At 45.7% G+C, this 448,985-nt stretch overlaps 32 protein-coding genes across 34 annotated transcripts in view; 12 read left to right on the plus strand and 20 right to left on the minus strand.

Moving 5' to 3' along the window:
* LOC131281693 (uncharacterized) overlaps positions 1-3,759 on the minus strand; it is a 5,801-nt gene extending 2,042 nt beyond the window's left edge. The window contains exons 1-5 of the mRNA XM_058311041.1: positions 3,660-3,759; positions 1,878-2,038; positions 1,570-1,759; positions 334-376; positions 1-246 (exon numbers count right to left, since the gene is read on the minus strand). The exon at positions 1-246 is cut by the window's left edge and continues 958 nt beyond it. Coding sequence (XP_058167024.1) covers positions 1-246; positions 334-376; positions 1,570-1,759; positions 1,878-2,038; positions 3,660-3,759 — 740 coding nt within the window. The remainder of the gene's footprint in view (positions 247-333; positions 377-1,569; positions 1,760-1,877; positions 2,039-3,659) is intronic.
* A 24,142-nt stretch (positions 3,760-27,901) lies between these two features.
* Positions 27,902-33,019, plus strand: LOC131281382 (protein slit). Its single transcript, XM_058310711.1, has 7 exons — positions 27,902-28,274; positions 29,498-29,720; positions 29,898-30,034; positions 30,180-30,332; positions 30,397-30,577; positions 30,798-30,937; positions 32,727-33,019. Exons 1-7 carry the CDS (start codon positions 27,902-27,904, stop codon positions 33,017-33,019), a joined length of 1,500 nt encoding a protein of 499 aa, XP_058166694.1.
* A 6,318-nt stretch (positions 33,020-39,337) lies between these two features.
* LOC131281084 (troponin C, isoallergen Bla g 6.0101-like) lies at positions 39,338-40,070 on the minus strand. Its single transcript, XM_058310338.1, has 4 exons — positions 40,034-40,070; positions 39,688-39,954; positions 39,467-39,598; positions 39,338-39,366 (listed from the first exon to the last, which is right to left on the minus strand). Exons 1-4 carry the CDS (start codon positions 40,068-40,070, stop codon positions 39,338-39,340), a joined length of 465 nt encoding a protein of 154 aa, XP_058166321.1.
* A 2,610-nt stretch (positions 40,071-42,680) lies between these two features.
* LOC131281703 (troponin C, isoallergen Bla g 6.0101-like) lies at positions 42,681-43,428 on the minus strand. The gene is made up of 4 exons (XM_058311051.1): positions 43,392-43,428; positions 43,040-43,306; positions 42,837-42,968; positions 42,681-42,718 (listed from the first exon to the last, which is right to left on the minus strand). Exons 1-4 carry the CDS (start codon positions 43,426-43,428, stop codon positions 42,681-42,683), a joined length of 474 nt encoding a protein of 157 aa, XP_058167034.1.
* A 1,672-nt stretch (positions 43,429-45,100) lies between these two features.
* LOC131282038 (leucine-rich repeat, immunoglobulin-like domain and transmembrane domain-containing protein 3) lies at positions 45,101-48,983 on the plus strand. Its single transcript, XM_058311420.1, has 6 exons — positions 45,101-45,174; positions 45,246-45,371; positions 45,494-45,659; positions 45,763-47,695; positions 47,781-47,874; positions 48,614-48,983. Exons 1-6 carry the CDS (start codon positions 45,101-45,103, stop codon positions 48,981-48,983), a joined length of 2,763 nt encoding a protein of 920 aa, XP_058167403.1.
* A 3,386-nt stretch (positions 48,984-52,369) lies between these two features.
* LOC131292092 (troponin C, isoallergen Bla g 6.0101-like) lies at positions 52,370-62,490 on the plus strand. Its single transcript, XM_058320780.1, has 4 exons — positions 52,370-52,378; positions 55,190-55,217; positions 61,509-61,904; positions 61,984-62,490. Exons 1-4 carry the CDS (start codon positions 52,370-52,372, stop codon positions 62,016-62,018), a joined length of 468 nt encoding a protein of 155 aa, XP_058176763.1. The 3' UTR covers positions 62,019-62,490.
* Positions 62,491-70,043: 7,553 nt separating this feature from the next.
* On the plus strand, positions 70,044-73,461 carry LOC131281360 (troponin C, isoallergen Bla g 6.0101-like). The gene is made up of 6 exons (XM_058310686.1): positions 70,044-70,088; positions 70,446-70,473; positions 70,798-71,064; positions 72,111-72,242; positions 72,481-72,501; positions 73,441-73,461. The coding sequence occupies exons 1-6, from the start codon at positions 70,044-70,046 to the stop codon at positions 73,443-73,445; spliced, it is 498 nt and encodes a 165-aa protein (XP_058166669.1). The 3' UTR covers positions 73,446-73,461.
* Positions 73,462-98,809: 25,348 nt separating this feature from the next.
* Positions 98,810-99,453, plus strand: LOC131282156 (uncharacterized). Its single transcript, XM_058311558.1, has 3 exons — positions 98,810-98,981; positions 99,051-99,281; positions 99,341-99,453. The coding sequence occupies exons 1-3, from the start codon at positions 98,810-98,812 to the stop codon at positions 99,451-99,453; spliced, it is 516 nt and encodes a 171-aa protein (XP_058167541.1).
* A 20,668-nt stretch (positions 99,454-120,121) lies between these two features.
* On the plus strand, positions 120,122-202,283 carry LOC131286902 (uncharacterized). Of its 3 annotated transcripts, none has more exons than XM_058315913.1 (9): positions 120,122-120,236; positions 185,694-186,114; positions 186,181-186,465; positions 186,572-187,047; positions 189,850-190,034; positions 198,346-198,541; positions 201,539-201,751; positions 201,839-202,069; positions 202,135-202,283. In XM_058315913.1, exons 1-9 carry the CDS (start codon positions 120,122-120,124, stop codon positions 202,281-202,283), a joined length of 2,271 nt encoding a protein of 756 aa, XP_058171896.1. The 3 variants fall into 3 exon arrangements, with proteins under 3 accessions (XP_058171896.1, XP_058171904.1, XP_058171912.1); XM_058315921.1 differs by lacking the exons at positions 198,346-198,541; positions 201,539-201,751; positions 201,839-202,069; positions 202,135-202,283 and adding exons at positions 192,835-193,030; positions 193,168-193,380; positions 193,454-193,684; positions 194,606-194,748; XM_058315929.1 differs by lacking the exons at positions 120,122-120,236; positions 198,346-198,541 and adding an exon at positions 192,835-193,030 and having other exon boundaries at positions 185,945-186,114.
* A 2,356-nt stretch (positions 202,284-204,639) lies between these two features.
* LOC131286926 (INO80 complex subunit B) lies at positions 204,640-205,689 on the plus strand. Its single transcript, XM_058315940.1, has 2 exons — positions 204,640-204,692; positions 204,750-205,689. The coding sequence occupies exons 1-2, from the start codon at positions 204,640-204,642 to the stop codon at positions 205,687-205,689; spliced, it is 993 nt and encodes a 330-aa protein (XP_058171923.1).
* A 75-nt stretch (positions 205,690-205,764) lies between these two features.
* On the minus strand, positions 205,765-206,557 carry LOC131286937 (dynein regulatory complex protein 8). Its single transcript, XM_058315952.1, has 5 exons — positions 206,536-206,557; positions 206,354-206,470; positions 206,168-206,291; positions 205,902-206,112; positions 205,765-205,827 (listed from the first exon to the last, which is right to left on the minus strand). Exons 1-5 carry the CDS (start codon positions 206,555-206,557, stop codon positions 205,765-205,767), a joined length of 537 nt encoding a protein of 178 aa, XP_058171935.1.
* Positions 206,558-206,967: 410 nt separating this feature from the next.
* Positions 206,968-208,864, plus strand: LOC131286603 (BTB/POZ domain-containing adapter for CUL3-mediated RhoA degradation protein 3). The gene is made up of 2 exons (XM_058315585.1): positions 206,968-207,368; positions 207,429-208,864. The coding sequence occupies exons 1-2, from the start codon at positions 207,203-207,205 to the stop codon at positions 208,142-208,144; spliced, it is 882 nt and encodes a 293-aa protein (XP_058171568.1). The 5' UTR covers positions 206,968-207,202; the 3' UTR covers positions 208,145-208,864.
* Positions 208,865-208,923: 59 nt separating this feature from the next.
* On the minus strand, positions 208,924-209,458 carry LOC131282028 (intraflagellar transport protein 20 homolog). Its single transcript, XM_058311410.1, has 3 exons — positions 209,335-209,458; positions 209,109-209,263; positions 208,924-209,040 (listed from the first exon to the last, which is right to left on the minus strand). Exons 1-3 carry the CDS (start codon positions 209,456-209,458, stop codon positions 208,924-208,926), a joined length of 396 nt encoding a protein of 131 aa, XP_058167393.1.
* Positions 209,459-210,834: 1,376 nt separating this feature from the next.
* On the minus strand, positions 210,835-214,769 carry LOC131282760 (probable protein phosphatase CG10417). The gene is made up of 7 exons (XM_058312299.1): positions 214,516-214,769; positions 213,837-214,051; positions 212,312-213,666; positions 212,060-212,244; positions 211,786-211,967; positions 211,497-211,694; positions 210,835-211,386 (listed from the first exon to the last, which is right to left on the minus strand). Exons 2-7 carry the CDS (start codon positions 213,945-213,947, stop codon positions 211,015-211,017), a joined length of 2,403 nt encoding a protein of 800 aa, XP_058168282.1. The 5' UTR covers positions 213,948-214,051; positions 214,516-214,769; the 3' UTR covers positions 210,835-211,014.
* A 3,355-nt stretch (positions 214,770-218,124) lies between these two features.
* LOC131281726 (cilia- and flagella-associated protein 299-like) lies at positions 218,125-218,945 on the minus strand. The gene is made up of 3 exons (XM_058311073.1): positions 218,806-218,945; positions 218,582-218,735; positions 218,125-218,517 (listed from the first exon to the last, which is right to left on the minus strand). The coding sequence occupies exons 1-3, from the start codon at positions 218,943-218,945 to the stop codon at positions 218,125-218,127; spliced, it is 687 nt and encodes a 228-aa protein (XP_058167056.1).
* Positions 218,946-232,300: 13,355 nt separating this feature from the next.
* Positions 232,301-248,135, plus strand: LOC131281797 (heparan sulfate glucosamine 3-O-sulfotransferase 5). The gene is made up of 7 exons (XM_058311148.1): positions 232,301-232,455; positions 239,680-239,854; positions 239,940-240,071; positions 240,178-240,393; positions 243,064-243,227; positions 244,666-244,859; positions 247,912-248,135. The coding sequence occupies exons 1-7, from the start codon at positions 232,391-232,393 to the stop codon at positions 248,133-248,135; spliced, it is 1,170 nt and encodes a 389-aa protein (XP_058167131.1). The 5' UTR covers positions 232,301-232,390.
* A 26,895-nt stretch (positions 248,136-275,030) lies between these two features.
* LOC131283541 (BMP-binding endothelial regulator protein) lies at positions 275,031-345,962 on the minus strand. Its single transcript, XM_058312778.1, has 7 exons — positions 345,784-345,962; positions 316,288-316,519; positions 310,943-311,019; positions 296,340-296,439; positions 296,044-296,220; positions 277,718-278,154; positions 275,031-276,441 (listed from the first exon to the last, which is right to left on the minus strand). The coding sequence occupies exons 2-7, from the start codon at positions 316,385-316,387 to the stop codon at positions 275,119-275,121; spliced, it is 2,214 nt and encodes a 737-aa protein (XP_058168761.1). The 5' UTR covers positions 316,388-316,519; positions 345,784-345,962; the 3' UTR covers positions 275,031-275,118.
* Positions 345,963-356,449: 10,487 nt separating this feature from the next.
* On the minus strand, positions 356,450-359,275 carry LOC131294119 (odorant receptor 4-like). The gene is made up of 7 exons (XM_058322164.1): positions 358,922-359,275; positions 358,151-358,429; positions 357,902-358,062; positions 357,741-357,837; positions 356,869-356,970; positions 356,648-356,803; positions 356,450-356,509 (listed from the first exon to the last, which is right to left on the minus strand). The coding sequence occupies exons 1-7, from the start codon at positions 359,273-359,275 to the stop codon at positions 356,450-356,452; spliced, it is 1,209 nt and encodes a 402-aa protein (XP_058178147.1).
* A 5,253-nt stretch (positions 359,276-364,528) lies between these two features.
* On the minus strand, positions 364,529-364,969 carry LOC131282092 (cuticle protein-like). The gene is made up of 2 exons (XM_058311487.1): positions 364,958-364,969; positions 364,529-364,891 (listed from the first exon to the last, which is right to left on the minus strand). Exons 1-2 carry the CDS (start codon positions 364,967-364,969, stop codon positions 364,529-364,531), a joined length of 375 nt encoding a protein of 124 aa, XP_058167470.1.
* A 12,247-nt stretch (positions 364,970-377,216) lies between these two features.
* On the minus strand, positions 377,217-378,014 carry LOC131282830 (cuticle protein 16.5-like). The gene is made up of 3 exons (XM_058312372.1): positions 378,003-378,014; positions 377,516-377,791; positions 377,217-377,372 (listed from the first exon to the last, which is right to left on the minus strand). The coding sequence occupies exons 1-3, from the start codon at positions 378,012-378,014 to the stop codon at positions 377,217-377,219; spliced, it is 444 nt and encodes a 147-aa protein (XP_058168355.1).
* A 557-nt stretch (positions 378,015-378,571) lies between these two features.
* Positions 378,572-394,294, plus strand: LOC131294120 (collagen alpha-1(IX) chain-like). Its single transcript, XM_058322165.1, has 10 exons — positions 378,572-378,617; positions 378,682-378,906; positions 381,298-381,385; positions 391,602-391,645; positions 391,719-392,146; positions 392,216-392,590; positions 392,663-392,734; positions 392,794-393,132; positions 393,202-394,096; positions 394,170-394,294. Exons 1-10 carry the CDS (start codon positions 378,572-378,574, stop codon positions 394,292-394,294), a joined length of 2,637 nt encoding a protein of 878 aa, XP_058178148.1.
* Positions 394,295-396,993: 2,699 nt separating this feature from the next.
* Positions 396,994-397,390, minus strand: LOC131282832 (cuticle protein 16.5-like). The gene is made up of 2 exons (XM_058312374.1): positions 397,373-397,390; positions 396,994-397,296 (listed from the first exon to the last, which is right to left on the minus strand). The coding sequence occupies exons 1-2, from the start codon at positions 397,388-397,390 to the stop codon at positions 396,994-396,996; spliced, it is 321 nt and encodes a 106-aa protein (XP_058168357.1).
* Positions 397,391-398,150: 760 nt separating this feature from the next.
* LOC131282834 (cuticle protein 18.6-like) lies at positions 398,151-398,494 on the plus strand. Its single transcript, XM_058312375.1, has 2 exons — positions 398,151-398,165; positions 398,258-398,494. The coding sequence occupies exons 1-2, from the start codon at positions 398,151-398,153 to the stop codon at positions 398,492-398,494; spliced, it is 252 nt and encodes an 83-aa protein (XP_058168358.1).
* Positions 398,495-399,497: 1,003 nt separating this feature from the next.
* Positions 399,498-402,141, minus strand: LOC131282829 (cyclin-dependent kinase inhibitor 1C-like). The gene is made up of 2 exons (XM_058312370.1): positions 402,127-402,141; positions 399,498-399,947 (listed from the first exon to the last, which is right to left on the minus strand). Exons 1-2 carry the CDS (start codon positions 402,139-402,141, stop codon positions 399,498-399,500), a joined length of 465 nt encoding a protein of 154 aa, XP_058168353.1.
* A 2,401-nt stretch (positions 402,142-404,542) lies between these two features.
* Positions 404,543-405,114, minus strand: LOC131294121 (cuticle protein 16.5-like). Its single transcript, XM_058322166.1, has 2 exons — positions 405,100-405,114; positions 404,543-404,983 (listed from the first exon to the last, which is right to left on the minus strand). Exons 1-2 carry the CDS (start codon positions 405,112-405,114, stop codon positions 404,543-404,545), a joined length of 456 nt encoding a protein of 151 aa, XP_058178149.1.
* A 2,415-nt stretch (positions 405,115-407,529) lies between these two features.
* LOC131282831 (cuticle protein 10.6-like) lies at positions 407,530-407,961 on the plus strand. Its single transcript, XM_058312373.1, has 2 exons — positions 407,530-407,544; positions 407,611-407,961. Exons 1-2 carry the CDS (start codon positions 407,530-407,532, stop codon positions 407,959-407,961), a joined length of 366 nt encoding a protein of 121 aa, XP_058168356.1.
* Positions 407,962-409,496: 1,535 nt separating this feature from the next.
* On the minus strand, positions 409,497-409,853 carry LOC131282068 (cuticle protein 16.5-like). Its single transcript, XM_058311457.1, has 2 exons — positions 409,842-409,853; positions 409,497-409,763 (listed from the first exon to the last, which is right to left on the minus strand). Exons 1-2 carry the CDS (start codon positions 409,851-409,853, stop codon positions 409,497-409,499), a joined length of 279 nt encoding a protein of 92 aa, XP_058167440.1.
* A 2,301-nt stretch (positions 409,854-412,154) lies between these two features.
* On the minus strand, positions 412,155-412,767 carry LOC131281959 (small ribosomal subunit protein eS27). Its single transcript, XM_058311339.1, has one exon. The coding sequence runs from the start codon at positions 412,650-412,652 to the stop codon at positions 412,398-412,400; it is 255 nt and encodes an 84-aa protein (XP_058167322.1). The 5' UTR covers positions 412,653-412,767; the 3' UTR covers positions 412,155-412,397.
* Positions 412,768-413,229: 462 nt separating this feature from the next.
* LOC131294123 (small subunit processome component 20 homolog) lies at positions 413,230-423,215 on the minus strand. Its single transcript, XM_058322167.1, has 5 exons — positions 419,042-423,215; positions 415,458-418,323; positions 415,228-415,393; positions 413,822-414,802; positions 413,230-413,745 (listed from the first exon to the last, which is right to left on the minus strand). Exons 1-5 carry the CDS (start codon positions 423,213-423,215, stop codon positions 413,230-413,232), a joined length of 8,703 nt encoding a protein of 2,900 aa, XP_058178150.1.
* Positions 423,216-424,592: 1,377 nt separating this feature from the next.
* LOC131294124 (metabotropic glutamate receptor 2-like) lies at positions 424,593-428,778 on the minus strand. The gene is made up of 13 exons (XM_058322168.1): positions 427,834-428,778; positions 427,577-427,747; positions 427,358-427,502; positions 427,032-427,283; positions 426,762-426,936; positions 426,422-426,678; positions 426,198-426,331; positions 425,942-426,132; positions 425,742-425,876; positions 425,508-425,670; positions 425,223-425,436; positions 425,013-425,164; positions 424,593-424,938 (listed from the first exon to the last, which is right to left on the minus strand). The coding sequence occupies exons 1-13, from the start codon at positions 428,776-428,778 to the stop codon at positions 424,741-424,743; spliced, it is 3,132 nt and encodes a 1,043-aa protein (XP_058178151.1). The 3' UTR covers positions 424,593-424,740.
* A 3,419-nt stretch (positions 428,779-432,197) lies between these two features.
* On the minus strand, positions 432,198-439,308 carry LOC131294125 (chromatin-remodeling ATPase INO80). Its single transcript, XM_058322169.1, has 12 exons — positions 438,915-439,308; positions 438,605-438,786; positions 437,584-438,534; positions 436,788-437,529; positions 434,990-435,599; positions 434,188-434,923; positions 433,956-434,123; positions 433,678-433,836; positions 433,431-433,533; positions 433,077-433,349; positions 432,832-433,005; positions 432,198-432,767 (listed from the first exon to the last, which is right to left on the minus strand). Exons 1-12 carry the CDS (start codon positions 439,186-439,188, stop codon positions 432,280-432,282), a joined length of 4,860 nt encoding a protein of 1,619 aa, XP_058178152.1. The 5' UTR covers positions 439,189-439,308; the 3' UTR covers positions 432,198-432,279.
* Positions 439,309-439,795: 487 nt separating this feature from the next.
* LOC131287925 (uncharacterized) lies at positions 439,796-441,204 on the minus strand. Its single transcript, XM_058317023.1, has 3 exons — positions 440,644-441,204; positions 440,135-440,563; positions 439,796-440,069 (listed from the first exon to the last, which is right to left on the minus strand). Exons 1-3 carry the CDS (start codon positions 441,137-441,139, stop codon positions 439,804-439,806), a joined length of 1,191 nt encoding a protein of 396 aa, XP_058173006.1. The 5' UTR covers positions 441,140-441,204; the 3' UTR covers positions 439,796-439,803.
* Positions 441,205-448,985: the final 7,781 nt, after the last annotated feature.

Here is a 448,985-nt window from a genome sequence, read left to right on the forward strand (position 1 = left end):
GGAGTGGCCGACCGGTTGATGCCGCCGTAGATGCCGGCCGAACTGTCCGAGCTGTACGAGACGTTCTTCACCGTCGTCGACTGGTTCTCGTAGGACGGGCTGCGATGGCGCGAGCGTGATTGACGCACCTCGTAGCTGTTCGGTGAGTCGAATACGAGCTCACGGTTCACCGGCTTGCCGCCGCCGCCGCCGCCACCCGCCGTCGTGTACGTGGTCGTGGTTTTGATAACCTTAGTGCCGGGCTCACTGTAACCGAAATCAAAGGCAAGCACCAATTAAGCTCGGTCCGCTTTTCGAGCACCGTGTCACGTAGCTACTTGGGCGTGTACTTACAGCAATCCAGAATCGATTCCATCTCGGCTTAGAGTCCTGTTATCTGAAACGATCGAAATAGAATTGATCGTTAAAAGTATTTGATTAGCGCAACTGGTATCAATTTCCCATCCAAACGATGGCTGATTACCTATATGGAGTCTGACTAATCAATCAAATGTTCTTCAACGGATATAGTTTTAGTTTTTGATTCTAGGATAAATAACATATCTCGCTCTTTGCTTGAATTTAGCAAATCCCATCTAAAAATTCGAAAAATAGTTTGTGCCATAATCCATTGTTTTGGAATGTCAATCATACTCGAATGTCCAGGGATTTTTATATTTTTCTTCAGTATTGTAAGTCTTTGGAAGTCTTTAAGATTTCAAAAATCGAATTTAAATTCTTATTTTAGAATTTATTTGAAATCTTCTAAATCTTCGTTCAACCGACTCGTGGATGAATTTTAAAATCGCAGCACAAGAGACCCGAGTTCTAAATAAATGCCCATCCCTGTACAGCACACGTACGCTACCAGGCGTCTCCACTAGCCATATCCCGCACACAAACTGTTTTGATAGTAAATGACAGATGTCAGCTGATTCTGATGAAACGCAAGAAAGAAATACAAAATGTTTATACTGCTGTGTCTCGTCAACGGTATGTGTGTGAGTGGGGAGGGCAGCAGGGTAACGAAATCAAACCGTATCGCAAACCAGCTGTCTGTGGAGTGTGGAGGACGAGCCGACCAGGCCGGGGTTAGGTCGTTAATGTGCTGACCCAGTTGGTGGCGGAAAATCGGACCGGCACGCCGGTTTGGTAAAGTTAGTTTCGGTTGGACTAGTTTGTAGCTAATTTTAGCTTCGATTTTTCGATAGGTTGACATTGCGCTACTTTCGGCGGACGTAACATCTCGCAGCCACGCCGGAGACGGGTTGTCAGTTCCAAACTTTTCATTCGAAACAGTGTTGAAGGTATCTCGTTGACTGAATTCGAACGAATAGTGCATAACTGTGGCCTGTTTTCGGAGAAACCCCCGTCGCTTCACAGTCATTATGATTAATCATCGGCTTCAAGCTTCGTCCGTAAGCCGAACCCCAGAGGTCTATTCTTAGCCCTAGCCAACACGATTCTTGGCTCGATTCGTGCTCGAAACACGGTCCGTCCTGCGCATTCGACTGAGACGCTCGATTTTTGTAGCTTTCTCGGGACCACAACGAAGAAAATGGTGTTGGCGTGTTTGGGACGGATACTTACTTCGATCGAGCGATGAGTCGCGCTCACGTTCAAGATCATTCAGAAGCGTGTCGAGCTGATTTATGTTGCGCTGGTACACCTCGCTGACGGACTGATCCGCCCGTCCAGCGCCGGCCCCCGGGAGTACATTGCCACCGCCGCCGCTCGATTTGTACTCGTACTTGGCCGTCTTGTATACTTTTCGCTCGTTCTGCGGTGAGTCACAGCCGAGTCCGTTGCGAGACGCACCAAACCAACAAGAGAAAGAAAGCAATTTAAGAAAATAGTCTTCTGAACAGTTGTTCCCGCTCGGTACTGCGGTGACTTACCGTTGCGACGGACGGACTGAGGGAGCGCTCGCGGGCAACTGTTGTGACGTTGGCCGGCTGTAGATACTGCACCTCGCGGCTCGTCGAGTAGTTGGCGATGGGCTGGCCGAGCGAGCTTCCGGGGCGCGAAACGCTCGCCTGAAGGTCCTCCAGGAGGTTGTCTGGTGAAAACGAACGATGAGCGTTGAGAAGATGAGAATTGTAAATATTTAAGCACAACATTAACAGCTCAGTGACAATTTACGTCTCTCGCCAGAGTCCTTGAGTATGGGAACTTGGGAAGTTCATTTAAGTCGTTAATAATTGAACAGAACTGTATCATATTCTTGGCTTCTTGCTCTGATTCATTATGGTAAATTGTGCTAAGTAGAGGAAAAAGAGTTTTATGCAATGACGATTATTAACACTTTGACAGCCGCACAATTCACAGTGTCGCAACGCTTTACTACCGGCGCGTTTGCACTAGTTCCTCTGTATCTGGCCGCCCTTTTTGATCATTCTTTTTCAATCTTTATTAGAATTTACGTACGAACAGCAACGCGCCCTGTAAAATTTGTTTACTTTCAATTTGATATTTGTTTACATCCAGTAGACTGTGTTGCGTGTCAGGAGACAGCGTTGACAGCACACCAAAATGATGTGAGCGGATGCAAATTGAAACGGAGCCATTACATCGATAGATGTACCCGGCCGTCAGAGTGTTAATGAACGTTGAGAGCTGATTGCAAATGTCTTGCCATTTAGTCTAGCAAAATTCAATTTCACCTGGCATAAATCTAAGTTAAAAGAAACTAAGTATTTTAAAATTGTCATTACTTTCATTCCTTTCCCAAGGTATTCCGAAGATATTATGTTCTGTTTCTTATTATGATAAGAAATTTATCATTGTTTTACTGTTTTGCTTTAAAATCCTTTTCCTCATTACATTTTTCTGACTATCATTCAAGCGGACGGTCAGAAAACAGAAAGGAATTATTTTCTAATACTTCGCCTGAGAAGAGCAATTGTAAAATGGGGATCTCATTTCTGTGGGGCAATGTGTACGGTTCCGTGAGCAACAATCACTTAGAAAGTGGTAAACAAACTAAAAGCACTCTATCACAGATGTGATAGAGTGGGAGGTAGCAGGTGGCAGGGAAAATAATAGTACATGGACAGCATTGCGATGCATTCCATATTCCATTGCATATCTTTGTTTGTAAACGTTGCTGTTAACGTTCCGCTGGAGATGCTCTTACGATTCGTCGAGGATTGTTGAATCAGGAGGATGTTCATTCATGAAAAAACAACACAGAGATTGTACGTTCATGCGTTTCATATGCCTTCACTGCCCACAGCCATTGCGAGTAATTACGATGTGAAATATTCCGCTTGGAAATGGTGTTTTCAATGCGATGATTACAGTGGTATTCTATTTTACTTTTTGTTTTGTAATCTATCATTTATAAAGCTGTGGATGTGGTGCACTCTGGCAGATTTTGATTATAGTTCAACGGAAATGGATACGATGTTTGTTTTTACAAATCCTCATTTAAATTTATTGGCAGTTTAATACTTATATCAGATTTATATTTTCTGAGAATTGACCAAACTAGATTACATTTCTACAAACAATGAAAATTTCATTTATTTTCTCGTTAAAAAACCAATTTTTACACAACTACTTTACATAAAAAAGGCTGCAAGTTTCCGCTTCTTTGCAAAAAATTGTTTTTATCATCACGTGGCAATACGAATCCAATCGCCAACAACAGTATCGATGGCAATTTTCCAGATACTTACCCAAATTGTGATCGAACTGATGGCCGTGGGTGGTGGGCGAAAGCACTCGCACCACGTTCGACGATGAATACTCCTCCCGCCGTTGCTCCCTGGTCGTCATGGCTGATTCGGTGCGCTTCAAGTGGAAGAACGGAAAACCACATTATCGGGCGGTCGAAAACAACATTCATATCCAGCATTAATGTTAAGTTGATTAAATTGAATTTATACATTTATATTGAACGCAATTAATTATTCCGTTTGATTGTTGACTTTTTTATATCAGCTCAATTGCTTTTCGTACTCCGATTTTGCGTTCCCCTGGCGATTGCTTATCCACGAGTAATATATGCATCCACTCCCGGGAGTTGGAAAGGTCAGTTGCTGAATGTTTCATCAATTTACGGCGAGTGTTCCGTGAACTTTTTGGCTGAAACGAATCACGTCGCGCAGTGGCGCTCGTAATCGCAAAGTGAATTTAGTAAACACATAAATCGCAATAAAACTGCAATCAAGAATGACGCACTTCGGTTCCAGCGTTGCGATTCCTCGGTCCTCCGGAGACACGAACCGAATGTCGGGCATAGCATCTGCTAATGAGATCATCGAGCCAAAAAGCGCATCGAACAGGGACACTGGAGCGGGCGAGTTGAAACCGTGGGCCCCGACTCGGTCAACATTCTCGTGGCCTCGGTTCATCGCTCGTACAAGGCAGCGTTTGGAAGAAACCTGTTGCCGCACAAATTGACCCCTTGGTGGTGTGAGTGTTTCCTTCCCCGCTAACGGTGCACTCCTTTTACAGAAAGAACTCGAGAAGCATCAAGGAAACCCGGAACAGGAACAGAGATGCCCCCCCCCCCCCATTTAATGCTGCATGCTGTGGCACTGAGCATATCGACGTTGACTGGAAAGCTAGTCCCAAGCGATGAACGGAGGCACTCGGTAAGAATTGTGTGAAGGGGTTTGCAATAATGAGAGTGAAGAAAATGAAACCAAACATCAGCGCGACTCGAACAAACCGCGAGGGTCGGTTATTGCCTTCGCCAGATGGAGAAAAGCCCTGACCGTTCCATAAATGGCATCTGACGGCCGGTGATCGTGAAATACATATCTCGCCCAGACAACCACGACCGCCGCCTTCCCGATTGGGGTGTTTGAAGGTTAGCGGCAGGTTTTTCAGTCACTAGGTCTCTGGCTAACGCTGGCCGGATATGGGACGGGTGACGAAGAAGGTTCCGAGTATAGGCCGCAGCAGCATCATCCGGAACGCCTTCGTTCTCGATATGGACTTGTTGCCGGTGTTGACGCGAGGGCTGAGTGTTCGCCGAGTGGCGCAAACTCGGTCAAAATCCATTTGCACCGCGCGAGCGTCAGGCAGGGAGTCATTTCGGGGAATTTCGGAATTTGAAAATTATGGTGTGCGAAAATGGTTCCGGTAACGGGTTTACGCCTTTTCGGGTTCATGGAGGAGGAGGCGTCCGAAGAAAACGATCGAATATCGTGTGCCGATGTCGTTCGACGCGGGCCAAGTCATTTCACCCACACACTTCCTCCGGAACTCGGGCGTGGAATCCATAATTCAGTCATAAAAATCGTCTGTTGATGTCATTGATAACGTTACGTCAGCTTCCAGCCAAACGGGGATCGGATCGACGGATGAATATCGTAAAAGTGTAATACGCCACTTGTGCAGAAATTGTCACTATACGATACATTCCGTTCGTTTGCCAGATGAAAACGGTTTTTGGATGCAAATCAATATCGTTCCAACGGTAAATGTCAATCAGGACGTTCGTGTTTGGGTTCGTCTTTGTAAATTTCATGACATTTATTTATGGATAATTTTACAGAATTATATTTCGTTCAGATGCAAACTAAAAAAAAAAATTAATACTGAGTCTGAAGCAAAAAGACAATCATATTTTGAAAATATATTTGAACAAACCTTATGCTCCATTCTGATTCATAAAAATAAGAATGTATTTTATTATCTCCACAAAAATAAATATGTTTTGTAATCTGCTAAAGAAATAAGCGGGATCTTTTATTACTGCCGAGTTATGATGATTCCAATTTTAAAATGCTTTGTCCAACATCAATCTCAAAAGAAGTATCTTCACTCGTCCAGACGCCATATAACCGGGCCGCCCCAACCCTTGAATGACTAAGTGGATTAAACTGCCCTAGCCACGACAACGTTCGTTGGGGAAGCAAATGACAGGAGCGCATAAAAATATCAATGAATCTTTCGATTCTCGGAACCACTCAACTGATACTCGCAAGTGAGTCCTTCTCTCGACATCAACGGGTTGACTTTTCTCAGCTCGTTTTTTTTCGTTTTTGCGTGGTCGGTTTACGACGTTCTTGGGACGGTGTTGAGGTACCACTGAAGTGTAATTACTGGCACCGGTCCAGGGTGATTGCAACAGCCGAGCGATTCATTATCGCTGTTGCGTTGTGCTCTACGATCGGTGTTGAGCAGCCGCCAAGCAGTGACCTTCCATCCCGTGGCCCCAACGATGACATCACACCGTGTCAATTTGCGCCCCCGCAAATATGGCGTGCAGGCAGATCGAGGCATAAGACGCGCGAGAAGGAGTGAGCGCGTGTGACGCTTCGTCCCACTCACGGTAATAAAAAGACACTTTTTGATCGATCGCGATAGCGAAGGTTTTCTGCGAGACTCAAAAAGCGACGCACTGAATGACGATGACGATGTCTACAAGTGTCCGGTACGGTGAGAAAGGCTGTTCCTGCATCGCCGCAAACTTGTTTCGTCTGCAAATGTCGCTTCGCACGTAGCTTAGTCCGCAAACGAGCGCCGCACGTTCCTTTTCGAACGGCCACTTCCGTTGGCGTTCCACCGCACCCAAACACCAACGCTGATCGGTCGATCGGTCCGCGGGCCGGGACAATGTTTAATGCTCGCAACACATGTTTATCGAACGAGACGTCTCCGTCGCCCAACACCTTCCTCCCTTCGTAGTTCGTTCTTTCTTGAGGTCCACTTCATCGCGACGTCCAAAACACGCACACCGAAACCGATCTTCGAACAGCGATCGGCGAACGTGCAGCAACATTTGTACGTGCGCTTGAGATGGACGCACAAAACCGGGTCGTTTGCATTATGACTAAACCCTTCCGTGCTTGGTGGAAGTTTATTAGCTCAACGTTTTTATACGACAAGCGGGTGGCTTCATACTGTGTTTACTTTGAACACTCTTTAAACTCGTCTAATATGAACAATAGAAATGAGTATAACGATAAAACACCAAACATTTGCGGCTTATTTTACGTTGGCAATTGGCAATTGAACATTTTGGTTCTCTATTCTCAAATGTTATATTAAGTGGTGATGCCTGCAGTGAACTCTTTTAACATTTTGTCTTGCTCGATAGTTTAAATTATTGCGTTTTTGTACGACAAGCGGGTGGCTTCGTACTGTGTTTACACTGAAAACACTTTAAGCTCTTTGATTTGAACAATAAAAATGAGTCAAACGAAAAAAACACTAAACATTTGCGATTTATTTAACGTTGATCAATCGGTAATGGAACATTTTGGTTCTCTATTGACGTATATTTTATTAAGTGACGATGCGTGCAGTGAACTTTTTTCAACATTTTGTCTTGTTCGATAGTTTAAATTGTAGGATTTTCAAAAACAGAATCTTAACTCTTGTGTACAAACAAATAGTTAAGCACTTTCACTGCTCGACTTCACCCCGAAGGGTTAAGTGGACGTCCGCGAGCCACAAACACATTAAACACATGCCCCGTTCGCGGGCGCACACAGCGACCCGTGGTCGTGGGGAACGGCGGATCCGATGGCCCTGGCGACGTACAGGTACGTCGTTGTTTGTTGGCTTTTGCCGTTGCGGGCAGGATGACGGTATTTTTGGACTCCCATCTTCATATGGTCGGAAATTCCTTAAAATCTCGTAAACAAACGGCCCGAGCCGGGTCGCACCAGCGCACGATGGAAGCACGGCTGGGAAACGGCCGAATTTTCGCGGCTAAATATAGAAACACGTCCGCCGAGCGGCGGAAAATGCGGCCACAAAATGGATTCTCCAATCCGGCGTCCATTATTCCCTTTGGGGCGAACCGTCGGGCAGCACACCGCAAGTTATTTATCGGTGCCAGAAAATGGCCTTTGCGGCCTCCGATGGCCTCCCGCGTGCCGAGCGCGAAACGGAAACTTGTTTTGCGCAACAGTTGACTGCTTCGGCCCCGGAAGCACGATGCAAGAATGACGAATTTCTTGAGCACCTTTTGCACCGGCAGTTGTTGCACGTCCTACCGTCTTACCGTGAGCACGATGGATTATGGGGTTTTCCCCCGTTTTTTTTCTTCTGTTTGAACGTCCTCGATGGGAGTTCAAAGACACTGTTATGTCCGTCAAGTAAGCTCGGGGTTGATTGTTGGCACCATCAAGTGGCTTCGAGAGAGGTTCGTCTGGCGCCTGCATATAACAAGCGTTCACCAACGTGTTTGAAAGTGCAAAATGCACGACTAACACGGTAAGCTCGGTGGTCCAACTGAGATAGATAGAAAGCAGCTTACGCAACGAATAATCAATAAGCAAGTCAATCGCCGTGGCCTACAACTCGTAAATAAAATATATTGATTAATGGAATCGTCTACCAAGGCTTGTAAAGTCTGAGTCTGGCTCATTGAAGAATGATTCTCATGCAAAAATTTTAAGAGATTCAAAATTTTCTTCGTAGGGCCGGTGGGAGATTGATCGAATACAAAACCATCAAACCAAATTTTATGTTTGAGGTTACAAAGTAGAAATAAAATATATTAAGCCTCCAATACTTGTCAGTATTAATGGTGGTTATTAATCTCCCAAACCGTGCAATAAATACTCCTTTCAATTTCTACCCGCTCTGAACCTCTTCCAACAACCGAATCTAGAGCAACAGTTTGTTTCGGACCGCAGTCAGTCTCGTAAGTCGTGCAACCGACGGCGAACGGAAAACCGGTGTGATGCACTGGAAATCGAATGCAACCCACGCACACGACAACCGGCTCCAAACCTCCTCCGCACTTCGGTGCCCAAACTGGATCCGATCACGTTCGTAACCTCGGCGCAATATTGTAACGCTGTCGTCCGGCGTCGGTCGGGCCGGAGGTTGAAGCTGAAAGATTGCGTTGTGCGGGTGAACAAAACCGGCACCCTTAAGCTAGCAACGGGAAGCGGTGCAGAACACATGCGAGAGGAAAGCAACGAATAAAACCTTAACCGCACACTAATCCACCGCTTGCGAGCGGCAATGTGCACGAAATTGCACACCCAGATCTGTCGCTTGCAGTGAAATGCAGTGGCAGCATCCACGGACACGGACACGGGCGCAACCGGAGCTAATACAAAGTCAACACAATATGAGCACATTCGCATCCACCCGCAACGCTGCATCCCTCGCAGGAGGTTCTGCGCCCGCACCCCGATCGGATGACCTGTTTTTCCGATAAACATAAACATTTAATTAAATACAAGTGCAGCGAAGCCGCTGGGGAGTGTTGGTGTCAAAGCTGCGACGTACAAGCGTGCCATGGACGGTAGTTTAATCCGTGCAGCTTACCGTTGGACAACGGATCGGTTCTTGTTTTTTCACCATCCTCCGGCAAGAGCAGCTACCCCAGACACGAACGAAGTGGACTCCAATGGAAAGCCACGGCTTTAGGGTGGATTTGACTACTCGCAAAGCCACCCGACATGGCGGTCGGGCAGTAGGCGGTGACGATCTTTCGGTGGACCATGTTTATGGCGGAAAACAAATGCAAAAACATGCGTAGGCCATCGCGATCGGTCGCGCGAAAGCGAGCGGGGAGGGATTATTCACGTGCATATAAATAACGGCAAGGTGTTATGAAGTCATCTGCTTAAATCTGTGAACGCTTTGTTTGGACAATCGATGAGGATCTTTGCGACGCCACTCGTACGCAGAATCGGGCGATCGGATTTCGGTGCATCTTGCTGCTCGAGTGGTTCGAACGAAAGTCGAACTTAAGCATGGGGTTTCGTAGGAAACCCCCACCCTCCGAAAAGAACCGGCCTACAATGTAGCTAAATGCGTCCAACGCAAGATATCGACTGGACGCCCGAAGCGGACTCAGCAAGTGTCGAGTCGGTTGGGATAACCTTTCCGTGCACAGATTTACGACGGCCGGAAACCTTTTTGTCCGCGCCGGGACCACGAAATGCCACCCGTGGGAGGAACATGACAATTTCTTTTGCTTTATTGTTCATAAATAGTTGACGATGTCTACGACGCGCGTTAACGTGGGATTTTCCTCCTGGGGGACTGAGTTTGGCCTGAACGAAACAGTTTTGTGGCCAGAAAGTTAAACGGCTGGCTGGAACGAATTGATTTATGTAGCTAATGAAGCATCAGCTCTAAACTTCTGTGCAAAATAGTTGCTCTATCGCAGAAGATGTATATTTTGCCCATGGTTTAATGTTACTCTCTGGCGCTTCTTCTGTATTGGCTTTCAAAATAACAAGACCAGTTGTAAACTTTGCCAACATTTCTTGATCCAACTGATGCGTGCTTCTGACAGCGTTTTTTGTTTTGATGTAATATGTTTCAACCGATGCTTTGTCCATCCCGAAGATTCTTTGCCTTTCCACTTCGCACAGGATCCACCACTAATGTAGTCTCGAATTCTCGGAACAAACCGGTCCTGGTGGGTTGTAATGCAAATGTTTACTCGACGACAACAGGTCCGAAACTTTGCCAAACCTTCGCCAGCTTCGTCGTTGGGGGCCATTTGCCAGAATGAAACAAAAAGCAAAACCAACGCCCTGCAAATGTCGTAGCTTGGGTGCATACTTTTAAAATAAACTTTTATAATTCCAAATCGGAAAGATTTTAGCCGGAGCAGAAAAATGTGTTTTTATTGGATTGTGCACAGAGCCATCGAACGATGGGCAGAAGTAATCATTTTCAGCTTCTGTCGATGCTCTCGTGAGTAGCAAAAAACCAACGAATGGCATGTTTTTGTTCAGTAGCTATTTGCTTCAATTAAATAAGTCATTTTCATAAACAGACGAGAGGCTGCTGCAGTAAGAAGATTGAGATCATTCTATGCGTTCGGCTAGGAGGACATCATCAGAAGTCGCCTTCAAGGTCAAGCGATTTTTCCATCGCCTATCACAGGCTGGGGCTGCCAAGCGGGAACCATTCCTCACTAATCTAAATTGTCCATAATCGAAACGTAAACAGACATGCAGCCAAACAAGTCAACCGAAATGATTGGAAACCGAGGAGGTGATAATTGACACGGACATGCGGGAACATTTGGCAGCATCTGGCTTCGCGAGCGAGGGATTTGAAGATTTGAGTCATAAGGTTTTGTATTTATGGACCTGCCCATGGCAAGACCATTAGTTTGTAAAATCTAGTGACACAAAAAACGTTTTAAGCACACTTTAACAATCTCTTAGCGGACATCCATTAGTTCAACGAATGTGGTTATCTTTCACTACACCTTTCCGCAGATTGTTTCCCGTTTTGGTATGCAAACTTTCGGGCGATTTCGAAGGAAGGTTTTAAATCGCGAACCTAATGAAATTAGCAGCAGGACGCTGTTTAGCGTCCTACCGACGAGTCAGATCAGTTCCAACGTTTCACGACGGACAGTGGAGTTGCAGAAACTAGACTACCGATTTGGCGCACATTAGCAATTCCGTTCCACACTCTTCCGGTTGACTTATTTATTTCACCCAGTTCCTTCACACAATATCGGACACCACTCGGCAAAGGGTTGACGGAATTTCTTCGACAAGAGCGTGCCTTCGGATGGCTTTTTCTTCCCGCGCGGGGTCCGTTTTCACCAGCTCACCTTTCAACTGTCTTTTACAGGAATGGAAACTGGTTGACACTAATAAGGCAAACAGTTGGGCTCGCCGATTGCGCACCAGCCGGATGTGAACTTGTCGCGAGTAGCGCGCGTTACGTTGGACGACGACCGATTTTGCGGACTCACCGACTCAAACTGACGGCGCCGTGGGCCGCCGAGCATGTGCGCGGCGCGAGATCAACACGACGATCGCGCCCCAACACAACAACGTTGGTCGAGACCAACGCCGGTGGAGCTGCATGTGGGGTGCGGTGGTCTGCGTGTATCGTCGGCGTCGTTCCGTTTACTTGGGCACGTTCGTGGGCGTGTTGGTGGAGCATAAGGCGTTCTGATCATGCGGCCACAGATTTATGCGGCTTATGCGGTTTAAAGAGCATACATACAGGGAAAACGACGCCGGTTTTCGACCAACACTAGCGTGCAGCAGCCAATGAATGAAGATCCAAGCGCGTACGATCAAGCGTTTAATGATCTTGCATATAAGTTCGATGTTGTGCGTCGCATCAAAGTTGCTTGCATGCAAAACATGCTTCGGGAATTTAAATTGTTACGTTATTTCAACGGACTATCAATCCAATCCGATTCAAACGTACAATAATTTGTATAAGCATGTTTCAACCGTTTTCGACATTTTAAGATATCTGTTCAAAATTTAAGCTCGACTGGGGTCAAAACAATAACCAAATTTTTGAAATGTAGCCTACCAGCGAGTCACGACAATTCTTGACCAATTCATTTTCATCACATGGGCTTAAAACGAATTCTGGCACATTCCACAAAGCCGATTGGGTTAGAAAACTACTACCTCCATTTATCAATTGAACATTGGTTATAATTTTACCGGAAATTTAAGGACGTTTTAAATAAGTATTGGATTAACATGATTCATTCCCCTATTTATGTAACCAAAATATGTTAAGTTGATCCATAAAAGGTGTCTTCAGCTGCTGTGTTTATTCTTTTGACAATTTTGGAACCATTTGTGCACCATAAAAACATGATAAGCTACACAAATGAAAAGATCAGGATGTTTTATCAAAGATACCGGAACGTAAGAGCGCATATCAACATGTCATGTAGCGTATGCAAAAACAAACCGACCTGAAAGAAGCCCCCCCAGGGAGAAAATAATAAAGTTGGGAAATGAACTGGGTCACAGGATGATGTGTGCCGGTAGACGTGCGTTGCCGGTGCCCTTCTAGCGCAATTTTCCAATGAATCATGGAGCGCATTTCCGTCTGATGTAATATGCTGCTTGTCTCCGGCATGACTTCTTAATCGTTGGGCCAGGAGTGTGCAGGTGACATGGCGATAGGTGGCAAAAGGCACACTCATCATCCCATTCACTCCCAACAAACACAACCGAAAAGATGTGCGCATGTTTGTGTGTGTGTGTCACTCTTGGTATGAGTGTCTGTTGGCCGACACCTTTTCATGACGAGGGACAAAGGTGTGCGATTTGAAGGAGGGGTCAGTCGCCGCAGGGCGAATGTTGGACACAGTTTACCTTTTATGTTTAACTCGGGGCAGTGTGGAATGGGGGAGGAAAACCAACTACATGAGGAAACTGACACTCGGGCACGTTTCCGGGAAGGGCGTGAATGTCCTAGGGGTAGGTTTTTTATCCCTCGCGAATGTTGCTTTCGGCAGGATGCGGTTTGAGCAGCCGTCTAGTACCGTTTGTGTGGAGAAGTTTTCCCAGATTTTGATACGCTTAACAAAACACTCCCACTGCTCCATGCAGGATTGCGAGCCGTGAAGCAGGTTCAAAACACGGCGAAACAATCTGCGAACAGCGCGTGCCAAAAGGCTGTCATCACGCGTACTTCCATTCACGCCCCTAGCAGCCCGTTACGCCGCAAGGTAGGCAAACCGGCAGAGCACAAAACGCTTCGTATCGCTTCGGTGCGTTTTCATGGCAGGGTTTCCTGTTTCCCCTTCCGCTTCGCTTCGCTTTCGGTTGGCGCTTAGTGGAAAATCGCTTTCCCGCTGTCCTTGCGACGAGAACAGCAACGACGTCGAAGTGTAATGTCCTCGAAAATAAGATACCCATTACGATAGCGAAAACGACCGTTACACCTTCTCCGCCCAAAACGCGAGCGTTCGGCTCCACGGCGCGTGTGTTTGTGTGGTCTGGGCGCGAAAGGACACTCAGTGGAAAGTATCCTTCACGGACCACCCTGTGTCGGATCTGTTTTGGGCGTCATTTGAGGGAGCGAGAGAGGGAGGAGTAAAGAGAGAAATGTTGTTCGGTTTTTGGAGAGTTGGATAGAAGCGTACCGAAAGGAACCTCAACAAGTTGAGCTCCCACTTGTTGTGTCTGTGGAATCCTCGAAAGGATACGTTTTTCACGCTTCCACACGAACGCGTTGGTGGTTTTGTTTGAGAGAAAATCGTCGATAGCAGCGAGCACAAAGAATTTCCACTGGAAGTTCGTGCGGTGAGTACCGGACGCGCAATTCTTTGCTGACGCATACGCATGCACGTTGGATTTGTGCTGAAGCAGAACCTCGGCAACTGGTGTCACTCACGGCTAGACGACAGTGGCGTGAATCAAAACGGAAGCCGACGCGTTTGCCAACACTTCGCAGTCAGTCGAGAGAGTACAGTGCTACCGTGTGGACGTACCGGTGCGCTCGTGTCCATCCGTCTGCCGTTGAAGTAGTAGGAGCCACCTGAAGCCAGCAGTAGGTGCTAAGGGTGGGAACAGTGTTTATAATATAAAAAAGAACACCCAGAGTGTTAGGCAGAGAGACGAAACTTGTTACAACCCGAGGCATTGCAGCGTAGACACAGTAGTGTCAACGGTGTTCTACGAGTCCCCCAGTGCGAGCAGGAATAATTTACGCGCCAGTGTTCAAGGCCCTTCCAGCAAAAGGGGGTGTGATCGTGTTTTGCATACTGTGGAAAAGCATTAATTGAATTGGTTTTTAGTCGCCGCGAAAGCAAACAGAAAGCACTAAAGCGAAAGGGGAGAAAACAGGCGCGGGCACAATCGGCCATAAACCAGCGCTAATCCGACGTCCCCTGGGAGTGCTAGTGGGGTGAAGTGGCGATAATGGTGGTACAAGAAATTAATAAAGCACCAGCGAAGTGAAAAGGGATAGCATTTTCCGCCGGTAGCCTGTTTCTGCTTTTTTTTGTTTTCTCTCTCTTTTATGTGACGAGCCCGTCGTAAAATTTCAATGACGCTGACGAATTCTGAATCAAACGCCCGATAGACGCAACCTGGTGGGCCTGTGTTAGTGGGCACGCGTAGTCGGTCGCGCTACCTTCGGTGGGTTTCCCATTGAGGAAGGTCTTTTTTTTTTTGCGTGGCGTGTGCTGTAAGTTAATTGAGTTTTTCCTGAAAAGAAAATAAAAGAAAGAGGAAAATTCGTGCTTCACCAGGATGAAGCCCATGGGTTTTAAACGGCTGTGCTGGTGGTGGTGAATTAAAGAAATGCTCAAGGCGTAATTTTACCCTTAACAGGTGGACAAAGGGTCATGGTTACTGGCTATGTTTCATTGTCGTTGTGCCGGGATTCCTGGAATAGAAAATTGCAATAAAATTACTCACGAGAGATAGTAAAGGTTCGCTTAGCATAATGTGTTGAAAAGAAAAACAAAATCAACATCATCGTCGTATTATGACAAGTGGCAATGATTGATGTGTTATGGGAGTTAAGTGTATAATAGTGTGTGTTTGTTGTTTATTTAAGTCCGCTTATCTGATGCTTAATGAGAATTCACTCAAAGTGACGTAAACAAGGCATAATGAAATACTGTTTTAAAAACCATTCATCGCTGTTTTGTTGATTATCTTTCCATTTTGCTCACATCGCTGTTGCGGTGTGTTTGTGCGCGCGTTTGTGTGTGTATGTGTGGTATACACTGTTGTCCGTGTGTCAATAGCGCCCTCTCCTTGCTAGGGTCAGCAAATGAAAGCAGGGTAGTAACGTACGGACAAGAGAGGGGAATGTGGCGTCGTGGTCATTGACAACCCATCATCCTCTCTTCCTCCCATGTGCGGCACGGCTTCACCAATCTGCGTAATTGAAAGCGAAGCACCCAACGACGCCGTCGTTGCCGCTGACGACGATGATGCTGATGATGGTCGGCTCAATGGAGCTGGAAGTGAATGATGAACTGTAATGAGGAATAATTCGGATGAATTGATGTTTCGTTATTTTTCTATTACACATTTTTCGCAAACCACCGCGATATACTAGAACTCTGTGGCCGATGGTCACCGACCGGTCAGAATATAAATTTCTCTTAAAGCGTACATATTGAATGTGTAAAGGAAATTAAGGAAGGAAAGGAAGGAGAAATTAAATAGGATTATCTCAAATAATATTGAAATGCTATTTGTAAAACAATTTTAGATCGTTTGCATTACTGCAATAGTTGAAGCGTATATAAAGAATGTGTAAAGCAAATTAAGGAAGGAAAGGAAGGACAAATGAAATGGGATAATCACAAATAATATTGAAATGCTATTTGTTAAACAATTCTAGTTCTTTTGCGATACTGCAATGGGTTTAGTTATTTTATTTGTAGTTTATATATTTATAGTTATTATAGTTTTGTTGTCGTTTGTTGCAATCAATGAAAATGCCTAAGAAAACATTCGGATAAAATTCCAGCCATGAGAACAAAGTATGATTTTTTAAGAATAGAAATATTCATAACAACCAGGCGTCTCCATTGTTATCAAACATTTGGCAAAACTATGCTGGTAAAAACAACCGGGCGTCTCCATTCGATCAGGTGTGCTAAGTCAATTTCTTGCTTATTTAACACTAGAATCCAAATTGGGGTCATTTTGACCCCAACGCAGTTTTCGATTTTAATATCTCGAAAATGGCTGAATATTTTTACAAAAAAAAGGCTTTTCTTAAAATCCAAAGCTTTATCTAAAACAAAAATTTCAGATTTTTCTATTCAACCAGTTCCGAGAACCAACTTGACTATACCTAGAATGCTTTTTAGGGGTCATTTTGACCCCTACTTGTAAAACGCTATAACTTCACTATTTTTGAAAAATTTGCAAATCCGTAAACTGTTACTTTTTTGTATATTTGTTGACTATCTTTTGACGTTTTTGGTTTTTCGATACATTTCTTCATAATTCCGCTAGCTCGGTGTATTACAAAAACGGTCACGTTTTTTTCAACTTTTATTCATTCAAAATGTTTGATGTAAATCTAGAAAAATGTTTAATGTAAATCTAGTGTGCGATAGAAAGCTAGTATGTTGAGCAGCATTTAAAAATAAAGTCATATTTTTGCCATTACAAATGACTCCATAAATTGGCCTCAAATATTGAAAATAACGCCAATTTCCATAGTAACGCATCGCGCATAACGCTTCGAAACGCTCGCGTACGGAATAACGGAACAAAGCGCAGAACGGAAACTACCTATGAAAAATGTTAAAATTCACATCTTCAAGATCAACTTGTGGCATTATTTGTTAATTTAAAAATATGAAATTATTTTTCAAAGGTGGCCTAATATATCAACATCATAGTGCACACTTTTTTTCTGGATTTACATGATACATTTTGAAAGAATAAAAGTTGAAAAGGATTCAAATTCGACTCATATTGATCTTTTTTGCTATACACCGAGCTAGCGGAATGGTGAAGTGGCACATCAAAAAAGTAAAAACGCCAAAAGATAGTCAATAAATATACTAAAACGTTACAGTTTACGGATTTGAAAAATTTTCAAAAATAGTGAAGTTATAGCGTTGATTGCCAAGCGGTTTTGCCGACAGTTTTTTAGTGAAATTATTCTTGATAAGTTTGTCTATAAAATAAATATTGAGACTTGTTTTTAAACAAATAACAAATAGGCTAAGCTTGCCTAAGTAAAAATTGCTACATTTACAAAAGCCTGCCACTGTATTCGTGTAATAATATATAAGTATCGTGACAAGTTCAAAATTGCCTCTTCCCTACTTTGTAGATCATTGACAGTCAACGCGTTAAATGGTAATTGAGATATTTTCAAATCGTTAAATTGTTGGTTGTTTGAAATGTCACTGGAAGAAATGTTGTTGCTCACGTATAGACAATTTTGACATTCATTGGACAGATTCATTAGGCAGGTTTGGCATGCTCTTGCCAAAAAAGTACCTGATGAGTTTCAAACTTTCTTCAGTAATCTTCAATGCTGTCGAAAAATATTAAGCACCGGAAAATTGTTGCACATTTACGGACTAATGTTCACCCGTCTACTTTTGCGAAAACTTTCCGATTACTTTTGGCATCGTCGCTTGCACACGCCACGGTATGAGTCAAGAACAAGCAACAGAAGACCGGCACAACACATGACCATAGGCCTCATTACCGGAAACTTCACCCGAACTGTTGATCGACCGAAAAACTTACAGTACGTTCATTTCTTTTCATAGACTTCCGTTTCCACTGGCCGACAAATTGCCAACATGCAACATTTGGCTGTGTGGTTAGTGGTTTGTTTTCTCTTTTTTGTCGACGGCAAACTTCCACCCAGAATCATCTGGGTCGTTCGTGAAAGTTTGTCCATTGTCTGCCCGTTGGTAGTTCATCGATTGAGTCCACTTGGGAACTCCGCACCCCGAAAGTACCCCGCTGGCTCTGGGACGTACGGAAACATAATAATAAAAAGGCACAATTTGTCGGCCCTCACCACCGCCCGGTTGGACATATCCTGTCAGACAAAAGTGATGGTGTCAATTCGAAGCTCGGTCCGGCGACTGACCGTGTCGGGCACGCATAGTCAATTTTCCCACAATTTCCTCCTCCTATAGGTCTTTAAGGGGCACCAGCCTATGACCAATGGTTTGGAACCTTCGCTACTGGTTTGTGTGGAAAAAAAGGAAAGGCAGTAAAAAAAATATCGACGCGATGTATGTCTTCGTAAAATGTCCTTGCACAAGTGTAGACACAGATATCCTTCAGTGGCAGACATTGAAGGCGGTGAAAGCAGAGTGAGGGCATGTACTGCCTTTGGGTAAGGCCGTGGGCAATGAAAATCAAAACAACGTAAAACTTCGTCCGGTGTCTGTTCCGTTGCTTTGTTTGGCCTAGACCCGTGCCTTCCTATTCTGTTATTCATCGTAGTGGACGGACGTGGGCGCCACAAACTACGGATGGCACAGACTACAATCATGGGGGCGGATACTGTCGAGGACCAGCTTTTTTTTTTTACATCGGGTACCCTCCGTCCCTATTCTTACGCTTACGTTAGTTTAGAAAGGAAAGAGGATTCAAGAGGGAAGACACATCACTTTCAGGTGACTGCGATGACGACACAAGGAGCGTGGTCTGACCCGTAAACCCACTCGTGGCGAGGGAAATGTTTAGAAATGAAAAATTCAAAAAGAACCATACTTTATTCATCTAAAACAGTCAAGAAATATCGCCCCGTCTAGAGTTTGTGTGTGGTGAGTTGAAGTGGGGTAAACCACATAAAACTCATGCAAGCCTCTACAGTTGGCTTGAAGGAAAAAAGGAAAAAGTCATTTAAATAAAAGCATTGGGCTCGGTTCTTTTTTTTCAACATTTGCAGTAAATAAATAAATGTAGATTATTTCAATATAAATCTATTTGTTTGAAATAGAAAGTATGATAAAGATGTTAAAATATTAACATCAACAAAGGACTGATTTTGCCTTACTGCTATACTGATTTGAAGAGCTCTGTTTACCTTGGATGTTGATTTCATTTCCCGCATTTTGAATGGGATACTTTGTAGCTTTTGATAACATTTTTACACACTTCATACATCTAATTCACACATTTTAAATAGTTGAATGATATTGTTATAATATTATAAATAAATTGTGTATAACTGAAAGTTAAACTTGATTAAGCCTGAAAACAAATGTACCGAGGCGTGGATGGATATGGAGCAAAATGTCAGTGGAAAGCTAGTGTTCTTCAGAAGATTCTGAATAGTGTTACTATAACATTTTCAGGTTGTTGCCCATATTCCGACCGACAACAAAGATCTTACAGAAACGAGAAACTGTCTACACAAAGTTCCTGTTTCGACACGACTAATTGCTAGTTATGTACTTCTGCCTCCATAACCATCAACCGGAGCGGAAAGCCAAGGATGGTCGTACTAATTGAGTGCCTTCAGGAAATCGGAACCGCCAGATGTGGTTGTGTTCAAATTTCACCACCAATCCGATACCTTCTAGCCGTTCGGATGGTAGCTGGATTGAATTTCAATTTCTACCGAACTGTTTCACAAGAGCTTTCACCGGGCAAGGCAAGTTCAACCCACTGTCACCAGCTAGATGACACTTCGTGTCTAATTCTTCCATTAGGTCGCAGGTTAGAATGAAGGTTGAGGATATTTCCTCTTCACCGACGCAGAGCTGTGAGTGCTTTGTCTGGCAGCATTTGCCACAATCGCATTTCAAACGTACACGGAACACGCTTCTTTAGGTGCTCGTTTATCCGGTTCGGGCGACATACTGTACGAGGAAAGCGCAGCCTAGACTTGGGGGTGGGAGACGGACGCAACCGATCTGTTTGCATCTGCTTCCTACAGCCATTGTTAAACAAATTCATCTTCTCAACTCAAATTGAATTTGTCGCAAACGATAATGATACCGCCATCGAGGCGAACGGTTCGGTAAATGTGTCCGTGCGCCGTATTCACACCGTCACATGGCCATGTCGTGAGACGCAGTGTACCGTATAGGCCTCGGAAAGGAGACTTACGGTCGACGTTGCTGAAGCGTATTCTTGGCGGTCGATAAGAGAAAACCTCAAGCGTGCAACGGTTTCGCCTTCGAATCGGTTCGACCGGCAGACAGAGTCGGTGTCGCCGATCACCCGACAGCCGGGGGACAGGAATGGGCGACCACTGAAGCGTTGATTTGATACTTCCTGCTTAGCGGCGGAGTTCATCACTAGTGCAGGCGTGGTTCGCTTTGCAACACGTTGATTAATTCGTTCGCCGCAAAGTATGGCGGCGTTATTGATGGCGTCGTGGCGTCGTACAGTGGAAACAGTCAGTAGAACTACAAAACATAACGATTCATTCGCGAAATGTTTAGGCGAACGAATAAAAGTTTGCAAGCAAGAACTCAGAACGTCAATATGGAAGAATACATTTTTTTCAATTGAATTAACAACTCTCTATGTTGTTCCTAAAATAGGTGTTTTGTTTTCTAAATGAAATAGCTCCTATTACACTCAATCGTTACGCTGAACAATGCATTAACTTCATATACCAGCTGAAACAAAGCCGTTTTATACAGAAACAAATCACACTTCAACGTCCAGTGTACCTTCCGTATCAAACCGAATTATCCGACCATCGTCTGGATTGTGCTGACATGCAAATAGGCCACTAGTTAGATGTCATTTCACGAGCTTCCGAGGGGTGGTAAGCATTCGAGAGCAGCTGCCGTCTGCTGTTATGCTTTGGAGTCGAGTGTTGCAGACTTCCGTGTTCTGCTTTGCCAATGTCACCTTGAAAAAGGTGACCGAACAAATGGAAGAATAACAGAAGCACCTTGAACAGGAACCAATTTTCCTCTGAAATTATTGGGGAACAATTTAACCAATATCATTGGCCGTCAATGTCTGAGAAGTGGGAAAAGTGCGACTGGGTAAAGATAGGGAAACTAAATGCTTGAACTTGTCGACTCTCATCGTTGCCCTCTTCACTTCGAGCGGACGGAAGATGCTTTTGCAGCTGCACATTTCCCGGATGGAAAGCGATGATAGGAACGAAAGGTTCGGAGGGTGTGGGTAGCTCCGATGGCCGGGGATCAAATGTCGATCCGGGTTAGGTGAGCATTCGTTCGAGGGAAACCGAGCATCGGTTGTTGGGTGGAAAATTATCATTGGAATTTTGTGCTGTTCCGTCCCCGGGGAAGGAGAGATGAATTTTACTGCCCTCCTGGCCAACGGTTTGGATAAAAAAAACTCTTTGATGGTAAAGGACCACAGGGAGAACAAGAACCGGCAAACCCCCGATGACGCATCGTAGCGTGTAGCTCGGAACCATCAACGGACAAAAGCGATGACAATTTGCACAAACACTGCTGCCATCGTTCCATCGGAATCGGTATCGAATGGTTGGTAGCAGGTGGCCTCGTCGTAGAATAGAAGCACCCATTGTCACTGTCCTATCACTTGGGGTCCGCTTCGGTAGGAAAATTGAAGTGAAGAACTGCATCCGCCGGATCCAATGCCATTCCGTTTCGTACACAATTTTATTGTTAACTTTTACCAGATGTGTTCGTTTGTCCTTGTTATTGATGGAACAATATTTTAAAAAGACGAACATAATAATGGCTTGTAGGGATCGATATTTTTTATGGTGAAAGATATTTTCCTTTTTATTATGGCAAATTTGTTTTCCAACTTATACAAAACGTAAAATTTAACATCATTCCAATATCAATCAAATTTGAATGTTTCACACGTTTTTCTAATTGAGTTTATTTTGTATAATTTTCAATAACGAATCTCAAAAGTTACCGATAATTAAGTCAACGTAATTATGCACAAGACCATGGAATCAGGTCGCTTAACTCAGACCACTTTTGATGTGTTTATTTTGATCCCCTTATTTTGTTGAGCCTCATTACATCACACACACTTCATCGTGGATTATTTGTAAATGCCCACGTGCAAATATCCTGCAACAGTTCAATCAATCAATCCGATTGCAATATATTGGCGAAATTCGATACCACTAGTCAGGAATCACATTTCCCGGACAATGAACATCTTTTTTCCGAAAATGCAATCATTGTATCAAACAACATCGAACAAATAAACTAAAGAACGGAGGTGCGATGAAAAGAGGTCAGTAGGAAATTGGATTAATAAAACGGTGCATTCGCCACCATGCTGAACATTTTGGGGGAGTGGCTTTCCGAAGGGCGTAGTAGGCAGTGAAATATAATCCGGTGAAAGTGCTTTAATTTCCTTTCGTATCCGACCACATTCGATACTGTGGGAAGATTGGGCACTTTTGTTGTAGAAAATACTTCGTGCCGCTTTCTTTGTCTCTTAAGTAATCGAAAATGGCGTTCAAAGAAAACAGGATTCACAAAAGACCGCGGAGCCGCACGTAATACCACACCGTAGACACTAGTTTCAGTTTGCCTAATGAGATTTGATTACTGATGAATGTTTGTGCTTATGTAACGGTTTTGCTATAGGAAGTCGTAGAACAGTGAACGCGTGTGTGGGTGAGCGTGAGCGAGAAGAAGGTGCTTGAAATGCGGGGTTGGTATTAATTGCTAGAAACCGACCAACCGTGTGACGCGCCGTGCGTGGCAGTGAATTTGTGTCGCATGTTCGCCAAAAGTGTCGTCGGAAGCAAAAGTTCAAGATCGTGCAGATGTGTTTACGTGAGCTAACCATCTAGTGAGTGAGTGGTACGCACAGGCAAACGAAAAAGCAAGCTTCCGAGCCATACAGTGGATGTGTCTACGGCAGGAATATTGATTTGACGACGGCAACGACGACGAACGCTTCGAAGCTGTGGAACTCCATATCGGCATGATATAGGGATATGGGACGGGCGGCAACCGATTCCAGCATTCCACCAAGGTATTGGTAAGTATCTGAGGGAAGCGCGAAGGGCTGCCACAATCAAACATGCCGTGTTTGATTTTCAGAAATTTCCATTTTCCAACCCCTGAGCTTCCCCACGAAAAGTCGCCGTGTGATGTGTTTGTGTGTGTACAAGGGCCGCTCGAGCTGGCAATAATTCATGCAGAAAATGTTTCTTCACCGTACCGTTTTCCGCACGATTGGGCTCGGCCTCGGCAATGGAGGCGCCCCAATCGATACCGCCTAGCGCACCGGAATGAATCGGTTCTCGGAAACGGACGAGCGTTTGTGGTCCTTTCCACGAGGAACGCATGCCCGAGGACGGGAGTAATTGGCAGTAAATTGTGCAAAAACTACCACGAGGTGCATGGGTGGGGAGGGTGGAACCCACGAGAGAGCTGGATTGCGTCCCACAAGACGAGTTATGGCTTACTTAAGTCTAACGCGCGTCCCAGACCTAACACGACTCTGCCAACTCCTCTCGAGTGTCGACATGACGACGGCTCTTGAAGTCAGTCATGAAGGTCGACATCAACAATATCCCCAAAGCACCGATGGCTCGGATTGATCGAACCATCTAGGGAGGGGGCTTGTAAAAGGGGCAAATAGATTTATCCAAAAGCGTGACCCTGCGCTTCCGAGCTACATTTGTCACCGTAAGCTCCATTAGATTGACGTTTAATCAAGCTAATGTGTGTTCTGGTTTCCGAAAGGACTGTATACGATTATTTTGCTGTTAGTTTGGCTCGATAAATTTAAGGAAAATCGTAAACAAAGTCTCATTGAATAATTAAGGAACGACAGTACACTTAAATAACGTGAAAATTAATATGGTTACAACTAGTTTATTTTCACACGCTCATTAGACATATTTTGAGAATAGCCTCAAGGCCACGACAGCAGAAAAATAATTTTCACCCGATAAAAACCGGTTATTTTTCGCTTCAACACCGTTTTCACGACGTTCACCATGGCCGGGCTCTTTACGGTAGGGCACTCACAACACTGTCTTCTATCTGAAGATTTTAGATGAAATTGATAATTCTTAAATTAATATATCAAATAAACGTTCCATATTTGGTAGACTCGGTGATAATACGCACGTGGCCGTGAAGCTAATGATTATTTTTCTAACATTAGTTCTGTTGAACAGTGAAAATTGCACGTTCTGAAATCTGTTGAATATCCAATTGTTGATTTTTAAGTAAGTTAAATGTCTACAGAAATGATAATAAAGATGATAATAAATATTGGATAATAAATATTGGAGTTATTCAAAAGAGGTTCCCAACTTGCTTTTTTTTGCTAAGTATAGGAAGAATCCTTTGCTGTTTATATGAGAATTTTCCTATCATATGCAAAAGGGAAAATGTTTTAAGTATAGGTTTAAGAATTCAACAAGGTTTTCCCACCTGAATGAATCTTCAAACCAACAGTGATCTCAAACACAGTGGGTAAGAAGGGCTAATCCTAACAAATATTTAAAATGGCAAGAATTTGTCGTCAAACGGAATTTTTATTCCAAAACGTACTTCATTTGCTGATTTGATATTTGCATTTGCTCAAACACTTTGTACCAGTCGTTACGGATTTAAAGCTGAAAGATTATTATTCATACATTGTAGATGTGAGAGATAAAAATGCGCATCGAGGGAAGGTGCGGTGGATCGATCTGATACAGTTACCTCTGACAGCATCTGGGGAGGGTGTTTTGTGTGCGCAGAAGATATGCCAACATTTTGTTTATCTTGATGGCACTCTTTCCGCTATGTGACACCTGTCACTGCCATGCCGTGTGCAGATATTGCTTCATGAATAATAAATTCGCTGGAATTCTTTTCCAGCACGACGGCGTTCCATTCGTACCGTAATTGAATTTGTGCCACAAAACCCCCAGCACAGAAAAAGAAGCCCGGCCGTTCCGATCCGGGGCGAACAACGTTTTGTAGCAAGCACTTTGGTCTGAGATTTGTTACTTTAACCGCACTTTAACCACCCGCATGTGATTCCAACGCATCGGTCGTTGGTGAAGTCATAGACCTCGACGCAAAAATAAATATGCTCCATGTACATCATTGAATTAATGTTCGGTTGCCCTCAATGTACGCTCCCTTCACCCCCTCACGCACGCTTGTAATATGCAAGGGGGATGAACCTGAGCATGGTAATGTTGGTTCCACGCAGTCGCCTCAGCATGCCACATTCCAGAACCCGTCAACGAGCCCAGGCCGCCAATCGGAACGGGTAACAGGACGATGACGAGAACCGTGCCTTCCGTTGGCGGTGTGGATGGGCAAAAATCGATATTATCATTTGCCGGCTCGGTCTAATTTTAGATCGGCAGGAATCCGGCTAGCCGTGAGCGCACACGTAGGGCCGCGCACATTTACATACCGGAGCCGAAGCGGGCGTTCCCGAGATCGGAACGCCACCAACCATCACCGTGTCATCGACTGAGAAAATAACCGACGGGCTCAGGTCGACAGTCGGTAGCCCCAGAACGGCCTGTGTGCCGCCGCAGGGCCAACGAGGGAAGGATAAATAACAAAATGTGGTACATGAATAATGTATGATAGCTCCCCGTTTGCCGCTTCCTCTATGCCTCCTCAAAAGTGTGGAGTTGCCCTCTTGCTCTCCCATTGAAGCCGATCTCGGGAACGATTCCATCTCCGAACTCCACCACGGGCTGATATTTATGCCGTGTAATTCATATTTTCCTCCCGAAAGCCATTTATTTCGGTGTAACCGTCCACGGGAGGTGCTCAGTGCTCGGCAAGCGCCCTCAGCCTGCCGTGCGGTACCGCGGGCTCCATAAATAATCGCTTCGATTAAAACCTGTTTTAATGAGTCGTTCCCAAAGTTGGAGTTATTTATCTTTGCATCTAATCGGGGTTTGAGAAAAGGAGTACATAAATCTGGGTATTTATGATTTTCGCATTCATTTGTATTTGTTTTAGTAAATCAATTTGCTGTGAGAAACAGAACCTAATTATTCGCTTCCAAGGTAGCTTTATCTACAGTTCTCTGACTAAGAAACATAACATGAAGAAGTTTTTGAAAGATTATATTTCGCCTTCCCATAAGAACGATGCATCGATTTTTAAAAAGATATAAAACAAATACTTTTTGGCTCAAAAGATACACACACCAAAGGACACGTTCCATCTGGCAACCATTTTCCACCATGCAATTAATGTGCACTAAATCAAACTTGAGACGATGAACTAATGTTTAACGATCCATAAAACGATAAGGCGGGCGGGATGGTTCTTGGACCGAGCCTCGGTAAAGGACCTCAGAAACAGGAAAGATGCTTGAGCACGACCGAAACGGTCAAAGCAAAGGGTTTGGGACAGCATCCTGCTGATGGATGATTTAATGAAGGTGCTTGCCTCAAGCAACAATGCAACGGATGGTCAAAGTACTAGGCGGCTCCATTGCGGAATAGGTTAGACTTTTGGGAGGTACATTAGCACCTTAAGGATGGTTTGTATATTTTTTGAAAGGATACAATTTTCTTCCCTAAGAAACTACATTCTTATATGAGTTGATTTGAAATCGCACTGCAAAAAAGTTGCATTGTTTCAGCATATTTTTCACCCCGACCAGAGCCACCCCAACCATCGGAGGGTCCTTTACAGCGCACGGTACATGCTTGGAAAATTAAATAAATTACCTCTCGGTAATTGTGTATTGCGTGCAAACCTTTATTCACGTACCGGCTCGCGTATCCCTTCGGACCAGGTTATACCGGTACGGTTAACAAATTACCTCGTGGTGTACGGCACGCAACATCATTTCTCCAGCCCATGCCATGACGCGTACGTTGGAACGCGTTCCACTTATGAATGGTTCGCGCGGATAATACGATTACCAAGTAATAATAATATTTTAACCTTTATTGTTCGTAACAATACTACATTCCTTCCAGGCAGGTTAGGGTCGTCCATCGTTTTTCGAAGAAAAGTACGATTCGGTCGTAAATAATCGGAAGGCAATTCTACTGCCCGATGATTTGAATCAGTGGTAGAATTTTTCGTCAGCTTTTTATGTAACATGGTTTAATATAATCAATTTTACATCCTTTTGCAGCAATGCAATGAAAATGTATTGCATTCGTAAATAATCTATTACGATGGAAGTAGAAGATCTTGGAACGTAAACGCCTAAACTTACTTTGTTATCCATTAGCTACAATGATTCAGGTGATATTCCTTATTTAACCACTAACATGGTTTCATAAATTTATTCAATCCATTATCACGTGTGGCAGAAGCAAAATATGTTGGCAAATTTTTCAACAATCTGCTTCACTCCGCTTTGATTCGATTCAGTCATTTCCTAACAAATTCCACCTCCACAATCCCACCAGTCATCAAACCATTCGTAATTTCCATCCGTCATGCCACCGGTCCCGGTCGAAACGAGTCAACGACGCTTGGAAACAGGCGATTTCCCTTGACACAGGAAAGTTTCCCGTAATGATATGCAAAGAATATGAAATATTCACACCTAATGTATGCGAGGTTTTCCGTGCGTACTGCCGGAATGCGGATTGAGTCGGTTTAGCTTGTGCAGTGATTGAAAGATCATGATTGACGGTCGATTTGCTGTGATTTGCGTACTCGTTTGGCTCGTGGCTTTACTGCTTGACATCCGTAATATTCCGAACCGTGCGAAAAACGGCGAAATCATTTCCGTGACTAATCGTATTTTCCTGGTCCTTCTCCTTTCTTCTCCTCTCCACCCCACAACAGATGCAGTCGTAGGCAACGAGGCTGAGACGAAGGAAGAAAACAGTAGTGACAGAGACGGCGGCGGCGAAGATGCCGTCACGGAATGCCCTATGGACGTGGATAAAGCTCCTCGGGCTGGCACTGGCGGTGCTGGACCTCGCGTTCGTAACGGCTCAATCGAACTCGCCGCAAACATGCCCGCCGGGTAGCGACATCAGCCCGTGCCTCTGCCAGGTGAAGAAGAACGGGCTGGACATCCTGTGCGAGGCGACCGACGTGCAGCACATCACCAAGGCGATGAGCGCGCTCAAGGGCAAGAGTCCCATCATCTTCTACCTGAAGCTGCGCCACAACAACCTGCCCAAGCTGCAGGGCTTCGTGTTTCTGGCCCTCGACATCCGGCACCTAACGATCCACAACAGCAGTCTCGCCACCATCGAGGAGACGTCGCTCAGCTCTTTGGGTAAGGGCGCTCTTATTCTTTTCCTTCAGCTCATTGTCACTGCAGCTTCGTGGGTCCCCCAGCACGGGGACAATGGAAGCAATCTTGGCCCGGACCGGCGGGCCGGTGCGTGCGGGAAGCTGTTAAAGTTTTACGACTGCCGATATTTCAGCTCTACTTTGCACCGACGACTCAAAGAACTCGTAATTAAGCCGTGAGTCGAGGGCAGCTTTCAACATCGAACTTTAGTTCGCTTCAGCGAATGACGGAATGGCGAGATGGAATTACTTATCCTCGTTGCGTCTCTTGGTTTTCCGCGAAATGGTTCGTCGACGACGGCGACGGCGACCACGTCCCAGGAGCGCGTCTGTTTCGGGTCAATAAAATTATTACGATTGTCTGACGTAAACACGTTTACTGCCTCAATAGACGCTGATAATGGAAATTCATAGCAACGGAGTGTTTTATGGTGCTCCAAGATGGGTGGATTTTATTTTTTCCTTTTATTTAGTTCTCGTTCTCGTGCGACGAAGTAAAAGAAAAAAAAACTTGCTAATGAAGTATTAACAACAAAATTGACCATAACAAGTCTGTGAATAAAGCGGCATACACATAGGGGCTGGAAAGCTACACTTTCATTAGACGTTTTCGTGAACTTTCTAGGAAATGAAAAAGATGAGAAGGAAGGACAGTTTATGATATTGTCACGAATTTTGATTACAATTTGAAGATATGCAACACGAACATGTCATAAAGTTGAATGGTTTTCGTGGTCAACCGGTAAATGTTTTTGAGCGAAATAAAAATGGCCGCAAGAGTCAAATGAACATGCAGGAATAATGAGGAAAATTTTCGTTTATGACCTCGAGCACGAGCGTTTATGTATAAAAATAGGATAAAAAGGATCAAAAGCAATTTACTTGCTAATCATTTTTTTCTCTCTTCATGGCCTCAAAAAGCTCCGTAATGAACGCATCAAAAGCTCGTTACAATGTAAAACGAATATGTATTCATGCTCCGTTACATTTTGGTAGGATCCGCGTATCCGTTGCAAGAGCCACAAAACAATCACCATCATCAAACCGACGCGGACCGGGGTTGGTAAAATCTAATTTGAAAGTTGTCCGATCAAAACCCTTGGTGTGTGTGGGTGTGTGCGCGAGTTGCAATTAACATTGTAATTAAACGAGCTGTCTCTCCTTCTTGCTTCTCTATCGCAACCGGTGCAAAACTATCGCTGGCAGGGCGCGGTCTAACCCAGCTCGATGTGTCCCAAAATCAACTGATGACCGTACCGACGAGCGCCCTGAAGAACCTACACTACCTGCTGATCCTGAACCTGAACCACAACCGCATCTCGCAGATCCACAACCGGGCGTTCGAGGGTCTCGACACGCTGGAGATTCTCACCATCTACGAGAACAAGCTGACGCTCATCGAACCGGACGCGTTCCGTGGGCTGGATAAGTAAGTACCCCGGGCAGGCATGCACGTTGGAAGATGATTCCTGGGCTCTTGCGGCGATACCGCTGTACGGGAGGATATAAAGGGATAATCCGGAGACTGGAAAGGGTTTCAAATATCCACTCGGAATCCATTCGTTGATGGTGTACCCCCGTTCTCGTGTGCTTCTCTTTGCCACAGGAAGTTGAAGCGGTTGAATCTTGGCGGAAATGACCTCACAGCCGTGCCGCAGAAGGCGCTCTCGATGCTGGACAATCTGCGGAAGCTGGAGCTTCAGGAGAATCGCATCAAGACGATCAAGGAGGGTGACTTTGAAGGTAAGACGGGGCAAGTAGAAGGTGGAGGATGGCCGAGGCCCTACCCTCCCTGGTGTGCGATAAGAAACGGAGATTAAATGGGAATCGTCTTACAGCTGGGATTTTCTAATGAATCGGATGATTTTGTTTGCCTTTATTCCCCCAGGGCTGGAGAACCTTGATTCGCTGATTCTGGCGCACAATCAGCTCACGGAAGTTCCGGCACGGGTGTTCTTCCATCTCACGCTGCTCAACTCGCTCGAACTCGAAGGCAACTCCATCTCGTACATCGCGAAGGAGGCGTTTGAGGGGCTGGAAGGTAAGTTGGCTGTCCGGAAAACTTTTGGCCAAGCGGCGTTAACGACTCGTTCGCTCGTTCGCAGAAAACCTTCAATATCTTCGCCTGGGGGACAATAACCTGCACATCATTCCGAGTGATGCCCTGCGTCCCCTGCACCGCCTGCGGCATCTGGATCTACGCTCCAACAACATCTCCGTTATTAGTGAGGATGCTTTTGTGGGCTTCGGGGACTCGATCACCTTTTTGAATCTTCAGAAAAACGAGTAAGTATCACGCCTCCCATCGAACCCTTTTCCTTTTAACCGTATCACTAAAGGACACTCCCACCGAAGACGGACTCCTTCAGATTGCCATCAAAGACGAGCGAAAAAGTTTCACATTAATTAATAGACCCGGTTTGTTGGGGTTTCGAGCGGTTTCCATTCGGGCAATTCTTTCCTCTCATGATTTCTGTGTGGCTTCGTCCGTTTGTCTCGTTATCAGCATCAAGGTCCTACCGGCACTCGTATTCGAGAATCTTAACTCCCTCGAGACGCTCAGCATTCAGAACAACAAGCTGACCCGCATTCCGGAGGAGGTGATGGAGCCGATTATGGACTCGCTGCGTGTCGTTGATATTATGGGTAAGTGAATACGGCAATCATAATCGGTGGTAATCTTCGTACACTCCACTCAATACTCCACTCCACTGTCTACGCCCCAAAACTGGTGAAATACTGACGCCATCCAGACATTTACATTTCGCTCCGACCAAAAAGGCACCCATGGTGGGTATCGTTATCCTCCCTAAAGCAATGCCGGGTTTCTTTTGTTACTCCGGGACAATGTTCCACCGCTTCTAAATTACCACACTCCTCCCGAGGGGGGGGGAAAGATAACGGTTTTTAATGAATACTCGCGGCCCCCGAACCGAGTCCCTGAGTCTTTAATTTATGTTTATCTTCCGAAACAACCGGACGTGTGGGAAAATGGAGTTCGCTTTTGGGGATTTTAAGGATAATGGGAAGTGGAGCAACAATAGCGACGGAATCGTTATCTCAGCCAGAGGTTTGTCTGTGGTTTATTACATTTGAAAGGTACTGCTTGCGTTTGTGCGCGACAAAGCCTTGTTCGAGCTTGACTGTGAAGCTGAGCCATTACCATTTTTGTACTAATTACAGAAGTCGGTACTTAAAAGCCGTGCCTATTCAGTTTCCACACAAGATAAGGTTTTATGGCAACCCAGTAATATTTCGCGCTCCATTTTGTTTATTCTTTATGTATTGAGCATAACTTAAAGTTGCAAATAGGAATATTGAAACAAAATCTCTTCAACAAACGAATTTGCGGCTAATGCTTAAGAATTCTTCCAACCCGTCCACCAACTCACCAAACACACCAATCGTTGCGTGAAAAGCTGTCATTCCGCACGCCTTTCAAACGGGGTCAGCGAGGAACGTTAAGGAAGGCTCGAAAATCGTCCCACTTCCGGGGACAGCTCAATCAACTTCACCAACGGTGTCGAACGGCCAGTTTGTTCCCTTGCGATTGTTTTACAGGCACGTTTCGGTGAAGCGAAGCGCAAAAAAAAACACCCATTCCCATCCGGATGGGGTAGTTGGAATGGGCTTTTTGATGGCATTGGAAATGAAGTCGTCTTCCTTCCGTCGGCCGTTTCGGACGTTTCCTCCAGCTGCCGCCCAGTTGGGGCGAGATAAATGAAGATCAATCGGAGCCCCGTTTATTGTCCTCCTAGGACGCGCGTGTGTCTAGGTTCGCCCCCCTATTGGCCATCTCTCTTCATTTGTCTCGGGTGAATTCCATTTTGTGTCACCGGTGGTGCCGGTTCGTAAAAGGTTTTTTATTTTCTCAAGTGTGTCGCCGACTGGTTTCTTCGCCCGCTCACAGAGCGCTAATGAAAAAATATGGCTATGCGTGATAGTGAAATGGTCCATTTATTTTCCCTCCCTTTGATTCGGTTTTTGATTTAGATTTTTATGGCTCTGTGTGTGTGTGTGTGTCGGCTTCGATGGCCTTTCTTGGTTGCATGTTGTCGATGGTTTAACAGCCAGGATGTTTTCCCAACGACGGAACCTCACTTGACCTCGCTCCCGATCGATATAAATTATCGGCATCGTGCTATTTAGCACGCCATCGAAGAAGGCTATCCGATTACTGTTTCATTTTATCGAAAGAGGAACCTCTAGCACGCGATGATGTTCAAAAGGGTTTTTACCAACGGTTGGTTTAATTTTAATCCCCACCGTGATTTAAAAGATTCCGCAAAGTAGTCTTATTTTTCAAAGGATTTAGAGCGGAAGAACAACGCACCGTTGAACTCGATACAGAGTTTGTTAAATTCAATAAAGCTCCTATTTCATAGAATACTTTTTTTTCTCTATACCGTTCTCTTCTGCACTCTCCGGCTCGCAGATAATCCGCTCGTTTGCTCCTGCGAGCTCGTCTGGTTCCCGAATCTGCTGCGCGACCTGAAGAACCGGGACGACGAGATGACGCAGAAGAAGCGCCCGATGTGCACGATGCCGAACGAGCACCGCGAGTACTACGTCCAGAACATGCCCCTGGAGCGGATGAACTGCGTCGGCAAGAAGTACCACACGTCGTCGCTCAGTGGCAACGGGGCGCCGTGCAAGGTGACGCTCATGACGTCGCTGGTGTCGTTCGTGACCGGAACTGCACTGATTGGCCACGGCCGGTTTCGCTAGTGTGGCGGACGAGGTGAGTGAGGGAGGGCGAGCGAAAGGGTGTGGGAAGAAGAAGAAGAAGAAGTGAGAGTTGAGTTGGAAGTTTGGTTTGTGACCAAACCTAAAGAAGAACTCCAACACCATCACGCCGGTTAGAAGGTTGCCACTAGGAAGGCCCGTTGTTTGAGACCGGAGGCTTCGAGCTAGCGAAGCTAGCGCTAGGGTAAGAAATAACGTTAAGAAAAACGCACGGAAAAAATTAGGGGAGGAAAACAGGACATGACTACAAAAGCACACGGCCATCGGTTGTGCTGGGAAACGGGCATGTTCGGCATACGGAACGGAACAAATACAAATGTCACTTTAATTTTCCACGCTTGCTTTGATTTCCGATGTCCGGTTTGACGCATCCGGGAGGTTTTTGATGGTTCGGATCGATGAAGCGTGCAGGTGCCGGATGCTTTGACATCCCTAAATACTGCTACTCTACTCAGACAATGGAGCACACAGAGCTTCTTATTTTGTTCGGCATAGATGCGAAATGGACGAACCACTTGCTCGCTTCGCACTTCCGATCCCACGATTTGCCGGAAAGCAAACAACATACCGCCTACTGTGTCCTTCTGCCATGGGGTACGAAGTTCATTGACCGGAGTTTACTAACTGTCGCGAAAACGGAGCGAGAGGGATAGGGAAAAGTTAGCGATAGAGGAGAAAACAAAAAAAAACATAAAAGAATCACATTACCAAAAAGTCTTTCAATGAAGTAAACTATACATTCGTTTCCGGAACGCTTCCGGAAGGAAGGAAACTTCCGGAAAAGGGAAAATGATGTTAGCTTCCAAGAAACGGAGAGCATTATGTTGTTACAACATTGTAAGTGTTCTTTTTTTTCACCCGCTGGATGATAGTAGGATGATTTGCCCCGTTTATTTTTGCTTTCGCAACGCTGTTAGGATGCTTTAGTTGCGGAAAAACCTATTTCTCGCTTTGCATTAGGTAATCCCCTGTGGAACTATTAGATTAAATCACCTGTAGCCTACAGTCGCATCATCGTAGCCATTCATCATAATCATCGGGTAGACAACAGGAAAGTTGGCGATGTGAAGAACCACATTTTCGTCACTATATGGCTCGTGCAGCACACGGCCTTGCAAAAGAATTTCCGGGTTCCGAATGAAACGTGGACCGTTGTCTAGTGTCAGGTGCAGCAGTCCTCGTTTCGTGCCTGGAAATTCCCCCTCTCATCCAATCTCCCAACGCATCTCCCATAATGGTCATTTGGGGTACGTTTTATTTACATGCCTCTTGGAGCACTCCTCCTTGATTTACGTTTAGGCTGTAGCGTAGGATAGGAGCCACGGGGCTCAGCTAATCGATACATATCCGCCGCACCTTTTCCAAGGGTTCGCTGGCATTATACGGCGCAAAGATGAATGTATTTAATCCTATTTACAATAATACACAAACACACTCACATAAATACAAGGCAAACAGAACGATTAAATGATATTTGAAAAAGCTTTCTCTTCGGTGTCGTGTTTCGATGCACCTGCAAAACAAAAAAAGCAAACGTTATTTACAAACACAGAATTCGGATTTAACTAACCAAACATATCACTTGAAAGCAACTATATTTGCATTAAAATTATATGATATATCAACAATGACATTTGAACAACTATATCACTGTATTGTACGCGAAAATTGTTACGCAAAAGATATATATTGCACAGGCAGGGCGGAAGAGTTATTAAACGTTTCCCTGCTATCCAACTAGGATACAAACTCAAACATATCAAATGAATTATAAAAGAAAAAAAACACAAAGGTCACAGTATAAACGACCATTCTTGACTAAAACTACTTTACTCTAGATGTCTATGTTTGATGAAACAAGAAGATTAAAAATTCAAAAACATATCGAGAAAAATGTGTCACAAAACAAAAGCATATGAATAGCATAAGATACCGGTTTAGATAAGCGTTTTCCATTGTGAGGTCAAGTAGAATGGCAAATATGTGTGACAGAAAGAAAATGCTCCCCTGATCGAGGCGTCTTTTACCAACAGGACGATAGCGCGAAAAGCCCCTCACAAAAAAAAGAAACAATCATGTTATTACATTTTGATACATTTATACATATACACGCGCCCGTTGGAGTGTTGACTTCGTTGGTCGCACTCGCAACAATCAAGCATGGTTTCTTCCAAAATCTCAACATATCGTGAACCCAAGCAACAAAAAAAAACCAAAAGTACGGAAGGAAACAGTACCAGTTCCGTTTTGTCCCATGCATGAATCACACTTGAGTTCCTTCTTCCACCCAATTGTCATCGAGATAGCGGAACGCGAGCAAACGACGGTGTTAGTGTATTGCACGAAACATAAGGAATGTATATCAATCATTCGGTTCGCTTGCCTTTGCCGTCCCCTGGAGGGCGATGGTAAGGATCTAGATAAAATTAACCGATCGTAACATATCACTCACACGCCGCACGCGGGCATGCCTACCGGTTTCCTCGGTTTGTGCATTCCCGTGGCGTGTGCGACTGTCGGGAGGTGAAAAATCAGGCAAACATATATCCCTGTTACACTCTCTAGAAGCTATGGATTTTCAAAGAAAAACGCATCCCAACCCAAATTCCAGCCTTTTTGCGGGTAGAGAAAGCAAAAGTTTACATGCCCAACTCCAACATATCCAAACACATATCATTAGTGAAGTTAAGGCAGCATCTAGCAGCAAGTATACACCACTTCAACCACCACGATTGTTTACGTTTTGGCCCTATTTGGCAACGACATCCTGGTGTACGTCTTTAAGCGTTAGGAGTCCCCCCGATGAGAAGGTGAAAACCCACAAATGTACCCAAACCATCTAGGCAACGTCGGCAATAGGCATTGAGAAACAGCAAAATAGAACTGTAATTGTAAGTAAATAGTTAAAGGTGCACAATTAGCGCGCAATGCAAAATCGATGCAAAACTGATCATTCTACTCATAACGAGAAAAATTCTACAATTAATGTCATTTCCCAACTCTGGATGGAATAGCTTGAGCAATGTTCTCACACAGTCACATATCACTCGTATTGCCTTCACCAGTTTCGCTCAGTCAGTTGCATACGATGCGTTGTTAAAACCCCCGCAACCCGTGGAACCACTTTCCTACCACCGGCAGGAAAAGTGGGGAAAAACTAAGCATGTGCTTGATATATGCATAATAATATAAAGATTCTGGAAAGTGACTGGAGGATATGTTCACTTTCAGCAAGCGACCAACACTGAATGCAATGGTAGTGTATGGGACGTGTCCAAAATGATCGGACCTCGTCCCGAAAGGGGTTGAATTATTTTTCACCTCGGTGTGTGAACGGGAAAGGGGAAGGACGAGAAAGAAATATTATTCCACATATATACTAAACATTTTAGCCTGTAAGCAAGTGGTGTTGGCGCTTCTACGAAGCGAACGACCTACGAACGGTGAAGGATGAACCGAAATTTACATTAATATAACATTTGTATACACAGGCAAAACTTTCACAGAGACGCACTAGATATATACACATACATATATTTTCATACTTCCTTGTCCGTGGCAGGAGTACAACCAGGGTGGGGCGGGAAAAAGAAATATTGTCTCACGCGAGTGAGTCTTTCGGATTGAATGGGATGGAAATGGTTCACCCGGATGGGGATCATCAGCTTTTGGCAAACATAACATTCCGGATTGAGTGTTTTGCACTCTACTTGCTTTTAAAGTTTCATTTTTCTCCAGAGAAGTGGCTCTATCCACACCGCGCTTTAGATCATTCGTCATCCAATGACGGTAATCTTTGACTTTTGCAACACCGTTTGTCAATTTAAAAGTCTCCCTTTGCATGCATATTCACCGTAAATGTTTCCCTTTTGCGATTGCGGGTAGGCATATATGTGAACGTATTTTTCAATTTTCACCCCTTTGAATCGGGATGTTTGGAAACTTTTGCAATATCCGTTTATACATTATCAATTACCGGGTGGGGAGGAAAGAAAAACAAAACCCCACGATGCGGGTGCACAGCAGTAGCAGTAACTCTTTTCTTACAATACATACAAACACATACACACACGGTTCTACGATTAGATGTGCGTTTGCGTGTTTATTAACCGCCAGTCTCACCCCATCATCATGGTTCCATCCAATGCGAACGATCCGATGGCAGAAGGCATTTTCTGCTCGCAAATTGTAATTTCAATCATTCTATCGGTGTACTTGTTGCTCGCAACGCAGCGGCAGCTAACATGAGATGTAATAAGCACTGTGTGTAACAACAAACTACAAACCCCGTTCTACTGTGTCGCTCCGGTGGGAGGCATTTAAAATGAAAATTCTTTAAAAATTATCTGTGTGAGAAAACAAAAAAGAAAATCATCATAGCATATAAGGAGCGCAGCGAAGATATGTTGAGAGCAGTTGGAAAACGAAAATGGTGTAAACATTAAAAAAATACCAAATTGATACTACTATATCAAACACACAAAACAAACAAACAAACAATACTCTAATCGTTCGTTTATTTACAAACAAATGCAAATGCTTGTTGTTGTTAATGAAACGTTTCCCACGATCACAAGAACGCTTGTCTTTACCAGAAACTACGTTGGAACGATACATATATCATAATTGATGGTGATTCCACAAAACACTCTACAATTTACTTCAAACTTGTACATGAGAAGGAAACAAAAAACAAACAGTTACGAATGGCAAAACGCATCAAATAGAATCAAGCATGAATAGCTTCTAGCAGTGAGAAAAAATAGATAAAAAAAACAGAACATAGTCAACAACAAACAACACAACAACTGTAGCATAGAAAGAAGGTAACGCTGGAACGAACAGTTCCGCTAAATGTTTAGATGCAACCGCACCACGTCATGCAATAGATATCACCTCTGTCGTACAGTAGCGTGTGCACCTCCGCCAGTGTGTCCACAAAGCCCAGCAAATGTAGCCAAACAACTGGGAAGCGGTAGACCATTCGGATAAAGTACAGCCGCAAGAATAGTAGCGTAAGCTAGCCCGACAACCGAAGGTCAGTTTTTCCCAGCGGAAAAACATGAAACACCATCCAGGCCAGGGGCGGCCCTCAGGCGGCTGTGTCTCCCGGTATCTAGCTACAGGAGATGCAAGGGGCGATGAAAATGGAGTTATATTTGTATTTGCCGGTAGGAAAAGAAAGAAAGGCAGCGAGCAGCGTGAAACATCTGGCGGCTTGCGCGGGAAAACAAGAGAACGGAAGCAAGAAAAAAAAGCAACCGAATGCCTTCGAGCGAAGGAAGTGATAACTGTTGAGGGAAGGACCGCGGCAAGAAGGCAGGAAAGAATGGTAGAAAGGTTGGGATGAATTTTCCAAAACAGCGCGTGCTTGAAATGCGTATGAAAAGAGCGAACGATGTACTGTCATGTCATATTGGTGCAGATGATGAGAATTGCTAATGCGATGCTAAAATAAAGACATTTCCCCGATTCGATTCGGAAGCCAACAGCTGTGTCGTGTATATCTTTTTGATTTGTGGTTTGAGAAATTTATATGTGCTGATGAATATTTTTCCACCTTTAAAACATGGGAGACGTAGTTTTTATTGGTATATTTTAGTACATAATTATTTTACTTAGAGTTTCTTCTCCAATTTTAACATTATCCTAGTTGTTGTTTTTTAAACATCCCATTATTGTGTCAAGTCTTTAATGTGTTATGTACATAAGAGTTTGTTAGTAAGTTTGTTGTTTTACTTGTTTATGTGTAAGGTGTGTGTTTATGTTTACTTTAAAGATTGTGTGTATCTTTGTATGTTTCCTTTAAAATTATTGCCTGAACGCAATATTAAAAATTCTTATTTGTATTAAACCCGCGATGCACCAGGAACAGGAAGCATAGTCGGTCGAGGGCCGGTGTCCAATGTTCAGTCGAGTTGCCAAGTGGCCCCTGCGGGTAAGAGAGTGAACGGGATTAAGCCTGCAGCAATGGAACAATTCAGTATTCAAGCGTAACGTTGCAGAGATGAAGTGGACCCAGCTCCCCTGAAATTTCATTGCACTACGGCACGCTAGTCGTTGAAACGGAAGCTTCAGCACTTGGTCACGCCGGGATATGAGACTCTTGAATGGGATGGAAATGACACATCAACTGCTGGCGACACGATGCATGCAACAACGATGTCCCGAGCAGATGCGCTGTGAAAACGATTTCGTCCTCCTCGTATCGGATCCATCACCATAATTACCACTTTTCTGCTTCCGGTTGACACAAGAGTCCTGTTGTCCGAGGTGACGAGCGGCTGTCACAAAGTTGTCTTATTCACCCGTCATAACCTCCATGAACTCTGCAATGGGAATGTGAAAAAGGAGCGCCAATTATTTCCACTGCAAAGGGAAGTGTTCTACCGCAGGAAGTCACGATGTCACCGTTCGTCCAATATTTACCCTCAAAGTCAACCGTTCCGGAACCGTCCGCATCAATCTCATCTATGATATCGTCGAGCTCGTTCTCCGGGACCGCACCGTCCAGCTCGCGCAGGATCTGCTTGAACACCTCCAGCGGGATAAATCCCGTGCCTTGTGGAGCGAGACGCACGTGTGCAAAAGTTGGTGAATAGTTTTGAAACTGATTCAAGTTGTCTAACCATAAATTACGGTTCTCTTACCGGCTTTGTCGTACATCATGAAAACTTCACGTAGTTCCGCCCGCAGCGCATCGTAGTCCTCTTCCGGTTCGACGTAGTTCGAGGCCAGCTCGATAAACTCCTCCCATTCGATCTGGCCCGATTCGTCGATGTCGTACTCTTCGATGATTTCCTTCAGCTCATCGTCGGACATGCTGTAGCCGAGCAAATCCAGAATGGTGCCGACGACCTCCATCGAGATGCATCCCTTCTTCTCGATGTCGAACGCCGTGAACGCTTCCCTCAGGACTGCTCGTGAGAGACACACCGGGATGGAACGTTAACATTCTGGCACGGTTTCCCCGAAACAGAAGATCGATAAACTTACTCTTGGTTTGATCCTTGCTCAGCTCGGTTTTGTTCATTTTGATTTCGCTAGTACGTTGATCGCCAATCAAAAAGGAATCTAACCGCACAGTCTCCCGGTTCTATCGCACAACTGACCGTGACCGTTGAGACATCGGGTCCTTTTTGTTAACCAATTGATCCTGCCGCCATTACAATCGATTGCCATCAAAAACTTATGGGTTGTGCTCTATTTTCGGCGCTATCTAGCAGTTTGATTCGATTTGCTACTTTGTCCGGTGTGCTACGTGTCTCTTCTTCAATCGATTGTGCCCGAGGTGAAAATAGTTCGCATTCGCGAATCTAAGCGGTTGATGCATCTTTTGTGTCACATTGTAGTATCGACTTTAATCCGCGAACAGTTAGTTAGAAGATGGGCGCACTGCAGTCTGCGATAAAATGCGTACCGAATAAAGTTATTCGAACGTTGCTCGAAGTTTTCTCCTGGGACAAACGTGTACGCTATCTTACGCAGCACAAACAAAATGAGTACGCAATGCAGAAGATGATTCTTAGAATTCAAAATGAAACTACAGTCCACGATAAAGGGTTTTCTTAAAACACTACTTAAAACACAGTACAGTTGGTCCCCGCAGTACGCGAATGTTTGGGACCGAACGCAATAGCGTATATCGAATTTTCGCGTATTGCGGATTTCCCCTGCCATATCGTTTATACCTCATATTGAAGAGTTGACACTAAGAGGGGACCGCTTATTTAACATATCTTCTATCCAAATCACTTATAAGTGATCAATTTATTTTATTGTATCATTATATCTCTGTTAAAAAGTGCATATTAAAAACTTCATCCTACCAAAACAAAGTAAAATTTACTAATCAGAGCTCAAGCAACGCTATGAGCTGTCAGTTGTAAAAAATTGCGTATTGCGAATTCGTGTATATCGAGTATAGCATACTGCGGGGACCAACTGTATCCTTGAATTTCACTCATCCTTCTCCTATGAGAAAAAAGCGCCTTTGGGTATGCAAACGGCCGAACACTAGCGATGATCACATTTTGTTTTCTATTTCGTTTTTGGCAATATGCCAACACTAAAAATCAATCGCATCTGTGGTTTCTATTTTTAATTTTAAAAGGATGATTAAAAGTCGTAAGTAAAATTATTCTATATCAACTATTACTAAGTACAAGAATTCATAATAAGGCAAGCAAAATCAATCCACATGACCCTGGAACGAGTAATATCAAAGAGTTATTTGAATTAAAGTATGTCAAAAATTAAAATGAGCTAAGGAAAGGTTTTTTTTTTGTATGGATTCCAGGCCTTGTCAATCTGTCCACCGGTGCTCCTGTTCTTTGTGCGGGGTCATTTCTGGCCGTTCAATTTCCATTGTAAAACGAAAAGTAACACAGGTCTGAAATGTTCATGATTTTATCGTTAATAGTAACTAAAACTACTAAAAATTTAGTTTCCAGCTTAGAGATACCACAGTAGCGCGTTTTCCTTGGCTCGATTTACTTTTTGACAAACTCTACTTAGTCCTTGATAAATTTATTTCGCACATTATCAGTTTAGCTAGTTTAGCTATATTTTCTCAATCTAACTGATACTCGACTGGTTAAGAAAATAGACTCAAGTTCATGTTTTTGTAACATTTCATTTTTTTATTAATCGATTGCCTTCCTGTCGGAATGGTTATAAAAGAATAAAAACAATGTTTCTGTTAAGAGTACTGTGTTACTTAGTGTTAAGATGCATTTGCACTTAAATGCACTAAACAGTGTACGTGTGCTTGTCAGTATTTGTGCGTGTAAGTGTGTGCGTGTATGTGGTGTTGTAAGCAATCGTTTTCCATAGTTGACAAGACGAGATAGACGTTTGATTACCGCAAAAATAAATCCATCTTCTCACCCAAGGTTACGGTACGGTTCCGTTCGTAGAATGGTCCATACCATTATGTGAATGTCCATCAACATCATTACTCGTCCTTTGGACCTGTAAAGGAATCGAACGATTTCTGTAACCATTTGTTGCAAAACGATGCATGAGTGAACAATGAGCCTTCGCCGTAAACCGCAAATTCAACCGGATCCTTCATGACGGATGATTGTGACTTCCCGTCCCGACTGTCAACCGTCCTTTTGCGGGTTGCCTAAAGTAACCAACTGGCAAGTAACTGGTCGATGCTTTTAATTAGTTCCTGCTGGAAAAAGAGAATTCTCAAGGGTGCCCTCAGCGCATCAACAATTTCAACGTGGCACATGAAAGTGGACAAGCTCGTATCATGTGCACGGATTCGTATAACAAGCGCATGCAAAATAGACCGTACAACGCACACGACGGGTTGTGGCATGTAACATGGCAAGTGGCAACACAGACACTGGCTTACAAAGGACGTACACGAGAGCTTCGAAGGACATTGGACACACCAGCCAGACGGTAGACACATGAAATGCAAATGACACAATACTCTGCACGAACACGATGGTGAAACGATGAAACGGGTGGGGGGAAAGGCTACGTTATGGCAGAGACAGATGCAACAGGAGCGCACAACAATTTGCAACGGCACAGGATGGCACTGCTGCGACGTTGTGGACGCTCTGTATCAGATCTGCTACCATAATTACCATTTTTCCGTATCCGTCCGTCAACGGGTTGTGTTTTATGAGGCTTCTTCACCTGTCATAACTTCCATGAACTCTGCAACGAAAGGGAGAAAAGATGAGAAACATAATGAATTCCCTTTTTGCCAGGACAATCACTGCTTTATTGAATGTAGTGAATGTGTTGCCACTCTCATCTCATGGCCAATATTTACCCTCAAAGTCAACCGTTTTCGAACTGTCCGCATCAATCTCATCAATGATATCGTCTAGCTCGTTCTCCGGGACAGCTCCATCGAGTTCACGCAGGATTTGCTTGAAAGTTTCGACCGGGATGAAGCCCTTACCTGCAGGGTGCAAAATTTCAGCATGTAGTCAAACTTTGAAGCCACAACCAAAGGGATTTCCTGGATCTTACCATCTTTGTCGTACATCATGAAAACTTCACGGAGTTCCGCCCGCAGTACGTCGTAGTCCTCCTCCGGTTCCACGTAGTTCGAGGCCAGATCGATGAACTCCTCAAAATCAATCTCACCCGACTCATCCACATCGTACTCCTCCATCACTTCCTTCAGCTCTTCCTCGGACATGCTGTAGTCTAGCAGTTCCAGGATCGTTCCAATCACCTCCACCGAGATGCTTCCCTTCTTCTCGATATCGAACGCCGTGAACGCATCCTTCAAGACTAAAAGTATCGGGAAAATATTAAAATAGTACGCTGTGTTCCTCGTTGCTCACGGAAATATTTCAAAAAGGATTAATAGACATACTCTTAAGCTGATCCTTGCTCAATTCTTTGCCCTCCATATTGCTTGGGAGTTAAGTTTCACGCTGCTCCAATAGGATCTCAGTAGTACAATCACAGGAATCACTGCTGCAGAACTGACCGTGAAAGTGGCAGCCTCAAGCCCTTTTTGTTGATGTGCTATCCCACCTGGCCGAACCCGAAATGATTACAATCGGTTGCGAGCTTATGGGTTGCGCTCTATTTTAATTTTTTCTTGATTGATCAAACCGACCACCCGGCTATGCAGTTGATCAATCGCCATAGTCGTTGCACTGCAAAATAGCATGCACTTTGACTGTTTGTCTCGGGTTTCGGGTAAGTGCAGCAAACAGTAGGGACATCATGCCCATTGTCGTCGCTCGCCGCATAAGTGTGCCGAGACGAGGAAGGCGAGCAGCACTCGATACAGGAATGCGTGTCACATACTGCCATTTACCCTTTGAACGTTTGCTCGTGGCACGCGCCTTCGTTGACTGTACTTATCACGTCACTCTCATCAGATTACCGTGATACGATCTATTAATGTCTGTAATTAATTAATTTTTAATTTTCAATTCAAGCTGATTGAATAGCGATTTTAAATAGTTTATAATCATATCTGTTATGCTTTATTATTGTTATTCATGTAACCTGATTTTGTGACATCTTTTAAATATTATTTTAATCTGATATTGCTGTCTTATACAACAAATAAAACCCTTTCCCTATTTGTTTAATAGCAACAAACATTCAATTGAATCCAATTACTATCGACTTCGAACACTAACTTAAACCGGTTCAAAGCTTGCGCCTTTTGTTATGCAATTTACAGCACATTTCAAACCGATTCGCATTCCGGGTTCGGCTCGTTGTTTTTAAAAGTATCGTTTTACATTTTCATACCGGATATGCGGCCCCACTGAGAAAATAAGTCATTTATTGATCGTTTTGCTATTTCACCCTACACCGTATCCAATTACTTCGTGACGAATTGACGCAGTTGAAGAGAGCGTGTTAAACAAAATGGCCCTATAATGATAATTTCCGTATCACCAGTGCTATCGGCCACATCGTCCTGTAAACGGGCGGAAAATTGCGTTCACTTACCCACCCTTGCCATCGGGAGTCGGCGCGCGGCGGGAAAATTACACATACTCAAAGGGAAATTCCTGCCCGTCCAGACCGATTCACCTTTGCCGCTCAACCGTAGCGCACGCGAAGATAATTCCAGCGGATACCAACCGCCCCGATAGCTTGTATTTACCTACAGGAATCGTCATATCGGCTACGATATCAAAACAGACACCTACCCCGCCGTCGGGTTGGAGGATGCAACGAGTGCGTTATCAGACGGCTGAACAGTGGGGTGGTGAACGGGTTACACGGCATTCCGATAGCGAATCGTTGGCCGTATTTTCACCCGTGTGCCGCGACAGGGCTATTTGCCAACATGATTGCAATGCAAGTTCGTCTGATTCGATTAGCCCCCGTTTTCCACCCTCCGGCCCCGACCCGTCAGCTTCATTGCCATTTTCCACCACCGTAACTATGGACACCTCGATAGCGGGTGTGTTGTGAGTGTTAACGAGCCAGCAGGCGATGGCAGTGATAATTTGGCGCCCGGAAGTGAAGCGCCTGGAATGGACGCAGCTCGTTCTGAAGTTGCATTTCAGCAGCGACAGGAAATTGTGCAACGCGGGAACTATGCTCGGGATGAAGGGGAGGCTCACGATCACCAGCAGCAATCGGCCGCAGCAGCAGCAGCAACGCAGCAGTCCCGGGAAGAGGTAGCAAATTAGATTTGTTTAATTTTTCACCTCCGCTCACTGGAGTTGATTTCATTTTGTCCTCTCATCAGCTGCTATCCATCGCTCGATTGGAAACGGAATCGAAACGGCTGCCTGGCGGTTCTGTTCTGCGTGACTTGCTTCTCCGTGATGATGTGCCTGGTGTTGGCGGACATTTTCAAGCACGTCGACAACGAGTAGGTATCGAAGCGCTCGGCTTGGTCTGGAAGGATAGTTAATTGTTCGGAAGTTTCTGGCGCTGGCTTCAACCGCAAATTGAAACTATTTTCCCCTTTTCCCTTGTTTTTCCTGCGTTTAGTGGTAGCGTAACGGCTTCGACCGAAATGCCTGGCAAAGTTTATCCACTGCTCGGGGCCAGGATGGACGAGGAAGTTGGAAAGTGTAAGCTTACTTCCGAGTGTGCTATTGAGTGCACCGATATAGATGTGATTAATATATCGGTCGAAGTGTACGAGCTGGCCAAGGTAAGTGGACATGGTGTGTTTGTTGGTAGTCGAAGGTTCGTGAAGGATTACAATGCAGAGAATTTCCAGAAAAGACTTCCATTTTCCCATTTATCACCATCAGACCAACTCTTGTGCATCGTTTAATCTGAACGTGGTATCGCTGTACATAGAGGATAGTGTACTAAAGCCAAACTGGTTACAGTTGGACCTTGACCTCGACGTGGGGTCGCTACAGATGATGAACTCCAACGTCGTTGCCATCGAGCCGGAAACCTTCGACGTGGGATGGTTCTTCGGTACGACCGTGTTAACGCTGCAGTCACTCAAAATCGAGTACCTCCCGACGACGGTGTTTCTGGGGTTGCAAAGCTTGAAAGAGCTGAACCTGCGGAATCTGCCCCTGCGGAAGATCGATCCGTACGTGTTGAGCCCGATGAAGTACTCCCTCACGCGGCTAACCGTCGAGAGCAGCCTGGACGGGATTAGCCCGAAAAATCTAACCGGCTCAGTGACCCTCGATCGGCTCGAGATACTCTCGCTGGAGTACAACCGATTCGAGGATCAGTTGCAGCAGAACACGTTCGCGAAGCTACCGGCAATGGCCAGCTTGTACTTGCGTAGCTCGCACATAACTTCGCTCGGTGGAACCGTTTTTGAGAACATTGCCAACACCGTCAAACAGATATACTTGAACGGGAATGAGCTGAGTGTCATCGAGGAAGGGACGTTCGATAGCCTCCAGCTGATGGGCGGGAAGGTGTACTTAAAAGACAATCCATGGGTGTGCGGATGTGAGTTGGCCTATTTGCAGAAGCTTTTGACCACCACCAGCTTCGTGTTGGATCAACCGATGTGTGACAGCCCGGTCGAGTTTAGCGGTTTGTTGATTAGCGATGTTCCACTTTGTGCTACACCGACACCATCTGTTGCGCCCTCGATTACCACTGAGTCATCGACTGTGTCATCTGATACGACGGAGCCATCGTTGACACAGAGCACGACAGAACCATCGTTCACCACAACAAGCGAGCAGATGACTACGGAATCGACACCTGCTGAGGACACTACAGAAAGCGAGCCAAGCACGACAGATGGTGAAACAACGTCGAACTATGATTCCACCACCGAGGAGATTACCTCAGAAGAACGTACAAGCAAGCATGAGCCAACTGATTACACGACAACTTCATCCTCAATGGTCTCCACTGAAACGACTTTGGAAATAACAACCCAAACGCCAGACACTACCTCGCAGGAAACAACCACCATGAGTGTTGATACTACGACAGAAGAAACCGGAACAACTTCCACTGAAGAAACGACCACGACTCCCTATACAACAGTGTCAGATTGGATCACACCAGAGGAAACAACTTCAAGTTCACCCTCGACGGAAGAACAAACGACGGAAACATCGGCGGAATCTTCGACGGAATCACCGACAGACTCCGCGACGACGGAGTTTTCCAGCTCGGAAACAACGCCCCAAACCCTCCCGACCATCCAGCCGAATGTCGTCGAGTTGCAGTGCGAAAGTACGGCCAATCCACTGATCTCGGAGATAACCACCGAGAAGGCCGACTCGGCACGCTTGGTCGGTGCCGGTACGATCGCGCTCAACGTGGCGACCCGCTCGAAGCTGTTCACCATCTCCGAGGCGCAGGAGGGTGCGGTCGAGATCTTCTTCGACAAGACGACGTACGGTGCGGTCCTGTGGTTCACCGACACCTCCACCCTGTCGACGGTGTTCTCCACCAACGTCGAGAGCAGTGCGCACTGCCAGACGCTCGGTAGCCAGAAGATGCGCGTCAGCAATCTCGTGCCGGACAAGAATTACATCTTCTGCGCGTTTAGCCTGCACGAGACGATGGTGTCCCCGTTCAACTGCCTGCCGTACCGCTTGCTCCCGGTGTACGGGCAGCGGGCCTGGCTGGTGGAGGACCAGAAGATCATGATGATCAGCATTATCATCTCGTCCATCTTGGTCGCGCTGCTGACCGGGGTGCTGGTGACGTACTGTTTCTTCAAAAGTTTGGCCCTCTACCAAACCAATCGTAAGTGCGGGGTGAAGGCTGGGGCAAGGTGTTCTCGGTGTATTTAAAAACGAACCATCCCACCAAGGGCTTTCCTTCGTTACAGATTCCAAAACGTCCGTGCTGCCGCTAGAGAACAACACCATCAAGAACACGTACATGTCACCGATGCCCCCGAAGAAACCGGTTACACCTGAGAGGTTTGTTAATTTCTTTTTCCGCTCAAATAACTTTTTTTTTCTATATTTTGACAATGATGTTTCATGATTATTTGTTGATAGCAGAATTAAAATACCAACATGAAATCGATAACCGTTCTGTCAATTTTTTCATTAAATAGTTCCTTGTTTTTGTTTATCATTACTTGAATATATTCAATTTAGAAACCGTACCAAGAAGAAATAGGATAGTTCAAATCATTTTATTTGAGATCAAATAGAATAAAGCTACTAAATCGATAAGAGACAATTGATTAGAAAAGGCAGCTCATTGTTCTACATATTTAGCCCTTTTACAGTTGACACAGTTTTTCAAGCTTACAATCTTTCATATATTCAGTTTTCAAGACCCGATAGTTGAGACTTACTTTTCAGTATTATTGTCCGAACTGATCAACCGTTAGAAGCGTTATTTCTAAATATAAATATTTGGTACTTTTTGGTAAAATCTTTCTCTTCGTTAATAGCAATTAGTAAAGGAGAATTAATTCCAATTTATACTAAAGACTGTTACTCCATTCTAAGAACTTTTCAATCTGCCTCCAATCGGAAACGTCCTTGAGGCTGAAAACTATTCGCAAATGGATTTTCTGCACTTCATCCAATTTGATGAAATTTAATTTTAGCCATCCATGATACCTTTCCTTTCGTTCCTTCGTTACTTTCTCTAACCGGCTTCCGTTCTATTTTGCCGGCCATCCGCTGCGCACCATCCAACCAGGCCCAACATCAAGCGCAGCGTGTCCGATACGAGCATCGAGAGTGGCCGAAGTTACGTCTCGGCCGTCGTCCCGGCGACCCAGTTCCAGTACATCTCCTGGAAGATGGAAAACCGCGCGCGACCTTCGCTCGAGTTCTACCCGAACGAGCCACCGCCCCCGCCGCTGCCACCGCACCCGAGCAAGCGGCTCAAGAAGCAGAAGTCGGAGATCAAAATAAACTTTCACCAGCAGCAGGAAATCTACGACGAGCCGGGCGCTACAACGAGCTACAATGGACGGACGGCCGGCAGCAGTACGCTGCATCAGTCCCTCCGCAGCAATCGGCACCGGGCGAGCTACGGCGGTGGTGGTGGTGGAATGCTGCACTGAGATCCTCTCCCCGATATCATGCCCCGCCACTTGGGAAAATTGTGACCCACACTTGCATGAGCATCACACCTCGCATGTCGCTAGTATAAGTACCGTATGTGCACCACAGCAGCTTCGAATCGGTTCGAATGAATAAATGATTAGAAATACATACCACCGAAACAGCACAAGAAAGTTACCACGAGGAGGGAAGGTGGAGCAGTTTTCCTCGGGCGAGCTGCCAAAACGTTTCCATCATCCACTGATCCCTTCTCGCAGCCGTGTTCGAATTTTCCGGCGAAGGCGCTTCTTCCTTCAACACTTAGACACTTTTGCGTGGGCAAAGAACACCGGAAAATGAAGAAAACAGATTCCCCGGGGGCCAACGAAACGGTGATGAGTCAGTCGGGAAAGGCGGTAATCCGATGTACGGTGCGCCTCTCGAACACACTCGCACACAAATTATAGTGGTTTAGGCATCCACCGGTTGACCGTGGCCGTCGGAAGGGAGCTTCTTCTAACAGCGACAGTAATGGCGGCATCTAGAGAGAGAGAGAACCGCGGATCGGTTTTCCCTTTACCCCTTGGAAAAGGAAAAAGTAAACACAAAACCAAACAACCCTTGCACGAACCAACGCCAAAATACACACTCTCTGCTTCTCTTCAATCGATTGCAAACCGGTGAACCAATGGTCTAGCGTCACGTTTTTCGTCAGGTCCGCAGGCCGATTTTCTAACCGGTTATAATGTCAAATCCAACATCGCGGCAGCCAGCAGGTCAAACAAAAGGTTCAGCCGTGTCGCACGGGAGGGGGGAAGGAAGGGATTTGGCTACTATTTTTAGTCGCGAGGAGTCGCAGACGGGCGCCTCCACCGGACACACCCAACGGAATGGCCCTACGACGAACATGCAACGCGCCAGCTTCAAAGCGAACCGTTGACGGGGCGAGACACGCGTTGGCGTTTCGGGGCAATCGGAAGCAACAGAGCCTAGTGGTAGTGATGGTACATGAATGCCGCTTTACGACATAGCTGTTGTCGGTTTAAATAGCAAAAATCGGTTGGAATCGCCGTACGGGCAACGAGTAACGGAGAGCGTTTCCAGCAATTGGTTCACTTGCTCGTGATTAAATATGGCGATGAAACGAATATAATTAATAAGCTGTACTTATGATGCTTATTAAGTTGAAGTATTCTTTTTTGTAAACAAAAACATTGGCAGTCAATAAATTCAAAACACTTTTCCACTATGCTAACGCGCATAAATTAGTTTCCATCAGCTTCATCCATCTTTTCCAATGAATTTATCTATTGTTTAACAATTACCTACTCGGTAGAAAGCCTCGCTTCATTATACTGTCAATGAGTTGGGGCAGGAATTGAATGGGAAATAGCAAATATCACCGAACGATGCAATTGCATTCCGCAAACTGCACACATTCAAAGTGTCGAGTGCGCAACAAGTGCGCTGCATTTTAATTGACCGGATATGAAACGATATGGATTTTGCGTACGCTTCGCCGGGTTGGTTTCCGAGCAGAAGCGCAAACATATTTGATGCGTTTTTATTTAGTATCGATTGCTGGTGTTATAGATGTTTCATGTGGAGTAATTCAATCGGGTGCAACGGGAATGCTCTTTTTTTCATTTATGCTTTTAGTACATTTTGAACAGCTGCAATTCATACTCTTGTTTGCAATGAAACAATGCTTCCGACCACCAATGGTTAATGAACATTATTATGTTTATGGCAGTTAATGGTGGAGAAAAATTGTTTTGGTTTCATACGGAATACCGCGCCATCTAGTTCGTTGTGGTCAAAGGTGAGTATTTTTAATTTAATATACCTCTATAAATATGACAATGATGGGATAATTCCTAGTTAATGGTCCTGTAATGGCTGTCCGTGAGACGAAAGCAAACATGTGAGGGTTATTTTTCAAACATGACGAAACAATCAAAACTGACTAGGAAACGGCTCCATTATTTTAGTTCCTCGTGGGTAGTATAACACTTTGTACACCGAGAAGAAAATAGTCTATTCGTGTGAGCGGGAAGGCCTACTCTTCCATTACGCGGCGGTGCGAAAGGGCAGCAAAATGCGATACTACCGCTTACGTGCGCGTTACGCCGAGCGGTTGTTACTATAATTCGAGTGAGAAGCATTACGGATTATAAACGGCAAGCGGTAGGAAAATTTTCAGAATGACTCGATCTCAGCCTAAGATGGTGGTCGTGCTCAAGGGAGGTAGAAGGACCGTGAATGTAACCACGTGCACCAACACACACGCGTAGGACGGCTTCCGAAGCAGCGGTAACGTTTGGTTTTATATGCCCGTAGCACAAGCACGAGTTGCCCTCCCGGGAGGAAAACCCCTCAGACTCCGTGGAAACGCCACGGTCGCGGATGCGGATGCGGTTTTCTACTCCCCCACCTTCGAGGCAACAAATTGACGAACCGAAAACCCCCAAAGGGAAGAATCTTTATTCAGAAGGAGGGGAACCAGATAACGATCATCCTTAAGATTGTAATTTATAAAATTCCATTATTCAATAGACATTTAAAATGAAACACTTAAATTCTACCCAAATTTATGCTAAACCTTAGAAATACTTTTATTATCAAAAAAAAATTTTGAATTTGAATTCAACCTTGATCTCCGGGAAAACCAACACGAAGAAGTCAATTACGTTTTTAATGTTTGTAATTAGTATTGTGTGATACATTGTACACATTGTTGCACATTCAGGTTCCACCTGAACGCAACCGTTTTCCTGCGGTTGCCAGGGAAAAGGTGTCGGCAACCAAAAACGGGTTTTCCCGGCAACCGGGAATGGAATGTATAGTAGATCACAAAATCGCAGGAACCACAGCCGTTTACTAATTGGTTGCGAGGGAGTAACGTCTGTATCGCAGCATCCAAGTGAGCGAGCGAGCGTGCGTGAGTGTGTGCAGCACACGCTACCGCACTTATTGTCGTCCCGGGGCGAAGATGGAAACGGCTCGCTCCATCTCTTTCTGGGCCACCCACCCCAGGGAGGGGGCCTTTGCGTAGAGAAAGTAGGCCGAGAAACCACCCCCAGGGTCGGATGATTATTATCGGGAGAAGAATAAAAATAAACGCCCCGACCCTAGACCGAGATTAAACAAATCACTATACGATGGGTGCGCGTGCGAGGTTTTCTTCTTTTCCGCACTGCCCCCCGTTTTGTGGAAAATTCCCGCCTGCCCTGATCGGCGTATATAACTATACGAGACATCGACATCGCATCGGTAGCAGTTGGTCGCAGCGCCGTGAGGTCACGTTTCATTCTAGCGAGATCCGCAGAACCAGGATAGCCGTCGTTTTCCGGCCACACTAGACGCTTTTCGCTGATAACCACGAGCACCTATCACCTCCAGCACAATGTCGGTCGTCGTAAGTATTCGTTGGCGTTTCGCGGTCGCCCCGGCCGCGGCCGCTGTTTGTGTGGTGTTTCCCTGACGACGTACGTCAGCCTGTACGTCGTCCATGTCGGACACTTGGGTTGGTTCCAAAAAAATTCAAACCACGCGAGACGAACGAGTAGGCCGAGGCCCGCGCATCGTCGAGACATTCCGCGACACGGGAAGCAACTATAAAATATAGTGCAGTTGCAGGGAAAAGTTGACGTCCACTGACGCGAGCGGTGTATGCGGCAAGTGCAAGTGCTCCCGGTGTCCTACGCGTTCCACCTGTTGTTCGGTGTTCCATTCCCCCTTCCCCCACCCCTGAGGGTGGAGTTTTGACATACGATCGGACGAATTGTCCGCCTAAACGCGTGCACCAAAGTCAGGGAAGCGGAGAGAGACATCCAGGGCGGGGAAAGGACCTACCCAGGCCCTATGTACATACACCCGTGCCTTGCCAAAAAACGGCACATCCCCTTGCAGAGGGAGGTGGGATGAAATGGGGGGAAAGTGTTCGGAAATATTATAGTACCTTAGCGAAGTTGCACCACCAAGAATTTCGCGCTCATTGTCGCCCGTCGAAGGGTGCATCCTAGTTGCGGGCGAAAGGAACTGGCCCGGGGGGAAGGCAGGGCAGGATGCGGGCACCTTTTTAATAAACGATCAGCGCCCAGCCGGCGGTCATTTTTCCGGCAGCGAACGAATCCGCCGCAAAATCCGCTGCACTGCATCGCGTCAGTTTGCATTCTAGTGGCCGCGAGCACCAACGTCGAGGGCGCAAGACCCCGCACGAGTTCAGTGCATTTGCCAGCGTGACCAGTGTAGTGCACCATCATGGTTAGTTTCGAAACGAGGGCCGGGCACACTTTTGCCAAGATTTTGCGCCACAACCCAAGATTCAACACGGAGGACGCACACTTTGGCTTGACGATGCGGCGACCCGACACAATGCCCGGCACTCGGGCACTCGCGAATACAAAGTGCAGCCAGGCGTGTGCGGGTGACGGGCGGCTCGCGCCGCACGTAATGTTCACCGGGAGGTCACGGTGCACGGTGGTGGACCGTTTCGGAGGGCGGTTTCGGGATTCGAGCGAGTTTTCTTTCGGCGCTCGGGAAGGAAGGAAAAATGGGCTCGCCCGGTGGCCCTGGATCGCTTTCCCTGGTGGTGTTACGCACCGTCGTCGGCTTGGTGGTGGTGGTGTCCCTGTTGGCGCTGCGAAGTGAAGCCCATGCGCCCTATCACCGTTCAGCGGTTCGTTCTAGCACCCGATTCTACACGCGTTCCGATGTGTGGTTGTTCCGTTGAACAAACGTCAGCGTCAGCTAGACTAGAATTTTTCGAAAGGTCTCACGTCTCCAAACACGCGAAATTCGAAAGTGAAAATGTCATAAGAGGCAAAACACGGTTAAAACGGAGAACGCGTGGCTGCTAAACACCTGTAGAGGTTATAAATCTAGGGAAAGATGGTGTAACGACAAGAAGTGGACAGTTCCTCAAGCGCTTGATGTGCAGTTTTCAAAATAATTTTTTAACCTCTTGTCTGTGCAAAAAAGTTCCAAGAACGAATATTTTGTTGTTACACTTGATGGAGCAACGTTAAAAAAACAATCCACTCGTTTAATTGATGTCTAATAGTTTTTTGTTCTCTCATGTTATGACGACAGGTGGACGTTATAATAATTTTCGATAGTCAAAACAGGTTTTGAAAGGACCCAAACCCGATGTTAAAAGTGAACGGCCACTCAAGAATGTCACCGTCACAAGGAGTTGAATCGAACCGTGTTGTTTGTTTGCCTCAAAGCAATGCAAAAAAATTCCACATATGTGTTAATAAGTGTACTTCGGAATCACCCTTTTTTCTTTTCGATAAACACCGAAATGCACGCGCTTCGGGGAACGCTTTCAATCATCCTAATGGACTCGGGAGAAATGCGCCCCGTTCGGTTGTTTATATCGTTGCAAAATTGAAAAGTAAGCAGGAACGACGTCGCGAATAGGCCCCCCACCTCCCCCAAGGGTGCAACCCATCAAATCGATAGATTTTATGGCAATACACATGCACGTACTTCACGGACCCCCGTCGGGTGGATCTCGTCAATTGCGAGTTTATGAGTGACCTGTCAAATTTGTTCCGATGGCACCGAAACCAATCACCCCCGGGGTGGTCCATGCCCAGCATTTGCGGAACCACCATGGGGAGGGGGTTGGGTGAGGGATAGAATTGTAGGGAAAAGTGCCAACTGCTCGCCAGAATACAAATGAGCTCGCCGTGCGAACCGGGAATTCGTTAGCAGGCCCGTCGAGTCCGTCCCAGGGAACGCACGTCCGTCTATTTATAATCCCATACAGTAGTGGTGTTAGTAGTCGCCTTCCGATTAGTGCTGGGATGCTGTGTGCTAGACCACGGGCGGCAGAATGGGATTTGCGGCCCACACGGTGGAGATAAAAGTTGAACTTTCCCCGGGAGAAGAAAAGGGATTCCACGAGGCTTAGCCCATCCTCGCGTACAGCTGACATGGCTTTGTCGAACCGCCAAAGTTCCAATGGTTGAATTTTGGGCGTAAGCCTACACTTCACTCCCCTCCCAAAAACCCTTCGCTCCTTGCCATGAGATTGGGACTTCCATAGGCAGGTCCCAAGCTAAGGGCAGGTTTATTGCGTTCGATTTGCGATGCGCGAAAATATCGCCTGGAAGCATGCCAGAAATCCAATCAACTTCACTAACGTGTTCTTTTGCTCTTCTTTTCTCTTCCTTCCGCACGCTCTTCTTTTCTCTTCCATCCCCGGCTCCGATAGGATGATCTGGATAAAGCTCAGTTGGAACGTAAGTATATACTTTTCGGGACGCGCTCGAGGAAGTGATGAAAAACGTTACGAAGTGGAAAACGCATCGTACACGGTTTCCGACCGCCGCGAACTGAAGCTGGTGGAGGTCAAGTTTCCGCGCACTGATGGGCGGTGATGGGGAAGTGGCACCGGCGTCGTGCATATCGTGCAACATTTAAACCGCTTTCGTTGACGAAAGGGAGTGGGACATCGTACGGGGGAAAATAATACACCTGTTTTCATGCAACTGATGCAACCTAATTATGATGGTTTCGTTTGCGGTAGGAATGTTATTGTTTTCGTAATCAAATTATAGACCTGATTGGATCGACAGTTTTGGTGGAAATGTATTTTGTCGCCGCTAAACCTGATTTGTAACTTGATTGGTTATGAGTTTTAACCATCGGCCAAAGCGACCGATCACGCACAATTCATCTGTTTGTTTGAATGAATTAAGAAAATATCATATAACAAAATAGTTCAAGAAAATTGTCATTCTAAATGGAATAAATTTCAATATGTTTCCATTTAGAATATTTCTAAAAGCTTGTGTTAACATACTTTAGAGATTGAAGAATGGGATTTTAAAATAAATTAATTAATTTGAACGTAGAAATTAACCGAAATGATGCAATTCGAGGACCATATTTCCTCTGAAAAATTGCCATTCACCATCATCTCTTGAAATCAATACTTTTAAATGAGATAAAGAGAATAAATCAAATATTGACCCAGTCGCGAGGACCCGTTTGCCAGGAAGGAGTTCATTTATCGGATGAATTATAAATTACACAAGGCAACCAATGGGAATTCGGCGAGATTATTCGCTTCATACAGGTAGCAATTTTCGTTCCAATCAATTTCGCTCAACCATTTACCATTACGCCCTTGCGATCGAAAGTTGTTCCAACAAATCGAGCCACGGAATCGAGCAACTGTACGGGTTTACTTTCACGAAAATGGTATCGATCATTGCCGGTAGCCGGTGGGATCCGTCTGTTTTTGGCGAACATTGGCTAAATGGTTCGCTAAAAACTGTTTGTTTCTATTTATTCGTTTAGTTTTACGGTTTTGTTCAAGCTTCTCAATTGTTTCGGCGAACATTAACGCACGTCGAAGTAATCCTATCATCGACGGTTTCCTTTCTTTTTGCGCGCAGCCTGAGCCCCGGAGGTGGACCGCATTGTTCCGTTTGTTCCTCGGTTTCGCGTCCATGTCACTTTAATGGCCGGTGCGTTATTATATAAGCCATCGGTGGGTGCGGAACAGGTGTACAAAACAATCGTGGCCTTCCGACCAGCCCGGAGAGATCCTTTCACCGCCAAGAGTGAGCTGCCATCGGATGGAGCCACCTGGGCGACGGAGCGATTTAGTTTTCTTGTTTCCTTTCTTCACGAACATGAGTGCCTCGGGGCAACCGACATGACCTAGGACTCCACGCCACCGGTGGGCTTGGTTAGGGGTGGCTCGGAAGAAAACAAAACGCTGCTTAGAAAGCCCACTCAACGAGTACCTCGCCTTGCGCCTCCTCGTGGTTGTAATCTTTTCCGAAAAACTGCTCCACTTTGCAAAACACCCGGTGGCGGTTTCGGCTACAGGTCGGTAGCAGTTTGACGGCGCTTCAAGGACCCGCCATCGGTTCAACTTCAAACGCTCGTACGAGAACCGGTCGGCTAGACGCGGGAGAAGTCCTTGAGTAAGCACCACGAATGGGTAAGAGATGGTAGAGATCTGATCAGTCTGGCTGTACGGTACGCGTCCTCAGAGTCAATCGGAAGCTAGGTAGCTCGCATGATAGGATACTTTGTGCCATGCCAATTTCACCATCCCCGGGACCGGTAGCCAATTGCTTTCACTTTCACGGGAGCGATTGTTAGCGATGATTGATCGATTCGGGCCACGGATGACGTCAGTGGTTACGGGCGATGATAGCAACGCGTTATGACACACGACAACTGCAAGCGGCCAGAAATGAGCTCACTGAGGTAGCGCAGAACTCAACGAAACGAGCCGCCTAAGGATGTTGAAGGTAAACTTCATTTCTTCATTAGGAATTTACGAGGAGTATCATTTCGTCTCGCGCTCACAACGAGACGTTGACAGATGTGTATTTAATTGCGTGGTCCTCCCAAACTGACAACCTCCTTAGAGGTAAGAACGTTTCCTCTAATGTGGTTGCAGGCAGAAGAAGCATCGGCAAGGTGTTAAAAGCCCTCCCATTTATCTTTCCCGCTGACCATGGGCCTGATAAGCTGCCGTATCTTTTAAACGGCTGTAAATGACGGCTATTTGCCGGAGGGATATCTATGTAAATTATTTATGGAAATCATAACCATTTTTCTAAACGCCCCGGTAGGTTTGTGTTCACAACCGTTTATTACATTCTTGTAACACGTTGCACGGGCAACCAATTCCGCTGCAAGCCATGTGTAATGTTTGGCATAAGCTTTTTCGAGGTTAGTCCAGTTTATGCGACACCACCCGACCGCAACCACCGTTTCGCCGATCAGCCGAATCGATTTAGTTATTCCAAGTTTTACGATTCACGTTTATAGTCTCCCGCCGCTTCGAGAACGGGTCGAGATCAAACGATTCCCACGAGCACACATTCCAGTGGCGGGTCAGGTGATTATCGTTCTCCTTCTAACAGTCCATGGTGGCCAAGTTGGAGCGGGGAAAAAACGGTAGCAAAATGTTGCACAACTCAAGGAAATGGCAAAAAGATCCCAATGTGTGGGTCAAGAAAATATATTCTTTTCTTGTGCGGCTGAATTAAATTTCAAACTAAACCATCAATGCCAAAGGAGAAGTTCGTTGTCGAATGATTTTGCACGCTCCTTTTTCAATTCCCGTCCACCTTTGGCCGAGTAACAAACTTTTCTGCCACAGGAGTACGGGTGGGGAAATTATGTTTTCCTCTTTTTGTGATTCTTTTGATGAAGGAAGGTGACAGAGAAAAGTGGAAAATAAAAAGATCTTATTTTGCCCTGATCCAAAACCTAATCTATTTTAGAGCCGGTTTGCATTGAACCGACTCTAAATCGAAGAAATTACTGCAGTGTTTGATCGACTTCAAACATTCAATCGAGAGCGCCAAACACCGAACCATTCGCTTCGTAGATTAGTGCAGTTTGGAAGTGATTTTCATGCGCATTAAAATATCGCCAGCAATGTGAAGCCATAATAAACGTCCACCGCCATGAAACCGAACCGGACGCCGTTGGCGAACATTTAAAGTTCGAGATCGTCACCTTCGATTTGAGTGTTTGCTCTGATTTTTGTTTGCATTCGTTGCAAATCGTCGAGCGAAGCTCGATGATCGTCGCTCCGATAGATTATGATCTAGTTTGCGCACTTTTTTGTACGTTGATGCAGTTTAAGCGTGTTTTCTCCATCTTAAGCCCCCGATCGCAAACTGGAGCACGGCACAGGTTCGACAGGTTTTTGCACCAAACACTCGGTTCCCCTGCTTTGGCACCAAGATCATCGACCGGTCGATCTTGGTCGAATTGAAGCGACCGAGCGATCGTTGTATTTATAGCCGAAGCGAACGGCGTTAATTAGACTAATTTCCATCGCTGCATCGATTTAATGGGTCGCCGAGGAAAATGGTGAAAAAACGGAATCGGAACATATGTGACTGGCGCGAGCTAGTGGGAAATTTTTTTTTTCAGAAAAGTGATCCCCAGCCCCAATCCTTGAGTGATCCGTCGGTTTGGTGAATCTGTCTAAACTAAAAATAGTTCGCCACCGTTTTGAGCGAGACAAAATAAATTACGCTCGCGTTCGTGGCAGGTCAAAAATAAAACCGTTAAAAGATCGGCCCAGGAGGATCCTAAATGATGGTCCACCCGAAGGCGAAGCGGATGATTGAGACGTCGCAATGGCGAAGATGGTCGGGGTGAGGTTTGTAGATGTTGACGAACAATTTAAACCTCGTTGCCAATCAATTAGCTATTCGCGCTCGGGGTGTTTATTTTTTAAACGGTTCCAAACTTCCTCTACCGGAACAGGGTTAACGTGGCGGGCTTGGTGTGTATGTTAACTGATGTAAAAATAATTATCACCAGAAATTGAGAAGTTGACTTTTGTATGGAGAATGTTTTCCTAAGCAGAACTTTTGGAATCGGCAGGATATATGTTTGCCTTCTTGCAACACCGTTCTTTTATAATTTTTATTGAATGTGTCATCAAAAACCGGCTCAATAAAAAAATCAATCGAACCGTTACCAACACATGAATCGGGCGAGCAAAAAGTGCAATACAGAATAAGAAAAGACGTCCGCAAAAAAGGTCCGTTTGGAATAAAATTGATTTATTTACACAATCCCACACCGATCGCAATACAGTATATCTTTCCAACACTTTCCTCATTCGGTTCGCCTTTCCCTACCTTTGGCAAGCGAAAATAGCGATTTACAGTCACTTGTAAATTTATTATCAACGTGACAACCCCGGCTCACCGGGTAAAGCCCACGGTAGCCATGAACTTGAATTATGGTGCCCTCCAAAAAGCAAACAGGCCAATTTTAAACACTTAACCCTCGGGGAAAGGATTTTTGTTTTGGGGCAGAAAAATCATATTGTTGAAAAGAGGAAAGCATGAAAAATGGTATCGACAGCGCGAGGTGGTGCAAAATGTTACCGTTCACACAACGATTTTAACGCGACGTGATCGAAACCAAGCGGGTTCCATGGTGAACTCTTGATTTAATATTCGAACAACGCACGAGAGACCCCATATACGAAACGCTTTTTTTACGACGATGAACATGCACCTTATGCACCTGTTGTGTGGTGGCTCTCGATAATCGGTCGATGCAATATGCTGCATGACAATGGAAGAAACGGGCTATTTTTGTTGTGTGAGGCACGAGCATGAAGATTGTCTATGAGTGTAATAGTTGCAGGAAAAACGCATGACCAAAATGCAAAGCGCTTTTGAAGTGGTCCTCAAATTTCCTGTCGTTTTGATTGATCATACATAGCTTAACTTATAAAATAAATAAAAAATAATTAAAAAAGGATGTGCAAGCAGAGCGTAACTACATCTAATTCAAATATCGTTTTCATACCAATAACGGTTTTTACAACGTTGCAAATTTTGGTATCTCAAAATAATCGACGATTAACCTCATACCAATGCATAAACATTTTAATGGGAGAATTTTATCCTTGAACGTATTTAAACCTCCAAACAGAAAATGTACCCCCTGGGAGGCACATAAAGTTCGTTTCTGTGCAATAAAACGAACCAAAACAGCGGGATGCGCTCAGAAGCACGTAATAGAAAATTTCATTTTAATTCACGTGTGTCACACACACACACCCTTGGTTTTCCCATTTTGTATGCGACAATTTGGTTTCCGTTTGATGCTTCCGTCGGAAACTGTACACTGCCGGGTGCCATGTGCAAGTTCGTTCGTTTCTGTTTTATGTCAACCCGCGACGTCATGGCAGTAAACAAAAAAAGGGGAGAGTAATATGTTAAGCAGCTCCCCCCAGCCGCATAGTAGCAGAAGCAACCGGATTTCGTTGGGATGATGCGAAAATAAATTTCGCACGGCTTCCCCGAACGTTGAAAATGCAGTAGCGAAGACAAACAAACATCGCCCGGCCTGGTACTCGAAAGGGTGGCTTAAAGGAAACCACTCTGCGAAACGCCAGAAGCACGAACTATAGTTTTTTACGATGCGGGCCACGGTCGCCGGTTGTAGCCGATGTTCATTCATTAATAAACACATCGTAGCAGCGAACGAAGGGAGCAGTAACAGCGAGCAAAAGATGAGCCAATCTGCCAACGGGGGTGGGAGATCGTGCGCGGGGACGTGGAAACACGTGCCAAAGAAAACTCCCCATCCAAGAGACAATTCGAAAAGACGAGCAAACGAAACGATGCAGTGGGATGGGGAAACAAGCACAGCGCCAATTGCGAGCAACGATGCAACGGAGTGTGTGATGTGGTTGCTCCATATGGGAAACAGCTACACTGCATCAAATTACCTACACTGACGCTAAAAATACGAAACACGGGCGCATCCCATTTCGGGGAGTGTCGAGATGAAATTTACCAAACACGAAACGATCTTGGGAAGCAGTGCGAAAGCTGCGAAAGGTAGTGGATGACCCGGAAAATTCCTCTTTGAGGGTGGGAGGGAAATAGAAGGGTGCCCAGACGTGGGATTTAACAGACGAGCGTTTTCCACGTAACGAGTTTTTAATTTGAATAATTCGCTTATGGTTCGCGCCATGTGCTAATTGCTTACGTTCTTCGTTCTCCGTTTTGCAGTGCTCCGCAATGCGTTCAACGCGTTCGATCAGGAGAAGAAGGGATGCATCGGCACGCAGATGGTCGGTACGATCCTCAGCATGTTGGGCCACCAGCTCGACGACAAGATGCTGAAGGAGATCATCGATGAAGTCGATGCCGACGGTTCCGGTGAGCTGGAGTTCGAGGAGTTCGTCACGCTCGCGGCCCGCTTCATGGTTGAGGAGGATGCCGAGGCGATGCAGCAGGAGCTGAAGGAGGCCTTCCGTCTGTACGACAAGGAGGGTAACGGCTACATCACCACCCAGGTGCTGCGCGAAATCCTCAAGGAGCTGGACGACAACCTGACCAACGAGGATCTGGACATGATGATCGAGGAAATCGATTCCGACGGCTCCGGAACCGTGGACTTCGATGGTGGGTTTTCAGTTCCACAGGCTGGTAGATTTATGTCACAAGCTCTGCTAAACATTTCTCCATTTCTTTTCCCTTGCAGAATTCATGGAAGTCATGACCGGTGGTGATGACTAAGCATCCCGGCGCCGGCATCGCCTAGCAATGACTTTTATGTTCCTTTCGCAAAACCAGCAATCATTTCGTCGAGCAATCGATCTAAAGAGACAGAAAAATGCAACCAAAAAAACAGATCCCACCCAAAGAATATTTTTTCCGGTTCTTCTGCTTCGTCCGTATGCAGCAAACATCGGGCACCGGCACCAAGGAGGAAGTTGTGCCGTATATTTTTCTCCCCGGAACCAACCACAGTCCTTTCTATTCGCTTCCAACTCTAAAAGCGTCCGTCCAAAATCATTCGACACCCGTGAGGAAAGCTGAGCGCGCGGAAACCCGTTACCATCCAGCCAACGGAGGCCTTCCATTCGAAGTTTTCACCCTTGTTTGTTGCCAAAGGTTGTTCAAAGTGATTACATTCTATCCGTTCCGTTCGTGGATTGCATCCAGCGCTGATTTGGACGGCTGTGCGGTTGTTTTGCGTGTTTTTCCTTCCCCACTTGGGGTTCGTATGGAGAGTATGGGGCGAAAGGAAGGGAAGCGGGGGGTTTCCATCGGGAAGGGGGAAAATGCTGTAGGATGATGAGAGATGTTGATGTTGATCTTATAGTTTAAGCGAGCAGTGCATTGCAAATAAACAACTTCTGCGGTATCTCGCGCTGGGAAACCTCGGAGGGCTACCATCAAGTGGAGTGTGTTTTGATTGTTCCGAAATCATCGCTAAAGTCGATTCTATCGAGTATATTCAACGATACTTAACAATACGGTTCTGGTTGTATATTTCAAATCATTCCTAGAAGTCTAGAAGATATCCCATCATTCCTAGAAAGTCAGAAGACCCTACGTTTGAAAGCTTTTTTGCTGCTAAAAAGAGTAAGTAGCTAAAAATGCTACAGCTGATTCTGGAAAATAAAAACAGTCAACCTTCTTATGTCGAGCTTAATCCGATCCAGTTGTTAAACACCAAAGCGCACATAACTTTTATAATGATCCTTTAACTTTTTATCGACCTTTGAAAAATCTAGTTGTAGGATAACGGTACCAATAGTGGTGCACTAAGTAATGTAACTAACAATATGATGTAATTTATAAGTGTTAAGAACACAATATTTTACATATTTGTACCAATTATGATCGAAACACGACTTTTCTTCTGGAGAACATCTATTTTCACCATAAAACATAAAAAATACACGAAAAAAGCGTATATTTCTTGCGAGTTGGTTGCTCCTATAATGGTGGTATGGTTCCTATAGTTGGTATCGTATTTCTATAGTGATGGTAGTACTTGGAAATGATTGAATATATTTTGACTGTGACTTATTTTTGAAGCATATCCAAAACAGAACAGCCAAAATATTTATAGACCAATGCATTGGCCTCATAGAGGAAATCATGGCATACCTGATAAATTCTTCAGAAATCCAGCATATTAGTACAACCTGTTCGGAAAATATTCATTTTGGAGCCTTAATTTATTACGGAATCATAAGGTTTATCGTTTAAACACTTCGCAGAAGATCAAAGAACATTTCATAGAAGAACAAATATCTCCATTGTATTTCGTCTTAGAGCTAGAATTTTGTTCCACTACAACCACTATTGGTACTAGCACCACTATTGGAGCACTTACCCTATTTGAATATAAGCAAAGCAATTACCACACAAATAAAGATTTTCCAAAAAGTTGATTGTGCAAGATTTACGTAAACGAAACTATTGAACTAAACTTTAAAAATATGCAACAAGACTACATTCTGCATGATCCTTTCGTTTAGAAAAATGCTATTTTAAATTGTTTCATGACTCGGTATTCATTCTATATACGCCTGATGATACATGACACCATATCCTACAATCAGAATGATATAAATAAAAAATAGCTTTCAAATTATACAAACTAAATGGCACTTTGGCATTATGGAAAGTTGTTACATTTGAAATGACATTCTGTCAAAACCACTATATTCAGTTCGGAAACACTTTCATAATAACATTTTTCTTCTGCGATACGTCTTAATTATCGTATAATATTATATACCGATGAATATATCTTTGAAATTTGATTAATTATGGTTTACTACTTTACACACCCTTGCCATTTGGTTAGTTTCGTTATTGGTCCTTCTAAAATAAAATTAAGTCAGAAGAGTTTCTTCTTTTTCTTTCAGCTTATACTCAACAACAAAGTCATAACCACTGGATGCAGCGTTTTATCACACGAGTCGTGAAAAATGTTATTATGACAGCGTTTAAAAATAAGTCAAACATCATAATTTATGCTTCTCGCCGTGCACTGCACCATTCCTCCACTGGCAAGCGCAAGCAGCCAACTTACATTTTTCAACGACGGATCGCGGCGCAGCTACAAAATAGATTGTGCCATTTCGTGTTCCTCCCATTCGGATGACCTTTCGATTTATTCAACACATTAGTCAGGGTTTAGCGGAACGTAGCCAAAAACATGCTGCTAGAATTCCGCTCCGTCCTTGCTTGATTAAAGGTGTGTCCCCGTTGCAAAACCCGGTGCAAGCGAAAGAAAAACTGCAACCAAAAAGAAGCCATTTTCCCAGCGTGCTAAGGCCGGGCGGGCTTGAATTGCAACCCATAGGGACACGGTTGGCGACCGACGAAACACGGCCCTGTTCGGACGCACTTTGCACAGCAGAAGTTTTCTATTGCCGCGGTCGCTGCGGGCCGAACCGGAAGCGATGGAAGAAGTTTTTGCCTCCGGATGTGACCTACCCGTAAATATGGGTCAATGAGACACCGCTGCTCGACCCGACTCGAGCGACACGAGGAACTTTGTCTTGGGGCCGTGCTCGGTTTGTGTACGCGTTGTTGAGTTTTTAAAGCACACTAAAACATGCGAACACGCCTCCAACCGGGGCGATGGGTTGATACTTTAAATGGCGGGGGTCACAAGGTTTGAGTGGAACGGAAATGCGAAAATACGGCACTTTGACAAAACGATAAGCAAAAGAAAGAAGCGAGTGGAGCGCATAAGTAGTATTCTTATGTTGTTTCTGTGCCGCAGGCACAATGAGAGCCAAGCGCAAACTCGCCGGAAGGATCAAAACGACAATTCGTGTCTCGGACTTTTTTCATTGCGTTCTTTGTATTCGTTCTTGGAAACATGAATATTTACTTGCAACTTTATCGTACCTTTTCGTGACGTCTTTGTGCCGGGGTTTAAAATAGCAAAACAAGGTTTGCTATGTTTTTTTTAATATTTTTTTTTAAATCATGAAGCTATGCAGGTGGAACACCTGCTGGTTTTCAGAATTTTGTTTCGAAATTTATTCCAACGGAAAATCACAAGCAGCACGATGAACTGAAAATTCACAAAACCTATTGAGTATGGCGCAGGGACGCTTGACAGAAACATTAGCAAAATATTGTTACCGCTCACCGTACCGTAAACATGCTGATCGTATTAGCCATGCACATCGTCCTGCGAATGAACCACCGGAACGACGGACCCAGGACAATGGGTCTGAAGTGCCTTTTGGAGTGAGAAAATTTTGCACAACGTTGGGTGCAAAGAAAAAGTTTCTTGTTTTAATGTTGCGCATGAAGCGCTTCGAAACCGGCCAATGAAACAGCTTATATTTTATCCCGACCTGTTGGCGTTCCAAAGGGCGTAAGGATGCGCAGCGTCGTGAAGGTAGCAAGTATAAGTGCATCGTGCATTTACGCTCACTAGTTGCATCGTTTTGTGTGCGTTGGCGTGCAAACAGGAGTTTGTTTTTCGCTGTCGGTACGGAAACGAGATGCCGGGTAAGTTCACGGAAAATGCTCGCGTGTCGTGCAAAAGACGTGGCCCCGGGAGCAGAAATAACTTACAAAGTAGCGGAGTCATCCGGGCACACCGGAACGGATGTTGCCATGGAGCACTGGGAACCCATCGACAATTGTCTTAACATGTTTAAGTTACTCGCAACAGAGAGAATGTTATAGTTGGTTGCCCTCGAAAATGCATGCAGGCGAGTGTCGTTCGCATCAGACCGGATAAGTTTCATTTTATTCACCTTTTTACCTTAAATCCATTTTCCAATGAAATTTAAACTCATACTACAGTCACTTTTATCAAGAGAAAAACTTTTCTTGTGTCATCCGTTCTTTCTACATGTGTGAAAACAGAATTTCCTGACGTTGCTCCCATTGCACTCAAAATTCCGGCGAAGGTGTTGATAAGGCTTTGCAAAATGACACCACGCCTTCTTCCGTAATACTTATTCTGTTGAACACCATTGAAATGGAGTTTTCACAGAAAATCAAAGCTTTGTAGGTGGATTTAAAACGTGCTGCAAAGATGAAAGCATTTCAGGCGATCTGGAAAAGGACAGGACATTCCGCAGAGGAAAGGTATTGGATTTACTGATGTGAGTTATCAGTGAGAGTGTACTAAAGGTAGTAAGAACGAACTACAAACAGATAAAAAAGGGACCAGGCGGCTGGTGTCAAACCAAAAATACATGTGTGAATTTATTTTTTTTTAAAGAGGGAAAGTAAATGTTTAGTTTAATCGTGCAGAACCGTATTAATATCAAAAGCATCTGTTAGCCACTCGTAAAATATATCGGATTTAAAGGAAACCCATTTGGGACGTATAACATTATCCTACCCGCGATTCGTTCCGACGTCGGCAGCCGTAATCTTTTCATTAACGAATCTCTTGATAATAATAACTTTTATCAAGTTCAGCAACTATGCTCGCTCAGCGCGACCCTCGAAGCGCCCGCGGTAACTGTCCTATAAAACATTAATGAACCCAAGAGCCTCACCACATCTGGTGCCGGGCAGCAGTGAAACTTTCCAGATCGAACTGATTTATGGTACGAACGAGTACGGCACCGGGCGAGGGCTTGTGGCCAGCCGGGAAGTCGAACCTTAGTGAGCTACGGATGAAGAAGGATCCAGCGGGCTGTTGGCGGTGTTGAGAAATCGATCCGTTTTTATAGGATTTCTCGGGAGGTGTATTTTTCGTGGAAAAAGGAAAAACACCGGCTTAGCGGGACCGTACCGTACCGTTTGAATCGTTCGATTTTCTGCTTTTGTACCCTCGACTAAGTGGAATTACTGTGCGATAAAATGGGTGATTAGATGGTTATGATACTCTGTAAGGGTTTCTCTCTGGAGGATTAACGTGGAGAATATTTTTTTGTTGATAAAATATGGGTTCCTTTGTGGGAAAACAATGTTATAATTCCTTTCACATCGGTTATGTTTTTAACATTGCACTAAGCATGTTTTTTACTACAGAGCTTATAAAAATAAAAAATCAAAATCCATTTTATGCCTGTCAATATTATCCGAACGGAGTAATCTGACGAACTTCCGAAACGCAAAGGAATTTGCGAATCAAATTGACCCATCCTCTTTCTCCTTTTTCCGTAAAAAAACCCACCTGTGGTACCGTTTTTCATGCGGGAGCACTTTTATGTTTACAGATTGTGCAGCCGTGCGCTATCGGCAGGGTCAGCTGGCCAAGATGAAGCAAATTAGATAGACGGCTTTACGGACGTTACGGTCACGAGGGCCAAAAAGATGCCATTCGTACCCGTTTGCTTACTGGTTCAAAAAACGGCCAGTGACAGGCCGTGCGCGCTGGCAGCTCCGATGCCCGGTGACCGAGAAAGGAATGCGTGATTCTATTTATTATATTTAATTTCTGATGATTAATGCCGAGATGGATGCACGAGTGTTTTTACTTTTTTTCTAATAACTTTTCCCTTTTGCACCATGAATGCTTGTCATCCCGAGAGGATCGGTTGCTGCAATCGTGCGGTATACTGTCGAACCATTGGTGTCGGGTCTCAAGTGGCCAAAATATGGAAATTCTACTAATTCAATAAAATAGAACAAAAAAATCTGAAAAATCATGTTTCATACAAAGTTTTTTCGAAGTATACATCCTCAGGAAGTAAGTATGATTCTTGTAATTTAATAATAAAAGGAAGTTTTTATACACTTTATACTTTATAAATTAATTATACGAGCATGAAACTTTATATTCAGGAATCATTGGTACCATATAACACACAATTTGTGCCGGGTGCGGTCTAATGAGTAAAACAAAAAATAAAAATGGAAAATATACCTAACTTTTTGTATAGTTGGTCTTTAACCGATCATATCAGTCTTGGGTTTCATATCGATTAACGATCATGTAATTTATCGAGAACTTTCAAAACGAATAACAGTATTTACTTTAAATTAAAAGAATTTCAAAATAATAAACTTTCTACTTAAATTGAATTTTATCTTTTGATTTTTTGATATAGCATACATAAAAATTCTCCAAATCGATGTTTGATTACAAATAATCATGGCAAAAAAGTGCATTTAAAGCAATTGGAAATAGTAAAGGTAATGGAAGAAAATCTGTCCACGAGCACCGAGGGGAGCGCCCTAGAAGACGTGGGCTCGAATCCCAACCAAGACCGGGTCTTTCCTATACGAGCGGCTGACTATCTACGTACAAAAATTGTAACAGTTTAGTAAGCCTCAAGGGTAGTCATGACCAAAGAAGGAGGGAGAAGAAGGAATACAATGGTTTTTTTTTTATTTATAAGAATTTATATCGATAAAGAGATTAGAGAGATTAAAGATAAGATTAATTAAACTTTTCTATTTCCAATAACACTTTAAAAAAAAACCTTGTTAAGAAAATCCTGATAATTTGGATATCCTGAAGAATATTTAGTTTAGTTGAATTAATTTAATAGAATCGAATGCTAATCATTAAAATGCAATTTAGGTTATATTTAATCTGAAATTTAGCTAGTTGAAACCATTTCACCTTGGAAAGATTGAATGACCAACCTGTTGGAAGGCAAAATGAAAATTAAATAAACCGTGCATTTATTTGCAAATAAGTGTTCCACTATCATATTCTACAAAACAATTAATCTTCTTTTATTTTTAAAATCTAATAGTTCAACATTCCCAGCTTTACTCCCAGCGTAAAGTATGACCACATTGGCAGTGAACCGGAACGCATGGTCCCAGGAGTTGGCAGCGATGCGTCACGGCCTCGCGACTGCCCATCGGCAGAAGGGAAAACAAGCCAACCCGACCGACCGACCGACCGACGGAGCGGCCACCAGCTACAGATGCCCATCAGGATGGCCCGAAACGGCCAGCATCTGTGCGCGGATGTGTGTGCGAAACCGCGAACGCAAACCAGAAAGCCGAGCCCGAGTGGAAGGGGCACCGAACGTGAATGTGTTCCCAAAAATTCCTCGATCGATAAATTGGACGCCGTCGCCATCGTCGCGTATGTTCTGTGCGCGAGCTGCACGCGTCCCGTCATCCGGATCCGGGGTGTTGATTCGATGCCGAGCGCTTCGCGGCCACAGGCAGTGGTTAAGCCGCGCCAGGAGCAGCTGCGCGACCCGGAGCAGCACACCCCAAAGGAGTCACGTTCGTCGTTCGTCAGTCGACTTTGAAGAAAAAAGAGAAACAACTGTGTTCCTTCCGAACGGCGAGAGTGGATTTTCCGGTTTGAAATTGTGGCACACTGTTTGACTCATCGAACCGTAAATTGTGCGGATGGAACAGCAGGTAACTCAACACATGATACGTGAGAAGATTTTCGCGTGCGTGCGTGCGTGAGCGGTTTGGTGGCCATCAATCGGCGTGATCGGTGATAGTGTATTTAATTTTGTCGCACGCGGTTTCGATCACGATCACACTTTCACCCCGGGGGGTTTTCCCGTACGATCACAATGGTGACGTTCTCCCAGTTCTAGTCGATTGCATTCGAACGCAATCGGCAACGGAAAACGGCAGGGATGCAGACAATTTTCCGCCGGCACGCAGCCGGCGTGCGTTTGCAATCGATGAGTGACGCAAACACTATACGCACGCATTGTCGTAGGTCGTTGCTTAAGATAGGCCGGCGAAGACACATCGAAGCGCAGTTCCAACGTAGCCTTGTTCGGACGTGAAACAGTCAGCTCAAGTGCATCAAGCCTTTCGCAAACCCCGTGTGTTGTTCATCGTTTAAATCTCCAAAAGAAACCAAAAACTCCAGCCAAAATGTCAGACACCATGTCGGACGCCGGGGAAAGTACCCAAGGCAAGGTACGGAAAAACGGCGGTGATCGTGGCGTTGCTTTCTTCGAGCGGTTCGCGAATTTACGACTCCAGACGGCGTGGCCGACTTGTGGAAAATTCGACACTGGCCGCGGCGTTCGAATTGTTTATTGGATTCGCACTTTTCCGCGCGGGCTGTGTTGTTGTGCCGTTGTTTGTTTCTTCTCTTGACTAATTACTTAATGGTGATCGTTGGTGGCGCACCTCATTTCGCACACGCACGGTACAGTTGCCGATTGACGATTTTCCCGTTTTTCACTCCCTCTTTTCACGTTTCTCTTCGGTTTTCTGGTGCTGGATTTGAATTGAATTCGCAACGCTACACTCTCACCCGCCCATGGGCAGCAGGAATTGAGCAAAGATCAGTTGAAAGGTGAGTTTTTACGAACGCACGAGTGGGTAGGTGTCTAAAATGAGCTGCAAAAAACCCACCAAACCAGAAAGAAAAGGTGAAAAAAATGTGAAAAAATTGCAATGGAAATTTGGCGAAAACGAAAAAATATCGAGGAAGGAAGTTTCCCATTGGAAAGTACGTTTGTTGCACAATCGAACACAATGCCCGCCCGGCGGCAGGTGATTGGGCAGAAAATTAGATTTTTCCATTCCCAGAAAAAAAGGGGGAAATAAAAAAAAACAAATTCAGGCAAGATATGAGAAAAACTAGTACCGACTAAGACCTTTCCCCCTTGTTTCCCAGTGCTGCGTGATGCCTTCAATGCGTTCGATAAGGAGAAAACGGGCAGCATTTCCACGGACGTGATCGGCACGATCCTGGAGCTGCTCGGCCACAAGCTAACGGAGGAGGAGCTGGACGAGGTGATCGAGGAGTACGACGAGGACGAGTCGGGCCAGCTGGAGTTTGACGAGTTTGTCGCGCTCGCCTCGAACTACGTCGAGCCGGAGGAGGACTACGATGCGCTCCGGAAGGAACTGCGCGAAGTGTTCATGATGTACGATAAGGATGGTAAGTCACACGAGGACACTATTTGTCCTGAAGAGTTTTCCTTCCTTTTTGTTTTGGTCCGTTTTCTTCACACCGAATGGCGGAGTAGGGCTACGGGAACGAACGTGTCCACGGCCGGTAAGGAGCCGAGCGCAAATATGCAAATATCATTTCCGCTCGCATGTATCTGTTTCGGTAAATTTATGCAAAACACTTCATCCGGGAGCCCGAACCGATGGTGTCATTCCGGTCGGCACGGTCGGTTCACATTTCGGAGCCACCCTTAGAACACCCGCCCATGTTGGGTTGCGCTGGCTTTTCATCCTTTTTTTCCTCCGCGACGGACCTATTGGTGGTTTTTGTTCCGTTCGTTCTTTCCCATCGCAAACTGCAACCGTTCACGGCAGACGACCGTTTTGTCATGAATCTATGTCAGCTTATTTTTAGCATAAGCACCACCAAAAGCCAGCGCTAGTGGCGTGCGCACACTGGCTCCGACGAGGTCCCGAAACTTGGCTTAGGCTTCGGCAAGCGGCGTCCAAAGTTGGACGCAAGCAAGGGGATGAGGTGTGCAAAAAGACAAACGTGAGGTGTCTAAGAGTGGTAGAAAATGTCTGCCGACCCGAGACCAGATGGCCGAACTGCCGAACGTGCAAGCGTCAAATATTTGAAGAGAGGAAAAACGAGCATAAATCTGGCCACACCACCTTGCGGGGCCAGGTGGAGTGGATCGGGTGGATAAATAAATTAAATTTAGTGTCACAGCGTATTTCGATCGCGAGTCCTGACAGACAGGTGTCCTTGATGTCTAGGAAAAGATTTACGGAGATACCAGATCGGCACATAGACACGCTTGATTGAGTAGTTTTGCGGCTATTATTTATTTGTCTGCTTTTTGACATTAGGCTTCTTTTTGTTTGCCAAAAACACGAACAAGAAAAACTTTCTAATATCCTAAGGCATTTTGTTTAAACGAATCTAAGACATTCTGTGGAGATTAAAAAATTATCTGATCACTCCTCCTCGTACCAGCTGAAACAATTTATCTTCAATCTACTAATTTTCAGCCAAGGGTTACCTGCCCGTTGAGGAGTTCAAAGCGATCCTTCGCGAGCTGGATGGGGCCGTGCCGGAGGAGGAGCTGGACGACATCGTGGACGAAATTGATGCCGACGGTTCCGGCACAGTGGACTTTGAAGGTATGGGACCATTGGGACCGTTGTATCGGTCAACAATCAAGCAAAAAAGGGACTCCGAACCTTCCACGCTTATCTTCGTGGATCGTGGGTCCTTGAGGGTTCATCCATCTTTACGCAACTGACCCGATCTCCATCTTTTGTTTACTTCCTTTCTCCTTTCCGCTAAACAACACTGTGGCACGTGCAACCTAATTTGTGACGGCAAACAACGAACTTCCGACGCGTTCCACACCGGCAGAGTTCATGGAAGTAATGACAGGTAGGTGCAGTTGTTGCAAAATACGCTATCGTTTGTGTGCCTTCGCCAGTTGCTGCCGCAAAGATGCTTCACAGATGTGCCTTGGAAATTACTTTCTTGTCTAACAATCACACAAACGCAAATACACAAACCCATATAGCAACCAACCGCTCGAGAGATCCCTTAGCTGATGCTCCATGGTTGGCATAATTAACATAGTCCCTTTGTCGCATTTCTTATCCTCCCGGAGCTAGTTTGCACCCAAGGTAAACCTTCTCCTTTCAGGCAAACACTTCTTCCTCTCCCCTAGCTACACGTTGTGTGCACATTGGTTTCTTCGCCAACCACTCTAATACGCTTTCCTTGCATCCCTTTGGCTACTTCTTTTTCCTCTGCTTTAGCTGACTACTACGCGTAAATAAGGACCGCACGGACGTTGTGTGCGATCTGTACTTGGCTTGCACCGGCGGCGAATGCACTGCTGCATGAAGACAACCAATTGCCACGGCCCGAGCACTTTTTTTTGCAAAAGAACCATCCAAGGACTGGACACGAAGGAAAAACAGACATGCACCAAAGATGTCCTGTGTCGTTTCTTGCATGAAGACCGGATGCTGCAGGATGCTCCTATTAGGATATAGTTTTATAGGAATGAATGTATGAGAACGAGATGATGGTGAAAAAGAGGTCGATAGTGAGAGAAGCAGAGATAGAGAGAGAGAGAGAGAGAAGATAGACTTTGGAGTGACTTTCGTCGATTTCAGCATTTTGCACATTTAGTTTTTTTTTTAATATATCCACATTTGCCCTGTTATCAGCTGAATAGACGAGAGCTCAGCCAGCGTTTCATGTTCGCTTAGAAAAATCATGCATACCGCATTCACCCAGCCCCCGCTCATGTGTGTGTGTGTGTGTTTCAATACCATACCCTGAACTGAATAAATATTTCATGCGTTTTAGGATAAGTGTATGTGTGTATGTATTTGCCTTACCCGTAACCGAAGGAAGACTTCGGTGGGGATTGGGGAGAACGGAACGAGACTGGGCGCAGGACAACTGCTACCGCCCGACAGGACCAGGACATCGTAACAAATATGTAATTTGCGTTGCAAGGTATCATCATGGCTGCCGGCGCTCACTGGCACACACGCACGGTAAGGTAAAACCGCACGCAAAATTAAGAGCCGAGAAAGGGAAAATGGATGGGAACGAACGATGAACGATAAATATACTCTACCGTAGATGGTATGATGGACTTACGGTGGCCGTTGTTTTTCTTCTACACCATCCGAATGTCGAAGGAAAATAGACCCAGAAAGCGTCTGTGAAAATGTTCACATCTAGGAACAGTCTTCGGGTTTGTCTTTCAACATATTCAATGCTTTATTCTTCTACGCATTTAAAAGGAACACAAAATTATTCGTGTGTGAATCTGAATGGAATGGAAATAGATGGTGAACTTTGCCATTGATTGTTTACTATTTATGTTTCGTGTAGACGATTAATCATTGTGAAATATTGTTTGATAATTATTTAAATCAACATTTACTTAATTTTAAATTTACATCAACATTAATTTAAATTAACATTTTATTCCACTTTCGATTCCTCAATAGGCACTTTAAGTTACAGAGCATGTGCTTTCTTGATTATCATGATTTACTTCTGAGTGATGGTTCTTTTTATTAGTTTAGTTATTCTCCAAAAGCAGTATCATTTTCTATTCCCTTTAGAATACTATTTAACATACGCAAGATAGTTTGAATAATATTAAAAACAAAGAACAAACCATCAGTTTTCAATCGTTTCCCATCTTGTTCTCCGATTATGAAAAAAGCCGACTTAAATAATTTATACATGACTTACCAAACCAAGATTTTTCTACTTCATTTTTCTCATGTTATGCTGATATATTATAATGGTTACAGTGACAGTTCTCCCAACCACTTCTTTCCTAATTATTGAATCTCCTTCGTTACCGACTTTACTGTTTTGTCCGACCCAATAATCTCAACCAAGCTTTGTTGAAGCGTTTATAGCACGCTTTAAATACGTCAGACAGCAAGTAGGTCCTACTAAAACTATCGCCCAAAGCAGTAACTACGCATCCGGCAGGCGATGCAACATTTAATTTAGTCGTCCACTCAAACCAGTGCACCATCCTACCCCAACCCCGTTCCACTGCAAACCGGCTCCTCAAGTCACACATCACCGGCGATCGCATAATTCGAAAACTCCATTCAAAACATGCACCAAACATGTCGACGCGTGGAGTCGGAAAATCGCGGCCGAGAGTAGCCAAGACAAGTCCATAAATCTTGATTCCGTTCGGTTGCATACTGGTTGTGCGCTAAGCATATTTTCCTCTCTCGTTCCCGCTTGTCATTTTCTTTTATTTTCTTTTAATTCAACTTTTCGCATAGCTGTTTCGTATTCTCTCCTCGTGCCAAATCTTTGCCAATGCCGCTCCCCGAACACCCTTTGGGGCGCGTCTTTCGATGCTGCGACCCCTTTTTCGCGCCTCTGACAAACGCACATACTAGTACATCCACACACGCACGGACAACCTCCACGCCCTATTGTCGTGTGTGTGTGTGCGTAAGTGTGGCGGGCTGAAAGACATGAAAATCTTTCCTCACACGACAAATAGGCAAGGTGGCAGCATCTGGGCCAAACCGTTCTGCTCCCCATCTTCCCCTCTCCTCTCCCTCCCTCCTGTCTCGATCATCGGAGCGCAGCTGGTTCTTGGGCGGAGGGCTGCATTGAGGACGTCGGAGGAGCGTTGGATCATGCGTGAAATGGGTTTCGAATCCATTTTCGCGAGCTGCGCTTCGCCTCGGGTTCGCCCTTGCCCGCCCGGCTCGGAGGTTGCGGTTTTTGACGAGCCTCATAATGCGCAGTGCAATGCTATTGTGCGCCATTGTGCAATAATGGTGGCTGTTCTGTTAAGCTCTCTTCGTTAGCGGTGAATAGTGGCTCCCGCGACATGGCCAACCGACGATGAGGCTCGTGCCAATTTTGTGTCAGATTTGTTCTCCAAAAAAAAAAAAAAACAACCAGCTCGCACGATTCGCCAATTGATTAGTGGACGGATTTTCTATCTAAAGCCCACGTTTGTTGGGAGGATTCGTTGCGGCGAGCGATTAAATTTTACTGGAAAATCGTCTTATAAGAAAACCGGTATGCGCGTGAACCTGACCCTACGCAAAACTATCCAACATGAGGCGATGAAGAGGGAGGCGCAAGCGTGGTTTGATGGCAATTTGCAATTGACAGCAAATAAACAGCATAGCGGTGTAATTAATGCTCACGGTTCGTGTTACCTTTGTGACACGCTCGTGTGCGAATTTCACCTGTCCTCCCCGCGAGTTCAGGGTTGTCGTGTTCGAGTTTCGGTCGAACGAGCTTTGCCACCCGCCACTCCCGGGGAGTTGACCCGACCACACCGCGAGTGACATATCGACGAAAGTGGAGCCGCATCCATCGCTCACCCATCCGTCAGGCGTTCAAGTTCGTTCGGTCCTGCGTCCTCCATATGACACACAGCTTACATCGTCGTCAAGGATCCCCGGCTCGCGTCATCGTCACATGCGAAATCACCCCTCCCCCCCCCCCCTTCCTCATAAAAACACACACGCACATGAAGGGGGTGCTTCAAATTTCCATAATTCTATCGAAGCGCGCTGGAATCTGTAGCCAATTAATCAAATAAATACGCACCATTTATGTTGCTCGACGTCGGGCCGAATCGTCCGGTCGAACAAACCCGTCCCGTTGGGACGTTTCGGTCGAGCGGTCAATCGATCGATAGATGTGATCTAGATTTTGCAGGATTAAATTTACATACCGGCATGAATTTCAAATTGTCGCAACGGGGTTGTGGCAACCCACTCGAACAACCCGCGCGCGAACGTCGAACGTAGTTGACCCTCGGAAGTAATTATGCAACGTTGCATCATGTTTGGTAATCGCTGCGAACGACAAGATTATCCACATATAACTTTGGGTCACATTTGATCAAGAGCATTATGATATTATTTTCGCAACAATAAGACAATTTGTAAACTTATCTAAGGTTTGTTGTTTGTTTCAAACAATTGAAAAACAAACTGATAAGTTTCAGTTAACTTCTCTTTCAAAAGAGATACAGGAAGTAAAACCTATCATTTTATCAGTCGATTATCTTCCGTAAAGCTTCTGCAACCGAAAAGGAAAAACTAACAATGTTGTATACTCTCAATTTATTTTACGTGTGAAACAAGTGTTGAATATAAATAGAGTATTTTAATAAGGTTACGATATGCTGGATTTATTTGTGTACAAATTTCCCTTCCTGTCAGACACGCAAAGTGTACAAATGCGAAACGCAAATAGCTAGCAGCAGAAATAGCACCGTTGCGCGTTTTGGATGCGATCATCAAACAATTGGCCTTGGGAACGAGACCTCGAGAGACGAACGAATATTGCAAGCTGCACCTGATGCAAACAACCTTGCAGCACCGGCAGCCTCGGATGGCGTAAAACTTTTCCCTTTGCGAGAGCCCTACCGTATTTGCGGAAAGCGGGAGCCTTCGAAATGGCGAAGATCCAAATGAAGCGATCTGCTTCGAGTTGCTCTGACGTGCCAAATGATGGCGGCTGTCTGTATAACGAGCGAGCGTGGCTACCTTAAAGTGTTACTCCATTTTCTACGAAAACTAAGCAGAGGCTGGTGGTGGCATTGTGAGTTTTGTGAAAGAGAATTTTCCTCCAACAATGCCCTCCGGAGTGGGGGAGGAAGGGGGGCTGGCCCTTGTTCGTTCATCTTTTGCGGGTGAAATTCACGCATGCTTGCTCCGGCATGTTGGGCGAATATTGACACATTTTTGACACTTTGAAGCGATTAGCTGTTGAAAACAGCGATATCGGTGTTAATAGAGTAGGCAAGCAAAGGCGACGTTCCGTAGAGAATTTCTCGTGGATGAAAATTGCAGTTGTATTTTTTATTAAATTCTTTCAAACGATTAAGTTTTTTAGTGTTATTTTATATCCGTGTCATGTATCGTTGGCAAAATGATTACTTTACATATCCAAATTCATTTTATTTCAAAAGAACTACGTTCTTTACAGAATGAGCTTAATCTAAGAGAGCTTTATTATTTACTTTCTGACAATGATGATGATGAGTCCCACCGCTTACCCCTACATAGGATTGAGTGGGACGAAAGTATCTTACGATATTAAATATATATCATCAAACGAGAGGAGGCATTGGGGCATTACTCTCCAGAACAAACGCATAAAAATCTGCTCCATTCATACAACGGTCACCATCAATTGCACAAGGAGGTCATCTTAGATTTGCCCAGCTAGCAAAAGGGGACCACTTTCCAGAGTAGGGCAAGTATTTTCGCACATAATAAGTTTTGTCGTTTTGTGACAGAGTTACACATTTTGAAATACCTACTTTATGGAAGTTTGCAACTACGATTTAAGCTAACGATTTATGATCATATCGAACGACATTTTTCTAAATCTTAGAAACACAGATACAAAACTGAACTGTTATCACATCGGCTTACACCCCCGAAAATAACTACGTAGAAATACTGTGTTTCACTAATCCAACATGTAACAGACACGAGTACCAGCGTCTTCATAGTGCTATTTCTTAATTGTAACACACATTGGACACACCCTGTAACCTTGCTCGGGAAAACGAGCAAGGATGCTATAAAAAACGTCCTGCCCATTCGACCACAAAGCGGCAGTAAATCGACAAAAGCCTAGCTTAGAGTTGTCGTACCATTGATAGCATGTTGCTTTTTCGTAACACACAAATTGAACCCCCAAACGGTCGGCAAAACGATGTGGTCACCGTTTACTAATCGTTTCGCAATTATATAGTGCTCCTCTTCGGTAAGTACCCCGTTAGGATAGGCAAGCTAGAATGGCTAGAGTCGTCACAGTGCGGGTTTGAGATCCTTCTCCGCCCCATAAACAACCCCGATCCCGGAAGTGTTTTGGGGGGAACGTGAAACGCAACCATAACCGAGGTCAGCCTTTTCGGTCTCTTTTCGACCGCCCGGAGGGCGTGCTGCGTGATTTCTGGCTTATCCGTGGCACGGCAATTAAGCTATCATAACCTGTGGTTCTGTTGGTGTCTGTGTTTTATTTTATTTTTCGCTTTTGTTTTCCCTACCCAGCTATCGAACAAATAAAAAAGCACGCACTCGGCGCAACTATAAATCATATTTGTCCAAGCGTAAGATTAACAACTTGCTTCACAACACACACACACACACACACACACACGTACGAAAGGGAGGTGGAAATAAACAAAGAGTACGATAGAAAGAGATATCCTTGATTTGTTGAGTTGTCGGCTGGTTGTAATTGAGATCAACATTGGGAGCCGACCGCGGAAAAGAGGGGTTTAGTGGGTGGAAAAGTTGGTCATTCCTCGCGATTAGACGAACTCTGTCTAAAGCACAAACTCGACCCAATTGGAGATTGTTTGTGGTCGACCCGAAGTTAGTGATGGATACTAATGGAAGCGTATATATGTGTTTGCCAACATACTAAATATCTTTCACCGGTTTTCACTTCCACCATCGAGACCCTTTCTTTTTGTTAGGCAGTCACTTTGGTCGCGAAACATGATCTACCCGAATGTTTGCAACGCCTACGGCAGCCAACCCAAACCACCCCTTTCTCCCGCCCATGGTGTGCCAAATATCCCCTAGAGCTAGCCGTAGGACGACGGATTGAACCCGTCGCACGTGCATTGCGTAAGGAACTCTTCGGTGAACAACGAATTAACAGAGTAAAAAGGAATACCAGCCGCGAAGAAACATCACAGAGAAAAACACAACGAAACCTGACACGGGATGTTTGAGTCTCCAAGAGTCCAAGGGTCTAGGGGTTGCATGGGAAAGACAATCGCGACGCGTGAATGACAGCAGCCTCCAATGAGCTGTACAAACAGCGGACCTGAGTTGCCCGACAATCACCTCTTTCGAAGAAAGTGAAAAATGAAGTCATTCAGCGAACATGCATGTCGGATACGGGCGGCGCTCGTTTTCCGTCGTTCCGGTTGTTTTTAATGAAGTGGTAAACAACTGACCACTTTATGAGAGCAAGGAAGAGTAAGATTGATCTTCTTTTTAATAGTTTAACAGCAATGTAACATCCCTTCAGTTCAAGTAATCTAGTTGAATTTAGATCTGATTGATTATCGGTAAGTTTTACGCTATACCGAAATGAAATATGGAAAGTGAAACAATCATTCGTTTTAATTCGTTAGTTCAACCGACAAGCTGCTTCCTCGTCGAGTTCAACGTAAACAACGTTCGAGTATTTGCAGCGTGCAAGCTGCATTTTCCATACGTTCGGTTGAAACGAGGCTGCAAATAAATGGTATGTGGTAATTCAATAATTGTGATTATTAAAATTGCATTTGCTTAAGTCGTGTTGCCACATTTAACATTACGTGTCATTTTGACTTGCTTTAAAACAATGCCATTTTAAAGAGAAGAGAAACAGCACAAGAGATAATATTTAATAAATTATTAACTTCATATGTTTAAGCCATCTTTGTCTAATGTTTTATTTGTGAATATGAACCATATTCAAATGTTTACATCAAGCTGAATCCCAAAAATAAAAGCAGGGAAATTTTGAATTCAATTTTTCCAAACAGAAAACGCTTTGCACATTAATGCGTTTCTCTTGTTTTGTTATGTTATTTCTGTCTGTTATTTTATTTAATTTATGTCCCTTATTTATCACAAAGCATACTGCAGAAAAACAAAATGCAGTTCCCTGCTATAGATAGAAATTTCAACAAACATTTGACATATTTTACTGCATTTGTTGACCTCTTAGCAAGTAAAAAATTACAATGTTCGGAACCGTTTTTGTTCCTGTCGCCAACGGCAATATTATTTAAAATGGCAGCCTAGTTTGAACTAGTGCTATTTTTTTCCTAATTTGCATGTCCATTTTTCATATGCTGTCGTACAGCATTAGCAGTTTTTGCATACCATAGGCGATTCTGTTCTTTTTTGTATAATCCTTTATAGAAAACGACCTCGTGTGACTGTGCCCTAAATTGAATCTGGGCGCTTTCGCAGAAAGTGTTGCAACTGCGCTACGGTTTTACAGTAGAGCCCCGGGAAATTATCAGCCTGTTTGAATTAGGCTTAAGAAAAACACAACCTACATTTGAGTGCATGCGTTGCAACACCGCGGCCACCACGGGTCGCACCCAAAAGGCCGGTAGCCTTTGCCGGAGCAAGGCTCTCGCCGCAACGCAGCAACAAACCACATTACGCGTCCCTCGAATTATATTTTGTCATTAACTAGTTTTACTATCAAACAAGCGAAAGTTCGGTCAGCTAACAGGACCTGTCACTGTGGGGCCCGTTTCTTCCCCCCGCCATCGAGCCCTATATGAACACACGTCCATCTCCTCGACTCCAGCGTTAAAACGAATCTGACGAGGCTGCATAAGACGTGTCCATTGCTTAATTTCGTTTCACGAGCCATTCCGGTTCGGTGATGGCTGACACGGTCCGGTCTCACCTGTGTATCTATCGGTTAGTGGTGGCCGAGGCTGCCCGCCTTTAACTATTCTCCCCCTCGAGGGTCGGATTTCGTTCGCAAAATCTTCGAACGTCCGCCTCCGTAATGTTAACCCCCCCGAACCACGAGTCGAGCGCAACTGCAAACGAGCATTAAAAAGGCGTTAAGACCTGTCCGCTTAAGCAGCAGCCGTTTCCGGCCGCTCGTGCGGATATGCCTCCCTTACCACCCGGTTTCCTCCCTTTCGCTTTCCCGTTGGTTTTACCTGTCCGAATTTGAGCGAGTGTCTGCAGCTTCAGCAACGCGACAAACAACCTCTAACGGAAAGATGGAGAAAATTCCCTCCGCTCCTCCGTTAATCTTCGGAGTGGCTCCGAGCTTTGGGGGTGGAAGTGAATTTGTTATAAAAAAAAAAACATCAAGTCAACCCTCCTACCTTCCGGCCCACGGTCACGGTTTGCGCTACTGGCGAAGTGCCGGAAAAACGGAAGGTGAAAAATGATGAGGCAATAAAAGGTGGAATGAAAATGTAAAATCAAATAAACAGAGAAAGCATTGTTGAATTGATTTTATTATTTAAGGAAAAAAAGAAAACAAGCACCGACAACGGGCGAGACTACTTGGGTGAACGTTACTGACTACAAAGTAGGCACACGGGTGACTACCGTTTGCCGGTGGCGAGGTCTTCAGAGGCTCTAACGGCTGTTGAGAAAGGTGCTCCGTCTGGGCAAAGACGGTCCTCGGGGCAAAGATCGATGGCTGTTGATGGCAACCTGTCGTCGGCGTTTGGTGCAATGGTGGACACCTCGATAGAGCACCCCATTTCCCCCCCCCCCCACCTCTCCCACCACCTCCCACGGTACAGCAAGTGACGGAAGTTTTCACTCACTTGCCAACCGGAGCAAAATTTTGTGCACATTTGTCGCATTCGTAATTGGACGCGGTGAACGATCTCGGCGAGGTTTTCTCTTTCTTATGCACCGAAGTGTTGTTCGAGCCGAGCAGTGCCTTCACTGTTGCACTTGCACCGCCGGCGGGATTGTCCCTGGAGCAAGGGGAAAATTATGCTGACCACGGTTTCGCATAAACCCCCCCTCGAAACGGTGGTGATCTTTCACCGGGGCCGCCTTTGACGGTTCCCTCGGGTCGCTTGCATCTGTGCTGCACTTTTTCGAGTGGCCAGCGATGCTGAGACGGCCACGCTGTAATTTGATTAAATCGACCACGATAAGATAATTACGGGAGAAAATATGATATACAGGCCATGATTTGCGAGCTGCACTTTATGCTGACAGTTATGCCGATCGATGTCAGCGTTTGGAGTGGTTTTACCTCTTTTTGCAAGCGCCATCCGATACGGTCGATGAATGATGGGGGCGTACGAATGATGATGGATTGGAAAAACTGCCGATAGACGATGAGGTCCACTTGACGGGTGACAGATGGAGATCTATGGTGGCTGCATATGCTAGGTGGACCACGGAGCGCAAAGTCGAACGTGTTGAACGAGTCTTTCGGAACTTTGTTCTGATTATCGCTAACTGCTTTTGGTTTGGTTGAACAAATTAAAAAGAAAATAGTGTAAAAATTTCGAAATCTCATTTATAAAAGCTTGCATAGTATTTTGCAACTCTTAGTTTATAAATCATAGCATGTCCACATTATTGTGGGCCGTTTTGATTTATTAAACCAGCAAAATAACTAGCAGCATTTTTAGATTGTTCAGCTAAGAATGTTGTTATGAACCATTTGAAAGTGACAAGAGCCCAAACAACACCGGTATCCTTAATTGGCAACTTTTAGTGCCTGCACACAGTACCTTCGCCAGATTGCTTCTAAAATCGCACGGGTTTTAAGAGCGGCCCCAAGCGTCCGGTATCCCAAACCTAATGCCGGTGCTATAACGCTCGGTATCAAGATGAAACGAATGTAAACACATTCGCATAAAACCAGCAATTAAAAATCCCAATCCCCAGCCGGCACGAGACGCCGGCCCGATAGAGGAACACGGTTCGCTGTGCTCCCCTAATAAAAACCGGCAGTGACTGCCGGAAAACGGTTCCGGGTTGGAGATTGGGTTGAATGTTTGATGACTTTTGCATGTCGTTGGTGTGCGGACAAAAAACAAAAGGGAGCAATTTTACGGCTCGCAATGCGGCTGTTGTTTTCGAGCTGGTCCCGGACTAGGACCGTTTGACAAGTGGAAAGTAAAAAGCCGCCGCGTTATGAGAACACTTTCTATCCGCAAATCTACTTTTACGACTCGCTGACCCGCTAATGTCAAGGTTTATTCTGACCCCGGCCTAAGTGGGCCTCCGCGTCCAAGAACGCACCAACGGGAGTATTAGGATTTTATGGCAGACTAGAAAAAAAGGAAATGCTTTCAATCCGTTTGAATTTGGCTGCAACATCCGTTCTACCTTTTTTCCCTATCAACGGCACTCCGAAACCGAACGACCCCGACTGCCCAAACGCCAAAAGGTGACACGGTTGGGGCAATATTTGCAATCACCTGTCAGCGGAAATGAATGCAAATAAAAATGCTATCAGAACTTAACCCACGCCTCGGAGTGGATAAACGTGAATCGTTCGCGCCGTGGGAGCAAATTTGCTGACGCGGCGCGATGCTGAAAAGCGTTTCATGTTTCACGAGGGGCCCATTAGCCGGCACCTGCAACTGGTTTAATGCAAACACCGTTCGACCCGGGAGTGGATTTATTGGTTCACGTGGCGATGCGAGAGGCGTGTCAGTAAATCACCGGAAAGGCATGGTCTGTAGTGCATCTAATGGAAAGTTGATTAATTTTTGCACTCTCTTTGACGAACTCATGGCAAATGGAAGGCATTTAAAGAGAAGTTACCATAATCTCTGTGTGGTAAAATTCTTATTTAAGACGATGTTTGAAAGTGAAAACAAGGATATTTAAATAATCGGATTAATTAATTCATTGGTATGCTTAACGTCAGAACTAAAGAAATTTGTATATAGATATTCGTCGTTCACTTTGTCGTACTAAAATTACTTAATTTATAGTTCGATTTAAATATTTGTTTACAAACTGCTTATGAAAGGGTAAATCCAGTTTTTTTTTCAAGATACAGGCAGAGATCATTACTTCATTTTGAACAATCTGTAGCTTTGAAGTAAACTGAAATCAGATCAGAAACCAGATAGATTGCACAGAGCATTCGCAGGTCAATTAAAAGGAACTAATGGATAATATTTTATTCTACCTCAAACTGTACTCGAGGTTGACAGCTAACGCAAGGTATTTTTGTTAGAAGAGCAGTCATTTCGCTTTCGAGCCACAGTTTCGAAACAGCATCGCGATCAAGCACCACATCTGTTCGATCACTTTAATTGAATTAGCTCGCACCTCCGCTCGCCGTAAGCATAAGCAGTACGAAAAGCCAACCTGTTCGGGTTCGAGAGCCCCATTCCCGTGTCCACCAGTCAACCCGTGACCGTTGGCGAAACCGTTGCGGCCTGTAATCATCATCATCATCATCACCAACGTCGGGTTAAAAATCGCCCTAATCGCGTCGGTTGTCTTTCGCTCGAAATGAGCTTGACGGCGATGGCGACGAAATTCACGGTGGAATGCGCATGTATGCTGGCTGACACGCGAGCTTAGCGAAAATAATGAACCATAGTGCTGCTTTTCGAAAGGACGCCACCGACGACACCACGAATGGCGAATACTCCTGGCGCTGATTGACTTTAACCTACTTCCGAGCGACGGTTTTTGGACGAAAGTAAAGTGCGGTGAAAATGGGGCGAAGTAAAAACTTCTCGCCACGACGTCCGAAGAAACACAAAAAGTACCATTACGGGAGACCAGCTGGACAGTAGGGTACTGGGACGTGGGATTGTGCAATTCGAGGGCCCCAAAAAGGGGCAGCAAGGAGTCATCGTCCCAGGGTAGAATCAATTAAAAACTTACTCCTTCCAATGGATGGTAATAATCGGTGGCTGCCATCAGGCAGAAGGGGGCAGCGAGTCTCCAATTTCTCTCCTCTGTAGCACGGGAGATCATTAGAAATTTGGCAAGGCGTCGTGCACCGTCGAACTGGGTCATAGCGCGCTGTCGGCCACTGATGACAAGCTGGAAAGCGTCACGTACGGAGGGCAGAATGGACCCATTCGGTGGGTTTAGCCGGTTCTCCACCACACAAAGGCCGTTAACCGGCTGATTTGAATTTGGAAAGACGAAGGCCCCCTCCCGGTGGACCGGGGTACGTAAAACTTGATCCCCACGGGGGAAAGGCAACAGCCAAAATTTGACCCGCCTGGAAGGGAGCGATAATCGTAAATTTTCACAAATCACAAGTTCATGTCGAATTCATGGTCAGCACTCACGATTGACCCGATACTTTCGTCCACCATCGTGGAGTGGAGCGTGATCATGCTGCGTAGCCTGCGGGACCGGCTTTTGGCTCCGCGTGCAAGGAGATCTCAAAGTGGACGCACCAAAGACACATTCTTCATTAAAAAATGGCCTTTTTTTCTTCTCGAACCATGCAGACTGCTTAGCTGAACAATGATCCAGGTGCATTAAAAATTGTGCAACAATCGCGTGTGGGCTGTGGGTGTCCATTCCCTGATGGACTTTGATGGACGCTATTAGCGCATAGGTGATTTCGGAGTGTGTCTGTTGGATATGTATTTTATTTCACCATTGTTGCAAATAAACTCCTACAGCTTATTCGTAAATATACATTGCGCTATTAACACGTTGACTGCCATGGCTATCATTTTTGATAGCCAGCTGTCATTTGTTCTAAAAAGTTTTGGCCCCATATAAGTAAATGAAAATGCAACATAAAAGTTATAGTAATATTTAATGTAAATTTTTTGGTATGCTAAATTTTTGCTCAGCCTTCAAAAATTGTTGGTTTAATAAATGTTATAAAAGAAATTTATTGAAAAAGATTGTACTAAAAAAGTGTACTAAAAACGCTTGGTAGTCAATGTGTTAAAATAATGAATTAAGTTTCTTATTGTAATGAAGTTTGGCATATACATTTTTTGGGAATGTATTAACTCACAAGATTTTTAGATTTAAATGAAAAAAAAAACTTAAAGCACATTGTAAAAGGCTACTTCCAAAGATAAGTTACCCCATTGCTTAAACCTTCATTAGGTTATCGTTAAGATAAACTTCAGTTGCCTTAATATGCCTGATCTTGTTTGTTTGTGCATTTTTTTTCTTCAGGCTAGGGCTATTCAGAAAACAGCTCAAGAGCTTGTGTGAAACGCTTCGGGCGATGATTTTAATTTGAAGCTTTTTTACCCCATGTCACCCAATCCCACCCTGCCCACCCCCCGGGTGGGCATACTTGGCGGTCGAGACAGTTGGCAAGGTCAACAACGCCTTGCCCTGCCCAATGCTTCCTCCTTTTCGCTCATTTGTTTTTCCCAACTGCGGCACCCATTCCGCACCTTGCCGAGCGGAAAGCTATGATTTATGAGAATGTAATAAATGATGCCGCCGCCGGCCGAGAAGCCCTCGAATGGAGCGGTGGTGTGGCAGAAGGGGATGGAAAGGGAAAGGAGGGGAAAAAATGCGTCACAAGGGAGCGGCATGCGGTTTGAAAATTTGCCTATCAAAGCGATCCATTCATTGACCATCGCAAAACGGTGCGTTGATCTTGAGCTTGACCAGCCCTCCTATTTCGAGACTGCGCTTGCTCTCTAGTGGCCATCACCCGGTGCCGCACCGCGGGGGAGTTCCCGCCCCGAGGTCCCGGTGGAATAATTTGGACCGAAAAAGAACGAAGCCACTTGAAAGTGGTTGAACCATAATATACCGCGAATCGCCTCGCCCCGCCGGAACGCGGTGTGGGTGCAGGTGCCGCCGACGACAAAAGTCGACGACAGGCTTGGAGATTAAAGGACGGCTTAGTCGTGCCCCTTGCATACCCTTCCTGTCACCGCAGCGCTAACAAGATTAACTCCGAGCACCGCTAAGAAAAGGGAATTAGTGCCGAGCTCCTCTCGAGTCCGCGGAGCGCGTGGAAGATTCTTGAGATTAATAGCTAATTGCGATGAATGGTTTCGTTCGGAGCCATTCGCCGGAGGTTGGTGGGCACGATTATGCTTCGCTGGTTGACAGACTCGATTGCTCGAAGGTTATGTCCCTTCGTGGTGCACAGCGCCCATTTGTTTTTTTTCGGTCCATCGAAGATAACCATCAAATTGACGTTCGGAGTCGTTTTACGATCGGCCATCGCCAGCCCGGGGAAGGTCCACCAAATAAAGAAAAGGGCCAATTTAGTTCGCCTCAATATTGACACCACGTCAACGACGACTCGCTTGTTTGGGCGGGCTTTTACATGCTGCTTTACATCCGAGCTTGAAACAAAACGCACTTAAGAAAGGGGAAGGAAGAAAAAAACAAAGAAAAACCAAAACAACATCCACTAATTTTCAAGGTTTCCACCCCATAAACCGCTCGAACGTCGCTCACTTTTTCCACACCCAGTTCGTGACGGGGGTTTTTTCGGGAGGCTGCTGGACAGATGGTGGCGGCCATCCATGGCGAACATTTTGGGGCCGTTTCACACGGTACTCACTTTGCGAGGGCGTTCGTCGAACATCGGACGATAGGATCCGCCGATGGGGTCGGCGTGGCGGTGACAAAATTAATAACGTCCGTCACCTTGCCCGAAGGAAACACCCGCACCGGGGGATGGAGACGCCACCGTTAGTGGTGTTTATGTGTTTGGCGTGGATTTCGAATGAAACGGTTTGTCGTAAAACAGATCCTTTCTAAAATCACCTTCACCGGTTCTTTTGTATCGTCAGCCGTGCTTCCGTTCCTACCTTTCGTTCATTCTGTTCTGATTTCTTCGCGCAAGATTAATTTATTTTGTAAGGGCTAGTTAAAAGCTTAATCGGCTTACCGAACGAATAATATCTTCAAGAATGATTTATGCTTTTTGAATTCTTTCCAGCAGGTGGTTCAGGGAAATCATCTGAATGAAAAAACGTACTTAACAACTTTTCTTTAAACCATTTGATTTTTTGAAATTAATTAAAAAATCCCATAATACAGACAAAAAACTATGCCATTCAGAATCGCATTGTCGTAAAGAAAAAGTGCACAGGTTAAATGTGCTGTATTGTATTTTTTCGAAATAAATAAAAAATTATTTTATACGAAAAATATTTGATTGAATGGATTGAGGAAATGATTGCATCAATCAGACTTAAACGAACTTCGTGTGGTCACTAGGAACTAAATAGATAAAAGCTCACTACCCATACATTTATGTTTGTTTTGGATCAAGAAGTATTTAATTGGATGATAAGCTAACTGAAAAATATTAAAATTGTCCTACAATTTATTTAAAACGATGCAAAAGATAAATTAATGGGCATAAAAGATAATTTACAGTATCAAAATAACAGCATTCAACTGACACAAACATAAAAGTAAAAAATAAAATTTTTGGAGGAATATAAGAAAGTGCTGCTCCTAAAATGCACAATTTTTTTGTTGTATAAAACTTTTAGTTACATGTTTGAATAAAACACTCAAATGTTTGATTAGGTAGGGTTGTTTATAAATAAGGGACCGTTCTTAAATTATAAGAAAACTTAGATACACAATCCACAAACAGTTGTCAGTTTAATAAAATCACTTAAACATCATTCCATACGATTTCCATTAACATTTCTCCCATTGCACATACAAAACCCCGCAACAAATCTGAAACAGTCCACCATTAACACATACGCACAGCACTCGTGAAGCATGTGCATTCAATTGTGCTCCCGCCCGGAGATTCCCTTGCCGTCCCTTTTTTTCCCTCTAATGCGGTCACGCACGGTTATGGGGCGAACCGTGCGCGTTCCGATTCCATCATCGCCTCGCGAAGCCTGTTTGATCTCGTTGCCCTCTCGCGAAACCCGGGCGCGACAGGCCACGGCAGTGGCCAGGGTTGCCCAAGCGTTATGGAATGCCGATTATGTTGCAGAAGTCAACTGCACACCATTGTACGGCGAGAGCAACGCGTTGTAAAGGCGTGTATTTCGTAGGCAAACAGCATTTCGTGCGGTTGTTTTTGTTGTGTGTACAATTAAAAGATTAATTATTCAAATTCACCAATTAAATGAGGGGGGAGAAGGTGGGTGGGGCACGAAATCGAGGGAGGAGTTGTTCCATTTCGATCCGTTCATCCACAGCGTTGTTAGCGTCGCCGCTTCATTAGGCCCAAGATTGATGTACGGTTTGGTTTGCGTCTCGGCTAAGTGGCCGTTTCTTCGTACGTCCATTTCATCACCGACGAACCGGGAGGGGGTAGAAAAATGAGGGGTGGTGGTAGTACTACGGGAAAATCTTTCCCCTTACCACATGCGTGGATGTTCGTGCGTGGCCGCTTGATTGGCTCCACCCCGCTTCCTCGCGAATGCCGTCCGCGTCGTGGTCGTCGGCGGCGATCGTCCGACGGTTTATTGTTGGCTGTCTGGCTGCTGTCAGAGAGCTGTCAGTATACCACGTTCCGGGTATACTTCGACCATCAATCAGTGTACGCTGCTGAAGCATCGATGCACTTCTGTCAAACAGAGTGCATGGCCTCACTTCCCAATCCGAGTCACTTCCACTAGCAACCGTGCTGCACCGACACATGCTTAGTAGCCGATGTAAATGCTGACGCCATCACCGCCGTACGAGCCAATCAACGACTCATTAAAGGATACGGGAAAATGGTTGGGTAGAATAAATGAAAAGCCTCCACCGTTTCGGGGGACGGAGGCATTCTTTGCGGTTCAGCGCACCGACGACGGCACTGTCATGGTGGCCCCTTCGTAAGTAACCGCGATGAAATTATGTAAGTTAAATTGTCGGCGCCCTCGCAAGCCACCCGCTTCCAACGGCGTCGGCTGTCTATTGGTTTCTTCCTAATAGGTTTCACCACAGCACGACAAAAAGCACTCGTATCGTTTTCTTGCCGATGCAATATTAACAGCAACCACTCAAACTTTGACTGCTCGCCTCGTTAGTGTCAGCGTTGGAGCTTAAGAATTTCTTGGTAAACATAATGGTCCATGTAGGGCAAAAAAGGGCCATCTCGTAAAAAAATTTACCGCTTTTGTTACTGCTCACATTTCTTTTGTATTGGTAGGAAATCACAATCGTAAAACTAAGTAATACTAAGCACACGAGAAATTAGGTATTAAACATCCAGGAAAGAAACAATTTGGGAAGGAATTAATTACCAAGAAACAACCATTTCGTTTGTTAAAAGTTGATCCTTATCATCCGCCATTCGAAAAGCGTATGTTGTATTCAGCGTGTGTCTGTCTTTGCTCTCGTTTCGCACAATCTGCAAATCCAGTGAGTTGACATAAGTCAATGATCACGTCAAACGGTACGTAATTCGAGCTTTCTCCCGTATCGCGATTAGGATCAAGCCGGAGATCGCCGCCGGAACAACACACGCGGGAGACTCACGCACACACGATCAACTCAAAACAGGCAGCAAAAATTCGCCCGTAGCGAATTTAATTTCGTTTGCTGTTGTTGTTTTTTTTAATGTAAAGCAAATTGAGAGTGAACTAAAAATAATGAAAAAAAAAAAACCCGCCGGTGCCGAAATGTCACGTCGGGCAGGAGGCTGGAGAGGAGAATTTCTCGCGCACGGAACGCGTGTTAGGCTTCAGTTTAGCTCCGATTGTCCGCCATTCAAAGTGCCAAATTGGTGGCGGCGAAAGCATGTACGCCCCACCGAGCCGAAGAAAGATCGCGGAAAGTGGCAAACAGTGGAAAAAATTGGACGAAACACGCCGTCCGCCGCGAAACTGCCGATCGATTATACAACGATATACAATTGAAACGCACATAATTATAAGCCCCGTGGCGGGTTTTCCCTTTCTTCCAAACGCTCGCCTGCTTCGTGACGTTGCCCGCGCGCGCACGTTGGACAAAGTTGTGCGCATTAATTCGTATGACATGTGTAACGCCGCGTGTCCCCGTGACGACCGATCGGGCCACCAGGTTCCGAACTCTGTTGGTCGTGTTTTGCCCCCACATTGACATCGTCTGGTGGCACCGTTTCGCGCATAACTTAGCATTCCGCGACCATCTCGATCTTGCAGTGGAGCAGGGAATAAGGCGCGTGAAACAAAGCAGTAAAAAACAAGAAACAGAATCAAACCAACCAAGGGCTAGAAACGATGTCACTTCATTTTTACCTCACGACTGCTGCTGCCTCAGAGCCATGTCGTCTTACTTAGGCCACCTCCGATGCGAGCCGTCGATGGTTAATAAGTATACGGGGTCAACTCTTTTCGAGGGAAAATTGTTCAATCGCAAGTTTGATGCCTTTGCGTGGCCTCGATGCCTTCGGGAGCCTCGAGCAGTTTGAGCCCAATTTTCTCTTTCGCTCGTGGGTTAACGTTAGACGGGGGCAGATTCATTAGGGTCGAATTCGAACCTACCTCCGATGACAGATCAATTACGCCGCGCGCCATGGAGTGTCGTGCGCTGGCGTGGAAATTCTTCGCCACACGCAAACAACCACTCCTTGCCCACTGGTGGTGTATGGTTTTTCCCCCCTCGAGCCCGCAAAGTTGTGTCTCGCTTTCAATGCACAATCTCCTGTCGGTGCGCTTGTTTGTCCGTACCGGTATTCGGCGTGTTTTCCTGCCGGCTTTTCCGACAACGGATCCCTATTTGCCACGCCACGGCTATGATACACCGGTGACAGCTTCGCATGACAAGGTACGCGAGCCCACGGTGGACGGTAAACGAATCATTTCGTAGGAGAAAAGCACCACCCACTCTTTCCCCTCGCAATAGACCTTTCGAAAAATCGGCTGCCCTTTTCCGTTGAAACGCGATATTGTTCCGCGGGTCGGGCGTGAGGCCAAACGCGGGCGCGCGTGTACCTTTTTACGGTTGACCACTTGGAAACTGTGTCGGGTGACGGCTCGGTATGTTTTTGATGTCGTCATCGGCGAAGTCGGGTTGAGTTAGGGCACAGGAAACTGTCACGGGAACTGCTCGAATTGTGTCTTTGGTTTAAAGCCTAATGAACCCTTCTCACACTGACGAAGGGAAATTTCAAAAATTCACTTTGAACACTGATTTCTAAGCGAAAGGCTGACCCTTAGAAATTTTAATAAACGACTTACTTATTGGAGGTATCTAAAAAAGATATCCTGTTATGTCGTAATATATTTTCAACGGAAAAATTATCCTTGCCTAAACCTTTTACCCAAACTGAAGTTAATTTTAAGTTCTTACCTTGGCGTCCTTATATGAACTTAAAGCGGTGTATAGTTGGACCTTCCAAAATGATGCCAATATTATTTTACGAATGTTTTTTTTAATCTTCAGTATTCTGTGTTCAGTACTCTTCAATCTGATTCTGAAAATTAATTTTAATGTTATCTCTACTTCATGCAACCTGAAGCTCATTTGCGCCTCGGCTAATGTCGTGACACAAACTGATTGGGTTTTGTCGACTCATAATGAAACGATTAATTAGATAAAACACACTTAGCGAAAGCATCGACTTATCATTTTAATGATGCCTTTCATTTGCCATAACGGTCGCTTGAAAAGTACATATACGAGTATATGTTCCTGGACATGCTGTTAATTTAGATTTTCATTTGGATGTACATATGCGACCGAGCATGGTTTTCCATGAACATACCGAAACCTTCACAATACGTCAATCCTTTCCGTGTTGTTGAACCTTTCTTAACACTTCATTAAAATCACTTCTTCGGAGATAACTATCGGATCACGCCAAAAGACTTGGCTGTTGAAAGTCCAAAGGCGGAAGCAGCGATCGTGAACGTTCTCCCGCACGGTAACGTGCGTCCCGAATTACAAGCTGATTATTGACCGCTAAAGCCGCGCACATGCCGGATCGGGTAGACGCCTTTTGCCGTAGACACATCGGAACATGGCGGCGATGTGTGTTGCGCAGGGTCATTGCCTTAATTAAATCGCGCGTCCAGCGCGTACGGATCGCCATGTGCGCTTAATGGAACTTTTATTAGCCCCGTCAACGAAGGGGTGTGTTTTTATGCAGACCAGTTCAATCGTTCAGTCTCAAGTAAGATATTGCGCCAACGGTCGCCACGAGCCGCGCTCGACAACCGATCGGGGGTGAGATCGGTGTACTTGAAACGTCGGGGTGGGCTCCGAATTCTCATCGAACCGCATCGGAGATATCGGACTACCGTTCCGGAGAGCCCTTTACCGTTCCCGCTCGCACGCCGTCGCACAAGGAAACCATGTGGCACAAAGTAATTTTTAGTTCTGCCGCGATTCGTGAGTGTGTTTTCGAAATTGCTTCCAAATCGCAATCAAGGGGGTGGGAGAAACCCCAAACAGCTGACAAGCCACCCCAAAGACACACGTTCGCGTGCGGTCCGCGTGGCACACGCGTTAATCAACATCCGCAATTCTGGGGTGTTAACAAAGACGACGCCACCACGTTGTTAGCCCCGTGTGGTTAGAGTGCCAGGCTCGTAGAACCGCGTCACCCGCGAGAGGTTCTATGCAACGGTTGAAATCGAAAATCGGTTCCCTGCAAGGTCGTACCAGAATTGGAAAGTAAGAACGGGGGTTGGCTAGAGCTCACAATGTCTTTGGTGTGCATTTTCTTCCGCAAGAGGTCTAAATGATTCGGAGTCAATGGACTATTAATCATCAGTAGTTAAGAATTGATCAAAATTGGATTTATGACTAGCTTGACGCCCCGGCTATGCTCGGCGAAGAAGGGGTTGAAAAAATAGTTATGGTTTTGACACTTTACTTGAGAGTTATGTTTCTTTTACAAGTTACAATATCGGCATATTTTAAATAGTTGATATTACATCGATTTTCCGGTGTTGTATAAACCCTGTTGTATAACATTGATGTATATACCTTGACATATCTGTACATGCTTTTATTGTTTGTGTTAGCAAAACTGAGTTTCAGTAGTGAAATTTAAATGATTTTATCAAAAACCAGTGATCAAACAAATCTTTAACAACATATGCAGTTCCTAAACTTAATGTGTTGAAAGTTTCAGAATCGAAGGTTCAGTATTGATCGAGTTTTTAGTGTACACTGGAGGAAACAAGAATAGCACCACCCTGGTTTTTGACAATATTTTTTATATTTCCATAAAGTTGGTGCTTTTTCGAGTTTGGTACGTTATTACAATCAGTTTCACAACTTTCCAGTGGATTACGGTCGCATGAATGAGGGCTAATAACGTTAAAATCCAATAATTCATGAAAACGGGGAGGAAATAAAAATAGCACCACTTTGGTTTTCTGTTCAGCAATTGAAGATATTCTAACAAAACCTGAATTAAAATATAGTTTATTAATTTTATTAGTAAATATAAGAGTATTTGTATCTAATCCCTTCAATACGCGGTGATTTGGAGGTACATAATACATTTTTTCAGAGAGTTTTGCTCATGATGCTCCCAGCATTCACGAATACGAATTAGCACGTGATTGTTGCCTAATTTTTTTTACATTTGAAGTCAACCACGATGACCATGAATAGGCCAAAGGCTTTTTATGAGATTAGGATACAAAGACCCTGCTGGCCACCTTGATAGCTCCATTCTTATGCTAGGAATCCAACCTGTAGTTTACATCAACTCATGGAATCCGGTATATTTTTATTAGAAAACGAAGTCTAAGCTCATCCAAGTTTAATTTTGTTCAATTAATCTTGTTTCTAGTATATCAAACTTCATTCTCAGTCAGATGCATGGCAAGGTAAGCTTTTGTTGCAGCGAGAGAGCTCCCCATAGCAATGGTTTAACACCACCAACGTTACAGCTCATTTTAACACCAGGTTCTTGTTGAAGATCTAGCTAAAAGTATTGTCAATCATGTAGGCAACCAAAAATGAACTTTATATCACCTGAAAAGAACTTTTTTTCATGCGTCGCAGCAACAAATATACCGAAAAGTGAGTTTGAACCGTTTCAATGCATGTCGCTCTGTCATGTTGGACTTGCGGAATCTTTCTGGCTACATGTAGTTTTCCCCGCTCAACGTAATTGACTGCAAATGTCTTATTGGTAACTTAAGTTGAATTCTGCACGATTTAGAATCACTATTTGTCCCTGGTTTGCTCCTTATTTATAAATTATTCGCATATCCATCTCCGTAAGCTGGGTTTTACTCCAGCGTTGGTCCTTGTGGCCGTCGTTACCGGAATGTTTCATCAACCCTACTGCTATGATATGTAATCGGAAGGTTTTTAGACCGATTTTCAGGAAACAGCCCTCTACTACCATGCTCAGTTTTGACTTTTAGCTCGGTTTTAACGAAGCGATGCCGTGATCTGACCCATGTCTTCTAAATGACTTGGAAAATCAAATAACACACGACTAATAAAATTTAATTTCCATAGTTTAGGTTCCATACTAACTACTAATATCTAAAAAACTCGTTTAAGATTATTAGTTTTTTGAATATCTTCAATTGCTGAACAAAAACCAAAGTGGTGCTATTTTTATTTCCTCCCCATTTTTAGGCTTTTTCGATTTAAATGGTAATTCTCCACATTAAAGCGTCCGTAATCCACTGGAAAGTTGTAAAACTGATTGTAACAACGTACGGAACTCGAAAAAGCTCCAATTTTATGGAAATATAAAAAATATTGTCAAAAAACAAGGTGGTGCTATTCTTGTTTCCTCCAGTGTATACAAAAGTCCATGCTAAAAAAAACTAAAATATGTAATAGATTAAAGTTGATGCACAAATTTCCAAAAGACTTTTTGATGAATAACATTAATGTTTAATCTCTTGACAAGTAGGACTGGGTAGGTTTTCCATCTTTTGAACTGTTATAAACTATTTATTAAATGCATCTTCACACTGTATATAAATTCCTGTAATTATCATTCGAAAGCTTGAAAATTTCAAAAAGCACTCTACCATTAGCCAGACCACGAAAAACCCATTTCTTTTACATTGAAGGTGCATTCGATTTAAAATATGCAGACCCTGTTTTCAAGTACACCATGCTCTCGTTTCGCGTTGATAACCGATCAAGCAAAGACACACACAACACACACGCTTCGGTCGGTGGAAGTCGTTCGAGTGACCTTAACATACCAACCGCCCACTGAAAGGGTGGCCCTTTCGGTGGCCCACTTGTAACGCATCATTGACCAGGAGCGAAGGCATGCCGCCGCCACCGCCGCCGCCACTAACGATGGTAAAGTTTTCCGGAAGAAAATCGCTACGTACTTCCAGCAACAGGCACGCGCCAACCATTTTAAGAGTCGCGCTCGATCAACTTTCAGCTGAGGGTTTGTTTTTCATTAAATCCCTTCCCTCTGGGTTTCGGTTTCCTCGCTTGACTGATGCAACTCGTTACATTTCTCCGTAGGAAATGGAAACTCGCCCAGTAACGCGCAGGTATTTGGAGCATTCCGTTTTCCAGCCGCTTGCGAATACACGAACGCCGATGATGGAGGAGCGTCCGAAAGCTAGGCTCATCGTTGCAAAATCGAAACAATGTCCAGACGGCCGACGAGGACCGACGGCGGAGGTGTAACGGAGTGTGTAATCATGGCATTATTATGTCATTAATCTGCCTACCCTCCGAACAACTTCGTTGAACGACCGTTCTGTCAAATGAAGGGAGAGACCCGCGCTTAAAGCTTTCTCGATCGACGCCACACAAACCCATGTCCATCGGGAGCCTTCGGTCTAGTGTGTTCCAGTTTTACTTTTTTTCTCAACCTCTCCCGCGGTCTGCCACTCCTCTCTTTTGCTTGAACTTGGTGCGAAGAATGTAAGAAATTTTGATTAATTTAAAACGCCCCTAAATGGCCACCGGACTCACCTAAACGCACTGGCGACTTGCCTTCTTGAAGCAGACCCGCAGACATCGTCAAAGAGGCGCGGGCGAAAGTCATAACGATTTGCAAATCACTCTCGAGCTGGACGCGTTGAGCGAACGTGAATGTTAGCTTTAATGAGCATTAGCGTAATGTGAGTTGTTGCTCATTGATTTGTGTCTTCAAGCAAAAAGAACTGCCAAAAGGTACATCGGTACGCAAGTAATGGTGCTTTAAGTTGTCATTTTAAGGATTAATCCAACTCTTTTTTTGTTGCTATGGATTATTAATCGATTTAATTGGGATGCGAATCGATCAAGGGTATACAACTTCCAGTTTTACGATTTATTGCTCCTACCTGAAAAGTATAATCTTTTTTCCGGTTGATATTGTAAACTGGGAACGAGTTTTTAAAACCTAAACAAACATTGTTAATTTCCGCGGCGAGTCACCACGCGTAACTAATGACTTTAATTATATCTTCGATCTCCGTTGCTCAACCGAAATCGAATGGCTCAAAAATTGATCGGTATCTAAAATGAAGAAGAAAAAAAACATATATGAGAGGCCTATTACAGCGCGCCTATAATGAGAGCGGCGTCCAAAGTATAGGCGACGGGACACGAAATTTCAAGCGCACACGCATGACTGACTTGTACTTGACCGATCGCAATAAATCAATCGCCAGGAGGAGCGGCCCACTCGCCTGGGTGTCATGGAAGCCCTCCCGACCGGGGACGAAAAAGAGCGAAACACATTGTTTGTTGCCCACAATGTTGGGCTGAAGAGGTTTTTGGAAGGTGCGTTGCCGTTTTTTTTTCCTTCGCGTGTTGTAGTCGTAAATCATAAATCGATATCCGTACCGTACGCGAATTGATCCGAACGAGCCTATTTGCCGGAGGGTATTGATCGGTGTCTCCCAAGGTGGACCGACTATCTGTTTATTTTGTTTGCCCTTAAAAACCTTATCCAACATACGGTGCGTAATGTTTGCCGAACGAAGCGGTAGCTTATCTGCGGAAGTACGCGGGGAATCGCGATTAGCAACCGGCTTTGGTGATGCCCACGCGAGAGGTTTGAAGTACGGGCGGAGAATGACGGATTTCGTGGAGGAATTCGGGGAAACTCCCCGCGGTCGTATTTGGTTTAACTGCGCGACGCTTTCCCCCGGTGCATTTGGAAGCATCCTAAAGGTGCGATAAATGCCATTTTTATGGTGCCATCAAACGAACTTTTCGCCGCGGCATTCTGGGGGTTGCGCTTTACGAGCGCCGAAATGGGCGCCGGTGTGCAATGCAGATGCAGAATTGCGCAAGCCCTGGTAATTGCCATGCACGGTATGGTGCCCCGAAAAGCCGCACGGCTGCACTTTCTATTGGTTCACGCTGTTCCAGGCAGTAAAGATGCACACGAGCTCTCCCTCTCGAATGCGGTTAATCGTTAAAAGAGGGTGTTAAGTAACGCTAAAATCATGGCAAGCTTTGACATCGATCGATGTTAGGCAATGATGTTTGATGGAGAGTTTAGAGAAATAGAAATCGAAAAGATTTAGCTAACTTTACGAGCGGATTCGACAACCACATGTTGTTTCTGGTGTTTATTGCTATTTTCAACGCAAACTAAATAGTTTTCAACGACCCTTCATTCGACCGCTTCCGGTATTGTATTGTTTTAAATCAGACTGCCGTTGCAGTTGCACGTGTTACCACATCTTACCGTATTTTGCGTTGCATTTCAAACGCCATCCCGAACGCCTTGAGAAGGTAAACAAAAAAGCATCCGCGCCGGCGTCCTGATAAGCGATCCCATGCTGAGGCGTCGGGGAAACCCAAACCGATTGATAACCTTAATCAATCGGACGTGCGACCGATAGAATCGATGCTAGCTCCTGCGCCGTGGGTCAGAACGTCGCGGTCGCTCAGTGATGCTCAAAATGCGCTGCACGCTAGTTCCGGGCTGGTGCTACATACCGTACGAGGAGAAGAAGCTGATCGCGTACCTGGCTGGGTGCGGGACGACGGCCTGCAGCGTCTACCTGCTGACCATGGCCGCGCGTTCGTTAAGTTTTGACAACCAGAGCAGGCCCTGTTGCTTCCAGACCAGTGGTACGTATGGAGATTGAATCGCGATTCCGCAAACATGAGCTTGGAACCTCTAGAGACCTGTATCAACAGCGTTCACCCTCGAGATCACACTGGTGGTAATCTTTTCGATCGTGTACCTCGTCATCGGAGGAGCCTTCTTTTGGGGCATTTGGCGCGAGCAAGCGCAGTGCCTGCTGCCCTTCCTGTGCTTCCTCATAGCAGCGACCGGGTTCCTCGGCCATGTGCACATCGATTGGATGCTGTACGAAGCCGGCATCGGTGAGCGCCCGTTCGGCATCTTCGCCTTCGTTTGGGCAACGCGTAAGTTAGACCATCGACGAAGTTTGCGTGGTATTCGCTTATCAAATTCTATTCCACAGTGGTGCTGACGTTTGCGAGCACTATCATTTTGCTGCTTTATCGCGAAATGAATTCGGGAGTTCGGTCGAAAAAGGGCGATTTCGAGGTGTTGTATAACAACGAGAAATTTTAGCAGTTAACTTATGTGATAGAAGAGAGGAAACCGTATCTGGGATGTATTTTTTATGTCGATGTGAGGTCAAACAAAATCAATCCATGAAGAATAAATACATGAGACCTTCTTCATGGATGAAGTCATTCATGTTTTTTTATTTAATATAAGTTTTACTAAAATCACATTATTGACACTAGTTTCGTATCAAAGGAATATAGATTAATTCAAAGAATAAAGAACAAATTGTACTGAGAAATTATATTTGAAAATGTTTTTGTCAAACAGTATTTGTTAATTTTTAGGATGTTTTTAACTTTTTTACAAAAATTTTATGAAATGTCATCAGAAGGAAATTGTTTCAAAATGTATGATGTTTTAAAAAAAATTCCATGAAATTTTGCATAATATCTATTTCCTTAAATGTCTGATATTTCTACTGAACACTCTACTGAACATTCTTTATGAAGTCGTTTGAAGATTGGTTTAGTCTGAGGCCAAAGTTATGATCTCACATTCTATCGCTTACTGTTAGCCTAAGTGTGTAACAGAACGTTAAAAAAAACTATCGTTTAAATCTTGGTCCAATAAAAATTTGTCTTATGGTCATAAAATGCAGACGGATTAGTTATTTACATTTTCACCCTCAAGCTCGACTGTACGGTAGGTTTCACGAACCGGTAAAAAAAAATCCGCAACTTCCACAATCCTAGGGCAGTACGCGGTCGGTTATCTACCTGCCACGACTAATTAAGGCGCGCTCGACAACTGACTCACGAGTGTCGAGGCGATCCCCGCAGGACATTCCCAGCGTGCAGTAAATCTGGTACGCGCAAAAGACACCCAAACGCCATTTTCTAATTGCCAACCCTAAACCGATCGGCCGGCCATTTGTTCGCGCGGCGTTAATAGTCGTTCTCACCGTAGTATGGAATGCATTTTTACTACCACTAAAAGGAGTAGGGGGAAAAAAACACGCACAAGAGCCGCCAGCGGCTAAGAACGTTTGGGGTTGCCTACCGTAATTATTAGCGCGGCGTAATGTGCGTCGGGCCAGGATAATGTGGACGCCAATTTTCGAACCTGCCCACGAATGGGTTCGCTCGCCAACTCTTTTGGTAGGGCACATGTGTGTGTGTATGTATGTGAGTGTACGGTTTTCAGTTTTTTCAACCCCTAATCTAAAACTAAATACTCGCCAGGTTGAGAAGAAATTGCTCCACAAATCGTGTCTTTTTCGCGAGGCAGAAAAACCAACTCGTTCCCTTTCCCCTTTTCCCGAGCTGTCTCGTTTTGCATCGATTGCAGCTGCCTGATAATGACCTCGCATCACCAGAAGTGGTAGTGGCGGCCCTAAAGTGGGCCCACGGTTTGTTAAATGACTTTGCTTTTCCAACGTCACCCTTCTGTGGCTCTTCGCCGGTGCGAGCAAAGGTTCGAAATGAGCTCGTGAGGACAAAATTTTCCACCCCATTCGAGCACCACAAGATCGATCGATGTAATATTTTCTATCGCCGAGCAATCGATCGCGCCGAACCGCTTGCCCGCACTCTGAAAGCCTGCGTTTTGATTAACTCACGATTTCTGGCCGGTGCGATGGGTGCGTGACGAGCGAGGTGGGGGGAGGGAAAGGAAATCCTAGGTTTGCAATTTCCAAATCGGTACCGCTTCGGCACGGATTGATTCCGAGCGCCGCGACTTCGATTCTGCTGACCCGAACCGGTATCGAGACGTCAAAAGGCGAGACATTTTTGGAGCATTCATGGCAAAACATGCGCCGTGGCGCAAGTAAACTGCAAGCCCGCAACTGTTTTTGGGGTTGTTGGTGGAATAAAATAAAACTACCGCACGTGATTTCTGCCTCAGCAGGTTGTTCAGCAATTCCATCGACAACTGCTGCGTGTCGGTGTGGCGGTCCCGGTCGGACTTCCTTCCGCGCACGGAGGAAGAGGAAAACCACCCCCCGAAAACTATAACTTCACCGGACAAACAAGCCTCTATGACGAGGGTGGAGGGGGAAGGGTACCAACACGGCGGAACCGTCCGCGGCCGACCTTGCATTCCGCGCCGGCAGCCACAAATTGGTGAAGGTATGCTGCTCCGGCAGTCTGCTATGCTCGGTGCAGCACGCACCCTTGCAGTCACCAACTTCCCACCTAACTTTGGGAGTCGGGCGAGGGGGTTGGGTGAGGTGGCAAACTTCACCCACTCGCCACCCCGGTGCGCGACGGTTACATCCTTGATCAGCTTTTTGTAACGGCGCTTGAGGAAACTTCAATGCGCGCGCCGAGGTCCGAGTGCAGCTATTAAGACCCAACTCCTCCTCTCCCTCCCACCCCACCTCCTCACGTTGCAGCATACCGACCGACCATTCCACCCGACTGCACCAAAACACCGCTCGAGGAAAATACCGCTGATGGATGGATTTTCTCTTCCTCCGAAACTGTGCACCGACCGTGTGCTTTTCCTTTCCGCGCTGGGAACCCCCTCGAATTTCTCAGCCGCATTTTGGGAAGGATGTTTGTAGGTCGTTCTCGTCGCTCGTCGTCGGTTATGTTTACGGTCGTTGTTGTTTCTTCTCCCATCCCACCGACGGCTCAAGTTCGCTTAGCCGGCCGTAGTTCCAAATTCAATTTAACATATTTTATAACATCCGCCTTCCGACGACGACGACGACGACGACGTCGATGGTGGAATGGGGCAGCTTCGCTAGTTGTTGCTTCACGCTCGATTCGACCGCCTGGTTATGCGAAGCATGTGTAGTAATAATACTACCGTGCCGATATTATGTACGATCTCAGGCGAATGCATTGCCCCTTCTGCTATTTTTACGTAAACGACAGCAACAATGTGGTGGTTTTTTTGTTTTTTTTTTTGAAAGAAACATAATAAAAAAGCAACTAAATAGATCACCAAAACGATTTCACGCCGGAGCGACAGAAATGGTTCATCAGGTCGAGGTAAAATAAATAAAACGTTAATTCGAAATGGAAAAATTCAATCCACAAACCGAACGACTATATTGAGTTGATTAGGAAGCATATTTGTGAAACTTTGAGAGAGAGAGAGCAATTTATTGACATTGAGGCTGTAAATGGAACGTCTTGGGTGGAAGTGATCTATCCGAAGTTTATTAACACATTAAATAATCAATCAATCGACTGCCTTTTCGGTAGTCGGAAAAAAAAGAAAAAAAAGGAAAAATAAGCCAAACAATAAAAACCGATTTTTCACCACCATCATCAATCAGTTATGCGCTCGTCGGATGATGAAACATTATCAATTCTTTTCCCCCAACACCACCAACACTGGCTTCCTATTGAAGAAGAAGAAATATGGCCCGTCCATAAGGGTGCGCAAACCGCTTCCAGCTCGACGGTAGGTTCGGTTCAATTATAAATGTGTCACTCGGCTCGGGTTGTGCAAATCCATTTCCTCCGCCATGTTTGACCACCGTATCAACACGGCAATTAGTGTTGACACATTAATTAACGTGCTGCGGTGGCGCAATGAGCCTCATTAGGTCGATGGTAGAACAATTCTTCGGTGGCGTTCGGAGTTCTTACGATCGATCCCGCGCCGGCTATTATTTCGCTCCAATTTAGATGAGTTTATCATGTCGGCAAACCGCAACAGCAACTGAAGCAACTGTTGCGCGTGTTGCGAGGGCCCGACAGAGTCTACCAGGGCACAATGTATGTACTGAACAAAATGGCGACATTTCCAAACCACACATCCCATCAGTCGGTTTGTGTGCTTTGGTTGGCGCTATCGCTATGCTTGCCGCTAGATTTCTCACACCACGTCGCGTCGCGACTATTCTAACGACTCTTCCCACCATTACCGCCCTTTTGGAAAGACACAAACGGTTTGCAATCGAAGCCGGGTCGGCGTTGAAGGGAAATAATATGGAACAAACAAAAAAAGAAAAAGAGAAAAACAAACCCCCCGACAATGCACACAATGCATACCCATACAATGCCAAATGTAGGGCAAATGCATCCAAAGACAGCACCTGAACGTAACGCTTCATAACGTGTGTGTATTTCCAGCGCTTTGCGTCATGCGGGGTCGGTGCGGGCGGGTTGGGACGGGGTTGGTCGGGAAAACGTGTCGTTGATTAGATTAATCTCGGCTCACGACATCACCTTAATTAGTGTAATCATGGGCTACTGGCAACCACCCGGTCGACCCTTTATCTTCGACGCCCACCTCCTTCCTGCCCTCCCCGCGTGATCGTGGTGGTTTGTAAAAACGACGTTTCTTAGCCAGCTGTTAGCCACCAACGTCCCGTTCTTGGCTGCAATTGCAACGACCGGTCAGCCTTTTCGCTTGGAAACGTCCGTTCGCGAACGTTACGAGCTGTCTAAATCATTCCGACGCCACCTGCGCACTAACCAGGGTCACGGGGAATACACACAACGACGGTGGAAGGAATTTATGGCGACATGCCATAAACCGAGCCCTTTCACTCGATAAACGACAAAATGCGTACCCATTGCGTGACCGTTTAGGGAAGTTGCTTCCCACTGGGGAGGAGAGGGGGGAAAAAGCCAAACCACACAGCAATGACCATCCGGAGACGGAGACGGAGATTTAGTTTGGTTTAGTTTTCACATCAAATGTCGTAAAACATAAACCGGCGTCGAGCACAAATTACTTTCCCTGTGGTCGCGCATTTGTGGCCGCTTTGTTGTGATATCCGATCCGATCCGTCCACGGACTGTTTGGCTTGCGTTGCATAAGTGCGGTCCCGGTCCGGATATGCGCCTCCGGTTTCCCACGCGCTCGACCAACTGGATATGATTTGCTTCGTTTCTTTCGGCAAACTCTCCGGAGTTGCTGTAAGCTGAGGTAAAAACGGCAGTAGGCGGCCTTGCCGGAGTTAATCCGTTCGCCAATTATGACCATGACATGAGTCGCCGGAGTTCACACCGAATCTCTTTGTGGCAGAACACGGCGGCAAATGGCGTCGGTTGATCGGTGAACGCTAAGGCTCTTAGTCCGCTTCCTTCTTGGCAGGTGTACAATCCATACCGGACCGATTGGAGCTCGCAGAAACAACGAACCGCCATCGTGACGCAGGTTAAATCACAATATATCGACATAGATCGTACGGTGGCATGTTTGGTAGTCGTTTGCCGAGACGGGGAATTCACTTTACCACTTCACTACCATTATCTAATTGTTCTAGATCATCGGTTTGCGAATCAATCGATAAGGGCGCCTACGGACAGGATCGATTTTATCTAGCTGAGTGTGGTTGTTAAGAAAAAGAAACGAAATCTCAGTCACTATCGACCGCCGAGCCGGAGAGCTTTAACAGGAGTAGGAGGAGGTCGTAAAACCTTAGAACGACCACTTAAATTACCATTCCAATGTCGCACTGGTGGCCACCGGTGATCGATTATCTAGCCCATACCATTAATTTACGAAGCTATGATTAAAATGTGAACCCTCCAGCGTGGGGCCAATCCGGCTAGGTGAAGCAAATGATATCCGCTCAAAATCGAACGGTCGCCATTCGGGAGACGCAAAGATGGTGGACAACGAGAGATTGAGATCTCGATCGCACAGTGGACCATTCCGATCTGGCGGAAGCATGTTGAAATCGCGAGCCGAATCGGATCCTCCGACTAACGCACGCAGTTGACACGTTCAAAAGTGTGGCCCTCCGGACCGGGGCTTGTTAGGCGCAAGGGACGCCAAACCGATCAATCGCGCCACTAATTGATTTGTCACGCATTGCGATCGAGCGTCGATATCGATTTACTTAATGGGCGATCGGACATGCGTTCGATTGGGTCACAAGGAGGTTAATTTGGGATGTACCACAAGTCCATCGAATACGCGCTCGATTGCGGTCGGTTGGTAAGCGTTAGATGAAGACATCTGTGGAGCAAAGTAGACCCCGTTCGTGATAAAATCTGTAACATGAGTCCTCCGACTAGGCTGGTGTTATTGGGTTTATGATGAAATTAAATTGATTTGTTTGCTTGAATTTCGGTTCGGTATTGGTCTGATTTCTGGGTCACATTACTACATCAAGAACTTTAATATATGCAATGATTTATGATAAAGTAATGCAGACAAATTTATTGCTCCACCAGTTCCTCCAATTACCAAACACAACGATATTACCATTAAAGCTATAAGCCAACGATACAATTTTCCTTCGAAAAATCGTATCGTTGGACAAATGCAAATTGGACAAATTGAAACACTTTTTTAACCAACAAACGAGGGTCTAATGACCAAACCATGTTATCTATGACAGCTTTCCATGCCGACCCATTCCCAGTCCGGCACCGACTGGTCTTTGAAGTTGTACATCGAATGTTCGCATCTGTTATGGACACCGTGTAGATCCTCCGATTTCTGACGCTATCCAACCCCGGATTCTTATGACGCTGGGTCGCCATCGGCACCGGAAGCGGCCGGAACTGTCAGACCCTTGTCTCATTATGTCGTTGCGTGGGCAATGCTTGCTTCCAGAAATACCGTCCTAGCCGCTCTTTTTATACATAACTGTTAAGGCGGGTGTATGGAGATTGAAGTTTTCGATAATTTTGCTATGAAAATTAATATCCTGTTAGCTGGAATATTACGTGGCATCTGTTTTGATTACCCTATTCTTATAAGACGCAAACATGGGCTTGAATGTTAAAGACTGATTGTCTTAGATAAATGGTTTGACATCTACCATGTGTCGTGTTTTCCTCTAATGGTTTAAAGCAGTCCCCCCCTACAACGCCCTTCCGGGAGCGACACTTGGAAGAAATCGTTCGTTACCTGAGGCGCAAAGCAGCTCACATGTCAAGTGCAAAGGTATCAATCATTGTGGGAATCGCACGAACTGCAGCACCAAGCGGCAGCTAGCAAGCGCCTCCGGTAATGAGAACCACAAGCTTCGACCCGCCCAGACACCACGGTGTTCTTTGTCTATCCTCCTCCGTCCCCGGTCGGAGGTTGAGGTGTGGTCGACGAAGTGATCATAATCGCGTGAGATTCTGCCGTTTCTGTTCGATCGAGAGCCACGCCACGGGGACCGAAATGTCAAGTCATTCGGTGAGCAAGCGTACTGGATTGCTTTCAGATTTTGCAGGCACCAGACAAAGGCGGAAGCTGTTAGGAGCCTCTCGAAGCGGCGGAATCGCAATGGTGGCTAGCACAATCAGTGCACCTGTATTGAACGAGGCTTCGAGCGAACAAAGCAAAAGGTAAAGGGTTCGCAACATTTCGTTCGTGTGAGCAGGTGAGTGGCGTCTATGGTATTCGCCAAAATTGCTTTTTGGTAGGATTTTGGTTTTGATTGCCGAACGGTTGGTACCACTTCCCGGATGTCAGCCTGGCTCCTGCTGCGTGTAGATTCCTTTTTCAAATAAAGCACACAATCTTTTCAACGAGCTGCTGACAGCTTAGGCACGTGGGTATGCGAGAGTCAATGTCACAATTTTTTGCCACAGATTCCACAAGGAGGAACACGAGCCGGACATGGTCCGACACCAAAGGTGCGGTTGTAAAATTCTTTTTACGCCTGATCTCTTTGCCAACACATGACTTCTGTTTCAAACCACCCGCTGTCTTAGCCTCTAAATCTTATGCTTCTTGTAGTCTCCTTCAGTGTACGGAGAATGTTAAAATGACTCATGATATGTGTTGCGTAATCTCATCGGGTAGGTAGGCCGTGTCTCATGTTTGAGAAATCCAACACTTTACGATAATCCATCCGACAACGCCGGAGTCGACCGACTTGCGAAAGAAATTTAGACATACACAAAAGTGTTTTACTGAAGGACATCTCCCTATCTAGGCTATCCGATAGGACCGACTTACTTTTCCTCGAGTTCATCATAATCCCTCCCAAGTGGTCCCCATTGGTGGCGAAGGCAATAGCAATCGGTGTTGCGAGTGGGAGAACCGAACCCGACCGACGACCTTGGTCGGTTTTAGAAGCGACGGAGGACCGTGGTGGTGTGACAACTTTTACCGAAAAAATATCTACTAAAACAAAAACACTGCGGCCACTCGAATGTGGACCGGTCTGGCCGCTTGAACCTTCCGAGTCCGATAAAAAGGAAGTCAATCACGCACGGATCCCCAGCCCCGAGTGCGGCACGTATGGTGGTTAGTATCGCGCGTAAATCGGATCGTAACAGACGAGAACTCGTTTAGCCCAAGACTGATAATCATGCCTTCGTGATCGTCAAGGCTACCTGCCGGTGTGCAGGTGCCGGGTTGAAGGAAGCGGAGACACCCGGATAAGAGGGCTCGTACGCCGGTGTGTACCTCGCAAACCCGGTAGGCCGTACAGTTTGGAGTTTCAACTTTCAAAATCTGAGAAACGGCCGAAAATGCACGTCCCCCCGGTTGGATTCCATGGGCCGCCAAGCACGCCGGACCACTCCATTTCCACTTCCACGCGGGGCGGCTTAGGGGTGCAATGTCAACAGGTCTGTACAGTCTGGGGGTTTCAACGCCCCTCGAGACCACCGTTGCTAGGGCCCCAACGGCGTCGCCAGTGTCCTGCAAGTGCCGTCGATCGGATGCCGGTCCGAGAGAGCGCAGGGAGGGGGGCTACCGAACGGTACTTGCATGGTGAGATATTTTAGAGGGCGGTCACTGGAAACGACATTCTTGATCACAAAAACTCCTCGTGCAAGAATCGTGCGAGAGCAGATTTAAACTTATTTCAATAACCTGTAGCGTTTGGGCACGTCGAATCTTTCAAACGACCTTGTCCACGGTAGGTGGAGTAGAATAAACGACTGTCGGCTCAAGCATGGCTTAATTTTGTGTAATCGATGATCATAGTTTACGACTGGAAACAAGGCGATTTTTAGCTCTACAATTTAGGCGAACCTAGAGCCAGAAAAAAAAACCACTCGAAATCGGAAACCAATTCATCTTGAGTGCGAATAACATTTTACCTGTTACCTGCTCTTATAGACTTCAAGATTGCCATTGTGGGGATTCATGCATGAACTTCACTCTTTAAATACATTCTCGATAGAGGTTTAGAGTATAAAATAAAAACACATAACAAAAACCCGGAAATTATGGTAGATTGAAAGCAATGTGGTTGATCAACTTTCAACATACGTTCGTCACAGAGAGTGACAGATTTGCTTTGGCCGGTTCTAATTTCGTGCAGATTTTTGCAAACATGGCTATCAAGTTTCCTAGATCTACCTACTCCACACATGTGTTTGGACACCATTTCCTGATCGATCGGTAAAGGGAAGTTGTGTAGACAAATTCATTTTCATTACTTCCTTTCCTGCACTCCTATTTCAAACCCTCACCTTCAAACATATTTACGCAATATTGGATAAATGGTGCCTTCGGGGAAAAGGAAAAATTAGTGCCTCTTTGGAATCGGTAACTCATGCTCTCTCCTGAACGAACGAACGAACGAACGAACGGACGCACACGTTCGGTGCGCCGTTTTTTGTCCTTTGCATAATTTATGATCCTTTACAAAGCTGCGAACAAGCACACAATTAGCAGCAATTTTCCCCCGAACACGCGGCGGCGAGGATGTATGATTTATTATTTACAGAAGGCACAACATCAGTCGCGCTGCTTTTTCGCGACCGAGTTTAGTTCGGTTCGAAAACGGCACAAAACGCAGCGCATGGTGCATAAGTCATATCCTTGCAGGCACGCAGGTCCACCAAACCGCCAGCGTAAGGTTCGGTACGGTGGAAAGCAATCCGCACGGTAAGTTAATTATGCCACCCTCACAGCCCGCCGTACCGAGGGCATTATTTATTCAGACGCAAGAATCGGCCCACGCTCGGAGTGAAGGAAGATCTTTTCCCGGGTCTCGGTTCGTAATGTCAGCCCGCAGAAGTCCGTCCGATGAGGTATATTGCACTCATAATTACACCGTGTGTCCCTGCGAGACGCACCGGAACGGTGGAAGGTAGAAGGAACGGGGTTGGAAAGTGGTAAGTCCTTACGATTCGCTTTGTGCTCGTTTCGTTTTAATTCCCCGCAGCACGAGTATCAGCGTGGCTAATGGGGGTCCTTTTAATCACCAGCAGGCATGCTTTGAATCAGCTCAGTTGTCGACCGAATGATTGTTACCTTTGACGAACGGGTCCTGGGTGTGGTTGACAAAAAAAAAGAAAGAAAAAAACAAGATTAAAAACAACCTACACCAACATTGTCCGATACCGTCTGTTTACATTTGCACCGCAAATAAAGGATCTTTTTTGATTAATCACTCCGCTAAATCGAACGCTTTACCACCAGTCGGTCGGTAACGGTCGGTACTGAAATGAAGCAATAAACATTTCTTTTCGGTTCACGATCGCTCGGGGCAACCATGACCGATGGAATAGCGGCCATCGAATGACGCATAATGTGGCCCAGTATTGACTCATTTCCATAAATATTTATTGCCCAAGTGCAGGGCAGTACGCAGCATGGTTTGACATGTGTTTTGCGAATTTCAAGGAAATTATCTCTTTCCATATCATTAGCCGATGCGAAAGGATATTTAAATTTCATTCATTTATTTGACTTAAATATTGTCTTGTGCGATTACTATATTATTTTGAATGTAATCGATCAAAGCGTTCGAAAAAATACTGCTACAACATTTCTGGATAGGATAGCGGTACCAATAGTGGCGCATTTACTCATGTAACTAACAATATGATGTAAATTATAAGTGTCAAGAAAACAATATTTTACATATTTATACCAATTATGAACGAAACACCATTATTCTTCTGAAAAGTATCTGTTTTCACTTTTTAAAATATTGAATATATTTTGTCTGTTTTTTTTTTTAAGTATAACAGAACGGCAAATTTATTCATAGACCAATGCTTTGCCATGGTCATAAACCATTTGCCTCGTCCCTTCATAAACCAATGCCTTTTGCGAGTGATTATTAGTCTTACGGAAATCATTACATACCTGATAAATTCTTAAGAAATCCGGCAAATTAATACAAGCTGTTCAGAAAACATTAGTAATGAAACCTTAATTTATAACGGAATGGGAAGATTTATCTTTTGAACACTATGTAGAAGATTGAAGATTATTTCATACTAGAGCAAATATCTCTATTGTATTTATTTCGTCATAGACCTAGGATTTCGTGACATCCGAGCGCTAGCGCCGGTTGGAAAATCATCCCATGAGCGTCGAGACTCACCACCTCGACGGCGTGGGTTCGAATCCCATCCGATACCGGAACTTCCCCTGTACGAGAGGACTGACTATCCACGTACCATAGGGAAAAAACTCATAAGCCTTTAACGGTCAGGCATGGTCGTTACGCCAAGAAAAAGAAGAAGAAGACTTAAGATTTTATTCCACTTCAACCACTATTGGTACTAAAACCACTGTAGGAGCACTACCCTATCGCAATTTAAAATTTTAAAACTAAAATCTTATTTAATTTAATTAATTCATTAATTTAATTAGGCTGACTCTGACAATCACCTAATTTTATACGAACATTAACATTATCAGTTACTTCCGTTTTAAGTCCTTTCGTTCAAATTTATTTTTATTTCACAGTACAAAGTCAATGGACAATCCGCTTACATTGTATTGTATTCTCTGCCCTCATTCGATCTCCCATGTAGTTTTTCCTTTTGCTAATCTCGTAACCTTCAGAAAAGTGACCCCAATTTTGTTCAAATTCTTGCCTCCCGCACAACCCGTGCCAAACTTCAGGAACGCGTGGGGAGTTGCAAAATCAATCCGTCTGACCACCCATTGTGATTCCCATCGTGATACAGTTATCACGCCACAAAACTGCGCCTACTTCATCACTCATAAAACATGACCGGTACAAATAGTCTCCCCGCTGTTCCGCACGGCCGACCAACAACTTCTAAACTCCCGGGCGGGTGTTATGGTGGCTTTTGGCATGAAAACCTTCTCTCCCCCCGTTTGATTTAGTGTTCATATCCTCCCCTTGCCTCGGGAGCGAGGTTCTGCGGTGGAATTTGCAGCCGGAAAGCAGCGTGAGCAACACGTTTCACACCGCCCGGGAGGGTCCACACTCACGGGGGCAACAATGTATGGCTGGTGTTTCGCTGTGTGTGTGTGTGTGTTTGTCGCCCTACAAAGTTACGGTTTCCTGTGTGCGAAAAAGCTAAAAACACTCAACCCTCCCCCCACCGCCTGAAGGTTAACAGCCCTTTCCGACGGTTGGAAGGTCAGTAGAATAAATCGATATTTGCCGGGAGTTCCCTCACCGCCCGTCCCCCCGCTTAGCCTGCTTGGCTAAATAAACGGATCCATTTCTCAGGGTACGCCGCAGGGCAACGCTGCTGACTAACCACCGCCCAGGAGGAGGGCAGGAATGCTAATTCGAGCGAGCGATTTATCTGGCGAAACCCATCGACACATTTGCGATAGGCGCGAACGACAAAACATGGCAAAACAACAAACAACTGGAGCACCGCTCCGGCGGGAAAGAATTCCATTCACAAATCATTTACGTGCACTTGGAGGTTCTGGTGCACGCTAAAGACTGCGCTTTCGGGTCGGGCCCGCTCGGTCGCTAATCAAATCGTAGTAAAATCGTAAAATTAATTTCCATCGATCAGCATCGGATCGATGGGTCGACAGTCACCGATCACTTAAACGTTTAACGACACAACGGGGAGTGGTGAGGGTTGCAGTTCCTTTTTTTTCAATTCGTACTTGCCTGCGACTTGTCGAACTGACGGTTTTTCGAATTTGCAATTCGTTCCGTTCTCGATCGGATGATTGAAGAGTGCATTTATGCACCTCGAACTTGCATGCGACCAATGTGCGAGCTATTTGTACTCGTGGGAGCAATGTAGACTGTTTTGTTTCTTTTTTTTTAGGTAGAGGATAAACGTTCGCAACTGAGGTCACCGATCCACTTATCGGATCGGCAGACATAGCGCCCACCTGGGACCATTTTTCGAGTGTCGCCGAGTGTCTGCAGCGTGCAGCTTAGCCGGAGTGCGGTAAGCGAAGGATAAGCAATTAGGCTTGAAGTGAAGCCTTTAAAACTCCCTCGATAGTGGGAAGAGGGCGGGTGATGGAATGAAGGTGTGAGAAACATGCGTACATGCGGCGGTCAATTTGTGGTTCGAGACGAATTTTACTGGATAGAACACGATATGAACCTTCAACCCTTGATGGGCGGATGAAAGATCACGAAGGTGGAAGTGTGTGAAACCAAGCATAAAAATGGTTACAAACCTGTGCTTGAACTCCTATTCTCCCAACCTATTTCTGTGTTGGCTTTTGGGGACCCAACCTGAATTCTTCACTGGTGGTTATAGATCTTACACGAATCTGATTGGTTTTTCTATGGTATTGGTATATCTACTTCTATACATCTTCTTCTTGGCGTAACGACCTCTTGGTCATTCCTGCCCGTTAAGGGCTTACGAGACTTGTTTCCCTGTTGTACGTGGATAGTCAGTCCTCTCGTACAGGGGAGGGTCCGGTCTCGGTTGGGATTCGAACCCACGCCGTCGAAGTGGCGAGCCCCGACGCTCATGGGCCGATTTTCTAACCGGCGCTACCGCTCGGCTGTCGCGGACCCCTAATACATACCCCGCGGACTTCTATACATATTCCTTTGATATTAAATATTCTGAACTAAACTGAATAAACACTCTCCGTGATTTTAATACTCTTAACTAAGCCTACTTGGTTTTCAAGATATGTTACATTACGAAATATTGCATTACGCTTCTCAAATTGTTTTCTTTTAATGTTCGATTTTTCAAGAATTTCAAGTTGTCAAATTATGCATTCGATTTTGAATTAAAATATTAGTAACATTAGTAAACGACATCATACTTCTGAAGCTGTAAAAACTATAGACAAGGGAAACACGACCTTGAAAAAAGTTTTGTTAATGCCTACTTTGAGGATCCTTGCCGAATTTTCAAGCTGAATTCTTTCGAATAATTCAAATATTCCCTGGTGATCGACGTTGGTGTGTTAGTACAAATCATTAATATAGGGACGTTATATTAACTTATTTTTTCTTCTTTGACGAATTAAAAATTTAAGTTTACTATCTGTAATGAAGTATTCTTTATGATAAAACGTTCAAGGGTTAGTTAGTGCACCACCAGCAGACTTTCCTGGGTGCAACTTTTCTCCTGTCATGAATTCTAGACGCGCTTGTCAAACGACCTCTCGTCACTGGCGTCTGGCACTAGTTTGACCGCCGTGTCACCTCAGCGTCACACTCTCGCGACGATAAGATGGAAAGGATAGGCCAAACGCCATGGAAACCTCCGAGCTTGGCGTGCAGCGGCCGCCTATAACTGGCCGCTTGAGGCTTGAGGTTACGGGAGTCACGATCACCGAACCTTTTCACCCCACATTAAACGAGAGGACCTCGGTGACCGTGGCCGTCCGTGGCGTCTTGAGGCCACGGTGCCGCGGTTTTGCCATTTTTTTTTTTATTTTCTAGAGCAACGAATCCGCACCCTCCAAAAAGTGACCGATGTGGCGCAGCTGGTGGAATGCGTACGGCTGCGAACTAAAATAGCCGCGAGCGATATCATACTTTATGCTGCGCAGAACTTAGCACCATCGGTCGTTGTATGATTACGAGCAGGCAAATGGAGCACGTCGTAGGTGGAACTGTTAAAAAAGGAGGTCAAAAACGAAGGTCAATTCGCTGGCGATTCGAGAGAGCACCGAAGAGCATAAGCATCGGGTGACAAGAAAGCGGTTGCGGAATTTATGCGGGATACTATGCGAATCGCTGGGATCGGTGGAATTGGAATGGAGTGGAACGGATTCGGAAGGTCAGTCGAAAAGGCTTTGATGTAATGCGAGTGCGCTCGATATGACAGACGGAGAGGGAACAAAACACGACTCGGTCATGTCAATCGCAGCAGTCGGATTAAATTCCTTCATAGCAAAGCAAAGACAAAAAAAAACCAACACAGTAAGGCTCATTAAACTGAGTACTCGGCGCCCATTAGTGGGAGATAAATGGGGTAATAAGTTTGATAATAAACACTTATCCATCGAAAATGGCCACTGTCGAACCGTGATTTTAAAACGGTAGCAAGTGTTGGTACAACAATGAAGAATATTGCTGTTTTCAAAAACATTGAATGACGCTCTAAAATGTCATTTCGTTTTATTTTATATCGAAGTAATTTTTTCCGAAATGAAAAGTAAAACATGGTTTTCGTTTATCTGTACATTGTAGAGAAGAATTAATTCTTTTTATTAACCAAACCATGCTTTATGAGCCGTTGCTTCGTGGTTATCTTCTTACCAATAGGAATTTATTATGAGAAGATTTTTCATTGTCTTATTCTTATTTTGCACTTAATATTTGTATACATTAACGTGCATCCGGCTTGGGGTAACATCAATAAATTAATAAATGCCTAGCAGGAGTGGAATTATTATGGATGGTTTTAATTCTCTACTCCTTTGCGCCCGGAAGCTGCTAACACGTTACCTGTTCGGTAGGTTCAGCAATTTCCTTATAGAGACGCCATTAATCGCTTGTTCAATTCTAGTGCCTACGAGGCGCGCAAAGCGGAACCAAGGGGATTAATTTATTCCAACAGGCTACAAGGATAAAGAGATTTTAATCCGTACCAGCACAGATTCTCTTAGTGTAGTAGCGAGCAGTAGCTCATTTTACCGCATAAAAAATTAGACGATTAAAAATTCCAGCGCTCATTGTGCAATAGAAGTAACGTGGAAAAAATCCTTCCAAGCTTCGTGCGGGGTCGCTCAAGTGGTTCGCCCAAATTTCGAAAAGGTGCGCCCAGTCGGTGACATGCGCTCTAAATACGTCATTCAAGGGGACGCCACGCCGGACAGCACAGCCGGATACGGCATCGGCGGGCGAATCCCTTCACCAAAAACTCAGCTAGCGCCCGCCTAAATAAGAGGACCAGCATAATTAGTGCGCCGCGCGGTTGTATTCTCTGAAATAATAAAAGACAAGTGGAGGCAGGCACCGAAACCGCCCGACTCCATTTTATTCACCTTCAGTCGGTATGGTTCTTTCCTTCCCCACCCCAGTGCGCACTGGGTGCCGGGTGGTTCTGACACCCTACCCCCAGTGCCTGCGAGATCTTGCTTCAGTTCAGTTCGCCAGAAGCGAGATCAACCTTGTGGCGGGCGAACTGCCGAAAAACGACGAAAGCGAAAGCGGCCGCCGCGAACGATGATGGCGAATTTGGAAGCGAAAAAATTGCCCCACGGAATGACCCGCTAGAAACCTGGGAAGGGGAGGATAGTGGGCGGATGGGTGTGTTGGGCAGTGACCGTCAGAAGGCTGACGTGCATTCGCGACAAGGTTTGCGCTTGGATTGGCAGTAATGTAAAGAAATAAGATACAATACAAAAAGTAGGTGCGGATGATGAAGGATCGTACCAGTCCGTATAATTAACGAAAAAGTGTGATAACTGTTTAAAAGGGTTAAAGAAAGGTTCAAAATCAATGATATATTAGACTGAGTTAGAAATTACTTGCTGTTAGATTAGATTCATTAAGGATACTTCACGAAACAATATTCATACAAACAAATACAAAAGTATTTTTTTCAAAAAACCAATTTGTATGTTAACACACATTTATAAAGTTTATTATTTATATGAAATTTTCTTTATATTACATAGCATAATTTTTCCCTAAAAAGAGTTTACTTTGCAAAAAGAACCATTTGCAAAGCAAACTATTAAATGAACGTGGTTTCTGAAAAGCTCTGAAATAGATATAAAAACCTTGTCTACGGGCTTCTACAGGAAACCATTGCTTAGCTTATGCACAATAATCCACTTAGAAGCCATTCAATTTAACGATACTATCTTCCGGCCGAAGCCCACAAGCATTCACCAAAAAACCATAAGTCAATGAACGGGATGCTGAGCGAAAGAAATAACCTCCCCGAGTGACTATTGAAGGCATTCTTCGGGCCAATCCGCTTTGTGCCGACCCGACCCCAATGGCCACACGGAACGTGAACAAATTGGACCAGAGCGTGCCTTGGTGGTCGATCATGATTTATTAGAATTTAATTCAAATCTATGTTTTGGGTTGGGCTGCCGTTCCAGCATTCAACAATATGTTGGGATTTTTTTTAGTTGTCTTTATTTTATTTTTTGTTAAGATTGCGAAAGCAACGGCTCAATGGACTATGCTGCGCTCAAATAATATCGAAACGGAACTGTAATATATTTGCTTTAAGTTTCGCAATCGAATAAGGCTCCACAGGAACTTTGAAATTATTCAAAAGACTGATTGCTACTATTTCGAGCGGTTCGCCTGGATGAGAGTGCACATTGTAAATGCTTGGAATGAAGGAAACCATAAAGAAAAACCCCAAAGAGGCCCCATTCTACTCCAGGATATGGTTAATTAAGGTCACCCGACGGTGTACTCGGACACCGTAAAACCGGATTTAAAGCACGTTCGTTCTGGAGCTCGAGTCGCGCACGAGCGAAGCCGCCATCATTCGTCGGGAGAAGGCCTGCGATCTTGTGCGACTGTCTCGGGCAACAAAGGGTTCGGGAGTAAGGTTCACACCGTGTGGAGGCTCGAATCTCGGCCCCCTTTTGTCCCCGTCACGATCGGTTGATTCCGGTCACATACGGAGCCTTTTGCTTACATTTTGACGCAGGATTATGTAAATAGAAGCCAACCGTTTGCATTCTGCTTCGCCGAGGGCCGCTGAGAGGAACCGCTGGAGCGACATGAGCGACGGGTCGGCAGCCGGAGTCGATGTGTCATGCATTATCGCCAAATTCACCGAAAGTGGTCGCGAAGGAAATTTTCGCTAACGACACGCCGACCCGAGTCATAAGTTCACAGTCGGGTACGGAAAGATCGAAACCCGCCGATAAGTGCGGCGTGTCTATTTGACACTTTCGAAACCCGGTCGACCCGGTCCGATTTTTATCAGTTGCGGCCAATCTCCGGGCGACATGGCGAACATATGTAGCTGGTGGACGCAAATGTGTCTGGAAACAATTCACCGAATGTTGGGGCTCATTTTTAAGTGATCGCTTGGAAATGGAATTTAATGCGTCGAGTATGGTGGCGCAAACGCCATCATCAAAAAGGGGTCCCATTTCCGACGCCCTGCCAACCCTGAGCTGAAGGGGTGTAGCTAAAGTTTGGACATTTGTTTATGCGACGTATGATTTACGCTCCTGTCGGGCAGCTTAAGTGGTGGGAAACGTGAAATCAATGAAATCAGTACAACAAAAATAGAATCCACATCCAGCGATGTTGGGGTGTGTATTTAACTAGTTTAGTGCTTTTGTTGAATCCATCATAGCGTGGGTCAACCATTTAAAACCATTACATCACATTCATGGATAGCAATAATTAAAAATGAGAAAATAATAGCATTCTTCCAGAGAAACGACAGTTTTTAAACTTTATTAAAATAGCTGCAAGTTATGGACAAATCCATTTATTTTCTTCCTTTTAATGATAGTAATCAACGATGAAGCCATTACGAGCCTCCAAACAAAAGACTTAAGTTTCTCATTTATGATCAGTCTCTTAGCCATTTTGTATTATAAAGATCCGAAAGGTTAAGTAAGCTCTGGTGAGTAGCAAGACTATAATTTTTTTTTTATACATCGTTATGAAATGTTCATTGAGAATTGTTTGACAAATTTTCTACGACCTTCAGCAAAGCTGACCTAGCAATATTCTAACGAAAGCTAGCGATCGATCGTGCGTTCTGCAAACATTTCTACGCACGATTTCATCATCTTGCAGCGCTCGGGAAGCACCGCAAGGTTTACACAAGCCAACCTTTGCACAGCTCACCGCAAAACCGTATTGCATGTTGCTCGCCAAGCTGCCGGCTGTACATGCACCTGAGTGATCACTCTCTCCTGCTCTCCAGCCAGTCGCCTCGATCTTGACTTCTATGAAAGCACTTCTTACGGTGGTGGGAAGCAGACTGACGGATGGAGCTTGCGAAGCAAAAAATAATCACTAGCAGCGACGTGAAAGAGGCCACACGTGAAAAATAAAGCATGGGCGAGAACGGACTCCGACGGCGCACGACGTGAACATGAGCCACCCGAGATCCGAGGAGTTGCTGCAGTAAAACTTCACTTTCAATCTCGTACGTACGGTACCTGAAACCGGCTTGGCGCAGACTCTCGCTCTGATCAGCTGGGAGCCCAGAGAGACGCGGAAGTGTGGCATGCGGAATGGAGACGCCCGTCTACGAACGGTACCAGCCGACGCAATGGTGATGGTGGGGCCCAGCGCGATCGTGTTCGCGATCGCGTTTTTTCCCCCCCGGAACGCGCTCAAAGCTCTCGTGGGTTGCTTGGTAACGGCATCCGGGTGCGCACGGCATCCCTTCCATGCGCGAGCGGCGAGCTTTGATGCTGGAGATTTCAACGCGAGCAGCACACGAACCCCGGCTTCGGGGGAACTCAGCAGCAAGATCTCTTTTCGGATCGTGTCGAAAGCTCTGCGCGTGCAGTTACGGGGAGATTTTTTTTATCGATCGTAAACTTTTCGTTGTTTCAGGCTGAACTAATGCATGCCATAAATAGTTTTAATAAATGGTAAAATAAATAAAATGTTTGTGAGTTTTTTTAACTTTCCGCTGACAATGATCGAGAAACCATTTTTGATGCTGACGAAGAGGCTTTTAAGTCGATTGGATAAAATTTAACCAACCTTACGTCAGCCAAATCGTAGTTGGGGAAATTAAAACCAAAAAACCACTGCGAACGTTCTACCAACACAACAACGCATGGTGATCATAAAACCCGATCGTGCACGTTTTCGCCCCGGAGGTGGCCTTCTCGCGCAAACCTCAGCATAAACCTCCCGAATCCGGCAAGGGACCTCGAAAGCTCCCAAAATCGTTTCCCCAGCCCAGTAGGTGAGAGCCCTCACGTCCGTTTTCGGTGAAGGTTTCCCGCGATCGCCGAAGAACCGCGAACGGTGGCCGTATTGTTTTTTTTTTCTCACCCCCGCTGCCCGCGAGGTTCCTTCTCCTCTTCGCGGCGCCGGCTGCGTGAATGGGATTCAATTTTTTTGGTCTTCGCCGATCAGCGATTTTGGAGAAAGAAACCGACCGATTACCGTTCCTTCAATACGAGCCCCACGGTCGGGCCGTGTTTCATTGCCCGGTGGACAGTCGGCGCGCGCGCACACCCCAAAATCGGTACAGTGGTGGACGCAACTGCAGCAGTACCCAGCAGACCAAAAGGGGTCTCACCAGCAGGCGCACTCAAACCCACCCCCTTTAGCGGCACCGTCTCGGCGATAGGTGACTAGCGGCGGTTCGCGAATTATTTTGCGCAGTTCCACTCGATACGTTCGCCCGAGCAGGTGGTGTGTGCAGTGGTGAAGTCGTGCCCCGTTCGTCGACGTGCGTTGGCATTCAGGAAATCGAGCGTTCGTCCTTAGATCGAGAGTTAATAGTGCGCGAATGCATCGCTAGTGTCTGTGTGCTCGGAACGAAAGAAAAAGGAAACCCCCCGGGGGCACGTGCAACCCGGGAAAAAAAGGCCGCTGGAGCCGACCGTTAAGCGAACGGGAATTATTATCGGGAATTTAACCAAAACACAAGTCTTCTCAGTGACGGCTGGCTTGCAGGGGAAGCTGCAGTGCAGGAAAGGAAAGGATAGAGTGCGGAGTGCATTGATTTTGGAGTAAAGGAAAAATAGTTCAACGTACAGCTCAACAACAAAAATGGCCATAGACTGGCGAAATCGTGTGAACATAGCATCGCTCGGGATGCTGCTGCTGGTTGCCGTGGCCGCCGAAGCTGTCCGCGTCTCGCAGCACACATCCAGAAGATTCAAAGGTGAGAGCTTCAGCTGGTGCAGTTATGCCGGAAGTTGGTTGGAAGATAACGGAACATTTCAGTACAACAGTGTTTGCATATAGTGAATCTATGAAACGAGTCGAACGACTAGCAGAATGTGGTGAGAGGAAACTGCACGAAGCAGCACGTTATAGTCAACCCAAATGAAGCGTGCAAGAGTGCACACGAAAGAATCGGAGACCTCTCGCAAAGGTTACCAATCCACGTGGGGTGGAAAGACTAACCCTATTCGTTTGGCGAGCAGTCGCCAAAGTTCAAGCCAAAGTCCACCGAACATAAACTGCCAAGAAGCAAGCAAAATATGTATCTACCAGTGCACTTGTGGTGCACCTTCGAAGGGAAACCCTATTGTGACTCCGTTGGGGGTGAGCCCACGAGAACGAAAAACCGTGCACGACACATGCCAGCCTCGGCCAGCAGCAGACCTCGGCCCCGGAGCATGCTAGGGGAATTATGCAATTTCTAGTAACCGACTTCTCCCCTCCTGCTTTCCGTTTCGGGGACACACGGGAGCATAAAATGTGGGTTATGTGTCCCATTAGCGCCCGGTGCAACGAACGAAGTGTTTTCCAACCTTTTTTTCCCCCCTCCCGCCCTTGTTGTTGTAGTTGGCGGTGTTTCTTCTTTTCGCCGTTGTTTCGTGTCTTTATCTCGCGACCCAATAAAATGCGTCCGTCCGCACGGTGGTCCGCACCCCCGGCGTACCTTTCGAGGTCCCCGCGCTGGATTCGACGGTGGCGACAGGCGTGTGAAGTGTGCGGTCCGCGCGCACAAAAAGGGCCACCATACATTTATATACATATTGCCCGCAATTAAAGGGGTGCCGAGCCACTGCGTCCTGCAAACGTGCGCATATCTCGGTAGCACTTTTCAACCCGCCCTGCCGAGCAAATAGCGCCAGCGCACGAGAACGGGCAGCATAAGGTCGTGAGCGGGTGGGGGCGGGCGGGGGAGAGTTGGGAGTTGTGATTTTGTTGCTCTTAAGCCGTGTGTTGTCTCACTTCTGTGAGCGCCCAGGAGTTTCGCCGACCACCGGAACTGATATTTTACGCTCGTTGCAGGCGACCAGCCAGCCTTCGGTGGCTTGCATCGCGCCACCCGAAGGAAGGCGAACGCCACCCGTAGCATACTTTACGACGGAAAGAATGGGCGGACTAAATTGCTGACATTAAATTTTCGGACAACTTTATCGAACCGTGTCGATCTTTGGCGGGCGGGAAGGGGAGACAAAGTATGAAAAAAAAAAACAGGGAACAAAAACCACGCCAACGGGATGTCATTAGCGTTTGGTCGGGCGAGAAGTAAGAAAAAAAACGAAGGTGAAGTGAATTATAACAGCCTCAGCATTGCCCGCTTCATTGCTTTCCCCTGAGGCTCTCGGTGATTTATATGTCATGAAGTGGTTGCAGAAACTATTAGCATTAAAACTATCCCAGCGTTAACATGCTGCAGGCTTGGAATGGAAAGAGAATGCTTCCTTAATGCAGGCGAAGGCGGGAGAGATACCATATTATGTTTAAATATCAGGCTTTTAGGGCAGTTTGTTATAGGAAAGGCTTCACAACTTCTTTCAAGCTCAAATAGTATTACATTGTTCGTTTTCTTCCATTGAATGAAACACAATTTCTAATGGAAAAATAATTGAAAGGTCTTTAATTTCTTTAAAATTTTGCAAAATCTGTCGAGTTCAATTAAAGTCAGCATCACTCCGCATCCTGTTTGCTAGCAGGAAGTTACAACAACATCATTGAGCATCGTTCTTGTTTACCATCCACTTCAATAGGGAGGCGCACAGTAAAAGTGCAAACATGTTTCTCTTCCTTCGAAAAACAACATGTTGAGATGAACGTTCAAATCAATTTCAGTTTCCTGTTCGCAATTGCCAAGAAGCTGCCTTGAGTCAGCCTCGAAAGAAATGCGAATCAAAGAACAACAAGGAGGTTAGGGCAAAGGGGCGCTTCCTAAAACATCTCATTGACACGGTCTCCAATATCCACTTCGAACATTCACGCAGCATGTTGTGAAGGGCAAATGGTTCAGTTTTCTCATTTTCCTTTTGCTTTTGTGCGTTTGTGCGGACAAACCGGTGACATTAATCGGTGGAAAGTGTACCAAAGTGAATCATTTTATGTCCGGTAGGACTTGATTTCCTTTGGGTGCACGGCAAAGAAACACTCAAAATTCGCTAATCCATAAGTTTTCATATTTAACTGCAACTTTTTTTTTCCACGAGCCAAGGGACAAAAACTGGTCCAACGAAATAATACGATTCGAAACCGGTAGGAAGCGAAATTTCACTTTCGTTTCGCTTTCCGGCCGATTTGGGGTCCAATTTCCACCGGAGCACCTCAGTGTCGATTGACAATTATAGATGTTGGAACAAATCGGTCGTCGACGTCAATCTGGGCGGGTTCCGGCCGCGACTTTATCGATCCGAGTATTTTTTTTCTGTCCTCCACATGTTCACATGCTGTCGTCACCAATCGAATTTGTTTTGTTCGAAATTCCGTTCCGGGGAGCGAAAAGAAGACATTAACATTCCGGACCTGCAACTACTTAAACGCCGATCGAAACGTACGTGTGACAGATGTTATACTAAAGGCCCGACTGTTTTTTTTTGGTTTTGTTTTGAGGCTTATGTTGTTTTTCGATTACCTTTTGATCTTCCACCCCGTGTCCCAGGGCCTCCAAATATATATATTTATGCTGCGCCAAATGGTGCGTACATATTTTGTTTTTCGACAATCAACAAACGTGTAACGAATGTCAAACAGTTGGCTGTTTCGGGTGACTTCGATGTGTTTGTGTGTGTGTGTTTGAGTGCTGCTCGGTCGAAAATGTCAATACCACTGACGTCGAGCATTCGCATAACTTGCCAACCCACGGATTTATCGATCAAAAACCACTGGAGACATAAAACCACGGACGGAAATCACGTCACTGCAAAATAGAGCAAGTGAACATAAAGGAAAAATATAGTTCTACGCTGCGCCACGGTGGACGGTTTCCACCTGAACATGGAGCACCACACAAAAGAATGTATGCCACAACCATAGCGCACCCTTTAAGGAATCTGTTTTTCTCGGTTTGCCGGCAGACTTGAGAAGAAAAATGACTAACTTTATTAATCCATTTATTTTCATTTGCTCTGGGTGGTCCGGTCTGGGTTTTCGTTCGCATTTTTTGTTTTTATTACTCTCCATCCCTCGTCAGAAGAAAAACATTTGCAGTCAAATCACTTAACGTACTCGTGTGCCAATAGAGGGTTAGAAATGAAGACATTATGGAAACAGTTTCCAGTTTTTCTTTGCACAGTCCCCCCGAGCGGGGCGCAATTACGGGGAGAGTTCGCCATTTTTTATCCCCACCATTTATTGCTTGCGACAAAAAAACTGGAACACAAACGAGGAGCGGCGAACTCCATCCTTTATACTCCAACTCTGGTATGGAGCGAACGAGAAGTTCTTGCAACTCAGATCGGTGCATGTGCAAATGGCGTCGGTGGCTTTTTGGGGAAGTGCTGAACAATTGCACTTAAACTAAAACACGATTCCGAGTTCAGAGCGATTAGAACTTCCCCTTTAAAGTGTTGCTTCATCGCGTTTACCGTTGTCTCTGTCGATGGCCATAAGTTTTACGACAACTCCTCCTAGACCTTGCCGGCTTCCTTTCGGTCAGCAGCAGGAGCCGCGCACGAAGTAGCGTGAGTTTATTGCATCGCAAGTGCTAAGTATTGGAGTAGGATTTAAGAAGTAAAACACAGAAAAAACAACAACGAGTTCCATCACGCTAAACAAACCTAAAAGCATGAAGTAATGGGGAGAAGGAAAAAAAAAAGATCAAATAATCGAAAGGCGATTCAGATTAAGCATTCGGTCCGAACCGGAGCGAGCTGACTTGATGGTAGCTGGCCGCAACGCCACAATTATACGCCATATAATAAAATAATAAAATGTCGTGACATAGAACGCCTTCGAGTACCCACTCCTACCGGTTGGGAGGAAGCCGTAGCCATTAATACATATATAACGGTGCGACTTTTATCGATCCGCTGCCGTTCGCTGCCGTTCGACCGTTCGCCAGGTCCCAACGGATCCATTCGGAGGTGTTCGGAGTGTGAACGGGTAGCAGATTCAGGCATCGCGAAATCACACACCGGGGGGAAGTTGGCGTCCCAAGGTCCGCTTCCACATCCTAGTACCGTGCGTGTGTTTGTGTGTGTGTGTTTATGTAGGTGACCTCACGATTTGTGGTAGCTCATTTGTTACGGATCTTTACCAGCCAACCGCCAGCTGGCATTCTACACAAAGATCCAGAGCACGCCGAGACATCTGGCACACCGGAGACAAGTTCGCAAGTCCAAGACGGTAGTCAAGACGTCGTCGGTGTCGAACCCCACGGGACTCGCTCCTGAACCCCCTCCCGAACTGCCAACAGGTTCCCTAGTTCAACTGTCAAGCGATGGTTTGGATTGAGATTACAGCTTCTCCGATGCCTAGAACGGTTCAGGCTGGCCTATCACCTATTGCCTCACCCAGTCCCGGGCCGTCGATGGCGGTACCATATTGGACTGCAACCGTAACGCCCTGTTATGGCCCGTGGTCATGAGCGTGATTGTTCGCTGCGCAGCCCCACCGTGGGAGAATGCTGAAATCCCACCACAACCCAAGGGTGGCTTCGGAGACGGGTGGGCACATTACAATGCAAACAAGCCGGAGCTGCCGTTGCTCCAGTAACTCAGGAAATGGCATTACGACACGAAGGCATCCGCCTTTGGCTGACAAGCCACCGCCGAGCGCCCGAGCTGATTGTAATTTAATTATTAAAAAACAATAATGCAAATCATTTAATGTCCCCCTTTACCAACGAACCCCCTCTGGGGTGCGTTCGCACCTGACGGGTTTCTACCGCGGCCCGCTATTGGCCTGAAGCTTGAAGGCTCCTCCTGCGTCGAAGCGTCGAAAAAAGCAGGCTATGATTTAGAGGACTAGAAGCCGTTTCGCCAGCACGGGCAATTTATATGTCGTTAAGGACGCCGGGGTCTGGGTGGCCAATTTGCGCAGGGTCATAATAATTTGCATGATATGGGTCCATTGTTTCAACGGCCACTAGGAATTGATGGTTCACTCGATGGCGGAAGATTTATGTGTTTGACCATAAGTTCTCACCACCAGACCTTGCGTGTTCTACGCTAATATGATCAAAGTACTTTAATTACAGTACGATTATTTTGAAATATTTCAAAAGACTTTAATCATATAATGTTTCTCTCTTTACTTTCAGGTAAATTAAAATTGAATAGGATCAACTCAAAGCTGCCTTTAATGTTATGTGTCGTGGTGAGTCTAGACCAAACTGTCTTATACCGTTTCATCAGTCGGATTGCATAACGGGTAGCCTATTGGTGCAAACTACTTCGTTGCAAGACGCTCTGTGTAAACATCATCTAACTCCGTTCATTTCCAACGCCTACCCTACATAAAGCATCAACACCGTTGAATCCGAGCAATGGGAAAAACGTGAGCTCCTTAAAGTTCGTTTAGCAGATAAAAACAATTCCCCAAACGGTAGCTGGACGTAGGAACGAAAAACGGCCTTTGCGAGAGCAGGAAAATCGCTTTACCCCCGGGACACATCGTTTACGGACATTCCGGAAGGCTGAAATTCCATCCGTTCCATAATTGGAAGCCAGGAAGATCGTGTCTCGCCGACCGCATTGCTGCACCGTCGAATGCAGTAGGAACGGAGAGCAGCAGACTTTGAGGTGGCCTGCGAGGTGCGTAGAGATGCGACTCACGCGGAGGGGAGTCCACCCCAGTTCACCTGATGGCTTCGAAAAATGGCGAACATTCCGGGGAGCGAGTGGCAGTCGCAACGATTAATGGATTGTTGGTGCCGGTCGGTACCTGACCGAGCCATTCTCTCGGGAGCTCAAGCTGGGTAAAATATGACGCACAATGAGCGTAATTCTTGCGGGAAAAGTGAAAAGTGCATTCCCGGGGCTATGCTTCGGGGGGTTTCGTTATGTTTTATTCCCGCACCAAACAGCCGAGTGCGAGTCGGTGTCGTCTCCGACAACGTTTAAAAGCTTTTTCATGTTTATCAGCTGAAAACCGGCTTCCGGTATTTTTTACTGCATCTTTTTCGATTGGAAGATCTGTTAACTAAATAAATATTAAAGTGGAAATAAGATTATCCTATCGAATCAGATATGCACTAACACATACAACAGTGAACTTCCTGATCGACTGAAAATTACTTAGCCAAACAAGTGATTTATTTGCGTTTTCACACCTGTCCCAGAGAGATTTGTTTATCGTAGCTCATCTGTCAGAGTGCAGTCAACAATCATGTCCCAAACCCGATTACCCGTGAGCTTCCTGGCCCCTGTTTGCTTCCGTTTAATGTGTGCGAAGATGTTCCCGATATTTTATTGTTTGTTCCATTCCAAATAAGCCTATGAATATGAATAAGCCACTTCAAGCATTTTATCTGGGGACGAAAGAGAGCAAGCAAAATCGCTAGTGCTAAGTCGCACACTTTCCATCTTCATCCAACGAAGAAGATCGCACGTTTATTTCAGACTAATGAGGATAAAATCAATAGGGTTGCAACGAGCCGGGCTAAAACAAATATAACGCTGTGTTGATCATGAGATGACCATCGGTGGCATCATGCTTTCCGAAGATCGTAAGGAAAGATATGGAAGCGGTGAATTTCATACAACTTTTGCTTCACACTTCCTGCCTCTACTAGAGTCTGGGCCGGGTTTCATCCATAAAATATGGCTTGTGTTTTCCCTCCCCGTTCGTCCCGTGTTCCTCGTCAATCGACCCGTACGGCTACGGTTCAGATCTTCGATCGGTAACGGGGTTTTACACCTCGTGTGTGCCGATGTGTGACCCGCATATGACGCGGTATCATGCCGGGCAGCGCCGAGCGATTGCTACAAACGGACGCGTCTCATCCCGGGCATGAGTTTCACGGCTCCAAATTAACGGTGGCCGGACATTCCGCAGCCGGTTTCCGAAAGCCCGTCGCTACGTTCTGATCCGGTGCCATGCTCTCGACATACCGGCGCGGTGTCCAGCGCAAACAGGTTTCAACAAATTCAACAAACGTCAAGTTCGGTTGCGTGCGGTGAAGGGAAACCAAAACGGGAATACGTCAAACAAACAAAAAAAAAACAACATAAAAACACCGGAGGAAACATGAACCTCCCCCGGCCACGCAGCCCCGCGTCAATGCTGCCAAACCAAGCGTTACCGAGAGCCTAATTGTGTCAGTGGGACTACGCACCAGCATCCAGCGCTCCGGCACACACGTTCACCGCCTCGGGAACGGTCCGGCAGTCCGGTTTAGACGGGAGAACGGGGAAAAAAAGGAAGCATCGCGTCGACCGGCGTATGACATTTGACGTGTTCACGCGAGACATGAAAAATATCCACTCCAGAGGTGGGTTACGTTTGCCTTTTGCTTACCGTTCTGATTTCCTATCCAACGGTGTTGGGGAAGGTTAGGGCTTGACAGTGACACCGTGCCACACTTCTCGTTATTGGAGGTGTTCGTCATCGCCGTTGGTTCGTTTGAACGGACGAGAAAAGTTGCTGACGATGGTTATGGTGTAGAGTTGCCGACGAAACGTAGCAAAAAAAAGGAAATGATTAGGCTTTCTGGTCCGGCCATTTCACTCGAAACATCAGCCCGGGAATGGTAGATCCGTATATTTTGCAGGAGTGTCGAAATGGGCTCAATTTATTATCCACTTATTTTTTATTAGATGATAAGCAAAAACATGGTCAAGAAATAATATCATCCTACTGTAAGGAAACTCAAAACTTTAAGATCAAATTTTTGTTTTGAGGAATTTTTAATTTTATCCATTGAAGAGACTTAAAACACTTGAATGTTTTGCTGTTCTTTTAAACGTGCTTATTACATTTATATTTCTTCATTTGTCATAAGTCATAGTTTGGCACTCCTGACGTAGAAGTTCAATACAGTTTTACTGTTGTTTTTTGCTTCAAACTTCGCTCTACCTACGCCCAAATGTCATATTCAAACCTTTGGTCAAACGTTTTTCAACTTACGATAGACGTTCTTGCAAAAACAGAGTCCACTGATCGCCAACGTTTAAACCGGAACACTTTTGCTTCTTGCCTTCACGGCGGTGCGGAAACGCTGTGCACTGAACTTGACCGGTTTTCGGTGTTGCGAACTGGAAATGCAAAAAAGGTACCGTTTCCACGATAGTACCGATACAATGATCTCAATCCACCCGCTCCAGTTGGGAACCACAAGGTGGCGAAGGTTAAAAAAAATAAGTGGAACTGGTTGTCAACAATGAAATATTTGACTCGTAAGACGTACATTTTATTACAATGTAGCGAGATCACGGTGCTCGGTTGACATTGAACGTTGCCTGCTTTCGATGACCGGACGGGAAAGGAATTTGACTCGATAAGGGTGCAGCCACTCACGCAGTGTAACGATTGTTGAACTTCTTAGACATCTTGAAAACCTCTCCATTTCCCTCCGAAAGTGCTTCAACACCGAACAGCGATTACGATTTGATCGAGATGATCGCTGAAATGTATCGGTGTGGATTAAATCGTTCCAGTGATTGTAATCGTAAAACCCGAACCGGCCGGTTTTTGAAAACTTCAACCGATCGCGCACTTCACCCCGAGGGGATCCTTTTCTATGGTTGTGATGTTGGTGGTGGTGGTGGTGATGGTGGTGGCCATAAATCAGCCGGTTCCAACCCACCGAATCACAACCTTCCTACCACCCCCTCCACAACCCGCGACGAAATGAGATTGAACCTCTGCGGAGTTATGCGTTCGCGCACTCGAACCCGGCAAGTTTGATGCTGGTTTTATCCACTTTCCTCCACATGAAAACGATGCTGCATCCACCCGCCCCCCTCCCAGATCCTCTCCCCTCTTTCCACCATCCAAACGCGTTGGTGCCGAAAGTTACGCGCATGGCAATGATTTTTCGGCTAGTCACCATGCGATGGCAGACCATGGTTTTTCCGCTCGCCATTTCTAGGCCAACCAATTTATGAAACTTTTCTCCGTCCACCCCCACCCCCCCGTCAACGTCTACCCGTCCACGTCCACCTGGTGTACGGGCAGGCAATCGCAAAACAAATTGGCGGGGTTGTTGTTTTCCTTGCTCGGAACCAGTTTGCAGTCGCGGCCGCGAGTCGTTTTTAAAAGTAGCTCCAGTTTTATCATTCCAACTGGCGTGCGTGTATGTGTTTCGCGGCTTATTATCTTTATTTATCGCCGACGAACCGGAGGGGGTGGAGGAGCAGACTTGCGGGATGGGCCCGTAACGAATTTCTCATCCAAAGCGTTGAAAGCTCGCGCTTAGGGATTCGTTGTGAATTTTACGATCACCTGCTCGCAGCTCCATTTCTCCGTTTATTTGATTTCAGGCTCGGTACTAAATTCCGGTACTAAATAAAAACACACACACAGCATTTCAACCAACGGTTTGGGGAAATGGTAAACAATGAAGAGAAAATACTGCGTGTCGCATGCTGCGGGTGAAAATGGTTCCGCTTTGATGGTTGTTTTTACAAACGGAACGTCAGCGACCCTCAGTTCTATGGGCACGTGCGTTGTCTGTGGAGCAAAACGTGTTGAGCTCCTCAAAAACACACTGCCAGTTTGAAGGGTGGGCAATATCCGGTTCGATTTACCACCGACCACAGAGTTTAAGACCCGTGACTCTCCCAACATCGACGTCCAGCATCAGTCCGGCGTCGCTCGTAAGCTTCTCGTTCGTTAATTGACCACATCCGTTCGCATGCATGCTACCAACCCCTCTCCCAAACGTGACCCGCGCTCGGTGGGGGTTTCCATCGACTAATCAAACAAGAACTCCCCGGGCTCCAGCTCAACACTTGCGAGATTATACGATTAGCATACGGGGGGTGCGTATGGAATTAAGGTCACCGGATCGGCCAACACCCGTGATCGAAAAAAAGAACCTCAGAACAACTTTTTTTCTACTGGTTAGCAGCTTGTTTTTGTGCTCGCATACCATGAAATCCGGCACGAGTCAGCGGCATTCCTGGGCATGCGTTGGGTTTTTGCACCTGTTTCAAGTAGAACGCCCATGCAGAATGTCGCTGAGTTCAACGACAGCAAAATCTTGTTCTTCTTGTTGGTGAGATACATAAATCAAATTCCATGCAGTGTTCTTTAATTTATTTGATCGGCAAGAAGGCAGTCCCTTTAATTTAAACTCCTTACATAAACGAAAATATTTAGCGTATGAACATGCCGATGACGATGATTTTTTGAAAACATGATAATAAACTTCCATTTGTATTTAAATTCAAATTAAAGCTTATCAGTATTTATCAGTTCAAATATTCATTGACAATATTTCTTTTTGAATATTTAGGTACTTTAATTTATATGGTTAAGTTAAATAAAATTAAATAAAAAGAGCTCAATAACAACAGTTATAAATATGTAAATAGAGTAGGAAGAAAAAAGAAATAGTTGCCATTGACAACCAGTCGTTTGGTGCAACCTTAAGAGCGCCAATTAATCTCGAATAAATTTTCCGAACTACGGCGACAGTCTCAAGAATAGCTTTTACTATCAATTAGCTTCTTAGGTGGCGCACATCTTGGGAGTCGCGCTTTGTTCAAGTCCACTCCGTCCGATGCATAATGGAGCCGAACGAACTCCAGAAGACGGCGCACCGGTTGGCTAATGTGTCTCGCGTAATGAATTTTCCTCGTCGGGTAACTTTTAATTGCTCTTAACACTCCATCACCGCTTTTCGGCACGAGAACGAATCGCCACCGCACCTCAGCAATAGCCCGCCCCCTCCCCCCTCGTACCTTCAATCAGCCAAAAATGAAATCATAATCACCGGAGACCCCCAAGGCGTCCAAGTGTGCTCGATCCCATAAATTAAAGCTCGAAACCGGCGCACGGGATTTGCATAATCCCGCTGAAAGCTGAGCTTTGGTTCGTTTTGTTGAACGGTTTTGTTCATCCGCAATTAACCATGTATCGGTTCAGGCCCCGGGACGGACGACCGAAGGAGGACAGGGAGGGGGTAGGATACTAAACTCGCTAGGATGACCAATCGCTGCCCTATTAGCGCTGCATTTCACTGCACCCATTAGCGAACCGAACCGAACCGCATCGGAGCGATTAAGGATGCGGAATTCGGGCATAAATCGATTAAATCTGATTACACCTCCGCAGCGCGCACCAAACCGCTCTGCGTTCGTCGCCTGTTGAGGACTCAAATGAGCCACGTTTTATTGGTTTTCAAGCTGGTGGTGCTTTTACGATGCAAAGATACGAGCCAACCGGTTGGATAGAGTAACACGAAAGTCACATTTAATAATTACCCGCGAAAAGGTTTTTCATCGCAGTTAAATATACGGCTTGGATTAACAGAACACACGAAGTCACAGCTGGAGCTATAAACTGTTCTAAACACCTCCAATGTTAGTCATAAACTTTGATGACAAACGTTACCAGTGCAATGAGAGTTTAGATGAATTTAGCACCCTTTTCATTAGCTTCGAAAACATGCCGCCGACGAAATTGAACTTTACCATTCGCGGATTGTAATGGCTTTCGGATTACTTTGAAATGAGACCCTTAAGGGCAGGGCAAGAACATTAGCGGCTCGCGTAGTGCTGGATTCAATCGTATCTAACATGTTCGCGTGCTCGGCACGATCGGTCGACCTCTCGTGGCCTACGAGACGGGCATCACGAGTGCTTGTGCAAAGTAGGTACCCCTTAAGTAGGCACCTTGTGAACTCCGGCCGGTGTTGGCGCGCCGACGCCTTCAATGCCATTGATACCGTAGGGTTACGCTTGCTGTAGCATTGTGCGACTCAGTGGCTGCATTGCTAGGTCGCTTGCTTAACACTACGTACGTATCCTGCACGACGACGGTCCCAACAGTGGGACAACTTTCACGAGCAGTTGCAGTTACCGGTGGCCTCACGGTTGCAGCGTTCCAGCATCTCCAGCGGTTACGTCGAGTTATGTCGAGAGAGGAAACCAGCTGCCCGCTTTGTTTGCCGCAGTTCAATTAACCTTGAACCAGATACGGATTGGCCATTTCTGTGCGACGTAACTGGGGCCGGTTAAGTCTGCGCGCGGGGCACTGTTGGATCGCTTATGTTTCACCCTTGTTGCCAACTCTGCATTATATGTTATCGAAGGGCTCCTTGACGCTCAACATGTTGCGCTCTTGAGGTTCACATAATACACACCTCATGCTCTATATCTGAGGAGATCCTCCAAGGTAAAGATCGGAATTCTTATGTCGGTAGACCTCCCGCTAAGGCATAGGTTGTTGTTTGGTAGTCGTATTTTTTCAAATAATTCGCTCAAGGACCTTAAACCCCTCGAACAGACTCCTAAATGTCCGCTTAGGAGTGAAGGAAATTCCTTCCAAACAGCCGATGGTGCAACAAACCGCTTGCATCCCACACGGACTCCGAGCGATCTATCGCCAGATAGCGAGAACACGAGTTCCTAGTCAGCAACCTGCCCCAAGCGTGGTTTCTGTTGCCCCCCACCCTTCGGAACCCACTGCAAAACTGTCGAGAATTGCTTCCTCCCTTCCCCGACCGGCTGGGATTGGATTTCCTTAAACGGATTGCCGGCAGGGTTGTTGCACAATCTAATTTAAATTCAATAACTATTTCGCAATGCGCGAACAAGCGCGTGGCAACGATCCGAGGGCACCCTTTGCTTGTATCCTGCGGTTCGAGCTGGAGCCGGTCGTTGTTCTTGCTGCAGCAGCGTGCAACCTTTGCCGTAAGGTTAGCCTCAGCTGAACCGCGGTCGTCTGTACAACCGTACCCCGAAAGTGAAACATTCGGGAGAAGCGGAAAAAAATGCTACAAATTTGCCAATTGAGTTACTTTCAAAAATCGGCGTTATCGCTTGTTTGACATCGGTTGAGGATGTTTTTTTGATTTTCAACCACAGCACCAACCGGCAAATCTTAGATAAATACAAAAGTGAACGGGGAACAAGAGGAAACCACTTCACAGGTGCAGCGGCAAAGTCAAGTAAAAGAAATGGTTCAGAAAAACAAACAAGTAAATTACCCAGCTGACAACTGCTGTTGACCAATATTTCGTGGTGATTTGCATGCAGTTTTGTTTTTTTCCTTCCACAACTCTATAAACAACCTGCCCAAGGTAAGCACAATTTGAAAGTATAATATTTTAAAGTTTTTTCGCTCTGTTGTTAGCTGATTCTGTTTATTTTTATAGCAACAAAAACAAGTTGATTTGGTTTCCAACAAGACCATGTTTGCAAAGTAAATACCACCGGGTGAAAAATGAACCACCCTAAGCAAACTGTTACCCGTGAAGTGGGGTTCATTCACCTCCCCCACGCACACACACAAAGCAAACTGGGCCGACATCGAGTTTCACAAGCAATATCAACCTCAGCTGCTTGCGAAAGGTGTTACACTGAAAGTGGATTACTTTTTAAAATATTTCCTAATTAATGTCAAGGACTTTACAGCCGTTGGGTTCATTCACAACTAATCTTAATACTTCTGTCTTTCACGGCGAAGTAGGAGAGACATGTAATAACATTTCGGCCGCATTACTTAAACGAGAGTTTGCAAGTCTGCCACCGTTCGGAAATTTTCACTCGTTTCCTAATTGTGTTTTATCATTAATAATGGACACGGCGGACCAGAGAACGCACTCCATTTGGAGGTTGTTTGGCAATCCAACGCAAGATTAACCATCCACACAAATCACGTTCCCTCACCCACGTGGTTGGAAAACCCCCTGGGCAAACGCACGGCCAGACGGTAAAGCTCATTTCACTAACATTGAGTTTATTTAAATGCTCATTATTATGATTATTATGACCGCGCATCGAACGCTGGAACACGAAGAGAGTGTCTGAGGCGCGCCAGAAGCTACGGATTGTTGCCTGCACAATCGCCATTATGGTTGAATTTGCACGTCCATTTAGCGAGCGAGCTGGCGGGGCCATTTTGCACCGTGAAGTACGCTGACCGTGAGGCTGCATCAAAAGTGCGAAAAAAGGGCGAGGTAGGGGCAAGAGGAAAAGGGGCATAAGAGGGAGAGAGGGAGATGGAAGGCAAATAAGAGCGCGACCGCCGATAGTATAAATATTTATTATAGTACACGGGCGCAATTTGCTAAATCCGGAGTCTAGCAGCACCTCGATTGGCCTAGGTTAGGGAATCGGAAGGTTAATTGCCGGTCAGTCCCCCTAATCGGGCCGTCTAGGTCACCAACGGGTCTCAGACGTCGACGATTTCTTGGTGAACGTGGTACCGTCGATGGAGTTCTAGCACAAACATTAAATTCTTGCAAATCAATAACTTTTTTTAAACTCAATTCTCGACCGAAAGACAACTTCCTGACAGTTGCAAATAACTCCCATTTGGGCTATCCAAGATCGCCGGCAGTTGCCTACTCATACAGTGCCGTAGCAACCCACTCCGTAACGGAGCAACCGGAACCGACGCCTTCTACGCCCGGTGACGACGAGTTGTGGCGATACCGATCAGGGGAACTGCACCAAAGGAAACTTTTAACTATCGTAGTCCACCATCTGTTAACACCCACCCACCTCCATTGCGACTGCAGACATGCCCTTACAGCTGGACGCCGGCAGTTTCGGACGGGGCAGAACGTCAGAAATCAGGTCAACCATTTAAACACCCGGCCCCCCGAAAGGTCTCATCCGGGTGTATACTTTTCCAGTGAAGGTAGACTGGTAAATGTCGGAACGCGCGCACACACACACATATAGAAACCCGCTTCTGGCGGAACCTGGCTGGTAACGGGCCGCGTGTCATTGATCTAAGGGCTAAGTGCACGCATAATATTAATGCAACCGGAGCTAGCGCCGCAGCCGCGGACTTCAAACTACCGTTGGCTCCGTGACGGAAAGCCTTACTCAACCACTTTCCCTTCGGACTGGTCACGTACCCTAATGCCTCTCACGTACCCGGGGCTTGCAGCGGCAGGAATGTGTTGCCTTTCCCGATGGGCGAGGGCGGGAAAATTTATAGCCCACGACCCGTGCAGCACGAGCCCGGTTCGGAATGGTTCGTGTTACCACTGAAAAATGTGTTTTTCCACCGGTCGAACACAGAATGACAGATTTAGAGTTCTGGCTGCCATCTTGGGTTTTTACGCCGTACCTCCTGCACGTCCACGTGGAGTCCTTAGCCACCCAAATTATGTTCACCCGCTGACATTGTGTGCGGAATCTGGCTGACCGAGGATTTATGACTTAATATTCTGCCATCGTGCACGAAAGGCTTGGCTCGTGGTTCGCTTTAAAAAGATTACATTGGACCTAGTAAACACTCCACCAAGAAAAGGGAAGGTACTCCATGCTAGCTTGTGTAAGACTTTGTAGAGTCTTGGGAGCTTACGGAGTGACTACATCAAAGCCACATCCATTCATTAACTCCCGAAGGCTTTCGCTCGAAACTTGACGACCTTAGCAAGGACATCGGCGGCTCAGGATACAGTTGCCAACCGTTGGATAGCCAGTTCACAATCGATTAGCCCCAATTGGTTCGGCCCGATTGTCGACGGAGAACTTTCGCTTTCGCTGCGTGGCCACCGTACAGTCTTCCTTCCTGCCAACGAACAGCACCTACGTTGGGCATCGAGCGGAACTGACCGAATTTTACAGCTGACACCGGGCGAATCTGCACCGGTTCATCGACTCGGGTCGGGTCGTCGTGTGTTTATTTTGTTTCGTGCCGCCTCATTGCACGCCCACCGAGCTGTGAAGACTTCCCACTTTGCTGGCATTCGAGTGCCAGCCCGCGGCCTTCGAGCGGCCTGACTTGAGCGGATCCGCACGAAAAACGCAAGCCATTTTTTGGCGACATTTCAATTTTGCCAGCAGCAACGGTGGACTTTTTTCTTCCTCAATCCAACAACGTTTTTCACCAAAATCGAGCACAATATTAAACTTTGTCTTACCTTTTCCGTTTCCTTCTCCAATTGCAGGTAGGAAAGTCAAAACCCGGCCGCCGTTTTGGGATCGCATGTGCAAAGGTTGTTTTAGCGACCGACTACCACCGCAGGCTCGTTCATGCGTAAGTTTACATTGTGGCGGGAAAAATAAGCAACTAAAGAACCCAGACGAAAAACATATCGCTGCAGAAAAACTTATCGTCTTTCGGATGTCGCCGAGGCCGGTTTTCGCTTGCTTAAAACTTTTTAAACAAAAACCGAATTTATTTTTCGGTTTCAGTAAGCCGCTGACCCGGGAGGAATTTTCAATTGGAAACATGCTCGGAACAGGAGGAACTTTTGGGTGATATGACAAAAACAAACCATCGGTTTTACAGATATTTGTTTTCGAGTTGTTTTAAAACCTGCTTTTATATTTTTGAAAGTGAGTGATTAGTAACTTTTAATAGCGATTCTGGTTATTTTAAGGCAATTTTATTTTGAAAATATTGCCTGTCAATCCGATCATACCGCTCAGATCGCAAATCCTTGAGAACGAAACCTCACCGTGCGTTTAAAAATAAAACTCGCTTCACCATTCGCGAGGCTTTAGGGCCTTGAGAGAGTGGTCCATTTCATCGGTACTCCAAATGTACCGTTTTCGAAAGTAGCCTCGCCACGCCACGTTTCGGGTACGCGAGCAAGGACACCGAACCGGCCGTTGGAAGTTGCTCCACAGGTTGTCGCTTGGTGTTCGTGCGAGAAAAATTCGTCGAAAACGAGGGTAAGGGTAATGCGACCAGCTTGTGGGCCGGCGGTCACTTTCGAAGGGACGCTCACGAAAATTCGCAACCCGCCAGAACAAACCGTGCCGTTTGGGGCACGATTAAAAGGGATGACGTGAGGAGCGCGCACCGTCGCGGGGTCAACGAATTCGGAACGGCAAACGGTTCGTTTGCGTAATAATTGCGCAACTAAATGAGTGCAAATTTTTACGCCCCTCTCCCTCCTCCTCTACCGCCCCAACCGTCCCGTCGGATCACTTTGATGTGGATAATGTGGTACAAGAAAGAAACCCTAGCAAAGCGTCCAACCCGATGCCGGTTCGATCGGAGAGTTGTTGTTGGATGTAGGCCGTCGGAATGTACACACCAACATACACCACCACCACCAACTGTGGCCAACTTCATTAGTGGGTTCAATACCTTTTTCGGCCAATCACGGCGGACACGAAACGGAACGGCACGGCAATGAGACCTCGCCGGCTCCGAAATTCTTCCACTCGAGGGAAAAATCGCTTGACTCGCCAAAACCCAGCCATGGCTCGCCGTTTTTTTCTCCTTCACCCGGCTTCCGATGTTTCTTATTTTTTACCTTAACTTAACGAGCAGCCAGAATGTCAAACGTGCCCAAAACGGAAGCCCATTGAAGCGCGAAGCAAAGGTCGTTTCGGGGAGCCTTTCCGGACAACCGAACCAAGAACGAGCCCAACGCAGTTTGGGCCCGCGAACGGAAGAAACGGAACGGTTCGTTCCGCCAAACCAGGGAGGGTTTTCGGTGTGTGAGATGTGCGCCCCCTCAATTTCCCACCGACGGCGTAAGAAAAGATGCAGTCTCACGCGGTCTAGAAAAACTTTCACTTTCCGCCCGCGAATCGCGCCCGGTCTGGCCGGCAAACGATTACATCACTTCTGTTTAAGCGGTCGGAACGGCTTGGAAAAGGTAAAGGGAGAAAAACCTCCGACGCGAGCTGTAAAATATACGAAATTGTGTCTCATTTCCTCCCGAAATGATGTGTCCGTGCATCGTGCCACCGAATAAAGTGAACTTTATGAACAGTTGGGGGAACCTTTTTCAACCACCTGCTTTTTAATTTAGCAGGCAGATTCGTTTTTTTTCTCCATTTTTGTTTTTTTTTTTCGAAATGTTCGGATCGCTTTGGAGCTTCATAACCGAAACGGCGCGCGAGCAAAATCGAGTTGAAAATTGGCCCCGATCGGGTGGGGGTGTTTGGTGGAATCCCGGACCATGCTCCACGGCGAGCTTTCTTCTCGGCGAGTGCATAACACAGCCCCCTCCCACCGCAGGCTTCCCGCCTCCAACGCACTGGACCGTAAAATCGCTTCGTTAGTGAATTTATTTAAAACAATGTTCAACCTCACTATTTTCTGAACGCATCACCGAACCCGCAGCCAGCTCGAAAGGCGGGACTGTGGATGTAAGATGTCGGAGGCAGCATTCCACCGCACGGCTATCGCATCGCAATCTGCTCAACTTTCAACCGAGCGCTATGGAGCGAACTACCACGCATCCAAGCCCAAGGGTGAAATGGGAGGTGAAGAATTTTGGAGAAATTTGATTTAGTTTTCTGCTCAGCCGAACACGACCGCTCCCCTCAGTCGGCCCCGCTGATAGTGGCTCCTTGGTGGGGCGGGAGATTTGTTTTACTTTCCCGCATGCATTCTTCGATCCACCCAGCCACCCCGAGGAAGTACGCCAGGAACTTAATTAACCCACCAGCGAACCGCAAAACGCCCCAACGGTCCCCCGCCCTGCTGCGCGAGCTGGCGGTTCCATGCGGTGGAGTATACGTTTAAAGATGGCTGATTAAGCGAGCGTGAACGTCCAAATGAAACACTGCATTTTTAGCTGAAGTTGAAGTTCAAGGAACGAGGAAATACTACAACAAGTTCCGGTGATTTGGTATCTAAATAATTCAAAACATACCATATCTAATTAGCAAACATTATCAAAAACTTCATTTCACATTCTCTTATTAAATAGGAAAAAATGTAACACATAGTTTTAAACAAAGCCAGAGTGACGAAAGTTTGTCAATGGAGCAAGTGTTTCTGCTGACAATTTCAAGGCAAAACAAACTCCAACTTTTTTTTACCGAAGGACACAATAAATTGCATATAGCAAAACACAACCAAAAACATAACCGAACCAAACTCAATTTATCGCTCATGCAATGTTTCAACACTTCACACCGAGAACCGACCGTCACTCAAAATAATCCATATCCCTTTTGACGCACGCGGATGCTAAATTGTTTTTTAATCGCCGTCAGTCGGTATAATCGAGACACCCGTTCGGATGGTCGGAACCGGCAGCCCAAGTGAGAAGTGCATGCATGCAAACCGGCTCCCCTTAACCGCTGCTGCCCGCCTGCCATATTCTTCTTTTTCATGTGTGTCAACCCTCACAGCATGATGCAGCCCGAAGATCTGGTTTTCTGCAGTAGGTTAATGGTGGCCGTGTAAAGAAGTGTGCGTTTGTGTGCTGCGATCTTGAGGAAACTGTAAGAACGAACCGAACGTGGAACTGCAGCCCCAACAAGTTCGTTTTTGGGTCACAATCCATTTCCTTGAGCGATCGTTTTATTTAGCTGCATTTTTTATTCTTCTCCACTTGCGCCATGGAAATCCTGTAGCAAATTCTCATGTTTGTTCCATTTTGGTACTCGCCGGCTTACGGACGGTTCACACGGGACATAACCAGCAGCATAAAAATAAAATAAGAAGTACCTCAAGGTGGCAAGGAGACCTGTCGCCTGGCAGGGAGTAATTACTTAATTTTCACACCATGGTCGGGGCTATTTTTAGGGCTCTTGATTTATAGTCTTTGAGGTTTCAACCATGTTTGACAGACAAGTCTGATGAAAAGTGAATAGCTCGCCCCAGCAATGCATGGCATTGAAACTGTGGGATGCAAATTTGGCATCAGCTAAACGCAGACAGCACTTTGAGATGCGAGATCGATAAGATTCGGTCTACTACAAGTCCACATCCAGTCAAATGGTTTTATAGTTTAAACATTCTTTAAGCCATGATGGTACCACCAGAAGGTCGGTGGTAAGCGAGGGAATGCCCATGAAAATAACGGATCATTAAGAGACGAAAACAACCATCGTCTGGCGAAACGCCGATGTGCCGTAGACGGAAAGAAAAATGAAAGTACCTGAGTGGTTTGTTGCTCTGTTTCTTCCGAAACCACGTCCAATCGGAACGACGAACTGCAGCGAAATAACTGAGGACAGAAATAAGGGAAAAACAATCTCACCTCTTATTTGGCCCGGCAAACCGGTGTGTGTGTGTGTGTGTGCGGACACTCTGTAGCAGCCAACACCTGAAGGCTAGCAAAAGAACCCACCAGCTTGCGGTGCAACGGACCAGGTAGAAGCACTTCTTGCAGGCTACATGGACACGTTTGATTGTATCATTAAAGCCACCAAATGGGTGAATGACGGGAACCGGTTTTTATGGCTGAACTTCAGCGCCATATTCGTAGAATTAGATCAGCACGAACTTGTGCCACCTGGTCGCCTGAAAGGCGCTGCCACGTGTGGTGGACCACTTTTGAGCGGCCGATCGAAGGTTTTAATTGGTACGTAAAGTCCCAACGCAGTCGTTGACACCCTTAATGGCCGCCGATGGTTAGGATGATGATGATGATGCTGCTGCTAACGGTAGCCCCCACGCTGGGCCACTGTTCTTCCCCTAAAGGCATCACATGGAGCCGGCGATACGATTCTACGTTTATCAATTAATTGGACGCAACGAATCTCGACCCGGTTCGAAACAGAAGGGATGGAACAATAGCAGCACGGTTCCATGGCGGATGCTATAAATTATCAACGGGAGGGAAGCACACCGGACCTCGTCAGATTCATTAAACGGACAAAAATTTTCAAATTCCTCTCAATGGCACCAGCTCCAATGGCAATCGAACGGTTCATTTGACAGGAACAATCGAGGCTATTTAACACCCATTCTCTAGCTTCATCTTTAAACCCCCTACTAGCGTTCCGTAGCGGAATGGCAATGGATCGATTTCTCAACCTCTTGACTTGAAAGCTCTCCCCCAGCCTGTCGATCATACAATATTAAAATATTATCAAACAATCTGTTTCCGTGCGGCAACTCACCTTGAACCCTTACACCAGCGGCCACCGGTTCGCACTGTCAAGGGTGCGGTTACGTCTGAGACTGTGTCGATATATTCAGCAACGCACCTCAACCGGAACCATTTGCACGACCAATCGATCAGATCACGTTCAAGTTGGCTACTTTGATATTCAACTGCATCGAACACGCATAGCGTTTCCTTAGCAACAGGGAACGTTTAAAATTAGTTTTCAACCACACTTTCGATTGAAGTAGGCTTTACAACTGTTTCCGGCGAGAAATAGAGACAGCAGAAGAACGACCTCGTTTTAGTTAGCTTTCCGGTTTGTCTTCGGTGAAGTGCGGGTATCGTAAAGTGCTTAAGAAAACGGTTCGCTAAAAACTGCCAAAAGATACCGATGATGGAGCAAGAAACATGGTCCACTTGATTAAGTAATCGTTTTCCTTACAATCAAATCGGCGTGCGGGATGGGAAGATTCCGCAAGTCAACGGTTATGACGGTTATACCCCAATCAACTGCTAGCTGTCCGGGGGGACGAAAAAAAACCCAACTCAATACACCGTATCCGAAGGCACCTTTAGCACCTCATTACCGAACCGACTGGTCCATCCGGGTCGAAGGTATGTATCGGCAAAAAAAGAACCGGGGGGGAAAAAGAAGTGAATGAAGAAGTACAAAACTCCCAAACATGCCCGGTGGGCTGGTGAAAGGTTTGGGTTCCCTAGCATTATGTTTTATTTATGAGACGTAATTGGGTAACGATGTGCAGTCAAATCAATCGTGTGTCCTGTCGGCCGTGTACTTTTGCGAGCGCAGTTTGTTATGTTACCTTGTTACCCGGCCGGACACCTCCGGTGGCCGGTGGTTTGTAAATCGTAAGACGGACGAGCGCCGTCCGTAGAATTGTAGCACAGGATGCGAAACGGACAAACTCGGCGGACGTTTCCTCGCGTGCTTCCGTAGGCTGCTGATTTATTACGTAACGATAGTTGTGTCTCCGTCCGTCGACCCCTTCGGGGTTGAAATATGCACTCAAAGCATTACTGTATCATCCAGAGCAGCGGGAGCATCCAGAGTGGGCAGCTAATGCAATGCCGTCGATCAGTTTGCCCCTTTCGATCAAACGTCACGGTTGTATGTGGACATGCGCGCGTAACAAGCAGGAGGTAACCTGTCAATCTAGCGTCACGGGCAGTGGAGGGCAAGCGGGGACAGACGAGAGGACCACCAGAGTCAGAGCAGATGGCACTACCGGCGGGGACCATGAATTAGGTCAGCTCGGAAAATATGTGGTGCGCGATGGCGCAACTCACTACACACGATCAGGCCTCGGACGACCTACGGTGCCTCGAGTCTGCAAGACTCTTTACCTATTTGTCGAACGATTCGAACTCTGATCTCTTTCTCTTTCTGTTCCCATCGGAAGATTCGAACCCAGCGCTAGCCAACCTCCGGAAAGACACCACGAATTAGTTTGGTACCGAACACGGCAGGTCGAGCATCGTGCGGAGTCGCATGAACCAATGGTTTGTTTCGAATGGAAACATTCCACCATTTGAGGCGACGAAGACACCAACCTGAGACGACCGCAATCGTCAACCGGTGACTTGCTAACCTTCCCTACCGTAGCCAAACCCGGATAGAGGGCAACCTAGGCAGGGTGTTGCGAATAATTGGCAACAGCTGGCCCAAAGGAAAACCCTTCAAACGTGCGATTTGATTGATTTTTATCGATACACCCAGGGCAGGTCAGCTTATTACCGCCTCACCGGAGGGCCTCCGGGTTGACGACGAACGTGCCCACAAACAAATAGTCGCGGCTTGTCGTCCGCGGCGCACCTGATGTGGCGTCCGATGTCAAAGATCGTTTGCCTAAGGCTCAGCTGCACACCCGGCCAAGTCGGTGAAATCGATTTTCGGTCATTACTTTAACGCCTCAAGCTGCCGCCGGGGGCTCGGTTTGTCTTCGGCAGATCGTTACGATCGAATCAAATCCAAAATTGGCCGACTGACAGGCGTCCTACTTATGCCGATGACGATGGGGAAGATAGCGGTACCGATGCGAGTGACGGCGCAAGCGGATGCTGCCGGCTATAAGCAAGTGCAGTGATACAATCTTCCATTCGTACGCCACACGAGACGAACTGGAATGTTTTCTTGACACATGATGTGAAACAAATCAAAGATCTGATTTCAGCAGCTCGTGATGTTTTGCCTATTTTAACTACATTTAAGATTAAAGCACAAATGAGATCGGAAATATTTTTCGTATAGGCGTTAAGTATTGATGGTTCAAATAATTATTCCAATCCACCATTCATTACGAATAAATTATTTAATTATTCCTCATTAATTATTGATGTGGCACGCGAAGACATCTATAAAATTCGTGCTTTCGGCTTAATACATGTGTGTAAATGTTACAATAGCATTTTCCCAAGAAACGAATTTTAAATTAAATCACTTGGAAACGAAAGGCTTTGCTTTCGAGTAATTCCTTGTCGGGAAAAAGGCCGCCGGCAGACGTTTGTCTCCAAGCCAGCCAACCGTCATTTGTGCCCATGATTCATGAATGTTCCCCATTCGAACGATGATTCTTCCTCCGCCATACACACACACACACACGCACACACCGATATGGAGCCGTTGCGTCCTCCCAAAAATGGAGCGATCTCGTTTCTCGAGTGGCCCGGTTACGTCAGCGGGAAAAGGATTTGCGAAAACTTTCTCTCTCGCTGCAAGACCTGAACATGTGTTTGCTTCGTGTGTGTGTATGTGCTGTATGTGTTCCGAAAACTCATTCGCACAATCATTGAGCCGTTGTTTAATTCAACAAATCAGGGCACTTCCTTCACCGTGGCAATTAAAGTTGGATCGGTTAATTGGTAAGGCTAACGGCGTGACTATTGTTTTAAATTCGTTACAGCAGCCACTCCAGCCCTCGGTTCATTCGGATTCGTGGCCTGTTAGCATTTGGAATAATTTCGCATCCACACCGGTGGTTCGTGGCTTGCTTTCACGCAATCAAAGATTCGGTGGAAATAGCTCGCGAAAACCTCATATCGACGCTTGTTAAATCAGCATTACATTAATGGTTAATTTCTTCCGCTTCCTGAACTCTGAAAGGTAAGCGATTTGTTTCTGCCGGGGGAAATAAATCACGCTGTTCATGCATTTTGATAAATTTTCATGTTTCTGTTGGTCGGCAAATTTTATTGCTTCCAAACAAAAATTTATTTTATGCAGCAACTGTAACACAAACCAAAAAAGATGTGTTCACCAAAGCTTTGTACAAATAACACCATCATGAATAGACATTATCTTACCGTTACACCGCATGGTGGGTGATACCATTACCGCAATGACGACTTTTGCGCCTTTTTTTATTACCGTATCATCACATTTTTTCTGCTTTCACCGAACACGTACCAAAACGAAATTCTTCTCTACCTCGAGATATTCAACACCATTTAACCGGGTAAATCGGCCGGGATGGGTGAAAAGCGGAAACCAAAACCCACCCATCCCCCTCTCCCAGAGGGGGGGATGGAGAACCGGCACGTCAAATTAACATGTCGACCTTTTGCCAGGTTCGGTTTCACTGTCGATGAGAATCCGCCGTAACGACGCGCGGGTGGTAATTTTCTTTGACGATCGACATTTTCAAACCCAAGATTGTCAAGCTTTTCCTCCCAGTCGCGGGGTGGTGATGGGATGGACTAAAAAGTTTCGAAACTTTACGGAACACAAAAAGAAACGAAATCGCTTCGAATCGTCAACGAGTTCAACGAAGGATAAATATAAAGGAGAGGACAGCGTGAGCAAAAATTATAGTGCGGTGAACCATTCAAAACGAAAAACAGAAAAAAGGGAAACTTTTCCCCAACCGAAAAGAAAATCCGTAAATACAAATGGTAGTGAAAGACCGCAAGTCGATGGATTCTTTTTTCCACTCCCCGTCGATGGTTTCGAAAAAAAAGGTCAACGAGAGTGTAAAGCGCCAAAAGGGGAAGAAATTGTAACGGTCATTAGGAAAGCGACGAATGGCATTCGCCATAGTGACTCTATCAGCACTCTCTTGGGTCGATGGCGCGCACATACACACACGGTGATCGAAAGTGGAGCGTGGCCGACGCAAACCCGCTGGCCAGCAGGAAAATACGAAACCATTTTCCATCGTGATGGAAAACCGAACGATCTTATTATGTTCTAAACGACGCTAAAAACCCATCAACGAGAGTGAAAACGTACGGGCCGGGGGGTGAAAAAGAAACACGTTTGTCCGGGGAAACGGTCTCAGTGCTGGAGGGCACGTGGAAGGAGCCGTTTTCGTTCAGCTCAAAGGGAGCAAAAATACCTCAACTATTCATTCGTCCCGGGGTGAACGCGTAGATTCAGCAGTCCTCTCGCTCTCAGGCTCGCCTCCGTCGACGCCTGGGCTGGTCGGAATGGTGCCCGAAGGGACACTGGAACCTCGGTATATTGTGGCACATTAATGGACGACAACAATTTTACAACCGCACTTTCAAACGAAGCCATTGTTTCGGGATGGTCCGCCTCGAGTGGGGACATTTTATGCTACGGCGATCCGAAAAGGTTGGACCGACAGGGACGGCGTATGCCGGTTCGGTGTGCGCAGTGGACGTACAACATGCCGTGATGCGAACCACAGCCGACGCTCGAGCAATAGACGTACGATTTATTACGGTTTTTATTTCGTTTTAATCGTACCAACAATCGAAAGTGGCGGTTTCTTGGCCGACTCCATGCCGCCAGCTCGAACCACACCAGGTATCAGGTGCTTTCCCGCCAAGGGCTCTAAGGGCTGGCTTCGAGACATTGTTGGGCCCAGTAAATGGGCACCCATAAAGCTGTGGTGTGCGCCAGCGGCAAACAGGCCCCAACACGGTCTCGTGCGGGGGAGGGACCCGGCATGACCGTAAAGACCGCTGCGGTATGAATATGTCACACACGGCATCTCACGTTTCTCGAGCCGCGTCTACTTTGAACCACACTCGGAGCCGGACGAGGGCAGAAGAAAGGTAACAGTTTGATGCTGGCGTGTGGCAGAACTATGTTTGCGGTCCTATTGTCACCCCCGATGGGTGAGTGATTTTTTCATGTCTCGTTATTATTATGCAACACCACCTGCGACGGGAGGTACTTTACGCCGAGGACAATTTGAACCCTGTTTGAAGCGATCGATATGTGGAGGGTTCTTTTTATTTTTGTTATTCCTTCTCGCGTATTTCCTAAGGCAAACAATGGTCTCAAAAGTGGGCCACCGGGTGGGTTTATGATGGTAAATGATTTAATGGCCGCTCGATAATCGGTTAGGTAGTTGCAATTTATGTGCTTTCCGTGGTGATACAATCCATACGTTGTCTGTCGCCGGTGAATCATGCCCGATAATGACGACACGCTGTGGTATATCGGGGTGGCCACATCTGACACTCGATAAGAGCGATTTTCAGCCGATAAGAATGCTGATTTCAACACCAACCGAGAGCTGGGGGAATAAATTGTATCCATGATTTTTCACAACAGTCTTCTCGTGTCTGTTGGCTTACGCCATTGATTGGCCAGATTGTAACATTGTGCACCGAAAATGGGGCAACATTAGGTTAATCAGGAAACTGGTTTGAATATAATCCGCACACGCGAACCCCTCACACCGTTTGGTGGGAAAAAAAGATATGGTTCAAATTATACAATAACTATCGCACGCAATCGGGGGAAAATTGGTACAATTCGCACAGGATTAGATTAGCCACTGCCAACGCTGCGTGGTGGTTGGAGAGGAGAAACAAAGCCTACCTATGTAGGCTTGGTGTATGATCACGTGAGCCCAATTCGAAGCTACCAGTGTTCGGTTTATAAAATCTAGTTCGCCACTCCGAAGGGGGAGCAAATAATAATGGGCAACACTGAATCGCTCACTCTCGGCTACAATCGCATCGCTTCCGTCAGATTCATTTTCTTAGGCCCCCAGTTTTCCCAACCCGGCTTCCCCCGGCATGCAACGGCACGGTTGGCTGACCGACAATCGGTACGGAATGCGCCTGTCATGGGGCCCGGTGTGTGTGTGTGAAAGACTCCACGCGTCAAACCGTTGAAGCACACGCGACACATTGGCGATAACGATCCATCCGCTCAAGACGATGATGAGTAATTCAAATGTCATGTCATCTCGTCTCCGGCGAGCTTAACGGGCTGCGATTATTTATGCAGTAATCATTTAAAAGGAAAGAGAAAAAGCGAACCCAAAACAATCGGCCCCAGACAACAACAACAAAACCCGCGGTGCGACAACGATAAGTGCATGTTACGTGCACTCGCCACGCTTGGGCTCCTTGGGCAGCTAAACTTATGCAAACTTAACCGGGGGAGCCTGATCTGGAATGGAACACCGCCGAAACTAATCCGAAATCGCCGTTGGCGATGGTCGCTTCCTTGGTCACCCTAAAGTTCGGAGATGGAGTGAGGGTTAGAAAAGTCAATATTTGCATTCATTTCAACGGCCGTTAGACACCCGTTGATGGGAGTGCGATGGGCTTACGGAGTCGAAATAAAAATGTGAATCGAATGCCCGACGGGCCGTAACGAATGACGATGTGGCCGAAGAAAAAACCGACTACGTACGGGGCAGCTCCATAAGTTGTTACACTTGCTGTTTGCTTTTGACATAAATAATTAATCATCACTTTTAGACCACCAACGGTTTCGCCACTTTACTTCCGTTAGCTTTACCTCAAGCGGCGCTGCCATTCTGTGAAATGTTAAGCTCTCTTCCTTTAAAACAACCTCATCAAAGGCAAAGTGGAAGGAAGGAAAAAGAAACGAAGGCTGTAATTAAAAGCATCCCATTTTTAAAACTCCCGGCAATAAATTTCGCACAGCAAACAAACATTCTTCAAAAAGATAAGGCGAGTGCGGTGCGGAGATAAATCTATTTAATTACCAACGAAGCCAACTTTTCGTCGTTCCGCAAGCGCAAGGCTTCGAAATAATAATTAAGAAACATTTTTCCGCCTACACTTAGGTCCTGGAAAGTTTCACTCCAACGCCTAATGCAATAGCCCAATACTAGGAATTCAAGAAAATTGTACATCCAAGACTGGCTCTCCGTTGGTCATGGATTGAAATTGGTTACAAATGGCGAGGCTAAATGTTAGATAAAATGATATATTACTCACCCACTTAAAAATGTGTTGGGTAGGAGAAAGCTTGTCATGTGAATAATTGATTTTAGGAACAAACCCCGCAGTAAATTGTGATGCATTCGATTTTAATCCTCCTCTGGACCGAGTGGCTGGTAGCCATTTTTTTTTTTTCAAACAAATGTTCCCTCTCAACGTCCTGTCTGGGACTTTGAGGATCGTCCCAAGCGGATAGACGTACTCCAGATGCCGGCGACTCTTGTCCTTGGTGGTGGTGATGGATTGCGCTTAAATTTTAATTAAAGTCCACCTCCTCCCGGGACCATCTCGGGCCGACCCGAACCTCGTGAGACGGGGAAACGTTGAACAACGTTGAAAAACTGCTCCCTGCTGACCTTCCACCGCTCGAGCTGATGCAAACCAGATCGACAATGACATGCCATGCGAGGAAGGAAAGACCAAAAACAAACCAGCAAAACGGGGAAATCTAGGACGGAGAAAGGATTTCTGGATCAGCGTGTCCACATCCTGCTAGGATGGTGTCCGTGAGGAAGGAGCGGTCAAGCAAAAAAAAAAAGCTGGGCAAAAAGAGAGCGAAAGTATGTGTCCCAGCGCGAGACGTTTACATAACTTGTTGGACCAGTTATTTTCGTCGGGTTGCTCGGTCGTCATGTCCGTCCCGCACTCGAAGTCTTGGGTACCGTTTTCGTCATATTCTTTCCCGAAGGAAAATTGCACACGAATTGGTGTGTGTGTATTGCCTGAAGCGCAAAAAAACCCCACCGTCTGCTCAATGTCTCCGGCATTGAATATTTCTCCATTCACAATTTTGGGGTATCCCTCGGGGGTCTGGCCGGGTAGAACTGTCAAGGAAGCAATGAGAAGAGTTATGGAGCAGGACCGTGACGGGGGAAAAAATCGCACCCAGTGAAAGGATTCAGAATTGCGCGTCGGCGCGTCCGAAAAAAGCGAAAAGAGTGATGAACATTTGTGCAGGTCTGTCGGAGTGGATTCGTTTCGGACAGCGCATGTTAGGGAGATTTTTTTTTGTATGCCGGCTTGAAACCACTTGGCTTCCGTTTTCGTAAAAATGTGAGAACCATCCAAATGCGAGGAAAAAGCGAGGGCTTTTTGGCTCTGATGTCAAGCGAAAATCCTTTGGGGAATGAGCTTTTCACTGGAAAACCCTCGTGATCCTGAACGTGATAATGAAGTGGATTTAAAATCGTACGGCAATGGCGTTACTTAAAAAAAAACCCTTGAAAAGCGAACATATTCTTCACCCGTCTCATGAATGGAAAAGTTTTTCCAACCCTCTGAGGACTAAGTTGAACCCAGCTGAAGACAAGTAACTTTTCTGGTTAACGGGACTTTATCGTCAAACAGTAAATAAGGTTGAATGAACAACTTTTCACTAATCGACACTTCGCGCAAAACACTCAAAGCTGCTGCCCAATGGCATGGTGTTTGTCATTTTTCTTACCCCTTTTTGTTTTTTTAATTTTCCCCTTTTGCGAACCGATGCCGGGATCCCGCGACCGAGAAGTGAAAGTAACGGGTGTATAATTTTAAACACGGGATAGTCAACGAACTGTAACTTTTCAGCGTTTACGTACCCTTTCGGTGGTGCTGGATTGTAATATTTTATTAAATCACTCTCGCACCGTCGTTGCGTAAGCCACGTGAGCGATCGTGCACGCAACGGTACAAGGATTTGTGTAACGGTCGAAAACGGGCCTAAGCCCGATCATCACTTAGCCGCTAATGTCGATCGGAGTGGATCAATGGTATCAATCAACTTGAAATCTACCATTTTATGTTCACAACTTAATTTATACATTTTATTACCACGGATCGCAGCGGCTAGACAATGGGGGTTTTCCAAAAACCTGCTATTATGGTGAAATAAAGCGATATTTAAATGATTTCAATTTCTCCACGGCGTCCATCGCAAAGAAGCAGACGATGCGAAACGACCAGGTTTGTTTATCTCCCCGGTCGCCTCCAGCCATCATTGGAACTAAATTATTTTACATCTTCCAGCAAGAAATTCAGCTTAACGGACCAAGAGTTTGCAAATGGCAGCTTGAGGCTTGACAAAGATTGTTCAAAACACAGCGAAGCGATAAGCAAAATGGCGCATCGAAGTAATGGCCTCAAGAAATCACGAGTACTTATCAGCGCACAGTTTATCTTGCCTTTATCAATCTCTTCGCCTTTCTGCCTGTTTGCCACCGAATTTCCATCGGATGCTCGCTTCATCCGTACCTCATTTTCCCATATTTCAAAGTAAAGGTGGTGATTAATTGGCGGTCTTTAACACTCAATCCGGCGGGGATGGCTTCGGCGTTTGATTGCATCACGCTGATGGGGCGCGAAACGGTAGTGACCGATGTTGATGCCCCCAAAAATCAACCCCCCTGGGGGCATTGGAAATCGGGAGGCAAACAGGGAAACATTATGCTGTTCCGGCCTTACCTTACCTTCGCCCGGCCTTTTCGAGCTGCAATAAAATACACACACCCAAAAACAAACCGAGACAATCCAATCTCGAACCTCGTCGGAATTGCCATTTTTTGCACCTCGAACCCGGGGGACCGGATCGAATGGGATCAAATTATGGCACTCCGCGGTAGGAAACCGGCATCAACATTAGGTCTCGTTTGTCCGATTAACGCCCGACCATGATTATCTTTCCCGGTCCGTTGCAGTTTCTTTGCTCGATTCGTGCCCACCTTCATAGCTCTCACCTTTCTCCGGCTCAAGTTTAAAGATAATTCGAGCCCCGGGAAACCACCGGACCCAACCCGAACCCCCTCCCGGGTTGGACGGGTTGACGCGAAAGCGCGTGTTGGCGCGTGGACGGAAACGGATCTGTCGACGGATGGAACCGGGTCCGGGTTTACGCTCCTTCGCTCCGCAATAATCCGGATCGGGCACGGGTCGCCACAGGTCGGCATGGGTCTCCGCCACCGTCGGAGCCATCGGATGCCATGCTGTGAATTATATTGTTTGGAGCGTAATTGAAAATAGATTAAATTCCACCCGACGACTCCGGCTCCCGGTGGAGTTACAGCGCGCGCCTAGCGGAATTAGTTGTGTCACAGGCAGGACACGTTTATTATTGTTATTATACTGGAAATTGAATTAGTAACACTGGCGGTGCGGTAAGCGACATCAGTCCCGAGGGAAGGTAACAGAAAAGAAAAGTGAGAAAAGCAACTTTTAAAATGAACAAACTCTTGCGGACGCGGTGAACAATGTATGCCGTCGTCAAATTTACAGTTGATTGTTAGCAAAAAGAAAGTTACTAAAGCCTTTTTTCCGTTCTCTTCCATTACAGGTACGTTATACAACCGGATTGATGGAACGTAAACAGCTCATACAGTACGGGAAACTTTAAAAATACTTCACAGCATGCAGTTTTGCACATCCTTCCCATTGCGTAAGTCACTGAAGAAATGTTCCTTTCTCTTTGCACGCAACGATACGGGTTGACGAATGCAATGACTGCATGTTTCTCATTCATCAAGAGGCTTAACGGGTCCAGGCGCAACATTGCCCTGCAACAGCGAGGCACGAGCGAGGGAAAACGGGGAGTTCTTTCCCGCGCATTCAAATTGACATGGGAAACATTTAACTTTCTCAAAAAATCGGTGGGTGTTTTTTTTCGGGAACGAAATGTGCTCTTGGCTTTTGGTGAATGGCAACTTAACGACATAAAATATATTAATAAGCGATGCCAATCTCGCTTTCACATCAGAAGCGCGTGCAAAAATTTTCCGGCGAAAGTGCAAAGATTGCCCCAAGACAGCTCTCCGGAGTGCGACTCCGGAGGGCGTGGGGAAGAAAAAAAAACGCACACATACAGAAAGTAACTTAAACAAAATTCAACAGCTGGCCGGCTGGGAAAGTGAAAAACTTTTCCAATTTCCATTTCCGCCCGACAGTCGCCCCACTGTCCGAAGGGGGTTTGGGCGTGGGGGTGCATTTCCATAATAATGCCACACATTCACCGAGTCCGTGCTGGCAACATCATCTTTCCGGACTGACCGTCTGGACAAAACTCAGGAGCAACAGGTAGCAGGAGGGGGGGGGGTAGAATAGATTTTCAAATTTTCCTCCCACCGTTGTAGGTCTGCGTCGTCGTTGTCGCACTTCATCCATTGCTCAACCCGTCCGAATGCGGCGAGTGAACCGGTAGACTTCAAGTTATAGTTGGAAAAAAAAGCTCCTTAAATCTTTCCTGGTGGCCCAGTTTTTCCCACCCCGTGAGGGTTATGCAAAAATCCAAACTAATTCCAGCCCACCGCAATTAATACGCAACCGGTCCGAGAGTGGAGTGGAGTTCAGAACAAAACCACCGACGTGAGAAGCCTCTGCCGCTACCGGGATCGTGTTCGTACGGCGGTGGGTGATAACTTTCCCACCGACAATTCAGCCAAGAGAACGACCCAAGGGGGGAGGGTTTTTCTTTCAATTTCGACGCGGCACGAAGCGCCACGAAACGGAATATCAATAAACCTCGACCGGCGCCTCAGCACTCCAAGCGATCTGTTGCTCAGCTTATAAGCTCTTGAAGTCTATCCGTTGGAAGCCTTTTAACCGGGCCTCACAACGAGGTTCTCGTTAGCATAGCGCTGTTTACTTTGGGGCTAGCAAGCAGTCTAGAGGTCTATGTGTGTGCTTTTTCACCACAAACGCTGCCGACCAAAGTGAAGGAGGGTTGCAGTTTTCAACACGGAGTGGAAGGGTGCGATAATTAAGTTACCTCTTTTTCTCAATATTTTCACACTTGGTTAACGTCTCGCGGGCGTGGAGGAGGGGGACGGGGGTTGGATCAAACCGGGACGGGTGTGATGGTAATGGAAAACCGCAATGGAGCTTTTCTTCAAAGGCCGTTTTTGATTCGCCTGTGTGAACATGGAAAAGTAATCCGCTCGTTACCAGCCCAGCTTTCATCCAGCTGTTTCTTCATGCCCAGCTGTCGAGAGGGGGGCGGTCTATGATTCCTAGACAAGGTATATAATTCCATGTCGATACACACACACACAGTCTGTTTGGAACGATGAGAGCAATTCGTCATAATTACATTAACTTGATACCGGAATGCTAACGGATGTGCATAATGGAGATAACAAGCGGCCAAGATCCGATGCCAAGCAAATTAGCCCCGAATTGCTAACCGGACTCGCACTGGAACTCGCTCCCGCGCAGATGACTTTGACCCCTTTGACGTCATTGGCCTGCCTCGATTGACGAAAATTTTGGTGCGTATGTGCGACTCACTCGAACTCCCGGCAGGCCGGATTTCACCGTGAAAGTGTCACCGACGGATCGAACCCAACCTTGGCGAGGTGTGAATCACGGACGTGATCTCAACCTTCGGTGTTCGGGAAATGGAGGAACAGACTAGGTGTCGGCAAACTCGACGGATATTCAAAGCCGGACCTGAGCGGTGGTTTGCAGTTGCGGCGAATTTCATTTTACACGCGAACGCTGACCATGAATGCCTGTTAATTACGGATTAATCAGTGCAGTTTGTTGTCTCGGCGATACATTATGCAAAGCAAGCGAGTTGCAAGGGAAAATGAAAAACACCGCCTTGAGACACGCGCGTTGGGTGGCGAACGGACACTTTCTTTCCCCTGCGCACCAGCGCCTCTAATGAGATGAGAAAGTTTATAATGTCTGTCACTGTAGCGCGCCGACACAAACACACACCGTAACGGACGGTTCCGCCGGTGGAAAGTCCGAACGCATAATCGATAGTGCAATGGACGGACGCGACAGACGTGGGCTGTTTTTCATCTTCGACTAGCGAACGCGGATGATGTCACGGCATGCAACGGGTCCGGATTCATGTCCGCCGGCAACAGCGTGTTTGATAAGCCGTTCGGGAGAGATGCTGCCCCACGTCGACCGGCAACTTTCCACATGCATCAACGGGAAAGCTCCACCACCGGTTGAGAAAACTCGACAAACCTGATCCAGCAGAAGGGGAGACGCATCCGTAATAACAAGAAACTTTTCAGTCCAGACATTGGAGGGTGTCGCGTTTGCAAAAAACATGCACCAGCAGATGATGACTTAGTGCGGTGCGCTAGTTTTGAAGTTGGAGGAAAAATCTTACCGACTGAAACGAGAAGAAAAGACCTGGACAACAAAACGACCACGATAAAACACCTTGGAGAAGGAAAAACTCCTCGAAGTTTTCGCACCAACCTTCACTCCATTGGCCTTTGCGTAGCTCGGTTGCGATGCAAGTTGTCTCGTTATCTCCAGGAGTACCTAGGACTTTCGAGTGTGTTTGTGTCGTCGAACAGGTTCCTAACCGGTATCACCGCTCGACGGTCTAGGATGGTGGAAAAGCAGTTGGAGTTTTCTTTTTCGCTTACGTAAACCACTGACTGGTGAAGCTGACGAGCTATTACGCCACGGTGATGCCGGGGGAGAAATCACCAGCCGGAAGCGGACGAACACCCTTCCGACCCGATGCCGATGGTATGGAGTTCCGCCCTTAGGTGTGTGTTAGGTACCCTCTCACCCTTGACAGACGGAATGTGCAATTCCATCTAAGGTGCCCGAGGTCAAGTTCACACCCTTGAGCTTCGTGGTGTGTCCGCAAGATCTCTTCTGGTAACTGCCAGTAAAGAGATCACTTACATTCACTTTCCACAAGTGCCACATCATGGTTCGACTTTGAGCTTGAGGTTCTCAGGAACTCCGTAGCTCCTGCACTCCAATTAGAGGCGCAAAAATGAATCTTTGAAATGGCGCACAAAACACCGACAAAAAAAAAGGTGCACCGATTTCACACACTCTAACGCTCCCGAAACCGAACTCCCAACACCTCGCGCACTCCTCAAAACGTACAGCGAGCTATAGCTGCTGATCGGTGATTGAAGGAAAATCGATAGCATTACGGTTTCGGTCCAGTGTTTGGGCTAACGACTGTATTTGCCTCACACACGCGTGCGTTAGGCTCAACCGAGCAAAAGGAGGGCGATTTCGAAGCCAATCGACCAGGCGGGTGCGTCTGACCACCCTTTGGCAAGACTTTCGGTATGACCTTAGCATAGACTTCACCGAAGAGCGAGTGCGAGGCGCCGCTGATCAGGGTCAGTCTTTATTGGAAACCTTCGGTCGTTCGATAAAAAAACAAAAAACGCCAACCCTCCCGGTGTATGCGACCGAAGTTCAGGTGCGCTTTGGTGTTTTTTTGTGTGACGCGCATCGACAGGGGGGGTCTCCGACATGTCAACCCAGCTTTGGGTGGACGGTTTTAGGTCAAATCTCGATCAGCTCAAACTCGTCACAATCGATGGACATACACGCACAGAAGGGTCTTTTAAAAAAAAAAGCGTTGGTAATAAAACTACCACCCAAGCGTCCCCAAGAGACTCATATCGGCTCAGAGGGCTGGAAGGAAGCCTAATGAGCTCCGCGATGCCAATCAGTGGCCGATCTGGATTCCGCTGTTTTTCAGCCGGTCGACAGCGTGATTGAGCAAACGACCTTAGTTCCCCTAATTGATGCGATTTGGATTTTCTGAGATTGGCTTAGCGCGATAAATCCAACGGCGTGTGGAAATCACTCACTCTCCGGTGGCCCTTACCCGACTCATTCTTTGGCGTGCGCGCGCGCTTATTTTGGCAACATAATTTGTTGGACCCCGAATCGGGACAGTTGGGCCTTAACGGTCGGAAGAATCGACTCAGTGTGGGGACCATTTTTTCGATTTTGCTATTTTATCGGTGGACATCATAAACGCTGCCGATTACGCCCCGCCTGACCATAATTAGCCCTCGAGGCGGGCTCCAACCTGCACGGGAGGGTACAGAACACTGAAAGCGTTTTATGACATGTCATACATTTTGATTGGTTCATTAGATGGCCGGTTCTCATGTTCACGAGATGCAGCGAGGCACCACAAAAGCGCTCCTTAAAAGCAACAGTTAGCGCATGGGCAAGTGATTGAAAACAATTCATAAAATAAGGCATAACATTCTAGCCGCAGCTGACAGGCAACCGGTACGGGTTGCCAGCGTAAATTGATAGTGAAAACTTTCTTCGGATTTTTGCTACCGAACCGGCGCTGCGATGGTTTTCACGTCTCACGCCGCGATGCATAAACATCGGGCTGTTGGGCCGTAATTTATCATCCACTTGCAGCGCGAACCAAGGCATTTTGCATCGCGGGGCTAGTAAGGCGAAGGCGGAGGGAAGCCGAGCGATGCGATGCAGTTTACACCAGCCCATCAAAACCCCATCATCAGCGGCGATAAAGTGGAAAGCGGGGAAAGAAAAATAGCGCTCCAAAGTGGCCGTTATTTCGTTCAGCTGAGAGAGGGCGGGAGCAATGGGAGATGGGTGTGGGAGAGTGGGGTAGTAAAAACAACAACCTACTACCTACTATCGGCATCGGGGTCCTTCCTTTTCGCCAAGACACGCCGTGGCTCGCACGGAGTCGTGATATCGATCAGGGAAAATCGCTACCGTGGCGCTCACTCAAGGCGGCGTAGGAAGGAAAAGGCTCACGGTCCGCGTCCATTAAACCAACATGCTAATCTTATCAATTTTCCACTCCGATCCATTCGGCGCCGGTAGGGCCGGTAGTGGTTGATGCTGAGGGCCACTTATTGTGAGCCGTTGGCAATCCCAGCTTCAAGGAACTTCTTTGACCTAACGGTCGACACATAATAATCGAACGGGTTGCAGTAGTACCAAGCGTTCGCTTCAGGAGGTGGCAAAGCAAACGGGAGTTCCCGGATCCATATGGACAGTTTTGTTTCCCCCCAGATAAACCCTTACCCCTGGGCTGTCATGTCGCGTCGCCAACGACAAACGGGCTGCTGTGGACGTGTTTGAATAACTTCATTAGACGGGAGTGGCGCCAACATGCAAATGTCCACCGGATCGAAAGGCTTCTGCTTCTTTTGCATAGCTGTGGCGTTCGTTACCCATTTCACCGTACATCGATCTCGAAGGGCTCGAAATAACACGACCTGAAACACAATTGGTCATAATGAAGCGTCAGTGTACATTCCAATTATGGGAAACCGATTCCCGGAGCCCACGACACCACCGGCATCTAGTACGCCCCGATGGCTGTCTCCATAAATCGATAATAATCTCACCCGGTTTCTCATGTCCCGGTGCGGTCCCCTTTACATCGAGCGCGCGTGCTTTCTTGGTTGATTTTTCCGCTGCAAAATTGTTTGTGACAGCTTTACATAAGCGTCCCGTTCGGTTTGGCGTACTCGAACGCGCTCATAAACATTTGCCTCTGCACAACAACAAACATCGGGACTGTGCAAATATTTGCATCAAAATGAGTATGCAAAACAGTTTCTTTGCTGTCGCCATCCCACATGCAGTTTCAGTTACATGGACAGTTGATTCGAAATGCAGTCCATTAATTTTTTTTCGGAATTTCAATCAATACTGCACGAAACTATCTTTTTCGTGTACAAATAAAACCACATAGAACCAGCTGTTGATGGGAAATTGCATTGAACGTTTTGAAAATCAGTGTAACGCCTTTTTCTCTTTCTACTGACCAACATGTGTACATTCTGGTTTTTAAAGTGTCATCGATCGAATTTTTTCTTCTTTTTCGGCCAAAGGTAGCAAAAAGGATCGGTTCCGATGGCAACAGCTCGTTTAGCTCGTTGTTCTCCTTTTTTCGCACAGTGGCTCAAAAGGTGGATAATTGAATAGACGTGAATATAATTCTCAAACATTTTTCACATAATAGAAACGCGTAGCAGTTTTTGAAATAAATGTTCATGTCAAACTGGTAAAACATTTTCAATGAAGGTGATTTTGAGTCATGAAAAAGAGATTTTTTATATATTTTCTAGCAAAAACCCCAACATAGATTAAGTACATAAAAAACGAATACATCAATTTAGAGTATTCTATCAGTTCCCGCAACTGACAAAAATCTATGGCAAAACTATACTATCTGAAGAACCTTTCCGAGAAAAAAATGCGACATGAAAGTTTACATGTAGCGAATGTAAACTTCCCCCCTTAGAAAGTGAAGAATATAGTTGAAATGTAAAATAGTTACATCTGATTTATGCTTCATGTATAACAAAAATCATATACGAAATGCAGCCCAAAATATATATATGAATGTCTAAGATGAAACTAACCCAAGTCCACCTGAAAATGCCTCAGGTTGCGCCAGTGTGCGTGGAAAACTGACACCGACCTGCCCAAACACAATCCATCAACAGCCGCAACACGCTACGGAAGCTTCTTTTCCCTTTTTATACTACTTTCACCGTGTCTAAGTTGTTCTATTGAGCTTTGTGGAGCGCTTCTGTTCCCAGGTTTTTCTGTCACACCCACACACACTTTGACCGCGCCGACCGCTTGGCTTGGTCGGCGCGGTGCAAAGCGGTTCCATTTTCCATCATTCCTTTTTTCCTACTTCCCGGGACACCGAAATCAATCTTCATCAACACGCCGATGGGTCGCGCTGGTCATATGTGGAAGTGCCTGTGACGACCAAGGGAGTGACGTTGCGGAACCGATGCAATTGGTAGGACGGGCGTGGGAATGGTTCGGTTCGCAACCGGTCTGACAAAACGATACAACTGTTGATACTGTTTCGCCGGTAAAACATCGCCAAACCGTTTGGGGGATGACCGGCATGGGGGGGCTGGAAGGTGGCAGATCAATGGAAAGATTGATGGCCTTGTAGGGCAATTCAACGACATACGATACAACAGCAAAAGAGAAAAAAACATCCCCCGACCAGCACGAACGAAAGAAAAGGAAAAAGATCCTCACACGACAGCGACGGTTCGCATTTCACGGTGACAAACGCGATGAAAAGCGTCCTAATTTCCCGCAAGGAAAATCTATTTCTCCACGGTGTTCTTCAATCGCGACGGACTATGATGGGCCTTTTGTTTGCATTCTGATCCGCCCCGTGACGTGAACGTGTGACTCAAAACGTCTCAGACCAGACCAGATTGGCAAAGCGGCGCGATTGAATAAATCTGGTTGCGAGCGAAAGAGGTTACTTTCCTTCCGATGGACTTTCGATTAGCGATTTTCACGGTTTTCACTTTCCATGCCATTTTTCCATTCCCTCCTAAGCGGCAGCTCACGGGTCGACGGGCTGAAGACGTGTGAATATTTCTACCACTTTTGACTTGCGCCATCTTGGAAAATCGCACACACCTCGACACTTTCGCTCTCGTTAGTGTCCGCACATCGGCCCTTTGTACCCTTTCCGGCCCGGGGTTCGGGCTAATTAGCAACAAAACCGCCCCAAGGGTCCGTCCCGGGCACACGTTCACCCAGCCGACTCGAGGAGATTCGGGGGTTTTGGATGAGGTGTGAGAAGCAGAAAATAAGGGCGCAAGGTGACGAGTGATTGAGAGGTGATTATCTTTCGCCACACACCGGCCGTGTGTTAAACGTTCTTGGACGATTAACACGATTGATCGCTTTTGAGAGGATTTTTCCCCGAGGGCACTTTTCCGCCCGGTTACCTGAAGGCGCTACATGCAAAATGGCCTCCATACATGATTGACAGAAATTTGTTATATTTTATGTTTTAGCCTGAGGCGGTTTCATTTTGTGGTGAGTGTAGGTGGAAATTTGTTGAAAATATAAAATTATTTCCCCCTTGGAAGCACTATTCCAATATTAAATATTCTTTTTAACTTTTCTTGTACTTTCCATAAGCTTTTATATATAAAACTAAATTACAGAGCTGTGCTATTTCAATTCGTTTAACTTACTTTACGGTTGTCATTTACGAATTTAATTTGCAGTGAAGAACATCGATCAAGACCTGTCTCAATGATGGATGAATGTTGAAAAAATTAACTTTAAAGCGGAAAAACATAAATGTTAAAGAAAACACGCGCAGCCACTTTCTTGTCGTTTCTGAAATTGCTAACAAGCCCCAATTATCGTCGCCAACGGAGAGTGCAACGGACCTAAACACTAAAACCGACGACGCCCGGGGCCTTCCAGGGGAAGGCTATGAATGAAACAACCTGCTAAATGTATCGGTTTGGTAAATTGTAATGCTACAATTGCGCGGGAAAGCGTCCGCGAGTACAAAATAGCTCTCCACATTTCAAACAGACAGGCACCACATAATTGAGTTACATTGCCGTGGAACGCAATTTTCAAGATGACGCACGGGCCAATCCGCTGCAACCAGCCACTCATAGCTCATAGCCGGAGCGTTTAGGAACATCCCGGGGTTTCCTGCCTCTCTGGCCCTGCCCTTCCCATTGTTGTTAGCCCGCGCGCCCCGCGGGGAGAAACATAAATTCTTCCAACCACACAGCCCTTTCTCTTTCGACGTACGCCACTGGAACAGATTGTTTGCGCGTGTGTGTGTGCGTGCGTGTGGTTGTGTTATTATTTTCCCTCCGGATGGGATGAAGAAAATAAAGTGGCTTTTCGTGCAGGCTTTTTATTTCCTAAAGCGCTGTTGTCCTGTTCCCGTGATGACAGGATAATACTGGGGACGTCATTTCTGCCGTCGCACACAATGAATTTAACCGCTTAATCTGTCGGCTTGCTTTCCTTCCTAGCCCCACCGATTTGGAGAGGGGATTTGGTTTTCTTCCTCCTTTCCGCGTCATAATAGACGTAGTTAAAATGTCGAAAAGAGTGGTGGCTCCTCTGTCAGATCCTACGTCAGAAAACTGAACCGATCGTAGGAGGCCGCTTAGATAATCACCGTTTCCTTCGGGCACGTGAAGGTGGCACCCGGCGGGACCGTTTAAGACACCAACCGAAGGGTTGCAGCAACCGATTGAGTGCATTTTTCAATTTGCACCTGCAGTGGGTAAATTAGATGAAATGCGCGAGCGGCGACGATGGCGGACAGTCCGAACTGGGTCAACCAGGCGCTCCCTCGCTGCGTTTATTTTAGATGCGTGTGTGTGTGCGTCGGTAGTGACTCCTTCGAAAATTCCTCAACCTCACCACTAATCAATCAGTGCAGTGCGGCTACGCCATCGCAAGATGTGACGTGTGCGATTGACATACGTTGCCCGGTGCACGAAGAAAAGTGAAGGTGAAACTAGTGGTCCCGATGCAATGTGCCATTATGCCACACCACGGAGGCCGAGGAACCGCAGAACATAGAGACCGAGAGATGGAGAGAGAAGGGAAAAAAGTGCAGGAGGTAGGAAAAGGAAGAAACAGATGCTGTGATCACTCAGTTATGATTTACATTTTGATCGAAACGCGATTAGTGCCACCGTGCCAGTAACCCTCCAACGTCACGTTCATTCATTCGCCGCTGTGTTTCATGCAATTAAAACTTTTACCCCATGGCCCCCCCGTTACCTCCCCGCGTCTAGACTCCCCGCGGGGGGAGATAATTGAAAGCATAGTCACTGCCACCTGCGTGGCATTTTGTGTCAACCGCTTTTCCACGCCGCGCACGTGTTGCCCCGCAGAAGCTCAACATCTAAATGGAGGGAAAAAAAATCAGGTTTAAAAACCAGCGTGGAACAACTTTTCTAGCGAATGAACTTTGCCGAGCAGGGCACAAACACACGTGCGCGCACGCGTTTGATGAAACTGAGCTGGGTGCCATCTATCCAATCCCAGCAAAATCCACTTGCGGGAAAAAAAACGTGTGGCTTCCTGCAGGAAACAATTTCACACACAAAAAGCTAGCTTCTTCCATGACTGCGTTTATCTTTCAGCGGGTTTCACCAGAAAGAAGCATCGTGATTGAATTTCGCTAAAAATGAGATCGTTTTACCGCGATACCGGTCTATCGACGGTGGCAGATCTGCCGAATTGTTCGTGGAGAACTTGCAAAAAGGCCGGGGGTGTGATATATATTCACGTTTTCATCTGAATAAAACCCACCAGAAATGCGAGCTGTTTTAGAAGCAGCCTCCTAATATGTTAAACTGCATAGTCAAAATATTTTCAAAATATTTTCTAAGGTCGTTTAGAGCTGTTATAATCGCTTTTTCTGACATTTTTTAATTGATCTTTCACCAATTTAAAACATTGATGTTATTCACTTTTGGTTAGAATTCGTTATCTTCATTTTCCCATCGCATCGTTTGGCATCGAATTTGTGGTTGAAAATTTATCGTTGCGTTGGACATTTACTTTTTCCCCGTTCATCTGAAAAAATGTTCAGGGGTAAAACGTGGCGAAAATTATCCTTTCCAAAATTCTTCGGATTTTTATCCTCATCCTGTCATTTTTCTTCTTTAACTTTTTCCATTTTCAATGGTTATTCGATTGTGTCTGGTTAACTTCATGCGACAAAAATGTATCACATTCTTTCACTTGCTCGTTTGGAACGTACGTCGGCTTCTCCAAGCGTCTGTGCATTCTCTCGATCGCGTGCGCGCGCCAACCCGACCCATGAATGATGCAAGCTGCTGGTCGCCGGTTTACTTTGTCTTTGTAAAATCAATGAACACTTGTTCGATTGTTGTGCAACAACTTGTGCTAAAGTGCAACAGCATCACGTTGCGCCTTTCCGACCCCCTCCGCCCGTTTTCCGGAGCGCGGTTTTTGGTGACCACACGCGTACCATCCTCCCAATAACTGCGCGGTTGTTTGTTTTTCCTTTCCCTGCTTCGCTTGCAACTTCTCATTCAACTCCTACAGGCGCCAAAGGAATCGAACGGACGCGTGGAATGACTGCGACCGAACTCGAATGAGTGGCGGTTGGGGCGAGCAAAGTTTGACCAGACCATTTTTCTTTCTCCCTCCTTTTCCAGCCATTTTCAATTCTAACTTATTTCAATCACGTTTCACCTTCACCGAACGCTCGGTGCATTCGGTATCGCGAGTGGGTACGAGCGAAGCATTAAATGCAATCCCTTGGGCTTCTTCGCTGCAGCGAAGCGGCTACGGCTAAAGCCAAAGATGAAATGCGAGCGGGTTTTTATTTGAAATTCCTAACGTTTTCACGCGCTGCCCCCGGGCCCCGAACCGAATGCGTTTCAAAGGAACGTTTTCCAGCTGAAAACGGGTTGCGAATGAATCGATTGACCCGCCAGAGGACGGTTGAGCAATTCTGATGAATGCTGAATGTTATCTATGAATGAGATATCTTTTATTTACGAAAATCGGCACAAAAACACATGTCCATGTCGGTGAAGAAAAAGCGGTAAACAAGTTTCTATTTAGTGCTCGCATAAAATGATTTACTTTTTCAAACTTTTGCGTGCTAGAAAACAGAATGAAAACTGACCAAAATGGCAGCATTTCAACACCACATCTCTAACCGGTACAGATACTCACGAGCGAACAATTTCTGTGCAGAAAAGGGTTCCCGTTTTCCCCGAAAAAAGCCACCACGCTTATTGTCGATCGCCGATGGCAATGATTAAAGTTTGTCACGAAGCGGCACGATTCGATTATCCCCTTACTCGGGTTTCTATTTTAGGAGGTCTGTTTAGGGACAAACAATTCGATAATTTGAGCAAAGGACTGGCCCAATTCGTGTTTGTTTTTCCACCGCAACATGGGCCAATCAGGAGGTAACTCCTGCTAGTGAGTCTCCCTCTCCCCTCTCCCCTATTGCTTCGTGATTGGCACAATCCTTCAATTCATCAATCCATCCCGACTGCGCCTGCCGGGGCAACACCGTTTTCAAGGGAGCGAATGCTGACCCAACCTTGCCAAACACAACGTGATCGGAAAACCTGAGCTGGCCACGGAAAGCGCACGGTGCTACCTAATCGTCGGATTTTTTTTCGGAACACCAACCGACTGCTCCAGGGCGTCCTTTCGAGATGCCCTCGGAAAACAAACAAAAAATAGGGAGCGTGAAGGGAGGGAAGGAATTGTATTAAAATGCAGATTTGTTCCCGTGCCCGGCGTGCGAACGTCGCCATCTGGGGGGGCACGTTTTCATTAGATTTTCTATGTGGACGGAGTTTAAATGGGATCCAGATGTGCACGATGGATGAGTTTTCCTCGGGAGCCATTTTTCCTCCCTCGGGGAGGGGGAGCGGATGCGACATCGGTAAAGCTGCGTGTATGTCATCCCGGTTGGGAAACTTTTTGTCCCTTCGCAAATTCCCACTGGATACCTCCAATTTTGCAGAGGGTTTCTGCGAAGGCATGCGAACGAATAGAAAATGTATGACCCCTAGCTTTAAGCAAGTTTTACTTTTTAGGCAAAAAACTTTCCTCATATGCACACCAAGAGAGAGACGGTTCCTAGCGAAGCTTTAAATCATCAGCATTTGAAATGATTAAAAATTTCTCAACGATTAATTATTTACACAACTTGATTGCACAATCCGAAAATCATTGGTACATTTTTCGTGATTCGTGAACTCCTCAAATTTGAATTGATGAATTCATTCCAACGAGGGTGATGATGATTAATGACAATTATTTAATAACATTCGGCTGAAGCCAATCGGGCTGGCATCAAAAAGCTAATCAGGTTCCCGCCCCTCAACGCATGTTAAAAACCGCCGGGTAGGTGAAAAAATCCACCCCATATTACACCACCCCAGTGTACGACTTTCCCTTTCGCTTGAAAGCTGGCATTTTTTTTTTCATCGTCTTCGGGAGCCCGCATTCGACGCCCGTACTATTGATATGCTCGAACCGGCTCGATCTTCGAGCGAACCCTCGTTTGCCGCCAGATTATGGCAAATTAAAATCACTTTCACGACAAATCGTCCCTACGCCTGGGTCCGCTCCCACCCCTCCCATTGTGGCACCGGGTGTCCAGCGGAATTACACCATAATTTCTCTTGGCTTTGGCCTTCGGTGGCGCGCGTCGTAAACGCGTCGAAGAATAAGAAAACCGTTCATTAATTTTTCATTTTTCAATATTATGTTTGTGCAAGCCCCGGGGGCCCCCGTTAGCAGGTTCCGACACACGAAATCACACGGCTAATCAGTGCGCCGAGCGTGTGATTAAGCAGATCGTTTCCTGCCTCTCGGACAGCTCGGGATTTCCTCAGGGAATGCCGCGTCGGAGAAGCGTTACAAACAACAATCATCCGGCGACGATGATGGTCCGCAAACTGTTCGATCCTGTCGTTTTGCTGGATAATTAATGCCGGTCAAGTCCGGTGACACGCGTGGAACGCCCGGAATGTGGGAGGTCACCGGGGGTGGGGGAAAAGCTCATAATAATCCACCCTAATGATTTTACCGGAATCACCACGCGCCCTTCCGCCCCCACCGTGTTTACCATCGCTCCAAAAACTGAAGCAAAGGTTAGGAAAGAGAGAGATGGGATCGGGAAAAGCGGCGGGCTTTCGACGATGAACCTCCCACTGGGAGGGGCAGATTTGGACACTGCAAACAAGCCATCGTGAAGTGGTTGACGTTATGCCGCGTTCCCGTCCAACCCGTGGGCGCTCGCCCGCTCCCCGAACCAAACGTTCCCACTTTTCCCGTGAATGGTCGTGACACGATCCGTCCAACCCGGCATCACAACTAGCCAACCGCCCGGGGTTATGTTGTTCGGTACATGCGCAACACGGCAGCATAACTCGCAAGGCCCGAAGTGATTTATAATTACGTTATTGTTTGGAAAACACACAAACCCCGCGGAAGTCACGGAGCGCGCGCGCGCACGCGGAGGGAATCATGTCGGATTAAAGCGTGAAAGTGACGGGACCGGGTCGTGCGTCGTGCCGGGTCCGGGTTGACCACGGGCGTGCGGAATTTTCATGGGACCCCAAACATCCGCACCGAACAAGTTCCGCGTCGGACAGCATTGGCTATAGCGTCTTTTTTACGCAACCATTCCGTCCACGAAGGTTCTTCTGGTATCGTTTCTGGTAAAAGAAATAAAAACGAAAAAAATGCAAGAGAACTTTTTTCTTCCCTTTGGCTCCAACCCTAAGGCAAAGATCCGGATGAACGTCTCCCCGGTTTGATTGATTTACGGGCCATATCTAACAACGTTTAGCAATATCCCATCCGAGGGCAGGGGGAGTAGTGAGACCATAATAGCATTATTGTGCCCGGCCTTTTTCGGTCGCAATTTCGTTGCCATAGCCGGAGAAGAAGTCTTCGCGCGTCCCGGGCACCTTCAAAGACTCAATATTTCATATCTAATTTGTTTCTTTCCCTCTTTTTCTCCACTTTCTCCATTACAGGTAAAACTAATAACCGAAACGGGCGAGAATTTATGTCCCGTGAACTCTGTCCGAAGGTGAATGATGTAAAAACTGGGTGAATGTCGAAAGGCGTTTGTTTTCTGTTTGTCGACGGGTGTTTGGATTCGCTAACCCTCGTATGACGAACTGCAGTAAGTTGTTTTCATCGTAGATAGACCATCAAATTACCTCTTTATAATAATTTACCTTGTTATTTATTATTTGAATACTTGTTTTTGCAATACAACGATACGTTTGCCTCGCAATGGATTTCGTATTGCGTAATACTTTTTGCTAATACGATCCTTAAACCTTCGGTTGGTCATAAAAAATATCAAACCCCTCTAAAGGCTCCTTTATTGTAAAACATTTTCGTGTTAGAAGTTGTTCGCGGAGCGATAAACATGGCACGTATATCATCACCCGAAGATCTTTGCTCTCGATCACACATCGTGCGCCCGCGGGTGAAATGATCCTCGATTTTCCACCGACCATCAGGTAGGAAAACAGCTTTCCAACCACCGTGTGTTCCCTACTCCCCACCCCCCGCTGCTCCCGACTTGACCAGCCGATGCCAGCTGACAGGTGATAATCAACACGTTGCGGTCCGAGCGACAGTTTGGCCGTGGGATTGATTTAAAATTTATGGACCGCGATTGCAATTTTGTGTTCGGCACATGACACGGAGTATCGAACCCTTTCACCTGGCATCGACACATTTTTACACGTCATCAACCGCCAACCAGCTGGAACGGTTAATAAAGTTTAATTGATAGATAAATTCGTGCCATTTTTGTGTGGTTATCAATATTTCACAATCGGCGACGCAGTGTTCGCCGGACACCGACGCTCCAAAAGCGCTCGATTTGAAGCCCATTTCGTGCGGTGGAAAACTCCGGACTCCCGGTTGATCGATGGGCTTGAAACAGCGGTTCGAAATCGAACGGTTCAGTTGTGGTTCACGTTTTCGAAACCGACGTCACACACGAAAGGAATCTTGTAACACCTCAATTACACCTTCAAGTCCGTCCATAAGTGGCCTTAAATAAAAGGCCGCGCGACACGCAGTGAGAAGACAAACTACATCGATAAACGGTAGCGAAACTGGCACCGGTTTTTTTTATGTTTTTAACCCCACGTTTTTCCTATTTGCGAAGTGACACCGAATGTCACGATGCGGAATGCGTTTTTCGGTTTGATTAATTAAAATGTCTGCATCTAATGAGAGCGGTGGTTGTTCAATTAGCGAGCGCTGACTAGGGGCCGTGTGGGAAAAAAACACAAATAAATAAATGAAACGGTTGTGAAAGTGTATGCCTAAGTGTTCTATTAATTTCTGCCCGAACGCAACCGCGAAGAACGCCAGTTTTGGGTCGTCCAGCGAAGTGGGCGACTAAATGGATGGTTTTTCATGCAACCTAAAAGTGTACCATTAGTAGTCAGCTTGTCGAATGGGGAAGGGGTTTTTTTTTCATGCACGACCGAAGCCATTCTTGCCAACGTCGTGAAGAAAAACCTCGCGTTGGAAACAAATCGGCCCGAATCGACTGGCCGGTACTAGAGTTTGCTACAATTTACTTTTAACCTTGCCAAATTAAACGGAACACCTTCCCGCCCCGAGGTGTTTGGTTTGCTTTATATGCGAATTTTCTAATGCAAACACACACACACACACATACACACACACTGTCCCAAACCTGGACTTAATTGGTTTCCAATTATCGTCGATTGCTTTATTTGTCCGGTCCGATGCTTTTAAACCGTTTAAGGCAATTTTCATCTGATAATTTGCCAGCGGTGGTACGCAATTTCGGTCGAAATCGAGCGCCCCTTTGCCATGCGGTTTGCGGTTGGCAATCTCTCTGTGTGGTTTGAAAACTTATCAAACATAACATTATAACTTAAGTACCACCCGGACGTAGAACGTAGGGTAAACATGCAGCGATCGAAACCGGACGAGCCAATTCCTATCATTTGCGCGCTCGAAGTGTTCTTATGGCACGAAATCCTAGCGCGGAGTATGGAAAGCGCGCCCCATTTATTGGTCGTGATCAACCCGCCGACGACATTGTACTAATCGATCAATAATTAGAAAAGAAGGTTGCTTATCCTTAAACCATCGAGGGGGGGGACTGGGAAACGAGCGAATGGTGGCGGGTGAGTCTATTTACTCCAATAGAGTGTTTAAAGAACGCTCGGGCTAAGGAGAATGGTTCGCTTTTACCCCATCATCATCATCATCATCATCATCACCACCATCATCATCATCGTCGTCGTTCCGTGTGCGATTAGCGGTCTGGTTAATGGTGGAGTTATTTAAGAATACTTATGTAACCGTAGAACGGCGAACAAACGGCGAGCAACAAAATATGCCTACCAAAGATCGCGTGAGTCACCGCCGTATGGGGTAGACCCCACCCTCCCTGGTTGTGTTTAATGAGTGTGGTAAGGGCGGGGTGGATTTGCATGCGTCCCCTTTCCATTTCGCCGAGGTCTCCTGTTTCTCGTTCTCAAGGACGCAGAACGCGTTCGCAATCGGAATGCATGCAGCAATATCGGTACTCCTTTTGCAACGCCTTTTTTCCCCCCTTTGGCTGCAACTTCTTTTACCTTTGCGCACCCTGTGGCTTCCGGCAAGCGTCTCTTGTCCGAACAGAACCGGAGTGTGAAGTTGCTATGACAAACTGTGTTTAAAAGTGCATTAAAAAGACACTTGAATCTGTACATGTTATTGAATTCCATCACTGTTTCGCAGGGACTCAATTAGAGTTGTGTAATTCAGATTCAGATTCATGAATCTGAATGATTCTTTGAGTTTTTAGATTAATGAATCATGGAGATTCGTGTAAGATCCTTGAAAGATTCATAATAATTTATACGGGTTTCGTTAAGTTTCGAATCCCAAAAGATTCATGAATCCATCTGAATGAATCGTAGGTGAAAGATTCATATGTATGACTCTCTCCAAAAGATTCATAAGGCACAACACTAGACTCAACTAATGACACACGTTGCGGAACGAATTCACGCGGCCTCTAGAAAATACTCCTCCACTTACACATTGTACGTTCGGAACTGGCAGATTTCTTAACAACACGCTATAGGGCGACACAACCCGGCAATCAACGGATGTCGATCGCCAACTGGTGGCACAACTGTCACGGCAATCCTTCGTGCTGCTTTTTAATCGCAAAAACAAAGATAAGAAGTTTTTCTTCAAGGCTTCTCGAATGCTGGGAAGTAGATCTTGTACCGGGAAAGCCGACCGTTAGAAGTCAATCTCGGACGTCTGTGTGCTGGCGTGCGGGTGTGACCCCCCGACAGCTGACAAACTGGAATGTTAACACTCGTTCTAATCCGCCACAGAGACCGTCGCTAATTGGCCACAGCCAGACGACTTCAACCGCCACGAAGCTCCACGAAAAATTCCGCAAATTCCAACCTGCCGGAAAGCAAAAACCCGCCAGCAAAACTGTTCCAAGATCCGAACGGTTGGGCTGGCCGTAATGAGGCGCAAGTTGTGTGTGAACATTCATTTCCTTCCCAGCAGCGGCTCGACCGCTTACCCAATCGACCCCACGGAGGACCGGCCGGTAACGCACCTCGTTACATTACTACTCGTCCGTAACGTTAATAAGGCCGATGCGTGTGTTTTTTGTCGCTCTGTAACACCTTTACACCTCATCGCACGCTCTTGCTCTTTACTTTCGGTGAATCTGCGCTTGCATCACTCGCTTACAATGGTTTAATGCATCGTAACACTTATCGAATGGGGTTTCTAATCCGGTACATCCTGATAGCATGGCAATGCTTACGCCTTCGGGGATCTTATTGTCCACAATAACCTCGATCCAAAACCGAATCCAACGCCCGCTTAAAACGAATCTCCAGAAACGTCAATCAACGTCTTCTTCCACCGAGCGGAGGCTGTTTTGATCAACCAACAGATAATTGATTGGTTTACTCGTTTCGTTAGAGGAACCGTGCGTATCCGGAGCCCGCTGATTGCAATCACAGCATAAACATCACCATTTTGTACACAACCCCTTGCGGCATACTGGTGCGCGTTGGTAATTAGTAGACCCGTAATCGGTAACCGATCTCTTCACCACATTTTTTGTCAATCGTTTGTAAACGCACGATTAGAAGGAAAAGAAACGATAACGTCATTTATTGCACGATTTTTCTGCGGATCTTTCGGCTCCGATTGCAGCAAACATCGGTATGCGTCTGTCACGAGTGAATGGTTGCACTTACCTTCTACGGATCTGGCTCCGGGACCGACCGATGAGGCTCCTGTCGTACAATGTCGCATGAAAAACTGTACCTCTGAAGCATGCTTCATCTGTTAATTAATGATGGCGAACAGAGGGGGGAAAACAACTCGCCGCAATAGAATCGGAAAAGTTCTGTGAACCGAGTTGTGTTCATCATTTCGGAATCGTCAGAATGTTCAGTGGAACGTTGATTCATCAACTGTGCAAGATTACTTGCAATTTTACTTTGCAAGATGAGCTAAAGAGTGAAAGCAGCGTTTACAATATGAAAAGGGTCGAACTTTCTTCGGCGACAAAATAGAAGTTGACCAAGCTATTTGAATGGAGTAAATTTTGTTGTAAAGTTACACCATTTTAAAACATTTAAAAAATATTCCCACTTCAAGTAAGGCGGTCTTACGGTACTTGACCAAAACTTTTGCCATTTGTTGTGTGGCCTTCAGGATCAAATGGTACTCCATTTGGACTTTAAATTGTTGATATAAGTCCTACCATTGTGTTGTGTTGTGAATGTTTTTTTCGATTTGTTTGTAGTTCAGAGACGTTGTTTCGATTTTCCCAAAACTTGTTTGACAGGAGCTTCGAGCCGTTTTGTTTGAATAATTTTCTATCATAATTTGTCATCTTTAATGACCATCTTTTCTAAGTTTTTCTTACCTATAAAGCCACTTAAAGCTCCCGTTCCTTCTACCTGTCCTTCTGCACTCTTTTACTTTCAAAAAAAAGTTGCGACCATTTTTTGTTCTAGCATGCATACTATATTTTTTTATCTAAAATTTGTCTTTTTTTTAAATGAAAATGTTATTTTAATTGAATTGATTTTTAATGTATGCTAGAAACCATAGAATATTTTCCCAAATTTTCACATAAAGTGTTCTATTAATTTTTCACTACTCCTAACTTACTGCAAATAGTTACTTTCTTTTAAAGACCAAAGGGTGTTCGAATGGATTTGAACACAGGACGATTTTGGAGCATTTTCTTACAGACATATTTTCATCTTTACTTTCGTTCGTGTGATAATCCTTAAGGGCCATCCGTTAATTACCAGATGCACATGTCAGCGCAGTGTGGTAGGAAATAAAATTCAATCACGATTTACTTCATTAAACTTGCACACCATGACATCGTGGATCACTTTCCCCGGGCGCTAAGCCGCAAACGTTGTCGCACTTTATCGCCTTTCGTCGCGGCGCATAAATCGTCGCTCTTAATCGCCGCACCTTCGTACGCACCCCGTAGGGGTCGCCCAATTATTTCCGCCCCGCGCGAAAGCTGGCGAAACGGGGAAGCACGTCGAATGGAAATCTACGCAAAACCCACGCCGGATAAACCACGCCACGGGGACACGCACCGCGCACAGTTTTGCGTGCAATTTGGCAAACGGGCAAACACATCCAACCGATGCAGGGCAAGATGAGGAAGGAGCGCGCTGGAGGAAGGTGTGGGTTGCTGTGGGTGAGAAAAATTTAAATTTCAAGAAGCAACGGTAGCGCGGTGGGTTGGGCGGGCGAAATAAGGCCATAAATATCGCCCCCGGGCAGATCGGCGAAGGTGGCGCGCAAAAGTTGGACCGACTGCGAATGAGCTGCACTGAGATAGAAAGCAACATGCTGCATGCTTGAGCATGGGAAAATGGCGCGCAGGTGGCGTGCCTGTGCGTGCGTTGAAACATTTCGTCCGCCAGCGACCAACGGGAGAGTAGGAGGGGGAGGAGGTGGGCACAAGCTCTTCCAAAGCAACATTGAAAACAAATTTTGCATTGAAAACGTTAATTCAAGGTGTAGGTCAGTGAAACAGCGTCGGTAGTCGGGTAGGTGGCGATGGAAAATCAAACGCATCGAAGGCCCACTCCCTGCTCGGAGGCGTTTGAGTGCATGTTTGAGTGCATGCTGATTTCTCATCGCCCATCCCACCCGCCCCACCCGGGAAAGGCTGCCCATTTCTGCAGCGGTTGCATTGGATGTTGATTTTCCTGTTTCACTTTTTTCCTCCCCACTCCCTCCATCGATCTGGCATTGGAATCATGTTCATTGCTTTTCGAACGCAATCCTACGCTAGAAATGCCGCCAACCACGACGGCGTTGCATTGGGGGGAGGGGGGAGGGGTGGGGAGAAATGGTTTCACCGAAACATCTTGCAAAACGCTCGAATTACTTTCCCTATCGAAATGGTGAAAATAGAGTCAACAGCAGCTTACAACTCCTCGCCGTGTTCGGTTCCATGAAAGATGCACAAGCTGTCGTATATCGCTTTTGATGTTGCCTTGCGATAAGCGGGCGTTTCGTGCAATTACATTCCAGAGCGGAAGGCTGCTCGTGTTGCAGCTTCCAGCCATTGCGTCGCTTAATTGACACCGCGACGGATAGAGACGATGAGGAAATAGAAGGAAAATAACGAACAAGAGAACATGCTTTCGTAGTGGAACGCTCATCCTAATCTGATCTATTGAGCGGTAATTGAGTAAGTTAGGGTCGATCAAATGAACTAAGGTAGATTCAAGCCATGCTTGTCCGCTTTATCGTGTTTTCTTTAAGGAATTAGTTTTCATACTTTAAGTTGGATTGGTAAATGTTAAATAACCAGAAAATTTCCAATACCATCACTTTTAGTCGACCAACTCCTAACAGAATTCTATATTTATTGGAATAGTTTTGCTGGCCAATAAAGGCAAAGCATCGTTGATGAGAAGTAATTGACACTCGTGCAGAAATTCATTCATCAGCAGTGTTTCAATTTGCAAACGAACAGTGTTTTGGAAGTTATGTTAGCTAACGAAACTTCATCAATCAACAATCAATCACGAAAGTAGCGCTTAATCTGCCCCGTGGAGCTTTCAGATATTCAATAATCCATCAAATCGATTCACGATTGTCGAGCAGATTCAATTCAGCCAAATGGGTGCTTGGCAGCAGCAAAACATAAACAGCGTCAATCAAACACCACCTGATCCTACGGTGGTGGTGCAGCACGATACGATGCAATTAGTCAGACGGACGGCTTCCCCACGACGAATGATTGAAAATTTCCGCATTTCCGATGGTAGCGACTCGTTCCGACGAACGGCCACCTCGCATTCCCATGGCAAAGGTTAAACTTTATAACAAATCATCACTCCGTTCGGTCGGTCCGGGCGCTCGATAGCCACAACTCCACTCGAAACGGTGTCCCATACGTCACCCGGGCGAATGAATACCGAGCGTCTCTCGGTCCGGCTGTCATTCATCCCACGTTGGATAAAATCCTATCGGACGCGACTCTAGCGGGGGCTCCGCCGAAGGGTAGGGGAAAGTAAGGGAAACCACTTATCGGTTCCACTATTACTCATCTCAAGTGTCGCCCTTCTTCCCTCCCCGCCATCCGACGAAGGGATGCGAAATTGTAATTTATCAATTATATTGTCCGATCTTCGTGCACTTCGAGAATGTCATTCGCCAGCCGAGAGGAAACCCGGCGCAGGAAGTGTGTTGCACGGACTGCATGTGATGCATTACAATCGTGCCACCGGTAGATTGTCCACGATGGAACGCCGGTTGGTACAATTCAATCAACGGATTACCGGGCTGATAGAGCGTTAATCAATTCCGGTGCGGCTAGGTTTGAGACATTAATTGCGAATTAATTGCGCCATCGACTACTGAGCTCTGCTAACAGGAGTATTCATTTTAAAAAACGGATTCTGGTTAAGTCCTGCTTCAATCAAGCGGTGGTAAGAATCGGTCTGAAACTGTCAACCAAAGATGAATATTATTGTTTTAAATGTTATTGTTGCATTACGATAAATGTTTGATGGAAAGTTTATTATTTATTACAGCTTGTAGAGTTTTAGTATATCAAATGTTCAAAGAAACAGGTTGTAACTGTTTTTTTATTTTTCATTTAAAAGATTGACCCTTTTGGGAGACATTAACAAAGGCCCCCAAGGCGCGTTATACTCTCTCCCTTTCCCATAGATCCTAACGAAACCACCAAACGACCGTAAATATTTTGCAAACAAAAAAAGGCTTCCGCCGTCCTTCCTTATTACGTACAAAACCGCGTGAAGCCCAATGGGTCGAACACCGGGTTTTAAACCGTCCATCGTTTGCATTTCCTAAACCCTGACGGCTGTAATTATGCACGGTAAAATGGACACTCGGCATGTCACCCAGCGCCAATGAATGAAGCGGTCGTACATGAAACGAACCGCCACATGTTCATTTGCGGTAATTTGTCTGCAGCCGCAACGAAGGGTCGGCGAGGTTTCCGTCGTTGCCACACAGTTGTCGCCAGTGGAGCTTTTGAGGAACTTTTGAGGGTGAGAGGAAGGGAGTCTTGAAATTGTTGTGTCCGACGTCGAAATAGTGAAGAAAAATGAAGTCAACACCTTTGTCTTTTAATTATCGTAAATACGTACCGTACAGTCATCGCGTGCACTGATGGCCGCATTTATGTATTTGCAACAATTTTTGGCTCGCACAGGGCAGAGATCTTGTACACGACACTGTAGATGCTTCGGCAAGAGCATGCTGAACAAGGGTGTGTCTGCAAAAAACAAAAACGCTTGCAAATATTTCGGCTGGTAATGGTTAAGAAAATGGCATGATCAAGAAGAAACCCCGCTTTTTAAACACAAATTCGAAAAAACGGAAGATTCGCACAAGTTGCATAACTTAAATATAAATTCTTATCGCCTTCAAATTTTTATCATTTTTATAGAGGTAAATATACCACCTGCACGGATTTTTTTCCACATCCCAAGCGAACAGACTTAAACAGAACAAAGGCGTAACTCAAGCAAAGTTATGTTTGTTTTTCTTGCCATACCTCTTTATGAGAGGAAACGCTTCGCTAAATAGTTTCCGCATAACTATGCATTCTTCAAATTTGACGCAAAAGCAAAATCGAATTAATTTTACGTTCAATCAAGCAGCAGTAAATCACCAGCAAATTGTTGAGTAAAGGTTGCTAGAAAAGCTATATAAAGTTGAGCTTACCTTTTTTTCGTGCGCCTGAGCCATTTTTTTTTTTTTTGTATAATTTGCTTAGTTGTTATTCATTGATGAACGTTGTAACGAAACGGGTCGTAAATCTCATCCAAACATGAAATTTCCCCAATAACGGAAACAAAATTCGTTTTTAAGCTGCAATCTAAAGCAAAAACAGGAAAAATTGTTGCATTCCATATTTTATTCATTTTTATCTCTCTTCTCCTCACTTAACTAACTTCCTTCCAGTTTGTATAAATTTTAAATTACTCAGAATCACAAAATCTGTCTGTGCCTTGTCTGCGAGGTGTGAACGACTGTGTTAAGTGTGATTGATGCGTTTCCTGCCTGAACTGAATAAAGATGATTTATCTTATCTGATACGATCTGCCACGTAGAGTTTTTAAGACATTATTGTTATATCAATCATGCAATAGTGCACACCACCATAATTTTCAGTTTCGGGTTTGTACTGAATAATTCATTTTGGCCGTTAAGAAAAACTATTATCCTTCCATGGATGCGAATCAGTTGACCGCAAACAAGCTTCCTTCATAATCTTCAATGATTAGGTATATTAGAATTCCATTAGCGAAATAATGCAGAAAATTTTACTTCCAACAACGCTTTGCCACGTAACTCGCAAAGAGTGCATTAACATTGCGACTCTTAAAGACAATGTTCTAGGCTCTCAAAAACCTAGTCGTTAAAAATTCCGCCAATTATTTGCCCACCGCTGGTAGCTGTCCCATTAGCGAGCGACTTCAAACGAAGTCGAAACCTGTGCGAAGCAAAAACAACACCATCAGCTGATTTCAAAACTCCGCTAAGTAGATAATTATGCACACTCGTTAAGCTGGCGCAACACATCCACATGTGCTCCAGTTTCATGCACATAAAATCATTTACTACTACCGGCACCGGCGGGTCCCATTTGACCGGTGCAAAAACAAGTAGCATTTCAGTGCACGCGCAACCAAAGGCAGGCGGGCTAAACGGTGTGGCGTCCGAATTAGGCCCATGAAGTGTTGGGAATGGAAAAGCGCAAAAGAAAAACAATTCACCAAACACCACCAACTAGGGATGGTATGCTCAGCTGATCATGTTTTGGTGTACCGCGCTCACAAATTGCCACTGTTTGAAGTGTTATCGCAGTCGACATGCAACGGCAAGCAAGTAAAAGCTTGAGACGGGAGAAGAAAACATGCCATTCATGCCACAAAACGAGGGAACCGTCGGCCGCTATCGATAGCTTTTCATTTTCTGGGTTTCATACCGGGGCGCTAGAGAGGTTTGTGTTTTTGTTTTTCAACTAATGACCCCTTTAACAGCCCGCCTATCATAATACTAAACCTCACTAATTGGAAGGCTCCATACGTCTGTAAGAAATAGGATTTTTAAACAAGAAAAATTTGATTTTCACCAGGTGATCAACTGGTGCACCATACTGAGTTCCATACAATTCTTTCGAATGTTTCATATCTCATAGACTGCATTCGTCTCACGTACTAGCATCTTACACGTATGTGCCCTTTCGGTCCAATACCGAAGAAAGGAAAACCTGCTCGTAGTATCCGAGGTGATTTTAATTACATCAATCGTACACTAGTCCCCATCCCCAGTTTATCCTGAACAATCACTCACTGTACCTGATAAAGGTTTTGAATTTCATCTGGAAATACTCTGTAAATTCATGAGACTTTTATCGAAAAAGAACTGCATCAAAAAATCAAATACATTTTAGCAAGGGTGTAGTTGTGATACGGAATACATTTTTATAAAATTCACACGCACCATTTATGCTGCCAATGAGTTTTCTGATATCAATAAAAACAATTTAATCACACAACAGTTGTTTGCTGTCAAGTAAAATCTAATATTTTAGTTGGCAACTAACAAATAGCCTCTTCAGCAAACTTTGCGGAAAATGCACAATGAGATACATTAGTGCATCTTTCATCTAACATGGACAATATTTACCAATTTTATAATGAAGTAAATGGATCGTCCTCCAAACGATTCATGAATTGGTAACGCTCATCCGAACAATTATTTGTTCGCATACTAATGACTCGCTTCCGTTCGTCCAAGCCGGGAAATCATAGCCGACGATGAGATGCGTTATGATGTCCAAACGTCCATGCTCTATCGCAATAGTTTGGCACAATTTGGCCACGTGCATAAAGCGCCCGTGGAGAATCGAATTATCCGTATGGAGCTGAACCTCAAACGACCGGCCGAGCGAGATGTTCGCGGTTTTACAATTATTTTTAGCCAACATCGCCAGCCCCAGGCCTAATGGTGCTATTTCTGCGAATCGATCAATTCGATTCGAGCCGATCGAATTTCCAATCGTCCTCCCACATTCACCCTCCCCGCCCAGGTGGGTGGCGGCGGGTCTGCTTTCGTATTAATGTTTGGAAAATTTTGGCAAATCTTCATTACATGTTGCGCGATGGCTCGGCGCGTTACAGTTATTCGCCATGCGTTCCACCTTCCACGATGGCCTATCGGGTTTGGGCGACCCCATGCCGTCGAAATGTGGATCGAATTAATTTCGATTCGATCGAAATTTCATTAATTACCCATAAAGAACCGCAGCCTGTGATGAGCAGCAGGGCGGACATGAAAATGGCCCACAAATCTCATTAATTAGGCAAGCACTCGTGCCCGGGCCGTGATTCTGTCGGTTGCGAGTGGTAAACTCATGGACGAAGCTGACGCAAAAAAATATATGATTGAATGATCGATGTACAGTTTTTCCTTTTTCAATGCTTTCCATCAATGTCGGTTTTAAGTGAATTCAATTCCACCGCAGTGCAATATTGCCCTCCGCCCAACCCTTCTCGAGAGTATCGCGTTTCGTTTGCATAACTGTATCAAACCGAGGCCCGGATTGATTGTCCGGAAGTGAAGGAATATTACATTCCACCCTCATGCGTTTGCTGTTCGTGAAAAGAAAAGGTAAAGTAAAATAAAATGCACCAGGAAAACAGGGAAACAGACAAACGTCCCCTCAATCAGTCCCAATCAAGCATCGAATCACAATCGAGTGCAACTATTTCTCTGCTCGCCAGCACAGGGGGGTTACCCATTTAACCCTTTGTGACCCTACGGAAACGTCCCTGGGACGGCTAAGACCTCTCCCGTCGTGGACTTCGGTGGGTGCAAGCATGTCTTCCGCGATTCCAATCCGCCCGTGCTCCTAATTAGCGCAACACCTAGCCATTTCTTTTCATGTTTTCCCTACCACCACCAGGCGAAGCCAAAGATCGAGTGCACTTTGAACGTCTCTCGGTTGCGGTCCCGCTGAAAAAGTCTGAACCCCTCAATCAAAAACCTGTAGCGGCTCCGGCCGGGGTGATTGATTTACGATTGGCAGGCTACGGTTTCCCGGTTCGGTTCGACTCGGCTTCGAATGGCCTCTCGACAGTAGTGGCCGCAGTGTGGGAATAATGGAAGCATCCGACTCCAAACCTCCCGGACGGTCAGAGCCGCGGTAGGTGGCTGCATAGTTGCTCCGAGTATATAGTTTATTTTCTTCACACTCGCGGCCTCCGGGAAGCGAGACGGTGCCGTTTTTGCTTCATATTTTTTTTTACTTTTTCTCTGTTTACCGTGCGTATAACTCAAAAGTGCCAACGCCTGCCAATTGTGGCCCACACCAGCTTTGGCAGCGGGGCTGCTCGTAAAGCTTACGGAATTTAATTTATGACCTCAAATTGGATCGAGCCAGTTCAAACATATCAATTACGAGCGTTTTTTTTTTGTTATTGTAACAGGATGTGCGTTTTTTCTCCTGAAATGATCCTGTAAAAAATTGTATCACTCTCCATTGCATCACAGTTTTTGTTGGCTTGCATATGGAAAAATATTTTATAACACAATTAAAAACATATGAAGAAGAAACATACTAACAAAATGGTGCTCTCATACCGTTGAACCCAACGCAAGCTCGGTAGTGAGTATGTCTCTTACAACAACACTTGACGTACCCCTGGTGGACAATTATCACCCATCAGCTCATCAGCAAACCCCGTCAAGTACCGAACCGAAGTTCCGACATGATATTTTCCTATTTTTTTCATACAACTTCTTCTTCACTCAACTGCAATTGTGGCAGTCGTCGCACCGTACAACCAACATGAAACCAATTAAATCAATTTCCTGTAATTACCGTCCGATTGCTTTACCCAAGCGATGCAACTGTGCGGAATGTGATATTTCTGAAACCAACCGATGGCCCCTGCACGTTAAACGGGTAGGTTTTTCCTCGCAAGGTGTTTTCATTCAGTCGTGCGGCTGTGGATTTTTAATCATTATTTCCTAAAAGTGTAAATGTCCCAACTGGCGAATTTTGTCTCGTTATCATATCGTTACCATCTCGTTTGTTAATTTTCGATCTCCATAACGAGACAAAGTGTTGCACCAAAAAAGGGGGTGGGGTGCAACATTCAATCGGTTATTTTGTGGTGGTGTTAGTGCCAAACAGAGGTTACGAATGTGTGCGTGCTATTTCACCATAATGGCACGCACACAACTATATAATCCATTTCGGATGTCAAATGAGACGGAGAAGACGGTGTTGTATTCTGCTCGAGCCGCCAACGCGGAAATTTTTATTTTTCGTAGAATTCCTCCGCTTCTTCAACATTCTGCTCTCCCAAGGGCGGTTTCTTCCTCCGGTGTTATTTCTGTTGAACGAAACAAACCAAGGAATAGAATTAGTGAATCGTTGTTATAAAAGGTTATGATTTTGCACTACCACTTTGTTTACTTACCGATTCTAAAGCCTGTCTCATAGTAAATTGAGCCAAAAAAAGCGCGCTACTGTGGCGCCTGTAGTGGCGTCAGCCAGAAACTAATATTTTTAGTAGTATTAGTAAATAGTAACAATCAAGTTGTGCAAGTTTCAGACCTGTACTATTGTTTTTCGCTAAATGCCGTATAATGGAAATTGATCGACCAAAAATAAATCCGCACAAATAACTGGAGCGCCGGTGGAGAGATTGGCAAGGCCTGGAATCCATAATAAAAGCAAAGAAAAATTTACAAGTATTTTTCTTTTGTACAGTTATACATAAAGTTTGTTATAAAAATAGGTTTTTACTTTTTGCGTGTTCCTTGTTCTTATAAATTCACGTACATTTTTTAGCCGATTTTTCGACCTGCCATTATTCCAAGGTTGTCTTGGAGTGGTACTGGGCCAATAAGATCACTTGGTACCAAAACCAAACTTCCCAGAGTTTCACCCCATCGAAAAAATCTGGGCAATCACAAAACTTCGTCTTAGACAAAGTGGTGAAACAGTTACAGATGTTCTTGGCAAAAGGAAGTTAACGGAGGTTGCGAAAACGGTGTCCCATTCCACGACATGGGCGTTAATGCAGGAAACAAAAACAAAATACGTGAATTTAAAAGAACAGGGATCACGTAAATAGTAAAAACACATTTTTGTAACAAACCTTATGTAAAACTGTACAGAAGAAAAATACTTGTCATTTTTTTGTTTTTTATTTTAATGGGTTCCCGGTACATTCAATTTGCTTAGTTGCCTTGGTGCTATAGTATTTTGTGCGGATTTATTTTTGGTCGTTCAATTTCCATTATACGGCATTTAGCGAAAAACAATAGTACAGGTCTGAAACTTTCAGAACTTCATTGTAACTATTCACTAATACTATTAAAAATATTAGTTTCCGGCTTACGCTACTAGAGGCGCCACAGTAGCGCGCTTTCTTTGGCTCAATTTACTATGAGACAGGCTTTAAGATCCGGCCAACGCATTCGTGGACGATCGAACTCCCCATCCGTTTCCCGGACCAGATCGCACATGAGCTGACACTGTTCCCGACTTGTTGATGGATCCTATTAGTTTCCGTTTAGGCGCCATGAACATTGAAAATTCAACACACTCTTACGGAAGGAACAACACTTTACACTTTTTCACTCGACTGTTCTAGCGCTGGATGTTTCGAAGACTGAAAACTTCATCGCGTCGCGATTGACAGTTGGTGCGTGATGGCATTCATACAGACGACCTTTTTTATTATCTACATGATTGACCGACATAAAGTGCACCAACACACATTCGGGTTTCTGTGCAGTGTGGGAATGCTACACGATCGGCTCCGCTATTGTAATGTGTCAGACTGAAAGGGAAGATGTGAAAGGGCAGATGTGACTTCTCCCCTAGCACACCGGTTCATCATTAGAACGAGAAGGAAGACAAAGTGTGCAAGAGAAAGCTGACAGTTGTGGACTCGCGGGGGTAGGAATCTGTGGAAACGGGGCAATGTTGCATGTCGCCGTCAGTTGGGGTGCCAACGGAATGGATTTTCTTCTCCTTCGCTAGTTTTTTATTTGTTTTGCAGCAGGTGACGATTTATGAGACGGTGAGTGACATGCATCAGTGCATACTCGATTGCATCGGTGCATCCCCTGGAGTGGGGTGAAGGGTGTCGATTACACTAATAGACTCCCTTATTTAACGAGTTATTATGTTACCAATCCCTGCCCTTGCGAGAAATTTTACTTGGAGATTGTTTTTCTTAAAATTGTTTTTGTACTAACGAGAACGTTTTAGAAGCAATGAGCTAAGAATAGGATTACTTTTAAATCTTTGGTAATCAGATTGAAATAATTGAGCTACAAAAACTAATTAAAAAGAAATACAAACAAACAATTTGGATGAGAGAATTGAAATTGGTTTTTAATCTGTAAATAATCGAATGAAATCCGCCTAAATATTCTACGTTTTGCAACAATAATTATAAAAAATATCCGATTCGTACCACGCTGGTTCCTTTGGAGGTAAACTGCCGTAATGCCACGAAAAGGACCGTTGCTCAAACAAGCCAATCGCCATCGCCAATGTCGCAACATTCCACGCTCCAAACGATTTCCCAACATGCCACCATTTGGTCGTTGGCGCGTTAGCACATTCGGACTGGGTAACCTCAAACACACACACATACACACTTCCGGTCCGGGTGGAAAACCGGCGGAAAGAGGCTACGAGGCTATGGCATGAAAATGCCATAAATCAGCGGATTCGTTCGGTGCAATTTTTGTGCCAACTCCGGTTGCGCAATACCTGGAAAAACTTTGCCAGCAATTTTGCACCTCCAATCGAGCAGCGCAACTTTGCAACTAATATTTATTTATTTGCCGATGTGCAATATCGAACGAACGAGCAGTACGCCACCATAAGGTAACACCGGAAACATGAACGGTTTGGTTCCGACTTCTTCCGACCGACGTGCCGGTATGTTTGTTCGCTCTAAATTGACAATTTATCTGCTGCTTCTGTTTTCTGTGCAAGTTTTATCACGAAAAATCAATCACGTCTCTTCTGCCTCCGAGCGCAACAGAACGAACTTGTCGAGTTCTGCCGAGAGAAGAGATTGCTTATTGATCGATTTTTCCAGATCTGTTGCATCCCACGCATGCAATCGGTGCTACCGTTCCCAGGCCACGTTGGACAAGCGGGTGAAACAGTGAGCTACATAAATATTTCCAAAACGAATAAGGCGACCCTTGATTGGTAACCGATGCTCGTTGACGATTTGTCCAAGCTGTTCGCCTTTTCCAAGCCCCGGGAATGGTGTTGAAAGACACAAGGGGTGGGTTTTAAACCGATCCTTTGAACATACTTTGGGGAGAACTCAAACGAGGGCTTCAATTCGCAAATACAAACGCCAACTCAGTCGGCTAAAGACTTCCCAAACCATGCTGGTTAGTATAAGAAAGGCAGATTTTGCAAAAGTTCATCCCGGTTTAGCCAGCGCCGGCTCCGAGCTGGCATAATTCGATCGGCAACCACTTTCGGCCGGCTTAACTCGACTGACATTGAGGCGAATAGGTTTGCATAAATTTTTGTCAGATCGCTACGATATCGATACGATTTCGAACAACCGTCGAAATGGTACCGGTTTTCCCTCCCTCCCCACAACCAAAGGGAACGACACACAAACGCCCGATCCGAATGTTGGGCAATTTATTTTCCCAAACCCGCGCACGACACAAAACCGACGGGACGTAGCATGCATTCTAATAAAATCACGCCAACGCCTGTCACCTGGCATCGCCAGCGCTCCCACCTGGTTCGGGGTCAACGCATGGCGCAATATTGCCCTTTTGGTCGGTTTTGTTGTCTGAAATTTCATCAATCCCAATCCCGGACGCCCTTCAACGCCGGTGGCCAAATGGTCGCCACCCATTTCCGAGCCGATCCGATCTGTTGAGCTAGTCAACATGGTCCTGTTTGTCTGTCGGTCTGTCCGTCCGCCGGTTGGTTTCAATGGCAAACATTGACATTTTCCAGGTACCGTTCCATCACGGGTTTGGTCCTGAATGTTTTTTTTCCATCGGTTCTCCCACCCAAAACCTATTCTACAACCATAACGCAAACCTTCCGACACGTCCTACGGTGGCTTGTTCCGTGTTATTGGGTTCCGCGTTCACGTCGACGCCAACGCCATTTCCTACTCTACCCTTTTGCCCCACAGCAAACCGCCTCTCGCCGAAGGGCCGATAAGTTTAATTTATCGTTCTACCGTCGGAGCACGGTCGAATATTACTTTACACCAGCGCAGTGTAATATTTCCGCTGAGGACGATGGGAACCACGAGCTGCGAGCATCGCCAAAATCGAACCAATTCTAAACTTTTACCACAGCAAGGCTACATTTTCCCGCCCCCCAAACGATTCGGAGAAAAGAATGGAAGGGAAATTCTGCAGCCAAATGATTGCGCGAGGGTGAAAAATGGAAACGCCATTCGATACCGGAACCTTGGTAGAACGTTACTGGGGCTGACCTTTGCGATATTGCCTGGGGGTCGGTTTTCAATTTCCTTTGGGTTTGGTCTTTTATTGTGATTTCGAGGTTGGCTCAATGGACGGATTTTCATTAGGGTTAAGCATGAAATCATGCCATTTGCGGTACATCCGGAAAAAATAAACAAAATATTGACCAGAGCTACGATAAAGTCAATACAACTTTATAAACATTCATTAAAATTAATAAATGGTAATTGCAACTATTTGGATTTAATTAACCAACTTCAAACATTTGAGTTGAAGCGTTTTTTTTTTAATTTTAAGAAGGAAACTCAAAAGACTACATTCTTACCTTCGTAAATCAACTACGAAATCTCAGGGTCTTACCTCGTGCATGAACAAATGGCACTCCTTACTGACGTGTGAACTCCTGAACAATTCCCAAAGAACTCCCAAAGTGCTTCTCAACCGATGGTAGAAACACTCGCCATCGCAAATATTGTGCAAATAAAGAGTCACACACATACCCGGCATACAATGCGCCGTGTTTCTCCTGCACCTGAATGCAACCGTCTATCATAGAGTGCACATTCGATGTCGCTGCACCATATTCCCATATTGTTATGCAAATACATGTTGGTATAGATTTGTTTCTATTCAGCCCAGCAGCAAGAAGATGAACTCCGGTTGCATCGATGCAACACACGGCGGACGGACCTGCCAAGCCGTCTGCCATTGACAAAATGGCATCTGAATGTGTGCCATGCATACGACGATGCACCCCTCTGAATGCACTTTTGAAGCGGCGAAGTACGTGGGAATTTCACACACACACCTTAGGGCACCGTGGGAAGAGACCGAAACCGGTGGCGTTGAATAGAATCTTCTGCACGCTGATCAATAGCTTGCCGGGGTCAGACGTTTCGAATTCACCTGCCATACGTAGGTTAAGTTGCTTCGGTTTGTGACGTTCATGCGAAAGGGGGATGAAAAATTGTGACGAAATAGAAAGAAACCCCAGTTTTGTCAGGAAGTTGCCGAACAAAGATATGCCTTAAACGACGAAGGGTTTGTAAGAGATCTAATCAATATTGGTGCATTGAATAAGACTCATCTCATATCTGAACAATGATAGATTTTAGTATAGGCATAAAATTTTAAATTTGTAGGTGGATTAAGATTAAATAAATGTTGTAAGTTAAAAGAAGGAACTAACGGTTACCAATTCTTCACTCGTTCCAGATGAATCGTTAAACCGTGATCAGAGTCCAGCCTCGTCCTGGTGGAGCTCACACCTGACCGAGCCACCGAGCAAGAACTTCTACCAGGCGACCCACGGTCTGCTGCAGACACACCCATCGGTGCCCGGTCTGAAGCCGGCCAGCCCTTCGGCGCTGCCGCTCAGCTCGGCGGGCACTCGCAGCCCCACGGTCGGCGCACCACTGTCCTCGGGCAGCCTCAACAGTGGATTTCCGTCCATTGCCAATCCCAACCCGCGGTCGCCGTTTCGCCATCTGGACTTCAGCACGAGCGCGACGGCAGAGCTTCGCCGGAACCCGAGCCTCTCGGCGCCGGACGAGTGTGCCCGGGCGTGCCGCGAGGGAGAACCGCCAAGGATTTGCTACTACCACTTCACCGTCGAGTACTACACCGTACTTGGAGCGTAAGTGTTTTGAGTTTTTACCTGATGTCCCGTGGGGAGATACTTATAGTGTTGCTCTGATTCCAGTGCCTGCCAGGTCTGCACACCGAACGCTACCAATACCGTCTGGAGCCACTGTCAGTGCGTTCTGGCCGACGGTGTCGAGCGCGGTATCCTCACGGTGAACCGTATGATCCCCGGACCGTCGATTCAGGTGTGCGAGAACGATCGCGTCGTGATCGACGTCGAGAACCACATGGAGGGCATGGAGCTGACGATCCACTGGCACGGAATCTGGCAGCGTGGCACGCAATACTACGACGGTGTGCCGTTCGTCACACAGTGTCCCATCCAGCAGGGCAACACCTTCCGGTAGGTTCAGTTAATACTTCTGTCACTTCTCCTCTAGAGGAGATTCCTCTTCGGCTCAGATTCCTGGTACTAATAAGCTCGCTGTCATCTTCCTTCCTGCACACAGTTATCAATGGACTGGCAACGCGGGAACCCACTTCTGGCACGCCCATACCGGTCTGCAGAAGCTGGACGGTCTGTACGGTAGCATCGTCGTCCGCCAGCCACCGTCGCGCGACCCCAACTCCCACCTCTACGACTTCGATCTGACCACGCACATCATGCTGGTGAGCGACTGGCTGCACGAGGACGCGGCCGAACGCTACCCGGGCCGTCTGGCCGTCAACACCGGCCAGGATCCCGAGTCGCTGCTCATCAACGGCAAGGGCCAGTTCCGCGATCCTAACACCGGCTTCATGACCAACACGCCGCTGGAGATCTTCACCATCACGCCCGGCCGCCGCTACCGGTTCCGCATGATCAACGCGTTCGCGTCCGTCTGCCCGGCCCAGGTCACCATTGAGGGACACGCCCTGACGGTGATTGCCACCGACGGCGAGCCGGTCCATCCGGTGCAGGTTAACACCATCATCTCGTTCTCCGGTAAGTCCACGGGGCTCGAAGGACTTGCCGTAAGCTCTTCAACTCCAATTCAATAATGCACCGCACCGCCGGAAGGTTAATTGATTCATCATTAATTTCCCACCGGAAAAGCGCATCGGAAAAGTGTAATTAACTGGACAAAATTCGTCGAAAAAACTGAAATGGCCTGATGTGATTACTTTTCGACTGTCCGTAGTTAATGCAATCCATATGGAAGTGACCGGCAGTCTGTTTGGAATCAATTACTCCCACCGCCTAAAGGGCAGTGGGTCATGGAACGCTCACCGTGCGTTCTCACACCGATCACCTTCCGGGGGAGGGTGGTTTTGGATGTTGTTTTATTTTTCCTCCATTCCGTTCCAATCACTCCGAACTGCACCCACCACCCCAGCCAAATGTTGTGCATGTGTGTAAGGCACAACATTTACACTGCATCCAACCGTTTCGTGAGTTATTCGAACAAAAAATCCAAAGGTCACTGCCAAGGTAAAACCCTCGGAAACGTGACTCGACCTTTGCGGACCCCGGTGAGGGAGGTGCATCGTGACGCGGGTGGGTTGGGTTGGTCAAAAACGACTGACTCTTCATGTTTTTTTTTTTCCTCTCTCTCTCTTCACCTCTTTCGGTTTGTTCTTACCTGAGGGGTTTTTCGAGGCCGCAATTTGGCGCGCCAGCCACACGGTCTCGGGGAGGGAGAGCAAGAAAATCAATCCGACGCGTACGAACCGATCGGTGCGCCCCTGTGTATGTGCTTTGCATGCACAAAACTCGCAATCAATTTTACACTGTGTGTGGGTGGTCGATGTTGGGCTACCCTCTTCAGGCTTTTTGTTCTGCTGGTGTGATGCAATCGAATCGAGCCTTGCTCGAACCACCAACTCTTTTGATTCGTCGATAGAAACGCCGTACGGAATTGGCGTCGATTTCGATTCGTAGCCTCTGGTGAATAAAGTAAAAAGAAAATCGAAACCGGTCGCCATCGGTGGGGAAACTTTCAAGTGCCGCCCGTCGGAGGCGGAGGAACTCCAACGCCTGACAGAAAATGGAATCAACGGCGACGACCAGCAAAACCTCATTGGCATGCATGCAACGGAACCGTCCGGAAACTGCCAGCCAGGGTGCATTTACGGATGTGACCGTTTGAGCCGAGTGCATTTGAGTCGATGGTGAATGGCCGTGCGGCGCCTTTGATCTGCCGCCATTCGCCATCGGACCCAGAGTGAAATTGTAGCAAGATGTTGCCATCGGTGTCTTTTTTCTTAGAAATGGTGCAATTATTCCTAAGCATACTTCTTACAAAGGTTCCGCGTTCATGGCAAAAGTTAGGTATGAAAAATGTAAATTATTTTCCCAATAAAATACTTGCTTTCAATCATACCAAACAAGTACCAGTACAGTACATACCAGTACAATTGGTAACAAAAAAAGGATTGAAGATATTCCATTCACTTGCAATTTAAAAACAAAGTAGATATTTGTCAGAAAGCAATAAAAACACGAATACTCTTCATCAGAGTACAGATAGAAAACGTTAAATAAATCGCACTTAATACAAAATATTGTATTTTCGTGTAGTTAACATTTTCCACAGTTTTTAAAGAATTTTCTATGCAGTTCATATATAATTTTATCAAGATTATTTAATAACAAAAATATTTGCATGTTACTGATACTCACCAGCACTGTCATCGTCATTAAATAATAGTGCTGATGAGTATAACTCAGCAAACTTACAGTAGAAAAAAATCCGCTATAGCTTATTATGCATTTTATTTTTTTTGACACTGATTCCTAATTCATTTCAACCCTTTCGTGCCTCGTTAGTACAATCAAAGTTAAATTTGATTTCTAATTAGTTTTATCCTTGAATGAATGAAATTTAGAGCGCAAAGATAAGTTAAAACTGACAGGAATGTACCAAATATGGACTGCAAAACATTTTTCTGTACACTACTCCCTCCCTATATGTGGAAGCAACAGTCATGGAAGAAAAAGAACATGCAATTCACGCGAAAATACGGTAGTTTTAAATACATTATTGTTGCACAGTTTCACTTTGAGTGTTTTGTGCTCGTATTCTATTATTGTTTGGTACAAAGAGGCGAATGTGGCCGAAAGGCTCAAAGTCTCTATAAAAATCAATCAACAACAACAATATGTTTGGTACTATGCAACGTGCATCTTTCAAATAGACGCACGATGAGATAATTATGAACGAATAATTGTTAAGGATCCTACCTTCGCGAGTAGCTTAATGTAAAAGTATCAACAAGGTAAAAGTAAACCTCAGAGCTCTACTCTCTTGAATCCAATTATCACCACGCCACCATATTTACGAACACCCGAATCCGAAGCACCATCCTCCGTTGCAAACATGTCAACACGTCCGCAAAAAGACAAACACGTCCTGCAATGTGACAGCGCAACAAGTTCTCCCGACGTCCTTCGGATGCTTAACGACTTGAGCGCTAATTATGGGGTCGCCCGGTCCTCCACGCCGGTCAAAGGACACCGGGCAGGCGTACTGGCAAATAACTAGAGCAACCTCGTTGGTTTGAAGGAGAAAACACCAATCTGGCCACCGTTGAAAATCTGTTTTTAATCCGGTTACGACATGAACCTCCCTCGGCATGAGGTCGAGAATTCGTCTTTCCGGCTCGGGTGTTCGAAAGCGAGTAGCAAAGGAAACATTCCAAACGAAGCGCCGCTGCGAACATCCAACATCCAAAATGGCCTCTGCCTTCACCTATTCACACTTTCACTCTTTTCTTCTCCTCTTTTCCCGCCACGTTTCGCTCGCAGGAGAACGTTACGATTTCGTCATCACCGCGGACCAACCGGTCGGTGCGTACTGGATTCAGCTGCGAGGACTCGGCGAGTGCGGCATCAAGCGCGCCCAACAGTTGGCCATCCTTCGGTACGCCCGCGGACCGTACCAGCCCGCCTCCCCGCCACCCACGTACGACGTCGGTCTTCCGCAGGGTGTTGTAAGTATCCCAGGACCATCAATCACCATAAAAACCCATCTTCATCACCACCATCACCATCACCACCCGACCATTCATGATGCCCAGAAGAATATCCTCCATCATCTGTCTACCCCCCACACGCCTATCTTCTCTCTGTCCCGCCTATCGTTGAAGCAAAGTAGAGAAAAAAAGACAAAGAAAACAATGGTTCCCTCCATTCTCCTCCACAAACATACACACATCAACGGTCAGGGTTTGACCTTTGGTGCTTCTGTAAATATTTTACTATTTGTACAGATCCACCGTTTGTTCGCGCTCCTTCTTCTTTCACTGTGTGGCGTTCTTTCGCTTCACCGTTTTGTTTCGTCGCCAATCCGTGGAAACGTCCTTTCTGTGAGATTTCTGCAGCATATCCTCTTTTTTTCTATTTTGTGCACGTGTCCCTACGCTCGGTCACATTTATTTCACAAAAACATGCTGTCCTTACATACCTTTTCACTCACTATCGCTCTTTGTACTATTGCTCGGTGTCACCACTTTCTCTCTTTCTCTCTCTTTCATCGGGAAATGTATTCCTTCCACCAACCTTTCCCGCCGCGTGGAGGAGACAAAAACAAATCGAGCCATTTTCACGCCGACACGAATCGGCATCTGTTTCGGAGTGGATGTAAATATTTCCCGCCCGCTCCGAACCGATCCCTTCTTCCGTAGTCCACTGGAGCCGGGAGGTACCGTTTTCATTCATCTTAAGCTGTCGTGTATAGTACTTTTTCACCCAAGCTTGTACCTTTTTTTCTGTAATGCTACGCACGAGCGAATGGATTGTTTTCCATCATCACCATATTTGTGTATAAAATGCCTCTTCATTCGAAATACGGGGTCTAAAAACCGCCACCTTTGTGGTTCTTGTATATTATAGTGTAGTATAGAGTGTTTAATGTGTTTCTTTAGTCCTTGAAACCATTCGTGTACAGTTTGATTAAGTTTTACCTTTGTTTTTTATATACTTTTCTATTTGATTAAACATCCCACCTAAATTGTACAAAACATATGCAACCATCCAAACGTTTACAGGATACACCGTTTTCATGCTAAACAAAAAACACACAATTCGTAGTAATCAATCATTTTGGAAGTCACTATCATTTAAGAGGACTAGCATAGGTGACTTGGTGAGAAAACCATTAGCAACCGAAAATGCCAAAGCGGGTAAAAGCGATACACAAAGTACCGGTTTCCAGAAAACTCGATGGCGTTAATGTGTCTCCCCCGGTGGGCGAACACTTTGTGCGCTGGTAAGTGATTGTGCATTAATTATTACACCTTCCAATTGGATTTCGATTCCCAAACCCAATCGAACACTCGAGCGTTGTCGTCCGTGTGTGTGTGTGTGTATGTCAGTGTCCCCGGAACGATTCCCCGGCATATAGTTCTTTGTTAGGCTAACTTCCCCGGGTAGCCCCCGGATTGGGCCCGGTGTGGCCTTAGAATAATGGATGCCCAACATATGCCACCCCGTTCGTGGGCGGTTGGGAGAAGTTGACAGGTAATTAATCGGGCACAAGGATGTATCGTCAGGAAAACGGGGTTTGGGTTACTTTATCCGGGAAACCCCTTTCCCAGGGTGTTGGTGTTAACCTTCACCGTGGTGTATTTGTTTTCCTTTGCTTCGCCGTTTCACGACTTGGGTAACGTCGAGCCAAATCAACCCTACCTCCGATTGTTAAAGTCATCGTTGGGTCGGAAAACCATGCGGATCCTTTATCCTTCCGGTCGGGTTTTGGCCTTAGCAAGAGTGTGGTAGTGTTTTGGTAGAACATTAATGCGACGTCCTGTTGACGTGGTGTTGTTGGCAACACTACAATGAATGGAAATATCCGTTAATCCGATTCCATGTTAATTCGGCCTTTTCCAGGATCTCCATCACCATGGGAAACGCGGCAGCTCTTATTTACTTAGGGTTCTTTCTTTCGTTTCTGAAAGTTGTGGACGATACCTTAAAGCCGTTTCTTATATTTTAAAATTTACATTACTTCCATGGAAAGATGATCCAAGAACAAAACCAAAACCAACAACCCCCATCCGCTTCGATGATTGACATTTCTTAATGAGGAAAAGTGTGGCCTCAAGGAAAAACAACAACCTACGTTGTTCAGTTTTCCCCCTCAGGTCAAAAATACATTTTCTCGGTTCGGAGGGTTTTGTCGATAATGTTATGGATGAGGTTTTTCTACTCTCGTTTTTTTCCTTTCCACTCATCAATCCAAGGGTAAAAACAGACCAAACTCTTGGATTCAACAAGGTGCACTTTTCTGCGAGTGGAAAAGGCCGCAATTGCAAACTGATTCACCGGGAAAGAGCAGGCAAAAAATCTGTTCCTATCTGCAAACGGCATCCCGAACGTTCATCGGTTATCTTTGGTTCACTCATCTTTATCTTCATCGTTGTCGTCGTCGTCGTCGTGGTTGGTTTTTCTTCTGAGCGGTTCTGACTTTTCATTTCTCCCCCCAAACTGACTGAAACAAAAAAAACCCAACGTAAAAACCATTGATCTGTCACACTCTCATCACGCGCTCATCCCGGATCCCGAACTAAATCGAATGGCTTTTCTCTTCCTTCATCAACCCCCAAAATCACTTATGACACGTCCGCAAAAACCCACCCCTCCGTGCCGTGGTGTGGCCGTTCTGCTGATTCGTCGAAACGAAACGTAAAAACTATCAAAACAAATCAAAACCAAAACCAAAACAAAAACTGTTCGACCGATTTGGCGGATTTTCATCCACTTCGACCCGAACGAACCGTCCTGGGAGTGTAGGTCATGAACCCGCTCGATGCCCAGTGCAACGTCGAACGGGACGATGCCATCTGCGTCAGCCAGCTGAAGAACGCCAAGGAGATCGACCGGGCGCTGCTGCAGGAGAAGCCGGACGTGAAGATTTTCCTGCCGTTCCGCTTCTATCTCTACCGCCCGGAGGAACTGTTCCAGCCGAACACGTACAACCGTTTCCTGGGTAAGTAACGCCACCGGTTGGCTGGACCGGGCGGACCCCGAAAAGCCACGGAATTACGTGAAGTCCACTCGGGGATTAGGAAAAGCAATTCAGCGCAACCGATTGATTGGGTTTGCTCTCTCTCTTTTTGTCGCCAGTCGCTCCGACCGGAGACCATGTCATCTCGCTGATCGATGAGATCTCGTATCTGTCCGCACCGGCCCCACTCCTGTCGCAGTACGACGATATCAACCCGGAGCAGTTCTGCAACGGCGACAACCGACCGGCCAACTGTGGTGCCAACTGCATGTGCACCCACAAGGTCGACATCCCACTGAACGCCATCGTGGAGGTCGTCCTGGTCGACGAAGGTGAGTGCTCTAGCGAGCCGATTACTAGGAGATCGAACTCAAACCTACTCCACCCTCTTCGCCACTTCCACAGTCCAACAACCGAATCTGAGCCATCCGTTCCATCTGCACGGTTACGCGTACAACGTGATCGGTATTGGCCGCTCGCCGGACTCCAACGTGAAGAAGATCAACCTGAAGCACGCGCTCGACCTGGACCGACGCGGTCTGCTGCACCGACAGTACAATCTGCCCCCGCTCAAGGACACGATCGCCGTCCCCAACAATGGCTACGTGGTGCTGCGATTCCGTGCCGACAATCCAGGTAAGAATCGAAATTTACGCTATCTCTAATTTTCCATCCATTTGCAACACGGAGGAAGTAAAAGCGTCATGTTGAACAAGATGGGAGATTCTTTCTTTGATTAGAGATGATAATTTAAAAATAATTTAAATTTCAGGGGATTGGAAACTTTTTAATACATATGCAATGTTGGAAAGCGCCACTTCTCTTCCAACGTGACGTAATATTAAATCAAATCAATTCGAAGTTATGATGGTTAAATTGAAGCATTGGACAATCATAAGGAATATTCAGACAAAGGTCTCTAAAAAGCTGAATTTTTCAGTCTCAAAACTTCCCCCTTAAGATAAATGAAAGATTTATGAAAAACTAATTAAGATTCATTAATGCTAGACTAGGCATAAATATATTATGAATGAATATATTAGATTTATGCCTTATGAATACTTCGACGGCATTTATTCATTTTGATCCGGAATGCATTTGAATGATTTCCGAAATATTTTGAGATATTTCTCAGAAAAGTCAAGAGACTTTATAAATTCATGAATCTTAACGATCTGCCAAAGCTAAGGATCTGTTGACAGACAATAAAGACACTACCTCATCTTTAATTTGATTTAAATTAATGAATTCCTCTTTTCTAAGTTGATGGATTTCTAAACCATACGGGACTCATTTATCAATTTTAAAGCGTCAATTTTATTAATGAATAAATGTCCCTACTCTAATGAATGTTTCATATCAAAGAGGAAAGAAACATTTCAACTCTTTTAAAACACGCAATGTTCCAAGATCCAAATTTTGTTTCCCAGCTTTCTACTACCACACAAAGTTTTATTTGATTGTTGTTATATCCTTCGCAATATTTATCACTTCCAAGTTCTGGATCAATTAACGATGATTCGTCAATCTCTTTTCCTTACACTTTCTTTCGATTAGGATTCTGGCTATTCCATTGTCACTTCCTGTTCCACATCGTGATAGGAATGAACCTGATCCTGCAGGTCGGCACGATGGCCGATCTGCCGCCGGTGCCACCGAACTTCCCGACGTGCGGCGATCATCTGCCACCGATCAACTGAGCGGTTCCCGAAACGAACGCACACACACACACACACACTAACCAACGAATACATAGAAAGAACGGTGTCGTGGTATCACCCCAACCAACCTGATCCAATGGGAAGGCTGGAGGGCGGAAGGGACTACTACTCACCGCAACCGCGACGACAGGGATACGATACAAGCTAATCCCGCTAGGGGAACCAAACTAGAGGATCATTTTCTTTACTCGTTTTTAAGTCAAAACAACCTTCGCTTGCCTTTTTGCCGCTAACGGCACCAATTCGGTTTCCAATGTTTGCAGTTCGAAAGTTAAAAACCCGGCAATTCCGCGGGTCATCTGCACACATGGAAAACCAATTTCACAATGTTGTAGCAATATTCTTTTTTTAAAAATTCCATGTTTTCTGCCTTTGAAATTATTCGATCATTGCAAAAACCGGGACTCGGCAAGCCGATCGTGCGGTTGCTTACGGATCCCAACCATAATACTCCTGCCCGTTTCGGTTACGGTTCGGTTTTTTTTTCTTCGCCCAGGATGATGAAGTTTAGCTCCCGAGTATCCTTTTACGAGCAGAAACGACCGAAGGAAACATACGGGATAGCTAGCCAACACCAGGCAAGCCGTATCACACGTACCAAACGGGCACGTTTTTAATTTTTAATCTATTTTATATCCCTCGAAACCATTATCTATCGATGTTTGGCGAGTATTGGCACGCAGTCTGCGGCCCGAACGAATTCATGTACGAGCTTTTTTTATTACTTCTTTTTTGCATGTTGTAATTTATAGCGCAAAGCATCCAGTGTTTAAGTAAATTAATTGTATAGATAGACTAGGGCGAGGGAAAATGGGGGCCACCCAAACTCGATGCGACCCGCTGCTTTCCTTCGACCGGAACGGGAAACAGCATCACTTACTGTTGGTATTGCATTTCGGAACCAGATCTGTGGCTGATATAGAAAAAAACAAACAGAGGGGAAAACGAAAACTCGCTGCTAGAAACACAGGAAAAATACGGAGGAAATGTATGCCAGGATCACTTCAAACATCGTTTTCAAGCTCCTCGTTGAATGTGTATCTATTTCGACCAGAGAATCAACATCATTAGGACACGCACCGATCAACATACTCTCATACACAACCACATCGAAAACGGGGACACATATCGGGGATTTTATCGTACGTGAACGGTTGCCTCCATGGAAGGAGGGGTCCAAGTCCAGCGAGTGCTGCGTTTAGCTCTCGTTTGCCGCCATATTTATTTGCTAAAGTGATTTTTCAATCTTCGACTTTTGATTTAGCTTTGATTGTGTTTTTTTTTTATTTCATTCATTTTCCTAGGGTTTCATTAGTTTTAATTGATCCTTTTTCGTTCCAATTCGCCTGTGTGTGTAATGAACATTCCTCGTGATGTTTTTTTTACCGATTTATGTTTCTTTCCGTTTCGATTGTTTTACAGCTTTCAGTTGTATCTTCATTTTTCTTATTTTATTATTTTAGCAAACGAAGCAAAAAAATCTAAAAATAACAAACTGTCACGCCCCGATAATTGTTTTCAGTCAATCATTGATTCATTTCAAAACACCATCATACCCACACACACAGACACAATTACACATACACGCATCAATCACATGTCGAAAATGTATTCCCATTTCCTTGTAATCGCCCGGGTGGGATGGATAGTTTGTAAATAATTGATAGAATACTCAGCAGTTTCTGAAAGCAACAGCAGATTCTGCCTCAACACTTTCTTCCTTTACCAAGTGGAAATGTTTTCACAACTCTTTCACTGTTTCACTGTTTTTCTTCTGTTACAAATCCGTTCATAGCAATACATTGTAAATACTCATGGCCGTTGCCTGCAGACGCTATCCTTCGGGCCACATTTCACTCCAGTACTCTACCCATTTCCTGTCTGTAATATAAACGAGCTTTTCGAGTGAGTGTGTATGTTTTCAATTCGTTTTCCCGCTTTACCGTACCACCACCACCACCACCAACCATCAGCATACGGTTTTTGAGTGTAGAAAGGCAAGTAGCAGTGGCCCAAAATACCACCCGTCCCAACACTGGGCCACTGTTCGGCTGGAATGAGATTTACGACACACACACGCATAGGTGAAGCAATATAGCGACTCTTCGACAAATCCTCCAAAACGCATACCGCATATCATATTGAATACATGTAATAATATCTACTATAAAGTAAAAGAGTTCAAACACGATCGCCAAAACGATTGTGCATGCAAAGTGCGTAAAACCAGCTAAGCATAGATCTGCCACTATTAAAGAGAGTTTTTGTAAAAATGTGTATATACTGCTGTTGTTTGTTGTTTGTATTTATTTTCTCTCCCTATATGTATGTAATTAGTTCCTAAGTATCGATTCTTTTGTTGTTCCTTTCCACCCTCGGCTCGTAATATGCTCACCAGTTCCTATGCTTGATATTCTTTCATTTTCCCTCGGATTATATGATCGTAACTGTTTTTACGAGCAAAATTGTATAGTTTCCCAACTTTTGCTCGTAAAACGCTCGTACCTGGCTTGGTTCCGGGAAAAATTTCCATTGCAGAAAAAATAAAAACTGCCCAATCCCTATTCCACCATCCAAAGAACTTTCCTTCGTTCGCTGCCGTATCCCCACGGCGAAACGATCCCGTGGCATTCATATTTTTTGTTTCTCTTGTTCATTATACTTGCTAAAAAAACATGTTATTCTCCAACGCCCCACTATGGCAACTCTGCCAACGCTATCGTCCCTCGTTTCACTCTCTATTCTTTTGCACCGTTTCTTCCACTTCCTATCACTCCATGCCCAGGTAAGTACAACCTTAGAGTAAAGCGTGAGCGAAAGGAAGCGGCAGCTAGAGGCTAACCAAGGCGGTAGGAAAATATAATCAATAATTAAAGCCCATGCTGTCAGGGGCCCGGCAAGCAAAAACTGACAGAATTTAATTTTCCACGCAAGCGTCCGAGACGTGCTTTGGAACAGCAGTTCTTCAGTGCCGAAACTAAATGCTCCTAATTGTCAAGCGTAATATTTGGTGCATAATAAATGCTAACCTTCAGGAAACTTTTGGGGCAAGATGCCTCGCTTTCGATAATTAACATACAAAGCATGCATGAGAAAGTAATAACTTTTCCTTCAAATTCTGAACTGACCTACAAACCCTGTTCAAAAACTTATGTCTTATTCAAATCAAGTAGAAAACATTATTTTCATCATCACTCAATTAGGTGAAGTCGGTTAGGAATTAATTTACATTTATTTCGTCCATTCGCAGCAGCAACTTTACTTACCCATTCACTCAAAATATGTCAAACAGCCAACTCAATTTCTAAAACTTCCTTTCGCTTTCCTACTTCTATCGTAAAAGTTGGCGTGATAAAACGTCATCACTTCTTTTGCACCGTTTTGGGTGGGAAAAAGGAAAACTCACCCTTCAAATAATCGTCAAAGAAAAAGCTTACTCACCCTCCCCGCTCCGCTCTTCACACCTTCACAGCCTTTCTCGGCTGGCAAATCAAAATGCCGAAACCGCGCCGAACACCCAACGACCAGAGCACCAGGACGAGCGTCATAACAATTGACTTAATTTTCAATTCGCAGGTTCTAAACCCGCTCGATGCCGTCTGCAACATTCCCCGACCGGATGCGATCTGCGTTAGCAACCTGCGGAACGCCAAGAAGGCCGACAAGGCCGTCCTCTCCGAGCGGCCCGACGTGAAGATTTTCCTACCGTTCCGGTTCTACTTCTACCGCGTCGAGGAGCTGTTCACGCCGAACACGTACAACAAATTTTTGGGTAAGTCATCAGCCACCGGGCGCCTCCATCGGAGGGACGGAGGGGGGGGCGCGGTTCGTTATCGTGCGCTGCCTTTCTGAAAGCCGTTCCAATCGGGCTGCGGTGGCTAAATGAATGTCACAAACGTGAGCATACGGTCCACTCGGGTAAGCGAGTTGTTCGATTTTACGTGCTGGCAAATCGTGGAACACGCGGAGAGATGGAGGCGCCTAATCCTACACGGAAGGTAATTTGCACGAGTGGCATATTTTCAGACGAGTGTTCCCCTAGGGAAAGCAATCTGGTATCGGAATCAGCCAATTTTTATTGATCTTTTTTCGTGGTCTCTTTTTCACGAACGAACCATTGGAAAGCCTAATCATTTGCCTCGATTTAATTAGACATAACTTTCAACGGCAATGTAACTGACAATTATCGTTACGACGAAGCACGATACAGTTTAACGTCAACGATATTTTGTATGTTATCAGTTTCACTAATATTTTAAATCATTTTTAACTCTCTTTTGGTTAAATTTACTCTATATATGCAAACCGAATTAAAATCATCGTTAACAATTGTTGAATACAATGCCATTCGTTTGCAATGTTTCGATGTTCATCCTTTTTCCAATCAAAAACGTACGATGTCCATTTTCAATACCACAACGGAAGCTCAAATAAATCGGACCATATAGCATGGTCAAGTTTCCTTCGAGATCCGATTCTACCACTTTTCAAACCTTCCCTTTGTTGTCCACACTCTACTGCAAATATACCGATAACGAAAACGACCACTTGCTGCATGCGGAAGTGCACTAAAAATAGTAAATTCAGTTCCCATTACACCTTGAACAATCCCATCGGGCAAATAACAAACAGCGAACAAAAAGGCAAAAGGACCATCTTCCTTTTCTTCGCCCGTCCAACAAATGGCGCTCGCCCTTGGTGGATATTTTTGTGTGCAAATCGCAAACGGGAAAGTGCTGAAGCGGAGCAAAGCTCAAGCCCTCCGAGCGGACATTTGGGATGCGGGGGATAAAAATAGCCAATCGACGGTGCACCGATCCCGCATCCGGTCAGCTGTACTTGCACTCACAATTTCTGCCGGTGCTCGTCCTTCCGGACCAATACCGAAAAAAGGTTGGAGCAATTGCTTCGGTTGGGAGCGGAAAAACAAAAGCAAGCAGAGGGCAAACGAAACCAAACCCATCCCTTCGCCGGATGGTTGGGAAAACCACTTCCAGGCGGGGTTGCAGGAAGCAGATTTTGTTCTTTCTCCTACTGTCCAGTGGACCAGTGGACGGTGTTGCGGCACTTTATTTTTATATTTGCCCATCAAATCTTGCTTCACTTGTTGTCGCTCCGGAAGGGAGAAAAGCGAGAGGGAATGGGATGGGAAATGGCAAGAAAATGAATTAAAATACCTTCGAACCAACCCTGGACCGGTGAGAAGAATGCAATCGAATGCATCCGAATCCGGTAGGGTGATCATTTCAAGCGCAAGGAGAGCGCCTTTCCAAGCCACACGGACGATCGTGCAACGTGCCGGAATGTGTGCTCGTGCATGTTTTCACGTGGCGTTGAAAAGGGTCCAGTCATACGAAAGGCGATGACGATGTGATGATGACGCCGAGATAGTGTTGCGCCAATGAAAGGCTCTATTTTCAAACCAGGGGGCATTTGCACTGGAAATGAGCTCGTGTTCATAAGTTACCCGTGCTGGTTTATTTCCGTGCTAGTCTTGTTCAGTACTTCTCTGACTTCATTAGGCACCCGAAAGCAAAGAATGGCTCGCCGGCAGTAGGAGTAAAACAAGCAGCACTGATGAAAACTTTCGTTTGCAATCATACGCCGGATGTTTATCTACCGGAAAATGTATTCCCGGAAGAGTCACGTCTAGGTCGTGAATAAACTTGACCCGAACTTCAACACTCTAACTTAGACGATTGTTCTCCGGTCGTAAAGAACAGGTACTGATAACGGGAAAAATGTGTTTTCTTTTGTTTCGACTGTTTGACATACGTGATTTTTTTTTTAATTCCTACTATAAGACTCTCAAAGCCTTTAATTGTATTTTAAATAGAATCAATTATTACTTGAATAGAGAAGTATTGGCTATTTTGGAATAAGTCTTGAATATTTCAGGTTAAACTTTTGAAAAGGGCCTGTAACAATGATAACTGAGCATTACCCCCATTTTAAATAATAACAACTTCTACCGAAAGTTTACGGTCTAATGCAGTTTTACCCTCAAACTGGCAATACTTATTTATTGTTATTTCAATCGCCTTTTTACAAAACAAACGATTGACTGACTTTGGTCTGTTTGATTTTTACATCGCCGTATTTTGAAAAAACAAACTTATATTAATAATAACTTAAGTAAACTCAATTTTGCAAACCTATACTTTTACCACCCCGCTATTGGGATTAACATAACTACATTAAATAAAAAAAATCATACCTTATCAAATCTCGTTAAAACTACTGAACTTCAAAATCTCGAACATAGGTTTACAATGTGCTGAGAATTGAATCGAATTAAATAATAGATGTTTTTTAGTTAACCTCTCGATAGTCCGACCAAGTGGAGAAAATGACTCAAAAAATTGTGACACTGTTTTTTTTTTAATTTTCGTGTAGTTATAGTAAAATTTTTGAGATTTTATTGATTAAATAATGGTTTTCATATATTTGTTGATAATTTGCCGATAATAACCAAAAATTTGGTTCAATTGCATCGATTAGTATCACATATACGAATAACAGTTTACAAGCATAAAAGAGCGTGTTTCGAAATGCAGGTGCATTCGTTTTGTAGAAACAAAACGTGTAACAAAAACTCCTCGAGCCCAGCCAAAACTATGAAGGGGTTAATTCCACAAAAAATTGCATCTTTCACTTTATAAACCACCTAAGCAAAGTGGTTAAATCAGAATAAATCGACACAACTACGTTAAGCTACCTCAACGCGATCCAAATGGCCTTAAAATTTGTTACATTTTAATTTCAACAGTTGCACCAGGAGGAGACCACCTGATTTCGCTGATCGACGAAATCTCTTACGTATCGCCACCGTCTCCGATGCTGTCGCAGATCAACGACATCCCACCGGAGCAGTTCTGCAACGGTGACAACCGCCCGCCAGACTGCGGCCCGAACTGCATGTGCACGCACAAGGTCGACATTCCGCTGAACGCCATCGTGGAAGTCGTCATGGTCGACGAAGGTGAGTCCCCCGGTCCCGGTTTTGTAGCTTTTTCTTCTAAACTAACCGCCTTTTTCCCCTTCGGAATGGATCAACCACCATTTGCAGTACAACAAGACAATCTGAGCCATCCGTTCCATCTGCACGGACACGCGTTCCACGTCATCGGTATGGGCCGCTCGCCGGACAGCACGGTGAAGAAGATCAACCTGCGCCACACGCTCGACCTGGACCGACGGGGTCTGCTGAACCGACAGTTTAACCTTCCACCGCTCAAGGACACGATCGCCGTCCCCAACAATGGCTACGTGGTGCTGCGATTCCGGGCAGATAATCCCGGTAGGTTCTCATTTCCACGCCCTCCCGGAAGATCCGGAACTGATCCTTTCTTCTCTTCCCTCCAGGATATTGGTTGTTCCACTGCCACTTCCAGTTCCACATAGTGATCGGCATGAATCTGGTGGTGCACATCGGCACACATGCCGACCTTCCACCGGTGCCACCGAACTTCCCCCGCTGCGGCAACCACATACCTCCGATAAAGTTTAACTAGTTTACCAAGCACACATACCCCGCTCCCCTCGTGTGGCCACACCGGTCACCCACTCCCAGTCCAGCGGCGGTCTCCAGTCGCTCCAGTCCTTCCCGCAACAAGTCATCCCCTCTCACCCCGGATCCCCGCACCAAGCCCAAAGACTGTCCTCCTGCTCCCACTTTCACAGCTCCGAGTAATACAGTTTAAGGAAAGGTTCGATTAGTTAAGGAACGGCACTAGGGTTGTACGAATGTTTTTTTTTTTTTTTGCGGTGCCCCGTATGCCTCCGCTCGAAACCGTGTATCAGGTGGCTTCGGTAGAGCCATTACTTGCCACACTCTAGGTGCGCGTAGTTAGGATAGGTTATAAACTGCTAGATTTGTTAGGCCGAGCTCCTACCCAATTCCGGACTCGTTGGTCACTCGAAACCACCATCAAAGCGAAATGCCTTCGCTCGCGTGCACTGCGATCGGTGCATTTCCCATTGGCATTGCAGTGGCAAGAGCAAATTAGCGAATTTCCTGCGGACGCAGACCGTGGACAGCTTGTGGACTGTAATTTGTTTGTGGAGATGGATTGCTAGGGAAATTGAAAGGAAATGACGATGGCAGAATCCTTATCGACCCAGGAAGATACTGTACTTATTTTAATATTTTCATCATATGATCTTTGCATTGCGCTAGCATTTGTTCGCCAGTTCTTACCATTGGCTTTCAACTCTCTACAAGACTTTCACCAAAGACTACCCGCTTACCTGCAACGGAAGCTTTCGCTCCCGTGAAAGATCCACTGACAGGGCAAAAGTAATACCGACGGTATTGTAACGGTTTATGGAGTGCTTCCTTCTCCCAACTTATTGTTCACGTTCGCTTTCCCTTTTCTGAACCCGCAAACAAATTGGAGTAAATAGTTTTACTTAGAAAAGCTCGCTATTACCAGACGCAATTTGTGGCCGTTAGTTTAAGTTTTGTGCAGCTTGTGGTTTTGTTAATCGAGAGCAAGACATTTCCTGGTATTTTCCACAATTTTTTTCGACTTGTTGTTCTATACCATCTCGTGTTCCAATAGTTAGTCGTATATTTATGCTTTTGATTTTTTTTTTTTGCTCAGTCAGTAAATGTATAAGAAACGTGTTCATAGTTGGTAACAGTTTCTATACCTAATTTGGATTTTCTTGTTCCTAGGAAAATGTCATGAAACCAGGTACCCCAGCTACCAGTTGCTCGTAGGAAAAATAATCCTGAACAGTTCTGTTCTAAAGTTTACTACCCGAAGAGGAAAGAGGATAAAATTGAAAACAGCAAAAGCATCCAGCAAACAAAAGCAACACTTAAAAGAGAACCAAGTTCAGCCAATAAATAACAATAATACAACAGTGAGATAACAGGCCCCGGCTTCGGGACGCCCGTGTTTGGACTTTTCCTGGGGAGACCCGACCCACCGACCGAAACGTTGGCGCTGCTCGCCTTTGGCTAAGTAGATTTTCCCTTTTTTTTCTTCACTTTTAACAGGTTCACACTGGAATTGGTTTTTTCCTCTTTGGTATCTTTCATCGGTTTGAAATAAATAAAATAACCATGCAACAGTTTGGATTATCGTGAAATCGTGTGTCTGAATGATGCTGGGAGAGAGGAAATAAGCGGGAAATAAAACCGCGAACGACACAAGGGACAGAGGAATTTGTATTTCTGGTGGTTCTTTCTTCCGCAAGCACTATTTTTTACCAACACGTTGCAGAATTATGTTTCCCCCTTTCAAGGATTCATTTTATTTCTTTTTATTTTATGTTTGCACATTTTCCACTCTTGACTCAATTGGCATTTGAATTACCCACGGGAACAGGATAAATCAGCAGCGGTTGTAAGTCCGTTGATCGTCAGAAGATTAACTTTTCTAGGAGTAAAACGAATAAAAATTGTCGTTCAATCTTGATGCTTTATAATATCAAATTGACACATTTTGAAAAACAATGGGCAAGTATACAAAACATTTACTAAAAAGTATCCACATGATTAACCATGTGCAGAAATAGTCACATAGTACAGTCCCGAAACGTAGCTTCACTTCAAATACAATTTCAAACTTTGGAAATTAACGGCAGACATCCGCACAATCATATCTGCAAATTTTTGACTTCTTATCGTTCGTATGCTTGTATTTTAAATATTTTTAATTATTATCAAAATTAAATTCTAAAGATCAGAATTTTCGTATCGTACTGTTGTGGAACATGGAAATGAAACGGAAATATTACGTTGTATTTTCACTGGGCATTGCTGTCTTACAAATGTCACTGAATTTGACATTTCTCACACTTTGTAAACAAAACAAAACCTCCACAAAACATTGGATTCCTTTCCTCAACGAAAGCAAAATGGGCAAAAAGAAAGATTTTTACGCTGAAAAAGATGGTAAGAACAATTATTAGTGAGTACTTTAACTATCTAACACAAGCAAATCTCCATTTTAAGGAACCGGGGAAAGTTCACACAAGAAACACAAAAAACACAAAAAGCACAAAAAGGTACGCAGTCAACCGGAGCTGCAAACCTACGAGATGGTGGAGGAACAGGCCTTGGACGAAACCGTCGAAGTCGTAGAAGAAATTGAATATATGGAGGCTGATCCAGAACCTGAAATCATAACGGAAATAGAAGCGGAAGTACACACCACAATTGACACCAGTGAGTGCCAGCCGGATCTGTTGGACGATTCAACTCAGCAAATGCAACCCCAGAAAGTTGTATCCCCGGGCAAGTCACCGGCTGCCATGAGCAAAGTGCAGAAAAAGGGCCGCAAAAGAGGACGCGATAGTGGGACGTCGAGCGAGGAGGAACGCTGGCTGGACGCAATCGAATCCGGCAAGCTGGAGGAAGTTGACGATGAGTTGAAAAAAATCAAACCGAAAGATCCCAAGCTCATGACGGCCAGACAACGGGCAATGTACGAGCGTAGTTCCGACAAGGAACCTGCTCCCGGATCGGAACTGCTAATGTCCCTCCCGACGGGATATAAAGAGAAGGTTATGACAGCGGAAGCGATACAAAAGGCGCAGCTAAAGTCGCAAAAACGCAAACAGATGGCGGATGAGAAGAGAGAGAAGGACAAAAAGAAAACCATGGAACGGTTGCTAAAAAAGCAGGATTCCAAATCGGTGAAAGCAATCAAGAATCGACCAGTCAAAGAAAAGGTGCCGATGATTACTTACATGAATACGGTCGAAGGTGCTTCGATCTCGTTGCCGCCGGACGTTGATTTCCCACTGCAACCACAAGCACCAAAAGAACCTCCTAAGCCCACCCTGTGCGCCATTCCCGACTGTAAAAACATTAAACGCTACAACTGTTCGAGAACAAACACGCCTTTGTGCAGCTTCAAATGCTATAAAGCAAATATTGAGGCAATAAAGAGGATCATTTGTTGAGTGGAAAACAGACTTTATTTCTTCGCTTTAGAAATCAACCTGTAACAAGGGAAGAAACAAGATTGAAATTTCGTTTCAGCGATTATTTCGATTTCGTACTTTGTCGGCAAGTGCATAAATACTATCAGACGGTTCGTGCTAAGGTAATAAATAACAGCGTGGGACCATAAAACATAAAAACTTAAATCAGGGATGTTTTCAGAGAATCTTACCAAAAGTTGGTTCAAGTACAGTTCATAAGCGATTTTGTCGGTCGCCATATCCACGGCCACGGCCATCATTTCCTCAAGTTCCTCCACCGTGAATGGTTCTCCCTCTTCCGTAATAAGCTTTGTCATGTACTCTTTATCTACAAAACCTTTTCCTTCCTGGTCCAGAACACGGAATGCCTTGAGCAACTTTTCCGGCGGGGCTGGTTCCATTCTAGACGAATAAAAACACTTTTAATAACATCATGAGGCGCTACGATTCAACTTACTTATGCTCTGCAATCAACTGGCTAACGTATGGAAGGAATTTTGATAAATGGACGGTGCCGTTAGAATCTTCAAACTCCGTGGCAGAGATAACTTCATTCACGTCGGCCTCCGTGGGAACGCAACCTTTGATATCAGAACAACATAATTATTTTTCCAACAAGCCGACATAAAATTAAATCGTTTACCTAAAAATCTCAAGATGGTTCCAATTTCGCGAACATCCACCGTTTTGTTACCGTGGTGATCGAAAATCAGAAATGCGTCTGCAATACGCTTTTCCAATTCGTTTGCAGGGTTGATGTCTGAAAATATGTTCAATAAATGGTTGATCAGATCGTAATGAACTTTATTTTACTCCATTTCCTACCAGAATATTCAAAATCGGTCATTTTCGTCGCAGCGCAGATAAACACGGGGCATCGATTCAACAAACAATTTCAAACAACGTCCATTTTATGTTGAAAGTTCGTTGTTATGGCAACGCAACTTTGCTGAAAACTCTCTCTCGCCCTAACTACTTCAAGAGTTTTAAATAAGACAAGATTTTGTTAGATTTGAATATCATACATGCAAAATACTTACGTAAATCAATTGTAAAAACTGGTATCTGTAGCGTATTTTGCATAATTTTATGTTTGCCATAAACTTCTACGGTTTGTGTATTTTTTTTTCTATGCGTCATTTATAACGTCATTTTGACATAGCAACTTTTGACAGCTGAATTGGGCAGGGATGTTTTGAGAAATCGTCTGCCGTTCTTCGACCGTCTTCTATGAAAAATAGTGTAACTGTTAGTCGTGTATTATAATTAAACCACAACAGAAAAAGTGAAAAGTATTACCAACCAGCGCACGAAGCCTCAGCGCAGCTTGAGCTAGGCGAGGGTTGTTCGAACGGGAAGAGCTCGCGGCAAATCATCCCTCGAATCAGCTAAGCTTGCCAGCTCTAAGTGTCCACAGAGGCAAACTGTGCTGCGTACTCAACGTACGCGCAAGCATCTGATCATAATTGAGACCGACGGAGCCGCGGCCAAAATGTCGGGTGACCAGAAAACCCTCATCAAGGGAAACCCATCCCAGTACGTGAAGCTGAACGTTGGCGGATGTTTGCACTACACGACGATTGGGACGCTTTGCAAGCAGGATACGATGCTCCGTGCTATGTTCAGTGGCCGTCTGGAGGTGCTTACCGATTCTGAAGGTAATTGATCGGCAGTAGTATAACGATGGGTTGATTAACAAACTCTATCTTGCTTTGTAGGTTGGATATTAATCGATCGTTGTGGGTTACATTTTGGAACTATACTAAACTTCCTGCGCGACGGCAGTGTGGCGCTTCCGGAAACTACGAAAGCTATCGCAGATTTGCTAGCGGAATCGAAGTACTACTGCATCGAGGAACTAATTGAAGCGTGTGAGAAAGTGCTCGCCAAAAAGGAACGCGAATCGGAACCGATCTGCCGTGTGCCATTGATAACGTCACAGAAGGAGGAACAGTACCTGATCAGCACCGCCACCAAGCCGGTGGTGAAGCTGCTGATCAATCGGCACAACAATAAGTACTCGTACACAAACACCTCGGACGACAATCTGCTGAAGAACATCGAACTGTTCGACAAGCTCTCGTTGCGTTTCAGTGGGCGTGTGTTCTTCATCAAGGATGTAATCGGCTCGAGCGAGATATGCTGCTGGTCGTTCTATGGCAACGGCAAGAAGGTGGCGGAGGTATGCTGCACCTCGATCGTGTACGCCACCGACAAGAAGCACACCAAGGTGGAGTTTCCCGAGGCGCGTATCTTCGAGGAAACGCTGAACATTTTGCTGTACGAGAACAAAAACGCTCCCGACCAGGAGCTGATGCAGGCAACGTCACTCCGCGGTGCCGTCGGTGGCATCAGCTCGTACACGAGCGACGAGGAGGAGGAGCGTACCGGACTGGCCAGGTTACGCTCGAACAAGCAGAACAACCCCACATGATTCACGCATCAGCTCGTGCTGAAGCAGAAGTTGTTGCCAAAGAGGAACTAGCGCCAGATGCAGCCGGTTTTCCTTCGCGGACTGACTGCGATGCTCGCGCGTGCAACGTGATTCCAGTGTGCGTGTGTCAGTGCGATTTTTAACTTTGTCGATTTTATTGCGACGTTATGCGGTCAAGCCACGGAATGTGTAAACGAACAATAATAGCTATGCATGAAAGTTACAATAATCTACTAGCAAGAATTATTCGACAAAACATTCATTCGAAAGTGTTCCCCACATATTCCGGTAATTTACCGTTCTACCGTGTAGCGTGTGATCGGATAGTGGAAAGGGATTTCAAGATAAGCCTACCGGTACCAGATGGAGCTGATGGAAACTACCACTAGAATCGCCAATAATCGATAAGGAGCGCGCGGTCCCATACATTGCCGTACTTCACGAACGAGTCCCCTGTTCAATGAATATGTACTTCTTCATAATATAGATGTTTTTACCTTTATATCTCTATATCTGTCTAAGGCTATGCAGGGATTATGGGTCGGTGGAATTCAATAGCTTCGCGTATGGGTTCCAACGGCAATGAACATTGCTCCTCTTCCCACCAAGGACTGAATGCGTAGGCGAGCAGTTGATCAATAAATAGGTAACAATAATTCAGTAGGATACTGGTTGAACATTGCAATCGGATCTAAATATAGTCAAAACTAAATAAACTATGTACACTGCAACTCGTCGACTCGAAGATTTATTCCTCTGTCCATTGAGAAAACTCCCTGTTACTGGTTTTGATAGAAATTATCTATCATTTCCTGCTGCTCCGATTCGATTCGCTGCAGATATTGGTATTCAATTTTTAGCTTATCTAGTTCGACCATTTTCTCGATGATTTCGCTCTGCAATCAATTATGTTTCTTTAAGTTAGAACCTTTACCGCATGGCAGCACATTCGCTTCCAACGAACCTGTATTTGTTGCTGCTCGGATTCGCGCTGCTTGGAGAACGTTTTCAGCATGTTCTGCACACCGACCGCACGCATCTTTTCCTGGTCAACTTCCACCGCGAACACTTCGATGATGTTCGCAAACTGTTCGATGATGCGTCGGAATTCGGAAAGTTCTTGAAATATGGGAAAATTGAGGTAATCTAATGGTAGGAAAGGTCGGCAACACCTATCGCATATCGCTTACTTTCGGTAAACTTTTCACACTCATCCCGCAAGTCGTTCGTCTCGTTAGCAACCTCCGGATCGATCACTCGTAGCGTGTAGAGATCGTCTATGTACAAACCAGATTTACCAAACTCTTCTCCCATGGTGCCGTTTCGTGGTTTTTAAAACAACAATAATAAACCGATTGTTTTCTCTGGCACCGGAATCGCAATAGGCTACAAACTAGTTTGGTCGAACGGTTGCCATGGTTTCAAAGTTTACCGATTCTTTCCATCCCATATTGACATAAGAGAGTTGGGACACACGTGTGCTTTAATTTCGATTAAAAGACATTTTATTGCCCTTATTTTAGATACATTTGTGTATGAATTCAACCATCTATTTTCCTTGCGCCTCACACTTCCGGCAAAACATTTGGGTTTTTGTTTTTAATGGACCTTCTTTTCCACACTTTCTTCAACCGTTTTGCAGCTCTAAATGATTGCAGTCTGGTAGTTGTCCCAGTAAATCTGTCCTTCGGATGGGGATTCTAATGCTCTAGGGAGAAGGAAAAGCTTCGGAAAAGGAAGGGTTTTTCGTTTCTTTTGCCTTTTAGCGGTAGATTATTTTTGTTTGCCATTTCGTGTGTTACTGCAACCATCGAAATATTATGTACACTCTGATCCCGCGCTTGTTTTTTTCGTTTACAGTTCATTTATTTGGATACGTGCATCTGTTTAGTGTATTGTATTTAATCGCTGCTACTATCCGGCTCGTACATTTTAGTTCTGTTGAAACCGGTAGCAGCATTTGCCACACGGATGACATTCCCAAAAAGAACACATGTCTACAACTAACCGCTTACATCAGACGAATGAACCGCGACTGCACTTGAATATTGCTACTTGCAATGATAAATTATTTCTGTTTTGATCAATACGCACGACCCGGGCAGCAATTTTTGTCTCAATGTTTACATTCAACCACATATAATAGAGATAAAATGAACGGGTGGTCCAGGACTACCCCCCGCCTGGTCGATAATAGATATTGTTCGAGTTGGCCATTGTCACCCATTCTATTGATTTCATTTTCTCATATTTCTTATATTGATTTAGGTGATCGATTCCTCTGCTCCCAAACCCTAGGAACGCTACCTAAAACCAACCCATTTTTGTTCAAGTTCTTCCAACGAGTTCATTGTTGTAGTAAATACTGAAATTGAATTATTTAGGGTGCAGGGGCGGTACACAAATCGGTACATTGAAACGGGTTCATAGTTCGACCGTAGTGAACACTCTATGAGACGTACAAGCCATTTTACATAAATCTGACCACTACGGGGATTGGAAAACGATCAATCATCTGTTGTGACGTAAGTGACAATTACTGGCCACTCGACCGTTAGCTTAACTTCCTACATGGAGAACTAATCGAACCTTATTGTACGCCCCTCCTTTCTTCGCCCTCGAACGAAACGGACTCGGCGCGGATTGTTTGCCTTCTTTTGAGGTGACATATGAATGGTAATGCTGCGGCGTACGGCAGAAAATAATGGGATGATGGGCTTATGAAGTACTTCCCTAACAGAGCGGAGTCGAATCCTAAGAACACCCCGAAAAAAAGAAAACTAACAGCTATTCCTTCCCTATCCACAATACGCATCGAAAGGGTGTAGCGGAAACGCCTGCGGGTGGGGGCGTGTTCTGGCTTAGTTCCTTCACGTGGATGACGATGACGTAGCCGCTTCGGAGGAACCATCGATCGATGCGACAGCGGCGGCAGCTTCCATCTCCTCGGTGGCATCCGCCGGCGGTTCCTGGTCCGTTTCCGGCTTTGTTGCTCCGTTGCTGCAGCTTTCCACTTCCGTCGTGGAGGAAGCGCCATCGGGGGCGCAGGCGGGGACTGCATCGGTTTTAACTTTTTTCGTAGCCGACGACGGCTCCGGTGTATCGACGGAGGCCGAAGCTGTCCGTTTCCGCGACGCGGAAGAACCGGTGAAGTTAGGTTTAAACTTAACGATGATGGCCGTCATGTTGTCACAACCGGTTCCGTCCCCTTTGGTGTGTGGCGCTAAGCAATTGTCAAACAGCTGTAAAAGAATAGCAGCAGAGTTGTATTAGGCATTTTTAATAAATGTTTCCAATTTATTAGTTTCTAAAAATACGATTAGAATTATTAATGGATGTGGCTTGTATTTACCTCTTCACAAATTTTTGACAGCTTTGCATCCGGCTCGTGGATTCGCTCCTGCACGAACTGTACGACTTCATCACTGGTCATAAAGTTCCAGATGCCGTCGCAGGCCAGCACCATAAAGTCGTCCTCCGGCCCGACCGTGATGTGCTGGATGTCCGGCAGAGCGGATATCATCTGTTCCTGCGGTGGTAGAGATTTGTTCTGTGTTCGGGGGGAAAGAATGACCAAAACCAAATTAATATCATGCGCATCACCCGGTGAGGACAATGTAGGCGAAAGGTAAAGCTGGTACCGTTTTGTAGCCATGATCGCCGATGGCGCGGGAAAGATTAAGCCCTCCATTGACGCGCCCGTCCAGCGTCACCCGGCCGCCCGCCTTCTCTATCCGTTCGTACTCGATCGTGTCTTCCGGCTTGTGATCGAAGCTCATCTCCAGTGCCTGACCGTTGCGACAAACTACACACCGAGAGTCGCCTAAAGGTTGAGCAAGGTGACATATTCATAAATTGTCATTCCGGACTGTTGAAATCAATCATTGAGGGAGACAGGACAACGTTAGTCCTTACCTGCATTGGCGACGTAAAGATCCTTTCCGTGTAGCAAAGCAACGACTGCCGTACAACCGCTGTCCTTTCCGGGCTCATCGGAAATGTTTTTCATGAACGCAGCGTCTTCCTCGTTCATCAAGTCTTCCTCCTCTTCATATTCACCTTCCTCTTCACCATCTTCATCGTCTTCGCTTCCGTCCTCACTAGAAAATGAAAAGAACGAAATCAATCCATGGCCTACTTCTACACGATACGCGTGCCGAAACTCACCCGTACGGATCTTCTTCGCCGTCCTCTGTGCTGGATGTATCATCGGCCGGTTCGCCGACGTGCGGGAACTCCTCGTCGGAATCGCTTTCGTCATCATCGTCCGTGTCATCATCGTTCATGGAAACATCGGCCGACGAAGGACCATTCTTCGATTCTTTCTTCACCACCTCGCCGGTCGCCGTGCTGTGTACCTTAGGGGCCGCCGCTGCAGGCGAGGCGCTCTTCGATCCACCACTGGATGCCGAACCAACCACCCCATTCTCTCGACTTGCCGATGAGCCGGCCGGAGCGGCAGGGGTCGAAGAGGATGAGCACGAAGACGACACGGCTCCAGATGATGTGCCTCCCACCTTGACGTCCCCGTTCAGTCTGCCCGCAAGCAACTGTCTACTTCCATCCGACGAAGAACTGTCCGGGGCACAGTTTTCCTTAACTGCGGCGGAGGCGGCACCCGATGCCGATGCTTCACCCCTGGCCACCGCATTTGCCGGCACGATTCCCTCAGTGTCGCTAATCTCGTTGCTCTGTTCTGCCGTTTTGCTTCCAATGCCGACTGCGGTGGTGGCAGCGGCGGAAGCGGCAAGGGCGGCAAGAGTTACATCACTTGTTTCGGCAGAGGACGATGACGATGATGGTTCCTGTACGGAGACAGCTGCCGTTTCGCGAAGCACCTGTTCCTCCGAGCTGCTGACAGTCGAATCCGCCGCATCCGCTGAAGCTGTTGAAACTGGTTTGCTTTCCTGAGCGGCTGGATCTGCTTCTCCCGAGCTTACGGGGGCACTGCTAGAACTGCTTCCACCTGCAGCAGCAGCGGAGGCTCCGGCGGAGGACGAAGACGAACTGCCACCGGGTTCGTCCGTATCATCGGCCCCGGAAGAACCACCCGCCATACCACGTCGCTTGCCTTTCAAATATGGAGAAACCGATTTCGAAGAGTTTCCCTCCTTCGCTACCATGGCCACACGCTGGTTGGACGCTGCTCCAGCCATCTTTACCTCCTTGCAGTACCGCTGCAGAACGTCGTTTAACGGCATCATTGCCTCCTTGCACAGATCCTCCACATTATCGTACTCTTCCTCCTCCTCATCCTCGTCCGCTTCCTCCTCGCCGTTGGTTTTGTCCGACAACTGTTTCAGCACCTCGATCACCCTTTCCTCCAGCAGCGTCGCGTCGAAGCCGATGAACGCATCCTTCAGTGCCTGCGTGAAATTCTTCCGCCCGTACGCCTCGACCGTTTTGAGGAAGCTGGGCAGGTGCAGGCTGCAGTACTGGGCCACCTCCGCCCCGCCGTGCCCGTCGTACACCGCGAAAAATGAAGCGTTATCATCGAAGTTCAGTATGCAGTTGTGTGCGTCCTGCAAGTAAACAGAGAACGCGCCGGATGTCAATTTACAACTCCTCCAACCAGGCAGATAAACATAAATCTGCATCACGGCCTACTTTTGCTTCCAACCGCGATGTGTGACCATTCCTTTTCGGTGGCACATTTGTTTAGACTACGGGTTTACGAACGAAACCGACTCACCTCTTGACTAACTCGCCATCCTTGCATCGAGCTCGAGCCGCATATCAAATAATCGTTCGACTCGTCGCTAGAATCCTTCTTCGTTTGCGGTTCCGAAAGGTATGCTCCCATGTTGAGGGCTTTTCCGGATGGCACCGGTAACAAGCCAGTTGGTGAGAGGTTGGCTAAAATCCGCACGCAACCACGGGAAACTTGATTTGTACCGTGTTACAGACCTGAAAAAATACACACACACCATACAGTTAGCGGGTTTTCACATTTCCTTGTGTAGTGCCACTATGAAACAATAGGCGCGTAACAAGCACACCTTTTTTTCAGCGCACACTACGCACATCGAAGCGGCATCCCCGTTTCAATCTGCCGGATGCACGCGCGCACACACTCACACGCACTCACGCAAAACGCGACGCGACTCTTGTTGGGGCTTCTGCCCTATCTGCCGGCAGCCGGGAAAACTCACGTTCCGCACTCAATGTCCAGACCCATAAATTAACCGCCGGATTGCAAAGGGCCTTAGAGCGTTGGCATTGGATTTGCACACGTTTGGAACTTACCACACAAAACACTTGCAAATAGCAGCAGAACGCGCGATGTGGCTACTTTGTAACCAACGCGGCGAGGGAAGCGAGATGAACTGCCGCCTTTTGGTGAAATACTCCTTCGAAACAGCAAAACTTACCCACAATCGCTCCGTTTGGCGTGAAGAACGCAACTCGTGCGTTTGTTTCCGACCAGCAAACTGTTTATTCTTTCTTCCCGGCAAATTTCCGTCTTCGACCGTCGCGGGTTTGCTTTACGTTGCTGCTGCTGCTTGCTTCTTTTCACCGCGCATCATCACGTCAAAACAGGACTTTGCAGGAATTACTGTCAAAGTTGCGGAACGCGTCGCCCGACTTCAGCGAGATCAGGTTAAAGCGCGCTAGAACAAATGCGTGAGGAAATGCCTCAAGCAGCCCTTGCGAAACAATCTAGTCGCCAAAATTGCAACTTGGAACAACTTTTAGGTTGTTTTCGGTTTCAAACGTTTCGTCAAAGCAGGTCGGAACGCGGGCGGGTTGAGCTGCTCGTGGAGATGTAAAATCGGAGCGATAATTAACTGATTTAAATCCGATTCCTACTATGAGGATGAATCCGAACCCAGTTCTTTTAAATTCTGCATCGTCCGATTCATTTGCATCCATACAAATTTGTAAGAAAAACACTCAAAGCTTATCTTGCTTCCCCTTGCTATATGAGAACCATTAGCTCCGCAGTAAAAATGCCTTTGCAATTATTTGTCTTATTACAGAACTATACATACAAAATGGTAAATAAAGATACACACATCAGTAAAAATTATGAAATAACACTAAACATTTTTCAGGTATGAGTCCGGAGCAGATGTTAGGATTTGTCTTTTTTGCGGATCGGAGTTTAAAGATCTGTTCCTTTCTCGGAGCTACAGCTGCCACCACTAGTAGGGTGTCACAGAGTTTGAAATGGACCAACAACAATGAAGAATGTTGTTTGAAATTTAACCAACTTTTGATAACAATTTCTAACAATCGGTACCCAAGAATGCACTCAAACGCCAAACGAACTGTTAGTTTTTTTTTTTTAATATTCTGTTGGTAGATTTCTCCCAATGTTTGCGATAAAGTTTATTGAAGATCGGTTTCATGAGTGTTTGATTATCTTTAATTTGTGTAGCCAATCTTTAATGTTGCTCGTGGAAAGGAAAGTGCAGTTCATGCAAGTATGTTTCTTAGATCCGCACGTGGGTAAGTAAGGTTCTAATTTTGTAAGCCTTTCTTGAATCGTCCTATTAGTTTTATCCACTTTCCAATGTAATGAATCTGTGTTAAATTCTTTCTTTTCATACTTAAACAAACGATGTACGAAACAATCAATCCGGATAAATAATGTCTCTGCCAGTGCCTTTGCTGTACTGAAGAAAATCCCGCAACACTCCCTTATCGTGGAGCGTACGCTCGCGCCATGCCATGCGTGGAAATCGTTAATCTAATTTTTTGGGCAATTTATATCACCGCTTACAACTGTCGAGCCCACGGCCGCTATCACAGGAGCTTGCTTTTGGTGGGTCGCTTTTTTCAAAGGCTCTGCTTTTCTTTGCAGTACGAGTTGCTTTCCTCTTACTGCTGTTTCTTCCCTTCATATTGTTCACTTCCCGAACCCTAGACGACCATCATGCATCGTGGATGCAAGACGAAAAAAAACAAATGAAATGCGTATTGTAAATAAGAAACTTGCTCCAAAACGACGGTAGCTGATAGTAAATTGTGCTCTTCTATATCCCACAATCCCTGAGCTATAAACTATCGAAGAAGAGTATTTCACTCTTTTGTTAGCTTTCACCAATAACTTTCATACTCGTACTGAAAACATACGGTGCAGGGGAAGAAAAACAATCATTACAAATCAAATGATATGCACAAACAAGTTTACGTGAAACACATAAATGTTGCAAAACTTTTCCCCAGAGCTTACAATGCGATAAACGAAATAATCCTCTTGTGGTTATTGTCATCGAGAAGAACAAGGGATTTACTTTACGAGTCCCTTGTCAGTGCAGCTACAATCTCCGGTAAAAACGAGATAACGTGTTAGGATGGGAAAACGTTCCTTGTAAAAAATCGGAGCTATGAGTAAATGACGTCATAAATGTTCTTGGTTTCGAAGAATATCTTAATCCATCCGCAAGAGGCGGGATAAGGCGGACGGTTTGGGGGATTGGTAGAGAATCACGTGCAACATACGTTTCTGCGTAGGTTGCGTACGCTTTGGCACCGCGAAACGCCAACGCACACAACATCCAACCACGTCCGAGCTCGACTCGGGCCATGGTGGGACTTTTTTACGTTTTCCCTGAATGGGTGAATGGAGCCGTGGGTGGATGCTACACAAAACTCTACTGAGCGTGTGGAAGAGGACCATGAGGACGAGTGTGGAATGTGCTCGTCGCGGGACGTTTTTCCCACGCCCACGCATTCAATGTCCTTGTAGCTGAACGACTGGAAGCATCGTGACTCTTTTTGTATGGTTCTGGAAATCGTGGAAAAATATTTCCTCCCACACGCAACAATTTTACTGGTCAGTGGCACGGATTTCCAGATAGTCAAGAGCATTAAATGCATTAACTTTCCCAACCGCAGACGGATGGCCAATTTTCCATCCCCATTCATTTGACCGGAACCGTTCTGAATGACTTACATGGGCCATTTTTAATGAACTAATCCCTAATTACGTTCATTAGTAGTACGTTTGTTGGAATATGCCCATAATGCCTTCCGGGTAAATTTGTACGCATCGCACGAACACGTGACCTCCCATCCACCTGGCCATTGCAATCGCTGTTCCTGTTGCATTGCCACCGCAGCGCAATCCGGCGGTGCACGGCGGTTGCGACGGGCGAGCGCAACAGACGTCACACCACTACAGCGACACAAATGCATCCGTGACGAAAGCGCAAGGCTCGGCCAGGGTTCCCCGGGCTGGCAGCGTTAGTAGAACGTCATAAGACCAAAGTCCTTACCGAACCATTTCCGCCGAAACGGCTCGAACAAAGAGCGCCCGCAGCAGCTCCGGCAGGGTCGGGAAATGAACGTGTGCACTTGGCGAACGAAAGCCCACTTGCATGACGTTCGGGATAGTAACCGTAAATTTACGCGCTCCCGAAAGACAAGGACGGACGAATATCATCCCGCAACGGAGCGTGACCAAGGTAACGGGAGCTGGAGAGCCACGTCTATGTATGCTCCTACTATGGCCTACCAATACTGGCGTGGCGAGGCGCGTAAAAGCTAGTAGAGAAGTGCATTTCGAACCCGGGTTTCCATCGAATTCCTTCTCCAGCGACGATGGAGTCGAGGCCGAGATGATGGTGGAGGTCAGGACTTCGGACTTCCGAACGTTCCGCGCCGTTGGTGCATTTTTGTGTCCTCGGCACTGTCGCAAGTTGTGTGTGTGTGAGTGAGTCTGTGTGCATAACGAGCCCCAAGGAGAAATCACCATGCCCCAGAATGCGCACGCCCTGGAAGAAGAGTTCCGCTGTACGACGCCATGGAAAACGTGTTCATTCGTTGCCCTCCAGGTGTCCCGAGCGCGGTGTGTGTGTGTCACTAGATATTTGTCTGTATGTTTCGAAAAGAGTTGGAAATATAAATAACAAAATCAAAACGAATTCATTTGGAAGGTCAGAACCAAGCTGCAGCGGGGAGGATGATTAAAACGAGCCATCGATCCTTGAATGTTCCCGTGTATCGATTCCTTTTTGTCGGGCTACCGGAAGCTAGTAGTTCTTCCGCACGACGTGATCGTATAGGACGGCCTGCTCGTACAGCTCGCTCGGCACCTCGGTGCGACTCGTGTTGGTACCGTAGAAGCTGGCCACCGGATCCGGATGGATGTCCTTGCGATCGTGCATGTTGCGGAAGATGATGCCACGCCGCGGGTCAAAGAGGATCCGATAGTTGCGCGTGTTATTCTTCCAGCTGCGGTCCGTCTTGGCGTTATAGTACAGGAGATCGACAGGGGTCGGGTAGAGCACGGTACGTCCCTCAAAGATCGCCCGCCAGTCGTTGGAGTACTGCTGATCGCGGTGCACCCGTCGGAGGCCTTCCTCGTAGTCGATGTAGCCCGAGATTTCCACCGAGTTTTTCATGCACCGGATGTAGATGATTGTCTGTTGGAGAAGCGAGGAGTGTCAGCTTCAATCCACATAGACGGAACCCCATGTTGAACATTACCGACAATAGACCCAAACGATTAGGACGTTCCCTTTCCGCCAGCTCCTGGAGTAGCGTATCTTTGGGCACGATGTTACGGCTGAACAGTGTATTGGGATCCTTCGCTACCTGCAGGAAGTTGCGCTGTGCCTCAAATGCTTCCTTTGTGAGTGCTCTAAATGTAGACAAAACAAACGAATGTTTATTTGAGAGGACAAATAAATGTAAATTAAAATCCAACTTACCTGTAGCCCGTTCGATACAGGCTGATTAAATTTTCCCGATCACCGAAATACTGGAGGCTCTTGCCATCGATTAACGACTCGAGGTATTGCTCGTACGTCTCGAACTCAAGAATTCGTAGGTCCTGGTCGGTTAGCTTCATTTTCTAACGGTATGCACTAGTACTAGAGAAGGAAAATAGATAAACTATAAGTTGAGTCTACTTAGATTCTTTGATTTCGTGAAAAATTGAGTACTTATTCGAATTTCAAAGTTCGTTTCGTAAGTTAAGGCTTATGGATTATTTACAGAACGTATGCATACTAAATAAGCATGTATTTATAAAAAATGATCTTTCATATGTACTAATGATTTATCCCAACAAAATGGGACTGATTTTTGGTTTATTGAAAATTACATTAAGAATGCAATCGAACCATTGGTTAATCAACATAACCTAAAGAAATGTATAAATGCATGAATAACCGGGCGCCTCCATCGAGATAAAAATGGATAAATGTTTGAAATAATATTTCAAAATTAAGGTTTTAATAAAAATTGATGTACATATTAACTTTGAATTACGCTCGTGTTAAAAGTTAAAAACAAAACGTGTAGAAATGAAAACATGCTTGCCTGTCATTCAACAACCACAATCGCTGATAGCAGTTACTATTGGCTTCCAATGACGAAACGATAATGGATGGGAAAATTCAACAAATGAATCATAAATCATACTCCCCAGTGCCAGCAGGAGGAGCAGCACAGTGCAGTGCGTCCACCGCACAAACACACTGGAAAAACCTCCTACCACACAGTAAAGCCACAAATGCCCGCCAAAATAAATCCTTTCCCTCCGAAGCGCGGCATTCAGGTTTCCGACGCGGTTTTGCGCATTCGCGCTTCCGGCATGAACGCACTAGCAACGATTTTCCTTTCATCGCGTTGGTGTTCATTTCTGTCCGGTTCGGAAAAGCGTTCGGTGTTTTCCTTTTTTCTCTCCTCTCGATACTGGTGTGCGACTGTGTGGTTGCGCGCAACCAAGTAAGCGTCCCATGCTCGACACGAACACACACGCACACACTCGCACTTCACTTTCACGGAAATGTCGATGTAGTTGTTCGGTTCGCTTGTCGATGAAGCACGCTTGTGCGCGCGTGTTGTCAGCAGCGAGCTGGGAGGCCGTTCGCTGGGATTGACCGCGTATAACAGGCACCTTCCAGTGCTGGCGCCGTTCAGAATCGAATGAACACTGGCTCGGGCAGGACCACGGTGTGTGCTTCCGGTGTGTGCGTTCGTGGTGTGGCACGGCAAACGGGTACCGCCGGAAACAAAGGGCGGCAAGCGAAGCGCAGCAACTCCAACTCCAACCGCAAAAAAGGAAAATAAAGCATTGAGCAGAAAAAAAAACTAGCCACGGGAAAACAACGCACCGACCTACCCGAAGAAAGGGAACGGCCAGGCAATGGCAGTCGACGGTGGCCGTGATGTTACATAAAAAAGTAACGCAAAGCAAAATAACACAAGCGCATACTAGTGGTGCGGTTTGAAGGTTCCGAGGCCAAAGTGTACCCGGAGGGTTCGCGGCCAACGCGCCCCTAGTGAGATAGTGAGTGTAGGAGCGTGTGTACGGCCTCGGTAGTCCTGTCAAAGTGTGTTTTGCTGCTGCTTGCAAGGTGTTTCGCCTTATCTGGGAAGTGGTTAACGACCATAACATTTCGCGCGACCACGACGATTATAACATAAATTCTCGGGTTCAAGTGAGTTTGATAAAGTTGTCCATTTGTTGGGCCGACTCTGTGAGCGAATGTCAATGCTCAGCCCACCGACTTCGAGAAGCTTGTTCCGGAGCGGTGCTGTTCCGCACACGTCTTTTCTATCCAGCCCGTTTTAGCGATGCGGAAACCGCAGCTGCTTCTAGGAGCCATCGGGAGTTCGATCAAAAATCGACCACATACTAGCAGTGAGACCGTGTGAGCCTCGGTGAGACCCGTGTGCGTGTGTGCGAATATGTGGAAGTTTCAGGCTGGCCAACCCTTTGCCGCGAGTGTCACAATATTATCGCCCGCTTAGTTGACGTGAATTGCCACGAAAATTTCCTTTCCGCCCGGAGAAGACGGCCGTGCAAACTTCGTGCGTCGACGTGTTGAATTGCCCGTCGCCTGACGGTGTGTGCGTGCGCGTTGAGGCTGTGTGCGAATGTTTATTGCTCTGCGTCAAGGTGAAGCTTTGTGGAGCAGGAAGGTTAATTCGTGACCTGTCAAAGCGTGGTGGGGGAGCTTTAAGGAAGCGCGTACGAGAGCGGCGTTCAGGCGGAAACGAGCTTGAGTTTTTTTTTGGCAAGTTTTCACGGCGTCCCAATGGCGGAAACAGGATGACAATCGGCAGGGCTCCGTGGTCACCGTCCGTCTCAACCATCGTCGAGCGGAGACGGGCAGCACATTTATGAAAGCTGTCAGCAAATCTGGTGTGTATGTTAATCAAGCTGCTGTGAGCGAATTGGACAAAGCGTGGAGGATGTAGTGAGCTAGTGAGCAGTTGCTGCTTTTCTTCGTGAGATGTATCGCTCACTGACCGTGAACCGGAAGGTGGAAAACAAGCCGTCGAACGCCAGGAAGTGTGCTGTCGTTTCGCATTTGGCACAGAAGAAGAAACGAAACACAAATGCCCCTGCGGAGGCTTGTCCTGTTTGGTGAACAGCGAAACTAGTGCCCTACACTTGTGCCGAGTGTTACTTCTTCCGGCACTGTCCTTCGTTTCACTCTGCCCCATCGTCGCGGCCATCAGTTACACGGGCCTTCGCTAGACTTCCGCTAGTGTCTTGTGTATTTTGAGTTCGATTTTCCGCGTGTTCTACTACTACCCGCCTCCTGTTCGGTAGAATGTGTCCTTTTCCTCAAATCGTGATCGAGAATGAATAGAACCACCGGGGACAGAAACAAGAAATTTCCCGGCTTCTTCGCAGCGGATTGTGTTCTGGCATCTTGTACAATGGAAATCACCGATCGAAGGATATACACAAATGAGCACAACTTTAACCATCTAAGTAAAATGTAAAGCAAAGCAACCCTTAATGTGAGGGTTAACACAAAATCGAAGGTAAATATCAATTGTACTCTAAGAACAATTGATCCTGTTCTGGTTGTATTTGTAACTATACGATATAAACGTTTATTTGTCGAAGAAATTATGTTGCGAATAAATGTCCTTTACCGGACACACAAAAGTGAGAAGGAAAAACAAATGAAAACTCCTTTCCGCTACGATTCATTTTCGTGCGTCGAAATAGAAATGTCAAAGTAAGCGACCAAAAATAGTAACCTGCTCGATTGAGACGAAGGCGGAAGGCGGGCGGAAGTACTGATAACGAATGAACCCCATCACCTTGGTTGAACCGGAATGAGTGTGTTGGTGTCGGAATCAGTGAAACGCGCCACCCCAACTCCTCCCCCGACCGAACGCTCAACAGAGAAGGGCTTTTGTGAGGCACCTTCTGTAGCACCCGCAGTTTCATCATCTTTATGTGCTTTCCTTTCTCTATTTTTTCCTCGAATTTGTCGTTCGATTGCGTGCTTCGAAATCGGTGCCCCGTCTTTCCCAATTCATTCCGCTCGGTAGTAAAAGGATCGTTCTATGAAGGGGTGGTGGAAAATCAGCCAGTGCACTGGCTCTACTGCGAAGCTTTGAAGCTTGCGTGTGCCCTTCAATTCCCACGGTATGGTACGACTTGGCGTTGTGTGCGTACGCAAGGAAAATGTTGTTTCTGCGTGAAAAAGCGGGACGTCTGAAAAGGAAACGAGCGAGAGCGTAAGATTCGATTCATTTGATTGTACGAATGGATTGAATCCTGGTTGTCAAGGGTTTCCCACGTAACGAGGGTAGATTTTTCATTGGCATGCGTGTGCATGCGTGTGCGTACTCATGAAAGCGAACCAACGGGTACGTTGCTACGCAAAACATGAGGAAAATGTACACCGAGCATGGCTGCTTCCTTTCGAGGCGAAGTATTTTCCACACATCCTTACAAGTTTGTGCGCCATATGGATAAGCTTGGTGGGGGCAATTTTCCACCCGCCCGGGAGTTCTCACGCTTTCGCCTCGGCAAAGTGAGTACTTCAGAGGCTCTGGCGTCGTTGTGTTGTGCTCTTCACCCTATCCCGAAAGGATGATTCGACTTTCTGTTCGGCGCCTTTTCCTTCCCTTGGTTCCATTTTATTTCCCTCTCTGCTTCCTTTGCTTTTCTCACCTAAAAGGCGTGTATGTGTGCGATAATCTTGAAGTGCTCGCTCGTCGTCCGTCCTTGCCGGGGCATCCGGCGTACGGCGTAGGTAATCGGCTTCGAATCCGGAACGTTAAGCATCCGTTACGATTGGATGAGGGATGGCGCGCGGTGGCATGTAAGATGTGGGCGAGAGGTTTTCTCGAAGTGATTGCACCGTAGAGGGCTGGTGAAAGGCGTGAATCCTTTGTTTGTTTGCTGCTGGATTGAGACAGCATCGGGGGGAAACGGGCTAGAAATAGCAGGTCGTTTCGATGTTGAAACCTGGAGGTGTAAGTATACATTCATACGAATACACGTACACACGTGATAAGGTAGTAAGAAAAATCCCCAATGAAAACATTCTTTTTACCCGACCGCTTTTGAATGAAGTTAAGAAAAAGGGCTCGTTTTTATTCAACCATCCCTACTCTCGTGACATGATAAATGTATTTCTAACTCGAGATTACAACTGTTTAACGAACTCTATCCTTGTTGCGTTTTTTCCGTATATCCTCGCGTTGGGGATTAGAGCTGGATAAGAGGTTGGTTAGCACGAGGGATTAGCGCACGGATGAGTTGGGAGCTCAAAAAGCGGGAACAACGACGGTTTGCTTCTGGGCTTACACACATCGTAACCTCAAGCAGCTCACGTTACGGCTGCCTTGCATGGTGTGTGCGCCTCGATGAATGATTGCGCTGCCACTGCATTTGACCCAGTTTTTGCGAGAATGTGAACGAACACTTCGTTGTTCTTTTCTGTGCCACAGCATTGACTTATAAATGTTTTATTTTGCGGAAATAATCATGCAAGAACATTCCGCTGATAATGCTGAGGTTGAGTATAAATTGTGGGGTCCTTCCTTGGAATATTTTTGTTTTAAGTAGCAATCGAAATATAATTCCCTAGTTTGTTAATGTTATCGCTTATATATATATTTTTAACAAGTACTCTGCATTTTTAAAAATTCATGAAGATATATTACATAGTAACTACCTATTTTAGGAATGTTTGGTGATGTTTTCGTAGTCTATTTGCTTCAGTGTGCATTTGTTACGAAAACATATCTCAAGCTTGCGATGTAACTGCAAATTTGATAATATGTAACGACACAAAACTGATAAAGAGCCTTATGGAATGTCGAGAAGAGGCAACAAAAAAAATTGTTTTTCAATGAGTAATGTTTTAAAAGCTTGTTCAACGAGAAATGAGTATGGCAAAGACAAAATTAATATTTCACGCCTTTTAACACGTTTTGTACCACGCCACCCCTGCATGGATGACGTTATTATTCGTGTTGGACATATATTTTCTTATGCACCATAACCTTTTTTTCTGTGTAAGATATGGTTGGTTATCTAAAGGCTGATGAATGGTAAATGTTAATTTCTACTACTGAATGGTTGGTTTCTTTTTTCTTCTTTTCCTTAACAACACTATGAATGACGAGTTTTGCTGCTTTTTGCGTTTGTAAAAACTAATAAGGGCTTTAATTCTTCGTTTGTAAAAAAAGATGCTAAACTCCTCCGTTCATAATATTAGTTTTAGGGAATGTGTTAACATTCAGGATACTTTAAAGATACTTTACCTTTGACTCGAATTACTTTCCCTCTAAACACAAGTCAAATTTTAGAATATCATATGCATGCCGTGAATGAAAGCTGAACTGATAATTTCAACACAATTTTCTGGCACATCCGACATACGATGAGTATACAACTCACGTTTAAATTAATCTTCTGTTTGTTTATTTTTGCAACCATCATCGGTTGGGTTTGCAAAACAAGGCTAATATTGGACTCTCTCCTCACACGCGCATATGTTTTGAAATGCCTCTCCGGACAGGGGCGAGGCAAAAGATGAATTGATTGCTGTCATAAATAAATTGTTGTTTTTTTCCGTTGATTTCACGCTTATCGCGCCGCGTAATAATGCACCACTTCACTCGCCGTCGGACACCCGGATCGGTGGCGCACGGACTTTTAAATGTGAACGGTGAACCCGCGTTGTTCCTTCCGAAAGTGTTGCATGTAGACATTGAATGCTGTCGAATATGTTTCATTTTTGAAATAATTTGAACCGAGTGGACCGGGTGCCACTTGAATGCTGGAGGGTTTTGTTTTTCCCTTTTTTGCGATTGTTGTTGATACACACTCTGGGTACGTTTTTGTTTTCTTGTAATAAAAAAGCGAACGAAATCCATCTCCAAATCTCGCCGGCATTCATTATGCATGTGCATTTCAATAAATATTTATATCCGCTTGAAAACATGCCGTCGGCGAACCGACGGTGAGCCCCGGGCTCGAATAATGCCCCACTCGAGCGTCAAGCAGTGATACAGTATCGACGTGAATCGCGCAAACATTATTGTTAGAAAATGGGTATTTTATTGAGCGTTTTCCCCGATGCCGAGGGGGAGCGCCCGCATCCGAAGCTGGCAAATGGCATGATTGCATTGATTGTTTGCAAGCCCATCGAGCCACCGTCAACCGTTGCTTCATCTCTGTCCCTCTCACTCTCGGTCTCCTTTTGCCACTTATCTTTAAAGATCTTTGCGTTCGAGTTTGTGTACCCTGTGTTCCCCTTCGCAAACCCACTAGGGGAAATAGTCGGTCGTAGAACGACTCGAATAAAATACGAACCATCAAAGACGAGCACGCTTGTCGAACAATTGCAATATCAAAGAGGCACACTTTTATTTCCACCGCTTTGTGAATGTCTTGTTCGTTCGGTTCCGTTTCGTTCGCCATGGTCAGTCTCGTGCACCAGAATCGATTTGATCATCGTTTCCATGCTTCATGTTCGATTTTGGTGGAGAAAATAAATCTAAAACATGAATGCAGCTGCGAGGGAATCGAAAAAAGATACGTCTCGGAAAACGGCGTTTGATCACTAAACGCACCAATACGAATCGGACACCAACGCCGGTTCTGGGTTAGTGGCACAACTTACGCCGTCGCACCGAATTACCTCACTTGACACAATGCTGACCGGCTACAACAGGCAACCTTTGTGCTGTGGAAATGTTTTTTGAAGAAAATGATTGTCACCTTTGCTCGAGCATCATCTTATCTGGTGGTCAATTTTCTGTGTCTTTTCGGCTTTTGTTTGACCCAGCACAAAGCATTCTTGCGCCGTGAACAGAAAAGGGGAACAAAAGAGGGACAAAAACGTTAAAACATTGTTGAATGGGCAAAGGGTACACAGAGGGAATCTTGTCTAAGAAAAGCATATAAACCTTGCCACTGAACGGATTGTCTATTACAAAGAGCTTGCAGCGGACGGTAGAAAATTGCTTCGAACATAACTGAGCTTTCCATGCCGATGGAGGCGCCTGGTGGCGGACGTAATGTGTGCTCTTTTTTGTAAGGCATCGACAGTTAACCTCGGGTTAAGCACGGTACTTTATGAGTGGCGTCCGATAGCAGTGAAGAGTGGATAGACTTACTGTTATCTTGTTTTATTTATATTACTCTATTAAAGTTTTATTGGAAGTAATAATTGTCCTGTTTCACATCAATTTGAAGAAGGTGTTGACATGTGGTTCTCCCTACCAACTCTATTTAGTTGCTCATTTTGGATGATATGTATTTTTATCAATATTTTCGGTTGAATTTTTAGAAAAAAATTCATCAGTTTCCAACTGTTACAAAATCTCATTTGAAAGATTTAGATTTTTTACAGTGAAAAAAAAGGTTCACCGGAGTTTTAATAATTTAAACCAAATTTTATCTCAATTTGCAATCAAACAGCGTCAATCTCGACTGACGCAGTGCAGATGGCAGCCGAGCCATCCTCAAGTTTCGCCGACCTCCGGATGCATTCGACGGTGCATCGTCGTCAGGTAACAGGTGCACATACCACGTCATCCGTTTGATGGCTTGTTGGTAATTATTAATTATCCCGACCACACACACACACACATACAACCACCCGTGCGCAGGAAGGGTTCTGATTTTTGTGCTGGGTCGTCAGGTGATGGAAGGAAAACTAATATCAAACATAACCGAGAATGAAGTTCAATGTTGCCGAAGCTGATTGCCGAAGGTTAGAGGGTGGTTTCATTTCGAATGTTATATACAACGGACCAAGTTATTTCAGGGCAGCTGGTGAACTCAAGCGAAATTCAATTATGAACGTTCGAAGCGGAGAGAACAGAGGGGTTTAAGGATTTTTGTTTGACCATGATTGTTCACGACCTGGACAAAAGACAGATAAGCGCGAGGCTTACTCTCATATATCTCCACCGTGGTCTCATTCGGTTGCACCCCGGAGGTTCGAATTCTAAAGTCGTCCTTTCCCTGTCCGGATAAGATTGGCGCTTATTTATGATAAGACCACCGAGGCATCCATCGTGAATCCCTGACATTTTCCATCCTTCAGCTTCACTTTTTACCCTTCAAGTTGAAGTTGCTATGCGTATTGATAGCATTTCTTCCATCGGAGTTTATATGTGTTTGTTCGAAAACATTCCTTCTCCATCTGGCATTGACTATTTTTTGTGCCACCTCGTACGTATATCCTTGGCAGACAAGTCCGGTTCCGTACGGGTTCGACTCTCCGACGCGACGATAACAAGTCGCTCGTCCGGAAGGGCAAAAGCTTAATTTAATTAATTAGGCTTTTCTCTCCAAGTCGGCCGGCTGGCGGGCTTTCTTTGTCCCTTTTGGCTGCCCCGGACCGGGGCCGGGTAAGATGGATGGCTAAACTCGAGCAGGCAATCTTGATCCGTCTGGTACGTGCGAATGTGTGTGATGGGATCGGATGGCTTTACTCGTGTTTTTTCCACCGATTTTGCTGAAGAAAAATTAGCTCAAGACCCCAAAATGGTTGGTGTTTTTCATCCACCAAAAAAGAAAAAAAAAAGGATACTGATTAACCGATACTCGATGTTGGAAAAACACTGGTTAGATATCATCGAAAGCAAACCCACCATATCGACGCTCGACGTTTGAAATGGTTGTGTGAAAAAAATTCCCTAACAACCAAAACCGGAACGGAAACGAGAGTTCTAAGAGTGTTTAACTTTACTTTCGTGTGTTTGAAACTTATGAGCAGCTCCCTGTAGTTATTTTCTAAACTTCTAACTCACTCGTACGGATTATGTGACAGATGAACTAAACTACCATAAACTTGCACCAACTTGGCCTTTAAGTTGCTCCATCTTTAGATTGGAGCGGAAGCAAACCTTACCAATTCCCAAAGGTTTTATTTCCCCTTAATCCATCGCCGTTTGCTTTATGACTTCAACGTACTGGAACTAATTAGTGTGTGTCTGTGTTTCGTGTTCGTTAGTTGACTTGTTGAGAAGCCGTTGGCGTATAGATTCTAGGCCGTGCCGGTTTCGAGCAATAATCAGCACCGGATGGAACCGGCAACCGAACAACCGAATGGAAGTAGAAAAGAGTTTTCACGTTAACAGGATCGCTGAAGAAGGGTCGTCCACCCGAGACCCGGCTAGCGAAAAGGGCAACAGCATCAAAAAGTCACATTGAAAACGGGCAAGTTGGACGGGAAACCTGTTCTTTACCGTAGGCAGGAAGTGGATTTTTGGAAAACACTCACTTTGACCTCGTTTTGGCGACGCTCGCGAGTGAACGGCCACAGTTGTGAAACGGGCAGCAGTCGACACTTTCCCAAATGGTGGTTCGATATTTGCATCGGAGATGTACATCATTTGCAATCTCTTTCTCTCCATCGAATACTTCAATTCAGCTAACTGGAGTGTTTGTCAATTGCCTTTGCAATTTGTTTGCTGCAATTAAAGATAATAAAAACGACCTGAATAGATTATTTTTTCGAAGTTCTTTGGTTGGTGTTGAATTTAAGAGATTTTTTCGATCAACTGTTATTGTTGTTTACTTTTCTCGTACACGTTATAGTATAGAAAGAAAAAACCAATGTTACATTTCATGGATGATTGATTATATGTTTCTCCTTACCTAGTCGGTATTTGGGAGATCAAACACGATAAGCTGTTGTTCGGGGTGTTTCGAAACGACTTCACAGCGTCTTAATTTTTTCGCTAGCTTCGTTGGATTTATGACACGAACGAACCGACTGGGCTTGCAAAAAAAAAGGAACAACTACACATAAAATAAAACCCATCCCAAAGCTGTCAAGCAGGAGGAAAAGCACTGGCCCTCGGGGTCCGTTTTTGTTTCGCTCTTGAAGCACAGAATCCGGTACTGCGCGTTTCCAAAGCTGCCGACGAATCAAGCTGCCTGGCCCCCGGAACGTGTCCGGACTGGCGGGATTTCCGAATTTGAGAACCCAGCTTCAAAGCATTCCCTCGAGGCGACAAATTACATATGACGACGATACACTTCCTTTTTCCCGACAACACACACACATACCCTCGCGGTGGAAGTAGTCTTCTTTGAGGTGCTAAGGATGTACCCCCCCCCTACCCCTCCCAATCCGGTTCACCACCCTCCGGACTGTTGCCAATCAACCATTTCCGTCGGAATGCCTTCGCTCCGTCGGCGGGCAAAAGTGTTTGGCATTTAGCCAATCTAGTTGAAGCACCCACACACACATTTTTGTTGTTGTTTTTATTGGCTTCCCGTGCGAACCGAAGCACCACGTACCGACCGCGCCAAAAGAGCGCCTTACGGGAAGGCGCAAGAAAGGCGGGGGCGCACGGAGGATGGCCCATAAACTCCGAACCAAACCCTAACCCATCGAGCGGCAGGACGATAACATCCCTGGCTCGGAATGCTCTCGTTCTAGCCTCGGGTTTAAAGTCTTTGCTCGACACTCAACACAAAGACACACACACACACACACACCCTTGGAACCGTCCGTCCAGGAATGCTATTTCTGTAGAGGCTCGCGCTCCGAGAGTGGGTGACTGCTGGGTGGCGCTTGCGGTCGACGCTTTTTCTTTCCGACTGACGATCGAAGTCAATCTAGTGGCGATAAATCAAATAATATCTTAATTGAATATTTCACCTCAAGCATTTCCGTTCGAGGTGCCTGGAATGCTGGCCAACGATGCTGCCGGGTTAGAGCAGAGGGCTTTTGTTTGCTGTTCTTGAGGTGGAGCTGCTTTGATGCTTCATTTCTTGACTTATGTGGGTTTTCATAAGTTTTACTAACAGATGCTTGGTTAACATAAGGGAGGGATTTTTCATCTCGTTTAGTTTCATAAAATCGATACGGTTAAATTTTGCAAAACCCGAAGCACTCAACTGTTACCAACGAGCTTTTATGGTATTTCCTTGATGCGAACCAACATCCTCATTTACACAGGAATACTATCCTGTTTTAGTTTATTTATGGTAAAAACTTTTATAAACGTGAACATAATCTACCTCCTTTGCAGTAACACGAAATGAGAACCGAAAAACGGCGCCCAAACTGGGTCATGGCGTTACACCGTTCCCACTCCGCAGTCGTTTGCATTCGTACGCCCGTGCTAGGGGTCAAAATGGATATTAATAGCATCAAATTAGGAGAAGAGTGTAATTAACATTATCATAATTGCACAGGTGAAGCAGCTTTTGCATTTTCCCGATAAGACCCTTGATATCAGCCAGCTTGTGTCCCGTCCCCCGGCGGAGAAGGGAGCGGGAACGGGGGAAGGTTGACGTTTCATGATAGCACATTATTTGCGTCCTTGCTGAATGTTGTTATATGTACTTGCAGTCCAGCAGCACAGCGATGTCCTGCATTACAGGGTGTGTATTTATCTTTCTCGTACCAAAAACAAGCGCTGGTAGAGGTCAGTCGGTGTCACGAAGTCGTCCCCCGGCCAGGCAAAGGTGGAATGGTTAGTAGAAGAAATAAACCGTCGTTTACCGTTAATTACCCTTTTTGGCCCACGGTCCAGCGTGGAGTCCAGGGTAGATGTTTTTTGTGTTTCTCTTCTCCGCGAAGTTGACATTCCGGTGGCGCAATTGGGGGACATTTTCGGTTCGCTTACGAGCACCGCAAACCCATGCAGCAAGCCTTTATCTGTGCCCTTTCCAAAGGATGGAGGAAGGCTGCAAAAAGAGCTTCGACACCGCTAAGAATGCCACTGTCGTACAATTTACAAAAGCAAATGGACAACCGCCCCGGAACGGGGCTTGGCGGATACTATACTCTAGGATTTAAATGGTAAGTTAACGCGTCCCGTTCTCCCTTCCCGGCACTTTCTCCCCTTCTACATCGGATTGCAGTCCGAGCGATTGTCGGTTTCGGATGCTGAATGTTGCAGTTAATGGTACCGCATTTAAATGAGCTTCCGCCAGGAAGTGCTATCAACCGGAAGATTACAGCGACGGCCATTCTGGTACCGCAAATCCCAGCCAGGTGTGGCGGGAAGTCAATTTACCGGTCGATGCAGGTTTTTGGAGCCAAGTAATTTCTTTTGAATTTTCAGTGGTGTGGTTTTCATTACTGGAGGCCAGCCAAGGCTCATTAATATAAAGTTAAGACACCTGTGTCGATAAATTATGAAATTTTAATGTATACATTTAAATATATTGTCCAAGTAGCCTATTCACAAAATATTTAGTTATCACATTAAAATATCTAAAATAACTGACACGGGTTTTTCTTGTTCCACACGTTCATTTCAGATTGGAGAAATCTTCAACGAAACATATCATACAGAAGTCTGAAGAAACTGGAAAGGTGGAAGAAGATAGAATGAAAAAAACGACCCCACACCAAGTATCGAACAAACCGTAACAATGCATATCAGCAATTGCCTCGTACGAAGTGTAAACACAGTGCGGCACACTTTTTAAAGATGTAGTGAAGTTTGTTTTTTTTTTTTATAAATATAGTGATCTACCGACGAAAGCTTTACACGAATGTTCTAGCGTAAGATACCTCAGTTGTACGGAGTGTGAAAACTACTTACAAGTTAATCCACAACGATGTCCACATCTCATACATATCAGTAAAGGAACGCGACGTGCTAGCAGTGTTCGAGCACGGATCAAATTCGCGGAAAACGGATGGCGTCGCTAGTTCGCTTGTGCTCTGACGATTGGATTTGGAAACGATAAAAATAACGAGGCAAATAGTAGTGTAGCGCGAGTGTAAAGTAAGAAAAACAATACTAACGGGAAAAAGAAACCTCCACCAAAGCGCCAACCGGGAGCGACTTTCGATACTCGATAGCCGTCAACGACAGTTCCAGGATACAGACCCGTACTAAAATACAAACACACACACATCGACCGGTTTTTCCGGTCAATCGGGTTTTGCGCTGCTGGATGCAGGCGCCGGAGACCGGCTGCCATTCCGATACACTTGCACCCGCACTGCAGCAGATGGAACTGCCGGAAACGGAAATAATAGGAGATCGATTTTGCTGCCGTCGCCTTCGCGTGCCCCCCCGCTGGCCGGACCGATGCCCACAAAACGACGCGCTGATCAATTGAGGGATTGTTCCGTTACATTACCATTGGATATTCTGTAAGTATGTGTGGGCCCGTATGTGGCATCCCGGGGTAGTTTTAAAAACTCAATCATCGCTTCATTAGTTTGACACCGTGCGATCACTGACCGCTCGGGGGAGCGATATGGTGAGCCAGGGAGTTGATATCCTTGCTAGTTTATTAGAACCGGAGATGAATGTGGAAGCGTTGGACGAGCGGATCAGTTTCGTTGATTTATGTCACTTACGGACGTGGGAAGCGCAATATGGTTCCAATTTTGCTATATTTTGATATACAAGAAAGATTTTTTTATCATTCAAATAGCTATAATTTGCATTTTTTGAGAATTTCTGAACACGTTTGTTATGTTAAAAAACGTGTTCCCTTGAACGCTTCGTATTATTTACTACGAATCCTTTCGGCCAAAGCAGCGTTGCAGAACTCCTTGTTAACAAAATGTTTCTAAGCTTTCAATGGAACACAAGATGAGTTTTGAGTAATTATGAAAAAGAAAGAGTTTCGCGTGATGATAAAGTATTGCTTTTTGAAGGGGAAAATACAATCGAAGCCGAAAATTGGCTTGATGAAGCGTTTTTGGACAATGCATTGTAAAGTTGATCAAGTTGATGGTGGCGTAAATTTATGAATTAGGCTACGAATTGCTTAGATCTGGCTAAGATCTACCGTATTCCCCAGATCTGGCTCCCATAGAATATTTCCCTTTCTCAGATCTCAAAAAGATGCTCGTTGGGGAGACATTTTCGTCGGATGAAGAGGTGATCGAAGAAACTGAGGCCTTTTTTGAGCCAAGGACTAATACTACTAAGAAATTGCATCGAAAATTTGAAAGACCGTTATAATCGGTGTATCATCAAACAATTTTGCAATAACATTGTGTTTTACTATCATAGGCCAAACAATTATCTTTTTCAAAAATTTTATTAATTACAATTCTTGTGTGCTTCGATTGGTCGCACTTGTTCTATATTCTTGTCATTTTATTATAGAACTTAGATATTTATTTATTTAGATAGATAATTTTTTATTTCATGATTATTATTAAACATTTTCTTCCCTTGAATGCTTACTCGTACATTTTTAAACACCAAACATTTTTCATCCTCACAAGCACTACGTTTCTAATAAATTGTTAAAAATGTACATGCCTGTTTTTCGGCACCTTTTCTAATGGTGCACCTTGTCCCGATAAATTATGCAGCCTCGTAACAATCCGTGGCGCGTGACGGAATCCTTCCCTAACACGGTGCATTTGCCTGTCACCAATCACCTGTGTGAGGTTCACTTTCTTACCTGCAAAGCCGGCGTTCTGTTTTCGATGTGCTCAAGCTCCCCTCATCGGTTTATGCGGGGAAAATCTGGAAATGGTGTCACTTGCTCGAAACGAAGTGCAACCGTACGCGAATGGGCTCGTCGATGTATCGTAAGATGGATGAAATCGATACAACCGTTACTCCGGGAAGTAAACACTACCTTCTTGCATTTGGCAACGCAAGGTAGGTGCAAGGAATGCTTCGGGAAGCGGGAGAGAACCAACGAAGGATTTTTTTCACCATCGAAATACTTACCCACGGTGTTACGGAAGCTAACGAAAGCTGTTCCTTCAGAAGCATTTCGCCTTCCAGATTGAAGCCCAACAGCTCTTGCCTTCCCAAGTGAGGTACATATCACAGGACATTTGGAGCTGACACCCGTTGGCGCCACATACTTCCACACATACACTCAAACACAGCTACATATAAGAACAGAGTTTTCATTTCAGGAAATTGAAATCACGAAATGATAATGGAATTAGGATACCGAATAATTTACAATGGACTGATAGAGATCGGAAAGGAAAATCGATACCCTGACAGAGCGTGTGAATTGGGAAAGTCGATGAAGCACCGGAATCAAGCCGGTGGGTGGCGGGTAAGAGCGAAGGCGAAGGGATGAAGCAAGCTCTTCGTATGTATGTGTGTGTGCTCGTAGTCGTGTCAGAACATCGATTTGCCGGTAGCCGAACCTTTATAGAGCCGGGGAGTCCTTTATGAGAAGATTGATGTTTTCCAACGAATGAAGCTCTCAATTTAATTATTTCCTCAAGGAACATTCCGGTGTTGGCCGAACGCGTACGATACGCTTGGTATGCCTGGGATTTCTACGGAGAGGAGGCCTTTGATCGTTCGATTCTCCATCCACCTCGGTTGGGATTTCGAGAGTTCCGAAGAAAGGCACAACGATGTCGAGGTTGTAAAACGAGTCTACAGCAGGCCGGCTTCAGTGAGGAACTATTTGCTGGTGTGTGTGTGTGTGTGTGTGTGTGTGTGTGTATGTTCGGAATATTTTAAAGCTCAAATCTAAATCTAAATATTTATGAGCTTTACATTTCATAATGGTTTGCTTCTGTCATTCCTACACGCATTGCGAAATGAAACGAATTAAAAATTCCGCACCCTGCAGTGCGCACTGCTCCAAAAACATGCACCACGGAAGGAAGATACGTTCGGGGCGGGTTTTAAATATACCAACAGGCAACAGTCGGCTGCCATGCCAGCCAACTCCGTGAATGACAAGTGCGGTTTCCGCCCCCGTCTTCCCGTAGCAGGTCCGTTAATCAAACGGCTGTCAGAAGAAAAAACCTCCAACTACTCTGCAAGTTCTGCACCGCCGGAAACGGCTCCAGAGCGCGTGCGAGTGTGCCACTGTGTTTTATGGTGAGGGTCCGGGTCCGGTGAAAAGGCTGGCCTCGGTACTGGAGCAACAATTTAAGCAACAGCACACACCTAGCGCCCTGGGGCCTGTAAAGTTATGTAAAGCGCAGCGGTGAGGTTTGAGAGTTTTAATTCCATTTGAAGGGGCACCCGACCCGATCGGGTCGGTGTTGCAACTATTGGTGCCGCAACATGTTGCTGCCCGACCTGGTTCGAAACAGTCGACTGTTTTACACCACCATGTTGCATTCGACCTCCCGAGCCCAGCCGAGACAATGTGTGTGTGTACGCTGATTGTGATTTATGCAAACAGCAAGAAAAGAAGCTTGATATGTTTAGTTTGGAGACGACAAACACGGACCCTCTTTCTCTCCACCTCGGAGCTACATCGTACCCAAACGAGTGGCAAGCACAAGTTTCGGCCAGTGCAGTTGCATCAGAAATACTGTCAGCCACTTACTTCAACGCTTCGAGTATGTTGCTTTGGTGGTTTGGCAGAACATAAACACACACTGTACCCTCTCGGCCTGTCAACTTGCTTGGATGGCAAGTAGGGTCTCTAAGTGGTTTCACCTTCTTCCGTGCGGGGTTGTGTGTTTTGTTACTTCCTACGTTACTGTACCCAGCCCCTGGCGGAACGAGCTTGTCCCCAAATTCATTCTAACATGGTGCAACCCGTTAAATGGGTATTATAATTAAATCGCCCCATAGCCCTCCGAGCCCGATGGGTCACCGCAACAATCTACCCCCTCCCCCCAGTGCTCGAGAGTGGTGTCCTTGCTGGACCGCACGGCAACTCCCCGATGCACTGGCCACGTGTGCTGGCGTTAGAGAAAAATAGAGTAGAACGTCGGACATTTGGGAGTGCCGAAGGGAGGGTAGCATATTTGCATATGAATGTTGTAATAACAAGTAACGTGTGATTGCAGTGTCGTTCCCGGGATGGTACGTTTGTGATGATCGTCCTTGTGGTTATTTTTTGCTTGCCTTGAAGAGAAAGAACGACAGAAAGAGGGAGAGTGATAGAGAGAGCGTCGATTTATTACTAACAAGGTACAAAAAAAACCAATGAGCAAGAAAATGTCATTAACAATAAACAATTTTCAGATGGCCTTCCTTACTTTTGTAGTAAAATAAATTTGAAAATTCGTTTAATTATTCGATTTTTTTAATTAATTCACCTCATATTCTAAAAAACCAATGTTACCACAAACCATGGTCAAAAACAACCAGCATCATCACAAACTAGGCCGTATTTGTTGAACTTATCTACAACCACATTCCCCATAAAATAAGCCTGATTGATTCATTTGAAGCTAATGCGCTTACGAAGCCCTTCAAAGGCCACACCGGTGCTTGCAATCGGCATATCATTTGATTGACCTTCATTATCCCCCCCACACTCAGGTGGGAGGTTGAAGGATGGACCAATCCCCTCGTAGGACGGCCATGTTTGCTCACCACATTGTACACTTCAATCAACCTTTCGGGCTTGATAATTAAATTACACGCGACGGTAGATCTACGATCGGCTTTCCACTCGGCTCCGGATGGAATTAGCTCCGTATAAAATCACACGCTGGCGTGTGTCTTCGGATTGGTTACAGTTCACACTTACCACCGGTGCCTCCTCCCGGGATACCATTTCTCCCCACGAGAAGTTTGACATTTCTGCTCCGGTTTGTCGAAGCGAACACTCCCTACCTTTGCGTTGGTTTTAGAGATTTCGTCAATATACGTAACGAATTAGTTATTGATCGATATTGTTTTACTATTTCGCACGTCTTCTTCCCAACTAGATTAGCAAGTTCCCCTTCCACCCTGACGGTTCGACTGATACAAGCAAACGGGATAAAACATAAGAAACCCCTCTCCGGCACACGTCATTGGCAGAAGATTAAGATGTTGTTCGGCGAACGACGCTAAGAGTATCCCTTTTTCCCGCCCTGCTTGAAGCCATCACAGTAAATTAAGGATGCCAATTTCGGTTTCCCGATAGGCCCGAAAGATGTCCGCCATTGTTGGATAGCGTAGAAAAAACAGAAAGGTTACAGGATCGTTTGACGAAGGCAAACCCCCGAGGATGGGCCGTTGTGAATTATGTTCGTTCAACGTGTTTCCTTTCCCTTTGCTGAAAAATGTATGGATCGAATTAGGGTGTATGACAATCAATTACCGAAATATTTCATCGGAGGGATGATGCTACGTGGTATTTTGCTTAAAAGGATACGTGGTATGAAGTTTTTTTTTGGTTCAGGGCAACCTATCGAATTCCGGGAAACGTCGTTGCCACGTTCGAGGTATTGTCTTTTGGGGATGGTTGAGACAAGATAACAGCTTAAAAGCGTCTTTTATTATGGCCTTCTATCATCCACTTCATTGACTTCATTGGCTTTATGCATGTGCTTCACTTCAGCGGAAAGTAAAAAGGCACATCGTCTGTATGAACATTTTTATCTTAACGACGCATTGGAGCAATAAAAAAGAAAAATCGCTGAAGAACATAAACATGGAGTAATGATTTCCAAAAAGGTCGATCACTTGGCATGTGGAGTTCCTTCACGACCATCGATAGACAAACGAAAACGTTTTTCCAATAAATGCCAAAATTTGGTTGTTTTCCCCCAGCCCAAATCGATAAACATAACACATGGTTCCAGGTGAATGGAAACCAAAACAATGTAATTTATATCCACAGTGCTTTCAAGAAGAAACGAAAAGAAAAAAAACAGACGATGATAAGAAATTGTCAAATGTACTCTAATAAGGCTGACGCACGCATATAACTTTTATTTTGCCATCAAAAACAGGGAAAACTTTGTACCCATGTTTAAAGAGTGGAAGTGGACAGAGGGGGAAAAACCACTACCTCCTCGACAAAAAACATTCCCAAAGATGTTGCGATGCTCCGGGAAGGCGGAATGAAGCGCTGATGCTAGAGGGCAAGGAGAGAAACAAAACATAAACGTAAAATAGCGGTCATGAAGGAATCAGTGGACCATTTGGTTGCTCGTAAATCAAATTAAGGTTTTCTTCGAATTGATCGATATTGCATGTTAGGTTTGTGAGTGTGTTTTGTGTTTTGGTTTTTCGATTTCTGGTTTCGGTTGGTCGCGGAGCAAAACAAAAGCAAAAACCTGCCGATGCCATTCCGAGTCGACCCCCGAGGGGGAAGCCAAATTTACGTTCCGATACCTTCTCCGCCTCCTCGAAAGCGGGACGCGGACGGTTTTTAATAGTATTTCGGTTTTTTCTAAGGTTTTCCTTTACTGGAGGGCCGGAAAGTGAGGGGTAGGCTGGAAAAACGTGTCTTTTGTCTAAGTGAATCATTAAAAAAATGTCCAGGAATTCTGACGCAACTTTGGGCTATTCGAGTTGGGCAGTTCGAGGGTGAAATGGTACTTTGATGTAACTCCAACAATGCCAACCACAGGAACCGGTCGGTTTCGTCCAAGACTTTTGCGGCGTAGTTGCAGGATGAAAATGGTCCTCAACATCCACCTTCAAAGTTGTTTTTCTTTTACGCTCCGTAGCTCGAACGATCCTTTTCCCTCCTGTCAGCGAATGAATTTTATCTTCTTCGGGAACCGATCCGCCTCGGGAACGTGTCATTGGGCTGATGGGAAGCGTTTTATGTCTTCGGAGCGCTGGGTGGCATTTCAACGAGAGTCAAGAAACTCAACCTTCTTCCGCTGCCCTCCGGGCCTTTCACTTCTGCTCACTCCTGGCTTCCGTTGTCGCGAATCCCGGGGTCCCGGTGTTTTATGAATAAATTTATTTTCGAAATAATTATTTTATCGCTCGCAAACCGGCCGCGGATAGGTTGGCTTGCGGAGCGTGCAGAGGTGGGTGGGGAGGGGGAGCGACCCACCCCCCTTTGGCAACAATTGTGCCTGGCGCGCAAGGAACATAATAAACGCTAATGGTTCCCTGAATGCACGCTCGGCTCGGCTCGGGAGATTTTATGGCCGCTTCCGGTCACGAATTGTTGCTGACTGACCCTTTTGGTGGTGTCGGGGGACAGGAAACGGGTTCTTGGTGCGAGCGGCCGGAAAGGATGCCGCCAATTAAAGACAATGTTCTGGCTGGACACACAACCGAACCCGGTACAGGTTGGACCGCGGGCTCAGCTGAAGACGCGAAGCCGACCGCCGGACTCACGAACATTTAGGGGTAAAATGGTATTTTTTCCGACGCCGTCGTTAAGGAAAATCTCTTAACCTCGTAAAAGCAAAAGAAACGTTGCCGATAGCGGGAGATATGGGGTCCGTTTTTCACATTTCCGTACAACGAAGGGAAGCCTGATTATTATGCATCGGGGAAAAGGTTATAAATAAGTAAGATTGTGCTTGCCCCATAAGGTGCCTCGGGCGAGTTTTACTTCAAGCTTCCGAATTTAGATGCAAACGGGTAGCATTAATTTGCAGTAGGTTTTTTTTCTAACAATGTTATCAAACATTTCAATAATTGTTATGTCATCCACATTTAGTCATATCATGTTTTCGAGTGTTTGTTGGACTAACGTTTCTACCTTTTGCCACCGTTTCCAGATGGTTACCCAAAGCGGCTATGAGGCCCCTCGGGCCAGATCCTTCTCACTCGGATTGCGTCCTCGTCGTAGGCGTATCGAGGCCCAAGCTGGCGGCACTGTTCCTCTCGGTGATGCTGATTTCGCTGTTCCTTACCTTTCACATCCTGTACGATAGTGCGGTGTACAGTATACAGGTATGCGTACGGAGACTACTTCTAATGAAATCACAATGCTAAAAAATTGTCACTGTTTTATTCCTTCCATTTCCATTTCCACCAGGCGGCAACGGCGATTTCGGAAAACAAAATCGCCATACTGACAAATCACATCCCCAATCCACCGGTTTTCAATCAACCTGTTATATTTCCGAACCGAATACACTTTCCCAAAACTAGCCGTAGGTTACCGCAAGTAAGTATTGGACCGCGAGCGAGGAAAAATCCCGGGAAAACATTTAAAAACACCACAATCCACCGTATGCTAATGTTTGCCTTGCCTTTCTTTGTCCCGCGTCCAGTGTTTAATAATCGGAGTGAGAAAATGTGGCACACGCGCCCTGCTAGAGATGCTATACTTACATCCAAGGATACAGAAGGCCAACGGCGAGGTGCATTTTTTCGATCGCGACGAAAACTACCTGAGGGGGCTCGAGTGGTACCGGAAGAAGATGCCACACTCCTTCCGTGGCCAGATAACGATCGAGAAGAGCCCCAGCTATTTCGTAACACCAGAGGTAAGTGGAGCAACGCTGCTGATTATGGAGAATAATATTATCGCCAGTAGACGACCAATTTCAATTTATTTTTAAGAGTATGAAAGACCCGCTGCCCCTGGTAGTAACTCCTCTTTTCCACCGGCATGAAATATGTTTTATAACTTCCCACCCATCCATCGACTCCGCAAACACTCAGGTGCAAAAGTGTGCACATAAGTACCGACGCAAACATCAACATCGTCGCGCTGCAAGCGCGTTTTATTCGCTTCCTTGCCAGGTCACACGAGGCGTTGCATAAGGCTAGCTATAGCACGGTGACGACTACCACGCCGAAGCGTGAGAATAATCAAATCATCGTCTTTGCCACCATCATCAGGCTCGTCACGTGAACGCGACGCTCTCTTATGAATTTAATGAAGCATCTGGCCCCGGTACATTTGCATTTCCATCCGCTGATCATTTGCCAAGGTTGTGCGACCTTACTTTTTTTTTCCTATTTTTACCACCGTGTGGGTTCCGGGTTGCTGAAGGGTTGATGGGGGAAAAGTTCGCCCCCTCTCTGAAACGTGACGATGATTAAACGAAAAGTTGCTCATAAGTGGGGTGTGCCGTTAGAGATGCTTTGAAAGATCGACCCGCTCTAAATTAAGCCAAATTTGTAACAACTCGTCCTGATAAAGTGGGTTCGACAAAACAAGCGAAAGATTAATTGGAGATTGTTTGTGAAACATTGTTATTTTATTTAAAACGAGTTGAGCTTTAAAACGGTGCCGCATGCATGACAATCTGATTCACACAAAACCCCATCCCCACTCGTATTGGGTTGGAAAAACATCTATCAAATGATTTTATTGAAGCAACAACTGACCCCAAAAAGATCAAGCAACTTTATTGCACGTTCCAAATCCACTACCAAACATTCGACCCGAAGGTAAAGGACAATGTTACCATTGCTAATGTTTATGTGTTTCCGTTTGATTGAGGACACCGTTTTTGCAAGTTCGTTTTTGTCGCTTTCCCCGGCTTCCTCTGGGATACTGGTCTTTACACGTGAAAACATAAAAAAGGGAAAACCCGGCTTCAACTATCTATCGTTTGTGAAAGCAATTTATTTTAACCGAATACTAGGCAACGCTTCACCGACACCCATGCGGAACGCTTAACAAAGGGGTTTGCTGCCGCCAACCGAAACGGAGCTGTCGAAAATTTGCAGTAAACAACATAAATAACATTATTTCGCAGCTGCTCCCGCAGGCTACTAAATGAGCGTGGCCGTGCGGAATGGTGGGGGTTGAATGTCGTGAGCGGTCCAAACCGAGTCAGCGGAAAACTAAAGCGGGTGAAGGTGGGTGAAGGCCGGTTGTTTCATTTTTTCCTCGACAAACTATAACTTTTTCGAAAAGGCTCCCGCAAAGGCAAAGGCGATGTTGGAAGCGATAGATGCACCGGGGAGAAAGTTGCTCCCACCGCAGCGAGCCAGAGAAAGGCATGAAATAAAACAACACCATCCCGAACCGAAAGGATACTGTAAAAGTGAAATCATCTACCAGCAGCGTTGCGGGAGACAACGATCAACGGATGGGAAAGAGGCGTGGAAAGTGAAGCAACTGAATGATGCCCTAGTCCCGGGACTGGACCTGGGCTGTGTGAAGCAGTGAATGAATCAATTTCAAGTGACAAGGTTTAGCGTGAGAAGGCGAGATTACAATCGCATCGACCGAGATCGAGCTGCCAACCGCAAAGGACATTCGTTTGACCTAGGTCGTTGAAACTGAACCGAAACTCATCGATTCTTCGCAGCCAGAAAGGGACGGAGGGGAGTGGGAAAAAGTGGCGGAGAGCAGGAGGTGCGCACGCTCTTGGGTGGACGATGAAAAATTGACGGCTTCACTTCGTTTGTTATCCTTAAATTGTTGCCCCTTGCACGACCACTTTTGGATGCGCTTTTTGTGTTCGACTTCGTTTCGGGTGTTTCGATTAAGAAATAAAAGAAGGGAAGAAAAATGAACCCCCTCACGAGCGCTGGAGCGGTGGAGAAACCCAGGTCAAGAACATGAACTTCTGGTCCGGTAAAGAAAGTTGCAGCACAACCATTTTGCCCGACTTCTTTCGGTACCGCTTTCGTTTGCAGCTTTAAGATGGACGGTTGCTTTCGTAAGATTTTCATCCAACGGTGAAAGGTGAAGCGTTGATTGAGTTCACTCCGGCGCAGTTCTGTTTAATTTAAAGAGCTCGTTTTTCATTCGTTTGATGCTTGTAGATGTGTGTGGAAAAGAAGGGAGGCTAAACTCGTTACATTATATCATCGGATCAAACGAAATGCTTCGATTGATTTCGCTTTCCTATTTCTGGTATTTCTTTTCAAACATACTTTTTAACCTTACAGAAATACTAGAAAAGATCAAGCCTCAAAATTTTTATTTCACTCCACGGAAGAAACTAATATTGGAACATCTGTATAATTGAAGATGCGTCTAAGCATGCTTGGATCTTCTTTTCTACATGACGTGCTGTTAATCCTAGTAACATCCTCTTGAAATTTTAACGAACCTCAACTCAATCTAGTCTCCTTAAAAGCGGACGGTACTTCATAAATCAAAGAGCTCAAATGTGTTAAATAAAGAACCCACCCTAGCATCCTTTTAGCAATTATTTACCCCGCTTCTCATCTCATTATTCATTCCACAGGTTCCGGAGCGAGTCCGGGCAATGAATGCATCCATCAAGCTGCTTCTAATTGTAAGGGAACCCGTAACGAGAGCAATATCCGATTACACGCAGCTACGAAGCCACGCGGCAACGGCAACACTACCGCAGCAGCAGACGCTATCGTCAACTTCTCCCCTGTCGAAGTGAGTATGCAGCCGGTTAAAGCGTTCGGAAGTGAGATTAACAAGCTAAGTGCACTGCGAGGCTTCGTTAGGCACAAACAAAAATCACAAAAAGTACTGTTAACGTATGTTAATTACCGTTAAATCAAGATGTTTTATTTGTCAGTTGGAATAAAAAGAAACGGTGATATTATAGCTTCCTGGAAAAGCCTACAGCTTGGGTTGGTATCGTTCAAGTGTGCTGGACAATTACACTTTTTTCTTTTCGCGTGTCTTCCAAATCCAGTAACTTATGGGACGCCTGATGGCACGTTCCGTCGGCAGGGAATTTCAGACCGCCCCCGACACATGTAACCTGTTGTGGTGACAGCAGTGTGGGAAAGCCCACTCGCGAAAACCTTCGTCACCGTCGCAACGACAGTGTTTTTTTCCCCGTCGCCCTTTGGGACGTCATCGCCGTGGTGGGGTGAAGTGATTTCCGAGAATTTGGTGGCTTGCTAGACTCCAAAAAACAACGTTGGCCACGTGGCGTTGCGTAGGTCGCGCACCGGGTTCCGGATGATTTCTTCACGGGTGACGCCGGGAGACACTCACGCAAGCCGACGGGAAGTGACTCCTGATGACAGGAGACAGGAGTCGAAGTTAAACGGGTGGCGAAATATTCGGGAGCTAGTTTGGAGTATCTGTCACATCGATCAAGGCTTTTGGATGGAGTGTCCTTTTAGGAAGCATTGACCGAGAGGCGTTTTATTTTTCCTGTTTTTCCTTGTCGTCAGTGTTACTCTCGTCATGTGAATAGTGGAAGAAAGCAATTCGATAAAAAATACACCAATGAGGATCTCGGTGATGGCGACACGAGGCAAACTGTTTCGAGAGTGTACTTAACTTTCACTTTATCATTCAATCCCTAAAGTGCGCGCTAAAAAAGTGACCCAAAACTGTCGTAACTTCAGTTTGCTACCTTTTTTCCTTGTGCTAGTTTGTTAGCGAAACAATGGTACCGAAAGTTGCCAAGAGTCCTCTTCGCTCCGACGCTGGAGCATCACTTTCCATCGATGAATCATTTGGGTAATGTACTTACCGATGGAGAAGGAAAAAACGTAACCCCCGATGCCCGGAGCCCCAATCATTCGCATCTCGCGAGACGGAGGCAACTTTTCCGTTCCCGCCCGGTCGTTCGCCTTCGCCAGCGTTGCGTTGGTGCGTAAAACTTTTCCGGCATCGAGGAAAAGTCACTAATCATCGGTCTCACGTGGGTCTAATTTGTTGGTAATTTTGTTTTAATTTTCCGAACCCCCCATTCCGGCGGAGCGTAGCGATCTCATCTTTCGCATCTTAAGGCGAAAACTTTTTAAAACATTTCTTTCCTTTCTTTGCTCTCGTCCTCCGTTTCACGCTGGTTCGCATTTCGTCTGGGTGTTTGCCCCTCGGTCCCCGAACACGCGGACGCGCCCAGCAGATCGTTTGAGGACTTGGCCATCCTACCGAATGGCACCGTCAACGAGGCGTACCGACCGTTGGCCATATCGCAGTATCACGTGCACGTGCACCGGTGGCTGGAGGTGTTCCCCCGCGAGCAATTACTGGTCGTCAACGGAGACCAGCTCATCGACGATCCGGTTTCCCAGCTGCGCCGGATCGAGGATTTTTTAGGTAAGTTTCCTTTAGCTTTTCGTTTCTCACCGGGATCGATAAACGATGGAATGATATTCTTCCCAGTCTATCTAAGACAAACAAGAAGGAACGTCTCGGGACAGTTTGGGAGAAGTGGGAGAAAGTGAGCTTTTGATTGCTTATGATTCGTAGAACGAAAGGAATCAAACATTCTGTAATTCAATAATTATGATTTTTGTTGTATCACTTGGAATCGTTTTGCGCATCATTGGCCCAATTTTTTTATATTTATGTTTTACCTATTTTAATTTTCCATGTCGAAAGTAATTTAAATTAATGTATTCGAAGAAGTAATTTACCAGAAGTTTTTGATTTGTTTTTAGACTATGACCGACTTTTGACAACTAGTTCGAAGTAATGACATACTTCAATCCAAAAATTACACAACCTTAGCATCGTGGCGGGGTCCTGATTGTTCGCAAAACACTTAACGAGAGAATTGACAACCATTTTACACATTAAATTTTAACGAAGTCCTTCATTGGAGTGTGTTGTTAAAAGGCGCAAGTGCATCACTTCACCTGTCGGTTGACCGATGTGTTGCCACTTCCATTAGCGTATCGACATTGCAAACATCGCCGGTTCGGTTGTAAAGGGCACGGGCTGTTCCGCAGTCTGTTACGAGTTCCCTTCGAACCTCGAGTTTCCAGTACGCGCCCGTTTGTAATCACCTTTTAATTAATCTACCCGGCACCGGCGTTTATGTGGGGCACCTGGGTGGGCCTCGGAGGGAAAAGATAATTCGCTGAGCGATCGGGCATGAGTCCCCCGGCTCTCCTAACCCGTCCCTCCGCCCCTCCCAGGAGAGCAATCAATCATTTGCTGCCAATGATGCCGAGAAGCATCAGTCATTTACGGAGCCATTAAAAAACGAACAACATGCCATTCGGTTGTATTGTTGATTTTCCTTTTTCCTAACCTGAAATAACCCACCCCCAACCGGTGTCGATGCCGATAGATGATCGATTCGTGCCCGACCCGGATGCGGTGCAGTGGGCGCTGGGTGGTGATCCATAATGCCACGCGGTGCGGAGAAGGGATTTTCAATTTTCCCGACCAATGAGCGAAAACAATCACTCGGCGCTTGGCCCAGCTGTCAACTGCAAGCTATGACACGGGAGGAACGTCAGCCGCATGGTGGTGGGTTGTGGGGCGTTTTTTTTACCGGCACACTGAAGAGCTTGGTGCGATGGCGGGGTTCGCAAGGGAAAAGGCCACGGGGACGGATGCCTGACTTGACAGCCCGAAGCGGATGAAAGTCGAGCGTATGCCAAAACAGCTGCCATCTTCAGTAATTAGAAAACTTTTCCTTCTCCGGCGGTGGCGTGGGGGCGGTGGGATGGAACTTCGTCGGGCTTGATTTGGCGGGCAAACACTCACACGTGTAAAGAGGGTTTGTTTGCGTACTTATAAGCGCACATGTTCTCCAGACAAAATACATAAGTAATGAAGAGTGCTAGAGTGGTCCACCGGATCTGATGGTTAAAAAGTAATTAAATTATTCAATGCGTATTTAAAACTTTGGCTTGACACACTGTTTTGCAATCGGATATTAAATTCACTAGAAATGTTTTAATTGCATTCTAGATGATGTTTTCAGTTCACCAGATGTTTTCGTACTGGTTCGATTTTTGGCACTGTTTTTTCATCCATTTTTAACATGTAAAAATAAGTGTCCATCAAACTTGGTATCTTTTTATTATATAAAGCATGTTGTAGGATAGTTCAGGCCGTGAAAACTGTACTTAAATGAAAATTTGAGCATCCTGAATAAATTAGCAGATTATTTTTGAAATTATATAAAAGATAAAAGTAGAAAAGTAGCAGTTTTGTCTAAGAATACCAGTTTCATAAATTTTCCAGGACTGTTCGGAACCGATATCAAACCAATTAATTACTAAAAGTATTGAAAATATTAGTAAGTAAGTATTGGTTTGAAATTGTTGCACATTTTCATTCTTTATTTGTAGAGAACTTCATGAATAGAATGAAAGAAGACATGACAATAATGATGATACAATGCTTAACGATATAGACATCACTTCTTGTTTTTAATCGGATAAGCTTTAAATAATGAGAACAAAATTTCATCACATAACCATGGATAAGTTCTTCTAACAAACATTACACCTTGACATTTCGAGTTCATAGATTCTCGTCAGGTTTAAATATGAACGAAACATTTCACAGCCCGTGAATTTCCCCTTTCCCGAGTGCCGGTTTTTGTTCCTGTCGAGCAATACAACAATCATCACCGATAATAACCCTAGTGGGCAGTGTGTGGGTGTTGAGAGATAATTAGCGGATACCTATCGGCAGGAGAACCGGTGCCTTTTAAATGCCTTTGCCATCCAGTTGGTTTCGATATAGATCGATCGAAACCCACGCGTTTCATTAATGCCATGGATTTCGATTTGTTCGAGCTATCTGTAAGGCACTTCAGTGAAAACACAATATTGACACTTATGGTGTTATCGTTTTGAAGAGGCCTGACTGACTTAAAGTGAGAAAACTTGAAGGGTGCTAATTGTTGAGTAAACACTTAGCGATAGATGGTTCTCAATTAAATTTTCGCAAATTTGAGACAATTTTCATGTTCACAAAAACAATAAATTAGATTTTATATTGGTTATTTTCGTAATCATTTACCAAATAACAATGGGAAATAACCTAACAGCGTTGGTGATAAAATATTAGTTTTACTTACCACGGAATAAACTGCTGGATTGTTTCATGTTATCTGAAAAGTTCAATTTATACTACTTAAATGTTACTTATTTCCTTTTTCCGTTCGTTCTGCTAAACATTGTGAAAAGTTCGGTTTCGAACTACTCTTTTCATTACTGGTACTGGAAACAAAAGTGCATCCGTTCAACATTGTATGGCCAGTTGGGGAGTTTTACCTCAGCGTTTATTATGTTTTATGTTTTCACCCTCAACCCAAACAACTTTCCCCACAGTTGCTCCCTACCCATATTGTGCACTTTTTAACCAGTTTTGCTTTTTGCTGTATATTTTTTCCTCCCTCTAGGCATTGAACCACGGATCGGTAGCAATAACTTCTACTTCAACGAAACGAAAGGATTCTACTGCCTGCGGAACGAGACGGGCGACAAGTGTCTGCGGGAGACGAAGGGCCGGAAGCACCCCCGGGTCGATCCGGTCGTGATATCGAAGTTGCGTAAGTTCTTCGTCGAACACAATCAAAAATTCTACGAGCTCGTCGGCGAAGACCTGGGCTGGCCGGAGGAGTAGGGGGCGCAGTGATGCAGCGCAGGGCAATGGCGGGGAAAGTGAAACAATCGAGAGCGGTTGCGAACACCCTCGCCCGAGAGTCGGCCCCCTTCCGGTGGGAGGGAAACCTCGACGAAACACACACGCAACCAATCAAGTGAGACTGAACGAAATGGCAGATAACATAGGAACACAACGTAGCGAATGCAACAAGCAAAAAAAAACACAAAAGGAAATCTCGGAAGAACAACCACACACACACTCAAATGTATTTCCAGTTTTACCGGGTGCCCATGGTGAGTACGGGATTGTGCAGCTTCGTGCGGAATTTTCCGAACGGGAACAAATCTCCCAGGACCCGTCGCAAAATTTGCTTAAGTTTTAGTCGGTCAGTTTTGCATGATCCCAAATATTTGAAAAATATCATGGGAAAACATTTCCTCAAAGAGGAAAAGCTGCTAACGGTAGAGGTAGTTTGTTTGGGTAGAATTTATTTTGATTCCCTCAACTTCTTTGCGCCAGAGATTTTCGCAAGCACACCGGAGGCCCATTGCACGCGCGTAAATTTTGTAGATAGGAAATAATTAAAAATCATTCAGAAGGGCGTCGACTTGCGCCGGACGGATTTTCCGAGTGGACTGTGCTCGAGTAGGACATCCCCCGATTCGAAGATACGGACACGGTCATCAATTCTCCATCAATCATTTATGTTCCGACGCACCGAAGTGGAGATGTTTTATTTATTTATTTGTTTATCATAGGCAACACCCACAGGCCGCACGGGGGTCAGGTTAAGTCGTGGTAAAATATTGTAACATATTATTTCCGCCCGTTTAGTTTTGTGTCGTGTGGATAATTGTCCTTTGCCGCGACTTGTTGGCGGTGCGAGGAGTTGGTATTTGTTTGACGGGATGACCCAAAACGACGTCATTCATTCGCTGTGTTTGTTGATGGTCTTCGATCAACTCACGTTTGAAATTCAAGAAGCGCTTCCATTTATTCTAATATTGGCTTTGTGAGAAAAATTAAATTAAGGTTATACTGTTTTTCGGGAAAATGGGTATTCCGAAGGAGTTTATAGTGTAAAGTGATGCTGGGAAATTGGCCAACCGTACCTACCCGAGTAAGGTCACTCACATTCTTCACGTGGGTCAACATAAGGCTCCCGTTCGCTTGGGTGAGGTTCAATGGAACCATTCTTTTTCGGGTGAGCTATAAATACATTCAAATTTGTGTGCATGTGCGGACGTTCTACAAAACGGTCTCTCCCACCGACCTGCCTACCCTTTTCAATCGTGGCGGCCGAAACCCTACGACCGAATCGGGAACCTGGTCGTGGTTCGTTGGCAAAAGCGATGAAATATTTCATGAGCCGCATCTTTCCGCTCCACACGCCTCGTGTGCGAGAGCAGATGTCTAATGGCAAATGTAATGCTGGTCGGTTCGGGCAGAACGGAAAACGGCCACACACACACACACACACACACACCCACATGAGGGAGAACGATGCTGGTCCGGGGTTGCCCCACTTTCCGGGAGTCCAAGACGGGAAGGAATCCAGGCAGTTACTTTTAAGTTGAAAATAATCGGTCGTTCGGCGAGACAAATTGAGCTAAAATGTGCTCGACTGACCGTTCAGGGTTTGGAGTTGGGTGCTTTCGACCAGCGTCCAGTCCGGACGGCACGTGTGGGTGAGATGAGGGGGTGGAAATGCGCATCCCAAACGCCAAGATGCATCCTGTTCGAAGGGTCAAAGGATGCTTGAGTAAGGATGGAGCAGGAGCAGACTCTATGTGAACCGCGACATGTGCTGGCTGGAAACGTGCCGGAATAAGTTGTTCTTCGGACTCACGCCACCGTCCCACCTCGGACGATTGCATGCATTCCTCACGACCAAAGGATGCACACGTCCGAAGAAACCCTTAGCTCGACGCTGGAAAACTCTCATCGACTTCGTCGGATACGATGACTTGTGGGAGGAAGGGTGCATTGGGTGCTCCCACCCCATCTACAGCTAACACCCGCTCTTCCCGTATTGTGTGAATCGAGAATGGATTAAGTTTTCGCCCCGAAAAATTCAACGGGGTCACACGTGTGCGAGCGCATGTATACGTGACTTTTCCCCACGGGATGGCGGAATGGTTTCGGAACGAACGGCCAACGGCTGCTGCTACGGCATGGGTCCAGCCCCGAATCGGACGCCCTGGAGGGGCGTGCAAGCACAGCAAAAGGAAAACGACCAGCGCTTCCCCGAGGGAAAGCTGATGATGAAATGCGCCATCCACCGATGGACTGGGTGAACCTTTTTTGCGAGCAAACTCTGGACGTCGGGATGCAAGCATATGCCGACCCGTTACGGGGGTGGGTGCAAAAAGTGTTTACCATTCTTTCGGCGACACTCCATTTTTCACGGAAAAATTCGGCACCCTCCAACACGTATGGGAGAATGGAGAAAATGAGCAAACAAAAAATGCAACGGACACACGCAAACAATATTCGAGTGATTTTTCGATTTGTGGCCAATCGAGGATGTGTGTGCTGACCGTTGAGACGTGCGACAACGTTGAAAAATGAAAGAGAGTGAGAAAAAGGGGAATCAAAAAAAAAAACACGGTAAGGAAAAACTGTCCTATTAGCAAACGTGGTTTGGTTTGAATGTTTGACGGAAAACCGAACCGAAGGGTAAAAAAAAGCTCGATGTATCGACGATGCGTCATCAGTTCTGCTGTTGACTCACCGAGTCGTTTTTCCATTCTTCCTCTTTCACACTCACACCGAGTGAAGATTTCACCATGAATTTGTATGCATCGGTTTTTTTTTTCATTCGTCAAATGATTGCACTCCCATGTGAAAGCTTTCCCCCGTCAGGGTGAATTAATCCGTCTCGTACGAAAGCCACCATGCGTCTCCATCGGTTCGGTTCGGTTCGGTTCCCTTTGGGAGCAAAATGCTGAGTAATCCTCTAACATTTTTTTTTGCCACGTGCGATTGCATTCGTACGATAGAGAGGGGAAGGAAAAAAAACAACTGTCAGCCAGGGGATGATGCAATTTTGCATCGGTCGGATTAATGGAACGTCAGAAGTTCGAACGTTTCGTAAAGGACCATGCGCCTCCATTCGTCTCCAAAGACATGGGAATAACAAATAAAGCAACAACAAGAAAAAAACACGGATACCGCTAAAAGCCAATTTGTTAGTTTTGCTGACACATTTGCGTCCGTGACAGGACTTAGAAATCTTAGGAGGGGGCGATGGGTAGGGATTAAGTTTTCATTCTTTCTCCCAGGAAGTGAGTAGGTTATTTTTCGGAAGCAAATTTTTGACCACCTGGTTTTTTTTTAGAAATGTTAAAACGAAACTCAAATGGAAAGTTTAACGTTACGATGCAATTGTAATGCCCCCGTCCCTTCCGGGGATGATTGATGAATTTATCGAGTAAGGCGCTCGCACGTCACTCAAAGATGGAGTACATAATTTGGGATAATTGAATGTGCTCCCATTAACCGATGTTTATTTTTCATTCGAGTCATTTCTTGATTGCAGGAAGCAACCCAGTGGTCGGTGAAAGGTTTTGGGGTTTAATTTTCTTATAATTTACCACCACCACGACCCACATACACTAGCAAAGCGTGCGAGTCTGTGAATTGGCGCACCATTAGGGCCATAGTAGTACACTTCTGATGCGACGGTCGTGATAATCACACCCGTACATAATCACTCCGCTCCGATCAGCCGCTTCATTGCCGGGGTCATTGCAAACGGCACCGCGCACGAGTAGTTTCCTTCTTCCCACCCCCCTGTGCCACCCCCATACAACAGCCCCGGAACGTGGACGCGAAGACGGAAATGGGCAAATAAACATAAAATCTACCTCCGGAAGGCCACCACCCGGATCGGCCGGATGGTGGGGGGAGTGAAAACTGATTAGCTGAAAACAAAACGTGCTGTTGTCCCCGCGACGAACGTTGAGGAACGTTGGCCCTTGAGTTCATTAGGTTCGGAAATGGAATGCCTGGTCCGAGGGCGACTAATATCCTCCACCGGCTCGCAACGCATCGCCGTTCAACGCCGTTCGGGCTCTGGGGGTTCGGCCAGTGTACGTGCATAATCGTCCAACCGAAGCCGTGCATGCGGTGGGGTCATTGCCGCCACCCCTGCCCCAGTGGACGTCGAGGAGGATGAGAGGGGGTAATGAAAAATCCATTACAACCCAATAGGGGTTGGAGCAGGAGTTCGGGGTTCGAATTTACATGCTCGAAAAGGTCATTTCGATTCGTGTTTGTCCTCGTGCGATGGGATGGGTATTCAAGGACGAGTGGGTGAAGCATCGCAACCATCGTGCAGGCGGGAAACAACACACAACACTGCACACATACACACGCACCTATGGAGCATCGCGTGCGCTCACCGATAAGTTGACCTCGGGCCGGTGGAGGTGAATTGACGGTGGAAGCACGTAGCCCGAGGTTTGAAACCTCTTTTTCGTGTCGCTTCCGGGAAGTGGTTGGAAATCGGAGCAAAATTGTTGCACCACGCAAAAGCCACGTGCTCGACGTGTTGGTGTGTCCGAGCGGGAGGCGAAATTAAAAATGAACTTGCGGGCTTGAACGGCCGAAAATATACAAACCGATGGGCTAAGTAATTGTAATTCACTCGATAGCACGATGGTGGATTTGTTCCCTGCGAAGGCGAGCGATTTGTATGTTTCTCATAACGGATAACGGCTGTCCCGGTGTACGTTTAACGTGCCCGGAATTGGCAACAGCGAGTTTGCTGGACATTTTCGTTTTAAACTTCAAGGTCCACCGCATCCGCTTTTCCGCCTATTTTTCAAACTGCCTTCTGGGACGCGCTCTTGTGGGCCCCAAACCGTTCTCGATCGTTTTTTTCTAAGAAAATCCACCCCCTCCGCCCAAGAACCGTCCGTCCTCGAACACCGTAATCACGTAACGAGTAGCAATCCATAGTCGTTTAGAGCGCCCGTCCGGGGTGAGTCGAGACTAAGACGGAGAAATGCTCCAAAGAAACCAAAACGGAGAAGATAGCCCCCTTTTCGTAGCAAAAGGCCGGGGTAACGGGAAAAGTTTCCTGTTTTGGAAATCAAATAATTAGAACCATTTGCATAATGTGCACCGGACGATGGCTCGGGGGGAGGGTTAGGTTAAGGGGTAGTGATCCGAGTTTCAAATTCCAGCCCATCGAAAACCGAACCGCTCCGTCTTTGTCCTTCGGCGGGACGACATCGATCGATCGTTTCCGGGTGCTCGTGGCGGTCGGGTATTTCTCTTATCGGGAAAGTGCACGAAAGGAACGGTGAGTGGAATGCCTGGGTGGAGGGGAGGAATGTGGAATAATTGAGCGACTTTCCCTATCTTGGTGCTTTTTTCATCTTATCTCGAATTCGGTTTCGATGGTTCCAGCAACAAACGCCCGAGTAGAATGAGTCTTAAGAATACGGTCTTAAAAACCGAATGGACTTAAGAAGTTCTTCTTTGAGACGGCATTTTTTTAACGGAGAGGATTAATTTATACAGACTTCATTCGGCGATGGCCGTTTCTCTTGTGGACAGGTTTAGCCTTGAACAAACAAATCTGTTGACTTTGAGACTACAGGCACACAAAACCAATAAGTCTCTTCAGTTCCCACTTTCAATTCCGAAGGAACGTAATCCTTCTCATATCTGGAATCCGTTCCCATAACGACCATGTTAAAGATTAAAATCTCGGCCAGTACGGACACGGGTCGAGCGGTTTTGTCTCAGCATAACTTCGGACACAGATCGTTATATTAATGATCTAACTCTGGCACCAGCTGGCCGAAGTAATTCCTGGTAGCACCTCAGGTTCCACTGGGTCTACGGTAAGAGCGACGGAAGTGCATGGCTTAATAACTTTCTGCCACCTACTCGCAAATCCGTCGGGAAGGAAAACCTCATGCTCTCGGATAGCAAAAGGGAAGCCGTGATTGTGTGCCACCGTCAGCCGGTAGTGCAGCCGGCAACTTCCTGTTGCTGGCGGACGTTAGCCTTCGAGCCCTCGGGATAGTGCGCGGCCAGGGCCAACTTCCTGACGAGAGACACCCGAAGATCCACGCCGGGCACGGTAAGATGATAACAAAGTTTGGGATTTTCGCCCGCTGCCTCGGGGGGAGGGGATTTGCGGTTCGGGGCGCGCATTGTGTGCATTCGGAAAAACCGTTTTTGTTGAACGACACAACCCCGGGAAGTGCGGGAAGACCCACCCGCCGGAAGTGGGTTACAGAGTTCGCTTTCATAGGGCTTCTGTTCGGGGCCTTGTTTTTCGCTGCAGCGTTTTTTTTCCCCTCGGCGCAGCAGAGATCCGCAACGGGCTGACAAAGTACAGCTGGTAGGGCTTTAATCTGCTTAGCGCTCATCTGGAGCCTTTCACTTGCCTCGTCATGCGTCATAAATGTCACATTGTTCGCTGGCGGAGTGACATACTGATGCTGTTTTTGTGAGTGTACGATTTTTTTTATCGTATTCCCTCATGTATGATCGAGAAAGCGCATTAAGTTTATCTCGCGTTGTGTTTTTCATATTGTTTGTAGCAACAACAAGGCATCAAAGGATTAAAGTACGGGTTCCTCGAAGCTATCTTACCAAAACAAGTATCAGGTTGCAAACAAATTTCTACATAACGTTTCAGATTATTTAGAAACTTGATAAATGGTATAAAATTTAAAAAAAAAGTTGTTCATCCAAATTTTCGTTAAGTTTTATAATAAATTACTGTTAGTTCAAACATTTACTTAAATTTGAATTAGTATGATAAATATAGGTTTGTTAGCTTATTTTGATAGTAGTTTGGAAATTGAAAATTGTATTTAACCTGCAATGAACAAAACACAGCAATACCATCCTGTTTTAGTACCTAGTGTACGAAAAGGACATCCTATTTCACCTAACAAAGCTCTCGTGCACCAGCTTTGCGTCTCCCCCCGGGGACACTACTATTTATTTTCCTATGTTTTTCTCTCCTTTTTACCTTCACCAAAAGTCCCACATGGCGTGTTGTTTTTTTTTTTTCTTCTTGTGGACACGGTTCCCTCAGCATGAAATACCGTCATCGCCCGAAAAGCATGAAACTACAGAACAAAAAAAAATGTACATGCAACGATTTATGGTTTAATTTTAAAAAAGAGAAAACCCTCACCCCGTACTAACGATTGCTCACGCGTGTGTGAGTGTAGCGGTAGTGTTCGGTGGGACCCTGTGAAGGTGAGACCAGGGACCAGGGACCAGGGGACTCTGCCTCGCCAGCAGTGGAGGAAGGACGCCATAAGGTGGGCAAAAGATTAATGCTGGAAATATTTTATCATCCGTTTTGTGGGGTTGTTTTTTTTTTTTTTGGCGTGTGTTGCTGATGACAATTTGTGCACATGAATGTATGTGTATCCCCGCCCCCAGGAAACACACACACACACACACCTCTCGCTGGTGTCACTCGATCATCCGGGTGGATTTGTTCTCATTTGATGGTGAATAATTTTTACATCATCTAATTTCCACTTGGAATGGGATGGGAGTGTTTTTCCGTTGGTTTTGGTTTTTGGTGGTAAATTTTTCCCACATTTTACATGCTATGTCAGATGGGTCGAAATGAATGAGTGTTGTTTTTCCTTATCGTCACCATCATCAGGCGATCTGGGTCACGGGGAGTGTATATTTACAACCAATAGCAAACAAAAAAATATTACAAAACACACACTCCCGAGCGCAAGGAAGGAAAAACAACTTCATCTAGTTGAAACCAATCGAACCATTTGAGTAATATCCCTACTCGCGAACGATATGAATTATCTGCTCTGTTTCGTAAATCGGTCGCCGATAATATTTTCCGTTCCACGTACTCGTTTAAACGCGAACTCGTTCGAACGCAGGGAAGAGAAAATTATAGATTGCAAAACATGATAGCATGAAACGAGATACGAGGACGCCGAAGTGAAACGGATGCCCAACAAAAAGAGGGTACCCGAGCGGAAGAAATCGACTCCCACAACTGACGACATAAACGGCCCACGCCAAACCGCACGAAATAATGGTCCCGATGGGGCCTTTTGGGGAGGAAGGGAGGGAGGGGGTGGGGCGGGGGAGAGCGTAATCCGTATAATTACTACAAAACAATTCACCAAGCCACAACACATTACTCGAGCCCTCGGAGGACGCCTTTGAAACGATGAGGTGGGAGGAGAGGGAAGGTTTGGAAGGATGTTGATTCGATTTCGATATCGAGTTCGGCATAAATTTCACTCCCTAACCGCTTTCCCGGGTGGCCACCGTTTCCGTCATCGGTCGAACCACGGAAACGAGTTAATTTTACAATCAACCGCTCGTGCTGGCCACCGCACGGTGGACCTAGCGGGACAAAATGGCGTACGGTGGATGTCGTTGACAACGACGATGATGATGATGATGATGTTGGCGATGATGTTGTATCATTGTGATGGGTTTATCTTGTTGCATCCGCGCTCCAGGTTGAACCCCATACACCGAGCAAACAATAGGCCGGATGAATAATTGTGTTTGGTGTGCGGGTTAGTGATAGAAAGCCACCGTTTTTGTTTCATCTCTCCCCATCGTGCACTAAAGGGCCAACAATATGCGGCCGCCACGGTACGGTAAATGAACTCGCCGGTGCATCATTCGGCAGGATTTGTTGAAAAAAGGGAGGGAAAAACACCATAAAATGCACACGGCATTGTAGGGGTAATGGGGAAAACCGGGGCCAGGTCCGTGTGCTTTTCCAGGTCAGATGGTTTCATGTTTCACCCTGTGAACCCGTTGCATAAAGGGCGCGAGAAAACACACTCACATGCTGGTTCCCGGTTTTCCAAATGATGAAACAAATATATCCCGTAGCACGATCGAGACTCAGCACAAGTGAAAGAGACTAAGAAGTAGCAAGAACGAGTGAGCGAAAAAGAATCCTAAGACCTCGGAAAAACGCTACCACCGTAGGGGAGAAGTAAAAGTGTACGCTACACCACGGAAAGCCAGGGTTTCGTCGCGGTCTAATGTGCAATAAATTGCCCCCGTTGGTTTCGCCTTCGCGATCATGCTGAGCCCCTCGGATGTAGCCCGGATTTAGGTGGGCTCTTCGAGGCGGCTTTGGCGAATTACTTCCTCACCCACTCGAGTATAGACCGCCGGGGCTTTTCGGAAGCTTATGGTCTTCCGGGCGGTACGCCCGGGCTGGCCGATTGTGGTTGTGTTTTAGATATGAACGATTTGAATTTCTATTGCAGCCGGCAAACGTGTTCGCTCGCTGTTCGCCATTAAACATCGATTAGAGAAACAATTTCTGCGTTGACGAAACATATTAAAGGCTCGTGGGTATCGCGTGCTAGATTTAAACACCGTGTCGGTTCTTATTATCATCGATGGTTTTCATATTTATTGAGGACTTTTACTCCAAGTCTTCTTACTTTTGTCCAATTTCGAGAGTAACCGGTTTTAAACACTTGATTAAACACGGTTGGATTTGATATTTTCTTAGTAAAGAGAATGAGGAACCGAAGAGAAAGTTCTTCCGTTGAAAGATAAACACGGTCCGAGCAGATTGATTGTGGTTTATTTGGACCCCTACCAGCAGACCAATGGCAGTCACGGGTTCCCCCCTTTTCGGAGAATTTATAGTACTTCCAACAACGGTTTGCTCTGCGTTTGTTGGTTTCTCGCTCAAATATCAATGTTTTCCCGGCTGATATGAAAATAAAGTATTTTCAACATCTTTCCCAGACGCAAACAGCTGCAAAGGAGCTGGAGATTCCCGGTAGCGCTTCGTAGCTGCTTTTGCGGTTCTTCCGCTCTCTTGCACTCCATTTGGTGCGCAAGCAGCAAAGCAAACAAGATCGCCTAAATCGGTGGCACACGCTGCACGCAAAAATCGAAAAACAAACCGCCGGCGAAAGCACGCGGCACGATAAGGAAAATATTTATCCAACGGAGAGAATGCTGATGAAAAATCTAGGCTCACGGCCCGATGGGGAAAACGGCACGCTCATCGGTGGTGGTGGTGGTGGTGTTGGCGTCGGAGCGTGTTTTTCCAAACGTTTCCAAACATTCAATTACTTTTTATCGCGAAACGCTGGAGCGAAAGCGCGCCATGGGAAGCCTCAGCACGCAAAAAACAAAGCAAGCGGAGAGCAACAGCAACATTTGTAAACGCCTTATCCTTACCCACCGCCCACGAGGGAGAGGATTAGGCTAGCGAGGGGGAGAAAGGGAAGGGTGGTGTCCTCAGTTCTATCGAATTGTTATTATGCGGAACAATGCGAGCTCATTTTTAACGAGATCACAATCGGAATGGCCGAAATGTGGCGCTTCCCGTTGTCGGGAGAAAGTGGGAAATGGTTCTTACCGGGAGATGCGTTTAGTAAACTAGAACAGATACATACTAATGAGCTTTCGGTTGGATTTGATAGAGAGCTTTCCTTAATCGATCTGGTCCAGATGCCAGCTATTTATCATGCCTAGTTCGAGCGCCGGCTTCCGAGCCCACTTTAGTTGGAATCGAATTTAGTTTGTTTCGCTTTATTTTATTTTGATTAAACAAGTTGCTTAGCCTGACACTTTCAACGAGAGTGCTCTGGAAGCTCTGGGACGAAGTCGAGAGACGAGGCAGCGCTGTCAATATTTGCATGCTTCAGTTCATGTTTGTCGGGTACCAGCAACTTTTGCTGGGAAGGATCGAGACTTCCAAGGCACGCCCGAGATTGACGTCGTCGTCGTCGTCGTTGTCGTCGACTTCCCACACGAGCTCAGCGTTTGTTTGGGGGCGCAACGGGGCGGTATGTGGGGCCGGGTATCGGGTGCATTGGCAACCGATGGGGAGTAATTTCCGGGCCGGAGGATGCTTTCCAATTATCGGAGAGCTATTTGAACTGACATCAAAAACAGGACCGAAGCGAATAAGTTGTCCTTGCCGGTTGACTTGCCCCTACCCGGTAGCGTGTATATGGTATTGGTTCCTCTCCGAGGTTACATAGTTTGTTTGGCAAAAGAAGTAAAACATGGTATGTAACATCAACGGCTGCCTTTTTTCTTTTTAAAAGATGAAACAGTTAAACTAAACTGTCGAAAGACTTCCGTCGAACCGCAAACTTTATTTTATTTCCAGTAAGGGCGGTTACGAATCTTCATTCGACGAAATGATTTATCCTTAGAATATTGGAAAAATATTTGTTAGCAAAATTACTGTTCTCCCACGCACAAACTCTCTTCCAAACAGCGGTCAAGACGCGGTCCGAAAACTATCAGATTAAATAAATTTCTCTTTCATTCAATACCTATGCTGACGGGGCCGGTGAAAGCATGAGAACTGGCCTATTCTTAGAGCATAATTTGTTTTGTACAAACCGCCCTTCTCTTTCATTCAATGCATACACACACATACACCAGAATGATGCGAAGCGCAGGTGAAATCGGGGATTATTACGGTCATTAACTCAAATCTTACCGAAAAACCCCAAAACAGAAGGGATGCTACAAGATACCGGACATAAATTATGAACCGGCTGCTTTTCTTCCGCTAGCGTGCCGAACAGAACTACCGGAAACCCAGGGGGAGGGGGGTAAAAAAAAGGGTGGACTGATTGGATGGATGGTAGAAAAACGATCAAGTCGGGTATCCGATGCGAGCATACTTAGTATTTGTTAAAACTGGAGGCTCCGGGTAGGTGGCAAAAAAGCGTGATAGATATTATAAGAATCATTATAATAATTGATTCGGCGCAAGCTTTAATCGGGGTTAGCATTAATTTGAACATTTAGAGTGTCAATCCAACGGTAAACAACGTGAAGCGTAATTTCAGTGAAATACAAGCAAGGAGCAGTGAATGAGCTAGAAATTAAATTTGGTGTTTATAGAATAATTTGAAGCTAAAGACGATTATAGCGAATTGGGACTATTTTTGCCAACTCTCTTTGAATGGAAAATGTTAGTAGAAAAAATATTTTCGGCACGAAATAATCGCCAGCAAAAGATATTGCATAGCCAGTTCCATAGTTCACGGTTCTTAGTTTTTCCCTTTCTCTGTTGTGTTAATCCATTTCGTCCACACTTTCCTGCGTTCAGATTTCTACCGAAAGCTTCTCAAAATTAAATTTCCCAATCTATTCCAACAGCTCTTAGCGAAGGGTTGGACCTTTCTTTTCTGGTAGCGAATTCATGTCCCAACCAACGGATCGTTATTCGCTGGTTTTCGCCTAACATTGTGTCCTTGCCCGTCCTCCTCAGAGTTCGCAATATAAGCTGAGGTTTTGTATTCGAAAACAAAACGACCAGAAAATGGGAACGATTAAGCTCCAGTGGCACAATAATTCTCGATACCTTGAGATACACAATAAACAACAAAAACACAAACCCGCACACACTGGCACCATTGGCAGACAAAACGAAACCCTCCCCCTTCCCGAAGCCACCCCCTGCCTGCACGCATCAGATTCACCCCCTCGTCGGGCGCACTGGGCAGTGGCAAAAGGGGTTTCGGATAAAGTTTGCCCGGGAAATGCGGAAACTTTGCACATATTTCGACTGCCGACAGTATCGTAAATAATTTATAGCCTCCTCCGCGGTGCCCGGTAGGGACCCATCCCCTACCCCACCACTCAATTTTGCTCCCATGAAGACGAAGACGAAGCAAAAAAAAACAACAAAACCCATCGGCAAACAATGGCAACGACGTCAAAACAAGATTCCGATCGTCCGAGAGTTGAACCGTTACTGTTGCTTCTGGTCGGAAAAGGGCCTAAAAGAGGAAGGCTCCTTTAGCGGGGAGATGGGAAAGTGTGGGCGCGGAGAAAATATGTTATCCCCCCCTCCCTCAACCCACGTTTGGGTTCCTGCCAGCGTCGGGTTGAAACATAAACATAAACGAAAGCGAACACAAACGATCGGAAAATTCATCGGAGCTCGCTACAGAAATAATGGGAAGTCTAGCAAATAAAACAGTGCAAAACAGAACCGGGCAGGGGTGGCGTTGGTGTTGGTGGTGTTGCACACTAACGGAACTGGGTGATGATAGTTTTCTTGTTTTTCCCGGGCACCGTCCGAGTGCTTCCTTGCGTAGTAGCCGAAGGATCTTTTCCTGCTACTTATGTTGTGTTCGGTTTTGCTCTCCTCATGTGCAAAGGCAATCGTGTGCGATCCGCTCGATGGTGAATTCCCGGTTTTTTTCCGACCGCCCCCCATTTTGTTTCTTTTCCGGTTTCATTCTTGTTTCGTTTTCCACCAGCCAGTGAAAATTGGGCGCTGATTGAAACTAGCGGGCCCCTCGTTTTGTGAACGGGGCCTTCGACGATCGTTTGTGTTTTTGAAAACCGGTTCCAAAACTCGCTTCCGGTGGAAAACACGTTCGGGTGTCTAAAGCTCGTAAAATGGTGCCGAACGGGACGATACTTCCTGCGCGGGATGGTGGTAGAGTGGGACAAAGGGGCCCGCAAGTTTCTGATCACGTTCCACCAGCGCAGGCCAAAACCGATGGAACGGAAGTTAGCCAGGAACTAGTTTAGTCCCCCTCCCCCCTGATTACGATATTCGGGATGATCGTAAAAAAGTCGAACAAATGGTTTCGAGTTTTGTTTTTCCTCCCACCTCTATTTTTTTTTCATTGTGTTTGTATCCCCATTTCGGTTTTCCGGTGCGACGATTCATACACTGGCGTTTTTGACTTCACCACATCCATCGTAGAAGCGGGGAACTCGAAGAAAAACCTTTCGATCTCTAGCATTTAAAGCGAATGGAAGGAAACATCGTCGATAAAACTAAACTTTCCCAACCGGTTGCCCAACATTCGTCATCGCAATAAGCGCACGGCATTGGGGTGACTCGAGGGCGAGTAGCGTATAATTTTAGAACGAATTTGGTCCTTTAGCTGCATCCTAAGCTAACAACATGGCGAAACCTTCCAGCAATTTGGAGTGCCTTCCTGGTGCGTGTTATTGTTTCGTTTCAGTTCGGCAAAACCGTATTGTGTGTTGGAAAATGTGTGAAAGTGAAAATGTGCCGGGGAACTTTCGTTTCTCTCCCTCTCTCTGCTCCGGACACACAATCAATAGAATTGAATTTTCATTTTATTCACCTTCCTGAGTAGTGGGGGAAACTAACTTTAATACACACGCCCTCGTGTTTGAAAACGTTTATGGGCAGATTGGTGGATTTTTCCCTTCGAAACTGAATAAGAAAACGCCCAACTATTGTACACCTGCCCGTGTAGGAGAAGCTGCCGAGCGGGAAAGCAATAAAAATTTATCTCTAACAATGTTTGCAGAATCGCGCTGGTTCCGTTTCCGAAAACGCATCGCCCTGTCCCGTCTTGCGGCTGGGGGGAGGGGTTTTCACACTTTTATTTCGCGCCAGTTCTCGTGGGAGTGTTTTCTTCATTCTGTTTCCGAACATTTGTGCAGAAACTTACCCCGCACAAACAATCTCCGTTACCTTGTTTCGCACTTGGAAAGTCTTTGGAAAAGTTCCCGAAAATCGGATCATCAGCACCTGGGAATCGTTTTCCGACGCATTCAGTCGCCCGGCACCCCGAGTGCACAAAGCCAAGTTGCCTTTGATTTTCCCGAGAAAAAACAGAATTCGTTTCACTGGAAGAAACTGTTTTACTTTCGATGAAGAAAGCTGGTGTAATGTTCGTCGAATTTTGCACAACCCAGTGCCGCCCAGTGTTGGCGAAAGAAAAACTAGTCGGTTGTAACGCTTTTCCAACTGGGGAGATTAACAGCTGCCCGGAAAAAGTGGCAAAGGCGTGTGAAGGGCTTGCCTTAGATTGTATTGCGTCGCGTAGGAAAATGTGATTTCACCACAATCAGCTTCAATTTGGTTGTTTTCCTTCTGGGAAACGCGCCGAAGCATCGCATTTGCCAACCTGCAGGAAAACAAAACTCCGCAAGGGAATTCTTCTTTCGAATGTATCGCTCCCTCTGGTTAATCCTGGACAAAATGTCTTTCGATGTCTATTCGACGAGGTTCCCCGGGGGAAGCGCTTTTCTTTCCTGTCATTCGCAGTACCGTTCGACCCAATTCGGTTAAGCTTAGGTCGTAAAAAAATAAAACCACCCGTGTGATATTGACCCTTTAATGGCACCCCGTCCTTTAATCCGATCGAAGCCCCTTTTTTTAATTCCCCACATTTGTAGGCCTCATTTACGATCCTTTGAATCCTGGGGACGTTTGGCTCGCTCTGGTCTTATCTACTTTCGTAGGCTTTCACCGTCACCGGCTGCAATTTTCCTTTCACTTCTTTGAGGGAAAAGACGAAACAATCTTGAGGGAATTTTTTCTACCTTTTTGATGTTGATGGTGACGAAATTTGATACGCCATCCGATGGTGGAAGGAAAGGTCGTAATGTTTTCCTTCGGTTCGCTTGAGCTTACGCTCGCAAATTAATGTAACGAAATCAACCAAATCAACAAAACAGAAAAGATCAACACGCTGGGAGAATCTTAAAACGATGTTAGGCTTTCAAGCGGTCAAACCTTAGAGAGAGAGAGAAAGAGAGTGAGATAGTGATAGAGGGAGATAATACAAATAAAAATTACCACATTAATGTTGCAACGAGCTACTTGAAAAGGAAAATGTTAAATGTACTCGCGTGGAAAGTAACACCGTTTGGTTTGTTTTTTCATTTGATTCGGCATCTTTAAGACGCCCAACGTTGGGACATCAGGTACGCTTGAAAGCTTCCGGAAGAAGGCTTTGAAGTCAACGATTTACACGCTCTTCTCCCTGGCAAGCAACCAATTTTTATCTTTCCGTACGTTGTCACTCTACTGCTTCAGTTCGTAGGAAAGAAGGACAAGAAAGAAAAAAGCTGATCATAAATTTTAAAAAGTCCAACTTCACACAAATTTGTTTTGCATTTGATGTAAGGATTTCCTTCATGCGTTTGAATGGTGTGCCAAGAGTCAAGCCCATACCTTTACATTTATTTTAACATTCTCCAGACGGTTCATTTCAATTGCATGGTCTGTGTCCCATTCGTCGGGAAGCTCCATCTCATCGTACAGTCCATTCGAGAAAAGAGTTCAACCGCATGCGTGCTTTAAAACGAAAGAAAATGAATGATTACAAATAAGAGAACAAGAACATCAACCGGCTAGCGCATAGTGTTACAAACATTTGTTACCACCTAGATTAAGAGCGAAGGAAGGAACAAGAGTCTTTGAAAAAGGCAAACCACCCAACTCCCAACAGGATAAACAGACACAGCGGAAAGGCGAACAAAAGTGAGCAATACATTTTGATCGTAGAAATCGAACGGGTTGAAAACATAAAACCTTTAGTGTTAATATGCTTTACAGTTACAGGTCAGCGAAACCAACCAACCATAATGGAATAGGATGTCGTTTGTGTACGTATGTGTATGTGTGTGCGTGTTAGTGTTGATTACGGGAAAAAGGTTTACAGTAAGTGCGGAGGCGGCCATGGAAAACCTTTAAGAGAGCATAACTCCAATATGGTGTCCTTCGGACATCTTACGTTCGTTTCGCTGAAGAGTAGAAAAGTAGCGCTAAGTACGTTCTATTTGAAAGAGATTTGTTTATATATTTATTCCTATAGTTATGCAAAGCTTTCTATATTGGAGCGAGAATTGAAATGTAAGTTTTATTAAGTGTTTCCGTTAGACTTACGAAGAATTTGAGAAATGTTCACGTTCATTTTTGTTGTTGCCATCTATCATCACTGACAAGCGGATGGACAAAATGTCCACCATTATTCGGTTTATCCGTTGGCAACGTTTTAGCCAGCTGGGACTCTCAAATTGATTGTAATTGTGGAAGTCCAAGCAGACTGGGTGGTTGAAAATGACAGACCATTGTAGAATCATTATTTACATTCAAACGCCATCCAGCGAACTCCCCGATGACAATGCCACAATTATGCAGTGCTGTTAGTAGTCCTTAGTTGTAATCTCTGAAAAAAGATTGGTGTGTCCCATGAACAATTCTATCCCGATGCTGATCGGCAACGTGACGAGTTCTTCGTAAGCAAATGCATGGATTATCAAGAGTTCCTAAAAAAAAACAAAAAAAGAAAAACAGAGCGCAGGTTACTTAGGTAAAGAAAAATGTACTCATTGCAATGGAAAGTTTCACCCAAAAGAATCCTGTGTAAATCGTGCTTGTTAGCATTACAAACTTGCCAATTGTAGGGTCTCATATTTAATTTACCAAATCTATAAATTGCAGTACAAAGCTAAAAAGATGTCTCTATTTAACTGTAGCTAATCGTTGGTTTACGTTTATTGATAATCACCTGTTGCTAGCAGAGCTTCATTTGCTGTGAAGTTGTAACAATCAAAACGTGCAGCTCCGAAGGATAATCAGTTTATGGCGGCACGGTTGCGGCTAACGTTACCGTAATCGTTTTTCATTAATTTACCGCTCCGGATGGTTCTGTATCGTCGTACAATCTCTATTTGCCAAACTAATTTTCCCTGCATGCTGTGCTTAGCGAAACAAAATCAACTGTTACAAAACTGAAACACAAGAGAAGACACGGAGAAGAGGTGAAAAAAATCAGAAAAGTGTGTTTAAGTGTGTGTGTGTGTTTGTGTGTGTGAGTGTATAATTAACGAAATGGGACAGGAAAGATAGTTGCTATTTTTGGATGTCGTAATCAGTGTATTTCCAACGTGTTTCTCAAATCATTCGTAATCTTTGCATCGTAGAGCGGAAACAAACAATAGGTACCTTAATCGATGGCATAACACAGAATCCCCGTGTGTGGTACGTGCCTGCGAAAAGTCCCTCCCGAAAAAAAAACGATTCTCTAAAATAAGGTAAAACTATAGAATAACAAATCGCTTTTATCGCAAATGAAGAACATACGCTCCACAACGGGTGGTTGCGAAAAATGGGATGAAAAAAGAAACATATACAAAAAGAAAGAAAACAACAACAACTCCAAACATATCATATATGCAACATGAAAGGAAATGGAAACGGTTGGACTGATGGTAAAGAAACAGAAAACATATCGAAAGGTCTACGGGAGTAAAAATGTGGAAGAAGCACAAACATGTATTCATCGGTTCGACCGAAACTGAGCCAGAGGCCGAGAAACAAATAAACATGAAACGGAAACATATCATGATGCGAAGTTAATGCTAAATCAAGCAACATATCAAAAGCAACGCTTACAGTGAATTAATTATACCTAAAATGGTCCATAGCCCCAGAGATGAAAAAAACGCCACGAGTAGCAAAAGAAATTCGTGAAGCAAATTGTATATAACGAGAATGGGGAAGCCTCTCGAGTCGATTATAAATGAAATTGAACATCGTAAAATCGATATTATCATGCTAATTAGAAACTAAAAATAAAACAGCAAGGGAAAATCATGTATGAGACAAGTTTAGATGGTAAGGAAGCGAAATATTTATAGTATTATCAAAATTAAATTTCCAATGGAAGAAATCGAGGAAGCTGCCGAGGACGGAAGTTCAGATACACTTTGGAAGGAATCGATCGAATGTTAGATTTGTATCGTTTGTGTGGTGTAAAAAGAGGCAAATTTGATCGCAATAGATTCATAGCTAGCGTTTGGTGAAAACAAAATGGGATTGTTCTGTTTGCATTCTGTTGGGTTGAAGTTTGAAGGCGTTGGCATATTTTATTAGCGAATTGATAAGCATTGTGTGAGAAAAAATGAGCAGAAACGGAACAGCTGTATGAAATAGTGGGAAAACCCGACAAGGAGCAGGTTTGAAGCACATGGAATGGAAAGGGTTGGTAGAGTGGTACAATTACCAGTTTCTTGCGGGTCGGTGCAGACGGTATTTTGTACATTTTGTGATTGATTCATATTCATATTGAATATCGTAGGGCCAAACAGGAGAAAACTTATTTAGAAGCAGCTAAAAAGCAGATATAATTTAGGAACAAAGCAGAAAAAGAAAACAAAGGAGCATTGAACCAAAAGCGAACAAGCAGGCAAGTAAAACACTTAATTATACAATAACAAATACATTGGCAATGTTACACAGAAGAAGATAGTGGAAAGTATGAAAACGTGTAAACGCAACCGTTGTGTTTCAGTTCAGCAATAAATATTTCGAATTAGAATAAACCAATGTAAAAGAAAAGCAATTTTAGCACAAGTTTTAATTGGACCATGTTGATAAAAAAAATAACAAAAATAGGGTACAGTCATGAAAAATATCTAGATTTTCAAACCAGGTACTTACTGTTTTTCTTTCTCAATGCAGTCTCAATGCAAAATTTTATATTTTATGTTGTGAATATTTGATCGGAAACATCTACGTTCTATGTAAATTAGGGAATTTCTTTTCTCAGCAGAAACCGTAAAAGAGTCACCGAGTCAAACCATGTGCGCTTTTGTGGGATACATTTTACTTTCTCTTCTTTACACTTGTTACAATCACCACCGTATTGATGGTATTTGCTAGAAATATAAATCATTACCACACTTAAATCATTCTGCCACTGAAAGGTACCAGGCTGGGCAACGTCACGCGAACGATGAGAATCAAATCACTCAAGAACAGTTCATAAATGACTAACGCTGTCCTATTTGTCAAAAGCATACCGAATGTTTCACTTCACTCTGTTGCTTTCAACATTTACCTAAAATTAAACAAAACTGGTTTGTTGTCAAATTGAATTGTTTGCAATACGAAATTAAAACGAAAATGAAATTTGAAATTGAAATATAAATGATTTCCAAGGGTCATATTTGAAGCGACTATCAAAATTTGTCTGTATGTTTTACAAAGCTCTCGCACAAGAAAATTGTACAACTTGTAAACATAACTTTCAAGGAAACCGGTTTTGGCCGATTGCACTGTTCCGTCTCGATGTATGAAGTTTGAAAAGTTAATGTTTAATTTATGGTTAAATTTTATGCACGTGGTTGGCGAACCGGCGGAAAGATTCGCGAGAAAACTAATATCTAACTACTATTCACGGCTCCATTTCATCAACTCTACTGTTCGGACGGTGTAAATTTAAGCTATTAAAAATGAAAACGAATACATGTGAAGTGTAAAAAGGAATGCGCACACCATGTTTACGCGAGTCTCCATTCAGTCGCTCATCACATCCGTTCACCCGTTAGAACGTAGGCAGAGCATCAAAAACAGAAACATGAAGCATATCCCAATTTCGAATCTCTACTAATGATAAAAAGGAAACGATCATAAGAAACTGAACGCATACATATCATATCTCGTCTTCATAGTTATGTAAAGAGATCTACAATTATATTACGAACAAAAACCAAAATAAAAAAAAATAAGAAGCGAAGTGAAATGACTCCATCAGCAACAGAAAATAAAATGAGCAAAAGAAATGTTATTCCAATGGGGTTTTTCTTCATTTTTTTGTCTTATCACCCATCGATAATATTAAAGTTGTAGCGGAATATGGTACAAAATTACTTGGTAGTGTACCGTAGAAGCACCATACTTGGCGCGGGTCCAAACTTGGCGCACTTTCTAATATTGTCTTCGATATAAGACTATATCCAAATAATTTCAGCCTAAAATATGGAGTTAAATATTTGTTTATGTTTGTACAATACATCCGCATCAAAACATGTTATTGGTTTTTAGTTATTGAATGTAAATTTAATTAAATGAACAATTCCATCTCACAAGTGCGCCATTTTTTACCCGCGTTAGCAACGCTGCTAAGGAGTGGGTTCAACTGTTTCCAATAATTTATACGCAAAGGAAAAATTATTAGGGATTTTATTTATCAGAAACTATCAAAAAGTAAGTATTTTCAATGAATCGTGGTTAGATTTGGCGCTTTTTGAGATTATTATGCTAATTTTGAAGTGAACAATTTTGCGCCAAATTTGGCTCACACAAAGAGTTTCTGAAACTTGAAGAAATAACAATATAAGAGTTTCTCACTTATTTTTCTTATATTCTATGGTAGTTAGGCTAGCACTGTGCAAAAAATGGTATGATTTGACCGAACATTGATTTTGTTACTAAACTTTTTATGCAGAATTTCCTTAACTGCGCCAAATATGGTACATCTACGGTACCGTAGAAGCACCATACTTGGCGCGGGTCCAAACTTGGCGCACTTTCTAATATTTTCTTCGATATTAGACTATATCCAAATAATTTCAGCCTAAAATATGGAGTTAAATATTTGTTTATGTTTGTACAATACATCCGCATCAAAACATGTTATTGGTTTTTAGTTATTGAATGTAAATTTAATTAAATGAAAAATTCCATCTCACAAGTGCGCCATTTTTTACCCGCGTTAGCAACGCTGCTAAGGAGATGGTGAAACTGTTTCCAATCATTTATGCGCAAAGGAAAAATTATTAGGAATTTTTTTTATCAGAAACTATCAAAAAGTAAGTATTCAAAAAGTAACATCCCCGGTGTACAAAAACTTGCATGCAATCACTGAACGCCATACATTAGAATTACTGAACGCCATACACTTGAATTACTGAACGCCAAGCAATAGGAGTCTTTTTGATAAATGGCGTTCAGTAATTCGAAAAATGAGAGGAAGGAACTCACTCTCCTCCTGTTATGGGTTACCCCTCCTCGTTTCTCCCTTCCCACATTTTTCCCCATACCCTCCGGGTCTCCCAATGCCCACGAGGGAAATGTCATCCAAAAAGGTAAACAAAAACTATTTTGAAATTTACCATTTACCAATGTTACTCTTTTATTTATGTACTCTTTTTACACTTCACAAGCACACCTCCCAGATCAACTTCCGGTGAAACCTGCAAAAGAAGAAAGACTATATCACTTGCTATGCACAATTATGCACAACATAATCAAGGAATACTTATCTTCTTTCCATCGATGAATTTAAGATGGACGGACGCCAGCAGCAACAAGCGGAAGAGCGTTATTAACACTGAAGCACGACCGATTTTCATCTGCTTTGTTTGTTTAAATGATAATAAACACTTTATTAATCAATCTTATCCATTTAATGAGCTTGGTAAGATTGAAAACACATCAATTTAACGCACTTTTATTTTTACTGCACTCGAGTCGACGCACGCCATTTGCTGCTAGCAGCTATTGACACTGAACTAGAGTTGGAACGTCGGATCTGGATCGTATGAATTCATTTGCTCCCTGTAGAGAATTTTTCATTCCGACCCTAAATTTAGTTTTATCGGCTTCTCATATTGCATTATGAAGATTCATTGTGCATAAAGATTGACCCACTCGTTAGTAAGTGGCAAGAGACTGGCATGCAGACTATTTGACGAAAGCTGTTCTCTCCGGAGCAATCGTTTACCGGTAACAAATTGTTTGAAAGCTTGTAATTATATAAGTTGTGAAATAATACAGCCACCTAATTACCAGCTCCTTGCTCACACGGGACAGGTAGACTAGTAGTAATCACTTGCCAATTTCAGGCCTTACTGCGTACTTGCCTGAGCAATCAAGTTATCTTTCCGAAGTACGAATCAACTATAAAAAGCCGTATTTGATCCAGCAGCGAATATAATTCTATCATTCGGTTTGTCCGTGATTTTATCAGCAGCATACAATAATTAATAAATGAATAAAGATTAAGATGTTACAATACCATATTGTTTTTTATCTATGAAGGGACTCGCTCCTTTGCTGGATCGTATGCGAAGATGCCATTCTTTTCTGGAGCTATCCCATCACTACATCGATTTGTCGTTTGACAGCAGGAATGCCGTCGGCTACTATGGAAAAATACGATGGTCAAAAATAAATCCAATTGATGAGCAAAAAACGTGTGTGAGAAGAAATAAAAGATAAAAAAATATTTTTAATTGGATACTATTTATTTTTAAGTGCGTTCGATTGTATATATTAATCAATCGCACTAAAAATCGGCAGTAACATTGTCAACAAACATCCGGCATAAAACTTTGACCAGATGTAAATCAAACCTTCCTACTGTGGCAAATGTAGTTAGGTTTCGAGGAGAGTGAGAGATATTTGAACCATGGACCCCATAGGGGGTGAAGCAGGAAGGCGGTGGGTGAAGAGTAGCTAGCGGTTGTGTGCAAGCAGCAGTTTGTAGGGTAGGGTGGGTAAAACAGTCAGTGAAACGGGTGGAAATTGTGTGCAAGCACTCATTTTGTACCGCGGGGAGGAAGGCGGTGGGTGAAGAGTAGCTAGCGGTTGTGTGCAAGCAGCAGTTTGTAGGGTAGGGTGGGTAAAACAGTCAGTGAAACGGGTGGAAATTGTGTGCAAGCACTCATTTTGTACCGCGGGGATAACACATAACTCTATGAGTAGTTCGTAGCTGCGCTCACCAGATGACGCTAGTGAGGCCACCAGATGGCGCCAGGACTATTTACGGCATAACCGGTTCGCTGGGATTTATGACCTTGAAGAACCGGTTTTGACCGGTTGGGGGCGACCAATCACAGGCCTCCGTTTAATGTGTCCGTTGAACAGTTCTAAAATGCTTGCGGAATTAAAATTTGTAAATGTTTAAATGAAATCAAGACGAATTTCGAGCATTTTGCAAATTTTGTGTCAAAGATGAAACATAAATGTTTAATATAAATGTTAACATAAATGTTTTCCTATGACTCTGTCCGATTTATAGCACAGGAAAATGATTCGATGTACTATGCTCTGGGGGTAAAAGGAAAACACAAATCGAATCGAATTCCCCAAATAAAGGCAATTTTTCAGTTTTTACATACATTTCTTTTATTATGGTTGGTCATTTCCATTCAATATTCGCGTCCAGTTCCACCTGTTCTTGGTTGTGTACATGTTGAACTCTGTTATTTTTTATTTATTCTTTAGACAATTAACCGATTCACGCTTGAAGCAATGGGACTTTTGTTTTGCTGCCCAAGCATAACATTTATCGATTTTCTAACGAGCATATGGTATTCACTTCAGACAGTGGCAGAAGATGTGCGTTGTTGGCAACATGTTCCTACAGTGTGTTTCATCTGGTGTCCTACCGTACACAACAATAAAGGACAGAATGTTTGTTGCCGATTGCTTTCGTTAAATTATTCTTCGTACTCCTTGCTTGACAATAAATAAAATTTTCCTGCACTACGTCACCTGCGCTCCGAACTGCTTCTCGTTTGTTCGGCAGCAATTTCGAACCGTTGTGTGTTTAAAAGTGTCTAGGTGTATGCTTGTTTCACTATCTTTTCTTCAACGTTTTTTTTTTTTAATGTAAGTAGTTATGCATTTAAGTTTACACGTAAGCAAGTGTCCGTGTGTAGGAACCATTAGAGATACTTTAAAACAATCTCCCGTCGATTTAAAAACCCTTTTCTAACCATTAGCATTCATTGCATGAATTCACGGGAGTTGGAACATGTTAGTTTTGTGCGCTGATGCCGTTTGTGGGTTTGTCTGTATTTTTATGTTTTTAGTTTACCTGAACCATTTCGCTCTATCTCAAACTCGTAGCTAACGTGTTGTTTCCTAACGATTTATTATGACGGAATTTAATGCTTCCCTATTCGATTGTGTTGCTTGGGATGTTCATTTTAAATTGATCGTCTACTTAAGAAATCCGGTTTAGAGAAGCTTCAAAAGCAATTACATACACGGGTGTTCGATGTAAAAAAGATGTATTTTCCTTTTTCTATTGTTGAATAGTTTTTTTTTTTCTATCCATCGCTTCCATCCATTTGCGCTCATTTTAATCAAATTCAATTATCTAATTCACTCACGAGATCACATTGCGCTCCTACATAACGAATTCTAGCCATCCGCATAAGTAAATCGTACCCACGATGTACTTTCTTGTTTATTCCCTTAATTACTCATCTCACTATTTCTCTCTCTCTCTCTCTCTCTCTCTCTCTCTCTCTCTCTCTCTCTCTCTCTCACTATCTTTCTCTTTCTCTTTTTCGTTTCTCAACCTAAACTTAGTACAATATTTAATCATTTCACTGGAGAGTTTTAACGGGGCCCCGAATTTGTGAGGGGTACAGATTACAATGTTTTAAGTGTGCTTTCCCCCCTTGCCCTATATCTAATTTATTTCCTATGCACTGTGCAAGTCTTCCTTCCGGTTTTTATTTTCACATAGGATTCTCGGGCTAGTTGAATAGTTGTAGCAAGTAAACTGCAACTAAAGATTGGACTGTAGAGAGTATTTTGCGTTTCGGTGTAAAACAGGGATTCGTTAAAAATGTTTATTAAAAAAGGTTAAAATGTGTTAAAATTGTATGTTTCAAATAAAAAGCTAGGACAGAAACGAAAAATAACCGAACCGATTTGCTTATGGAATGTTGATAATTTGTTTTTTTATCTAGTGCGTGTTGGTTGCATGGAAACACAACATTGTGTATGTAAGAAATTTCGCACAACGCCGCCAATCAATCACCAATCAACCTGGACAATGGAGTGGCGAAAAAGCCAGGGCATGGTTTATATCGCACGCACTCGCGATTAAAAAATGAATGAACAAACACAAGAAAACTGATTACGTAACCCCACTTCCGGACAGCATGCAATTTTACATAAACACACATACACGGAATGGCCGAATAATCGGCAAGATAGAATATAAACTTCCGGTTCAATATAGACTAAACAAAGCCACTCGGCTCTAGTGGTGCTTTCCGTTTATCGATTACAAAATCGCACTGTTTTTTGTGACATGGCATGGAGAGAATAAAAAAAAATCGGGAGGAGACTAGGGAAAGATTCAACCAACCTAGCGAAGAGTTGTTTGTTTTTCCACCTGCTCACCCAACCACACATTTATAATTAGATAGACAATGATCTGACACTCAAATCACGGGTCGTAGAGTATGTTGGCCGCTGTAAGATTTTCCTAACTTCCGTGTAATGTTATGTGCTTCACTCGGTTCATTCCACCTAAGCTTCCTACGCGAAATAAAAACGATTAAGAGGAAAATAAATACTGATGAATGTCACTAACAGATGCACTCATGTTTCGGTATCCGTTAGTTGTAGTAATTGTAGCGTTTTGTTTCTTGTATATAGTCGTTACGAATAATATTAATGCTACCAGCTAGAACAACAGTACTTGTACTCTAACGATAGAGGTGTTAAAACTAGGATAATAAAATTACTAAGCATAGTCTCGAAACTAAAAAGAACCTTGCGGGAAAACTATCCCTCAACAAATTAACCAAGTTGTTGTCGTTGTTTTTCATATTGTCCTTAGCTGAGCGTAAACAAACTTACAACTAAGCTGATTATTCTTGCCCTATCGCCAGATGATTTAGTTGTCCGGACACAGGCCCAGCACAGTTGAACATCGGCTAGCGAGATAAATTAAAATAAGTGTGTCCGTCGTTCAAAAAGTGTCCTGCTTTCTGCTTTCCTGTACATTCGTTTCCGCTTTCCCGCGCTTTCCAACAAAGCTTTATGCCACTTGCAGTTCGTAACTCTACTCTAACTCGTAAAAGTAACTAGTAACGGGCGTTTTTTGTTCCTATTCTGTTTGTAGAAGCAAAATCGACTCACAAACATCCACACACACATACACACACACACCCATACACACACACACATACATACATACAAACAAACTTTTTCCATTTCAGTCACCCATGGCTCTCTTCCATACTGATTCCGTGAAGATTAAACGTACTTCGTTAAACGTTCGTCTGAAGGAAGCATAAAAAACGGGCAGGACTTGTCCTGGCGATCGTTTCGCAAAGGAAAGTTTAAAAACATGCAAAAAAAAAACCGTTGTCCTGTTGTGCGTCTGGTGGCGAGCGCTTGAGATTATTCACTGTCAGATTCATCGTTCTTTCGCGCTACGTTAACTGCCCGGGTGTAACTAATATGTACAAAATAAATTCCGTCCATCCGTCGGTTGTTCCTCGAGCGGGGGTTGCTTGAGAGTTGGTTTGTAAGGGTGGGGAAGCGAGGAGGGGGCATCAAGGTAGGGTGCCCGGTGTTAAGTCACCTGCATCCGGAGTATGATCGTTTGAAGGTGCGTCGTGCGACAACCAGTGTCACACACACACAAACGGGGCGGGGAGGATGATGACCACGCTTAGCTGGAGCTTAGCGCTGAAGAGGAGGAGGTGTCCGACGACCACTACCCAAGGGCCTCTTCGGGATGGCGTTCTGTTGCTGGAGCAGCTGCTGCTGCTGCTGGTAGAGCAGCTGATGCTGCAGCAGCAACTTGTGGTGCTTCGGGTGATGCTGATCCTGCGGCTTCTTCTGCTGCTTGCCCTGTCGTGGAAGCTGCTGCTGCAGCTGTGCGAGGTCCTGGGCGTCGGCCGGTGGAAGAAGTTTCGGCCGCCGTATCCGCTTCGGATGCCGCCGTACACCGTTTCCGCCCGCTCCGATGAGCGCATTCTGGCCGAGTAGTTGCTTCTGGGCCTGCGCCATGGCAACAGCGGCAGCGGCCGCCCCGGCCGTCACGTTGCGGCCGCAACTGGTCAGCGTGCGCCAGTCGGGCAGCTGGACGCCCTGCCGGATGCACTCGTGCGCGTACGCCGCCATGCTGTCGCAGTAGCACTGCCGATGGGGACACTCGCACATGTCGAACTTGCACGACTCGAAGTAGTTGTCCGGGTTGAGCAGCGAGTTGCAGCGCCCGAACACCTCGGCCGTGCGCAGCGGCTTGCAGAAGGTGAAGAACTTCTTCGTCTTGCACTGGGGGTTGCGGGCCGCCAGCTCTTTGCGGCGCTGGCGCGTGCACGCCTTCGGACCGCCGACCGCCCAGGAGCGGGCGAAGCGCCACACGTTGTGCGTCATGTTGAGACCGCCGCGCGTGAACAGGTCGTCCCGGAACACGCTGTTGTAGTTGCCGCAGAGGCCACACAGCTTGCTCTTGTACGCCGTCGGCACCTGCACCTGGATGAAGTTCAGCCCGTCCCAGCTTAGCTTCACGCCCAGCGCCGTCTCGACGATCACCTCCGTGTCGTCCGCGCTGCGGTAGATCTCGAGCGTGCGGTTCAGCTTGTACGGCGGCTCGACACGCGTCCCGTTCACCTTCACGCGCATCCGGTGGCCCAGGTTCACCTTCACGCCGTCCAGCTTGAGCGTGACCGTCTTTGTCCAGGAGGAGTACTTCGTGAGCCGGGCGTCATTCGTGACGCGGATCGAGAACGTGTGCCCGACGCAGTCCGCCGACAGCTGGTACTTGCACGAGCCCTGGAAGCTGTAGAAGTTGCCATCGAACGTCTTGTAGTGCGGATCACCGAACACGGTACAGACGCCCGGGCTTTCCACACACCGTGGACAACACTCGCCGGCGACGGTCTTCAGCGATTCATTGGGGCCACACTTTTGCTTCGGACACTGGATGTTGGCACAGCGCACTTCGCCCGCCCTACACTCGCAGGATGTGCACGCGTTCAGGCTCCAGGTTTCATTGTTCTAATAAAGAAAGAGAAGGGGCATTTAAGAATCACTTGTACAAACAAAGAACAGTTTAAATTTGGAATGTGTCTGTGACGTTACTAAACTTTTAATAGTATACAGACTAAATCTACACGGTATCCACTATTTTATCATACGAAGTGCTCACGCCACAGTTCATACTTTTTCTACATATTTTTAAAATATTTTAATGTGTGGCGAAAAACATGTTATTTGTTGATTTTCATTATCGGAAATCACACATCACATTAAGCACTGCATATGTTGAAGATTTGTATGATCATTAGTTTTTGATAAAATCAACCAAATTTTACAATGGATCTTAGTTTTACCAACACAAACAAAACAATGATGTTCACGTATTCACTTAATTAAGACAACAAGGTATATAACATGGGTAAATCGATAAAATATTAACCATTTTAAATAAGCCGTTATTGTAACTATTTAATTAAAACATAATTCTCAAGTAAACAGTACAAACCTAAAACTTTTAGCAATATCTTCTTTACCAAGCATCGCAGGGGTGCCAGGCTGGTTCTACATATTTTTAAAATATTGTATTTGTGTTAACAAAAGCCATAAAACATGTGGTTCAATGATTTTCAATCAATTTTCGTATTAAATAAAAACTGAAATAGCCTCGGTATTAGTTGAAAAACCTCAAAATCCGGGGCGTGGTAAACTGTTTGTCTTCTCCGATGAAAAATATTTTACCTTAGAAGACTATTAGAAAAAGGATGATAGGTTCTTTAAACACATTGTAACACTACTTATTTGATTCTTAAGTGATAACGGACGAATTAGGCTGATGAGTATTAGGCAACGGACAAATTAGACAAGTATGATTTGCCTCCCAGTTCACCAGAATTCAATCAATACTACATACTATCAAATATAACCAAGCAAAAAATATCCACTTTGGACCAGTTCAATGCCTAAAATCCTTCAAATTTGAGAAAAAAAAGCGTTGGAACCTGCCGCATGAAACGGGTTCAAAAAACTTTTAAAGCTGATTAAAATGAATTGGTAACAGTATTACTGATTCATTTAAAGCTTTCATTTAAACACAGATTATGAAAATTCGACTTAGTTTCATGAAATAATTAATGGTTTAATTTGTATGACATTATAATGGACACCCTGTAAATGTATCTACTTCAATCTAATTAAAAATAATGTATTATGTTTTCTCCATGGTGTTGGTCAACATTTAAGAACATATCTTTTCCACTCAATGATTAAACTTACATTAAATTAAATGACCTCTTACCTGATAGACTTTTCCAGCCGCGGTGCAAGTGCTCCGGAACTCGCCCGGCATGGGACACGACGGACAGCACTCCCCCGGCTCACGGCGCTGATCCTCCGCCGCACACTCCAATATCGGGCAGGTGCTCTTCTCGCACACCGACGTCCCGTTCTGGCACGTACAGTTCGAGCACTGGTCACCGTTGTACGGCTTCCCCGGGAAGTGGACCGCCTTCCCGATGATGCACATCGGCGACCCGCGGTGGATCTCCTCGCGCCGCTCACCACACTTCGGGCAGCATTCGCCCGGCGTCCAGATCTGCTTCGACAGTGGGCACTGCAGCACCGGGCACGACTTCTTGGTGCAGGTTAGTTTGTGGCCGGCGCAGGTACACTTCACGCACGGGTCCTCGCTGAGCGTCGCCTCGCCGAACACCTTCTGTCCGTTCAGTCGACAGCCTGACAGGGAGGAAAAAAAGGAAACAAAACCCATGATAAATGATGTACCGTCACAACAATGTCGCAACATTCCAGGGACATTAGGACAAGGTTGACAAGTGCCACGGGGTTGAGGAAGTGCAAAGCCGCGCGTCTATCGAAAAAAAAACATCGTGCCCAAACGATTTGCGGGACCGCAAACCGAGACAGCTGGCCGGAAAGGTCACGCGCACTACACCATTTACTGCGAAGGCGACGCAACCGTCTCGAACCATTTTTCCTGCCGAAGCTGACAAGTTCAATGTCGCGCGGGATTGAATCGGCAAATATGTAAAACATCTCTGTTACGCCGGACTGGAGCGTTCCGGAACGGGTGTTCCCTCCTCCCCAGGAATGACACTAGACGTCGACGTCCTAGGGTTGCGTGGGAGTCATGGAATGAGCCACTACTAAAGGCAAACAACACGAAAGCAACTGGAGGAAACAACCAAACAGCAAAACCACCAACTAGAGGCGCACGCGATTTAGAAGTTAATCAATCTTCATCTTATTTAAATCGATTTTATAATCGACGCCGGTGGTGCGTCGGCTGGATCTCGCGGATTTTGCCATGCGCACGCGTTGACAGATTTGGTCAAGGCCAGACTGTGAAGGGCGTTCGGTGGGGGGAGGGTTTCGCGAGGACAGACACATTGATCCTTCCTACGGTGGTTCGGTGGAATGTGTGACAATGGCAGCTTTGCGTGTTGACATTTTGCCGGCAGCGATATTCGAAGAAACCCCCTCCCTGAAGAAGGCGAAACTCACAGGAGCAGGAAGTAATCTTCAGGCAGTCAATAAACGGCATCCCACGGTCACGGCTTGGGATCATTTGCAACCTCGGATCCAAGCCATAAGAGAAAGTACTATGTTAAACCAGGAAGCTCTCTCTTTCTCTCTTTGACTTACAACAATCTTTCGTCAAGTGTATGAAGCGATCTCTTCAGTAATAACAAACGAAATACCGGGTCCTCCAAAAAACAACCTAACCTAACCTATAACTCAACCAATAACCAAACTCTGCGGTCGGTTAGCACGACACGAAATCCAGTCGATCAAGTCCGGAGGATTATGTCGCACGAGCACGATTGGCCTCGAGGCGCTTTCAACTCCCCGCAATGGCTCTCGCGCGACATTGTTGCGCCCGGGCAAAAGCCCGGTAGTCCGACTAGCCATTCCATCCAAGAGAGCGACTCGACGGCGTTGACTAGCAGAACTCTTCACATTTTTCGACAAAATCTTAATAGCCCGTTTCAAAGACTGATCGATCGACAGTCGGTGTTCGGTGTTACGTTCCGATAGGACATTCCTTACGGATTCCTTCTTCATTCGTTCGTCCTCCGGCAGGCAACCCGAGACCGAGTTCGTGACTGTAGACGAGCGCACCAAAGGTTCATTTTGCGGGGAGGTCAGAACAAACAACCCATTTCGTTGGTTAATGGTTTTTGGAGTTTGCTTTTATTTCTTCATCCCTTTTCCGAGCTACCTACCGCGGCGAGTGCTTTTCTTTTGAGTTCCCTACCATGGTGGTCAGAATTTCTCAATCGTATCCTTGACGTTGAAAGGAGTCAAAAGCCCACAACGTTCATTCACAAATAAACGAGAATTGAAAAACAAACGAAAAACTCCCTCATTATCGGAACTTCCAAAAAAAACGGACCGTGTCGCGGAATCGGCCCAGGGGATGCTGTGGGAAAAAAGGCAGCCCAATCCGTGCCAACGCTTCTAAGGGAGGCGCCCGGCAATGGGAAAACCTCTCCAGGGTGCCAAATAATAAACGCTGGAAAAAGATAACTCCACCTTTACGCGTATGGCGTACGTAAAAGTCACCTTTTCACCTCCTAACGTTAACGTCCAGAAACCACATGCATGTGTGTGTTCCTTTTTTCCTGTCTTCGTCTTGGCGCTTGTCTTGTTCCTGGGCGCGTTTCAGAATTCGGCATTGCGGTGGGCCGCTTTCGGTGGTATTTTATTGACTTCCTAAAACAATAGGAGAGAGAATAAAAAAAGGGGAAAAGCGCAAAAAGCAAGCTGCCCCGATGTACGAAAGCCAACCAGAATCGAACCGGTGCTGGCCAAGAAAAGCTGCAGCCGGACCGAGGGCAAGACTGGGGACACGGGAGAGCGTGAGGAGGGGGAGGGAAAAGAACACGTTACGCTCCACGCAGAAACAACGGCCAACCTGTCGGAAATTGAACTGGAGGCCGTATTGAGGGAATGGAAAACGGTGAGCGCCGGAGGGAGGGAGGCACGTCGTTGTCGTGAGTAACGCATCAGAAAGGACCACCGACAGTGACTGCGGATTTTGTTCTGTCCCGTTCTCCTCCCGTTTCGGTGGATCCCCCGCCCCGCCAACCCCTCGTGGCGCAGCATTGAAGGGAACAACCTCGTCGGCAAGCCCGGAGAAGAGCCGGAGCCCATCAGGCCCCAAATGAACCTCCGGGGTACAAAACGAAACCGAGCAAAACCAGGAACAAAAAAAAAGAGGAAAAGGAACACCAGGCCACCACCGGAACGGTTAGTTACATGGCCGTTGTTTTATGTTTTTGTGCCTCGAACCGTTTGTTTTCCAGAGGGCTCTTTATTTTATTGAGCGGCCTTTGTCCCCGCGGCCTTTCCATCTGGGCTGCACCATCTTCGCTTAATGGTCGGTGGAAGGGAACAGATTTTTACTTTATATCTTAATTGCATGTTTCACGTTCGCACACACACACTGTTCCGTTCTGAGACCCAGAGAGATGGAATGACGAACGGTGAAAAATCTGTGCGAGAAGTAAAAAGTCTGGAAAACGGCACAACCAACGCATGGCTGGACATTGTGGTTGGATCCTCCCCAAAACGAAAAAAAAGCGAAGAAGTGAACCCATGGCGATGCTGGTATGTGACGGAACAGATAGGCTTTCGCGAATGGCACCATGTACCCTTCCATTTGTAAGCAGGTCCATTCTGGAGGGTTGCTGTATGCCTGCATCCTTCCGATACAGTGGCAGATAGCGACTGCAGAAGGGTCGATCGACCGATCGATGTTCCGTACAATGTGCTCGCAAATGAAAGGATTACCGGGAAGAATTTCAAAAATGGCAATTGTTAAATTGCTCCTCGACTTATTTCCTTCCGTCTGTCAATTAGCTGAAAAGGCGGCGTTCACAGAAATTGATGTTTGCTCAATTACCGCAAACCATTCTGCTGATGGCGTCGGTACGGTCAGTTATTCATCAGACATCTTCTTCCTTCTTCTTGGCGTAACGACCTCTTGGTCATGCCTGCCCGTTAAGGGCTTACGAGACTTGTTTCCCTGTTGTACGTGGATAGTCAGTCCTCTCGTACAGGGGAGGGTCCGGTCTCGGTTGGGATTCGAACCCTTGCCGTCGAGGTGCTGAGCCTCGGCGCTCATGGGCCGATTTTCTAACCGGCGCTACCGCTCGGCTGTCGCGGACCCCCTATCAGACATACTTTTACTTTTTACCAGATTTTTAGTTAAAACCGCAAAGAAAACATTTCAACTACTGTGTTTCTATTGTAAAAGATCCGAGGTGATGTAACATCGAACCCATTGTCTAAAACATCCCGTCCCCGCATATGGAAGCGTTTAATCTCCATAATCATAATCTTTGGGCAACCTTTCGCCATTTCCCGACCACACGGGGAGCATCGGAGTCGCAACCGCTCCGTCTTATGATAATTTTTCTCAAATCAACTCTGAAATTTCTCTACCTGCGAGCATCATCTAACGTTGATGTGGACATGTGAGTGCCTAAAAAATCCGAGGTTTTGCGGTATAAAAACATTCCAAAACACCAGCTTTCATCGTTCATTGCATGCGAAGAATAGAGTTAATGTTTAAAAAAAATGGTATGTTGAAACATTAAAATAGTCCTTAGCTTCAGCCATCCACATTGATGAAAAATATTATTGATTAATCTGAGTAGTTTTGCATATCGCATAAAGACATAGATTTATAAAGGAAATGAAAAGATTAGTATGACACTGTTATTAAAATTAGTAACAATATTGTCCCTCCTTTGCCACTCGACGATCATGAAGGCGTAAAAATCATGATGTCCAGCAGATGATCGCCGATGACATTTTAGACCATGTTACCTCTACAAACCTAAGTAACAAATAACAGTCATTAAGGTGAGAAATTTAGTAGAGAAAATTTGTTCGAAGCAAGAATCCATCGTAAATTTAGAGAACTAAAAAGTAATTTATAAACGGCGTAAAACTTCAAACACAACAATAAAATAGTAAAAGATGGCACAAAAGCTGAACAAAAATGAAGAAGGGGGGGATTCTAATTTGGTAATCAAAGTGAAATATTCAAACGAATTGCTGTGATTAATTAAACGTAACACAATATATTTCCTGTGCAAATGATCTGCCAGCCGTTAACATATTCTGCTCCATCAAACCGCAGCTAGCAGCCAAAGTGGTGTCCAAACATGGGTGAGAGAAGGAAAAGACAAAAGAAACACATGCGCGCAGGCACGCGCCACTTAAAAGAAGTAGCCATATTTAAATCATTTAGCTCGTGGAAGTGAGATTCCTGCTTAAGGCATCCTGTTCGCACTGTTCACGGATTCGCGGACTGGATTTTCTTCAACCGTCCTCCCCCACCCGTGTACGGATTCACGGAATGCGGTTTCCATCCTGGCATGCTTTCTTCCACCTCCGCCTCCGCCCCCCCACCAGAGACGGCTGCTCTATCACTCACATCGGGAGAGTTTGTTTTCTACATCATCGCCGCCACCGCCGAATGGTATCATCGGATGGTTCGAAAAGCTCGTTAGCGATAAAATATTATCACTCCGGCAGCACATTGGGTCGGCTCCAACGATCGCCGAAGAATCTTGAGTGGATCGCGCGTCGGTCGCGACCCGGGTTTGGGGTTAGTTTTTGTGTTGCTTTTCTTCACCTCTCCCTGCTGGGTCAGCGGTTAGAGCAGCCCCCCCCTATGGGGCGATGTTTTTGCTTTGGGATATGATTTTCAAAATGTGTTTTCCTGCTGGCGAAGTTCTACTCCGAGGGACACCGGTGACAACCGGCCGGAACCGGCTGAGGTTCGACGCAGGCCACCTTATCGCTCACATATCACAAATTACTGGACACAGACACACGCACACACACACATACGCGCTTACCAAAAAATCACCCGGCATAGCAACAAGATCGGTCCCAAGAAATCATCCAGGATCGCGCGAAGAAACTGTCACGTTCAATACACCCCAAGCGTTACGAATGTGGGGTGGCCAAACAGAGGCGGCCCCTCCTCCCGCTCGACATGGGCATTCCCGGGGGTGCGGAAAATCATCCCCAGTACACCAGATCGAGCGAGTTCCGTGCCCGCGAACGGACGACGACCGAGCTCCGAAATCGCAAATTTGTTCTTAATTTATGAGCCTAAATTTATCATGCCACTTTGCGGATCTAACCGGACTGCGTGACCCCATGGGTTCGCGGGAGGCTGGGGGGGGGGGGGGGGGCGGTGGGAGAGTTCGGGGTTGGAGCGTGGGGGTGTGATGATAGGGGACAGAGGGAAGATGAAATAAAACCTCAAAAGACAAAAACAGCTGAAAACACTTTCGCTCTATCGTTCGCGCCGCGCCGAAATGTCATCGTGGTGCGAAATAGCTTTTTTCGGCGGGGAGGGAGGCATGCTTTTGGGGGGGAAAAACGAAACATTAACAAAAGAAGCAAATAAATACAACATTTAGTGACCAATTCTTCATATTCGCGCCTCCGCCGACCGTCGTGGTGTGGTGTGAGTGCGACGATTATCTTTGCACAGGCTTTTATGTTCTATTTGTTCTGGGCGGGTTTTCGGGTGCACGCGAGAGAAAATTAGTTTCGTGACTTATGCAGCGAGTCTGCAGAAGCCAAGACCCTTTCTGGAATGTACCACGGCGTCCAGAGTGGGGAACATGGCCAAAACAAATTGTAGCAGCAGATAAATAAATCTCCCGCGCCCGGGCCGGAACCAATTTGGCTCGCACAGCTCAACAGAACAGCCCCAGTTGGCAGCTGGAAAGACGGTTTGCTGACGGAGCAAAACATAAGTCAAATGTATCGTGCTGCGGCCGCCCGTTGGAAGCATCAGTCGATCACCAGCTGGTGGCGATTCGGTGGTGGTGGTGGTGGGCTTGCTGGTGGAGGATGGTTGTACAGTGTCGGGGACGATGCCAGTAACAAGATGCAGATTGTAAACTAACAAGAACGTTGAACTTTCCTCCTCTGTATGTTTGCCATATGCAATCAACAAAATCTTCTAAGGAAATGCAATCACGTTTTGCTTGCAGATTGATGTTGTCGTAGGTCTCTTAAATTTAGTATTGTTGTCGACCAGAAGGCATTAAAAATATTATGATTTTGTTTTTTTATTATTTAGCATTTAGCATTTTAAAATCCCTTGTGAGAATTATTTACAATGTGTGTTATGAATTTCTCGACGATAATTTTTTATATTTTTTTCTCAGAATCTCAAACGAGTTATGAACCTCCAAACACTGATGAAGTTTCGTAAATGATTTAAAGTTTGTGCGTATCCAAAGATGCATTGGGCTGACGAATCAATAGAACACAAACCGACATCACTTCAATCCCCGTTTTGAATTCTACGTTTTTCTAAAAAACTATGATTCACTTATAAAATGATTTAAATTCATTAATGCACTCATAAGAAATCTTTAGATTCAAGAACTTGAACTAGAATTACCTAAATCTAAAGAAAACGCAGAGTGCTGTTGAAATCCTGATGAACAGGATCAACATCAACAGAAGATCTGTCTTCTCTTTAAGAAGCATCATCAAAGCCTATCTTTTTCCTTGATAACTCATAGTTGACTGTAGTGTTAAGTGACCGAGCCGAATGCAAAAGGTCTCCGAAAAACAAAATCTACGATTAAAACCTGCAGCCTGGAAATGTGATCCACAGCAAACCTCATTCTCTAACAAGACAAGCTCACACCGGTTCCGCAGCTCGCTCTCATGTGGGCCAACGAGGCGCGTGTTGTATGTTTGGCAATGCCGCTCGGCACATCACGGCCCACGAACGACAGCGAACTCCGTCCCACTGCGAGGGCAAGTGCAGGGTTCGTAATTCGGTTCAGCAAACAAAATCAAACCCCACGCTCTCCGCCCGCACCCCCCATCCCCCCGGTCAGCGCTAACCGGTTCGGGCTCATTAAAAGTGTATAAATTATAAATTCATAAATCGCTCCGAAGTGTCAGCGGAGTCGGCCACCCAGGCCAGCCATCGTGGAGACTCTGGCGGTCTCGCTAGCCCTATCGCGGTTCTGCATACATGTGCAGCTTATCACTGTTCACGACGAGGAGGGCCTTCGTCGTGCAGTCGTGCAGTCTGGCCCATTGCGCGGCCTCCCCCCCACCCCGGCTCGGGCTTGGTGGGATGGCAATGAAATTAGACAACGCGCAGCTCGAGTGGAAAGATAACGCGTCCCGTGCTTTGCTCGTCAGATGTCAGGAGAAATTAGCGTTCCCGGGGATGTGCTGGCGGCTGCTCTGTTTTGCCGCCGTTAGTTTTGCCGCATTCGCGCCACACAAAGGTCGCCCTCCCGGGGATTCGTAGGAGGGGGGAGAGTCTGGAAGGTGGGTTTGGAGATGAAGTTAGCACGGTGGGATTCCACCAGCACCGACGAATGAACGACGCTCCCCCTAAATGTCTTCTCCGGAATGTGTAATGGGATTTCTCACCCGCCAACGACGTCGCAGACGACGACGACGACGACATTTGCTGGCGTTTCGTTCGCCTTTTCGGGGGAGCTTTTTCGGCCGAAATGGATTTCAATAAATTTCACAAAAAAGATCAACATGTTCATCAAGCTTTATGAGAAGCCGCGAGAGCCACGGTAATGTGTTATTTTGGGAGCTATTGATTTGTGTCGGTTTTTGTTGTTGTTTTCTTTGCTTATGTTCCACCCTCCGCGATGTTGTTATGTTACCGGTTGGTTAGCGTGATGGCCCGGCCCGGAATCGTTTCGGCTGACTCGACCCCGAGCTGTCGATCGACAAATCAGGCGGGTTGCGGTGCCAAACCGGATCGTTTGTCGGGTCGCAAACGTCGCTGCCAAGACGCACCACGGTGGTCCGCTTTGTGCGGTCGAAACATAAAGCCCAGCGGAAAAGCTCATCGAATTGTATTATATTGGCAACATTATCGTATCGTATTTTGTCACCCTTAGGACTTGGAAAATAAATCACACAGGAGAACACGTTGCTACAATTTAGTTTTGGCTTAAGTTTAGAAGTTTTAAAATGTGTCGGATGTTCTACTCCATTTATTAACATATCATAGATATAAACTAGGCACTTCAGCCAGGTGGAAATTCATTTCATGTTTCCGTTAACTGATGACGATTATATGCAAATCAGTTGTTTAAAACACATATTTTCGGCTCAACCAATCCCGAATTTAACAGAATTAAATTATGCTCGCCCAAATGAAACTGTCGAGAAACCAACAAACGGGGTGTTCGGGCCAAACCGTCGTAAAAATAAACAAAATTCGTACTAATTGGTCCCCCATAAAAAAAAAACCACCCCAATGTTGCAAAATAGGTTTTTTTCTTTCGGTATTTGCTTTGCGTGCCGCGGGGTTTCCCCAGCTTCGAGACATTTATTCAAATTCCGGAAGCCACAAAACCTGCGCAAAAACAAATTAATATCACCGGATTAGAGCTAAAATTCGGCAAGCAAATAAAAACACAAACGGCAACAACGTTTAGGAGGGCACAAACAAAGGCAAACAAACGAGAAAAAGCCGCAGCAGCAGCAATATTGGATCGGATCGGATCGCACCGTGGAGACAAAACCGAACGGGCGAACAAATCGGGCAATGGACCACAGCGAGCGCTAAAAGCTTCATCTGCTCGAACGCGGGCGGGGTTCGAAAATCTCTTTCCTTCGCTCTTGTCCTTTTTTTCGTTGTTTTGTTTTGCTGCAAACGGAAGCGCAAAAGACGCAATCCGCGCGAAGGTATTTGCATTCATTAAGGGAAAACAAATGATGGGCTCGCGGGGCGTGCACAGGGGCGTCGCTCACGTGGCCGCCCGTTTCCCGGTGCGTTAATGGATTTCCAACTCCTCTGCCGACATAAATAACGATAAAGCTTCAATAAATCGGGTAATTTGTATTCAATTTAGATTGAACCGAATCCTTCAAAACCGTCCAAGTTCCCGGCAAACGCGCGACAGTCGATGCGGAAATGCATCCCTCCCTGGCCAAGGGAAGGGCGAGCTTGCACTTGGGAATCGTTAATCCTGCTGCCAATCGGTTTCGATAAGTCCCGTCGACGTCGTCGTCGGCCAAGGCCCGTAAGCGGGCCCTGAGTAATAAATGATAATCTGCTCGATGGCCGAAGGTTACCTGCCGCGTGTTGCGTCCAGCCTTTCCAGCCGGAATGTGGTTTTTAAGCCGCCCCGAGCCGATCCGCTCGGTTTTGCAGTGAGAGATATTACTTTTATATTGCCGTATTTTCTTTTTACGATTGCTAGCAAAATACTCCGTTGGATCGCGATTGGGTGGACTGCTGCATCCTTGTTTGGCAACAAGTGCGAGCCAAGTCACGTAACATTGGTAAAAACAAGTTGATGGGAATCATTAAAAAGATGTAGCAATTTGATATTTTATATTGCAGACGGTTTGCCTTGCTAAAGATCAAAGCTATTTGGCGGAGAATTGATCGTAAATCATTGGGAAACCGAAGATTGATTGAAATTATACCTTATATACTGACAACCGCCGGTTAATGAGTGTCTAACAGTTTGTGACGTTTGCGAATAATAATTATTTTCAAATGATTTTACATTCCGAAATAATTGGGAGAGGGTAAGACACTTCATCGACTACATCGTAGCAGCTCAAAGGAGAGTGTAATCGAAAATCACGTGACGTGCGGAACTTTAGTTGATGACTTAATCGTCAAAGCCACTGCAGGAGCGCATACCGCAATGGAAGATGCTTCATCAATAAAGAATATTCTCCGATCTCTAACCCCGGCGGCGAGTGCATTTGTTTTATGGCTCAATAATTTCCCCCTATAATCAAACAATCTCTTCATTGGATGCTCGTTTTCGAAATGATTCATTGATGAGCCCCGCGATGACGAAGACGGCGGTCCAATGTTCGAACACGAAGAGATTCTGGCCGTAATAAAAATTCTCCTAGCCACCAAGCCGGCATCCGTTCGATGGAAGAAGAAAGCAAAGATTTCCTCCCAAGGACTGGCCCTTCCAATGGTGGCCTCGAAGGCCAGCCGATCGAAAGTCGGACCGTGGCCCAACGGCGACAATCCATCAACGATGGGATCGAGATGATGCCCGATATATGCAACCGCCGTCCGAAAGTGCGTCCGAAATGGGATGCTCCACCAGCAAAGAGCCTCGCCACACAGTTGCGAATGCTTCAGTGGTCGTCTCTTCGGGGGTTAGGCTTGTTATTAACATTTTTATGCGACCACCCCGAGCCACCACAAGCCTCGATGGTTATGGGAAGAAAGGCAACGAACATTGTTCAAACATTCAAGCCGATGCCGGTAGAAAGAGTGGAAACCCGATTTTCGGAACGAAAGAACGCACCCGGCGAGGTCGGCGAGGAATTATTTATTGGTTGTTTGTTTTCGACTGACCCTTCATCCTTCGGTCCCTTTGGTCCTCATCCTTTGGCCTTCTCCCTGCTTCCTAATGATGGTCCTACCGTGCGTGATAGTTCCGTAAATTATGCCATCAAGAATGCACGTAAAAAAGCTTCAGCAAACCCGTAAGAAAAGGCACACGTTCGTCCGGGTGTACCACTCCGCGGGCGCAACTCAATTTCCTTGCGAAATTTCCAAAAGAGACCGAGGTCCTGCGGGGAGGGGGGAGGGGGGAAGCGGCTGTAGTCCAAAATCGAGATGGATCTCTTCATATTTTAATTCTTCCCATCCCAGCCGCCTTCCCTAAGCCCAAGAAGTTCACGGTTCCCTGTGATTACCTCGGACCACAATCGAGTCCCCCCCCCCCACCGTTCGGAACGACTCCACAGGCCGGGGCCAATCTTTTCCCAGGACCGCCCAGGATGACTGTCAGATGAGACTCCCTGGTTTCCCATCCACCCCACGGCACATAATCATGCCCTGATTTGCCGCACGACGCCACTTATTATGTGGTGTGTTTATTTGCCTTTCGGTACGCCCGTTCGGTTCCGCTAGCCGTTTGCCCGATCCTTCGTCTGCTTCGTCGGCGGTTCCGCCGGGTCTCGCTTTGCATTAATCAGATCCTTATTTTGTTCGCCACCGCGGGGTCCGTTTGTTGCCGGCTTCTCGTGCTCTTTGTTCCACTTGTTATTTTCCACTTCCCTCCGATTTCGGATGCCACAGCAATCAGCGGCAAATCATCCGCATCATCCTCATCAGCCGTGGTTTTCGTAAATCGGCCCTGAATCGCGGCCACCGACGGGACGAACGGTTGTTATGATCCAATTATGTACGGTGAGTTTATTTCAATTAAAATCACGAGCCGCGCACTCGCAGCCGCGCGGTGATAAGCGAAACGAATTGAGCAATCAAACACAACAGCGTGGCCAATCGCAACAAAATATGCTAGAAAAAAAAACTACACCCCAAACGGCATTAGGTAATAGTTAGCGTTTACAATCCCCAATTTATATCCTCACCCACCAACAGCAAAGTAACAAAAAAAAGGATAAAATAAATATTTCCATACTCGTCGCCGGTGTTTATGACCCGGGAACGGCATTCCTGATTTCTGCGAGTCTTTTTTTTCTTTTTTGGCTTCTCTCGAACTCGAAGAAATCTTGCCTCTTCGTTCGCATAAATTAGCGGGCGGAATTCCACCGCCAAGGTCGCCCGAAACTCCCAACCCAACCCAACCGGAGACCCCGAACGTCAGCAAACGCCGCCCAAAATCGGTTGTGTTGATGTTTGTCGTTGCTTCTTTCGTTGACTTTTATTTGTTCTTTCTTTGGGTTGTTTTGTGGCTAATTTTTTAAACAGTATCTTGATAGCCATCGGAATGATCACTTCATCACCACAAGCTGTGTTGGTATTTCCCCACCCCCCTCTCTTGTTGTTGTTCTCACTCTCGTTCACTGTTTTCATCCGTCAAAATTGAATTGTTACCAGATACATCATTCCCTGCCAGAAAGAAATCATCTCACAGCAACGTGATCACGATCGCCGCAGGTTCCTGGTACTAATGGCCATTTTGTAGCCGTAGATCGGGTGATATTACCAGAATTGAATCATCGTATCGAGGATGCTTAAATATATCTATCGTTCGGTTTTCAATGAACAGACATAAAACAACCTCTTGCTCCAGTCGAGAATCATTTCTCTCCCGCATAGTTGGTAAACGGTCAGGCCTACCCGGAGTGGACTAAATGGAATCGACTGCGATACACACGACGAAGTTCTACTGCATCCCTCCCCTCACTGCGTCGACCATGATGCCACGAATCTATCAACGCGCGATCGAGTTCGATGAGAACCGATAAATCGATTAGTCTTTATAAAGCCCAAAGTGATCATCGAAATAGATGGTGGCGGGTTGGGGTTCTTGATGAAGACGCGTAAATCGGCCACCAGCGGGTCGCCCCGGTCGGGGTCGTCGCCAGCCTGGCAATGATGGGTAATGAAAAATAAAAAATCAATAAATAAATGTCAAACACCATTCCGTCCCACAAGGTGTGCCTATCGATTGGGTTGGGAAAAAACAGGCCTCTCTCTCTCGAGATGCATCTCGCTAGAATGGCGGGTGGGTTGAAAGCGAACCACTACAAAACGCTCCGCAACGTTTCGTGCTCCGGATCCGTGGTCGTAAAACCGTTGTTCGGAGGGACACCAAAGTAGCAACCAATTCGTATATTAATGTGCTTGTTAATTATAGATTAGACCCATAATTAAGATCTCGCCGGGGAGATAAAAATCAATTCCACGGAAATGCCGACCGGGGTTGATACGAACAGGAGAACCAGAGGCCGGAATGTGTGTTCCCTTTCAGGAACCCGTTCATAGATCGCAGGCTTGGGTGCAGCGGCCGCAAAATCTACATCACTTTATTAGGGCATCCCTTCGAAAGATGCCGTCCGAAGCTAACGCCAGAGGACCCGCTGTTTTGTGATCGGCGGCTGGAATGCAAGCTACAACACAATCCAGCTCACTCGGAATGTCCGGTATGGTATGGGCTAATCATATTCGATCTTGCCTGACAGCTTAACCCGGGTAAAAATCAGACAGCAGAAAGGAGAACACAAGCAAACCCCCGGGAAGCTTGCGACGAACTACAAGGAGGAATCTCTTTCGGGCCTCCTTCTTAGGCGAAAACAAAAACAAGACGAACGAAGGAAACACAAAATCAGTAAATCTTCTAGTGTCGAAGATCGGCCGTAAAACATCGGCGATACAATCAAATGAAAATTAATGATTAAACAAAACATAGAACACACCCCGAACTCGGCGGGGCGACGAAAAGGAGCGGCCCATCGGTACCGGTTCTTCGGTTCCTCCGGCCCATGGGATGGAGCGCCGCCGTTCGCTAATAGATAGCCTCAAAAACCCGCCAGTGTCTGCGCGTTGTACGCAGCCGTGTGCCACATGACAAATTGGGTCTCGGGTCTTGGTCACCGTGAACTTCGTGGACGTCGCGGGCGAACCCCGCGAGTTAGCGATTATAAATTGTGAGCAAGCGCGTTGAGGAATGTGATTCTCGTATCTTAATTTGTGTCCGCGGACATGGATCCGGGCAGGAGGGTGGAATAGTTCGGAATTGATGTTTCAATTTGGGGGGATGGACAATTCTGGTCTTGACCTTGTCCCCGGCGTTGGTGGGGAGCCAGAGTTTCACTCGGAAGTGTATCAATTTAGGGACAGTATTTTGGTCCTTTACCTTGACATCTTCGCGGAGGACTATTATCAGCTTGACACATGTTATATCAACCTCTTCAGATCATCTTCTGTGAAACCAAAGGATTTGAAAAGGTAGATACAATGAATATACGCTAGTACATCATCAAGCTCAAAACAAATATCAAATAATGTACTTAACGTTATAGAAGAGTCCTCTAAGTGCATCAGAATTACGAACCGCTTAAGAAAGCACCTCGATTTAGCACCAAAAATGGTCGCACGGGTGAAAGTATATTGTGGGATCACTTAAGACAAGCTTTACCCTGGAGACACACAAGTGAAAGAATGTGGTCCCCCAACGCCACCATCTCCAACCCGCAGGGTGAGGCTAAGAGAGATAGTTATCGTCGTGCCGTCCGCCAACCACTGTCTCCCGTGGGGTGGGAGGGGAACGCAGCAATAGGAAATATTTTATCGCAAAAGATATTTCTTATGTAAATACGACATTTTTATAGCGCGATCTCAAAGGCAACGAGCGCTATCGTAAATTTTACCATCTTATTACTCGCGAACCACCAACCTAATACATCCAACACTCCGGAGGGCAACCGGTGGGATGGGTACCGGGAAGACCGGGAAGGGGGAGGTTAATGGTTTTGATGGCCACACCGAGTATTAAACCACTGAGTGTATGGTGTTTTTTTTTTCCTCCACCTGGATGTATCCAACGCGGTCCGGAGACACCACCAATCTCGACGGTGCTCGATGAAGCCGACTCAATTGGCGATTTGGCGAGCGGCGAGTGTGATAAAATATTTACAGCCCAGCTCACCCGCCAAAGGTGTGATCTCTTATGTCTCCCTCTCGCTCCCTCCCGGCTCCGCTATCTACCACCCTCCGGGGCTTCGTTTATGGTGGATGGTTGTTTTGACAAGCTTCACACAACGTGGACGTGGCGCACCGATACAGGATCTACTATAAATCGCACATCCTTCGCCCATCACAATGCTCCGGTGATGAAGATCCGCAATCATTATGCACGACAAAGAAACGGCTCTGCAATGATCACCATTGGCTTGAAGAGAGGGCGGGCAAACGAAAAAAAAAAACAAAACAACAACCCCCATCCTAGCAGGAGTCCACTTTGGTACCAAGGTGTTGATTGAATTTATCACAAATTGATTCCATCGATCGATTGACGTGCTGAACACGGCCGGATAAAATATATTCCTATCATCGAACTCTACACCACAGCCGGGCCACTACAGACACTCGCAAGCACCGGGCGGCATTAGCATAGTAAATGTGTTTAATTACTCCTTCGAACAAGTGTCCTCCGAGGCCGGGGAGAGCCCGTTGAATAATCATCTAGTTCCCGCCTGCTGGGAAAGAAAAATAAACGTACACTCACCTCACGGAACTACTCAGCATCTACCCTCCCAGCGTGTAAAGTACGTTTTTTTAAAAGTATTTTAATTTATAGACAACCGCGTAATGGTCACTCTTCAACGGAGCAATAAATTACTGCATTATACAGGTGCCAAGGCTTTGCATTGCGATCTTATCGGCAAAAACAAAACCCGGGCGATATACGGGCTCCTCAGGACACGCGGTACCGACGAACGTCAGCGCGTTTGAAGCCCTCGAGCGTGTACAAGCGTTTTGTGTATAAGATGGTTTGTAATTTATTCAATTTCCGAACAAAACTGCAATCAATTTAAGCGGGACAAAAGATCGTACAAGTGGCTTAGATGAGAGTCTAATCGATCGCTTCTCTAGATCGTTTATTTCCATGCAGCGATGAGTGGAAGCGATTGATCAATCGTTGTAGTTCATGTTAGCGACAGGCGACCTTTAGATAAGGAGTTGAATATCCATTTGTATATTTTTTTTTATTCAATACTCTGATGATTCTGATGAATACTTGGCCACAACAGTTATTTTGGGAAACGTCACAACAACCCACTCAATCTACCTCTTTCTTTTCCACTTGTATAAGGCAATAATGTGGTTCATTTTACCCTCAACATTCTTGTTGATTTTAATTGACTTACAAAACATTATAAATGAAAAAGAATTTTATCCTACACGAGGCGTAGTACGAGACTATTCTTTTAGCTGTTTCAAAATAGTCGCCAACATTCCAACCCATTGCTAGCAATAAACACAGCTTCTTCCGAGCCGATAAGCCCCACAATCAAAGCGCTCGACTGGTTTGGAATGTGAAGAGTGAAAAATGAAAAAAAAAAACAGCTGATGACGCTAATCGGCCTCCTATCCATTAGGCACGCAGGCACGGCCCACACGTGCAGACATTAACGAGTCGCTCGAAGATCCGCGAGTCGCAACGCGGATGAACGATTCCGGACTAGGGGCCTTCAAACGTCCATTCGCGATGATGTGCCGTCGATTCGCCTGTCGACGGTCCTTGCCAAGGGAACTCTTCAGTCGCTGATGTTTGTTTGAAAACAATGGTTGTTGCTTTCGCACGAGGATGGGAGGGAAGGGGGGGGGGGGATGGCGCTGTTGCCTCGGGGTGGGTTAGCAACGGCGGGACCACCCAGCACGCAGTAAATCAAAAAATTATCAACATAAAAACATATGTGTATTGATGAGATACCGCGCCATCCCAAAACATCGCGTTCGCCGGCGCTCTCGCCTATCCCGATCCTCAATCAGGAGTTCCGACTCATCCGTAGGTAGGTGTGGTGGGTGCCTCGGCGACGACGACGAGGGCATCAGTATTTTAGCCAAGATAGATCTGGAGTGATGTCGCCCTACTTTGAATATTGATGTTCCCTCCTGATGGAGCGCTTGGAAACATTTTCTCCTGCCGGTCGTCAACAAAATCTCACTCCAGAGTTGAGCTGAAGTCTGAGGTCTCGCGGCTAGGAAGCCAAGAACTTCTGTTCTAGCTTTTCAACGCATTCTTTCCCAAGGAAAGGTCGTAAAAGTGGCCCGTTTAAGCCATGCCATCGGCATCATCGGAACCGGTGACCCGAGGGACATCAATCATCTAATGCGTGCGGACGCTTCCCATCTGGAAGCGCTCCTGGTAGAGACCATCGGCGGTACGAAAATAGTGTAAACCTAAAGGAAGGAAAGAAACAGTTTTGTCCCCGGGTCGTAACCACCCATCACAACCTGTGGCTGATTACGAAGATTGGTTCATAAATCATCGACCGGTGACCGGCGATGGAACCGCAGCAGGTAAAGCCAGGTGGAGTAGTACGGCATTCCATTCCTTGCCTATCGACAGGTCTTGCTCATGCCAGCGAACCCTGGCGGAGCGAGTGAAACGTATTTGGGCTGGATTACGCGTCGTTGGCTCTGAAGAGTAAGCTAGGACTTCGTGATGCGTGGGTTCCGCTTAAGATAGATTCAATCGAAATCATATTAATATGCTCTCGTCAGCGTCCGCCGTGGCGATGAAATGTTTCCGTAGCGGGACAGATCGGCAATAACCAAAAGCAAGCGCCACCTCTAGAGCTTCGTCGCCGGCCATCTGGCAAAGACGTTGAAGCTGTACGCTTCCCACGGTTAACCCCAACGGTGCGGTCAGCGTGTGGCCCCTCGGACGCACGTTCGTGAGAGGGGTGAAAGGCGCTAAGAACATTCCGAACGATTCTTCAGCGTTCCTTCCTTCCCTTCAATCGATTGGCTTCGATTTTCCAACAGGGACGTTCCGGTGGTGGCGCTTATTAGCGTGCTCAACCACTCGCAGCTGGATTCATCGTTTAGATACTTCCCTCCGATGTTCCATCCGACCTTCCGGGAACTAATACGATTATAATGGATCGCGCGCCGGGTTATTACCTCCGTGCGGACGATGGTTTATTACTAATCTCTGTGAGTGAGTCTGTTTGTTCGTCTGCTCTAATCTCGGACCACCCAGGGAAAGTGACCGTTCTCCCCGGTATGGTTGCTTTTTTCCCGCACGTTTTCAACCCGGTGACCTTGAGTGTAGACAAACGATGGCTGACTCTGAAGGAGGAAACCGATTGCACACTTACCGAGACACGTGGGGCAGCACTGGCCTTTCCGTGGCGGGATCGGGTCCGAGCACGGCGCGTAGCACTTCATCTCCGAGCGCGTGACGACACCGGAAACGCACTTGTAGTGCATGCAGGGATCTTCCGGGTCGGTCCACTCGGTGCCGCTGTCGATCAGCCGGCCGTCGTATAAACATCCTGTGCGAAATGTGAGTGTGAAATTAGACTGCGGACCGAAAACTCTCGTCCCGTTTGGCAACCAGTCTCCGCCCCGAGGGGGAGATGGGGAGACTGGAGGGGGAAACATTGTTACTCACCGATACACTTGTCGCAACATTCGTCCGGACCTTTCTTTTTGTAGAAGTAGCAGTCGTCCACAGCGGGACAGCTTTCCTGTTCACACTCCACGAAACCGTTCTGGAAGTAGAAAAAGGTAGAGAGAAACAGGTTGTTTAAAAATGGTATAAACACCGATGTGTGATATTTCTACGCTTCCAATGTCAGTCAAACATTCGGTTCGGATTCGTAGGTATTATTTTTAAACATTTGAATCTATTGCTACCAACGAAACAGCTTAGACTTCGCCATCATTCTATTTAACATTACACATTTGCTTGCAGCAAGCAAAGTGATTAAAGAAATGTTATCGTTGTCTTCAACACGAACAAAACCTTGCTCAAACACATTTTGCCCTACATTCAAATCGAAATCCAAAGTCAGTGGTGCCAACAATTATGCCATAAATCTTCTTCCACAGTAAACCACGGGAGCGGAACACACATTCGACAGCGTAAACCCGATTCTCGCCGTTCCGATATCCTTGCCTTTTCTTAAAGCTCGTTTTATTACTGGCGACAGTTTGGAGTAATAAAATGCTCTATCCAACGATGCATTCCAGATCGTGTGGAGTTTACCGCAGTTGAAATGCGCAAACTGCCATGCCAGAATCATACCTCAAGAATTACAGCCGGAAGTCGATGCACCATGTGGAACGGGAACTACTCGAGCCCGAAAGTAATGCCCTACAACATGAAGAGACATGTTGGCATTCTTTCAAACCCGCAGGGCAGCCATGGGACTGTGTTCTTTCTTGTAATTGTTGTAGTACACTGTTTGATTTTTGTACGACTTTAAATGAAGGGTTTTACGTTTGGCTACCAACTCTAGTTTAATACGTGTAACGATTGTTGTGTGTTTTTTTTGTAAATGTTTCGACCTTGTCAAGATTTACACAATCGATTTAATGTTTTGAACCGATGCACAAACTTTACCCATCAAAGAGATCGTTCGTGTTGAAACTTGTCTTTCATCCTTCGCAGTCTCTCGAACAACTTCAACATTTGCAAAACTACCCCACGCTCGTCGGGAGTCATTCGAGTCGAAAACTACTTTGGGAATAACAAAACCAAAAACTTTGAGCCGTCTTCGTGAAGCCCCCCGGTGGGGAGGGGAAATATTCCAACCATCCCTTGGTCTCGATTGTTTCCATCACGATGGGTTTTGACTGTGAATACTTGATTGAATTTGGCGCTTTTACGATTATTTTATGGTTCACCAGCCCATTTAGTGCCGGGAGTGTCATCGGGGCGGACATTACACAGCCCATTGCCACACGCCAACGAGCATTGCGCTGGTAGGATTTGTTTCGAAGGACATTCCGGGAATCTGCCTAATAAAACTAAACCATGTCCACGATGCTATTCCGTTGAAATATTGATGATTGTTCGCGACACGCTCAACCGGCACGGAATCGTAACTAGCTTCGCTCTAGTAGATTGGTTTTCGAAAACGTAGTTTTTTTAGGTTTTCCATTGGGATCACCCACAAAAAATTTAAAAAGAAATCACGTGCAACATTCCTGGACAGTCATTAAAAACCTATTCAAAAAAAAAGTAAACCACCAAAGCTTAGAAGGTTAATTTCAATTTCAGTCTCCCGGTTGGTTGAACAAACGAAAATGAAATAAAATTTGCACACTTTTTCCACCAGCCACAAGGGTCATTGTGTATTCCGCACGCAGATTAGGACTTTACTGCCACGGACTAGCCTCGGCTGGCCCTCCGGCCTTTGACGGCTAAATGACAGCGTTTTGAACGAACGGGAGCGGAGAAAAGGTCAGAAGCAAAGAAGCGTATTAGAATATTTTCACGCTCGACGAACTCGGTGAGGCGTTCCGGAGCGAGGTCATTCGCAGGCCGGCATACCCGAAAGGGTTTGACGAGATTTTATTCGATTCCGTGTTTCCCCGTTTGGCAGACACACACACACACACATCCTCCCCTTAGGCAAGGGGACTTGGGCGTCTCACAACGACAGACATTCCTGCACGAGCGAGATCTTTAAATTTCCCCCCGTTTTGCGCCGTGCTCCTTTACGCCTATCACACGCGCTTCCTGGTCCCGGTGGTCGAGGTCCGGCCGTCCTTCGTGACGCGCCCGATTTTGCACGAACTGTGTTTTAATGCTCTTCCCTCCGCGCCTAAGGTTAGGCTGTTGGTGATAATAATGGGACCATCATTAAAGCTGCAGCGAAATCGCGCGTCTCGAAGAAAGCAAGGCTTATCCATCCATTGTTCGCAATTATTCCGCCGCTGACCGCACGCCGCCGTCGCCGTCGCGTTCGCAATGTCGGAAGTCCACGTCGCCTATCGTCCGACCCGCATTCGCGCTTTCCGCCTTTTGCCGCCACTGATAAGCCACGCCGGTCGGATCCGGTTCGGGATCTAAACTTGACCGTCGTTAGTTAAAATAGCGCAGCATAAATATAAGGCAATTGTTTTACTCCACCCGCCCGTCCCCCTGCCCTTTTTGGGGGTGGTTTCCGTGTGGTGGAGTGGCCGGGGCACGTGTATGTAGCATGTGGCGCCATTTTTACTGGCTGCGATGGTGGGGTTTGCGTGGTATGTTTGTGTGCGTTATCAGGCCTTGGCAAGCGGACGGTTCTTATTCATGGTCGGTCAAGAACGAACGATGGGACAATTTTGATCCAATGGATGAGATAAATATGAAAATATTCCAATAGGATTCACCGACAATTGTACGCTAGGCATTGCTGGGCAGTTCTTTAACGTTTGTGATTAAACATTTTGTAAATCTTTCTTTGTTTGACAAAGCTAGTGTCATAAGCACAATAACTTATTACTAATGTTGTGCCTGATGAATATTTTGGCGAGATTAATTCATATGAATCATTCAAAGGATTCATGAATCTTTGGGGATACGAATCTTCAAAGCTTAATTAATCTACATGAATCTTTCATGGATCTTTCACGAATCTCCATTATTGTTTCATTGGCTTGTATCATGCGACCAAGAAAAAAAGGGGTTCCTCTTCCCATGCTTTGTTCTTAAGTTTCCATCTTGTTGATTCATCTTTGGGATTCATGAGTCTCTCAAACACAAATAATCATTCAGATTCATAAATCTGAATCTGAATTACACAAGTCTATTTATTACTAGTCGGTTTTATAAAACAATATCTAAATTGGATTTCAACTAATCACCACCTTCCTTCGTAGTTATCATGTTATTTATAGCCACCCCGTTATGATTACTTTGCGAATAGCTACGGACGGTTTTAATTGTGATCGCCGAGTGCGACGTGGACTCTCCTTGAGATTGACTTTTGCAAAGTATTACATTGACTAGCAATCGTTAACGGTTTCGCGCGAATTGAAATCTAAAATCGCAAGGTACCCAACATTCCCACCGCAGGAGAGGTTGAGGATGCTGATGAAACATAGGGAGGAGGGGGGGAGACCCATTACCGGTCACCAAGCCGGCAGACTAGCGCCAAAGCGGGTGCCTATTAAGCCGTCACTTTAAGTTGCGTTTTATCGTGCACATGTATACCATCGCCTTGGTCGTCATCATCATCATCATCAACAGCAACATTGCCATCGTCAACAGTTCCGTACGCCTGCGATCATCGGCACTATCAATAACATCAATAACATCATCATTATCATTATCGCCAGCACCGGTCACCACCTCCCACCGGCCCATGCACCTCCCCCTCCCACCCGCGGCTCGATATGTATCGCGCTATTAATAACATTATCATCGTTCGAGCGCATCGCCATCGCGGAGAGGATCGGCGGCGCTGGACGGTTTGGTGAGTTCGTCGTCGCTACCGTCACCATAGTCACCGAGGGCCGCGCTAGGTGACAGGCGACAGGCAGACCGACCCACTCCACCAGCACACTCCCGCCGGGGGAAGTTGGATGCCGGTTTTGTGATCCGACGCGGTGCTACCGTGCGAATCTAATCGCGTCGTCGCCGTCGCGGAAACTGTACATTAGCGTCATGCCGATGCAGATCATATATCCGAGCCGCGAGTGGCAACTGCCCCAAACCCAGTCCCCTTCTTCGCCCTGTCGCCGCCATCTCTTCCTTCTGATGCCTGAAATAGATTGCTATCTTTACCATCTCATTACTACGGTGGTGTCGAATGCGACGATCATTACAACAAACATAGAAAAAAACCAAGCGGAATGGATATTAATAAAAGAAAAAGAAACAATAAAACTGGCATTTGCCAGTCATCGAGAGAAAAAAAAACCATCCAATGAAACAGAACGAGAGGGTTGGATAAATAATACAGCTACACTTCCAAGTGCCTTCCGAGAGGAAAGCACAATTGTTTTTTTCTGTGATCACTTCACACTACACACACCCTCGCATCAATTAGGTGGTGGGGCTTTTAAATGGTTTGCCGGTTGGCGCCAGCGTGTGAAATAGGAAAAAAAACAATACAAGTCAACTAATCAACAGTGCTAGTGAAGGAACGTACGTGCCAATAATGCATCCGTCCGCGGACAAAATCGGGAGCGCAAATGGTGGGTTTAGAAACGAATGTTCATAATCAACAGTGGTTTAGGCCTAAAGTGTTGCTTATTGTGATTTTTACACAATATTAAAGAAGCCATCGTGAGGTTTTCGAAATGTAGAAATTAAATGTTAGTAGAAATATAATTATCGCATCCAAACAACAAATGATAGTCAACATGCCACTGTTAAAAGTAGTTCATTAAAATTCAAACCGCGCTTTGTTCTTCCAACATCGATGCCTGTTGCATTTTCTGTGATGCACTTTGCTGCTGTAGCAAACACACACGCACGCACGTAGTCATTCCATCAGCATGCTCGTGATTGACATCTGTGGAATTAAATATGTTAATTGATCGCACGTTCCTCGCTTCGGAACCCAGACCCAAACAGTACCATCAAAGGCAGCCTTCCTTTCCATTCGGACGGTAACAGCTAATGGCTTCAAACAGTTACGAACGAGTGCGGTCGATACCGGGAAAAAAGCAGCTTCCCCGGGGGCGGTGAAAATACCCTGATGCGCTGGGTGGTGTTGTGGTGTAGCTGCTAACGAAACAAATTAAAAACTGCACTCACGTAACCCATCCGTGGCAGTAAAATGCAACACTGTGTTCCTTATTGCATCGTTTTGGCGCCACGGGTTGAGCATTTAAAAAAAAGTTATTACATTTATGAAGTGAGCTGATTGGGGAAAACTTCATTGATATTGCTAAAGATGTTAAAAGAATGACCAATTGATTTTGAAAAACTAATACTCAGATATTAAACGTGGAATATATTAAGGCAGCCATTGAATTTAAATTTTGCATTAAATTCTCTACTGTTCTCCCTGAAAAGCTTCAACGATGCGGAGCATACGTATTTTAGGCACCTGATAGACCGTTTTCTGAAATGCAATTTGTTTCAATTTTCCTTGCAGTGACCATTTAAGGAACAATTCGAGTTCCCATAAAAAAAGGAAAAATTCAACCCACCCTAACATTAGGAGTGATCCCGAACAATTCTAGCAAGCAGCGATAAATACCCTTAATGTTATCGTAAATATAAAACGGACGAATGAAAAAACAAGCAGTATGCTGAAACATTTCCTCCAGGAGATCAAAGCGATACAGGCGGAATGAAAAGCCATTAGCTCTGGGATTCCGGGTGTAGGTAAAAGCTTTTATGTTTTGGTCTCCCGAGTGCAGAACGCACTGGCGGGCGCTTCCGGTTAAATCGCAAAGGACCTCCATGGCATTGCACTTAACAGACTCCTCTCGAGGGCAGCAGCAGAAGTGTGCCAAACTTCTCGGTATCGACCAAGAAAAGAAGTAGAAAAATAAGCTCTACTTCCGCAGCTGGAAGCCCCAATGCGCTGCGACCGGAGCGATGAAGAGTTATTTATGTTCTGTAAAATGGATTTAAATTTTGCTGGAAAAACGGGAAACTTTTGGCCTTCGTATCGGAGCCTTCTGGTCGGCAACAGAAACTCGGCTGGAGTTTGAAAGGCTGGACCGCAATAACGAGCGGATGGACTTTCCCGCTGTGAGGGGGAAAACACTTTCCCGGACACCATTTGGTACTTTAGCTGGACGCATGCTGCAAGCCAGCGCTAAAACCTCGAAAACCTCATCTTCACACTGCTGCCACCGATTGGTCCGAAGAAGAAAAGAACGACAGTGGTAAGGAGTGCATCGACGCAGCAACTTCGGATTCGATGTTCCTATTCTGTCCAAGTGATCGTTTCGCTCGGCTGAACGTTGACCCCAAAATGAACGTATAATATAGATGAAGTGTTCCGAGGGAATGCAAAACTTCGTCCTGCCTGTCAATGGCTCACACGCAATGACCCAAAACCTACGATTTATCCATTGTATTGCACATATTTCTCGTGGCTTCCCATTCACACAACATTGAGAGATCATTCCCCCGGCACATTTGAATCCTCCAAGGCGAATGGGTAAGATGACACCATGTAGATATAAAGCCGGGACAACTTTATCCTCCTGGCAGCATAATGCACGGAACCGTTTCTTAAAATCAACCATGCGCCTCCATCTGGGAAGGAAAAAACGGCACCGATAGAGGGCGCTACGTCCCACGGTACTTTATCGGGAAAAGTTTATTTAGAAGCAGTCGGTTTGAATGTTGTGATGTTAGATTTAGCAGATTTGTTTCGTTTGGACAAACTGTTAGCATGTTTTCTAAGCACATCTTTACCCGAGATACATTGTTTGTATGAAGTTTTCCTCGTCTGAACAGGGTAAAAGTTTGTCAAAACAAACCAGATATCAAATTGGTTGACTCCAAAACATTTAATCAATGAAAACCACACTGGTAATAATATAAAAAAAAAACAAAAGAAAACTGGACTGTTTTTGGTGCGAATCGAAACAATGAAATTAAAATATTAAATTGGAGCTCACAAATTGTATATATTGACACTGAAAGATAATATCTTACTGTATATAACACTAAAGGATAGAGTTAGCATGTGCACGTAGAAATATTGAATAGATCTGCTTTCAAAGTAGGTTCCTAGGAATAAATAAGAATTGAACTAAAAGTCGCTCCCACTTCCGTAATTCACTAACGGCACGGGTAACAACTTCGATTGCATCCATCTGCATACACCCACCATCACTGGTGCATGGCAGTGCGGTGGTAGCAGAAGCCGTCAGCTTTGAGCAACGCTGTCACCGATCCGTGCAAGGTTGGCGGCAGCTCAATCCGACCGCTGCCTCGAGTGCCCTGCGTCCAGACGTCTAGTCTGTCTAGGAGGTGTCTGTCCCGCTCTCGGCTCGCAGGTTCGTCCCTGTCCAGATCTCCCACCACCACCACCACCACCACCACCACCACGAGAGCCCCCGCACACGGCCGGACGCAATCAAGCCCAACGATTACTCGGGCTAAATGTCAGGTCAAGCGAGCTGCGCGCCGCTATTTCTCCGGTGGACAATTTAATTACGGTAGCGGTAAAGGCAGCGAATGAGCGAGAGAAAGAGGGACAAATGTATGGAGACAAAAATACTAAACCGATCACACCCTCGGGGCTTTCCAATCCCTCGCCCATCGGAACGGAATGGCGACTAAATTGCAGGTGGTGCCAATGATGGGCCACTAAAGTGTCTCGTAATTTAATACACGGTGCCGGCGTGAATCCATTCCCTTGCCTCCCCCACCGACTGATTCCCTAGCGGTCACCGTTTAATAATAGGATCGATCAATTTGTTGGCGTCGGTGTTGTTAAGGTTGGTAGAATCTACTCCCCAAGCTTCCAGGACTGTTTGATTTGTGCCAAATGCATAATTCTTAAAATAAAAAGCCAAACGATCATGGAGTGCTTTCTCCCCTTCCATCTGAATCTCTAACGGGGTAGCATATGCACAGAATAAACGAATGCTAATCCACACCCTCCAGGGTAAGTAATCAGCAATGGAGCTCAAGGAAAAGCTGAAGCTTTTCCCTGCCGGAGGATGCGGCACACTGGAACGAAAAGGAAAGTTCCCAACTGGCTAATCTTCATCGTCTGTCAGTCTTCGCGTCTAGATCTGCAGTCAGCTGTGTGAAGTGGAAGCGGATGCTGAAGGCCACGCTGGATCCGGATCTTGAAGCCCGGCACCGTTCCACCGGCTCTTGTCGTGTCTTTGCGGTACTAGGAAACTTGCCCTTGCTAAGATTTGTGTGAGTGTGTGTGTCTGGTTTTTTAAACTATCTCTTTCCCATTCATATGAGGATTTGTTTTCGTTGTTACTCTCTTTTGCGGTATTTTCTGCTCTTTTTTCCTCCTCCTGCAGTGTGGTGTGGCTCTTTCTTACGAGGCTAGTCTTCAAAACACAGCCTCGTCAGGCCGACCAGAAATCATGATATGCAAATGACTTTCTACGAAATTTATTTATTTTCATACAATATTCATCAACGTCAATCATTAATCGTTGCGCCCGAGGCCAGACAGGGGTAAAGGGGGCACCGAGTAAGCTGCTGTATGAGTGTTTGTGTGTGTGCTTCAATCGCTCACCACGACGGCGTAGCTTCTTGGACCGGCGGGTTTTGTGGTAAAGCCCATGGACCGCGAATGTTTGTCGTGCACTGTCGAGATCGTAGACGGGCTCCACTAAGACGAGCAGGGGGTTTGCAAAGGGAAGATCAAAGATACGTACGGGAGCCTCGGGGTAAGATGGCCCTTGATGATGGATATGCATCACTGTGTGGAACCGTAAGAAAATGGCCCACATCGAGAGCATAGTCAACAAAGCCGCCAGCGACTAATCGTGGGCTGTAACCGGCTGACGAATGGGCTTGATTTGGTCGGATTTGGCAAAGACGAAGAGTGTTTTGGTTGGATATGCTTCACAGCCACACATTATTTTCATTTCCATGCAAACATTCTTGCAACACTAATATCTGAAGCGGGCAAACAAACATAAAAGGATATATTTATAATGGAAAATGGAAATCTATTTCGGAATCGAACGTATCTTATCGAATCTCAGCTAAAAAACCTGATAGCTTTATACGTCGAAGTACTGCGGACGTAACCATAGTCTCAAATAGTTTGATAAGCGATTTTACAAGACCATTCTGTTCGTACCGAAAGGAATGTTCCGGCGAAGGACGCGTGGTATGCAAAAATGTTACCAAAAAAAACAAATCCAAAACCACAAACAATCCACCGGCTGGAGAAGGGATAGACTCGAAACATTGGTTGACCCACATTCGCGAGTCCACCACGTAGTGGTGCGAGCATATATATATTTTCACGATGGTTTCACCCGTCCGATAAACCGCAGGAAAGCTTTATGCTAAAAAAAGAGATACGGAGCACGACTGGACAACATGACAACTAAAAAAAAAACAACGGTTTAAAAGTGAATACCCCCGAACTCTCAGGAATGCAGTTCGAACCCGTAAGGTGCTGCTGAGAAATGTAGTGACTTCGCTTGTGCCGATAAGTTGGTAACTTTAAAAACAAACAAGAAATACACACCGTGCAGCAATCTCCAATCTCTTTTCACGTCGGTGCGGTAGGAAAAGGTTACAGAAGATAACTGGTTTGTGAGCATTTAAAAATGCTGTTTTGTAAACCATAGGATTGGGTTTATAAAAGCAAAACGATTGATGCAATGAAATAAAGCAAACAGTACCATAGGCAATTAATTTCTATGAAGCTCTTGGTAAAAGTAAAACTGATCTAGTTTACGAAATCGATGGACTTTCGATCAACTGATCAACCGAAGTCCAGCCGAGATAGTAGATACCCAAGAAGACTGTTTTCTTCGCCTCAGCCTCAAACTCCCAACGCACAGCGACGGCAGACATAGGCACCGACCATGCAAGATGAAAGCGAGATGGCCTCCAACATCTCTAGCTTTCAGGTCGCGCTTTCAGAAAGCCTGCCGAACCCATCGGTTATGCTGAATTGGTGGGGAGGGCGGGGAAGACGCGGGATATCTTGCATACCTTTCGCATGTGCACACCACCACCACCACCACCGCCAACACCCCCCGGGTCGGCGGGTGCTTATGCATAGCTTATGCGCGAACGGCCTTTATCGACCTTGTTCATTGTATAATAACACTCAGCCATATTTTTATGTGTTGTCTTTTTTTTCTCTCTCAGCAGCCTCCCGTTTTCCGGACCGGTTTCTTCGGCACTCTTCCGGGGCCTTGCAAGCCAACCACCACCACTTCCCCTTGACTCCACCGAGACGCTGATACAGCCGGAGGGCTATAGCAGTGTTGTGGATGTTATGTTTTCTCCCCTCTCTCTCTTATCTTTACTCGCACATCTTGACGTTTGTCCCATTCTAACAGTCACGTCTTATAGGAGCTACATCATGGGAGCATTGGTTTTGTTGTTGTTGTTGGTTTTGTTGGGTCCAATAATATTATTTCCCTTTTCTTCCGACAACTGACCTCGTGCTTTCGCAGGTTTCAAACGAATCGCAGGTGATCAGACAATCACCTTTCTCTCACCACGCGGAAAACCACCTGTAACCGTGGGCACCTGTGTGTGTGTGTGTGTGTGTGTGTGTGTAATGATATTTCCCTACGGATTTCGGATTGATTCCATATCACAACCTTTTCTGCAGCACGAGAAAGGTTAAAAGCGATGCTCAGCTTTTCAACAACTCTGCTAAAATGCAGCAGAAATTGCATGTGCAGAAATGGAGGCTGGATTTTAAAAAAACCACCGTGAAGTAAAGTTTTGTTTTACGATCATAGATCCTATAAAAGTGCATATGTTTAATAGCTTTGATATGAAACGACTCATTCTGCACACCTATGCAATTAAATGCCGAGCAGGACGGAACTCAAATGTAACCGTATAGTCTCCTGCAGTATGCACTGCTCGGAAAACCCTTTCGAATAACAGTTCGTAAAACCATCCGACAACCGTCCTACCACCTGGCCCGGGTGAAGATAAGCACCCCCCTCAGTTGGCGACGATGGTGATGGGTGGTGGATCACATAGATCATGCTCGTAAACTACGGTTTTATTGGACGCGTTTCACGCGTATGCTTTCCGCCCGCGCGGTTTAACGATGGCTTTCAGCTTGCACGGATGACATTTCATTCGCATATTTTACCATATACCGGTGGGCCATCCTCGGATGGAGAGAAAAAAAAACCACCACCCTTTACACGGTAGCGTGTCGGACGAGTTCCGGCGGGCCCGCACGGTCGGCCACGAAACAACATGGCCCGAAACAATTCCACCCGAATAAACATGAATAAATAAATAAAACCTATCCGAGCAACGATCATCGGCCGGGCGGCCTGTTTTAGCGCTGGTTTATCGCACCACCAAGGGGACGACGGCGGGAGTGGGAACGGAAAAGACACCTGTGCTGTCGTCGACGTCGTCCTCGTCGTCGTCGTCGTCGTCGTCGTCGTCGTCGTCGTCGTCGTCGTCGTCGTCGTCGTTGTCTTTAGAGTCTCCCGGCAACAGGATCGCAAACATATGTGAGCCGGCGCAGGTGGATCGCGGATGATTTTTTTTTCAGATCTTTGGATACCGTGACGAGTCTTTCCCTTCGATTCCGCGATCGAACATCTCTCGCTGTCTCTCTCTCTGTCTGTTTCGATCACTGTGCTCGCTTTCACATCGTCACCGGACGGCTTAATTCCCGTTGGATAAGTTCCAGTCCCGTTCCCGTGCGCGATAAACAAAGGCAGCGATGGTGATTATCGCGAGTGTTTTGCCAAAAACCAATCCCACCAAAATCCCGCCACAGAATCATTCAATTTGTTTCGTGAATTAAAAAAAACATAATGGACTTGGAATTAAGATTAGTGCAAGAACAAGACCGGGCCGCCGTTGGGCGAGAGATTCCAGAGTTTCGCCACCTCCACCTGACCTGGCTACTCCCGCGCAACAAAAATCGTTGTCGTTTGCGAAGGTTTAACCCCACCGTTAGAACCCCACCAGAGAGAGAGAGACAGAGAGATAGAGAGAGAATGTGTGCGTGTGTGTGTGGTAATGAAGAAGGGAGGGGGGAGGGGCAAACCAAATAAAAACAGCTGGATATGTTGGAATTGTGCGGGGAGGTTGAGAGCGCAACTCGCGGCACGCACACGGAACATTCCACCCGATGAATACTAATATTGTTTTTAATGTATGCAAAGATTTTAATTCCCCCCCCACCCGGCGGGGGAAGGTCGCGAAGAGGTGGTGGGCGGGTGGGAGCAAGAGTTACGATAGAGGAACCACCGGGCCTTCGCCTTTACGCCCATATCCCGGCTGCCCGTCGGAAACTGATGGAAACAGCTGGGAAACACGGATCCAACCTGCTCGCCGATTGACCTTCCCTAGCAACTTGCGCTCGCTTAGCCGGGGAAGTCACATGATAGCCACCGATTGGCCGGGCGAAGTCGGTGGCAGTCGACCGTCTTCCACCCGTTTGTTTATCCTATCAACTCCCAACCTCTCCCACCCCTGATCGGTGGTCGTCTTGCCAGCTGATGTCGGTCTGCAGATTCCACCCGGCACTCGGTGGGGAACGACGCGACTGCGTAGCGCGCGGCGTCAAGTTCTTAAGACATGCCTGCGAAACTGGAATCGCGCAGTCTCGCGTGCCATTCGTCGTAGTCGTCGTTGTCGTTGTGTCGACTCTCGATCGCAAAAGGTCGTCGCGGGGCGGTTGGTGGAAGAGATCTTTTCTGCTCGATTTCCGACGAAGAATCTCCGCGATGATGGTGACCTGGAAGCGCACTGTGGCTATCGGGCTGGAAAGTATAGAGTTTCCTCTCTCTCTCTGCCGAATGTTCGTTGAACTTTACGCTGGCGGAATCTACAAGAGCTGCGCGATGTCTTATCGCAGCACGGCGAACGGGTTCTTTAAATTAGCTATTCCAAAGGAACTGAAACGCCTATCAACAGCGTGGTTAGACTTGACGTCGTCTGCTTTAGAAGCTTGAATTTCAGATATTCAAACAGGGACTGACTCAGTTTAGATCTGGCTGGAATTCTGATCGTCGGATAGAAAGAACTAAGCGGAAGACATCTCCAATGGTTAATTTGTTGAGATGTCATGCGATACGATTATTTCTCATGATAGTGTATCCCAAGGCACGGCTGTGTTGGTTATTTATGTATGATTTATACAAATAAAACTGCAGACTGTTTTTCATAGAACACATCGTTCATTCATCGTTCGTTTACAGTTTCTTACTAAATTTACTAAAAACGGAATACTAAAAACGGAATTACTAAAAATGGAAGAGAATAGCTGACTGTATGAGGAAATTTTGATTACTTTAAATACTATTTACAGTGCACACCTTGGAAGTGAAATCCTCTAAATCTAAATTGTTAGAACCATTCTAGACATTTACTGCATTGTGCATCATATGAGGGATGTTTCTTGTTCGCATGTTGAAACATAAATATCAAACACGCGGAAGCATACACGGACGAAACGAAAACTGACTGGTTTCGCTAAAGACCAGAAGTAGCTTCTCCAAAGAAAATAGCGGCCGGGAAAAGTAAACCGCCCGCCCATCGCGAAGGTGTGCGCAAGCGATGTTAGCTTTTCATTTAAGCTATTTGTCCGACAAGTGGCAAAAGAAGTTAATATCACCCGTCCCTGCTGAACGCCTTTTGTTGGTTTGTTCCTTCCGTCTGCTGTACCCTTCACGTCTGGTATTGTTGACTGTTTAACGGAGACTCTTTTTTTTTCCTCCCCTGGCTCACCGACCGACAAGTCTGAAGTCCCCTGGTGCAAAGGGGGTTTCCTTTCGTCGTATTTATTTGTCAACAAATGCCGACACACGGTTGCGGGTCCCAGGCGCCCACCTAAGGTGAGATGTGTTTCTTGTCGGGCAAGCGCATAAGAAAGAATAGCATTCTCTTCCCATCCAGTATCGATGGTGGCGCCCGCGGTTCGGTCGGAACCTTGTTCGATTCCGTCTCGAAGCGATGCACCGGACTTGCACCGTAAACATCGGCGCATCGGTCGTCGGCGGGCGAAAGATCAACAACGCCTCGGGAAACTCTAATCATCGGAGGAGGAACCGTACCGGTGCGATGGGCGAGTGGCTGTAGGTACACAAGAAGACCCTTTTCTCCCTCGAGCTACTGCCGCATACACTGTGGTCTGTTGCGCTTACCCCTTCCCGGAAAGAACGTGCTATCAATGAATGACGATGGTCAGTTCTGAAATCCTTAAAAGGGAAGAAAACCCATTTCCAAAGATCAGGATTCACCGTGGGTACTTCATTAAGAAACTGGCGCCGACTGGCGGACTTTCCAAATTGGTCACCAGCGGCGCTGGCGACGGCAGTCGGATGATCCTTTTCGGGTTGTCCTGTGTAAAGGGCCGAGTCCTTTCCTTACCTGCCACCCATAAAGGAGCAGGTCTTGTTAGGCTAATAAAAACACAGCAGGGCGGAAGAGCCACTTACGGGCAACGAAGCCAACCTTTACACTTGACTCGCGGGAACTGGAAGTCTCATGGCGGTGATGACCTCCACTCCGAGCCGAGTCGAATTAGGGATCGCCCGAAACAATTACCACACACAACGAACTGAAGTCCTCCTATGCTCCCAGGAGATCCCTACATTCTTCACGACTAACGCTGTGACCGAAGGGTCTAATAAAGCCAGTGGACTTACCTTGCAGATGCACTTGAAGCACGGCATGCTGATGCTAACCTCTTCGCCCTCGTTTGTGCACGGTTCCCGGTATCCAGCTGTGAAAAAGGACAAGTGAAGAAAACGTTACGAAAGACCGCTTGTTCAGTCGGTAAAAAAGGTACAGGAAGTTGGGTAGTCTATAAACAAAGAAACCGAAAAGAAACAGAACCCAAAATCAACAACTCAAACAAAGGGAAAAAAACACATCGTCCCAGTTCTCTTCCATCACCCCGGTGCATTTCATTCATGTAAAGAACCAACCTCTCCCCCCGGGAAGGACTAACTTCAAAACGACCGACCACAAAACCCTCGTTGACGGTACAAATTCGGACAAATTAGAGCGTCATTGTTCGGGCGGGTTGTGCAAATGGACGTTGCATCCATGTTTCGCCCCCCCAAAGGCAAAGGTATACGGTGTGTGTTGAACCTGCCCCAAACAGGCCCGTATGTACACCGCGGGCAAGTGTTAAGCAAAGATTACCGTTTTTGCACCTTTGCTACCCCCAGCTCAAGTGTGTGTGTGTGTGTGTGTGTGTATGTGAGGGTTTCTGTGGGCACACCTTCCGCGCGAATCCGCTAGCGTGAAGCTGCGCCCAGGGGAGGCGACGGTAAACAAACCCCGTCCACTCATCTCTGATGGAATAGGGAGCTCTTTGCAAGGCACGAGATGGCTGCTGCCGCTACCATATTTGCACATTTTGATTCAATTTATTCGTCTGCGGGAAACTGTAACGTCCAAATAGCGAACGGGAGATGGAACGGGGGACGGAACGGAAGCGGTTTTGTTTGCGTGCGCGCCCGCTAATCTCAAGCGTTGGCCGCTCAACTGCCCGCTGATGATGACAAGGTTTAAAGGTGGCGTGAAATATGGCCACGAGGGTGTAGCCAGCTGTGGGCACTTCAAAGAGGGCCGCCAATTTAGCACGTTAAAGCGCGCATTAGTTAGCGCTACAATTGGCCGGTTAGAGGAACAGTTATCCTATGCAGTAAAAAAAAACAACAGGCTGCTCGAGATGGAGCCTGCTCGAACGAGAAAAATTTCCCTAGAGGAGAATGTCATTGTAGGCACGAAAGACATCGTGGCTCCATTTGAGGCAGGTTTGCATACAGCGACCAAACCGATCGCTTCGTATGGGCTGAGGCTTGGCCACCACGGAACACTCCTGATCCGGAGAGGTGGTGCGTTGACCATTTGTCACTCTCTCACGACGGTTCGACGGTCTCGGCACTCGGACGGCCTGTCAACGCACGCTGCAACGGCTGTACGCCGTATTTCTTCCCTCCCCCCCGATCGCACGCGCTTTTCGCCAAAAAGACAAACCATGCCAAATCGGCATCCAGCGTAGTGGCAAGACGTGGGCAGACCCACGGGTTGCGGATATTTCGGTTCCGAAAATAAATCAAAGTATTTATTTTTAATTCCCCGCGCGGGATATTTTTAGCCTATGATACAGTTTAGTTTCTTTATGAACGTTGGCATGGTTCGGTCTGGTCGATGGTCGGGTATCTTTCTCTTCAACCTTTTTTGGCCAGCCGCCCCCATCCTCCGCGCCGGATAGATCCCGGTGCAGGCGGGAACGCGTTCCGTTTTGGTTCCTTTCTCCCACAAGTGGTTGGTTTTGTTGGCGTTGTTTTTTTTTGCTTGTAGTTAAAGTAGAAAAAAAAACAAACTTCCCCCCCACTCATCGCAAATGATTTGCAGAGCGTGCCGATTCCACCATACCAAGCCGACCAAGCTGTATGCACAACCGTGACCAATCTTTGACGTTTCACGCCAAAACACACGGCGCTCGTTTGCTTGCCTGCCGTCTACTGACGTCACAATGTTCGTCACCAAGTTGGGAGCGTCCCAACAGGCGGCGGCGGAAGTCCACCCGTAATACTTTATGAAAAAGTGGTTATGTGTGTGTGTGTGTGGGAGGGTGTCTGTGCGTCCGTAAACCGGTACGTATGAAACAGAATCCGCTCAGTTGGCGTACACAAATTACGATACGAAAGATAAACAAGATTATCCACCGACGAGACTGCGACTTCGGCAGCGAGGGCGGGGTGGGGAAGATACATATTTGCCGTTCACACTTTGGTTAGACGAGCGCCGGTAGATATCTGATAGCAGTGTATATATTTCCCCCGTTTTTAACTCGTCCAACCAAAGGGAAGTGGTGGCGGTGTGTGTTGGGAAAATGTGGGATTACCGATGATAAAGAACCGTCGTCCGAGGAGTCGGGTTCGCTTTCACGCAACGAGCCATACGTCAGCGCAGTAGTGAGCGAGTGAACAGAGAGTGAACCCTGTTCCGGTTCCTGGATGGATCCAGAGCAGCATATTACTCTGGTCGGAGAAAGGGATGAACCAAAGGTCTAACGTAAACAAACCGTGTCCCTACAAGGTAGCGAACCTCATGGTAGCTGTGGCAGAAAGCAACACGATTAAACATGCCGTAACAAGCGTAGCACGGTGAGTCACGAGATGACGTTTGCAAACGGTTAGCCGACGGAGACGAAAGACGCCAACTCCACGACGCCGACAAACGACGCTGGGGTAGCTTTTTTGGCAAATATTTACATCCTCCCTGCCAGCGTCTGACGGCCGCGTATCCACAGACCGTATCTCTCGGCCATCCTCGTCCGGTAGGCAGATGTACATCTATCTTTTCCCACACTCGGCGTGGCAAGGTATATTCCATTTGAGGATAGGTACTTTCGCTAGCAGAAAGTTTCGCTCCCTCCGAGCCGAAGAATTCTGACCCCGAGAAGATGTCACCGGAAGTTTGCGTCCACCGGATGCGTCACGAAGGGTCTCGATGGAATTCACTGACAGAACGCTCACCGTTGCTGTTGGCGATTCGCGTTTCGGAGTTCGTACAATTGACGACACAGTAAACTTTTCTAAGCACCGATAATACGGGAGCTAAAAATTAGGTCTGCTTGCCGCAAGTGTCGGTTCGCGAATGACATAATTTGTTTATTTATTGATTATCTCTTTGTTGTTCTTCTCGTAGGTACCAGCGCCATCTGCTGGATTGTGTTTATCGGTCGATCGTCAGCATCGATCGCGCTCGATCGAACGTCAATAATTTTATCAACAAAAACATCAATAAAATTATTGACAGTTGCATTACAACCTTCAAGATAAACAGGTCTCCCGATCAGATGTAGAACATTAGCAAATGAATACAAAGAGCAACTAATTCCACCGCTTGCCATGTCACCAAAGCTTTCCGCTTCAGGAAAAAAGGGCGAGTAAACGTTCGCAAGTAAAAAAAAAGTATTCAAAAACACACAGATGGAACATCTCGATATCGTTGCGGTAAATCGTGATAGTCTGCGGAATATTATTCCCTCTCAAGGAAGGGTACATGGGTCTAGAGGCTTGTGAGTCCCAAGGCGAGGAATTGGGGTAGGGGGGGTTTCGACTGGCACCAACGACACCCTCGATTAACCCCCCTTGATGCGTCCTGTACACCCTCAGGTGTCGATGCAGCGTTGAGTTGCTGATAGTTTAACTGATAAGCATCAGGTGACACCGTACAAAAGGTGCAACAACATCCTATCCGGCGGGTACACTATCGTCTGCCGATCTCCCCGGTTTGGGAAGCTGGGTGTGCAGAGTGTGATTCCAAGGCACAGGGCGCTAGCGACAGGGGTCGCTGAGATGTAACACCGCGACTCAATTGCTCTCGCCGACTTAATTGCCACCAGTTTCACAACCTCGACGGCGATGGCGACCAGGTAGAGCGGGAGCAAAAGGGAACCACGTCCACGGAACAAGTTTGAGATTCCGATGAAGTCTCGTAGGCTTGATGATTCGCTTGTTTTTTTCTCCCTCCCCCCCTCCCCCGTCCTGTACGTGTCATCAACAACAATGGGAACAACATCCAGGGCTATTAAAGACAACCCCGATCCGCGTGAAGACGCAAACGGCGAGAGGACACCTTTTATCAAAAACGATTAACAAAGTTTACAACCACTACGTGAACTCAGCCCCATGACGGGGCTCTCGGACAGGGACGACCCATGCGAGCCGAAGTGTCGCCAGCGGCATCAGTCCCGAGACTTTCCGACACTGCGCGCGATAACCTCGCATCGCGAGATGTCAACGCGAGTTGATGTTGGGGATGCCGTCGGGCGATAAGCGATGCTGGGGATATGGCACACATAATTTGTATCGATAGCGGCCTGGAGCCATCTCGGATGGTACCTGTTTCTACGTTCAGAGACTTTAGATGATGATCGCAAGGAGTCTTACAGGTGGTAGTTGTTGTAATAATAACATCGAATTAATTCCTAAAATAGTACCTAAAGACAAAAGCCTTTGGTATCTGAAAGAATCTGCTTTTACAACGAAACTCCTTGTAGGATTTATCATTTTCAAACCAGACTTTGTCAACCTGAAACGGATCTGTCTTACAAACAAAATCCTCTTTTCTCCTTGAAATTCAGACGACGGGACACGCTTTTCCAAAACATGAACGAGCGCAGGTGTCCACGATTGCGACGTCCAAAATATACCGACGGAAAACGGCATTCCTCAGGACTTGACGTGAACCCGACCGGGCATCGTTCGCTTGTCCGCCGAAGAATCTTATCCGGGACGGGTTTTTATTTTTACGTTACTGTTGTTGTGTCTCTCCCCCATCCGTCAACCGGAGCCACAACTCCCTTCCGCCCCAATCTCCAATCAATTTTGGCGAGCGTAGCATCCATTTGGGTTCTGCAGGCCGGCCGAAATCGAATCGTCCCGCTGCATATGCATGGAAACGATGGCCCGATGGCAGCCGGATCCTGTTTGTTTTCCTGTATTCCCTTGGCGTTTTTTGTTGTACTTTAATACAAATTTATTGAGCAATGTTTCTTGCCACTTGGTTTTGTTTCTTTTTTCTTGCTTTCCGGAACTTCAAGTCACGGAAAGTGCATCGACTGGGTTGGCGACGCGGTTGACGTTCTTCGATTTCGGCCAGCCCTTTCCAACGGTCATTAGGCTGTTGAATGCTTATCGGTTTGAAACCATTCGCGGCCAGTCCGTTGCGCTCGCTTCTTCAAGCCCCTTTCCAATCGGGAGGCCACGGGATTGGGTGCATTTCCTGTGGCAGCAAGTGAAAGGAATGTACCCAACGTCACAGGCAACCGGCGTCTCCTCAGTTGCAGTTCACAGACTCCCCGAAACGTTATACCTCTCGGAGAAATTATTACCGGCAAGGAGTGGTAAAAAGTAGTTCAAAACATAAAATACACTCGAGTGGGGGGAAAAAGTGAAATAACGGAGTTCATAAAACACGCGGGAATGCATACAAAAAAAAAAACAAACGGACTCGTTCTACTTACACAAAGAAGCACTGGCTGTGGCTTGCCGCATCGCGACGGCGAGGATCACCATCGCGCCGAGCAGGACACGATGGCTCCGGGACGGAAGGGCCGGAATCATTGTGATGGGACGTTGCTGCACTTGAGTTTCCGTACGATGTTCACTTCTTCACCCGCCACTCCCCGGGTCGAGGTGTGCGGGGGGCCGGATGGAAATTGATGTTCCGTTGTTCCGTCGTCGTTTGTAACTGCACTGTAAGGAGAGGAAAGAAACGTACGTACGAAATAGTAACTGTTCTTGGGGTACATTTTACACGAAATGTTGTTTTAATGAGGCGAATCTTAAGATAATAGGAAGAAATAATGATCACATCACTTTGGGTTCGGTGTTTTTTTTTCCCGGTCGTTTCGCCGAAAAGTTCTCATTAATTTGGATGAGTGACTGCTGAGGCCCACCGCTCGGCACAACAAAATTAGATAAATTTGACTTTTCATCGCCGTCAATGAAGCGCCGACCGGTGAAGTTTTGCTGATTGCCAGGAGTAGAAACAGAAAGCAAAACAATCATCTAAAACAAACCGCTCAACAAGGGGAGGAATTCAAAACAAGTCCTCCAAACGGCAGTACGCGCTGGGACGCGCTTGCCAAGGGTGAAGTGGCCAGAAGCCAGTTTCCGAGCGCTCGGGTGGAGGAAAAGTTTCCAATCGAACCGAGCCAACCAACCCATCGAGAACGCCATCGAACGAGTGCGCGAGATCTCGCTCGCGTGGAGTTGTTTGGGCCCGCGAAGTGGCTTTCCTGGGAAGTGAACGATGACTCCTCAAGAACCTACCGGAATTCAGCAGTTTGGAACGGCAACAGCAGCATCATCATCATCATCATCCTCGTCACGAGCGTCGAGTAGTTCGTGATTTTGGGGAACTCAAATAAGTGGAAGTGGTGGAAGCGAACATAAGAGCGATGAGCGTTCTCCATACTGCTTCTCCATTTCGTATCCTTTGCTCACAACACATTTCCGTTCTAGACACTTGTGTGTCCAAGAGCGCAACGGTCGGTATTTCACTCGACAATCGTGTGCTGAGGGGTAAGCACGTTAGGAAGCCAAAATACACACAGGTGCCAACTGATGTGCCTGCGTTCATCTCCACTGTATCGAAATGGTCGAAGGCAATAAGAGCTACGAACCAGCATATCTCTCGCCGGCGACCGATTGTCCGATCGTTTCAAGTGCACCGATCGTACGGCGAGCAACCAATTGACGTATCAGTGTCAAGGTACCGATAACAGAGTTGGAAAGAAACCACACCGGCTGTGACTTAGGAACGCCGACGTCACCAACACCCAGTCACATTCACGATGCCGGTCAAGATGTTGTTTTTCTAATTGAAATGTTACCCCATCCGGCCCCACCCGATCGTTCCGCCGGGCAAGCCAATTGGGTAAGGTTTGAATATTGCAACCACCAGAGGTACTTAGTGCCAAACAGCCAACTGGCCATCTATTAATGAGCAACACCTGTTCACCGGGGCCGACCAGAGTGGTTAAATCAATCAAATCACTTGCCATCCGACGCAGTTGCTACAGGCCAAGGATAAGAGAATGCACACACATTCGATTGGACCCTTTTTGTGGTTCTTAGGCACTCCGAGTAGTAACAGAATTGTGCACTCCGCGGCGAGTTGATCTGCAGCGGTGCCTTGGAAGCAGTCCTAAAGCAGTCACCTGAGTTCGATAACGAGAATGAAAGGTATTTTTCTGCAATCTAACGCGAGATCGTACTTGCACTCAAACCTCCATTTTAGTGCCTCAGTACTAGCTTTGTTCGAAACACTCCATGCATCATCGGTAAAGGGTAAGATATCTTTTAACCCGTCTCGCATTGTATCGCGAGGTAGTTACACAACAGTCTCACTTCACCAGCTTCACCACTGCTGATAGTACGACCAACTCCAGCCAAAGGCCACGGAAAAGAAACGATTAGTAGTAGTCGGCGGTGGCCCTACCTGCACACGATTATTGCAACCAACCCCAATCCCCCCTCACCCTCCCCGAAGGGAGCCGCTAGCTCACACCACGATCAGCGCGCGCACAAGCGGTGGAAAAGGAAATCTCGTTTCACTTGAAATTTATTGCACCGCATGCAAAAGAAATCCAAATCAACTCTCCCCCTGCCGTGCGCTTGAGGAAGAAGAAGTGGTCGAGATAGTCAGCAACAATAACAACAACGTTAAAAAAAAAACGACCTCCGATATTCGACCGCGCGGGAAACATGAATAGTAAGCACGGGTGCGATCGCTTCATCCCACCACAAGATCATTACAGCCGCCGCACGCCGTCGGGTCGGGAGAATCCGCTGGGTGTTTTCCCTCTGTCGACACATTCGCCGACCGTGCCAGTGATGACCAATAAATCGTTGGTGATTAGAAACCCCTCCGGCGGCGGCGGCCCAGCTAGTGGTGTTGTAGGATGTGGTTGCTTCAATAATCAAATCAATTACCTTCTCAGTTGGTTTGTTCAGATTTTTCGGGGAAGAATCCAAAGGGCGAATCAACCGTACCACGGAAAACTCGGACCAGTCGATACAGGCAGGATGTAAACGGAAAGGAGATTGACTAATAAAGGGCCGCTGCTCCGAGTGTGGAATAGAGAATTAGGCCGCGCTAAGTCATTCGTGGGTTTTGTGTGAGATTTCGACAAATTTCGCCGAAACAACGAGCCGGTCATTGAGCCGATGACCAAATCGAGCTTTGATTACCAGGTACCGACATCACCAGCGGGACTTGATATGCCGCGCACGTTGTGCTCCCACCAACCGGCCGGGATATAGCAAAATCGCTAAGCCCTAGACCCCGGGGACTAGCGGCGACTTAGCGTGGGAGCGTTAACCAATCCCGGCAACCTGCAGGAAGCCAAGTTCCGGGTACACGCTTTAACCAACGGTTCGCTCTGGCTCTAGACCAAGGCGACCGGTTGGCCAGTGGTTCTAGCCAGCACCTCACACTTGTTCTGGGGGGGGGACAAATATCCACTTCCACCCATAGCCTTCACACCGCGCATCCCAAGGACCGTGGTCGTGAAGTCGTTCTAGCGAATAACTATCTCATCAACCGCGAACCGCGACTGAAGTAGATTAGATCGTTATAAGACGATCTTAATTTGCCTCCATTCGTTCCCCCCTTCCTGTTCCTCAGTCGCTGCGCCAAACACTCCCACTCAACAGCGAGCGGGCAACGGAACGGGAGCGCAAACAGAGAACGCGCGCACCCGCGCCTTCAGGCGCATCGTAGACTAAACACCATTGGAAATAAGTGGTCCAAGCGGGTAATTACAAGCAAAATATCGACACGGTGCTGGCACTCGACACTGAGGCCGTAATAGTTTGTGGAAACGGCGGAAACTTATGTCAAAAGGCAGGAAAGCAAGCTGTGGCGGGTGCTCCGATTAAGCGCTTCGAAGGCGTTCCGCTGGCAGATTGCGGTCGCTTAATGTCCTCTGCTCCGCCGGCGGCTGGAATGTAATGGAACCAGGATCAATTGTAGGCATTAAGGTCCGGGCCGGGTTGTACAATTAACCTTTTGTACGACGGGGCGATTTGACGGGTTTAATGGGGCGCACCGTGATGGACAAACCCACGCCAAACGGATTTTCATCACCCTGCTCATTCGCGGGCTGTTGTAGTTGAAATTACGCTTAAGGTCAACAGTAAACATTGGATGTAAATCTTTTGAAAGCTAACATTTAACATTCAAACGTATATAAACACGATTCGAGCATAGCTTAGCAGCTTCTACATCTTTCGCACGAAGCTATTCCTAGGGTTCATATGACGCACTTTCACACCTTTTGCCTGGGAGATGTGGAATTTTGCACATTTCAGTGCTTCTGCTATGTCACGCTTAACCCCGCCATGGTTATCCGGGTTCGCGTCCACTACTATTATCAATCGATCCAGCACTCCAATCGTCTACTATTAGTTATGTTAGGTGAAGAAAACTAGACTGCGTTCTTGCAGTTGGCATGTTCCAATCACTTTAGCTACCAACTCTAGCAGCCTGTGCATTATTGTACCAATTCTCACGCAAAAACCCATTGCGTGCCACGAATCGTTATGGTGCTGCTCGGTGAATAATGGATGCGATAAAGCAAAACTCCTCTACCTAACCTTCGGCGCTTTCCATCGATCACGCGAGCACAATAAATTTCATGCGAATGTTTGATTTCAATGTCCGAACAGCAAGACAACGGCACTCTAACGAGCTGCCTATCAATCTGTGGCCATTTTTTCGATTCCGAATATTTCAGCAAACACATTGAAGATGTTGGAGGAGGCGGACATACTACCAATAGCGGTAATGGCAGTAAAAATAACAATTAGCATTAAAATCTCCCTCTCGCCAGCCCGCTGTTGTAAGGGTCCGTGTTCTACCCACGGATCATCCAAATTCCTCCCGGCAATCTAACCCTCACGGTGGATGATCGTTAATTAAGACATTAAATGCGAACGAGTGTGCATGCATAAATGTATCGTCTTGAAGCATCATCTTAATTGCCGTTTCGGTTTCGGTCGCAATTCATCCATCGAGTCATCCATCCATCCCGGCCCAACTCAGTCGCAACGGTGGGGTGAGTTTTTCCCACACGTCAACGAAGAAGCATCTTTCTGCTACGGATCGGCTGCGTCTGGGAAGTCGACGACTCAGACGTCCACCAACTCCAGGCGTGCGTATTCGTGTGTGCGCGCACCACTGGCGTAGTTCGGCAGGGGAAATTAGCCTTTGATAAGTTTTTATGCCATATTTCCTTCCCATCACTTTCCCATCGCTCTTGATGGTCGTTCGAGGTTTTGTTTTTCCCTCCTCTGCTAGCGATGGAATGCCATTCCTATTTTTTCCCATAGGTTGTGTCCGCTTACGCGTGGTTACGGTAGGAAACTACGCCAATGACGCGTTTTTCTCTGGCTGGCACTGCTTAATCCATTTCGGACTTATTCCTCAAATTATATATCTGTTAAGTGTTTCCTCTAATTCATACAATATTTTTGGAGTTGCTTTCTTTACCATCATTGATTTGATTTAAAAATTTCATAAATCTAAACCATTAGAAAGCATCATTGGATTGAGCAACATACTGCAAACTTTCGAGCAGACATCGAAAAGTATCTATTCCATAATAAATTAAACTCCTATAAAAGCCCCAACTGGCAAAGGGTGCGTATAGCTCCCAGTACCAGACATTTGCGGTCGGTGGACAACCTTGCGAAATCTCAATGTTGGAGCGTAAGATTGTGCTCTTATTTTTATACATCCGACTCGAGCCAGTAGCGAACAGCGGGTGTTTGTATTTGGACAGCATACAAGTAAAAAATACATACCCCAAACCGTCCTAAAATAAAAAAGAATGACTTCCAACCGCAAACAACCCCTTCTGCCACGTCTATCAGGAAATATTGAATCGGATCATAACTTATGCTGCTGATTTTATGATACCACTACCATAACGACGCGTGTGTGAAATAAATACACATGCGTCCCCGGTGTCTCCGTTGCGATTTATTATTTTTTCACTCCGTTCGTCGTTAGGTGGTGAAGATTTTGTTAGGGAGAAGGAAAACTGAGTTTGCACCGTAAATCACCACCTCTCTAGCACCGAAAAGCGGCCCGGGTCGGTGTTAACCAGCATCGCATTTCCATTCGGTTCTCGGTCTCGCATATTCGCCGCCACATGGCCACCTGGTTAGTGGCCCATGGGGAAGCGATGGTCGAAAATCTAATATTTTCGGATAGCCCAGGCGGAGTGTTCGAGATTGTGAGGCATGCACGAGATGTGAGGACGCGACCGAGCGCGCAGACCACGCGACGGCGAACGCTTCCGTATCGTCCCCGAGCCCCGACGAGAAGGGTGCGCACCATTGGCGGATCATTCATCATCGTTCCCCAGGAGCCGAGCAAATGCGCTCTTGAGGCCTGGCGGAACACCTGATCGTGCGAATCATGGCACCAAAGCGACAAAACGAACATTTGCGCGCGCTGTACGACGCACTTTTGCAGCACCTCGCATCCACGCACGGGACCCGAGCACACACGCAGATACACACGCGGCAACACGACACTGCAGGAATTATGAGGAAGTAAATATTTATACACCTGTTAATTATTCCGAGCCGCGTAGAGCAGAAGCACGCTTATGGGAGCCGCGCACACGGTGGGAAGTAGCCGCCGGCGGTCAGCGTGCAGCGGCAGACAGAGTGTTGCCTCTGGAGGTCAGGAGACGGCGCAGTGTTGGAAGAGCGTGGGTCAGTCCACCCGAAGCCCTTCCACTGCCTGGCGAAGGGGGGAACTAGACACTTCTAGCGTCGGAAGAGGCAGAAATTAAAGACACATATCGACGCGTACTTCGACGCACTCTCGGAGGTCGGGCCTTCTTCAGCATGATCGGTTCCATCTGTGCGGAGTGTCAGGGGTCCGGTTTTTAGCACCGGTCGGATGCAAACCGACCCTGCGCACTACCTACGAGTCCATGCGGCGCAATTTCCCGGCTCCCCCGAGCAGCACCAGAGAAGGTCAATGTTTATTTGGAGAACCTAAAACCGCGCGGCGGAACCCCCTGCGTTGAGCCGGGGAGCTCGGTGTACGTGGCGTGGTGGTCTATATGTATGTTTAGAATGCAACGCCGTTCGCCATCTAATATTAACCTTCTTCTAACATTCTCCTCACTCTCTTCTCGATGCCGATGTTAACCGATTGGATGAACATTTTGCTACAACATTTCGCAGCACCCTTCTGTTTAGGATCCTCCCAGCAGGATTCCGGCCGGTCTGCTCGGCAGGTTAAGAGTACTCCCAAGGAAGTACGGCGTGCAACAAAAGAGTACCACAAATGCCACCGGCAACCAATTTGCCAGCCCACTAATTAGCGACCCAACGATGAGAATCTGTCATGGGCCAGACATGCGGCACGCCACGATGGGGAACGTCTACTCCAATCCATTGCGCGACATTACCGCAGACATTTCACCCGCAATCGTGTACACATCAATCGGAACATCAGGCGTTTGTGTGTGAACTTCCGGTCGCTCGAAATGGCCCGCCATAAACATGTGGACTTTTTCGATCAACAAAATTATACAGTCCGCCAATGGCGGACTATTCCAAAGCTCTAGCCCAGATATGACTTCATAAATCTTTGAATGCTATAACTTTTTTATTCCCCAAAGTAGCCCCGCTTTTAACGACTTCCAGTTAACTATCCTCCAGGAGCAGGAGTCAAACCGTAGATGACCTCCTTCCATCCAGGGGTCTCCCGGAGGGGAAAACTTTAGACCATAATTGCGCGCAACAGAGATGGATGGTCAAACTTTATCGACCTTTTTTTTTCGGACTAACGATAAACGACTGTAATGTATTTGGCGTGTACGAATGGAAACGCTTGTCGATACGGTGGTCGTTGAACTCGGTGCAGTTTTGGTCTGGCGGTGAGAATAGTTCGAACATCGTATCGATGTGACTAACTGGTCTGGGCTGGTCGTTAAGGTGCATAGTTTTTCGCTAACAAAGCCCCAAAGAAAGCATGTACCTAGGATGCATGATTCATTCCATAAATTACTGCGCTCTGGCTCCACTGTCAGACCTAGTCATCCTCGACGTCGTGACAAAGTATATCGGGCAACTCGTAAATTGAAAAATTTTTACGTACTTCGCCTAATAGCACCAGAACGCCAGAGATTGCACCATCCAGTATCGCTTTCCGGGCCATTGTGTCGTACTATCTTTACATTATTTATGGGGGTTGCCATAAAAAAAAATCACTAAAACCGTGCACGACGATGTTGCACATTTTGTAAAGGTAGCGGCGATGACTTTGTCACCGGCGACTCGTCACACGCTGTAAAAGAAATGCGGTACGGCGGGAGATAAAACAATGTTGCCACGCGTTACCAATTGCTTTCAGCGACCATTAAAAACCTCGGTTATGGATCGTTAAGCAAATACAGACGAAAAAAGACATTCCACCGCAACCACAACGAACGAAAACCGGACAACATAGATCACTTTGCATGGCATGGCCGGGACCGGTTGAAACTCCACCAAACTCACCGCACGCAGTTGAGGTGCTTCGGTTGCAGCGCAGATCCGGGACGATGGTCTTCTTAATTTCTGCTACCGGGCTTCACGTTTCACTCGCGGTTTCCTATGGAGACCCCCGGTGGACCACCCGATACCAGAAAAACCGCAAGTTTATGATACAGAAATGCGGTGAAAGGTCCGCACAAGCCAGTCTGCGGTTGCGCCCGTATCGCCCGGGGGAAGTTCAAGGATCTTCAGGTGAAAAACTACATACCGCTGAACCAAGCACCCGTCCAATTAGTACCGTTCTCCGACGGTTAATAAGACATCACAAAACATCATGCACCTTCGATACCACATGCTAAGCAGGTCAAGAACTTGCCCCGAAACCCGTCGGACGGTGGCGGTGACCTTTTCGCGAACTCCTTTCCCCCCACGCCGCAATCTCGGCGATTGCAGACACGCTTGTGCGAAGTGAGGCAGCACAATATCTCGGATTGAATTAAAGCTCAATCAATGTTTGCCGTGCTCTGTTTATTTTAGTTCGACCAAATAGTATCCGATTAACACCTCGTGCTCCTGCAGCGCAATAGCTGAGCCCGAGTGCCGGTCTACATTGTAGCCGCAACAAAGTTGGATACACCCCCTCGCAAGGTGTGTTCGTCTACGTTTGTGTGCAATTGCGGGCGTTTTTCTTATCGGGTTCATCCCCTCCCCACATCGCATTGCCTCGCCAGTAACCCGGTGGTGCAACCCGGAGGACCGGACCTGCTGCAACTTCCCAATCGAAGCCAACATCACCACCTCCCGCCAAAGACGAACCACCCTGTGGGGAACGTGCGGGAAGCGAACGAATTAAATTTCACGTTCGCCTTCCCATCTGCATAATGTAAATGTTTAGATAGACGGAAATTATCTAATTCGGTAGTGTGGCTTGTGGTTGTGTGGGTGTGTCTTCACCGTGCTTCGTGCTTTGCTTTATGTTTCTGTGCCACTTGCTGAACTAAAAAAATCCATATTAGCATGTCAGCCATAAATGTAAATTTTTGATAAGATTATTTAAATTAACAAAAATGTCCTAGATAAGGTCGAACATGAACCTCGCTGCAATCCCTTTGGTGGTTTTGTATTCACTTTGTTTAGAAAAATCCCATTCCATGCTGAAAGCTTCCTTTTCCATCGTTGAGAGACACGAGCCAACCGGCGGGTGACACACGAGGAGAACAATATTTTTCCATTTGCTTCAGATGCGATGCATCGTTTCAAATATTCATAACTGTATGTAAATTTAACGAGCTGTCAAATCGATCAAATCACACATGCACTGCAAAGGATTAACATCAACATACGTCCCGAGCGAAACGGACATGCTTCGATATAATTGGAAAGGAACGATTTTTACAAGATAACATGTTTAATGCGATGGACATGATTGTGGATGAACTTGAAGTGGAAAATAAATTAGTTTTGGAGTGAAAAACTATTGCCCCACGAATATAAATAAATTTGCGAACAATAAGCAATCAATAAATTGGGATAAAACAAAAACCAAACATAAATCATCAAATTGGGTAAAAAATATACCCAATAAGGATAAGGTTATGATTCATATTTGGCATTTTACTTCGAGAAAAATTGACTTGTTAAAGGGCCAGTATAGATGGACTTGACTGAAATCAGTTCTTCCAACCCGTAATCCATGCAAGCAGCCATACGAGAGTGCAGTTTTTCCTCGAAAGCAGCAGTCGAAACCGAATCGCTAGATACGTATCTCGTATCTCCTTGGGGATTTGGAACCAACCGCAGCCCCAGTACGCGGTGGTGCGTTACGGAACTTTCTCACGTGTAAACACACATTTCACGCCACGCTACGGCGGTGCACTTGTGTTTGCCGTTCGGCCTGCCAGCAGCACCTGCGGCCGGGCATGGAGTCGAACTTTTGTAAATCACTTCTAATTGCTTGTTTACACCATTAAATTAGCAGTGCATTAGAGCTGCCAGCAAAACGTACCTCCGTAGGCTTCTCTCTCGCTTACTCCCTCGACCGTTCTCACCGGGTGGATTTTAAAGGGTGATACATCGTTGCGTAAAAGGAATGGAGTGGACGTGGATTATCCATAAAATCACGGACAAAACGCAATCCGAAGCAGTCGGCATGCGCTGCATTCGAAATTTTGTGAAACGTTCAACGGCGTGTGATCGTTTACTTCATTGTGTCAGCAGCTCCCGGAGACTCCGAAAAGTGTCGCCTTTCGACGTCGGATGGTTGGGAATGGGAAAATCACACCTCCAGCACCGCACGGATACAAAGTGTGCGATGGATAATCGGTTGAATCCGAAAGTGATGCGGCGGGGACCTCCCGAGCTCGGAGGAAAATTTATTTACTCCACATAAATTGCACCCGAAACGCGCCAAGATGTGTTTCCCATCAACCGACAGGGCAGGCAGTTCGTGTGAATCGAATGCTCACTTACTGCAGGTGCGCCACACATACGAAAGGGATCTCCCCACATGGATGCAATCTTTCGTGACCGTCTCGAGTCGTTTACATCCTAGTGGAAAACCCGTTCCGTTTGATGCGCCCATTCTCTTGGGCCGTTTTCTTACTCGCTATTATCATCGGCCTACACAGACGATCGATCAGAAAAAGGCTGAACAAATGATCCAGCAACACGAACGCAATTGATCAATCGACACTGATCGAAGCACCCGATCGCGAGGATTGCGAGTAAAACGAATGCCAAACCAGCAGACACACACACACACACATGGATACACAGGCGGCAAGATCGAATTATTAACCATCGTCTGATGTTTTGTAAGCCTCCGCAAAAGACCACGACGGTCGTATCAATTTACAACAGCATTTTATTTGCCTTAGGATGGATCCAAAATCTGTTTGATCACCTTTGAGCAACGCGTTCAATGGCCAAGTGGTATGCTAGCTTTAAAAATTGTTAAATGAATATAAATATTGAGTATCAGTATTAACGATACAGTTTTATAAAAATGTTTAAGAAACCTGGGATAGCAAGATTAATTCCGACAAATTGATGTTACCAATAGTCGCTATTGGAAAGTAATATAAAACGAAAGAAAGTCAACCAACTGATCGTTGTCGTTCGTAATTCCTCATTCATCGACAATCGATACTTTCCCATCCGACCAGATCATCCCCTTCCCCCGGACTTTGGGGAGCACTTGGAAGCACTCACGTCACAACACGCAACCCGTTCGGCGGCCATGTCTCCCATGGAGCTGTCAAACGCAACCTCCCGCCGGCAGATCGACGAACCACGATCAGCTCGCTAATCGGCTCGACGCAAGGGCCGACCGAACGAGAGCGGTTCCCCCATCGGTCGGTCGCCCCCGAAGCGGCCGCTGTGCGGTTTCACTTCAAACGCAATTAGTGGTATTTATTTTCTCTAGATCGGTTACTAATTTATCTTCCACCATCAAGCAAAAACAGACCAGCGACTTGGTCGTCGTCGTCGTCTTCGTCGTCGTTTTCGTCGGAAGCGTCGGGATGTGGCGTCGTTATGGAGGGCATACTGTGGGAGGGATTGTTTACGATTCGTCTGCAGGAGATGAGCCTGCGCCAACTTTACCACGAGTGAAGAAGGAACTCAGGTATTATATCCGATCAAGGCCGTACGAAGAAAGAAGCTGTGGTACCGACCTTATATGCACTTGGATGCTGTACGAGGTACGTATCCATGCATCGGTTACAATATCGGATCATAACACGGAACCATGTCGGCGTATGGCTGTGTTCTACACTTCTGTTCGCGATATGCAAGAATCCTCCAAAAGAAGGTAGATCTTTTCCAAATTTCACGTTTCAAAAAAACGAAACAAAATCACATCAAGCCTCGAATGCGGCCCACTTGAGCTCGACATAGATCTTAATCACGGGATACACACATGCACACACAGACACACACAGTTACAATTTATTTAGTATCCCATCACCGTGCAGGATATGGGAATCATAAATTTTCCCCTCCAAAACAACCGCACCTCTCACGCGGCCGCTCGGCGTTTGAAAAACGATAATTACCATCGTGTGAGGATAAATTTATGAACTATCGACGACGCGTACGCCTTTAAATACTACCTGATCGACGAAGCATGCCATACATTGCGGCGGACCAGCGCTGCCGATGGCCACAATAGAGCAGCAACCGAGTGGAGGAAAACAAACACACGGTCCCGGTGATTGATGTGATTCCGTTGTTGAAATAAAATGATGAACATAAACATGGTGAGCATATCCGGATGGTGCTCGCCAAGCGCTCGAATTGTGGCGTGTTCCAGTAAGCCGTTTCATTTTTGTGCATCTTGTTTTTGTTCGTCTTTTGATGGTTGATAGGATTGAGAAATTGGAGCGAGGATCGTAGAGGACAGAATGGCGAGCAAGAAGGACATTCAAGTTGATTCCGGATTGAGGCAGTCAATAGCTATCAGCAGGGTTCTAACCGCACAAAACCGCTATGGTTGTGAGGAATGCAAGACTCCATTGAAGGATTAGCATTTAAACCGAGAAATAACTCCATTGGGGATAATCTTACGATGAATTCCACATACAGAGCTTCCCAGGTCGTGACTTATAACTATTCGTTGGTACAGAATGAAGTGACTGCAAGGAATAATTAAACTTAAACATGCACAACAAAATAAAGGTTTAAATGTATACAAGTTCCACTGACTCGATACAAAACATAGCTGCCAAAATTGTTCATTCCAACTGTCACCACCGAGCGGCACAAAACTCCGATCGATATTCCGGTCACGTACGACTCGGTTCTATCGCCGATTCCTCGGTTTCCCAAATTGACGCTATTCCCCGTTGACAACAGGCCTACCGTTGTGCTCGCGGGAGTCGTGTGGGACACCTAAGCCTACCTAATTACTGCTGGTGAACAATGAGTCTATAAAAATGCAAACAAATTGACACCTCAAGCTGAGCGGAAAGCGAAAAGTTTTACCCACTGCGAACGCACGCGATAAGTGAGACTACTGGAACTACTATCGTGGTTTCCAGTGGGACAGTTGTAATGCAAACGATCAGGTTAGGACTGTGGCATACAGCTACCGACACCCGCGGTAACCTTTGTGCAATTGTTGAGCTTAGTAGATAGGTAAATTGTAAATAATTGCTGTTGAATTTGGACCACCTTCACCAGTTACAAGTTTGTACCATGCACCACGTTGGTGCCGATGCAGTGCACACATTCATTCATGTTTGCTGTTTACTAAAGACTTAATTTGTTTGCCAATATGATGACGGCTATTTTTAATGCCACTGATTAACCTCTCTTACTCGCCCGATAATCTGATTCGCGTTGGTTGCGCCTCGTAACGATGTGGTTGCCAGGCAGAGATGAAACCATTTCACTTTTCCTTTTCCAGTTCATACCGGTACCTTCCTGATTCGTGCTTATTCAGGAATGCGCACGACGCCAGTACGAGTACGTACTCATCTTCTTTGTGATGGCGTTTCCCTAATGTGCTAATCGACAGCCAGCTGATTTCCGTAGCCTGTGTCGTTATGTCATTATTATTCGCAATCACCAATGGCAAATGGGCTGAAGACGGAGGTGCACTCGGTTCTTTGACACTTACTCTGTATGCGGTGTAATATATCACCGGGTGAATCGATCAAATTTACGGACGTGCCCCGAAAGTCCCACTAAGGTGCCTGCTGGCCAGGAAACTCAGCTGGAAACAACGACAAAGTCAGTCGAGCCTTAGATGACAAAAGTCGAATCGCCGCAGGTTGGAGGAGAAGAAAAGATTCGACTGAAATTACGGAAGCCATGCGGGACAAATGCCACATCGGCTTAATATTTGTATGTGGACCAACCGATCCAATTTCGGGCACCATTATAGACAGTATTGCTCAAATGATCCCGGAGCCTTCAAAAACTCTTTATTGCCGACGATGGCGTTCCTGTCCGGGCTTCGAAGGAAGGAAATATGAGTCTCCGGAATAAGCCTTTCATTTGCAGCACGTTTCCGCTCTGGCTACTGTTCCTTCCGCGGACTTCGGTTCAACAAATTTGTCAGCTGTTTGGCTATGCCCTGTCGTTAATTGAAATCTACTTCTTCCCTGCCGATTTATCATGCACAACATATTTGACCGAGACCGAGACACAATTTTACGCGCGTGCAAAAAGCGTTCTCTTACAGAAAGTAAAAGAGAGGGTTTGCCGGAGGGCGGGTATATCGAGTGCATTAAATTTCGTCAATCAACCCCATCCGCACGCCGTCTGCTCTGTACTCCGCACTTCGGTCGGCTCGGTACAAAGTTCGTAACTTGAGTCGTTCGGTTGGATAAAGTTTCCTCGACATCCTCTTAGCGTATTTCTTTTTTTTTTAGCGCCACCAATTGACCACCGATTGGTGACGACCGCTGTCTTTGTCGAGCAACCTTGGACCGCTTATCCCCTTCTAGCCGACGGACTGATACTCTAGCAAAAACAAAAAGGCAATGCCCAAAAAATGATGATGCCAACCGGAACTGGCGCACGCTTCTGTCTACGTCACGGACTGCATGAGAGTGCCTTTTTTGATAGGCAAAAAACAATAATTACTATTGCTTACTCATCCAAAGCCATACTTGGTGTTAAGTGAACGAAAATCGAGCAACACAAGGTTTTACGTTCCATTCATGAAAAATTCGTGGCCAACTTTTTGTGCCTCTTTTTGCATGATTAATCAGCTGTATTAATTATTACGTACAACTTTGCTGGAAGTGGGTTCATTTTTCCAATTGATACTTTGATTGATATGCGTAGTGATCGACAACCATCAATCACAGTCCAGTGCATCCTACGCATTCCTATTGAGACGAGCTTATAGACTAACGCTATGCTTCCTACTACTTCAAAGGAACTTTGCATTCTATTGTGAGTAAAAATAGTAACCGTATCCTTGCCCCATTGGGGTGTAGAGCTATTCTTGATGCTTTTCGTCCTGGACATCGAAGCAACTTAGTAGTAACAAGGAATATAAGGCGAACTAAACGGTGACTTGACGATTTGATCGCCTACGCCTACAGCATCGGGGCGTATCGTTTTCAGCATCATCATCATCATCATCATTTCGGTACTGGATCCTTCGAACAAAGCCTAAAACTGAACCGAAAAAGGACAAACCAATGTCCACTATGTGCTACCCTAAAGACGAAGAAAATACAAAAATAGCAGCTGGAACATGAACTTCAAACCGCGAGGGAATTCCCTCTAGCCGACGGCTGTTTATTTCGGTGGAGCACCATTAGTTGAAAGCAAATCTTAAATCATATCAAACGAGAAGAAATTAGCAGACGGTAGAGTGCAGAAAAAAGAAGTTTATCCTGCGTCCACAAAGCAAACGCAGACAAAACAATAACAAACACCAAAGCCTTCGCCGAAGGTCAGTGCCGAATGGGTGGACATTTTTTTTCTTCTTTTGTTCTGCCTGAAAATCCCACTTCCCAAACCGTGCGTCCCTCCGGGGACCTCGTCGGTTCGTCGGGGCTGGGCACATCGTACGCGCGTGACATCATTTTGCGCCATCCAATCCGCCGACCGCGTAACGCTGGCGGCAGACAGATTGGTTTAGATTTCCTAATCCATAGTCTCCAGTTTCCCCCGTGGACTCATCTGGTAGCGCCAGGTGGTGGTGGTGACGGTGGTAGCGGGTGCCGACCGTCTGTTGAATTGTCAAAACAAAACCTTCAAGCGGCGCGAATCCACCTTCCTGCCATCGAGCGAACCGACGGAGGGGCGCAACGGTGCAGAGCCGACGGTCGCGGAAAACCGCGAGCCGGAACAGTTCTCCAACCGGATCCGGGAACTCACGTTTGCTGGCGCCAGGCGCCACGATTAGCGTGACGTCCCCGTGGGATGGTTGGTTCACGAGAACTCCCTCCAGTGGAATGGGGGAGCGTGACAATTCCCTCAGGACGAGGAGCGAGCGGAAGGTTAATAAGAGGTTATATAAATAACGCTGAATTCGGTGTTCGCATGTTGTGCGAACCAATTTTTACGTCACGCACTAATTAGCGAGTTATGGCAAGTGCTTGAATTAAAGTTAATTAGCTGTCAACAAATGTAGCGAACTCATACAAAAATTAGAATCCGCTTTTCGCTTTGTCTGTCAGCAGAAAGCGTTGGGGAGATAGACAAGTTTGCTGTTCAACCGAAACTTAGAGAACGTAGATTCTGAAACTTTCCTCGAGCTTCACACAGGTGTTGTCAATGTCGAGATTTGAGGCTCGAGCACGATTATAAAATAAATGCAAACACAAGTGATTCATCTGTCTGGGACAATAGAGCTCGACGGGAGGCGATCAGACCAATCGATTAAATAAACATCGATCGAAAGACTACATACATAACCATGCCGCAGACAGTTCCCGGCCGGAACCAGATGGGAGCATCGGCTGGATAAAGCTGAAAGGCAAATCATTTTGCGCCGGCGATGAAAATCAAAGCATACGGATGGCGACACATGAATAAATAAACAAACAAATGCATATCGGCCGGAGTATGCGGGGGTGCGGTAGGAGAGCTGGTGGGTCCGATCGAGAGTGGGCCAGCCGGTAATGGTGATGGTGAACCAATTCGATTGAACCGTTCGCGTTAAAATAAAAAAAAGATATGCCCAACCCGTACAACGAACCGCGTGTCCGGCATGAGGAGCTTACAGCATACATCGGGTTGTACATGACCGCCGCTTGTCGGGTGTGTGTGTCTGTGTCTGTGTAACTGTCTTAGGGCCACCGATTGGACCGATTTCACTGCGGCCGAGATCGAGATGGCGCTAATTAACAATGAAATAGTTTCAATTAATGGCCGAGAAGCGAGAATAAAACAGGGCCATCGAATCACGGAGCGTCCTTGGGTCGGATCGTGCACTGCAACCCGTGTGGTCCTGGACGCGCTGGGCGGTAAATCATCATAAATAGCCCATTGTGCAGGAAGCCATTCCGGACAAGTGCCGGTGCTGCAACATCTCCCAGATAGGCATTAGTGGCACAATAGCGCACGTGTATTTGCTAAGTAATGTGCTAAACGATTCAATTACATTGAAGCGATAGGGACGCAACAGAATAATGTGCAACACAGTGCGAATAATAATATACAGAACGAACTGGATCAAAAAAATTTGAATACCACGACAGTTCAATATTGAAAAATATTCAAGACAAAATAGCGAAGTAGAAGCACAAACTCAAAAAGAAGAATAAACCAAATAGAATAAAAGAGGTATATAAAAAACAATAAAAAAAAACCAAAAACATCAAGTAAAAACTTCGCTAATTTGAAACACTTTAGCGAGGATAGCAACAGCAAGCTGAAGGATAAAAACATAAGTTTATTAAACGAAAACAGACCTTCATCAATGAATGCCTCCTTCCATCGGCAGCAGCTCAATTCTTTGTGGCACACGCATCCCTAGCAGGGCAGTTTTCTGGAAGCCGGTCCCGAAAACCAGAGAAGGGCAGCGGAGTGGCTGACTGTGCTGACCACTTTACTAATTTGATTAGAACTTCTTTGTAAGCGCACGACGTACGTCGCTTGCGGTGTCGTGTTCATCGCCGAAATTGACCGGTTCCCGATGCCCGAGCGAGTGGTCCCACTTAGCAACTCGTGGCACGTTTTTCACGTTCACGCCAAGGCACCAAACAAAAAATGGAAGGGAACGCAATCGTCGAAATCAGCTCCCAGTTTCATTCGCGCGCACGCACCGGGGCCCCAGGAAGGCTAACACACGACGGAAAGTGGGGTGCTATGTCATATTAACATTGTCACAATTACGTCTACACGGCCAGACACGCAGCGCATTGGTGGTATTTATTTAATCCTTTACTCTATTTGTTGACAAAGGTTAAAATACGGCGCTAAATCGAATGCAATTTCATCCCCTCGGGATGTAATTGGGAAATTTCCGGACCAAAATTTCAGCGGCCAAAGCATTGGCAATCAAATTATGTTTTACTTGACTATTTATTCATTTTAATTATAATTACCCTTCTAGTATTTATTTTATCCTAACTCCCCATAAGTTAAACAAGTAAACCTACACTAGTATACTTTTCGTTTCTCTTTGTTTTTATCAAATTCAATAGATAAATTAAATAATAATCATTTAAATAAATTATCTATTACTATTAATTTAAATAGTATTCCTAGAGGCGCCTTTTTCATTCCACTTGGTTTTTACCAAATTTAGTACATGAACGTATAGTATTTCTAAAGGAGTCTAAACGCAAATTCAACCACAATTAATACCGTCCAATCTTTATCTTTATTCAACTCCCCGATAGGTTAACCTACTTGTACATTATACTTTACGTTCCACTTAGTTTTTACCAAATTAAGTAGATTATTTGATCTATAATTTCTAGAGGCGTTTAAACGTAAATTCAACCACATTTAATACCCGTCTTCAAACCTCTACTCTCTCGTCAAACACTTCTTTCTTTGCTATCAAAACAGCTGTTTTGGGCGACGCAAAAAAAAAAAGATTCTAGTAAAATCTGTACGCCATTAAACCACAAACGAACCACTGGTCATTGAATTCACCGCACCGAGAAAAGTGCAAGTAGTACAGCTGTGATAAGACGCCGCTTCAGCTGATGGTGGCTGAATTTTCGGCTGATGATAGTGAAATCGGCTCACAAACCGACGACCGGAAGAAAAAAAACCAAACAAACAACAAATTCCTCCACCATCGCGATAGTGGCGCTGTGGAAGTCCCAATTCTCCCAACCGATCCACACGTCAATCCGAGTGGGGAGTATTTGGGGCGGAAGGAACAAAAGGCGAACCATCAACAATTTGTTCGACATGGACTAAATGGATTGTATCAATATTTCACTTTGAACGACCCTTTGCGATCTGCTGTCTTTTTGTTTGGAACTCTATATCTCCCAACAGGCCCAGTAAAGGAGCGTGACCGCTAAGGCTCCAATCCAGGATGGTTACAACGACCGTCGACAACCTGTAGAAACCAATGAACCGCCCGGCATTTGCGAGGCATTTGATTACCACGCAAGCATAAATCATCCCTTCGAGCCGCAGGGCAAATAGGAAGAACAGGAATAAAATAAAATAAAAAAGCGCACACACAAAACAACAACAACAACAACATCGGAGCCCGATCAGCCCCCGGACGCGTTATCATTTCGCGTGACCTCCGCAAAGCACCAGCCGGCATGCGGCATGCGTTTCGATGTTGTCATGTTGCCAGTGGCAAGGGTACAGGGGGAAACATTGTTGGAAGGGGAGACATGGGGGACAAAACATCGTGACGTCAGTAAAGTCGTCATCGGTTCGGACGATGCGTACGGGTAGCCTAATCCAACTGCCGTATGTGAGTGTTTGCCAAATAGCAAACCAAATCAAAGCTTGCATCATTTCCGCAGTCTTATCAGTTGCCTTGCGAATGAGTATCACCAGGGTCTTAACATAATTTGTATCATTTAACATACTTTATCATTCCGGCGAAAAACTTTTCATCTCTCGACATTGTGTTCGAGTTCTAGAACACAGTGACTATCTTCCGTGGAATAAAGATAAGGAAAAATGCATCCCTCAATTGTATTCAGTCGCAAAAAATAAGAGAAAGATCGAGTTTTCATCTGGTCATCCATGCAACATAGCGAATACTATTCGGAGTATGAAGCAAAAGGGCCGAGCCTAGCCGACCAATACCAAAGCAAACCGACCAGTTCCGCATCTCGATCACGCACACAGCGCCTGATACAAAAACAAAACATACGAAGGGGGTGGAGCCCTTGGAGCGACTTACTGTGGGCGGGACGCGTGATCCTTTCAAGGGCCCCGGTTTTACTCTTCCTTCCATTGGGACCTTAGCACTGGCGCGCAGCAACCTGCCTCAGATGGGTGCACTTGCGAACTGCATGATCGGCAACATCCCGCTGGAAGGTATGACGGGCATTACCGTGACGACAAGTGCGCTAAACAAACGTCGAGTGCATGCGAGACCAACAAACAGCGGAGATCTTCGGAAATGGTAAAGTATGACCTGTGCCCGCGAAGGAGACCCCGAACTGCAGTTAAAGCGCCCCTGCCCCAGGGACGCACACGGGTACAACTGCGGGACAAACGTGGAGGTACATTAGCGTATGAGACTATACCTGCACAGAATGGGCCGTTTGCAACCTTCTGGAAACACTCTGCGTCCAATTAACGTGTGACACCTTCAAATCAATGAAGTAGAGTCTAGGATATCCCACCAAGGTTTAACAAGGGAAAGGTGGAAGAGATTAGGAGCTCTTATGAATTCCCGGTGCACCTGCGCCTTTATCTCAAGAGCCCCTTTTTATCCTGCTAATGACCTCCTGTTTTCAGATGTTTCAAGAGTATTTTGTGGTACGGAATTTCCGAGACCCATCGGGAATTGAAACTTTGAATTCAAAATGTTTGGATCTTCTATTCAAACAAATAATATCATACGTAAACAATATTGATTATGTGTTAAAAATTAAAGGGTCGATCGAGGCTACCTATTTCCTCTTTAGGGCTGGTGATACTATGAACTCCAGTCTTACGAAAAGCCAGTCGATCGATAAATGGTAAATATTATAAAATCTAAAAAAATTCTAGATTTCGCCAACAATAATCATCCTCTCTCTCTCTCTCTCTATTAAAATGGTTTCACAAATAAAACCGGTCTTACCTTCGGTTGTACTGGGCAAACTGCTCCGGGTAGCAATATATGGCGGCTACGCTCGCGAACTCTTTTGCACCCGACGGCCTACGAATGGAGGCCCTTTTTTTCCCGACGGCACAAAACACTTTACACACTCGAGTTTCGTTTGGTTGTGGAACTTGATTGAGAGGAAAGAAAACGGGGTTAGAAAGTGCGGGCTAGGGAAGGGATCGCTAGGACACAGTTCGCACCACACGACGTCACTTGCCGGCGCAGAACCAAACCGGGCACTGTTCTGCAAACAAACCATCTGCAACAAATTGAACAACCGCATGCACTACGAGCTACCAGCAACACTCCGACGGCTCTTCGCAACACGCACGCACACCCGCCATGCACACTGCACAGCCTAGCTAGGGCTAGGGGAAATGAATACGCCTTTAACTAAGCCATAGCCACTTGGGGTCTTGTCCACGTCTGGACTGGTCGAGAAAGGTTTGCGGAGTTCGGAGGAATCGAATCGCGTTTGGTGAGAGAGTGAGGCTGCGGAGCACCGGGAGAATCAATCAAAATTACGGCACCGGACGGATTCAGGTTGTCAATAAACGTCACTCTTCATTATAGCGATCGCTGGCGGGTGTCCGTTTCGCGCGCCCTGCTTCCCGTTTGGTTCAGCTCCGCGAGGGGAAAGAGTTGGGATGGGAGCGACTGCGGTGAGCGGGGGATCGCGATCCAGCTGGATATCGTTATCGCGTATGAAATTAGCCTTCGCGAGAGTAAGTCTGGAAGGTGTGGAAAAACAAGGAAAGAGTCGATCTGTTGCCACCTTCCAGTGGGGCTAGCATGAACAAAAAGCATCCCACCACAACCCCACCCAACCTGTTGTAGGGTACCGAAGACACAAACACAGCAACCGACCGCTTCATGGACCGCAAGTCGTGCAAATTGTTCGTAGAGAAAGACTCAAAGCTTGATATGAAAAACGCAGCAAAACGCTTCCACATCTCGTGGCACCAAAATGGTGTACTCCGGGGGGGTAAAACGGGCAACATGGTGGGGTCAGGCGAAGACAAAAAGTAACACCCAACTCCTAACGAACCCAACCACCCCGTCGGTACGCCGAGGACCCTCTTCGCGAACGTACGTATTGCGTGCGTCCTCCGGCGCAGACTCCGGCACACAGCCGTACGCAACGCGAACTTACGCACGCACGCACGAGCCCGACGGCCTTTTTCTGCGCTCAGGTGTCACCTGTCACACGTTCCCCGCGCCCCGCTCAACTCCTTCCCCGAACCGGCCGAAGACGAAGATGAAATTCCACCAGAGACAGGCTCCAGCAGCAAACGGGCTGTCTTGCAAGATTTTACCCCACTAGCTAATGTGTGTGTGTGTGTTTGTGTTACTATTTCTTGCGTGTTTTGCTCTTCTTCCATCTCTGTCGTATATTTGTTGTCTTCTTCCTCACGCTGATCCTCCCGAAGCGCGCACGTCCAATGATCGATTAGTTACACACGGAGCCGGTGGGGTTGAGTTTTGGTTTGGATTTGTTTTTATTTTTCACCTCCCCCTCCCCAGATGTTCCAGCGTGGCGTGGAAGTTGTGGTTTTATTTCTTTTTAATCCCTACCACAACCACCATTTGCCATTCGCTATATTCAATTAATTATTCCGCTAATTAGGTTACAGTGAAAGATTTAAAAAAACTAAATCCAAAAGCTAACGGTTCCGGCGTCTTACACGACAAAGCCTGGGTTGACTGTGCTCTTATATATTTGGTACGATTTCGTGATGCCTTTTGATTTCCTCTAATTTTCGGTTTGCGCAAAAGCCGCCTTTTCACACGATTCACGGTGCGAAGAAAAAAAGGGTTGGAGTAGAATCCTAAAAGACACCGGGTTTCCGGGGGGCGCCAACTTGCTCTCTTGGACCGGTAACACATTAGCACCCGTCCCGTAGTGAGGGATCCGTTTTCGGTTGCTCAGTGTTGCGGTGGTTTGCTAAAAAAGATGCCGTTCATCTATTTCCAACGGCCGTTCGCCGTTCCGTCGGCAGCACTACCTGTTTGACTCGCGCCAAACCACAACCACACACTGTGATGCACTTGCTCGCGGACTGCAGAAGCGGAGCGATTTCGAAACCCGGGCCGCACCAGCGGACACTTCCGTTCGATACGCGGCTAGGAAGGCAACTAAACCGAACGGCTGAAGTGTCGGCGCTCAAATATGTGGCCGCCGGACCGGATCGGTCGGGGTATATCTCGCCGCCTATGCTGCGTATCCTCCAGAGGCTGAAGAGAAAACGGCCGCCGCCGCCGCCGCCGCCGTCGCCGCTACAAGCGCGTTTCGAAGCGTTCGGGGCATGAACTACCTCCCTCCCTTGCAGGTGCTCACTCTCTCGGGGGTTGCGAGTTCATTTCTCGCAAGCCGAGGGGTAGGCGCGAGTTTTCTAGGAAAACTTCTCCGAGATGAGAACTGCATCGGATGAACCCATGTCGTGGCGAAGAACACCGAGTGACGGCGCGGACGTTTTCGTTGCAGCAAACGAGAAAATGCACTGGGATGCTGCGTTTGAAGCTACCATAGGCACATAAAAAAAATATATAAATTTCTGTATATAACTAATTTCTTGCAAAAACATAAAATCCGATCGCAAAGAAATTTGTACGTATAGATTTCTAATCCAATATTCGAAAAAAGTAAATGAAATCAGTGAAAGAAATATAAAGCAAACAAAAGATCACAGCGTCGAAACGAAACTAACACATAACATTTTTAACTATTTTGAATGTTTTTTACATCTTATCCATTTTAAATAGTAAATTATAATGTTATAAATGAACAGCCTATTTTAAATAGATTGTGTAAAAGATAAATCAGTTCAGAATAATATTCTAAAACCCCCATACCAAATTTAAGACCGCCTGCAACATTTCAAACAATTCTAATAACGGTTGCTTTTTCGATATCAAAGCCGCGTTTCCATGTGGTGCTGATGGAATGGCCACTCTCGCATCTCGGCGATCGTCGTTTCATCTGTTCAAACGATCAAAAACACATACACGGCCTGCTAGTAGTCAGCGTCGGGTGCCACAAAAAAAGGAAACAAGTAGACAGTCCATCCATCCAACCGAAGCAAATGCGCTTGGCAAGCAACCCACTAGCCCCAGTCGGGGCCATGTCATCGATACACTCATTCGAATTCGTCGGAAAAAAATCCCCTCTACGATCGAGTCTGAAGTCACCGCGTGGTAGAATATCGTCGAAAAATTAAATGGCCGTGTATGTCCGTCGCACCGGATGGAGTCGCCCAATGTCCCTTAACGGTGTTCGCGCCATGGCGCTAAGCCGTGTTCCCCGGAACGGGTGAATCATCGGTATTTACACGAAAAATACATACATATAAGTTTTTTTTTTTTGCTTTCATCCCCTTCATCGTTCGAGTTCCAATACGCGCGGATACGCCGCATGGAGCACGAGGATGAACTCGCATCCGAAGATGAGCCCGCGAACCGCAACCTCCATCGCGTTTCTCGCGGGTCTCTCGTTGTTCGTTACGAGGAGCTCACTCTCCGAAGAGTTTGCAAGTTCGCGTTTGGGGGACCCAACCCTCCGCTATTCCGATGGAGCGCGCGCAAATCGTTATGGCAACGTGAGCCGACACGCGTGGCGGCGATTAGGCCACAAACACACGAAACGGCACGAGATAAATAAAAACATACAACACAAGTGATTCACCACTTGGCGGTTTTGGCAGCGGCATCCCTTCTTGTAACGACAGGAGCACAAGTAGACTAAAAGAGAAAAAAAGTAAAGGAATATTAATCTGCCTCAACTGCCAAAATTTCCCATGCACGCGAGAAGCGCAAATCGTCAAACTGCTACCGTGCGCTAATCAGCTGGTTTGGGTTTAAACTTTTTTTCATCACCAAAGCTATACATCACTCCCCACTGACATTGAGATTAATTCGCACTTCGAAAACAACAACGAGACAATCCGGCATACCACAACCTTACTGAATTGAAATTTGGATGATGAATTTTGCTCCGCTCTACTTGAAAAGAGAGCAGCGCTTGCCCTTGACCTAAAGTTACATATTTTCTAACATAATCCGTCTTGTTGTAAGGCGATCAAACATTTTGCCCACATGATACATGTTGTTTTTGGCAATTATGTCATGATATTTGTAGAGGAAAATGTTATTATTTTTATCCAACAGCAAGTAAAGCAACTTTAAAAACTGATTGTCATTTGTGTTTAAATTAGCTTGAATTTCTTTTAATTTATTTAAATTTCTTTTAATTTTTAAAATAATTAGTATGTACATAATTAGCTTGAGTTTTTAACATATTGGTTAATTCTTTTATGGTGCATTTAATGTTCAAACGGATAGGAATTAGGGTTTCATGTGGAAAAAATTGCTGACGAACATAATTTGAAGTTAAATTTGGTTCTTTTTGATTCAACATGATTTACACATGTAAACATGCTGACATAAATATAAAACATGGAAACAACCTGTTTTTCAGAGGCAGTAGTTAAATCGGTGGATTTCACTTGAAAAATGCATTATTTTTAGAGAACTTACATAAGTTGTGATTTATGTTCATGCAAAATGCTACTGACGTGTTTAAGGTTAAGGATTGTTGTACCATAAACGTGATTGCATTATCATCAATTGAGCTTTACATAACTTTCCATCGCTTGGGCCATAAATCATGTTGTCCCCCAACATTGATCGCTGGCAATGATAGTAGATAGCAATAACAATAAGCTAGAATATCACCATCAACTGCAAACAATGCAAGTGCCGCCCTGCAACGATGCAGCAAATGTTTTGGAGCGAATGTTTGCAAATATTCAGGAGTGTGCCGGTCGAGCGGCAAATCTGTTATTAAAACACTTGAAAAGCTATAAAATTTGCTTGCCGAGTCCGGACAAGGACACCGATTAATTTGCTGTACGTGCGCGTCCTATAAGCAAAGGTTGATAGTTCAGCCACAGCTCCGGGCTATGTGAGGATGTGTTGCTCGTCATCGATCGGAACGGATGAGACCGCGCGGACTTTATCAGCGTGAGCCGACTTTCTGCCGGGTGACAACAAAGCCATCGCCGGGACAGGCAATAATTGTGACCCCTGCTGCACTGGGTGTGCGCCAATCGGGTTGTTCGGTCTGCGCGCCGCACGGAAGAAGATTCGCCGATGCACATAAAACTGCAGCGTACATCTTGCATCCACCGCTCGAGCCCTTTGCGCCCGCGCACTCAGGTTCGATGGCTGATTATAAAACAAAAGTGGCATAAAATCTTCCCGCGCCGCGCGGAGACTGTTTGTCTTGCTGGGTACGAAAGTACACCGGGTCGTGTCCGACGCGTGCAGGCAATCAAACTGCGCACCGCAGGCTATTACGGCATCCCCATGAGCTGGCCCGAATGCACCGGTCAGCCCCAATTAGCCAGCTGCGGACCCGAACTGGCAAGGTAAATAAATAGTTAAATATTATTTCTGATGTTCCTGCTCGGAGCCTTGAGCGGTCGTTTCAAACCAGTTGATCCGGATCCATGTGGAAGCTGTTGTGCGGTTTTCGAGCGCTTCCAGCCGGTGGACATAAACTTTATTCACCCTGCGAAGATTTCGTTTCGTCTCAACGGGAGGAAGCTGGCCACACGGCTGACGTCCAAAGGTATCCCACTCGCTCCAAACGCGGTGCTTTATTTGTAAAGTCAGCTTTATTATGCGGCCCCCAGGATAAATAATCCAACGCGCCAAAATCAAAGCGCTGCGTACAATACAAAAGTGTTGTAACGTTGTACCAACGGATTGATATACAGGGAAATCCCCCGTTTCACTCATAATTAAATTTACAATACTCGTACCCGAACACTTGTACGAACCTACCCAAACGACAGGATTACGCGCTGCAGTACATGCATTAGTACAAATGAGGAACATGCAACAGTCCGTTTGCAGTACAGTTTGCGCCTTATTCTGCCTTGCTCAGTGGCAATGTTCGAGCGGGGGAAGTGAATAATAAATTTTTACCCAACGTGTACCCAACATTTCACGAGCCGTTGTCGTTTTTCGGCGCACAATTATATTTCACCTCGACAGCATAACATGAAAATGGGAAAAGATGTTGACCGCATTCGGCAGTATGTTGCAATTTTCACCATCGGCACTTATTTTTGTCTTTTTTTGAAATATATTTTGTCCTATTTTGAAATTTGTCATCAGAAATACTGTGTTCATAGTATATTTGATTTTCTCGTTATACACATGGAATTTCAATGATTTTTTTTTGTTTTGTTTAATTTCACACGGTTTCAAAAGTAAAAGGTGCATATCGCTCCCAAAGAAAGCAATTAAAATTTTACTTTTGATATCCCCAAAATAACATACTAAACCTTTTAATCCGACTCAAAAGTCGGGCACATGCTGTAACACCAGCAGTTTTACGTGGGCAGCTTTCCACGAGCAATCACGTCGCCCATAGCAAAACTCGACCAAAGTCTTAAGCGCAAACGCCGCGTAATTTGCTGCCACAGGTATGAGGTCGTAAGGCACACTGCTCCCGGAGGGGAAAGTCGTAAGTAAGTAAGTGATCATATCACCCTCGAGCTGAACACGACTGACGCCGTGGCCGTGCAGTTTGCAAGTGCACGGAAAACAACGGCCCAGCGTCTGCAGGCCGGCGGTTGGTCGGCGACGAGGAGGTGCTAATTTATTTATCTCGCCCTTTTCAAATAACCCATAATTGCAAACCGATCGCAATCTGATCGCAATCGGACCGAACCCGGTGCCATGGGGTCGCTCGGAAAGGCTTTCTCTGTGCCCACTTCGTGTTCCGGTGCTGCGTAGGCGGGATCGGTAAACACACATTCCAGCCGGGTTCGGTTTGAGTGCGTCCGAAACCTATCCGCACCCTGGAAAAACCCTGCCCCGGGGGCAAGCTTAGAAGTATAGGAAGAGATGGAAAAATGTGCCCCCAATCCGACGCAATTGCCCGGGAAGTTCGCACCGGCAACAGCTTATTTGATATCCGATTTTCGTCCATGGACGCCCATTTCTAACGCCCCCACCGTGAGGTCTGTATCAACTGTATTCATAATGACACCGAATCACGCTTGTTTCGAATCAACGATTTGATGAACATGTGGTCTCCTTTTATGTCACTATTTAAGATGCAAAGGACACTCGAGCAGCGAGTAGGGAGCGCGGGAGAGACCGCATGTTTTATGGAGCACACATTCACTAAATTCCCCGGAGCAAACATGGAGAAGCAGCGTGTGCAATTTTATGTGAAGGGAGCAAACATTTTTCATTTCCATCACGTCACTTCCATCATGGGCCCCCGTTCGGGACCGATGATTGTGCCAGGTCGGGTTGATTGGCATGTACCATTTCATTTGTGTCATATTTTGGTGAACGAAGTGATTCGTGATTGAAATGACAATAATTGGCACTTTCATCTGTTCAATCATGGAAGGGAAACGAATATTTGTCGCGTCTTTCTTTCGATTACTTTTAAAACAAATGGATGTTTAAAGCGTTTCCTAGAATTAACTTAATGAAAAATAATGGAAAAACGTGGTTACAATATAAAATAATTTGGAAGCTTTGTAAACCACAATCCTGTTAGCTATTATGCGAAAAAGCTTAAACATCTTTTTTCCCCGTATAACGACGCTTCCTTAAAATTCAAAGCTTCACCTTTTTGCGGTAACATCTGGCACGCCATCAGAGCAACGGGAACAACGCGAAGCGCTCTACAAATGTATACAATTTTCCATAAAAGTGCATCCAAGCGCCAGTCCCGCCTCTCCCCGGGGGGAGCATGTGGCACAAAAAGTGTGGCTCGCGCCAACCTCCTCCATTGCATTGTGCGACACGCACGGGCGCTTATGTTTCCTCCCAATGGAAGGTGCACGCGCACGCGTGTCCTGGCACACATACGCGCACGCACACGGGCAGCTCCAAAAAAGGCTAATTGTTTCAAATTCAACAAGTCACCTGACTACGGTACCGATTTGTTCTTCGCGTCGTTCTTTCGTCGCCGGAGCACGCGCGCTCGCAACCGATCCAGTTCGGACCAAAAAATGGCAACATGCTGCGATACTGGTTCTGGTTTGCGGGATGAGCGTCGCATTCCCGGGCGCTTGCCACACCGAGACAGAGGTACCCGATCCCGAAAGGATGACGCGAACGCTGGGAGCACACGTTCCGGTGTTGCGCCAGTTTAAGAGGGAGAAAGAGAGTTCGTATCGATTCACGTACCAGAGGAAGTGTACGGATGGTTCCAGAATTGGGCAAAATATCTGTCCCCCGCTTCGGGCCGATCCTTTAGCCCTGCGCCTACGACTCCGAAGACCATTTGTGGCGTAGCGCCACTGCGACAAATATGGTACCGAGACACACTGTCGGCTGTGGCGCGTCGCTGTAATTTAAGTGCTGAACAGTTTTTGTTATAATTTCTCTCATTTCCATCAAACTTAGTCCTGGTCTCGAGGGAACGAAGCCATGTACCGTACATTATCCGTGTTTTGCTTTTGGTTTTGTTGATGCACTTTTAACATACCGGTTTTTTAAGGTTCTCTCAAACTTGTTCTTCTGGCGTCGTATTGTTGTCCACATAAAGAGCCCAATCGGCTAGTTGATTCAAATATTTTACCCAGCAGATCACAATAAATTGCATTCAAGTTTCTTTAAAAGCTCTTTTGAGTTTGCAACAAAATATATCTTAAAAAAAACAAAAGCAAAATTGTATTTACAACTCAAAGGCACCACTTACCTCAAACACCGCCGACAGTATCGATTTCGATGATCAAATCCGGCTCCGATCTTCGATTTTACCGCCAGTCGTTATGCTACCTATCCGTTCCCCCGGGGTTCCGTGATGCCGAACCCGTCTGCCTTCAGACATCGTAATCTAGGGAACACGGATTAGTGGTCAGTTTATCCGTAGCGATGACACCACTAGAGAGCGAAAAAAAAAAAAGAAAGAAAGAAAGACGATTTCATATCTTTCCCAATTGGTTGGTCGATAGCCTGCTGGGTTTATCGCTATGCTGGCTCCAAAAACAGGTGGAAATAGAGATGAAAGAGAATCAAAAGAATGCAGTTACCTACAAGACCGCGGGTCATCGGTGTCACATTAGCAAGCTAAGCACGCGTCACTCGGATGATGATGATGATGATGATGCTGTATGGTGTTGTATAGTCGAGCGTGCCCGGTGACAGATGGGTGCACCGAGTGAAGACGGGGCGGGCACCGTAGTGGACAGTCATCCGAGTTGGAAACAAATACCCGCGCCGGGCTGGGACGATCCGGAGGAGCGCGGGTGTGTTGGAATTGGATGGAGCGCGAATTTCGATCAAAATGCAATGGCGAGCCGGGCACGAGCGGGCTCCCGCTGGCATGTCGCGGAAAAGTAAACACAAAACCGGTACCAAGCTCGTGTGCAAGCATCACCAGCGAACACTGACCGTCGATCTCGAGGAGATGTTCCAGATTGTTTTTTTTTTGCCGCTCTCTCACTCTTCTTTTTCCGTTCGGTTTTGTTCTACTTGTTAACCAGGCGTGCCGGTTGCATTCGATAGAGCGAGTGGCAGCGAGATGACCGGCCGTGGTTGAATTTGCCTTCCTGTCCATCGTCACCGCGATCTCGATTGGTACGAGTCACATCATCCGGAAAGAAGCTAGTACGCTTGGACACCATCGACACACAAAACGCTCCACGGGTAGACTGGTACGATCATCTAACCATCTGCTGGATGCTGCTGCTGCTGCTTCTATTACTACTACTACTACTACTACTGCTACTGTTGATACTACTGTCACTGCGTTCCACCGAAATGCCATCCCGGTGCCGTTTTGGGTTCGTTCGTTCGAAACGGGACACCGTGATCACGCATTCCCTCCGGGGAAGTGGACTTTCGCTGCTGGATACTGCTACTGCGCAGCCTACTACCGCTTACTGTCACTTTGCTCCACTCCACACAGCACAAGCGCACACCAGTGTATCTATCGTTGCCATGGCAATGGCTTGACAGCGAGGACAGGCGCGCTTGATCAATGTGCACATTCAATTGCGACATTCTCTTCCGTCAGCCGGTGCCGTGCCGTTTCGCACCGGGTCGAGTCTGTAGGGATCCAGCAGCCAGCCTCCCCATCCCCCAGGGCGTCGTGCCGGGTGAAGTAGCCGGTCGATCGATCGAGCATCGAACATCCAGCTGGCCGGGGGAGCAAACGCTAAGTAAAAAGGGCAACACGGTTCGAAAGATGAACGCTTTCGAAACATGATTTATAGTGTTTGGGCTTTGCCTTTTCCCAGCCCTCTCCCTCTTTCCCGCTGTGTAACCCTTTTTTCTTCGCTCGATCAATTTACTCCACCCCGGGCCTCCTCGGGCCGCGGTTTCTCGCTGGCGTCCTCGTTTCGCTTCCATTTTCTGCAACCTGTCGTCTCAATGTGCGCATGGATGACTTTGTGTACGTGTGCCGACTGTTGGTGCACGAAACGATGCAGATTGCAGTTTTGCCACGTTTTGCGACGTTTGATGAATTCTGAGTTGATCTGCTTTCCAATTCTCTTGCACGCTTGAAACGAATAGCTCTCGATGACGAACAAATGCGATAAAATTTATCAATAACTTATGACCAATTATGGCAATCGACATGCTTTGTATGCAATGTGCCATGAAACTAAATTGTTTAAGATATAAAATCTATAAAAAGACCAATTTAGAATTACCAATTTCGATCAATTAATCAAAAGAGTCGCTTGCGGAAGTTCTAAGATCATTCTATATTATGATATAGTAAACAAGATAAAAAGCATGTATTTAAAAGCAAAACATGAAAAGAACACAAACGTTGAAAAGGAAAAAAAATATATAAGCTGACGAGAATTCCGTAAAAAACAATTTATTAAAATTATCTCACACAATAAACCCATAAACGGAGTTGGTAGCTTCCAATTGACACCAGAGTGCTTTTGAGTCAGATAAATAAGTGGTCCAATTTGGGGTGTGAATTGCTATTCTAAACAAACACACACAGCACGTGACTTTATGAGCCCATTTTCATCATCACGCTTCTTAGCAGCAGTAGGGCGGGCATTGTTCTAGGATAGGAGTAGGGTTAACGGTGCTATAAAACGTCTTTCGTCAAGGGCAAACCCTTAAATTCCATCCGGAGCCTTGACATCTGTAGTTTCAAAGCAATGTTTGCCGTACAACCTTGGGGAGTATTTTGAAAGAATAAACACCGATTATGATATAGAGAATGATGTGTTTTTGGGACTTCCGTATCGGGCAACAGTTTCTCAATGTGTTAATGTTCAATAATAGAGGAATCAAAGTGAAGCAACAGAGGATGGTATCACGAGCGTGCTGTATGCTACTGGTGCTGAACTTACCGCCCCTTGACACCACATTCCAGGGAAATCTGTATGCCATCAATTTCTGGGGGTGTAACTGACAAAATAAAAATTTTCTCTAACTGTTGAACGAAGTTCTTTTCGTTACCTCATTATTGCATTTTATACATTTGTATTAATTTTACCAACATTACGCAACCCGATAAGATAGTAAATATCCTGTTACCTGTTTCGATTCCGTTAAGGTCATCGGCCAGCCAGGTTTTCAATTCCAGTACGGGCAGTGTCAAAGATTACATCTCAATACGGAACCATTTTTGCTACTTTGCTTGTAGTCTTTGTTTCGTTCTACATTCCATTCGGCGGCGAGATTAGATAAGCAAATGCAAAAATAAACGTGCCGAATGACATTGGCGGGGAGTTGCGCCAGAGTTGCGTGTGGCCCCCGGTGAGGTCGAATCTAAAACCGTTTAAGCCTACACACCCCGGCCGCTCGTCGAAGACTGGCGGAGCGAACCCGTCGTGTCTGCTGGAACTGTGATGTTAATCCACCATCCACCCCGACGGTCCCCGAGCGGTCAGCCCAGGAATGGTGGGCAGAGGCAATGGTCATGGAAGGCAAACGAGAATGCGGCGGCATCAAAGTATCAAGTGTGTCTTCTAGCTAGGACCGCGGCCCGGTGCACGTGAGATCCAGGAGTCAAACAGTCCGCGGGGAGTCGTAGGTTATCGCGTGCGATTCGGCTTCTTACAACACGGCTTTAGACACGCCACCGACCTCTTGTCACCTTCCCATTTCTGCTCGGTTGGTGGGACGCAAAGAATCCAACGAGACAAGAGCACATTGGAATTTCGAAGTTAAAAATAGATCAAATTGAACTGGACGCATGGAAAGATGTGTTTTGGATGTGTTGTTTTTGTGGAATGAATTACTTTAATTACCTGCCAAGCACTTGAACCGTGTCAAACCGTGATGGACAATCCATCAATGAAATTTGTTTTTATTGAGAAAAATATTTTTATAAACCTTTTAATTTTTTTCAATAAAGGCTTGTCCTCTGTTTTTTTCAAATGCTTCGTTTTATGCATTTCTCTGCTTCGTTCTAGTGTACCATGTAAGACTCACGATTTCGTTCCGCTGGCTGAGTTATGAGCTTATGAGGTGCCAGCGTTACCAGGGACCCTTCGACCCCCACTCGACGCACCACCGAACGAACGCCACCCAATGGACTGATATACCTCCCATTGGCGAGAAACCTGCACTAGCAGCCACTGGGATGGAAAATATCAATTAAATAAAGCAAAATTATGAGCACAATAAATTAGATATTCTCACATCGATTATACATTCAAATGTCAATTAAATGCAATTACCGGACGAGACGTATTCATGTTATCTGCCAATATGTTGAACTCGTTTATCGTGCGGCCGGAGTGCTCTCCGCGGGCGACCCCCGAAGGCAATCATCACAAACCTCATCCCCAATGCGCCGAAGCTGCGTCAAGTGGCGGCTGCACCGGCTGCACTTTAGAAGGTTAAGCAGGCGGACGTTAAGCAGCGAGAGAAAACCAAGCGAGCAAACACCGGGCGCGCTTGAGATCGAGAAATGCAAATCGTGCCGCACCCTGCGGATTTATGGTACGCTCGGTGGACCGTACGAATGGAGGACAGCCCTTTGGGGATGTTAGGTTTGAAAATCATAAGAAAGAAAGAATAAAAAGGTGCGCACATAGACACGTCTATTTTTTCAACAGTCATCAGCCAAAGTACTTTAGGCCAACATCATCGGCGATGGTCAAAGGTAATGGTTTGTTTTGACTATATCGGGGCTTCTCCAACAACCACGACTACTAGCAAAACGTGCTTCTATAGGACTTGCTCGTTAAAGAAAGGCAAAATGTCAAGTTGCCGTTGACTTAATATGATTCTTCAACAGGTTCAAATTCAAAGGATCACGATTGGTAAGATGCAAGCTTCAACATTTCATAAGGTTGGATACATTTGTAGAATGGTCTTGTTTTCCGAGCTTGTTGTGAGTGTATATTGAATGAATAAAATGTTATAAATTCAAAAGGCATAATTTCAAGACCCACGACGGTTATAATTTTAGCAAAGTTAGTAAGAAAAGTCTGTCGTAAGAATTGATCCAACATATTGGAATAGGACCCATAACTATTATGTAATTTAAACAAAAGAGAAACGAAGCAAGAAAAATGTTCGAGATCCATTAACTTTCGACATCAACCTACGACCATTCAAAACGTGTGACACAGATGGGGTTTAAATTGTGTAATCCATAGTTTATATGCAAATGTGCATCAAACTTGAACTTATTTGTTTGTTGATTGCACCGCGTACTATATAGTTCATTCTCTATCTGCATTGATTTATTTATGCTTTGAATCGATAACACATTGTCCGGCAGCAAAGCGCCACCCTGGCTTCCAAATACCAGTAACGGCCATCAAACGCTTTATACTTAATTATTCAAGTGTTTTTAATACCTCACCTCACCTTGTCAGTATACTGGCGAACATAAATTCAACAATCTGAGGTGGAATTGGGATAGACACTTTGGAGTTGGCCAACGAAGTAGCAAGTAAAATGACCCGGCGCTGATTCGTGCCGGGAAGCTCCAAATTGAGAGTTTATGAGCTGTACGGCCGTACACTATTCACATACTTCAACGTGCGATTTTTATGTTGTGATACGGCAAGCTCGATACGTAGACGAAATTTTAATCACTATGAGGTTTGCCCCTCGCTTTGTGTCGTTTTGTTTTTATGCTTGCCAGTTGGCAGGTTGTTCGTTAAACAAGCAAAACAAAAAAGGAAATTTTCAACAGCGAGGTCCTCGGGTTGCTATGATTTGTGTCTACCTTCCCCTCCGGTGCGAACGTGCAGCAATGAAGGGCTTGGAAGTGGCCACTGCCTGCTTGATTGCACTCCATTAATTACCCGACGATGTAGGGAACACGGTGGCACGCTGCCCGGCCATCAAAAGGCCCGCGCAATGGTTTATGTCTGGCCGCGACGCGCGCGCTCGCTCCGTTACGGGAAAACCTTGCTAAAAGAAAACCAATTTATGTTGACCACGTGAGTGTCATATCAATACACCTTGGCGAGCAGCCGGCGAGGGCCAGCTCGTGCACGAATCCATGCGGGGGGACATACGCTGGTACGTCTCCGCATGAGGGCCAGTCTCCTCCCACAACAGGCCGAATTGTGGCGGGAAAAGCGTGCCTGCGAGCGCCATCGCGGTTTCGTTCTTTCTTCCCACTGCGACGCGACTGCGTTGATTGGTGGTGCGAAACGTACGGATGGAATTATTTATCTCAGGTACAGTAAATTTGATTGATTTGAATATAAAGATGTATACTAATCACCTGAACCGAACCGTGCTCGCTCGCGTACAGGCGGAACATCTCCAAGCGAAGCGGCAAACTACGAACCACCCGAAAGGCCAACCAACGAAAAAGGCTTGTGGAATTCCCAATTTCATTTCGGTTTTGTCTCCGGCTCGCCAATCCTGCGCCATTAGGCCAGGCCGCCGCCGCCGACAAAAAGACTTGTACGGAGTGAGACGAGATAGAACACGAACTCGAACTTGTTTGTGCGCGGATGCGAAACGTACAATTCGTTCGACTTTTTCCTTCAACTGCCATCGACGCCGAGGTTTTCGGGCGCATTCGTATGCAGATCTCGATGGCTCGATTATTAATATGATATTAAATTAGTGTCCAGTGCCGCCCGGCGAGCCGTGCCGCCGTTGGAGATGAAAGCGTCCATCATTCTATTATTGATTTTGATTGTGTTTTAAACGAAACGCAAGGTGGTGCGATCGGAATGCATAATTTCAGTCAGTTTGGTTTTTGAAAACAGTATGACAAACAAAATTAACCACAGCTACACATACGCTCTAAAGAGAGAGAGAGAGAGAAAGAGAGAGAGAAAGCACAAACGACAGTATAATTCACTGGTGGATTATTGATAGGAAAAATAAAAGGATTTAATAAATCAACGATTCATTAGATATTCTCAAACGACTGCACGTGGTGTATTTGAAAAATGCACACATTGAAACGTCCATACGTCAACTGCCAATTTCTAATTGAATATTAAAACAGCTAATAAACCGCCTGATCGGCACGATGGTAGACAAACAAGTGTTGATAAGAATAAAAACTAATCTCTTACCTGGTTCTCTAATTTACACACAAACGCGCCAATTATGCATGTAATAAATAATTAATGCACTCACTCAATCGACGAGGTTGGCGTCGCTCGGCCAAAGTTACGCAGTAGAGGTGGCTCCTCCCGGATCGGTAAGGATCGGTTTGCAAACCGAACGAATGTGGAAGAGCTGTAAAACATATACAACCCCGCACTCCCGTTGAATATGTATTACCAATTAGTTTTATGGGTCCGTGGGATCGGGAGTAATTTGAGAGCGAGTGATTAGTGAATTGGAAATCAAACCTCGGGACCGCTTCTTTTTAACGACCGAGCGAGGCTGAGATGGAAATGAGTTATAAAACGGCGCGACCGAGTGAGCCGTCAAATGGGGGGGAAAGAAAAATCGTACAAATTGTTACAGAAAATGCATTCCTGCATCATTCGGATGTCATGATTTATCGCGCCTGGCCGACGGGGAGTGCAATTTCCGGTGTTCCAACCCCTCAAATGGGTCCCGGTGCAGCGAGTCGCACGAAAAAATGAACCACTTAGGCAAAGTAGGTCCATATGGGCTTGCGGGAACCTGTCGGAGTTTGCTGGCTGGCCTCGGACATGGAAAAACGTCCATTTAATACACTGTTCCGCTCGAAAACACATCACACAACCTCGGAGGCCTTCGGAGGTTGAGGCGTTCGTGGTGCATTTTTCTGACAAGTGCACCGATCAGTGCATTTCGATCGGGCAGCGCGCGGGTCCCCTCCCATGCCGGGGGGGAAGTTATGAGTTATGTGTCTGAGTGGGAAATAAAAATTCTACTACCCCTAGCGCGGTAAGTAATTGGACGAGTTGTTGAGTCGCCACCAGCGAAAACACAATCAACCTCGTCACTTCGGTTTCGTGGTGCCTCGGTTGATTCTAACACGTTTTGTCTGGCGTTTGAAATTCCACAACCGCAGCGAGGGAACACACAATGTTGAAAATGCGTCTTTGAAGCGCTTCGAAACATACAATGTTGTTGTTCATTTGTACCCCATGCTTTTCTGCGTTGTTTTTTAATACGACAAACGAATCTACGGTCACAATGAACAATTCAGTATGGGGGAAAAAACATCCTTCAGCCTCCTGAAAACCATTGCCGGCAGCTCTTTGTTGTTCAGCACGACTTCCGCAACAACTGACCGATTGCAATCGAACACCACGGGTGTACGAGGTGCACAAAATTTCACCAAACATTTTTGCGACAACCGATAACGTTTTGCTAAGGCTTCCTCGAGACCAATAAAAAAACCAACTTCAGGGTGACACAATCACCATGGAATTCGACATCCACCATCCGGTCAGCATTTTTATCAAAACCAGGGAATGTTCAAGTGCCGTAAGCAGCACTTTTCTTTTTATCTATTTGTGGCGAAAGATAGATATCACAAGCAAGAAATGAAATTGAATGCAATTAAAATTCAAACATTCTTTTTGGGCTCTCAAAAACATCAAATTAATCAAATCAAATTGTAATAATTAAATAAAAGTCCCACGGATTTTTGAGATTTTTAAAACATCAAATGAATCAAATCAAATTATAATAATTAAATAAAAGTGTCACAGATTTTTGAGATCTATTGACTGTTATTAATTGCATAGAAATATTGCAGTCCATATCATATGAAAATTATTTTCTTAAAAACAAATAATAATTATAGAAACGATCTAAAATAGAAGCATTGCTTGTTAAGGTAAAATCCTTATGAAAACTATAATAATATAAGCTTTTAATTATTGTACTCATTTTTCTCCATTTTCTAAAGGAAAGACACGTCGGATAGGTCTGGTTACCCATGAAAAATTTGGAAAAATTGTGTAATATTTAATCAACATAAATATTGCACAATGTCTTCATGCAGTAGCCTAAATTTGCTCCATCATTGCATGATGAGCCAGAAATCGGACGCCTATCAACGCAGTTCGGCCTTGGGATTAAGATAAGTGATGGTACAAAATCCAGCTGGATGGAAGCGTGTCCTAACCTGATTATAACTTCACTCTCACGCACATACATAAAATCAACTTTCAAAGCGAACGGCAGCCAACAAATTATCTCTTCCGTACAAGTACAACCACCCACCCTACCGGTTCATGAAACTACACGGGGCATCGAAACTCCTGAGGCTCGCTTTGCCAGCCAAGTTGACGACAAAATCGGTCGGACAACTTCCCTGGAGAGCGAGAAGGAAACAACAGACGAATGCCGGTAGTCAGCTTTGAACCGCCGACGACCGCCGATAAGGTTCGACGGTTCGTCAGTTGCAAGGGCCACCCACTCACATGCGAAGCTCGCTAGGCTCACCTACATGGCTATCATGGAGTGTTGACGCGTGTTTCACAACCCTTCGCAATGTCACGGCGGTCTGTGGAATTCATTGCGGCGAATTTGGGATATCTTTTTTTATAGCCTCGCGATTGGGTTGTATGAATGACATGTTCTCCAAAAGGTTTCCCCCCCTGTGCAAAGGTGGTGTTTTTGGCGAGGAAAAACCTTGGACTTTCCGTTCCGGAACAGCAGCAGAATGGTGGCTGATAAGAACTTGCTTGTTGCCCGGTGGCGGGACAGACTGTAAACAAACATAAGTGAAGGCCATCGAAGGGGTTTTCCAATAGATAATTTCTTAAAATATCACTACAAGTTAAAAAGAAAAATGTTTCAATTTGTTTTGGAACGAAGAAAGTGATGCTCTTAGCACTTTCGAGGGCCATTTTATTCCTCGATAACAAACCGTAATTCATAAGTAAACATAGTTCAACCGACGTCAAAGTGAGGTCGGTTTTACTTTTCATCGAGAATAAACCTGTTCATCGAGAATAAAGTTCGTATTTTAACACACGAAACAAAAGTACACATCTTGAGTACCAAAAATACCATTCAATGCGGGGCTGTTTCATTGCTACCCTTTCGGAGCTATCTTGCCCGCATCATCTAATCAGATCAGAGTTCCGGCAGCGCGAACCTCAAAGACAGCGTCCCACTCGGCGACACCTGCCCAGAGACTATCTCGCGAATCTTGGAAATAGGTCATCGGTCGGTACGGTGCCCGGCGAGCCGCACAGAAATAGAATTCCGTGCAATTTCCAACCCCACATTCCAGGCGGCACTGGTTATCTAGCCGTACGCGAGAAGACATGTTTGGCCGGGTGGAGAAAATACCCCGTCCCACACCGGGGCGATTTTACTTTCGAGTCGAGTATCTACCCACCCACCCCCACATAGCGCAAATGGAATCTCTGTGACGTGTTTTCGATGGCAATCGGCCGCCAGGTGCTGATTAGATAGCGCACGGCGGAGCTCGTGATCGCGACGTTGGCCAGCTGACGAAAGCAGATTCGCCCCCGGGAGCGGTTGCGCGTGATAACCGGACCGGACGCAGGTAAGAAATAGTTTTCCGATTGGTCATCGGCCCTTCCCTGGGCCTGGGCTGACTTTAGGTTGGAAGAAGGGGTTTTTCGAAATAAACGAAACCGGCACCGATAGCCGTCACGATTTGCAATTGCATTCCGTGCGACTGGGTTGATAAGGGTTTGTTTTTTATTTGTTCAGCGCATAGGACCATTCAACACCTTTACTCCTCCCTTCACAGCTGATTCGGGTAGGGAAGAAAGCAGATAATCGATCCCAGCCTGTCGTGTTCGGTGTCATGTAATGTTTCACAAAGTTAAGTGTGATGATTCAATCGATAAATGTTATTTATTTTTTAACTGTTATCGTGACAATTTTTTTGGGTGTGACGCCACGGCGCTAAACAGCGCTTCTAGGTGATTGAAATTGCAGGTACACTTGTGAAATCGATGTTGAATCATGTTTTTGTTCGTTATTTGTCGGTGGATAACGGTGAGTAACAGAAGCTGCGGGCATTATTAGTTATCAGCATAAACCGTTTTCAGCAGCGTGAAGTAGGACCATGAAGCTTGCAAGATCTACAACAGTAAAAAATAGCTATCATAAAACAACCATCAAATCATAAAACAAGCATTTGAAGTGGTTTGCATACAAAACATTGCAATGTTTTATGTATCAAACGTTGGGGTGTATTTAAAAAAATAAAATTCACTCACTCCTCTAAACGTCACCATCTGCACAGGCCAAATTTTCCAAGCAGTTACCACGATGGGTTTCTGGGCTGTGTGTAAAATCTGCAATATCGAAGTCTTAAACAACCTGCTTTCCTCGTACCACTTGCAATTGTACGTTGCATCGGCTACAGCTCCACTCTGCCGAAAGTAAAGAATTAATTAGACGAGGCTTAAAAACATTACGATACTCAGCACATACTTACCGATTGCACAATGTCCTCCCCGTACGCACACAGCATTAGCAATTCGATCAAAAAGCACAGCATAAACAAAACAAACTTTATCAGTGTATATCCGGAGACCGTCTGCAAGTAATACGGTGACAAAAAGAATTACATTTGAAAACTACAAAAAAAATATACAAAATATGCATGCAAACACTGGTCAACAATAAAAATTCAAAATTAACTGAAAACCTGTCGAATTTAACACAAACTATATTTTGGAAAGCTAAAAAACATTTGTAATAAATAAAACCTCAACAAGCTTTCAAGGTCGATCGTTTTTTAGAAATTATCTTTTCCTAGTAAATGGTATTATATACCTCTAATCAAAACGTTCGCCACATTCCAATCTAATTTTAACCCATATGATTGGAAGTGGTATCATCGAAATGTCGATGCCAGACAGCACGTGCTGTCGTATCACCCACTAGCAATCGACGTAAACCATCCCAAGAAAAGCAACAAACTGGCAACATAAGAAATAGAACGGGGGGTGAACCGGGCACGGTGAAACGCCCCTTAATGAGCGCGGAAACTCCGCAACGCTATCCCCCCGTGGTCCGATTGGAAAAATAAGCTCGCGATAAGATAAAGAGCTTCGTGCCGCTAGCGCTGGTGTGCGTAAATATTTGAGAGTTCGCACGTGCTAAGATTACATCAACGTAGATTCGATCCCGATGGTGGGAGAATATCTTGTCGGTGTGGTATCAACCCGATGGTTCACGTTAGATCATGTTTGCTTGAGTTCCTCAATGAATGATTGGAAAGTTCCCATTAATCAATGAGCTGATTTCATCGAATTTTTAAGGTCCATTTTGGGCCCAAATTTAAGAAACTACTTCAACACTCACCGTTATCATAAACGCCTGTATGCAAATAATAATCGAGCTGCCGAGTAAGTTAAGAAACAGCACAACGCCGAACACATCCTGTAAGAACGCACTGCAACTGAAATCGAGAAAAGGAACATCATGTAGATTGTCAACCTAACTCGAACGCGATATTCGTTTACCCGATAAGATCCTGATGCTGAACGATCGCGTCTTGCAGCCGTCTCTCGTTCGCGGCTCTTGCTTCCTCACACTCATCGGCAACATTTTCGATGTTCAGTTTTAGAATACGAAAGTGCAAGCACAGGTGAGCAGCCAAAATGCAAAATAAACAATCGAAAGCCTCCGAGATGGAGTGAACGAATAAAGTTAAAGTTAACAGAAAGACTGTGCTGGACCCGATCACGTGTCATTCGTTAAGGGCACCTTACCATATGGATGATGATGCCGTTAAACCCAATAATCACGTAGAGCGGATAGCTAAACCAGAAGTACTGTGTCCCCGCGAACACATCGAACGGCCACCAGATGTTGAAGGCCAGCTGGCGGACCCAGGAGCCACTGTGCAGCCAGTGGTAGAGCATTTCCGCTATCGGCAGCATAGTGAAGGCGATTCCCATCACGACGTTTGCCAGTGCCGTGACGGAGGTAACCCTAATGGCCGGTCGCATGGTTTCTTCGCACACTGTCCAGTTCTCGTTGCTTATGATCTAGAAGCAGCAACAGCATAGGCAAATAATATATGTTGAAAACAATACAATAACACTGCAATCCTATATCCGAGATTTCTACAATTAAAAGTAGATTTGGTCTTACACATAAACAAATACATAAGCATGTGAATTCAAACATACAAGCTGTTTAAAATGCATTCCCAACGAATCACCTCAAAAAGCTACCAGTGTTTTGAACGGGGTGTAAATAACCGTACAAAATTGCATCACTTTTCAAAAATTTTCTGCAAAATTCAGTATTTTCTGCTTGCATCTCTTCTGTCGCTCCATTTATCCATAGACATTTTGTTTTTTTTTTAGTATTCACACGCACCACTTGTTTCAAGCGGGTTTCGCAAAGATAGAGCCGTTACAATGAGGCATTACGTAACGTTTCTAGATTTCGCATTTGTATTTTCGCGATAACTATTTCATGTAAATCTCACTTTAAAAGAAACTCTGAAATCTAAACCCACTTCCACAACTCACCGCCTTTTTCCACTTGGTGCGGAAAAGCTGCACCAACTCTGCGATCGTATTTCGCCGCACGGCCAGCAGAATCATCTTAAGTACACCGATAAGGCAGTAACCGATGCAGGGCGTCTGGAAGGTTACCTCCAGGAAGTTCACCTCGGAACCCTGGAGCATCTGCACAAGATAGATCACCTCACCGAGTGTCGTGTAAACGAGCAGTAGAAACGAACCAATGAAGCCAACATTGCTCCTCAGCAGCGCCATGGCCGTGTCAGGATAAGGCTCCCCACACGGCGGAATGCCCATCATGCGCAGCATAATGTTTGTGTTTTTCAGGGTGTCCTCGAAGGAGCCAGGTCCGATGGCCATGGAAATGATTGGATTGGGGCTTGGAAATGGTTGAATTGTTTTAAGCGCTCCGCTTAGCGGGAGCCAATTGCCCACTGGTTCATCAAGTCCAGGTTGGACATTATTTACAAAAGAAAAAACGGAATGACCTTGAAGGACAATTCAAACGTATTGTTTATTTACTCTATTTCTAGGCTCGTTTGTTGTGGCATAGACGGCTCCACTATTAACCCTAATGCCTACTGCAACCAGAAAGATTACAAATGGTTAAGAGCAGCATTACTGGATAAGTCTTTCATATTGTGTGAAAATTAACAATGTGCGTCGACACCACAAGTAAGTTTATTGTAAGTCATGTAAAATCAAACGCTTAAAACGCGTTTTTACGATAAAAGGTCACAATTTATAGTATACTATAGAATTAAAACACGATGGGATATTTTTAATATTTCAAATAAAGCTATAATATACTTAACATTCATTTTTCAAACAGGTTTTTGCTTATGAGAAACAGTTTTTTAACATTCTTTCGCCCATTCGTAATAACCCATCCGCGCGTAGGAATATTTTCCAGCAAGCTTAAACTTCAAGGAACGTAGACATTAGGGTTAACGGTGCTTACAGAACGACCAATAGATGATAACGTATTGGTTTGATTGCTTAGAACGGAGGTTTTATTATGAATTTTTTAAAAGCATATTTGACAAACCGGTGTAACATGAAGTTTGCATACAATATGGAATCAAACCATAAAGGATAAATTCAAATGAAGTTGAGGCTACCGTAGAGAACCTTTATAGACCAAAGCATATACTCCAAGCGTGTAATTTCATTCAATTCAATTTAATTGCTAACTTGAGAACTCTTTGAAATATGAAAATGATTGATTTACTTTTTCCTAACCTCTGTCGACAGTTGTTTTCTGTCAGATGAGTTATTCATGAATAGTACACTGTACCTTCTATTCTATTGCTTCCATTGCATGCTAATTTTTAGCTTAAGGATGTTTTTACTTTTAGTCGCAAACTGCCCTGTGGAGCAGAAGTTCCATTCTGTACCGGCTCTTGCCCTCCAAGCTCGTATCGGTGTTAAACTACTTGTTTGCCGAGCACCGATGACGCCATTGAGAGGCTTAATTTATCGCTAATGTGTGCAGAGGCCGTGGCCGGGCCGTGACGTGCGCTAAGTGAGCGTTGCAATTCGATGCAATTGCCGTTTGTGCAATATGCGTAAACCTAAACAGCGCCGGAAAAATACCATCGATGGAGTGCAGCATTCAACCGCCCGGGTACCAACCGATTAATCATGCTGGTTGAAGTTTTCAAAATTTTCGCGTGGGATACAACCCGACCCGACCGCAAGGTCTCTCGATGTACTCAGGTGCTTGTACTCTTACGACGCGTAGCAAATCTAAACAAAAAGAATACCGGAGTGCATCGAAAAGGTGTAATACTGCTAGTGTTAGCTTAACGAGCGGCTCTTTACACCGTTACCTTCCGCGTGCTCATTCCATCCGATGGGTTAGATTATTTATGAGAATAATTACAACCTGTCCGGGGCGGTTCGGTTTGTGTGTGGTATGTGCGTTTGTGTCGGGGTTTTCCCAACACGCATGGATTCGTTTCGTCCTCCCGTGCGCCGAAGATTGACCGAAATAAGGAGGAAGGAATCTTGTCGCACTAAAATAATGCACTAAATCACAGTCGGCCAGATTGGCCGGCACGTTTCGTGGCCACACTCACACACTTATAAACGCAGATCAGTGTTGTGAAAATACCTTTGGCTCTGTTGACGTAGTTTGCGGCGGTGCTATAGGACTGTTTTTTTCTAGTACAGCATTCGTTTAAAACAAACACAAAACGAAAGAAAAGTACCCTCCCTTAAACCGAATGTTAGTCCCCAGGGCGACAACTATGATTTGTGAAACGCAAGTGTGTCGCAGGGCCAATAAATCATCTCCTCAGCGCTAGATCCGGTTACTACCCGAACAGACATGCAGACACTTTCCCTCCGTTCTCTTTCACCTTGATGGCAGCGCACCCTCACTTTCACGGAGCATCACCAATTTTAGTTCTTGAATCACGCTGCTAATCGCGAACCGATATTACTCGAAGATCGACCACTTTCCCCACTTGACGACGCAAGTGGTGCTGGTGATCGAGCAACAGAAACGGATCCCCTTTGACCCCGCCTGGTGGTTGCAGTAAACCACGATCGGAAGATTTATTAATCTCGGATGCTCCTGCGAAAGTGATTTCGATTGGCACTCCTCTAAACTTTATTTTTATACATTTTTGCAACCTGTGAAAATACCATCGGCGTGCCTAGTGGATGTGATTTTTTACATTGATAAAAAAAAAACGATAGGAAGCCAATGGCTTCCTAAATATCATGCACTGTGCTTTATGACCGTAATGTAATTGATACCGGGCTGTTATCGGGCGTGTGTCTCTGACGCATTTGAGGGACATTTAAATATAGACGCAGCTATCACTTCTATTCGGGTTTTCTAAGCAGACAAAATTAATATTTGCACACGCAGCCGCTGGCTAGACAGATACGTACACAAGCCAAGCAAACACGATTCCGTTTCCCCTTTGGAAGATTTGATGGTGGATTATTACACAGCAGAAACATTGCGAGCAATAGGGATGAAATTGAACTGGGCATAATATTTCTCGCGCTTATTTTTTCTAAATTTTGTAAGACAGCGTCTAATTACAATTCGTTTTGGGCACATATAAACGCAAATGAAAGACAACTATTTCAAACACAATCGTTTTTATTTGTTTCTTCTTCCATCCGCAAAACAATGGGTGAATGTAGCAAGCAACTCTTGTTCCTTCACGTTCTGATCGAGAATTAAAAAAAAAAAAACTAGCGGAAGCAACGGTTTGATCTAAAATTGGGGCTAGAATCGCTACTCCCTTCGGTGTTGGTGTGGTCAGTGGAGATTTTAGCACGTGTTGAATACTCACGTACTCTCGAAACACTATCCAACGACACCTCCATTCGATATCATCTACATGAAGTGATTGCAAAATCAATCCCGGATGCATCTAATGAATATACGCATCTATCTATGCTGCCAGGTCGTGACTATCAACCAACTCGGAGATCAAATAAAAACGTGTGTTGCTCTCCACTAGCCCGACAAGAAGCACATTCAATCCACAATTCACTGCCGATTCTAGGTCATATGATACGATTGCAACGAACTTAGTCCAGGAGTGAAACCGCCGTAGGATTCTGAGTGAATTGCGGGAGTTGTCGCGTGTTCAGGATGAAGTTTACCAAATGCACGAAATTAAACATATTCTACGTATCAAAGCAGAGAGTCAACTTCTCTACTTACAATCAGTCTTACATGTATTATCGAATGTTCTTCTAGTTTAAAACATAATTGACAAATTTGTTTAAACAAGTATCCTCATTAAATTAGCCCGAATTTCGGAAAAACGCATTTTGTATAGATACAATAGCATTTCCAGATCAATTTACGGAGTAACGGTGCGTTTGAAACGCCGCAAGGTATGCAACCGTATCTACATCAAGTATAACTGTTAGGGGGTTACCTACCCAGATGAATAGGCGGGTTGCAGGAAATCTGTATTTCTAAACGTTATAATTTCGTTCGTTAGCGAAAGGGAGAAACGAAGGAGGGAGAGAGGGAGATCTGAAATCCTCGAATTTTCAGCACCATGATTTCCTTTTTCAATTTTTTTTAAAGTTCGAACGAAAACCTTTTTTGTTGTCAGTTGAAAATAAACTATCTTGATTAAGAAGTACTACAAATCCAAAATGTGGATCATTATTATTTGCACAAAGTTTAATTTTATTTGTCGGTTTTTGTCTTATAAATGTATTTATTGTTCCATCCTATGTACTTAAGCTTCAGCACAAGCTTGAAAGCTCCCGCTTTTGAAAAAGCTTACAGTAGCATAAGCTACATGCAATTGCAAGTGCAACATTGAGGTCCTTACGATTTATAAATGAACAGTTACACAGTGATATTATTTTGTAAATTAATAGTAATGAACCAACTTTACACGCGGATAGTTAGAGCTAGTTTAATTTGTTCATATCCTATGCCCCAGAGTAACCAACAAACTGCACATATCGCGCGAAAGTAGAGTAGTTAAAGATGGCAAAAGGGTAAATTAAATGGACAGCCGTTACTTCACGTTGGAATGGAATGAGTGATGGTGGCAAGTGGAGTAAAAGGAGGGTTAGGGCTCAGCGCCTCAACATTATCAGTTGACAATCAAGCAACCCCAGTTGGGGCAAATTTCTTAATCCTTGTTGTTATCAGGCAAGCGACGAGCTCTGAATGTTTAGTAACATCACGGTCGTTTAAGAAGAGGAAAAAACTCGTATAAAAAAATAAGAGACGGTTTGGAATATTGAGAACACGAAAACAAGAGATTCGATAATCATAAAGGTAAGGTGATTTTTCATAATAATAGAGAGGATTGCGATTGAAATAAAGAAAAGCAGGGAAGGTTGTTTCTTATTTTCAATAGATGACAAATAATATGTTGTATCCTTTTGGTTAGATGGATGGTACAAGCTTATAAATGAAGCTTAATATTCAGAAAATCTTTGATTTTCTTTTGTTACTCGATAATATTGATAAGATAACATACATTGGAAAGAGCTCAAATTGGTAGATTAAGTAATTGGCCACAAGATGAGTTAAATAACGTCCTTATAGTTGAATGATTCACAATGTAAGTTAAAATATACTGTATTTAATCGATTTTTACAGCACATCTTTACTTGCTTCTTTCCATCATAATACCAAGTTAATAATGTATGTTCATCGACCAAAATATTAACTGTAGAAGGCCTAAGCCGGTATCCCCTGTAGACGTAAAGTAAGAGTTACTTTCCTAAACAATAAGCAGAGACACAGTTTAGTACAGTTTTGCAAGACATTTCCTTTATTTGACATCAGATAGCGAAGAGTAAACCAATCTTTCACCAACAATCAAAATGAACAATGGAAAACTCTTCGGCCGAAAACCGTCGGGCCACCAAATGCCTGATGAAAGGAAAATTATCCGCTTTGCCGTCCAATTCCGATTGGCTCCTCATCCCGCTGCAACCGCTGCCATCCGATGGCCAATCCTCGAATCTCACTCGAATATCACTTTGTTCCGTTCCCGGTGGGGAAAAACTCTCACAACTTTTGACCATCCGTAATCCTCACAACTCGATCACACGCTTTCCAATCACTCACTCGTCGTTTTTATCCTCCTTTGGGGAAAAGGATTACAGATGATGGTAAGCATACGCGTCGTGATAGGCCAGAGCCGGTGCGGCGTAGGCGTAGGCAGCCGGGGCAGCATAGTACGTCGTCTTGGCCACCGGGGTCGAGACGAGCGTCTGCTTGACGGCCGGTGCGTAGATCGGCTCGGTGATCTTGGCCGAGTTGTGCACGACGGTCGAGCTCTGGTGCGAGACGGCTGTCGGGATGGTCTTGACCAGGCTGCCAACGTGCGCCACCGTCGGTTCCTCGATGATGCTCTTCTGGTAGTAGATCTCCGGTTTCGCGATGTAAGCGGCGGGCGCGTACGAGTACGTGAGGGCACCGGGACGGGCGGCAACGACGGCCAGAACTGCGGACAACACCACCTGATGGGCCAAAATAAATCCCAATCAAAACACTTTCTCTGCCAGGACAGGAATTTTAAAACTTACCAACTTCAGCATTTTGAATGGTTTTTTAATAGATTGTTGAAGTTTCTACGAGAGAAGAAGGTCTGTGTTGCTGATCAGCTGAATTCTGACTATGCTTCCCCTGGTGACCCTCGGTGGCTTTTATAGTACCGGGTTCTAGAGCGAATAGACGAGTGCCAGGAAACGCTCTACCACCAGGAAAAAAGCTCGTACTAAAGGAAGCAACCACTGGTGCGGGAAAAAGAAGGGAAGAAAAGACAAGCGAACAAGCAGTAACCGCATTGCCAACGAAAGAAAAAGTGGGGATCGGGGCAAAAGAAACTCATAACTGCAATGCGGCAGCAAGCGACGAGCCCTCCGAAGTGAAAAACCCGTCCCGAAAGGGGGCAAGTGACCAGATCTCCACCAAGTGCATGTTAATGTGCGTGAGTATGTGTGTGTATGTGGGATTCAATCTAAGTACTGTCCATCATGATCTTGTTCGTGCCACTCGTTGACCATCTTGTGGGAGGAGGCCCCAAGAGCCCCAACAGCAAGAAAACCGCGTGAAGGCGTGGGATATCGAAGGGTTCTGCTACTAGCTGCAGCAATCGGGCAATCACATCGTGGCGATCTATATTTTTAGCGCATGTACTGTATCCGCAATCCATGCAGGCATACCGAGGGGGACGACCGACCAGCGTACATGTGTTAACACACCGTGGTAGGAATTACCCACAGGAGTACAGAGAACTCATTTACATCAACCCTCCTGCGCTGCGGTGCAGTTTGCTTTCATTCTTGTGTCGCCGAAATGGTATCCCAGGCTGGGGAACGTTAGCGAAACACCCACGTCCACTCGAAAATGTTACTAACAGTACCTCGGTTTTAAGCAAAACCAAAACATAAACCAGGAAAACACTGAGTAAATAGGAAAACTCAACGCTGGCATTGCACGCGGACTGCATCCTTCTCCTGCCGCGGGTGCATTGTACTGCATGGTCACCTATGCCGCTTTCGTCATTCCAACAGTCAAACGAACCGGTCACGATTCCGGGCAACCCGGGCATCGATCGGGACGGTCGTTGCGCAGCCAGCTTTTTTATTATTTTTAGTGTCAATTTTTCGTTTATAATTATGCTGCCGGGCCGTTTGTCGCAACATGACGCACCGTCCGCTGGACAGCGGTTGCAAGAAAGTGCATTCGGGTGCAATGGATATATGTTTATCGATCGCTTGCACAATACGATACTATTGTAAGACCAACGAGTATTTTCGTATGTGTTTATGTCTATTTATTGCACTGAAATGTTTCACAAGAATCGCAAAAAGGATTAGCAACTTATCATGGAAGGTAATACGCTGCGGGGCAAAGTATGCTCTTGCTTTGTTGCATTACTCTTAATTTTCTCTTATTTTTTCGTTTTGGTTAACCAGTTTAGAGAACGTTTTCTTGCGTTTACAGCCGGGCTTCTTACTTTTTTTCTTTTCCTGTGGTTAGGTCTTTTGGTTTCACTTTTTACACAACCTCATCAGCGCCATGCTGTGTTGAATATTTCATCCTCCCAATTCCCATTTGCACTCCGAGCGCTTCTAAGGCTGCATAAGAAAGGACATTATGTATTGGTTTGATTTGCAAACAAAACTAGAAAAAAAAACTTGAACTGGATGCGCTCGTTTTTCCGTAAAAATGTTTCTGCTCTTGTTATTGAACACGGCTTCGCAAGGGTGGATTTTGCGCCCCTCCTTGTGGTACATTCCGCTTCCTTCTTTGGCAGCAAAAATCACATCCCGCGTTCTCTCGCACGCACTCAGAACATAAATCCAGTTTAACCGGATCCTGCGTGGAAGAACTCCCGGGAAAGGTGACGACGTTATTATACCACAGCAAAGGGCGTGCATTCCGAGCGAAAAACAAAGAACTTACGCACAGGCAGCTGATGAGGTTGATCAAGATAAGAAGAATCATGTTTATTTAAGAAGAGCACCTTGATGCTGTACTTAGTATAGAGTTGTCTGATAGACTTATTAGAACTTTTGTATTTTTGTATTTATAAGTTGGTATTCTCGTTCAGGTTGATTTTTGGTAAACAACAGTTGTATTATAGAAAAAAAATAAATAACATTTAATTATAATTAATTACTCCACTATTGTAGTGTAAAATGTAGCTGTATATTTAATAATTTATATCCAAGAAATTAGAGCGTTTATCTTTTTCCTGTTACCGTAATCGTCATCTTCTCAATATAGCTTTCACATTTTGTCCTCCAAATACCACACAATAACATCTTCGAACTCTCTTTCTCTGAACTGCTTCTTATGCTTTTACAGTTTGTGAAGCACTTACAATGACTCGAATCCATGCACTTCCTCTTCCATTCTAACGGTCGTTTTGCGATCACGTCCCCGATCACGAAGGCACGGCTTGCACGAGCGCGATTGAATTGAGTTGTGAATGAACCGGGTCCAAAATGCTTTGGCACGCGATTGCACAAATGAATGAAATGACTCGACTCAACTCCAACCGTGGCGAGCGTAGTGGAAAGAAAGGCAGGGCAGAAGGTCGCCTGAAGGGTTTTGATGAATGTGTTTTCAGCAGTTTTAGGTTCCTAGACCCCGGAGGTGGAATCCCGATTTGTCACACCACCGAGGAGAAGTCTTAATCTCTCAGCCGGTTACAATGAGCATAGTGTAGCATTGTTTCCCTTCGTGGTGTTTGTCCACGCGAGCATGTGTTTACCGGAATGATTCATTTTTCCTTTAACAAACAATGAGTCTACCGATCGAGTAAAATGAATTGTCTACTGGCGCAAATCTGGCGTAACGGCACGTGACAGTTGTCACGTCGGACCAGTTGCCACCGAAAGCAACCGAATTACCTAACACGGTTGGATGGACACAGCCGTCTTTTCTCTTTGACCATGTGTATGGTAGCCACAAGCGAGGACAGCAAGATGGAGATGCCAGGTTGGTTAACAGATGGCCTAACTAACGAAGATGGATTGTTATGATCGAGATAACTAAGAAGTCTCCACTTAATCATCCCACTAGGTGTTTGTTCTGTAAATCATGATGACAAATCATGATCCATGTGGGGGTTATAGGTGAGAAGTAGAAAGAAAGGACAGAGCTTTATATTCAAAATACATTAAGAGTTCATTAACAACTAGATTTGCGACATCACATGAAAGTACTGTAAGTGATATGGGGCTAATTATCACCAATATAAAATATATTATCTTTCAAGATCCTCCGAATTAATTTATTTATTTGAAACAATATAGTTTTGCTGAAGCTGAACTTAAAAATACTGCAACGAAAAGAAGGAACTTCGAATTTCCATATGTATTTTGCAGGGCGTAGGGCTATTACATTGATTTTAATAACGCACCGTTCTCGGGCGTCAAAGCGTAACCTTCTTATACTGGTACGGTTTTGATGGAGCTCACCCGTCAAGTGGTTTCCTACTACCGGGAGTCAGAAAACTGTTGGACCAGTTTCCAAGCACGCAGTCGCCACAGCGCCTTCCATGCTCCGTAATTAATGCCCATCGATCGGGCGCCCAAAGAGCGGAACGATTAAGTTAATTTATATTACCACCGATCGATTTACACACACGCTTTCACATGACTACGCACTTGCTACAGGGTGACACAGGGAGACAAGGAAAAGCGTCATGTGACGTTCTCAGTTTTAGCTGGTCAATTTGTAGTTGGATAGCAGCTCCTAGGTAAGACTGAAATCCTTGAATTCAAAAGTGATTTTGGGAATCGATAAAATAAACTGTCCGTATGTTTGGCAACGATTAAACTTTCGGCTTGTAGTTCTTATTTTTATATTAGTCTAGCAAACTAATATATAAGATTTGGAGGTGCCCATGGCGCAGCGGTAGCGTGAGGAAACATCACGCCACAGATGTGGGATCAAATCTCGAGTCCGGAACCCTTCGGTATTACGAACAGCTGACCACCGATCTATAATATACCGTTTTTCGATCAATAAAAACTCTATTCGGAGAGAGGCCTTGTCCCTCTAGCGGATGACGTGTCACATGCAAAAAAATAAATGTAAGATTTAAGAATACGACGAACGGAAAATTGCAAAAATTTAATTAAATAAAGATTTAGAATGATAAGTCATTATAATCTGGAATACCCTGTACTTGCCATGCAGACATCACGTTTGACATAGCCCTTTTCCTATGTTCTCAGTGAGATTAAGGCTGTGAATGGCAGTGCCGTGGCAGTGTTTATGCCATCCGAACGGAGCGGATTGCAAAAGATCGTCGTACTGTATATACGCGGTACGCGCTGAAGGAAATATCCAATCAGAGCAAGCCACTTTTTTCCCATCCGTTCCGATGCCCGCGACCCGGCGGTAGAAATCTCTTACATTTTGCAGCCTTACGGGAGCAATTTCATGCGATCGGCCAGGGATCCACAAGCCAGCCGGATGGATTATGAAGCCATACGATCGGTAACTACCGGTAGCCGTAAATAAATCGGCCCTCCATTCTTGGAGGTACCTCTCACCGCCAAAGTCCCCGAACGCGATGACAGCGAAATTACCTTCCTTGTGTCCAATATAAATCATAATCAATTTCGGGCTTGGGCTCCAGAACTCAACCTGAAGCGTGGGACGTGTTATTATGTGGTTTTTCTCACTCGAGAGAACAGAACCATGATCCACGGTCCAAGTGTTGCCTGACCTATCGGCACCTACACATGAGACCTACGTTGTGTTGTACTACATTTGTTTCTTTTTCCATTTTATAAGTTCTTTTCTCGCCATAAACAAAGGCCGTTCGCGCCATCACAGCTCACCGCTTAAGCCACAATCGTCCGACTCGGTTTCTTGTCCGAGGGCCGGCATATTGTCATTACGTAACGACGGATAAGATGGCGTACATGATCGTGTTGTGAGGGCCAACAGCTGTACGTCAAATGCCGGGAACGATTTAGGACACTTTTCGAAAGGATCATTTTATTGCCTTCTCACTTTTAAGATCTATTCCGCACCACATTCTTCTGCAGCACCTCAAGGAAATGTACTTTTTCGGTAACGCAGGTTCAAACCAACTCATGCTATTCGTTTATTTATCACCCGTCAACAAAGCCATGTATCACCAGGGTAAGATTTATCCTATCCAATTAAAATTGTGTCACGTTAATCAGGAGGTTTGAATTGTGGTGCAGTTCATAAGGTTTTTGGTTTCATTTGCGCTTGGCAAGTAAAAACAAACAAGTAAAAGTAGAGTGGTGCTTTCGTTAATAATCCTAAGCAACTTGCTGCTGTTGTTAAGTCTTAAACTACCAAATAAAATTTCTTTATTTTTCATCTTTATACAATTGTGTTGCATATTATTGCATCCACTTATGTTCTTTTTAATATATTTTTCCATAAATAATACTGCATCCACTTATATTCTGTTTAATATATTTACGCATAAATAAGGGTCCGCGCCAGCCGAGCGGTAGCGCCGGTTAGAAAATCGGCCCATGAGCACCGGGGCTCACCACCTCGACGGCGTGGGTTCGAATCCCAACCGAGACCGGATCCTCCCCTGTACGAGAGGACTGACTATCGACGTACAACAGGGAAACAAGTCTCGTAAGCCCTTAACGGGCAGGCATGACCCCTTAAGAGGGCGTTACGCCAAGAAGAAGAAGAAGAAGAAGACTCATAAATACAACTACGGATCAAAGATTCATGAAAACGTGATAGCATAATTCACTTGCGTCAAGTCAAGTTCAATGGCATTTAATATCGAACGGCAAATCTGTCCTACTACTAATCACCATCAATAGCACATACAGATAGTATCAAAGTAAAACATTCCTGCAAAAAGAGCGCGACGAGAAGCCGATCGTAAAATAAAGTTGTTTATACGCAATCAAGCAACGCCAACTTAAACCCCAACGGGCAAGCGGCTCCATTGCTCCGATTTCCTTATCGTAACATGCTATTTTCATCGCCAGACGCCAACGCCCTGTGATCTTGCAACCGATCATAGACAACTCGGTCTCACGACCAAGGTCGTTAGCAGCTTATGGGGTGGATTTGGTTGAGAGTTGCGCAGAGGAAAACTCTACTGAATTACAATGTACACATTTATAGATTTGTATAGTTAGACATCGGTCGCCACCGAAAGGGTAAGCAAACCACCGAACGCTTCGTAAGGCAAAGTGCCAACTCATTGGCCTCGAGCCTAACAATTAGTGTCTTTAGGGGCACACGCCATAAACACGCCACGAGCGTCATCGCTGCCGAGGCTCGTTAAAACTCATGCCAAACGAAAACGAAAGTCACGACAATGTGGCGCGACCGTGGTTCGAATGTAGCAATCTGCAACTCAATCTCCGCCTTCGGCTTATGGCGGTGCCGAGGGACGGAACGAGGACAGTTCAAGCCACCAGGGTCAAGTTCAATACTGCGCGCACGGCGCACCGGTGCAGCGGGAACCGAGCCGGTAGATTGAATTATGCACACGAACGGCGAACCGGATTGGATCACACCGTTGAACGCGGATAAAGTGAACCAGTTTCCATGATGGAATAGGGCTTGATTTCTTTTTACTCTTTCCACCGGTTTTCGTAAGGCAATCTCTCGCTCGACGAACACAAACCTTAACGACGCGTCGTACTCCAAGTAGCTCCATCTAGTGGAACACCAGCGCAAGTTGCTTCGAGTAAGTGGATGATTACTTAAATAGTACCAGGCGCCATTTTAGTTTGCCCATTCGCCTACAAGTAGGCAAAACGAAACTCGACTTTGGCGGTTACCTCTTGCACCTAAACGTGAGCCGCTTAAGTTGAACACCTCAATCTGTCGGTGGAGATTCCTATTCGCTTCGAGACATTTGAGATGGACTACGACTTTCCATGCCGCGCTTGACAGCATGCTCCATTTGTCGGTGTCAGTCGGGATGAAAAGAGGGTTTAGCTTCTGGGTAGACAGTTGACGAGGGTCGTGAAGATTTACCACGAGTTACAACCTTGTAACACCTCGCTCTGAAGCCTCTAGCTACAAATCGGACAAGTCAATCGAGACTTGCCCAGTTGCAGTTCGAGCTTCGAGAAAGAAAAGATTATCTTTCGGGGCGTTTCATAATAAATTTGATTATGCGATAATAAAAAAAAAACTATGCCTAAAGCAAACTGTGTGCAATGACAACACGCAGCCCATTTCATAACACTAAACATTCACTCAGAGCAATCATGAAATTGTCCTTTAGGTATATCATATGCAATCAGAATCAAACGTACCTGTTCAGTGTCCGTGTGTCATTTAGATTGCAACCATTGCGAACATTCAATCGGCACCGGAACCGCCATCGAGCGGAAATCCATTACCGCTGGAATGCTTCGCTAGTCCCCGGCTGTGTATAATTTGCTCGCGCAGAACACATTCACACAGCGTCAGATTCTATTGCCTGCGAAGTGGAGGTATTTTATAGATTTTTCTCATTCACTTGAGCAATTTCCTTGCAGATTCAATCGTCCGATGCTGGGCGGTGCTGGTTGGAAGATTTCAACTACCATTTTATGCCCCGTCACTGCCTTTTTTCATCACGCGCCATTTGATTGCATTATTTCGATTTCAATATTGACGGTTGAGCCGTGATCTTGTAGGTCACAGGATACTAAACTATTAGCATCGCCAATTGTGGGTAATTTTGTGTGTTTAGTATCCGAACCTTTTATTAAGTATAACCCTTTAATTTGCGAAAAGCTTATTAAAAAGTTGTTTGTTACTAGAGCAATTCTGGAGTTTTTCTTTGTTTTTTCAAAAAGTTTATAATTTTGGGAGATTTTTATATTTTGTAGAAACACGTTTTCCTTTTTCTGGACATAAATAATTCTGGATTAATCATAACACAAAAATATTATTAACTTTTTCTTCTCCAACATCTGCTAACGATGGTACAATGCATGGAACAGGTATGTTGATTGTCAAATCTTCAATGTATGATAACCGACAATTAATTCTAATTACTCCCTAAAGAAAACATTGACCCTTCGAATGAACCAATACAAACTTCCGAGCGGAAAATTACCATTCACCGCCGCGGCAAAGATCTGCTAGTGCCGATAAGCTTTGGGACTTTTTTCGGGAAACTAACAAATGCAAATAAGTATGCGTTAACGAATGATTAATCTACAAATTGTTTCGTTTTCCTCTCGCCTCGCCCCGGAAAAAAAAAGCACGGCTTGCAGAACCGTTTTCCCACCGTTCCATTGCCCTATGCCGCGGGTGGGGAAGGTGTCAGCTAGTGATACCGATCGCTTATGATCGCTTCTTTCGCGGCACGCTGCATACGGCCCCAGCATAAGCACGTAGCATTGAAAAGCAACGGCTTACGGTGGCGCCGTAAATGCAGATAGCTGCATGAGGCTGGATACAATCGGGGTTTTGTTTGTTCGTTTTGTTAGTCGCATGTTTGGACGGTGTTGTTTTGCCTCTTTCAAGGACGCGTGATCCATCCCTCCCTCGGTCGACCTGGGCTGTCCATGTGCAGACGGAAAACGGCATCCACGAGTCTATTCTGCTGTGGAAGGCATTGCCATTGAAAGTTCCCGTTATGTTGGTTTGCAAAAAACGAACAAAACTGAACATATCTAAAGCCACAACAACTTCCCCTGTAAGTATTCGATAGAGCTATTGGTATGGCGCTTAGACCCGTGTGACGATTAAGGTGTTTTTCGTTTTATGGTACAGTGGATCGAGTTTTGGTCCCTTCTCTTCTTCATCCGCTCGCGTCCGTTATAAATCTGAACCACCGATCCGAGCGCACTGAAGAAGCGTAAATATTTATAACACTTCGTCATGCGTCGAGGGCAACCGATTACCGGTGGGATTTAACATATAGACATACTGCGGCGAGTTATTCCGGGCACGTCTGCAAGTGGTGCATTTTTAATCACGAGTGAATCTGTTGCCATCGATTGGCCATCGGTGAGTAAAAGACCGAAAAGGAAAACGATGTTCGCTTCACTTTCGCTTCCATCGAGTTCGCGCTCCCACGTGGACGTAATCGTATCACGAGGGGAGCTACAACAAACAAAAAACAGCTGAATGAAAACCCCGGTCGCCTGCAAAAATATCCTTTTAAAATGGCACACATAGCCTTTAGCTGCTGCACTAATCCTACTGGCGAAAGCGAAATAAAACTCGCTACCGAACACCGACACCGATAACGGGCGACCGATTTATTTATGCGTTTCGAAACGGTTTCGGAAAAGTTACGAGTTCGATTGGTTCCACGCACCCTAACGCGCGTCCCCTGCTCGTGCATTTCCTTCCAATTGATTTGGCTTTTCGATACCGGACCGTTTGCGTACGTGGTTGCACCATTGAGAAGCGAACCCAGCGTATGTTCAGTGCATGTGCAAGAAAGAGTGAGCTTTGGCGTTTTGATTCGCACGACCATTTGTTGAATTGGATAGGAACAATTTTGCCACCAGAATGAATTTTCAGGCCCAACGAAAGGCATTTCTGCAATAGAGTTTGGGAAGCTTCTTGCAAAAAGCTTAATATCCTTTCTTATGAGGATTTACTTCCAAGAAGAACATATACAGCATATTACAAGAAGAAAACCAGAGCCGTAGGATTTAATTGAAACTAAGTGGTCGAATCGATATCGATCTTCAAACACATGTTGTGAAATAGTTTCTCGGTGGAAAGACCAAACATCCAACAAAAAAAGTCGACAGGAGGAAAAAAGGGCAAGCCCGATATAGGTTAGTTAAGCTGTACGGCACGCGAACCGAACGCCTGTGATTGAACGCGAATGATTTGCTCGCTTTCGTTCGTTCTACAATGTTGCGCACTCTGGATGAAGGGTGGCCACGTGCAATCAATTTGGAGCTCGAAAAGTTTGAGTCTTAGGGCCGGCTGCAGCTAATGATCTACCGCGTTTGATAGCTAAAAGAAAAACCTGGCTCCACCTTTCATAACGCTTTCGGTTTGGGGATGTCAATCGCTCGTGAAAGAGGTTGTAAAGCGATCATGCTTGGCCCCGTAACCGCATTATTGTAACCAGAGTTGTCCGAGCCGAAAGCATTGTCATCCAATAAAATGAAACGCCTCGCTTCATTCAGCTAGTTTAGTTATCTAGCGTGAGGATGAGTGAAACCAATCAAACGGATCGTAGCATCGGTGCATAAACTTACATATTGGGTTGCTGTAAAAACGCTTCAAGATAAATGTGATTTAATTAAAAATATTTTTACCTTGAGTTCTCCAGTCCATACAAAGAAATTTCGGGGCCATACGAAATGAATAATTTTAGAAAAATCAGTAATTTTAAAAGAAACTACTTGCACGAAACGTTGAAACAATAAATATATAAGCAGTTAGACGCAAGAGGCGGAAGGTTGGTAAGTAATGAAATGCCTTATTTGAGTAAAATGATGTTGGTAATATTTATTATTTTTTCTTTAGTTGTCCGGCTGTGAGCCTAACTAATGACTTAAAGTGGTAATCTTATACATATATTCCTCAGTTAAGATGCCAAACTAAAACCCAGGACCTGACGTAACTGAAATACATACAGACATGTGGAAATCAAAGGAAGACCCTAGCTTATTACATATATGCAACCTAACATTGGATAAGTGGATCGCTACTGCCAAATTCATTCACTCTATAAGGTATCCTGACTAGTGCTCCATCTCTTAAGCTTCTGCGTTGAGCCGCAAGTTCGATAATCTCAAGGAAGCAGAGACCATCTACTTCACCATTGAGTAACTTATAGATAAACAGACACGTTCTTCTGGTACCAGTTTACAAAAAAGGAACGCATCGGTGAGACCAGCAAAATTGGTTCGTCTGAAGTTGTAGACGCGTAACGTGGAAGTATGAACTAATAAATATCTATTATTTGATAAAACAAGCCCAACACCTCAATTAACATTGATCTTAGTTAAAATTGAAATTTTAAAGAAATGCGACGACGTGAGTTTTTCAACAACCCAATGTGACGCGATGATCCCGTCCTGAGTTGGCTCGTCGATCAATAACCAGGCGTCGATCATCGTAATCATGCCATCATCCGGTGGCTGACCGGCTCGACGCACACAAGACTCGTCAGTGGATCTCGGCATGGGACCGCAGATTGCGCCAGTGTCTCGTCATGCGATGCCGGTCGGCAGCTCGGTGCAAGCGAAGAAGTTGTCAACCATACGAAGGGGTTGGCGATGTATTAGGAAATGCGCCCGTGCGTAGCTGCGCCGACGACGTGGGGCTCGGGGGACGATCAATTAAATTAGAGCCACCCCGAGTATGAGCTACAGGAGAGGAGCCTACATGCCGCAGCATGCCGTAAAGGTTTTTAAAAAAAGCAAGAAAGCAAGAGTTCGACGCACCAAGACAATAATTAAAACCAGCCCCGCGAGTTGAACACCGACGTAGAAGGGCTGCGCCTCGATCGGGTCGGTTTCAATCAGGCTTCGTTCCTCCCTCCTCCACCCCGGAGGTTCAATGATTTTCTTAGAATTCTTACCCAAACCACCCGCTCGGGGCGGTGCAGCGAATGTCGGTCACCAAAAACTTTACACAACACACGCACAGATGGCGCACCGGGCTGTGTGTTTATGGCGGCATCGGTGGCGTGTCGGTTGCATAATCGATTCTTAAAATGTCCACCGCCCTTGCGCAGTGTGGGCAAAAAGGGCGGTCGGTGTAGGGTTTCTTTTTCATTCCGTCCCCACCAAGGAGATGACATTTCGAACCAGTCACGGACGGAAAAGGTTACGAGAACAGAATCGTGGTGAGAAAATCGCACCGACAGCCCGTTAGATGGTGCAACGGTAGTGTGAGTCCTAGAATAAGACTTTTTCCACCCTTGATGTGCTCCTGTTGCGGAAGAGAGGGTGAAGTAAGCCGATCGAAAAGAAGGGAACCCAATTGAGGTATATTTTTTGTAGTATTTTTATTCCGTAATAAATACAGTGAATTTACATCGTATGTACACAGTTGCTGTTGGACTCAGTTTGTTCAGTTTGTTTGATGGTTTGACGTTTGATTTGTTCGCCGTTTGTTTGCCGAGAGTGTTTTGGCTGAAGTGTGGCAAATCTCGCCCGGCTTCCGCTAGGGACGCGGAAGTGTGCGGATCGAAATCGCCCGCTGCAACGGAATGTTGATGTTTGTTTCTAACCCTAATTGGCAAGAGCACGGGGTTTGAGTTTTGTGCGGGTTGGAGGGAAGGGATGCGACGATGATGGAAGCTAGCTAGCACCGGGCAGGGATTATCACTGCTGGATCACCCGTGGCGGTCTGGCGAGTCCCGGCACGTCCTCCTTAGTGGTAGTATCCGTGAGCGTAGGCCGGAGCGGCGTAGGCCGGGGCGGCGTAGGCCAGAGGGGCGTGGTGGGCGTAGGCCGGGGCGGCGTAAGCGACCGGGGCGTGCGACACGACGGCCGGGGCGGCGTAGGCAACCGGGGCCTTCACGGAGACCTACGGGGGAAGACAAAGAAGTGTGTTTTATTAAAACATTTTTCAAAAGACTTCAACATCAAGCGACGAACCCTTCCATAGGGAACTTTGATGAATAGAATGAAAATTCGCATTCGGGATATTTGGGGATACCCGATTCTTACCTTGTAGGTGTTGGCGTAGCTGGTGGCAACCGGGGCGACGGCCTTAACGAGCGGAGCGTGAGCGTAGGCCGGGGCGGCGTAGGCAACCGGGGCAGCGACGGTCTTCACAACCGGGGCGGAGTAAGCGAGCGGGGCGTGGTAGGCGGCGGCCAGCGGGGCATGGGCGTATGCACCGTGGGCGTATGCCGCTCCGTGAGCGTAGGCCGGGGCGGAGTAGGCCAGCGGGGCACCGAGGTATCCGGCCGAGACGGCGGCGAAGAACAGGGGCAGAACAGCCTGAGGGAGAGGAGATGGACAAAAACCAGGACACCGAGGGCGCATTAGCACGGAAACATCACAGGACACAAGATCGAACCCACTCGCTCACACACACACACACACACATACACACTTTTTCTCACTATCACTAGCACTAAAAGGATGTGTACACTTGTGTGTGCGTGTTTGGAGGAGGGTTTTAATGAAAACTATATTTTTCTGAACTTACGAGCTTGAACATTTTGAGTGTTTGGGGTTTGTGGGTTTGTTGGTGCGAAAAACGCGAAAAGTTGAGCAAGAGGCTTTGTAAGAAGCTTTGTTACACTTTGAAGCGTGAAGCTGGAATGCTTTTCTGGCTGCCGATCCGGACTATTTATAGTAGGAAAAATCGACCATTCACCCGGGTAGCGCCGAAAGCAAAAGTCAGAACCGAACGTAGACGACGCCGACGACGCACCGACGGCCACATCAAGAACCGCCGTGTTGCCCTCTCTCGCTTCCACCGCCGGTTCTCACCTATCAAAGTGTTCCTCGGCTTCGACTGTATGTTTTCGATTGTTGTGTTTACCCCGATCCGATCGCAACAGCGTCCCTCCGCCAGCCGGAGCGGATCAATTCTTGCCGAAGGGATTGTCTCCGACATTGCGGCGCGTTCGCCTTCTGCTACACTATCTGGCGCCGCGAGGAGAGGGGTTCCTCTGATAGGTCTGACCTGACCCGAAGCGACGCGCTAGCCATTCTGTGGTAGCAAGAAGAAGGAAAAACCCGAACCGAACCAGCCGCCGGCTGGTGGCCGGCATGGTGGTGGTGGAAGCGACGCGGTTCAACAAGAAGTCGCCGAAGAGTTGGCAGTGGCCGTTTTGCTGATCCCCTCCCCATCGCTGTCGGCGATCTACACGCGATCTCAGGGGGGTCGCCCGAGATTGCCGCCATTGATTTAACCTCACTTAGTGACGCTCGGCTAAGTGGCACGGATAGTACGCTGCCGAGCGTGGCGAAGCTGATTCATTCATCCGCCGTCCTGGGCGGAATGTGCAATCGCATTCAGGTGTTCACGTTCGACTCGGAGAAAAACTACAAGGATCCCGACCGAATGGGGCTTGCAAGTGACCCGTCGAAGAATATCGCAACATGTGAGATTATTCTTCTCACCTCGTGGCTCGTGTTTTTTTAAGAGCCGGGTTCAAACGATCTGACATTTGCCAAAAACCGTGTTCCAGTGTGTGTGTGAATCCCGTTTGTCATCCTGCAAAGTACGCCTGCCGTTGCTAAAAGGCATCAAAAATCTACAAGTGCCCATGTAGCACCCTTTCTGCATGCTCCCTGCAATTGGCTTTGAGGAAGTCGTGATGGAGTTGACATTTTTGCACCAGCTCCCACGGCTGTCGGCGATAAATGGATCCCTGTACGGCCACGAAGGCTGGGCACGGGCGAATGACTCACTTTACCGCAACGATGTGGCTCCGATCGGTCCGAGCCGATCATTAGTTTCCAATAACCATCCAGCGTCCCCTAGCGCAACTGCACTTATTATCGCACTGCAGCAAAATGGGTGCAGTTTGGACGTATGTCTGCATTCAGTCGCGCCGTTTGATGATGCTAATTACCCGTTCGATGTATTTTATGGACGGACAAAGTTGTCATTAATTTTATTAGGTGTTTTCACCGATGCAATAAAAAAACAATTTTGTTAATTAAATTGTTACGAGTAACCAAAATTAAATGAAGAAAATTTTCTCTAACAAATGGGCTGTTTTTTCTTCCATAGCAAATTATGCTTTTCTATACTTTTACTAATAAAAACACAATTGTAGTTGACTGCTTATTAAATGGCAAATATGAATTTATACAACAACACTCGGGAATAAAGCACAGTAATACTAGTTCAGGGTTGTAACTAATAACATGATTTCATTTAACGACCTTTCAAAAATGGAACCATAGACAAACAGTTGTTTTAATACGTTTAAACCCATTTTTATTAAGGTTCGTCTCTTAGCTGGCTGTTTAAATCTTTCGTATCGATGCCAAATATGAACTCCAAAGGTTCGTCGCTTTTTGCGGCTGTTGAAATCTCCCCTTCTCGAGCTGTTTCAAGGAAAAAGATAACGCGCAAAACTCCACATCAGATTATTGGAGGAATTCTGCGATAGAGCGTTTAAAATAAGCCCAAGACACTTTCCCAGTTGTGCTGATCAATGCATCCGTGGAATGTGCGCAAGAGCGCCGCGAAGTGGATCTACAGAAAGCGTTAGGAACTATGCCAGCTAGCTCGCTCGAGCTAAGTAGATTGCCCCATCCGCATCACGAGCGCACCGGGATGTCTTTAAACGGATGCTTCGGCCACCCCGGGTTGACGTGAAAATTCCATAAACTGTCGTCGAATCATTTGTGCTGCGGTTGCAGTAAAAACTAGACGCAAAATGCCGCCCTGATGCCATACGAGTCCGGTTCGAGCAGGCACGCCAAAACTGCAGTCCAGTCAGCTGGTTGAGATTTCTTCTACTCCGCGTTGAGAACAGCATCCGGGGCATAGGATCTCGCTTCTGAGACCGAGCTACCGCGAAAGGGTTGGAAAAATTCGTGGAATGATTTTGTTTCTCCCTCGCTCTTCTTGGCCCACGTTCCTACAACCCACAACCTCCACCCGGTGTGCGCCCTCCCGAGTTGCAGCTCGATTGGCCGATTGTGTAATTTTGTTGTCGTCCTGCAGCAACACAGAAGACCGTAGGCAGCAGCTGCTGGGTGCAGGGCTTTGGGCGGCACAAGCGAGCCCGTGTATCCGAAGTCGATAGATCGGCTGATCTGAAGGGCCCCCTACTCAGCCGTCTCGTGTGTGAGTCAATGGGGGATTTTTCACACGAAGATCAAGCACGACCGGGTTGATCACCATTCGATCCGTTTGTCCGGACTCGGGGTGGGAGGAGGACCGCAAAGGGATGATTGTTGTCGCGTGTAATTAATTCCCACATTGAAACCGAGAGTGCACCCCCAGCACCGCACTGATTTCCCCGTGTCGTGTTGTTCGTAGTGTTGTTTGTGCGAATTGATTCTGCGATTCCGGTTGAGGTGGATAGAGCCCCGCGGGGTAACCTCGAAGTCGCTCGCGACTCGAAGGGCTCGTTGGTTGCTAGCCCACCGGCCAGGATTGGCTGCGGATCACGGCGCAGGTCACAGCGGACAATTTGCATCAACAATTATGCACCAGGTGTGCACCAAGTGGTGATCGGCTTTGGTCGGACACGAAAGCGGAATCAGATCATCGATCGAGCCAGGGGGATACGTGTGTATGTGTGTGTTGTTTGGATCAACCGGCCAAGGGTGATCCATATGCACCATAAAACAGAGCAAAAGCCTTGACGCGGGGTGGAGACGAAGGGGGTTGCCGCTGGAACCATAAAATCGCGCAACTGATTTATGATTTCAATGTCAACGAAGGTCGCGGACGGACCGAGCACCGGTGACCGTCTGTCGGTACAGTCTGCAAAAGCAACATTGTCCAACATTGTTCTATCGCATCATAGCGAAACTCAATTATTGCCCCATTCTTGGTCCGCAGGTCCGGGAGTGGGACCCGGATGATCGAACCGAGCTACCGGGAACTGTGCTGAAGTAAGATGCTAGTTCCTGATTACGACCACCAAGAGCTGCCTGCTTGTTAGAGGGTCGTAAAAGTTTACTTTAGAACGCTCCAAATCACCCTCCGGAAATGAACGTAAGCTGAATGGGGTTGTTAAATTGAGCGTGGTGACCATATTGCCTGTCTCTGTGTTTTTTAAACCGCCAATAACTTGTCTTTTAGTTAGTCTTCATTAAATGTTATTGGACATCGTTAAGGGGCTTAAGATAACGGGAAAACATATTTGACGGATAGAAGTCCGCTTTTGACAACAAGAATTTTGAGTTAAAACATGAAACGAATACTAAACTCTTTTTGAACTCATGTTTCAATTTATATACCTTTTTTTTTTCAATTGTCTACTTCAATAATAAAAATGGAAAATGTTGGACTCTGAGAATTGAAAGCCAACAATGTGAATATTGAAGACATTGTTAAATGTTTAAATCATTCTACCCTAATATCATGTTCCCAAGAAGAATCAGTGGTTGATGTGAAAGGAGTGTATTTATAGAGTAACTCAGCTAAATTTAGGTAGTACTGAACTACTGAAGTTTGCAAACGAAAATATTTGATAAATAGTCGTTGTTCGAGAAACAATAAACAAAACAATCTGCACTTAAATTTGCATAACAGCCCATTCACAATAAACATCCTTTTTTGCAGTGAATAGGTAATCCGATCTGAAGTAGGTGATAAAAAAATCGCCCAAAGGTATTTTGCAGATCCTGCTCAACATTTACTCTAATCTAAGAAACAATCAATCCGATGCCAAGGTTTAGCACCTTCATCGAACGACCGATTCGAATGTTTCTCGTGGCTGTTAGAATCCGAACAGTTCTCCACCTCGTCGGTCCATCGATCGGTCGCGATCTTTATCGTCGTCGAGCGTACCCCACAATCACAGCGTGCTTCACAGCTTCATGGCTCAATCGGCTCGGATCGATCGGCTTGCAATCGGACTGTGGTGCGTGTGCGCTGCGGTACTACAAATTAGAAATCATTGTCGACCGATGGGAAGCAGTTTAGTGGTGGAATTAATTGCATCCATTCTCTTGGTGGTGGTACCGAGTGACACAACCCAGCCAGCCAAAGTCAAATCAGGTGATTATGAGCTGCTCAATAAGTGCTCGGGAAGGATCCGGTGAAGGGCGCACAGAAAGGGTACTTTTTCCGTTCGGTCAACCGATCGTATTTGCTCAGGTGATCGATATACAAGCGATCGATTAAATCATCGCTCAACCGGTCGGTAATAAACGCATTTATGAAGGGCAGAACCTAATAGATCACAAAGGCTCGATGGAGAGATGTAAACTGGTTGTAGTTTTTAAAAAGATCATTTATATTTTATATAATAAAGAAAAGGAAAGTGTTTACTGATCTGTAATTTAATCAACCCCAAGCAAGCGATTTATTTACCCAACGCCACGGCTGTTGGCAATTGCAATTGCAACCCTCAGCGGTGCAATCGTCTCGACGGATCAGATGTCCATCAAAGCATGATCACTCCAGCTCGCTTTCCACTCTGCCAGTCAAATCCCTCGGTTCGAGTTTTCCTCAAGAAGGCAGAACGATCATTAGACTGTTTAGTTGCATTATCGAAATAACTCATTTAAGTAATCACAACCGGGCCGGCGGGTTCGGTGATTGGATAATGGAGGGGTTTTCGCATTTCCAATGCTGCACCTAAAGCGTCCGAAAAAGGGACTCCCCGCTTACACCGAACGACGCTCCAATGGACGGATAATTAATGTGATAAAGTGAAAACTATTCAACCTGCCAGAGTCCATCGGCCGTACTCCCTCTCCCCACCTCTTTCTACCGAAAGCTAATCGACTCGCTGTCATGGCACAAGTTGCCGAGAAAACACGTCCTGGTCAGCTGTTGCTCGATCGATTTGATACGGCCACTTGGGGCTCGCGGTGGTCGAATGTAATGCAGTTTATATTTATTTATTTTTTCCAGCTCCACCACGAAGAGTCGATTGCAATCGGGTCGTGTAATGAAAGCAAAAGGGCTTCCCTCCCGTTAGGCTCTGATATAGATGCAGGCGACAGGTCGGTCGGACTGGTCGGTCAGTAGGGCAAACCGCTTTTTGTCCCTCTGGCCGAACCGGGGAGGAAAACATCCCCGCCTTACGTCCCCCTTCCGGGCTGTACGGACAAAAGGAAAGTCACACGCGGTCAAGCTTAGTCGAGCAGTGTGAGGTGCTCGAATACTGGCGGACGTTGTAGAAGAGAAATAAATCAGCACGCAGCAGGCGCTGCACGATGCACATTCGTCGCCATATTTTCGAAAGCCTGCGTTTATTCGTGTGTTTATGTGTGTGTGCGGGCGAGAAAGAGAGAGAGTGCTCGCTATTTTTTCCGACACTTTAAAATTTCTGAGGAGGCAGAGTTCGCGTGCTTCGACACGTTGGGTTATCGGAGACGCACGAAATCGACCGTCGTCGGGTCGGCGTGTTGGTCTGAAACTGTAAGCCAGCAGGACGTGCTACAGCGTTACAAGCGCGACCACAAACCAACCCCTCAGCGAGTCGGCAAGGTGTTGGCATTTCTACGTATTCAATTGCGCACTCTAGAATGGAGTTCGCTGCCGTCTCCTCTCGGGTCCCTATTACGCAATCAGACAAACTCGACCCAGTCGCTTGAAAAAGACATTAGACGGACCGAGTGGAAACCCTCGGTGGACTCAGGTGGAGCCCGGTGCACTGGAAGCAATTATGCAGGGACAATGTTTCTCTACCAACACTACCCCCGTGGGCAAACCGTCCGGCCGCTGACAATGCGATAAATAAGTCGGCTTTAATTGATACAGATGAGAAGTGGCCGCTTGTAATACGGAGCTACTACTGGCAACCGTAGCGACCCGTGAGAGCCGTGGCTCACCGAGGGGAGCGAATATGGGTCAAGTTGATTTACGCTGTTTTGGGTTTCACGCCGTGATCGGGCGTTTGCAGCGACGAAAGACTTCATCCGGCGATAAAGCGACGAACGCATCGAACACACGAAATGTCAGCGGTACGAACGAAATAGAGCACACCGGGAGCCTATAAATCAATGGCCGAAAGTAGTCACATTCGCGAAACGTTCTTGAGAGCAGAAGGATTTGCGTTTTTTTTTACTTTCGGGAACGAAAACAAATTGTTCGATGGTAGTTCGCGTTGAACTTTTATTCTTCCACTGAACAGTTTCGATGTAAAATGTCGATCGAAGAGTGTTCGTGCTTGTTCCATTATAACGTTCGCTCCAAGTGTTTTATTGATGTTTAATGTCACGTAGAACAACCCACTGAATAGGATTTCAAAAGCGGTCTCCACCGGTAAATCCTTATTTATAATACTTTCCGCTGCAAAATGTCAGATCAACTTTTTTCACCCCCAAACGATTCCTTGAACCGTAAAATGAAAGCACTGGTCTAGTTGCGAACAAACCGTACCGTCCGACAACCTTGTCTTCACTGTCGTCCTTTAACGTAATCTGATAAAATGTAGGTGTAAGATTACCCTGCTATGAGTTGCTTTTGTTTGCAAGGTACGTAAACGTGGCGGTCAAGCTTGTTTTTGCACACTTTCCAGAAGTGGTATGAATGAAAAATGGCCATAATCAAATGTCAGGTGAATCTGTTGCACCGAAAAGCTTCGGGAATAAATTTCCCCGAGCCCTGGAAATTGCCCTCTTAATCATAGACTCTTTCCAAATGAGAAAAAATGGCGACGCGATCAATCAGCAGCAGAGAAGAACAGTGGCAGATTTAAGACAAGCCGCCCGTGCTTTTCAAAGATGTCCTCGGTCGATGTACCGCTACAGATGTATCATTTTTGGCGGGGATAGGGGTTTCTTTCTTTCCCTTCCCTTCCCTTTTAACCCTCCCAATCTGGCGGGGATTTGACAATGAACCGATCTCACAATACTTTCGGCCCAGTTGCATGCAATAAAGACATCTATAAGTTCACTTAAAATAATGACACATTGTGGGGCCATTTGGCTAAGCAGTGCACGAGCCGCTGTTAACACGCCCGGAGCACAAGACAACCCTGATGCAACCGTTCGTCGTGGCAGAAGCCTGCCGTGCTGTCCGCCGGTAAGCGAAGCCAAACGAAAAAGTAACACAAATGGAAACGAACTGTTTTGTGAATAATGTTTTGCGACACTTTAGCTAGGGAGCGAGAGTGAGGAAGCGAGTAATGAAGGAGGATATGCAATGGGTTGTCGTTGTCGTGGCCAACGGAAAAGGCTCCGTCCTACAGGGATAGACAATGGATTGCGAAAGCAACCACCGCTAAAAAAAAAACTGGACAAACCAGAAGCCACCGAATAGAGTGTCTTCGAACACGAACTTCCATTGGAGGCAAATGCACATGATGACCACGATTCGTAGGATGGCTTCGGGGAAGACATTCCTGCACAGACAGACAGGCAGACAGACACACCGAGCACGCGGGTGAATGCGTCACGGTTCGTTTAGTACAGCAGCATCGTCCTCCGTCCTTGAGACAATTTTATTTTCATTCCAATGCGGTGCGGTTCGGCATTCCGATTCCAAATTATACCTCGCTCGTTACGGCACGTGTGTGAATTGCTTCCCTACCCACCGGATCGAGGGTTAGAGAATTACAATTCCTCGAACGACAAATAAATACACCCGGCGCACTAAAATCCATCACGTCGGTCGGATTTGGCCGCAGGAAAGGCATCAGCCATGGCGTAGGTTTGGGGGTTGATTTTTTAAGCTGGGTGTTTTCCATATTACATTCAACAAACCCCGGCCAAACGAACAACCGGTAGCGTATGGTAGCAATTATCGACAATTTTCCTATTTTGATGCTGATTAAATAATTATACGTCTAACGAAGCGTGAAGAGGGATCGGTTCGGTTCGTTTTTTTTTCGGACGCTCAACTTGAATCTCCAACAGCGAACACCTTCGAAGACAGGCGTGTGAGATGCAGGCCACATGCAAGGTGCATGTATCCGATGTAGCGAAACATGCGCTCGGGTGGCTCGTGTGGAAAAACTGGGCGCAAAGGGCTGGGGCGGTAGAATTTGCGTGACCGATCGATCTTCGATCCGACAAAGTTCGACACACAGCTAGTCCTTGCACCGGTTAATTGCATCTCGCTCCGGAAAGTCGTCGTCTATCGAGGCGTTTTCTGGCTACGGACTTGCAGGTGGCCCTCGCTTTTACGATCCTTTAACGCACCGAGATCACGTACGCCAAAGTTACAAAGTTTCCCACGCCACACCATCCCCATTTTTGCCAGCAAAAGCCGATGGTCCACGTATGGTTATATTGAACAAAAAGGTAAACGCAACCAAGCTACTTCAATCATAATCGCTTCCTGCCCGTGCACTAACATTCAGCGGCCATGTGCGTCGTGAATGTCACCTTCGATTGGACGAAGCACGCTACCGGTCAGCCCGGTAGATATCGGATAAGTCCTCAATTGCGTACGCATTTGCCAGAGTGTGTACGCACCTAATCAATTCGTGAAAGCCTACGTTCACCCATCGGAGGGGCCACTGTGTGGGCTGCGTTACCATTTTTTACCACAATCGACAATTGGTTCGTTACATTTGAACAAGAGCGCATATCGGTTAGTTAAAGAAATTGTCACTTAATCCGGATCGTGTTACATTTTTTTTTATAGCAAATCATTTTGCTCGCAGATCCTTCAAAATAATTTTAATGCTTCAAAATGAAAGAAGAAATTGTTCGAATTTAAAAAAAAACGGGTAAAAACAAATCCATAAATCCATACTAAAACCCATAAGTTTTTAGCGATGATTAAAATCATTTTTTATGAATAATAAGTTGAAAATTAAATGCAGGATAATTGTTTATACATGTTTGAATGTAAAAATAACTTCTTTGAGTTACCTTACATTTTGCGTTTGTCTAATTGGGATTTATTTTTAATTTTAATCTTACCACAAAATAGCAAAAAAACCGTATTCGATAAATTTTACAAATTTTACACATTTTTCACAGCCGCATCTCTGTCGGGCAAAAAGAAACTCAACTCGACTATGACAATTGGCCCCATACACATTTTGTGATTTTAATGTTACTGAACATATTATTGTTAATGTTGACCAAATGATTATTTCTAAAACATTATTTACATCACAAAAAGGTGACCAGGTAGTAATCAAACACACTGGATGGAAAGATAAGAAACTTTACTTGTACTGATGAACTAATTAAAAGGACTAGGAAAATAAGCCAGCCTAGATTCATCCTAATTTATATTTAAATTAAGCAATCAATTTTGAAAATCATCTAACACAATGTAAATTACTCCCAAAGGTAGCTAAAATGTCATTTAAATCATGCACGTATTGATCTTTCGCGGTCCAAGTAAACATGTCCACGTTCAGTTCAATGGAGAAAACATAAAAAATCGAAAAATCAGCCGAACATCACGATCGATGACCTCTGTGTGTTCAGGGAAGGTCAATTTGCATTCGATCCGTGACACCTGAGTGCAAATCGTTGGCCTGTCGCGTCCCGACAGATCGCCCACCAATCATGTGACCACGCGGTCGCTGAATTAAATCCTAATGGTAACGTTTTGTTTCGGTTGTTTTGCAGGCAGCACCAAAAGACCGGTGGGCATGCTGGCGCAGGCCACGGTGCACCAGAATCCCGCTCTTCAGCGTATCGAGTTGCGGTTCAGCCAACTGTCTAGCGAACTCCGATCCGATCGGATCGACCCCACGACGAACGTACTCGCCGACAGCTGGACGGACCGTGGACTGGACCAGGGCAGACCGACTTTATTATGAACTTAATCACCGTAAATTGCAACATATTGCATTAAACCGATCGGAACCCCTTCGGGCCGGCTCAGATGCAACGCCAATGCGTGCACCCCGGCCGACTCCCTCACTTCGCCTCCGAGAGCGCAGGGTTGGGCACAGAAATTGGAACCGATCGAGCTCGAAAGAAGTGATTCAGCAAACGGCCTTTCCCTTACACCGTTTTGTTTCTTTCCCTGTCTTCACGTCACTACTCAGTACTATCTCTTACGAGTGATCCTTGTGTTACCCATCGGAGACAAACATTGTGAATCCAGACTAGCATTTTGCACACAACTTGCATTTCTTTGACCAATTTTGGAAGGGTTTTAAATACTTGGTTCGTAGGTTTAAGTTCATACTTCATATTGAAATGTTGAGAACTCAGAGGAAACCGCTTATTTAACATATCTTCTATCCAAATCACTAATAAGTCTTCCATTTGTTCTCATTACGTTTCCGAGCGCCCATACTCTTTTGTCAGTGTTCTGTAGATTATCTTTGCTTTGGATAATGGTCCACACTGTTAATTATGGTCGTTTTATTTGCCGGGCTATTGATACATAACTCTTTCCTTGCTCGAACATCTTTTCTATTTCTATCTTTTGTGTAATATAGTATACTTCTTTCGACTACTTTTGATATTTGATGCCATATTAATCGCTTCAATATCATACAGCTTAATGAAACAAGAACCAACGTGTATTGATTCAGGCCGTATGTAATTTAGGTCGTTGCAGTCACGGCCTTTAAACGGCTGTTTAAAACTGCGTATTAAAAACTTCATTCTACCAAAACAATACCAAATTGACTAATCAGAATTAAAGCAACAACGGTAAACGCTATAAGCTGTCATTTGCAAAAAAAAGCCTATTGCGAATTCGCGTATATCGAGTATAGCGGGAACCTACTGTATTTGTTTTTCTTCTGTCGGTACTAGAAATGTACTAAAAACCCTTCCCCCTGACAAAGTGGCCGATTGTTAACGTCAGTAATTAGCTGACGTTGCACGAGCGTCAATTAGACCCTGATACTTTATAGAGTGTAAAGCTGCGGATAGACGGATGCAATATTTCAATGCAATGAAATAAAATTTGACATTTCTACCTAAAATGACAGTCATTGCAATATTGCTATGCGTATTTCATAGCAATATTGCAAAGATCCAAACGAGATGGTTAAGCATCGAAATATTGCATTCACTGTCAGTTTTGGTAGCAATGTCAAACTTTATTTCATTGCAGTGAAATATTGCATCCGTCTATCCCCAGCTTAACAATCAATTGCGTTTTTTCTCAGATTGACGCGAATGGTTAATAGCGACGCTGCTAAGTATGGAAGTGTCACGATACGATAAGAACATTTCAGCAAAGCCTCTCGGTGAAAAGCAAAACACACCCAACTAAGGAGAGATCCCATTTTAGGTGCGTGTGATAAATGGTTCCTAATTCTTCTGGGGAACGGTCTCTAGGAAAGAAAAATGATCTTTTGATCGTGTGCCATGCGATGCTTATCAAAAAGGGGACCCATTTTTGCGTTAGGTTCGTGGGACAAGAACAAACGCAAACATTGTGGTCACTGAGTTCTGAACCTTCTAGCTAAAGGCAACGGTATCGGTTTGGGTTGAATTGAAACAAACAGCTCGTGGCCGGCCTGGCTTAATTACGCAATTCACTCGGCCTGGAGTTCTGGAGGGCGACCGAGAGGAAGTTCTCAAAGTGGTGCGCTCATAAGATGATAAATCATATTCTCGGCTCGAGCCGCAGCTACAAAGCGTGGCGAAAAACTCGACCGTCCGTCTGTTAGGGAGATTCAAGTATTCTGACCATCGAAACTGGTTCAAAGGCGCGCGCGCGCGGTGATCACAATCGACTCAGCCAACGCGACGCCAATGTTTCATAACATTTTACGAGAACACCATAAAATTGATTAATAGTCTCACTGCGTTCGAACGCTGGCATTTCTAGCGCGTGGCCAACACGACGACGCCATGCCGGCCGATGGCTCGCGAGAACTTGTTCGATTTGCATTATCATCGTCTCGCGGAGGAACTCGGGGCGTAGCGATCGATATGTTAGCCCTTCGCCGGTTCAAGTCCCTTTCTTTCACTACGGCCCGGCTTGTCGAATGGGTGAAAAATTGCAATTCTTTACACCCAAACGCAAGAGTTGCTAGAACATGCGCTGCTGCACACTTTGCGACATAATTCAATGGACCCCTCGAGAGGGAGAGAGCGAGAGACCTTCGCCGGGACGTTGCGTCGAGTAACTATGCTGACCACGACGTCGCAAAGGTCTTATGAAAACACCGGCGACCTCCGCGAACCGGCGATCTCCGCGGGGCATAGCGCAAGTGTATGTGTGTGTGTATGTGCTGATTGGTATGGTAAATTTATCGATACCATTTATGCAAACGCTATGCGACATACGCGAGAAAGAAAGGGTTTTCTTATAAATACCGGCTTGTCCGTACCTTGTTACGGGTTTGAACATTCTGAAGTAAACCGTGCAGACATGCGATAGACAAGCGGTGATTTTTGTCGGTTTAATGACGTATAATTGAAAAGGTTTTCTAATGCTAGTGGAACTAATGTTGGTGGAAAAGGCAAATTTTAACGCCTCTCTAGGTGTTATCCATTCGAAAGATGTAAGACAAAAGAACGCTTTGTTCTTTGACAGTTGAAATGTTCATCCAAAGCGTCTTCTACATATCGACCCAATTTCTAAGAACATCTTTGCCATCTCCGCCGACTTCAGCCTTCCGATCAGATCTGCCATATGGTGAACAGATTGGCCGGGCAGCTAGCCACATTTGTCATAGACGTTAATTTATGTTTTAGGCGACTAAACTGTTTTAGCAGAGATTACGTTCCACTCGCAGGCCGCTTGTGTGAAAGAGAGATAGTGGATACCAACTACCAGCTTTTGCATAAGAGATTTTCTGGGTGCTATATGAGAGCTCCGGACGGACGGACGATCTACATATGGTGAAAACATTTATTTTCTCCACTTTGAGTTCAATGTCAGAGATGAGCACTGGTCGGTGGAGCCGATCGCCGAGCAGTATGGTGTTAGAATTCGCCCAGTACGGGTCACGGTCTGCCCAGTGTGTGTTCCGTTCTGTGTTTGATAGCCAAGCGGAGAATAGTTTCTACATACAGCATGACAGTGAAATAGTTGGAACCCTGATTTTAGTGTGTGAAAAGTGTCCTGTCCTGTGTCGACTGTAACAATGTTTCTATTTCATACCAAAGGGTGCGTTTGTCGAGGCTGAGTTAATAATAGAATCTATTAGTCATAGGAAAGCCAAAATAGTAAAATCTGTTGCGAAAAAAGCGATTCTAGTGCATAGAATCTCCTAAAGCAGATGAAACTCAATTCCTATACCTCCTATTTACACTTTACCAATAGATTATTTGTGTTAGCGATATGTTTGATAAGCCTTGTAACATCAGGTAAGAGGTATAGTTAGAAAACAGGATATAAGCGAATAATTCGTGAACTCCCGAATCTCCAACTTTGCCCCAGAGGAAGCATCAGAGGAATTGGATTACGAGGATGGACCGTGTGGACGCTGGCGGCCGGGCGATGTAGACCTTCGTTCGTTCGATCTAATCCGCGAGTTTCGCCTTGACCAGTTCGAGGCAAGCAGCAAGTACATCCACTGGCTGCAAGGCACCAACGAGTACCAACGGGCGTATCGGTTCGAGAAGGAAGCCAACCTGACGATGCGTTCGATCGAGGCGTTCCCGCTGGGCCTTCCGCATCAGTTTTCGTTCGAGTGCACTTATCGCATCGAGGACGAGGGTGATTCGTCCTGGCATCTATTCGAAGTTACGAACGAGGTGCAGGAGAGCCAACTGGCCATCACGCTCAATCCGGGACGGCAAATCTTGCAGATTGGCCTGCCCGGCACGGAGGGTGAGCAGCAGATTGTGGAGTACCATCATACGTCGGTAAGTTCTGACACGGAACTACTCACTCCAAGTCCACGAGGATATACAAACATTCTTTTTGTTTTAAAGCTGTTCGATCACAAATGGCACAAGATCATGCTGGGAGTGACCAATGATTATCTGAATCTTTGGGTCGATTGTCGACCGGTGCGAGATACGGAGGGACACCTGAACGTACCGCTGGAGCCGAGGGATCGATTCGACATCACCGATGGCTATGTGTCGGTATCTCGGTTCGCAGAAACATCCGTCTTCGAGCCGGAATCGCCCGTGATCGACCTGCAGTGGATGGTGATGAATTGCGATCCAACGCGTCCGGCCCGAGGCAACTGTGACGAGCTGCCCGTCTATGACGTGGCATCATTGACAGCCAACCTTCCGGAGGGACCGACACCGAAGCCCGACTGTCAAGCCGTCTGCCCACCTGGCTACAATGGAACCGAAGTGAGAGCGAATGTTTATCCTTTCGTGTATTCCTATGCAACAATGAAGGATATGAATTTTGGAATCTTCTAGGGTCCCCCCGGGCCAGCTGGACAACCAGGATTGCCGGGACTGAAGGGTGAAGTGGGTGCATTTGGTCGACGGGTAATAATCTCGCAAAATCTTGGTGTAGGTAACCATTACTGACCGATCGATGTACTTAGGGGCCACCTGGACCACGTGGATTGGAAGGACCTCCTGGCGTTCCGGGTGTCGGACAGAAGGGCGAAAAAGGGGAGATCGGTTTTGGAGCCGCCGGGCTGAAGGGAGAAAAGGGAGAACCGGGTGTGGCGGCAGTCGCCGGAGCAGCCGTCGCCGGTCCAGTCGGTCCAAGAGGTCTTCCCGGACCTCCAGGAGCAGCTGGGCTGAGGGGTGAGAGAGGTGAAACGGGAGCACCGGGACGTGATGGACAGTCGCTTGCCGGACTGCCGGGACCAGTTGGCCCCCCAGGGTTACCAGGTGCTGAAGGACGTCCTGGAGCGAGAGGAGCAATGGGTCCAGTGGTAAATAAAAGATCGCTGCAGTAGAACCACCTTGTTCGATTGCGTAATGCCTTCTGTTGAACTTTTTAGGGTCCACCCGGGTTGCCGGGACTGAAAGGTTTACCTGGTATTGGCCTTCCTGGAGAACCGGGACCAAGAGGACCTAAAGGAGAACCCGGTGAGACTAGATCGAGTGGAAGTGTGGCGGGACCTCCGGGACTTCCCGGACTTCCGGGCACCGATGGCTCGAAGGGTGAAAAGGGAGATGGTGGCAGCAGAGGTGTACCGGGAGTGCAGGGACTTCCGGGCATTCCAGGCGCACCCGGCCTTCCTGGACCTCCTGGACCACCTGGCGAAGGTTCAACTGGTGGTGGAGGTGGTGGACGATACTTGGAAAACTTCATGTCCTATGGCCATCGTGGGCCAACGGGTTACACCGGAGTTCCTGGAGAGCGCGGTGCTGGAGGTTTGCGAGGTCCCGAAGGTGCACCCGGTGTACCCGGACCACCGGGCGTCGATGGAGCCCCAGGACCTCAGGGCATTGCCGGACTGCCGGGACAGGCGGGACCTCCTGGAGTTCCTGGTGTCCCCGGACGTAGCTATACCGAGGCGGAAGTTAGCGACATCTGTCGGTTAGTGCTGCGGGATCACATCGTCGAGCTAACGGAGGGTCTAATGGGACCTCCGGGACCTCCGGGAGTTTCTAAACCGGGAAAACCGGGTACACCTGGTCGCCCGGGAGAGAAGGGTGAGCGTGGGTACCAAGGATTTACCGGAGATCGTGGCCTACCGGGTGAACCGGGGGCACCAGGAGTCGCAGGTCCAGCTGGTGAACGAGGCGAGCCGGGTCTACCTGGAGAAAATGGAAGGGATGGTGTCGGTATCGTCGGACCACCGGGATTTGTGGGACCCGTTGGACCTCCGGGAGATACCATCATCGGTCCACAAGGCCGTCCCGGAGATCGCGGCGAACCGGGCAAGGCGGGTAAGTATCTTTCTCCTTTCCTTAACAGATAGTCCCTTATCACATCGCTTTTTCTCCCTTACTCTCTTCACAGGCCACCCGGGAGTTCGAGGTGCACCGGGAGTGCCGGGAGTCTGCCCCAACGACTGCTACATGGCAGCAGCGGCGGCGGCACAGAACTTCCGGGCCAACCAACAAACCAAAGGGCCAAACTACTAACAAGCTGCCACAAACGGTGGTTGACCGCAGTCAGTCAAACCAACACACAGTAAAACCAAAATAAATTCCTCTAGCATTTCAATGTATGAGCTTTCTTATAACGCCGAAACCCGCGTAAATTCCGTGACCATGGCTCAAGCAGGATGCTGGCAGCGAGGGTCATTGTCGTAGTAACGCCAGTTAAGAACGACCTGCAAATTACCACTCATTATCTGTGGTGGCTACGCTATTAATATCCGTGCGCTCCAAGCTTCCAACCTACGCCATCGTGGGTGTCTGGGGACGCATAAAAGCAGGAAATTGTTTTTGACCACGAAGGTCTGACTCTGCAATGCTACTGGAACAAGAAAGACTCCCTCCGAGATGCCAGTATGGCTGGAACGAGTAACGATGGCTATGAACGACGGTGTTGTTGGAAAAACAAACGATAAAATTTAACTTCATCAACCCAATCGATACGTTGAACCAACATGGACGTATTCCTGTGACCTACAAAAAGGGGTTAAAAAATCAATTTATGTTCAATCGAGGACTTATAATAATCGAAATGTGAGACACACAAATACACCACTACAACATTTTGAAAAGGGCAACCTCCTCCAGGGCTCCATGTTGGGTTGGAAGGGCAGGTTGAGGTTGTTGAAATGGAGAGCAAAAGTGCAGCGGGACCTGAATTCCCCGCCCCATCCCACGCTCCCCACATCTGTCGGGTTGTTTTTCGTCTGGCATGTCTCGGCAGCAAAAAAGGTATAGGCTGAACTTATGATTCTCACATGGTCAGTCGGTTGCACGTTTCATGTTTGCCTCTTCATCCAACGGTTACACCTCAGCTGAGTGCCAAGACTTGACCTACGGACGCCAAGAGGCGGCATCACTTGCAACAATGCAAACCTGCGGTGCTGTAATTTGTTCTTATGTTGCCTTTTCCACGCCATCGACCCGATGATGCCAACGGCGACTGACTGGTTTGTGGCTTGATTTATCAGGCCTTCCCTTTGACAGATCGGTTTACACGATCGGTTCCATGTCGGACGGTGGGTAGAACACCGGAATGTACAAAACATTTGATCCGATGCACGATCATCATCCCTTTGGATCCAGCGGAAGTTATCGTAGTAACGAAGTCTTCGCTGTAATGGCGGCCTCCGTGATCAGCTTCATCTCCGATCAACAAGGTTTTTATTCTTAAGCTCTAACCATCTTATTGAAAACTCATCAAAATAGTAATTCCACAAAACGCTCAAGGGATGTAAGTTTCGTCCGCGACGTGGTGTGGCAATCGGCTGACCAGCTTACCACGACATTGGACTCTCCAATCAGCTGACCGTAATTGTTACACGATGAGTTGGCACATTTTTGACAGTCCCTTCAAATGACAACAACACACTCGCGAGGCTCGAATTAGTTTTTAAATTAGACCTTCACGGTCAAACAGCGCGAGGAAAAAGGGCTAGCCAGTGCGGGCGAACCGTTCGGCGAAGGCACGGAAGGGAAAATTATCGACACGCAACGGCGAATTCGATCGAAAGCGCGCCGAATGTCGTGGTGTTCGAGTCAATGTAAAGTTTGATTTTATACGAACCTTCAGCCCTTATTGGCCTCCACCCACCCGAGGGACAATTTGTATCTGTTTAATTACCATAATGAGACTGAAAAAGAGTGATCCTTCAAAGGGCTTGAGAACAGTGGACGCGATCAGACGTATTAAAATAATTTATTGGGTAATTATCGATCACCTTAGCACATTTATTAATGATCATTATGTCCATAGCATGATTTGTGACAAGGTTTTGAAATTTATGTTTTTTGTTAGTATTTATCACATTTGTGATAACGGGGTAATGAGATGTATGCAAGGAAACACGAGCCAAATGTTTGTTATCATTTTAGCAACAGCTTTCATTATACTTTGATAATTTTTGGAGGAGAAACAGTAAATTGTTAACATAAACAAACAAATCCTTATACGCTTCTTAACAGTTATAACAGTTTCTTTGTGATGAATTTAAAATACACACTCCCTTTTATGACTTGACAAACTAAAACTCCAGCGATATAATCCTGAACACCTTCTAAATTTATCAAACAAATATTTGAGTATAAAGTTCAAATGAACATTATAACATAATTTTGGAAAGAATAATTTCTAATATAAATCCATAATTTATTTTGCTAAAACTCTCCTCTATAATAAATAGTCGTCGAAATATTACCGCTAGATGAAATAATCAAACAAACGTATTACAAATCACGATGTAGTTTATTGCTGGTTTTACGATAGTTTGTCATATTCACTGCTTTGCATTCGTTGTTCTGCAAAGTGTTTCTACTTTTTGACGTTGCCAAGTTTTGCTATATATAACATTTGAATAGCATGTTTTCGGACTTTCATTGGAATATACCACTTACTTAGGCGTAGAAAGGAAAATTGGAAGATTGAATAAAATCGTAACTTTTTTTTTAGAAATTGTTGTATTCTGTTTTGCTCATACAAATTTCATATGACTGTGAAAGCTATTTACAAAAGGTGCATTTGACTAAAGTGCGCGGGGAAGGATGGAACATTGGGAGTATTGTGGGGGAGGAGATTTGGAAGTGAAAGGGGAAGATGGTCTCTTCTTAAAACCCGAGTCCAGCGTGGCGGCTGCTGCGCGACTGCTACCTCGGCCTTGGATTCCTTGGTTTCTACTTATCCGTTCTTAGAACAGATACGGGTAGGGAGCTGGCAGAGCGGTGTACGGGCTGTAGGCACCGAAGGCGGGCAGACCAGCGGCAGTGTAGGCGAGGGCAGGAGCGGCGGGGGCGGCCAAAAGCCGAGCAGCCGGAGCGGCGGCCACTACGGCCGGAGCAGCCGCCACAACTGGTGCCGCCACGGCGTGATTGACGGTGTGTGCGTTGTAGGAGGTGGCGTACGGGGCGACGTATCCGGCCGCCGCAAGGGGTGCAGCGACGGGCACAACGCCAGCGGAAGCAGCTCCGAAGACGCACACAGCCAGGCAGATCTGAAGATCACAACGAAAACACAATGGTTTGGATAAGTTCTGGGATATAAGCTCTATGTCTGTGAGAAAGACTTACCACAATTTTGGCAGACATTTTGCTTAAAGTGGGTTTGGGTTTGTTTTGGGAAGAGACGAAGCTTAAGCTTGCTGTGCTGAGTGCAGTGCGTTACTGATACCGTTGCTTACACCGAAGATTCCTTTTATACCGAAACATATTTCCACCCGCACTTTTCAGCCCCGGGTTGAATAATCGCCCATTTCTCTTCCAGTCGTCCCACAAAACCGAAAACCAACCAAAGTCCTTCCACTTTTCCGTGACCACCTGCCCGCGTATGATGGGAATATTAATCACGGGCACTTGCTGCCACTGGGTGGATCGGGTAATCGATTGGCCAAAGCTTACCCTCATCCTCATAAATGCATAATAAGCAGTCTATCAAACGATTGGTTAATCGCCGCTCGGAGGACGTGCGCAAAACCTAAACTGTGTCAGGTCGTCAGACATTGGACATGGTGAGGCAATCGAACCTGGAGTCTGACCTTGCGCCGAGTTGCTGAGCTTCAGTAGGACCTTCGGGTTGACGGGTGTCTTGTAGAAGTCGAGTTCAACTTGGGCAGTGAAGATAGCAGAGTACAGAATGAATCACATGAAGAAGATGTGGGCCAACAGTGATGTGTGCTCGTTTGGAAAAGGAAGGCTGTGGTGTCACCTGAATTTGTAAACATTTCAGCCTCGGAAGGATGAGCTTATCCTACCACTTTGATCCAACTTAGAAGCGTATAAATACTGTCGATGTTCTTCGACAGACAGTACAGTTGTTCTGCAAACCTACAACCAACCAAATCCATCCAAAATGTTCGCCAAAGCCGTAAATAGCCCCAGCTTCAGAATTATTTCAAAATCTATCCTAGAACATTGGTCATCAATATCCTTTCCTCCTTCTCCCCCACTTTCGGATAGATCTTCTTCTTCGGCCTGCTCGTCGCTGCCGCCTACGCCAAGCCAGCGTTCCCTCTGGCATATTCGGCACCGCTCGTCGCTGCTCCCTCGGTGGCGGTTGCCAGTCCGTTTGCGGCCGCTTACACTACGGCTCCAGTTGCCGCGGCCTACACTGCCGCCTCGCCGTACGCTTACAGCCCCTACAGCGCCTACACTGCAGGCTATCCCTATGCCGCGTACGGTTCTCTGCTGGTCTGATCAAGTCAACCAACAATTTACACGAAGGACCCCCAAGACATTCCCGCTGTTAATGATGTTTGAGCAATTAATATAACCTCTCGTTAGAGTCTGGAAACCTCTTGAGTTTGTGTATGTTTAACACCGTACTCCGAAATCAATAGGATCAACGCTTCCGGAGCATCATTTGATGGTCTTTTTCCATAATAGTGTTTAGCATAAATGAAACTATATTTTTGTTCGTCTTTTGGTCTTTAATCAACTTTATTCAAAATTCACGCCCCAAAACAAGAGATAACACTTTTTCATCTTTCTGCACATGGCACATGACATGCAAGATGGCCGCCTTGGGCCACTTTTTGATTACTTTGCAACTCAACACACAAGACTTCCTTGTTTTGTTATTTTAAAGTTGTATGGTAAAAAAGTAAATCAAATCTGGAAAAAAATCGTCACCTTCGAGAAAACTTCGATTTATAAATGTTTTCAAAAATGGAATGATAGGTATAGATTAAGTTTTGAAAATAGATAACAAACAAATATACACAGATGAGTAGCAGTAGAAACTGATAAAAACCAAATCAGATTTCCACTGTAGAGAACTGTGCATAACAACATTTCATAATAGGCTTACTTTACATATATTTAAACAATCCATCGATCACCTTCCATAGAAATCATCCTTTAGAAATCATCCATAAGCGCCGTAAGCAATGTTTCCAACAGAGCGCTGAAAAGGTTGCTAAGACTTATAGCTACAGGAACAAACACATTCTTTAATCGGTATGCCATAATATTGTCAAATAATTGCACTCTTCAAATTACTTGATTACACCATTGACTTTACGTTTATTTGAACAAAGGCAATATGTTCACCCTCTTCGGCTGCACTAGCTTCAGCGAAGGAAGTTATGCCATTCGGCTGCAGTCTATGTCACTGATTAGCTTAAGCACTACTTAATCACATGTGGTTTGCCTTTCGTTTGCCACTTCCCGTGTAGGCACGCGTTGGCCGCCCCGATCATTAGGCAACAACCGACCGGTACCGGATGGTGGTGAGGTACGGTGCGGGCCGCACTAGCTTGGCAACCTTCGCTACGGGCGCTACCGCGACCAGTTTAGCTGCTGGAGCTGCCGGAGCAACGGCAACCGCGGGAACGACGGCTGGCGTGGCCGGAACTGCGGGAACTGCCGCCGGAACGGCCGGAAGTGGTGCCGGAGGGTTGTAGAAGACGGGCTGTGGGTAGAAGATGGGCGTCGGGGGAGCCGGCACGAAGAACGCGGGTGCTGGAGGGAAGGGCGCGGGGACGGGCGCTGGTACGGCGGGTGCCACGACCGGGAACGGAACGAATCCATTGTAGTTCCGGGCGAATACTTGCGAACTTTGAGCCGTTACGACGGCGGGTCCAACGGGGGTGAGGACGTGCGGTTCGGCCGAGGCCACAGCAAGCAGACTGCAGACTGCAACGATGGACTGGATGGAGGAAGAAGCAAACAGAATGGATCAGAATGGTGATATGGTCAGGAATGATCTAAGAAGTAACTCACCACTTTGGTAAACATTGTTTTAATGGGGCGATTTCCCGAGGGGACGAGTCGACTGAAGCTAAAAGCGCAGCTGTTGCTCGATGGACGGTCAATTAGTGTGTAATGAGCCGATAATACCCGTTATCGGCTATTTATATGGACGTCCGCGTCGTCTTACCGAGTCATACCACCCATTGTTCCCACCAAAAACTGCGGCCCGATTTGCCCCAAAACCGAAGGGACCTACAAACCGATATATCGGGTACGCATCTGGCACGCCACCCCCGTGAAGTTCCAGGGAGGAAGTAAACCGTCCCCCGTGTCACGAATTGCTCGCGGAACATAAAGAAAGAAAGGAAGAAAGGAAAAACTACCAGGTTTCGGAGCGCCAAATCTATTCCACGCCGAGCAGCGCCCAGGCACGATCCTAAATCCAGGCCCCTTGAAATCGAAAACTACGCACCCTCGATCAATTGCGTGGTGCGATCCATTGTGACATAATGCCCGGCGGGAGCTGGCAGCGGCATTGAAAACCCGCCCCATGTGTGGACTATCCACTAAGCGTGCTCGCATAATCGCGATCGACGAGCCAGGGGTGGTGTTTCCTCTTTGAAAACCTATTGGAGTGGTTTGTTGTCAAAGACGACTACACCGACGATGCCGAGAAAAGGTATTGTAGAACCAAACATTCAAATTTATTCTACCACAGTAAAGATCTGCAAACTTGAATTCTTCAATCCACCATTTTCCCCTCTTCTATTTTGATTTCATTTTATTCGTTTGCCTATCTTTTCTCCAAATACCCTAGTCCTTTTCCTTTTTTTGCTCTTGCAATGCTCGCACTTCTTGAAAGTATTTTTGTATAGTCTGTTATTTAGGCCAGAGGGACAAGGATGTCCAGATTTTTTAAATTGTTTTCAAATTCAACGATGCGTTGGTTCGTATTATCTGTCGTTTAATTATTGTTGTTCTCCCTGTTAATACATTTGGCTGGACATAAACATCCAGTAGTGCACTAATATATTTGATTCTAAGATTTTAAAACTATTTTATTTTATTTATTATATTTTCTATATTCTCTTTTGATCACAAATATGAGCAAGTATTTTAAGTAAGTCATATTACAGTCTGAAAAATCTCTTCCACTCACGAATTGAGGTGGAAGGATGGCGTAGACGAAGCCGCCAATAAAGCTGGGATACGGAATTGGACCAATGTGGCGAGCGACCGTGAGCGGTTTCGGATGGAGCTTCGTCAGGCCAAGACCGCTCAGCGGTTGTAGCGCCACATAAGTAAGTAAGTAAGTATTTTAGCTTTCCTTAGAGGATTTTTGGCAGCTAGTTAGCATTTTTAAGATAGGATTTTTTTTCTTATTTCAACTACATTGAAACTGTTTTAGAAAATGTATCCACCAATAATAACTAACCAAACTGTCGAACTTGACCTGTTTTACAATTCAAACAAACTGTCTAATAAAAAAAAACCTTGAGCTGGTTGTACCAATGCTGCTCTTGAGAAGCGTGATGAACCAACTGAATACGTCTAGAATTACCATAGTTCAGGGAGACGTGCGAATTGAACGTTTTTGGAGGGAACTGCTACAGGATAACTTTTTTTCAATTGGCATACTGCATAAACAAAAGCATTTAGGTAGAAATTCCGTCACTTTATTTTACAAAACATTTCCGTGGTTTGTACATGCAATTCCGTGGTCACAATTTATCCGGTACAGAGTACGGAAGGCCGTGGATCGATGCATTTCCTACTGTTTGTCTGAAGTTGGGTTATTTCCTGCGCTTTAGACGTAGTAATAGGGCGAGGCTATCACGGGTGCGGAGTAAGTTTGGTAGGACACTGGGCTAGCGGAGTAAGGGGAGAAGGTCCGGTAAACCGGGACGTCCGACGAGTAGGTGGAGTAAGTCTGGGCAACCGGGACGCTGGAGGAATAGATAGGGAAGGCTCGTCCATCACGGGCCACTACCGGCGAAGAATACGAGTACGGCCGTTCTACTACTCCGGCGATGGCACAAACGACTGCGATGGCGACGATAAACTGAAAACAAGACAAATAATATATGATGTCAAATGAAAAAGAAATCTTTTCATTTAACAAGCAAATAACTTACCAACTTGGCGAACATTTTGCGATGGCTTGGTACTTCGGCGAGGCGGCTGCTCAAGTAAGTTGGATGAACGTAGATTTTTGTTTGATCCAGTTTAAATCGCTGAAGCTCCTTTTATACCAAGCTTCGACCATCCAGGGAGAAGAAACAAGTTGCCAGAAAATAATAAATAAACACATACCTGTTATTGTCCTAAATAGATTGATTGCAGCGCTTCCATTCCAGAACGATCAGGACGGGTGTAACATTAATCCGTCCCGTACATGATGAAATAAATGGAGACGGGTATATAATGTGATCCATCGCACGGAAACCTGTGTATGTAATAATCAAGCAAGAATGACAGGTTCTGAAGGAACAAAGAACAAAGCAATAATAGGAATAGGAACTGGGATTAAAACACAAACACGAAGCTTCCTTCAAACAAGGTAATCAACTTGATTTGGCATGATTGCTGGCATCGTAATTCCAATAACATTTTTCTCGATAAAAATCAATGTGTTTCAGCATTGTACAATGCTGAAATAATTAAATGTAAGATATTTAAGCCTTGTGTTTCGTAGAAAATTAGGACAATGTACATGCTAAGGCCCTCAAAACTAGACATATGTAGAAGGTAATTACCAAAGCTCAAGCGGACGAGGGACTTGATCGGAGCATATCCCTTAGCCCCGCTTTAAATTCTGTTTGAACCGAAAAGGCACAAATGTTTGAATAGAAATCCAGTCACTTTATTTTGTAGAATATTTCTGTGGTTTGTACATATTATTTCGTGGTCTCATTATATCCGGTTCAATGTAGAGAAGGTCCGTAGATCGATACAGTTACACGTAGTAGTAGGGCGAGGGTACCACCGGTGCGGAATAGGTTTGGTAAGAAACTGGACTAGCGGCGTAAGGGGAGAAGGTACGGACAACCGGGACGTTGGACGAGTAGCTGGAGTAGGTCTGGGCAACCGGGACGCTCGGCGAATAGACAGAGTAGGCTCGGGCAGTCCGAGCCGCCACCGGAGATGAATACGAGTGCGCTTGTTCTACATATCCAGCGCTGGCGCAAACGAGAGCCATGGCAAAGATGAACTGAAAAAAGACATATAACACAGAATAATTATTGCTTTTGGGAAATTACATCCCTTACGGCAACATGTTAATAACTTACCAGCTTGGCGAACATTTTAAGATAGTTCGGTTCTTGTTAGAGACGGCGGCTCAAGTAAGTTGGATGAACGTAGATGTGGGTTTGATGCAGATGCAGTCGACGAAGCTGCTTTTATACCAAACTTATTAATCAGAAAATAGTAAGCTATCAGAAAATAAGAATAGAATATAAATAAACCGTCAGAAAATAAGAAACAAAACTGGATACATTCATTTCACTCTTGTTTGTATTCGATGAATTGCATCGCTTCCAATCCAGGACGATCAGGACGGGAGTAACTTAAATCTAAATAATTCAAGAGATGGATGAGATTGGGGACAGGTATAGAGAATGATTGATCCATCAATCAAACGTACGAGAACCTGTTTTTGTAATAACCAAGTATAAAATACAAGTTTCACAGTAACAAAGAGCAGAGCAAATCGAAGCTTCCTTCCTTGGCTTGATTTGCGATAATAGTTGGAATCGAAATACTTTTACTTTTTAAATTTAGTACGATGTGTTGCAACTCGAGAATCAATATATTAGAAAAGAATTAGGTAGATCATATTTGAAAAAAAAATTCTATATTGCATGGTTCTGGTGAGAATATTTTAGATTGTGCCGAAAGTGAACCGACGGCTGCTTGCTGCTGGCGATCGAAGATTTATTTTCGGTTTGTTTTTGTTTTTTACTACGACTATTTTCGTCATTCTCATCAAACGTAAGACGGATCAGCCAAAGCCAAGCCAAGCACGACCATAAAACCTTCAACGATGAAGGAAGAGACGAACCCGCAAGATTACCGAAAGGGTGGTCGAATTTCTGTTTTTAGATTGTTGTTGACATTTGAGTGTTGCCAACGGTCTCCGTATTTCTTTTATATTCTTCTTTTATTCGCAACCGGTTGATAGATTCGTTAACGAAACCAGGAGACAAAAAAGGGAGAGAATTGAGAAGCATTTGACCGAAATATATAAAGGGAAGGAAACCAGTTTCCCAGTTGGTAATTCGTTTGTTAGAATTAATCGATTAGTTTTGTAACGATATTTTTAACCCAAATACTTAAACTCAACCCAAATATGTGTTTTAACTGTTGGCATTTTCTTGCAGGTCTTTTAAGTATAACCTTTTTCTGTGAAATAAAACGCACCGCAATCAGTTACAAAGTTTCAATAATTGTGACTATATTTAATAGGCTTCACTCAACAACAAACAACGTCCACCAAAGCTGGCCATCGTAAGGAACTGTTCACAGCGGTACCGACCAACGGAATGCCATCTACCACAGCTGGTACGGGGAGCGGGCGAGGAGAGGGCTAGCGAAAGCCTTGGCGTACGGGGCAGCATAGGCGGCGGCATAGGGGGACGCAAATCCGGCCGCATAAGGCGCGGCATAGGGAGCGGCGAACGGAGCAGCATAGGCAGCCGCCAGAGGAGCCGGGGCACCGGCGTAGGCCAGAGGAGCCGGAGCAGCGGCGTAAGCCAGAGGGGCCGGAGCAGCGGCGTAGGCGAGCGGGGCAGCAACCTTGGCCACGGCCGGCGCAGCGTAGGCGAGGGCGGGAGCGGCGGTGTAGGCAAGCGGTGCGATTCCGTTGTAGTTCCGGGCGACAACCTGCGAGCTCTGAGCGGTCACGACGGCGGGTCCGGCGGCGTACGCCACGGGGGCGACGAGTCCTGGCTTGGCCGAGGCGCACGAGATGGCCAGAGCGGCGATGCAGATCTGCACAGTAACCGGAAATAGAGAAGCGTTTGAGAATTTGCCTTCCGCACAAAAAAGGTACATCCTGCGATAGTCGAGGATCATCTGACCGCGTCGAGTCCTTCACATGCACTTACCAGCTTGGTGAACATGTTGAAGCTTGGGTGTTGTTGAGTTAGCGCTGGTTGCTGAAAGGCAGGTGTTAACTGTGTGAAGCTTGTTGGCTGTATGATGATCCTTCCATGTCCCGGCTCATCTTTTATATCCGATAACAAATCGTGGCAATTGCCCACCGGAGACGATGGCCACTACCACCACTTCTCGTGCCGTGCTTTGCTACACATTTTTCCCAGCCAGGACATGCCAGCCCGAAGGAAAAATGAAGCAACAAAAATTGGTTTTATTGCAATAAGTCCGCACGCCGAGTGCGTGAGCTCGGTGTTTAATGTGTCCTCAGCGTCAGCGCTTCTTCATCGTTTTGTCACCGATGAGTATGAGTATGAAAATGAAAGTGAACAAGTGAACGAAATTGTGGCACGTGTACCATTTTCGATCACTCGCTGACGCACGATCATGCACGATCCGGTATGGAAGGCCCGTACAGCTGATTATGCGTCCGCTACTGCACTTTGCAGGTGACCGAGCGGACCTACGCTTAATATGTTCGTCACGTCGCGCTCCGACCGACAGGCGGATTACGGATTTGTCTACCGACTACAGAGACACTACCACTCAATCCAGGCGCTGGAAGACGGGGGACACGATGGTGCGGCGGTTTTGGCGCAGATAATATACGGCGCTGCCATAATGCTGCCATCACTTGGTCCGGTGGAAACCGTTATATCGTCCCAAGGTTGACCACCGGACCCGACCCGGTCGCCGGGGGCCTGGAGTTCCCGGCTTGGACGATCGACTTACCGGCCGGCCGTATTTTTTATTGAGTGCACTGGTTCAAGGGCGTGCGCCTCCATCGTTTGCACGACCGGGAATCGAGAGCAAGGTTTCAAAAAGACATTTAAAGTTTAGCGCCAAATCGGATGATAAGACAAGTCAAGGATTGCCTTCAAGCTATCGTAGTTCAATTGACTTAATCCACTGTTGTTCTGCACTGTTAATGAAAAATAGTTCCGGGTCTTGAACGACGTTGTGTAATTCGAAGTACAATAAGGGTCACCTCTGTTAACAGTTGAAATCCAGTCTATGAGAACACCGTGTTAGCAACACAATGTACAAAATTACCTCAAATTAGCGAGTCACACTCACAACACACAAAGAACATACACAAAATTTTATAATAAAAAATAAATATCTGAGTACAAATTAATTTCATTTACATTTTATATCAAACTTATCGAAATTTCAAACACCTCACATCTTCGCTTAATAGTCCTTACAGGACTATTCTGTTTCCTCCTTATTATATGCATTATTAGAGCTTATTGTCTTAATTTGCTAATGGCCTATATTGAATTGTTTAATTGCTTAATTTTTGAATTGTTTAATTGTTTATTTGTTTATCTTATTGCTTCCCTCTAGGGCTATGAAAATACAGCTTAAGATTAACACAGGTATAATAAAACTTAACTACATAGACGTAGGCAGATTGAAGACGGCCAGAGTGGTGCTAGGTTTGATATATCGAGTCAGGCAGAACGTGAATGAGGCGTGGGAATAAAGGGAAGGAAAACTTCTAGGATGGAAGTGCATGTGCTGCAAGGAAAGAGCGGAAGGCAGAAATGGAGTGCAGGAAATCGAATTCATGCTGCAGACTAATTTGGTTCCAGTAAACGAATGCCTTTAGTTTTTAGTTTTATTCAATGGTTGTAATAAATAATGGTTGTACATTGATAGGAAACTTTTATATTTATCGTTGGATTGTTTTACATTAAATGTAAAACGAAACGGTTTAGCCGTTGGTATAGTTTAAAAAACACAACACGGTTGAAAACTGAACGTTACGATATTAATAAATCGCCTCTAAAAAAAACTTAAATGATACAAATGACTACGCTCTGGAAACTATTTGAATCTTGCAGCTGCACATGCACTTGCCTTTTTAGTCACACATTTTTGTGACGCAACTAGCTCGCGTTATCGCTTTATATTCCGACTCGATCGGAATTTGTGAATGAATGTTCCGATTACAGAGCAATTCAATAAACAATATCAGTACGTTTATCGGACCAAACGATCGCTTAGCGGGAAGCACTTTTCCCTGCACAGTGCTCTACTTTGCCACTAGAAATTAGTATTCCACCTGCCGAATGCATCGTGCAATCGAATATTTCAACCAAGCTGTGGCAATTTATTCCAGTTTCTGGGTGTCCGTGTGCACCTCCGGTACATGGACGCAAGGACATGGCGCATCCAAACGCTCGGTCGAAGTATTTGCCTAGCCAAAAAGGATGATGTGAGAACATTCGGTGAAGGAGGTGGCACACTGCGGCCGATCGTGATTTGGCGTTTTTGAGGTATAAAAACCGAAGCCTGCCATCGGATAGACATCAGTTAGCTTTCCTGCATTCCTATCGACCACTCGAATCCAAACTCCAACCCAACCAATCAACATGTTCTCTAAAGTGGTAATTTCCCGGAGAGAAAATCCTTCCCCGTTACGCAACATTAATTTATTTATTTCCGCATCCTAGATGATCGTTGCCCTCCTGGCCACCGTTGCCAGCGTCAGTGCCAAGCCGGGAGCGTTCCTGCCAGCGTCCCCTGTGGCGTATACTGCCGCCGCCCCGCTCGCCTACTCCGCACCGTTGGCCGTTGCTCCCGCCGCCGTCCCCGCCGTCGCCTACACGGCCGGATATGCCAACGTAGGAGACTCGGCCGTCGTCACCTCGCACAACTCGCAGGTCATCAACCCGGCCTATGCCGCGTACTCTGCCGCCCCGCTTGTGTCGGCTTACGCTGCTTCCCCCCTCGCCTACAGTGCGTACGCTGCCCCGTACGCTGCCCCGTACGCCGCACCGTATGCTGCCAAGTACGTCCTGTAAATCCTGAATGTGTCCTATCTTCCAGTTCCCATGACAATCCAATAAAAGTGATCCATTAACTAGTGAAACTCTTAAGCGTTATTCTCTACAATCAAAGAAAGAAATCTTATAGGCGAAATGTTGCTCAAGCTACGTTTGTAGCCAAACTACTAAATAACGAAATTGACGCACCATTACTATTAGATAAACTAAATATTTCTGCGCCGGAACTGGCTCTAAGATCCAGAGACGCCATCAGAGTCCCATATACAAGTACGGCATATGCGAGTAATGGCCCGATTATCGCTATGTGTAAAATGTTTAATATATTTAGCGATATATGATTTTAATGCTAGCACGACAAGTTGTTCAAACAATAATAAGTTGCACGACAATAAGATCAAATATAACATATTGTTAAGATGGACGTCTAGCACTAATTAAAAATGTTCAGTTTGTGATTTTATTTTAAATGAAGATTGTAACTTAGATTTAACACTAATTTTATGTTCAATCAGACAAAATTGTCCATTGAACAGATTCAATTAAATAAATAAATAATTCAAATATCCATGTTGAAGCGTTAATGGGAAAAAGGAATACAAGACTCGGAAAATAAATTTCGGGTTCTACTTTTCTTAAAACCCGTTTGACATCAATGCAAAGACCTATGAAGAATCTAAGTAAAAAAATATCTTTATTCGGAATATAGCCTCAGGATATCAATTATCAGGATAATTTTTTTGCGCTGATAGCGTCTATTTGTCGTCGGGAATTATTGTTTCAAACAAGACGGGTGTTTCTTTGTAACATTTGTTTTACTGTTATGTTTCTGAACTAATTTCGGTTTTCTGATAGGTATCTTTTCGTCCGTGGTTTCGTTTTTAATTAATCTAATATAAAATTTGAATAATTTTATTGGGTATTAATTTACCTAAAACGATGTTAATGATTTACAATAATTAGCAATAACTGATAAAACTATGAGACGATATTTGATAACAATGGGTCGATTTGTTTACAGGTATGCGGGTGATAACGACAAGGAGTTTTAAATATCTCTGATTTAAATATGTATCTCTCTAAAATATGTTTCTACACGAATGTCAAAGAAAGCGTCTGAAAGATGCAAAACGTAATTTTGTTGTGACTGACTATCCACGTACAAAGTCTAGTAAGCATTTCATGGGGCAGGTCTGACCCAAGACGGTCGTTACGCCAAGGAGAAGAAGAGGAAGAAGAATTAGAAGTGTAGGACATATTATTCAGGACTTTTAACAATTTGATATAAGCTTTTCGGGTGCTCTGCTTATAACTTGAGTGAAATTTTGCCAATTGTTCAATATTTTCGGTTTTCTTGAAGCATTCAGTATTGATCCTATGAATTTTCCTTTTACATGATCAAACCACGAAGAAAAGACAGCATTATTTCAGTTTAGCAAATGGGTACATCCATTCAATCAACAAATTTATTTACATTTGCACTATTGCTCGGGTCAACAAGTGAGGTTTTTGAGTCCTGATGGGTATCTTGAGGGAGGTGCGGATCATCCAGTTTACTTCAGCAGAACCTGGGCCGGGGCGGCAGCGACGTACGGGGACGAGTAGGCCACCGGGGCGGCAGCGACGTACGGCGCAGCATAAGTGTACGCCAGAGGGGCGGTGTTTCCGTGGAAGGTGCGCTCGTACACAGCGGCTCCTTCGGCAACGTAAGCGGCCGGAGCGGCAACGTATGCGGCCGGGGCAGCATAAGCAAATACTCCTGGCTTAGGGTCAGCCTTAGCCGAGACGGAGGCAACGGCGAGGATGGCGAACAGACAAGCCTGTGGAAGTATATATGAATAGTGTTAGAATTTGCCCACATGCAACTCTGCAGAACTCCTGGTCTGTCGAATACTTACGATCTTGAACATTTTGAAAGATTTTGGTGTTTCTTGGTTGGATGCTACCAAATGCTTAGGAGGATGCGTTTGCAAGTGAACTGATGATTTCGAACAGCTCCGAGTGCCTTTATATACAAACGATCAACTAGCTGGGCCTCGGTTCAGAATCCTTGAGGAGCATGCGACTTAGTATGGGCTTAAGGATAGATAGGTAAAATACGTGATTTTTTGGAGGACTTTTAGAGGGTGGATCGTTACCGTCGGTCTCATATTTTTGCTGCGCATCCCTTCCACACCACACGTTTGATGAAAACAAACGATGGAAATAACCCAACCCCATGTGACATTGGTAGACCGACCGACGACACTGTTTTGCATACTAAATTCATTGACCATCGAATCAATCCGTTGTCCGAGTTTCAGTTGAAATGAGGAATTCGGTACAAATTGTTCCAGCCTTAGTGCGATATTATATACACATTTTGATTATTGATTTTCTATCCAAATCATTAATGCTTAAAAGATAGATAGTTTAACAATGCATATAAACACATGGAGTATTTTCAAAAAATTCTTTACTCTTTTGCGCACTCCAACATTTTTGAACACAATATACATTTCAAGATTGATTATTAAAATGGGTTTGAAAATTTTATTGAAGTTTATAACGAAAATCATTCATGGGGTTCTTCCTTTCATTTTAGGTTGTTTTGAAAACGAAGTATCAACAACATTTGAATTTGAATTTCAAAAGTCAAGTTGCCATAAAGTATGAAATATTTCAAGAATGGAAAAAATCTTTCAATGTGCTTTTCTAGTAACTTTTCAAATGAAATATTTAATTTAAATGACACAATTCATTTGAGCGGGAACAAAATTTTGTAGGTTTTAACCATTACTAATTTTAAGTTATTGTTAAACTAAATTTACAATACATCGATTTAACCAGGCACAGTTCTATAAACTAAGCATACCTAGGGTAACGGTACCAATAGTTGTGCACTTAGTAATGTAACTAACAATATGATGTAATTTATAAGTGTTAAGAACACAATATTTTACATATTTGTACCAATTATGATCGAACCACGACTTTTCTTCTGGAAAACATCTATTTTTACCGTAAAACATTAAAAATAGACGAAAAAAAGCCTTTATTTCTTCCGAGTTGGTTGCTCCTGTAATGGTGGTACGGTTCCTATAGTTGTGGTATCGTGTTCCTATAGTGGTGGTAGTACGAAAAACTTGAATATATTTTGACTATAACTTATTTTTGAAGCATATTTCAAACAGAACGGTAAGCTAACAAAAGAGATTGGTGCGATTCGAACTAATATTGAATTTAACTGAATTAAGAAAGATTTTATTATTTATAATAAAAAACAATAAAATTGCTAAGGATTTTTATTCTTCTTTTTAAATTCTATGCAACTGCACTATATCACCTATTTTACCGTGCTTATTTGAAAAAGCGTAAATATCATTCCTTGCATCTCGTTCAGCACCGAACTGTTTGCATAGTACTTCGAATATAGAGTAGTTTTAATTAACATGTTCTAGGTAAAAGTTTATAAAACCACTATCAGAGTTAGAATTAACTTAAGCTGATATTCTCTAACCCAGCAGTACCTCTTCACATTGGACGGATGTGATATTACAGATGATTTTTAAGTATAGCATGTTTCTTTCTACAAAAATCCCTGCCTTAAAAAGACCAATGTGATATCATTTTAATAGCCCACATTTATCCACAAGTTTTGCAATGCTGGATTAACAGAAACATGTTCGCAATTCTGCCATTGTTGTTTATGAAAAAAGCAACCAGCAAAACATTAAAATATTCAACATATTTACTCTAATTTAAAATTTTCGATGAATTTACTTCAATTGATTTAATTTACAAGGAATAACTTTTAAAAGAGTTAAGCACTGTTATATTAATCTGCAACGATGTAAATTCATCGTCATTCAAAACAAATCCTACCATCAGTATTGTAAAACCTACAGAACGAAAACAAACAAACCGATGGCGCGAAACATGCTCAGACTTGAACCAACTCCAGGCATTACTCATTTCCAGTGTCAACACGTTGTGAAATCAATGAACTTATTGCACAGCAAACCGAAATTAAAGAATTTCACCAGCAACAGCAAATTGCAGCGTATTTTCCGTACCGAGAGATAGCAATCCTACGGATTACAAACGTCAAGCGCGGAACTGTCAAACTATAAACGAACTCGAGCAACGCAAGCACCGTCAAAGCGAACATAACCTCACAAATACGGCACGGAAACGAGGAAAGATGGAACACACTTTTTGTTACACGTTCAGACGATCAACATTGATGATTTATTTTCTCCGTTTCGGTATGAATACATTCCGGATGCGGGATTTCATGCGCATCCATACGACCGAACGAATGCTAGCTGCTGCTGCTCTCTGGCCGGAGGCTCCGCCATGAAACGATGATGGAAAAATGTAAACCCCTTCGATGGTGGTGCACTCCCGCAACATTCACTCGGTCGGAATATCAATCGTCCGCCCTCACAGGTAGTGGGGTTGTTTCTATTTTCTTAATACGGCTTCCTACGGAAGGAGCAGCCCTCTGTCAGGCGCGCCTTGCCACCGGTCGGCTGGCACAGGATGGTCGAGCAGCCGGCACAGACAACTACGCTCTGGGCATGGCTGAAGACGGTGGTGATCTTGTAGCAACCGGGGCACTTCACGTCCATGAAGTACGAGTTCGGATGCGGCACCAGGCGCTTCAGCTTGTGCTTCCTCTTCTCCTCAGCGGGCAACGGGTGCAGGAAATCCTTGGCGAGCGGCATTTTGCACTAGGCTTGTTGACTTCGACGCGATCGAAAACACGTGTTTCACGAGGGTAAGTGAATTAAATTTCACTTTGAATGGTGGTTATACGGCAGCTCACGTACTACACGTACGACGTACAATCCGGGACTAAGAAAGAATGTAGTGTTGATTTTCGGCAAGTGGGTTCATGAACAGGAGTTGTGGTTCTGATCTGATCCTTCAAATGGAATCATTAGTTACTGCTGATCCGGAATCCATGATTTTCAAATTATTTTCTTAGCATTCATAACAATAATATAACAATGAAAAACTATTGTACAAGAAATGTAAAAAAAAGCTATAAAATTTCCCACAAATTATATGATTGTTTATCTTATTACATGAAAGCACCTTCAGTATTGATAGATCCTCAACGGTCATACTTTTTTTTATAAAATGTATCGGTATTTTGAAAGAGATGTTTGAATTATAATACAGTAGAAAAATTACATTTATTTTACACATATATAATGATTTATTGTGTTCCATTTCTCAATTAACTTGTTGTCTAATTGCATACTTTTCATTAAGCTATGCCTCCCTCGTAAGAAGTTCTTATTCTCTGAAAAGTGCTTCCATTTTTTTACGCTTGATAGGCACCCCACCACCCTTGGCACGCCGTTTCGTACCCATCAGAACGCCATCAACGCCATCGGTACCATCGGAAGCATCCGCGTGGCTTGCCACTTTTCGTTTTTTCGCTTCCTTATTTCGTAACTTTTTCTGATCCTTCCGGCGGGCTGCAAGCTTCGGCTGCGTGATCTTCTCCCGTGCCAGTTGCGCCTTCCGACCTGTACGCTTAAGGCGCAGGGACTCCTCAAGTGTGTTGCGTATCTTGTCATATGTGGTCGTTCCGAGCCGCCTGCTGATATCCTTGCACAAAGTCGTGGCCACCTTAAGGAGCGATGCCTTTGCCGGATCATTTTCGGCGGCTTTCGTTCTGCGTGCCGATGCTTCCTGGGCAGTTAGCTCCCGAACGGCTGGAATAAGCAGGGTGGGCGCCAACTCTTCCAGCACGTCCTGCTCTAGAATGGCTACCACTGACGTCATCCAGTGTAGTGCATGCTTACGCTGGACAAATGAGAAACGAGAACGATCGTTAGTATCTGACACCAGTAATGCTTTACTATTCATTGTTTCCACTTACCAGGATGTAAATGTTAGGCGTTTTCAGCACTTCATTCTGTATCACATACCGCACCCGTCGTAACAGCCAGCACAGATTGATCTTCTTTGATGACGAAGACATCTTTTCGTCCTTCATCGGCACAACACGCAACATGTTCGCCAGCAGGAACAGAATTTGCATAACGAGCGTAGCGGCCTCGTCATTTTGCTCGTCTACCATCCCACTGCCCGGTGTTAGTTGAGCGCACAGATCCAAAGTAAGCGTTTTGCTGTCGCGCAATGGTGCATTGTAGAAAAACTGCTTGCCATGCTTGGGACAAGCTTCATCTTCTTCCCCATCGGTTTCCTCTTCCTGCTCATTGCTGCCATTTTCAAGCTTCTTCTGAATAGCATCAAAGTCAAGTTCGTTTATTATTTGATACAGCACTTTCAGTGCACCGAGCCGTACCCACTGGTGACCACTGGCCAGGAGCGTTTGTGCGGTGTATGCTAGCGAATCGATCATATAATTGTAGCGATCATTGGTCAGGACACCACGATCCGGCTGCAGCAGCTGCTCGAACACGAGCAGCGTCTCTATGATCAGATGATCGCCCCGTGTATCCGCGTGAAGAAGCGCGTTCACCGGGGCCATCGGTTTCACGAACATACCCACCCGGCCGTTCCCCAGCGACCCACCTGCGTATATCTGAGGGACCAAATTTAGCAGCAATGTATCCTGTACATTTTCCAGCCAGCTGCATATGAATTCGGCGGTCGGTTCGCTGTGAATCAGCCGGAGCAGCAGTTGTGTACCGAGCTCGCGGAGCTTTATCTGCCCATCTTGCAGCATCTCTTGGGTGACCGGTATCAGCTCGTCGCATTTCTGCTTTATCGTGAGTCGCTTGAGAAGCGTTTCGATGGTGTCTGCAATTAGAGCACGCAGTTCACCGGTGCTTTCGTTCATCAGTCGTACGCCGAGGGCGAAGAACAAGGTGTTGTGTTCCTTGTCGATTGTTTCCTGCCAGATTGAGTAGATGAGGAGAATATTATAGTGTAACCTTTGTACTTTTTGTGGAAGGTATCAGAAAACATGGCCAGTGATTGCAAATCGCAACGATATCGAACTTAGATAGCAATCTCTTTTTATTATTGGCATGCAAGGATGAGACATAATTTGTTTGAATTTACTGCAAAAATTTGCGCCCTAGGATTTGCAGTGAACGCATGGAAATGATTGGTCTAAAAAATTATGTTTTCAGTTATCTTTTTTTGATTTTTAATATTACTTGGGTATTTTAGCTAACAGTAAAAAATATACATGTTTCTTGAATGGACTGCAGGAAAGTGATGATTCTCCTTTAATAGATAAGTTAATGTGTGTGTGTTTTTTTGTTGTACTAATTTGTAATGTATCTTTTGTATGTTATTTAGGAAAGTACTAACCTTTGGCAGTTTCTGGAATAGCATTTTAAGCATCGTAGCCGCCGATTCGCGTCCAAAGAGTACCTCATACTGCAATTGCTCGACGAAGAAGAGCAGATGTTGTTGAAGTTTCTTTCCCAGTTGATAATTCATTAGGTACTCCATAATGATCTGTCGACAGTCGGCCCTGGAAGCAAAAGTTGTCATAATATGGAGAAAACGTCCTATTGCCAAGATTCGCTTCTACGCACCGTTCACTGTCGCTCTCCGACCGCACGGATGTCTCGAATACCTTCCGCATCAGTTTATGTAGCTCGTAAAAGTTAAGCTTGCGTGCAACGATCGATCGTAGCAGTGTAAACGCCATCGTTTGGCGGCCTCCGCCAACCGCCACACCCTGCTCGATGTACATTACCAGCAGGCGCTGGTGGTCCATCGTGAAGCTGTACAAATGCTGTACGTTCTTCAGCATACTCACGAGCGCCCGGAAGCATGCTTTGACTATCGGAAAGTTCGTGGAGTTGGTATCGTCGATGGCAATGGTATTGTAACGGTGCAGAATTTCGAAGAGCTTCTTCATGATCGTCTCCATCGTTTCCTTGGACGCGAGGCTTTCCAGTGGCCACTTGGTGACCCACAGCATCGAGAGACATTCGATCGCGGTGCAGGTTACGCGTGTGTGCTTACTTTCGAGCGACTGCACCAACATCGGCACGATCGGATCAACGCGCTGCTGGAAGACCTCTCGATCGTGCCGGCCATAGGCGTGCTGCTGCTTGAGGGCCTGCCACAGCAGATCAAGCCCACACTCGAGAAACACGTGATCGTTTCCCTCGGTTTTTGCAAGCGTGTAGTCGAGGTTGGCCGCTGCAGCAGCCGATCCGTATCGTTTCGGTTCGGCCGGGATCAGATAGATGCTGCCCGGTTTCGCGACCTTTCCAAGCAGCTTTCGACCCCTGGCCGTGTATTGGTCACCGTCGGCCGCAGATTCCTGTTCACCGTTGGCCAGCGCGCATTGGGTGTAGATCTTTCCAGACATCATACCATACACGAACGTCAAGAGTACCTCCGGGCCGAGCGATTCATTACTCACGATACCTTCCGCTAGCTTATGGAAGGCGTCCTGCACCTTGGTAAGCGTCTGGTGCGTGCGGAACTTTACCAGCACGGCCCGGAACGGTGCGAACAAGTCCACCAGCATCTGCTCGTTGGCGTACCGTGCTAGTATGTTGAGCGTTTGGTACGGTTTACGGTTCGATTTCGACTCCGGTGTCGAGTCATTGCGCAGCGTACCGCCCTCGATGGTCGTCCCGTTTATCAGCCCAATCAGCTGCCCGAACATGTCCTCCATGCAGATCTGCAGCACCGTCTGCAGAATGTCCGCTAGCACGTGACCCCCGGCGAGATGCTTTTGCGCGCGCTCGATAATGATGTGCACGGTGTAGGTAAGCACGTGCCGTTGGAACCCACGAGTCAACATTGCCAACAGATTCTGTAGCACAAAGCTCAGATACGAAGCGCCCAGCTCGAGCGTAATGTGAGCCAGCGTGTTACGGGCCTGCGCTCGCGCCAGCTTTAGGCGCGACTTCAAAAACGTGATCACTTTGATGATCAACTTCGGCAGGTTCAGTTCGATCTCCCGGCGGGGTAGCTTCATAAACAGTTTCACGATCGCGATTGCGATCGGTAGCTTCAGCATCTGTTCCCTCTGCTTGGCAAAGCGTGCCTTTCGATCGGCGTTCGAGGGGCCACCGGCGCTCGCTCCGGTAATGGTTACCGGTCCCTCCGAGGCAAAATGAAATGAAGACAGGAGACTCGGTATGATCGTGCGGGAGATATCGTCCACAATTGCACGCGCCACCTTCCGTTCGTCCACCGTCAGTTGCCGTGGGTCTTCCTCATTTACTTGGGCCGCCGTAACGTCCGCATCATCATCGACTTCAGCATCATCGATTTCGTCCTCAATCGCCTCTTCCTTATTTTCCGTTTCTCCATCGGCCATGCCATTTTCTTGCTTTTCCTGTTCTTCTGCCATCACATCCGCCGTATCTTCTGCCACGTCCGTGGGTAACATCAGTTTCTTGTCCATTAAAGCGTTACCAGCCACAGGTGAGGAATTGTGTTCCCCATCCGACTTCTTTTCGTCCTCCTCTTCCGGGGCGCTCGAAAGCGTAGAAAGATCAAAATGGAACGCATCCATAATGCCGATTACGATACGGAGCATTTGCTTCTGGTATTCCCACGAGTATCGGAGCTTCGTCAGGTGCAGCTTCAGCACACTATGGTAGCTACGCCACGGCAGGAAGCGCGACAGGTGTATAATACAGTTGCCCGCTTCCTCTACCAAGTTCGTCTGCTTTTTGTACACCTCATTGCAGTTGTAGTGCGACACGATTGGAAGCAGAAACTGTACAATGACCCGTGGCGATGGACCTTTCGGAGGTATGCCGTTTACGTCCTTCGCTTTCTCCACCAACGCGCCCAACTTATCGGCAAGCCGCTTCAGCGCCTTCCGGTGGTAGTGTAGTTGCAGATGGGTGATGTTTTCAAAGAAATCTCCCTCGTTGCCGCCTCCTAGCTTCCCGGTGAATTGCCACAGTTCGGCGAAAATGCGGCACTCTGGTCGAACGGTCCGCTTTAGAGCGCCCACCTGCCGGGTCACCTCGGCGAGCAGCTGAATCGATTCGTTCCGCCGATCGTTGCTCGAGCGTTTCATCTTCAGCCCGCTGGTGATGCCGCGCAGTACGATTCGTTCGACACAGTACTGCACATCGCCCGGTCGCTCGTCCTGTGCGGTGGCCAGATACGCGATCACCTTGCAGGCGTACTCGATTGCGTTCTGACGGGCCGAAAGTTCCTTCTCGAACTGAAACACGTGCAGTGCGTGCGAGAGGAACACGATGGCCACGTTGCCGGTCATACGTTGACCAGCCGGGGCATCGGCAGCAACCATTGGGTCGATCGATCGGTAGCCGGCCGTTCGTGCCGAGTGGTCGGGCTGATCGATCCAGCGCTTATCCATAGCGTTCAATTCTTGCACAAGCGTGGAGATTTGCATCAGTTCCGGGGAAAGCGGTGCCATATTTTCAAACATTTGCATTATCGTTTTCCGTGACACTAAGGAAATGTGGAAACATGAAATAAAATTTAAAAATGACACCCAAAGGGCATAATACAATATTGTTTTAACACTACATATAGTTCCAACGAGTTCTATCAATTACATGTTATTAACACTAGAATTAAATTTTAAATCTGATCTGGATTTTAATCCAAAGCTTCATCTAAGTTTTGCGTTCGACCAGTTCCGAGTACATAATTGACCAGGCCTGAAATTTTCATTTTTATATCAGACATTTTTCATCTTTTATCTCTTCCCAATAAAAAATGGTAGATTCAAAAATCCATAACTTTAAGGCTAATTTGTCATCTTAAAATTATGAAAATATTGTTTTAAAATGACTTTAAGTATTTGCTATCTAGGGCATACTTTTCTGAATTTTAGATAATGCTGTCTAGCGCATACTTCAGTTTATCGTTCGAAAATATAAAAGTTGAAAAGAACTCCGACCCGATCTTGTTTGTTTAACACCAAGCTAGCCGAATGATGAAGAGATGCGACAAAAAAACCAAAAACGCCAAAAGATGGTCAATAAAATAGCCGTTTACAGATTCGAGCAATCTTTTAAAAAGACGAAGTTATAAAGAGTGGTTAAAAAATCACTAAAAATTATACGGGCAAAATCTCAAAGCAATGTATTTTAGTGTTAATTAAACGAAGTAAAGAAACGTAAAAGTTTCAATTATTTATGACCCAACTTAACGTCATACATACCAACATCTTTCACCGTTTCCAGCAGCGTCGCCAACTGCTTCAGATACTGTTGCGGGGTGCTAATTTCCTTCAAAAGCCGCATGATGATGACGTGTAATCGGCGGACGTCCAGGCTCGCCTCTATATGATCGCTACTAATCTCATTCAACGCTGCCACCTTCTTCGCCAGGATGGGGAAAAGCAAACTCAATAGTGATTTCCGATCGTCTTCGATCGCATCCTCGCTCTGCTGGTCGCTGCCGATCATGCCCGATTCCGCTATGCGCGTGAGAATCAGCAGCATGTTACTGGAGATCGATTTCTTGCTCTTTAGCGTTTGCCGGATATGTTGGAGCAACTCCTTCACGTACGGTATAAGTAAACGATTGCGATGGCTTAACCGGTCGCCCGATGCAACAGTTGCTGACCTTCCTACATCTTCATCTTGATCGCCTACTAGCGAATCACACTCCAACATGGAAGCGAGTGCGTTGAAAACTTCAGTGCAGACGCCTGCGCTCGTTTGACTGCCTTTTAGTAGGGCGATCATCGCATCGAGCGGAGTCATCGAGTGGTCGCTGCCCGCATCCTTGTCATTGTCGTACCGGCGCCGGCTTAGAAGCATGTACAACCGTTCGCTACGGCTCCAGACAAGCAGGAGCTTTAGTAGCGGCGTCGGCGAGTGAATACTATCACTGGGCAGATTCTCCAGCAGTGGCCACACGTGTACATGCATGATAGCCTGCAGTTCCTCGTCCGTCCAATCGTATTCCTCGCTTTGCTCGTATTGTTTGAACACTTCAACGAGCGATAGCAAAGCTTGCGTTTTGTACTTCCTGTAGATGGAATGGTCCATGCGCATCAGCAAAGCATCGAAGAATATCTTCAGATGGAGGACCCTCGCCGCAAACGCAGCTTGTTGCAATGGGGCCACTTCGGTCAATATAGACGAGAGCAAGTGGAGCAACGTATTCGTTCGATAAGTTGCTGGTATTGGTACTACTGCTGCATTCTCTTCTTCCCCGGCTAAACTACGTACCGTAGCGATCGGCGTTTCCTTCAGCTGTTTCAGATAGGGCTCAAACCATCGATTCAGAAGCATTTCCAATTCCTCCTTGCGCAAACGACCGATGAACGTAAGGATGGTTGCCCTAAAAGGACCACCCGAGCCGGTACCACCAAGATTTTGGGTGATCTTACCATCCAACACTTTCAGCATCAGCTGCACCACCTTCGGCCGGTGTTCTTCGGCGATCTTCGTACGTCCACTGACCGCACTACCATCATCGTCCCCATCTTCATCTTCCGGCTCGTCTTCCGTAGGCACGAACACCGAGAGGAGGGCGTTTTTCAGCGTTTTCTCACTCGTCAGGCGGAAAATGAAATCCTTGTAAGGCACGAGTTGTTCGTCGCCGAAGGCAAAAATTCCATTCAAGGCCGCCTTCTGAATTTCCTCATTCCGACTGCTGGCGAGCGTTTCGTACACCGTGTATAGCCGGGACGCGTGTTTGCGAAGCGATTTTCGGCCCAGCTCGGTGCATATATTCAGGTAGCACAGTAGCACCTGCTGCGTGCCAATGCCGGCCCCTTTACTACTTTTCCGTCGGATTTCGCTATCCACCTTGGTTTCCGTGGGTTCCTCTCCAAGGACCGCATTTGTTTTAGATTCTTTCGATTCCAGAAAAGCAAAGAATCGCTCCGCTATACTGTCCCCTTTCGAGCGACAAAAGTAGCTGCACTGTTGAAGCGTGCGAAGCAGCTGAATGCGAATGTTATGATAGTCGATATTTGGTTTCTTCATAAACGAGTCGATCACTTTTGGAAACAAACGATCTACGGTATCGTCTTCGGTATCCATCGATTCCGTCTGTTCGTCCTCTTCGTCTGCAGGGGCTGAACTTTGACAATCCGCATGCGGTTGTTTCCCCTCCGCCAGCCGCATCATAGAATCGAACACTTTCCAGAACAGTTGTTCGTCGCTCTTGACCATATTGTCGCCGTAGCTTTGCACGATCGATGCAGCCGGTGCCCACAGGAGCTTAAAGTTGACGGCGAACGTAGACAGCATGTACTGGAGCACGGTCTCAGTCCACTCGTTGCGTGCCACGTTGGCTGCCTGCTGGTACATTTGGCTGTCGTACGCAAGATGCTGGAAGAGGATCACCTGTCCGCGATAAGTTTGAACTAGCGGCTCGATGTTTTCAATCTTAGCAATCGTGCTGTAAAGCGGACCCATAGCAACAGCCAGCTCGGAGAGGTGTTCGAATTTTGCTAGAATTCCACTAGCCAAGCGCCGGACGCTCATATCGTACGAAAACAACAATGGATGTATAAACGGTCGCATGCGTTCGAAGCGGGCAAAAGTTAACAAACTTTTACGCTGTTCGGCCATGAAAGTTACCAGCAGGTGGATAGTGTTTAGCAGTAGGCAATCTTGTTTCATCACAAGGGGAAGCAGCCGCTCGAGCAGATCGAAGTATTCCTTTCCTTCGATTTCCTTCATATGAATGATCGTTTCCACGGTAACCCCCAGAAATGGAATAATTTTTTCAATCAACTTGTTCGTGCTCTTGTTAGGCTTATCTTGTTGCACAAATTGTACGGCATACGTGATAGTGTCTTTCAGGGTACTGACCGCATTCTGCTTGGCACGAAAGTTTGCAAGGTGCGGTAACGCGATAAGCGCACTAAGGTACAGCTCGGAATTTGCCAGCACAAACTCCATCTCGACATGTTCTACAGTCAGCAATTTATTCATGTAGCGTTCCAAGTTTCCATTCGCAAGCACCTGCACCGGAAATGGTTTCCAATTTTCCAGCTGAAACCCGTTCCCACAGAGAGGCGCCTTTTGCAGCAACAATCCGGCTAGAAATCGGATCCTCGCATCGTCCAGCTCTGCCTCGAGCATTTTCACAAAGTTGGGCCATATCAACGCTTCGAACATGGGGCAATTGACTGTGGCCGCAACGAACCGCTCGTACAGTGGACGGTGGTCAAGCATGAGCACGTTCATCGTAAGCCGGCTTGCTTCCAGCTGTGTCAATCGTACGTGTTTTGACCGAAGCAGCACAATGATCTGATTCACGACCGTCTCGTTGAACTCGTCGCCCGGAGACGAAACAGTTGTAATTAGCTTTATCAACTGTGACACCGTCGAAGAAAGCGCGTCACCAAGCAGGCGACCTTCTCTGTACTCCAGCACTATTCCACTTAATTGCAGCAAGCGCGTCAGATGTTTCACCAGATGCTCTTTGTTAGCGACATTTTCATTGCCTAATTTTACGATATAACTATCAATCGAGACACGTACCACGTCCCAAAAGACAGGTATATCCTCCGGCTGAATGCATTCCACCACGTCGGTGATAGTTTGCGTCAATATTTCTTGCAAATGATCCGCCTCCGTTTCTTCCAGCTGCTCCATGATCTCGAACAGCTGCAGCAGCGTTTGCTTCGCTGACGTATGGAAGTGTTCCTGTACCCCATGGAGAACTTCGAACAGCAACTTTCCGCACGCCACCGTGTAGGCATCGTGCTTCATCTGCCATTTCAGCAACAGCTCCACGAGTTGCCGCTTGTCCTTCAGGTCGCGCGCCAGATATCCCAGACATTCCGTGGCAAAATCTACCGCGTGCGGTGGACTGCTCGTTTCGTCCAGCAGAGGCACAAGGTTATTGAAGGTAAGGCCGAAATCCGATCGTAGAACACTGCGTAGGATCTTGAACAGGTGCGCCAAACAGAGCAGCGTCCATTCGACACGATCTGCACTGGCCGAGTGTAGAAACTCTACCAACACCTCGAACAGACGAGAAAAGTACGCGTGGAAATCTTTCCGCAAATCCTTGGCAAGAGCTACCACTAGCTCCAGTAGTGGTTGTAGGGCGGAATCGGTTGTTTCACGTAGACACGCGACCAAATGCTCAACGATAGCATCCTTATTGAACAGCAGCAGTGGGAGTGTGAAGGATTCCTTGAAACCGCTCTGAAACGTAACGTACTCGCTGGACAAATTCTGCACGGACCACTTTTTTAACGCCTGATGAAAGTATGTTCCCTCGTCGGTCTCGGGAAGCTCATAGTCGGTTTCCACGCGATACAATGCACCACGACGCACATCGATCTCGTTGATGCGATCTCGAAACGATTGGAAGTGAAACTTGTTAGAGGCTGTGTGCTTCTTTGGCCGGTTCTTCATTTTGACCACTAACAGCGATTATTTTATGTTAAACTTGTAAGTTGTTGTTTCTATTCTAGCACAGAACCGGCACATGGCGCACAATGCAACGAAAACATTTTATTTGACAGATGTCAAATCGCACGTGGGTTTGTTTACGTTCCATCCAAAGTGATTACTACTCAGGTGGGTTCATTCCGAACAAACGGAACGGATTTTATTAGTTTTGTTTATGTTTTCAATTTTCTGGTTGTTGTTGTTCCCAAAGTTGTTTCCAAAAGTGTGAAAAATGCCGTATTTTTCTTGTTCAGCTACTTTTTGCCAGAATAACGCATGGAATATATGAAAACGCGGGGTCGATGTTATATTCCATCAATTTCCGGTAGAAGATGAAATGAGTCGTAAATGGTTTCAATTTTGTAGTCAAGAAGAGAATTAAATTCCATCAAAATCTAGTGCTGTTTACTCAGTTCATTTTAAAAGTGACGATTATCAATTAGAAAAGTCGCCTTTGATGAAACTAAATTATAATTTTCGAAGATTGAAACCAACAGGTATTTTAAATAATACTAAAATAAGCATAATATAATTTCAATTTGAAACACTGCTTGTCCGAATAGCCAATACATATCAATTTCTAAGCCTTTCTCTCGAGCTTTCCTCTGTTTACACCTGGGATGTGCACGTACCCCGGACACCCATATACCTTCAGGTGTCCCAAATCAGGTTTCCTTCCAAACCGTTTTTCGTACGGGGTTGAACAGATCGCGACGAAAGTCTATTTTGCAAGTATGCGGCTATAAGCACCGCCTCACCCCAGTCCGCATGTCCAGGTCGTCCCCATGTCGTCCAACCTCATTCACTATATCGTATATGGAACCAGGATGGCTTCGCTATATATCCTAGATGATGTTCTCCGTAAAGTTGTGGTCAACGAGGGTAGCATCCTCTGGTAACCGTATAAACTGCAACTATCAGAACACATGGTTGTCTCACTACCTGTACTCTGTACTGTACCTGTTACTCTGTACTAACACATGGTTGTGGTGTAAACAAAACTCAGAGCGATTGTCAAAAATCAACTTCAATATGGTTGCAACGACCAGGCTATTGAGCTCACCTCTCTTAGGACCCACCTTGGTTCCATCGGTCATCAAGCCACTTCGCCAAGCCCCAGCAATGCTTGACAAACTTACACGATTCAAATTTGAAATTCAAATGAAAACGTGGTACTTTTTGGTCGTTTTTTAAATCAAGCATAACATTAGATGCCTATTTTGAACGAATATAATATATTTGTGTTCTTTATTTCTCTTCTATCTCTCGTAAATGCTCCCATTTAACACGCAATGCGAACTGAGCTTTCAAACGTTTCTAGAAAACTAAACGGAACTATGTATCTCGATGCACAACTATTTGGTCATTAAAAAAACCGAATTCAGCCACCGCAGCCACCATAGGAGCTCTCGATAGGTTGTTGCCGCCGTGGTTCAGTAGAAGTGGAGCTTATCCTTTTGATTCGTTTAAGCTTGCCTTTCCTTGTGTATCAGTAAGCGGCCGGAATGTTTTCATTCGAGTTGCCCTTGATGACCTTCTCGTTTTCGTTGCATGTGGCCGCCGTTACGATCACGGCCGCCATAACGGACGATTGCGCCGAACCAGTGGTTTTGTTTATTGTGCTATATCGTATGGGCATCATACTTTGTCGTATGTTTCGTTCCGGACGAATCAATATGATGTAAAGCTGTGGATATAGGAGATATTAAGATTCATAGCATCCACAAAAAAAATCAGCAAACAAAAACGTGCCGTCCCTACCTTTGGTGAGAATAAGCACACTAATGTCACCGTGGCCGACAGGCTAATTGTCATGGACATGGTAAATATTCTAAGTTGAACATTATTGGCTGTGCCGAAGTACAGCGGAATAAATGCGAGCCAAATGACGCACGTGGTATACATTGTAAAACCTGCAATAGAAACCAGCTGAGTGGCACTGTTTAAGGGGAGTACTCTATGTTAGCTTACCAATATACTTAGATTCGTTGAATGCTTCGGGTGTTTTCCGTGTGAGAACGGCGTATACGGTACAAATAACGATTAAAAATATCGGATAAAAGAACGCTATCATGTACGATGCGTCGGTGTACGAGTTGCAAACTAATAAATTATCCTCGCGTGTCGGATAGTAATGCATCGCGTGTGCAGGTGATACTATCATCCATACCGCGTTGATAAGAATCTGTTGCGGTGAGAAAAGGAAATAAATTGTTCAAGCGTTTCGCATGAAATGAATATACACTTCAGTCCCACCTGAAACGACACCAGTATTCCGCAAATCACGAGCTGTGAGTGTGGGCTGATGAATGAAGGACGTTTTGCTGATTTGGTGCTAGCATTAAAGATTCGTGCGATACGATTAGTTTTTGTAAGTAGTGCAGCATAGACAACGGTAAATGAAAACCCGGACCAGAATCTGCAAACAAATTTAAATGGTGCTCGATAAGAATGAAATCTTTAGATGTATAGATGCAAATCTGGCATTACCTTTGAACTCCACATACTATATCGTGTGGTTTTATAACAAGCGTATAAGTTACACCAAAGCAGAGCAGTATACCACTAAGCAGCACATAACTCAGTTCACGACCAGATGCCCTTACAATAGGTGTATCGTTGTGCCTGGAAATAGGTAACACTTACAAGTTAACGACAACCTTCCTTCCCGCCACAGCGGTCGGACATACTTTAGAAATACACCAATGACGAAGAATGTTATGAGTATTCCAAACGAGCTAAATGTCATGGCACCGATCGCCAGAAAAGATTCCGGTCGCAAGTACGATTCGGGAATCTGTTGGCATTCTTCGTGGTAGATATCAGGTAGCGTTCCCCTAGGGCAGTTGACACAGTGTGTCTCGTCATTAGGACTTCGGATCTGAAAGAAAATGATAAAACGAAACCGTTAATAACCGTAATAATTCACAGCTTGTACCAGACTACCTGATATTGCGTGCAATTGAAGCAATGCCAACAGCATCCTTCTCCTTCGACATATTTTTTGGCCTGACCACGTTCACAGGGTCTGCTGCACACCGACTCGGGGGGCATAGAATCCTTGGTGCGAAATTGAATATCTACAAAAAAAAAATTAAAAATTAATTACTTACGGAATTTGCTTTCAATCGATTAGATAAACATGTCAATGAAGAAGAATCAAACCATACCATGCATATTCAAACGCAATTCGCCCTGGTAGTATTCGCCTACTTTGATCCACTTGTACCGCTCCGGCGCAACCTGCTTGAAGTGGATTATATTGTAGCGGGCTGGTCCATCGCCGTTCAAATCGAAATTGAAGCGATCACCGCTAAGACCGATGAAATCGGCTTTGCGCAGGTACTTCAGCAGCTCCGATCCCTTGGTGGGGTTCATTGCATCACAAAGCCCCGGTCTACCTCCACAAAGTTCCTGGTGCATGTTTCTAGATGATCCAACAAAGTTAAGTTAAAGATGATCCCTTCCTAATATCACTTTAAAACAATACCCATTGTATTCCAAAATTACCTCAATGCATATCCAAATGCCATCACTGCATCGCTAACGAACTGTAGCTGATCCTCGAAGTCTAGATCTCCTTTGGAGAGCTTTTCCGTGGTTGAACATGTGCGTGTGTAGTCCTTATTGTACGGCGTGTACGGTGACTGTGGATACTTACAAAGGAAATTATTTTCCCAGAATTCTGTAACGTAAAGGATATTTTTTAGAAGTTTATCATAACTGAACAAATGTAGTCGGCTTGATAAAGTAGAATCGAAGCGACCCGAATTCACCTACCTACGAACCAAGGGTTACGTTTATTGTTGTTTACGGTTAGGTTGAGAAAATAGTCTTCAAATCCTATCACTGGATTCGCTTGCGGCTGAACGGACAGTGTGCCTTCGACCTCCGCCTCGTTGCCATCCGACACCAGATTCCGGGCACTCCAACCGTCCGATCCTATCCATGAAAATACCCCTGTAACGTTTTGTCGACGGACTGCCTTCATCACTTCGGCCACCTCTTGGTCGGATCCGAATATAATAACACCTGGCATAACGGAAAGGAGTATTTTAGAGTAGGAGAAAAACATAGAGTGATGCATTCCCTGCGTTATTTAATACCTTTAGCACGTGGTTTTGTTAACAGCTTAAGTACTATATTATCATACGCTGACGTTTCAGCAACACCGGAATCTTTTACTAGTTTTTCCTTAACCGCTATACAGATGCTATGTTTAGAGAGAAGATCATCCAGCTCTTCAAATGCCTAACAAAGTTTTAAAAAAATGGTGGAATTGGTCTACATCCTTTGGATACTAAATTGCTGCTAAGTTTTATTACCTTTATACCGTAGTTGCTTTCTTCGTAGATGATAGAAATATAGCTCCAGCCCAGCTTTTGCACAATATCAACAATGGCTTTCACCTGGTAGTGATCCGACGGAATGGTTCGAGAAAAATACTCAAACCGCTGCTTGTTACTCAGCTCGGGGCTAGTGGAAAAAAAGGAAACCTACGGATGCATGCAGTTAGAATAGGATTAGCCCCCTTACGATGACCCTATGATGCAGCTTTGAGGGTGGAGGTGGCTTTACGTACCTGAGGTATTTTAAATAATCGCAGTAAGTTCGCTACCTGTATGGAAGTGACGGACGAGGCGGCACCCACCACGCCGGAAATAATTTTTTTCTTATGCCCCTTGCTGCAGTTGTCGTAGTCGTTGATGTCGTCGATGTTGCTGATCGAACCCTTGATGAAGTCCACCGCCATCTCCAGCCCGTACGTGTCCTTGTCGCAGTCGTCGAGTATGTGCGCCCCGATCGTCACGTTCGGCACCAGGCCCTGCTCGTTGATCTTGTCCAGCGTGTAGAGCATCGTTTCGAGCGCCTGTATACCGCCCTGCGGCATGATCGGCCCACACGTGACCGAATCCTCGCGCGAATGCACCATCATCAGCCCACCGAGAATGAGATCCCCCTCGACGACCGCTTCCCGTTTGACCGGCCACACCGGCACGACACCGTGCTTGAATGGCTTCGGGCCTGTCACACCGCCAGCGGCGCCCTCATCGTCCTGCATCATCAGCAGCGTATCTCCATTGGCCCCATGCATCCACGGCGCCGCCGGATGGTGCCCGACGAAGCTGGACGAATTGCTTCGTTGGTGCTGACTTCCGTAGTGGCGTTTGTGTTTCGCAGGGATCGTGTCATCCCTCAGCCCCACCTGGTGGTGACCGCCATTCGTATGCTTGATGTGGTGTTTTTCGTAAAATTTCACCTGCCGCCCGCAGTAGGTCTGCCGGAATCCATTCCCATTGTTGTGGTGATGGTTACCGTTGTGGTTAACATTGTTGTACTGGTGGTGCGTATGCTGGTGTTGGTGCTGCTCCTGCTGATGGAACCCCCTATTATGGCTGCGACGGAGATTATGCTCGAGATGATCGTACACCTCCCGCGAGACGATCAGCTCGATGAAACACACCACTACGATCGCCCCGACGATCCACAGTGTGTTGGTCATTTTGACGGCATTGAACAGTGCCATTTCAGTGGAACTTCTATAGCAATCTGTGCCTTTAGGGGATAAAAAAAGGTGAAAGGTAAAAGAAAATGCGTGTCATGGAACGGTCTCCGCCGGAGTACGAAAAGTAAATGGAGCTTGAGACCATCAAAACAATTACTAAACCATGCCCAAGCATCAAAGCATACCATGTTGCTTCGCATGTTCGTGACTAAAAGTCATATGTCAACTGTCTTTGTCAGGGATTACTATAGCAACCCATCGCTTCCTGTGCCCCACGCGTGCACGCCGGCTACGAAACGTGAAGCTCCCCAACTGGCATCTGATGGAATGAAAGCTCAAATCATATTGAATCCACCCCCATTTGTTGTCCATTCGAAAAACGAAGCGCAAAAGGATACCATGTTTCGTTGTGGCACAACGAATGGCCAAAACGGGCTGATAGCATATGGAAAATTGGGCCGACCAGTTTAAGCTCATCAAATTATGATCTATCGAAGCGAATTTATCCTCCACTTGTGTAGCGAGCTGATTGGCTTCCCTTTGTAGGGGAGAGTGATAAATTGTACCGAGATTGATACAGAGGCCAGGAGGCCTAGGGGTAAGAGTTATCGCTGGTCTCCGTGGACTGTCCTTCGATATGGGTGTTATGAGTTTTCTCGAGTTGTGATAACAGGACGAAGCTGCTGGGGAGCTTTCATCTGCACACACACAGGCACACTGCGATGCTAGGACGAATGCTATCTCACCGTCGAGTGAAACGCGCTCCATGACGCAGCACGAAAGCTAACGGACCAACACACTAGCAGACGGCGTATAGCATGCACCAACACACGTGCACATGATTTGATAAAATAAACATCGTACGCGTTATCACTCGTAACGACTCCATTATGGGATGCTTTGCATCCTTTTTTTGGGGGGGCAGGGTAACTGATAAATATATAGTACGATGGAAATAATGTACACATACAGAGGGTAACACGAATGCCTAAGGACTACGACTGCCGCTTACTGATAAGGATCGTATACTCACACGGGTGGATAAAATATACTCCTAGTCTGCCGCGTGCACGTGTTGGTGATAAGCATATGTGCAGTTGACTGGTGTGCTTATCGAGTCCTTCGCCGGAGGTACTGGTAGGTAATGCGAGAAAATCTCGGCGAGTGCGCAGGCATCTGTACCTAGAGAGCTCGTTACGTTATCAGTTGCATTGCGTGGTGCAAGCGAAGGTTCCGCGTCACGATGGCGTCCGCTGGCGACGCGCTGGAACCGGAAGAGAGCGAGAGCGCACGAGAACGGCCGATGCACACAAAACACATCCCCCAAAAATCGCAATGCCCGTGCTGCAGCGAACATCTATTGCTTATCGTTTCTCTATTGTTTTTTTTTCTTCTCCTATTTTTTTTTTTGTCCCAGTGCTATCCGAAGTTACAGCAGCGTCCGCCTGCCTTGCTCTGGGTTACCCTGTTGCATTGCTTTATTTTTCTATAGCGATGGCCATGCAGTCCAATTACGGCAGCACGGAAATCGGAACCGCTATTGAATGGCGTGCCGAAAAAGCTGTTCAATTTCCGATTTTGAAAAATATCAACACACCGACGCACCTTTTGGCCGTGTACATATTATGTGCCTACACAGCACGGGAGGACGAGCGCGCAAACGGATGTGTCGGGCGCATGTCCTCCGTCCACTTCGCCCGATTCGGCTGGCACGATCGTTTCTGGCGACGGCGGGTTCGGGTACCGTCGTTTCGGCTTTGTCGTCGTCGTCGTCGTCGTCGTTGTTCAGGCTTTGCCTTTTCGCTCACCCGCTTGGTACGACGGGGCAAGCTTTTGTCCATCAGTAACAGTACACCCGCGCACAACCACCACCCTTCCGCCCGTGACCACCACCTCAGCTTCGTCGGCCACCAGCACAGATACCCGCACCGAGCGAACCGTAGCACCGGACACGGCGGACACAGTCGTGGGGTGGCATGTTATCGGTAAATCCAGCGCGGAGGGATGGCCCTGCGTGTCTGCTCTGGACCCTGGAGTCCTGGAGACAGGGCTACCGCGTCCACCATCCGGTTTACCTCCTTCGCCGACTATTACAGTCAGGGCGCATTATCACTCACTTGGTTCCCTGATTAGGTAGGAGTGATAAGACCAGACACCGTGGTACATAAAAAAATGAGATCCCCGTAGTAGTCGGGTTTTCTGCTTCCGTTCCTTAAAATTAAAATTAATCACCAAGCACACACTTAACCACACCGCTTTAGTGAATCCGTTTAACCGTCTTAATGTAGGTAGCAGGAACAACAGGCCCTTTTCAATCGTCGGCCAGTGCCAAATCGAGATTTATTTCTACCAACAGCTTCTTTTTCTTCCTTTCTGCTGCCCAGCTTTTCTCTCAGCGTCGGACACAAAATTCACCGAAAAACCCGTCCTTATATCCGTCCGCCTTCGGCTGGAGGCCGTGTTCGATTGAGGACGATTCTGCAGTGCATTTTCTTATCACTGGCACTGATATCGGAGCGCCAACGTGTGAGTGTGTGTAGAGCGTGCTCCGGGTGGCGGTGCTTTTTTCGCTCACGCGCCCGCTCTCGGTCGGCGGCGCGTTGATAGCGCGCGGCACCGAAAGGATACACGTTCCGTTCTCCCCGTGTGTTTTGTTGTGCCAACGATAACGCTTATACACACCAGCATCCCACGAGCGAGCGAGCGCGCGTGCTGTGTGCGTAGTTCCGGAAGCTTTCCGAACATTTTCCGGCTCCTCCTGGGGCAGCTTTCTTATCAGCGCGCCGCACTGGACCGCTACGGGGTTTTCCACACTCACAGGATAACACGCAAAAGCGAGTCCCGTGTCCCGATGTGTGCGTGGGTGTTCCTCCGAGTAGAGCTTTCCCTAGCCGTAACCACTCACTTTAGTGTGGTGTGGAAAACAGTGAGCAGGATATATCAAACTTTTTTTCCTCTCATATCAATTTTCTTATCAATTATGTCATGGTATACGTACGAGGGAAAATGAAAATGCTTCGCTTTTAATCATCTTTCTTAATAGACACGCGAATATCATTTCGAATAGTTTTGAATCATTTTAAGCTGCAAAATTAACTGTTACTATTTAAATATCAAGACGATTTACTCGTAACATAAAACAAACAAACCCCATACAGATGTTGCAGCCTCCACCTCCACGCGAAGCTGTTACCATTGTATTTCTCAATAAACATTTTAACTAACCTCAAACCAACCATTAAGCTTTTCATCAATAAATAACTTAGTTAGAAACATAATTACAACAGCTTTTATGTGATATTACAATAATATTGAAATATTCGTAACTTCAACCAGACCACGATTTATTAATATCCCGAGCAGCTACAGTTGTAACTTATGGTTAGTTAAAGTTAGAAATCGACTTTCAACAAGTTAAACCCAAATTTAAAATCGCGACTTTCATTTATTTTCTTACAATCTCCTTTGTACAATCTAGCATTCTTACAACAACAACTCACCGAAGCGTTGGGTAGACCGAGTTTAGTGCAAACCACTTCCGTCATCCTGGGCTGGAGGCGGCATTAACTGCTGGCGGGTCGACTGAATGTCTGCCGAGGGGGAGGAGGTGGCGGTGGTAGTGGAGGTGTGTGTAACGTGCGATCGGCTGATCGACACCGGACTCCCGCTGGTTGCGGGATGGTGAAAGCCCGTCGTCGAACCGCCGGAGCTGGACGGGGTGGCAGGTCGGGAGGGACTGGTGGTTGGCAGGGATGATGCGAGGCGGTTCACGGCCGAATTGGTCGAAGACGACTGGCCACCGAGCGGTACCACCAATGGACCGATCGGTTTTCGTATGCGAATCGTTTGTCGCGTGTGCGATCCGCGGGTTCCCTGGTTGCTGGGACCGTTGGTTTTCAGACGTGGGCGTCCCGGGCCACGCCTTATCTGCGGCGGTGTACCACTGTTGGCCGAAGGGCCGGCAAGAGAACTCGGTGGGGTTGGGACGGAAGTAGTTGAGTTATTGGTGGCTTGAAAATTATAAAAAGAGATGGTTAGGAAAACAAATATATATATCAATCAAAACAAACTCACCTCCATCAACGACTGTTGGTTGTTGGTCCGGCGTGCCCGGTTGTCTCGATGAACCGGAACCGACCGCACCACCTCTTCGGGAACCACGTGGTCTACCACGTTTGCTCGTACCGCGAGATACTGGTCGCATTTTACTATCACGCTCTCGGATCATTTCGAACGACAACGATGAAGCTAGAAGAAGAAAAAGGACATTATAAAATGACCACAAACAAACTGTGAATGCAAAACTACACAAAACTAACCATCATTACTAGAATCGTCCAAGGCATCGAAGGGTTTGTTTGTGCTTTCGCTGAGATTCGACCGTTCGCTCTGCGCCGGACTCGGTGCGGCCGAATCGCCAAACAAGCCATCATCGAACGATCCTCCCTCGATGCTGTCCGTTTTGCGCCCTTTGCTGCCTGTCGACCCGTCCGCCTTCCAGCTCCCAGCCTGCTTTGACTTGCGATCCCTATCCTTCGCACCCTTACCCGTCGGCTCTTCCGTCAATCGGCGTTCCTCCGTTTTCTGGCGATCTGTTGTAAAAGCGAATTTGCGGCAAGGGTTAACTGTATCCTGGTTGCTTTTCTTAATAAGACTAAATTTAATCTACTTACATTTAAGTTCAATTTCTTCATCATCGAGCAGTAGCGACACTACTTCCTTTGGTTTGAGTGTATCGGGTTTGAAGTTATCTCCATTTATTACCATACGTTGAATCTAGTAAGTATAAAAATAGTTCACATTGTCATGGTGATTTATGTTTACGAGTGCTAGTTTATGGTTCACAAAGCGTATCACAGTTAGCCGTTGAGTGAAAGGTGGCATCTTTTAAAGTGAGCTTTTGCTAAGCTTGATTCTTACCTCACTCTTCTCTCGTGCTCTCTGTAGTATCCGTTCTTCGATTGTGCCCTTACAAATGAGACGATAAACGGTAACTTGCTTGGTCTGGCCGAGACGATGCGCCCGATCCATTGCCTGCTGGTCCACCGTTGGATTCCAGTCTGAGTCATAGAAAATCACCTAAAGCACGGCAAATGGGATAAATTAGTCAAGCATAAATTAGACAGTCAGTTAGTCCAATTCCATGAGAAATGCAAACTCCCATGCACTGTTCTGCTTTCGAATGCACTGCCACTTACAGTATCTGCTGCCGTTAAATTGATGCCCAATCCACCCGCCCGGGTGGAAAGTAGGAAGACGAAAATGTCTGCCCGATTTTGGAAATCCGCCACCATATCGCGTCGTGCGGAGATCTTGCTCGATCCGTCTAACCGCATGTAGCGATGTTTTCGGTGCCACATATACTCCTAGAAGGAATGGAAAAGGGAGTTCAGTACGGAGCGCTTGACACACCCATGCAATGACAATCACCTCCAGTAGGTCAATCATTTTGGTCATCTGCGAGTAGATCAGCACCCGATGGCCTTGCTCTTTTAATCGAGCGAGCAGTGAATCCAGTACCGCCAGCTTGCCCGCATCGGACACCAGGGTCTGCTTGTCTGGAATGATAATGTTCGACCATCCGTGCGGTGGATAGGATGCATCCACGTGCCCTTTCAGCTGGACTTCAGCGGCAAACGCCGCTTCCCGGATGCCACCACAATTTCTCCACTGCGTCGGATGTTGCTGGTCCATGGAGTTATTCGTACCGCGTAGCATGGCTGCCCCAGTACAACCGGAAGTGTTGAGTACTTTCGTATATAGACGGCAGAGGAACTTCGGCATGGTGGTTGGTTCCGCGGGTAGAACCGTGCTATGCGAGGGTTGATCGGGCAAGTGCGGGAACTCTGGTAGCAGCGACAGCGGTTGACCAACGGTTTGTACCTTACGGCTGCGCATTATTCGGTGGTCCAACGTTTCCGCCATCGCGTGTAGCACATGGTCACGGTGGGTGTAGATGGGAATGGACGAAGATGAACGGCGTTCGAAGCTGGTAAACAGCAGCTGCCCCATGACGGTCCAGGGGAAAACGTTTAGGCACCATCGTTCAGCAGAAGGTTCGAGGAGCATATGACGCCGGTAGGGCCACGTTTGCGGTTTATCGCCCCATACCCACTGGTAGTGCAGGATTGCCATCCAATGTTTCCACTCTTCAATGATTTGATACCTGAGAAAGATCCATTAAGTGTAAACGTTAGGAGAAACCCGACGTAAGAACATTACACTTCCTTACATGAATGTGAACATATTTCTTCGCGCCATACGATCCACCTGCGTTGGCGCCAAACCACCCGCCAACCGTGCACAACCGAATGGCGTTCCCCAGTCGTCACAAAATGTGAGTCTCGAAGGAACCTTCCTTCTGCTATACTCGCCATCCAGCAAACGCCTTTGCACGTTTAAAGCATTAAATATGTAACACCGATTATAAAGCCAATGCCGGTTGCTCGGTACGGTGTGGTCCATTAGCAGTTGCCGCCGAAAGATGGGCCGATCGACCAGCTCGTAGCTCCACTTCATGCAGAACGGACTGCGCACGTCCCGACGCTCGAACAGCTCCGGATGGTTGCACACCTTGCGGAACTGCATCACCAGGTTCATGAGGTTCGAGGTAAAGTTCCGATCGAACGACTGACCATCGCCTGCACCACCGACGGTGGTGAGATGGAGCAGATCTTCGATGCAGATTTTCTTCTTGAGCGCTACATACAACAATTTCTGGCGCGTGGTCAGCGGACAGTAGACCATCACTTCGATTTTGTCTGACAGTTCGTTCTCGACGTCCTTCTTGATTCGTCGCAGCATGAACGGTTTCAGGATCATGTGCAATCGGGAAATTTGCTCTGCAATGGTTTATTGAGCCCATTAATACTCTCGATACAGCGTTTTACATCTCATAGAACATAAACACTGCAAGCTTACTGTAGAGTATTTGATGTTGAATCGCCAAACCTCCAAATGGCAACACAAACGGGTAAGTAGACAATTCATCACTTTCTAGGATCTACCGGAATGAAAGATGTCACATGGATGTTTGTAGTAGAGACGACCCGTTGAAAAGTACAGGACCCGTTGAAAGGTAAGCTATGATCGCTTTTTCTCATCAGAAAACGAGCGCGAATCACAACAATCCTCACAAAAGCATGTTTTCGACCGGAAAGCGATTTTCCCCTACTTTTACCTGCACCACTCGACTGGTCGTGCCTACTACAAACATCCATGGGACAACTTTCATTCTGGTAGATCCAAGAAAGTTATGAATTTTCTACTTACCCGTTTGTGTTGCCATTTGGAGGTTTGGCGATTCAACATCAAATACATCTACAGTAGGCTAGCATTCTTGATGTTTTACATACACTGCCACGGTTACTAGGTGAGATGCAAAACGCTGTAAAAGTAGTATCAATAAGTGATGTACGTACCGAGTAAGAATGAGTGAGTTAGTAGTAATCTTACTATTGACTTGATTGATTTAAATTGTCAGGGACGTGGCTAATCCCCACAGCGATTCGAGTTTTAAGAAAGTAGTCTAATCCAAAGCAGGGATTCGAATCCCAAGAATGAGTACAAGAGTTACTAGTCACCACAAAGATTTGAATCCGTACAAGGAATCGTTATGGCAACTCTTTTACTCACCCATTTACTTTTTTGAGCTACGCATTCTCGATAAGGATGCTAATCTTATAACTCATTTTTCAATTTTTAAATCACAAAAGAGTACCTGAAAGATCCAAATCATCGTGATGATTGTTCTGTCTGATTCAAATCTCTGATTCAAATCTCTGATTCAATGAAACACAATTCATGTACCTCCATGAATCTGACTAGAATTAACACCTGCTCGTTTTGCGAATTGTAATTTATCCAAACACCCACGATTGAAATTGGCATCTTGCGTGAATCATGAATCTTTGGTAATTCATAAATCGTTGATTCATTTTGTTTAAATAATCATTCAGATTTATAAATATTAATCTGACATGTAAAACTCTAATTTGTATCCTATGTTTTCCATTCCAGACAATACTTACTCTCGTCAATACCCGTTTTATTTTCCGCGTGACTTTCGATGTCCTTCGAAAACCACTCGTTGAACTCCTCGTGCGAATCGAACAGCGTCGGCATGATAAAGTGCAGCAGTGCCCACAGCTCGGCCATACTGTTCTGAATCGGCGTACCACTCAGCAGCAGCCGGTTGCGGCAGTTGAAATCGAGCAGCAACTTCCAGCGCATCGAACTCGAGCTCTTGATGGCCTGCGCCTCGTCCAGCACCATGTACTGCCACTTCATCCGGTTGAAGTACTTGTAGTCGGACACGACCAGCTGGTAGCTGGTGATCACCACGTGAAAGCTGGCCTCTTTCGTGTGCAAGTGCGTCTGCACCCAAAACTGGCGCAAGATTTTACGCTCATTCGGCGAGCCCCAGTACGGTACGACCTTGAACTCCGGCACGAACCGTTGCATTTCCTGCTGCCAGTTGTGAAGGGTCGAGGCGGGCGAAATTACCAGAAACGGCCCCCACACACCATAGTGTTCGGCGATGTGGCAAAGAAACGCGATTGATTGGACCGTTTTGCCCAGGCCCATCTCGTCCGCCAGAATGCCACTGATGCCCTGATCGTAGAGGTTCGCCAGCCAGGCCATTCCCTTCAGTTGGTATCCTTTCAACATTCCACGGAACATCGATGGCTGAGGAAGTTCGGCAATCCCTCCGTTGTGTTCGTTCTTCGAGGTCGTTGGTTCGCTGCTGTTTGACCTAGCGCTAGCCACATCCTCGGCCGAGGGGTCTTTCGGTTCCACCCGGTGCGGGATAGGTACACCGAGCACATCGAATTGATTCGTACGAGCTCGCTCGCTGCGAAAAGCCTCCGACGCGTTCCTCTGGGCAAGTTGCTTCATGCGCTCGCAGTCGTAATTGTCGATTGCGGCCAACCGGGGGTTACTTTCCTCGTCGAGCTGGGAGAGAATTTTAAGCTGCTCCTCGGCCGAAACGTTACCCAGCTTGCGCGACATAAAATGAGCGTAAAGTTCCGTTTGCGTGATGAGAAAGTTAAGCTTGCGCTGTTGCCGCTTCGCCTCCACAATCTCAACGTCGATCTTGCGCTGCTCCTCGGCTTCCCGCTCCATGCGACGCTTCGTTTCCCGTTCGATCTTGTCGTACCGCTTCCAGTACACTTGCATTTCGCGCGTCAATCGCTTCGCTCGCCAAACCGTGTCCTTCATGAGCTTCTGCGATTGCATCGCTTTTTGGCGGGCGACACGCATACACAGGGCCGCCACCCGGCGACAGTTGGTGATGGTGTCCTTATGGTTGTTCACCTTCGCCCGCTGCAGTTTGCCGACCTCCTTCTTTGCCATCAACTGCCACATCTTGCGCCGCCGGATATTCATCATCTCCGGTGTCTTGGTGCGCATCTTCCGACCCCGTTTTCCCACCGGCAACCCTCTATCGTTTCCGGCAATCGAATCAAACCCTTCACCACCACTGCCGCCCTCCGCGTCCATCGCACCGGAACGCTGAAGATGAAGCAACTTTTGAGCTTTCTTGTCACCAAACATGGTACCCCGGGCGGATGAGCTGCTGCCATCGGCGGAATAGGTTCTTCCATCCTTTCCGGTCCGCTTTTGAACGTGCTTCATCCGTTTCCGAATACCATCCGGTTTGCCAGTGCCATGTTCGATTTTGCATTTTCGCTTGCGAGCCACGGAACGGCGATGGTCTGGAAATAGATCACTATCCGAAAGCAACCCGACGCTATAGAATCCATATTTGTTATTCTAAAACAGAAGAGAGTTCCAAATCATCATTGCAGAAAGAATTCACACGATCGAAGGAACTGATGCTTACGTCCGCTGAACTGTTGTACTTTTCCCTTCTCATCTTTTCCCGCAGATGTTCCTTCAGCAACCTTTCGATGTGCTCATCGTCGTCGGATGTTTCCTGTTCAGTTTCCGTCTCAGAGAGCAGCAAATCCTTCAACCACATACGATCGCTTTCGACCGAACTGAAGTCAAACATTCGTTCCCTATCTACGATGCGGACAGAAAGGAACGGTAAGTTGTAATTCACATTATTCGTCCCAAGACCCATGTTCCCCCATTGTAGTAGCCCAGTAGTTGGACGCAGTTGGACCGCGCGGGAAACTTTGTTTACTTACTGGAACGAGCGGCGGCCTGGTGGACAAACTTGCTTCCAAACTCATCCGAGTCATCCGACGAACCGGAGTACTGCTGCTCCTCGTCGCTGGACAGCACGGACGCCACGGCAGAACAGTGGCTTTCCGACTGCCGCATAAAGCCTTCCATGCTGAACGCCGAGAGTATTCGCTGGGTATGAAGCGGTAGCATTTTCTGGCGGGACGCATTGCCACCGTTGCCGGCCCCTTGCGGTACCGCTTTGGGCATTTTGCCGATGCTCTGCTCTTGTGCCATCGCGTACTGCCACGAAATACCCTTAAAACAGGTCACTATCACTCGTACTCGAGATGCGTATTATCGACCGAACGCGGTTGCGACAACATATCCCGTGAACGAAAGCGTGCGCTACCGAGAGGAATATTTTTCCGTCATTTTTGCGATGCTTTGGTTGTTGATCCGTTTAGGACAAGGGGAATAGGGGGTAGGGAAGAAGATGACACGCACTGTCAAACAATCTATAGCTCGATCAAAGTTCATGCAGCTTGTAGGTTTGTTCAAACAGTTGTGTACATATTATTTTCCCCTTCGATATTGTGTGGATAACACAAAATTAAACGATTTTTAAAATGTTTCAAAGTATTGCAAAATACTGTTAAAATTTGTGTGAAACACATTTCTTTTTACAAAAGATATTTATGGCAAATCATTGTCTATACGCTCAACCTGCATTCAATTGTGTCCTTGGCTTAAAGCGACAATAAGCCTAGTGAAAATAATACAACTTTTTACAGCATTATCCTACAATAATTTAAAAAATGTGCAAGCCGAATTCTACTTTTTTACAAGTTTACAAAATACCACACTTGGCAAGTTCAGTTAATCCATAAGTAGAATTATGGGCACAACGTTTTATTCGATAAAATGCAATCCAGACGGATCCCGATACGAATGTTCAACGATTTTTACATGATTGTGCAAGTTGTACTTGTCCTTTAGCTTCTCGTACTTGTCTATGAAGAAGTTGCCTTCCTGGCAATCGACAAGTTTGACTAGCGCTTGTCCCCATGCCTTTTCCGTACAGTTGTTCACCATTATCGTCTCCCGTCCGGCATACACGAGTTTGCGAAGAGAGAGTATAGTTTCCTTCAGATGGTCGTTGGTGTCGACAGTCTCGCCTGGAAAACAGAGTTTACTAAACTAATGCAACGGCCCACTTCAACAGAAGATTTTTACTGTTTACCTTTTCTAAGTGCAGGGAATTCTATGTAATTAAACGCTTCCTGCTTACTTCCGGTGGTTTCGATTAAGGTGTCGTGCGTGATGCTGAAGGACGGCGAGTTACGGAAGATGTTTTTATACAGGTTTTCTACTTGACTTCGCGTTTGCGATGAAACGATACAAGGATTGACCTTGTTTCTGATGAACACAAGTTTCGATGGTTGCTTGGAGTGCACTTGCATCATCATTTCGGCCCATATTAGGGTACGTATTAATCGAATGTTGTAGTATTCCTCCTGTACGACGAGTATCACATGGCAAGATTTTAACAGAATCATCATTTTCTTGAGTTCATCCTGTTCATACTGAATAAAGTCCTTCCTGGTGTGACCGAAGATGCATTCAGAGCAATCCAACAGAATCAGTCTATCGTCGGTAATGTACATTTTAACTGCGCGGATAAAAAAGATACAATTACGCTATTTTCAATCCATACGAAATTTTAAATATTTTATCACCTCCCTTACATACCTTCGTTTTCTCCATTTAAATTGATTGTACTATGAACAGGAAATATTCTATCCGTCTTTTCATCGGCATGGTCCCGGTAGTAGAGGTTTGTATTGAGCATGTTTAAAATGGTTGATTTCCCGACACCCGGCATACCGACCGTCCCTACTACGATATAATCCTGATTGGATTCATGCAGAAAGTCCAGCGTGCGATAATTAATTGCATTGTGATTTCTCAACAGCAGTAGCGCACTATGCATCGGAGCGTAGCTGTACGGATCTGGGGCAGCATTAGCGGCGTTTGCTTTTGAGGCAGCGGCAATTTTCTTATGTTCATCGGTCCGGGAACTACTGGCAACTTGCGGTGGATGTTCGTGCGATGTGCTTCCGGGCGCCGTTGACGAAGACGTCAATATGGTTGGTGTTCTTCTGGGAGTGGCTGTGGATGGACCAGCCACTGACTCGTCATTCTGTCGAGGTTTTAACAGAATTTTTGGCTGTGCCTTGCCACTCATTTTGCCAACACAAAAAAGGTGATCGGAAAAGAATATTTACACAAAACATGCAACAATGCCGTTGTTTGTTTACGTTTCACTTTCGCCACAAATGGAAACGTCAGTTGCTTGTGACAAAAGGGCCGTCTAGTAGCTTAGTTTTGAATTCATCTATTTATACCAGCCGTAATGTTCGTTATAAATGTCCCGAGAATAATTATATCCAAGCTGTGGAATGCAGAACGAAACTGTGCTCAAAAGTAAATAGCTTTCAAACTAGAGGTAAGAGTTGTTGATTCATTAGATATAATGCAATAATCGGAAAGGAAGTGAAATGAAAGAAGATTGTTTTTATTTTTATGTGGAAGATCCTTTATTATTTTATAATAAAAATGGATAATAAGTCTATAATGTTTCTCTCGTAGAAAAAATCCAACATTCTATATTGCATACTGACTGACACAATGATCCAATGACACAAACGAACGTGTGTATGTGTGTGTAAGTGTGTATGTATGGGTTATGTTCCTTCGTCGACTAGCTAATCGCAATAGTAAAGTTGCTTCACTCCTCCGCCTTCCCTTTGATGATCCTTTCCTCAACTCTGCTCAAGTTTGATTGTATGCACAATGTGTGGAACTGCTTGAAGTGCCAACTCAAGTTGCTTGCTTACTTTAAGTTTTTTTGTGTGTAATTTTTGCTCATTGCAATTGAAGGTGGCTTTCAAATTACGCCTAACGTTTTGAACATGGGTGAATGTTTTTCAATGAATGTTTCATAACTTTGTCTATCCTCCAGAAGTTTCGTTCGTGTTTAATCTGTAACTAGTTTTCATTTGATTTGGTTTAAAAAATGGATGTCCAATGCAATCAAATCTAAGTTCAAAGAAACAGCGTCACTGCAAGAGTATCCGATAATTTAACAGCCACCGCATGGCAACAGAGTACACGTTTCTGGAGAATGTTGACGACTGCCAAACTTGGTAGGCTATTGTTTCTATTCATACATTCTTGGCACGCATTACCATAAAGATTGTTTGGTTCTAATCAACAGCTGTGTTCCTTGCCTTTTTGGATGCAGAATGTGCTTTTAAAACATAAAATTTATCTATTTTCCATTTGAGGCTATTGCGTTTACGTTGGTAGTAAGTATCAGTTTGCGTAATGAGTTTTACTAACGTTACATTTTTAATCTTCACCATTCCCTTTTTTGGCCTTTCGAACACCACTCAACTTTGCTTTTCCAGGATTTTGTTTTTACAGAAAAGCTTACTTCCTATAAAACTAATCAACATCGATGCGCGCAAAACGCTGCTCACGACAAACACGTGGCGATGCACACTGGGAACACGTGTGCACTAGGTTTTTGGGTTGTATCATTATTAGCTTCATGAATGCTTTTTGGTTTTCCTCACCGTGCGTGCGTAGTGATGCATGTGATGAATGGAAAGTTGGTTTCATCAACCAGAGGTCACATTCTTTTCCAGTGTTGGATTTTGCTATACCGTTTCATCGATTCCGCTTGATAAGATTAATGTGTAGTACTCCTTCTCTTTCTCTTTACTTGCTTGATGTCAAAAACACGAGTTTTTCATTGTGCTGTGCAGTGTTTATTGTGATGATTCCTCCTTTCATGACCTTTTGCATTTAAGCACGTGTTTAATGAACTTCGGTGTATGAAAAGTGACTCAATCTTACAAAAATGTGCACACGTGTATATATGCATTGGTGTATCTGTGTGTGTGCGTGTGTTTGTATGTGTGGCTATTTGTCTGCTGTGTGTAGGTATGGTTGGTTTAGGCATATTCTCAATAGTTTATGTTCATATTCGTGCATCATACATTCGATCAGTATTGAGTAAGTGTATCTTTTTTATTGCACTGCACAACTTTGAGCTCATATACTTAAGGATGCATTGGAAAGGAGCATTTTGAAAAAGTTGCTCACTAAATGGCTTCGTGCTAGGAGTTGTGTTCGATTGCATATTTTTCATTAATCCGCAGTTTTGGCTTCATTTTCAATAGCCCCGTTTTGCCACTTTATTCTCTTCCAATGCTTTTCTCCCGAAAGTATTCTATAGACCAATTATCATTGCCTCATGTAAAATTATTTTGCTTTTTTCGTAACAAACAACAAATCTATGTTGCCTTCGAAGCTTGTGATCAATAAAACTAAAAACATACGACGCGTTTACCACTGCACTCGTTATGTTTTACGGCACGGTTTACGATGCAACGGGAGTTGTTTCTTTTTGGCTTCTGCATCGTCTAACTATAATTTTATATGAATTTCACTAGTACACATATGAGTGAGTTGCAGGAATGGGGTTGCATTCCATCACAATTGAATCAACAAGCAATAGGTGTATTGTTTTCGTGTTTGAGTGCACACTGAACGGGGATCCTTGCCAGAACCGCCGTGCTATGTTCGTTCTAAATTGCCCCATTTGTGGTGCATTGCCAGTTCGTATCGGTGCTCTTCTTCTCCGGTGCAATGGTGAATGGTGGTGTGCATTTTAGCTTTCTCTGATTAATTTTTGTTTGTTTCATCAGCTTCTGGTACTAACGTCACTTGTACCATCCGGAGTCTCTTCGAGTAGTGTTTTTCCCCAATCTTTTTTTGTGTGGTGTAGTTTTTCTTATGTGCTATTAGCTATATTTGACAAATGTTTGATGATACCCGGATATATGTTCGTGTTCTAGGAGTTTTTAGCGTTTTTTACGGACCAGCTTTTAGCTGCATCTTCTTCTATCTTCCTATGGCTTTCGTTATTCGTTTCGGTAGACATTAGAGTGTGAAAGAGGGAAATGGTTAATGGCTAGCTATAATGTAATGCGGTTTGTTGAATTTTAGGTAGTGTGATTTTTTCCAACACCGAACTTGGCATGCCTCATAATGACACAAATGTACGAAAATTTGACTTGTTTTTCGTACTATTTTATAAATGTACGAGTGTAATGTAGAGTGTAAATGATTATTTGAAAAACACTCAGGCCAACCACGTTTGTTTGACGATTCACTTAAAAGCCATTATTTTAAAATGACTAGATTTTTTTTCCAGCTAAATACTAATTAACTGAACACATTTGCAAACAAACTGACCTAACTTGCGAGTGGCGTAACTATACGAGACGAAGGGTTCCGAAGGTGAGAATGATAAGACACCTTATTCGACGAATTACTGTGCGCCTTTCTTACGGTTAAAAATGAAATGAACCTTCGAATAGCCCTCTGTAACAATCTCAAACGTAGTTTAAATTCTGCTACTTTTGTATTTCTGAAAATGTGTTCGGAAAAGTGTATATTGACTGGAAAATTGTCAGCCTGTGAACGAGTTGATAATTAACCTTAACATTTTGAATATGTTGAAAGGTTTAGGTGCGAATACTGGGTTAAACATTAAATCGATCTTATCGCTTGTAACTTGCGCACAACAATATGTGAAATGAAGTAATTCCGTTTGCTTCATAACACGGCTGTAATATAACACAACTGTCGAGGGTAAAGCAAACTGAAGGGACTTTGCTACTTAGCTGACGATACATTTGTGTCCAGGCAATGCGTTCCATGTAGTGATGTGTGTTTGCTTGTTTGGACATTATTTCGTTTAAGCTTTTCATTTCAATTTCTAACGTTCACGAGAGTTAGCTTTTTCGTTTAAATTGTTTTGCTAGGCAAAAGAATCGGAAAATGGATGCGATAGGAGTGAGAAATTTAGAGTATGTCCGTTTCGTACACTTTGTTGGTGGTTTTCGTAAGGTGTGGTGGTAAGCTGCCCGCGTTCCCGTTTGTCCCGGTACTGCCACCGTCGGTCGTGTTAGAATCGGACCCATCCGAGTGGTCGACGTTGTTGACCATGTTGTTCGGGTCAAAGTTCGACCCGGCGTCCGGATGCCCTCCTGCTCCTGCACCTCCGCCACCGCAAAGATTTTTCATCGAGCCACTAACGGTCATGTTGTAGCCCATCTTGAGCGGCAGGTTAGACTCACTGCCCGTCTTCTTGATGTCGTGGTTCATCGTGCCCGGTGCCATCGGGACTGCGTTTTTGCTCATCTGCTGCAGCCGCTGGTACTGCTCCTGCAGTTGGCGCTGCTTCTTCAGCAGCTCCTGGTGGCGCAACTCCAGCGCCAGCTGACGCTGCGAGTTGTCCGAACAGACGGACTCGCTGCCGGAGTCGGTACCCTCGGACGTGCGCTGCTGCTGCTCGCAGTCGGACAGTGTTACGGTGGGCTGGCCACGGTGCTGTGGGACGTGCGGGCTGGTCGGACTGGCCAGTGGACTGCGGGAGCTGGTGCGAGGCGGAGGAGGCGGTGGTACACGCTTGTTGTTCACCTTCGAGAGTAGCTCGGCGTTGCGCTCGGGAACTGGTGGCTTCCCGGTGGTCGGACGAGTTGGCTGCGGCGGGCTCGTGTCCGTATCCGAACCACTCGGATACGAGTGAAGCCGCCGCAGGCCTACATTTGAGGAGACGGGCTCCGAGGGGTAAAGCTGCGATTGGGAGATTTTGGTTGTGATGCTGTTCTGCAGCGTTTGAGAACTATCGTCTGAAGTGGAGTCGTCCGGACGGTGCTAAAAAACATTATCAGAAATAGGAGACAGAATTAGTTATGTGGATCATTTCTTACGTTTCAAATCTGTAAACGTTTTCCAAGAACTGTTTGCAGAAGCAGAAGAAATAATTTAAACAATTTAAATCACTTGGTTTCGTTGGTTGAATATTTGAACTTTTACTGACGAAAGATTAGCTTGACAATTAAAAAGATAAACCAATAGATTCAATTTACAGAAAACTAAGCGAAACATTTGTTCGGAAAAGGACTAAAAGGTCCCATAATATTTTTTGGGTAAATGAAAAAACCTTACTGAGGTAATCACCAGAATATGTAGCGATAAGGAATAACGTACTTTTTAAACATCTAAAAACAGATTCATTTGAGTTGAGTTTATAAATTTTCATCAACAAAAAAAAGTGGTATATAAAATAGAGCATTACATTTTTTGTTTTATCGCGTCAATATTTACCTCATTGACACCGTTTGGTGGTTTGGCAAAGGTCTGCAGCTCGTCTAGCAGAGCATCGAGTGCGTTTTCTGGGGCGATCCCTCCACCGGCAGCGACGGTCCCCAGGCGGGGGCTTGGGATTGGCTGCGTGCGTTCGTACGTGCGCCACGACATCATCACCGCAACAGTGAGAAATTTGTCACGAATTCGTAACAGAATTCGCAGCGAGCAAAGCGAGCGAAACATTGGAAGGTCGGTTTGAAAAGATTAAGATAAGGAGTGAAAGAAGCAAAAACAAAAGACAGTGGGAAAAATAGAGGGAATGGAGAAAGATTCGGAAAAATAACATAAAAAGAGAAGTAAGTGGAAAAATAAAGATAGAGACACAGCGAGGAAGAGAACGACATTTAAAAGGGAAGAGATAAAGAGAGAAAAGATTTGTTTGTTTAGATGTAATATAATTATGGTTTAACAACGTTTAACACAATGCTTTTGATACAGCCATAAAAAAGAAGGGAAACAGCACTATCTAATGAAATAGAAAATTAATCTTTAACCGAAAGAAGAAAGTAGAGAACGTAAGAGAAATAGTGGCAGAGAGATAGGGTAGAAAGTAGAACTTTTGACGTAACGGAAACGAAAGTCGCATTTGCAATTCCATCTGTACAGCTTTTGCCGTTCATTTGGTTACATTTGATTTAGCTCATCCAATTTCCAATTTTGGCTGGTTTTGTATCACTTACTTCAACGTCCAGCAAGGGCTGTGTTTTGTACGATTTCTTTTTAGCATCCGATCGGTTGCAAAATGTGTCGACCCATACGCCTTTACGTTACGTTTGGCTTTTCACGCTAAACAAACATTCTAATCGAGGGTTTCTTTTCCAATCAGGGGTAGGAGTAACACATTTAAAACATTTGTTTTAACACTATCCTATAACAAAAATCAAACAAAAAAGTTCATGGAACATAAGGTTTACCCAAACGAAAGAGAATACAAAAAACCGGGGGAAACTCCCAATTGATAAAAACAAAAACCAAACTTCACGACTACCATTAGATATTCATTAGCCAATCATCCGATGTTGTTAGCTGATTGGAAATACGACAACAAAAAGAAAATTTGTTCGGCCAATTCACATTGATGATTCAGGAAGAGGCGGAACAGACAGGGAAATTGATACTTTTTCTAGTCAACCACCGTGTTCCTGCAGGTGTTGGTTTGGTTATTGTAGGGAAATAGTTAAGGATGGTCAGTATCGTGGAGTATTGTCTCTTTGAAATCAGTTGTAAAAATATATTTGTTCGAGCTGACAAGTAGAAAAACGTTATATGTTACTTGGATCGTTGAATAATGTTAACAAAAAATAATGGTCACCTTTTTGGGGGTGAATTAGTTCTATAATACTGTTTTTACTGGTTATCCACGATCGAGTTGGGTTATGATTCAAAATCCGTTACGACAGTTCCAAACATATTGTAACAAAATAAAAGTGCTGTTTCTTATGGCTTGTTTTCTTTTTTTGAAATTTTATTAAAAATGGGTAGAGAAACGATTATGTTGTCGATATATAATTGCGAGTTAAAAACATACACACAAAGTGACAAACGACAGGTCAATTAATACAACATTACATCGATTAGTAGCGGTACTATCGGTGACGAAAGTGAAAGAGACTTAACAATAGAGAACGTGTGCCCAAGGGTTGTGTGAGTGTATTTTTGTTTGCGGGTTGTGAGATTTATACAGTGTGGAATGGCATGCACTAATTTCGAAACAAATGGTATACTTATTGCAAGCTACGAGAAACGGAGATGCTGCCGGGTGTGGGATGATTAAAATACTCGAACGTAAGTAAGCGGAACGTAGGCAGTAAAGTTAGTTTCGGTGAAATGTAGCACGATGTACACTCGAATTCGTCATTCCAAACAACCAAACGAGCTGATGCAACCAAAATCCTGATGCAGTGACAGAACCAAACAAGACAGATCAAACGGATAATCGTACAATTTATTTAACTATTCTTCTTATTGAATCATTTTCTTACATTCGCGTAGAACAAACAAGAAGAACCTGTTACTCCCGCTCTAACGGGTAATTATTTCCATAAATATTAGTTTAGTTTAAGATATATTTTTTCCTTTAATAAAATGACAAAGGATCCTGGACATTGGTGGACAATTTTTTCGGGAAACAGGCAAACAGCGATACAAATGGGGAGGGGAATAAACATAAAATCTCGAGGGAAAGTTAAAAAAAGAAGAAACATTCACACGCGCTTCCCATACATACAAACAACAGACACACATACACAAACACCCACACACATACACCTTCCATTGGACAAACCCACCCCCGGTTCCGACATAATTTATGAATAATGATGCTGAGAAGAGCAGTTGTGACGAACGTTGCATCGGTTGGATTGCACGAGTGTCAATCTGATCGTGCGATAATAGTGTCGGCAGGTGGTAGTAGTAGTAGTAGTAGTACCAGTAGTAGTAGTGGACATTCAAATGACCAAAATGGTAAAGTAGTGTAAACATTGTGCGCAGAGTGGCAGTAGAAGACAAAAAAAACAGAAACCATGGTCGTGATGTATGCTGTTGCAAAAAGAGAAACTCAAATCAACCACACCAAACAACGAAACATAAGTAAGAACAACAGAACGATCAAACAATAGTATAATGCAATGAACCAAATTGGAAAAACAAATAAGTAAACCAAGAAGAAATGCAACAAAAATCAATGATAAGATAAAAACGAAAAGAAATAAAGTTAAATTGAGTCAAAGCGAGAGTTAAAAAAACAAAACAATAAGAAAGAATGTGTTTTCCTATGCAATAAACCGAAACAAATTTTACTGAGC

Source organism: Anopheles ziemanni, chromosome 2, assembly GCF_943734765.1.
Source record: "Anopheles ziemanni chromosome 2, idAnoZiCoDA_A2_x.2, whole genome shotgun sequence".
NCBI lineage: Eukaryota > Metazoa > Arthropoda > Insecta > Diptera > Culicidae > Anopheles > Anopheles ziemanni.

Coding starts and splice junctions, on each gene's coding strand:
- LOC131281726 (XM_058311073.1), bottom strand. CDS start 218,945: ATGAAGCTAACCGACCAGGACCTACGAATTCTTGAGTTCGAGACGTAC. Junction 218,736..218,805: donor CTGTATCGAACGGGCTACAG/GTAAGTTGGATT, acceptor GTCTACATTTAG/AGCACTCACAAAGGAAGCAT. Junction 218,518..218,581: donor ATCGTTTGGGTCTATTGTCG/GTAATGTTCAAC, acceptor CTTCTCCAACAG/ACAATCATCTACATCCGGTG.
- LOC131282760 (XM_058312299.1), bottom strand. CDS start 213,947: ATGGGAGCATACCTTTCGGAACCGCAAACGAAGAAGGATTCTAGCGAC. Junction 211,968..212,059: donor TCTTTACGTCGCCAATGCAG/GTAAGGACTAAC, acceptor CTCAACCTTTAG/GCGACTCTCGGTGTGTAGTT. Junction 211,387..211,496: donor TGTCAAAAATTTGTGAAGAG/GTAAATACAAGC, acceptor ATTCTTTTACAG/CTGTTTGACAATTGCTTAGC.
- LOC131286926 (XM_058315940.1), top strand. CDS start 204,640: ATGGGCAAAAAGAAAGATTTTTACGCTGAAAAAGATGGTAAGAACAAT. Junction 204,693..204,749: donor GATGGTAAGAACAATTATTA/GTGAGTACTTTA, acceptor AACCGGGGAAAG/TTCACACAAGAAACACAAAA.
- LOC131281703 (XM_058311051.1), bottom strand. CDS start 43,428: ATGGAGGGCAAAGAATTGAGCAAGGATCAGCTTAAGA. Junction 43,307..43,391: donor GAGCAAGGATCAGCTTAAGA/GTATGTCTATTA, acceptor CGATACTTTTAG/TCTTGAAGGATGCGTTCACG. Junction 42,969..43,039: donor CATGATGTACGACAAAGATG/GTAAGATCCAGG, acceptor TGCACCCTGCAG/GTAAGGGCTTCATCCCGGTC.
- LOC131281959 (XM_058311339.1), bottom strand. CDS start 412,652: ATGCCGCTCGCCAAGGATTTCCTGCACCCGTTGCCCGCTGAGGAGAAG.
- LOC131282156 (XM_058311558.1), top strand. CDS start 98,810: ATGCGCTGCACGCTAGTTCCGGGCTGGTGCTACATACCGTACGAGGAG. Junction 98,982..99,050: donor CTGTTGCTTCCAGACCAGTG/GTACGTATGGAG, acceptor CTGTATCAACAG/CGTTCACCCTCGAGATCACA. Junction 99,282..99,340: donor CGCCTTCGTTTGGGCAACGC/GTAAGTTAGACC, acceptor TCTATTCCACAG/TGGTGCTGACGTTTGCGAGC.
- LOC131294123 (XM_058322167.1), bottom strand. CDS start 423,215: ATGAAGAACCGGCCAAAGAAGCACACAGCCTCTAACAAGTTTCACTTC. Junction 418,324..419,041: donor GGAAACGGTGAAAGATGTTG/GTATGTATGACG, acceptor ACATTTCCTTAG/TGTCACGGAAAACGATAATG. Junction 414,803..415,227: donor TATTCCAGAAACTGCCAAAG/GTTAGTACTTTC, acceptor TCAATCTGGCAG/GAAACAATCGACAAGGAACA.
- LOC131294120 (XM_058322165.1), top strand. CDS start 378,572: ATGGTGGTGGTGGAAGCGACGCGGTTCAACAAGAAGTCGCCGAAGA. Junction 392,147..392,215: donor TGGAGTACCATCATACGTCG/GTAAGTTCTGAC, acceptor TTTGTTTTAAAG/CTGTTCGATCACAAATGGCA. Junction 392,591..392,662: donor CTGGCTACAATGGAACCGAA/GTGAGAGCGAAT, acceptor GGAATCTTCTAG/GGTCCCCCCGGGCCAGCTGG.
- LOC131282038 (XM_058311420.1), top strand. CDS start 45,101: ATGAAGGGGAGGCTCACGATCACCAGCAGCAATCGGCCGCAGCAGCAG. Junction 45,175..45,245: donor CGCAGCAGTCCCGGGAAGAG/GTAGCAAATTAG, acceptor TCCTCTCATCAG/CTGCTATCCATCGCTCGATT. Junction 47,696..47,780: donor GGCCCTCTACCAAACCAATC/GTAAGTGCGGGG, acceptor CCTTCGTTACAG/ATTCCAAAACGTCCGTGCTG.
- LOC131287925 (XM_058317023.1), bottom strand. CDS start 441,139: ATGAGTGGCAAGGCACAGCCAAAAATTCTGTTAAAACCTCGACAGAAT. Junction 440,564..440,643: donor TTTAAATGGAGAAAACGAAG/GTATGTAAGGGA, acceptor TTATCCGCGCAG/TTAAAATGTACATTACCGAC. Junction 440,070..440,134: donor ATTCCCTGCACTTAGAAAAG/GTAAACAGTAAA, acceptor TCTGTTTTCCAG/GCGAGACTGTCGACACCAAC.
- LOC131294119 (XM_058322164.1), bottom strand. CDS start 359,275: ATGGCCATCGGACCTGGCTCCTTCGAGGACACCCTGAAAAACACAAAC. Junction 356,971..357,740: donor TACAGGCGTTTATGATAACG/GTGAGTGTTGAA, acceptor TATTACTTGCAG/ACGGTCTCCGGATATACACT. Junction 356,804..356,868: donor GGGAGGACATTGTGCAATCG/GTAAGTATGTGC, acceptor TACTTTCGGCAG/AGTGGAGCTGTAGCCGATGC.
- LOC131282830 (XM_058312372.1), bottom strand. Junction 377,373..377,515: donor GCTACGCCAACACCTACAAG/GTAAGAATCGGG, acceptor CTTCCCCCGTAG/GTCTCCGTGAAGGCCCCGGT.
- LOC131292092 (XM_058320780.1), top strand. Junction 55,218..61,508: donor GGATAAAGCTCAGTTGGAAC/GTAAGTATATAC, acceptor TCCGTTTTGCAG/TGCTCCGCAATGCGTTCAAC. Junction 61,905..61,983: donor CGGAACCGTGGACTTCGATG/GTGGGTTTTCAG, acceptor TTTCCCTTGCAG/AATTCATGGAAGTCATGACC.
- LOC131294124 (XM_058322168.1), bottom strand. CDS start 428,778: ATGGCACTGTTCAATGCCGTCAAAATGACCAACACACTGTGGATCGTC. Junction 425,877..425,941: donor GTCATTGGTGTATTTCTAAA/GTATGTCCGACC, acceptor ACCTATTTCCAG/GCACAACGATACACCTATTG. Junction 424,939..425,012: donor TGTGCTTATTCTCACCAAAG/GTAGGGACGGCA, acceptor CTATATCCACAG/CTTTACATCATATTGATTCG.
- LOC131283541 (XM_058312778.1), bottom strand. CDS start 316,387: ATGATTCCGGCCCTTCCGTCCCGGAGCCATCGTGTCCTGCTCGGCGCG. Junction 296,221..296,339: donor ATGTTGCGACAAGTGTATCG/GTGAGTAACAAT, acceptor CATTTCGCACAG/GATGTTTATACGACGGCCGG. Junction 278,155..296,043: donor GTGCTGCCCCACGTGTCTCG/GTAAGTGTGCAA, acceptor CCTCCCTGTCAG/GCTGTCGACTGAACGGACAG.
- LOC131281382 (XM_058310711.1), top strand. CDS start 27,902: ATGCCGTCACGGAATGCCCTATGGACGTGGATAAAGCTCCTCGGGCTG. Junction 28,275..29,497: donor GACGTCGCTCAGCTCTTTGG/GTAAGGGCGCTC, acceptor TATCGCTGGCAG/GGCGCGGTCTAACCCAGCTC. Junction 30,035..30,179: donor CAAGGAGGGTGACTTTGAAG/GTAAGACGGGGC, acceptor TTATTCCCCCAG/GGCTGGAGAACCTTGATTCG.
- LOC131294125 (XM_058322169.1), bottom strand. CDS start 439,188: ATGGCACAAGAGCAGAGCATCGGCAAAATGCCCAAAGCGGTACCGCAA. Junction 434,924..434,989: donor AGAAATATGTTCACATTCAT/GTAAGGAAGTGT, acceptor GATCTTTCTCAG/GTATCAAATCATTGAAGAGT. Junction 433,006..433,076: donor GGACGATTCTAGTAATGATG/GTTAGTTTTGTG, acceptor TTCTTCTTCTAG/CTTCATCGTTGTCGTTCGAA.
- LOC131281084 (XM_058310338.1), bottom strand. CDS start 40,070: ATGAACAAAACCGAGCTGAGCAAGGATCAAACCAAGA. Junction 39,599..39,687: donor CATGATGTACGACAAAGCCG/GTAAGAGAACCG, acceptor TCGCTCCACAAG/GCACGGGATTTATCCCGCTG. Junction 39,367..39,466: donor CGGAACGGTTGACTTTGAGG/GTAAATATTGGA, acceptor TTCCCATTGCAG/AGTTCATGGAGGTTATGACG.
- LOC131282028 (XM_058311410.1), bottom strand. CDS start 209,458: ATGGGAGAAGAGTTTGGTAAATCTGGTTTGTACATAGACGATCTCTAC. Junction 209,264..209,334: donor GTGTGAAAAGTTTACCGAAA/GTAAGCGATATG, acceptor CCATATTTCAAG/AACTTTCCGAATTCCGACGC. Junction 209,041..209,108: donor CCGAGCAGCAACAAATACAG/GTTCGTTGGAAG, acceptor AATTGATTGCAG/AGCGAAATCATCGAGAAAAT.
- LOC131281797 (XM_058311148.1), top strand. CDS start 232,391: ATGCCCACAAAACGACGCGCTGATCAATTGAGGGATTGTTCCGTTACA. Junction 239,855..239,939: donor GTGCGGTGTACAGTATACAG/GTATGCGTACGG, acceptor CATTTCCACCAG/GCGGCAACGGCGATTTCGGA. Junction 244,860..247,911: donor CCGGATCGAGGATTTTTTAG/GTAAGTTTCCTT, acceptor TCCTCCCTCTAG/GCATTGAACCACGGATCGGT.
- LOC131286902 (XM_058315913.1), top strand. CDS start 120,122: ATGGCCATAGACTGGCGAAATCGTGTGAACATAGCATCGCTCGGGATG. Junction 186,115..186,180: donor TACTACACCGTACTTGGAGC/GTAAGTGTTTTG, acceptor CTCTGATTCCAG/TGCCTGCCAGGTCTGCACAC. Junction 187,048..189,849: donor CACCATCATCTCGTTCTCCG/GTAAGTCCACGG, acceptor TTTCGCTCGCAG/GAGAACGTTACGATTTCGTC.
- LOC131286603 (XM_058315585.1), top strand. CDS start 207,203: ATGTCGGGTGACCAGAAAACCCTCATCAAGGGAAACCCATCCCAGTAC. Junction 207,369..207,428: donor GGTGCTTACCGATTCTGAAG/GTAATTGATCGG, acceptor CTTGCTTTGTAG/GTTGGATATTAATCGATCGT.
- LOC131281360 (XM_058310686.1), top strand. CDS start 70,044: ATGTCAGACACCATGTCGGACGCCGGGGAAAGTACCCAAGGCAAG. Junction 70,089..70,445: donor GGGAAAGTACCCAAGGCAAG/GTACGGAAAAAC, acceptor GCCCATGGGCAG/CAGGAATTGAGCAAAGATCA. Junction 72,243..72,480: donor CGGCACAGTGGACTTTGAAG/GTATGGGACCAT, acceptor CCACACCGGCAG/AGTTCATGGAAGTAATGACA.
- LOC131286937 (XM_058315952.1), bottom strand. CDS start 206,557: ATGACCGATTTTGAATATTCTG. Junction 206,471..206,535: donor GACCGATTTTGAATATTCTG/GTAGGAAATGGA, acceptor ACATATTTTCAG/ACATCAACCCTGCAAACGAA. Junction 206,113..206,167: donor CAGTTGATTGCAGAGCATAA/GTAAGTTGAATC, acceptor TTATTCGTCTAG/AATGGAACCAGCCCCGCCGG.